This window comes from Hippopotamus amphibius, chromosome 16 (genome assembly GCF_030028045.1).
Source record: "Hippopotamus amphibius kiboko isolate mHipAmp2 chromosome 16, mHipAmp2.hap2, whole genome shotgun sequence".
NCBI classification, from domain to species: Eukaryota; Metazoa; Chordata; class Mammalia; order Artiodactyla; family Hippopotamidae; genus Hippopotamus; species Hippopotamus amphibius.
In genome coordinates this window covers 31,504,788-32,053,412 of record NC_080201.1, presented here as the reverse complement: position 1 = coordinate 32,053,412, position 548,625 = coordinate 31,504,788, and the positions used below count along the sequence as shown (strand labels likewise).

Sequence of the window (548,625 nt, the reverse complement as noted above, 5' to 3'; positions counted from 1 at the left end):
TGCCCCACCACAAGAGGGGGCCTTTGCACTGGATGTTCCCTTTGTCCCGACCGTTCTTTTCTCTCCCCCTACACAGACAGGAAGCATGTCTGTTTTGTTTTTTCTGGTCTCTCCAGCATCCAGTCCAATGCCTGGGTGTAGCAGGTATGCAACAAATACTTGACAAATGAAGGACAGAAGCAACTAAAGTATATTTAAAACACCTACCAACCTGCACACCCCCAGCTCTACACCAAGAAAGGAGCTGATTATGAAAATGAGGATGATTTACTTAAAGGGAAATGAGGCAGCCTTGAGGTACCATTTCTTTAAGACTAAAATATAAACTACTAAGGAAAAAAAAAAAAAAACTGCTGGCCCTAAACCTTACCTGTAAAACATTTTTAATCACTTCATTATTCTAAGTTTTTGGAGTATATCTGATATTTGTGTCAAAAGATGAATTCTTGGGTCTTCCCTGGCAGTCCAGTGGTTAAGACTCTGTGCTCCCAATGTAGGGGGTACAGGTTGGAACCCCCAACCAGGGATGGATGGGGAAGTAGGATCCCACATACCACACAGCCAAAAAAGAATAAAAATAAAAATAAAATTTTTTTAAAAAGATGAATTCTTACATCAGGACTTAGTAGACATGTGATCTCTATGAGTATTCAAGACTCCTGCTCATGTTCTAATCAGCAAAATATTCACTGAATCCATTCTTCTTTTAATCTTTGGAAATGAACTCTACAAAGCAGTTTAGGTCACTGATTTACTACTAAAGGAAAGCCTGGACAGAAGGAAGGGACCAAATAATGCTTAGCTGGAATGTGTATGTGTTTCACACATGTGCACACACAGGAGCCAGTATTTTAAGCTCAATTCATTTGCCTCCTAAATCCTTTTCTGAAAGGTAGATTCCTATATAGTATGGTATGTGTATTACTGATTACACCTATTGTTAAAGATACATGCAATGATTATGTAGCTGTGCATTTATTTTACTAATTCAGAGAAAATGCAACAGCACATCACAATCATGACTTTATGGATAGTAATGTTTAGGATGAGACCACAGTAGGCTTTTAAGTTGTTTTTTTTAAGTGAATGGGTTTAAGACAGGATATTAAGTATTATATTAATGATCCTCAGATATGGCAGAAATCACTGCTATAGAGGATGATGCAGCATTTGTCCTTTCTACATCCTCACTAATCATTAAAATTCTAGCTTATAACATCACAAACGTGCTTCCAGTTTTGGGTTGCATCACATTTTCTCCCCTGACCTAGTTCCTGTAACTCCTGACTCTTGAATAAATTAGTGAGTAGATGGTTGGATGACTGGGTAGATAGATGAAAGGATGAATTTTACAGAATACAGTATTTCAAATCTAAGTCAAAGTAGCTGATGGACCACTGTGAGTATTTATGCCTTAAGAAAAAGCAACTAGTATACAATATTGCAGCTCACTGAGGACCAGAATAGAACTGATTTTCTTTTATAAACAAACAGTGCTTTGGGGACTTCCCTGGTGGTCCAGTGGGTAAAACTCCACACTTCCAATGCAGGGGGCCTGTGTTTGATCCCTGGTCGGGGAACTAGGTCCCACATGCATGCTGCAAGTAAAGTTCTCATGCTGCAATTAAGAGCCCACATGCTGCAACTAAGAGCCCACATGCCACAACTAAGAGTCCAGATGCCACAACTAAGAAGTCCACATGCTGCAACTAAAAGATCCCACGTGCCGCAATGAAGATCCTGTCTGCAACTAAGACCTGGCACAGCCAAAATAAATAAGTAAATCAAACATTAAAAACAAAACAAAATACAAACAGTGCTTTGAACATGACATGACACTACAAATAACCACCCTCTTTCTTAGTGTGCTGCTAACAATTCCACCAACCACAAGAGCTATCTTCTCTTTGATTGACATTCTTTGCAATCACCTCACTCTGCAGTTTCAAAGCGTTTGGAAAGATGATAAAGGCTTAAGGTTAGTTTTAGCTAGAGTGGCAGATTTGGAAAAGGAAAGCCAAAGAGAGAGAAAGCAATATTCTTTGATAAATAATTCAGGGTCTGCTGTGGGTAGGGCACTGCTCCTGACATAGACACCTTCCTTTCGTACATAGGTAAATAGTGATTTTTGAAATCAAGTCCCAATGATTTTGAGAGTCTGTTACCTAAAGCAAAAGACATTGTCACCATCATTTATTCCAACTTTTTACTGTAAAAATTTTCAGTCATACAGAAAAGTAGAGTACAGTGATCATCCTTATACTCATCACCCAGATTCAACAGTGTTTCATGGTGTAATGGTTTTGCTGTATTTCCTTTTCCTGTCTAAGTTTTTCTTCCTGAATCATTTAAAAATAAGTTGCAGAAAGAGACCAAGATGGTGGAGAAGGAGGATGGGGAACTCATCTCCCCCCATGAACACAAACTTTATGTGGAGCAATTTTCACTGAAAACTAATTGGAGACTCGCAGAAAGACTCTTGTAGAGCCAAGGCTGTAAGGAAGATCCACATGGAATTGGGTAGGAAGGGAAGAGAAGCCCTCGGGTCAGGATCTGTGTCCCTGGGAGGGGACTCAGAAGAGGAGGCGGATTACACAGGCGAAGATCCTCCCTGGGGAGTAAGCAGTTTGAGCCACACATTGGCCACACCAGCTCTGCAGAGGGTCTGACTTGGGGAAGATGTGTCCTCTAGGCTGGCTGGAAGGCTGGCAAGGCTAACAAGAGGACTGTGGGAAGCCTGGACTCTGCCTGTGAGGAGTGCATACATGCTTGCTTACTCCCAAAACAAGGTAGAGAGGGCAGATTGAAACTGCCTGGGATGCTGGGTTCTTGCAACCACCCTGGCACTCAACCCAGCCTGAGGTGAGCACCTGCACCAGTCCTGCCTGCTGTGCAGCACAGCTCCACTAAGGTGAGGGCTGCAGAGGCCAACGGGAGAGCTCAGTTGTGAGGGACAAAGGTAGCTCAGACCTGGAATAGCTTCTGAGTGGGGTGGAGGTAGCCGTTACAGGTACTCATGGAGGCAGTGCATAAGAAGCAATCGGGGACCCTCACTGCAGCCAGGGCCACAACAGCCTGCACCCAGACCCAGGGCAAGCACCAGCATCAGCCCCTCTTGCTGCAGCACTGCTCCTCTCTGGGAGCCAGTGCTGGGTGAGGGGAGAGCACACACTTAAAGGGAACAGAGCCAGTTTAGACCTGAGCCTCAGGACTTCTGCTCCAGCAACATGAAACTTACCTCCACCCCCAAAATGGTGGTGCTGGCCAATGAGCAGAAGAGAAGGCCTGGCTCACACTTGGTGCTGGCTCTAGCCCCTTCATCTCCAGCCCCACCTCCTACCAAGGTGATAGCTGCCAGCAACCCTGGAGAAAGGGGTTGAAAATATATTTGATAAAATTATGGCTGAAAACTTTCCAAACCTGAAGAAGCAAACAGATATCCAAGTATGGGAAGCACAGAGGGTCCCAAACAAGATGAAGTCAAAGACACCCACACCAAGACATATCATAATTAAAATAGCAAAGGTTAAATATAGAGAATTCTAAAGGCAGCAAAAGAACAAAGAGTCATATAGAAGGGAACCCCCACATAAAGCTATAAATGATTTTCTCTGCATAAATTTTGCAGGCCAGAAGGGAGTGGCATGCAAAGTGCTGAAAGGGAAAATCCTGCAACCTAGGATACTCAGCCTAGCAATATTACCATTTAGAACTGAAGGAGAGATAAAGAACTTCTCATACAAGTGAAAACTAAAAGAGCTCATCAATACAAAACCTACCCTAAAAGAAATAATAAGACTCTTCTATAAGTAGAAAAGGCTATAACAAGAAGTTATCTATAGGAAAGGAAAAATCCCACTAGTAAAGGCAAATATATAATAAAGAATCAACCTCTTAAAGAAGCTATTATGAAGATTGAAAGACAAAAAATTGTAAAATCAATTATAACTATAATAATCATTAAAGTGATGAACATAGAGATGTAGAATATGACATCAAAAACACAAAACGTCTGGGAAGGGAGCAAAAAGTGTAGATCTTTTGGAATGTGCTTGAACTTAAATGACTATCAGTTTAAAACAAGTAGATATAGTTTTAGGTCAACATATATGAACCCCATGGGTAACCACAAATCAAAAACCTACAATAGAAAAACAAAAATAAACAAATGGGACCTAATTAAACTCAAAAGCTCTTGCACAGCAAAGGAAACCATAAACAAAATGAAAAGACAACCCACAGAATGCAAGAAAATATTTGCAAACAAAGCAAGTGACAAGGGATTAATCTCCAAAATATACAAACAGCTCATGTAGCTCAATATCAAAAAAACAAACAACCCAATCAAAAAATGGTCCTAAGATCTAAATAGACATTTCTCCAAAGAATACATACATATGGCCAAAAAGCACATGAAAAGATGCTCAACATCACTAATTATTAGAGAAATGCAAATCAAAACTGCAATGAGGTATCACCTCACACAGGTCAGAATGGCCATCATTAATAAAATCTACAAAAAAAGTTGACAATAAATGCTGGAGAGTGTGTGGAGAAAAGAGAACACTTGTACACTGCTGGTGGGAATGTAAATTGGTACAGCCACTATGGAGAACAGTATGGAGGTTCCTAAAAATCAGCACTACCATATGACCCAGCAATCCCACTCCTAGGCATATATCCAGAGAAAACCATGATTTGAAAAGATACATGCACCCCAGTGTTCATTGCAGCACTATTTACAATAGTCAGGACATGGAAGCAACCTAAATGTCCATCAATGGATGAATGAATAAAGATGTGTCACTTGCAGCAATATAGATGGACCTAGAGACTGTCATATTGAGTGAAGTAAGATAGACAAAGAAAGACAAATATCATATGATATCACTTATATGTGGAATCTAAAACAAAAATGGTACACATGAACTTATTTACAAAGCAGAAATAGAATCAAAAAGATGTAAATAGTAAAATTATGGTTACCAAGGGAGAAATGGGGGGGGGGATAAATTGGGAGATTGGGATTGACATATACATACTACTATATATAAAATATATACTGTATAGTACAGGGAACTCTACTCAACACTCTGTAATGACCTATATGGGAAAAGAATCTTAAAAAGAATGGATATATGTGTTTGAATAAATGATTCACTTTGCTGAAACTAACACAACAGTTTGCAGAAACTAACACAACATTGTAAATCAACTATACTCCAATAAAAAATTAAGAAACCCTTAATTAGATACACAAAATTAAGAAACCCAATAGATACACAAAAACTAGAAAGTAACACATGCATACCACTAAAGAAAATCATCAAACCACAAGTGAAGAAACTAAAAGTAGAAAAGAACAGAAAGGAACTACAAAAACAACCAGAAAACAAGTAACAAAAAGGTCAATAAGTACATACCTATCAATAATCAGTGTCAGTGGAGTAAATGCTCCAATCAAAAGACATAGAGTGGCTTATTGGATAAAAAAATGAAGATGCATCTATATGCTGCTTACAGAGAGACTCATTTTGGTGCTAAAGACACACACAGACTGAAAATGAGGGGATGGGAAAATATATTCCATGCAAATGGAAACAATAAGACAGTGAGGGTAGCAATACACACATCAGACAAGATAGACTTTAAAACAGTCTGTAACAAAAGACAAAGAAGGTCACTATGTAATGATGAAGGGATCAATATAAGAAAAGGATATAACACTCATTAACATATGTGCATCTAATACAGGAGCACCCAAATATGTAACGCAAATATTAAAAGATATAAAGGGAGAAACTGACAATAATATAAAAATAGTAGAGGACTTTAACATCCCACTTACATCAATGGACAGATGATCCAGACAGAAAATCAATAAGGAAACAGTGGTCTTAAATGAAACATTAGAGAAACTGGACTTAATAGATATCTACAGGACATTCCATCCCAAAACAGCAGAATACACATTCTTTTCAAGTGCACATGGAACGTTCTCCAGGATAGATCACATGCTAGGCCACAAAACAAGTCTCAACAAATTTAAGAGGATGGAAATTATATCAAGCATTTTTTAATACCACAATGGTATGAAGCTAGAAATCAATTACAGGAAGAAAAATGGGAAAAACACAAACACTTGGAGACTAAACAACACACTACTAAAAAAAAAAAAAGAAAAGAAAAGAAAGAAAAAATGGATGGAGGTCCCATTTAACATCACATCAAAAAGGATAAAATATGTAGGAATAAACTTAATGAAGGAGGTGAAAGACCTATACTCTGAAAACTATAAAACATTGATGAAGGAAATTGAAGATGATACAAAGAAATGGAAAGCTATTCCACATTCATGGATTGGAGGAATTAATATTGTTAAAACATCTATACCACCCAAAGCAATCTACAGATTTAATGTAATTGCTATCAAAATACTCACGACATTTTCCACAGAACTGGACAAATAATCCTAAAATTTATATGGAACCACAAAAGACTCCAAATTGCCAAAGCAATCTTTAGATAAAAGGAGAAAGCTGGAGATATCATGCTTCCTGACTTCAGACTATACAACGAAGCTACAGTAATCAAACAGTATGGTACTGGCACCAAAACAGACACACAGATCAATGGAACAGAATAGAGAGCCCATAAATAAACTTGCACACTTATGGCCAATCTATGACAAAGGGGACAAAAATATACATTGGAGAAAAGACAATCTCTTCAATATGTGGTGCTAGGAAAACTGGACAGCTACATGTAAGAGACTGGTATTAGAACACTTTCTCACACCACATACAAAAATAAACTCAAAATGGATTAAAGACCTAAATATAAGACCTGAAACCATAAAACTCCTAGAAGAGAACACAGGCAGAACACTCTTTGAGATAAATTGTCGCAATAATTTTTTGGATTTGTCTCTTAAGGCAAAAGAAACAAAAGCAAAATTAAATGAATGGGTCCTAAATTTGTTAAATTTGAAAGCTTGCTCATCAAAGGAAACCATCAACAAAACAAAAGGCAACCTACTCAATGGGAGAAAATATTTGTAGATGAGATGGACAAGGGGTTAATACCCAAAATATATAAACCGCTCATACAACACAATATCAGAAAAACAACCTGATTAAAAAATGCACAGAAGATGTGAACAGACATTTTTCCAATGGCCAACAGACACATGAAAATATGTTTATCATCGCTAATCATCAGAGAGTTGCAAATCAAAATCACATCACCTCACATCTGTCAGAATGGCTATCATCAAAAAGTCTACAAATAACAAATGTTGGCAAAGATGTGGACAAAAGGGAACCATAGTACACTGTTGGTGGGAATGTAAATCAGTGCAGCCACTATGGAGAACAGTGTGGAGGTTCCTCAAAAAACTGAAGATATAACTACCATATGATCCAGCAATTCCACTCCTGGGTATATATCTGAAGAAAATGAAAACACTTATTTGAAAAGATACATGCATCCCAATGTTCATAACAGCATTATTTACAATAGCCAAGACACAGAAGCAATCCAAGTGCCCATCAACAGATGAATGGATAAAGAAGATGTGGTACATATAGACAATGGAATATTACTCATCCATAAAAAAGAATGAAATTCTGCCACTTGCAACAATGTGGATGGACCTAGAGCGTATTATGCTTAGTGAAATATGTCAGACAGAGAAAGAAAAATACTGTATGGTATCACTTATATGTGGAATTTAAAAATATAAGACAAATGAGTGAATATAACAAAACAGAAACAGACTCACAGCTATAGAGACCAAACTTGTGGTTACCAGTGGGGAGAGGAAAGGGGGGAGGGGCAAGATAGGGGTAGAGAATTAAGAGATACAAACTGCTATATTTAAAATAAATGAGCAGCAAGGATATATTATACAGCACAAGGAAATACAGCCACTATTTTGTAACAACTTTAAATGGGATATCATCTATAAAAATGTTGAATATGTCATATACTTGAAACTTTTATTGTGTAAATCAACATACTTCAGTTAAAAAAATAAGTTGCGGTCATCCTGAACTTCACTCCCTGATACTTCAGCATGTGTCTCCTAAGATCTAGAACATTGCCCTACCTACAGGGCCACTGTCACACAAGAAAATGCTCTAAATTCCTAGCCACATTGCATGCCTACACCTATTTAAATTGCCTTTATTGTCATATAGCATAAAAAAAGCTTTTATTGTTATTATTTTTTGAAACCATGATCCAATCAAGATTCATTCATCGTACTTGGTTGTTATGCTTCTTTAACCTCTATTATAGAACACTCCTTCCCTCTACCCCCGTAACATGGACCACTTGGAACAGACCAGGGTGGATTTCTTTCTGTCCTTTTTTTTAAAAATATTTATTTATTTATTTATTTTGGCTTTTGGCTGTGTCGGGTCTTAGTTTTGGCATATGTGATCTTTCACTGCAGTGTGAGGGCTCTTTGTTGCAGTGCTCGGGTTTCTCTCTAGTTGTGGTGCACAAGCTCCAGAGTGCATGGGGTCCACAGTTGCAGCATGCAGCCTTTCTAGTTGTGGCCTATGTTCTCAATAGCTGTGGCGCACGGGCTTAGTTGTCCTGCAGCATGTGGCATCTTAGTTCCCCGACCAGGGATCGAACTCACATTCCCTGCATTGGAAGCGGGATTCTTAATCACTGGACCACCAGGGAAGTCCCCAGGATGGATTCTTCTGATGTTGTACAGCTTGATCATCTGTCCCTATATTTCTTGTATACAGTAAGGGCTGAACACTTGATTAGATTTAGCATTTCCAGCAGGAGTACCTTGTGGGGGAGGAGCTTATTTTGACTCCTTGAACTACTGATTTAGTAGAATTGTATCCTAATTATTATACATGAACAATTAAAAACAGAAATATTGTCTGTGCTAACATAAGTTACTTGACTATCTGGTACTACAAACTAGTAAATTCTGAAGTTTCCAGTTGGATATTTTGGCCATTGCTACTTCCCGCTTTTAAGGCTGACTTACTGTCAATGACTTTGTTGTCACAAGTATCAATGAGACCATAAATTAGACTTCCTATCAGCACCACTTGCTGAGTACTTGCAGCCAGCCAAGCTGAATCCAGTTGAAAAAGAAACTGAACATGGCTCAGAAGACACTAGGTGGAGAAGGGTGGTTGCTGTGCTAGCAAATGCTAGTGAGGAGAAGCAGGACGATGGACGTGCATTTCACACTGGAACGTTTGCTACAACCCACCTGCAGCCAAGCCTGGGCCTCAGGTCCCTGCTAGCCGGTACCTGTAAACCTCACTTTTCTCTCTCTCTGATATGACAAGGTACCAAACATTCCTTAATGTGTAGAGCAGAGAAAATAAAGACTGCTTGAAGGAATATTAAAGCCTGGTGCACTGTTGCTCTTTTTGGTAATGTGACTCTAAACAAAGGTGACAGCAGAGACCATTACTGTATATTCTAATGGGTTCATATGAATGTATTTGTATTTCCCCAGTAACAGGCAGCAGTTTTTCCTGACACCATTTGTATGGCCCTTCCCTTTCAATTGACACTAAGTGGCGTCTAATACAGCTTCAGGCCCCGGAAGGCACAGGTGGGGGGGTCGAGTGCCCTCTGGTGGGCAATGGGAAGAATGCATGCAGCAAAGCAGGAATTAATTTACCTTAGGATATTTCTCATAGAGAATAATATGTGTACATTTTAAACAGACCCCTGCTCTTAAAATCTTGTGCCTACATTTGCCTTCCTGAAATAATTCACAGCTAAAAGAGTTATGTTTCCCTTACACAAAGTACTTAATAGTCTCAAGCAGGGCAGCATCTCCGCCAGGGATTCAAGTACCCAGAGATGAGTAACGTGTTCAAGAAAGAGGTTTTTTGTTTGCTTGTTTGTTTTTTTACTGAATCTTTCGTTGAAGATGCCGAAAACATGCTGTAAGTATTACCCCAGAAGCCATTCCCCAGGGCTTCCCCACCTAAGAGAGTTCATGCCTTTAACCCCCAGCGTCTCCCCACTGGTTCTCACACTTGACTTTATCCCTCTACTTTCCTTCTACCCTGATTCAAAACCAGAACTCAGAATCTTCATTCCCTAAAACACGAATGACTGACGACAGTTGAACCCTCCAGCACACTCTAGGACCCAAAGCCCGAAGGTAAAGAGATGAAACGCTAACGGCAGAGTTTCCAGCACTGACCCAGCACCCAGACCAATTCTATCCTCCACTGGAGGTGGTCTGGGGAATGAAGGGATGGGGGAAGGGATTAGGAGAAACTGGGAGCTGGGGTGAGCAAGTGACCGCTGCACCCCCTCACCAAGGCTCCACACTCAACGCTGTTGGGAGGCTGCCACACGGCCGAGGAAAAGGCCACCCTGGAATATGCCCACGTGACTAAGGATGAGGGTGATTAACTGGGAGTCTCTGACCAGGTTTGTGTTTAGGTAGAAACGCCCGGACAGAGGGATCGCCGAGGAGGTGCACTCCTGGTGATATGAGTCACTCAAGAGTTAGGCCATCACCTGAGGGTCATGTGATCCAGCCTCTAAGGACATATATCTACATTAATCATTTTTTAAAATAAATTTATTTATTTATTTATTTTATTGGCTGTATTGGGTCTTTTTTGCTGTGCGCGGGCTTTCCTTAGTTGCGGTGAGTGGGGGCTACTCTTCATTGTGGTGCGTGGGCTCCTCATTGCCGTGGCTTCTCCTGTTGTGGAGCACGGGGTCTCGGTGCCTGGGCTTCAGTAGCTGCAGCACCTGGGCTCAATAGTTGTGGCTCACGGGCTCTAAAGCACAGGCTCCATAGTTGTGGCACACAGGCTTAGTTGCTCCGCGACATGTGGGATCTTCCTGGGGCAGGGATCGAAGCCATTTCCCCTGCATTGGCAGGCGGATTCTTAACCACTGCGTCACCTAGGACGCCCTCTACATTAATTATTAATGAGTGGAAGTGGCACTGGTTGCCCTGGTCTACTGGTATCAGCAGGCTCCTTACAGACAGCAGATCAACCCATGTGATGAGTCCTCTGGGGTCAGCTGGGGAAATCCCAACTTCCAGGAGGGTCTGGGAGAAAGCCTGCAGCCCCAAACCACCATCCATCCACATCTTCAACCACTAGTATCTGGGTTGACTGGGGTCTGTCTATCTTAAATCCCAGCATGGGGTGCTGTAGAAGGCCCTGTCTAGCCCTGCTGTGGGCCCTGTCTAGCCCCTTTCTCTTCCCTTCTGGAAGAGCCACAGTGACTTAACACAGCCACTTGTCCCAGATGCAGCTCTTTGCCTGATTAGAGGGTGTGTCTATTGCTTCCTGACCAGTAATATCACTCAGCAATAAAATGCAAGGTCACACACATGGAGAGGAAGGGGAGCCAAGAATTATCCCACAAAACAGGTAATCCCTAAGTCATTCACATGCCTCCACTGCTACGACTCTGGTCCAAGCCACCATGACCTCTCACCTGGATGACAGCACCAGCCTCCTCACTGGGCTCTGGCTTTCCCCACCTCCTCTTAGTCTGCCCTCAACATGGCCAGTAAAGGGAGCACCTTAGGCCTCAAGTCAGGCCATGGCACACTCTGCTCAAACCTTCCAATGGTTTCCCATCTCATGCAGACTAAAGGCCTAAGAGATCCCAGGTAATCTAGCCACTGCTATCCACTCACCTGATCCCAGCTCCTCCTTGACTTCATTGCCTACCACATTTCCCCTCCTCACCCTACTCCAGCTTTGATGGACTCTGCTGTTCCTGGAACATTCCAGGCACGCACCTGCCTCAGGGCCTTTGCACTTGCTGGTTTCCCTCTACCTGGAATGCTCTTCCCCCAAATATCCACACAGTTCATTCTCTTACCACTCAGTTTTTTTCCAGTCCATACATGGTAATTATTACATTGTGGGCTTTCAATGCAGATACAGGGAGAATGGTATGGCTAGTTATTTTGGTCTCAAATGTTACAAAGAGTTGTGCTGAAATCTGTCCAATCTCTGCTGATCCCAAAGTACTACAATTACCAAAATACAATTGTTCAAAACACTACAATAATTTTTGCAATACTGTATTTCATTTTAAAATGGTAAAATGTTTAGCCAGTCAAGACATAATTGTGAGCAACTGAATTTTTTTCAGTGTAGGATTTCATTATACTGGGGAACTAGAAATTGGTATATTAAAATTTCCATGAACACATATGCAGGAAACGAAGTTCTGTGATTTTTCTTTATGTTACATGGTTTCCTTTTTTACTGTATTAAGGTATGACTGACACACAAAGCACTGTGCACATTTAAATTAACTTGATGACTTTGGAGGTAAGTATACATCTGTGAAGTCATCACCACAATCTACGCCATAAATGTATCCATCACCTCCAAAAGTTTCCTCCCATCCTCTTTCTTTTCTATCATAATGAACACTTAATATCTACCCTCTTAGCAAAAAAATTCTTTTTATATTCTGGCCATGCTGCACAGCTTGTGTTATCTCAGTTTCCCAACGAGGAATTGAACTTGGGCCACAGCAGTGACAGCACCGACTCCCAATCACTAGGCCACCAGGGAACTCCCTTAGCAAAACTTTTAACTGTACAAATTTTATATTTCTCACTCTATTGTTAACTATAGGCACTATTTTGTACAGTAGATCTCTGGGAGTTATTCATCTTGAATAACTGAAACTTTGTAGCCTTTGACCAACACCTCCTTATTCCCCCTCCTCCAGCCCCTGGTAACCACCATTCTACTCTCAGAGTCTATGAATTTGACTTTTTTAGATTCATAATATAAATGGTATCATGTAGTATTCGTCCTTCAGTGCCTGGTTTATTTCACTTAGCATAATGTCTTCTAGGTTCATCCATGTTGTTGCAAATGGCAAGATTTCTTTCTTTTTTTTAACAGCTGAATAACACTCCTTTGTATTTAAATACCACATTTTATTTATCCATTCATCTATCAACGGACATTTAAGTTTCTTCTTTGTCTTGGTTGTTGTGAAAAATGCTGCAGCGAACATGGGACTGCAGATATCTTTTCAAGCTCCTGATTTCAATTCCTTTGGATCTATACCCAGAAGTGGGATTGTTGGATCATATGGTGGTTCTATTTTTAATCCTTTGAGGAGCCTCCATACTGTCTTCCAGAGTGGCTGCACCAATTTACATTCACATCAACAGTGTAAAAGGGTCCCCTTTTCTCCACATCCTTGGCAACACTTCTTATTTTTTTGATAATAGTTATCCCAACAGGTGCGAGGCTATCTCACTGCTGTTTTGATTTGCATTTCCCTGATAATTTTTCATATACCTGTTGGTCAGATACATATTTGTGTCTTCTTTGGAGAAACGTCTACTCAAGTCTTTTGCCCATTTTGTAATTGTGTTATTTGGGGGTTTTTTGCTGTTGAGTTGTAGGCGTTCCTTATATGTTTTGGGTATTAACCTTTTATCATGTATATGGTTTGCAAATATTTTCTCCCATTCTGTATGTTGTCTTTTCATTTTGTTGATTTCCTTGGCTGTGCAGAAGCTTTTTATTTTGATGTAATCCCACATTTATTTTTGCGTTTGTTGCCTTTGCTTTTGGTATCATATCAAAAACTCTTCTAAGAGTTTTATGGTTTCAGGTCTTACATTTAATCTTTACTTTGAATTGATTTTTGAGTTTGGTGTAAGGTCCAATTTTGTTCTTTTGCATGTAAATATCCAGTTTTCCCAATACCAGTTACTGAAGAAACTGTCCTTTTCCCACTGTGTTTTCTTGGCTCCCTTATCAAATATCAGTTGACTGTATGTGTGTCCATTTATTTCTGGCCTCTCTATTCTGTTCTACTGATCTGTATGTCTGTTTTTATGCTAGTGCCATGCTATTTTGAATACTGTAGCTTTGTCATATATTTTCAAATCAGAAAATGTGATGTCTCCAGCTTTGTTCTTTTTTTCTCAGGATCGCTTTGTCTATTGGGGATCTTTTGTGGTTCCATATGAATTTTAGGATTGTTTCTTCTATTTTTATAAAAATTGCTTTTGAGATTTTGATAGGGATTGCATTGAATCTGTAGGTCACTTTGTATAGTATGGATATATTTTTTTAATTAATTAATTAATTTTATTTATTTATTGGCTGTGTTGGGTCTTCATTGCTGCACATGGGCTTTCTCTAGTTGCTGAGAGTGGGGGCTACTCTTCATTGTGGTGCACAGGCTCCTCATTGTAGTGGCTTCTCTTGTTGTGGAGCATGGGCTCTAAGCACATGGGCTTCAATAGTTGCAGCACATGGGCTCAATAGTTGTGGCTCACGGGCTCTAGAGCACAGGCTCAACAGTTGTGGCACACAGGCTTAGTTGCTCTGCGACATGTGGAATTTTCCCAGAGTAGGGCTCGAACCCATGTCCCCTGCATTGGCAGGCAGATTCTTAACCACTGCGCCACCTAGGAAGTCCTAGAGTATGGATATTTTAACAGTATTAATTCATGCCATGAGCACTGGATGTCTTTCCATTTGTTTGTGTTTTGTTAAATTTCTTTCATCAACATTTTATAGTTTTCAGTCTTTCACCTCCTTGGTTAAGTTTATTCCTAAGTATTGTATTCTTTTTGATGCTATTGTAAATGGGATTGATTTCTTGATATCCTTTTAGGATTGTTTGTTGTTAGGGTATAGAAACACAACTGAGTTTTATACGTTGGTTTTATATCCTGCAACTTTACTGAAGTCATTTATTATTTCTAACAACTTTTTTATGGAGTCTTCAGCATTTTCTACATATAAGACGATGTCATCTACAAACAGATAATTTTACTTCTTCCTTTCCAATTTGGGTGCCCTTTATTTCATTTATTTATGTTTTGCCTAATTATTCTTGCTAGGACTTCTAGTACTATATTGAACAGAAGTGGGCATCCCTGCCTTGTTCCCAATTTAAAAGGAAAAGCTTTTAGTTTTTCGTCATTGAGTATGATGTTAGCTGTGGGCTTTTCATATATGGTCTTTATTTTGTTGAAGTGAATTTCTTCTATACCTAATCTGTTGAGAGTTTTCTCCCTTTCTGTACATTGCCTTTAGTAATACAGGGTGTTGAATTTTGTTAAATGCTTTTCTGCATCTATTGAGATGACCATGTGACTTTTATCTTCCATTTTGTTAATGTGGTGTATCATATTGATTTGCATATATGAAACCATCCTTGCATCCCAGGGATAAATCCCACTTGGTCATGGTGTATGATCCTTTTACTGTGCTGTTGAATTCAATCTGTTCATATTTTGTTGAGGATTTTTGCATCTATCTTCATCAGTTTTTCAGTTTTCTGCTCAAACACCCCTTGTCAGTGAGGTCTTCCCTGGCCATCACATTTAAAATAGCAACTCTTCCCCATCCTCCAGCACCTGCTCTATTTTACCACTTAACGTTTATCACCAAACATACTTCACATGTTTATTTATGGTCTGTCTACTCCACCTCCTTCTCTGGCCCATGTAAAGCCAGTAAAAGCAAGGATTTTTATTTTTTGTCTGGTCACTTCTGTGGCCCTTTTGCCTAAAAAAAAAAAATGTGTGGCACACAGCAGTCAAAATGATATGGGTTGAATTGTGTCTGCACAAAGTTTTTATGTTGAAGCCCTAAAGCCCTAGAACCTCAGACTGTGACTATATTTCAAGATAGGGCCTCAAAGTGTTGATTAAGTTAACATGAGGTCATATGCCTGAGCCCTAATCTGACTAGTGTCTTGGTAAGAAGAGGAAATTTGGACACACAAGAAGACACCACACCCGATTCACACTCTTAGAAGGACAATCATGCGAATAGGCAGTAAGAGGGTGGCTTTCTGCAAGCCAAAGGTGGAGGCCTCAGAGGAAACCAACTCTGCCAGCATCTTGATCTTGGACTTCCAGCCTCCAGACTATGAGAAAAATAAATGTCTGCTGTTTATGCTCCCCAGCCTGTGGTATTTTGCTATGGCAGCCTGAGCAAACTGATACAGCATGAAATATTTGTTGACTGAATGAATGTCTTTGAAAGGCCTAAAATGGTTGCTTCCAGCTGTGGACTGGCCTCATTGTTTTTCTCCTTCCCATATTAAGATGAGCGTCCATTATGTATCTTTCACTCCGGGAGGGATCTGTTGGCCCCAGGGAAAGCTGGCCTGTGGTTAAGGTTTCCCCACATCTGTACCAATGTGTGGGTGGGCCACATTGGAGGGTCTCAGGAGCTAACTGTACCAAGGTGCTTCTAATGATGCTTTATCCAATGGCCTGCAGTGTGGATCAGTAGAATTGGCCATCTCCTACGATGACTCTCTGACCACACTTAAAATCAGAAAACCCTATAAACCAGAAGGGGCCATAAAGACCCCTGTAATAGTGGTAGCAGCTGTGGCAGTAACAGCAGCTATAATTATTGTTGTTGATAATATTTAGTGAGCTTTTACTTTGGGTCAGTATGGTAAGCACGCTATAAATCTTAGCTCTTTAATCCCTGTGATAATCTGGTGAGATGGGACCCTGTACTGTCCCTATCTCACAGATAAGGTAACTGAGGCTTGGAGAATGAGGCCACAGGCAGTGAGAACAAGCAGAAAGGGACTCTGTTTTTATTTTCCCCCTCTTCCAAACTCTGCTGCTCCTCCTCCAGATAACAGCACCCTAATTTCCCTTGAGAAATCACCCTCCCTAATTTGTACTTTGTCCACGCGATTCAGATGGAACTGACTCCATCCCTCAACCCCAGTTCCTAGTGAATCAGGACTGACCAATAAGAATACTCCATTCCTTCCCACTCTCCACAACCCCATGGGCTGGAGGATTGTCATGTGATACAAATTAGTGTAAAGAGGCTCCATCCTAGAGTTTGAACATCTGGGAGAAGTCTTGGGAACAAGAAACTCTCGTTACTAAGCTGAGAGGATGTCAGCCCTGGACACTACCTTCAACAAAACTCAGCTCTTCAAGTCTCTTAGTTGAGTGGTCCCCATCCCCAGCAGGGGAATCTGATGGTTCTAACGTAGCCCAGGCCTCCATACCATGCCAGTTGTCTATGACTAGGAGGGTGGAGTGGGGCATAGACCACTACTTAGCATCAATCATGGATGCTAAGGAAACAGGAAATGAGAAAACGAAGCTCTTGATGGTCACATCTGCATGGGTGAAATCGACCCCAATATCTTGGCCCCCACAAACATCTCCATTGATTCCATGACCTGTTTTTGCCAACAACATGTTCACAGAATTCTCTAAGCTGCAGGCACAAGACAGATAGTCCAGCAGAGAACATGTATATGTGAATCAAGTCAGATCTGAGCCAACAGATCTAAAACGTCTGGTGCCGTGGCAAGGCCACATGCCTGCCTAGTTACATTGCTTCTAAAACAACACAGGCCAAAGAACAAGTGACCCCAAATGGCCCCAAACCTGTCAGTCTGCAACCCCTACAAAGCAGCTAAATATTGCCCATCTGGGCTAGATGCACATATTTCTATGAGGACTTCTGAGCAATTTATCAGCCATCAGTCTCTGTATTTGAGTGGTGGCACCAAGGAAACAAAGACTTAGAAAACATGTCTTTTTTGTGTGAGGGATAAATGCAGAATAGATGTAGCATTTGACTTCAGAAAGCTTGCAGACTAATCAAAGAGAAATGACAAATGCAAGAGAAAGTGGTTAACACGTAAGTCCCTTCCTTGGATGGGCCCAAATGGTGAGATTCCCATGAGACAAAGAGAGAAAGATCTCTTTCCCAGGTCAGGAAAGGGAGGTGTCTCTTTGATTAGGAAAAACTTTCTCTCCCATAGCCCTCTTGGTTTGGCTGAGTGGCTTCCAAAGGCATCCTGGTTTCTCTCTCATTTATTCAGGAGAATGATCACATTTAATTTTCATTTAGCACAGCAAACCCATGGGCAAGTTTCCACTGTCAGTACCTACAACACAACTTACAAAAATGAGAGAACAGCCCACTCAAGAATAAGAGGCTCTGGGGACATCCCTGGTGGTCCAGTGGTAAAGAATCCGCCTTACAACGCAGGGGACGTGGGTTTGATCCCTGGTCGGAGAACTAAGATCCCACATGCTGCGGAGCAACTAAGCCCATGTGCCACAACTACTAAGCTTGCGCACCTCAACTAGAGAGCCCATGTGCCCTGGAGCTGGCGCACCACAGCTAGAGAGAAAACCCTCATGCCACAGTTAGGGAGCTCACGTGCCACAGCAAAGATCCCGAGTGCTGCACCTAAGACCCAATGCAGCCAAAAATAAATAAATGAATAATAAATACATCTTCAAAAAATAAGAATAAGAGGGTCTGTCTGTCCATCACCTGTGGCCTTCTGTGCACCTATATTCATTTTCCTGCAGTTCTTCCACCTCTTCCTGGTCTGAGGGAGAATCTCGATGAACGGTTCTCTTGGAGTCAGAGCTCGGGAGGAGTGAATGGGAGCACAGTGGTGCCTGGGTGAAATTCAGGGGCACCTTGGGGAGGCTTCCATTGGCCAGGGCCTTCCTCTGGTTGGGTAGATCACTGCCCTTATCTCTGCTTACAGGGGAGACAGCTGACTGCATGTTGTGAAAGGGGGCATGAAAGAGATGGATCTCAGCACAAAACAGCGGTCACGATAAGCCCCTCGGTGTGGTTTGACAATCACAGGGACACGGAATAATTTCCAGTGACCGCAAATACTTCTGCTTGTTCCCTCCCTTTTGCTAACTACACGCCCAAGAAGTCCTCCCAACAGTGGAGGAAGGGGCAGGGCCGTGTGTCAAAGGAGCGGCCCCATCTGAAATAGGATCAGGATAAATCACATACATCCTGGCCCCAGGGAGCCCTAGGCGGAGGGTCACGCATGATTTCTGCAGAATTCAGGCCGGGCTGCTGCTTTTGCTGGGCTGTGTCAACACGTTAGTAACTTTGCAGCCTGACCTGCTCCAGGCTCAGGGGTGTTTCCTGGCACACTCGCCCCTGCAGAGGCCTGGCAGAGATGGAGCTGTGCTTCAGATTCTTCCATGGTCAGCCCTTCGTGAGAGCTCCCACAGCTGCCTACATCCTCACGTGTCATTTGTATTATTTTTTAAGACAGGCTGCTTCTTATTCATGTCTCTCCACCCAACCCATTGCTCTGGCAACAACAGGATACCTGACAACGTGGCCACTTTCCCGAGTGTCCCCAGAGAATGGTTTCTGTGCTTCTACAACTTGCAGTCTTTCTGCTCCTGAGAAAGAAGAAAATAACCTCAGGCTGCAGGGAAGTGGGGGTTGGTGGAGCTGTGGTCAAGAAGTCCATTCCCCATCACTATCCTGCCATCGTTGTCACGATCAGCTGGGACACGGGTCCCTTCTCTTGCAAGAGGAGCTTCTGCTTCCCACACTGAACCGAGGAGATTGGTTTCAATTCCCTCACCCCTTCCGGCTCTCAACTTGTTGGTGTTAAAGATCTCAAGTCAGAAAGGACTTTAAAGATAAAATAGTACAATCCTCCGATTTTGCAGAAGAAATGGAGACCTAGGAAGGGGAAGTGAGGTTTAGTGTCTTTCCCAGCTCATCAGCTGCACATGAGGTGGTGTGGGGGCCTGAGTGTGAGTGCACGGGTGTGTGTGTGCAACGTGTGTGCAGGGAAGGGTCAGAGAGGGTGGGAGATGGCAGGCAAAGCACAGAGAGGACGTCTCTGTCTCTTTCCTTTCACAGATCACTCCAGAGAGTTTCCTGACTTCACAGGTGGAACTGAAGATAAATGGATTAGCCAGGTGAGTAAACCTGTATTAAAAACTTTCTGAAAAATCAATTTGAGAGAGATTTGGGAGAATAAAATATGATCAACTGTGTCAGGTAGCTTGAATAAATCGATGCCTGAAAGTCTGGTAAACAATTTCTGATCTACAGCCCCCACGGTCTCCTTGCTGGTGATAGTTACCTTGGTAACTGGACCGTGGGATGAGGCCAAACCAGAATGAAAGGCATTAAAAATGATGTGTCTTCAAGTGAAAGTTAATTTATTTGCTGACCAACAAAGACCAAAGTAATTTCAGAATTTTAAGGATGGTGAGACATCATAAAATTGTTTACACTTTTCACCCCCTCCTGAAATTAGACATGGAAATGAAAGAGAAGTGAGCGTCTCTGTCCCCACACGTGATATTCCGAGCACAGAGATGGTCGGCTACTACTCAGAGGAGCATCGCATGGCTCCCAGCCTGGAAGGGTAGCAGCGTCCCACGCCGGGTACACTGAACCAATACCTGTGCATGTGGCAGGAGGGAAATCAACATGGAACGTGAGAAAGGGTTTCCTCTTCTGCTCTGCACTTTCTCCACACAATAATTAAAGACAAGTAGCTTGGAATGAATCAGCCTCCAAAAAAGATGAAATCCACTGTTGAAATAAAATTGAGGCCTAAGGCTAGCTTTTATATACAGGATGGATAAACAACAAGGTCCTACTGTATGGCACAGGGAACTATATTCAACATCCTGTAATGAACCATAATGGAAAAAAGATATAAAAAAAGAATGTATATATATATATGTATAACTGAATCATTTTGCTGTACAGCAGCAATTAACACATAGTATTTCAACTATACTTCAATTAAAAAAATATTGATAAAAAAGAGAATCTACACAGGGAACTCTACTCAATACTCTGTAATGACCTATATGGGAAAAGAATCTAAAAAAGAGTGGATGTATGTATACGTATAACTGACTGACTTTGCTATACAGCAGAAACTAACACAACATCGTAAAACAACTATACTCCCATAAAGACCAGAAAAAAAAAAATCTAAATTCAGTGTTTATTGTCAGGTAACATCTCCCAATGTACTGCTATAAGGATATGACTGAAACAGGCCAAAAATTCCCTTGTAATCTTCATAAGGAATGTTCAATACTCTTCTTGTCAGCAGAATGAGGTGATGGTACGAATAACTAGTGTTATACAAGTAGATAAACAACAGAAAAATGCTTGCAGCATTAGGAAGAACTGTCACTGTCTTTGAAATCTGTAATTTCAGAAGTGTGTACACTTAGAACCTGTTGGAAATATCTAATTTTCTAAATTCAACGACAACGAAAAAAGCCCAAAGTCACCTTAGCAGAAAAGGAAGGTGAGAGGTGAGATGTAAGAAGGAAATGTGAGGAAGTGACAGGCTTGGCCCTACAGCGAAGGTGGCACAGGCATGTGTGATTTCAAGGACTCCAAAAGGTCCACACGGCAGCCAGAATGATCTTCACGTGAATCAAAGCATCTCACTCCTCAGCTTAAACCGGTGGTGTGCTGGAGCCCCTTCTTTCCAGTTTGGAATGGTCTGTTTTATAAAATGCCCTTTAATGTGTAAAAAGCAGAATACTTTCAATAAAATGAATCCTGAGATGCAAAAAGCTATCATTTTCACCCAAATGGAGGGTCTTTTGTGCACACAGCTCTTCTCAGCCCCCGGGTCCAGGGACCTCACTTTAGTAGCTTGAAATTGGTCACGATGGAAGTATTTCCACCACTGAAATCCGCCCACACTACACATCAGCCCACACGTCCAGCTGACTGCTGTACATTTAGCAGCAGACCGTTGCTAAAAACTTTCATGTTTCAAACCGCAATGAAAGACAATCCAATCCCTCACTGTGGCCTTGGGAACTCACTTCTCCACCATCAGTTGGTATTTCTTCCCCTTTCACCTGCTCTGCACCAGCCCACCAGCCTTACACCTACTCCCCGAATGTTCCCTGGACAGCCTTGTCTCCTCTGCCTGGAAAACTCCTTCCCCAGACCCTTCTCCTTCAGGCCTCAGCTGAAATGTCACCTCTCCAGAGGCCTTCTCTAAACCTCATCCTCTTCACTCACTGTTACAGCATCCTTTTTTTTTTCAGGCTTCACTATCCCCTAAACTCCTCATTTGTTTGCCCAGTTGTCGTTTGGACCCTTGCTAGGACATGAGCTTCCTTGAGTACGGTGATCCTAACTTTCTCATGTCCTCAGAGTCCAGCCCAGTGCCCGGTACATTCCAGGCTCTTGGTCAATAGCAGCTGAGCTGAAAGAATGAATGAATAGCACAGAGCCTCCAATACCACCATGGACCAGACATCCTTTTTTGGTAAGTATGGATCCTCCATTACTGTTCTGAAAGTAAATCATTTCAGGGACAATTCTACTTCCAGTCACTAAAATCCTTGAGGGAATACATTTCTCAATTTATTTCCTCCTGGGCAAAGGGGCCCAGAACAGCTAGGACCATTGGAAGAGGCCAAGCAAAGAAAAGGGCGCCAAATACAGACTTTGCTCATATAATTCCTCTGCTGAGTGACATTTCTGGGTGCTGTATTGAGAGCCACAGGCAATCTCACCTGTAATAAGAGAAATGCAAAGTAAAACTCCATTTTTAAAAACTCCGAGATTGGAAAAGATTGAATAATTTGGTTACAGACTGTTGGAAAATGTGTCAAAACAGACACTGTCATATATGGCTTGCAGGAGCTTAAATTGGTACCGCCTTTGGTAATATCTATTACAAATCCAAATGCACATGCCCTTTGACCTAACAATTCCGTATCCAGGAATTTATCCAAAGTATTTACGTTCACACGGGTGCAAAATTCCAAGCCTACAAGGTTATGAATTGTGGCAAAAGATTGGAAACAATGTAAAAGTCTCTCACTGGAGGCCTGGTTAGACAAATGACAGTACATCCAGAAAAATGAAATACTATAGAAACAAACAACCACGAAGTTCTTTATGTACTAGTATGGAACAATCTTCAAGATACAATAAATGGGGACTTCCCTGGTGGCACTGCAGTTAAGAATCCGCCTGCCAATGCAGGGGACACGTGTTCGACCCCTGGTCTGGGAAGATCCCATGCAGAGCAGCTAAGCCCAGACACCACAACTGCTGAGCCTGCGTGCCACAACTACTGAAGCCCACGTGCCTAGAGCACATGCTCCGCAACGAAGAGTAGCCCCCGCTCGCCTCAACTAGAGAAAGCCCATGCGCAGCAACGAAAACCAACATAGCCAAAAAAATATAGTCAATGGAGAACCACAAGCCTATGATACCATTTGCGTAAAAATGGGCAAAGGGCGAAGTGGGTGTCCGCATAGACACACTGATGCTTGCATATGCTAAGCAGCTCTCAGGAAGAATGTACAAGAAATTGGGGAACCCGGTGGACTCTGGGTAAGGAGTCAAGTCGCTGAGGGGCAAGGGAAAGAGGAAGCCTTTTCACTCTGCTTTTAGGGATCTGAATCATGTAACTGTATTTCCTGTGGAAAAAAAATTTAAAAATTTAAGCTATAAATTTGGCACCAGAGCAGTTAAGAGAGAAAATTCTGTATTTTGGTCATGTTAATAGGTCAGCAGAACTTTTCCACCCAATTTCTCTCCCTGTAAAAGGTGATCCAGATGGGCAACAACTTCTAATCCTGGTGGCAACTGACCTGATGTTGTCTTCTTTGCTGGTTTCGCTACGTGCCCCTGGCCTCAGGCCCAGGACCTCCTCACTTTTCTGCACTCACTCACTTGGTGCCTGCATCCAGTCGACGCACCGATGACTCCCAACAGGACCTCCGGGCTGGACCCCTTTGCCTTGAACTCCAGCCTCCCGCCACCAGCCACTTACTCCACGTCCTCACCTAGTCGTGGTCTTCTCATCTGCTGTGACACACGAGTCCTCCATGGGCTTCTCCTGTTGTAAATGGTCAGAACCTTACAGTCATCCCTCCTCTCACCTGTCAGCAAGTCTGGGCCCCCCCTGCTTCAACTATATGCTGAATCCAACTGCTTCTCACCATCAGCCTGGTCCATCCTGGCCGACACCACTGTTACTGCTCACCTGGGCTGTTGTCAACGCCTCCTAATCCATCTCCCTCTGTTTGCCCTGCAAACACAGCCAACGTGATCCTATTAAAACCTAACTCAGATCATGTCACTCTTCTGCTCCAAACTCTCAATGCTTCCCCATCTCAGAGTAAAATCCGAAGTCCCTGCAGGGTGTCCTGTCCTCGCCCCATCACTGTGACCTAGCCTCCTATCATTCTCCCCCTCGCCTGTGCTGCTCCAGCCACGGCAGCCTCCTCACTCTTCCTCAAATCGGCCAAGCACAGGGCCTCTGCACTTGCCTTTCCCTCTGCCTGGAAAATTCTTCTTCCAGAAAACCGTGTGGCTCACCCTCTCGCTTCCTTCGGGGCTTTACTCAAACACCACCTCCTCAGTAAGTCTACCCTGGCCACTTTAACTACAAATGCAACCCTTCCTCCCCGACCTCCACCAAAACCCTCCTTTCTCCTTCTTGGCCACCACCCTTCTCACCATCACTAAACCATATGTTTTATTATCTGTTCTGTGTATTATCTGTATCTTGCTCTTGGATGTCCACTCCACAAAGGCAGAGATATTTGTCTGTTTTCTTCATGGTTGTGTCCGCAGAATTTAGAACAGTGCCTGACACGTAGTGATGCTCAATAAGTATGCGCTGGATGAATGAATCATCCACCTGGTTGGCTGTCTGGACAGTGAGTTTCAACCTCCTTGAGTCTGTGTTGCATTGTCTAAAGGCAGAATTCTCAGCAGCAATCTTGATGGACTTAAGCCGCATCCCTGTTTATCACACTGTTCACCTGCACATCACCTACATCACCATCAACTGCCCTGACCACACTCAGCAGGCAGAGTCCTGTGTATTCCTAACACCTGCTCTTCTTTGGTGCTGCATTAAGGATACTATAGAGCACAGGCCAGAAATCCACAGAGACTGGACAGGACCCAGAAGTGAGGGACATGAGCCAGGCTCGGGCAGGGCTGAGGTACAGGCCCAGCCTAAGGGGCAACCCCTGCCCAGCTCAACCTACTGGTGCCAGGCAAGTATGGGCTTTACCATCATCAGGACATCTGGTTTTTCAGGGACTCTGGAAATCTGGATTTTTTTAAAAATAGGAGATCTCCTATTTTTTTTTTTTTTCCTTTCATTTGATTATTGAAGCATAGTTTTTTTTTTTTTTAAAAAATTCATTTATTTGGCTGTGCCTGGCCTTAGTTGTGGCATGCAGGATCTAGTTCCCTGACCAGCAATCAAACCTGGGCTTCTGCATTGGGAGCACGGAGTCTTAACTACTGGACCACCAGGGAAGTCCCTATTGAAGTATAGTTGATTTACAATGTTGTGTTAGTTTCAGGTGTGCAGCAAAGTGATTCAGTTATACATATATGTATTCTTTTTCAGATTCTTTTCCCTTATAGGTTATTATAAGATATTGAGTACAGTTCTCTGTGCTCTACAGTAGGTCCTTGTTGGTTATCTGTTTTATATATAGTAGTGTGTATATGCTAATCCCAAACTCCTAATTTATCCCTCCCCCCACGCCTTTCCCCTTTGGTAATCACAGGTCTGTTTTCTATGTCTGTGAGTCCATTTCTGTTTTGTAAATAAGTTCACTGGTGTCATATTTTAGATTTCACATATAAGTGATATCATATGGTATTTGTCTTTGTCTGGCTTACTTCACTTAGTATGATAATCTCTAGGTCCATTTATGTTGCTGCAAGTGGCATTATTTCATTCTTTTTTATGGCTGGGTAATATTCCATTGTATATATAATTCATATGGGATCTCCCACTTCTATTTTTTTTATTTTTATTTTTTTAGAACTTTTATTGAGATACAGTTAACATACAATAAACTGCATATATTTAGAGCGTACAATTTGGTATCCCAATTTGGCTCCTTAGTTGTGGCAAGAGGGTTCCTTAGTTGTGGCTCACCAGCTCCTTAGTTGCAGCTCACGGGCTCCTTAGTTGTGGCATGCAAACTCTTAGCTGCGGCATGCATGTGGGATCTAGTTTCCTGACCAGGGATTGAACCTGGGCCCCCTGCATTGGGAGCGCGGAGTCTTAACCAGTGCGCCACCAGGGAAGTCCCAGCACTGACACTTTTCAACAAAGGGCAGAGAAAGCCTGTTGGAGTCCCAGCCTTGCTTTCGAACCTTCACATGCTACTGACTGGGGCAGTGGCACGTTCTCTCCTGGGGCTGGTCTACAGCTGGCTTCCTTGAACACTGACCTTTGTGGAGGACAAAGAATACCCAGGTCCTTGGTGGTGACCTGGTGGGAAGACTGTGGTCCCAGAGCTGCTGATGGCAGCTGCTTCTCGCTCCCAGCACCGCTTGCCCTCGGGCCTCCTCCTGGCCGGGCTCCTTCTTTTGCCCCCACTGTGGGCTAGACCTGGTGCATCCAGAACCTTCATCATCACAGCCGCCTGACACCTCGGCATCTTCATTTTTTAATCAGCAGGACAAACAGGATACGTATCCCAGATGCTGTCTTCACAGACATTTAATGAGCAGAGTCATGAAAAGCACCAACCATAGGCGCTTAAGAAGTACTCGCCCTTGCAAGGCTATTAGTGGGCAGTTTGTTCCTACCTACCTGTTAATACTGGACGTGTGTGTGCAGAGGGGAATGTGGTCCTGAGGATGACAGCAGCGCACGTGACCAGGCTCTAGCCACATTAGCCAGATAAAGCTGCTGGCTGCATGTTTGTGCTCCATGAAAAATGGTGTCCTTTGGGGGAATACCAAAGCATAAGCACGCACAACTTTAAAACTAACTGTGGTTTCTCTCCTGACACAGCCTGGCAGAGCCCTGCCTCTTGGGGAGCTTATGTGACAGCCCCCAGCTCAACATCAAGCCACTCCGTGGCTTCAGCAGGGGGCATTCTCCCTGCAAAGCTGCCTTGGTCAGCCACCCGGGGCCCCACTCCATCTCTCCAGGTGCCCAGGAGACTCTGCGCTCTGCACACCTACCTGGGTATCTGGCCACCATCGAGGAGATCAGGAAGTACTAAGGTTGTGCGCTTTCCTTTCCACCAAAATAATCACTGGGAGCCCCTTTGATTTGCAAGGAAACCGGGGCTTCTTAATGCACTTGCTGTCAGGTCGGCCCTTTGAACAAGCTCACTCCATAATTTAGAGTTTGAATCTCGTTTTAAATGGCAGTTAAAAATTGTATGTGGCAGTTCACAATGAAATTTAGCTTGACAGCTTGGACATAAAACTAAAAATAAATGACTTCACATCCAAATAATAAGTAATAACAATGTTAGGCTGCATAAGAATAGCAGGGCCGGATTCAAATACAATATTAATTTTAGGAATATGAGTGACTGGGGAGAGACAGAGGCAAAGAAACAAATCCTTCATATAGCAATCGTCTCCTCTTATCCCCCAGGCAACTGGCTGCCTTTCACCTCCGCGGCACAGCAATTATGTGGTGTAATGGAGGCAGCGCAAATAAGCAGAAAGATTTTATTAAACCAAATGAGCAAATCATCTGCGTATTATTGCGATTTGATTGACACTGACAAGTGTCGAGCAGACGCGGATGTGAATATGATAAAGAAGCCGGCAGAAAAGCTCTTGATAATGTTACTCTTGATAAAGTTGCCCGGCCACCCTCTCTAAGTAAATAAAGGGGAGAGGAAGATGACGCATATTAATTCATCCAGTTTGCAGCCTACTGGAGGACGAGAGGGGGGAAAAGTTGCAATGGGTTCAGCGTGTGGCATTTTATATGAATACCAAAATTGCATTCATGATTCGCATAGACTTTACGATAATATATTAATATTAAAACTAAAGGTCATTCCACATAACAGTTAAGCTGCCTGAGCTGCAACCTTTATACCAATAACAGACTCTGGAAAGTAAGTGAGAGAGATTTAAATACTCTACAAAAAAAAATTTTTTTTTTATTTGGGAAGATTGCTGGGCTAACATTAACTCAGGTGGCCCCTCACCCACCTGCCTTCTCTGGGGACAATTAAAGGGCTACCTGGAGGATGGCTGCATCTGAGAAGCTGGGGCTGCCAGGGAGGAGAGGTGATTAATTGCCACAGGCCTTCGGGCCCTCGCACATGCCTGCGTTTCACTAATGATTCCCTCATGAGCTGGCGGTGCGCGCTGCTACCGACGGGACTGCACGGAGTCAGCACAAAACTTTACTCGGCTGCTCGGGGCGCTCCGAGCAAAGGGCCCCGAACGAGGAAGACTGTCGGGGACGATTTATGGGAGACCTGCCTGGAGGCAGGGGGCTGGTTGAGATGACCTCTGGAGCGCCCTCAAGGGGGTGGTTTGCTCTGATTCTGTCAGCCCGGCTGGCTCCAGCAAGAGCATCCTGGCTGGGTGGCTGGCTGGGTGCAGGGACAGACTCTGAAGTTTTCTTGGAAGAGAAGAAAACGGACATCTCCTAAATTGAGGGGCTGTTGACATGAGGTAGAAGGCCATTTCCGTGGAGTGAGTTAAGCCAGTGTCCAGAGAAGGGAGCGTTTGTTGCTGGAAAGTTTATCTGGCACTTGGTCACATGGGTAGATGCACAGGTCTGGAACGCTCAGACAGCAGGACGGAGAATCTGACGGCTCAAGTTCACCATCCAGTGACCTCACTGGCAGCTTGAAGTTGGCCACAGAGGGAGTCTTTCCACTGTGGAAACTGGCAAACGCTTTAAACCCCGGCTCCCCCTCCGCCAGCCGGTTTGTATACATTTTAGCTGCGCTTGGCCGGCTGACTCAGGGCAACATATGGGGGAGATTTCACTTCTCACAAGTAGCTGGGATGTTGCTATGTTTACTGGCTTGTATGGGCATAGAATACAGATTCTTTTCTAAGAAATAATTTACATTTATTGAAGTATAGTACAGTGTTATTGAAGTCACAGGTGCACAATGTAGTGATTCACAATTTTTAAAGGCTATACTCCACTTAGAGTTACTATAAAATATTGGCTCTGTTCCCCATGCTGTACAATGTACCCTTGTAGCTCGTTTTATACGTAATAGTCTGTACCTCTTACTCCCCTACTTCTGTATTGCCCCTCCCCCGCCCCGCCCCACTGGTGACCACTAGCTTGCTCTCAGTATCTGTGAGTTGGCTTCGTTTTTGTTCTATTCACTACTTTGTTGTACTTTTTAGATTTAACATATAAGTGAGAGCATCCAATATTTGACTTTCTCTGACTTATTTCACTGAGCATAATGCCCTCTAAGTCCACTGGCATTGCTGCAAATGGCAAAATTTCATTCCTTTTTATGGCTGAGTAGTACAACATAGTTTCTTTTATGTAGAAAATATCAGGTCTTTGTGAAGCCCATTTGGTACAAAGCAAGAGAGGGATAAAGACTAGATTGAGCCCCACCTAACATGATGATTCTATCAACTTCTCTAGGTAGTTTTCTGCCTGTTTTGAGAAAATAATTTAGGTCTCTGACTTTTTAGCTTTCCACCTGCCCAGCCAGCTCCTCTCCCAGGCGGTGCTTGAGTGAACGGCACAAGATGTGGCCGGTGGCTTCAGTGCCTGCGTCTCTCTGAAGGGGTCCCTTGACCACTGGCTTCCACTCACCTGGCTGGAGTTTTAAAGTGTTGGAACTGGATCTGGTCTCTGTCGGTCTGGTCAGTCTCCCTAACAGCCTCGTCTTGGGCGGGTAGAACCTGCCTCCCACCTACAACCTTCTGGCCTAAGTAGGCCTCTCATCTTCTGCTGTGGTGCCTCCCTGTCCCTCCTGGATGAGGGAAGCTCCTGATGCATCCACATCAGGAGGGAATGGGATGGATGGAAGCTCCAGAAAGATGTGCTCCTCTGCCTGACCACATACCATCCACCTCTCCTTGCTGTGGCCTCAGCCAGGCTGGTGCAGAGGCAGGGGATGAATTTCCAGGGTCCTAAAGGGAGCTGGGGCAGATGTACCTCTTCCTTTGGCTTCCTCCATTCCTGTCCCTCTTCAGGCCAAAGTACAGAGCAGGGGAACAAGAACACACATCTGACTGCTCTTCTCCTTTCTGTGTCTCTCCTGCCTTCTTCCTTCTGCACCTGCCAAAGCTAAAGCCTCTGTCTCAGTGTTCTGGAAATAAACTAAGTGGGTCATGACCAGCATTGATCAAAAAAGATAAAAGCAAAACTAGAATTTTAAAAGTGAGAAAATACTTGTAACAAGGCTAAGAATTGTTCCTTGAAATTTGTTTTGATTATATCAGTATATACACATGCACGCACACATGTGTGTTCTGGTTAAAATGTAAAATGAAAAGATGCTCCACATCACTAATTATTAGAGAAACGCAGATCAAAACTACAATGAGGTATCATCTCATGCCGGTCAGAATGGCCATCATCAATAAGTCAACAAATAGTAAATGCTGGAGAGGGTGTGGTGAAAAGGGAACTCTCCTGCACTGTTGGTGGGAGTATGAACTGGTGCAGCCACTATGGAGACCAGTATGGAGGTTCCTTAAAAAACTAAAAATAGAGCTACCATATGGTCCTGCAGTCCCATTCCTGGGTATATATCTGGAGAAAACTCTAATTTGAAAAGATACATGCACCCTGATGTTCACAGCAGCACTATTTACAATAGCTAAGATATGGAAGCAACCTAGATGTTCATTGACAGATGAGTGGATAAAGTAGATGTGGTATATAGATATACAATGGAATATTACTCAGCCATAAATAAGAATGAAATAATGCCATTTGCAGCAACATGCGTGGACCTAGAGATTATCATACTAAGTGAAGTAAGTCAGAAAGAGAAAGACAAATATCATATGATATCACTTATATGTGAAATCTAAAAAAATGACATAAATGAACTTTATGAAACAGAAGCAGACTCACGGACATAGAGAACAAACTTATGGTTACCAAAGGGGAAAGGGAGGGAGGGATAAATTAGAAGTTTGGGATTAACATATACACACACCTATATATAAAATAAATAACCAACAAGGACCTACTGTATAGAACGGGGAACTCTGTTCAATATTCTGTAATAACCTATACGGGAAAAGAACCTATAAGGGAAAAGAAACTGAATCACTTGTACACTTGAAACTAACACAACATTGTAAATCAACTACCCTTCAATAAAATGAATTCACGCTGTGGGTCCTAGAAGAACACGTTTGGCAGCCGCAGTTCTGCCTCGTGTTCTTCTGCCCAGAGCAACGGGCGGCACATCCCAAGGCAGCCTCCAAACTTGGCTCTTGATAAGCTAACTGAAAAAATAATACATGCAGAAAATTTTCCCAAGACAAGTCTGGCCACACAAAACCTTTTTTTTTTTTTTTTTTGGCTGCACAGTGTGGCATGCGGGATCTCAGTTCCCCGACCAGGGATTGAACCTGTGCCCCCTGCAGTGGAGGTGCAGAATCTCAACCACAGGATCACCAGGGAAGTCCCCGTAAAACCAGTTTTGAATGTCAGACCCTAAGCATGACTCTTTCTCTTGCTTCCTTCTGTAAACAATTGTGACCTCGCCTCTCTCCCTAAGGAAGGTTGATGCCTCCCCCTCCTAGGGAGACAATCACAACGAAAAGAGGTATTAATATTTCTAAAGACACTTCTCCTGTCACATGCTAATTGTCTAAGAGGCTATTTTGCCAAACTCCCATCCAAGGGGTCCTCCCCTCACTTAGCTAGCCACCTGCCCGTGTGTTACTCAGAGCTAAACTGATCCACTTCTGAGACGCCTCTGTGATACATCCTGGTTTTGGATGTCTAGTGAGCTATGCTTGGCTTCAGTGAGCAAGTCCATGTGAGATTATGAGAAAGCCAAACCAAAGCAAAGGCCTTGGAGGTCCCTGCCACCAGGACTAGGCTGAGGCTGTCCTTGTCGTTACTGTAGACTAAGCTTTAGGAGGGCAGAGCACATACCCCCTTTACTCATGGCTGGTCCCCGGTCCTAGCAGAGTATCTGGGGCACAAGGTGGCCCTTGATTAAACTGTATAAAATAAGTGAGTGTGAACTTATGCGGAAGAAGTGCCAAAATTCCTGTAATTCTTGAAAGTATCTCCATCACGGGTTCCATAGAAGATTGTTAATTGGCTACTTTGACCATGTCACCTCACTATATCAAGTCAGTCAAAAACACCCTTTGTGTGTTCTTTGATGGATTTGCTAATCAGGCAGAAACCTTAGCAGCAAATTAAGTGCTTTCTGGTTTGTCTATTAATCTTTTAATAAACCATTAGCACTGTTGTTTGCTGTTATTCTATCTTAAGGGCTCATCATTTAAAATAACTGTACAGCTTGCAGTGGGATTCACCAGAGTACTGCATGTTCATTTCTTGGGTCTTTACACATGTACCATTACTGCTAGTAAAAGTGAGATACACACGCACTGATATATTTTATGCTCTTCTGTTTAAGAATACATACAATGATAACATCATTCCCTGTTTAATTCTGAATACTGGTCTGAGGGAAAAATAAATAAGACTATATATATTTTTGGAATAATAGGTCTTTAAATTCTAAGAAATTCCAAGGGGTAAAATCAGTCAGATATCTCTTAAATGTTAACTGCCATTTCCCTGTGTTCTTCTGTTAACGAAATTGGAAACCACCACTGTCGGATATTCAATGTCTATAAGATATGTGTATACTAATTCCTGCTTCTTTTATGGCTCACGGTGATCAAAACTTTATTTTGAATGAAGAGAATTTTCCCAAGGTACCATTTTCAACACTATTTTCCCAAGGCTGACATGCAGAGCAAACTTTGTAACCTGGCTTCTCAAGCCTCATGTAAGCTGAGCCTATGAGACTCTCCCAATCTTATTGACTCATTCATACAATTGTTCCATCAGAAAGTACCAGAATACGTGCTAAGACCTTGGCAAGACAAAGCCTTTCTCCTCCTAGAATTTACATTCCAGCAGAGGAGAGAAAAAAGTAAACAAACAAGTAATTATTGATTGTAAGAGGTGATACGAAGGAAATGTACAGGGTTAGGGGATAGGTGGGGGGGGGGGGTGACTTTAGGTGGAAGTGTCAGGGGAGGCCCCGGAGAGGGAGCCATTGGATTTGAGAGCCAGCTATAGGAGGGCCAGGTAAAAGCTAACAGGAGAGAAAGTGCAAGGAGGGGAGCAACTGGCCTATTGACAGATCAGGTGAACAGGTGGGGAGCATGTTGAAAAGAGGTGGGTCCCACTACTGGGCATATACCCATAATCCAAAAAGACACACGCACCCTAATGTTCATTGCAGCACTATTTACAACAGCCAGGTTATGGAAGCAACCTAAATGTCCATCAGCAGATGAATGGATAAAGGTGTGGTACATAGCTACAATGGAATATTACTCAGATAAAAAGGAACAAAATTGGGACATTTGTAGAGATGTGGATGGACCTAGAGACTGTCATACAGAGTGAAGTAAGTCAGAAAGAGAAAAACAAATATCGTATATATGCGGAATCTAGAAAAATGGTACAGATCAACTGGTTGGCGGGGCAGAAATAGAGAAACAGTTGTAGAGAACAAACATGGACACCAAGGGGGAAAAGTGGGGGGTAGGGTGGGGGGATGAATTGGAAGATTGGGATTGACATACATATATTACTAATAAGAAAAAATATATCAAATTGTACACTTTAAATATATGCAGTTTATTGTATGTCAATTATATCTCAATAAAGTTTCTTTAAAAAAAAAAAAAGAGAAGAGGTGGGAGGTCAGTGGCAGCCAGCTCACACAGGGCCACAGGACCACACATGGGACCACAGTGAGAAATTCATTTTATTAGTCAAAGCTCACTCTTCTTTGGCTTTATTCATAATTGCTGCCAAATAGGGAAAAACTCACATATTCCTTGACCACTGAATGGATAAATAAACTGCAGCACAGCGATTTAAAGCTGTGCTATTCAGCAATAAGGAGGAACAAACAGCAATACATGTGACAAGGTGGGTGATTTCAGATGCATTATGCCAAGTGTATCTGTTACCTGTGCTGCATAACAAATTATCCCCAAACTCAGCAGGGGCAGGGAAGTGTAATCTTAACCATGTATTGGAAAGGAAAATTGTAAATATTGAATGAGTGGGATAACAGCCCATTATAAAAATTGCAGCTATGTTGTTTCACTTCTAGAAAGAGAAAGTTCTATCATTCTTCACAAATGAGCCTCATCTGTGGAGGCATGCAATATGGTAGAGATAGAACCATGTAACTCATGGTTCTTGTTAGTCACATTACTGGAAGCAAAATGTACTATTTTGTTGGGTCAGCTGGGAAAAGAGAACATCCCATGACATGACATAGCTGTGTTACGCATGACATGGTGTATGGCTTACATGCTCTGTGGCAGCAGGTACACAGCCACAGAGCCTGTGATTGTTCCCTGCTGACACCTGTGGGATCCCAGACCTTCAATGCTTCAGAGCCTCAGTTTCCCTTACCTGAAGAAGTTATGGCTGAGGCCCAACTGCTAAGGCTCCGTCTCTATAAATTATCAGCTATCATTCTGTGATTTAATGACATACTGCTTCATGTGTAATGCTCTTTCCCACATTCCCAGGCAGAAATGGGGGCTCCCAAATCCCTTTAGTACATCCATGAGACATCCCAGGGCCATTTGGGTACCACCTGCCTGATTCCTGTTACATCTGTCAGTCACCTGGTCTGCTGTTTACTTAATCTTTTCTGTCAAATGAACTCACTTTTTAAAAACCTAAATTTGAGTGCATTTATTTTAAAAGTAAACTTTCTGTCACAACAGCAAGTGGAAGAAAATCAGCGAGACTAGTCAATTTGAAGCCAACCGTAAAATGAATACAATGAAGGCAAAGTGACGTTACCAATAGCAGCTGGAAACTTGGGTCTAAGTCTTTTCTTTTTTTTCCCTTTCCTTTTTTTTTTTAAAGGAGGGGTATGCTTCTGCTCAATTTTTAAAGTGATTGAAGAGATGCAGTAAGAGACCTATCAGCACCAAACCGAGACATTCTCCTTGCTTTATCTAAAGGCTTAAAAGATAATTGAAAAGGGAATAACTTTGTCCTTTGGTGATTGTGTTATTTAATGCCATGTCTATGTGCCATCTAACACCATCGCACACGAGTATGCCCTCCATACTTTGGAATGTGTTGAAATTGGCATACATTATAATTATTTTGGAGTTGGTTCCCTTGCTTCCCTTGACTGAGCTCTGGAGACCAGATGGGTTCCAGTTTATCCATCTCTGCATCCTTACCAGACATCCCCTGTTACCTCCTTCAGAGGGCTTATGGCACCTGGCACAGGTCAAGCCCTCAGTGGGGAGTGTGAGAAGGAGAGAATGAGAGGAGGGCAAGTACCATCACCAGCGAGGGTGGTATTTGAATCCCATCAAGAGCTCTGTCTGAAGTTCTAAAGAGAGGAAACCAGCACACCAAAGGAGGAGTTGGCCCAAGTTCAGGTACTGTTTTGAGGTCGTTTTCAGAGACATGTTGAGTCTCTAAGCTGGTTTAAGGTTGAAAAACAATAGCTACACAGAACTAACACTTAAAAGCAATGAACATTTTGGAGTGAATTTTTTTTTTTAATGAAAAGACATGGGGTTTAGGGTTTTCAATTATTTTTCTTGAAAATTAGAGCTGAATCTACCCCGCAGTGGGATAACATGGGTAAGGGGTGCCTTAAAAGCCTTGAAGGTCCACATGATAACTTGTATACGCATGCTCATAGCAGCATCATTCAGCAAGAAACAACCCAAATGACCATCAACTGATGAACAAGAAAACAAATATGGTGTATCCATATGCTAGAATATTACTCATCCATAAAAAGGAATAAAGCACCAAAACATTCTATCAATACAACATGGGCGAACTTTGAAAGCATTGTGTTAAATGAAAGAAGTCAGACACAAAAGGTCACATATTGTATGATTCCATTTATATGAAATGTCCAGCAGAGACAAATTCATAGAGACAGAAAACAGATTAGTGGTTGCCAGGGGCTGGAAGGATAGGATAGGGCTGAAGGGTGATGCAGTTTCCTTTTGAGGTGATGAAAAAGTTCTAAAATTGATGTGGTATGTGAATAATATCACAAACCTGTTACCAAAAAAAAAAAAAAAAAAAAGAGGCTTGGAGGAGCATAGCTTTGTAAACCAGCTGGGAAGGTGGAGGATGACGCCTGCTGCTGAGGGTTGCTTAGAGCTGTGGTCCTCAGCCCTGGATGCGCGTGAGAATCACCAGGGGAGAGTCAGGAACTACCAATGCCGGCCCCACCAGAACTGCTCATATCAGAAGCTCTGGGGATACGGCTGGCCTTCATAGTTTTGAAATCTCCCTAGGTGATTCTGAGAGGCAGCCAAGGCTGAGAACATTGGCTCAGGAAATTGGCAAATAAAGAGGTAGACTTGGGACTTCCCTGGTGGCACAGTGGTTAGGAATCCACCTGCCAATGCAGGGGACACAGGTTCGATCCCTGGTCCGGGAAGATCCCACATGCTGCAGAGCAACTAAGTCTGTGTGCCACAACTACTGAGCTTGCGTGCTACAACTACTGAAGTCAGCACTTTAGAGCCCATGCTCTGCAACAAGAGAAGCCACAATGAGAAGCCCTTGCACTGCAACAAAGAGTAGCCCCCGCTCGCCACAACTAGAGAAAGCCCTCACGCAGCAACGAACACCCAACGCAGCCAAAAGAAAAAAAAGTAGACTCAATCCAGATGGATGCCCTTGCTCATTACCAGATTGGCCCCCTTTGTCCTAGATAATGCCCCATACCCCTTAAAACCCCCTCTTTCCCATTCTGTAACCTTTAAGTCAGTCAGCTACCCCAGAAGCTACATGCGCAACATTCATGAGCCGTTAGGGAAACACAATCAAAACCACAATGAGATGCCACTTCACACCCAGTAGGATGGCTATTATCAAAAGACGCAAAAGTACTGGTGAGGATGTAGAGAAACTAGAACCCTTGCGCAATGTTAAAATGGAGCAGAGCATAAAATCACGTAGTAACGTAGACACACAGTTGAGTGTAGGAAATACATATTTGCTAAGCGGCTAAGTCAGGCCCACATGGCAGAGAAATACTTGAGCTGTTGTTAGGGAAGAGCTCCCCTCCCCGGTATCACTGACCAGCTGGGGCTGGACCTCGCGACCTCAGTCACCTCTGCTTTCTCTGGAGCTGCCACGCCACTGCCTGGCGCCCTGGAGGCCGGTCTGGCTCCCGAGAGGCACACTGAGTGGGAAGGGAAGAGTTTGGGCCTTCGGGGGCAAAGCCAAGGCAGACCCCCTGAGGAATGGAGCTCGTGCTGAGAGACATCCCAAATCTTCAATCTGTGCCCCTTCCCAGGTCACACCTACCGCCTGTAGCGTTCCTACTGCCTCCTTCCTGGAAGCTCTCTTCACTTTGGTAATCCGGACAAACCTGCAGGGCAGAAGGGATGGAAGAAGATCTTGGCGGTAACCAGCTCTCCCAGACTCGGTTTCCTCGTTACTGACCGGAGGCTAACCACACTGGCTTGAGAGCCTGGAGGGAGGGGGAGGGGTGGTGCAGATCCCTGAGAGAAGGCTGCAGGCCCCAGGTAAATGCTCAGAAGTGGCACTTGCTTCGTGATGTTACATAGCAGCACCTGCTTGGGCAGCAGGCGCTCCACGGGGGCTGCGCCTGCGTGATCAGCGCCTACACACCTGGCAGCTGCTGGGAAGATAATTCCCAGCTGGAAGACTCAGCTGCCCTGGCCTGGGATCCGAGAGCCTAGCTGGAGCAAGGATGTGAAATCAAGCACTTGGCGGGTTGTGGGAAGAGGGGAGCGGGAAGTAGAGGGTCAATTCTCAGGTTTCTCAAAACTCAGACTCTGGAATTCTACGAACCGGCTTGAACAGTTTCCTTCTGGGGCAGGAAAGACAATTCCTGCCCGTGATGATTATGTGATAAAGTGGAGACCTGAGTCCGCCTGGGGAAGAGCTGCTGGAAAATGTGCAAACTATAGTCACAAAGCAAATATGTGGGGTCTCAGGAGAGCAGAAGAGAGGGAACAGCCAACAGTGTGTTCAGTTTGGAGATCCAAAAATAGAAACGAGGGAAAATTGTCCAAAACAATGAAAAGTTCGATGCTCTTCTGATTATTTCGGAAAGCTATTATAGTATGTTTTAAATATGCAGTTTATTGTATGCCTATCATCTCAATAAAGCATTTGATCCTTAAGAGGTGAGCTATTATAAGTCACCTGACCCTTGTAGTTTACTAATTAAGTCTCATTTCCTTCTAGAAACAGGGTGAAATGGCAGATGTACACCTGAGGTCTGAGACTCATGGTGTTCAGGTGATCTGTTACAGGTCAAACAGCCAGATGGTGGGGCTGGGCCTCTGATTCTGGCCCCTGTGAAGTATCCACAAACACTTATGAGCCTTTTGTTGGCCAAACGGTGAGGAAAGTGCTGGAAAAAATTACAGGGAGTGTTTCCATTTGGGATTTGCCCCCAACTCACTTGTGTAACTGACCAGCTGACTTCTCTTTGGGCCTCAGTTTCCTCATCTGTAAAATGGGGTCAAAAAAGAGGGTCTCCAAGAACTTCTTGCTCCAAGAACCCAGCAAGAATTTGTGAATAGTTATTGTAATTTCAAAAGCAATGTACCCTCTCCTCCTCATCTAAGAACTGGAAAGAAAGGACCCATCTGTTTCCCTAAGTTAAGTGGCACTTATTTTCCCCTCAGAGAGAACTTTGATTCTGCTCTAAAATCAGCTCCCTACGTCTCTTACTTAGGACCCCAAAGTTGTGAATTTTCTAATTCCAATGTCTTGGCTATTTAAGTGCTAGAGAATTATATTTCTATGAATCAAAGCAGGCTTTTGGCTTTAAGACTAAAAGGTTTGAGTATCTTTTTTTTTTTTCAAGAAAAATGACGAGTAGAAAAATCAGCTCACTTCAAGACCTCCGTGGCATTATTGCCTCCTTTAATATTGCTGACAGTCTCTTTCAAATGTATCACAAGTTGGCATTTATTAGTGCGAGGCACAAGTAAGGGGCATGTTATTTGATTTGAATAACAGCTTGGAGCTACAGTTTGAGTCCAGAAATATATTAGTCAGAAACAATCTCATTTAATAACACAGAAACTAATAAAAGAAAAGTATTCCAACTGATTCAGAATTGAATTTATGAATATTGCTTTAGCAGGATTAATGATCAAAACCCCAACCTGTTTGTCACATTATAACTGACTTTTCCATTTAAATGCAAAACCAGAAGTCAATGAGTCCGAAGGATTGTATATTGCTTTGAAGAAAACCAGTTCATTTTACATGTAAGCTTCCAAATTGGCAATAAACTTTAATTACAGGGTCAGATAATCAAATTATAATCAAATAGCCTCACATAAAAATCTATGTTTGAAATTAATGAGATACAAGGCTGCTACTTGGTATCAATGCACCTCTGTAACTTACCAGCAGACATTTCATTTTCATTTAAAAGTCACCTTAAGGACTTTCTCCTCAGTTTTCATCGTGTAGCTTAATTTGATTTAGAAAACATTTCATTCTCAGACCATACAGTCTTTCGGATTTTCATACTCATCTCTGCCTTTCCCTCCTCCTCTCACCTCGGGGGAGGTCTGTTTTATAATTGACAATGGGATTTCCAAATTGGCGCTGTTGTAAACCTTTCCAACTGTGGGGTGAGTACATATCTATCTGTGTTGGAAAGAACCCTGCCCTGGTGTCAGGTGTCATCTGACAGAGGCAGCATCCACACCAAGGGGCTGGGTCACCTGCGGAATTTTGCCAGAGGAAAAAAAAGTGTTTGGCTTGGAATACTTAAATTGTTTTGAAATCAACCAATCCATTGGCAAGTAAATGGCATTAACACTTACACCTGCCTCCTTGTCTGATTAGCTATGAATAAAAAGAATGTAAAGTTGTGCTTTAATACCTCTGTATTTTATCTTTAAAATCAGCAGTTTCTTTGTCTTCATCAGTAACAGGAGCTTTTTTTTTTTTTTTTTTTTTTTTTTGGTCAGAATGATGAAGAGCCAGCTGCTGGGGCTTCCCTTCCTGGCAGACAGCGAGCTGGGGCCAAGGAAAAAGAATGATGAACTGAGAGATGGAGAGAGAGGAATGAAGAAGGGACAGCCCTCTATCACTGACGTGCTTTCTCTTTCAAAATATTAGACTTTTCTTGAGCTTTTCCATATTACACAAGAAATGAGGTGCATAGCACCTGACCGGGTTGCCAGATAAAAGTAAATTTTTAGCATAAGTATATCCCAAATATTGCTTGGGACATACTTCTGCTAAAAAAATTCATTCCTTGTTTATCTGAAATTCAAATTTAACTGGACATCCTGTATTTCTGTTTGTGAAATCTGGTGATCCTAGTCTGTGAAAATAATGATAAAGCTTAGCATCTTCTAAAAAATTAAAGGATTTCTTGGGGATTCCTTCAGCATTTCCCAAACTTCCCCCGTCACCCAATCACAAAGATCAGCTGGGAGTTTTTTAAGACTGCAGTTGCCCAGGCCCATCCTAGAACTGCCAATTCACTAAGTCCAGGGTTTGGCCTGGGAGTTTGTAGTTTGACAAGCTTCCCAGGTGATTTTGGCATCAGACTAGTTTGGAAAACGCTGCAAATATCTCATCGTGACATCCCTGAGAAGCAGGTGGTGATTTGGAGTAGGGGAGGTAGGGCAAAATGATTCACCTTCACTTCTACCTGGGGAAATCATGGCCCAGAAAAGTATGGGGAGTGTTTAGCTGTCTTCAGAACCTTGGACCTGTCAAAATGCCAGCTTCAAAATACTTAATTTCATCGTGGCATAAAGTAAAAGGTCATTTGGCTTAGAGATGGACAGTAGAAGGTGTGTCACCACATAAGTCAGTTCTATCCGTGTAATTATGATCTTCGCTCTTTTGTCTGGCATGCTCAAGGGTCCTACTGTGAGCTACGTAAGCGTGGGGCATCGATCGTGTCTGCCTTGGCTTTTTCATCTGTAATAATGACATCCTCCCTGCCTCAAGCCTCCATGGTTTCACCACTAGGACAAAAAACACACAGAGAGAGAGAGATAAGCTGAAAGCCTGTGAGAAGCTCCATCCGTCAGGGCCCTGCCCCCAGAGTGAGGGTGGAGGAGGGGCACCACGCAGGTGAGCAGCTCTGCCCTCCAGGGGCCCCCAGCCTCTCCTCCACCACACGCTACAGGGACACATGGAAGATGCGGGCCAACACTGCAGGGCAGGTAGGAGAACACCGTTTCAATGTGAACGAGAGCCTGAGTCTCACCCCCACTCTCTGCATGACACATGCAGATTAAAGAGAAACTGTAAGGATGTCAAGGTGATGAGAACATTCAAAAAAAACAGAGGACCTTGTGTCACATCCATGCTGCCCTGCTCTGCACAGTTGCCTCCAAGGCAGGAACTGTGGGTTTGAAGTCAACCATCCATCTCCTTTTCTGTTCACCAGCAGAAGCATGAGTCAACACAAAAGTGAGTTCTGGTTTCTCCTGTTCCTGGCTCCCCTTTCCACCTCCTGTTTTAAGTATCTTCTTGCTCCCCAACAACCAAGGCAGTCACACTTTACTTCCATGTAAAAGCACCCTCTTTTTGTCAACATGGAATGACCACTGGGCCAGCAGTCAGAAAGGCGGATCTCCCTCCACACCATCTCCTGCCATGACCTTGGGCAATCCTCGTCTCCGCCTCGCCTTCCACTCAGGTTACATTTGGGTCTGACGTTCTGGAGTTCTCTGCTACATCTTCCCTTTTATTTGTAACTGATGAGAGTCAATTAGGCAGCCCTTAAGATTAAAATTAAAATTTAGTTTCTCCTTTTCACCTGAAGCGTTATTTCTGCACCTTCTCTTTCTAAAATTAACCCCTAAATGACTTTTGCTGTGCACTCCTATCTTGTAAGATCTGCTTTTCATCGTCCTTCGAATTGTTTCCACCCTATTCGAACCCAACGACTTGAGGGATAATTAGGAAAAAGTTTCAGTTCTAAAGGAAATGGTCTGCAAGTCCTTCCTAAGCCAGTGCACGACTCCACAGATCACACCTCATGTTTGAGGGGTGCCAGCCAACACTTTTCCAAAGACCTGATGAATGCAGTTGCCTCTTACACTGTTCTGAGGCCTCCAGAGGAACTCCGCTCAACTTGATGACACGTGCAGGACAAGGCAAAGCATCCATGGGAACAAACTCTGGACAGGATGTGGAAGAAGGAAAAACAAACCAGGGGTGATAATTATCACGGCAAGTGGTGGGGTCTGGGTGATGAGGATGAATGAAAGTATCCTGTCTTTCTAATCAGAGCCTTTGGTGATGTTCTATTGACTACATACTCACCAGGTCCAAAACGTCTTCCGGAGGCATCTCCGTCTAAAGCACCCAAGAGGTAAGGAATTCATCAAAAAAAACTGCTTGGAACCACTCTACTCCTTCCAGCTGTGATCTCAGCTAAGCTCCCTTTAACTCTGAGGAGCACCACTCAGCATCACAGCAAGCTCTTTTTGGAATGGGACACTCAGGGCCCCTAAAGTTGGATGTTGGTTCAGATGTGATGTGAAATTCTGGGAGGTTGCCACTGGATGGGTCTCAGAGGCCTCGAAGGTACACACCCTCTTTGATCCAGAAGTTCTATGGCTAGGGGTTCATTCTAAGGAATATATGTATGAAGCTTACAATTGTGAAAAACAGGGAATCTTGTATCAAGTAAATTATGGCTCATTCCTATGAAAGAACACCCTGCAGCCCTTCCAAATCACGTCGAAGAGCATGCAGGGACATGCGAGAGCATTCATCTCTCATGGTTTAGTGAAAATACAGTCACAGTTTTATAAAGACAAAAGTAGTGCAGGGTCACTTTAAACAGTTAACAATGGTCATCTTTGGTTGACAGGGTTAGGAACGCTTTCGATTCTGTATTCCTTTTTTCTTGTTTCCCAAGTTTTCTGCACAAAGCTGATAATTATTTTTGTATTTTTTTTTAATGAGGAAGAAGCTTATTACACTTCTGAGAGGAAAAAAAAAAATTGAATAGGACGAAAATCTTTCTGACCCTCATGGGACTGACTTCCAGCTTCCATTTTGTCATGGGTCAAAGGATTTTATGTTCACTGTGTATGGAGGTTGTTCCAAGCTCTACATCCACTTGGGCTTCCTTCTTTCCTCTTTCTTGACCCATGGGGAAACATTCCAGCCAACAAGAGGAAGTAGCGAAAGTTCTCTCCCATGAGTCCATTCTGGGATGTATTCAGACCTGACTTATCCTTGTGCTTACCACAGAACCTGACACGTGGAAGGTGCTGAGTGTCTGTTGAATGAAGAAAAGAAAATGCCATCTCGCTATTTTGAGGGCTTTTATTCCCTCCACTGTTAAAATAGGGAGGGAAAGTGAAAAACAACAACAACAACAACAACAACAAAACAAAAAACGCATTTAACTCGATTCATAACAGTGGTTTAAAATAGAAACTCCAAACCAATTTTGGCTGAAAGGGTTCTAGAATAATCTGAACAGCTGCTGTTGTAGACACAGCCTGAAAGAACTCCTAGTGTAGTTCCAGGTCTGCGTTGAATCAAAGCTCAGACGGGGGAAAGGGCTTTATTAACATTAATTGCAGAGCAGGCCAGTCTGCGGCTCAGAGAGAACCCTCGCGGAGAGGATCCTTCCGCGGGCTGTAGGTGGAGCCGTAACATTACTAAAGAGCATCCCAGCGCGCGGGTGGGGGTTTTGTGCCGTGAGAGCCAGATGTTTGGAAGTTTTTCGGCTTTCGGCTTTCGTTTCTGAGTGTGAACAACCAGCAAACTCAGACCTTATTTTCCCCGAAGCTGCCTGTGCTCGTTGAAGCCAAGAGGCTGGCTTTTGGGTGGATTCAGCTTCCATTCTCCCAGCAATTATCACGTACTCGCATCTCCCTCTCTGACAATTTCTGGGCTCGAGGGCATCCCGGGGCTGTCGGTCCCACCTGGGCCGGTGAATTCATTTAGAACAGCAGACCGAGTCCTGCTTTTCCCAATCTCTTGCATTCTTTTCACAAGAGCCACTCACCCGAGGGGCCGGGGCCTCACCTGGCCTTACCTGGCTTCACCCGGCATCCTGGCCAGAGCGGGGCTCAGTGCAGGTTTCACAGCGACAGAAGGGGCCTCCGGGAGCTGGGCGGGTGCCACCTGCCCTTTCCCATCCAAAGGCCCAAATGTGATGAACTGGAGGATCCCTAAATGCTCTGTCCTCAAAAGTCTCCCTGGCTTGACCTCTCAGATTTCTTCCTCTTCTGCCTCCTGTCTCTCCTCTCTTCACAACACCCATCCCCCCTTCTGTCTCCTCCTCTCATCTCCATTTCCTTCTGCCTTCCTCCTCTCTCCTCTCTCCTGCCTCCTCTGCCCCTTCTCGCTCTTTCCACACACAGATCCTTGAAGCCAGAGTCCCGAGACAAAGGCCATTTCACATTCATGGCACTGTGTCATCCCACTGGCCTGCCACATCTCATCACATCACTTCTCTCCTCCCAAATATCCCATGGCTCCCACCCTGCTGTTATTCTGGGAAGTCCCACCTTGGCCTGACATTTGCAGGCATAACAGCTTCCTCTGCCCTCCCCCTGCCCCAGAACCATAAGCACAGGTGAGGCTGACCTGGGTCCCCCGTGAGCCTGCCTTGAGTCACAACCCGCCTCCACCGGCTGGGCTCTCGTACATCCCTCCAGGCCCACGGCACATGCTCTCACCTCTCTCACGCAGCCTCCTCTGCATGCCTGCAACGGGTTTCTTCTCTCTCCCCTGAAAGGACTGCATGATGGCACATACTATATTCGCCTTGGATTCTTGCTACTGGAGTGCATGTCTGTGTGATAATCCTTGGCAGGGTTTTCCTGTATTTCCTTGTGTATTCTTCCAAGCCTCATTGTTGCAAGAGAAAAGAGAGCTGTTTACCAGGACGATGACCTAGGCCCTGTGGGGGATGGGGCGGTCCCTGGCAAAAACAAAAGCTTCAGGTCGCTATGTGCTGGTGAAGGAGGACATTTTCCCACGCCTGAGGTGAGATGGCAGCTCCTCAGACCAAGTGGGGGGAGGGCAGAGGGAGAGGTGAAGAAGAAGGGAGTGTAGAAGCTGGTGGGGCCTTGAGAACGGGCCGTGTCCTTGCTCCATAGTAGGTGGGAAGCCAGTCAGCTTTGTTGGATCTGAGAACAGAGGGAGCTTGGCTTCCTGGGGGACCTTGAAGAGTATAGAGGCAAACCAGCTCTAGGATGGGTCTGGACAGAAAAGGGCTTAGACAGCCTTGTCGAGTTTCCAGTCTCCCAGCCTGGCACAGGAGAGACTCAGGGACACACAGAGTCAGGCCTTGCAGCAAAAGCAGGCAGTGTCCCCCTGCCCTTGTGGCCCTTGGGCTGTACCTTCTCCTTGCCTTATGGCCTGACTGCCAGCTCTGCCCATGCACATGGCAGGTCAGTGTGCCGGGAAACTCACACCACAGCAGCCCTGATCTCTTGACTAATGGAGCTGGTGGATCAATACCCCAGCTCTCTTTCCCCTTGTGTGGAATTGCTCTGCACTGTTGCCTAGAGTTCCCAGGCGAGACTGAGCATCGCTGCCCACAAGGGACTGTGATAACACGCTCTGTGTCAGCTTCCTTCCCTCCCCTGTCTCACTCCTGTACTCCCCTACTAGCTTTGGGTATCCCCTCCGAATAAACTATCTTGTGGTCTGATTCTGGAGGAACCCAAACTAATATAAACTCAAAAGAGACTCTTGGGAAGGAATGAAGAATGATACAGGAGGAAGCCACAGGGACAGACACCAGTGTGGAAGTGGAACTCTCTCAGATGATTCCATCACAGGCAGGTAACACCCTGGGCTGGATATGCCCCCTCTCCCAGAGTCTCATAAGCCCCTTCTTCCCACAAAAAAATTCAGAGCAACCAGGAAGAAAGGGAATGGGGGCTTGTGCTTTAAATTAAATTGATTTGTTGAAAGAGGAAAATTGCATTGCTTTCATCTGAGTTTGTGGGTGCTTCCTCCATCTGTGTCCCTCTTCATCTGTTTCCCTCTTAAGTTTTAGCTGCTTGAAGGCAGGGAATGGGCCTTGCTCAGCTTGTGGAGACCCATCCACCAGCAGCTCCTGCCAGGCAGGCTTGTTGAGCCAGATTTAGTCCACCTGGCAGTGTGACAAGACGTGCAGATGGCCTTAAGGAGCTGAGCGCAGCCCCCAGCTGATGGCCAGCAAGGAGATGGGGACCTCAGCACTACAGCTGCAAGGAACTGAATTCTGCCAACAACTAATGAGCCTGGAAGTGGATTCTTCCCAGAGTCTCCATATGAGAACCCGGCTGGCCGACACCTTGACTTTGGCCTTGGGAAACTCAGAGCAGGAGAACCAATCAAGCCCACCTGAAGTTGTGACAATTACAACTATGAGATAATAAATTTGGGTTGTTTTAAGCTACTATATTTGGAGTATTTTGTTACAGCAGCAACAGGAAACTAATAAATAGATTATTATGGCCAGCGAGTGCTACTATTTGTGGCAACTTTGACTGAAATGTTGAAATGCAATCTCTATAGCAATGCCCTTTGTGCTTCTGTCTGTCCTACAGAGCCTGTAGGTCATGTGAACTTCCTATGAGGATGGCTTGTTAAGGATAATAAGTGAATGAAGAAAGTTGCAGGCTCCTTTGGGTCTTAAGAAGGGAGGCATGGATACGTATCTGGGGTGGCTTTAGCTGGCTCTGGTATGATGCAGGGGGTGCTCTCTGAGTTCATGAGGTGAACTCTGGGGTGGCCTTTGTATTGTAGAGCTTGATGACTCTATTCTGACTTTACTAACTTCCTCGGGGTCTCTGGCAGATACAGCCCTGGGATCTGCTGGGAGGTCTGATTGTGTGGGCATAAGAAGTGGCCCAGCCAGTTCCTCTCTCCATCCAGGAGGGATGACACCCTGAGGTTTGCCTTCAGGTTTACTTAAGCTCTTTTGCTCTTCTTCACCCAAGAACAGAGTACTGGGAGACAGGGCTGGGATTTGCTTTTCCTTCCCAATTCAACTTCTCTGTTTCGACAGGTTTTAAGCTAATGGTCACTATAGCTGCCAACTAGAGCTATTCCTGTATGTCCCGGGGGTTGTGGTAGGGACAGGAGTTCACACTTTGATCTCTGCAAAGAAGGTAAACAGCATTTTCAGCCCCCAAATGGAGGAAGTGGGAACTGGTTTCCTGCCTTCATCACAGAGCTCTGTGGGATTGACTTCCTGTCTGGAATGGAAAGCCCTCGTCCTCTTGGCTTGACTGTCGTGTCTCTCGCTGCTCAATCTAGAAAGACTGTGAAGTAGGGAAGTAACCAAGTGTGGGCTTTGGAAAACCACCGCTGCGGAGGTTCAGGGGAGCCTGACCATGGGGCGGGGGATGTGGACTCCAATTTGGAGCCCACTTCACACTCATCTGTCCTCTCTGGCCCTCGGTTCCCTCACAGGTGAAGACACTGGGCCTCCTTAGATAGCTTCTAAGGTTCTTTTTGACTTTAGAATTCTAGAATTGAAAAAAAAAAAATCTGGTACAACAGATTCTAGCTGTTGATAACAGTAATCTCTGGGTGGGGATGGGGAGTAGTATTACCGATGACTAACTTTCCAGGTTAAATTTTTTAAGAAGACTTTTAATTAATTAGTTAATTAATTTTTTTGGCTGTGCTGTTCGGCATGCAGGATCTTAGTTCCCCAAGGAATCGAACCCGTGCCCCCTGCATTGGGAGCTCAGAGTCTTAACCACTGGACTGCCAGGGAAGTCCCTCCAGGTTAAATTTTTAAAAATACTTTTTAATAATTTGTGGATATTATGCAACAAAAACATATTTTTTTTTTATTGCAGTCTTATTGTTTTCCTTTCTAAAAAATATGCTTTCTGTTATGGAAAATTTTAAACATATAAGAATAGAGAGTATGGGCTAATGTACTCCCATGTACCCATCACTCAGCTTCAACCATGATCAGCTCATAGCCACTCTTGTTTCATCTGTATCCCCACCTACTCCCCCACCTTCTGTCTTATTTTAGAGCAAATCCTAGACTTTACATCATTTCACTCAATATAGCATGTATGGCTTTGGTAATAGAAATAAAAAAAAATTACCTGAGTCATTCTGAAACTAAATACCTCCGTACTCTCCTGTAGAAGCATCACAATAGGATGCAAATAAAATGTAACTCTTAGTCTTTGGGGGATCTGGAAGAAATGTGTTCTCTACCCATGATTGTTAACAATGTTTAATCCAAAGGAAAGAATCTCTAATAGTGGAATTTCATATATTTGTGGGAGGGACTGTATTGAGGAGCAGGGAATAGGGGAATATTGTCAGCTACTCTACTCTGTAGTGTCAGTCCTGGGAGGGAATGGCTGTCCATTCTCTTCCCCAACACTTCTTGCACTGTATATGTCAGATCCCATAGCTAACTACTGAAAACATTATTTTAAATGCTCTCTCAGGAGTTCACCAGCCTCTCTCCTCCCATCAAACAATTTTGGAATTCCTTGGCTATAGTATGCCATCACCCTCATCAGATTGTGCTTATTAAATGTCCACTTGGCCTCACAGCCCCAGCTGTTGCCCACTGAGATCTCTCTTTGACTTAATTTTGGGAGTGAGTTGTTCTCCTTCTTTGTTCATTTGGATTAGAAACCCCCTGACGTTCAACCTGGCTTACATTTTTCTTTTTCTCTTTTGAAACAATAAAAATATTTCGAAGGGATTCTGGACTACATTAGCTGATCGTTTTCAATTTTCACGTGAGACATATGGAAAGACTCACCTCCACTTACAGCTTATTCCCTGAGACGGTCTGACCCACAGCCGACACTACAAAATGGAAAAGACCTTCCAGGCAATCAGCATTTAAGCACACTTCCCGCCCTCGTCCTGCACTGACCTCAGCTCAAGTCAAAACTCACAGGAACGCTGGACTTTGACGATCCTGGCCATGGAAACTTTCAGTCCTGAAGTGTGCCCGCTCCTCACTGAGGCCGGGGCTCCCAAAACTCTTAAAGTGAGACTGGGCCTCAGCCGGGGGGAGGACTGGGGTGACACGGTGCTTCTTTTCTTTCTTTTCTTTGGTAGAGGGAGAAGGACCAGCGGGACTTGTTCCGTATGGCTGGTGGTGCTTCCTTTTTGCCTGCTTGAGGTAATGGAGAAAAGCCACCAACTGCTTATCTGCCAAGCTAGTTATGTTTCCCTTGCAAAGACAAATGTAAATTGCTCTAGCACAGAAAGTTTTAATGGCTGAGTAAACTCTTGACCTTCGGTAAGTTTCCAGAATTGAGGTGCTTGGGTGTTTTTGCATCATTAGGAAAGATGCTTACACATGACAGGTTAAGCGGTGACAGCAGTAAAGACAGGCAAGATCATGTAAGATGGGAATCACCGGGTGGGGAGCTGGAAAATTTGGTGCCTCCTGTCAAGGCTCTAGAGTCTTTTGCTATGGGGATTAGAATGGGCTGCAGAAGCAGCCCACAGTAGGAAGATTTTACGGGAGAGATTCTTTGGGTGGAAGCAGATCTGAAAAGTAGGGGGTGAAGTTTCGAGAGAGAGAGAGAGAAGAAAGAAGAGACTTAATGCTGTTTTGGTGCATGGGGTCTGGGGGAGAAGCAGGAAGGGAGGGGAGGTAGAGGAATGAGTAGCGAGAAGTTTTGCGGTTGATAAGCCTGGAATCTCTTGGCTTTCTCAAGAGCCCTGATGAAGATTTTGCTTTCCTCTCAACTGCTCTCAGTTGTTGCACGTGACACTGACAGGCTGTGATACTGATGGAAGCCTGGGGCCTAAGGTGGTCCAGATCTGTTGGGTCACAGAAATTGTGATGATGCACCCCTCGAGAAGAAGAGGGGAGAAAAGCAGAGTGCCTCCTGGGAGACTACGGAGCACAGCTTTCACCAAGAAATGAGCTCTGGCCTTTGGTGGGAAGACTTGACCCCTGTTTCCTTTTTGACCAGGAGCGGGTCATGGGATGGCTGCTTGTATGCAGTACTATGCAGTGTATTGCCAGCAACGTGTGGAGAATGGGCACTGTGGGAAAGCAGCTATCGGCTGGAGTTGGCTTTCCCAGCCTTGTGTTGAGCTGTGTGGATTCAGCCTGCTCTCCGGAGCCGTGGTGCACGGTGCAGGCGGGGAGGGGGTGAGCAGAGCAATGAAGGACGAAGGCACATGTCAGCAAGTCCCCCATCCCGCAGTCCCGGGGACTTGGCGGGCCAGCCGGAGTTTCCTGGCATTTGGTTCTGAAGTAGGTAAGGCCAGCTGGCTCCGGAGAGTTTTGTAAAGCTTATGTCAGTCTGCGTCTTGGGGTCCTGTTTGCTGCCTGGGAGTTGATGGTGCTGGCTGGCTGAGTCCCAGCTGTTCCTTTGGGGGCCCACATGGAGGCTCTGGACTCTGATAGCATCTTTCAAGCCAGTAGAGGATGGGGGGCAGGAAGGTAGGGCTGGGGTACCGGGTGGGTCTAACAGCTGGAGCTGGTCTCTGGGGCTTAAGCAAGCTGAGGAATTCTCACCGACCTGGAGGACACACAGGGGGTGTTCCCCTTTTCCCTCCCACTGTGAGGTATTCTGCAGCAACCTAGCCCTCCCTGGCGCGCTCTTCCATATGCGGTGTAAGGCATGCTTTGAAAAGGCATTCTTGACCCAGTACACCCACAAAGGCTTTTTCTCTGGAAACTTAAAAATGCTCTAAAGCCCAAGTTTTATGCAAACACTTAAGAGGGCAGGCTTTCTGCCTCTTTGCATTACTATCACTAGACAGACTCCATTCCAGGCAGGGAGGGAGTTTGGGGCTTGCCTCCGAAGCCAGGGATCCGTTTCAAGTGATGTGTGCACACTTGACTCCCACTGCTCCAGCCTTAAAGGTCGTTTACACTTGAAAACCTCAAGATTCTTCTCTGGAGCAGAGGGATCTTTTTCCAGGGGCCTCCCCGTCCTTCTGGTACTGCTGGGAATGGACAGACCCCGTGCAACCAAGGGTGAATGGGAGAGCACCCCTGCCCAGGGTCTCAGGCACGCTAAGATGACCTGCTGCTCTGTCTGTTTCCTTCACCCTGGAAAATAAAGTCCCCCGAGGCCAGCAGGTCACAGGAGCGGCTGACGTGCATGCGCGCTTACCGGGTGCCACGCACCGTCTCTAGTGCGTAGCGTGGAAAAGCTCGGTTAAGCCCCCGGGCAATGACGACCAGAGGTAGTGCCATTTATGATTCTCCCTCTGCAGAGGCGGAAACTGAGGCCTGGAGGGACGATGAAACGGGCGCGGGTTGTGCCGCCATGGGGCAGGGGGAGCTGGGATTCGAACCCAGGTTCTTCTCATGTCTCTCCACGCCCGCGCAGACTCGGGGGCTTCGGCTTTGTGCTGTGGAATCAGGAGCTGAGCATCTTTTGGGGAGGAGCCTTGATGTGGGGGAGAGGGAGGGGACTGGGGCACAAGCCGTAGTCAGGGAGGAGGGGGTGGAACTAGAGTCTTCCTGGAAGCCCCTTGGGGCTCTGGAACGAAAGAAGTCTTAGAATGAGCAGCATGGCCACCGCGAGTGTGGGCGTGGCTTCCCACTCCCCCCACCTCCCCTCACCTGATGGACATGGCGGCTTCATCCAACATTTGCCCTGCGCCAGGCTCAGGTCGTGGAGCTGAGGCCTGAGATGAAAAAGGCAGCCTTTACTACAGGTGACTCTCAGACTTGTGCACAGGCCATTACATCCTGTTTTTGATGGGGAGGGAAAAAAGAAGTTCCGTGTAAAAGTTGCTGCTGTGTGGAACTCTCTCCCCTGAGGGGAGAATGGGTCTTATTTTGTAGGGGAAGGTGAGCTGGGTAAAGCTGAGTTGGAGGATTGTGGTAGGTGTTATGTTTGGTTTCCTTGACAGTGAGGTGTGTTCCGGGCCACAGGGGTGGCCTTGGTACTGTGGTCCTGGTACACGAATGACCTTTTTCAGTACCCTGACTGGGACAAGGCCATACTCACACATCGCTACAGGCAGCAAGGCTGGGGCCTCCCTGGGCACAGATGGTGGGCACAGAGCCAAGGGGCCCAGTGGTCCGAGAGGGAAGTATTTTGGGGAGGGGGTTGATTTGATTTTGTCTCAATGGGAATTTTCTTTGAATCTCTGTTCCCCGACTTCACTGCACATTTCAAAACAACATTCTTTTATGAACAAGCACCAAGACATCAAATACTTCCACACCCTATGCTCAAAGCGCTTCAGGCCATGTTGCTCTTTTTCTTTTAAATAGTTCCCTGTAAAATCAGATGTTAACTCTCTCCGAGGGAACCCAAGTAGAAAGCGTTTTTCTTTAATAACACCAGTGACAATCAGAACAGGTGCAAAGAATATGTGCCCCTTAACTATAGAGCACGATGTAGTTTAGAAGGAGAATACTAAGTTGTTACATGTGTAACAAACAATTTTTACTTACTGATGGTGAGAAAAATGAACAACAAAGCTTCAGGGAAAGTACAGCGGGAAATATATTAGCAGGAAGCATGATTTATGTCTTTGAATGGGGCCCATTTCTTTTATAAATAGATTTTGTTTTGCATCTTGGTCAACAACAGCTCCACCCCACTTTTTAATTATTAAAGCTTGTGTTGGGTCCCATCACATATTGCAGCGGTTTGAAACTTCTCTTTAGCCAGCAAACCACAAAATAGACAGAATTCCAGGATTTGTGACCCAAGGGATGTGTAGGTGCTTCTCAGAGTCCTGCAATTTCAGGACTCTGGAGCTGGAGAGGATCTTGGAGGCTACCTAGTGCAACGTTACCATCCCCACCTTGGTCACCCTACACCCCCTCCATTTACTGTGAGGAAAATGAGACTGAGGGGAAGCAGTCCAGGCAGTTCACACAGTTGGCTGGTGGTGGAAGTGAATTACTGTCTAAGAGAGGCTTTGTGGGAAGACTCAAGACCTAGTCTATGCTATCTCTGTGTTTTCATGACTGCTAGGGCTGGAAAAATAGAAAATGAAGCAAATTGTACACTTTGATAAGGTTTCTGCCACATGTTGTAGACTAAAGCAAGTAATGTGACCTCACACGAAGTCAGTAAGTGGAATTGACAATTCTACCATGTGTGTAAAAGGAGGAAAAGCAGAAATGTTTGAACAGCACCAATGATTATGTAATACTACCTCCATGATGCTGATGTTCAGTCATAAGTCTTTTACATATTAATGGCAAGTTTAGCAGCAACTTTCTATTCAGTATTGCTTCCCTCCAGCCTGAAGGACTTCTTTTTGTAGTGCAGGTCTCCTGGTGGCAAAGTCTCAGCTTTTATTTATAGAAAACATTTTCACTTTGTCTTACTCTTGAAGGATATTTGTTGATATAGAATTATAAGTAGGTATTTTTTTCTCTCAGCATTTTAAAGATGTGATTTCCCTGTTTCCTGGCCCCCATTTTTCCTAATGATAAGCCAGAGATCATTTATAGCATTGTTCCCCTTCGTGTAATATGTCACTGGTCTTTGGCCGCTCAAGGTTCTTTCTGTATTTTTAGTTTTCAGCAGATTGACTATGATAGGATAGGTGTGGTTTACTTTTTTTTTTTTAATAAATTTATTTTATTGGCTGTATTGGGTCTTCATTGTTGCACACGGGCTTTCTCTAGTTGTGGCGAGTGGGGGCTACTCTTCATTGTGGTGTGCGGGCTTCTCATTGTGGTGGCTTCTCTTGTTGTGGAGAATGGGCTTCTGTAGTTGTAGCATGTGGGCTCAGCAGTTGTGGCTCACAGGCTTTAGAGCGCAGGCTCAGTAGTTGTGGTGCATGGGCTTAGTTGCTCCATGGCATGTGGGATCTTCCCAAACCAGGAGTCAAACTCATGTCCCCTGCATTAGCAGGCAGATTCTTAACCACTGTGCCACCAGGGAAGTCTGGTTCTTTTTGTTTCTATGTCTCTGCCTAGACTTCATATTTGTTCCTTTATTACAGTACAATTTTCTTTACATTACTAAGCATAGTTATAATAGCCACTTTAAAATCCTGAGAATCCCAACTTCTGGGTCATCTTGGGGTTAGTGGCTCCATTGGTTACCTTCTCTCTTGAGGATGGATCACTTTTCCTTTGTCTTTGTAGGTCTAATAATTTTGGATAATATCCTGAATATTATGAATGACATGTTGTAAAGACTGTGGATTCATTATATTCCTCTGAAGATTCTTGATTTCTTTTTTGTTTGTCTGCTTAATGAGCAGTTAATCTGGATGAATTAAAAATTCATCTAAATTGTATCTCTTCTGTGGTGGACAGCAACTGAAATCTCCGTTCAGTTCTTTTATCCTTAGTTGGATTGCTTGAAATCTGTCCCATGCATGTGTAGGTTGGAGGAAGCCAGATATCTGAGCAGACTGTATACACTAAATTTAGGTCTCCTGCTGTGTGGATCTCTTCTTTTCAAGATGTTCCCCCAACTTTCTGCTTTCTAACTGCTGTTGGTCACCCTAAACTCCTTGGATTATTCATGCCTCCGAGACTAAGGGTTTGAGTTTGAGCCAGTTGCATGGTAGCTGTTTTGCCTTCAGGCAAAAAGCTGTGTGTGTGTGTGTGTGTGTGTGTGTGTGTGTGTGTGTGTGAGTGTGTGAGAGAGAGAGAGAGAGATTTCTCTAGTTTTTACCTGTGTTGGGACTTTCTCCAGTGCATTTAAATATTTGTTTTTTTTACATATTTACCCAGAAGTTAGTTTAGTTGTTATTCTGCCATTACCACAGTGTAATTATTTTTTTACCTTTTAAGAATATAAAATCTGATAAATGTTCACAGTTCTTTTTCCTTCCATTTCATAAAGTTTTTCTCTGTGTGTCTTGTGTTCTAGCTGTGTCCCTTCAGAATATCCATACTGAATCATTCGATTCTTCCTTTGTTGGGGAGGAATCTGTGCTTGAGAACCTCTCTGTAAATCACAAGGGATCTTCTGTTGGTGCTGAACCTCTCCTCTGCGAAGGACAGAGTGCTGCCAAGTTTGCTGGCTGATGTCTCTGGTCCTGCAACGTCTTTCCTCTCTTTATCCAGTACTAGTTACTGCCTGACTTCCAAAGTTAAGTCTCTCTAGATTAATTAGATCCAGTGTGACAGTGGCCCTGAAACCTTGCCAGTTTCTAACTGTGGAAATAAAAAATGGAAAATAAAAATAAAAGAATCACAATTTCAAGGTGCAGGTGATTTTAGAACCATTTAGTCAAATATGCTCATATTCAGGTTGAGGTGAAAGGTCAAAGAAGTTGGCTTAATTATGGACATATGGTCAGTTAGGAACGGAAGTGGTGAACCTTGTTCAGTGGACTCAGCTGCCTCTGGTTTCATATAGTTTGAAGCTATACTTTTCTACTGTCACCCAAGACTTACATGAAAGAGCTTCTTAATATCTAAACTTTGAAGCTCCAGGGCTTCAAAGAAGCAGAATGTGAGGAAAAAAATGTTAGGCTATTCTGTAGTTTTAAAAATAGACTTTATTTTTTAGAGCAGTTTTGGGTTCATAGCAAAATTAAGCTAAGTACAGAGAGTACAGAGTTGTCTTCCCCCATCTCCCCACCCCCCCTGCACACGCACAGTCTCCCCTGCCATCAACATTCAGCCCCTCAGTGGTACATTTATTACATTCGGTGAATATACACTGACACATCATTAAGTCTATAGTTTACATTAGGGTTCATTCTTGGTGTTGTACATTCTATGGATTTGGACAAATGTGTAATATGTGTCCACAATTATAGTATCATACGGAGTAGTTTTACTGCCCTTATAATCCTCTATGCTCCACCTATTCATCCCTCCCTCCCCCTTAACTCCTGGTATCTACAGATCTTTTCTCTGTCTCCATAGTTTTGCCTTTTATAGGATATTGTATAGTTGGAATCACAGTATGTGGCCTTTTCAGATTGGCTTCTTTCACTTAGTAATATGCGTTTAAGTTTTCTTTGTGTCTTTTCATGGCTTTCATGGTTCATTTCTTTTTAGTACTGAATAACTTTTCATTGGCTGAATGTAGCACAGTTTATTTATCCATTCATCCACTGAAGGACATCTTGGTTGTTCCAAGTTTTGGCATTTATGAATAAAGCTCCTTATAAACATCCATATGTGGGTTTTTGTGTGGACATATGTTTTCAACTCATTTGGGTGAATATCAAGGAGCTTGATTGTTGGATTGTATGATAAGAATATGTTTAGCTTTGTAAGAAACTGTCTTCCAGACATTCCACCAGCAATGTTTGAGAGTTGCTGTTGTGTCACGTTCCTGTCAGCATTTGGTGCTGTCAGTTTTCCAGATTTTGGCCATTCTAATAAGTGTATCGTAGTAACTTGCTGTTATTTTAATTGGTTATTTTGTAGTAATATATGATGCACAGCATCTTTTTATATGCTTACTTTCCATCTGTCTATCTTCTTTGGTGAGGTGTCTGTTCAGATCTTTGGCCCATTTTTAAATTGGGTTGTTTATTTCCTTATTGTTGAGTTTCAAGAGTTCTTTGCGTATGTTGAATAACATTCCTTTTCTTGCAAATATTTTCTCCCAGTCGGTGGTTTATCTTCTCATTCTCTTGACAGTGTCTCTCACAGAGCAGAGGTTTTAAATTTTAATGAAGTCCAGCTTATCAATTATTTCTTTCATGGATCATGGCTTTGATGTTGCGTTTCTGGTTTTAGTACTAAAAACAATGACAATAATAAGACTAACCCAAAGTGGGATTGCCATGAAAGCAATCATTTTGTATCAACTAGCGCTTCATGGTAATGTTTCACTGGGCATTGGAAGATCCTTCCATGCAAATCATTCCCACAGACATGTGCTATGGAAATGTATATTTACAATTACTTTGTACCTGTGTAGCTATTTCAAGTGAGCTGTCTGCAGCTGTCTGCAGTAGAAGTTGATTAGGCTGCATATGTGAGTCCTGACTAGATTAGAAGGTGGCAACCACTCTTTGAGCTGCTGTTCCTGACATTTTGCTTGAACTGAAAGCCAGGTGTTATGAAGCCTCTGTTAATACATGCCTTTTCCATGCCTTCAGAAACTAGTTAACAGTGTTCAATAGAATGACGCCCTCCTTCACTGTTCCTTGCAGCAGAGACCACAGCTGCTAATGACGATACTCTGCAGACATGTTGAACAGGAGGATATGCACTAGGAGTTTCAATGCCATAGCAAGAGATGACGATGACAGTAACAAGACAGTCACGTTCCAAGGAATTGAACTCCAGTGAAACACACGTCAAGGAGAACTTTGGGAAAAGAGATTGGCATCCCTGATCCAAGAGATACCACCACCGGGGTGTTTATCAGCCACTGAACTCGGATGGATAGGTGAGGATGAATTCAAAGGAAACTGGGGACTTCTTCAAGGTGACATCAGGAACTGCCATAGTATCACCTTCACTGTAATCTCCTGCTCAAAGCAGTCACAGGCACAGCCCAGGGACAAGGAGGAGGAAAAATAGATCCTATCTTTATGGAGGGAGTTTGTGGCTATCATTAATCCACTGCATTTAGCAATTTCCTTTTTTCCCTGCCTATTAGTCCATTGGCATGAAGAGCCCAAAATAATCACTTGTGGCTTCCCTTGGGTGAAATGTTCCCCTCTCAGGAACCAGGAACTCACAGAACCTGAGATTGCGGACATGGGAAGCACATATTCTGCAAGCGGGTTACTGGGAGTGGTGGTGAAGGGGGCACTGCTGCTTCTGCCTTTTGGTTTCTGGAGCCACACATTTTAGCTGCTGGGGACAGAGGGCCACACCAGCTAGAGATTCAGTACATAATTTGTATCCTGGAGGATACAACTTGCTCAGTTATCTCTAAGAAAGCACTTCAGCTGGGCCTGTAATAGGCCATTCCTTCATTCTTGGAGGATGGCTGCCTCTGGGCGCTGCAATGTTTGGTAGAAGCAGTCATCCCTCCTCTCCTGTGAAAGGAATCCCTTGAGCTGAGGCAATGTGATGTGGGATCTTATCTGGTAAATCAGACATTTTGGTTTTTTTTTTTTTAATTGGAGTATAATTGCTTTACAATGTCATGTTAGTTTCTGCTGTACAGTGAAGTGAATCAGCTATATGTACACGTATATCCCCTCCTTCTTGGAACCCCATCCCACCTACCCCCCCCCCCCCCCCACCACCGAATCCCATCCATCTGGGTCATCACAGAGCACCGAGCTGAACTCCCTGTGCTATGCAGCAGGTTCCCACCAGCTATCTTGGTAAATCAGACATTCTGTTATCCCTCCAGTGGGTGGAGGCACTGTGGACAGGGAAGACAAACACATATCCAGAGGAGATAGCAATTCCAAGAAGAACAAATTCCTGCATCCTCCAAAGTAAAAGAGTCCATCATAAGCAAGTTGCTATCAGTGGCTGGCTGGTCTCCTTGAGAGATGGTACCATATGTTAGTCTGTGCTTCTGGCAGGCTGAGCAGTAGCCAGGACCAGCCGTGTGTGGTGAGGCCATCATTTGAGCCCATACCTAGTATCCATCCCTGTCCTTTGGGGCATCCTTAGGTGAGGCTTGGTGTGGCAGCATTCCATTTTCAGGTCACATCAACAAAGTGGGCCTACTGGTCCATAAATCAAACTTAAGATTTTTTTCTCCCTGATATCTGGTAATAGCGAAGGCCCTTTCTGACCCATGAGACCACGGGCATGACTTGAGGACAAGGCATTGGGGTAACCCAGCCAGGTGGCATGGGAGTTTGGGCCATTTGTTTGTAGACCTTATGAGCACCCCCTGGATTGCCTGATCCCAAATGTATCATTTCCACCATGCGATGGATTGCTGTAGCATGTGTTCAGGCTAAGTAAATGCCTACAGGTGTGCACAGCTTTAGAGACGTTGCAGAGCACACAGCAAAGAACACAGTATACACCTGAGGCGAGATGCTGTTAGGGAGAAGTTAGTTGAAGCTGTGACAGAACTGGGCACCAAAGCCACAGCTGGAGTCTGAGATGTGGCAGCGGGGATGTGAGGTGGGGCCTCAGAGGCATCGAGTCTCTTTGCACCCCATCTGCTTTGGTTCTGATTTAGATTCTCTGCCCCTGACTCTATCAATTTTTGGAGAAAACAGAAAGATCAGAGGGAGAAAGCAGAGCAAGAAATCTTGGAGGATCTCTAGCCATTGAAAAACCACGTGACACCCATTATACATTCCCTCTGTTAACACACTTCATGTCAAGTTTTACTTTGTTATTTGTGGCTCCCTACTTGTGAAGCTTTTATTTTTATATATAAATGCCCAGTTTTATCCCCTTTTGTATTCCTGTAGGATGATTTTGGAGCTCCAAAGTATATTCTTTTGCAGTTCCTACTGATTTTTTAAATTGAGAAATCTATTCCATTTACTGTAGATTATACTTATCAATATAAAACCCAAAGGACATTCAGTGGGTTCCTGACATCAGTCTCCAAGTCTCCACATCCTCGTTCTTAGGAAACTGACAATAACTCTAAACCAGTGTCACCAAGAGGTAAGTTATACATCCTCCTTTAGTGTCTCTCACATTGGCCTTGTTCTACTCAGTGTGTGCCAGAATGTGTCCTGGTTTCTGGGCTTAGTTTCTGAGTCCTTAGTTGTGGCTTTAATTAATGCATCACTATTATACTCCCACCCACCCCCCTGCCCTTGTCTTCTCCCTCCACCCTTCCAAATCATTGTCAGCACTCAGGTGTGCATCCTTCCCTACATTTTCCCCTTCTCCTATAATCTCTCACTCATGTATATATAGTGTCCGACAGTGTTCCCATTCTTCCTTGCTCGTAGAATCCTGATTTTACCTGCAACACAATGTGCTTAGCCCTGGCAATGGGTCATGATTGGCCCAACACAATAATGATAATCCTTTCCTGATATTTCCTAGCTTACCCTGCAACTAGAGGTAGCCATGTGACCCAGTTTTGGCCAATGAAGTGTTAGTGGAAGTTAGGTGGGTGGAGCTTCCCGGAAAACTTTTGCTGACTCATTTGCCCTTTGCCTTTCTCTCTACCTAGAATGTGCATATGATGCCTGTAGGTGCAAGGACATCTTGTGGCCTTGCAGTGATAAATTAACATATAAAAGATGGTGGAGTAGACACAGAAAGGATCTGCGTCTTTCAGCACCATACTGAACCAATGCTAGAAACTGTTTACATCCAGACTACCAACCATGGAAGAAAAATAAACCTCTATTTGTATAAAGCACTGTTAGTCTGTTTTATCGTTATCTTGTGCTCAGAAGCATTTATGACTGATACAAGTTACACATGCATGCACACAAATTTTTTGCTCTTCAACTTATAAAAGTATGATCATATTATATATATTTCTCTTACTTCATGGTATCTTGCTTTAGATTCTTCATAATACATAATAGAAATAAACAAACAAACAAATAGAGAAGAAAGATGAAGGTGAAGTAGAAGGATGTGGAATGCATCCCTCTCCACAGAACAAACAAATAAATTCCTTGGAAATTACCTGGTGGTCCAGTGGTTAAGAATCCGCACTTTCACTGCAGGGGATATGAGTTTGATCCCTGGTAGGGGAACTAAGATCCCACATGCCACGCAGTGTGGTAAATAGATGATAGATAGATAGATAGATAGATAGATAGATAGACAGACAGACAGAGAGACAGACAGACAGACAGACAGACAGACTTCCCTGTTGGTCCAGTGGCTAAGACTCCGTGCTTCCAATGCTGGGGGCCTGGCTCGATACCTGGTCAGGGAACTAGATCCCACATGCCATAACTAAGAGTTTGCATGTCGCAACTAAGGAGCCCAAGTGCTGCAGCTAAAGATTCTGCATGTCACAACTAAAAAGATTTCACACGTTGCAACTAATGATCCCATATGCCACAACAAAGATCCCGCACACAGCAATGAAGATCCTGCCTGCTGCAACTAAGACCTGGCACAGTCAAAATAAATAGATAAATAAATAAATATAAAAAAATAAACATAATACAGAATAGAAATGTCTCTAAGTCAATGGGTATAGCTCTAATTTATTATTTAATAATATTTTATTAATTATTTTGGATAGATAATACTAGCACATGGATCAAAATCCAAAATGTGTAAATGGAAAAGGGTGCAGCCACTTTGGAAAACTGGTAGTTTCTCAAAAAGTGAAACATAGTTACCATACAACCTAGAAATTCCACAACTAGGTATATACTCAAGAGTAACTGAAAACATACCTCCATGGAAAAACTTGTACACAAATGTTCACAGCAGCATTATTCATAATTGCCCAGAAGTGGAAAAAAACCTAAATGTCTATCAACTGATGAATGAATAAACAGTGTGGTATATTCATACAATGGAATATTATTTAGCAATAAAAATGAATGAAATACTGATACATGCTACAGTGTGAATGAACCTTGAAAATACTGTTATTTAATGAAAGAAGCCAGTCACAAAACCACACATTATGATTCCATTTATGTGAAATCACAGAATAGGCAAATCCATAGAGACAGAATGTAAATTAGTGGTTACCTGGGGCTGAGGGTAGGGAAGCTGGGAGTGGAGAATGACTGCTAGGTATTTGTGTTTTCTTTTTGGAATGCTGAAAATGTTCTAAAATTTGATTTTGGTGATCATTGCAGAACTCTGTAACATATTAAAAATCACTTAACTGTATACTTTAAATGGATGAATTTTATGGCATGTGAAATATATCTCAATATAGCTGTAAATAATACACAAATGGAAACAGAGTAAAAAGTAAGGTTTTTTCCTACCTCTTCCCCTAGCTGCCAATTCTTTTTGCCAGAAGCTACCACTTACAACTTCTTAGATATAGTTCCAAAGATATTTTATTTATATTCAAGCACATGTACATATGTATTTTTACATAATTTACTGCACCAACCACACACTGTTCTTTACCTTACTTTTTCACTTAAAAATGTATTTTGGAGGCATAGACACAGAGAGGAGAATGCCCTGTTAAGATGGGGCAGACTGGAGTGACGGGTGCACAAGCCAAGGAATGCCAAGGACTTACCAGTAACCACCAGAAGCTAGGAGACAGGCACGGAACAGTCTCCTCCCTGGAGCCTTCAGAGGGACTATGGCCCTGCCAACACCTTGCTTTCAGACTTCTAGCCTCCAGAACTCTGAATAAATTTCTGTTGTTTTAACCCAAAAATCAAACAAAAGTATATCTTGGGAGATTATTCCATATAAGTCATCTAAGGTTGACTCCTTCCTTTAAATAGTGACATAGTATTGGGTTTCGTGACCATAAGACCCATAATTTATTGGATGAATTCTCAACTGGATATTTAGGGCATTTCCATTTCTTCTCTTTTAAACAAATAAATAACGTCCAATATTATTTCTTACATTTGCAAGTACATCTCTGGGATAATGTCTTCAAACTGGAATTACTGGATTAAAAGATGTGTATGTTAAATTTTGATAGAATTGCCAAACTGGTCACCACAGCATTTGTGGGAAATTACCCTCCCGCTAGCAAGTGTGAGTGTGCCTGTTTCCTATAGCCCTGCTAGCACTATGTACTAGAAAATGTTTGATCTTATCAACCTGATAGTTGAAAAATTATATCTCACTGTGGTTTTTATGTGCATTTTTGTTATGAGCATGTTGAGTATATTTTCCATGTTTAATACCATCATCAATATCATTACATTCAATAATGTTATATTCACTTCATTAAGTCAGGAGCTCTTTATATATTAAGAAAATTAGCTCCATTTTTTAGCATATATTTTTCCCAGTTTTTCATTTGCCTTTTGATTTTACGATGGTTTTCTTTCATTACGAAGAAAATTTTATTTCTGTGTAGTCAAATTTATTATTATTTCATTTCATAGCTCCTGGATTTTGTGTCCTACTTATAGAGGCTATCCCCACTTGAGATTGTACAAATAATTATTTATTTACTTCTAGTGCATTTATGGTTTCATTTTTTACATGTATATATTTATAGACTTTATTATGCTTTAAGGTATGAGTAGGGATCCAATTATTTTTTTACTTGATGCCCTTTTATTGCTTCCAATATCATTACCGAGTAGTCTACTTTTCTCCATTAATTTACTAAGCCACATTGCGTTTCTGGAATAAACACCTCTTGATCATGGTGTATTTTATATATATTTAAATGTGGTGGTCAATTCTATTTGGTAACATTTTACTTGGGATTTTTGCTTCAATATTCATAAGTGAGATTAGTCTCTAGTTTTCTTTTGAGTATGTGTGTGCAGTATTTATTTGGTTTACAAAACAGCAATAAATTCACTCTTTAAAAGATTACGGAAATTTTCATTCTTTTATTATCTCTGAAACAATGTGAATAGCACTAAGATTATCTAGTCTTTGAAGGCCTATTAGAATTCACCTGTAAAAACCTTCCGGGCCTAGTGCTTTTTTGGGATTAACTGTTTAATAACCGTATTTCTTCTATGGAAATTGATCTTTAAACTTTCTATTTCTACTAGGGTTAATTTTGGTAAACTGTATTCTCTAGAAAGTCATCCACTTCATCTAGGTTTTCAAGTGTATTTGCATAGAATTGTGCAACTTAGATTCCTGACATTTTATCAGTAGAATAGCCACTGATTCAATAATCTCCAGCTGTCATGTTTTAATCTGTACTTGTGCTTTCTCTCTTTTATAATGATTAGATTTATTTTGTTGAGTTTTTTTCAAGGAAAGATCTTTTTATTTATTAGTTCTACTATTTGGTTTTAAACTCAATTATTTCTGCTTTTATCTTTGCTATTTCCTTCTCTCTAATTTCTAGATTTCCTTTTTGTTCTTTTTCCAATTTTTGAGATAGACATTTAATTCATTTACTGTTACACTTTCATTTTGGTTCTAATAAATATTTAATGTATGCATTCTCTTTTTACCTTTGCTTTGGTCATATCTCAAAGACTAATATATAGTGTTTTGTAATCATTATTTACAAAATAAATTGTTCAACTTCTTTGTTTAGAAAATTGTTTGAAAATTTAAAATTTTCCAGATGGAAAAGACCTCATGCGTTTTGATTTTATTTACTTTCAGTCTTATTGCATTGTGATAACATAATGTTGGTTTGCATTATTTTTACTTAAAATAACTTATTGGTGTTTTCTTGGTGACCTTGCATATGATCAATTTTCATAAATGCTCCATGTGCATTTGAAAAGAAGAAATATTCTATTTAATAAGGGTGAAGAGTTCAATATATACTCATAAGATCTACCTTGGCATTATGTTGTTTTGATTTTCTATATATTTATTTAGCCTACTTGCTTCGTCTTGAACTAAGAATGGATCTTACACGTCTCTTCTAAATGTATTTCTGTGTGTTTCTCTTCTATATTCTGTATGAAGGTTGCTACTATGTTATTTGATGCATTGTTATTAGTAACTTTTATATCTTCACTGTGAATTATGGCCTTTAGTTTTATAAACTGGCCTTTGTCTCATTAAGCCCTATTCCCGCCATGGATTTCATGTTGTCAAGTTCACAATCCCTGATTTCTTTATATGCATTTGCCTGGTTATAATTTTACCTACCCTTTTAATTTTATTACACTTTGTTTCAGGAGTGTCTCTTACAATATAGAGTTGAATCTGCCTTGAAGGACAATCTGAAAATCTTTTCTCAGAAGTTAGTTAAGACCATTTACATTCATTATTACAACTTAAATACTTGATGTTAGTCTGTCCTATTGTTTTATGCTATATTTACTATGTGGTTTTTATTCTCTGGTGTGTTTTTGTTTTTGTTTGTGTGTGTGCATTTGTTTTTTTGTTGTTTTTTTGCTTTTTAGTTTTAAAAAATGTTGGCGATTAGAATGATTTGTGTTTTTTTGTTTTAGTAATTGTCTTTCCACTAGTCTTTATATAATGCCCATTTTTTTTTTTTTTTTTTTTAGGCTTCTACTATCTGATTTGTCTGCTTTAAATGATATCTTTGAATCTCACCTATAATCTATGTGAAACCAAAATTAATTTATTCTACTTTCCCATTTCTTTTTCCCCTTTCCCCCTCTTAAAAAAATGGTGTTATATCTACTTTGTCAGTGCGCATAATTATTTGCTACATACTATTCTTCCATCTGTCTCCAACTTTGGTTGGTCTAAGATCTATAGTTAAATACGGTCAGTGCTAGCAAAGGAAACTATAAGCAAGACAAAAAGACAACCCTCAGAATGGGAGACAATGTTTGCAAACCAATCAACAGACAAAGCATTAATCTCTGAAATATATAAACAGTTCATCCAGCTCAATATCAAAAAAAACAAGCAACCCAATCAAAAAATGGGCAGAAGACCTAAACAGGCATTTCTCCAAAGACGACATACAGATGGCCAAGAGGCACATGGAAAGCTGCTCACCATCACTAATTATTAGAGAAATGCAAATCAAAACTACAATGAGGTATCACCTCATACTGGTTAGAATGGGCATCATCAGAAAATCGACAAACAGTAAATACTGGAGAGGGTGTGGAGAAAAGGGAATGCTCTTGCACTGCTGGTGGGAATGTAAATTGATACAGCCACTATGGAGGGTCCTTGCAAAACTAAAAATAGAACTACCATATGACCCAGCAATCCCACTGCTGGGCATATACCCAGAGAACACCATAATTCAAAGAGACACATGCACTCCAATGTTCACTGCAGCACTATTTACAATAGCCAGGACATGGAAGCAACCTAAACGTCCATCAACAGATGAATGGATAAAAAAGATGGGGTACATATATACAATGGAATATTACTTGGCTGTAAAAAGCAATGAAATTGGGACATTTGTAGAGACATGGATGGACCTAGAGACTGTCATACAGAGTGAAGTGAGTCAGAAAGAGAAAAACAAATATCGTATATTAACACATATATGTGGACTATAGAAAAATGGTACAAATCAACTGGTTTGCAAGGCAGAAATAGAGACCCAGATATAGAGAACAAACATATGGACACCAAGTGGGGAAAGCTGGGAGGGTTGGGGGGGAATGAATTGGGAGATTGGGATACCAAATAGTACACTCTAAATATATGCAGTTTATTCTATGTTAACTGTATCTCAATAAAAGTTCTTAAGATAAATAAATAAATGAATAAACACAGTCAGTGCTTACCACCAGTCTTTTAAACAGTTTCCTCATTCATCTCTTAGTTGGACAAAGGTGGTCTTCCAGTAGATTCCTCAGGAAGGACTCATTAGTACAATACTCCCTGAATTCTTATCTAAAATTGTTTTTTCTATAAGCAAAACATGAAAAGATGTTCAAGATCATTAGTCACTAGGGAAATACAAATCAAAACCATAATGAGATACCACCTCACACTCACAAGAATGACTATTAAGAATTTGATATTTTAAATCTTTGCAAGTGTTGCAAGGATGTGGAGAAATTGGAACCCTTGAACATTGCTAGTGGGAATGTAAGACAGTTCAATTGTTGTGGAAAGCAGTTTGTCAGTTCCTCAAGAAGTTACATAGAATTGTCATATGACCCAGCAATTGCACTTCTAGATTTATATGCCAAAGAGTTGACAACAGATACTCAAATACTTGTACCAAAATGTTCATAGCACTTGGTCACTTAACCAAAAGGTAGAAACAACGCAAATGTCCATCAATGGATAAATGGACAAATTGTGGTTATTAATACATTGGAATATTATTCAGCCTCAAAGAAGGAATGAATTACTAATACATGCTACAACGCAGATGAACCTCAACAGCACTATGCTAAGTGAAAGAAGCCAGACAGAAAAGGTCACGTGTTGTATAATCCATTTATATGAAATATCCAGAATAGATAAATCCATAGAAACAGGAACAGTAGGGGTTGCCAGGGGCTGGGGAGAGGGTAATAGGGTATATATGCAGGGTTTTATATTGATGGAAGTGTTTTGAAACCAGGTAGAGGTGGCGGTTGCACGACATTGTGAATGTATTAAATGCCATTGAATTGTTCACTTTAAAATAGTTAATTTTATGTTATATGAATTTCAGTATGATAAAAATTGGCTTTCTATAGCCTTGATATTTGAAGGATAGCTGAGCTGGATTTAAAAAATCCATGGTTCACACTTTGTCTGAGTTTTCTGATGAGTATTTCACTACTGACTTGCTTTGTGAGTTCCTCTCGCAAAATCTAATGCTAACCAGATTTTTTCTTTATAAAAGACTTTTTTTTTTTTTGGCCTGGAGGACCAGAGGATATTTCTTCCTTAACTTTAATCCCTCCTTGTTTTATTAGGATATGTTTCAGAGTTGACTGTTTTGAAGCAATTTTCATACATGGTGGACCCTTTCAATACATAGATTCAGGTCTTCTTTTCTTTCAGGAAAGCTTACTTATGTTTGCCTGCCTATATTGTAGCTATCATTTTCTCACTGATTCTACCTATTTCTTTAATTTCATTTTCTTGGCTGCTTTCATTTCTATCCACTGTCATCCTTAGCCTATTTTCAGTCATATTTATTTTCTCTTAGGTACCTTATAATTTAGTCATTTCAAGGTTAATTTTTTTTCTTTATTTCCTAACATCAGTTCCTATTTTATAAGTTACAGTTTGTCCAGTTTGTTTTTAAATTCCTGATCTGTTTTTTGTTTCCCTATCTGCAATTGCTTTTTAAATTATATTTAATTCATGTTGGAATACTGTATTACATTTTCTTTTGAATCAGGGCTGGTTTTCTTTATTTCTTGTGGAGTTTTGTATCTACTGAAACATTTTTCTCAGACTTAAAAAAGTTGAAATATAACATAAATTCAGAAAGTAAATAGCCGATAACCATGATTCACCTTTTCCCCCACCATCTTAATCCACTGTCATTAAGAATCTATCACATGCTAGGGTTTATCACAACACTGCTTATTATAAATCATGTCATCCTTTTTGCCATTTGATTAGTGAGTGACCCAGTTTCAGAGTCCCATCCTGATGTTCCACTTTCTGGGGCCATTCCTGGCATCTACCCTTAGCTTGGGTTCCCCCAAAGCAGGGTCTGAAATAAGGGCTTGCATCCAGGTACTTTTTTTGGGAAATGATCCCAGAGAGAGGAGGGAGGGCCTGGGAGGAGTAAAATAGAAGGAAAAGCCAGTGCAAAATTGTATCATCAAGTTGTTCACCTCTGTGAGAGATGGGGATTATTCTTGCTGGAACCCTATAGAATGCACCTCAGGGTTTCCCATCAGAAGGATGAAAAGGGGGAGTATTTATCCACTGGCTCCTGACTCCCATTGGTCAAGAATTCCCCTGGGGAGTTAAATTCCTTGGTTGTGAATAAAAGATGGGGAAAGAGAACATGAGGTAGGGCCCCCAAAGTATTTCATACTATTTTCTAATGGCTTCCACTGTTTCTGTTAAGAAGTTGGCTCTCAGTCTTAGTGTTGTCTTTTGTCACTGACTTTTAATGTTTTCTCTTTATTTTTGGTTTTCAACAGTTTTTCTATGATGTGCTTCAAGTAAATTTGTTTATTCAGCTTGAGCATACAGGATTAATTCATTCTAATAACTGTGTCTTATGTGTAGTCTGCAAAATTCTTAGCCATTATCTGTTGGAGTATTGATTCTAACTCTTTTTCCTCTATGGGACTTCATTTATGTGTACAGGCCCACTCAGATTTTTTTTTTACTGTGCTTTGCAGATTTTCTTTTTTTAAACAAATTGAAGGTTTGTGGTAACCCTATACTAAGCAAGTTTATCAGTGCCATTTTCCCAACAGCATTTTCCCACTTCATGTCTGTGTCACATTTTGGTAATTCTCATATTTCAAGCTTTTTCATTATTATTATATTTGTTATGGTGATCTCTGATCAGTGATCTTTGTTGTTACTACTGCAAAAAAGATTATGGCTCACCGAAAGCTCAATGATAGTTAGCAGTTTTTAGTAAAAAAGTATTCTAAAATTAAGGTATGTACATTATTTTTTTTAGACATAATGCTGTTGCACACTAAGTAGATTACAGTATACTGTAAACATAACTTTTATATGCATTGGGAAAGAAAAAAAATTTGTGTGACTCACTTTATTGCAATATTCACTTTATTGCGATGGTCTGGAACCAAACTTGCAATATCTCCAAGGTGTGATGGTCTGGAACCAAACTTGCAATATCTCCAAGGTGTGCCTATGTAACTTTCCATACAATCACATGTCTATTAACTGCCTCCTCTTTTTTTCTTCAGTATTTTCCATTTTTTCTTTCAATGCATCCAAATTGATATTTTCTTCTTCCTTTTTTTTTTTTTAACACAGTTTCTTTTCTTCAGTTGGGTCTGATTTGCTGTTGGATACCCACCTAATGAATTCTTAGTTCATAGATGATGATTCTATTATCTGAATTACTTATGGGTGTTTCACTTGTCTGTTGTCTTAGTCTTTATTCATGTGCTCTTGTCTCCTTATGTGCCTAGTTAATTTTATATGCATATAAAGCACTGTATGTAAGAAAAGTAGAAATAATTTGCGCTTGGGGGATTTACTGGGGCTCCTAGTCTTCAGTGGACCCTAAATTACAAGTTTTTATTCTTCAAAGCCCTGTGAGTCTGTTGGAAGCTCTATTCAGCTTCTGAGCCTCCTACTCATGCTTTTAGATTGGCAGCTGCATCTAGGAGAAAAACAGCCTTCCTGACTGGTTCACCTTCTGGGCTTTCCTCTGTTCCCAGATCTTGAGCATGTAATTTCTTACAGCCTAGGTAAAATGAGCTTTCGAAGTTGTTCTTAACAGGGTGATCCAAACTATCAAATTTACCATTACTGGGGTAGAATTCCATCCTGCTGAAAAGTTTTCTCATTTTGTTCTCTTATGGAATATAGATGCAGGATTTTATTTTAAATTAAAAGTTGTTTTGGATTTCCCTGGACCAGCCAGGGCAGATAATCATATAGGTTGGGGTGGGGTTTGGGTGGCTCATAAGATTTCTTAGCTCAAGAGTGTCCTCTTCTGTTGTTACGGTTAAGTGCAGTTTTGAAAAGAAATGACCTATTGACATTGGTACCATTTAATACTATCTTCTTTCTCTGGGATCCACAATTTCAGCTCGTTCCTTCTTTATTTTACCACTATGCCTCCAAGGAGACCTCTCTCTTCCAAAATTTCCTTTTCTTCCAGAAGGGGTGTCTTTCCAAGGCTGCTACCTCTGGTCCTCTGCATTTCCAAGCCCCTTCCATTCACTTCCCCAGTAGCCAATACTTTGAGCCACCCAGGCCTCAGACCTGTTCTCAGTATTTCCTCACTTAGGGTGGACCATCTCCTGGGAGAGCCTTAGTTGATATTATCTGTGCTCTGCCACCACTAGAATCTTGTCACAGGCTCCTCTCTTAAGCTTAACCTTTGCCTTTCTCACCCTCTGGTGTGGGCTTCTGAGCTGATGTTTATTTTCCCCACTTACACATAAAGTGAAGTTTGTAGACATTTCTGTCTTTTAGTTATGTTGTAGGAGTGGGTTATCTCTTGTCCTATTAGAATCCCAAACAATAATAACACATATTTTTAACTTTTAGATAAAATTATTTTTTAGCTAGACTTTTACTACTGATTTCTAATTTCATTACATTTTGCCTCAAGAAACAAATTATAAGATTTTGATTCTTTGCAAACTGAGACTTCCTTTGTGGCTGAGTACATGGTTAATTTTTCTTTGAATGTTCTACATGCATTCTGTATCCATTTGAGTTTAGTAATTATACTAAGCAAATCTTCTAGACTTTTTCTTATTTTTTGATATGTCACTCTCTGAGAATTAAACTATTAAAATACATGTAGTCACTATAGTTCTGTCAGTTGTTGCTTCATGAATTTTGAGGCTATATTGTGAGAGATATATACACACACACACACACACATATTCGAGTTCACTACATCTTTGACCTATTGTTCCTTTACCAGTATAAAATGTTTCTTTGTCCCTTGTTTTCCACCCTGGATTCGATTTTGTCTGATACTGAAACTGTCACCCTATCTTAATGTTTACGTATTTATTATTTAATACATCTATCTCTTGTTTTATAGCTTGTCTTTCCTTTCTTGGTTAGAAGTCTTCTCAACCTCTAGGTTGTATTGTAGTCTCTTAAGTTTTCTTCCAAAATTTGTCTCATTTTCCCTATTGTTAATGATAATGTGTAAACTATGACAAAATACATTTATAGAAAACATAGCTTGATTTCAATCACACGTTTCTTTAAACTTTCTTTAAAAACTCCTTAAGCTTCAGCTTCTTACCAGTGATTCCTGAGAGCTTTCTGAGTTTCAGCCTCTGTTACTTCACTGTAAAAAGGTACAAGAAGCAAAGACACAAAAATTAGCTTGTTGTTTCCTTAGTTTCATAATGGCTGACTAAGAGTGCCCCTGTCATTGGGAAGGTCGTTGAAACTGTCATAGATGCTGGTATCTAAAGAAGTGATTACAGCACTAAGAAAAGGAGGAAAAAAATGTGCTTTACTAATAAGTAAATATGAGTAGGGGCGATAGACAGGTGGGAGGAGATGTCGCAGCTGAATACAGGTGTGAAGACAATAGAGGTCAAGTATAAAGATCAAGATGTACATCTGATTTAAAAAGAAAACTGATATCGTTCAATGAACAGAAAGGTGATGCTGTTATGGGGATGAGAAAGGCGAATCTCAATAAAGAGTGAGAGAGGGCAACAAACAGAGAAAAAGCCCAAAGGCATCTACCACAGAAAAGAGGTCACGTTCTAAGTCTGAGGGAACAAGATTTTACTGCAGAAAAACTGAAGGAGAAACATGGTTTAAATATATTAGTCAATGTTATACGGAAAACGAAAGGGCAAGAACAAAAGGTGTGGTGATCCCAGGAACACGGACCCAATTTCCCAGCAGGTCAGACTGTAAGGTGCAGTCCACTGGTGGTACTTTGAAATGGAAGTGAAGGTTCTATCTTGCAAGATAAAAGAGATTAGGTTGAGGAGATGTTTTCTAATTCTGTATTTTCAGTTTTTAAAACACTTGTTTCTATAGCGTTGATATTTTTTAGCCTTCTGGTTGACCTGCAGGTTGTTTTTATTCTGAACAAAGGGGATGTGGAGCTGCGTTTGCTCCCATTCGTGGATCTAATCAGGCATGTTGCCCAATCTATAATAAATCATGGGTTTAGTTTTTCTTTGTTAAGGTAGTCAGAGGCCTTCAGGCACGAGTGACTTATTAAAATGTACTCTCATAGTTGGGGATAAATGATCATCTGGTATTGTCAATCACTCAATAATGTTATATCCCCAAAGCTCTCCCTTGGCTGTTTTGTACTACCCAAAGATGACATTTTATTCCTATATTTGTTCACAGACATGATTCACATTTTGCTATCTAGAGCATAAGGAAATCATTCTAAGTTCAGTAATAGTGCCAATTTGACTAAAAAAAAAGTTATTTTCCATATCCACAAAAATGTTAATCAGATTCTTGTTAGAACATGTGTAAGAAGTGGTTCTCATTGTCACAGCTCTTGATGTCAGATTACTAAAATAATTCATGTTTTGTGTGGGAACATGGGTGCACGCAGAGCCTCCCCAGTCACATGAACGCTCTCAGCCCACACTTCCTCATAATGCACAGAAATTATTTGTGTTTTGTGGTAACGAGTGAATGGCAGGAACAGCAGAATTTCAACGTGGCTGTTCTTTATGTGATTAAATATATTCTCTATTTATTCTTTAAAAAGACTAATTTAAGTTAAACAGCAATAAACCATGATAATTTAGAAAACATGCTGAAACTGAGAGTGAAGAGAAATGTTCTCTACGTAAACCACACTGTAAACCATAAAACTTATTTTTGTCAACTGCTTCTCATGACAGTGGCTAGGAATTTGACATTTCTACTACGGTAGGCAAAAAAACATGTAAAATACACTCTCCCACATACCACATCACATCTCTATTTATATTTCCAAACTAAAAGCATTTCAGCTCCCCAAAGTGCTGAGTGTACTGCGTATGTTTACAGTAAGAGCTGTAAGTTCACGCAAACCTTACCTTAAACTGGTGTATTTGTGTGCCTGCCCCCCCCCCCCCACCCCCACCCAAAGCCATACTGGGGCGGGCTTAGCTCACCAAGAGAAAAACATTACTCTTGATCCTAAAAGGTGGGGGACTTTTCAATGAACTCTGGTCAACACAAAACAAAAAACTATTCTTGGGCAGATTATGACGCCCATTTGAAGAATCCAAGATCACTTATCCACTTCAAATGTGTCAGCAGCTGTTCAACTACTTACGAAAATGAGTTTTGTGAAAATTCATGTAGTTGGAGGCCAAGTATTCTAAAACTAGAGAAGGAATCTTAAATAATGTTATGGTACACATGACAGTGACAGAAACATGGCTAATTCTCTAACGTCAGCTGAGGTATACATGCTATACAGTTGACTAGATCTCAGAAGATTTATAGTAAAAATTTCCCCTTTCCACTTAAAAATCATAAGAAGTCAGCACAATCCAGTCTTCTCCCTGCAGAAAGGGTATTTAGTTTGGGATGTAATGTTTTACAACAATAATACAAACCTCCTGGGAGAATACCACAATAAATGTCTCAAAAACCACTCAGTTTATCCCAGGGTATAATCCGGCTGTTTTAAATTACTGCAGGGAATATTACGGGCCTTAATGACACTGTAACTGCTTAAAGCCAAAGAAAGCTAGAAAGAGAGGCCAAAAAGATGAGCTCAGAGCCAGCTGAAGTGACAACAAACATGTGGCTGTTTACTAGGATTGGAGAGGTTTAGTCTGCAGATGTTTGTGGTCTCTAGAAGGTTCCAGAGGAATGAGTTGTTATGAAGATTTGCAGAGTTTGATGAGAGCAAGATTCTTCTTGGAGATGGCAGGCCCCAGACAGGGAGGCCCAATGGTAGAGACAGAATTTATAGATTTCTGTGGTCAGATCATACTCTACTGGTTCCACAATGTACATCAACAAATTAATATTGTACGGATGTCATTTCAAAGCCTCCTAAAGACGAGAGTCATTATTGAAGCCATTAGAGCACAGATGGTTCAAACTATATGCAGATATTCATACTTGCATTTTTGCATTATAGCTGCTTTTTTTTTTTCTGTTGAACTGTAATGAATTGTCTCATAATCTATTCCATCTTCTGCCATTAGCAGGCTTTGAATGTTCACAAATAGGAGCAAAGAACTCATTTTCCAGAGCTTTAATCACACAAAGAGGGAATGCCTAATTCTCTAAATGAAATGGTCTGTGATCACTGAAGCAGAGATTTAATATATCACGGCAAATTAGGTAGATTTTAATAAATTACTTATCTCCCTGAATACTTTACATATGCTTAAGAAGGAACATAGCCTGTTTGCAAACAGTGAAAACCCACAGCCTATAAAAATCCTTTGAAGAAAATGACAAATAAAAAAGTAAATTAAAAAATGAAATGCATTATATCCTAGACCTCTAGAGACAATTCCTTTGCAGCATTGATTCACAGCTCCATTAAAAATATCAATTAAATCCTTCAGTGAGATTGAGTAAAAGCTAGAAAATTAACTTTCTGAGCTGCTTTTCGAGGATCTGGTTATCCAGATACACCCTAGCATTGTACAAGCTTGATGTAAATTTAAAAAAGATAAAAAGATACTCCTTTCAGGTCTAACTAAGCATAGCAGAATTTGATCCACATTTTTAATATTTTCTTTCTATGTCATAAGCTAAGTTTTCAAAGTGTAAGTTTCATGTGTGTGTGTATATACATATATGTATATATGTGTATAAATATCTATCTCTGCTTTACGTACACACATCCCTGGATCCCATATTACCATTATAAATACACGAAAACAATACAAATAAGAAGAACTGCAATTTTTAAGAAAGAAAAACAAAAAAAACTTGCAGTAATTTAATAAGTTGGTGCCAAGTCTCATTCTTTATATTTAATTGATAGAAACGGCATGCATCAAAGAAGATGCATACTGAGCTTTAATGTGCATAAAATGGATATTAGCATTTTAAAGAGGAAGATTAACACATTAATCCAAGTAATTTTCATATATTGCTCCTAATAAAATCTTCACAGTATAAAACTCTTAATGAGGCTAATCACAGGCATTCCATTTAGTGGGACAATTAGGGATAACATAAAAGTATTTCTTTTTCACAGGTTTTCTAAGATTTATGCTTTTTGCTTATTAAAAATAAAAATGGGAGTTGCATTTCAGTTCTTCATAAGAAAATGTTGAAAATGCAAATAGATTTTCTCATGTTATCATGTAGGTATAAATTATTGAGAAGGTGCTGCCCACGGTGGAGAACTTAAGTCCTGGGGGGTGGCAGTCACGGGAAGGAGGTAATAGAAAAATAAACAAATGAAAAAGTATACAAAACCTGAACACTTCAAACCCAGGTCTCCCCCCTCCCAGCTTCCCATAAATTATAGATTATATACGCCAGAGTAATTATGAAAATCTCATCTAAGCACTTTCATGTGAGCATTTACTCAGGAGTAGGAGATGCCTCTGGAGCAGTTTCTTTCAAGCCTCCAAGTCATCTCTGTATTGCTCGTAGACAGACCGTAGGGCATGGAGTGCTTCAACTGTTACCCTCAGCTTGCCAATACCTCCACCATCTGCTCGAGCATCTAAAACTAGGGAGAAAATAGCAGAAAAGTGTTAATATCGATAATTCAACAGATTTTTCTTCAGAGAGCCTAGCTGAAACAGTAGTTGAAGAGATAAACAGCTCTATAAAAGTCCAAAGTTCACGGGTATCTCAGAAATCTGAAAACTAAAGGTTGTCATGTGGCTGTGAATGTATATATACATTTCTGATGTATTGCACAGATATACACATATTGCCTGTAGAGCTAAAACTAATGATCTAATCCTGAAGTTTACCCAGTAGAAAGGCTATAGGATAATGATTCCCACAGACTCAGAATTTCTTAGTAAGACATAAAAAGTCTAAAAGGGATCAAGATATGACAGTGAAGAATTTGTTCTAACATACAGTGTTAACAAATACCAGAATGGCAACCTACTGTAAAGAAGTTACGTGATCATAATTTGCAATGGTTATTTATCTTTCTAAGGAAAACATTCCATTTAAAATAGATTACATGTGAAATGAGAAAAAGTTAAAATGGCGGGTCCAGAATCTTAAGGTCTATGGATTTGCTTTGAGGGTCTGTGAACCGATGTTGTACGAAAGTAGATGTAAAATTGTGCGTGTCTGTGGGCTTTTGGGGAAGGAGGCACAGCTTTTAGTGGTGAACCAAAGGTAGAGTGTTGACGATTCTCTGAGCTCAGTGGTGGGGGCCAAATGGGATGTTGATTCAGACCCCCATCCCTTGTGAACAGTGATACTTACTAGTGACTCAAGGCCAGAATTTTGGACTTTGTAAGTCTGACAGCACTTATGAGTTTATATAGTTTCCTTTTATTTTCCTTGTGGTTTTCCTTGAACTTTTAATATGTGTGTGTGTTTAATTCCAAGAAAATTTGTAAGGAAATCTTCAAATTAAACTTAGTACAAAGACTTAGGTGGAGAAATGAGCAGGCAGGGAGACTGCAGGGGCACGAGTGGTCCCCAGTGCACTAAGAAGCCCTCATCTCTTTATTGGGGTGTCTCACTTTTGTTCCAGACCGGAGCAAAGCATTAAAAACCTGACCTGACCAGTGTTGAATTTTCTGACTCTTTCCCACAACAAGGCCACAATAGCTGTCTATCTCAGGCCAATATGGTCATTTGTGGTCTTGCAGAATGAGAAGATGGCTTTCAAAACAGAAACGACTGGAGGAAAGATTAAGAATATACAGCATGGATAATTTGGATCATTTTTGTCAGACTCCCTTGGTTCTGGGTAGTTTTTAATAGGATTTAGGTTAATATTTTAATCCACTCATCTTTTTCCTTCTGTGCCTGCCAAACAAAGTTGTGATATGTATGTGATATGTATAGTTTATAAAATTTCCTAGGATAGATTTCTAATTTGGTTACTTGGTCTAATTTGGTTAATTATTTGGCTTGATCCTGACTTTTGAGCACTTGATACATATCCAGGACAAGCAGCTTGATATCTGAACCACAGCTGAACTATGTTGCAAGCACAGTGTCTGGCACTTAAGAGGTGCAGTTGTGTTCATTTAATGCATGAATAAAGGAGTAAACAAACCGTTTTCTAGCGATGGATGGCTCTGCTCACTTAAAGAAATGAGACTAGGATTCAGCTTCATTTCTCCACTTATTGTATAGCCCAGGCCATCCCTGATTATTATTTTTAAAAAACCTTGATCTCATAAGAATGTTCTAAATATGTTATATAAGGATAAAGGGCAGAAATTAGGCATCATTGGGCCTCACACCTGGTGAGGTGAAAATCTAGGAGAGCACTTATGGTCAGGAATCCCTAACTCCTCCCTGAATTCTGAGGAGAAGCAAGTGACCAAAACTACTCAGGGTATTTGCAGTGGCTATATCACTAGACTGTAACACTGAATTAGAGAAGCCTCGCAAAAGACTCTACAATGATCATTCAGAATAACATGGCTTAGCTGAAATAAGGCTTGACAGCACGAGGCTTTTATAAACAACATTAAAAAAATCTAATGGCCAAATTTTTGTCACCCCCCCCCCCCACATACTCACAAAATGAATAATTCCTTGTGAAACGCAGTGAATTATTTTTAAATTTCTGTTGATTCAAAGGAAGGCAGAGAAGGAGGGTAAGGGGAGGGGTAGTATAGGGAGAGATTCCAGCTTCAACAAAAAATCAGCTTGAGCTGCAAAGGAGTCAACTAATGTGTGACTCGACGTCCTTGGAGACAGCAAAAAGAAGGTTTTAATAAAGAATGTGGATTTCAGCAATTGCTGGTTGCACAGATTGAGCAATACTTCTACCCGTACCATCAATATTTTGCTCGATGATGTCTCTCCCTTCCTGAAACACATCAGCGAGGTCAACGTTAGCGATGCCGATGTCCTCACACTCCAGATCCTGCTCATCCTCTGGAGGGTCACTGACCACAGTGAAGCGGACGCTGAGAAGGGTAAGAACAGAGAACATCACTACAAGGTGAGAAAAAAAATCACACACGAAACAAAACTCCTGGATGGGTTTTTATCATAAACTGTGAAATCTCGAAGTTTCCAATTATTCCAATAATAAGAAAATTATATTAGATAAGTTATTATACGAACGATTAGAATTATTAGAGCACACCCAGACTTAACATGAACAGTAATTCACTTTTCTAAGTACTGATTACCATTTATCTCTAGAATCTGAGAAAATTACTAGGTGAAGAGAAGGACCAGATGTTCATTCTATTATACATTATCTGATTATATTTTGACATGTCTACTTTTAAGGCTAAATGGATCAAGTGAATAAAGACCATGAAGGTTAGGGCAGCATTTTCAACAGAAATGCAACATTTTCTATAGAAATGCACAACTCTGGAGTTTCTACTAAGCAATTTAACCAACTGTGTTCTATATATTCTGAATTATGTTAGATAAATGTTGTAGCTCTGGCCAACAGCTATGTAATAAAGTGTTTGTATTACTTCAGCAATCTTTTAACTTACAATCATAGCATCCAAGTTTTATTTTACTTTTAGACATATAATTGTGGGGTTCTCATGGAACTGATTTGAATTAGTGGCTTGTGTTGAGGCCAAACACACTTGGATTGACCGAATGACAGGAATTTACAGTTAACGTACTCTTTTGACATGTCTTGGCAGCAGAGCTTAAACCATGAATGCTTGTAAACTACCATTTTAACCATTTTCAAAATGTATCCATCGCAAATCAGAAACAAAACATGAAACTTGTTTCTTAGATAACATTCTTAGGTAAAAATCTAGGTCTCTTGAGACGTCATGCCTTGAAAAATATGCACGATTAAAATCCTTTCCAAATGCTTCCAGGTAAACATGGCAGTATTTTAAAATAATTTGCTAAAAATAAGTATTCAACATTTCATTTCTTTACTAAGTCCCTGTTTTTAGCTAGCAATAAATTTTGATCAGGAAATTGAAATCCCTTAAGTTGAAACCAAAGGGAATACCTATTTACACAATAATTGTATAATTGTGAAGAGTGCAGATCCTGGTCTGCAAAGTCGATAAGATGGATATTTCATATGAGGCATAAAATAGAGAAATTAAGATCAAGTGGTTAAGGGCATCCATTCTGGGTTCAAATTTCTGCCTTCCTATTTATTAGCTGTGTGACCTTGTACAAAATACTTAACCTCTCTGATCTCAGTTTTTCTGACTATAGAATAGTAATAATTCATTGGGCTCTTGTGAGGATCAAATGAGATGATACATACATGTTAACAGTGCCTGGAACACAGTAAGCACCGAGTAAATGTTTGCTCTTTTATTACTACTATTTTTAATCTAGGTAGAGCTCCTTAAGCTTCTACATTTCTAAGGGGAGAGAAAAAGAAGGCACGCAAAAGGCTTGTTTCAGTTGAAAACTGAGACACCCAAATTATACAACCACTGTATTACTCAATTAAACAAGAAGAATGATGATGAAAGACAGTGTCCTAAAATGAATGTGCTTAGAAAAGCATTTAGAAGTGATATTTGTTGCATATTTTATACCCACAAGACTTACAGAAAAGATAGAGGCTACAAGATTGTAATAATAATGTTAAATGTTATCTTATACAATGTCTCATATCTAAGGATCATATCTATATCACTTTACAAATGCAGACTATTACCTCCACTGAATATATGACAATTCTGAGACAAAAAGGAAAAAAAAAAACCCTAAGTGCTAGAAAAAGGGCTAAAAACAAAAAATGCAATATTTCTGGTTTAAATTCTATACAGAGCAAAATGAGATATCAAATACAAAATTAAGAAACTAAAGTTAAGCTGAAAAGGGAGGAAAGTACATTAAAATAATTTAAAAACTACAGCTTGGCTTAGGCTAAACTGTACATACACATACATGGACACACACAGACACAACTTACCTTGAACCCTGCCAAAACTAAGAGATGGAACCTGGCTTTATGTGCTGAAGAGGCTTCACTAACCAGCTTGAATGTCATCTCTTCAGGTTTGCCTTCATGTTATTGCTATTTTTTTATTCCTTTTTTTTGGGAGAGGGGCATGCTACACTGCTTGTGGGATCTTAGTTCCCTGACCAGGGATTGAACCTGTGCCTGGCAAAGGAAGCACAGGATACTAACCACTGCACTGCCAAGGAATTCCTTTCATGTTATTTTCTATTTCGGCAGCTTGTTTAGCTTTCTCTTAGTACCTACTGTAATATGTAGTTGATTGACCTGCTTACTTGTTGTCTGTCTCCCTCAGTGGAGTGTACACTCCATGAGTGCAAAGATTTCCTCTTGTTCCTGATACTTAGGTAGGGATGATAAATATTTGTTGAATTACTATGTGAACTGCAAAATGGAAGTCCTAGTTGAAGGCTGGCTCATTTGGGGAAGGTTCACTGGGGTAGGCAGGCCTAGATCTGGGACTCAAGATTTAGACCTCAAATGTCACTTGCTGTCATTTAGGGAACCAGAAGGCACTGAAACTCCTTAGATCATCTAATATTTTTGATACTTTCCTCATTCTGAAATACTGCGTTTTTATATGACACAGGACAGAAGAGCCTAAGGGTCCCCTGTGAGTTTTACACACTGGAGTGCTGATAGTTATGCTGGATCTACGCAGTATAACACTGTTAAGGGGAAGAAATGAAACCAAAAAGGAACCTTAAGTCAGTGTCAAAACTATGACTTCAAATAAATAATTTTCAGACTCCCACTTCAATTTGTCACCTCCCTTTTACAGTGATGCTTGTATATTTGCAAGTACAACATGGGGAAGAATGCAAAGGTACTATATGTAATTCATTACACAATGCACATCATTTTATGCGTGTCAGGGTAGATTGGCCAAACTTATCTAACTGTGGCTCTATAAGTTATCACCAATATTCAAGGGGGCTGCTGTCTGAGAAAATGAATTCTTATAAACTAGGAGATACTTTAAGTAATGTGACCTTGAAGTACTTAAAAAAGGTGAGAACATTCACTGGAATAACAACTGTCTTTTGGCTGTGGAAAAACATAAACTTTTTTCCCCCTTAAGAAAATGATACTGTCAAGGGAGAGGAGTGGAACAAGGCCATTCTCCCACTATGGCCCCGTCCCTCCCCGGGCAGTCAGAGGAACCTGCTGCCAGTGCTCCAAGCCCTCAGTCAGCTGTCGTCAGCCCCGAGCCAGTCATTCTGCACCTGCAGTGCCTCTTGCAGTGCTTCTCTAAGATGATGTGAACATTTGTGTCTCTGTGGGGCATTTAAAAATTTTTAGGGAAACAATGATGGGAGAGTGGGAGTCATTAGAGTTATGGTGGACTTTTCTTTTTTTTTTTTAATTTTTAAATCTCAGTACTGGACAGTGATGACCCAGCTTGTTGACCACAGAGAAGTAGATGACATGGCCAGTGCTGTTTAATCACTAGTGACCCCAGGGGACCGGTGGTATTTGACGTGGCCTTGAAAGAAGCTAAGTATACAAGGTAAGTAAGTAAAACCTGAATGATTATCTACTGTCCTGGGAAAAACAGATCCTCAGGGTAATTAACAGGGTTTCCCTATTTAATCTTTCTTCAGAATCACTATCAAAGTAAATAATACATGCATTTCAAGGAATTAAAGAAAAAGCCACTATCAGATCCTAACAACTAAGAATTTCAGTTTCTTTTTATGAAACAGAAGATCAGATGCTAGTTTGGAAGCTCTTTTGAAAAATATGTCGTTAACACTCACTTCATAACCTCTATGAAAGAGATGAACTTGGGTCTCTTCCTCAGGTAGCGGAGTAAGCTCCGGTTTGAGGCAGTGAGAGGCTGTGTCATCGATGGGCCATAAAGGCAAAGAGAAGAGGACAATGGGGAGATAAAGGGTCCACCCAGGCCGGGGCTGGGGGGTTGGGGATGGGGTGGCAAGCCAGCAAAGGGGTGTTGGTGAAGCCCAGCTCGGGTTGACAGGCAGCACTTAGATAATTCTTCCGACTGCATGGATGGGAGCTCACTCAAAGGCATGAACTTATCAACATCAGGTTTTTTTCCTTCTCAAAAGGGTATAATTTCTCTACTGATCAAAAATGCAAAGTGTCTTGTTCAAATTTGCCAAAAAAGCATGAAAAATAACATGAAATGATGAATTATTAAACAGTGATAGTGAGGTAAAAATTAGTCTGAAAGGGTGATGAGCTATTACAAATAATAATATTACTACTGCTTACTATATATTACTGATGACTTCAACGAATTCTTACTGTGCACTTACTCTGTGTCAGGAGCTATTCTATCCATTTTACACATATCATCTCTTTTAATCCTTACAACCACCCTATATTATCTCCATTTTACAGATGCAGAAAGTGAGGCACAGGGTGGTTGTCTGAGGTCAGACAGCTAGGAAGTGATGGAACAAGAATTTATACGCCAGCCGTTGAGTCCAGAGCGCCCCCTCCTGGCAATCACTGTTAGGTGCTTTACAGTTACACTTAACAGGCAATGGGATACTTTATATACTATACTGTACAGTCTTTTGGTTTGCAAGGCACTATATATAGGATCTTTACAGTTACTCTGTATGGTAGGCAGGGGTATGATATTTCTAGGAGGAAAGAGACCCAGAGAGGTCACATACTCATTCAAGGACACAGAGTGAATCAGGGAAGTCAGGTGTTCTGCTTCCTCATCTTGTGCTGTTTTTTCACCACAACATGCTACAGAGATCTACTTTACATAAATCATCAGATAGTTGAGAATGCTTAAATGTACCTTCTATTAGGCATCTCTTGTTTAAGTAGTATAGCTTTTAAGAGGTCTCTCTTGGCTTGGTTGTTTTCTTTATCCACGTAGATCACTAAAACCAACCAAACAAAAAAATCCACAAAAAGAAGTCACTCAGGAATATGCTACCTTAGTACCATTCTGTATTTGTATAAATACCTGTTTTTAGAGACGCAAGTCATGCCACCTCACTTGTACACCTGGGAAAAGAAAGCAGCACTGGAAACCAGAATCAAATCTGAATAGTCATGTGATCTAATGTCATGTCACTAGCAGGTTTATGTTCACACTGTCAGAAAAGATACAAGCAACATCTAAGAGTGCCACATCGCTGTCACTGCCTGTTAATGGCAGTGGCAGTCATGACAGTAAAAGCCAGCGGTCTTCATTGCTTTGTATTTGAGGGATTTACTGCACTTTCTTTCACCCAAGAAGCGAGTGATAATGATAATGTATGGCAGAGAGCTTGTCCTTCCTGACAGCCCCAGTAATTTAATCCTTCTCTCCTGCCACAACATGCAATAAAAGAGGCATCCTAGTGCATTGGGTTGAGGAAATCCACAGGCTGGCGTTTGCTGGTGGTTAGGTGGGGGGTATGGGAGAGACATGTGGAGGAATGAGAGAGAGGCTTTTTTAGGGTGTGAAGTTTGTCTTTGGTTTTTAAAGATACATGTTGGCATGCAGGAATGTGGCTATACTTTACTTAGCTGAAATATAACATCAGGTAACTCATCTGAAGTCCCACCAGGAAGAAGACAGTGAACACGTGAAACTGTAAATGTCTGCACTTTGGGAAAATGGCATCTCAGAAAGCGAACACTCCAATTTTCATCCTGATTATTTTTTCTCAGCTCGGCAGCCTTTCAGCCATGCATTAGCTTCTGAAGACATTTCTTTTTCAGATGCCATTTTGGAGTTAAAGTCTCTCCTGTGACCAAATCTCAATTTAGAGAATACCCCTGATCAAAAATACACAAAGGGTGAAAGATACCATGATAATTTTGAAGCCAGGCTCTGTTGGGAACAAACATATTTCATACTGAGAATGTTTCCGGGAACAATTTGAGTTCAATCTTAAATTATGATGCTATCAACTCATTTAATTGTTGGCTCAGTTGAGCAAATATTAACTGAGGGCCAAAGATGGCGCACGCTGGGCACTGAGTTAGGCACGCGTGGTGAGAGGCACAGAGGTCTGTGTAGGAGTGGGCTGGCAGTTTAAGAGAGGAGCCAAGGTCAAATAGCAACTCAGCTTATTGCTCTTTGCGTGATACCATATTAGTAAATGTGATCAATTATACAGATTACTGAGATTTACAGGAATCATAAAAGACAAAGCGTTCTTGTAAATTTTGTAAATATAGTGTCTTACTTACCAATGCTAAAAAGTCATGCTTTTCCACGAATGCTGGGAGATGGGACCTCATTTGGCCACCAGTATAAGGAAGGTAAATTTGAACTTCTTTTTTCCAAATCAGAACTTTTTGTTTTGCTGTTAATTACCAATTCAAGATATGGTAGATCATATCCTTTTTGACTTCAGAGTCTAAAGCTTTTAAGCCATAGTGATCTACATTTTTTTCTGATTATTTTTTGATAATTTTCCTCAGTTTTACTGAGATATAACTGACATATGACATTATATTAGTATTAGGTGTACAACATAATGATTTGATATATGTATATATTGCAAAATGTTTATCATAGTAAGTTAACATCCATCACCTCATATAGTTACAAATGTTTTTACTCTCTTAGCAACTTTCAAATATACAACACAATGTTGTTAACTATAGTGGTCTATATTGCTTGAAGACACGGATAAAAAAAAAAAAAGAATGAATTCAAAGTCTAGTGTCCAAGTAGTTTTTCAATTAAACTAGACCAGTTCTGATGAATCTCAACAGCTTGAAAAAATTTCTTTAATGTGATAAAATATACATAACATAAAATTTATCATTTTAACCATTTTTGAGCACACAGCTCAGTGGCATGAAGTACATTCACACTGTTGTGCAACCATCTCCACTATCCATCTCCAGAACTTTATCATCATCTCCAACTGAAACTGTATCCATTGAACAGTAACCTCCCCTCAGCCCCTGGTAACCACTATTTTACTTTCTGTCTCTAGGAAGTGACTATTCTAGATACCTCATATAGGTAGAACCATTTAATATTTATCCTTTTGTATCTGGCTCATTTCAGTTAGCATAATGTTTCCAAGGTTCATCTATGGCATGTATCAGGATTTCACTCCTTTTTAAGACTCAAAAATGTTCCTGTATGTGTATGTATAAATACACACACACGCATACATACACACACACCACATTTTGTTTATCCATTTGTTTTTTGATGGATATTTAGGTTGTTTTCACCTTCTGGCTATTGTGAATAATACTGTGATGAACATGGGTGTACAAACATCTGTCATAGTCCTTGCTTTTAATTCTTTTGGGTACATTTCCAAAAGTACAATTGCTGAATCTTTGGCAATTCTATGTTTAACTTTTTTAAAAAACATCTTTACCACTGAAATTGGTAAAAAATAGCATAGTTGGGACACCTTCTGCTTCATCCAGTTGATCATCACACTGTATTTCCTATTCTCTGAAGAAAGATAAAAATAGTGATGGCCACCATTTATTGAGTGATATTTATGTACTATGTACTACACTCCTTACTGCAATCACATCTGTTAAGAACCATGCTGACCCACATTTTACAGATGATTAAGCAGAGAAGGTAAGTAATTTGCCTCAGGTTACCTACTTAGAAAATGGCGGAGCTAATATTTGAATCCAGGAAGGTCAGCCCCATGGCCTGCCTTCTTAACCTCCATGCTATACTTTCTCCTTCCCACATGAGGCCAGAACTCTTCCTGTGTTTAAGCTGCAACCGTGTTGTTAGCACAGACTGGAATGTAAGAAAGAGTTCCATCACTATATCAAGAGAAGTCACCTCTTTCTCCTTTCACTCTTTCTTAAAGGGACATTGCTTAGTGACACCTGGTCCAGGTGCCTTAACCAATTCTCTTGACTGATCACTTTCAAAAATTCCTTTTCAACAAATAATAAATGCTGGAGAGGGTGTGGAGAAAAAGGAACCCTTCTACACTGTTAGTGGGAATGTAAAATGGTACAGCCACTGTGGAGAATAGTACGGAGGTTCCTGAAAAAACTAAAATAGAGCTACCATATGATCCTGCAATCACACTCCTGGGCATATACCCAGAGAAAACTCTAATTTGAAAAGATACATGCACCCCAGTGTTCACTGCAGTACTATTTACGATAGCCAGGGCATGGAAGCAACCTAAATGTCCATCAGCAGATGAATGGATAAAGAAGATGAATGGATAAAGAAGATGTGATACACACACACACACACACAGTGGAATATTACTCAGCCACTAAAAAAAAAAATGAAATAATGCTATTTGTAGCAACATGGATGGACCTACAGATTATCACACTAAGTGAAGTAAGCCAGATAGAGAAAGACAAGTATCATATGATATCGTTTATATGTGCAATCTAAAAAAAAAAAAAGATACAAATTACTTATTTACAAAACAGAGATAGACCCAAAGACACAGAAAACAAACTTATGGTTACCAAAGGGGAAAAGGTGGGGGAAGGGATAAATTAGGAGTTTGGGATGAACAGATACATATTACTATATATAAAATAAACAACAGAGACCTACTGTATAGCATAGGGGACTATACTCAATACTTTGTAATAACCTGTAAGGGAAAAGAATCTGAAAAAATATATATGGCTGAATCACTGTGCTGTACACCTAAAACTAACACACCATTGTAAATCAACTCTACTTAAAAAAAAAAACTCCTTTTCAAAAAAACTTGAGCTACTTACTGATGAGTTTGGTTCTCCAAAAGTGTACCAAATTAGAACTACAGCTCTCCTGCTTGCACAAATGAGGCCTAGATTGGGGATCTTAATCTAGCCTACTGGTTCTTAGCCATCAGAATCCCTGGAGGACATGTTAAAATGCAGATTACTGAGCTCACCTTCAATTTCTAATTCAGCAGGTCTGGGGTAGGGCCTGAGAATCTGCATTTCTAACATCATCCCAGCTGCTGCTGCTGCTGCTGATCAGGATACCACTGAGAACCAATATTTAGGCCCAACACTCCTTTGCCTGATTTTTGAAAAGGATCAGGAACTAGTAAACATTTTTTGTGTTAAACATGTGGGAGATAGAAACACTTTGGTTACCTCTAATTAGGACATGATCCCAAGGACATCCATTTGGTGTTCCGAATTAGATGGTTAAAAAAAATCTACAATTTCAAAACTTGAAAATATATCCTTTAAAAAGCAATTCTGGTGATTATGAAATATATCAGAAGTCTCCAAAAGTTAAGCTATTTACCCTTCATTCTCATCAGAAATCACATTTGTTTAGGACTTGCTAGATTTTGACATAAATTTACTGAAAGCATATGTCTCAAAAAGCATATGGACCAGTAGTCCAAATACTTGAGTTGATCTTGAATTATCTACCATTAAAAACACATCCCTCACTTCCTCAGGCTGCAGAAATCCTTATTTTCTTTATCAATGTCATTTGGCAGAAGTAAGAAATGCAGACGGTTTAATTATATAAAGGGCTGATAACCTTGAATCTCATAACTTTCTGTGTTAAAGTGTTATCATTCCCCCATTCCTTATCTTTGCCAAGTTTTTCCTCCCATTAGTAACAAAATCTAAAGTTCTGCATCCTTTTCATCATCTGAATTAAACTTTAATTGTTCCAACAGATAGACTGTTCAATGCTCAGACACTAAAGGCCTAGATCTGTGTAAGTCTCATAAAACCTTTGGACAATTTCATTAATCTTTTCTCTTCCCACTGTCAATTCCCTAGAAGGCTTTATTCAGCCCAGACAACATTCTTTAGACCTACCATTAATCTTATTTTTTCCAAACTATTTTCTTGCTTTCTCAGCATTCTCCAAGCAAAATTGTCAAGCCCAATAAAATAAAAGTGTTTTGTTCTTGCCACCAATGTCTAGCAAGTTAATTCAACTTTGATTCTTTTTTTTTTTTCTAGTTAGTAGCCCTAAGAAGGTACATATTTTGTGTATGTGAAAATGGTATTAACACCTCTTAATAAAGACTGAATTAGGCTATGAATAATCCTGGGATCACTAGTTTAAACCTCTCATTTTATGTATCTAATTTAGGCCTCAGTATACAAATCCCTTTTGCATAGATCCAAGTCATAATGCAGGGTAAAAATCATGGCAAGGTTCAGTTAACCTCTCGACTGGTATGGTGTTCAAACAGGAGATAGCATGTACTAACTGTCCTTTAAATTTTCTGTTTCAATTAAAGTCAGTTTGGAAATAAAATTACTTACATTAACATTTAATAAGATTTTGAGGAAATAAGGCTACATTATATTGACCTTTTATATCAAGTAACAAGTGAATGGCAAATCATTACAATAATTAGATGAATGAGATAGTTACTTATTAACCAAAGATTCAAGGAGATTCTCCTGCAATGAAGGAGATGCAAACATAATGATTTAAAAATAAACACTTTCAATATGTCCTACTTAAGTGAAAAATAAACCTTCTACAAGGTTAATATTAATTATTTCTCAAATTTGCTGATGATCCAGGACTTCATTTTTTCAGATACAGTAGATATAAAACAGCATTCATTTGCTTCTAAGCACAAAGTACATTCCTCTCCCTTCCCACCAGATAAATATCCTTAAAAGTCTTTTCAGTTAACCTTGAAAATTCTACATAGTCAAATCTCAACAGGTAGGAATAGAAGCTACAAAAAGGTACAGTAAATACTTCTAATGAATTCAGTTCTAATAGATTGTTGGTTCTTGTTGTTATCAAATGACTAATTCAGTAGAAACATAAGCAGCTCTTAAAATACCAATTAGATAGTAGGGTATCTTGCAGTAAAAGGAAAAAATTTAAAAAACCAAATCAGCCAACCAACCAACCAACCAACAAAAAGCCCCAAACAGACCTAGGTCACCATGTGAGAATGTACAAAATTCAGGTTTCATCCAAAGAATGATTTGCATTGCTCCTTAAGCAAGTGGAAACATCTGTTCTGCTGCCTGGCTAAGTTTCTCAACGTACAACCAATTTCTAAAAAACAATTTTGTTGTCAGTCCAACCAAAAAGTCTACTGATGACCTTTACAACGAATAATACAAAAAACCAGAAGAGTTTGTCTCTTTTCTTGGGGGTAACTTCATTAAAATTAGTTGACTAAACAGTTTTTTCATTACTAATAATATTGTAATTATGGCTTACTTTTCTGATACTTCTCTCTAGGCAGCTTGAGAAAACATTTCTGGAAATGTTCTGTTAGATCAAGTCAATGCTAGGAAGGAGAAATCAGAGTCTTGTCTTGACCACACTACTTATTTCCCACGTGACTTCTCAACCTACTTGTTGTTACAGAATTACAGAACCTGAGATGGAAGGGTTCTCAGCACCTTATTCAATAGATAAAGCAGGGCACCATGAAATTTAAACATCTTGCCCAAGTTCTCATAACTAGTAAGAATTGTAGATACAAGGAAGACTAGGCCAGAGATCACTGGGTACTCATGATTACTGTCTCAAGCAATGAACATGTTTCTAAAAATGCCAGTTGCAAAACAAATGAACACACAAACCATGAGCATTTATAATCCTACTGATACAGTAGCATGATTTTACATGTTGATTAAAATGAAATTTATAAAACTGGTGAGAAAAAAATCTTGGGTGTTCAATTAGCATGAGATGGGCTGTTTTGCTAAAGATAATGCAACACTCCATCTTTCTGGTTTGTTTAATACCGGGTTTTTGAAGAACTTAATAAACAGCTTTAACTTAGGGTCATGGTAGCTTGATATGTTTTTTTTACTCCCCTCTAATTATACACGGATACATACTATTCCTAAAAACGTCTTAAAATTGGTTGATCTAAGAATTTACAGGGTGCCTATTGTGTCTATACTGGTCTAGCAGACGTTCGTATCAACTAGCTGATACATAAAGCTCTAACAGAAAACCTGCCTGCTGCTATGAAGGGATGTGTGCACTAAAAAATGAAAAGGTATTGTAAGAACTTATATCACTCATTTAAAATCCTGAACACTACTGGCACAACAGTGTAAAGCAATTATAGTCCAATAAAGAGCTTAAAAAAAAAAAAAAATCCTGAACACCTAGACACCAGGAAGAGATATACATGTATATTGTAAAAACATCCATGTGATGACATTGAGCAGAAAAACACAGAAATAATTAGGCCATTAAATTGTTAGAATCATATGATAAAAAAAAGTACTTTTATTCTCCTTGAAATATATTTTTCGATTAAATTCTATTGTAGACACAGGTGGCATTTTTCTACTGATACTATGATATAGCAGGAACATCTAGAAATGTTGTTTTCCCACTGTTTTTGTTTTCTTTTGACTTGAGCATTACAGCTGCCCCTCAGTATCACAAGGGGATTGGTTCCAGGACCCCTGCGGATATCAAAATCCAAGGATGCTCAAGCCCCTTATAGTAAATGGTGTAGTATTTGCATATAACCTGTGCACATCCTCCTGTATACTTTAAATCATCTCTGGATTACTTATAAAACTTAACACAATGTAAATAGATGTAAATACAATGTAAATACTATGTAAATAGTTGCTGATGCATGGCAAATATGTTTTGCTTCTTGGAATTTTCTGGAATTTTTTTTCCCAAGTATTTTCCATCGTATTTTAGTTGAATCTGAAGATGTGGAGCCTGTGGATACAGAGGGTCAACTGTACTTTAAATTCAATTTCTTAATCCTTATGCTACAGGTTTGACTTTTATTAATCTATTCTGACAATACTTTCATGATTTTATGTGAACATTAGAGAATTGTACTTTCTCCCTGTTCCTTTGGCTTCCTTCATAGATTAAAGTTTATATTGTACATACCACACCTACCATTGCTATAGTTATAGTAGACCCACTGCCCACTCCTGGGTTTTGGAAGTGACACAGGTGTCTCTTCAGCAGGAAGACTGTAGAATCGGTACTCAACGAATAGCCGCTGGATAGTGTCATCTGCAGTTACTCGAGAGTCATTAAGGCTTAGAGCTATGATCTCAATCCGGATTTTTTCTGACGCCTGTTTAAAGAGCAAAAACAAAAACAAAACAATAAACAAAACAGAATTTTGTTTACGAACAAAAAATCCTTTACTCTTTTTCACTATCAATTTTAAATAAAACATGAAGGCATTGGCCTTCATTGATTTCTCTTTTGGAAAGTATTGTACCCTACTGTCTAGTTACACATGATAGATTATTCACGACAGACAGAGAGAGAATGAGCTTCTAATGCCCCAGGGTTTGAAGTTAACAGTGTCATGGCAATAGTCTCCTGATTTACATTTGAGGCTATAAATACCCCACTAGTAGTCCATCAGGAGTGAGTGAAGATTATGAGATCTTCATCTCCGATTGCTTTCAGAATAACATGTATCAGTTGGCCTTGTTTCAAACTATGTAATGAAATACATGTTTATCACTGCTTTTATTTACTCTAGGTAACTGAGAAAGTTTTGGTTATTCAGGATCAAAGCCTGTTGAATATTTTATAGCTATTATGCTTACATAAGTAGCTATATGAATCCATATTAACTAGGGCTATAGTTTTTCATATATTTATTTTGTCATAACATATTTCATTCAATAAGTAATGTTTTCAAACAAGAGAAACAAAATTTTTATTGAATTTAACAGATTTTCTTGCAATTTATTTTTATCTCATTTTTACAGAATTAACTAAAAATATACATTTGTGTAATTTTCATTTCAATCCTTATTTAATAGGTTTTGGTGTCACAAACATTATATGTGAGTCACATATGTTTCCTTGAGTAATAATTTAAAACAAATGATAGACTATGACTTAAAAATTAGACTACACCAAGACAGTTTCTCGGTTAAAAGTTTACATTTAATTTTAAATGTTCACAATTAAAAATTTGATCTTTATTCCCCCTTACTAAAGCTCTCTTCATTAAATTCAGAGGCATGCTACTGTAAATTATAGAACTTAAAATAATAATTAAAAATCCTGATACTAAGACCTGCTTATATAACTAACTTTTAAGAATTCACTGTTAAATGTAAATTAGTGTGTAAATTCACCATAGTGATTACTATTTTGATATTTCAAAGTATATAATATAATTAATCAAATTGAAAAGCATAAGTACCCTATTGTAAAAATATTCCCATAAAGAACAATTTCCATTGCTGGCAAACCCCCTCAATATTTGATGAAGTAATTTTACCCCCTTCTTTCAAAAGACATTTTCTTTTATTATGTATTCTAAGACACTTTAACTAAAAACCCAAATCTGAATATTTCAATAAGGTTATTTTATTATTCAGTAGATTCATGGAAATTTTACTAGGATGACAGGGAAAATTCCACACCATTCTGTCTCCACTAATACAGGTACAAGGCTGCAGCTGGCAATATTACTAGGATTAGCATAGTATGATGAAATATTTAAAGGAAAATTTTTTCTAAAACCTAATAAATCAAATGACTGCCAAATGTCATTAAAGTGATGGTCTTTGACTTGAATATGCTTTTCATATTCAAATTTGAAAAGAAAGAGATGAAAGCCTGGAAAGGTTACTCGGTTTCAACTAATAACCTCAAGCCCTCTCCGTTCACGTGCATAAAAAATGAAGTTGGCTCTATTGTCTAATCTCACTTTAGAAAAGCCCTTCTCTGCTTGCCAAAGACTAACATGGTAAAGAAAATATTTTAAATGATATTATTTTTCCTTAAAATGTACTGTGGTTGTCAAAATAGCACATACACATATTTTATAATTCTGGTTCAACTGCAGCACAATGCATAATTAAGTCTTTTACATAACTTGTAATTTGACAAACTTAGAATTGTTATGACAATAACATAAAACATTCCTGCTTCTGCACAAAAGAATTTAAAAAAATAGCTATAAAAAGGCAAAAGAGGTATATACATGGTTATTTCTACATTGTGAGGAGAGGAATTTAAAATTTGTTTATCACAGAAACCAACAAAGAGACAAATTAACTTTTAAATAGCAGAGGAATCAAATTCATTTAAGTGGTTTTTTTAAATTAATAATATATTAACTGTACAATCCCCATATGAAAACTTGCATTACTGTAAGAATGAACTTAGGCTGTCAAATAAGACTATATACAAAATATAATTCTAAATAAATGTAGATACTTGGATCACATCACAGTTAAACGAACAAATGAAATACTAAAACCAAATAAACCAAAATAAAACCCACTATATTAACTAAAAAAAAAAAAAGCTTTAAAAGTCTTTTTAGGATGTCTATCTTCTTTCTGGTCTAGATTTTTCCTTTTTTTTTTCTTTTGGTTATTCACCCAACCCCCACTGCAGCCTCATTACCTCTAGCATATGTCCTTTTTAATTCTCTAACTTAACTGACAGAGTTATTAGTTCTCATTTCTTTGTCCCTTTAGTGCTACACAAATCAACCTAAAATAAATCCCCAAAGGGGTAAGTTCCAAATAGTATATATTTAGGGAAGCATGCCCTGAATAAACAATTTCCAAACATTATAAATTTTGGCTAATCGGGCTAGCCAACTTATTTTTCAGCATTGGAACAATTCTGGTTGTGCTCATGCCTCTGTGAATCACCAGTTCAATTAGATTACACATGAAGATTTTCAAGATTAAGAAGCACGTCAACTGCGTAGCACACAACTCCAGCTTAGCATCAGAAATGAACTCATGATCTCTCCTTCTCCCCCAGTTTCATTTATCCTCTGATATTTGTCATCTCAGGTGATGACATCACCATCCACCTGGTCACCTACAACCAGGAGACCTTGGAGCCATTCTTGCAAATCTCCATTTTCACACCCACCATATCCTATAGATCACTCATTCCTGTTCATTCTACTTCCTAAACATTTCAATGGTTCACTGAATCACGGAAAGCTTAAGATATTTCAACACTGTGTCAGCTCTTGGAGATATAAACACAAAACAAGATACGGTTTCTTTTTTAATTTTTATCTCTAGAGAAACGACTTCTTTATGTTCTCACATGATCTGAGGAAGGAACTAATTCAACAGCTTCCTAGTATTAGAAAGTAGTTTTATAGAATAAGGAGGGAGAAATCAAAAGGAATTTTATAAGAGATAACTGGTTGGCAGAACTGTAAGCAGACAGATGGGTGGTACGAGGCTGTAAATTCAGTTATCTGCAGTTATCTTGCTTATTGTATCACTGGTGTGGTACACATTCAAAGAATAAGTGGCTCTATTCTCATAGCTGTAAGAGGGGTGAGTCACTCCTGCCTCTAATCCCTTGCCTGCAGCCCCAACTCTTCTTCTGGTGGCAGAGTTCTTTCCCTAAAAACAAATCAGGTATCACCTTTCTGCTTGAAGACCTATTCCCCACACTCTCACCACTTCCCGAGACCTGTGGTGTACTTTTAATATTGCTGAGCTTTTGCATCTGAAATCTTCATCTCTATCAGACAAAATTCCACTTATTTGAGGCCCTGGACCACGCATGTACTCCTTTTATGAGAGCACTACTGATTTCTAAGACCGAGTTGGTTCCTCCTCTGGGCCCTCGCTGCACTTTTCAGTCACACTGTATTGCACGGATTTGTTTACACACATGCCTCTCTCTGTAGACTGAGTTCCTGGAGGCCAGGACCATATCTTATTTATCTTTTGCTTATTTAACATCCTCTCTAGGATCTGGTACATAGGAGGCTCTCAATAAATACTTAATGATACAGAGTCAAGGGACGCTGAATGTCTTCTATCTATTCTGAATATCTTTTATATATTGCCAGAAATATGTGAAGCTGCAATTATTAGTGTTTTCTCCTTTAACAAATATTTATTGTGTCTACTACGTTTTGGGAAGTTGGTGATGATTAGCTGTTGAAAAATGTATAGAAATCTTGCTATTCTAGATTTTCACTAAATAATACTATTAAAAAGACCCATCAATTTGTAGAATCTAGGGGTAGGGTACTGTTATTTCAAATTCTCTGTATGTTTAAAAATTTTCATAATAAAATAATGAAAAAAACTTCAATTAGGAGAATTGGAAGGGGTAACAATATACTGATTCAAATGACAGTGACTGAAACATCGCCTTTCAGATGGATGCAGAATAATGTCTGTTCAGGATTCCTAGAGGAATACAACTGGTCATACCTCTGTATTACACCCTGCTCATATGGCAGGTGAGCCAGCTGGTATAGGCTTTGGGCTTTTGTTTTGTTTCTTTTCTATGCGTGTGAACATGTTACTAGGTGTGATGCTACTTCTCGGTACTGTTTTTGTCCTCTTCACCAGTTATCCTATTAGCTTCCCTAGTTAGCAAGATGTCAGCATCAGCATATAAAAAGAGCATTTAAATTTTCTTTCTTTTTGTTGGAATATAATTGCTTTACGCTCTTGTACCAGTTTTTGAGGTATACCAAGGTCAATCATCTGTATTTATACACATATCCCCGTATTCCCTCCCTCCCTCAACTCCCCCCCACCCTCTAAAATTTCTGATTGTGGTGAACAGCAGTAACAGAAATCACTCAAATAAGAAACTGTGTGCAACTTCTTTTTAGTTGTCTGTATAGATGGACACTATACTTTATGTGATTGAATGATCTAGAAATGTGATGACAGCTTGTATTACTCTCAGATAAAAAAAAAGTTGAGAGTTCTCATGATTTTGGCTCAATTCCACTACTGCTTCCTGACTGATGTTATAATTCACATTTTAGGCCATATTTCTCTACAGTATTTACTTGGGCTTTTATTGGCATGCTTAAATTTTTTATGTTATACTTCAGAAGATCATGCTGAATTCTTCCTCTGGTTTCAACCATCATAGCAGCCACAATGGGGTTGGATTGTTAGGCTTCTAAAAACTAATTCAACTTGACAGCCCTTAAACACAGTATTGCTTAACTGAGAATGGCCTCTGATAAAGGTTTGGAACTTGTTTCAGTCAGTTAGATTTAAATCTCACTATGGTAAGATTGCATGTGAGTTTTATTTCATTCTTAATTCTACAGTGAATAAGCATTTCTTTAACTTTTTAAACTATAAAGTAAAGAAAATAATTTGGCATATTCAAGTACTCAACATCTTAAACAGATGTTACCTTTTTGTTGTATCTGATTTAAATCTTTCTGTTGTTATTGTGGAAGAAATAAAATACCTCAGATACGCGGAAAAGCGACCCCTCCCCATTCCTTTCCCCTCCTTCCTCATTTTCTGCAGAGATAACCACTATCCTGAAGTTGCTGTGTATCATTCCCAAATAAACTTTTATATTGTCTACTATATATATATATACCTAAACAACATATTATCTTCTGTTTTTAGATTTGATATGAATGGTATCATCCTCTACTAATCATTCTGCAATTTTTTCAGTCAATACTATATTTCTGAGATTTATTCATGGTTATAATTAAAATCTAATTCATTAATATTAATTGTTATATGGAATTCCATTTATATTGTATATATAATCTCTGGTCTATTTATTACTCTACTGATGAACAACTAAGTAGTTTCAAATTTTTTGCTATGACAAAGAATGTTGCATTGAATATCCTTTTATGTTTCCTTGTATGTGTGAGTGGTCCTCGTAGAATTGCTCGTTGATAGGTATGAGAAAGTCAACTTCATAGGATTATCAAGTTACCTCCCAAATGGTTATAAAAGTTTACATGAATATTATTTTATCAGCATAAAAATACTTTGTATATGTGCATGTGTGTGTGTAAATAAATATAAATAAAGCCTACCTATAGGAGCCAAGGTCTGTAGAACTTGGTACTTTATAACAAAACAATAGAGACAAAATGGAAATGGAAGGTGATGGTCTATGTCTATGCCCTTTAAGAATAAAAGTTTAATTGAAGTGACCTCTAAGACAAGCTCAAAATACTTGGTTCAAAAAGTCAAACTCACCATTGGTACTGACAGAGCCATATGTAAGTAGGGTAGAAATGCATAACGATTAATGGTGATTCTTACAACTTCCCTTCTTCAAGCTGGGGGTTGGCACAGTCATCTCAAAGACTCAAAAAACGTCCCCTACAGCTCATACTAGGCTCTAAAGCTTCTACTTATTAGGAATCAAATCCACTCTTCATATAAGTTTTTATTGAAAAGTCTTTGCTTTTAAAAAAATAATAGCTCTTTGGGAGAAATAAGAGTAAAGAGAAAGTCCAACTGTTGAGGCAATAATGTTTTTAACAAACAAAACAAACAATCCAGTTTTCATCAGTGACAGCAACTTTTCTCATATGTTCTGTTAAAAGATACTGTGTTGAACAAATAATATAAATAGTGAAAATTTCAGTGATGGAGATCAAAATGGTGCTAGGGTTAAAAGTGCTTATTTTTAGAACACTGTCTCCCTTATATACCATGTAAATTACTGTATCTACAATGGTCAGCAAATTACAGAAGCTTGTTACCGCATGTTCTAAAGCAATGGTTGGAATATTTTTTCCTCTCCTAATACACCTGAGGGATATGACACATTCCCATCATTAACTGTGGCTTACTATGGCAGTAATGTGAAGGGAGGAGAGAATTTTACAAATGACCCTCAATTTCAGGTTATTTTGATATGCTATTCTACTTTCACCATCACTGGGAACAGATGTGCGAGGACAGTGGTTCTCAATTTTGGCTGCTCATTAGTATCACTGGGGGAGCTTTAAGCAAAATTCTGATTTAACTGATCCGAGTGGAGCCTGGGCGCTGGCATTTAAAAATGTTCCCTAGGTGGTTCTAACATGCAGCCACGGTGAGAAGCGCTGCCTTTCCCTAAAGTTGTGGTTCTCAAATTTTAGCACACCCAGAATGACCTGAAAGGCTTGACAAGACACAGATGCTGGGCTCCGGTCTCAGAGTTTCTGATTCATTAGGTCTAGTGTGGGGCCCAAGAATTTGCATCTCTCACAAATTCTCAGGTGATGCTGCTGCTGCTGGTCTGAGGCCCACACTTTGAGAACCACTGCTCTAAACCAGAGAAGATTCACCCTTACATTTGTTGACCCTTTTTAAGATATTTATAGAAAAGCTTCTACAATTCATATTAAACTGCTCTTTAGTTATTATTTAACATTTTAGTACAGAATTAGCTAACAAATTACTTTTTTTAGAAGCAATCTATATTCATCACTAAAAATAATCCAACAATATAAATCCTAAAAAGTAAAATATAAAAGTTCTTTGTTTCTTCCCATTCTCAAACTCAGGGATTGGCAATTTGTTTTTTTCTGTAAAGGCCAGACAGCAAATATTTTTGCATTGCAGGCTATACAGTCTCTGTTGCAAGTACTCAACTCTGCTCTTGTAGAGTGAAGTGGCCATATACACTATGTAAATGATGAGTGTGGTGTGTTCCAATAAAACTTTATTTATAAAAATAGGTAGCGGGCTGGATTTGGCACATGAGCTACAGTTTGCTGACCCTTGCCCTGACCCATGTCCCATAGATACTCATTGCTAACAGTATTTGGATTATATGCTTCAGACATTTTCTTTGCTCACATAAACCTAAATGTTATATCTGTAGGCCCATATAAAAATACATATGTATATATGTACAAATACGCTATGTATGTACAAATATACCTTTTTGTTTGCTTCTTTTTAAATGGAATAATCAGTGAGATATTTCTTACTCATTAGTTTGTCAAAAAGTGTGATGTGAAGAAATAGCAATTTCCACACATTATGTGTAAAAATGTTATGTATAAAAATATTTCAGCTGTAAATGTTTGCATTAGCAAAAACTGATGGAAACCAAAGGGTCCACTAAAAGGTGCTTATTTAAATAAATATGGTATAGCTATACAATGTAATATTATGCATATGTGAAAAAAATACAGTATACTTCTATGGAAAGATGTCTGTGGAATATTAGTAAGAGATAATTAAATTACAAAATATAGAAAATAGTTTTAAAAACAATTAATACCAGGAGAGTAATCTAACATTTCTGGTTATCTAGCTTAAGCTTCCATATGTAAAACAGTGAGAGGGGCTTACTCTTCCCACTGATAGGATATCATATTTGATTCTGAAATGGTTTAATAACTTTTAATACATGAATGCTAAAAGTAGTGAGTTGCTTTATGCATTTTGCCTTTCAAAGCTTTAAAACATATTTTGTTGGACATCATTATTGCCATCACCTGGGAATGGCAGCTTATGTTTTTCAAGAGAACCTGGCATCCAGGTGGAACTGCATTTTAGTCCGATTGAATATGGCAGCTTTTACAAAACTGCTATCAGTAGGAACGGAGGAAGAGAAAGATGTAAACATGCATTGCACAAAAAAGACCTTTATTCTTTCAGCCTGTGATTTCATTCTCACCTGTGGGCACACTTTAAGAAATCTGTGAGTTGAAGGCAATACATTTAGTTGTGAAAACTGAAAGTTGAATTGCTTAAATGGTAAAATCAGAAATAATGTGAAAGAAGGATTGATAATTTTTTTTTTTTAATGCTATGGCAGATGCAAATTTTCGGTTTTGATGTCTATTTTGAGGACCTAAAATACGGCTTTTAATCAATGTATTATACATCAAATTGATACTGTTAACTTCTGATTATTCAAATTAATAAAATATTCATAGAGAAATGTCCAAAGTTTTACATTTCTCAGACTTCTCCCCCCACCCCCCATTAATTATCATGCCTAGAAGCGTTTTAGTAAAAGCAGCAGTCATCAGGCTGACGGAATCTGACAGGCCAGCAAGGCCCAATTACACTGGTGCTCTGTGGCACTTTGATGTCCTGGAAACGAAGAGAGATAGGGGCAAATTGGGTAGCACATTATGTTAATGACTTGATTTAATCCAGCCACTAAACTTTATGTAGCCTGTTAAAAAAGATGCTAACACTAATTATGCCACTTTGGAAAGGAAAGGAGGGGACAAGCATTTCATTCTGACAAAGTGAAGCTCATAAATGTTGTAAATGAAATGAAACAAAATGAAGTAATCTATGATTAATTATACATCACAGACATGAAGAAAAGAGGAAGAACCAAGCAATATGTCTAAGTCCTGGGAAATCTGTTAGATTCCTTTTAAGAATCGACATTTCTAAAAAAATAACTATGAGCTGTCAGATTCTGTAACATGAAAAAAAGAAACTGAATGATCTTAAATTGCTTACATAGTGTAGTAGATAATTGAAATTCATAGTGTAATTGGAATAAATGATATTTATCTAGGACACTACTTCTAGTTTCAATTTTGTGACGTTATAGCTATAGGTAAAGGCAATTTAAAAAATTTCTACAAAGTGGAGATAACCACAGAGTAGGGTTAATTACTTTTTAACTAGTCCCTGTGCTTCTAGTCTATTCTTGACATTATTGATAGCATGATCTTTTAAAATGTGATTCAAGAGTGTAAGCTCCACAAGAGCAAGAGACTTATTCTTCTTATTCATTGCTAAATTCCCAGCCCCTAGAACAAGGCTCCGGACACAATGAATACTAGCTACCTGTTTAATGAATGAGTGATCTTCTTCCTCCTCCCTTAAAAATCCTCATTGGCTGCTCACAGAACTTCAGGATAGACTTCAACCTCCTCAGATAATACACAGAGGCCTCAATGCTCTGGACATGCCTATGTTTTCAGCATAGTCTCCTGGGGCTCCCCAAGAGTGCCATAGGCTTGGTCCACCCAAAAACCACTCTGATTCTCAGAACGAGCTGTGTTCCACATTCTCTCAAGTTTTTATGCTTTTGCTCCTTTGGCCTATAATGTCCCCACCTCTGCTTTCACTAACTCTTAATCATCTTCAACTCTTGGCTCAAGCTTCACTGACTCTAGGAAGCCACCCCTGATGAGGGTTCCTCATGCTGAGTTAGGCACCCCTCCTGAACGCTCCCACAGCAGCTGTACATTCCATTCTCCCAGCACTGACCACTGCATCGTAATCGTGTTTCTCCTAGACTGTGAATTTTTTGAGGCCAGGGATTGCTTCTTATATGACACACAGTAGATGCTAATGAATGAAGAATTGTTGTGAAAACTAAAGAAGATATTTCATAGGATGTGTTTAGCACATATTAGCCATTCAGTAGTACCTTCCCTTCCAAAGAAAGCTATGTATTCCTGTCCTGAGATTTCTACCCAAAGCAGTTCTTAAAGAGGAGACAAAAGAAAAAACTAATAAGCCAAAAGTATTTTTTTATGCTTAAAATGTTAATATCAACAGTTGGACAAAACGACATCCTGTGTCTCCTGGTATCATGCACTGAAAAGCACACAGCACTGCTTCTGTAGGATTCCTACCAAAATGAGTAACCTGAATCTAATATGGGGAGATATCACACAAATCCAAAATGAATGGCCTGCATTCTTAAAAAATGTCAGTGTTATGAAAGACCAACCATTATGCATTAAAGGAGGCTAAAGAGGCATGAAAACTAAATGCAATGTGTGATCTGGATTTGATCCTGGACCAGATTAATAACATGCTATAAATGATAATACTGGGACAAGTGGCAAAATTTTAATAAGGACTGTAGATTAGAAAATAGTATTATTATTTTGAAGTATTTAGGGGTAAAGGGGTGTGACTTCTGTAACTATCAAATGATTCATTACAATTATGTATATAAGAATGTGTATATAATGTATACATACTGCATATAAACATATATGGAGAGAGAACAGAAATGATTTAAAAAAGAATACAGCAAATGTTAACAACTGATGATTCAGAGTGAAATGTATTCAGGAATTCTTTGTACCACTTTTGCGATCTTTAAAGAAAAAGGTTCCACGACTCATATTAAATGATTTGCAAAAGTAGCACATAGAATAACTGGTTCAATCACTAGAAAATGCTACATTTCACCATTATGATGATCTCTTGAGTTTTGTTCCTGTGCTTACAGATTATACTATTTTACTATATTTGTTACATAATTTAACAAAACTAAATTTCACCTATTAACATCAAATACTGGTCAGTACCTTCTACTAAAAGTAGAATTTTTAAAACACATGGGAGCTGATTAATGGCTCCCAAGGCATAAAGCATTGCTTAGAACAACTGTTTGCTTTAAACGATATTCATACTTCTGAGATAGCATCTAAAACCGTTATAGGAAATCACATTTTGGAATGGTAGTGAAGGCTGTACTAGGTGTAGCAAGGTAACACAAATTACTTTTCTGGAAGGAATAAGGAAAAATCCCACTTTACTCCAAAGGAAAAATATATGTGTACATTAGAATTAGTTGACTATTTCAGAGGAATAGCTCTTTCACTAAACTTCTTTGTTAAATCAAAGTTCTTTATTCTTAGTTAAGGGCACTGTACAACTGCACTGAGATGCCAGCAATGTTGTTAATATATATATGATTCCGTTGAAATTCTGATACAAGATTTCTCAACCTCAGCACTATTGACATCTTGGGCCAGATAGTTCTTTGTTGTGGATCCTGTGGTTTGGAGCATGCTTGGCAGCAACCCTGACTTCTACCCACTAGATGCCAGTAGTAGTCCCTCCCAGTGTGACAACCAAAAATGCCTCCAGACATTGCCAAAATGTCCCTTGGGTGGCAAAACTGCCCCCAGTTGAAAATCATTGGTCTAAGATGATATAATTCTGATAACATTTCCCCATACTTTGAAGTTACTTTTAGATGATGAATACAATGTTCAGAAAATAAAATTAACTGCTGCAATGTCTCACTAGTATCTGCTGGATACAATCCAAAACATTAGTCTTCTCCATTGTAACTAAAGCCTTCTATCCCTTTATACAGAAAGGCTGCTCCAGCTCCTGTATTTTTGGCTTTTGAAGCATAATGTGCATCCCTGCCTGCACTAGAAATGCACATGATTTTCTCCCTGCTGCCATATATCCCCATCTTTGAGATGTCACAGTTAAAGCAGGACACTCCTTTTTACTAAGGACTGACACAGCTGAATGGGTCCCAGGGACGCAACTGATAAAGGCTAGATGTGACTCATCAGAGCTTTCTCCTTGGGGCTGGGTGTTTTGTGTGGCTATCTCTGGGCAACAAGCAAGTGAAGCAGAAAAAGTCAGCTTAAAATGAGAAAAAGCAGACATGAAACTCATGAGAAAGAGGATGGGTGAGCCAGTTCATGCGCATATCCTTAATGAAGTCTATTGAAAAATCAATCCAAATTTCTCCTTCCTCTGAACTCCCTTAATTAGTGGCATGATTGTCAGCAAGTCATCTTATCTCAAGATCTCAGTTTACTCGTTTGGAAAATGAGGAGGATGGGCCCCAAAGAGCTTTATTCTTTAGCTCAGATATCTGACTATTAAATCATTGGTACTGTGTCCTGACATTGCTTTATACTGTAATCTAATTGCTGAATGACTACCTGACTTTTCATGAACACATCTTCCCCATTAATGTAACGTTTCCTGAGAGCAGGGCCAGAGTCCTATATTTACTTCCTTATGTTTACCTCACAAACTGCAGATGGTGAAACCCTGGGAATCACTGAGTTATAACAAGAGAGATGAGTGCTATTTGTAGATTGACTAGATAAATATATCCCTTGGTACTAGTCCCTTAGACTCTAGGACTGATTCAGTATCTCACATTTATATGTTCAAAAGGCTAAACCATATAAGGTTTCCAAAAATCATGATGAAAGCAAGCAGAGTCTTCCAGAACTATTGAGAAAGAAATGTGAACCATGTGAGAAAGAAATATCTGAATCAAACTTGCAGGTTTACTACTCTTGATGTAATGAATGGAGTGTTCTTGGTAAAATGATGTGATGGTTAAGTTTATGTGTCAACTTGATGGGGCCACGAGGTACCCAGACATTTGGTCAAACATTATTCTGGGTAAGTCTGTGAAAGTGTCTCGGGATGAGATTAACATTTGAATTGGCAAACTGATTATACTCCCTAATGTGGGTGGGGCCTCATCCAATCAACTGAAGACCTGAATAGAACAAAAAGGCTGAGTAACAGGGAACTCCTCCTGCCTGACTGCCTTGAGCTGGGACATTGGTCTTTTCCTGCCACTGGACTGAACTGAAACATCTACTCTTTGTAGGTCCCCTGCCTGTATGCCAACCTGCTTTGGGATGAGAACTCACACCATGGGCTCTCCTAGTTCTGAGGTCTTCCAACTCAGAATGGAACTAAGCCACTGACTCTCCTGGGTCCTCAGCTTGTAGACTGCAGATCTTGGAACTTCATACTCTCCATAACCTGAGAGCCAATTCCTTATACTAAGTTTCTTTCTCTCTCTATATACCCTAGGTTCTGTTTCTTTGGAAAACTCACGAACACAAATGGCTAAAGACCTAAATTACACACAAGGGTCTCATTTCCCCATTGATTCCCATTACCAAAAATTTCTAGTAGAGGGTAGAGAATTTACATACTACTTTTCAGCAATGTGCTACAAAACAAGCAAAGTATACCTTGAATTTAATTACCTTCTAAGAAGCTTTAATTTTTTTGGCAGAATGAAATAATTTTTACAGCTTTATCAGTGACATATTTAGATGTGAACAGTCTATGAATTCACATATGTAAGTTATCATAATTTTAAACGTAATCTCATTTTGAATTCTTTAAAGTTCAGATTTGGTTTAATACCTCTTTGTATTATGGTTCTATAAAAGGGTCAGAGAAGTCAACTGGTTTTAGCAAGTAACTATTGAAGCTACTGATGTTAGGTACTCATAAACATGTAAGCAAAAACAATGCTTGCATGTTATGGCCCATTACATAATGAAACTGTAAATAAAATTTTCTTGTACTAGATGATTACTTGGATAAGATTATAATACATTAATATTTTTCCAGAAATATTCTGCCTTAAGATTTCTTTAGTGAAGACTGATAAGTGATAAATGAAAAGCAGCTTTATTTCAGAACATTTCTGGTTGCTATCAGGTGACTAACCTGTTTGATGTTCTTGGAGACAGGACCTGGAATAACACACTCATCACTGTCAGAAGCAGATCTGTCTTCCTCTGTTAAAAAATAAAATTTTAAATTGCCTATGAAACAACAGACAAAGGATTAACCTCCAAAATATACAAGCAGCTCATGCAGCTTCATACCAAAAAAGCAAATAACCCAATCCACAAATGGGCAGAAGACCTAAATAGACATTTCTCCAAAGAAGACATACAGATGGCCAACAAACACATGAAAAGATGCTCAACATCACTCATCATCAGAGAAATGCAAGTCAAAGCCACAATGAGGTATCACCTCACACCAATCAGAATGGCCATCATCACAAAGTCTGGAAACAACAAATGTTGGAGAGGGTGTGGAGAAAAGGGAACTCTCCTGCACTGTTGGTGGGACTGTAAGTTGGTACAGCCACTATGGAAAACAATTTGGAGGTTCCTTAAAAAACTACAAATAGAACTACCATATGATCCAGTCATCCCACTCCTGGGCATATACCCAAAGAAAACCATAATCCCAAAAGAAACTTGTACCATAATGTTTATTGCAGCACTATTTACAATAGCCAGGACATGGAAGCAACCGAAATGCCCATCAACAAATGAATGGATACAGAAGATGTGGCATATATATACAATGGAATATTACTCAGCTATAAAAAGGGATGAGATGGAGCTATATGTAATGAGGTGGATAGAACTACAATCTGTCATACATAGTGAAGTAAGTCAGAAAGAGAAGGACAAATATTGTATGCTAACTCACATATACGGAATCTAAAAATGGTACTGATGAACTCAGTGACAAGAACAAGGACGCAGATACAGAGAATGGACTGGAGAACTCGAGGTATGGGAGGGGGCGGGGGGTGAAGGGGAAACTGAGAAGAAGCGAGAGAGTAGCACAGACACATATATACTACCAACTGTAAAATACTCAGTGGGAAGTTGTTGTATAACAAAGGGAGTCCAACTCGAGGATGGAAGATGCCTTAGAGGACTGGGGCAGGGAGGGTGGGGGGGACTCGGGGGGGGGGTGTCAAGGAAGGGAGGGAATACGGGGATATGTGTATAAAAACAGTTGATTGAACCTGGTGTACCCCCCAAAAAAAATTAAAAAAAATAAATAAATAAAATTTTATTGATTTGAATTTGTTGAACCAATTATATTTGCACCTTGTGAAATGGAGAGAAATAAGCATACATTATAAGGATAACCTTAAAAGAGTATGATAATGATATATGGATTTTTTTTAGCAGCAAAAGTACTTACATTTACATTACATTTTAGAAGAGAGAAAAAAATGACTGAAAATTTCAAGTTTAGTTTTAGTAGAAACAAAGGCAATAAAAATATAGCTTGTTCTAGTATGAAATTAAAACATTTTTTTAAGAGAACATAGTAATAATGTTTTCTAATAGCCTAACCAATACTATTGTGTAAAAATCAAGTTATTCCTACTATTTAAAAACACTTTTAAAAGTTTTACAGTTTTACTGCAGAAAAACTGACCAAAATTAATTAAACCACACAAATTTAAACCGCAAAATTTATATTTACATTTTGAAGATATCTATTTTGACAAATCTATATTAATAATTCTGTGAAACCATCACCACAATTAAGATAGTGAACATATCTATTACCCCCCAAATTTCCTTATGCCCTCCTGTAATCTCTTTCCTTCTGCATCTTTCTATTCCCATTCGTCCTTCTCTAGGCAACCACTTAAATGCTTTCTCTCACAACTGATTAATCTGTTTGCCTTCTCTAGATGTTTATGTAAATTAAATCATGTTGTAAGTTGTCTTGTTTTGGTCTGAGTTCTTAGTTTTAATTTTTAAAAAGTCGAGTCCTCTGGAATAACCCAGATAATAGTACTGAACCCAAAGAGAATATAAAGCCATTTAAAATATAAACTGGGAACATGGTTAGCAACAATACTTGCATTCTGTCATGGAAAGCTGAAATAAAAAGGTATGCAACAATACCATCTGACCACAGCTGACCAGACCAAATATCCCGTCACTTCTGTCAAGAAACAGCTATCATGAAGTTGGGTCACTATTAAATGAAGATGTTCTATGAGGCATGCACACTCTAACGAATTAAATAAAGCAGAGTTAAGGAAATAATGTTAATTTAAAGTAGAAAGTCACCTTCTGGTTCCAGTTCTTCAGTTATTTCTGTTTCATCTTCAGAAGAAGCCAAACTTCGTTCTGCAAGCTGACCCTCAGATAGTAAAGACACATCATCATCTTTTCCTTGTTCCTTTTTCTCTGTATTCTCTTTTACCTTATCTACACTGCTTTCCTGAGAAACCTGAAGAAACAAAAGCACACTGATATATTATTGCTTAGGTCACATTCATAGCATTCTTGCTGAAGCACCTGAATGATAATAAAGCGTGTAAATATACACACATGCACTATATATATGAGCCATTAGAAAATAATCACTTAAGCTATATAAATGCAAATATGCAGATAAATTAAAATCTGATTATAAACTAAGAATAAAAAAAAGCAATAATCTCAAAATGAATTTTACATTATACTTTCATTCACATATGTATTTACTATCTACTAATCCCTACTTAGTTGTAACTGTTATACTTGTCATATTTTTGACCTTTCTATACCTAGGAAGTCATATATAAAAATATAATCAACAATTTGATTTCTTGATCCATGTCAATGCAAAGACAAAGTCTTTAAAAACAAATCTTTCAAAATAATTTTACTACAAACACACACCTCGGGAATACATGGAACAGCTGGCATATTAATTTCTATTTCTGGCGCATGTTCCCCTTCTGGCGAAATTTCCTTCATATCTTCAGGAGGAGTAGTGGTCTCCTTATATTAATGTGAAAACATGCACGTGTGTTATTTTGTATTTATTATTAAATCCCAAATCATCCTAAGACTTTTTTTTTTTCAGTTTTTGTCTGCACTGAGCAGCATGAGGAACTTCCCCAACCAGGGATTGAACCTGAGCCCCCTGCAGTGGAAGCACAGAGTCTTAAACACTGGACCACCAGGGAAGTCCCATCCTAAGACTTTTTTACACACACACACACACACACACACACACACACAGAGGATTTAATCTCTTAATAACTTTTATATATAACATATAGCAGTGTTAATTATATTTATCATGTTGGACGTTACACCCCCCGTACTCACTTATTTTATAATTGGAAGATTGTACTTTTTGACCACCTCCATCCAATTCTCCCTCACCCATCCCCTGCTTCTAGTAACTAGAAATCTGATCTCTTCTTCTATGAGTTTGTTTGGTATAATTGTCCTACAACACTATGTTAGTTCCTGTTACATAACACAGTGATTTGATATTTCTGTACATTTCAAAATGATCACTACAATAAGTCTGGTTGTGATATGTCACCAAAGATATTACATAGTTACTGACTATATTCCCCACATTGTACATTTCATATACGTGACCCAGTTATTTTACAACTGGAAGTTTGTACCTCCTAATCTCTTTCATATATTTTTTATTTCCCCCCAACCCTTCTGGCAACCACATTTGTTCTTTGCATCTGTAGCTATGTTTCTGTTTTGTTATGTTTGTTCATTTGTTTTGTTTTTGGGAGGTAAGATCTCTTTACTTAGATGTAAGTTGAGAAGAGAAGAGGTCTAGGTCTTAAGTTTGACTGCTGAGGTACTTCAACATTTAAAGATACGGTCCAGAAGAATGAGAAGAATAACTGGTTAAGCTGGAGGAAAACTAGGAAGGCATGGTATCCCAGAGGCCAAGAGAAAAAGAAGCAAGTATTCCACTGTGTCAAAAGTTACTGGGGGATTAAGATTGGGGCTGAGAATTGATCACTGGATATGGCAAAGTGAAAGTCATTGTGACATTTTAGCAAGAGTGGTTTCAATGAGAAAAAGTTTTACTAGTGTGAATAAGGAACAGTATGAGGAAAAGGAGACGGACTTAAGATAACCTTTCGAAGAGGTTTGTTCTGTCTTGCTTTATGGTAAATGGGGGCAGAAGACTGGGGCAGTATCTGGAGAGAGAGATGGGGCCAAAGGAGGGTTCAGATCAAAGAGTAAGAACATTTAACACTTACACACAGTGCCACATTACAAAAGTAACATTTTAAAGGAAGAAGTATTTTATTTATCTGTTTCCATTTAAATCAGGTAGGGCATACTATATCATTTATTTCAAATATTTGTTATGGGAAAAAAAATCAGTATTTCGAGTGTTTACTACTTACAGAACGCTGATGTGGTATGAGATCCACAAAAGATACCTTCTTATCTTTAGGTGTTAAACGTCTTGGTTTAGGTGTTGGTGCCTAAGATAAACCAATACGTCAAACTGAGTATGATAAACATACTTCTTAGATATTTTTTCTCTTTTATGTGGCTATTTATTTTCATAGGAAATTCAAAGTCACTGTTACTCACTACGATTAGTGTGCTAACAGAGGATGCTGGAGGTCGTCTCTGAACAACTTCTGACTCTTCCTTGTGTATGAAATTTCCTAAGTCTTCAGTTGTTATGGATCCACTTGGTGGAAGGTAAGCAAATTTCCATTTCAATATAACATGGATGGTTCCTGCAGGATGCTTTTTATGATCTGTTAACTCAAATATTCCTGTCAAATTACAAAAATAATTATAATTAATGCTAGAGTGAAGTTTTATTACCGTAAGAATTAAAGAAGAACAGAAAGAACTACCCACAACTTTAAAAAGAAGTTTGGCTTTTACTCACAAGTCAAATGACTTAAGGAAATAAAATAAGACAAAAGGATCTATGATAGGTTCATCTTTCAAGCAGACTGCTTTCAGAAGTTAAGGCTGCAAAGATAATACTGATTCAAAGATGAGAAAATTGACTTATAAATATTTTAATTCATTGAGATTAAGTTCAGAGATTCTTCAGAATTCTTAGCCTTCTCCTAAGATATTATGTGGGTTATAGCTCAAATAACAACCTTCATTTTGACTTGATATTCTTGTGTCTGTAGAAAAATATATTAAAACTTCAAAATTTCAAATAATTTATGTAGCCTAAGGACTCTTTATATTACTACATAATTCTATTATAATTTTAAATATATTTTACTGGGGTTTGTTACATTATTCCACATTAACAGTAGCACAGCAAAAAATGTCTATAAAACAAACAAACCACCCAAAACATATAGCAGTAACAAAAAGTATCACCTAGCTGAATATGTAATACTGAGTCACGATTTTAATCATTACACTAGAGCTTTCAGTATGAAAATCCCTGACTTGAAAAAAGCAAACCTATATTTCAAGCATAAATTTTGTTTAGGTGTATCCTTTACTTGGTTCTCAAGTGTTTGACACTTCTTTTAATGGCTGGCTAGGAAAGAAAAAACTAAACAACTCTAGACTTTAGATAGAAAAAAGGATATGGGTGGAATATAGGGAGGTGAGAAACTTCTATTACAGGTACAGATGAGACTTACAGAATGGCTGAGTGAAGAGATCAGTAAATATTTTCCACAAAAAGCAATGCTAACACTGGATAAAATGATCAAAAATAATCATTTAAGAACTCTGGAAATTGATCAAAGGTGTACAACAAATTAAGAGGCATTTATTCAAGAAAATACACTGAACTTCAAGAAGAACATCTGGAGTCAGAAAAGACCGCCCCCCGGCTGAATGTGAGATTTGTAGACTGTCTGAACTTTGAATGCATTACTCAAGGCATACACTGACCCACAGGCAAAGGACGGAAGCCTGCCAGCTCAAGGTGTTTAAATACAACTTTCAACAACCACTGGCTGACCACTAAATGATATTCAGGCTTAAAATTAAAATAAGAATAAAACAAACAAAAACTTAGCAGAGATGTCAGTGGCTATAGTGAGGGAAAAAAGATTACAGAACTAGTCCAGGCAAGTCACCAAATAACAACAACAGCAACAGCAATGTGGAGGGCTAGAATCTAGAGATGCTATAATATAGTGTCCTTAATGTCCAATTTTAAGTAAGAAAAATTCATGAGATATGCAAAGAAACAAGAGAATGTGCTACATACACAGACAATGTCATCTGTAAATACTTTCTGAGGGCATCCAGATATTAGACTTAGCAGACAAAGACCCCTGAGCAGCTATTATAAATATGTTCAAAGAGCTAAAAGAAACCATATTTAAAAAATTAAAGGAAAGTGTGATGACAATGACTTATAAAACAGAGAATAAAGAGATAGAAATTATAAAAAAGAGAACTAGATTATATTGTATAACACAGGGAATATAGCCAATATTTTATAATAACTATAAGTGGAGTATAACCCTTAAAAATTATACATCATTATGCTGTATACATGTAACATATAATATTATACATCAACTATATCTCAATAAAAAGAGAGAACTAAAAAGGAATTTTGAAGTTGAAAAGTATAATTACCGAAATGAAAAAATTCAATAGAGGGGCTTGGTAAGAGATATGAACAGGCAGAAGAAAGAATTAATGAACTTGAAGACTGATCAATAGTGATTATCTAATCTGAAGAGGAAAAATGAAGAAAAATGAAAAAAGCCCCTGTAGGACACCATTAAACATATGAACATATGTGTAAACAGGTGTCTAAGAAGGGGAAGAAAGGGAAGAAAAAATAACTGAAGAAATAAGGGCAGAAAACTCCCCAAATCTGGTGCATAACAGTACCCTACACATAAAGAAGCTCAACAAATTCCAAGCACAAAGGGATCCACACCTAAACACGTCACAGTTGAATTGTTGAAAGACCAAAAAAAAAAAAAAATCTTGAAAACTGTATCATGTACAAAGGAACCATAAAAAGATTAACAGATGATTTCTCATTAGAAACAATGGATGCTAGAATCAATTGTCTGATGTACTCAAAGTGCTTAAAGAAAATAAACCTGACAACTGAGAATATGATATCCATCAAGACTATCCTTCAGAAAATAAGAGCTAAATATAAATACATTCCCAGATAACATTGATTAAGTGAATTCACTGCCAGCAGACTTGACTTACAAGATGTATTAAAAGAATTTCTTCAGGCTAAAAGGAAGTGACACCGTAACTCAAATCAACATGAAGGAACAGATATGAATAAAGGTAATTACATAGGTAATTATAAAAAACAGTGTAAATATGATTTTCCTCATTTCTTCTCTTAACTGACTGAAAAAAACCATTGCATAAAATTATTTTAAAATTATAATCTTGGGCCTATAATATGTAAAGATACAAAATATATGAAATAACAACACAAAAGAGGGGGAGGAAATAGAGCTATCTGGAGTAAGAAAATGACATCAGACAATAACTCAAATCCAAATGAAGAAATAAAGAATACCAGAGATGGTAAATACATAAGTTAATATAAAAGTCTCCTATAATTATATATTCTCTTTTCTCTTAAAGGACATAAAGTTATATAAAGCAATAATTACAACATGTTGGGTTTATACAGTATATACAGGCATACTACGTACATATATCACAACAATATCACAAAGGAGGGGGAGGAAATGGAATTACATTGGAGTAGACTTTCTAAATTTTAATGGGATTATTAGCATTAAATTCAAGTTGATTGTGGCAAGTTGAAGTGCATATTGTAATTTCTAGAACAACTACTAAGAAAATAACTAAAAAATAATAATATTATAGGCCCAAAGTTTAAGATTATCTGAGAGGGCTAGGAAGATTAGTTACAAACAGATCATATCCATAACACTGAGGCATAACTTAGGTGTTTTTTTGTTTTTGTTTTTTTTAACAATTTCATGGATTCAAGAAATAAGCTTACCTGAAATACACCTGTCATGTGCCAATGAAATCAGAGGCACATTGACTTTTCCTATGTAAATATTCTCCTGGGTATCACTATCATCAAACACATAAAAACTCAGAGACTCTGACTTAAGGTATCGATCCAAATCCATATTCATTGGCACTGGGAAACACATATGATCATCAAACTGTGGATCATTGCTACTGGGAATGATGGCTGTGTCATGGTCTGCAAAGTCAAAAAACTTGTACACAACATATGGGTGTGGCTGAAGGTGGCTTGCTCGGGACTGCAGGTGGCTGCAACATCTTATTGTAATATGTAGTTCATTTAAGTTGCCATCTGTGGAATCAGTAGAACTGAGCTGAGCAGTTTTTGGTGCTTGCTGACTTAACTGGAAAAACATACATATTTATATTATAGTAATAATACAATGAAAAGTAAACAGCAGCTGCCAACCCCCAAACAAAATAATTTTGTAAATGGACAAAAAGGTGCAGATTTTCACTTCCTAGTGAATTTCTTAGCAAAAGACTCTTGACTTTTATTCAAAACCAGTATTTCTCTAGAACATATGTACAAATGCTAGTAGCAGCAAATACAGAAGACTGAGCATACACGCAGAGATTGCTGTTAAAACCAAATAAAGCCAAGAAAATAGTTAATCTGAAGTTCTTTAATTCTATTTAATAATTAACAGGTAAAGTGAGCAGATAGGTCCAAAGACAAATGTCCCCCAGTTCACAATTAAGAGCTAATCCAAAAAAAAAAAAAAAAAGGGATTTCCCTGGTGGTGCAGTGGTTAAGAATCCGCCTGCCAATGCAGGGGACACAGGTTCAAGCCCTGCTCCGGGAAGAGCCCACCAAAAAAAAAAAAAGAGCTAATCCTTCAACCATTCCAGTTATTCTGATCATATCCCATTCTTAAGTGAGAAACCAATGAATTTGATGGTACCCACCCACAGAGGTGATTTTATTACATTTGGGTTGGCCCTCATCCTGAACCAATGGGATTTGGGGAAGCAGATACCTCAGGCCAAGGAACAAGAGAACAGAGTGAGAGATAAACCTTATAGAGGTAACACCTTGGATTGGAAGGATATTTCAGAAGAGAGATGGGCAAAAGGAGTTATCAGGTAGAGTCAGAAACTACTTTATGGCTCATGTTGGAACTATTAGTCAATCAGTGCACAAGTATTCTAGCAAACATCTGCACTAACTGCTAAGCCTTCCGTAGCTAATATGATCTGGGACAAAGAATGTAGTGTTGCAGGTTCCACACAGGGTGCTCTTTCACTGCATTTTTGAATCTGGATTGAACATCTGGAACTTTTGATTCTAGAGAAGTTTACTGGAGAAGGAAAATAGAAGCGAACTCACAATCTCCTCAGTGGAGACATCTGGTGGTGCGGAGAGGGGAAATCTGAGAAGGGAATCACAATACGGCTTTCCCAGGGCTAGTTTGCATCAGGCTATGGAAGGCTGAGTGGAATGATTTACAAAGTACCCCCTCTGCTTCTCCCCTCAAGTCTACCCACAAAAGCTGAGATTCCAACAGTAAATGACTCACTCAAGTCACAAACTGGGAGTCTAAAATTCTTTAAACTACAAAAATTAATAAATCATGTGGTTTTCCTATTTCTAATTCCCTTTTCCATGACAGCATTTCCCAAAGTGTGTTCTGAAGAATACTGGTCCAGAGAGATGATCTCTGGGAAACGGGTACCATTCTTTAAGTTTGGGAATCAGTGTTATATTAGTCATGGTTCTTTTAATTGAAAGTTATAGAAACTAATTCCACCCAGCAAATACAATGAAAAAAGACTTTCATATAAGGCTATAGCGTTATTTCACAGAACTGTATAGCAGAAGTGTGGTTTTATCTTAGGAAGGTAACGGGACTGAAGAACTACAGGAATTTCCTCTCCATCTAGTTTCCATTTCTCTCTGTATGCTTGCTCATTATTCTCTTTACAGTCCCATTTTCTCTCCTTTGCTGCTTAACATGGTAGCAGATGGCTGCCCCATAGCTCCCAGCTTTACATGTTCCAGGCGGGGAGAGCGTTGCTTTCTCTTGATCTCAGAAAGCAGAATATGATTGGCTCAGCTGCAGGCAGGTGGATATCCCTGAATCATTAGTTATAATTGGGTGGAGTGGGAGAGAACACGATCACCAAATGTAAAGCTGGCCACTGGGGGACCAGCCCCATGGATTAGAAGAGAGGGCAGTTCCAAATGGAAAAAGAGAATCATGAATTGAACAGACATTCCAAAATGTTTCTACTATATTCTTCCCTTTCTTACTTAACATAAGTGTATACTTTACGTTTCCTCTTGAGATTCACGTTATACATGAGAAGCCCTAAAGTCAAGGATCCTATTTAATTTTGCTCAATTCTGTGTTTTCTGCATTTACTGGATTATGGAATTCTTTTGGAAATATGGCTATTAAGACTCCATGAAACATAGTTTGGAAAATGCTGCTCTGAGGAATTGCATTTAAACTTCTAATCCTCAGTAAAAGAATATTCATTTTATATTCTACTTTGCATTTCAGAAACCTAAAAGTTTCTGAAACAGCTTGGAAGAAGTTGGAAACAGCTGGAAAAAAGGAGAATAACTGAAAGTCCAATAATAGCTGTTCATTTCCTTAACAGTAGAAGTTGTAACAGAAGTCACTTGATGTGTAATAATAGTACTGCAATTCTATTTTTCAAAAGTGTCCTGGATAGCACAAGGAAGTTCCTTTGTGGTGACAGATCAATTCTGTGTCTTTACTGTGGTGGTAGTTACATGATTATATACACATGATGAAACTGCACTGAACTCCGCTTCTTCCTACACACACACACACACATGCAATCATGCACACACATACACACATAAGTGCATGTAAAAATTTACAAAATCTGAATAAAGTCTGTAGCCTAGTTAATAGTACTGTACCAATGTCAATTTCCTGGTTTTGATACTATACTGTAGTTACATAAAATATCACAACTGAGAGAAGCTGGGTGAAGGTGGGACCTCTGTACTATTTTTGTTACTTCCTGTAAGTCTATGATTATTTCAAAATAAAAAGTTAAAAAAAGCCACTCGATGGCTGTGAAAAAAAAATGATTTCAATTTAAAGCATGATAATATAAAGAAATACTACAAAACTTCTGTGTCGTAAAAGGGTTGTAAAGTCAAACAAGCTTACCCATTGCATTTGCTCTGGCCCCTTAAAATTTGACGTTATATACCCCAAAGCCTTTGTCCGTTCTCGATAAAGTCGAATTGCTTGATCCATGGGAACTCTTAATCGGAACCAGTATTCCACTGTGCCAAAATTGGGGATGTCTCCTTTAGTTCCTACAAACCAATACATAACTCACTGTTAAAACGGTCCCATAAATCAAAACATACACCAGTAAAAAGCACATCAATGGTATTATGCATTAAAACTATAAATTTTATGTTGAGTAAAATAATATATGACTTGCACAAATGATGTGTGATTGGCAAATAACAGAGGTAAAGAAAACAAAGTTACTTACGCAAGTATGAGTTCCACTATGTGTTAAAGATTAAAAAACTATGTCAAACTATGTTTGAGATAGTCCAGTTTACACTATTTCAATCCTTCTAAAATGCAAAGAAAAAGCTAAACATTGAATCAAATACTCCACACGGATTCTTTCTGATGCTTTTTTTTTTTTTTAACAAGTTGTACTCAATGTAGTCTGACAGATACAATATGAAAACTCAAAATTGTGAATGTGATATTCCACATTACAGTTCCAACTTTCAAGAAATCTTTGGCACCTTCTCATTTCTCTACTGTGCCATAAGTATAGGGAAAAACACCATGGCTATGCCCAGTCTATACCATATGTAATACACCCTTGCATATCTGCCCTGCACACCCTCAGTACTCCTTAAAACTCAGGCAGCTCTTCGTCCCTTCTTCCTCTGTGACTATTTCCTCTCTGACTCCCAGGAGACTTAAGAGCTCCATGCTTTCTTTGCAGAAAGGAAGAACATGTCCTCATTATGGCACTGACTGCTTCGGCACAAATGTCAATTCACCAGGCTATTTCTCCACCACACTAAGTTTTCTGAGGGCAAGTTTTTTTGAACCATGTGAATATATTACCTATGCAATCAATACAATAAAATCCATCCCCAGAGCGTAAGTCACCCTTCCTTCCTTCCTGAAAAGGCCTCTTCACTTGGCCTTCAGGACACTGTATACTCTTCGTTTGTCTCCCACCTCGCTGGCCACTCCTCAGTTTCCTTTGCTGGCTCTTCCTCTTCTTCCTGAACTCCAAATTTTGGAGTTTCCCAAGGCTCAGTCCTTGGTCACCTTCTCTTCTTTATGTACATTCACTCTCTATGTGAAATTACCTAGGCCCAAGGCTTAAAACATACTCTGTATATGCAATGAATCCCACTTTTGTATTTCTATCCCTGACCTTCAGACTAGTATATCTAACTGCTTAAGTGACATTTCCACTTGGCTAATAGGCAGGTCAATCTTAACATGTTCTAACACAATTCTTAGTTTTCTTCCTCAAATTTGTTCCCTTCCCAGGCCTATCTCAACAAATGGCCTCATCATTCTCCTGGCTGCTCACACTAGAAATTCTTGCCTCCTCTATTTCCCTCATTACTCTACATTCAACTGATGAGCAAGTCTTTAACGAAGAGTTAGTCAAATACACACTGAGTATAATCACTTCTTATCACCACTTTTATTACCATGTTAGTCCAAGCCACCATCATCTTTCTACAGATTAATGCAATAGCCTGATAATGGTCCTATTTTCCCTCTTGGCCCATAGAGACTATTCTTCCCACAGCACCCAGGGTGGTTTTTCTAAAACCTATGTGTGATCACGTTACTTCCCTCCTCAAAACCATCCAATGACTTGCATCACTCAGAGAAAAAAAAAGTCCAAACATCTCACTATGACCCACGAGGCTCTACAGTGTGAACTGGTCCCTGCCTATTGCTTTAATATCATCTCTGCTCTAGCCACTGGCCTCCCTGCTGTTCCTCCAACACACCAGGTTTGTTCCTCTGTCAGGCCTTTGTACTTGCTGATTCCTCTGCCTGAAACATCTTCCCCTGGATCCTGACATGGATCTTTATTCAGGTCTTTACCAGTGTCATCCTGTAGGGAAGCCCTTATCTGAATTAGCAACCTTCCATCTCTCTCTTTAGCCTTTTGCCCTGATCATTTTTCTTCATATCTGATGATCTGTATATTTGTTTTATGGCCCGTCCTCTAGAAGATAAGCTACATGAAGGCAGGGGCTTTGTCTGTCTTATTTACCACTGATCACTGTTTTCCCAGTGCTTAGTAACATTGATAACATGATAAGCTCCTTAAAAAAACTTTGGTAAATTTACTACAATTAATGTTTAATCAACAAGGATACCATGTGGTAAATAAACATCTGCACTAACAAGCTTTAAAAAATTAATAGCCATTGTACTGACATTATCAGTGACATTTAATGGAGTCTAATCAACTGTGGGCAGCTAAATCAGAGAACTCTATCCTTACCCTAAAGGCACCTTGAATCTGTGAGAGCAGATACTAATGTGGAACACCATATTACTATATAAACCAATCAGTGATTCAAACAGCCAAAGTTTGTAAGATTGTACTCACCAACCAAACTTGCTGTGCAAAATATTCGACCACTTTTTTCTAGAATTTCATGGAATCTCAGTTGACATGCTGCGATTGTTTCATAATCTGTGCTGTAAGCTTGGTGGACCTCAAGAGTGATAGTATTTTTCTGAATGTATTGTAAAAATAAGTCATTAACATGAACGAGATATTGAGAAGTAAAGTTATATTCTGGGTGAAGGCCCTGCACTATGGGAGTCGTCTGTAGTTCAAAATCATAGAAAGCATAGGTACAGAAGGTGACAGGCTCTTTATCTCCAGATGCCTGTAAAACTTCAGAAGAAAAGGTTACTTTGTTGATATGGATTTCAAATAGGTTTTCGCCTCGTTCTAAGCGAATGGTTTCATCAAACTCATCAACAGAGTCATCTGGCATGATTTCTGGTTTAAATTTGTACTGCTTGGTACCATACGCAATATCCTTTAATTGGGCTGCAAGAGAAGACACACAGTTTAGAGGTTTTAAAATATTGACATATGAAGATACAAACGGGCTTCTGAAGTGGTAGCAAGTCTGAGTGCTTTTGGTGTATAGTCTCAATCTTAAATTCTATGACTACACTGTTTTTCTGTAAATGATACTGTATTACAAAGAAATCCATCATTTATTCTGCCATCACTTATTTAAAAAAAATTACAACTTAAGTGGTAATACACGCTATACCAGGGAAATGGAAATTTTTAAAAAAGGCCCTTGAATGAACAGCTGAGGTAATTATTTAGATTCCACTTTCTCCTTTGCCTCTGCTCTATCTATTATCTTCTCTCCTATAAAGTCAATTTCCCTTTCCACTGGCTCCTTCCCTGCAGCTTATTAAAATATATATTTTTCTACTTTTGGGGGATGATGGATATGTTTATTATCTTGATTATGGTGACAGTTTCACAGGTGTATACATAGGCCCAAACTCACCAAATTCTGCGCTTCAAATACGTGCAATTTAAACTATGTTCATTATACTTCTACAAATCTGCTTTTAAAAAAGATAGATCTCTTTCTAGATTAGAACGTTCTCTCACACCATATACAAAAATACACTCAAAATGGTTTAAAGACATAAATGTAAGACCTGAAACTGAAAGCTTGTGTCCTAGAAGAAAACACAGGCAGAACACTCTTTGACATAAGTCGTAGCAATATTTTTTTTTTTGGATCTGTCTCCTAAGACAAAAGAAATCAAAGCAAAACTAAACAATTTGGACCTAATTAAACTTAAAAGCTTTTGCACAGCAAACTACTGACAAAATGAAAAGACAACCTACCGAATGGGAGAAAATACTTGCAAGTGATGCGACCAACAAGGGGTTACTATCCAAAATACATAAACAGTTCATATCAAAAAAACAATAAAATATCAAAAAACCAAAAAACTCCATTGATAAATGGGCAGAAGACCTGAATAGACATTTCTCTAAATAAGACATATAGACGGCTGACAGGCACATGAAAAGATGCTCAACATTGCTAATTATTAGAGAAATGCAAGTGAAAATCATGAGATATGATCTCACACCTGTTAGAATGACTATCATCAAAAAGTCTACAAATAACAAATGTTGGAGAGGATGCGGAGAAACGGGAATCCTTGTACATTGTTGGTGGGAATATAAACTGGGGCAGCCACTATGGAAAACAGTATGGAGGGTCCTTAAAAAACCAAAAATAAAACTACCATATAATCCAGTAATTCTACTCCTGGGTATATATCCAGAAAAAATGAAAACACTAATTCAAAAAGATACATGCACCCCAATGTTCAAAGCAGCACTATTTACAACAGACAAGACATGGAAGCGACCCAAGTGCCCATCAACAGATGAATGGATAAAGAAGATTTGGTGTAATATACAATGGAATATTACTCAGCCATAAAAAAAGAATGAAATTCTGCCATTTGCAGCAATGTGGATGGACCTAGAGAATATTATACTTAGTGAAATAAGTCAGAGAAGGCAAATAGTTTATGATATCACTTATGTGTGGAATGTAAAAATGATACAAATGAATGTATATGTAAAACAGAAATAGACTCACAGATATAGAAAGCAAACTTGTGGTTACCAAAGGGGAGAAGGAAGAGGAGGGACAAGTTAGGACTATGGGATTAAGAGATACAAACTACTATGTATAAAATAGATAAGCAACAAGGATATATTGTAGAGCACAGTGAATTATACCCATTATCTTGTAATAAATTATAATGGAGTATAATCTACAAAAATACTGAATCATTATGCTGTACACCTCAAACTAATACTGTAAATCAAATATACTTCAACAAAAAATAAATAAAAAGATATATCTCTTTCTAGATACACATATCCCATGTTATACCCAAATTTCTAAAACAGCAATGTATACTTGTGTCTCCAATTCCTTATCGATCAGACACTCTTCAACTTCCTGCCTTATTTTTCTTGTGAAACTACTCCAGAAAAGGTCACCAATAACCAGCCAATTTCTAGATTGACTGGTCCTTGTGTTACTTGATTTCTTTGTTTAATTGACACTGATGAGCATGTCCTCTTTGGTGAACTTTTGTGAGCTTCCATATCATTGTCTGCCCTGCTTCTCCTCCTACCCCTCTTCTCATTCTTTAAGGGTTTCTCTTTCTCTGCTAGTTTGCTGGGGTTCTGTTTTTATCCTCTTTTTAGTCTACATATTCTCATGAGTAATCACATCTCTATTTATGTATTTATTTATTTAAAGTATACCTGATTTACAATGTTGTGCTAATTTCTGCTGTACAGCAAAGTGACTCAGTTATATACATATATACATTCTTTTTTTAATATTCTTTTCCATTATGATTTATTCCCAGAGACTGGATATAGTTTCCTGGGCTACACATTAGGACCTTGTTGTTCATCCATTCTAAATGTAACAGTTTGCATCTACTAACCCCAAACTCCCAGTCCATCCCTGTCCCTCTTCCCCTCCCCTTTGGCAACCACAAATCTGTTCTCTACGTCCGTGAGTCTGTTTCTGTTTTGTAGATACGTTCATTTGTGCCATATTTTAGACTCCATATATAAGTGATACCATATGGTATTTGTCTTCCTCTTTCAGACTTAAGTCACTTAGCATGATATTCTCTAGTTGCATCCATGTTGCTGCAAATTGCATTATTTCGTCCTTTTTTATGGCGGCATAGTATTCCACTGTATATGTATGCCACATCTTCTATATCCATTCATCTGTTGATGGACACATGTTGTTTCCATGTTTTGGCTATTGAGAACAGTGCTGCTATGAACATAGGTGTGCATGTATCTTTCTGAGTCATAGTTTTTTTTTTTGTTTTTTTGTTTTTGTTTTGTTTTGTTTTGTTTTGGCACACAGGCTTAGTTGCTCCGCGGCATGTGGGATCTTCCTGGAGCAGGGATCGAACCCGTGTCCCCTGCATTGGCAAGCGGATTCTTAACCACTGCGCCACCTAGGAAGCCCCTGAGTCATAGTTTTTTCCGGGTTTATGCCCAGGAGTGGACTGTTGGATCATATGGTAGTTCTGTTTTTAGCTTTGTGAGGAACTTCCATACTATTTTCCATAGTGGCTACACCGACTTACATTCCACCAACAGTGTACAAGGGGTCCCTTTTCTCCACACCCTCTCCAGCATTTGTTATCTGTAAATTTTTTAATGATGGCCATTCTGATTGGTGTGAGGTGGTTTCTCACTGTAGTTTTGATTTGCATTTCTCTAATAATTAGTGATCACATCCCCTTTTATGACTTCTGTTACTATCAATATACTGAAGACTCTCATGTCTATTTATAACTCAGATTTCTTTCCTGAATTCCAGACCCACACATCTAATGGCTTGCTGAGCCCTCTATCTAGATATCCGCTAGGCACATCAAGCTCAATATACCCAAAGCAGAATGGCTTATATTCTCTTCTAGTTATTTCTGGACTTTGAATTTCAAGTGATGGTGTTAGCATTCATCCAGCTGCCTAAGCTAGAGACCACAGAGTCATTCTAGGTTGCTCTTTTTTTTACTCTCCCCACATCTATAGGGTCACTGCTAATCAAAAATATCTCCTAAGTCTTTAGTAAATTCGTCCTAGTCCTCTGCATCTCCACTGATGCTACCTTACTTACAGCCCCAGTGTTTTATTACCCAGATTATTGCTTTTGCATTTTTCTAACTACACACTCTTCACAGTAAAGTATAACTGTCTACTTACTTGTTCACATCTTATGAGTTCCTGGAGGATGGTGCCTGAGCTTTTTCCCTATTTGTATTTTCACTGCCCAGCACTTTGCTTAGGATCCATTAGGAACTTGAGCATGTTTATGGAATGAATCAATGAATTTAGGAGACAGATAAAATGCATTGGTAAAGACTTAGTGAGGTTTGAAAGGAATGAAAATCTCAAACTATGTGACCTGCCAGTTATTCAGGAAAATTTCATTAAGCAAATTTTTATTGAGTACTACTTGAAATAAAAGGAACACACTGCTCTTTGACTTTGGAAAACCCTGTTCAGTCAGATAAAGGTATTTATGGAACCCTTCTACTTAGAGTAGTGGTTCTCAGTGTGGTCTAGGAACCTCTGAGGGGCCCTGAGACTGTTCTGGAGATCTGTGAGGTTAAAACTATTTTAAAAATAATACTAAGATGTTATTTTCCTTTTTCATTCTTATTCTCTTACAAGTGTATAATAGAGTTTCCCAGAATCTATGTGATGTGTGATATCATAACAGATTGAATGCAGAAGCAGATATGAAAACCCAGCTGTTTTCTATTAAGAGATGCTAAAAAGATTTGCAAAAATGTTAAACAATTAAAAAAATTTAAAACAATGTCATTCGTCTCACTATTTTTTTGGTATGGAAGATATACCTATTAAAAAATAAATATTGTAATTTATGTTAATATGCAATGGGTTAATTATTTTAGCATGACAAATATTTTTAAATGTCTCATTTTTAATTTCTAATATGATAAATATCATAAATATAATCCATATAAACATAAGGTCTTTTGAATTCTCAGTGACCTTTAAGAGTGTAAAATTACTGCTGGCATAGATCACAGAGTTTAAGTACTGTATGGCATGGAACATGAAAGAGAGACAAAGTACTTATCATTGTAGAACTTATATTGCAGTCACAGAGAATATGCAAAACTGCAACGGTGAAGAACACCTATACAATACAATCCCTAAACATATTTTTTGAGTACATGAGAGTAAAAGTATAAGACTTCAAAGTACAGTCTTATACTTGCATCTGAATTGCTTGGAATTATTTCTAAATATATAGAATCATATGCCCCAAGATCTCCAGTGGTAGGGCCCAGGAAGCTACCTTTGAAACAAGTTCCCCATGTAATTTTCTTACTTGCTAAAGTCTAAAACCACTGTAAGGGCATTTCAAGTAGAGGGGTGGCTAGGATTAACTGCAGCCAGCTTCCTGGCATGGGCATTCATTTAGTTAGACTTCAAAGCAGGGAAGGGTATATCATGGAGTCAAAGTAGAAAGGAGGTTCAGGTGGAACAGACAAAACCCTGGTAGTGGGCTTGAGCAAGATGACAAAGAGCAAGCCGACCTGTTTGGCTGAGATGCAGTTTGCTTAGAAGAGAAATTAGAAATGACATGGTTAAATTTAGTCTGTGGTGCTTTATGAAGTACTTTGAAATCTTGCCTGCAACACCGAATTCAAAAAGCAGTAGGAATTACTAAAAATTCTTGAGTAGAAAAATATCAGATAAAAACAGCCTTTCTGGTAAATTACTATTACAGTTAATAAACTGGAAGAAAAGAGCAAAAAGAAATTCTGAGTGTACACTTGGATGACATTTTCAAGTGCTGTAAAAATCCATTCCTCTAGTTACTGTGGACGAAGAATTGTGCACGTTGTACCTTCTAGTTTCTGGATGCGTGCAGCCCTGATATCAAGAAGATGAACATACTGTTCCACTTTGAGTTCATAATCTTGCTGCAAATTTTCCATCTTCTGGGTCACTGCCTCAACTTCCATCTACAAAAATACAGATAACAAGTTTCAGTACTTAGGATTAGTTCCATTTTCATTTTTTAAAGCAACTATGATTTAAGCATTTTTTAGATCCTGAGGATACCAGGAGCTGTAAACTATTGTTTCCTGACTTCAAAGAGCTTACAGTTTAGAAAATGATGCTTGGCAATGTTCACTAACCAGGAGTAAAATCCACAAAACTCTGGATTCCTTTTAAGGAGTGATATTCCCATTTGTTTAAAGCTAATATAACACGTGGTTGTGGCAGGACTTTAGAACTATAACCCAAATGCAGAATGTGCTAACACTAGTAAAGAGGGAATTCATCACCACGATTTGTTCTCTGAAATCAGGGACTTATAAAAAAGTTATTTGTCTTAGAATGCTTTAGTCTAAGTATCTAGCTATAAGGCTAAATTCCAGACATGTGGTAACACGTGATTATAGATTATAACAGACAATAATACATGATACTGCTTTGAAATGTAAATCATCAGTAGAGTATTATAGGAAACCTAGCCTCCCAATTTAGTGTATTATATTACCTGATAATCTTTATTAATTTTATGTTGCATAATTAGCATGTTTCTTGTCTTTTCAAGTTCTTGCACTGTTTCTGCATGAGTTGCTTGCAGCTGTTTCATGGAGCGTTCTAGATCTTTATTAATTTTACCATCTACTTTCTCTAAAAAAGAAAGATCTCCATTTTTTTGTGATTTTTGAGCCTAAAAGAAAAACATATTTTATTACCAAAACAAGAGTTTCTAAATGTAATCATGAATTAGTATGGATATAGCAAGAAACAATCATTAATTGAAAACAGATATATTTCCATTTTCCATCAGGAATAAAGCAGTCTTGATATAGAATACATATTTGGAGAGACTTGGAACAAAGAAATAAAAAAAACAGTTTGTTACTTCATGATGTACAAAAGAATCATGTACGTTTATTTCTATTTCTTCATTTGATTAAAATCTACACTGTGATGATCTAAAGGGAAGGAAATGTATTTTCTGTGTCTTCTTGTTAATAACAGAATATCCTAGAACTGGAAAATATCTTCTGGTGACATATATAATTCAATATTTCACTTAAGATAATAGGGTGCACCAAGATCTCTTTGGACAGAAAATTGGTGATTAGTTTTATAGTGGGGCATATAAAAGTAAAATGTTTGTAACAGTTGGGGAAAGTGCTTTAAATAAGAGTTTTTGAGATCTACTTTAATGTAATTTTGATGTCATTATGAAATATGTATATGCTGCAACTAAATGTCACCTGACCACTTTCCTGAATAATTCATTCTCCAACTATAAAGGTTACAGATAAGGGTCATCAATATGCTGAAACAGTTATATGTAGACACGAAATTCCTGGTGAAGTTTAGAAAGTTACCTTTATAAGCAGGAGAGCTTCACTCAATTCATCAGCATTAATATCATTCTCCTGCAAAAGACAGAGTAAGTAAAAGCTCACGATGGAAAGTACAAGAGACATTCCAACTATGCAGATTTCCCTCATGGAACATAAGCTGCAAGATACCATGAATTAATAAACTAATATATTCGTATTCTTTTGCTTTGTGGTATAGTCTTTTCTTTATCTATAAAATATTTAGGTAAAAATTTGGAGTTTGGGGACTTCCCTGGTGTTGCAGTGGTTAAGAATCCACCTGCCAATGCAGGGGACACGGGTTCGATCCCTGGTCCAGGAAGATCCTACATGCGGCGGAGCAACTAAGCCCATGTGCCACAGCTACTGAGCCTGCCCTCTACAGCCTGCGAGCCACAACTACTGAGCCTGTGTGCTGCAACTACTGAAGCCCGTGTGCCTAGAGCCTGTGCTCTACAACAAGAGAAGCCACTGTAATGAGAAGCTTGTGCACTGCAATGAAGAGTAGCCCCGGCTTGCCACAACTAGAGCAAGCCTGGGCACAGCAATGAAGACCCAATGCAGCCAAAAATAAATAAATAAAAATAAATAAATCTTTAAAAAAAATTGGAGTTCATTTCCTAAATAATAGTTCACCTGGTTGTAAAACTTCATGCGGTTTTTAACTTCATCAAGTTGCTGCTTTTGTTCCAGGTACTGTAACTGTAGTTCTCTATTTTCTTGAACGATTTTCTCATTTTGGTCTTAAAAATAAAGTCGACACAATTATAAAGGTAAGTGAGAATGAGGTATAAGAACACATTGTAAATTAACTTAATTCATGATATACACCAAGCTCCATCTAATGTTGTTCTGGCCAGAGAGGAAATTGAGCCACCACCTCAGACAAAGGCAGCAGGGGAATGAGGAAGAAATGAACACTATCATGTGTCTACCATATGATTCACTTGCTTATCAAAAACTTAAGGCTTAGGTTCACAGTATTAATACAAGGATATTGTGGCCTCTGGGACTTCAAAGAAACATTCTATCTAAAATACCTAAGAAAATATGTTTCTAAATCTATGATTTTTACTTACTTATTAAGGGTCCTGAAAGGCATGCAAAAAAAATGTTTGTCTTTTAGTTTTTTTTTAATTGCCTTCCTTGAGTTATCTTTTCCCAATGTAGCATAAAGTCTTTTTATTAAAACAAGATCATTTCTCTGGTAATAATTCTGCATCCATAATTATAATCAACCACATTTTTAATAAATCCGTTAAGATAGGAGAAATGGATTTTCAACCAGTGCATGGTAGTATCAATAATAATTCATGAGTGTTCTTTATTCATTGAGTTTATGCTATTAATTAGGATATGGACTCAGAGCTATCATTAAGGAATGGAGATAGCTCTTGTTTGCCTATGTGCTCATTCGCCATGACCCACAAGCAGGGGTATAGGGTAGAGCTACAGAAGACGGCAAATCCACAGAGAGACTAATATTTCACTCTCTGCATTAAACGTGCTTAACTTAAAAAAAGAAAGCATAATAACTAGCTAATAAATCTATTCTTTAGTCCTATGTTCTTAAGTGTACTCTCTACTAGAGTTCGTTGTGGTGGGTCAAGTATTCTCCTTTGTTGGCTCTCTGTGGACTAACTCTAAACTATGTCATCCAAAGTGTCTCTATTAATTTCATCCTGCTCACAAAATTTATGATTATCATTAAGTCCTCAAGTTGTACATTTTTGTTTCCTTTTCTTAAAAAAAGGGAAATCAATATATATTTGTCAAGAATTCTTTACATGAATACATTTGCACACTGACTGCATTTCCAAAAAAACACGTTTCTGACTTTTACAAAGCTTTGTGTTCCAAAGCCATAAATGCTATATATAAGTAATAATTATAAATTACACAGTTAAGAAGAAACAGACTAAATTTGAATATTTTTAATATAACATACTTCTGGCAAACTAAAAAGTGAAAAAAAAAAGTTACTCTAGCGTACGTAGAGCAATTTTAATATCAAATATGCAAATTTTTTTAATTGATAAAAGGTTATCCTAGAGTACAAATTGCTAATATTCAGTTAATTAAATGAAAGAATTTCCAAAGGTGAACAATACTTGGAAATTTTTAAGGTAAAGGTCAAATATTTATCTCAACTTAAAATTAGGATTAATAATAAATATGAATTGTTACGAGATAAATTTGCTTTTTTGGTTAGAGAGTAGAGTAAGTATGTGGAACCCTTTATCTGATGCTGATTAGGTGAAAACAACATCCAGATAGAATGATTAGGTAACAAAAAAGAAGGTAAATGTAGTCAGAAAGATGTAAAACCAAGGTCCTGAGGATAACGTAATTTCCTTCTCTGGCCAGTGAAACTTTTAGGGGTTCTGAGCCGGACCTAAAGTGTAAGGATATGACTGCTCCATCTTCATCCAGGTGCAGTATAAGTTATTTCCGTATTCTAGTTTTTCTATTCTTTCAATTTTTCAGAGCAGGGTCCTAAGAATAATATGCTACTGGTATAAACTTATTCAAATGCTTCTTCATTTACTGATTTTTGTTTCAACAACTGTGTCCCACTTCATTGGTATTTTTAAAACTAGGGCCTTATTTGTGGGAAAATAACTTATTAGTGAGTGAAGATATTACTGAGTACCAGTAACTTTCTCTCTACTGAATTTTACGTAGAATTATCTACTATATTTTTCCTTTCTTAAACTGTTTATTGGGGCTATAACTCCTGGGACTTTAAAAAGTACGGAGACGTTACAGTTCAAAGAGGAAATAGACTTGCTGAATTATAATATGAAAAATCAAAGCACCCTGTACAAGATGAAAAATAACCTCTTTACCTTATGATTTGACAAAAAGCAGGTTAAGCTAAACAGCATTTTATTCAAATGAGATAACATTTCACTCTTTCAAAATTATGTTCTTCAAGCACACCATTAATAAGCCGAGTGCAGAGAACAATTCAACTAAACAATTTTCAGAGCGCCTTTGTGCTAATATCTTTAGCTGTGATCAGTATAACCATATGTATTATGCTGAATTATGCATTTCAGCTAAAGACAGAAAGGAACTTTCAAAAGCAGGCCCTTAAACACATGCAGTTAATTTAAGCATTAACCAAATGCAAACTGCATTTACATATCCTTCCCCCACATATTCACACAATCTGAAACTAATTTGTACCTTGAATAAAGAGGTGAGTATTCTCTAAAAATAATTTGCCAGTTAGATGAATGACTACAAGAAGCCAGGGAAACATCTTCTGGCAGAGAACACTTGATACATGAAAAGGTAAATGTGTGAAGAGACTTCAAGGTAAAATTAAACAATTTCAAAATCTGTAATACAAAGAGGAACTTTCTAAATATTAAAGGAGTTCCGTAAATAGACAATTTCAAGTTTTTGTTTAGTATTTTCCTGGGAAAAATTGTTTAAAGGCTATATTATTTTTCTTATAATTTTAACATTTTCACAAAAAAACACTGAAATTATTAGACCTGTAAATTTCAGGTATGCAAGCAAAAATAACTAAAGTGACAGCTGCATTAAAAAGAAAGATTCAGGTCTAGCAATTTTTCTTAAGCAAATAATTGGATAAAGGTGTAAAGATTTGTGTAGAAAGATGTTCACAATACTTAAAAAAGCTGAAGCTATTTAAAAATTCATCAATAGAAGATTGTTAAAACGATCTATGGTACATCCTCGCACTGGAAAACTATGACAGCCATTATAGATGATGATGATGTGGATTTATATTTATACTCAAGGAATGATTTCACAATACAGTAAATAAAAAAGCACAATATTAAATTATATATATACATATAGAAACAACTCTGGAAGGACATATATAAAAATATTAATAGTGATTATCTTGAGGGTTGTGGGATTGAGAGATTTTTAGAAAAAATTTTTTTTTGTTTACTGGACTCTTTTTTTTCTTTTTACAGTGTTCAGTTATTTTTATTATTCAAACAATCTGAAAAACACGCAAGAACCAGTAAAAAAAAAAAATGAGGAGTGGACTAGTTGCGTTAAATTAATTTAGCAATTGTAGTTTTAATAATTTAAAAGAACCCCCAGAATTAATCCAACATAACTGTTTTATAACAAAAGACCACCAAGATTCTATCCTCCTAAGAGTTTCTTCCCAGAGTCCAATTCAAATGTGTAAAGATAAGAGTTTTGGAATTTTTGATATCTATGGAAGTATAGAAAGCTCAGAGACAAGAAAGATTTATTTCATTTCTCTTTCCTTAAGAAAGTAAAGAGAGAGGAAATACAGAGCACTTCCACTTTGGTGGAAGAACTCAATGAGCAACTACTAAACAAAGCACTCAGGTATTCAACACTACATATTAAAATTAGGAACTATGAAACTTTGACATAAAAATTTTAAAATATCCATCCAGTCAGAACTCATGTCACCATTTTATTCTACTAACAATCTTCTAGTGAAAAATTCATAAACCATCTATCATCATTTAAACCACTTGGTAAATAAAATTGCACACGTATTTCACTGAAATTAAGACCCCATTGATTACGTGTTCCAATTTCAGACTTCTTAAAATGTTAAAAATATTAGACGATAATTTAAAAAATGTTATTTATAAGATGCTTCCCAATTTCTGAGATATTAAAATGGGAAAAAAAATCTTTCTTAGAGTTAGTGAAATATGGCATTTGTGATCTAAATCAATATAGAGCGTACTGACTAGAAATGTAATTGTTTTTTTAACTGAGTCTGCGTTAAATTTTTAATTGTTCTCATGCACCTGAATTGCAAATGTTCAAAAGGAGAACCTTAAAATCACATCCCTGGGTTTATCTAGTGGATGAGCAAACAGATACAACACTTGGAGCAAATAATTCACTTCCCTGGTTGTGCATTTGTGTGTATAATATAGTAGAGCAGACATCTACTTTAATTATAATTATTTTACTTCTATGAGACAAGAAGGGTGAGATCTGGGACTCATAACATGTAACTTATTAATGATTATTATTTTAGCAGGGACATCTTGACAAGGCTTCTGTATTTAAGTTCTCTGTCACAGAGGAGAATTAGACATTTCACCATCAGAGAGATCTTCCCTGCTTGCCAGATCAAAAACAGTCAAGCAAGACTTCCACCATCCTCTGCTGTCTTAAACTGCCTTTTCTGCCTTTTTTTCCCCCTCTGTTGCACTTGCCACCACCTGATGTATCACATATTTATTTAATTACTGTCAGTTTCTCCTTCCTGAATTTATGCTGCATGTGGACCAGGTCTTTGTTTTATTCACTGCTGTGTCCCCAGAACTTTTTGGCCAACCCAACAGAATAGTGCCTAGCACATACTAGTGTTCAATAAACACTTGTTGACTCTTGAATAAATTTAGGAAAATTAAACAAATTAAAGACAACCAGAACAAGAGTAACTATGAGAAAAAATAATCCCTTTGGCATATATATATATGCTAAGCTGAGTAAAGGGAAATTTTGAGCAATCAATAAACTCATAAAAGTGGATGACTGTTAATACAGTCTATGTCCCCAGTACACAGCAAGGTGCCTGGCAACACAGCAGGCACCATAATAAGTACTTATCAAGTCAGTGAGTAACAATGAATAACATGCATGTCTGAAACGAATAAATCATTAGTTGTTTTATATGTACCTCTTTCAGTTTTTAATCTGTCAAGGATTTCAGTTTTGTCTGTTAAATCGGATTTTAAGGCAGTCTCAAGTTGAGCAATCTGTACTTTCAGCTGCTGTTCCTTTAACTTCCATTGCTCCTCATGGGCAGCACTGAAGGCACTGCAAAAGACACGTGACAGGCAAGGAAAGCTTGGAAATCAGCTTCAACCGAAAATAATAAAGAGAAAAGCTTTTAGTGGCACAGAGACCACTGTCATCATGTCTTAGGAATTAAGTAAACATATGCTGGTCTGCTGCTGTTGAAACCAAGGCGCCTTTCTCAGGCTGCGGTTGGGGAACATGAAAGAGTCTGTGGGATGAGCAATGGGACTGGCCTTAATTTAGAGCTCTAAAGTCAGAGAAGTTGGCAGTGTGCAGCTTTTGTGGGACTTGTAAAGGAATTCAGATACTGTGCACACTCCAGAGGAATCCACAGTTCCAAACCTCAGCAGTAGACATCGGACAAAACCATTCTCTCCCACGAATAAACCCTCTTAATACAAAGAAAAGGGACGCGCCACCTAATTTTTAATTCTAGAATTTGAAACTTTTAAACTTTTAAAGGGTCTGTGATAATAATATATTCACAAAATACTGGCCACATGACAGCATGCTGAACTACAAGATGGTGATTCTGAAATTAAGAAGCAGTAATCATGCAGTTTTTGTCCTAAAAAGCAAATAGCAATAGGCTAAGAACAGTTTTACTCACAACACATGATTGGGGTGAAAACCCAACAAGAAGACCTTGATAAGAATGATGTAGATAGAATTATTCCTCAATAAAAGTGTAGCAGTTTAAACTATCATGAAAATCTACTGATGATCAGACCCAGGATCCTGGAAGAATCAGCTGAAAAATAACTAAGTGGTAATGCAGAAGGTATACAGTAAATATTTGTTTAGGCCAGTGGTTCCCAAATGCTGGCCTAAATGAAACGCTGGTGCTAGGTTAAAAATGCAGATCTTGGGGCCCAGGAATTCATAGTTTTATAAAGTTCCCCAGGTGACAGCCAGGTTTTGGAAAAACTGATCTTTGTGTTTCAGCAGAAAACTATTATCTGTGAAGTTTGACATGACTGAATAATTATCAGCAGCTTTGGCCCTTCTACTTATTTTAAACCCAGGAAGGGAAGCAGAACTTTACAGAATCCGGTTTTGTACTGATGATGAAGTAAACGGAAAAGAAACTTGTTGTTGAAAATTGCTCTTCATGTTGCTCCCTGCCAGTCTGAGGTCTGATTCCAAAAGAGACTTTTCTGGGAGGCACAGCTTTCAAAAGAACAAAGAACTGTGTATTTGTTTTACAGTTTGAATGTTTTTATTACATTTAAAATAACATGACCTTAAAAATAAGTGGAATTCTAGAAATTTCTCTAAATATGACATCTGTTTCTTCTATCAGTGTTCTCATTTCACATATGGAAACTTAAAAAAATACATGGATCTGATATACCAATAATTATAAGTTAATTTTATCAAAGGTAGAGTTACCTAGGTTTAAATGAAATCCAAATATGTACTTTAAATACTGAAGTAAAGAATATTCCCTTACATTTTCATTTTTTGATAAAGAACAAATATATTTCCATGTCTGGTCAAACCATATATACCAAACACATACATGTATATGCATATATGTGAATGTATATATGTGTATGCATGTGTGTGTGTGTCTCATATTATTAAAAACATGTACTACCCGGAAAAAAAATTAGCATGATGAAATAGGCACAACCATACATTATATCAGTCGCTAAAAATTAGAAACAGTAGTGTTCCAACAGCATTAGTACCAGAAAAAAGATCACCAACAGTTAATCTGGCAGAAACATCAGAAGCTGTATGTGTTTAAATTAAGAACAATTTAGCAGCCTGGTTTTTCCAAACCCACAAAATACTAGTGTAAATCAGCATAAGTCACTCTGAATTTAGTCCACTGCTATCTTCCCTCTAAATTTAGGATTACATTCCACTGGAGTTTCATGAGGAATTCCTTTTCAATTTACTGTATTCCTCTATGCTTGGAGCCATCTGTGTAACTATAAATGGTAAATCACATCTGGCTCCATTTTCTTTGTAGAGGCTGTGTACATGATTAAATCTGCATATGAGAACAGTCTTTGAGAACCTTTTATTCATGAAAATGTTTTTGTACATTGCCTACAGTGACCACTGAGGAGGGGATCATAGTTGGTCTTTGTGCACATTTCACTGTTACATTATGTTGCTAGAGTGATAAAATATCAATCTGCAGCGGAATGCCCATTGGTTCCTGTGGTCACTGGCATGTCCACTGGCAGGGATGGGTCAGCATTCTGTAAATACACACCTCTGATCAACAACGTGATAAGATAAAAGAGCTGAAGAATTCATCTCCACTCTAAGGTCTTTTTTCTTATAGAAGGAATTGCATTTATTCCAATGTTCAAGGGCATCCTAATGTGAGAGACAGGGAAGAATAAGTTCTAACCATCCAAAGAAACCCACAGGTACTTTAGTTAGGCTTAGCGGAAATTAAATGCACAGTAACAAGAGGATATTTCACTTACTAAAGAAAAAACGATGCCCTAAATATACTCAGTTTGATTTCTGGGAAGCACAAAGTGCTCATTTAGGATCATATGAGCTTTCACGTTTCCTAGGAGATTGTAGGGGACAGGTGTTTTACAGAAAAGGAGCTTTACAGAAAAGGAGCACAGAGAGTCTATGGGTGGTCAACAGTGATTCCTTAAATTTTGGATATTAGATGACGATCACATTATAAAAACTTGAATCATCCAATTCTTAACATGGTTAATATCATCTTCAAAAACGGGACCTCTTCTTTTAAATAGGCATGAGATTAGTGTCTCTCAGGGAGTTAATAGCTTAAAATCACCGTCAACAGAGTCTCTAGATTCAAATTCAAATTAAGTGAATTTGAATTGGATGGTATTGGGGGATGAAGACAAGGGCAGGTAGAAAGGTTTCACAGGGCTGGTGAAACCTCCATTTTACTGTTTTCCAGGTTACTGATGTACATTATAGTTGAAGGACTATTGCATTTCTCAGTTACATCACCCTAAATTATATACTAACTTCAAAAATGGGACATAGCTTTACTATATTAGAGAATAGAATTCCTCTCTGACCAAATAGAAAGACTTAATTGCAAAAACTTTATTCTGAATTTTTAAAATGAACACTTCTTAAAGTTATACTTTTTCTTGGCATAGTATCAAACATGCTATAACATATTAAAAAAGGCTCATACCAAATACTAACATGAAGATCTTATCTTACCCAGATGATTCTCTAATATGTCATATGTCAAGTAATAAACACATTTAAAATACCATTTGAAAAAGGAAGATGAGAATGCAATCTGCACATCACATTTTTCTCCTGAAAACTAGCCAATTTTGAATAACAAACAAATGCTCTCCTTTTAAAAACATGCTATCACTATGACTAACCAGACAGGGAATATATGTAGTTTGTGATGAGCATTAGTTATCGGCAATGATGAATAATGCTGCCATGAAATACAAGAGCTGTAAAGAATCTTGGGGAGGATGTTGATTTTTGTAGAGTTTTTCCAACTATGCTTCTGAAAACACATTATATATTTAAAAAACTGTATTAGAGAATTTTATAGTTCTGTTTACTATCACGTGTGCTTGATGGGTTGTGTGCCTAAGTGACATTTTTTTTTTGACACAAATGTTTTGACACTCATTATACACATTTACTTCCATATACCTCACACAAAATTCGAGTGTAATAAGCAGTATAATGAAGCCTGCTTTTAATGTGACAGGAAAAAAAGGTTGCTCAGGCACAAAACATTAAAAATAAAAACCCTTCAAAGTCAGATTTACACTCTTAGATCATCTTTAAATATGGAAAGATAAAGTTTCACGGGAATAAGCTAAATATGAGAAAAACATGTCTTTCTTAAAATTTCATTTATGCATTATTCCCAACTAAGTTTAATGATTTTTATTACAAGAAAGTAGGTTGAGTAAATTCCTCAATTTGAAGGGAAGTAGAAAATGTATAAGTAATGACCAAATGGCACTTATATTCATGTATTAAGACCATGTTAAATTACTTGAAATTACAAAATGTTGGAGATTAATATAAAGCAATAAAAATTTCTAAATGTGTGACAGTTCTGTTATTCCATGGATGTTTCCCTTTCGCATTTACGATTTTCCATTGCAATTAAAATCAGAGAGATAGGCACAGGGAAAGAAAAAAATTCAAGTTTTAGAGTCAAAAGAAATGGGTTTTAGCCCTGCACTGGAGTCTCAGCAATGCTATGTGACTCTGTACAAGGCTCTTAATTTTTCTTGAATCTCAATTCCCTCATTTATACATCATTTTCTCTGACATATAATATGGTGGTTGTGTGATCTATTTAATGAAATTCTAAAATTTCAAACATACAACTACTAAATACTTAGGTATATATCACTATAACCTATGCGTTGTTCTATAGAGACAGAAATACTATAAAATAGGAGGTATGGGCTTCCTAGGTGGCGCAGTGGTTAAGAATCCGCCTGCCAATGCAGGGGACACGGGTTTGATCCCTGCTCCAGGAAGATCCCACATGCTACAGAGCAACTAAGCCCGTGAGCCACAACTACTGAGCCTGTGCTCTAGAGCCGTGAGCCACAACTATTGAGCCCATGTGCTGCAACTACTGAAGCCCACGCGCCTAGAGCCTGTGCTCCACAACAAGAGAAGCCACGGCAATGAGGAGTCCACATACCACAATGAAGAGTAGCCCCCACTCACCACAACTAAAAGAAAGCCTGCACACAGCAAAAAAGACCTAACACAGCCAATAAAATAAATAAATAAATAAATAAATAAATAAATTTATAAAAAAAATTATAAAAAAAAAAAAGTAGGCGGTATAATAATGCTTCAGGTAAAATTAATCAGGGCTGTTGAGAGTGGGACCAGAACAAAGCACTAAGGCCAAATGATCTGGAAGCGGGTAAAAGGCAAGTTCCACATAAAGATTTTTAGCCAGTCTATCCATGCTGGAGGACCCAAGATGTTACTTTAACTGATGTCTAAACCTACTATTGGTAACCTTAATATAATGAGCCACTGTGCAAAGACAATCAACACTAGCATAAGCAACACAGATGATAACATATCACTGGAATGATGCATAACATTAATTTAGGTATCTTTTCAAAATAAACCAAAATAAAAGCCTCTCCCTACATTCTTTAGTATGATTTATTTAATTTGTAAAATGTAACTTTAGTTTACAAAACATATCAAACATAAAACACAGTTAAAAAGTTAGATATATCTGTGGATCAGATGGTTATTTTCTGATGTTTCCGAATATGATCAATTAGAAGCAACTACTGAATATCAGCTCTAACATATATATTTCAATATATATGAAATTTACTTTCATGTAAACCTGTATTTATCATTTATCAGTATCATACACTGAAAAGACATAAAAATACACACACATCTGTATTACTTAACTAAACTTAGCTGTGAAGTAGAATTCTGTTTCTAACATTACCAGAAGGGATTAATTTTTAAAATACCATAATCATGAAGCAGATAAAAAAAAGAAAAGTAAAGCAGCTCTTTAACATTAAGATAAAGATGCTTGGTTTTTCTTTTTAAGAAATAGAAAAAACTGTAAGCAAACAACTTTGCTTTCTACCAACAGAATCATGCTCAGCTAATAGGCTGGGTAGCCCAGTAGAAGCAGCAAGGGCTTGGAGAGACCAAAAGAGGTTCAAATAAAGCTCTATTACTTCCTAGCTTTAAGAACATAGGCAAATTTACTTAATTCTGTTTTATCTTCATCATCCGCAAAAAGGGTATTAATAATACCTACATTTCCAAGTTGTTGTGAGGAAGTTTATAACACTGTATGCAGAGTATGCAGCACAGTGCCTGCTAGCTTAAAATGTGTGTTCAATAAATGACAGCAGTTGTTACTGACAACAAAGTGATATGCTTTTCTTAGTAACAGATTGCTGCTCAGGTTAAAGAACTTACTACCAATCCCTTAAAAAAAGATTATTTTTCTTTTATAACATATATAGATTTCTTACATCATCTGTTGCTAATTCTTTAATCAATATGAGGTATTCTGACATTCAGTGTTTTGATAGAAAAGACAAGAGGAGAGAACACATGGAATCATGATTTACCTGTTATAAAGTTTATCATAATTTTCCTTTAAAAGTTCCCGTTCCTTTTCTAAATCATTAATTCTATCCTGCAGCTGAAATGAAAAGAAAATTACACATTAGGAGTATAAAAACATGTGGGGATAAGAAAAAACATGCGAGGAGGCTAAAATGTTTCAGTCTTGATTTCTAAATTGCAGCTGCGAACTAGTCCACTTATATTGTCTGCATTTAATTTAGCATTGGTTTTTTCCAAGTTGTTAAGTAAACATGAAATTAATATCTCTGTTTTAATTTAGTAGGAACGTACGCACTGTTTTATGGCAACATGTGCCAAAATTCAATAAAGAAAGTGTTAAAAGCTTGCTATTAAGTTTGGGGAAACATAATATTTTTTACTCTCCTCCCTGATGAATTCCAGCATTACCTTCATTTTGTATTAATTTCCAATTGGCCCCCCAAAATAAAAGGATTAACTTTTCTTTTGGTTTGTAGTTCAAACAAATTGTCAATCACTATTTACTCTCAAAACACAATTTCTCATGTTACCTGGAATTTACAAAGAGCCAGCAGTACATCTTTCAAATGAATGAACAAATAAAATTGTATACCTTGTTTTATCCCAATGAATAATATTTTTAGAAATAAACCCAGGGTAATAATTATATCTTGATGATGAAAATGTAACTTTCTGTATTTATTTCTAGTATTTAAGTTTCATTCACCAGTATATTTTGTTGTTACAACCTTTTCCCATGGATCAGAGTACTCTTAAAATTCATTCCCTTCTCAAAATTCTCTTTTGATGCTAGTGTGAGACGCCGTAAAAGATTCTTCCAAGATGGGAACAGAATGTAGGCATCTTATTTCATTTCCATTCTCTTTAAGGACAAGTTTAACAGGCTAAGGAAAAGATTGTGCTAGCTGGGAAACATGAGAAGCAGCATGAATAGGAAGATGAGTTTTCAAACAACTTCCTAGAAAAAACAATTTTTCAAAATTGCTGATGTTGGAGGGCAGAACATCCTTTTCCTTAGAGACAGATATATTCCTATAATTGTTCTGACATCGCAAATGACTAATAAGCTGTTAAGGTTGAGAAAGTTAAGTTCCTCAGGTAATCTGGCATCCGTTTAAAAATGTTATGGTTTTCTATTTCCTCAAGGATCCCTAATCCTGTAGATAAATAGTGGATCTCAGCACATTTGCAAATATTTTTAAGTACTGATTTGCCATGCACATAATAATATTGACTATATATGGCTGTGCTCAAAGTGCCATGCATGTAGTTTAGGACTTTTTAAGTCAATACAATATTTAAAACGTCTTTATTTTACTCTTTCAAAACAATTACAGAGAAGTGTTAATGCAACAGATGGCTAAACTTTTTGGGACCTTACCTCTTCTATCCTTCTTTCAGAAAATGTCACGGAACGTAACTGTTTCTCAAGACTACAGCATTTTAAACGCTGCTCTTTAAGCTGCATGTTTAGCTCATCTCCATTTGCCATCAAGGCATCATGGCTGATCCGGAGAGATTTTTGCTTCTAAAAAACAAAAAGAAAATCCTTTCAAAACTATTTTTGCATTCTGCTTTGAATGAATGATCACCATTCCATAAATGAATCTCCTCCTAAAGTTCATGTTATACAATGTATTCTTTATCTCACAAACAATGTATATTTGCTACTGTATTAAGGCGCTATTACATAATGTATAATGTCTCCATAAAGGATATTCTTGGCCAAAGTATATCATGAGAAAGAAAATATTTTAGCACAGTCACACAAGTAGGCTGTTTTTGTCCTTTATTTTATTTCCTCCTAGTTTTCTGACTTGTTGATAGTGACCAGTGAGTAAATTAGTTTTACCAAATAATTTTTTTTTTCTTTTTGCTGTGGTTACAGTGGTTGGACATGCTGTCTACAAATGCTGCTGCAGGGGTTAAAAATAAATGCTGACCACAGATATTCAAACTGAAAAGATTTGTCCCCACACCATATAAAAAGCCTTGGAGGGCTTCCTAGGTGGCGCAGTGGTTAAGAATCCGCCTGCCAATGCAGGGGACATGGGTTCGATCCCTGCTTCAGGAAGATCCCACATGTCACGGAACAGCTAAGCCCATGTGCCACAACTACTGAGCCTGTGCTTTGGAGCCCATGAGCCATAACTGTTGAGCCCATGCACTGCAACTACTTAAGCCCATGTGCCTAGAGCCCGTGCTCCACAAGAGAAGCCACTGCAATGAGGAGCCCGCCCACCACAACAAAGAGTAGCCCCCGCTCACCACAACTAGAGAAAGCCCGTGTGCAGCAATGAAGACCCCACACAGCCAATAAATAAATAAATTTAAAAAAAAAAAAAAAAAAAGCCTTGGAGGGTTAGCTTCTAATTGTAATGCAATTAAGAATTTCAATTCAATAAAATAGTTACTGAAGCCTTCTTAATTTAAAACACTGACCTATTTATGAATGTTTTAAATTCAATTTTATATACTTAAATGCCACATACTTTTTTTAGAAATAAAAAAAGATGATTACACTAAAGTCTTTTCATAGAGTCCACACGACCATAACATGTAATGCCTCGTCTGCTAATTAAAATTAAAGTTCTATCGAAGTTCTTCAACTCTCTGAAAGAAACATGACAATTGAGCTACTCGAATTCAATTTTTGTTAACCTTGCTATTATCATAGAAAACTATCTTTATGCTTAAAGCTTTCTCTGGGATTCCTACCTCAGTGAAGCTGTTTGGTCTGAACCTCTCAAGTCTCTACCCAATGTCAATCCCAAAAGAGGTACCTGTGCTATCCAAGACACTTGTTATTCATGGTATTTAAACAAATACCTGGAGTCACTGTTAAATGGAAATCAAAACAAAGTGCTAAAAGAACGCAAAATCATTTTAATTTCTTTCTTAATGCCTCCTTTTAGAGATGGCTTTCAACTACATATATTTTTTTTTTAATAAATTTATTTATTTAATTGGCTGTGTTGGGTCTTTTTTGCTGTGCACGGGCTTTCTTTTTAGTTGCAGTGAGTGGGGGCTAGTCTTCGTTGTGGTGAGCGGGTTCCTCATTGCGGTGGCTTCTCTTGTTGCAGAGCACAGGCTCTGGCGCGTGGGCTTCAGTAGTTGCAGCACATGGGCTCAACAGTTGTGGCTCACGGGCTCTAAAGCACAGGCTCAATAGTTGTGGCACACGGGCTTAGTTGCTCCATGGCATGTGGGATCTTCCTGGAGCAGGGACTGAACCTGTGTCCCCTGCACTGGCAGGCGGATTCTCAACCACTGCGCCACCTAGGAAGCCCCAACTACATGTATTTTTAATCTTCCTCTTCTATTTATCTGCAGAGAGCACTATCAATCCCACTTTCTCATTAAGTTCTCTTTCATACACCCTCATATTTGTATAAAAGGTAGTGTATTACTTGACATTTAAGGAGGTTCCTGCAGGATGGAAAACACTACCCAGAGTGTGGTTGAAAAATATTTATCTAATTCAATAGTGAATTTAGGCTTCAGATGACCCTATGCTTTGCATCAATTTACTGCTTTCCTTGTTTCAGTACTTCAAAGAAACTACTGCTTAATGTGAATTCTGCTCATCTGGAATGTTTTGGAGCTCATTAATTCCAGAACCTATGTTAATTATGCAGTGCCAATAAATGGGAGTCCTCTGATGGCACATTCCTATGGGGCCACAGTCCTTGTTAAAACAACCATGGGGATAAGAGTCCCAAGTACTGTAAACCTGAAAGGTTAGGATTTAAAATAAATACACTGACAGTTGACATGATGGTTATTCAAATATTTTCTGATACTGGTAGTGACAAAACAAAACACCGCATATCAAAGAAGACTTAACAAAGCTTGATTATTAACCTATTCTTAACATTGATCTATCTTGGATATTTCATAAATGCTAAAAGTGAAGATATATGCAAATACATCTAAACCTTCAGTGCTATGTGCACATATGATTTCAGATAAAAGCAGTTAAAAATACATTTTCTTGACATGAGATGTTTTATGATAAATGTGTTTATTATTTTAAGATGACACAGATATTTATAAAAAGTCCAAGCAGTTAGTTATTTCTTTAGTTATTAAGTTATAAATAGCTAACAATACAGGAAATGAAATTATACACACTTGAGGATAAAAAGAGCAATCTTTAAAAATTACTTTTTAGTGTTACGACCGTTCTACTTAAAAAAGAAAGTTGAACACTATTTTCAAACCTTTGCATCTATGTATCACCATAATAAAATAAATTATTACGGTACCTCTTGAAGCTGAATAAATTTTCCTTCCATTACTGAAAGGGCATTGCTTTTCTCCACTAGTTGCTTATGAAGCTTAATCATTTCTACGTTGTCCCGAATGTTAGACCTTCAACAATGTATTTAAGAAAAAGAGACAATAAAAGAATGCAAGACAAAAGGAAAAAAAGTCTGTAGTGAGACAACTTTTCATTGAATGTTACCTAGAAAAAATTTACACACTTGCATGTCAGTCACTGAGGTTTTTAGTTTATTATACACTTAGGACAGACTTATTATTTAAAACCAACCAATAAGCGTTCTTGAACTTTCATAATGCAGACTCTCAGAGTTTGAAGGGAGCCCCAAATTTGATGTCTTTTGTCACTTTTATGACTGAAAATATGAATTTAATATCATTTTATACTGTACTGAAACATGGTACAAATGGACGTCAGTCTTTGGCATAGCCATCGTTCTGCCACCAAACTTCAGGCTTATTTTAAGGAGAACTATCATACTATTACTATTTTTCACTAAATGAAAAATATGCCATACAGCCACTCATCTTTCCACCACTCCCTTGAAACAAATGGTATCATAAGATTACCATTTACTGGAGTTTCCTCCTGGAGTTCAGACTTTTCAAAATATTTCCAAAAAAAAAGTGACTTAGCATTTTATACTAATAATGCCCAAAGCTGGCATTTAAATATGTTGCAGATGTGCCTTTAGCTGTAAGAGATCATTTAACGTCCACAGGGTATATGGAAACTCTATATGCTGCAATACTAGTTTGTATTTTTCCTACTGAGATTAAAGCAAATATAGAATTTAACTGGAAGATCTTGTTAAAGGTTAATCATAGATCTAAATGAATACCTATTTTCAAAAGCCATTTGTTTTCCTGACAGAGAAAGGTTCTTTAATTTAATATATTTTACATTCAAAAGTATTTTAAAAATTGTGAAGCTTGGTTTTAGACTTCATTTTCTAACAAAAATAATCATAAAAATTTTAAGTTCAGAAAATTATTTCAGTATTTTCAAGTAAGTAATTTTACTTCCAAAACTTATCTAGTATACACATATTGGAAAAATTGTCACAATGCCCTACTGGAACCAGAAAATGGACTACAAAGCTCACACATCTGTAAACCAGCTGAGGACTTGAAATACTTAATTTTCCTCTTTGATATTTGAAAGTTCATTGTATTTTGGCATCGGACAGTTAGCTGTCCTCACACAGAAGATAAACAAGTCCAAGAACCTGGATCTTGCCCAGGGTACAGTCTTAACACAATGTTAAAATAATTATGTGTCTAAAACATGTTATCTAGTAGTTCTGAGCACACATTCAACAGTACAATCACCAACATTCCCCTCAGTATTATTTTTACTCACTAAAAAAAAAATTGTATGAAGGGAAAATATATTTTGAATAGATCTAAAGAAAATATTCATTTTCCCCCACATTTATAAGTCAGAATTTATCTGTTTTCCCCAGAATTATCTGGTTTGACTGCTCAACAGTGACTGACATTTATTGATACAGAAGGACAGAATACTATTCAAATAATTTCAAACCTCTTCTTGCATTATCAGCTGTACCTATTTTATTTTACTTGTTTTTAAGCATGTTAATATTTTTAAGATATATATATGAGATATGTTTGAATAGTAACAATTATTTGATGATATTAACAGAAAATTAAGCCCCAACAAACCATTCAGTCACACAGGGTCATAGAAACAGCAGGTTTTAATTCTTAATTTTCTTTGTAAGGCAAAGGCCGGTAAGTACCTTCTAAGCAAAAACCTGCAGTGGTCTAATTGGTGGATGCTTTCTTGAATATTTTCCTAAAGTCCTTGGAGTTTAAACTTTTCAAAATATTGCCAAGAAAGGTGACTTAATGATGTCCAACGGGTGGGCACAAATACAACAGAAGTAATATTTAGAGAAGAGCAATAACAGTACGGTACTTTAAATAAAAAGTTCGCTAGAGAGTACACCTATTTTGGGATGACAGAACACCTGCAAGTCTTTAATAATTATTTTAAAAGTGTCAGTTTTAGGGGTTCCATACATAATAGTCATCATTATGGTGGGATACTTTTGACGGTAACAATGAGAAGGAAAGGATGATTTGCTGTTACGCTGAAAGTGCACAGTCAATGATATAAAGTGCATAAAAGCTAAAAGCAACATTGCGATGAACGTGGTCTGGTCTTCAGGAAGGTGTGCAATGAAAAATCATCTCAAACCTGCCAATCAACATTTTTACATAGATGAAATATGGTAAATCAACAAAGGTGTATGTGAGAGAGGAACGAGGGAAGGAGATGTCACAGAAAACCGACAAGAAAAGTGAGAAGGATGTTGGAGGCAAAAGGGAGCTAGAGTCATTGCTAAGTGGCCTGTCCTAGACCTCTCTGCATGTGGAGGAAGGCCTCAGGTTGGCTTCCTCTGAAGAACAGAGACAGGGCTAATTTTACGAGCAATATTTTAAGTGACCTCCACATAGTATTTTCCTGCCCTGTTCCATGTGCTATGAAGGGAACATCAAATCTTCAGGATGATGACATTCAAACAGAAACAACAACTCATGGTAAAAGCATTCAGATGAACTCTGACGGTCATGCACCAATTCATACACACTGCATTACACATGGGGAAATGATCTGCAAACAGATATCAAGCATACTAATTAAGCGCTTTGTAAAAATAAATTTCTCATATTTTTCAACAAGGATTTTGAAAAAACTATAAAAAATTAGGTTGGAAACTGCGGTTTCTTTTCTTTTTCTTTTTTTACAGACATATTATTTAGAATTATGATCAACTCTTCCAAAACTATGAGAAGAGCTGTTGGCCCATCTCTAAGATTAAAAACAAACTGAAATAAATTAGATTTTCTGTTGAAAAAAAGTAATCCAGCTCAAAAATCTATGTGCCAAGTTTCTCTCATATAATTTGAAACAGTCAAGCAATAAACCCTGAAAGAGGAATTTCTAATGGAAGCCTTGAAAACACTTGACTGCAGCTTTGCTACTGGGTGCCATAATAAATCCAGAAACTTAAAACCTCAGATATACAGGAGCAGAAAAAACTTTCAGTGGTGCTATGTAATGTATAGTCTAATATGAAAGCTTAGGAAGTCAAAATCTTTGCTCCAGTGAAAGTTTCTAATACTTCATTTCCCAGGCACACAGTTCCTCCCTGCTGCAACCCTCATCAACATTTCATTCTTTGTTGCAGTGAGGATTATGAATGCTAAAAAAAGCTTCTTGATTTTTTGAGGCAAAAATGTTATAATATAGTACTTTAACATCATTTACAAGGGAAGGTTTTATAATACAAAAGGTAGGCTATGAGATTCTGGAAAGTTGTTAGGTAAGATATTTATGAGATAGAATGAAGAGGTTCTTTTTGAGTAATAGTTTTAGGGTGACTAAATTTGGGGGGTAAAGTTGAAAACAACCTTAGGATTAAAAATCTCTACAGTTTTTTTTTTTTTTGGAACAGTGGCACACTCTCTAAGTATATCGTTGAGAGAACTGTACCTGGTCATTCATAGCTCTTATTAGGGATACACAGATAACAACAAGGTATCACTTTTGAATAGAATTACAGGAGGTTGCTAGTTAACTAAATGGAAAAAGCTTCATTAAAACATCCGAGCAAGGTCTATATGAAAGGTAATGACTTTGCTCAAAACTGCTACTTCAGTTCATGGATGAAAATAATGCTTCCTGGTTTCAGATTGCATAAAGGAATAAGTTTGAATGTGTATGTTTATTTGCGTCCGGATTGCATCTTTCTTGTGTGTGGGTCACAACACAAATCAGAACTCAATATTTTATTATTCTCAAACATGCACAAGGAACAGAGGGGGACAGTTATGTAGAGCTTTCCACGTGTACATAATCACACTCTTCTGAAAATGGAGGGAGCACTCCCAAGGATTGGTTGGGGACAGGAAGAACTCAAATCCTGGCTCATCTTCTTAAGGAGCCATTTTGAAGATCAAGTTTAATGGATTCTGACTAGTTATGGGAATTTGAGAATTATATTAAAAATATCAAAAAGCCCAATGAGAAATGTAGACTTACTGGCAATTAAGCTGTAAAAGTGAACTAACGGTTCTATACTGTTTTTATTTTTTGATAGAATTATAGCAAATCAGTACAATAATGCAGGCTATTTCACAATTATCAGAAGCAATGATTAGCATGATACTGGTCTTGGATTTTAAAAAAATACAAATTGATTAAATTAATACATACTACTTATTTAGGAGACAAAATCTTTCAGAATCACAAGGTCCCTGGGGATAAAAGCAACTTGTTTTAAAAGGTAGGGAACTACTCATTCATTTTAACCTCTTCGTTTCACAGTTGAGGTAGCTAAATGAGGCTTAGAGAAGTAAAGAATCTGGCCAGAGGTCTTATGTAAGGGAGCCCGGTCTAAGCGATAAATTCTTCCGACTCTTACAAGTTGCTTCCTTCCTCTGAGATGTTCCTAAGTTTTAGCTTTCTCTCCACTTTCACATACACACTAATAGACTAGTTACTATTAATTTTGATAATTTCTGTGGTTTAAATAAACTGCTTGGGAAACATGCCAAGCAGCTATCACAAAAAAACTTAGTTAATATTAATAATAAAAAACACAGGGATAAAAGACATAGTATTTGAGTGTGATAACTTTTCATTAGGCAAATTCTAAGGTATTCAAAACAACAGTGGGAACTTGTTGGCTATATTTTTTAAAAATGACAGCCACCTCCCTGGGTAATAATAATGCCTGAATGGTTATCCCTGGCCCTAGTTACCCTTCTAACAGAGAGCCAGATGTGCCCTCTAAATTAGGGGGCTGGGCAATCAGACATATGCAAATTGAGGGGCATTCTGCAAACAACTATTATCAATGGGCTGGCAAAGACTGGAAAACCACTCTAAGGGAAACCAAAGAGTCATGACAATTAAATACAATACATGACACGAGTGGATACGTAATTAAAACAAAAACAAAACAAAAATAGCAATCAAAAAAAAAAAAAAACAGCTATAAAGGCCATTAGTGGGACAATTGGGGAATCTGATTATGGACTGTGTATTTAGATGATGCTACTGTTTCATTCATTGTGAAATGTCCTGAATGTGTGATAGTTGTACTATGGTTATGTAGGAAGATGTCCTTGTTCCTAGAAGGTGCTTAGAAGTGTAGAGAGGGTAAAATGATATATGCACCTAACTCTCGGCGGGGGTGGGGGGTGAGGAATGGGCCTGTGCCTGAGTGGGCAGAATGCAGAATAGGCTGTGTCATTCACAAACACGCCAAGGGGTGAAAGGTATGTGTGTTCACACTACCATTCTTACAACTTTGCTGTAGGTTTGCCATTTTTCAAAATGAAAAGCTGGGGAAGAACTCTGAGTGCCAGGAAGTAAGCTGCATCTGTGCACAGCTGGAAAAATGGAGGCCCTAAAGCCAAGCTGCTTAGTATACTGTGTGGCTGCAAAAGGCCTCTGTGTTTTAAGATTTGACAGTATGCTGTCAACCAAAGGGACGAGGGCAAGTCAGTGTCTGAAATATTTATGGGTTAAATTTCCTCCACTGGGACATTATGGCACTTACATGGATTTTTAATTAAGAAGGTAAACACCCTAACATTTACTTAAAAAAAAACATTTACTACAAACTAGTTACACATTTGGTAAGGGTATAAATATTTTTGGAGTTGAAAAAGTCAGTAAAAGGTAAAATCATCCTGATTTTAATGTTCATGTACATGTGTTCACTGGTTACTGCTTTGCATTTAATTTAAGACGGCCTTTTTAATAAGCAGAAAATGTGCATTTTTATATTGTTTAAATTTTAATATGGATTTTTGTTCAAAACAACACAGACATTCAGGCTACTTGTAAATGATACAAGATTTTTTGCTAATGAGGCATTATGTAGAACATATGCAAAAATCACAACTCAGTCTTCCAAAATAGACCACAATAACAGGAAAAAACATGATTTTAATAAAAAAGAGCAGCACTGGGCTTTTACTTCAAAGCAATTAAGGGCTTTGGATAACCAAAAGTTTATGTCAAGCTGATGCCAAACCAAACTGGTCTATTAAACACATACTACGAAGAGTTTCTGTAATATTCTATGAAAAGGCTCTTTGCCATAAATATCAAGCACCACACTCTGAAGATTACAACTACGTTAGGTTCATGTTTGAGAACAAGGAGTCCAACATCCAGATCAGACTTCTAGAATTTCAAATCTGAAATAATGTATCCGTGAAAGAGAAGTTTAAATATGTTTTCCATTTTGTGATTTTTCTCTATAGTAAATTATACCAAGTTTTATACTCTCCCCAACATTTTTCAACAGTTTTCCATTAGTCTCAAAAAAATTGCTGTTACACATAAAATTTCGAGCTATGTGTAAACATAAGGAAAAAAAAAAGACTTGAAGACCCTTATTTGAAGTCATTTCTTCAGTTTTCAACAACTGTATTTCAAGAAACAATATGTTATTCACCATAAGCACCCTTCCTTCTAAGCAAATAACCAGTAATTTTCAATTTTATAAAATCTGTGAGGTAGTGTACAAATTGCTTTCTTTCTTTGGCCTCTGCAACAAAAGTTTCTTTAATTGTAATACTCATTTTGTCTCTACTTCTAATTCTTGATGTGACAAGAAAATAGATTGCTGTGGAGTGAATAATATAATTCCCTAACCCTTAGTTTTGTTTATTTTAAATTATTTATTTATTTATTTACTTTTTCAGCCTTTATTGGAGTATAATTGCTTTACACTGTTGTGCCACTTTCTGCTGTACAACAAAGTGAATCAGCTGTATTTATACACATATCCCCATATCCCCTCCCTCTTGAGCCTCTTTCCCACCTTCTCTATTAGTTTAGTTTTTAAGGTAAACTCTTCCGTGCGTATATGCTGATGTCTTCTGCTGACAACACATACTAGAAAAGATGCAGACCCGTCTATCACTTCAGTTCTTCTGCTGTTCTAGTCCTAGGACTGAAGGACTTTTGGATTTCCCTTTCAATTAACACTGAACCCTCTAGTTCTTAGATGATCATATCCCTTTAGAAGAAGGAATGGCCAACAAAGGGTTGATCTTACTCTTTGAGAATTTAAGAAATATAACAGAGAAAGTAGTCTGATAACCTTGTACTCAGCTGTTGAGGAATAGGCTCCAAGCTTGGGCTTGGCCTAAGAGCAGAATTTTTATATTCAGATAATATTTTAAATATGGCTGTTGGCAATTTATAAAGATCACCCTATTCATTGGTGGGGTCTTCAGCACTGTTCCTCACAAGGAACCATTTCTTGGTTTCCCGAGAAGGCTAAGCTTATTCCTTAGACTTAGGGGAACATGGATAACTCCTAGGTATGTAAAACGCTGGTTCAAAGCCAGGGTTCAAATTACATTCCCTAATATATATAATTCTCAAAAATATTCATTTTTCTTTTGCCCTGCACTTAGAAGGGTATATAAATGTCACTAAATATATAGAATTTCATTACATAATTTTACACATAACTTTTTAGGAACAGAAATTAGTAGAGATAATATTAATCTTTTAAATCTCTGAAATAAAAAGCTTTCAATATATTTTTAGCTCCATTTTTTTTTTAAAACAAGAATTCTAGTATGCATCTTAGCTTTTTCAAATATTACCATGTAAGGCTAGTTTGTAAAAGGAGAATTAAACTCTGATTCTGAAATTAAAAGGTGGAAAATCATACTTGGTTTTTCTAAATGAGAACCTAGTCACACAAGCATGATACCACTTGGTAAGGGAAAAAACAAATGGAGGATCAAGGTCTGGCTTAAAAAAATATTAAGAGAGAAATAAAAGAGACATAAAAGATGTAACAATCATATGTAATGTGTGGACCTCATTTGGATTCCAATTCAAACAAACTGCAGCAAGTCATCTCCAGAGAAGTTTGAATATAAACTAATTATTAGATGATATCAAGGAACTGCTGTTAATTTCATTAGGTGTGATAATGGCATGGTGATTACATTAAAAAATTCCTTATCTGGACAGAGATATATAACTGAAGTGTTTACAGGTGCAATGACACGATATTTGGCTGGGGCTAATTAATTAAAGAAAATGAAGGTGAAGGGATAGACGAAACAAGATTGGTTAACCTGTTGATAATTATTAAAGTTGAGTGATGAGTACATGAGATTTCAATATACTACTCTCCCTACTTTTGAAGATGCTTGTTCCAAACAAAAAGAAAAGGGCCATAAAGGAAGAAAGCAGATCAAGAAAGAATATGGTAAAAAGATAAAGTCTTATTAGAAGCACAATGTGGAAGCACACAACGAGATAAGAGGTATTAGGAACCAATAAATGACAAAAGAGGATGGAAAAGAAAATACTATATACTATTAAACATCAAAAATGAAGAGGCAGCAAGGAGACTACTGAAGGGCCCCCTTGTCACTCATAATGATTAGCAGAATTCGATGCAAACTGTGAACATTAGGAGAGGTAACATCTTTATGGGATGAAAAAAATGGGTACTGTATTATGAAATTCACTACCTTTTAAGGCTGGGGACAAAACTTAAATAAGGTTGGGCTTATTCACAAGGTATGCTGACAGCTAAGTCCCCGTCACACACATTTTTCTTGATAGATACAATGAAATGGTAACAGAACTTCCTACAGGCTTGGTACATGAGCAGAGGAAACAAGGTAAGGCAGAGTAGGTTAGGGAAAAATGCCCTTAGACTTGAGTTGTTGATAGCAGTTAGTAGGTCTAGAGCAGGCTTATATGAAGAATGTTAAGTAAAAACATGATTTTTAAATAGACTAGACTTTTCCTTCTATGGAACATGATAAAGTATTTTAAACTAATTTTGACCTCATCAAAGTGATATTTCTGTTTTAACATACCTTTGATCTGTAGCTTGCTGTTCTCGAAGCTGAAGAAGAGATAACTCAATTTCATTTTCTTTTCTCCTCAACTGAGTTTTCAGGATCTCGGCCAAATGCTCTAACTCTTCTATCTGGCCTCTTTGTGACTGGATAACATTTTCTCTGAAATAAAGAATCTTTACAAGAATTTGTAGTTTGAGGAAAAAGCTGTAGTATTTAAGATCAGTACAAAGAAAGTGCTTCATAGTAAAGGGCAAGCAAAAGTTAAAAATTTTAGCTTAAGTGCCCCTGCACACAGTGAAATAATAGCAGGTTAAATGTGACGATTTGGAAGTACATATGGAAGAATTCAAGGTATCGCTTTATATGAGATAATGTCCTAGGCAATGGATTGGACTGCGGTTCAATCCAATGCAGTATTTATTGGTCACCTACTATGTACTCTGTGATCTGGTCATCTTCAGATAATTTATGTGGCCTTTGTTCTTTCATATGCACACCTGCCTATACCACCCAAATTAATACTTCATAGAGAGAAGGCAAGCAATTTGCAGAACATAACTTAGTGGTCTCTGGTTTATATTTTATCTCTACCATGTCTGGCAGCATCCCAGCAAACTGAGCCTCAGGACTGGTCTGAACCCTGCCTTTTCTGATAACAGGTAACAAGGTTAGGTCTAGTCTTTTATTCTCTCACAGGCAAATCATTACTATAACTGGTATTTAAAATATTCACAAGAAAAAATTTAAGCCCATATTATTTTTAAGCAGCTACCTAAAGTATGATACGCTTTGTCTCATCTTTTCTCTTCAGAATTGTTACTTTTTGATGATCCAGGTGAAGGCCTGTAGATAAGGTAGAACCTTATCTTCATTTGTGTGACTTACAGACACTGAGATCACCATGAGGCTTTGATTAACTGGAAAAGTAAGCTAAATGTGGCAGAAGTAACTTTTTTCAAACTACAGTATGATGAAGAATGTAGTACCGTAGAATCATAGTGAAACAAAATGTGAAATCCATATGTATTTGATAGCTCCAAACTTTTAAGCCACTCCCTCCAATTCTTTTTTCTTTTTTTTTAAGCCACAGAAAGGCTAATTCATGATCTAAAAAACCAAAAATGAAGAAACTACCTGTAATTCTTCTGAGAACGAAAATGTTGCCTCTAAAGCTTATACTATTCTAAATAACTGGGCTTTATGCCATTCCTTTGAGGTGGAAATTATAATAAAGAGGACTATTCTCTAAACGCTTTCATTGATGCAATTGGTTAAATTATTCATTTTCCTCATTGTACTGGAAACGTTATATAATATCTGTTCTTACCTCACAGATATAGCTGTATTTTAATGGAGTAAATTATTTGCACAGAAACCAATTTTGTTTAAAATAAAGCAAAAGGAGGAATCAAAAAAGACATGATCAATATACAATGTTCTAAAATGACCACAAAAAGAATACATACAAATTTCTTATTTCTCCTCTGGCTTCTTCAAGTAAACTGCTGCCATATTTTGTAGGCATGGGTTGCAGAGTTTCTGCTACATCTGTATTTTGGAATTTAATACCTAAAAACAAATTAATAAGATACAAGTGATGTTGGAAAAGAAGGACCCTTGATTTCCTATCGTAAGGAAATCTGTAATATAATAAAGTCTCTCAAGTACTGAGAAACATGTGCTCCATAGCACAGAGAATCAGACATACGTTGCCAAAGGAACTGTTAGGTCTCAGCCACCAGCTGGCGTTAAATAAAACACCGCAAAGTATTGCTCATCTCACAAATTTTACTATGGAAATCAAATTACCCAGAAATAGTTTTATTCAACTTAGATTAAGCACTTCTGAAGTAAATTCGGAAAGAACCAAAGTTTTAAATTCAGGTCTTTACAATATAAACTGAGGTATGAAGGAAAAAGTTTTCAAAAACGTGATTTTTTTTCCTTTGTATTTTTGATAAAGGTTTCTTGATTTTTAAATTACTCATTCATACCCCTTGACCTTACATTTTGAACCTTATCTTCATTTGTGTGATTCACAGACACTGTGAGTGTTAAGTCAAAATGTTGCCTGTACTTGGATTGAGTATACCTCAGCAAGCAAACCCATATTTAAACAAAGGTAATTTGAGAGGAGATCATCAATAGGATTCCTTTAAGTAAAACACTTCACTGCTGCGCTGAAATATAACTTTTCTTATAAAAATAATTACATGTAATTTTTACAAGCCTGGTTCCATTGTTAAAAACAAGACATTCTTTTCATTATAGGAATTACTTTACACTTATAGAATAATTAAATTAGTAGTTTTAGGTAAATAAAATATGACAAATAATATAGATGTTTAAAATGGAGAACAGTTCCAGATATAAAGGTACAGAAAATATTCATTCTCCTTATAAGTTTACTTTTTAAAAATGAGAATTTTAATTAGTAAATGAAACTATCATTTGCTATTTCCAAAACTTTCAACATTTACTGCTGTAATCCAGAGTAAAGAATGGAACAGGTTTTGCCTAAAACATTATAACAGTTTATTGTGTTAAAATTTGCCAATTACATTATTTTGGCAGTAATAATAATTCTTAAGCTTTTCCTACATAAATCATGGAAAAACTAAACATCACTATTAGAATTAAAAAAAAAACCTATTTATACTCAAAATATATCTTAACACTTAACAGTCTCATGGTGATTTTCCAATGGTTACCAAATGTATATAGTTTATGATCTTCCTATCGGTTCTTCGCAATAAAAATTGTTTCTACACTACACGGATTAACATCTTGAGCCAGTACTTTCCATCCTTTATCCTGACAGGGCACAAATAGGAAACGATAATATTTGTACAGCAGCTTTGGGGGTTAAGACTGCTTGTGGCCCAGGAGGGCCAGGATTCTTACCCAGCCCTCGGGCTGCAATATTTCTGACAACTCTGGCCTAAGTCCTAGCCTTAAAGGCAGTCTTGAAGAGTCTATTAGAGCTACTAAGGTGTTAATCTTGATAATGGTGACTCAGTTTACACAGAAAGACAGTAGTTAGGAAAGTATTCATTACCATTGGGTTGGCCAAAAAGTTTGTAAGATGTTAGGGAAAAATCCGAACAAACTTTTTTGCCAATCCAGCATTTAATGCTTTGCGCATCTTCTACATCCTAGACTCTGTACCAAACAGTGGAAAAGGTTCTGAATTACTAAGAGTGTAAATACAAGGAGAAATTTAATCTAGGTAGGTAACATTTAAAGGCTCTTCTGTTCTGTGGCTCTTCTACAAGGAGAAACTGCCATCAAACTCTTCTATTTAAACAGCAATCCATGGCACTAGATTAGCTTGCCCTGTTAATCTAATATTTGGGCATCGTTTTTATTTAGCATAAAGACCTTGCAGACCGTAGAGATCATCCTGCCCAACCACAGTCACAGATGACAAAACTAAGGTTCAGAGAGGATAAATGACTATTTAAAGGTAAAATATATTATTGTGGACCTTCCATCTCCTGACCTTTCTTTTAATCTGGTATTATCACTCCATCTTACAGATGGGGAAAATGAGGCTCTGGGAAGTCAAGGGCTCTCTTCCACATAAAAAGTTAATTAGTGGCAGAATGTATTTTTGATTTATAATTCATTATGATTACTTTGGTTATATTCAAAGCCTATTGCCAATCTCACATTGCTAGGAGTAGCCAAGCTCTTTCATCCTGCAGCTGCCTCCTGCCTGCATGGAGGCCTTATTGACTTCAAAGGAGCTCTGTCTAGGGAATAGGCAGTGTTAACATTTTGGCTTGCAGAGAAAAATAGAACAAATTTTTCTCCTTTTCTGTTCAGATGGTATTTTTTGTTCCCTCAATGAATTGAAAGTTTTATGTGATTTTTTATTTCTCTAAAAATATTTGGTCTTTATGTGAAGCATATTCCAAATGAAGATGAACTAGAGCTAAAATTTTATTTCCTTCCCTAGTAGTTGAAATGAAAAAAATATTACTTAAAATATTTATTGACTTTTTCCTTCATTATAAATAAAGTCTGTCTGTGGGTGGAGAGAATTGGGAATTTTTATTAGAAATACTTAGGTTCTGTCTATAGAATTGAGTCTTCTATATGCAACTGAATTGCTTTGTAAGCTGGGTAGGTTTTAGGTGATTCATTTTCAAGATGAGGAAAGTGGTTTACCAATGATCATTTTTTGGAGGTGGAAGAGACCTTTACAGTCGCTTGCTTGAATCCTCTTATGTGTAAAGAAAACTCAAGTTCAGAATGATTAGAAGGCTTGTCCAAGGTCACCAGATAGTACGTAGAGGAGCAAGAAACCAACTTTTAAAACCCCTAGTTATATGCACATTCCACTGTCAAGCTGCCTCCATACAGTGAGAAAGATTTAAACAATTCTGTAAAATTTATAGAAGGCCTTTGCACGAAAAACTCAAGCATGATCATTTAGAATAATACTGTGACCATGTAGACAAACTAGTGGTTTCTCCATTTGCTTGAGTCAATGTGATTTTACCTGTAATGTGAAAAACTAACTCAAACTAAACTAAACCCATATTTCACATAGTTTCATATATGCTTCTTTTATGTTAGGATGAATTGTTATGTTCAATGTTCTACTAGACAAATTTGAATGTGATCTAGTGATTTGTATATAAAATGATCTTCACATTAATGTGATTTTATCAAAAAGTCAAAAAATGATTTTTCTATCTTTCTGGAGATGCTTAAAAACATGAATAATACAGAAATAAAACTCTGTGTGTATGTATGTGTGTGTAAAACAACCAATTAACTTAAATTTAGGATTTAATGTAAGCTTTAGTTTACCTTTCCTAGGGCATTCCTGTAAGCCTGCATTTTCATTCACTTTTCTACGCCCAGTGTTAACACGAGATTGCACATAGCTGTACGGAGTTTGCCTGTGACCCTGGATCTGAAGTTGCTGTTTAGTTGAAATTAGTCTGTTTTTGAGGACTTCATTTTGTCTTTCAAGCTCATGAACTTTCTCTTGCAGCCGCTCAATCATTTCTTCCATTTCCACATCTCTTCCCAGCCGCTTGGGGCCGCCACCAACCCGTTCATATCTTTTCTTGTCATTAACTAGCCGTATTAACTTGGTGGCCATTCTAGGGAAATAATAAAAAGATGAAAAGGAATGTGAGAAGTCAGCATAAAATGCATTCTGTTGAAAGGAACATAATCACTGTGAAGACTTCAGTGCAGAACCTGAATAATAAATTTCAGGTTTTGATGTAACTATTACTGCCTGTGAAGAGTCCTTTGATGATAATTGAAACCACTGGGCAACAATCTGCTTTATAGCACTGACAAATAACAGTTTCCTAAGGCTTATCATTTAAGGTTAGTAAAGAGAGGACACATATTTACTCCATATGTTCCTCAAATGCAATTTTTAACGCATGACCTTATGTAGGAATGCTGTATGCACTTAAATGTAGCTACATTGTGGATGTGGTGGGTTCTATCTGCAAGCCACCGTAAGTTAAAACTTTTCAAAAGTGTATTAAGACTATGCAGCATTAAGGTGATGTATTGTTTGCAGTTCCTCTAGGATTAAGATATATTACAAATATAAAAATGTTAGAATGCATAGATACATACATATTAAAAGCTCAATGAAAAATTCAAAAGAAACCCACATGTACCATTAAATGTTGCTTAGTGCTCACGAAACAGGCCTGTTTAATGGTAGAAAATAATTAGATACAAAGAGTATTATTTCAATGCTACTTCTAAATTTAGACATATATTGTGCTTTTGACATCTCAGGAGTTTATACCTTTGATTCTTTTAAGTTTTGATAAAAACTGGTTAGACAGAACAAAAGACAGAAAGGGCACATGGGGGTGATGTAATATACACGTACAGAAAACATGCTTGACAGTGAATGGAAAAATCTTGGCAGTACAAGAAAGAAAAGGTGGCTTTGATGAGAGACACAAGTTCAAGACTTTACAAAATTGGTCGCACATCTTCAATAGCTGATTCTAGTTTATAGTGAATCTATTTTTATAAAGACCCAGACAGGAGATTGAAAATAAAAACACACTTCATTTTTCTTTAAACAGGGTTTTGCTTTATTTTAGCATGTTTATGGACAGAAGCTTTTACTTAAGAGAACAAAAGTGAAATAAAAAAACCCTTAATAGCTTTGGGATGTCACAGAACAACCTTTTTTTGCCCTAAGCAGAGTCCTCTGTAAAAGTGGTAGTAACACATGTCTATCTACGCTTCTGGCTACTTGGCCTACAGCATGTGGCATAGGGGAGAGCTATGCATAACATAATCAGTTAAGATTGTTTTCTCTTTCCCTTGAGGCACATCCATTAAACATGCTTTACAAGGGATATAGGATAATAAAAACCAAGATCCAAGAGTACCACAAACACCCTAGTAAAACAATCAATGGATTAGTTCCATTTCCACCTAATCCAGAGAAGGATATATCATTGGGAAATTTGGTCAGGTATCATTGGCCAACAGAGCCACCCACTCTACCCAGCCCTTGAGGACCCTGAGCCCCACCAAATGGCTTATCCATAGAAAAATGGTAGCCATTTAAATGAGATGTAAATCTAAATATCTGAACCTTCTGTTATACAAAGACTTTCACATAGAGATAGGGATTACATTCAAAAGAAAGTCACAGATTTAATGTGAAAAAGCAGTCAATATCTTGAGAAAAATAATGCCAATTTTTAAGGCAAGAAGAGCATATCCATAAAGAGGCTTAAAATTCCTTCAAAGATATTCAAGTAAACTGTGCCAAGAAAAATAAGATTGCACCTGTTTGTCCAGTAATAGCAATAATTTTCATTTGATTATTTTATATTAATGAAATAAGTGACCAGGTAAAGTCTGAGTACTCTAGAAAGGTGGTTTATCAAATCTACATTTATACCAAAGTAAGTGATTCTAATTATATCTTAAGGATAAATTTAAAGGTAGTTCTATCCATGTATCTAAGTAGTGTCAGTGGTGTGAAATTGAGAAGGAAATTAGAGCTTTGGGTCATAGTGGTCATTGGATCACTACTCTCAGGGCTGAGTAAAATAAAATCCCAGGAGGTTAAATGGCTTGAACATACCACAGGCAAGTGGCAGAGAGATGAAAGAACACATGCACACAACTTGACTCCTAGCCCAGTCCTTTTTCCATTAAACTATATAGCTCATTATTAAGTTGTTTTCTACTTTCTGGCTAGGACAAATTACTAATGAGGTCAAGGTTGTGAATTTAATTCTTTTACTGACCAATTAGGTTTACAAAGGAAAAAAACTGTTTAGCGGTCCCAGACTAAATGCCTCATTCAGACAGGGTGACGGCTGTGTTAGTGGTCAGAAAAAGAATCAGGCAAGTGAGTCACGTGCCTTGAAAAAAAGCCATCATCACGACTCAAAAACCAACTGAAAGTAAAAGCTCTGCACAAAGCAGGTCAGTGGGTCATTAAAACAAAGTCCATAGAGTAGAAACTGACTAGAACCACTCTTTTACAGGCTAAGCTCCAAGCAGAAAGGAAAAAACCCTACTTCTTTCTTCAATCACTGTCTCACCTTTCCAGTGAACCTAGGACATGAATATGAATTCAGATCTGTTCATGCTCACAAATGAGAATGAACTTTTAATGCCACACGTTCAGAAGACAGTGCTCCTGAAGAAGAATGAATGAAAGATGTCTACTCTTAAGAAATAATCTCTGCAGAAACTTTTTTGCATACAAAAGTGACACTGTTTCCTCGGAAACAGCAGACTCTTTGAAATAAATATAGATTCTAGGTTAACCGAAGCAAAGTAAAATATCTTCCAGATAGTGATACTTTCATTAGGAAATCTTAAAGGAACAGGCATTCTAACAAGTAAGAATAGCTAATTACTTTTTAAAACTTTCATTTTAAAATCAAGACATTTAGAAAACAGATGTTTTGGCCATTTGTTTATTAAACTATAAATATTAAAGCAAAAGCTATTTAGAGATCTGATACGCGCATGGCGCTCATAGCTATTAGCTCTTTCTTTCAAATGGCAACTTCAGACATAATAAACACTCATAATCTTTTTGGTTTATTATCCTAGTTTGTAAGATTTTCCATTTTTAAAAATTGTATTTATTTACAACCTGCCTTGCTCCAAAAAAGATTCAAGGTGGGGTTTTCAATTAAGTTTACAGAAAAGCATATCCTCCAAACTTTACAGAGTCAGGAAAAAAAAAGCTAAAAGCTTTTTATCATAACCTTTTAATTTTATCCTCTTGCTTGCGGGCATGCTGTTTGAGTAAAATGTTCTCATCATGCAAACGCAAAAATCTGTCTTCCAGTTCCTCACGACTGATACGTGACACTGCCTGGCGAGACTTCATTGTCCGTGTTGCTGAAGTTTCTGCAAAAATGCCAAGGTAATTAACAGTAGGATTACTTAAAATAGCCTCTAAAAACAATAACTGTTGATATTAACATAATCTCTGATGCACTCATCTCAGATTTCTTCTTTGTGACCTACAATTAAGACTGCTTTAGAAAATGTTATAGCATTGTTCATGTCACTGACTGGAGGTAAGAACAAAAATCTTTGCTATTAATACTTTACATGCAGTATTAAGGATTTGAGCAACAGTAGTTTCCACTCAAAAATGTATTCAAATAACCATCTTTAAGAATGTAAGATGGAACACTGATTCAATAAAGACTTTTCAATTTATATGCTGAATGCTGAAAAAACTAAACTAAAAGGGTATCTGGAAGTATTTTTTTTTTAAAGGTAAGAGTTACAACAATAACAATATGATTAAGATAAAATATTTTTTCTGAGCTATGGGTGTTAGGTTAAAGAAAATAAACCATAAAATCTGCAAGACCAAACAAAAACAGTCACAAATCATTTATAAGCTATCATATTTTTAAAGAATTTTTACACCTTTTAGCAGGTGTGTATATATTTTTTTTATATATGCTTAAATTTGATATTTTCCTTTGAAGCTGGTCAATTTTCAAGTCATCCGTAAGAAACAAAGAACAAATGGACAAAGATTAAAACTCTATGGGGAGGTTATAAGGGCAAGAATTGAACTTAGGGTATCAAATACTAAACAACAGCCTTGCATATTTAAAATTATTTGTATTTCCCTGATACCCCACCAAAGATCTAAAGCAAAGCTTAACATTCTTTTCACTTTTAACAATAAAAGCCATATAGTCAAATTTATCTTTTTCAACGAGCAGTATTTTGACCACCTTTCTGTGGTAGTTCAAGGTGGCCACTTGCAGTGTTTTGATTAACAAGTGTATGAAGAAGCCTTTGCGGAATGTATTTTCCATCATAGCCTTCTCAATGACAAATGCTATGGCATGACAGCATGGCTGACATACTGTACACACAAATAAAAACACAGCTCTACACTCTAAATTGTTCCTTAAAGCAGTACTTTTCTTTCTCAATTTGAAAGTGCTTTTTAGGGCTATAGCAACCACTAAGTGATAAAGGACAAAGAAAACTTCTAATGTGTATTAATTTGATAAAACAAAGTCAGCATCACTTGGATAAACAAACCATTTTGAGATATTCCACTTGAAGGGCAAAATTTTTAAATATGGCATTTCCTCCCATATAAACTTTATGCATAAAGAAACATTTTAATGGTGAATGTGATTTAAACCAGGCAATTTGGTTTGGAGGCTTGGTACTCTCTGTGTAGTTTCTACTGATGTGTGGAATTTTAAGAAGATGATTTATAACAATTCTTTATCAGAACAGAGGGGGATTTTACATTTTCTATGAGCTCTTGATAACTGATGCATGCAGTAAAATACCATATGTTGTTCTAAAATTCTCCATCTTGTTTAGTCCAATCAAAAATATATAGTTACTTAAATGTCTTTGTATGAATATCAGAAATACTTTAAATTAAAAGTAAAGAAGTTACTGATCAAAGTTCATAACTGTAATAAATAACAGCTGGCCATACCTTGTAACCCTCCCATTCCAAAGAGATTTAAACCTATATCTTTCACAGGCAGGTCTCCTGCAGTCTCATCAGTTGGACCAGACATTGCTTATCTGTGGAGAAAAGAAAATTCAAATAAAATCTTTCCAAGTTGTAACATTAACTATGCAATGGAATGAACCAAATAAAATGAATAAGGCACTAGAACTTTAATGGACATCTTATTGCCCACATGGGCTGCTTGAAGAAGATGAAAGCTTCTATTTTAAAAGTAATACTACATTCAATCATGGAGGCAGTGTTCCTTTCAACAGTATATTTCCTATAGTTTGCTTAGGAAATGAGGTAAGGTTATCATTCTTCCTCTTCTCTTCTTCCTCCTCCTCTATCTGAAACAAAATCAAACTCCCCCCAATTTAATAAATAACCTCCTCTCCATCCTCCATCCCTTCTCTGCTCCCCAAAGAAAGCAGGTATCTGGAAAAAACTCAAGTCAGAAACTTGATTCAAATGGTTGTTTCTATTACTGGCTGGTCAAGTCACCTAATCTCGCTGAGTTTCAATTCCTTAATTTTTTAAGCTCTTTATTGGAATTTAATTGCTTTCCTCTGTTGTGCCAGTTCCTTAATTTTAAAAATGGAGAAAACAATTCCTATCTCACAGAGTTATTTTAAAGGTGAGATGGAAAATTAAAGGCATTTAGCACATTTGCCTGGGATGCTAATATCATTTGAATACTAATCTTCAGCTTGATGCACAGAGTAGGTAGTTCCAAGTTTTGTGAAAGAGATTTCATAAATTCACCACCTGGGTTTGTTTTTGTTGTCTCCTTTGTTGCCATGAGGCCTAGGTCCCTACCTCCTAGGAAGTCCCAGAGCTTCCTACCTCCACATACACGCTGTCCAGCTAATTCTGGCATTTTTACAGTTTCTGTTCTTTGCAGAGATGCATCACAGTAACTTAGTTTTACACGCGGATCTGAGTGGCAATGTTTAGTAATGCAAAAAAACCAATGAAGATGCCTGAAGGCAGAGGTTCCCAATCTCTAGCACACTGGTCCTAGAATGTAAAGTGTGAGAGAGTGGCAAGCTGATTTCTCTAGTTTACCTCTGTACTCTCAGAGGCTGGCACAGGGCTGGGCACATAGCTAGCATTCACTAAATAGCTGTTGAATGAATGAATGGATGGAGTCCTCGGAGCTTCAGGGTCTGTGGAGCCAGAGATGGTTTCCAAAATCTTGTATGCATATGTGTATACATGCATTAACTTTTAGAGAGAAGCTTAGTAACTTTTATTATAACTCATCAAAGGCTGCAAACCATTGCATTTTTACTGTGACAGAAAAAGCTTATGGACATATGCCTGGGAGATCATCTACTTCTTTTGGAAACACTGCCACAGGAGAGGTCAATTTAGGAACCAAATTATTGAGAAGTTTAAACACAGGACACTTGTGAAAACAATAACTTTTCCATGACAGAGTTATGGTGGCTTTTTATAATAACAATAATGACGATGACAGTGTTAACATTTATTGAATGCTTACTAAAACGGGCCAGGCACTCTTCTAAGTGCTCTACTTATGTGAATTAATTAAATATCTCACAATATCCTTGTGAGGTTGTTTCCTACTTTGCAATGAAGAAACCGAGACACAACTTTGGTAACCTGCCCAAGGTCACACATCTAAGAAAGAGTAGTCTGGTCCTAATTTTGACTGTCACGACTGGGAAGCATGGGGCTGGTCTTAGTGGCATCTAGAGCCCAGAGATGATGCTAAATATCCTATAGTGCAAGGAACCACACAAAAAAATTATCTGGCCCCAAATGTTGATAGTGCCGGGACTGAGAAACCTTGCACGGTGCTGCAATGCCTCACCAACACCGTTTCATGAGATCCCTCCAGGCTCACTAGGTGCCACTCACACTGCTCTCTACGTTCTTCAAATCCACGGTACCCTTGTCTTGCTCAAGTCCTTTACACTAGCTGGCTCCTCATTCTTTGGGGCTCAGCTCAAACGTCACTTTTTCAGAGGCCTTCCCTGAGCATCCCAGGTTAGAGTACTCCTCCTCCCAATTTCAGCGCTGTTTATTTCTTTTACAGCAATTATCTTAACTGCAATTATCTTATTTACTGGTTCATTACTACTTCCTCTTCACTAATAAAGCACAAACATCTTGAGACCGGCAACAGTCCAGTTCATAGCTGGTCGGGAACGGTGCCTGGCACAGGGGTGGGCGCCAATATTAATGTTTATGGTATGAATAAGTGAATACCTGGCACTGAGACTAAAATAGTAAAGTCTCCACTTTCATGGAGTTAATAGGCTATGGGGGTCACCATGATAAACAAATAATTGTAAATAATTAAGCAAACAATAGGTCACTCAGGAGGCTTACGGTTTCCGCAACCAATACCTAACCCAGGACAAATGAGCGAACTGTTTATGTGACCTTCTACTTGAAGAAGGACCTGGAGAAGCACAGCAATTAGCCTCCACGCTTATCAGCCAGGGTTTAGGGCTGGGATAGAAAATTTCAAACCGGTGCTGGGAGTGGGGATAATGGGCGGGCTGTGATTCGGGCCTGAGGAGGCGGAGGTGTCTCGAGCCGGACTGCTCTTCACGCGAGCAGAACTCCAGGGCCTTCTCCAGGCCGTAGAGCAGACCCTAGGACCCCCGTCCGCGCTGCAGGTAGAGGGTCGGCCACCTGCGCCCCTTCTGTTCCCCCGGAGTACTCACCGCCACTCTCTCCCCGCAGCTAGCTACCGTTGCTATAACGCTGACGGCGTGTGGGGCGGCCGGCCAAGAGCAGCACGGGAAAAACATGGCAGGCCCCGTTGCCTCCTGGGAAATGTAGTTCCCTTCGGGCCCCAGCCCGCCTGCTCGCTGCGCCCCGGACTACGCTTGCCCAGCTGTAGGACCTGGGAAATTCTCTTGCGCCGAAACCCGAGGCGTATTCCGGCGTCGCTGCGGTGCATCCTGGGAGTGGTAGTTCCTGCGGCTCCGAGGGAGAATGGCGCCAGGCGGGAGCAGGACGCCGAGAGAACTACACAGAGGAGGCGGGGTCCAGGGCGAGGAATCTACGCTGCTAGCAGTGGCGGAGGCGGCTACATCGGCAGCATGAAGCGGACCCCGACAGCCGAGGAACGAGAGCGGGAAGCTAAGGTATGTCGGGCTCTCTGGAGTCTGGGATCTTTCGTGCACTTGTAGCTGGGGGCTCGGAACCGGAAGAGCTGGGTTGAATGGCAAGCGGACCCACGGACTTAAGCCAAGGAATGACAAGGCCTTGTCAGCAAGGGAGCCAGAGACTTTGGGGGCTCTAAATTCGTGCTGCTCGGCATGCAGGCCTAGTCCTGTTCGATCAGCTCACAGAAGAATGAAGACACCCATTTTCTTGTCCTGCTTCTACACCTCATTCCTTGGGTAAATTTGTAGCTACCCTTGTGCCTCAGTTTATCGGATGCTCAGATGCCTGTGATCACATCAGTTGTGGTTTCCTCATCGGTAATAATTTCTGAGGACCGAGATCGGTTTAGGTGAAATAATCTGTGCGGTCAGATGTGTGTGTTTGGAACAGTTGTCTGTGTGCTGTGTCTTCGGCACAGTGGATATGGATCTTCAACTACCATCCCATTTTCTGTTTTTGGGCTTCACCCTGTAGCAGTTGCTGTTTCATGGATGACAATAATAATAGCCATGGATTTTTTTATTTTAGCATTTATTACATGTCAGGCTCTGGGTTTTCATATTTATATTATTTCATATTATCACAGCAGATTGCAAGATAGGTATTATACAGATGGAGTATCAAGGGTCCTGTTTTACAGATGAAGACCTGAGGCTCAGAAGAGTTGAGTGTTTCTCTCATTCCCCAAATCAAGTCCTATTGATTTGTCCGAATATATTGGTAATCTGGTCACTTTTTTCCATCTTCACCACCTTGGACCAAGCTACCGTTACTTCTTCAATGGACCGTTCCAATAGTCCTTATGGGTCTGTAGTCACTTTACACCCAAACACTCCTTGCTCCCCTTCTGTCCCTCCTTCCACACAAGACTTCTCCACACTGTGGTGTGTGGGCTTTTCAAAATGCAAATCTAATCATGGCCCTTCCCCTCCTACCTCCTCTGCCAACCACGTGTTTACAAATTTTTCATGGAATTTCCTGGCATTCCAGATGTTAGGACTAGGTGCTTTCACTGCGGTGACCTGGGTTCCATCCCTGGTTAGGGAATTAAGATCCCTCAAGCTGGGCAGTGTGGAGGGGGGAGGTGGGGAGTCTTTCATGGATTTCTGTTGCTCTTAGGGTAAAGAGGAAACGTCACATGACCTGCGATGTTTTGCATGGTCTAGACCGTATTTGCATTATCCACAACCTCAGTAGACTTGACACCCTCCCTGCTCTCTGCCCATCAGCCACTTTGGCCTTCTTAGAAGTCCCTCTTTCGTGTGCTTTATCTGGTTGCAGGGCCTTTATATGTGATATGTGTTGCTCATTCTGTATCAGGCAATTATTGGACATGGGAACCATTGTAAATGAAATAGACACTTTGTGCTCTCATAGAATTTGGAGTCCTACAAGTGAACTCACTTTGTCTCAGGGTGTCAACTTAAAGGAAATGCACAGCATGATGTTAAGACTTAAGTTTTATTTGGGGCAAAATGAGGACTGCAGTCGAGGAGACAGCATTTCAGATAGCTCTGAGTAACTGCTCCAGAGAGGTGGGGGGGGGGGGGGAAGGCTGGGGGGAGGGGAAGGTGAGTGTATATGTGATTTTGGTAAAGGGGGGGGCACATGCAGTCAAGCACATACTTTTGCAGAAGGTTTCTTCCCAAACCTTGTGAAGGTTACTGGTAGTCACGAGGAGCAGATGTCACCGTGAAAGATTTTAGTGTTTTTCTAGATATGAGGAGGTACAAGAATTGGTCTCATAAAATTGGCTCCTGAAAATATCTAACTATCTGAAGATCTGTTCTGCCAGTTTTGTCCCCAGAGCACAGAGTGCCTCATTTCACCTCTCCACCCTGAACTCCTTTCGGGGGGAGTGTTAAAAATCAGCAGCTGTAGCAGCACATGATTTAATCCTTGTAGAGGTAGATGGCAAGTGCCGATGGTGAGTGCCAATTGTAGTTGACAAGGACAATACCTCTATGGACTTAAAATATAAAATGTGCTCTATTTTTTTTTTTTTTACTTGATTAAACAATTGTTTATAAATCCATTTGGATTTAGAAAGCTGAAAAACACTATTATCCAATTTGGTCAAACTGATATTTATAGAAAACTTTATCCAACAAAATGTGCTCTATTATGACCTGAGTTATAGCAGAGTTTCACCAAGGACCTGAAGTTTCCATGCTTTAGTCTGTATGCTATAAGGGCAGTATATAAAGTTGGGTACAAGATGGGGAGAACCTTCTGCATTAGTCTACGACAGTTCAAAGAAACAAATGTCACACAGTGGTATTGTGCATGATGTCTTTCTTACCTTTTGGGTTTACATTGAAGGTTACTTATTTCTTCTGTAAAGACTTATTTAGCACCTATTATTTGCCAGACACTGGAATTCTGATTTTGGCTGAGATAGAATCCCTGTACAAAGGAGCTTTTACTCTGTTGAAACCCTAACCGTTGCCTGTGAGGTACTTGTTAATGTCATTCACATTTGATGGGTGTTGAAATTTAGGCTTGTAGAAGTTAAAACTTGCCCAAGGCCACTTGGTTACTCTGTGAAACTAGGGCCCAGAATGAGGTCTTCTGACTCCAAAGCTTTTTTCCCATTTTCTGCTTGTAAAACATGTTGAAATGATAGAGCAAGTTATCTGCCTGTTTACTTAAAGAAATTTCTTTGATGTTTATTTAAAGTTTATGAAATATTACTAGTTAGAACAAAACATAGTAAATTAAGTTTTAAAATCTTAAATATAAAATGTTCATTTACTCATGAATTATTTTCTCTTTTTCTAACAGAGGTCTAATTTACGTCCCGTTATTTGCACCTGTGTACAATTTGATGAGTTTTGATGGATGTAAACACCTGTGAGCTGATACAGAGAACATTTCAACCCCTTCCAACAATTTCCTCTTGCTGGTTTTCAGTCAGTCTTCCCCCACCTTGGCTCCCAAGCAGCCACCGATAGGTTTTCTATCACTGTAGATATGTTACAGACTCCAAGCTCGCTGTGCTCACTGCATGACAGGCCAGTGAATTGGAGACGGGGTGTTGAGGCACGGAATACGACTTTATTCAGAAAGCCGGCAGGCGCAGAAGATGGCAGACTAGTGTCTCCAAAAAACCATCTTATCGGGGTCTGGATGCTAGTTTTGTTTTATAGAATCAGAGAGGGAGTCTGTGAAAGGACCATCAGTTTTTGCAAAACAGAGGGGATATGCTGATTTCTTCTTCTCTGCAGCCTTTCACACAGGTGGGCAGGGCAGATTGTCTGCTTGTGAGCTGAACAGAGGCACTTTAGTTTAACATTCAGGCAGGGGGCAGTGTTCCCTGAGGCAGGCCGTCATGTATGATTATAATAGCAAAAGCAGCGACAAGCAAAGGTTAAAGTCAAAGAAACAGATCCAACATGGAGTCTGATTTAGCTCTTCCCTGTTACAGATGAAGTCTATTTTCTAGAATTTCATGTAAATGGAAGGATACTGTGTATTCTTGGGTCTGTCTGCTTTCAATCAGCATAATGGTTTTTGAGATTTATTCACATCGTCACATGTATCAATAGCTCAGTCCTTTTTATTGGTGATTAATTGTCTACTGTGTGGCTCTGGCACATTTGTGTATTCACTCACATGTTGCTGGCCATTTGGATTGCTGCTGGTTTGGCGCTATTGTGAAGAAAGCAGTTATGACCATTCATGTGTAAGTCTGCATTTTCCTATCTTTTGGATGAATACCCAGGAGTCCACTTGGTGAGTCCTATAGTAGTTCTGTGTTTAACTTTATAAGAAACTGCTAAACAGTATTCCAAAGTGATTCTCCCATTTGTATAAGTTTCCTAGAGCAGCTAGCACAAGTTACCGCAAACTTGGTGTCATAACACAACAAAAATGTATTCTCTCACTCTTCTAGAGATATGTCTGAAATCAAAGTGTCGACAGGACCTCTGAAGGCTCTAGGGGAGAATCCTTCCTTGCCTCATCCAGCTTCTGGTGACTCTAGGCATTCCTTGGCTTGGGCTGTATAGCCTCAGTCTCTGCTCTGGTCTTCCTGTGGCTGCCTTCTCTGTGTTTCTGTGTCTTGAATCTCTGTCTCTTTTCTCTTATAGGGACACCAGTCATTGTACTGATTACCTACCCTAAATCCAGGATGATCTATGTTAATTTCATGATCCTCAAGGTCCTTAACTTAATTACATCTGCAAAGACCGTTTTTCCAAATAAGATCACAATTTACAGGCACCAGTGGTTGCCTTGGACATATCTTTTTGGGGAATGCTGTTCAAACCCACTGCATCATTTTGCATTACCATCAGCTGTCTGTTGGTTGCTCCATAGCCTTACCAATACTTGGTATTGTCTGTTTTTTAAATTTTAGCCCTTCAAGTGGGCGTGTGGTGGTACCTCATTGTGGTTTTAATTTGCATGTCAGTGATGACTAATGAGGGTATCTCTTTGAAAGGCTTTTTCCATGTTGCAGTATCAGTACTTTGTTCATTTTTATTACTGTGAATCATGTAGTATTCCAGCGTCTGACTACACCACATTTTGTTTAATCCGTTCCCCAGCTGATGGATAGTTGGGTTGTTTCCACTATTTGGCTATTATGAATAATGCTGCTGTGAACATTTGTGTTCTACTTTTTGTATGTACATATGTTTTCTTTTCTCTTAGGTAGATATCTAGGAGTGGGATTGCTGGGTCATATGGTAAATCTGTGTTTAACATTTTAAGAGACTGCTGTACTGTTTGTTACGGTCTGAATGCTTGGGTCCCCCCCACCCCCAAATTCTCTTGTTGAACTTCTGATCCCTGAGGTGATGGTATGAGGAGGTAGGGCCTGTCAGAGGTGATTAGGTGGTTAGGAATGGAATCACGTGTCCTGATAAAAGATGCCTGAGAGAGCTCCCTCGCCCCTTCTGTCATGTGAGGATACAACATTGACTTGGGAGTCTGCAGCCTGAAGAGGGTCTTCATCAGAACCGGACAATGCTAGCACCCAGATCTTGGACTTCTGGCCTCCAGACTGTGAGCAATCCATTTCTGCTGTTTGTAAGCCACCAAATTTATGGTATTTTGTTATAGCAGCCTGAATGGACTAGGACGTTGTTTTCCAATGTGAATGCACCATTTAATATTCATGTTTGAGGGTTCCAGTTTCTTAACGTCCTCATCACTTGTCATCATGGTCTTTTTGAAAGCGGGTGTGAAGTGGTATCTCATAGTGCTTTTGCTTTTCTTTCCTCTGATGTCTAATGATGCAGAGCTGCTTCTCTCAAGTGTTGGTTGACCAGGTATATATCTTCTTTAGTGACGTGTCTGTTCAGATCTTTTGCTGTTTTTTTCTTTTTCTTTTTCTTTTTTTTAGTTGGGTTATTTGTGTTCTTAATATTGTGTTATGAGTTCTTTATATTTTCTAGATGTAAGTCCTTTGTTAGAAATATGTATGGTGAATACTGTTTCTCAGTCTTTTAGTTTACTTAATGGTCTTTTGAAGAGCAAAAGTATTTAATTGTGCTAAATGTTCAACTTACTGATATTTCTTTTTATGATTCTTGCTTTTTGTGTCATAGCTGTGAAGTCATTACCTATCCCAAGGTCACAGAGATTTCTTGTTTGCCTTTTAAAATAAACTTTTTATCCCCATAGTGGGTAATTGCTTTTGGTTTTCCTTTTCTCTTTGAAATAACTTAGATCTGTTTTCTTCTTGTGATTGCTTATGTCATAGACTTTTATACAGTTTCCAAGTCTGTAGCGTGAATAAAAAGGTTGGATTAAACAGTTAGCTTGTTATGATAACATTTATGTAATTTGTATTAAAACATGAGGGTACCACAGTATATTCATGCATTTTTAAAATGAGTTTTTTAATAAGGCATATTGCAGAATAGTTCAGATTAGTATTTGATGGCTGAGTTAGAACCATGGCCTCTAAAATTTTCTTTGCTGTTGGACAGAGGTTTGGCACCCTGTGCCCCAGTTTCTCCAGCCAGAAAATGGAGTCAAGAATAGCTGCTTCTGTGAGTTGCTGTGAGAGTCCAGTGTTGGTTAGGTTTGGCCATTGTGCCAGGGACAGTGTAGGTATGGCCTTGATGGAGGGTTGCCCAAAGAACCCCTTGCTGACATAAGACTGCCCCCGTGTTTGTTTTTTTTCCCCAGGTGATATAATTTATTATTTTGAAATGACTTAAAATTGATAGAATAGCTGCAAGAGTAGAAGAAAGAGCCCTCACCCGCCTATCCTCCAGATTCAGAACTTGCTTCATTTGCTTATAGCTCTCTCTCTTTCCCTATATATAAATACATGAACTATTTTTTTTTTTTTTTTGTGAACCATTACAGAGTAAATTGGAGACATCAATCCTCTACCCATAAATACTTCAACATGTATTTCCTAAGAACAAGGACACTCTCTTATATATAAACAAAACCAATTGTCAATTTCAGAAAAGTTAACATTGATAAAATATTCTTATAATCCATAGTACAAATTTAAATTTTGCTACTAGTCCTAATAATATCTTTTATAGCATTCTTTTTCCAGGTCTAGAGTTCAGTCCAGGGTCATACATTACCTTTAATTGTCATGTCTCTGTTCTCTTTTAATCTCCTTTAATCTGGTCTCCTTTAATCTCCTTTAAATTGGTTCCTCATCCTTTCTTTATCTTTTAAAACATTGACATTTGTGATGAGTAAGGCATGGACCTTTGTGATGAGTACAGACTATTTGTTTTGTAGAATGTCCCTGTATTCTTATTTGTCTGATATGTTCTTGTGATTAGATTCAGAGTATGCATTTTTGGGATGTATATTTTTGAGGAAAGATAGGGGCCACTAGAGGTCACCAATTTACAACTTCCGTATTCATCCAGGTGTTTTATTTGGCCCAATCGAACTGTGTTTGAAAGTTGCTGAATTATTTTCCAATGTTTAAAAGTTAAGAGATTTCACACAAAAGTCTGGATGGCTGGCTTTTATGAAAAACCAGCCCATCTGGCAACACTGGGCATGCATTTCACTAACTAGCACTGAAGAGTGGCTGCCCCTTTAGGTGAGAATCTACTTTCCATCCTGCCACACTCCAGCTTTGCCTGTTTAGTCACAGTACAGTGCTTTAGCGTGTGAGGCTTTAGAGGCAGATCCTGGAATGGGACCTGCTCCACCAGTTGCTTTGAGCTGCCCTGTGCCTCTGTTTCCTCATCTGTACCATTGTGGTGCTATTTGTGATTGTGATGAGGCTGAGAGATGTAGGTAAAGCTCCTTGAGCCCTGTTTGTTATTATCCCCGTCATCTCACTGTCATCGTCATTACCACCTGTCTGATCCCAGCAGCCCTTTAGCCTATATTCAGGCCATTCATTCTGTGAACTTATATGAGTGTCTAATTGGGCAGATTCTCTCTACTGGAGTCTCACTAACTTCTCTCCCATTCGTCCCAAATTGTAGTAGTTATGTACCACCCTTGGAAGAATTGAGAACGTAGTCAAACTATGCTCTGTGGTCCTTGGTTCAGTTGAGGAACCTGGTTAAGTGCCGAGTAGGATTCTCAGCACTGGGGACACGTAGGTAAATAGGGCAGATTTGGTCGCGTGGGACTGGCTGCCTTTCCATGGAAGATAGATAATTAAGCAAGTACCAGCAGTAGAGTGGTGCGTTTTACGGTGGAAACAGGACATGGTAGCAGGGAGGCTCTACCGTGCTGTGGGGGTCATGGAGTTCCTTCCTCAGGAAGGTCTGTTTAACCTGGTCTGGGAGTCATGGCATTCCTTTCTAAGATCTCTTTAAGGGTGTGTCCTTATGAGAGAGGCCTAGGACTCCTTTAGAGGTTGTGCAGAAATATTAGAACTGTTCTTTAGTTCTGAAATGAAAAGATGTGGATGTTGAATTCCAAGTAGCTTCAAAGGTTCTTAATGCTGCCTTGGGTGAGATCATCTTTTCTAAAATTCCTGAGAATAGAAAGAGTTTAAATTTATTACTGAGAGGGTTATATACTTAATAGGATCACCTCAACCAGGTGATCAAGGTCAATGTCATCAATGACAAGTCATGTTGATGACATGACCCCTTGATCTATTTAATAATAAAGTGATTAAAATGGTAAAAAAAAAAGTACTTTTTTTTTTCAGTGAAGGAATATATCCAGAATAGTAAACCTGTTGTTTCAAATAAAAATCATTTAATAAGTCTTCTGTTTTTGGTAATAATTGTCTTACTGTCACTTAACAAGATAAACCTTAAGTTAGTTATAAGGTCTAATGAGTTGTAAATATAATAATGCAATAAGAGGAAGTTTGTTATTTATGTATGCACCCACTGGGTTTTTTGTTGTTGTTGTTGTTGTTGTTTTTCTTTTTTTACCTCAATTTACTCTTTTTTTTTTTTTGCAGTTTGGCACTAGTAAAGTTCTGAGAAGGTTCTTTTGGCCCCTCCCTTTATCATGGGCCAAGGTGGATTATTTTACCAGTTTATCTGATGGTAATTTAGGAAACCAAATGTCGGACATTTTTGGTGGTGGCTCAATGACCAGGGAACTTAAAAAATTAAAACTTCGCCTGACAGATTCTACTCCGTGTTTTTTCCCCCAAACCCATCTTTATCTTTTGCTTGATCTTTCTTCCAGAGTGTGGGTGAGACTTTAACCATCATTTAATAGTTTTGATTGCCTTCTCTGTGTAGAAGAAGGGTTAGTTTTATTTGCTCATAGTTTCCAAACCACTTTAAATACCTCCTTTGAGTAATTAAACGGTTGAGTCATAGTGAGTTCTTGTTACTTTCTATTATTTCCAGGTTCCTCCCTCCCTCCCTTCCTTCCTACCTTCCTTCCTTCCACTCTCTCTCTTTCTTTTTATTTAACTATAATTGATTCACAATGTTGTGATAGTTTCGGGTGTATACAGATCTGTTTCTTAACCTTTTTAATCTTAGTGTTGGTTTTGAAAACTAAATTTGTCATTGGAAAAAAAAGTCTTAGAGGCTTTAAACAACCATTAGCTTCTTTAAGACAGCATTGGTGTCTAATTCATCCTTCAATCTTTACAGTGTATCTGGTGGAAGGGAGAGGCTTGCACATAAAAGAAATGTATCTTTTGAATGAAGAGTGAATGGTCCAGAGCCTCCAGCATCTGATATATGTTACGTGTGACCCTTAATAATGATCATACTGGCTCCCTGGCTGCTCATTGGATTTATTGAGTCTGAGTTTAGCGATACAGTTTGGCGTTTAGACTGCAGGCATCAAGAAAGTTAAAAGAAAGTTAGGGACCATGCCTTTTTCGTTTTGTTATCATCATTCTAGCCGTAGGATTTAACATGGTGCCAGGCACATAGTAAGTATCCGATAAATACTTATCAAGTGAATGAATGGATTCCCGAGAGCGTTGCTTGGTATTGGTTGTTAGGCTTTCTACAGCTGAGAGGTGGAACCAGAACCTGAAAGAAAGGATGGAACATGGTTAAATACTTATGAATTTCAAATTACTTAACATACTATAGGTATAGGTATTCATTTTGAGAAACAAGACTCCTCAGCACATGCAACTGTCAACAGTTGTTTTCTAGCATTCTCTTTAAAATTTTAAATGTTAGCTTACCTTCCAGATTTAGTGTATTTCGTTGTGGTTCTTTTATTATGATTTATTTATTTATTATTATGATTTATTATGATTTATTTATTGATTAAAGTTATTTGCAGAGTGTGACTTTCTAACTTCTCAAAGAAAAGAACGTTATAGTTGAGATGGTACTTTTGGAACCTTAAAAAAAGACACAGTTTGGAGAAGGTAAATTTAGAATTCCAACGTCATTCACTTAACCTTTTGTTGTAAACTGATTTTGGATTATCTTACAAAATTGTCTCACTAGTTGATTTTCTAGTGTCAACTGGAAAGAATCTGGGGAACTGTTGGGTTGGGTCAGGACGTGTTCAGGAGATTAAGATGTGCATTGGTAGGAACTTGTCTCCAAACATATGCCCTTGGCATCGAACCTTTGAAAGCTGAGTGGGCTCTATATAGACTTGCATTTTTGTTTATGCTCCATGCATCTGTCCTGTTGCCATGCCCATCATGTATTTGCCCTGTAGTTTTGGAAGTGACCTGCTTGTGAAGTGACGTGCCTTCCTTTATGTTAAAGAACCTCCCTGTGGATAAGTGTCTGGATTGAGCCCTTTACATCTGGTAGAAACCACGCAGAAAACTCAGTTTGAAGGACCAAGTTATGTTCCATGCGGTCTGAGGAGGAGGTTTGTTGCCAGTGCGTGAGTGTTTTCATAACTGTTTGTGATCAGAAAATTCAGAGCTCTGATTTCTGCATTAGCCCTAAGTCTGCCCTTTGGCACCTTCATTTAGAGACCGGATCATTCAAGGCTGAGCCTCAAGGGCCAACCTTTCTTCAATAATAATATAAAATGGGCTGATGTGGCAGCCTTAACTCACTCTGCTGAACTGGGCATGATTAAAGTCTCAAGGCTGCATTAATACGGATTTTCTCTTTCCATGTACAGCAGTCCTTTATCTCACAGTTTTCCAGTTTACCATTTTTTGAAGATAGAGATGGAAAATTTTGCTGATGATTTTTTTTTGTCAGCACGAACGTTCTGCTTTTCTTTTTCTTCTTTTTTTTTTTTTTTGCTGGAGAATAGCACCAGGCAAACGAATGCAGACATTACAGTTTCCGTGGACTCCAGCCTCTTGTCATGTCAATCTTGTTATTTAGGTAAATAGTGTGCCATTTTTCGCCGACTCAGCAGCCAATGTGCTGCGAGCGATTTTTGTTTCAGTCACGTGATTGGCTGGGAACACTATTAATGAGACAAATAATTGGGAATCGGTAGTCATTGTTCTCATAAAACCTGATCCTGGTGTTGGAACCAGCCAGGCAGAGAGAGGAGTCGCATATGCAGCCTCGAAAGGAAAGGATGGGTAGCCAGGGTGCCCAGCTTTTAAATTCATCAGACCCCTGCTGCTTAAATTGCCCCAGCTGTTAATGCTGGAACCATTACAGTAATGGACTCAGCAAATGAAGGGGAACGAAGACACGCACACTTTATTACCAGAGGGGCAATTTTCTTTTCATCTGTAATAGCAGCGGTGCCTCCTATTGATCAGCCCATCAAGATACTAATCCTCTGTAAAATTACTCGTTATAACTGAAAATGTGTTAATCCAAATCAGTCTGTGTCCCCGACTGCCTACTTACTATTGAATACAGACTATCAGATGGTTTATTTTTCATGATTTAAAGCCTCTGCCCTGGAAATGGTTGGCATTTCCCTCGCACCACTGAGTGCTTAATCTTAGCTTTAGCCCAGGGTTGTCTTTTTGTTTTAAACAGAACATCACCCACTTAATTAAGGAGTGAGTGTCTGTCTTGCTGTCTGAGTTATGCTGGTGTTTTATGTTCTTCTGGATTTATTAAGCATCTTGTTTTACATTCCGTCTGCGGTTTGTGCTGTAAATAAAAATAGGCCCATCTTGCACGCGTTAGAAATTTGCAGGTAGCAAAACGTCAATAAGTAGCAGGGATGGAAGGTCTTTGATTTATATTTCAGGCACCAGGTTGTGCTTTGTCGATTGAACCCATAGGCAGGATGCATCCTGGTGTCTGCTGTGTAGCAGATGTGTTTTTGCACCGTTGTCTGGGAAAGTTTATGGTTATTTCTGCATCCTTGGTTCAGTAGATTGCTTTTTAGACAACAAGGCATAGCTACTCTGTTCCCCCCTTGTGTTTTGTGAGAAATGACTGTAGCTAGATACTATTTTATTATAAGAAGACCTGTTAAAACTCCTTCCTTAATATTCAGAATCTTAGGAATTACTCCTTAAAACTTTCCTTTTTTAAATTCAGTCTCCATGTACGTTATATGTTTGTTTGTACACAAACTCAGGTGCCGTCTTGGCAGTGTTTTTTATTTATCTGTCATTGCTCAAAGCATGTGTGTGGCATTATTCGTAGAGTTCATTCACAAATACTTCATTAGTACTTTCTTTGCCAGGAACTGTGTTAGGGGCTGGAGATTCAAGGATGAAAAAGAGACAGTCTTTGCCATTGAGGACCTTAGCTCAGTCAGAAGATAGGCATGTGAACAAATAATTACAATAATGCAGTGTTGCAAATGTTAAAATCCACTTGTGAATATAGTTCTTGGGAGCAGATATGAGCTATGGGCACAACAGCAAAATCAGCCTCATCGATTTTTCTTGCTGTGTTACCAAAAGCAGAATTAAGCAATTTCATCACACTTTAAGACTTGCATCTGAATGATTCCCAGCTGTTTGAAAGAAATCTCATCTTTCAGGAGACTTGTTTACTGCCCCCTGGGGACAGTCAAAAGGAGGATTTCCAAAAATGTTATGCTCAGTGACCGCATCCTTGGATATGTATAGAATTTCCCATGGAGACTACTTTAAAGGGGATGGTGCTTATTTGATTGCTTATGTTCTGACATTATATCATAAGCCAGTCTTGTTGCTTTGGAGTATAGTTTATGAAGAGAGACAGTAGCCTGTCCTGGTTAAGAGCATGGATTTTGGCCAGCCTGCCTTGTTTTTCCCCTAGCTCTCCTTTAGCTGAGCAATCTTCTTGGGCAAGTCACCTGGTCTTCTTGAGCCTCAATCTTCATCTGTAAAGTGGGGATAATAATTGTGAGCATTAAGTGGTTTAATATATGGAAAGCATTTAGAATAGTGATGGGCATATATAAGCGCTTTGTGTATAAGCACTAGCTATTATTACCATAAATGTGACTGTAGGTAATGAAATTATTTTCCACATGTGGCTTATGAAAGGCAGCTTTGTAAATGTATGGCCACAATATGTGTGGCATATAAGATGGTGAAGCGTTTCTTATTTAAAATACTGTTTTTTCCTGATTAATTTGTTATTTTAGAAATATTAAAAAATATGGAAAAATACCAAACAGGGAAAAAAACGTCTCCTATAATTCTTCAGAGATAACCACTGTGTTACTCACTATATTGATGTATTTCTTAGAATATTATTATTATGGCTATTATATATATACAATATGTGCAGTATAATCCTAATTTTATCTAAAATATATTTATGATACATATTTATGCAAGAGATATTTTAAACAAAACTTGGAATCATAATGTGTATATTTTATACTCTGACCTTTTTCACTTGCCAGTATCCAGTATATTGTGAATATTTTTCCATGTCATTACAATTATAGTATAGTATTTCATCATACGGATTTTTTTTCCTGCTATTATAAATTGTCCTGCAGTGACCATTCTTGCACATAAATCTCTGTGCAAATCTCTGGCATTTTCCATAGGGTAAATTAAAGGCAGGTGAATTGTGGGATTAACATTTGTAAAGATTTTTGGCTTGTATTGTCAGATTGCCATCCAGAGGGGCGATGCTAGTTTCCACTCTGACAAGCAGTACATGAGAATGCATATTTGGTATATCCTCTCCAACACTAGGAACTGTTATAAGATAAAAATATTTGCCAATTTGGAAGAGAAGCATAGGAGCTCATTGTAGAACTAACTTGTATTTTCTTAATTACAAAGTACTGTATGGTTGAATTTATTCCTATTGTGTTTATTGGGCAGATATAGTTCTTTGGTGATTTGTTTATTCATATAGCCTTCATTCATTTTGCTATTGTATGTCTTTTCTTATTGATTTGAAAGAATACTTCATAGATTAGGGGTGTTATTATTTGTTAATCATGTGCTGGAAATATTTTTCCTAGTTTGTTTATTGCCTGCCTTTTACTTTTGTATTTTTGTTATTCAAAAGTTTTCCTTTATTTATGTATAGGGATACTTTTCCCACTGAAATATCACAGTAATGGTCACTTATACATCCTAGTTATTTTACATTTTAATTTTTTTCATGTAATTCTTGTAATGCATCTAGAATTTAGTTGGTGATATGGGATAGATGTTTAACTCCTCCTAAATGATTAACCAGTTACCCTGCTGCATTTATTAAGTACATTGAATGCTGAAATACTCAGATCTGCTTTATATTCTGTTTCCTTTGTTTTGTCTGTTATTCTGACACACTGTTATAATTATCAGAGTTTTATGATACCTTTCAGTATCTGGCAGTACAAGGCCCCTATGAGTATTCTTCGTTTTGGAAGTTCCTTGACTCTTGCACTGAGAAGGCAACTTAAATTTTTTTACAGAGAAAGTTAAAAATCACTTTTTCAAGGTCTCCTGTATATTTCACCAACCCTTTGGTATTTTAATTGTTATTGCATTAAATTTAGAGCGTAATTTGGAAAGAACTGAAATATTTATGGTAAATAAATTTTCTTAACAGTGTTATCTGTCTTTATATTTATTTAGATTTTCTTTTATGATCCTCAGAAAGTTTTGTAATTTTATTCAAGTAGGTACTATTATTAGCTTTTGGGTTTATTCCTGGGTATTTTACATATTGGCGTACTATATTTGGTTATGTGAAATGGCATATTTTTAAATTATATTTTTTAAGTGGTACTTGAGGAAGCTTTTCTTGTGTGCTGTTTTTATAACTGGCCACAATACAGAATGCATCCTTATCATTCTAGCGTTTTTCTTTTTTTTTTTTTTGGTTGATTTTCTTGGGTTTTCTAGGTGTGTAGTAGGTAGATAACTTGGTCTCCCCCCTTTCAGTAATCATACTCGCCTCTCCTTTTTTTCTCTTGTGTTATTACGTTGTCTAGAACCTCTGTTGGCTATAGCAGATAGTCATGCCTTTAATAGTGATGCTTTGAGATTCTAGTTTTAAGTAAAATGATTGTTGTTGGCAATAATCTTTGATTTTCAGTTTACTTCTCCTCCCCCTTAAGGACCGAGGTTGAATTTTTATTGAATATTCTTTTGACATCTGTTTAGATGGTAATGTCTGTACTTCTACTACTGATAAAACATAATCTTTTAATATTGTTTCTAATATTTGTTCCTTGTGATAAATCCTACTTGGTCACATTATATTGGCCTTTTTGCATACTTTGAATTCAACCTTTTTGTATTTCAATTAGGAAAGTAAGATGGGTCTGTAGCAGTGATTACCAAAGAAACTGGAAGGTGGTACCCCTAGGGGGAATATCAGAATCTTCAGTGAGGCATATTTAATATACATATTACAGTCATAATTCATACTAGAGTTAATGAAACTTAATAAAGCTCTTTTGGCTAACGTAGAGGGAGGTAAAAATGGGTAAAAGTATTGAGAAATATTCCTTTTTTGCACTTTATTTTGTTAATTTTTGATATATAGTTAAGCTTGTGTCATAAAATGAATTGTACCATTTTCCTCCTGTGCTCTGGAGCCTTTTACAGAACACCAGCATTATTTGTCCCTGAAAATTGGAACTAAATTAACTTGTAAAACTCTTCATGTGATGTTGGGGAAGATAATTTTTGGATAACTTTTTCAATATCTTTTCTGGTTAATGGCCTATTTACTTTTATTCTTTTTGAGTAAATTTGGGTCATGATGTTCAAATTCTTAGAAAGTGAGGTTTCAGATTTATTGGCCTGGTATTGAACACAACATTCTCTGGTTTACTAAGATAGAGTTGTGCATAGTTTCATAATTTAAAAATTCCATATTCATTATGTCTCCTTTTTAATTATAACTTTCTGTATACAGATATGCTGCTCAAATTCGATTATATTTGTGTGTTTTAAAACTACGTCTTGAATTTGTTTATGCTAATTCATTTATCTCTGCCTCTTTCTTGTTTCCTTCCTTCTGCTCTGCTTAAACTTTTGTTTTTATTTTACTAAATTCTTGAGGTGAATATTTAGTTCATTTATTTTCATTCTTTTTTAATATGGAAAGCACTTCAGAATCTTAAAAATAATTTTGTGTGTTTCTGTAGCAATTTGTGCATGTTTTGTAGCACTTAACATTCACTATTGTAATGATTTTTTGTTCATCTCTTTGTCCTCTCCTTAGTTTTATAGACGACATTTTATTTATCTTTGCACTCCAGTGCATGTAGTCTTGAACACAACACACCCTAAATGAGGTTTCTTGAATGTATATCAGCCTCTCTCATCCCCCCACTGCCCCCACAGGAATTAACCAAGTCCCAGAACTTTTCATTGTGTCGTGCAGACTTCTGTAGCTCTTTACATGAGGTAGTAGCTGCTGTAGTGGAAGGAGCACCTCACTGGTAGTTAGGAGGCTAAACGTCTGGTCTTAAATCTGTCAGTTACTACACATTCATTAGCTGGTATGAGCCCCTCAATCCCTGTGATGTTTCTTCATCTGTAAAATGGGGATGATCATCCGCTCCCCTCTCTGCTTCGTCTAAATTGTTGTCAAACAGTAATGAATGTAAAAGAACTTTGAACATGAGAACAGGTATACAGTTGTAAATATGATTTAAAATAAAAGGCTTTTAGTATTTTCGTCGTATCCACCACTCTACAGGCCTCCCTTCCCAACAGAGACATTATCAAGTTCTTTGGAGCAGAACCTATTAAGAAATATGTGTGTGCATTGTATATATTATAACATATATATGGTGTCCTCTGAAATATCTACCACCGAACTTTGTTGGCAGATATACAGTAAGTATTTGTTGATTGAATGTTTTCTGAGACTCATTTTTCAATTGCTCATTACCGAGTGACCCTTAAGTTTACGAAGACCTAGGAGCCCTGTACCCAACTGTGGAATTTCTAGTTTACTGTGAAAAAAGCTTCTAGTTTATTGAAGTGACCTAGACACCTGCATCAGCACACAGTTAGTGAAATGGATGTGCATTGTTTGAGGATATTAACTTTTTGATACAATCCTATTTCCTCTGCAGAAGAAAGCTGCAGGCATACTCTTTTCCCAAAATGCAGACTAAAAAGCTAGTGTAATTTACATAAATTGATAACAGATTATGAAGTTGATAAAAAGTCTTTTCCATTTTCATGAGAGCAGTTGTTTAAAAAAAATTCTTATTTGAAAGAGAAATGAATATATGATTACTCTTTCCCTTTCAGTTGCTGTTATATTACAATTGCATTGCTTCCCTTGCACTGAGATTTATTTTTAACTCATTTTATTTATTGCTATGGAGGGGTGATATTGTGTCACCGTCTCTTTTACTTAAGATTTTATCATTATAAATCCACTTATAATTCAAAAAAGAAATGAAGTAAGACAAAGACAAATATATGATATCACTTATATGTGGAATCTAAAAAAAGGATACAAATGAACTTATTTACAAAAGAGAAATAGACTCACAGACATAGAAAACAAACTTACTGTTACCTAAGGGAAAGGTGGGGGGTGGGAGGAATAAATTATATAGATACATTTTATCTATATATAAAATAGACAAGCAACAAGGACCTGTTGTATAGCACAGGGACCTATATGCAGTATCTTGTAAATATCTATAATGGAAAAGAACTGGAAAAAGGATATATACACTATATATATATATATGTGAATCACATTCCTGTACACCTGAAACATTGTAAATCAACTATACTTCAGTTAAAAAAAAAGTCTTTACAGGACTTCGCTGGTGGCGCAGTGGTTAAGAATCTGCCTGCCAGTGCAGGGGACGCGGGTTTGATCCTTGGTCTGGGAAGATCCCACATGTCACGGAGCAACTAAGCCCGTGCGCCACAACCACTAAGCCTGTGCTCTAGAGCCCTTGAAACAAAACTACTGAAGCTTGTGCGCCTCAGCAAGACAAGCCACTGCACTGAGAAGCCTGCGCACCACAACCAAGAGTAGCCCCTGCTCGTCACAACTAGAGAAAGCCCCCGTGCAGCCAATAAATAAATAAGTAAACTTATAAAAAAAAGAAATCAGAACTGTGGGATAAAAATATAATTTATTAAAAAAAAAGTCTTTACATGTTCTTTGATGAAATGAATGATATCGGATAAGTCACTCTTAGATTAACAAGTTGCTTGTAAATTGCTAAATGCCATCCAGATACAGAGTGGTAGTATTTTTCTGTCTAATTGTTTAATATTTTCTTTAAAAATAGGACTCACTGAAGGGCTTCATGTAACCACTGAAATTTCAGTATCGTGGCTTCTAGCAGAGCATTTGAATGTATAGTGCTCCTCTTATGTTCCTCAGTCCTCCTCTGCCTTTTTTTAAAAGTTTTAATGTATTTTCTTTTTTTTTTAATTTTTATTTATTTATTTTTACTTTTGGCTGCGTTGGGTCTTTGTTGTGGTGCGAGGGCTTTCTCTAGTTGCGGCGAGCGGGGGCTACTCTTCATTGAGGTATGCGGGCTTCTCATTGTGGTGGCTTCTCTTGTTGTGGATCATGGGCTCTAGGCGCTCCGGCTTCAGTAGCTGTGGCACACGGGCTCAGTAGTTGAGGCTTGCAGGCTCTAGAGTGCAGGCTCTGCAGTTGTGGCGCACGGGCTTAGTTGCTCTGCAGCATGTGGGATCTTCCCGGACCAGGGATCGAACCTGTGTCCCCTACATTGCCAGACAGACTCCCAACCACTGCACCACCAGGGAAAGCCCTCCTCCTTTTTTTTTATAACAATTCATTGCAGCTGGAAAAAGTTGGTTTAACTTTAAAAACACAGATACCCTGTAGGCTACTTTTAAAGATTCCTGTGATGCTTTATATCTCAAATAATTGATGGCAAATTTTGTTTGGTTGTTTTTAAGCTCAAACTTTGAGGATTTAGAAAAAAAGTTTCATCTCAGAGACCCAAAAACTAATGTGATTTTGTTGTAGTAGATCCGCCCATCCCTGAGGAATTGTCTCAAGTTCCCCCTCTTTCGTGATGCTTTTAAAGATTATTCTTTTCATCTCTTCCATTACTGGCCTTATTTCCTGTGTCAAAATGTATGGTAACAAGAGTTAGTATGCCTGTGGTACACTTACTGGTGTATAGTACCCGATATCTTGCCATTTGGTTATATTATATTTGGTATTTTATTATTGTTTGTATCTATTAGTGTTTTATGCAATTATCTTTTTCCTAGGGAGATTGTAAGCTCCCTTTGGCCAAGAACCATGTTATAAATTTGTTTTCTGTATCCAACAAGGTACTGAAGATAGAGCTGGCTTTCAACATTTCCAGTCAAATGGAAGCATGTATAGACTGGAAGGTGAAGTTTTTATTTTTTTTTAACTTTACAGAGCATTTATTTATCTTCACCTCTCGATCTGTTCTCCATCAACAATAGAAAATATTTTGTTTAGAAAGGTTTTGTGTAAAACCATATGATAGAATAGATCTCAGGAAATTGTATTTGTGGACCATAAGAAAATCTTAGATTTTGGTGGCCCTTTACCTATCACTGTGTTTTTTTAAAAAGAGTTATATCTGAACCATCTATGTGTCCCGGTTCATTTTGCCATTTCATCTACTGCTCTTCCTCCTGTTTTTATTTAAGACTATAAAGTTACTTTAGTGTAACTGCCGCTGTCACCTTTGCCCTTAGCTAATCAAATAGTTTACCTTGAGGGAAACATTTATCTCCCACTTTCATTATTATTATTTTTGTAGCTGTAAAGATATATATTTTATGTCTGCAGAAGGCTGTAACAGTGAAACGAGGTATTGATCTGCTGTATTTAGCAATTTCTTTCCACCTTGCCATCAATAGCATGTCAGCATCTGTCTGTACCATGGTTGACCTCACAAATAGCTCTTTATGCTCCCATTGGATTCAAATGATATAGTATGCTGAAAACTAAATCAATGAATGATTATAAAGTTTTTAGTACTATTTCATGACCCAGAGGCAACTGGTACTCTTTGCACAGTACAGTTCAGTGTACAATGAATATAGTCAAGTGTGTGCATTTGGCTATTGTTCAAGCGAAAGGAGGAAAGCAGGGCACCAGCTTGGGTTAACTCATCTTCTAAACCAAGGATCTCAAGGCACTTAGGCTTTTCAGTGAAGCATCTTGCCTTACAGAATCAGACATAGAGAAAGCCTTCCCTGCATCTAGTTTAATATTCCCTTTCTACCCCCTGCTTGTAACAATGTTTCTAAAATTATTTGAGCTTTAAGCATGTAGGTTTTGGCTTTCATTTATAAAAGAAAGATAAAATTGAACGGTGTGTCACTATATCACTGACGACCTAACAGAAAAGGCACCTAGTAAGAGGAGGGAGAGTAACCTTGGTCTAGGTCTGATGGGACTCTCGGCTGCTGTCGGCACCTGGAACAAATACCAGGATAGATACCAGATACCATTGTTGGGGCCACATTCTTCAGCCTTCATCCTACTTGTGGGAGCTGTGCTCACCTTCACTGATCTGTGGAACTTTGAAATAGCAGGAGTCACTAATTTGACTGCTTGTGAATGTTGCTGAATCCAGCAACATTAAAAAAAAATTTTTTTAATTGACGTATTGTTGATTTACAATGTTGTGTTAATTTCTACTGTACAGCAAAGTGGCTCAGTTATACACACACACATATATATATATATAGGGTTTTTTTAATATTCTTTTCCATTATAGTTTACCCCAGAATACTGAGTATAGCTTCCTATGCTATACAGTAGGACCTTGTGATTTAATCCAATATTATTTTTGAATCTTGCTGAATCTTATGTGTAAGTATGAAAGAACCTTTTAGATATTGAAATTTGGGATATGTGGAAAGGTGGGGGGGGTGATAGGGAGTGAATGGAGAAAGCGGTACAGAGTAGCTGTCATCGTGATCTTTTGAGGATGTGAATCTAATGTGAAAAAAATGCCATTTTGATGCATTCCTTTGTCCATCAGCCCAGTGGAATGTTTGACAAAGTGTCTTGAGGAAATCATTTATTCATGCATTCCTTAGACATTTATTGAGTATCTACTATGTCCTGAGCTAGAGAGATTGAATATGAGGGCAAGCCCTTCTTGAATATTCTTGAAAAGCTGTCATGCTCAGCTTTATTAAACCCAGAATGTGTCTGCCTGCCTTACCTCTACCAACTGCCATTACTCTGCCCTTCCCCCATAAGATACTTGAAGGGGGGAAATAAATGATGGACCCCAAGTCGATATCCTATGTGTCATCTGCATGAAAGTGGGGACCCCTTCATCCAGTATCACAGAGCAGGAAGCCCTGAGGAGGGAATTTAGCCCAGCCCTCTGAATCTGGGGTTGACAATGACAGATTCAGGTATCACACCCTCTTTTTCCTCTAGTATTGACTTTGCTGATATTTTAGTAATTCGAGCATTGGACTTATGCATGTCAAGTTTTTCATAGGATCTGCTCAAGGATCTGCCTCTTCTAAATTCTTAGTTTACCTCTGTTACTCATTGTGAATCTGTGACTGATTAAGCAGCTAATCTGTTTTTGAAGCCATTTAAATTTTTCTTCCATATTATCCCTTAAGAATATGAGTGCCATTAGTTTACTCTGTAGATAAGGAGTTATTTCCTTTTATGTGTCCTGTGTCCGTTCACATTAAAATTGGAGATTTGCAACCCAGGTCTAAAATAAAAGGATTTGGGGAAGAAGTTCCTGTCTCTGAATTCAGTCTTTGTGATTTTGTGTACCATACATGCCTGAGTACAAAGTAAGGGATTTTCCCCCTCAAATTTTCCCTCAGGAAAGAGAGGTCATCTCATACTCAGATTCTTATCAAGTCTCTAGTATTGCAGAATGTTCACTTGGTTACTTTATTTTGAACAACAATAGGTAATTGTGGCTTGAAATATTTTTCTTCATCAGAGCTCTATACAGTAATCTAGGTTTATACACCATAGTTTCTGGTTTTGCCTGGGAGTGGAAGTTAGTATGTATTCATATAGTACTTAAAATAACTTACGTTTGGTTATCTGCAGCTCTGTATTAGAGACTAGCTATGTTCTTATTGCTAGAGCAAAGGGCAATTAGTTGACCTCGGTCTGTACAGGCTTTAATATTGGGGTGTCTTTGTAAGCTTTGTTCTTTAGAGTTGATAGGTTATATCTTCTCCCCAGGCTCCGTTAAGGAAGGGTGGGTGATAGTGATCAGGGCTTACAGACTGACTTTGGTGCTGCAGTTGGTGTAGACCAACACCTTCATATAAGGTTCATTTTCAAGTTCATACCTCTAAGGCTGTCTCTGATGAGGGCCACTTATGACTCTATTTGTGGATAGAAATCCTATTGTTGGTGAAAAGGGTACAAGAAGACCTGTTTAACTTAATTCTTGATCCTAGCCATTCACTTTTAGTGACAGTCATATGGCTTGCGAATAAGATGAGACATTCCTTTTTAGTCAATAAAGATAAAGGAGGAATCTCTTTGTCAATATGTGTTAACACACACATCTGTGTGGGATCACGTAATTCCACTACATAAAAAAGCAGTAAGATCTCACACTTAGAATTGTAGAAGAATGTATGTGTGTTGTGTGCTAAACTCTGAATCATTTGTGAACTATCTTCTTGGAACAAACTCAAAAAATTATAAAATGTATTGATAAGTTACTGTGTACTTAAAATTATATTGCTTTCATTAAATGAAATTCTGTCTCTGTACAGTTACATTCTTATGCTTTCATAGTAATATGATATTAAGATGAAATAATTCCTTTTTAAGATTATTTTCTTTTGTAGACACTTAGGAACTTAACTAGAAAACTGGCACCTGGGTTCTTCTGTGCCATTTTGAATAATATACTTTATTAGAAACTCCCTAAAGAAGAATAAATTAATTTTGCATTTTCTTTCCTTTCTTTAGGCTCTGAGAATGTGTATGTGTCTGAGACTACGTCGGTGTCCAAAAGCCTAGCATGCTTAAAACCATGGCTGAAGAGTTATGCTTAACTGTATACTTTGCATGCATTTGTGATTTGAAATAGGGAAAAAAAGTCAAATCGGAGACAGCTTGAATGGCATGCTGTCAGTTTGGAGCTTCATGAATTGGCAATGGTCTCATTTAGGACCTTCAGATGTGTCTCTGCCTGGACAGAATGAGACCGTTTTGCATGTTCTGGAGGAGACAGCCACTCCTTGCTGCTTCACAACAGGCAGTGGTGCATGACAGTTGCCCTTCATTGCTGGCTTCTTGGAGCTTAACCTCTGACCCTCCACTTAGTCGCCGTGCAGCGGTTGGAGCAGGTTGGAGATGTTGGTGAATGACGGGCATTGGCCTGCAACGTGCTTGTCATTATTTGACTGTCAAAAGGAGCCTGCCATTGGTTTCCATCAAGGTTTGAAACCTCTGTGCAGCAGTCCATATTACTTAACTTCCAAGGCTGTCAACAGCATGATCAAATGTGCATAAAAAATCAGAGTGCTGAATATATCTTCAATCAGAAGATCGGAAGTTTTTCCCTCTTCTTTCCTCTCTCTTTTCAGTTTTCTTTTGGTTAAATATATTCAGATGACTTTCACAGGGCCAAGAGGTTGAATCTGTTGCCACGGTAAAAAAAGTGAACTGTTGTCTCCTGTGGTCTGAGTTTCAAATAGTGCAGTGTGGATCTGAGCAGCTCTGCCAGTTAAACTCCCAGACTTGTCTTGCATATTCTGTCAGCTTTCGGCCATTGGTTTAAGGGACTGGATGCTAGCCCAGTGGTACCTGGGGTTAGCTGACACGATGAAACATTTACGTGTTTATGTAATTTTGCAAAGGGATGCAGAGGTCAGTTTGTATGATCTGTAAAGCAGGAATTGACATTTAAAGTAAATAACGAGGGGAGGATAAGACTTTTTTTCCCTCTCATGATAAAGAAGTTCAAACACAAGGAGTTTAATTGGCTGTGGTCAAGTCTTAGAAACTTCAGCGGTCAGTCTTAGGCAAGGTGTTTCTTAGATAGAGAAGAATATGGCGGTGAAAACCATCTTTTCTTATAAATCTGAGACTGAATTAAAAAGCATCCTGAGGTGGAGAAGGATGAGGGAAAGTATAACAATATGCTTAAAGTATATGAAAAATTCTGGTAACTAAACTTGGTTCGCTTCTAGAGTTGTGTAGTGGATGGGGTGGGAATTCTAGTTTTGTTTCTGCCATATCCAACTGTGTCACCCTGGCTAAGTCAGTTAACCCTTTAGTCTCAGTTTCTTCATGTGCAGAAAAAGGGGTACCAGTGTCTGGTGAGGATGAAAGGAGATTCTATTTGAAAAGTACTTGCTTTTGTGCAGTACTCTAGGCCCCCCATAGGTACTTTCCTGATTTCCTTTTTGTCCTTTTCTTAGCAGGAAAGATTTATTTAATAGTCCTAACGCAATGCTTGGGCAGATAACACACTCTAGAACTCAAGACAGTCAATCTTTGTGTTTCAGCTCTTGTTCCCCTCCACATTACTGATTTTAGTTCATAATATCACATTATAGTCAAGCACTCAAGTCACAAATCTGGCTGGCCTGCCAGCATTCTCCCTCCTGCCCTCCTTCACTCACTCCACAAATAATTCTTGAGCTCTTACTGTGTGTTGGGCCGTGTTCTAAGTTATGGAACACAGCCATGTACCAAACAGACTGGTTGTACCTGCCTTCATGGAGTGCAGATTCTGCAAGGAGAGACAGAAAATAAACAAATAAGCAAATCACAAATTTGTTTTTTTTTGGTAGTTCTAAATGCTGTGAAGAAAAATAAAACGTTAAGAGGATTAAGGGTTGTTTAGGTTGTCAGGGAAGAGCTCTCAGTGGCGGGCTCTTTCAGCAGAGAACTGACCTGGGGAGGGAGAGGGTACTGGGAAGATGAGGGAGGGGCTTCCAGATGAAAGGGGGCCCGCACGTCCCTCTCCCGCTTCTCAGCCAGTTGGTCACCAAGTTTGGCCTCTGTCCTAATTCCTTTCTTCCTTCTTTCCTCCTTCCCTCCCCTCCTCCCCCCCACCCTTCTTTCTTTTCTCTCTTCATCTCAATGTCACTCTTGCGTCCGTGCCTTTTTTCTTTCCTTAGGCTCCTAGCCTGCCGTCTCCCTTCCATCAAGTTCTTCTTTCTTACCATCTTTAGACAGGTAAAGTGGCCATAGCCTCCACTATTTACAGTTTCTCAGAGATTTGCCACTGGCTGCAGGTTAAAAATCGAGGTCCTTGGGCTTGCCACATGAAGTCCCTGTTGTTTCCGTCTCCTTCATTATCTGGGCCTAACCCCTGGCCCCCACCCTCTGCCCCTACAACTTCACGCCTGATACTCCTGTAAGAACTATAAGAAGATGTTGCCTCCCTGAACATACTAGGCCTCTCTGCCTTGACACATGCCTTTCTCTCCCTGGACTCTTCTCCCACCTCACTGGCACCTAGAAAATGAGAACATGAGATTTCTTTCAACAGTTTCCTCGAATGCCACCCTCTTCTTCTGAGACTTCTCTGATTCTGCCACCCTCAGTGTTCCATACACTTCTTAGCTTTCACCTCGCTATACCTGTTTATCCATTTTTGTAACTAGTCCGTGAACTCCCTGAAGGCAAGGGCTGTGTATTCCTTGTCTCCTGTATTTTCAGTATCTGTGACATAGTGTCTGGAACAAAACAGACACTCAGTGAACTATCACCCGTACTGACATATTGTGCGGAAATATTTAGGGACGGATTTATCATGGGGTTTAAATGTGATGATTTAAATAAATAGTGGTTTAAGTCAATGGTGGTTTAAGATCATTTAAGTAAATAGTGGTTATATGCCTTTTGAAGAAATCTTAGGTCAAAATTTTCCATTATTTTAGTGGAAAATTCCCTTCCCTTAGGCTCACCTCGAATAACCAACATCATATTAAAGGGAAAGGAGGGTGCAGCATGAACACATTAGAAAATAGAATATTATAGCAACTTCCCAATAATTACAATAATACTAGGAAATATATATATATAATAGATAACTAATAAGGATCTATTGTATAGCACAGGAAACAATACTGTGTAATGACCTATATGGGAAAAAGAATCTAAAAAAGGGGGATATATGTATATATAACTGATTCACTTTGCTGTATGGCAGAAACTAACGCAACGTTGTAAATCAACTATACTCCAATAAAAAAACAACAACCAGTAATAACTAGGATATAGTGCCAATGAGTAAGTTAGCTGCAGATAAACTTTTATGTTGCCTTTTAAATTAATCCAACATGCTGTGTGTCTTCTGCCAAGGAAGATAATACTAAACTTAGTATCCAATTCAGTCAATAAGTGAATTTTATCATTTATCTAGTCCATCCATTTATCTTTACATTTTCCAGATGACACTGTAAAGAGTTGTCACAAACTTTTGCATTTTTTTATATTAGAAGCATTTTAATGCCAAAGCATGGTATACCCATCATATGGCCATCGTAATTAATTAAACAGCTCCTTATTGCTTACCATTTGGCTTATTTCACTTATTTTTATTAGCATAAATGATGCTGTGTTTGTGCAGACATCTTTATGTGCATTATTTATTTATTTTTTAATAAATAAGTTCCTAGAAATAGGACAATTAGGTCAAAAGAGAGGGCTATTTTTTAAGGCCTTTGATGCATATTACCAGATTACCTTCTGGAAAAGGTATATAAATCACTGTCAAGATAGGCTGTAAAAGATATCTTGTTTGTGTCCAGTGTGTTTCCTAGATTACCTGCAAGTGAATTGGGGGCGTCTCATTGGGGGTTTTAAATTTAAGAGGTGATCTAGAGGAAAGTGCAGTATGACTATTAAGAGAAGAAAAAAGAAGAGAGAAAATGAAAGAACAAACAATAAAATCTCAAGTTTTGCCCTTTTCAAATGGTGTGTAGGCTCTGGTGCACCAATCTGCATACTGTGTCCGGGGTACTCCTAGGAGCCTGCTGCAGGAGGTGGAGGCCTGCGAATAGCTTGGCTTCTTTTTGTGTATTTTTTATGTTTATGCTTTTGGGTAAGATTTCTTTCAAATTAATGGTTCAAAACGTAAAAAGTTTGAAAGCTACAGATTAGTAGGTCTCTGAGTTCACTAGTACTATTTTCATGCAAGTGATTCAAAATGGATCTTGTTCCCACCTCTCCTTCTTTATTTTAGAGGTCAGTGTCCTGATCCACTGTTGCTTTCTTAAAGGAACCATCATGCTAGCCCAAATGAGAGAGGAGTAACCTCCCAAGTTAGGGTCCCTCCTGCGCTTCATGGTTCTCCTGTTACCTGCTTGAGATCTGTGTGGTTAAGGCCACGTGGTGTCAGATCGCTTCCCGGGTCCAACTCTTCCTCTGGAACTGTGAAATATCTGTTTTAGGCAAGGTAGAGGTTAAGGCACCTTAAGGGCAATGACTTCTTATCTTGCTTTTAATAGCAGTGGTGTCAACGTGCACTGAAATGCTATGGCCTAGCCTCCTTTCTGATAAAAGGAAAATGACCTGCCTGGCTTGGGTGGAGAGAGAGGTGCCTGAGGCACACTGTCACCTCTCATACTAACAGCAGGCATTAAAACAAACAAAAAGGCCAGTACATTTTCTGTTTACCCATGGAAATGTTTGACATTTTTGGCTCCCAACGAAATGTGCTGGGTCACGGGGAAGAGGGAACGTTGTGATGGCAGAAGGAATGAATGAGGAAAGAAAGGAATCTGGCTTCTTAAGTGAGATTTGAGGACTCAAAGGGGCTTAAATCCCAATCCTGTAACAGTCTGTTGGCAGAGTCCTAAGACCTCAAACCCTAGAGGGAGCTCCTCTTTCAGTCTGTGTTTTATTTAACCTTCATATATTTGGAGCCAAGATCTCTAACATGACTTGGCTGATTTCTCCAAAGACAAACTCAATACAGGGCTACCTATAGAGTTTACAGTCCTGGAGGAGATGCCTGCGTGGAAAATTAGGCAGTGAATTACCCACTCCTCAATGAAGGAGAATTTTTCTCCGCAGTTAAATGTATTTTACTTACTTAGGTTTGAGGACAGAGTCTGAGAACTCTTGGAAAAAGCTGTAGTTATTTTGAGATGTTTGATGGAACTTAAGGCTTTTTTTAGACAGTAATTGTATGGTTTAACCTGTCATCTTGAAATTTGAATTATATGGAAATAACACAAAAAGTGATACGTGACACTTCTAGGTGTCTTGGGAAAAGGTAGAGTTTGTCTCCTGTCTACCGTGGCAACACTCTTGAGGTATTACTAAGAACGTTATATAAGGATTTCCTCAAGAACTGTAAATCTTAAAATGAAACTTACTTTAGCCAGAATAAAAGAGTTTTGTATTAATGGAAAACTGTTGGGAAAGAAGGTAGAAAACATACAACAACAACAGTAAAACAAACGGTACTTAAGCCACGTAATAGAAGTGCACGGATTCTACAAAGTGAAGGAATTTTGGGAGTCTAATTCCCTCATTTCCATCATCTCACGACAAACTATTTTTTAAGAAGTGTACAGAATGGAAAAAAACTAAAAAAGCATCTTTTGGGTTTAGTGGTCCTACCAGGTTAAGTCTAATAACGAAGGTCCCCACCTGACCTTTTCTTTCTCTTTAGTTTTGCACTTGTTGACATCATTTGTAAGCGGTAGAAAAGCTGGATAACACCACAGCTTCAGATTCTTGGCTTCTGGTCTATTTATTTAGGTTTCTTATGAATAAGAGATGGAATCTTTATTTTTTAAAGCAAGTAATTTGTATTCCTAGCACTGCCTGTTCTGTTCTTCATGTTATGAACCTTCCATACAGAATTGGAGAGCAATAGACATTCTGTGGTGATGTAGTGGCTCTCTGTTTCCCAAATGACAGTTCTCTTCCCCCAGAATAGGTGAGCTTGGTGTTCACTTGATTGCAAATCCCAAATGTCTACAAGTCAGATTGAGTGGCCAATATCACATTTGAGTCGATGTGCATTAAAGAGTTTTGTGCATTTACTCAGTAAGAATTTGAAAAGCATTGGCTGCAAGTAACAGAATTTCCATTTACCAGTGAATTAAACAGGACTTGTCTCACATCATAAGCTGTCCGAGAGCAGGAAGTTTATCTGGAGCAGTGGCGTAATAAATATAACCAAGGATGCTGGTGCTTCCTAGTTTTCTGTGCTCCATCTTTAGCACATGGACTTTTTGGTCTCTTGGCTTAACCTAGTGATCACAAGATGGTTGCAGTGGCGCCACTCATCATGTCCTCATGTAGCTGTTTAAGGCTGGAAGAGGGTGGGAAGATAAAAGGGAGTTTTTATATTAGGTGGACAGTCCTCCCCACAGAGCTGCTAGCAGACTCCTCATTATTCCCTTTTGGCCAGATCTTGATTGCTTGGGCATTCCTGGTTGCAGGGGAGGCTGGGAAATCTAGGATCTAGCAAAAGGGAATGATATTTTCACGTATTACGTGTGAACGTTTGTGTCCCCTCAAAGTTTGTTTGTTGAAATCCCAACCCCCCAGGTGATGGTATTTGGAGATGGGGTTTTGGGAACGTAGTTAGGGTCAGATGAGGTCATGAGGATGGGGCCCTCATGATGGGATTAGTGCCCTCATAAGAAGTGGTGTCACAGAGCTCACTCCTCCTCTCTCTGTGCATGCACAGAGACGGCCCAGAGAAGAGGTCGTATGACCACACAGTGAGATGGGGCTGCCTACAAGCTAAGAGAAGAAGCCTAGAGTGAAACCTACTTTGTCAGCACCTCGAGCTCGGACGTCCCAGCCTCCAGAACACTAAGAAAGAAAATCCTGCTGAGCCACCCAGTCTGTGGTGTCTTGTTATGGCCACCCGAGCTGACTAAGATGCCAGGCCTGGCTTGGAACACTCATGATCCATTCCTTGGAGTTGTGCCCCTTGCTGCTCTGTTAGGGGCAAGGAGAAGGAAGAGCTGACGAGTACGCAGCCGTGGTTTTTTTTGCCACCCTCAATTAATGTATGACTGGGAAAGAGAGTTCTATCTTTTATTCCAGAATGACCAAGGAATGTGGCCTTTGTTACCATATAATATGACCTTTTGAGACAAATGCATATAAAACCAGGATCAGAAATTTGCATCAATCACTCAGCACATAGAGTTAGCACTTTCAGGGTATGCCAGGTTGTTGCTCAAAGCTGAGGATCTTGCAGTGAATGAGATGGACAGTCCCCAAACTCACAGGGCTCGTAGACCAGGAGGACAGAGAGATTAGGCAGTAGTTTCAAGATAGTGGCATTAGTGCTCAGAATGGGGGACAGCAGAGTTTGCTGTGCAGTGAGTGGAAATCAGCGAGCACAGACTCAGGGGCTCAGGGAAGGCCACTTGGAAGAGGTCACATCCTTGTTCGAGTCCTGAGCGCAAGACTCAGTTCATCTCAGAAACTGATGAACCAGCCACCCTCTTTTTGTTTAGGTTCTCCTGGAAATCAAGGCAAAAACAAATTGGCTCCTCATGTGGACACAGTGCTGTGGAACTTGAGAATTCCATGCATTTCTTAGAGAGGGCAATTGAATCAGCAGCTCTGCAGGCAGCACGGCACAGTGGAAATAGCATCACCTTTCAAGCCAGACAGCTAAAAGATTCTGCCTCTAACTAGCTGTGTAAGAAACAGGGTTTCCCTGAGCCTCAGTTTCTTATTCTATAAAATGGAGTTGATACGTTGTTGTTTAGATGCCGTAGTAGAAATAGCAAACTCCAGTAGGGCACTTAATATGTGCAACACACTTTTCACTTTATCTCACTTAATACGCATGTGATCCCGATGAAATAGGCCTTATTATCTCTGTCTTACAGATGAGGAAACTAGGGACAGAGAGATTAAATCATGTTTTGGGAGATCTCCAGCTAGTAGCTGGTAGAGCTGGATTTGAACACAGGCCATCTGGCTTCTGAGTCCATGCTCTACTTGGTACTGAGAGAAGTCATTTGTACTCTTCTGTACTCACTTCTGTCTGGACAAACCAAGTCAAACCTCTAGCTTAGCGTCAATTAGTAATTTCTGCCCTTACCCAAGTCGGTATAGCTTCTTTTCCAGAAATCTTGGATTACCCTTCCTTTCTCTCGCCATCTGTCTTCAGTCTGTGACTGTCTTTCAGTTAGCAGCTCTGAAAGCTGACCCTGCTCACTCCTACTGCCTCTGCTCTGGTTTAGATGATCTCAAAATACCTCCTTCCAGCAAATCTGCAACAGCTTCCTAGCTGGTTTTCTTGCCATTCTCCTTCCTTTCTTTTCAGCATCCACTCCCTCTTCTTGCCAATCCATCTTTTACTTACCTAACAGAATGGATTTTCTTATTATTTGACTCTGGTCTTAATTCACCCTGGGTCTTAGTTACACATATACCTGTTGCCTGTAGGATAGAGTTCAAGTGCCACAGGTGCATGCGTGTCATTTTATTTCTAGGCCACAATCTAACTTAATCTTCCCTTCCCAGCTCTGTCCCTCTCTGCCTCCCCGCTTCCAGGTCCATCTACTTACTACTGACCCCCTTCAACTTCACTTATCCCTCCAAGCCACTGTCCTCCTCCTTCCTCGCAGTTCATCTGGGGGAGAATCCAGCACCTTCTCAAGATTTAGTTTGAAAGTTTCTTCCTCTGCAGATCCTTCCTTCCATTGTGCCCACTTACCAGTTCAGTTTCTGATCATTTTGTACTTCACCATTGCATTGGTGTAGTTGGTGGCTCTTTGATGGTGTGTCCTGGAGAGCAGGGACCCTGTCTGCGTGTGTTTCTACACAGCACAGTGCAATTTTTGCCAACAGAGGGGCTGTCCTGATACTTAGGGAAAGGTTGTTCTGATGTCCTGAGAAAATATCTTTCATTTTGCATGATGAACGTATCTTACTTGTTTCTCTGTGTGAAGGAAATTCATATGTAAACACACACACACACACACACACGTGCGTGAGGGTGCTCCTTGTTACCCAGAAGCAATATGACATTTATTTTACCTGTGTGGTGCCTTCAAGGGAAACATATGTTGGTTCTCTTAGGTTGACTTTGTGAGAAGAGAATGTGTGTCCTCAATGATGTCTGTACCCTTTTGCATGTACTTTTTCCAGTAATTATTTTTATTTTTTCATGTTAATAATATTCACATGTAAAATATAATCAGATTGTAACGTATGTTCCATTATAATGGAAAATAACTACTCTCCCCCTTATTCCTCCCCAACTTCCCTGCTTAGAGATGACTATTCTTTTTAAAGAAAAAGACCTTTGTTGAGATATAATTTGCATACACATAGTTTACTCATTTAAAGTATACAATTCAATGTTTGGGGTTGTTTTGGTCTGCTCACAAGGTTGTGCAATTATCACCCCTGAAATCTAACTTTAGAACATTTTTGTCTCCTTCGAAATAAACCCTGTACTCATTAGCTGTCACTCCCCATTCATTCTTCTAAAAAAAATTATTTATTTATTATCATTTTTTTTGCTGCTCTGGGTCTTAGTTATGGCACGCAGGATCTTCGACAGTGTGCGGGATCTTACTGTGGCATGCATGTAGGATCTAGTTCCCTGACCAGGGATTGAATCCAGGCCCACTGCATTGGGAGTATGGAGTCATAACCACTGGACTACCAGGGAAATACCCTCATTCATTCTTATATACCACCCATCCCCAGCTGTAAGCAACTACAAATCTACTTTCTTTGTTTAAAGATGTGACTGTTACAGACATTTCATATAAATGGAATACTATAATAAGTGGTTTCTTGCTACTGGCTTCTTTTACTAAGCATAATCTATATGATTTCAAGGTTCATCCATGTTGTAGAATGTATGAATACTTTATTTCTTTTTATGGCTGAATAGTCTTCCAGTATATGGATATACCACATTTTATTTACCCATTCATCACTAGATGGACATTTGGGTTGTTTTCCCTTTTTGGCTATTATGAATAATGCTGCTGTAAACATCTGTGAACACGTTTTCATATGGACAGTTTTCATTTCTTTGGATGTATACCTAGGAGTGGAGTTACTGGGTTAGGTGGTAACTATGTTTAACTCCTTGAAGAACTGCTAAACTGTTTTGTAAAGCACCTGTGCCATGTTACATCCCCACAGCAATGTAAAAGGGTTCTGATTTCTTCACATCCTTGCCAACACTTATTATTGGCCATTTTTTACCTCTTTGATTTAATTCCTGTAATTCTGTAAGTTAGCCAAAGCAAAATATTTTTACTGTAATTTTATAGATGAAAACTCCAAGTCAAAGGTCAGATGAAATGAGATGCCTGGTATGTGTGTGAATAGAGGGGAGGAAGAGGCATGGATAGTTTAAAATAGCACATCATCCAAAAGTAATTTAGAAGTTTTTGAATTAGCTACTTGTGTTGGAGATCACATTTCCCATCCCCACTTTTTTTTTTTTATGTCAGTATGGTTGTACTTTTTTGCCTGTGTTAAAAAAAAATTGAGGTATAATTTACATAACATAAAATTCACCATTTTACAGTGTATGAGATGACAACTCTTATTCAGCCTGTTTTTTAGTGCTTCTGTTAGTTGTCTTGAAAACTATTCGCATGTACTTAAAAATACTCTTTTTTTTGTATTAAAAACAAGGAGAAATACAAAGTTTGAGCTCCAGGGAGCCGTCCTAGATGTACAGAAAGGACAAGACTAGAAGGACCAAAAGGCAAACAAAAGTCACCTGCTTTGAAGGAAGTAGGATAATTATGTTGACCTTCTTTCATATCTTAGATAGAGCCTTTTCAAAATTAGAGAGAGGTGCCTGCCTTGTGTTCTGACATGAATATTTAGCAGTGTCATCTCTAACCCCTAGGATCATCTGGTAAATGTTAACAAGAAACACTAGAACTTGTGTTTTCCCCATCTTACTGTTTTTCTACAGGAATGCTGACAGCTAGAATGGCTTTATGACATGGTGCCTACAAAGCTGAATGTTACACGTGTAGTTACCTGGGTAGGTGTAGAGTATATTTTTTTAAGAGCTGGACAAAGTGACTGGATGTCATCAGTTACATCAGTTTTATAATCCTGAAGAATTTTACATACAGTTTGGCCAAAATTGCAAAAAAGAATTTTATCGTAAATTATATTTCCATGTTATGCTTCTGCTACTTGAATAGAGTATTTGCTGAAGATATGAAACTTCTAGTGTACACATAGGATTGAACAAGTGCTTTATGTTATGTTTTCAGGTTTTTCCTGTGTTTTTGCTCAGCGTGGCAGAGTTTTATTTTTTGTGGGAACACATGCACATTTCTTGATGGGTTTCCTCAGTCTGTTTCAATCTCATTTAGTTTGTTTGCAAAGGAATACATGGTTTCTGTCTACTTTGGACTATCATTAGGGCCACTGAAAATGTTATCTCTGGCTGAGCTGACAGTTTTTATTGCTGATCTGTTGGGACCCATGTCAACAGACTTTTTCAGTGCATTTCAAAGTCCCAGTGTCTCCTAAGAAACTTTTTCTTCCTTCCCCTGCCTACCTAATATGAATGAAATTTCACTGTATATTCTAATTATAAAATACTTGATGGTATATTCAGAGAATGCTGAAAAGTTTTGAGAAGAAAGTAAAAGTCTTCCTTAATCTTCCTCCTCAGGCAAGCACGATCCCTGTGACTATTTTGTTTTGTAACAGAGGTTAGTCAACGACAGCCTGTGGCCAGATCTGGCCTGCCACCTGTTTTTGTATGGCCTCTGAGCTAAGAATGGTATTTACATTTTTAAATAGTTGGAAAGAAAATGAAAAGAAAATATTTCGTTACATATGGAAATAATGTGAAATATAAGATTTCGTTTCCATAAATAAAGCCTCCTTGGAAAACAGCTGTGCTCATTCATGTTCGTCCTGTATATGCCTGCTCCCAGGCTACCGCAGAGCTGAGTTGTTGTGACAAGCTGATGACTTCCAAAGCCTGGAGTATTTACTGTCTGGCCCTTTACAGAAAAACATTTGCTGACCTCTGGTCTATAACCTTCAAGACTTTTTTCTTGTGCATTTGTGTGAATATTTATGTGTGTGTTAAACAATGCGGTCATTCTGTGTACTTTTGTAAGCTGCCCGTCCAACAGCATATTATGTTGACCAATATAACTTCTCTTGAGTTCTTTTTTGTGTTTGTTTATTCTGTTGAGTTAAAATCTGAGACCCACTGCTTTTCTTTTTATGTCTGTATTATATAAACCCATTAGGTGTTACCTGGGAACAGTAATAATAATAATAGTACTTACTATATCACTTAGAATTGATTTTAATTGTTTAATGAAATACAGATTTATTTTTCTCTCCTTAATTATGAGATAGGTGGTGGTGGAGCAGCCTTTGAAGGTCATGAGCACCCAGCATCTTTTGGCATCCTGTTCTGTCATTCTTAGCATATCATCTCATTGAAAGATGGTAAATACACTCTGTCATTGCTGTGTGACAAATTAGTGCAAAACTTAATGACCTGAAATAACAAATATTTATTCTCTTACAGTTATATTCCTGTGGGTCAGGAATCCAGACAGCTTAGCAGGGTACCTCAGGCTCAGGGTCTCTCATAAGGCAACACTCAGGATGTTGGCTGGGGCTGCAGTTATTTTCAGACTTGACTAGGGATGGAGGGGATCTGTTTCCAAGGTCACTCTTGTGGCTGTTGGCAGGTCACACATCCTCACTGGCTGTTCACTGGAGATGTCATTTCCTTGCCATGTGTGCCTCTCCATAGGGCAGCTTACAGCGTGGTGGTTCGCTTCCCTCTGAGTGTCTCAGAGACAGAGACAGGCAGACAGACAGACAGACAGACAAACACAGGAAGTTACAGGCTTTTTGTAACCTAATCTTGGAAATCATACCCCATCACTTCTGTAGTATCCTGTTTGTTAGAAGTGAGTCATTAGGCCCAGGCAACACTCAAGTGGAAGAATTACACGAGGGTGTGAGTACCGGAAGGCAGGGACTTCTTAGAGGATGCTCACATCGTTCTGCATGAGGTTTATTTAAAGGTGGTATAGAAAAATGGTACAAATCAACCGCTTTGCAAGGCAGAAATAGAGACACAGATGTAGAGGACAAACATGTGGACACCAAGCGGGGAAAGCAGGGAGGGTTGGGGGGAATGAATTGGGAGATTGGGATACCAAATTGTACACTCTAAATATATGCAGTTTATTGTAAAAAAGAAAAAAAAATAAAGGTGGTGGACATCAGGCATTGGTCCAGGCTGGAAGGGGAGTGGAGAAAGGCTTTTTTAATTAGGTAAAAATTCAATAAAAAATTAAAATCAGTAATAGACCTGCACTTCAGTTTTCATCAACTAAAACGACGCCACATGGCCATTCCAGCTGCAAGGAAGTCTGAGAAAGCAAGCTTTTTGGGTGGGCCCATTGTTGCCCGGGTCAAAATCAGGATTTTGTTAACAAGAAAAATTGTCAGGATAGATACCAGGTGGGCAAAAAATGATATCTACTCTACCAGCTTTCTAAGGTGGTTGTGAGAGTTCAGTGAGGTAACAACCCAGCACTTGTCGGGTTTATAATATGCACTCAAACACTGGCTGTGTTTATTGTTACTCCTTATAAATTATACAGTATAGTTTTTGGAAGTTAGTTTGTTGATGTAACAGGATCTTTGTGCACTGCTACTGAAAGAAGTAGCGTAGAAAAAAGAAAACAAACGTTTATTGAGTACCTAGTATGTGCCAGGCATTTGATTGATATATATTAATATGTGTTATCTGATTTAATCTTCAAAATAAATGGGCATTATTTGTCCCATTTTACAGATGAGGAAGCTAAGGCCTGATAATATTAAGTAGATTGGTTAAGGAGCACATCCCACTGCTGGATGGAGATAATGGTCCCCATAGCTATTGGAGTGGGTAGGTGGGGACTTTCAACTCTAGCCCCACCAGCCTCTTCTGGTTACTCCAGTGTACTTTGCAAATATCATAATTTTATACCTGCTTCATGGTGTGGAAGAGGTTAGGAAGTATTGCTCGATCAACAAGTAGGTGGCAGAGCTGGAATTTGAATCAGGTATGTATAACTCCAGAAACCTGTCTTCTTTCCTTGACTGCGTCCTTCGCAGTCTATAAAAGCAGTGAATTTTGGTTAGGCTGAAATAGGAGTTAAAATGCAGCTTCATTTAATATGTAAAGTATTATATTTCTTTTATACTTAACGTTTCTCTCTCTTGCTTTTTTATTTTTATTTTTTTAAATATTTATTTATTTGCCTGTACCAGGTCTTAGTTGCGGCATGGGGGATCTTTGTTGCCATGCCGCTTTATCTTTACTTAGGGCACGTGGGATCTTTTTTGTGTTTTTGTTTTTCTAGTTGCGGCATGTGGGATTTTTAGTTGCGGCATGCGGGATCTTTCTTATTTTTTAGTTGCAGCATACGGACTCCTCAGTTACAGCACATGGGATCTAGTTCCCTGACCACTGGTCGAACCCAGGCCCCTTGCGTTGGGAGCAAGGAGTCTTCACTGCTGGACCACCAGGGAAGTCCCTCTCTTGCTTTTAATTGTCATATCACATGCTAAAAAGAGGTTTTCTTGGATTATAAAGTTATTTGGTATTGTTTGCTGTTTAACTGTAGCCTGAATGGAAGCTTGCTTGGCCACTAGGTGTCTCCTTTTGGTTCTGTCCCTTCTGTTGCCACACTCTTTTGAAGGAGTCTGGAATGGATGTAAGGAAGATAATACAATAAGAACATTAAGAAATGAATGGGACCTGTGCTCTGATCATCTCAGGTGCCTGATTTTTTCTCCTCTCTACTTCTGTTTCTCCTTTCTCACAGGTTGATATTCAGGTAATAGATTAATTCTGTGAAAGCTGAGTCTTTTATATCTGTTTCTCATTTATAACAGGGGTAAAGTGGGGGGAAAGAACTTCTGTGCTCATCTAAATGCTAGGCAATAAAATAATTATAACATGTTTGCAGAGAATTTTAGCAACAGTTGTAATATCACGGGAATACTTGTGTTACTAGGCAAATAATAACCGTATTATTAATACTAATTTGCCTGTTTTTTAATATAATAATACTGGCTGTCACTTACATGTATTATCTTCTGTAATCCTCACAGGAACCCTACATGGTTGCAGTTTCCCTCAGATTTTACAGATGAGGACAGTGAAGCTTAGAGAGATTGGTTAATTTGCCCCAAGTTTAATGGAGCTTGGTTACTTTCAGGTTTTTTTCCCCTCCATTTGGAAGTTGTTAATTCATTATAGCGGTGGGGAGAGTTTGAAGCACTAAAATTTAAAACTCCTACAGAATAACTTAGCAGAAAGCACTTTTGGAACCTTGGTTGTGAGGGTAGACATCCATTTTCTGCAGTTGTCTTGTAGAAGCGAGCAGTGGGCTCTGGATGTGGGCTCCCTTCAGGAAGGCTACAGGCTCATTGCAGAATTACGGATTGCGTACACTCAGGGATCTCTTCCTATCACTTGCCTGCAAATGCAGCTCCCATTATCATAGGACCAGCCGGGCACTTGACAGCTCAGGTTCAGACCTGGAGCTTCATAGGATGGAACATTCTTCTTATTCAATTAGGGGCACACTGAAAAGATGGGAACGCAGCTAGGCCTAGGGTGTTCTTTGAGACTGCTGGCTGATAGGATCTCTTTTACCTGAATTTAGATTCTGCACTAATTTCCAGATTTCTCCAATTGTCTTAAAAAAAAATCAGCTCATGCTAGGTTTTCCTTAGTCTCAAATAATTTAATTGTGCCTCGTCTCTCTCCAGTTGACTTCACAATTGTGCTGGTGATTTCTGCAGACCACAGGAAAATGTATAACAAATGTGAGATGAGAGAGCCTTGTCAGGCAGGGAGCACTTTCTCCGGGAAGTTGGAGCTGGAAGTGGGAGCGGTCCCCAGCACTAACAGGCATACCCCCAAGATCTGCCCCCGACACTGTCAGTCCTCTCTCTTTGTTCCCTTTCCTGACTCACTTCCTGCCAGGGATTTGTGACATATTTCCTAGCAGATCAAATGAGCCCCTGACACCTGATTGCCGAGTGCTTCTTGTTTACAGTTGCTTTCCAAGGACACCTAGACAAGATGGAAAGCTTAACGCGCAGTAATTAAATTTGCATCTGCTCTGTGACAGGACTCAAAGGAGATCTTTTCCCCCTCCACATATGAATCTCATTGTAGAGCTCCTACTGTCTTTGACCATACAACATCTAAAAAGGCAAGATGTGGACAGGTAAACAAACATTGGTTCAGTCTACTGTCTGTCATTATAATGATGAATATTAAATAAGATCGTGGAGATCTCTTTCTTACTTGACTTTTCACTCTTCACCTACTTGTTTAGCCAGATTTATAGCTGGTTTTAAATATAAGAACTGTAGCTTGGAGGTGATTTTTTTCTTTTTTAATATTTTTAAAGGAAAACAAACATTGCTGAACAATCCGTGTTGGTTTAACACCCTTTGGGTTGTACGTTTCTCACAAATGCTAATGAATAATTCAGCAAGGCCAAACACAATCTGCTGGTGGTATCCAGTGTTATTCACACTCGCTAATGAATAATTCCTTTTGGCTTTTATAGAGCAGCTCTAAGGAGTGACTTCTGAGACTCAGATGGGTTATTATTGGGCTATTTGTCAGTGTCCTTGGGGCATTGTGAGCCAAAGTCCAACTTGACGACCCACTCCACATACCTTCTCTGATTCTTCTGGGAAACAGGCAGCTCTGTCTGTCCCAGCCTTTTAGCTCTCAAATGTTGCTATGAAAGAGGCATTGCTGTAACAGGATTCAGCCTCCACCATAATTTCATCGATTCAGTTCCTTGTGTTTCATTCAAATAAAGAAGTGTTTACTGAGCACCTTACTCGATACAAAGCACTGAGCGTGGCCTCGTGTGCATACCGAAGTAAGGTAGATTTTGTGTCCTGTGTCCTGTGTCCTCAGAGCGGCTATGGGGTATGTAGGAGAGGCATGGGGCCGGTAGGAGGATGCTCGGCATCTTTTTTGTGAAAATGATCCGTTACCATTTTCTCATCACGTTCTCCGGTATGCATTTCAATGGGTATTTGCTGTTGATGGTGGTGTGTGAAGGTTATAGGATGAGCCTAAACTTTGATTGATATTGGAACTGCTTGTGGTTTATGCCCTATAACACCACCCCAGAGACAACTGGGTGAGTGACCCTTGTTCATTTCTGCTGCACTGAAGTCAGGAATGTGGTATGACCTGGCTTTACTAGACTGCAGAGTTTGAGGATGGTGAATGGGGATTTATTTATGCCAGAGTTAGTTTATATATCGTACCTCAGCGATTATACTGCATAATGTGTAACTGTGAGATCAGTGAGTCACACCAGCCTTGCTGAGATTGTCTCTGGCATCCTGTATCTGCTTCAGCTTTTTCTGTTCAACTCCTAGTTTTTGCTTTTCTTTGTAAGTGCCCTGGAAGATCACAACGTCCAGCTTCCTTGCAGTTAGGTGGAATTATATGATTAGTTTTGACTGGTGAAATGAAGTGGAAGTGATAGGTATCATCTCCTGGTCAAGACATCAAAGGGCTGGTGTGCTACTTGTGTGCTTTCCCTTGCCCTGCCACAGTGACCTTGGGGGCTGTTGTGTTCCAGATGGTGGGATCTCCATTAGGCTGGGGCCATGAATGATTGTGTGAAGTAGAGCCCTCATTGGCCCATATTGGGCAGGGAACTTGACCAAGATGTATTAAGTCCCTTAGGTTTGGGAGTTTACTCATAGTGTAGCCTAGACCATTCTCACTAACACAGAGGGATTAGTACAGGAAGAGATGTGCGTGTGTGTGTGTATATGTGTGTTACCTAGGCCCTGGTATTCTACAAGAATTCAGTTAGCTTTGCCAGATGTAGTTTCAATTGGGAATTGAAGGGTAGACCTAATTTAGGGACAAGAAAAGAGTTTATTTCATCAATTACCAAGGCATCTGTGGGAGAAAAAATGTTAGTATCAACAGAGCTGTGGAAATAAAAGGATAATTAGTAAGAGGAGCCAGAGTTGAGTTGAGGCTATTATAACTCACATTAATGAAGTTTAAATTGTATCCAGCATGTTTAGTTGGTGAGATCGTGAACGTGTAATTTTTCTCTTCACTTATATTTATACTAGGGCCTGGCTCTTGAGCTAAGAATGGTTTTTTACATTTTTAAAAGATTGTAAAGGAAAAAAAAAGAAAAATGAGAACATTCAATAGGGGCTATCTGTGGCCCACAAAGCCTAAAATATTTACGGTCTGGCCCTTTACGGATAAAGTTTGCTTTCCCTTGGTTTATACCCTGAAAATCTCTGCATTATCAAAAGGTGTCACACATTAAAATGTGAGTTCCTAAAGCATGAAAACTCAAAGGTTTTATTAATCTCTGTGTCTAGCAGGGTGCATGGAACATGGTACAAGCTCAGAACAAGTTTACTTTATTGAATTGTACACAGAATATGGGCGTTAAGACGTTTCAGAAGATGAGAACAGAGAAGAAATCACGGAAGGTCATAGATCTGAAGGAACAGAACTTTGCCTCCTCTGTTCACTTGGCTGTGACATTTCTGATATGTGTGGACATTAATTTTCATATTTATTTTAAAATGCCGTCTTATTTAAAATATTTTACAGATACTGACTTCTACTTTGATATCAAAGTATTGTTAGAGTCTATCAGGTGTCAATATTTTGTTTTCTCTTCTTCCCTGGGCAACTTTCACATTACAAAAAATTTTTTTTTATGCAAGTTTCAGTTGGTTCACTCATTTGCTCACTCATGGATACGTACCCACAAGAAATGAAAACATATGTCCACTTTAAAACTTACACACAAATGCTCATAGTAGCATTACTCATAATAGCCAAAAAATAGACCATCAATTGATGAATGGATAAACAAAGTGTTGTGTAGCTATATAATGAAATATTATTCTGCAACACAAAGGAATGAGGTACTGATACATCAATCACCCTTGAAAGCGTTATGTTAAGTGAAAGCTAAACACAAAAACCTACATATTACGTGATTCCATTTATCTAAAATGACTTCAGTGGGCAAATCTATAAAGGATAGAAAGATTAGTGATTGTCTAGGGCTAGGAATGGGGTGAGATGGGAGCTGTGGGTGACTGCCAATGGGTGTGGGGTTTCTTCTTGGTATGATGACAAAGTTCTAAATTTAGATTGTGATAATTGTTGCAAAACTGTGCACGTACTAAAAACCATTGAATCGTCCATTCTAAGTGGGTGAATTTTATGTTATGTGAATTATATCTCAATAAAGGTATTAATAAAAATTATTATGTAGCTGATTGCTCATTTTCTAGTAATGCTGCTGATCATACACCCCCTTGTTCAAGCAACAGTCAGGGTTTGACTTTTGTATTTTACCTTCTAGAATTAAAATCTCCTAGAAACAAGATTAATTTATATTCAAATCCCCTTTGACCCAGCTGTTCCACTTACATGAATTTATTCCACTTTCTTTACTGGCACATGTATACAAAGACATGTGTACAGGACTCTTCATTGTGGCATTATTTGCAGTGGTAAAACAAGAAAACAAACTAAATGTCCATCTGTAGGGGAGCTGATGAACTACTCTAGTACCATTAAGAAGAAACAGTTCTGCATGTACCAATAGAAACAATCTTCAAGATATTTAAGTTAAAAAAAACAAGGTGCAGAATACTTGTTACTCTTTGTGTAAAGTGCTTACATAAAGATAGAATATCTCTGGAAAGATTCAACAATAGTTACTTCTTTAGGAGGGAAAGTTTGGATGTTCAGGTAATAGGAGAGAAACAGACTTTTGCAGAGTTAGACCTTTTTGTTTATATATATATATATATATATATATATATATACACACACACACGCGCGCGCGCGCGCGCACACACACACACACACACACACACACCCCCTGCCATAGTAGTAGTATTCATAATCACTGGAAAGTGGAAACAGCACACATGTCTATCAGCTGAGGAACAGGATAAAGAAAATGTGGTATATCCATATAGGCATGTAAGTAGACGAGCTGGATCAAAGGGGATTTGAATATAAATCAGTTTTGATTCTAGGAACTGTAACTCAAGAAAGTAGTGTTCAAATATTATCAAAAATTTTTGTAAAAAGTTGATTTCTGTACTGCGGCTCAGCAGTCCATCTTGTATCTCTTTGTGCTCATCCCTCTTCAATCCATGTGGAATAATTTGTTTTAAGACTCATCCCACCCCCTCAACCCCACCCCCCAGCCACTAATGATAGAGCCATTATGTGGTTCCACAGTAATTTTAACACCATCTTCTAACCCAGCTGTGTGGTAGCAGTGCATCTGCAGGGCAGCAGTGTGGCTTACAGGGGACAATATCAGATTGCCCACAATTATTTTAATGTCTCCTATGAAATGATAAATGAAGTTTACAGTTATAATAAAAGTAAACCAGGTTCCCCCAAGGTATAAAGAGTTTGCAAAGAAAATGCGCATAGTCAGATATAACTTTTTTTTTTTTTTAAAGCATCCGTCATTGAGAGCTTAAAAAAAAACAAACCCCGCGGATAGGTTTTCAAAGTAAGTGTTTATTTGATGAAGCCCAGAAAGGATAAATAAAGTATGAAAATGTTATAAGATTTATAGCTGCTCCTCTAGGAACTTACACTTTTTGGCTGTTGGTATAATTTAAAAAATTCTTCCAAGTTTTGCATCTGTGTGCATGCTTTTTTTTATAACACTAACTTTGTGTAATTTACAAAATATTTGCTGGGATTTTTCCTGGTCCTGGAAGGTGCTTTTATTATTGGATGCCATTTGGGTTCATGTCTTTCCCAACCACTGTAAATCCTTCAGTGGTCCCCATATGTAAGTCAGCCATCTTGAGAGGTGAGCGGTTTCCGTTCACAGCATATTTGCTACAGTGCCCACGACTATAATTTAGATGTCTCTTTGAAAGAGAGCATACTGGGCTCAATCTCACCATTTCCTCAGCTGGGAAATGTGGCAGTGTAGAAGCAGTGCCCCTTCTCCCTGTATCAGAAGCTTTCTGCTATCACATAAAGCTAGGGTTTCCATGTTGGGTTTCCTTCCTGTAGGTGATCTGGCTGCTGTGGTTTCATTTAAAAGATGCCCCACTTTCTTCATATTCCTGCTGCTTGCTACCTACTGACCCACAGCTAGAGGCTGCTCTTGCTGTAGTTTATTTGTTTGCATGACAGGGCACCTTCCTTTATGCCACTGATGTCTTCATTTACTTTTTTATATCATATTTGTATTGTCGGTGAACTGGGTTTGGAAATGTCCATGACCTAAAGAAACCCTGCTATGAATCCTCTTATAATCCCTCTTTCCGGTAGGTCCTGTTGACACATTTGATATTTAGATAGATTATTATTAAGTGAGATCACTTATTATGGGTTTATACAAACCCATCCATATGTACTGTTGAACCTCTGAAGAACCACATGGCTTTTTTTGAGTCAAAATTCCTCATAGTACAGCTAAGGCCCAGTGAAGCCCAGAGAGTTTGTTGACTTCTTCAAGATTACGAAGCTACTTAATTACAGAGCTGAATTTGTAGTTTAGAATTCTAGATCCAGAGCTTTTTGCACTAACTCAGCTGACATACAATTTCAAAGATACCTTGAATTTAAGGAGGGGGGGGTCCAGAAATTAATGGTGAATTATGACAAATGGCATTCCATTCAAATACCTCGGCAATGAAATACTTCAGGAAAAAATGATGCTTAAGTATTTAAAATTTTACTTACCTTCATTGTAATCAAAGGAAGTAACAAATCTTCTTGTAAAATGTTTCTCATAGTCCATTTATTTAGGCTGCACCGGGTCTTAGTTGCAGCATGTAGGATCTTTTTTTTTTCAGTGGCAGCATGCGGACTTCTTAGTTGTAGCATGCAGACTTCTTAGCTGTGGCCTGCAAGCTTTTAGTTGCGGCAGGCATGTGGGGTCCAGTTCCCCGACCTGGGATGGAACCAGGGTCCCCTGCATTGGGAGCACAGAGTCTTACCCACTGGACCAGCAGGGAAGTCCCTAATAGACTTTAAATATTCTTCCAGGTGCTCCTACAACTCACCGATAGTCTGACAATATTGCTGATAGTGGTTCTTTCTTTTGATATTATTGTTAGATAAGACTGAAGAGGAAGTTGGGCTGGAGCAGTTGTGCAAACACCATTTCAGATGACTGTAGGCAAGACAGAAGCCACATCTTTCCTAGGTTAAAAGGGCTGACCGGTTACTACTGCTAGTTGGTGTGTACAACATGTTTTAGAAGAAGTAATTATTTTTAGCTGACTGACTATGACCAAGATTAATAGCTCTTGAAAGGGCTGTAAGGAAAGGCTGCCCCAACTGGCTTCTGCATTATTCTTTATTTATCCTTTTCTCATCCCTGTCACCTTTGGGCATCAGCCAAACGTCATTTGTGTGAGATTTGCCCCTTGGATGTGAAAGGCCTCTCTTTCTTAATGATGGGAGGTGATTGGGCTGCAAGGCTGAGTACTTGGACAGTTGACACGACCCAGGGGAGAATCTTCTAGGTCTGTGGGAATCTCCTGGGTAGGGGGGAGAACATGAGAATATTCAGCTGTCTGATCCGGATCATTGAGATGGGGAGTAGTTCAGGGCTCCATAGTCAAGTCCACATCTCTAAGTGTCTCTTCTGTTTGGAGCATTTGCAAGTTTCTTATTCTGAAGAAGATTTTTTGCTTAACATTATCAGCTATGTCGAGTTTTATAAAACTAGGAAATCTCTTTGTGGTGGTGACTGCAAGTTAACTCCCTAACCCCTTCTGTCATGGAGTTTTCAGGACCGTTAGCTGCCAGAATATAGACTGAATTTCCCAGCCTCCCCTGTAGCTCGGTATGCCTATGTGACTAAGAGGATGTCGACTATGGTAGTTTCTGGAATGTCTCCGTAAGAGAAAGCTGGTGTGTGCCCTTTGCCCTTTTCTTCTGAGGCCCTTCTTTTATCCTGCTGCTCAGAATGTAAGCACTGCATTTGGATCTTGAGAGTGAGGGCCAGTCCTTAAGGCTAGCAGAGTGGTGAGCTGGAAGGGGCTCGAATCTCTGGGGACAGCATGAGAACCACCATGCTAGCCTGGTGAAGCCACTGCCATTTAGGATTTTCTGTCACTTGCAGCCAAACCTAATCCTGGATCACACACGGTTTCTACACATTGCAGAAGAGGAAAAGAAAGCCCAAGCCCTTAGGTGTCCTTCTGTCATCCTGAATATTAATGTCAAAATTCAAACAGATCCCTCACTCTTCCTTCTTTCAACTACTACAAATTAAAACGACCTACGACAATGATAATGCTTTAATTTATTTAAGAACTAAAGACCTGAGAGATATGTGAGTGTGAAAGATATATGAGAGATAGCAGCACGGAGACTGGAACAGAATATAACTCATTTAGGAAAATGATAACCAGGGCTGATCTTCATGGCCTTCTGTAAAAGTCGGGTCAGGGAGTCCTCACCGCCTTCCAGTGTTGGTGGCAGCAGTAGCTTCTTTTTTTAGATTATTGGAGAGCCTTAGGGATGTAACTTCATCTGCTTTCTTAAAGACTTGGGGAGCTTTTTAAAATTTTAGGTTGCCAGTGTCAAGTCTGTTCAATGCTCTCAGTTCCTTTGCTGGAACTGCCATTTATATTTTGCCCGACTCATTGGTTTTAGACCATAATATTTGCATGTAGCCATCCTTTCTCTCATATTATCTGTATTAGATAACATGTACTATATTAGCTATCATGCATTGAAATTATTATTACCACAACCCTTTTAAAAGAGATGCTGAGATGTGTAGTTACTTTTCACGATTTTTTAAACTTTTGGAGGAGAAGAAAACAGCTATTTGGTTCACTTGTTCTCATTAGCATTTGTAAGGTGAACCAAGAGAGAGGTTTTCTGTGCCATGTTTTTCCTTGCTGTTTCTTGCCTTTTCATTTGAAGAATAGCAGGATCTTGTCTTTTGTTCACACAAGTAAAAGTCCATTCAGCTGGAAAACAGAACAGTGTGCTCTTTGTGTACTCAGAGCATCTGAATGCTTTTGGTCCCACACTAGTTGCTGTTTAACTACAATAAAATTGTGACCAAAGGAGATAAACATTTAAAGGATAAATGACAGGGCTGTTAATCCAAAAGCCAGTTTTGTAGCATTGTTGTTTTTAGCTAATAGGTATATAGCCAGGAGTCACAGGGATGACTTTTAACTCTGAAAGAGAGTAAAACCTGCTTTCCAACCAGTTAAAAAAAATGTCACTGGGTATTTTTAATGGCTGATCATTTTGTGTTTTAAAAAGTCACTTGAACGTGTCTGAACTGTCTTTGGAAACTTCTGGGTATTTTCCTTATGTGTTTGCTAATCATGGTCATGTCATTCGTATATATATTGTGTGAAAAATATATAAATTCATATGTAGTATGACATTCTATATATACATATATATACATAAAATACCAAGTCTGTTATCGAAGAAAAGAGACTTTTTTATAAGTCTGTGAATTCAGACCTTGATCTGTCTTTACCCCTATAAAGCATGATGTGTGTGCCCTTTGGTGGAGGAAGAGTATTTTTGAGAATTTCTTTATCAGAATGCAAAGGACAAATCTCTGTTCCTTTCTCTCATGGCTTGCTCTTCCTTCCCTTCCCTCTCTTTCCCTTCCTTTTTTCTCTTTCTGTCTTCTCTTCTCCCTCCCTTGCTCTCTCCCCCTCCCTTCTCTCTCTGTCTCTGTCTCAGTCTCTCTCTCAGCTGAAATTCCAGCCTTTGGCATATGGCCCTCTGAGAAGAGCTGATGCTGGTTGTGGGGTACCCAGATGTTTGAGTGAGGTTTATTTTTATACATGGTTTCACTTGTCTGTTGTGGCTGAGCTCTGGAGTCTAATTTGTCGTATCTTACTGTTGTCCCATTGAATGGATTATTCAGTCAGCCCTTCTCCAGGATATCTCAAAATAAAATAAATCAAAGTATATTTTACAAACGTATTTTCCTTTTATGCAGTGATATCTCATTATAGCAGGAAGCTTACACTTTACTTACCTAGGAGGGACAGCAGGGCCTGGCGGTGCCAGTGGTGACATGAGAAGTATGCATGCCACTGCAGGGGCCAGCTGTAACTTAGCTTCGGTGTGAGAATGTGGGCCCAGTGTTTGCAGATACTCCGATTTTTCAGAAGAAGTTGAAAATGTGGATTTTTATTTGAAAGCTCTTTATTTTAAAGAGCAGTCTACTAATTGAAATTTGAAAGCCATGTGATCCAGATATACCATATTTACTTCCTCAGACTGGAAGCAACTGAGGGTCTGCCCTTTGTGACCTCTGTTATTTAGAGAGATTATATAATTAATGTCATCAGAGAAGGAGATGTGAGGATTCCTCTTCAAGGAAGTTGACCAGCCCAAAGAAAAATATGTAGGTTGACATTTGGGGATATCTAAAGAAAAGGCAGGTTTCCATCTCATGACCCTACAGCAGGGCCCTCCAGTTGACAAACTTATTTTCTACTCACAGAGCTTCCAATCCCATTTGTATTGCCTCACTTGAAATTATGAACAGATAGGCGAGGATCACCCAACGCTGCGGAATGCTTCCAAGAATGACGACACAAAGCAAATAACAGAAGGAAGGGAACCCAGAGAAATAGGACAATGGAGAACAGAATACAAAACTTCTGTCTTTTGTCTTCTGTGGAGAACAGAAGACAAAACTTCAAAACAAATGATGATTAATATTCTTAAAGAGGTGAGGAAAGGTGTTACATACATGAAACAGGAACAGGATGTAATAAAAAGGAACATTCACATTGCTAATTTTGTTAGTTGTGATAGTGTATTGTGACTATATTTTTTTAAAAAGGTTGCCCTTATGTATTCGAGATACATACCAAAGAATTGCAATTGAAATGTGACACCTGAGGTTTGCTTTGAAGTAATGCAGAAGAAAAGGTAGGGTAAAGGAATAGAGGAGTTAAGACGAGGAAAACGTTGATAATTGTTGAAGCTGTGTGATGAGTACATGAGGGCTTATTATTTAATTCTACTTTTGTGTGCTTGAAATTTTCCATTGTAAAATGTTAAAAAGTGGGGAGAGAGCATTTAGACACCCAAGAAAGAACTCTTGGAAATTAAAAATATGATAGCAAAAGTTAAAATTTCAATAAGCTTACAAAATAAAGTAGAACTCAGAAAGTAGACAATGCAATGGAAGATAAGAGAGGAAAGATTTGAAATTAGAGGGTCAGTCCAACTGGTTCAATATCTGATTATACAAGTTGTAGAGTAAGAACCAAAAATATCAGAAGGGAAGAGATTATCAAAGAAGTAATACAAAGTAATTTTCTTGAGCTATAAGATGTAAATTTTGAAATCAAAAAAGCCCACTGTGTACAGCACAAGAGCTGAAAAATGACCCCAGCAAAGCCCTTCTTCATGAAGTTACAGATACCCAGAGAAAAAGAGAAGGTCCTAAGAGCTGACATGTAGCTGTCACTTCTGTCCTCAGCTGGGCTGGGTACTCAGGCTCCAGAACTCCGTGGACCAAGTGCTTTCAGATAGTAAACCATCTTTTGCTTGGTTAGGGCTGTGCTGTCTGCCTGATGATTGGGATTCAGAGAAAAGGACATGCTGTCTCATCTCTGTTCATAGACTTCTAACCAGACTTCCTGTTTTCAGCTCCACTTCTGTAATGCATCTGCCATCAAGGGCACCTAGTTGCTGTAATTCCTGAGCCTTTCTGGAGCTGGTGGAATGAATCAGCTCCCTCCTTATTCCTCTTCCCCTTTGCTTCTTCAACCCCAGCACTGCCAGTAGGCTTCAACTTTTCCTGTTCTGTTACATTAGTTAACACTCCCTTTTCATCTTCCAAAATGTGGGGCTGACATCTTTCATCTGCTGTTATCTTTTCTCTCATTCTCTTTGTCCTTGAAGATTTGTGTTGTTGTTGTTGTTGTTGTTGTTGTTGTTGTTTTGGCTTGTTTTGTTTTAATTTCTTTACAGGCATTTTAGTGAGATTTTGGGAGGGAGCTAATTAAGCACATGTTTTGTATCTGCTGTGTTTAACGGGAAGTTAATTTGTTGTGTTAATCATTCATCTGGGTATCAAAGTTTCTTTTCCCAAGATTTATTTGGAAGTCAAATTAAGAAAACAAAATATAATAATTAGAAAATAGTTTCTTCCTGAGTGTCTTCCTGGACTACTGTTGCTCAGATTGGCTTGGGTCTACCTTATCTGAAATACTGTGGTCCTCGAAGACTCCCATTCAATTCAGCAGTGAATCTCATTCCGTTTTGGGTCTTACTCTATGCACTCAATATGTTCTTCCTCACCCAGCTAGGTTCTGTAGCCTGTGAACTTAGGGTAATGTTGTCTTGTGCTTATGTATTCCCTTCTGATGAATGCTCCTGATGAGTTTGAATTCAGTACTTGCTGGTCAGAATATATACTCAATTTTTTTTTATTGCTTTGCTTTTATGTGTGTTTTATGTGATTCTCTTTCAATGTCCTCTCAGCCTGTTGGTCAGAGATCAATAGAAACTAATAAGCATAATGAGTGGACTCCGGGAGTGATATCATTCAGTTAAAAATATCATTGGTCTACAGCTTCAAAAGTATTTTATTGAAACTGCACATTTTCAGCTGTATTTAGAAAGAGGAGAAATGGAGACCTGAGCAGTCATTATTACTGAAAAAGGGGAAATCTGGGACTTGAGTTCTGATTTTAGACTTCCGTGATAGGCTGTCTTACATTGTGTTTGCTTAATGACTGTTACCTGTAACCAGGTATTCCGTTCAATTTAAGCTCATGCCTGGCAGCCTAGGGTAGCTTCGGTTGTTGAGTGTATGCCCCTCTAGGATAAATAACAATTCTGTCATTTTCTCTAAAGTCACCCTTTTTTATTAAAGAAACTCTTTAATAGTCCCACATATTCTGTAGTTACGCATTTCTGTGAGTGTTTACCGACCCCAGCACAGTGTTTAATAAATTATTGAACTCTGAAGAAGCAAGGGCTTTATGTGACTGAGCAGCAGACATGAAAAAACGCTATCCTCCAGAGTATCTAACAGACAGAAATAGAGGCTTGATCAGACAATATAAGCATCGGGTGAATGATGGTAATAGCATGAAATATTTACACCCAGAGAGCAGGCTAGGGTGGGAAGGAGAGTGGGTGGGATTTTGTCATTTGGGGTTGAACCTGATGCCATACACCTCAGCACTCTGTGATCTTAAAAGCAAAACAGAAAGAAGAGAGAGAGAGAGAATGAGAAGAAGAAAGGATAAAAATAAAGAAGAGAAAGAAGACATTGATTTGGTGATATTTTGTTGTTTGCAGTGGCTTTTCACAAGAGCAAGTTTCTTTTTATAGATAGTAACCTTACAAAAAGCCCAGTTTTAATCAGTCTTTAAAAGAGACTAAAATGTCATGGTTTCTTTTTTTTTAAAAATTAAAAAAAAATTTTATTGACGTGTAGTTGATTTACAATGTTGTGTTAATTTCTGTTGTACAGCAAAGTGATTCAGTTATACATATATATTTTCTTCAATTATATGAATATGAAGTTATGGTTTCTTGCCATCACAAGTTTAAAGTTTATATTAATCAATATCTCATTATTTAACTTGCCTTAAAAGCCCTCATTTTATTATCTGTTAAAAATAGAGACTTGAATAGCAAAGAACCAAATAGCCTAATATGTTATTTTAAAACAATATATGTGATTTATCTATTTTTAATGCAGTGCTATTTTAAATAGGCTTGTGTTGTATTTAATAATGATCCACAGCGAAAATTAATATAATAGAAGAAGTATCTGGATTACTTAGGAAAGGTTTGGGAGATATTTATCTGAGCTGATATATTTAGAGAATCTCAAGTAAGTTCCAGTATAGAAAAGGGCTACAGTGAGCACTCCAAGCCAATTTGTTTTGCTACTCTTCCAGTGCTTTGTATGTAAATTTTTCTTATAGCGATAAACCTTTTTAGATTTCATGGTATTATGTAGTAGTATTGAAAATATTTATTGTTGATGAAGAATAAATGTTGACAGGAAATAATTCGATTTATTAAATTTAATTTTACTCATGGTATATGTAAAAAGAAAACACACAGATTATGTTTGGGAGCTATTTTAATGTAGTGTTTTTGCTTTTGCTTTTCAGCAGTATTAGAATTGAATCATGTATTAATAAGGAAGCTCAGATTGACCCCAGACATTGGCCTTTCAAGGGGATCATCTGACTTTGGTATCTGCCATGAGCTCTCTGGATGTTTGAGATGAGTTATGCCAGACAAAATTATTTGTCCCCGTGATCACATTGTCCTAAATTGACAAATTTCTGTCACTTGTAAAGCCAAGGTCATAATGTTGGGAGGGAAATTTGGTGAGACATTCCTTTGTAACTGTAATATTTTGTCCATAGATTATAAGTAAGGGAACTTTTAAAGAAGTTTTCTATTTGTAATGCAGGATTCCACTGCATACAAAGAAATTTATGGTCAGAGGATCCATTTTCAGTGAAATGTGGTATGTACCTATATGTGAAAGAATGTATTAATCCCCACATTGAAACAGCAGAAGTAAGATAATGTTGGTGGTATACTCACTATTTTTGTTGCTAAAAGGATGACTTGGCAAGAATTGGGATTTTAGGGTTTGAATGATGTGGATTTAAATCCTGCCTCTGCCATTTATTTGTCTGTCTTCTGGCAGATCACGGGCGTGACTCAGTTTTCTCATCTCTGAAAATGGGGTAATGATAATTTACGTCCCAGTAAAAAAGCTTGTAAGCATTCAGCACAATACCCAGTACGTGGGAGATACTCCATAAACATGAGCTCCTCTCCCCTTCCTCTTCAGTGAGACCAAAAAGGTTTTATCTAGGATGTGAGGAAGTGAGACTTTTAGAAGCTCTTGTTTGATGAAGGGAGAACTACATGAGATTGGTGGGTGAGTGAGTGAGTGTGTGTGTGTGAGTGTGTGTGTGTGTGGGGGGGGGGGGGTGATGGATAGATAGGGAAAGGAAGGATTGAATTCACTGATTTGTAGAGGCAAATGTGATATTGGCAATTTGAGACATCTTCTGAACTTCCACTGTCATTGTTTGCTGCTCAGAATTGGGCTAGAGAGCACATGCACAGTAGAGAAATGATTTCTTCCTGCGTCTTTTTGAACATCTCACTCTTTTCACATGCGTAATGTTAGAAGTGTTTGGTCCCATATAGGGCAAGTCAAAGGTTTATCTGTTCTTAGATTCTGTCTCTGACCATATACGCTCAGTGCTGTACTGTTCTCTGGGGTTCAGCGGTGACAAACAGACCAAAGTCTCTCCTTTTATGGAGGTTAGCATTCTATTAGAGGATGAAAGGCAATAAACAATATTTAAGATGATGGTGAGTAAGACCATGTTTACTAGGTAAACTGTATGATACAGTGACGGAGGGAAGGGGCCTGCTGTGGAAAGAGTGGTCTGAGGTTGGCTTTTGATGTGAGATCTGAAGGATAAGGAGGGTGTTCATTCCAGCCACAGGGACATGGCTGAGCCATGTAGGAGGAACTCAGAAGCTCAGTGGCCAGATGTTAAGGAGAAAGAGACAAAATAGGGGAGGAATGAGGCCAGACCACTTTAGGGCCTCTAGGCTGTGGTAGAGGTTTGGGTTTTATGCCAAGCCTGATGGGAACCCACTGGAGGGTTTGAAGATGGAGCGTGCATGTGTGTGTGTGTGTGTGTGTGTGTGTGTGTGTGTGTGTGTGTGTGTGTGTGTGTGTGTGTGTGTGTGTGTGTGTGTGTGTGTGTGTGTGTGTGTGTGTGTGTGTGGTGTGGCCGCATCTGATCTGCATTTTGTAAAGATCACTCTGGCTGCTGTGTGGGGAATAGTGGAGGGCCAGAGTAGAATTAGGGAGAAAAATCAGGGGGAGAGCTAAGCTGATTGCTTGGCCCAAGTGGTGATTATGGAGGTGGAGAGAAGGGGGAAGGATTTAGAATATATCTCAGAGGCAAAGCTGACAGGGTTTGAAAGGGTTTAGAAAGAAAAGAGGGATCAGGGATAAAGTCCACAGCTTGAGCTTGATGGACTGGATTGTGACCATTTACTGAGATCAGAAGACCGAGGAAGAAGCAGCCTGGGTGTGAAATCAGGTGTTCTCCTTTGGACGTTCACACATCTGGGGCCATCACTGAGGATGTGGGGCAGGGAGAAGCTGGAGGTCGGGGCTGGAGATAGAAATTTTCAGTCATCAGCATAGACCTTTAAGCTTGGGAACTCCTCTCGGCTCGTGAATCCTTGTTCTTTCTTAGGTTGTAATGAATTCTTAGGCTCCAGCTTTCCTGAGCTAGTGTTACCCCTTCACCTTTCCTGTCTCTGGGTTGCAGTACCAGACTGTCTCCAAGCCCCACAAACGAGTTCCTCCCAGGCAAAAGCAGAAGATGACACATACCATGAACCAGGTTTTCCATGACAGACTTGTAAGGAACAAGATAATCTCATTGTTCCTCCTGCTACTTAAAATAAAGGTAATATTGATTTTAGAGTAGCAGTTCAGGTCCTAAGGCGTGATATTGATTAGACGTCTGATGAGAATTTGCAGGGTAGCCTTCCAGACCTACAGCTACAGGGCATCTCCCCACTGGGTCAGGCCTCTGTGCTGACCTCCACTGTTACAAGTGGTGTTTTTCTTAGGAATTCTTGGCCCTGTTTAGTCTAGGCACTGTCCAGAAGCATTTGTTTTACCTGATGGATGGCTCAATCCAGCCTGTCTCTTACCTTCATCTGACCTCAAAGATGGGGACTCTTTTGTTCTTAGTAAAAACGAAGACTAATTTTGACACTGTTTAGAATTACTTTCTTCTCAGTAGCAGTGGAGCTCATGTTGAGGCTTTTGCTGTGAAACTTCCTATTAAAATGCTATAATCTCACTTTCCTCTTTTTTTTTTTTTCTTTAACTGCTTTTTGGAACAAGGCTCACTTTATCTTTATGGATTTTTTTTTTTTTAAACAGGAAAAGGTACCCTCTTTTAAAGATGCCATTATTAAACCCATGAGACTCTTCAATTTTAATGTTGCATCACGGAAAGTAATTTCCTTGTGGTTATTGTGATGTAGTTCATTCAACATACTCCATTTACAGGTTAGGGTTTATAATATTTACAGGTCAGGTTCTGAGGATATTTTGAACAGTTTAATAACAATCAAGGGATAAATGGTTTACTGGCCTAAAGGATATAAAGAATCCCTAGAAATCATCCAAAAATAATAGTTTCATATAAAAAGTTTTGACTTTCTACTGTAATAAGACATGTATCAATATTTTCCTCCTGTGTCTGGAAATTCTGGCTGGATTGTTCAAGGGGTTGATTTGAGATTTAGTAGTGTTAACACAGGCTAAGGCACTTAGTATAGCGCCTGACACATAGTAAGTGCTCACCAGTGTTAGATGTTATTAACTGCTGTGATGAGACCTTAGCTGCAGAGTCCTTTTCTGTCAACCCCAATACCTGGCACAGGCCTAGGCACACAGTACAGTATTCAGATAGATGCTCAGTGACTGACTAATGTCTCCAATATTTGGGATTTCCTTCCACACTTGCAGTGTCAGAGCCAATTTTATGTCTTTTCTAAAATGGTCTAAGTACCTGACATCCTTGGATCCTTCACTTGGTTACTCACAAAAGCAGCTGCATGAATTTTGACCATTTCCATATCCGCCTGTCTTCTTTATTAAGCTGCCAGATGGAGCTCTGGATTCCAATCCTTTGCGGTTAGAAGAGATAATAAATGTTAACATTTCTAGTGCAGTCCTGGGCACAGAATACGTAAATGCCTTTTGATTCAGCATCATGGCTGTTGGTCAATTCTGCCTTTAGGGAGACAGTTCTGGGAAATGGGGCTGTAGCTTCTTATGAGGTAGAAGGTGAGATAGTTCTTTCTTTTTTTTTTTTTTTTTAAGCTCTTTATTGGAATATAATTGCTTTACACTCTTGTACCAGTTTTTGAGGTACACCAAAGTGAATCAGCGGTATTTAGACATTTATCCCCATATCCCCCCCCTCCCGTGACACCCTCCCACCCTCCCTGTCCTGTCCCTCTAAAGCATCACCCATTATCGAGTTCATCTTCCTTTGTTATACAGCAACTTCCCACTAGCTGTCTATTTTACATTTGGGAGTGTATCTATGTCTGTGCTACTCTCTCACTTCATCCCAGCTTCCCCTTCGCTCCCCCCACCCCCGCCTCGTCCTGTGTCCTTAAGTCCATTCTCTGCATCTGCATCCTTATTCTTGCCCTGTTACTGGGTTCATCAGTACCATTTTTTTAGATTCCATATATATGAGTTAGCATACGGTATTTGTTTTTCCCTTTCTGGCTTACTTCACTCTGTATGACAGTCTCTGGGTCCATCCACCTCATTACATATAGTTCAATTTCATTCCTTTTTATGGCCGAGTAATATTCCATTATATATATGTGGCACATCTTCTTCATCCATTCATCTGCTGATGGGCATTTAGGTTCCTTCTACGTCCTGGCTATTGTAAATAGTGTTGCAGTGAACATTATGGTACATGTTTCTTTTTGGATTATGGTTTCTCTGGGTATATGCCCAGTAGTGGGATTGCTGGGTCATATGGTAGCTCCATTTTTAATTTTTTAAGGAACCTCCAAACTGTTTTCCATAGTGGCTGTACCAACTTACAGTCCCACCAACAGTGCAGGAGAGTTCCCTTTTCTCCACACCCTCTCCAACATTTATTGTTTCTAGATGTTTTGTTGATGGCCATTCTGAACAGTGTGAGGTGATACCTCATTGTGGCTTTAACTTGCATTTCTCCAATGATTAGTGATGTTGAGCATCTTTTCATGTGTTTGTTGGCCATCTGTATGTCTTCTTTGGAGAAATGTCTATTTAGGTCTTCTGCCCATTTGTGGACTGGGTTATTTGCTTTTTTGGTATTAAGCTGCATGAGCTGCTTGTATATTTTGGAGATTAATCTTTTGTCTGTTGCTTCATTGGCAAGTATCTTCCCCCATTCTGAGGGTTGTCTTCTTGTCCTGTTTATGGTTTCTTTTGCTGTGCAAAAGCTTTTAAGTTTCATTAGGTCCCATAATTCTAGGAGGTGGGTCCAAAAGGATCTCGCTTTGCTGTATGTCATAGAGTGCTCTGCCTATGTTTTCCTCTAGGAGTTTTATAGTGTCTGGCCTTACATTTAGGTCTTTAATAATCCATTTTGAGTTTATTTTTGTGTATGGTGTTAAGAAGTGTTCTCATTTCATTCTTTTACATGTAGCTGTCCAATTTTCCCAGCATCACTTATTGAAGAGGCTGTCTTTTTTCCATTGTATATTCTTGCCTCCTTTGTCAAAGATAAGGTGCCCATATGTCTGTGGGTTTACATCTGGGTTCTCTATTCTGTTCCATTGATCTACTTTTCTATTTTGGTGCTAGTACCATACTGTCTTGATCACTGTAGCCTTGTAGTATAGTTTGAAGTCAGGAAGCTTAATTCCACCAACTCTGTTTTTCCTTCTCAAAATTGCTTTGACTATTCGGGATCTTTTGTGTTTCCCTACAAATCGTAAGATTTCTTGTTCTAGTTCTGTGAAAAATGCCGTTGGTAATTTGATAGGGATTGCATTGAATCTGTAAATTGCTTTGGGTAGTATAGTCATATTCACAAGGTTGATTCTTTCAATCCAAGAACATGGTATGTCCCTCCATCTGTTTGTATCATCTTTAATTTCTTTCATCAGTGTCTTATAGTTTTCTGCGGAGAAGTCTTTTGCCTCCTTAGGCAGGTTTATTCCTAGGTATGTTATTCTTTTGTTGCTATGGTAAATGGGAGAGTTTCCTTAATTTCTCTTTCTGCTCTTCTGTTGTTAGTGTATAGGAATGCAAGAGATTTGTGTGCATTAATTTTATATCCTGCTACTTTACTAGATTCATTGGTTAGTGCTAGCAGTTTTCTGGTGGCATCTTTAGGGTTTTCTATGTATAATATCATGTCATCTGCAAAGAGTGACAATTTTACTTCTTCCTTTCCAATTTGGATTCCTTTTATTTCATTTTCTTCTCTGATTGCTGTGGCTAATACTTCCAAAACTATGTTGAATAATAATGGTGAGAGTAGGCACCCTTGTGTTGTTCCTGTTCTTAGAGGGAATTCTTTCAGTTTTTCACCATTCAGAATGATGTTGGCTGTTGGTTTCTCATATATGGCTTTTATTATGTTGAGGTAATTTCCTTCTATGCCCATTTTCTGGAGAGTTTTTATCATAAATGGATGTTGAATTTTGTCAAAAGCTTTTTCTGCATCTATTGAGATTATCAAATGGTTTTTATCCTTCAATTTGTTTATATGATGTATCACATTGATTCATTTGTGTATATTGAAGAATCCTTGCATCCCAGGGATAAACCCCACTTGATCATGGTGTATGATCTTTTGAATATGCTGTTGGATTCTGTTAGCTAGTATTTTGTTGAGGAGTTTTGCATCTATATGCATCAATGATATTGGCCTGTAATTTTCTTTTTTGGTGACATCTTTGCCTGGTTTTGGTGTCAGGGTGATGGTGGCCTCATAGAATGAGTTTGGGAGTGTTCCTCCTTCTGCTATACTTTGGAAGAGTTTGAGAAGGATAGGTGTTAGCTCTTCTCTAAATGTTTGATACAATTTGCCTGTGAATCCCTCTGGCCCTGGGCTTTTGTTTGTCAGGAGATTTTTAATGACAGTCTCAATTTCCGTACTTGTGATTGGTCTGTTCATATTTCCTATTTCTTCCTGGTTCAGTCTTGGAAGATTGAACTTTTCTAAAAATTTATCCATTTCTTCCAGGTTATCCAATTTATTGGCATATAGTTGCTTGTAGTAGTCTCTCATAATCTTTTGTATTTCTGTGGTGTCTGTTGTTACTTCTCCTTTTTCATTTCTAATTCTGTTGGTTTGCACCTTCTCCTCTTTTTTCCTGATGAATGTGACTAATGGTTTATCAATTTTGTTTATCTTCTCAAAGAACCAGCTTTTAGTTTCATTGATCTTTGCTATTGTTTCCTTCCTTTCTTTTTCATTTATTTCTGCTCTGATCTTTTTGATTTCTTTCCTTCTTCTCACTTTGGGGTTTTTTTGTTCTTCTTTCTCTAATTGTTTTAGGTGTAAGGTTAGGTTGTTTGATATTTTTCTTGAGGTAGGACTGTATTGCTATAAACTTCCTTCTTAGAACTGCTTTTGCTGCGTCCCATAGCTTTTGGGTTGTTGTGTTTTCATTGTCATTTGTTTCTAGGTATTTTTTGATTTCCTCTTTGATTTGTTCAGTGATTTCTTGGTTGTTTAATAGCGTATTATTTAGTCTCCATGTGTTTGTATTTTCTGCAGTTTTTTTCAGGTAACTGATATCTAGTCTCATGGCGTTGCGGTCAGAGAAAATGCTTGACACGATTTCAGTTTTCTTGAATTTTACCGAGGCTTGGTTTGTGACCCAAGATGTGATCTATCCTGGAAAATGTTCCATGTGCACTTGAGAAGAAAGTGTATTCTGTCATTTTTGGATGGAATGTCCTATAAATATCAATTAAGTCGAGATGGTCTAATGTGTTATTTATTTATTTATTTATTAGCTCTTCACATTTTTAATGAATTTTTACAAGCCTCAGATCCTCTAGCCTCCCAGCTCCCTCTCCAGTCCCGTTGTTCCCCAAGGTCCCATAGCAAATAGCTCCCACTCATATTTGCCTTGCAAACTCACATAAACTGGAAATGATAAATACATTACCTGGGCTTTTTAACGGACCATTGTTTAATTTTCTGTGCTTGTCTGGCTGAGAAAGAGATGAATATTACCTTGTGGAGAATAAGATTTCTATTCCATGTAAGGGGGGTTGGGGGTAATCTATGGCAGAAACACAGCACTCTGTTCATCCTAATAGGCAGTGCTGCTAATTAAATGTGTTAGGAAGGGACATCCATCCACCAGTCTGTGATTCATTCAGCATTATCCCTTTGTGTTGTGCAAAAAGAGTCCCTCAATCATGAAGACGTGGAGTCAAGGTTCACCACCATGTCTTGCTGAATGACGTGTCCTAGGAAAAGGTTGGTTCGATGCGTCCAGGCTGAGTGGGGTTGATGGTGGGGAAAGGGAGGCCCCAGGATCTGGATCAAAGGAACTGGGTAATATTTTCCCAAGATTGCCAGGGCCATGCTTCAGGAATCGTCATGGAGAGAACCCAAGGACATCGCTGCTTGGAGGGTTGCCTGCAGAGGTAGGGGGGCAGCTGAGGCTCACCAAGGGGACAGGAACACTGGTGGCAGGGGTTCTGGGAAGTGCTCATTGGCGTGAGCTCTCCCAGAGTCCGCCATTAGCCCCACCCTCTAATGTGTCATTTAAAGCTCGTGTGCCCTTATTTATTTCTGTTTGGATGATCTGTCCATTGATGTAAGTGGCGTGTTAAAGTCTCCTACTATTATTGTGTTCCTGTCGATTTTCCCTTTTATGGCTGTTAGCATTTGCCTTATGTATTGAGGTGCTCCTATGTTGGGTGCATAGATATTTACAGTTATTATATCTTGTTCTTGGGTGTATCCCTTGACCATTATGTAGTGTCCTTCCTTGTCTCTTGTAATAGTCTTTCCTTTAAAGTCTAATTTGTCTGATGTGAGTATTGCTACTCCAGCTTTCCTTTGGCTTCCATTTGCATGGAATATCTTTTTCCATCCCTTTACTTTCAGTCTATATGTATCTGTTGGTCTGTAGTGGGTTTCTTGTAGGCAGCATATGGAAGGGTCTTGTTTTTGTATCCATTCAGCCAGTTTATGTCTTTTGGTTGGAGCATTTAATCCATTTATATTTAAGGTGATTATTGATATGTATGTTCCTATTACCATTTTCTTAATTGTTTTGGGTTTGTTTTTGTAGGTCTTTTCCTTCTCTTGTGTTTTCTGCTTAGAATAGTTCCTTAAGCAGTTGTTGTAAGGCTGGTTTGGTGGTGCTGAATTCTCTTAATTTTGGCTTGTCTGTAAAGCTTTTGATTTCTCCATCAAATGTGAATGAGATTCTTGCTGGGTAGAGTATTCTTGGCTGTAGGTTTTTCTCTTTTAAGACTTTCAGTGTATCCTGCCATTTCCTTCTGGCCTGCAGAGTTTCTGTAGAAAGGTCAGCTGTTATCCTTATAGGTTTTCCCTTATATGTTATTTGTTGCTTTTCCCTTGCTGCTTTTAATATTTTTTCTTTGTGTTTAATTTTCATCAGTTTGGTTAATATGTGCCTCAGTGTATTTCTCCTTGGGTTTATTCTGTATGGGACTCTCTGTGCTTCTTGAACTTAATTATTTCCTTTTCCACATTGGGGAAGTTTTCCACTCTAACCTCTTCAAATATTTTCTCAGACCCTTTCTTTTTTTCTTCTTCTTCTGGGATGCCTATGATTCGAATGTTGGTGCGCTTAATGTTTTCACCTGTGTCTTTGAGACTGTCTTCCATTCTTTTTATTCTTTTTTCTCTTTTCTGCTCTGTGGCAGTTATTTCCCCCATTCTATCTTCCAACTCACTTATTCGTTCTTCTGCCTCAGTTATTCTGCTGTTTATACCATCTAGAGTATTTTTAATTTTGGTTATTTTGTTGTCCATTACTGTTTGTTTGCTCTTTAGTTCCTCTGAGTCCTTATGAACTGTTTCTTGTATTTTCTGTATTTTGTTATTGGGATTTTGGATCATCTTTACTATCATTACTCTGAATTATTTTTCAGGCAGTTTTCCTATTTCCTCTTTATTTATTTAGTCTTGTGTGTTTTTACCTTGTTCTTTCATCTGTGACATTATTTTTTTGTCATCTCATTTTCTCCCCACTTTGGATGGGTGGGATTGTGTTCCTGTCCCACTGGGTGTTTGGCCTGAGGTTTCAGGCGCTGGAGTTTGTAGGCTGTTGAGTACAGCTGGGTCTTGGTGTTGAGGTAAGAACCTCTGGGAGACCTCTGATGAATATTCCCTGGGAACTGGGTTTCGCTGTTAGTCCAATATTTTGGACTCAGAGCTCCCACCTCAGGAGCTCAGGCCTGACCCTGGGTTTGTGAATCAAGATCCCACAAGCCGTGTGGAGCAGGAAAATGAAAAAGAATTAAAAAAAGAAAAAAAAGTAGACCAGCAGAACAATAACAAGATAAAAAATACAATAAAAATTGAAAACTAACAGATGTGTTAGAAAAAATTAAAAAAAAAAAAAGATGGAGCAACAACTGGAAGGTAAAACAACTGCAGTAGCTGAAGTGAGGAGGTGGGAAGGAAAAAAAACAAAAAAGGAAAAAAAAAAAAAGCCAGAAAAGGCCTTGGCTGTGGGTTCGGGGCTTAGACAAGGGCCGGCGGCTGGTTGGGGGGGCAGGAGGGGAGGGAGGTGGTTAGGCAATGGGCAGGGCCTATGCTTAGAAAAGGCCCTGGGGATGGTGGGGAATGGGGCTTAGGCCCAATGAGGCAGAAGGGCCCATGAATGCCTCTGGTCCTGGGGGCAAAGGACCAGGTCCAGGTACCCAGCAGGCTCCCTGGTCCCAAGTTGGTGGGAGAAATGCTAGGCACCACCTCCAGTCCTCCAATCTAGGAGGGTCCCTCCCCCTTGGGTTCTCTTCTTTCTCACCCCCTCCCTCCTATTCCCCTAGGAGGGAGCACTGGAAGGCAAGAGACCAGACTCTGACACCCAACAGGCTTCCCAGGGCCAACTGAGCTAGGGTAATGCCTGCAGCACTTCCCCAGATCTCCCAGTCTCGTAGGGTCCCTGTCTGCCTCTCCTCCTCTCCCCCACCCCCCACTCTCCTAGGTCCCAAGCAGCTGGATGGGGCCCTGAGTGTGAAAGACCAGGTCCGTGAGCCTAGCAGGCTTCCCAGGGCTAGTGGGCAGGGGATATACCTTCCCCACCACCCTTGATCCTCCAATTCCAGAAGGCCCCCTCCCCTGCCCACCTCTCCTCTTCTCCCCTGCTTTCCTCCTACACCCCTAGGACCAGTGAGACCTAGAGGCGCCCCTGGAGGACTGAAAACCAGGCCTGGGGGCACCACAGGCCTCCCAGTGCCAAGTGGGTAGGGAGATTTCCTGCAGCGTCTCCCCTGATTCTCTGGTCCTACAGGGTCCTCCCCCCCCCCCCCCGCTCTCTCCCTCTCTTCCTCTTCCCCTCTCCTCCCTCCCTCCCACACCTGTACGACCCACTAAGCCGGAGAGGGCCCCAGAGACCGAGGGACCAGACTTGGGAGCCCAGGAGGCCTGCCGGGCCCAAGTGGGCTGGGGAAAGTACCTCCACACCTCCCCTGGTCCTCTGATCCTGGAATGTCCCACCACCGGTCTGCCTCTCTTCCCCTTCCCCTGCCACGCTCCCATGCCCCTGGGACCAAAACCTCTGGGACCAGCGCATCTGAGAGGCGACCCTGGAGAGTTGGAGACCAGGCCCCGGAGCCCAGCAGGCTTCCCGGGCCAGTGGGCAACGTAAATGTTTTCCGCTCCTCCCCGGATCCTCTGATCCCAGAGGGTCCCTCCCCTCTTCCATCCCTGTTCTTCTCCCCTCACTGCTTCCCTCCTGTACTTCTCTGACCAACGGCCCAGAGTGGCCTTGTGAGGTGGAGGACCCGTGTGGAAGAAATACCCGGCGGCGCCGCCCCTATTCTTCTGACCTTGAGAGATCCCTTCCCACCCCCACTGTCTGCCTCTCTCCCTCCCCCTCCCAACCACGCCCCCAGGACCCACATGCCAGAGAGGGACCCAGAGAGTGAAGGAACAGGCCCGGGAGCCCAGTTGGCCTCCTTGTCCAAGAGGGCAGGTGAAACACCCTCTTGCCTCCCCATCCCCGGATCTCAAAGCCCTCACCCCCACCAGTCTGCCTCTCCACCTCCTCGCCCTCCTCCCTCCCTGCCACACCCCCAGGGCCCAGACAGCTCACAGGGGGCCTTGGAGTGTGGAGGACCCCACTGGGGAGCCCAGCAGGCTCTCAGGCCCAGGAGCTCAGCAGGCCTCCTGGCCTCCTGGGCGGGAGAAACCCAGTTGCGGTTTCCTCATCTCCTCAGCCCCCAAGGGTCTCTCCAGGCAGGAACCTACCCCCTCAGCCAGCCACCCACCAGGGGCGCCAGTCCTGTCCGGCTTCCCCTTCCCCGCCCCCCTGACTTCCGCCAGGTCCTACCCCGTTGCTCCGGGGTTCCTCCGTTCTTCTTGGGCCTCAGGTCCCCCGCTGGCCTCAGGCAACCCACCTATTTGTGGGGAGAGGCGATCTCCGCGTCTTCCCACGCCACCATCTTGACTCTGCCCCGAGATAGTTATTTCTTATCCTAGTAGTTGATACCAAGAGGATCTTATGCTTCTTTTAAATTCTCTGGTTGTTACACAGAGGGGCAACTCTGCATAGCAGAACTTTGATGGAATGGACTGGCAGCTTCGTAAGTGGAGACATGGCCTCTGTTTGGCTCATGAGTGCAGTCATTTTGGGGGTGGTTCATGAGTCATCTGAAATATGCATTTAATCTAGACTTGTGGCCTGTTGGTGAGGCTGCTGCTTTTTATGATCTCAAATGTCTTGTCCATGTCAAAACTTGCCTTGTTTCTCTGTTTACTTTGAATCAGGAGAATGTTCACAACCACATTTGGAAGTCCTCCTCAAGTGTGCCTTTGGTCACATCACCCCTGGCTACCACCAGTACATGACTGTTTATTTTGGATGTCCTTTTCTGATGTTCAGCTAATTTAACCCACAATGAAGTTAATCCTTGCTTCTTTGGAAAAGTACAGATTTACTTATTAACTGCTTTCAGAGATATTTGCATTTTCATGCCAGTGAGTATATAATTCCACGGACTTTTGGACCCATCCACTCACATATGCAGCGGGTGCCTTTTTAAAGTCAGGATTTAGATAGAGCAAATCAGAACTGTGTTGAGTTACCTGAAGTCCTCTTGAAGGTTCATAATGAACAAATATGGGACAAACACGGGGGAGTAGTGTTGAATATTCTTTTAGTGCATTTATCTTGCCTTCTTGTGCAACAGAGAGAAGAAAATCAGGCTACTTTGGAATTCAAGTTTTTACCTCTTTCTCCATGTTTATAGCATCCTGACTAAAAGCATAGGTGCCACTTCCATATACTACTTGGCTTTGAGTCCTGGCTCCGCCACTTACTAGTTGTGTGACCTTGGGCGGATTACTTAATTTCTTTCAACCTGTTTCATTATCTGTCGAGTGAGGATAATTATAGTAACTACAGGGAGGGTTGTTATGAAGATCAAATGAGTTAATTTACGTAAAGCATTGAGAACTGAACTGAGTACATAGTACCTGCTATACAGTGTTAGCTATGACTTTTATTAGGAATTAGTAATTGTATAAATAAAAAAGGTGAAGGTGTAAATCCTTAAACAGGACCATTTGTCTGTGGGACCTTTAGGCATTGTGTTTAGCTGTGTGGATTTATATTAAGGTAGGTTACTGCTGTAACAGAAATCATATCAAAATACTGTATAATGGCTTGAACATAATAGAAATGTATTTCGTGCTGATGTATTTCTGTTGCTGATGTAACAGTAATGAGTAGGGAAACAGGTTGGTGGGATGGCTTTCTGCATGCGTTCATTTAGGGGTGCAAGCTGAAGGAGGTTCTGCCATCTTCAGTACTTTGCTTGTAAGATCACCTGGGGTTATCTCCGTTCCAGCCACTGAGAAGGGGAAGAGAGCATGCAGAAAAGTGCTTGGGAGTTTTGTATGGGCCAGACCCGGAAGAGGCACTCATCAGTTCCGTTCACATTGCATTGCCCAGAGCTCCGCAGCTACTGGTCTTAGCCCCAGAGTTTTTCAGGGGTCGATAAAAATGTACAAGACTTGAAAAACACTTGTGGACTCTAAATTACAAACATAAAACTGCAGAACTGAAATAAGTATTTTCATTCAATGTTTATAAAACGTAGCCTTCTATCAGCTCCATAAGTTGTTATATTTAGTATTCATCAAATGTTAAATTTGAAATTAACTTGAAGGTGGATTTTCTGATTTCTCAAGAATTCTCAAGTACGCCTGATGATTGCTGAGATTATAGTCCATCATAAATGAGCTTCTCAAAGTCCAATGAATTCAAATGGAAAATGGTAAAATTCCACTCGTATTTTTCTATTGCAAAGAAACTTAAATGTGACACATGGGTACAGTTTAATATATTTATTTCTGTGTTGAGTTGGGGCCTTCCAAAGGAGCAGTGATCATGGCTTAGATGATCTTAAAACAGTCCTGTTGTTGAGTCTTAGTGTATGCAGACACATTTTGGTTGCTTTGAAGAGGTGTGTGATGGCGTTGCCTACATACATTTTGCATTTTGAAGTCATGTTTTCCACTTAGGCTCTTCTGTCTGCCCCCCCTTCATTTCTAATAAAATATTTGCTGCTGCGATATCTAAGAACATAAATTACACTGCATTTAATAACCCAGGTTCTAGGTCTTGGAGATGCCAGGGAGGAAAAGTGCCTTCTCTTTTTGCCGGTCATGTTTCAAGGATAAGGTTGGATTGGTCTTCCTTTTGAATCATCCCTGGCCTCTCAGACCATTGGTTCTTCTTCCTGAATTTTCCTATTCATCCAAAGTGAGGATTTTCTTAATGGGCATTTGGGAGATGCAGGGTTTTTTTTTAATACTTTTTTTTTTCTTTTGGTTGTGCCATGCAGCTTACAGGATCTTAGTTCCTCAACCAGGGACCAAACCTGGGCCCTTGGCAGTGAAACTGCCGAGTCCTAACCACCAGACCACCAGGGAACTGGGAGATGTAGTTTCAAAAACCTCTTCTTATGAATGATCTTGTCAAGGGTTATTTCATCACAGTAGGTTTCGGTTTTTCTGTTTTTTTGCTCAGTCCTGCCAATTGGAATTTGATTTGTTGGTTACAAAAACAAAATGTCTAGAATAGCTCAGAGGAGACTTTGATGTAGGTTGGAGCTCTGGTATAGACTTTCTTGAAAGGGGTAGGCAAAATAAGAAATAAGGCAGTTGCTTCTGATCAGGCCTTGCAGGGACCCCTGCGAATGGAGCGTGGGGCAGTTCCCTCCAGGAAGGCGGTGGGGAGGGAACTCATGTTTCTTGTTCATCCTGCAGTCGTCCCCACATCAGTGGATGGCCATTTCATGCTTCCAGTTACTCAGGTCAAAAATCTCAGTGACATCTTTGACTCTTTTTTTTTTTTATATCCCACATCTCATCTGTTACCCAACTGTCGCCTCTGTCTTCAAAATGTATTTAGGATCGAGCCACTTCTCATAACCCCTACCTCTGCCATTCTTCTCCAGGCTACTGGCATCTCTCTCCTGGATCACTGCCATGTCTTCCTAAGTAGTCTGCCAGTGTCTTTCCTTGCCTCTGTGTGCAGCAACCAAAAGCGAGTATTTAAAAAAAAAATCACACCACATCATCCCTCTGCTCAAACCTTTTTATGGTTTCTCATAATGTTATAACCCAGCAGTTCCATTCCCAGGTACCCAAGATAGATGAAAATGAACGTCCATGCAAAACTCTCACATGGAAGTTCATAGCAGCATTATTCGTAATGCCCAAAATGCCATTATGCTAAAAAGTGGAAACAACCCATATGTCCATCAGGTGATAAATAGTTAATCAAAATGGTATATCCATACAATGGACTATTTGGCAGTAAAAAGCATTAAGTACTGATACATGCTACAACATGGATGAATTTTGAAAACATGATGCTAAGTGAAAGAAGCCAGTAACAAAAGGCCACATATTGTATGATTTCATATCCGGAATAAGCAAATCCATAGAGACAGGAAGTAGATGAGTGGTTGCCAGGAGCTGAGGGAGAGAAGAATGAGGAGTGATTGCCAATGGGTACGGGGTTTCTTTTTGTTATAATGAAAATGTTCTGAAAATCCGCTGTGGTGATGATTGTGTAACTCTGTGCATATACATTCTGAATTATAAACTCTAAAAGGGCAAATTATATGGTATGTGAAGTATATCTCAATGAAACTGCTGTTAAAAAAAAAAAACCAACAAAAAACAAACCACAAACCCTTCTGGCTTTCTGTCTGATCTGTCCCCCTTCCATTCTGTTGTCAGACAAGGCAACTGCTTCCTGCCTCAGGGCCTTTGTACTTGCTCTTCTCTCTTAGAACTTTCTTCCCTTAGATATTTGCATGGCTAGTTCCCTCACTTCCTTTTGGTCTCTAAGCTTTACATTCTCAGGAGGCTTTCTCCGATTACCCTAAAATAGCACTGTCCATCTCATTGCCTGATGGCCTTCTTTATTCCCTTTACCCCGTCTTATTTTTCTTGATGTCCCTTATCATCCCCTGATATAGTGTATTTTTCTTGTTTGTTTTCTTTGTCTATCTTCCTCTATTAGAATGTGAACGCCAGGGGACACTGACTTTACTTTTTACATTGCTATATCTGCAGCAATGTAGTCCAGATCTCTTTGCACCAAACCATTAGCATGAGAAAGAAATGGATTTCTGTGGCACTGTTTTGGGAATACACTATATTTGTATGGAGTATTCAGTGTTATCTATCTGGTACATTAGAAATCAACAGCCTAAAAACAGTCTCTACGGGAAAGGTAAGTTTGGATCAAAGGGTGGAACAGAATTCCTCAAAGTTATTGTCAGATAACTCTTCCTGTAGATTGCTAAGTTCTTCTACCTTTAAAAAAAAATTGTATTATGCTAATATATTGTGCAGATTATGCTAATTTTTGTATATGTCTTATGGGTTCAAGGCCTTTGGTTTTATTTAGTCTTAATTTACCACCCCTCTGCTATCTTTTCCTACTTTGGACCTTCTTAAGGTTTAATTTTGAGGAAGTTTTCTGCCAGAAGATGATCAGCAAAATAAAATATATGTCTCGAAAGTGGGGCTTTGATTTGGTTTTAGAGGAGTTTAAGTTGAAATATACCTGCTTTGTGGTTATTTAGAAATGCAGAGTGGAGAGAAAAGAAAAGAATGTATGTATGTTTTAAAACAGCAAGTATTTAGTTTGAGAAGCCTTCAAAATTCTACTTCTTCGCTGTTTCCTTTTCCTACTTCCAAGCTAAGGTTAAAGATATCACCAGTTGCCCTAACTCTGCAACTTGAAAGGCACAAGTCACTAGATGGCACTGAAGCATCGTTTTTTCACACAGCGGAGCCCTGGAACCCTTGCGAGAGCTTGCTTCAGCCCACTGGCTTTCTAGGTGTCAGGGAAATTGTTTTATTGGTAGGGGGCATAGTGTAATATATTCATCTCCACCCCTAGGCAGCTATTTAATGCCCTGAAACATGGCCCTCTTGTGGCCATGGCCTGTTAACTATGCTTATTTGGTGTAATAATTAGCAGAATTTCTCACTAACAGGGGTACTTACCAACACCTCACATCTTCCCTGTACGTGATGGATTGTACATTCTGTGGGGAAAGTTGGGAAGGTCAAAGCTTAACCTTTTTCTAACAGCTACTTTCTGCACGTTGGCTCAGAATCGGTTTATATTAACTTGCTTTTGAGCTTCTTCAAACCGGAGTTGTGAGTAAGGTAAACATATTTGAGCTTTTATGTAATAGCCCAGTGACGGTTTGTAAACACAACACTGTTAATTTTCCAACTCTTAGAATGATAGGAAAATAAGTGAGTAGCTGCCTGAATGATTGGATGACACTTGCTACCCAGACTGTGTGTGTTGGAAGCATGTCATAGGAACAGTGGGTCTGCCACAGACACCACATTTTAGGTTAAAATTGGAGAAGAAAATTACACATGGGATTTTAATTTTTTCCATGGTTGTAAGTTAGGCTCCATTGAATTCTCTGCGGTTTTACAAGCTCTCTTAGGCTCCTAATATTTCCACACCAACAATTTTAACATTTACTTGAGGACATGGTTAAAGTTAACTGACAGAAGACCAACAAAAGAAAATAGGTTTAAAGCAGGAAATACTTTAGTTGGACCAATAACTTACCACCTCTCTGACCTTAGGTAGATTGTTTACCTTCTGTGTGCTTTGGTGCTCTCATTTCTTAAAATTAAGATGATGATATCCACCTTTTTGTATCCTGTGCCAGGTAAAATGAATCAAAAACCCTTCAAAATGCCTTTACTCATATCCGAAGCTCCAGATAAATGTAAGATGTTGTTATAATTCCTTAAGAAAGCTAAGAGGATTTTTCTTTTTTGATTCCAAAGATGAGTTGTGGAAATTTTAGAGACTGGATTAACATAGTCTGAGGTCTCTGGCTGCTCTGTCTGTGCAGGTAATACCTATTTTCTCTGCTCTGCCTGGCTTAGTTCCCAAGTTTTACTTACATTTTTTAAAACTATGCATCAAATACTTTCACTTAGTTGTTCTGCCCTTATTTAAACCCACTTATGTGTCTGCATTTAGTTGCAGGAAACAGAAATTATGTAAGATAGGGAAATAGATTCTTACAAAGTCATTGAGAGGACCAGAGAAATGGAAGGCTGAGCCTCTGGAGGTGGGCTTCTGGAACAGACTGGCCTGTCAGGTGGACTGCGAATCTGTCCCACTCAAGAAGGCCAGGGATCAGGAAGCCATTACTAGAACTGTCACTGTTTAAGAACATACTGTTGTGGCTGCAATCTGGGAACAGAAAAGTACCACCACTAAAACTGGCATTGGATAACCTCAGAGCTTTTGGCCAGATCCTGGTATGTTGTTGCAGAAATCTTCAATGTTTCCGTGACTATGTTGCCTACAGGAAAAGTCAGAACAGCAAGAAGGTGGCCTCCATTTTATTTCTGCCGCCTAATCTCACATGGAGCCTTGTGATTGGTAGAGCCATATCCTCATCCAGAACCCCAGCTGCAAAGGGGTCTGGGAAATGTAGTTTTTAGCTTTCCATCCTCATGGTGCCTTCCTAGGCACCATGATAGGAGATGGGAAGGCTGCTGAGTGCCAGTCCATCGTATCCATACCCCTCTCCCTCAGCATGTTTAAAATCTCATATCTTTACCTCCATATCAGTATTTCATTTCCGGCCTAGCACAGCAAGAAGCTTAGTAGGCTTCAGTAGATGTGTTATCAATGACCTTGACTTCTTTACTTCTGTGTATGGTCCCACCTTTTTTTACACTCTTGGCACCAGATTAGGTTTCGGGTTTATCTACCTCGATGTAGCTTTTGATGCTTTTCCATTGCCATCGCCATCTCCTTGTTCAAGCCCAGCTCATTTCTGTCTGTCCTTTTTAGTCTCCTTATCTGGTGCTCCCCACCCCCCACCCCCTGCCCCCAGCCTCTAGTCTTAATTTCTTTTAACTATACCGTATTGTTAATAGATTAGTGTTTAAAAAACAAAGCAGCAAATAAAATAGCACACTTCCATTGTATTCCTGTTCTTCTCAAAAGCCTTTTGTGGCTCCTCATTACATGTACGATAGACTCTAGACCGCTTAGCCTGACTTTCAGGACTTCCATAATCTGGGTACAATCTATCATTCTAATGTCATCTTCCATTTTCCCCCATTGAAGTGGAATTTTAGCCAAAAGGTCCAATAACTGATGTCTCAGAATGTCCCGTCCTTTACTCATTTTTCAGCTTTGCTGTCCTTACTACCTGTGTTTAATTTTCTACTTCCTTCTTCCCATTTATTCATGCCCTTGGTCATGTTGGTGCATATATATATTTTTAAATTTTGTCCTTTCTTCACACTTACATAGCACTGTTTACTTGGGCTTTTTTTTCTTCTTTATTACTTGTATTGTTAGTTTTCTTTTTGTGACCATATATATCCTCTTTTTTTTTTTTTTCCACATAGACATTATAAATATTTGTGATGGATTGATTGACTTGTTGATTCTTCATGGTTTAGACATTTACTTGCTTGGGAAAAGGGGGTTGGTGAAGGGTTAGTGTGGAGACTGAAGCAGTACTCTTAGCTGTGTGATTTTGTCCTTTTGATTTCTTGTGAAAGGACAAATTAACTATTTGCTTTGAGCAAGCTAATGCCGTGTTTTGTGGATTTAATTTTGAAAAGGGCCCTTGGCTGGAAAGCCCTGGAGCTGAACTCCTTCTCCCTGTTTGCCAGGCTGGATGAGCTCCATGTCTATACCACTGCATCGCAATTTGCTTAAGAGGGGTTGTGAAATAGCAATGGAATTTGTCTGTGGTTTCTTGCCAGAGAGGAGGAGGAAGAAAGGATTTGGAGTAAATCAGACATGCAAATTAGCAAGGCCCATGGGCCTTAAATAAATTGCACAACAGAGTCCAAAGAAATTCAGTTTGTCTTCTTTCTGCTTTTCGTTTGTGCAGGGTGTGTATGTGAAAAAGGCAGCTATTATATATTTGCTCTAAGCCAAAATTCTTAACTTATTGGCTTCAGGAGACTTTTAGGCTTATATAGTTGTCCCTCAGTATCTGTGGGGGATTGGTTCCAGGACCCCCTGCAGATACCACAATCCAACTATGCTCAAGTCCTTATATAAAATGGGGTAGGTTTTGTATATAACCTACACACGTCCCCCTTTATACTTTAAATCCCCTCTAAATTACTTATAATACCTTATACAATGTAAATGCTATGTAAATAGTTGTAAATACAGTGTAAATGCTATGTAAATAGTTATTGGCATGTGGTAAATACAAATTTTGCTTTTTGGAATTTTCTGGAAGTCCCCCCCCCCCCCCCCGAATTTTTTTGATTGGTCGAATTCGTGGATGCAGAACCCGTGGATATGGAGGGCTGACTCTACTGCTAAAAATTATTAGAACCCCAAAAAGCTTTTGTTTATATGGGCTGTATCTACTGATATTTACCATATTAGGAACTACAATTGAAAAACTTAGAAATATTTATTAATTCATTAAAAATAGCAAAAAAAAAATCTACCACGTTAACCTAAGTAATATTTTTATGAAAAATAGGTATTTCCGATACAAAAAATTAGCAAGAAGAGGGGCATTGTTTTATATTTTTGCAAATCTCTCTAATGTCCAGCTTAATAGAAGTTGGCTTCTCATTGTGTGTTTTGTTGCAGTTTGTTGGTTTGGTTGAACAAAATCCAGCCTTACACAGACACTGATGGAAAAGGGGAGTATATTAACTCCTTCTTTAGCTATGAAATGTAAATATTCTTCTTTGATATTACACCAAAATCCAACAAGTCATAGTTTCTTTTTTTTTTTTTTAAATAAATTTATTTATTTATTTATTGGCTGTGTTAGGTCTTTTTTGCTGTGCCCGGGCTTTCTTTTTAGTTGCAGTGAGTGGGGGCTCTTCATTGTGGTGCGCGGGCTCCTCATTGCCATGGCTTTTCTTGTTGTGGAGCATGGGCTCTAGGCGCGTGGGCTTCAGTAGTTGGAGCACATGGGCTCAATAGTTGTGGCTCACGGGCTCTAAAGTGCAGGCTCAATAGTTGTGGTGCACAGGCTTAGTTGCTTCGCGGCATGTGGGATCTTCCTGGAGCAGGGATCGAACCCGTGTCCCCTGCATTGGCAGGCGGATTCTCAACCACTGCGCCACCTAGGAAGCCCAAGTCATAGTTTCTTGAAGGTTATTTGCAGCGTAGAGTCTGAGACCATATCAATTATCTTTTCCTGCTCTGTTATTATTGCCTGTTGATCTGTTTTACACTTTGGATGTATCTCTTACTCATGCGTGATTTTGTAACATCAGGCTTTAGTCATTTGGAAAATTATTGGTTCACTGAGTTAGGCAGATCTTGCACGTATGGACGCATTTCATTATACAGTGTCAAAGGTCACATTCATTAATATCACCCCGATCTTATCAGAAAAGTCTTTAAGTATTAGGAAGCTGTCAACTGCAAGGTGACAAATACAGATTTTCAAAATTTCCAATTTTTGCTTGAAAGCTCAAATTTCATCATTGGCAGCAATTATGGCCAGTCGAAATGACAGGCTCACTTCATTAATTTTTGAGAAAATATTTGCCAGATTATAAAGTTTGACTAACCATGCATGTTTTGTTTGTTAGTCATTTTCTCAAGTAAAAATGGTGTGCCAGGAAAAAAGTGGCTGGTTTAGTCCACAACTCAAATAATCACACAAGTACTTTTCTTTGAGACAACCGTCTTACTTTGAAACGCATCTGTATACGTTTCATTTTGTCGCACAGAATGCTAAAAAGACAGCTTACTTCCCATTCGAGATTTAATCAAGTTAATATTTTTTTACTGCTTCATCAGGGGCATTCTCAAGTGAAACTGACTTTTTTCCCTTTTTTTGCTGGACTGCATGGTGTGACAAATACAGTGACTACTAGTGCAGTTTGGTGCTCGTGGCCTGATTTGTGCTAAGGTACCTGCAGCATTACCCAGTATTCTTTTGAACCGTCAGTGCAAATGTCAACACAGTGAAAAAAGCAAATGATAGTATTATGAAAATAGTATTGATCTTGCAGATCTTTTGTTGAGCCATTGTGCTAGAGCAATTAGGAAGATTTGAATGGTCAAAAATTCAAAGAATGGAGTAAGAGTTTTATGGGTTTTAGCTTCAAGGCTAATTTCTTCTTCACTCTGGAGCTTTGCCTGAGTGAGGCAATGCAGAAGAGAAAATTTCTCTCCTCTCTGGGCTTGCTCTCAGCTGAGGGTTTAATTCATGGGGCTTGAGTTTTTTTAGTTTAGGAAGCACAGGGAGATTCTCTATTTTTGGTGATTATTAATGTTTGTTTACCTTAGATCACTTGATTGTGGTTTTTGTTGTTGTTAGAAAAAAATATACAATAAGTGCTATTTTTGAGATGACTGAATTCACCATAGGACTGCCTGTTTGGGACATTTTTGAGGACAGGCTTCTCTAAAAGGAGCCTGTTTGGGGCAGCATGTGAAAATTATTTCAGGCAGTTGACCTCATTGAAAAGCTTCTGATTGTTTTATTAGTTAGCTTATTTGCTTCTTTCCTTCTTTCTTTCTTTCTTTTTATACTTGGAAGGTAATCTTTCTGCATCTTGAATCTCTATCAGGCTGTCAGATCTCCCAAATAGCATCATCCCATCGCTGGGGTGAATATAGCCTGCACTCGAGACAGCAATGAACCGATCCTGTAATAGAAGAATCCCAATTTTCCAGTTTCTTTTTTTTTCTTTCTTTTTTTTTTTTCCACTTCTTGGGTGGTTGGGGCACATTATTGAGACAATTATTACATTTACTCAAGAGTTTGTCTTTTCTATTAAAAAAAAATTCCATCTAAGTGCCTCACGGTGAAGAGGAGGAGATTGTGTAACCGGAGTCTCCTCTTAACTGGTCTTTATTGTTGAAGAAGACTAGTCCCTTTGTGTTTCAGCTTGGCACACAGAAACGGTTTTAATTTAACAGTCCAGCTCCTTTAATAGATCAATTCTCCATTGTGTTTTGAACTTGGTGCATTCCCAGGGTACTCTCTGAGCTATGGGCTTCTTTGGAGAAATTGGGGCGGGGGTGTCAGGGAGGCGTAGTCATTTGGGGTATGACATAGTTTTTATCCCAAGCCTTTTACTCATTACTGTTAGACAGGGAAGGTAATTAATGTATGTAAATGTCTGCTGTGTGTCGGATACTCTACTAGGTGTTCTGTCCATCATCATCCAGTCCTCATGGCGTGTCTCTGATACATCCTGAGCCTGTGAGCTTTTTCCCACCTCTATTATTACTACTACAGGTCAAGTCATTGTTTTCCCACCTCTATTATTACTACTGTAGGTCACGTCATTGTTTATCTCTTGCTTGGACTTCCGTACCCCCAAATTGGTCTCCCCACTTCAACTTCGCATAGCCCTCTCCTTCTCATAATCCATTCTCCACACATCAGTTAGACTCAGACTTTAAAAATGTAAATCAAATTGTGTCACCTCCCCACTTAAAGCCCTTCCATGACTCTGCATTGCACACAGAGTGAATCCTTGTGCTCTGGCCGACAAAGCCCCACGTGATCTGGCTTTTGCCTGTATCTGAGAGCTGCACTCCCCGAACTTGTCCACTGTGCTCAGACCCGCTGAGCTTCTTTCTGTCTCAGGCTGGTTCTTCCTCAGGACCTTTGTTCCAGCTGTTCTTCCCGCTTGGAACACGCTCTTTAGATCTTTTTTTTTTTTTTTTAATTTTTATTTATTTATTTATTATTTTTTGGGGGGTACACCAAGTTCAATCATCTGTTTTTATACACATATCCCTGTATTCCCTCCCTCCCTTGACTCCCCCCCCACCCTCCCTTGAGTCCCCCCCACCCTCCCCGTCCCAGTCCTCTAAGGCATCTTCCATCCTCGAGTTGAACTCCCTTTGGGCCTGGCTTCTTGTGATTTGTGTCTTACCTAAAATGACACCTGCTCAGTGTAGCTTCTCTGACCAGCCAAGCAACAGCAACCCCCCTCTATTTGTGTCATTCATTTTATTTGCGTTATTTTACCTGGTGTAGGTGTAGAGTGAGGTTCTGCTGTCAGATGGTCTGGGTTTCAGTCTTGGTTGGCCCTGCCACTCTCTGGCTGTGTGACTTTGGGTAAGTTACTTAACCTTTTGGGGCTTTAGTCTTCTCCTCTAGAAAATGGATATAATAATCTTATGTTCCTGCATTATGAGAATTAAAGAACTTGACATAATAATTTCTGACACATTGTGTATGTTCAAGAACCGTTAACTATTATTATTTTAACGTGATTAGTGTTATTAAAATGATTTTATATTTGCTTATTTATTTGGCTATTTTTCTCTTCTACCTAAAATATACATACGCTTTGTGAAGGAGGGAAATTTATCTGGTACCTTTGCAGATGTACTCCCGGAGCCTAGCACAGTGCATGGTGCAGGTGGACACTCACCAAAAATTTGTTGATTATTAAAATTTGAAACACCATTATCCTCATTTTAGAAATTATATAATCAGGCTTCTGACAAGTAGAGTAACTTACAGAAGCTTACACAATTACTAAATAGCCGTCCTGGGATTTAGACTGAATCCTGATTCCAGAGACCACATTCTGTCCATTACACCAAAATATATAAGTGTGTATTTCTTTCCTCCAAATTCTGTCATGTCTGATACATGGTTCTTAGGCTGCCTTTTTTTTTTTTTTTTTTTTTGGGCACATGGGCTTAGTTGCTCCGCGGCATGTGGGATCTTCCTGGAGCTGGGATCGAACCCGTGACCTTTGCATTGGCAGGCGGATTCTTAACCACTGCGCCACCTAGGAAGCCCTAGGCTGCCTTTTTATATACATCCTGATATGACTCATGAAATGAAAACAACTGTTTCTGTGAAAATGAGGGGTCAAGGCCAAGGGTAAACCCAGAGGAAAGTTCAGAAAGTGAGATGCACACAAACCCACTGAATTCAAGGGGTGGGAAAAAAGTTACCCGCCTCCTGCCTTGGGGATGTGCAAGATAGTGACCTTGGGATTGGACTGCCTGAGGAGATTCGTGTGCTTTGACTTCTTCAGGGAAAGAATCTGTGAAGTCATAAACCCCCACCTTGGGCTCTTGTATTTCTTCTATCATCTTATCTGGGGCCCAGGCAGAAGTTGGCAATGTTGACTTCTGCAGCTTCTAGGAAGTAGTGGGCTTGACCCTGCCTTTGCCCCTGACAGCACAGGATGATGGTCCTTGGTCCATGGGTCTTCACTGCCTCATTCTTTTAAACACCCTTTTTCTATTTATTTTTACTTTTGGTTAGCTATGAAAACAGTGTGAGAGTGCATGACACACAGGGAAAAATACAGACTTTGGCCATGGGCAGATCAGGGTTCAGGTTTCTGCTGGGCCACTTCCGGGCTGTGTCTTGGCATGTTAACTTCTCTGAACCTCAGTTTCCTTGTTTATATAATGGGGATTCGCATGACAAGTCAAAGAGAGACCTTGCCTCAAGTGTCTTGTGTCCTTTCCAGTTTGGATCATCGACCCTTTTGAGAGTTTAATAGAGGCTGTGGATTTTCTCCTTAGAAACGTGCCCATACATCCCAAATTTGGCATTTAATTTCATAGGGTTCATGGAGCCTTTGAAACCCAGGTTAAGCATCTCTGCGCCAGACCAGGTTCCTTATGGTTATGGGAAAATCTGTGTGTGTGTGTGTGTGTGTGTGTGTGTGTGTGTGTGTGTGTACTTTTTTTTCCTTAGGAACCAGACCAGTTTGCTTCCTGTTGTCTCTTATTAATGTTTGTTGAATGAGGGAATTTAACTAATTTCTGGATTCCTTAATCACCTTGAGCTTGATATTTGGTTTCCTTTGCCCTAGGGCCAGTGACGGTGCCAGCTTCATAACTTCGTCTGGGCATGCCAGTAGCCACGGTGCCTTGGCAATAAATATCCAAGCCTGTGGTTTTGCCTTAGGTAAACTGTAGAGGTGGACTCAGGAAACCCTTGGAAGATATCTTCGGTTTATAATAATGTATAAATGTCACGAGCCAGCCCTTGAGGAGTGGTGCCTGAAAGTATTTGGACACTAGATTGGGCCTGACCATCACAGTATGTGAAATTTTGTTCATATGTCTTTACTAGTAGAGTATAAAATATAAAGTCTTAGGGCTAGGAAGTCTTAGAGACCATCTAATTCCTCCAGATCAATTAAATGATTTGTCCAAGGTCAGTCAACTGGTGTGGTGGCAGAGGTCAAGGCATGTAACTATCCCCCTAAATTCTTCCTCTACCCCCCCATCAAGCGGATGTTCTTCACCTCCTCTGAAACCAGTATCTTCCATTGACTTCCGTGTGGTTTCACAACCTTTGAGACTAAATGCAGCCATGTTAATGCTGAATAACATAATTGTCTGAAATTGGCTTCTTTATGACTGTTTATTCCCCGTCTCTCTCTCCTTCTGCCCCAAACATCGACCCCACATAGACAGGAATCTTGTTTCTTTTATTCAATTCAGTATCCTTAGAGCCTTATATACTTAGTAGATGTGTAAGAAATGTTTTTTGTTTTTTGTTTTGTTTTGGCCACTCCATGTGGCTTGTGGGATCTTAGTTCCTCAACCAGGAATGGAACCCATGTCCCCTGCAGTGGAAGCACGGAGTCTTAACCACTGGACCACCAGGGAAGTCCAGAATTTTGGTTGAATGAACGAACCAGGAGGAGTTTCCCTGGCACTTCTTTTAGTAATGTCAAAAGAGTTGGGATTTCACCTCATTTTCATCAGTAATTTAGCAAACACTGATTGAACCTACTGTATATCAGACACTATAACAGGCACAGAAACAAATGAGATATGGTGCCTAGCTTCAAGAAGTTCTACTCTAAATACAGAAATAGCAGAGTCAAGAGCAGCCAGACCAAATCTGACCCGCAGTATCTTTTTTTCCCTTTTTCTAATATAATTTGAATGCATGCTCCATTATTTCCTGTGTCTTTTACTCACCTGCTTTGCTCATTAAACTGCCTGGCTTCTGATGATATTTGAGTTCAGGTTTTAGGTTCTATAGACCAGTAGTTTATAAGTATGGTTGATCATCACTTTATCTCAGAAGCAACACACACACACACACACACACACAGACACAGAGGCACCCAGACCCTATCCCTTTGGAATCAGTGGGGCTGGGCTGGGGCCTTGGAAGCTGTACAGAAAAACAGTAACTCGATAGGCAGTTGAAATGAGCAGCCAGTCTGGCTAGATACCTGTGCTTTACAAGTAAGTATTGAGCATGAGTACTTGTCTTAGAACCCGGACCTGTTATTCTACATTAATCACATTTCCTCTTTCTCTTTTCAGTACATGCTTCTGTTCTAGGGGGCTCTGGAACAGTCAGATCATGTATTTGCTGTCTGTACACTTACACTCTGAAGACTCCTTGAATAATGTAGAAAAATGAATGTAGACATCAAACAAATAAAAATTCCTGAACTGGTAATAGCCTCATTTGACTCTCCTTATGTCTTTTCATGTATGGGGGTTATCTCTTTGACTAGAGTACCGGTATATAAATTGAGTATGCGTTGGTTACATGGTGACTTTCAAGAGTGAATCTTTTTTTTTATGGAACAAGGGAGCTGGATTTGTGGTTTTCCAGGATTCCTCTTCCTTGACTTTGCAGAAAGATAGCCAGGCCTGTCTCAGCAGACCTGACAAATAGGTGAGCTGTCAAGGTGTTAGCAGTGATAGGTTCCTCTGAGTGGGACTCAGGGCATCCCACCAGCAAAAAGGAGAAGAGCCTTAAGTGATTTCACATTTGGGCTTTACTTATTATAATTGCTGGAAGTGTTAAATTGGGTGTGACAAATCTAACAGGTAATTTGCCAAGTGGGTTTCATTACCAGCCGTGGAGTAGATAAATGATGTTCCTAATGTTGAAAAGCAAAACCAAACTAAAGAAAGAAAAATGAGACTATATTTGGAGTTAGAATTCAGATTTGTTATGTTCACACATCTCAAAACTGTTTCAAAACTGTCAGTTAACTCAGTTCACTTGTCTCTGTCAGGGTGGGGGCTGTAGAGTGAGGAGACGTGAAGAGAGGTTGTGATTGATGAGAAACTGTAAAAGAGGTTAGGATTCGTAAGCAAAGTTTATTCTTCTAGGATCGGTGCGTGGTAAGTAGCCTTTGGACAACACTCAGCTCTAAATACCTGTGTTAGAGCTAAGACTTTTGACATTGTCATTGGCTGTATTTTACATATGTATATGACCAGTCTCAATAGATTTCATTCATTAGTAACTTGATTGCTTTAATGAAAATATTCTTAAAAGCCATAGTAAAGCACAGCAGTAAAACTTGAGGATCACATGACCGCAAAGTTTCATTCGTTCAATAAATATTTGTTGTGTGCCCACCTCGTACTGGGGATATAGTGATAAACAAAGCAGGATGGCCGCACATAAGGAAAGGGATTTTTGCCTCATTAGTTTTTACCACATTCTAGTAACTTAGCCTTGCACAAAATAGACACAAAATAATTACGTATGGTCCCTGACTTACCGTGGTTCGACTTACGATTTTTTGACTTGACGATGGTGTGAAAGCCATACACATTCATTAGAAACTGTACTTCGAAGTTTGAAGATGGATCTTTTCCCAGGCTAGCCATATGTGGTACGATCCTCTCCTGTGATTCTGGGCAGCAGCAGCGAGCCACAGCTCCCAGTCGCCACGCCCTCACGGGGGTAAATAACCCACACGCTTAAAACCATCCTGTACCCAGACAACCATTCTGTTTTTCACTTTCAGTACAATATGCAATAAATGACATGAGATATTCAGCCTTTGATGATAAAACAGACTTTGTGTTAGAAGATTTTGCCCAACTGTAAGCTAATGTGTTTTCTGAGCACGTTTAAGGTGGGCTAAGCTATGGTGTTTGGTAGGTTAGGTGTATTAAATGCGTTTTTGACATGATGTTTCCAACTTTATGATGGCTTTATCGGGATGTACTCTCATCCTAAGTTGAGGAAGATCTGTCATGAATGAAAGAAGAAAGGAAGATAGACTTGATCTCTGCTTTCAAGGAGCATACAGTCTAGTGGGAGAGACAGACAAAAAATAAGCACAAATAAAGGAACAGAATATATGGTAGATATTGCCTGGAGTGAGGATGCTGGTTTTGATAGGCTGGCCAGGAGTGGGCTGGTTTGGGAAGAGACTGATGAGAAAGAGTCTCATAAAGCGGGAGAGGAAAAGTGTTTAAGGAACAGAAGGAAGACTTGATGACTGGTGAGTAGTGAATGAGGGGAGGCTTGCGATGGCTGGGAGACATAGCTGGGGCTGAATCGCGGTAAGGGGTTTGGGTTTTATTCTGTGTGCAGTGGAAGACCATGAGGAAGGTAGAAGGTTTTAAGCATGGGAATGATCTAATCTGATCAATTTTTTAATTTAATTTTTTGACCACGCCATGTGGCATAGGGGATCTTAGTTCCCAGACCAGGGATTGAACCTGCACCCCCTGTATTGGCATTGCAGGTCTTAACCACTGGACCTCCAGTGAAGTCCCTGATCTGCTTCTTTTTTTTTTTTTTTTAAAGAACTTAGGGAATAGTTTTATTTATTTATTTATTTTTTATTTTTGGCACACGGGCTTAGTTGCTCCGCGGCATGTGGGATCTTCCTGGAGCTGGGATCGAACCCGTGACCTCTGCATTGGCAGGCGGACTCTCAACCACTGCACCACCTAGGAAGCCCCCTGATCTGCTTCTTTAAAGAGGTTGCTCTGACTGCTGTGGAGGGTAGCCCGTAGGCGGGGAACCAGAGGAAGACCAGGAGGAGGCTATTGGAGTGTGGTCTGCAAGAGGTGATGGTGGCTTGCCCCACGGGTGTAGCAGTGGAAATGGAGAGAAGTGGGTGGATTTGGAATGTATTTTTGCAATAGAGAAAATTGTTCAGTGGTCTCAGAGACTTGCATGAGAAAGCTGACACACACAGACATACTCTTTTTATGATGAACATTCTTTAAAAAGAATTTGTTGGATTATGGAATTATTGGCCATAAATGAGAAAACGACTGTTTTTGAAGCATGGCGAGTCCTAGGAGAGGAGGGAGTGAGCCGTGTATGTTGCTGAGAGTGGTGCACGGCTATGGTTCTGCGGGTCCAGGCATTTCTGACAACGTGGATTCAAGGCAAAACGGTAACACACACTGTGTGTCTTTTGGCAGATCAGAGCATAATGAAAATAAAATCAGAAAATTCAGCTCTGGCTCTTGAAGGAAATAGGATTCAGGAGAAGATTATCTCAAATCTAGTTTATGAGATAATGTGTTCTCTTATAAACACAGACATCGATTATGCATTTGGAATGTCTGATTTATTCCTCTGGATTCTTTTTGACTGCTGTGAATTCAGTGATCCACTTGGATAGTCTCTGTTACTGTGAAATTTTAATAGGTAACAGTCAGAAACAGAGGGGGAGAACATAAAGGCAAACTGAAATGCTAATAGCTGGTACTCTGAAACCATTAACTTGAAGCCGGTTCTTCCTGACCTAATGTTGGAACATAAGATGGCAGAGATGCTGAGTGTAACTTGTGCACTGGTCCTTTAGAAACATCATCCTCATAAAAACCATGCACCTTCAGTTTCCAGGCCAGCAGCCATTGCTTTACAACCTGCATGTCTTTGTGGAAGAGCTTGAAATTCACACCCTCACCTTATGAATCCAAGGGTAAAGGTGCACACAGCCCTAACGTTGTTGAAAGAGGCAAAGGAAGACAAGGGGTTCCTCTTAATGGAACATGCCACCAATATTTGCTAGCTAATTTTGGTTTTGGTGGTCATAAAATCACCCAGGAAGCGACCTCAGATAGAGGTCATCTACTACCACACAATGTACAGATAAGGAAACTAAGGGTTTGCTGGACATTGAACATTAAGTATACATGTACCTTTTGGCCCAAGGAAAATTGAGCAAGTAGAATTTTAAGAGGAAAATTAACTTTCTTTTGTGTTAGATTTCACACAAACCTGATTGTTCATTTCAGGCTGACTCATATAGTTTCAGAAGATTAAATTTGAGACCTGATGTTGAACAGAAAGGGGAAGGACATTGATAAGAATGGATGAGATTAATGCTATGTTGGCAGGTGACGTTTTTCCCTAAGCTTTTGAGTTTTTCTTTTTCCCCCTCTTTTAGTTCATCTGCAAGTCGGGCATATTAACTAATCATATAAACACCTTTCGTCTTAGACTCTGTAGTGTGTCCCTGGCAGAGTAGGTGAGTCAAGTGAAATTATAGTTCGGTCAAGCCCCAAACTGTAATATCAGAGAGAAGGCCATTGAGTCTAGACTCCATAGTTGAGTGGTGAAGGTTCAGACCAGTCAAGGACACTGAATTATTCATTGTTGCTGGTTTATGACAGAGCAAATCCAGAGACGTGTTATGCTGATTCCATATGCTTGGGTAATTCTAGGGCTGGCCCCTCTGCTTCCTGTCCCACTTGAGTCTCCTTGCTTCCCTTAACCGTAAATTGTGGGTATTCGGAAATGCCATGCTTTTGTTGGGAGTAGCAGGCTTGGTGTGAAAATCAACAAGAAGCAAAGTGGGCCACGTTTCCTTCCCTCAGTGATGTCCTGTCAACATTTATAGCACCTGTGTACCGAATTAGGAGTCTACTGTACAGATTCCTGAGTTTAGGAAGTTATAATCTGATGGGTCTTCTTCAGGTTTAAACCTTAACTAAAGTTTGTAAATTCTTTCTCTTTCATCTTTACTCTTTCTTTACTCTTGCCCTCCTTTTATCTCTTGGGCTACCTGCTGTTCTGCTTTTGATACAAAATTGACCTTATTCTTTTTTTTTCTTATTTTGAGGTAGAAAAGGATAGCTTTATTGCTTTGCCAGGCAGAGGGGGACACAGCGAGGTCCTGTCTTGAAAAACTATGCGTCCCAAGCTGGAAGAATTTGATGAGGAGTTTTATAAGAATATTTCAAGGGTGGAGTTGCTGATAGGATTAGGGTGTGTGCAGGGTCTCAGGTGGTTGGTCTCCTAATCTTTATGAGTTTCTCTGGTCCCTTTAATCCTGCCTCAGGTGTGGCTGCTCCTCCCTTGATTAGCAACTGTTCAGATCCACCCTTTGGAACTCGGGGAAGGTCCTGGAGGCTGGTGTCTTGCCTGGTTTCAGGACTTAACGAAACTCAGGTTCTTGATGTCTCACCGCAGAAAGAATTCAGTGAGAGACAAAGTGATAGGTAAGAAGCAGATTCATTTAGAAACGCACTCCACAGACACAGTGTGGGCCATCTCAGAAGGTGAGAGAGGCCCCCAATTGACCTTATTCTTGCTCAGCATCAATCTCCATTTCCCTGTCTTCCTGGAAAATACTTGGTACTGGATGCTTCTTCAGTCTCATGGGGACAGTTACCTCCTGGGGAATAGGGAGAGCTTGGGCATGTGTCTCTTACTTGTAGGTACACTGTGCTCTCTTTCAGTGTGCAGATACATTGTATTTTCCTATTCAGGCCTGTTGAGTAAGTAATAAGAACCAGGTACTCAAATTAATCACATGCCAGATTTCATTTTGGAAATGAAATATTTTGGTTTAAGACTGTAGTACATTTGTAAAGCTGTAATATAGTGCAGTGATGAAAGCTTCTTAAAATCTGTTAGAGCTGTACACTTTTAAAATTATTCCTTATTACCTGCGTTTTGTGTGTGTGTATGTGTGTATATGCTTATTTACATAACATACAAATATATGACTATGTATATGCTCATTTACATACTGCATAAATAAAGATATTCTCTGAGCCAGGACTTTGTGTGCCAGCTTTTAGCCTGAATTGAATTTTATGGATGAGAGAGATACCCTGAAAATGGAACCATTGGCATAACCTCGTGTGTAATCCTGCTTGCAAGCAGAGCTGTAATGATCTGTAACGTAAGCTCAAGATCTGCAAAATGTTCAGAGAACACAGGCAAAAGCATTTTCCCCCCATTATAAGCTAGGTTGTTCTCCAAAAGCAACAAGTACTACTTGTCTTTTCAGAGAGCTGTGATGAAGCCCTAAGACTCTTTGTGGTTTAGACTTCATGTGAGTAAGATTCCTCTGTACCCTCAGCCTAGAAAAACTTTACAGCGTTCTTGGAATTTGATGAAAGTTTCCTAACTTTGAAGCTCGAGAAGGCTCTCATTTCTGATTAAGCAATTGTTAACATTTTTTTTTTTTCTGGCCTAATTCCATGATGCCAAGAAATCATACATGGTTGCTCTATTTGGAGAACAGTATGTGGCCTCAGACGCTTAAGATCATATCTAGTTTAGAAATCACGTCAACTGCAAATGTGTGTTTTGGGTCTTTTTTCCCCAGCCTTCCCGAACTTTCTGATTTCTTCAAATTCTCCACGTTCTTTTTTTATTTTTTGCTTTCTGATCCTCACACATACTTTTCATAGTGTCCAGAATGCTTTAAAAAAATTGTGGTAAAATACACATACCATAAAATTAGCCACCTTAACCATTTTTAAGTGTTCAGTTCAGTGGCATTAAGTACATGCACCTTGTTGTGCAACCATCACTACCATCCATCTCCAGAACTTTCTCATCATCCCACACAGAAGCTCTGTACCCATTAAATACTAACTCTCCTAGGTGGCGCAGTGGTTAAGAATCCGCCTGCCAATGCAGAGGACATGGGTTCGATCCCTGCTCCAGGAAGATCCCACATGCCACGGAGCAACTAAGCCCGTGTGCCAAAAAAAAAAAAAAAATACTAACTCTCAATTTCCCCCTCTTCCCCGCCCCTGGAAACGACCATGTCATTTTACTTTCTGTCTCTATGAGTTGGACTGTTCTAGGTACCTCATGTAAGCAGTCATCCTTTTGGAATGGCTTATTTCAGTTAGCATAGTGTCCCTCAAGGGTCCTTCATGTTACAGTAGTATCAGAATTTCTTGCCTTTTTAAGGATGAATAATATTCAGTTGTACGAATATACCACATTTTGTTTATCTGTTCGTCTTTTGATGGACACTTGGGTTGCTTCCGTCTTTTGGCTGTTGTGAATAAGGCTGTTATTAAAATGAGTGTTTAAATATCTCTTTGAAACCCAGTTTTCAGTTCTTTTGGGCATATACCCAGAAATGGAATTGTTGGATAATATGGTTATTGAATTTTTAATTTTTTTGAGGAATGCCCAGGCCGTTTTCCATCATGATCTGCACCATTTTACATTCCCACCAACAGTGTACACGGGTTTCAGTTTCTCTACATTCCCACCAACAGTGTACACGGGTTTCAATTTCTCTACGCTCATGCCGACAAATTGTTATTTATTTGTTTTTATTGGTAATAGCCGTTATCACTGAGACACTTTTGACCACTTTTCCCTCTGCTTGGTTAACACCTACTGCTTTTTGGGTTCTCAGCTCAGATGTTACTTCTGGAAAGCCTTCCCTGGGAGCTCTGTGTCCTATCTTTTAAGTTAGGTGCTAGTCTTTGCTTCCTGTATCATAGGACTTCTTGCGTTTGATTACAGTTTGCTCATTTAATAGTCTGATGCTTCTACCAATGCATTGGGTTCTGTGATAGCAGGAATATCTGTCTTGATAGATCTAGCATGATCACTGTTCTCTCCTTGGGACCTGGCTCTCAGTAGAGGCAGTGGTTGGAATGTGCATCTTTAAGTTTAAATAAATATTCCCAACATACTGGGTTATGCAGCCTGCATTTAGTAGATGAAACGTGTATATTCAAATCCCAGCTTTGACTTTTACTAGCTTTGAGATCTTGAACCAGGTATTTTGTCTAAGTCTTGGTTTTCACGTCTTTAAAATGGGGTAAATGATATCTGCTTCATCCTTATAGATTTTTGTAATGATTAACAGTTGGCATGGATACAAGTGCCTATTGCAGTCAACAACCATGAACGAAGTGAGTAAGAAGAAGCAGGGGGACAGAACTCCAACATTTTCACTCTGGCTGGTTGCTGACATTAAGATGAAAAACAGGAGAAACAGACTTCAGGAAGTTAGGAAAGGAAAGCGTTGACTTTGATTTTGAGCTTAATGAATCTTGAGTGCTGGTGGCGACTTTCATTTTGTAACATCCTGGAGATAATTTGATGTAGGCTTCGGTTAGAGATTGAGGATTTGAGCGTTAATCTATAATGGACTCATTTGAAGAAGAAGAGGTTGCCCAAAGGAAGAATGTTTTGTTGAGGGAGAAGGAGAAGGGTAGGGATGTCTGTTACTCAGGGCAGAGGAAGAAAGACCCACAACAGAGACTGAGAAGGAGGGAGGGTAGGCTGAAGGAATAAAAGGGAGGGAATGTTATAGAAACCAAGGAAAAAGAGGATTTTGAGAAAGGGATGCAGGTACCTAACTATGCCCAATGCTTCCCAAATAACTGAGGGGATGATGCTGCATTCTAGCAAGTGGAGCTGGCCACTGATCTTGGGAAGAATCCTTTTAGTAGATGACAGTGGTAGAAGCCAGGTCATAATGGGGGTTAGGGCAAAACAACACAGTGAGAACTTGGGTCATTTGTCTTAAATGCTTCTTCAGGAAGTGTGGTAGGGAAAGAAAGAACGCATTGGGATGGTAGCTGGGGTGGGAAGTAGGAAAGGCCAAGGAAGGATTAAATTAATTAGCTAATTAATTAACAATTTCTTTTTTTAAATGAATTTATTTTTATTTTTTGGTTGCGTTGGGTTGCGGTGATCAGGGGGCTACTCTGCGTTGCGGTGTGGTGGCTTCTCGTTGTGGTGGCTTCTCTTGTTGCAAGGCATGGGCTCTAGGTGCACGGGCTTTAGTAGTTGTGGCATGTGGGCTCAGTAGTTGTGGTTCATGGGCTCTAGAGCGCAGGCTCAGTAGTTGTGGCTCACAGGCTTTGTTGCTCCCCAGCATGTGGGATCTTCCCAACCCAGGGATTGAACCTGTGTCCCCTGCATTGGCAGGCAGATTCTTAACCACTGCGCCACCAGGGAAGTCCCATAATTAGCAGTTTCTTGGGGTGGCAGGATTTTTTTTTCTAAGTCTGAAGCACAGAGGATGAAGAGAAGAGACCTGTGGAGAGGTTGCTTGATGATATAAAATAGAACTGTGATGACTGGCACATGACCCCAAGGAAGGAAAGAAGGAATGGGACCATGGGGACAGGCAAATTTGTTGGTGTTTTTAGTCTATTTTTAAACTTTTATTAATATGTATAATTAAATAAAATGTATTAAACACATATAGTGTTTGTTTTCTGAAAGGAATTGCACACACATTTGTTTATTCACAAATAATAACCCATTTAATTTTCATAACAACCTTGTGAGGTAAGTATGATAACTGTATCTGTTTTTTAGATGGGGATACTGAGGCACAGAGAGGTTAAGTAACTTAATCAAGGTCACACAGCTAGTAATTGGCTGAAGTAAGATTTGAACCAATAAGGTCTGGAGCCTGTGCTCTTAACCATTATTTTAGGTTGTGCCTCCTGCCTTTTTGTCTTTTATTTGGAGGGTACTTAAAGAAGTATCTGTATGTCTGAAGTTAAAATCTGAATAACTAAGTGGGAAGACTGGTCCTCTGCTTATTACATCTCAAACTGCAGTTTTATATATATTTTATAGCACAATGAAATTAACAGATGTGATGGTTAGGCTAGGTTGCCTAGCATATTTGCAGAAGAAGAATAACTTTATTAGAATTATTATTTACTTTTTATCAAGACAAGCCAGCAGTGATAATTTCTCATTAGTGATATAACTGGAAAAGGAAACTTGCGAACATAAAATGCACATATTGAAATAAGATTAAATACATGCTGATGAAGTTATAGAGTTTTGCTCAATGCCTCCATCAAGAAATTTTGATAATAAAAGAGTGTGCATTGACTCTCTGGAATCCTGGGAATGGATAAATGAAAATAAAAAGAAATATCTACTTTGTATTATAGACCTATAAAATAGATATTAAATAACTTATTCTTTCAGGTATTTTTTTCCTTTATCTTTTCATCACTGCTAGGCAAAACTAATAGTTGCTATAGCTGTGTCAGCAGCTAAGGGATTTCTATTGTTGTTGTTGTTGTTGTTAAAGTAATATATCATGTCTTGTATAATTCAGTTGTGGCTACACGAGGGGAAGTGTTTAATGTTTGATTATGCAGCACTTGCTGTGGAAACCGCAGAGAGCCAGAGAGGGACAGTCAAGAGCTAAAGATAATTAAATGGACAGCCACTGAGGTCACTCACTGATGTCTTTACTGCAACACCATGTACATTTTGCTTTCCCATGGCAGGTTGTTTGATCATGGTTTAATAGTTAAAGCTTTGTAAAATTACAAAGAAGTCAGAAATTCTGCTGTTCTCCAGTGTTATTATTTACAGTTGGACTGTTAGCAGGAAAGTGCTTAGTTTGATCAGACCGATGCTAAGCTGGGCAAGACACGTGGTGAAATCATAGAGCTCTGTCCTCTGACCTTGGAGTAGACTACTAAGATATCAAATTTCCAGGTGGAAAGTTCCCTGAAGATTGAAACAAGATTGGGAGAAGTTGACTTTTTCGGCTAAACAGGTGTGGCCAAGAGGAGAGTTTTTCTCCTCTTGGAAATGTAAGGGGTCCATTATTTGGTCCTTGGAGCTAGAATGAAGGTACAGTGGCAATGAAGGAGTTTTAATTAACCTGTTATCACTCTTATGGTTTGGAATGGTATTGCCCTTGCTCTTGTATTCACTGAAAAAAATTATGGGCAGTACTTTAGTTGTGGAGAAGAATCTTGAGTAAATGATTATCTCTGTTTTCGGTAGAATACATGGAGGTGGCGCAAGGAAATTGTAGTTTATAAGGCAGCTACTCCAAATGAAGTCCAAAGATGTTAGCATTCTTCTAAGTCATTATCCCTGAGTGAAGAACCCAACCTTTTGTTAAAGGTACTTATTGCTTTGATATTAATATTATATTCTTCACAAGTGTAAACTGCCTTTCCCCCCAAATTCCAGTCCATTCCCCAATCAATTCCCGACCTTTATTTCTTTTTAGATCCTGTTTGGCTGGTTTTCATCATTGAAATTTTTCTCTTCAGGAAACTTTCTGCTCTTTTGAAACTTGGACTACAATCTTAAAATTGATGATTGTAGGCTGGAACTTAAGATGAAGTTGGTGAGGTAAATAGGTCTTGATAGTCAAATTATTATCTGAAGAGCTGAAGTGTATATTTTGTGCCTGTGGTTTTACTTATTTAAAAAAATTTCCCCTGAAAGAGTAATTTATGAGACCAAAGAATGCTAACTTGCTGGAGTACTTGGGAAAGTATGAGGTGTAGGGAAAGGTGCTGTCTTAGGGAGGACATTTAAAAAGTGCTGAAAAATGTAGTTTTACAGCTTGATGCAAGAGAGATGAACTCCATTAGTAAGTAAATAATTTGTTAGAAAGGTGCTCATAATAAAAGAATGAAGGAGAAATAAATTCTAACTAATCAGCTTGCATAAGACCCAGCTTTATTGTCTTTACATGGACATAAAATATAGATTCTTAAATTTAGAACGGAAAAAAAAAAGACAAAAGACATGAGCAAGCATTTCACAAAAGAGCTACTGCAGATGGCAATTAATGTATAAGTTACTCAACCTAAATAAAAATCAAAGAAATATAAATTAGGATGAACTTGCTTTTTCATTTATCAACTTGCTAAAGATTTAAAAGTTTGATAATAACTGGTATTTGGATATATGAAGAAATGGTTATTGTCTATTGATGGAATGAAACGGATACCGTTTTCCTGGAGGGCAGTTTCACAATCTGAATCAAGAGGCTTTAAAAGAGCATACCTTTTGACCTAGTGAATCTCTTGCTAAAAATTTTTGTCGTAAAGAAATCACCTGTGCCTTCTTGTTAAATGGTGCAGTTAAGCTCACAGCTTATGTATGACTTCTTCTCCAAACAATGTCAGTGAGAGAGAACACATTAAAAGAATAAAAGGTAATAAAAGAGTCATAGCTAGGCTTACAGGGAAGATATTGTTGTTGAGCAGAAAAAGAACAGAATATAAAGGGATAAGCTGAACTGACGCTGTGGTCTTGCAAGGGCTTCTGGTGTGGAAACAAAAGGTGCGTTTAAGTCCTGTGAGTCACAGGGGCAAAGATTTACCACTTGAGATGGGACCAGAGCTAGGCTTACTGTGTGAAGCCAGTGGTGGAGGTGAAGTTGTACTTCTCATAAAAGGAGACTGAAAAAAGACCACCCTGTCAGAAATATAGCTTATATAGAGCTATGGGTTTTGAGGGACAGAAGACAGGTAAACCTTCAAGAGTAAAAACTGAGTCAGGCTGATTGATCGTGGAGTGATGAGGGAGAGAATATAGTGCTTCACATCACCATTTATGAAGCTTGGTCCTGCACTGCTGGTATAGGGTCCTCATGGAGGAAACTGCTGAACCACCAGGGAGGGAAAGGTGAACACACTGAAGAGAGAGAAGGGGAAAAAAAACAAAGACCAAAAAAAAAAAAAAAAAAAAAAAAAAATCCACTCAGAATTAGCCTTCAAAACAAAATACGGAAACACTTAAGGAAAACAAGTGCAAACAGAATCAACAGTGTGAATAAAAAATTCATTCCAGGTGAGACTGATTTTATAGAATATTCAGTCAAAGATTGAAACAGTCATGTTCAAGAAATTCAGAGGGCTAAGAAAAGGCAACATATTGATAAAAAATGAGATTTAAAAATGCTCCCAAATGCAGAAATGGAATAGGAACAGCTTAGAGCCAGGTACAGATTTTGGAAATGAAAAGTATAGTCATAGAAATAATAAACTCAATAGATGGGATGAACTTTAGCCCTGATTCAACTAGAAAGAGAACTCATGAATTGGAGGAGAGTACTGAGGAATTCACCCACAGTGTAGCATAAAGAGACAAAAGATTGAAAAAAAAGAGAGCAGTTGGGAGACTTGGAGGATAGATTGAGAGGTTCCACCAAATGTCTAATAGTAGTTCCAGAAAAAGAAAATGGAGGTGATGAGGGAGAAACAAAATCTGAAGAACCAGGAGTTGAGAACTTTCCTTATTTAAAGAAAGAGATGAGTCCTCTGATACTTTGAGCAATACCATAATGTTGAAACTAGAATATAAGGGATATAAAGAAAAAAAATCCTTAAGAGAGTCACACTCCAAAAATGCAGCATATATACAAAAGGAAGGCTCTTATTAGTAACAGTAGATGCTAGAAGACAGGGGAATAAAATGTTCTGAGTGCTAAGGGAAGATTATAGTTAACTTCAATTTTTAAAATTCAGGTAGTCTTTGATTCAAGCGTGAGGAAAAAATACAGGTGTTTTTGGCCATAAAAAAGACCAGGAGGGTTACCCTCTGACTCTCACTAGGAAAACTTTTATATGTTGCAATTTAGCAAGAAGAAAATTGAACCCAGAGGGAAGGTTTTTAATACAAGAAAAAAGGGTGAGCATAGAAGTTGATAAAATGTATTGGAAAATTCACTTAATTATTGGTTTAAAACACTACTTTTCTGTTGTAAAATAAGTGCAAAACCAGAACTGTAGATAACAATAATTAATGAGAATGTGAGAAAGGAGGAAGTAAGCCATGTGATCCAATATTAGAGACTCAAGAGAGGACACATTACTGTATTGCTAAGAATAATATGAAAATATGATATATTTGAGAACTAAGTTAGATGAAATATGTACATATCTAGAAAAATATACATTACTTAAATTGCCTCAAGTAGTAGAAAGTCTGACTAAAGCAATGAAGGAAACTGAATGATAATCCAAAGTTTATGCCCCAGATGACAAGAAGTCCAATTTTGTATATGCCATATTATCCTCACCTTCCCCTTTCTTAAAAACAGTTTTCTTGATAAGTGTTGACATGTGTATATACTTTTTAAACCACCACCAGAATCAAAATCTGCACATAATCATTACACCCTATAGTTTTTTTGTGCCTCTTGGTAATCCTTCCCTCTTCCTTTCAACAGTGGCCCCAGGCAACCACTAATCTGCTTTCTGTCACTATTGATTAATTTGCATTTTCTGGAATTTTGCACGAATGGAATCAGAAAGTATGTACTCTTTGATTTGGCATGGCTTCCTTCAGTCAGCATAGGATTTGGGGATTTATCCATGTTGTTGTATGTATCAATAGTTTATTCCTTTTTATTACTGGGTAGTGAATTTTTGTATTGATATACCACAATTTCTGTTTTTATTTTTCAATATACTACAATTTCTTTATCTCTTCACTTGTTAATGGACATTTGGGTTATTCCCAATGGATTGGCAGTTACAAATAAAGCTGTTATGAACATTTATGTACACATTTTTGTATGAATGTGTGCTGTCATGTTGTAGGTATATATCTTAACTTTTTAAGAAATTGGCAGATTGTCTTCCAAAGTGGTTAGACCATTTTATTTTTGTGGGAGCAGTGTATTAGAGTTCTAGCTTTGAGAGTTTTGAAAGCAGAAGTTCTTGAATTTGATGAAGTTTAATTATGGATTGTGCTTTGCCTTGATTACCCTAAAGACTCAAAGAATTTGTTATGTTTTTCTACCAATGTTATACTTTAGGTTTAATATTTATATTTATGGTTAGGTTTTATATTGATATACTCATTTAGAGTTAATTTTTATATATAGTACAAGTTGTGGATTAAAGTTCTTTTGTTTTTTAAATATGGCTATCTAATTCTTCAAGCTCTGTTTGTTGAAAGGATTTTCTTTTTTCATTGAATTAACTTTGAATCTTTGTCAAAAGTCAATTGACCATAAATAGGAGGGTCTATTTTTGGATTCTCATGGTTACATTTATTCCTAAGTATTTTATTGTTGATGATGCTGTTTAAATGGGGTTATTTTCTTTAGTTTTTTCCCAGATGTTTTATTGTTAGTTTAAAGAAGCACTACAGAGTTCTGTGTGTTGATTTTTTATCCTACAGAAATTGTTTATTAGTTCTAGTGGTTTTTAGTGGAGTGTTTAGAATCTTCTGTACACAAGATCATATCATCTGCAGAGACAGCTTTACTTCTTCCTTTTCTATTTGGATGTCCGTTATTTCTTTTTCTTGCCTAATTGCTTTGGCTATGACTTCCAGTATCATGTTGTGGATAGGAGTGGTGAAAGTGGGTACCCTTGTCATAATCTCAGAGGAAAAGCTGTGAATATTTAGTATGTTGTAGCTGTGGGCTTGTCCTATATGGCCTTTATTCTGTTGAAGTACATTCCTTCTATACCCAATTTTTTGAATAGTTTTTATAATGCAGGGATGTTGTATTTTGTCAAATACTTTTTCAGCATCTGTTGAGATGATCATATAATTTTTATCTTATACTCTATTAATGTGATGTATTACATTTATTGATTTGCATCTGCTGAACCATCCTTGCATCCCGGGGTAAGTCCTTTTAGGTCATAGTGTATGATCTTTTTAATGTGCTGTTGAATTTGGTTTGCTAATAATGAGTTTGGGAGTATTCCTTTTTTTTTTTTTTAAATTTTTGGAAGAGTTTGAGAAGAGCATTAAATCTTCTTTAAATGTTTGATTTACCAGTGAAATCATCTATGTTGGGAGGTTTTTGTTTACTCATTCAGTCTCCTCACTTGTTCTTATTGGTCTGTTCAGATTTTCTTTCTCTGTGATTCAGTGTCAGTAGAGGAATGTTTCTAGGGATTTATCCACTTCTGTGTTACTCAGTTTGTTGGCATATAATTGATCTTAGTAGTTCTGTGATTCTTTGTATTTCTATGTTATCATTTGTAATTTTTGTTTTTTCATTTATAATTTTATTTGCATCTTCTCTCTTTTTTTCTTAGTAAGCTAAAAGTTTGCCAATTTAGCTTATCTTTTTAAAAAAACAGCTCTTGGTTTTGTTGATTCTTTTTTCTTTTCTTTTCTTCTCTTTTCTTTCTTTGTCCTGGACTCTCATTTATTTCTGCTCTTATCTTGGTTATTTCCTTCTTTCTGCTACCTTGGGCTTAGTTTTTTTTTTTTTTTTATAGTTTCTTTGGGGTGAAGTTAGGTTGTTTATTGGAGAGCTTTTTGTTTTCTTAATGTATGCATTTATCACTATAAACTTTCTTCTCAGAACTGCTTCTCCTGCATCTGATAAGTTTTGGTATGTTGAGTTTCCATTTTTGTTTGCTTCAAGATAGAATTGAAATTCTCTTTTTATAGCTTCTTTGATCTATTGATTGTTCAGGAGTCTGTTTTTTAATTTGCATGTATTGGTGTATTTTCCAGCTTTGCTTCTGTTACTGCATTACAATTTCATACCATTGTAGTTGGAAAAGGTACTTGGTATGATTTCAGTCTTCTTAAATGTGCTGAGACTTGCTTTATGGCCTACCATACATCTGTTCTGGAGAATGTGCTTTGTGTACTTGAGAAGAATGTGTATTCTGCTGCTACTGGATATGCTCTGTATATGTATATTAAGTCCATTGGGTTTAAAGTATAGTTCATGTCCAATGTTTTCGTATTGGTTTATGGTCTGGATAATCTATTGTTGAAAGTGTGGTACTGAAATCCCCACTATTATTGAATTGTTGTCTGTTTTTCTCTTCAAATCTGTTAGTACAGTTGACCCTTGAGCCACATGGATTTCAACTGCACAGGTCTACTTTTATGCAGATTTTTTTCAATAAATATACAATCAGCTCTCCATATCCATGGGTTCTGCATCCATAGATTCAGCCAAGCATGGATTGTGTACTAAGTTTATAGTCTGCAGTTGATTGAATCCCTGGATGTGGAACCCATGAATATAGAGAGCCAACTATGGGACTTGGGCATACTCAGATTTTGGTTTCTGAGATGGATTCTAGAACTACTCTTCCATGGTTACCGAGGGATGACTATTTATTTAATATATTTAGGTGTTCCAATGTTGGGCATATATATATTCATGATTATTATATCCTCTTGATGAATCTACCCCTGTATCATTGTATAATGACCCTTCTTTATCTCTTGTTGCTGCTTTTGAGTTAAAGTTTATTTCATCTAAGTATAGCTTCCCTGTACCCTAAGTATAACTCTCTTTTGGTTACCACTTACATGGAATACCTTTCTCCATCCCTTTACTTTGAATCTATGTGAATTCTTAAATCTTGAGTCTTTTGTAGGCAGCAGAGAATTGCATTTTTTGTTGTTTTTTTGTTTTGTTTTGTTTTGTTTTAATCCATACAGCCACTCTGTGTCTTTTATTTGGAGAATTTGATCCATTTACATTTTTTAAATTGATTTTTTTTTTAAGATTTTTTTTTTTGATGTGGACCAATTTTTTTTAAAGTCTTTATTGAATTTGTTACAGTATTGCTTCTATTTTATGTTTTGGGTTTTTGGCTGCAAGGCATGTGGGATCTTAGCTCCTCGAACAGGGATCGAACCCTCACCCCCTGCTTTGGAAGACAAAGTCTTATCCACTGGACCGCAAGGGAAGCCCCTGATCCATTTACATTTAGAATGATTATTAACAGGAAAGGACTTACTAATGCCATCTTTTAAATTATTTTCTGGCTGTTTTGTAGTGCCTTTATTCTTTTCTTCCTCTCTTGCTGTCTTCCTTTGTGAATTGATGATTTTCTGTAGTGGCATGCTTTGATTCCCTTTTCTTTATGTTTGTGTATTGACTGCAGGGTTTGGCTTTATGGTTAACATGAGGCTTGCATAAAACATCTTATACATGTAACAATCTATCTTATGCTGATAAGTTGCATATACAAATACCCTTTTATTCCTCTCCTTTTATTTTTCTAATGTCAAAATTTGCCTCTCTGTATATTGTGTCTTCATTAGTAAATTATTGTAGGTATAGTTTAAAAAATATTTTTACTAAACTATTTCAGTCTTTATATTAAAGATAAGTGGTTAGCACATCACCATATTACAGTATCAGAGTTTTGAATTTTACTATATATGTTATCAGTGTGTTGTATATTTCTGCCTATTTTTGTGTTACTAATTTAGTGTCCTTTCATTTCAGCTTAAAGAATTCCTTTCAGTATTTCTTGTAAGGCAGATGCAGTGAAGATGAATTCCCTCAGCATTTGCTTGTCTGGGAAAATATTTTTTTCTTCATTTTTGAAGGACAACTTTGCCAAATAAAGTATTCTTGGTTGGCAGGTTTTTTCTTTCAGCACCTGGAATATATCATTCCAGTATCTGCTGGTCTGTAAAGTTTCTGCTGAGAAAATCCAACAGCCTTATGGGGGTTCCCTTGTAGTAATAGGCTTCTCTTGTTGCTTTTGAGATTCTTTCTTTGTCTTTGAGTTTTAACAGTTTTATTTTGATGTGTTTTGAGTTAGAATTTTTTGGGTTGAGTTTGTTTGGGAACCTATACGTCATGAATTTGGATGGCCAGATCCTTCCCTATATTTGGGAAGTTCTCAGCTATTATTTCTTTAAATATGCTTTTTGCCCTCTTCTCACTCTCTTTCCCTTCTTGGACTCCAGTAGTTCACAGACTGCTTCTCTTGATGGTATCTTACATTTCACATAGGACTTCTTCACTCTTTTACATTTTTTTTCTTTGTTCTCTAACTGGATAATTTCAAAAGTCCTGTTTTCTCTTCACAGATTCTTTCTTCTGTTTAATCCATTCCGCTATTGATACTCTCTGTTGCACTTTTTATTTCATTGATAATTTCATACATTCAGCTGTATTTTTCTATAATTTGTTGGTTTCTTATCATTTCTGTCTCTTTGTTTAACTTCTCATTTTGTTTGTGATTTTTTTCCCTAATTTCTTTGAGTTGTCTTTCTGTATGTTCTTATAGCTTATTGAGCTTTCCTAAATCAACTATTTTGAATTCTTTATTGGGCAAATCATAGGTCTCCATGTCAGTCAGTTACTGGAAAATTATTACTATCCTTTGATGGTGTCGTGTCCTTCATTTTTCATATTCCTTGAAGTATTACCTTTGCTGTCTTTGTATCTGAGATAGCACTCACCTCCTCTAGTCTTAACTGACTGACTTACAGAGAGAAATTCCTTCTGACAGCCATGATAGGGATTCTGAGGTTTTCTCAGACCTTTTTGGATACCCCTGCTCCACATTTCTTGCTGCCTCTTGTGGCAGAATTCTTAAGCTTGTATACTCTTGTATACAAGAATACTCTTGTATTCTCTCATTCCTGCAAAGTACCAGGTTGAGTACTGACAGCCTCCCTTTTGCTTTCCCAAGGGCAGTGCTGAATGCTCACATTTGTGGTCTGTCTCTGGTCCACAGATTCAGAATGGCTTTCTGAGCATGCTCACTAGCTGTGTGCAAAAGCTTGCTCTCACCACCACCAGGAGCATGCATAGGGAGCCTGCCACAGAATGGGAGAATGGGAGTGTTTGTGAGTGATGCTTGTGGAGCCCTGGCAGTGTCCATGGTCCAGTTGGGAGATCAGCTGATGGGACAACCCCAGTATCTTGTGGGTGGGCCCCTTGATGAAGTCCATGATATGGTTAATAGGATATACATCCCTTTAATATATTCATTCCAATCCCTGGCTGCCATCCTCTCAGCCTCTCACTGCCACCTTGGCACTCCGCCCTGCCCCAGGCGTGCAGCTCATGATTTAGTACTTTTAATGGAGTGAGAGAGAAATGTGCCTCTTTGGTAGTATCCCACACAACTGAAGAAGCTGGCTGCCCACTCACACAGTTTCACTTTTTACTGTGGGAGAAATCATGGGCCAAGACAGATTCTCTTGGCACTGAGCTGTGCTCCCTTGTGGGAGGAGTGACGTTGGTAAGTCAAACCATTCCTCTTACCCTCTCCAGGGTGTCCACTCTTGGATATTTTTGCTCAAACACTGTGCTGGAACTTCTCCAGTGAACTCCTAGACTTCCACAAAGGCTTTCTTGTCTGTGGGTGATTGTCCAAGTTGGTGTTCCCCAGGGCCTCCTGGACCTTGACTGAGAGGAGCTGGGGCCCGTTCATGGGCCACTTCAGGGTCCACAGCTGGGACCGAGGTCTGTATGCCTATTTCCTGACTCACAGGTGGACAAGACTCCTCCTTGGTCCCTGGAGTGTGATGGTGGATCATACAGCTCCCACAGAAGGCACTTTTGTCTGTGGTTGGATGCCAAGTTGTTTTTTGTTGAGCGGGGCATACAGTCAAGTGATATCCTACTTGGCCATGTTCCTGACATCATTCTCCCACAGAGAACATGTTTTTCTTTTTCTTTTTTTTTTTTTAATGATTTGAATCCTTTTAAATCTATTGATATCAAGATATGGTCTATCTTGGCAAATGTTCTATGCATATTTGAAACATATGTGTTTTGCTGTTTGGTTAAGTGTTATATAAATGTCAATTGTGTCAAGTTAGTTTATGGTGTTGTTCAAGTCTTCTGTAATCTTACTAGTGTTCCGAGTACTTGTTCTATCAATTATTGAGAGAGGGATATCGACTATAATTGTAGAATCATCTACTCTTGACCCTTGAGCAACATAGGTTTGAACTGTGTGGGTCCACTTATAATGTGGATAGTTTTCAGTAGTAAATACTGTAGTACTGGATGATCCACAGTTGGTTAAATCCGTGGAAGCAGAGGAACTGTGGATGCAGAGAGCTGACTATGAGTTTTATGTGGATTAACCCCTGTGTTATTCAAGGGTCAACCATATTTCTGTTTGCTATTCTATCAACTTTTGCTTAATGTATTTGATAAATCTATTATTAGTTGCATAGATATTTAAGATTGGTTTGTTCTCTTGATGAATTGACTCATTTATCATTATGAAATGACTCTTTACCCCTTATAATATTTTTTGCTCTGAAGCCTATTTTTTCTGGTGTCAATATAGCTACATCAACTTTCTTTTGATTAGTATTACTGTGGTAAATATTTTTTTCATCCTTTTACCTTTTAAAATCTTTTTTTATTGTGATAAAATATGCATAAGACTTTTTAAAAGTGTACAGTTTTGTGGCATTAAGTACATTCACATTGTTGTACCAATCCTTTTACTTTTAACTTATTTGTTTCTTTATATTCGAAGTTGATATCTCATAGGCAGGATATAGTTGGATACTGATTTTTCACATTTAATCTGGCAGTCTCTTCCTTTTAATTGAGTTGTTTAGACTGTTTGCATTAAATATGATTGTTTGTATGGTTGGATTGAATCCTACCAGTTTACTTTTTGCCCTTTGTTCTCTTTTATTCTCTATTTCTGCCTTTTTGGTTTGATTTTTCATGATTCTATTTTATCTCCTTTGTTGGCTTATCTCCTATAACTCTTTGTTGTTACTTTATGGTTGTTTTAGGGTTTCTAGTATCCATCTTTTTTTTTTTTAATAAATTTATGTATTTATTTATTTAATTTATTTATTGGCTGCATTGGGTCTTCATTGCTGCACATGGGCTTTCTCTAGTTGCTGCAAGTGGGGGCTACTCTTCATTGTGGTGCGCAGGCTCCTCATTGTAGTGGTTTCTCTTGTTGTGGAGCATGGGCCCTAGGCACGTGGGCTTCAGTAGTTGTGGCACATGGGCTCAGTAGTTGTGGCACAGGCTCAATAGTTGTGGCACACAGGCTTAGTTGCTGCATGGCATGTGGAATCTTCCCAGGGCAGGAGTCGAACCCATGTCCCCGCATTGGCAGGCGGAGTCTTTAACACTGCGTCACCTAGGAAGTCCTCTAGTATCCATCTTTATCTTAATAGATTCTTCCTTGAAGTAGTACTATTGCACTTAACATGTAGTTTAAGAATCTTACAGTATACTTCCACTCTGTTTTAACCATTGTGTTATTGTTGTTATATATTTCACTTCTACATATATTATAAACCCAGCAATGTACTATTATTTTTGCTTTAAATAGTTATCTTTTATAAAGATTATATAGTAAGGAATAAAGTCTTTATTTCAAATATAGTTATTATGTGTGATGCTGTTCATTCCCTTGTGAAGACTCAGATTTATCTAGTGTCATTTTCTTTCTACCTGATGGTCTTCCTTTATCATTTCTTACAATGAAGCTCTGCTGGTATTGAATTTCTACTTTTATGTATCCGAAAAAGTATTTATTTTGCCTTTGTTTTTGGAAGATATTTTGGCTTGGGATAGAAACGTATTTTGACAATTTTTTTTCTCTCAGTTGTTTGAAAATGTTTCTTCACTATCTTCTGGGTAACATGCTTTCAACAAAATATTGTGTGTTATGATCTGTTCCTGTGTACATACTATTTCTTTTTCTCCAACTGCTTTAAAGTTTTTCTCTTTTTCACTCATTTTGGTTATATTGTGCCTTGGTGTTATTTCCTTGTGTGTGTGTGTGTGTGTGTGTGTGTGTGTGTGTGTGTGTGTAGTTCTTTGAACAACGTGAATCTGCTGATTTATAGTTTTCATCAAATATGAAAAATTCTTGGCCAGTATTTTTCTTTCTCCCATTCTTTCTCCTTTTCTTCTTTTGGTCACATGTATTAAACTGCTTAAAGTCATCCCAGGGTTCACTGATACGCTAATAATTATTTTTTGCCTGTGTTTCCTACTGGATAATTTACATTTGTATGTCTTTGTGTTCGCTATTCTTTTCTTCTGTGATATCTAATCTGTTTTGAATCCTATCCAATAAGATAGGATTATATTTCATCTCAGACATTGTGGTTTTCCTGTCTGGAAGTTTGATTTAATTTCTTTTTCTCTGTTAACCATGTTCACTCTTTCCCCAGCTTCTTGAACTTATGAGCTACAGTTATATCACTGTTTTTAATGTACTTGTCTACTAATTCTGTCATCTGTGCCATTTTGGGGTGGGTTCCAATTGATTGATTTTTCTCTTCTTTATCAGTCATACCACCTTGCCTTATAGTCTTGTCTTCCTTTCCATGCTTTGTAGTTTTTGATTCGTTTGATCCTTTCAGTCTCACTTTTAAGCTGTTTTTGAAGAAATAGAGCAGTAGTCAAGGGCTGATTATATACCATTATTGAGGCAAAATCCTCCTGAAAACTCTCCCTGATTTGTGGATATGTGTGTGTGTTTTTTTTTTTTTTTTTTTACTGGATTTTTGGTCTACAGCAGCATAGGCTCCCATTATTAGAAACTGAACATGAAATGCTAAAAAAAAAAATTCTTGAAAGCATTGTAGAGCTACCAAAGCCAGGACTTGAGAGTTGAAAAGTAGTGGTTGTAAGCATTGGTTTTAACTTTAAAAAATAGGATTGATTTTCATTAAAATTATTTAAAATGTTTGCATTTATATGTGTTTATTTTTAAAGTGAAAAATTGAACAATTCTTGAAAGATCAGGTTTCTCGTCTCAGGGTTGTGTGGTAGAGTGTAGTGGAAATGACCTTTATACTTAGAGAGTAAGATTATTAGTTGTGACCAGTAGTGTAATTTCTTGCCAGTCACTTTGTATTTCTGGATGGGCCTTTGTTTCTTCATCTGTCCTAAAATTTCACAATAATTTTAATTTTTATCACCAGTGTAGTTAATTGAGGCATTTTATATACATAATGTTTCATGAAGAGTTTTTATGAAGTTCTGCTGTAGTTCACCTAGGGAAATTAATATCTGAATTTCTCATGTAGCATTGTTCTATGGCGTAAAGTGTAATTAGATGAGTGACACATAGGATTGCTTATAAATAATTCACAACTAATAAATAAAACTGTCCTTTTCAGAAATGGGTAAATGACAGTAACAAGTGGTTGCCAAAGTGTATTGAGGGTTTTTTATGTGCTTGGCAATGTTTGTCCATCTCTATAGGTACTACTTCATTTATATGTCACAGGGAGATAAGAAACTAGTCCCAAATCGTATATCTAGGCTGGCAGTACTGGTGTTAGAACTAACAGTTAGGCTTCTTAGATGCTCATGCTTTGTTATAGACCCCTTCCTCCATTTGAATGTGATTTGCCTAATATCTGCATAGTTTATAGTTCATAAAATGCTCTAATATATGTAATTAATTTTATTTAATCTTCACAACACCCTGTGAAACAGGGTTTTACAGATGAATAAAGTGAGGTTTGGAGAGATCGATTCAGGTATGGTACTACATCTAGGAAGTGATAAAGTTGGGATGCAAATTCTATTCTTCCCTCCAAATTCTGTTTATTTTTACCATGCCATCTTTTCAATGAGTAAAGGAACATGAATGCTCTTCGTTGAGATACTTTTTTTTCTTTTTAAAGCAAGTATGGCATATGGATATATGAAATATTTATTTATACTTCTTTTGGCTTAGCTACTTCTCACCCATCTTTCTGGTATTAATTTTGATGTGTCTTCCTCAGGGAGGTTTTCCTTACTCACTCATGCCCTGCTTAAGGGCTAGGTCAATTTTCCCACTTATTATTTGAAACCCTCAGAAGATCAGGTGATTATTTTTATACTGAACATTCATAAGCCTTTATTTGTGATTGTATTTTGAAGACTCAGACAACAAAATTAATTTTTTACTGAACCTGACAAAATGTGATTCATAGTTTAAAAATTATGTGGAAAATGAAAAATGAATAAAGAATAAGAGCTGTTAGCATAATCTGATGAGGCTGAAGAGACAGCAGTGGGACGGAAAATACACTTCATCTGTGAGAGACACACCCTCACATTATGAGTCATGATCCAGGTAATCTTTTTATGTAATTACTGTAAGAGTCTCAGACTATATGCCTGTTTGACAAGATATGGAAGCTCAGATACAACTTAACTTTTCACAGTGAGTCAGAAGCTTACTAGGGTTACCGTTTCTGACATCCAGCCTTTGTGGTTTTGAGTCACCATGTGTTTTACTTAAGGCCTTGTCTGTGTACCCTTTCCTTGCAGGAGCTATGGCGGTGGGTATAGCCCTCACAGAGTGGTCTTCAGGGCTTCTGCAGGTGGGAGAGCTGAGGCTCCCCCTGGCTTTCTGTGTGGCATGTGAACAGCTTGATGTATTTGACACCAGGGTGACAGGAAAGAAGCAAGTGAGCAGAGCAATGTGCTGTAGGGCCCAGCTGTGTGGATTTATCTGTATCTCAGGCCGAGGAGCAACAGTTAGCCAGATCTGACAGTCAAACCTGAGCGCCTTCTGCCTCTACTCCAGAGTGCATTTGAAGGTTGTGTGTGTTTACTGACTGCTTGACATTTAACACAAAGAAATTGTCAGAGCTGTTTCTCTTCCTCCCTTCACTCCTTACTGTGCTAGTCTGCGAGAGTCTACCCCCAAAATACTTTATCGTACTTCACAAGAGTATGCAGTTTCTAAAATAAAGCCAAAAATCATGTCGTCTTCATCTTTATATTTAATTCTATGTGAAGAATTAGTAGGCGATATACTTGAGTGGATAGTGGGTGATATGTTGAATATGCAATATGTTTACAGAGTTCAGAAATTGAAACAATACAAAAAAACCTTTTTGTGTAGCCTTGCTCCATCCCTGGCCCCTTCTAGTTGTTTCCCACCTCCCCCCCTGAGAGAATCACTTGAGGACTTTGTCATATATCCTTTATGTTTCTCTATGTAAATACAAGCAGATATTCTGTCCCGTGCCTTTTACTTCCTCCTGTGTCCTGGAGAGCCCTTTGTTTCACTAAAGGGAGCCTCCTCATTGTTTCTAATCTTTCTTTTTCAGCTGGGATATAATGCACATACGGTAAAATTCAACCTTTCAAGTGTGCAACTAAGTGGTTTTTGGTATGTTTCCAAGCTTCTGGTCTACAAATAGTGATCTGATGTGTAAACTTGTGCATACATTCTTCAGAACATGGTACACGTTAGAAATAAAAATCCTTAGAAGTAGCATTTTGGGATCAAAGGGAATGCATTTGAATTTCAATGGGAGGTGTCAGTTGCCCTGTATCAGAGTTGTACCTTTTTGCACTCCTGAGTATGGGAGGGCTTGTTTCTCTGTGGTCATGCCCAAAATGACTATGCCTTTTTATAATGCAATCTTAGTTGTTAAGAAATATGTGATGTTCACAAGCTACCAGTTTAATCTGGTAATCATTCCTGATTGATTTCACCAAGGCAGATATGACCGAAACTTCTTTTTAAGTTGATACATTGTGTTATTTATAATTGATCTCATTGGTTATTCAGTAGAATTGCAGGTTGTGAATGTGGGCGTACAGAGCAGATTTCATCTGTGTGGCTTTAAATTGAGTGATTTCCTGACCCCATTCTCTCCTATCATAAAGTATAACCATGCTCACAGTATTAAAATTAAAATTCCCAGTGGAGGAAGACCACTTATATTCTGCTTGCTCTGTGGTAGGAACATTCTTGTAGAATTTTATCCTTTCAGACACATGTATCCCAATGTTCATAGCAGCACTATTTACAACAGCCAAGACAAGGAAGCAACCTAAATGTCCATTGACAGAGGTATGGATAAAGAAGATGTGGTATATATGTATACAAATGGATTATTACTCAGCCATAAAAAAGAATGAAATAATGCCATTTGCAGCAACATGGATGGACCTGGAGATTGTCATACTAAGTGAAGTAAGTCAGGCAGAGAGAGACAAATATTATATGATATCACTTGGATGTGGAATCTTTAAAAAAATGATATAAATGAACTTATTTACAAATAGAAATAGACTCACAGTCATAGAAAACAAACTTATGGTTACCAAAGGGGAAAGGGAAAGGAAGGGATAAATTTGGAATTTGAGATTAACAGATACAGACTACTATATATTAAAAAAAAAAAAGAATTTTATCCTCTTGATACAGCCTTCAAACTTATAATGTTTTATATCTGTCTGATACACTTGACCTCAAGTGGGCTAAGTGGTTGTTTTTATAATAATTTAACTGAAGTATTAATTATAAAGAGAATTTCTGCCTCCAGTGGTGCTTGTTCATCTTTGGGACAGGTCTTTTGCTATTTAATCTGGTCAAGGTGGCATATGTAATTCCTAGTAGGAATCTGTACCTTTGTCTTCCTTCTTAGACACAGATTAGCTTTATGGACTCTCCTGAAGAGATTTTAAGGTGGTTTTTGTAAGGTGGAGCCATCTCAGGGTCTGAGATATCATGTGCATTTCCATTATTCAAGGCTTTTAACGTTTTTTTTTTTTTTTTTTACACATTAAAGCTTTTTTTTTTGGCATTTAAATGTTCTGTCTATAGAAAGGACTGGTAAAAGAGTCATAGGAAAATGCAGGCTTTCCTGAGCTTGAAGTGAAAATTGAGGTATAGATCTTGATTAATTTCATGATGGAGTGTATAAATGTGCAAGTATAGGTATGGAAATATCATTAGTTCTTTCTGTGTCCCAAATAATGGTTAATGTGGAAAACAGATAAACCCCTTAACCAGTGATTTATCTAAACCAATGGTTTGTGTTAGTATTATATGTCCTTCGTAAAGGAAATCTCTTCATAGTTTAACTGGTAAGCCAGTCTTTCATTACAGATAAGAAAGTACCTTTAGACAAAGCAGAAAACTTTAATTATGTACACAGACTAGAATTTTGCATGAGTAAAATTTACTCTTTTGCCTCTCTTAAGTCAACTGGTTGCTATTTTTCTATTCCCTTTTTTCTTTATTCACTTTGGATAATTATACACAAGATCTAGAAAGAACTTTGTTTGCTCTGGACTATTCTTTGATGGGTTGGTGAGAGAAAGCTGCCCAGGGATGGGAGAGGATGATTCTCAGGGCCCCCATGTCTGGTTGAGCAGGTTGTTCACTGCATAAAGACAGTGCCCATTGGGGCAAGTTGGGGCTAAAATCCAATTTGTGTCCCCCAAGTCGTGCTCTTGGGAGTAGGGGGCATCAGGTCTGAGAAAGGCACACCATTTTCTAATTCTTATAAAAGTGCATTAGTGGCTGATAACATCCTGAATACGCATTGTATTGCAGTTTTATTTGAAAATCATTTGTTTCTGCCTTTTATGTTTTTTTTTCTTTCAGAAAAATTCTCTAGTGTATAGATGATTTCTGTGTGTATGTGTGTCTGTGTACACATACCTATGTGCCATTGATATGCCACATACACACACGCATCATATGTGCTTGAATATAAGGTCAGATATTCTTTGAAGAAGAGTATCTCATAAGGAGGGTGTCATCCTGTATGTATTTGATTCCTTATAAAGTACTTTATAAAGTGGAGTCCTCTCTTAGTTACCTTATTGGAACAGTGTGGTACTATTTGGAAGACAGTAGCTTGGAATGGCCTCACACAGTGCTAGTTGTGGGTGCTTGAAAAGATTTCTTTATCAGATTTGAAAAAAAAAAAGAAGCAAAGATGTTCAACATACATTTAGTAATTATTCTAGGGCTGAAAGGCCACTTTTAAAAAGTAACATGTAAGTGGATATGAGTTCAAATAAACGTGTACAGGAGGAGTATATACTCCAAATACCCTGACGTTATGTACATGGATACTTGTGGCTTGGTTGGATATTTTCAGTGATAGCATTCAAAACCGGCTGTGTCTCAAGCAGATTGTGCAGACAGGAAGATTTGTTCCTGAAAACTGGGTTGGGTGACTCAAAAGGTGACTCTAGTTATGAAGAAAAAAAGACCTTGGTTTTGAAGATACATGTCAAGAGTAAAGCAAATTGCTTCCTGAAATGCGAGTGTGAATACAGTTATATTTCTAAGTTAATGTTTTATACAATCTGTAATTAAATTAATGCATTTTGTAATTGACTTTTGACGGATTTCTCTCTCAAAAAGTTTCTGCATTCAAGTTGGCTAAGTTTTGGGGGGGGCAGTCTCTTGTTGGAAAAATAAGGGATTGTCTTCTATTTTGGGTCACTTTATATTCTGTCACCTATAATCATTATTATTTTTCAACAGAAACTGAGGCTTCTTGAAGAGCTTGAAGATACTTGGCTTCCTTATCTGACCCCCAAAGATGATGAATTCTATCAGCAGGTAAGGGCTTTTATATTTGTCAGAGTGCATTGATTCTTTTCCTCATCTACCTTATCTTCCCTGTGAAGCAACTGTGGTTCTAGAGAGATTAAATGAGAGGTGAAATGGTCTGATTTGGTCATGCAGTGACTCCTCATCACCCCCAGAATATATAAACTCCTGCACAATCTGCTTTCTGCTGTGAACTTAGTGTTTTAGGATAGTCAGCTGTTTCTTCCCAAAACAGTCTGCGTTCTTCCCTGCTTCCTTGCCTCTGCTCCTTCCGTCTTCTTCTGCATAGAATTTTCCTTTGCCCCTTATTCTGTTGCCAAATGACTAATTCTTCAAAACTTCAATTAAACAGCACCTCCTTTGTGAAAGTTTCTTTAACTTACCTTACCTACAAATAGAATAGATTGCATGCTTCGCTCTGCTCTTTGTACCTCATAAATACGTTGATGGTACCTGTCACATTGTATTTCAGTTATGGGATTCTGTGTCTCTCCCCCTGAATTAGTCAGCACTCTTTAAATTACAAGTGACACAACCTCCAGCAAACTCATTGTGGCAAAAAAGGGAATTTGTTGACTTACTTAGATGTTAAGGAGTACGTGGCTGAATCCAGTTTCTTGAAGGATGTCATGTGATCACTGTTTTTCTCTGTTTCTTGGCTTGGCTTTTCTCTGTGTGATTTCATGCTAGCTCTCACCTGATAGTACAGGAAGACTCTGACAGCCCAGGGGGTATGTGGTCTTACGCACATAGGATCTTAAGAAGAAGGTGGTGATTTCTTTTCTCCTGGTTCTGTCTCATGCCCCCAGGAGTGATCTCGTTGGCCTGGTTAGAGGCATGTGTCTATCCCTGAATCCGTCATTATGTTCAGGGGAGTAGATGTCCCTGTTTGCCTGGGCTAGTTCCTGCACCCACTCTTGGAGTCGCTTTGGAGTATCACCATCCGCACTCACACTGCATGGTTTTCCCGAAAGGAAAATTGGAGCCCTGTTCCAAGGAAGGAGAGAAAGGCATGCTGGGTAGTAAAAATAGTACCTTTTCACCTCTCCTTTCCTACTGGAATGTTAGCTCTCGGGGTATAAGAATTGGGCCATATCAGCTTGCTTTCTCCATCACCTGGCATGTGCTTGTCGTGCATATAGCTGATTCTCAGTAACCACGGAAAGACGATAGGAAAGAATGAGTTTACCCATCTAGAATCCCAGGTCTCCTGTCATTCTCATTTCCAGGACATTGCCTGTCATCTCCATTGTCATTAGAACTTCACTACCTTTCACCCAGTCAGTCCTTTTATGAATTGCTCTAGTTTTCTAGTTTTCTTTGCCCCTCTTTCTTACTCCTTAAAGCTGCAGTAAACTTTTTTTTTTAAACCAAAACATAAATCTGAGCATGTCAGCTTCCTGCTTCAAATCTCACAATGGCTTTCTGTTGCCTGGCTGCTGAATTTCCAGCCTCGTCTTCGCCACTCTTTCACCTTTTTACCCCCGCTGGGTTCTGGCTGTACCTCAGACTAGCTGTGAAGTTTTATATTTTGGGCCTTCCTGCTACATCCTCTTCATCTTCCTTCCTTGGTGAACTTCTGTGTTACCTGGTATTAGTAACAGCTCACGTGTCGTCTCCTGTAGGGTGCTTCCCTGACACGTCTGTAGCCCAGAGGGTTGTCTCTGCTCCCTCTTGTATGCACCTGTAGTACTTCGTGTGTACCTTAGTTATCTCAGGTTATTGTAATGATTTCTTTATCTGCTCCTTTCCCTCACCCTCTGTACTGTATACAGGACCTGGCACCTAGTTGGTATTTAATTAGTTTGCTTGAATGGATGAATAAATTAATGTATGCATTAGCTCATTTAAAAAGCAGGACACGGGACTTTCCTGGTGGCACAGTGGTTAAGAATCCGCCTGCCAATGCAGTAGATACGGGTTCGATCCCTGGTCCGAGAAATCCCACATGCTGTGGAGCAGCTAAGCCCGAGAGCCACAGCTGCTGAGTTTGTGCTCTAGAGCCTGTGAGCCACAACTACTGAAGCCCACGTGCCTAGAGCCTGCGCTCCGCAGCAAGAGAAGCCACCACAATGAGGAGCCCACGCACCACAAGGAAGAGTAGCCCCTGCTCGCCGCAACTAGAGAAAGCCCATGTGCAGCAACAAAGACCCGATGCAGCCAAAAAATAAATAAATAAAATAAAAAATAAAAAAATAAAAATACAAAACAAGACACATAATAATATTTGGTGTGATTTTAATTTTGTTTTACACACAAATACTCCTCCCCAGGGAGGTGGCATCTAGAACAATCTGTGGGATTTATACAGAGATGTTATATCCCAGACTTGTAGACTTTTCTTTTTTGAGCTTTGCTAGTTTTCCAAATTATCTAAATGAACATGTATTCTTTTGTAATCAGGAAAAAAATAATTTTTAAAAGTACCCTTAAAACATGTAAACCCCCCAAATGTAATCAGTTCTTAAATCCTTACTTATATTTTCATAGATAGGAGCTTTCTGGTACATCATAACACACATTGTTATAAAGCAACAGCCGTGCCATTTCAGCTTTTGTATGGCCAGAGTGGTGCATGAAGAATTAAACACCAAGGTTAGCCCAGGTGCTCTGAGCCAGCCTTACGCCGAGCCACAAAAGGAGACTCCAAGGCAAACAGAGCCACTATCAAGGCTTCACTTTTATCTTGCTAAGACCCACAACAAACCCGATACCCATATCTAATCACTTTAAGTGCACCTTATAATAAGGGAGTGCTTCAACCAAACCTTCGTAAAGTAAATCTATTCTCTTAAAAGATGAAGTGAAAAAACTTTTTAATGACATGAATAAATAGAAAGTTCAGACCTGACATTGGGCCCCTTAAACAGGTCCTAGCCACAGGAATGCCAACCCAGCTGCCAGTCATAAGAACAAGACTTTCTACCGTGTCCATATTGGGTCTGTGTATTGACCGTTCTGGGGTGCCAGGCACTGTGCTCAGTGTTGGATGGGAGCTGTCACATTTCATCCTCACAGCGGCCTCATTCATTCGTTCCACAAATGTGTGTTCAGCAGCTACTCTTCCTCAGGGTCAGGGTGCTTACGGGAGACACTGTCATTCCTGTTTTACAAATCAGGAGAGGCTAAGCTCTGCATCTGAGTGGCTGAACTGGAGTTCAAAGCCCACGTTTTTCTGACTCCGAAGACCCAGGCTCTTTCTGCTGTACCGTACGCCTCCTACTATACTGTGCTCAAATTCACAGTGCCTTCAGAGAAGTTTTTTGGTTTCTTCTGATAGGAGAAAACCAATGAAAGAAAACAACAACAGCAACAAACTCAAAGCAGAAGAGCAGAGAGGACCTCTGTTGGTTTACTGCAGAGCACAAGGAAATGAATCACATAGAAAACGGCCTCTGGATTCCAAATATAGGAGTGCTACCCCTCTTATCCGGAGACAGTGCTACCCTCCTCAGCATTCCCTGCTGCTTTCAATTATTTTGTGCTTTCCATTTGCCAGCTGGTCCTCAGTGCTTTACATGTATTTTCTCCTTTAAATCTTACCACAACCCTCTGAGGCAGGTTGATTTTAAAACCCCATTTTAGAGATGAGACTCAAGAGGCACCAAGAGGTTTAAAACTTTTTTCAAGATTTATAAGCATCAAGTGTCAAAGGCCAGGATTGTGGCTGTCTGGGTCCTGGGTCTGACTCATAAGCACTGTCCTACTGTATCTCTTGGCGCTTCTGGAATTGCTTTGATTTTATCCCGATGATTCCAAGTCCTGGTGTCCATCCCTTTTCTCTCCTGTGACCTGCGGGGCTCCAATTCCAACTGCTTACTGGGTGGCTATACCCGAAGGTCTTGCAGAGACATCTAACCCAACAGGAGCCGTATGAATTCATTACTTACGTAATTAAACAGATGTGTTTAGCTCCCCCACCCTGTGCCAGGTCATGTTCTAGACGTTAGAGATGAAGCTGTGAAAACGGACAAAAGATTCTTGCCTCCTGTGAACTTATTTCTTGTGGAATCAGGTAGGGTCAGGGGAGTGGGAGGGAGGGAGGGAGGAGAGATTAAAAAAAATAACTGAAAAATAAACATCAGAAGGGAAAACTGGTATGGAGATAAAAAAAGCCGGTAAGCAGGGTAGAGACTGTAGATGGGGGATTGCAACTGGGGTGGGGCACAGAAGGCTTTCTTATAGTGACATTTGAACGAAGACCTTATAGAGGTGTAGGAACAAGCCATGTAGATACTTGTGGGAAGAATGTTCTGGACAGAGGGGACAGCAAAGCCTCCAAGATATGTTTGAGGACAAGCAGCTGAGGCTAACACATCTGGAGGGAAGTGAGAGAGTTGGGGAGAGTAGAAGGAGATGAGATCAGAGGGCGCTGGCTCGATTCTACAGGAGCTTGCCTTCTCCCGTGAGATTATTGGCCTTGACTCTGCGTGAGATGAGAAGACATAACAGAGTTTGGAGCACAGGTACAAGATATGACTTATGTTTTACAGGGATCCTGCCTTCCATTCCCTTCTCTAGTGACACCCCCCTTGTCCTATTCAAAAAATCAGACCCTTGCTTTCCTCGGCTTCTCACCATGGCTTCCAGCCCTCGTTTGCTGCCTGGGCCCTGGCAGTTCTTCCTCTTCAGAATCCTTCAACTGGTTTCTTATTTTCCGGTCCCACTGACCCTGTGTGAATTCAGGTCCTCATTTGTCATCTTCCATCAGCACAGTTTTAAGAGTCTCCTAGTTGCTGTTCCTTTTGCCTGCCCCAAATGCCATCAGAATTGTATTCTGATAAATATGGCAGACTGGTCACTCTTTGCTTTGTAACTTTTGGGTCTCTCTTGCCTCTGAGGCAAGTTCAAACTCCTCTGCATATCCTACAAGGCCACTGACTATGTCGCTCCAAATTACCTCTGCGGGTGTAGTCTCTACCCCATTACCTGACATAGTGTCCGGCCTTGAACTCCTGTCATACAGAGTTTCTTGCTACACCTTGACTCTGCTGTGCCCTGTCATCCTTTCGTGCCCTTGTGCCTGTTGTCCCGTTGGTCTAGAGTATACTCATCCCCCTTTCTATCTGGTGAGCATCTACTCACCCTTAAAGACCTTGCTTAAATACTGTCTCTTCTGTGATGATACCAGGAAGTGCCCCTTGCGTAACTTTCAGAATATATTAAAAATTGGAACGCTTCTCACTGCCTCTGCCGTGTGCACCGTGACCAGAGCTACCTCTGTCTCTTTCTCGAGTGGTTGCAATAGTCTCCTAACTTCTTCTCTTGATCCCACCTCAGGTCTGTTTTAACATAGCACCCGTAGTAGTTTTCTTCTTAAAACATACATCAGCTTATTAGACTTCCTTGCTCAAAGCCTTTTGATGACGTCCCATCTTTTCAGAGTAAAAGCCTAGGCCCTGACAGTCACTCACAGAGCAGGGCAAGATCTGGCTCCTGACTGCATCTCTCCCCTCATTTCCTGTTTCTGCCCCCGCCCCCCCCACTCTGGCATTCTTGCTCTTCCCAGAATAAACCAAGCACACTCTTGCCCCAAGGCCTTTGCACTTAATGTTCCCTCAGCCTGGAACTCTCTTTCCCCCCAGGTATCTGCAGGGCTTGTGGGCTCATTTCTTGCCTTCCTCAGCTCAGATGTCACCTCATCAGAGGTCTCCTCTGCCCATCCTATGTAAAATAGTGACATTCACTGCTGGCACTCCTGTCCTACTTACTTGGGTTTGTTTTTCTCCATAGCACATACCACAGTCTAAAATACATCAATGCACAATAATACAACAATACACAATGTAAAATGTAAAAGAAATATATCTTATTAAATAAGTAAATACTAAATAAATATTAAAATACTGTATGTGTGTGTGTATATATGTATATATATATAAAATGAACTAGATATGCTATATACTTATATACTGTATATATAAATATGAGCTCCCAGAGAGCATACAGAAGTTTTGCTTTCTCTGTATTCCCAGCACCTAATGTTTTGCAAATAATATGTGGTCGATAAATATGTATGCCATAAATGAGAATTTTCCAGACTCCCTTCCTAATAATTTGTTCCCTGCTCCCATAATAGTACATTCATACTTCTGTTGTGAGAAGTCTTAGATCTCTCTCAGTTCCTATTTCTGTTTCTACTGTTAAACAATGAGATGCTGTGAAAAAGGACCTAAGTTGTTTTTACCTTTATATTTATGGCATTTTATACAGTGCTTGGTACAGATAGATGCTCAATAAATTTTAAACAAACAAAAAGTGAACTACTGAGTGAATGAGTGGACACACATTTTGTGACACATGATCACGAGAGTCCTTGTGAGAGCTCTAGTGGGTCCTGGGCAGTGTCTTGGGAAGAGTGCCTGCCTCCTTTGGGAGACAGCTCAGCGTCTTGCAACGGGGGGCTGGGCCAAATAAGTGTCTAGCCCATTTGTCTTGGGATGGCTGCGAAGTCATAAGCAATTTATAATGAAACTTATATAGAAAATATGATGACTGATATAGTGCGAATTTCTATAGAGTATAAAATATAAATGGTATTAACCAGCAAAATCTATTAACAGCCAGATTAGAAATATAGTCCCATGAAATCAGAGTATCCTAGCATTTAAATGAAGAGCACTTCCCAGGTTACTTGAAGATTTTTAAATTTTATTTCACTCTCTGAAAGGTTGAGTTCCATTTGGCTTCATTTAGGTGAGCCTCCTGTAAGCTGGTATCCTATTCATTTAACACCATGTCTGACTTCTCTGTATGATGAAATTCTTTCAGAACCATCCCTTGATATGAGAGGAAGAGGTAGAATCTTTATATAATGGTTTAACATAGGTCAAAAAAGAAGCTTATTCTCCAGAGAAGCTAACATTCCTTATCTTTCACCCATTGATAAAGGTCTGGCGTGTTGGCAATTTATATCTAAAATACCTTTCCAATTTATAAAACAGAGCTAAGACTCACAGACATAGAAAACAAACTTGTGGTTCCCAAAGGGGAAAGAGGGGGGAGGGATGAATCAGGAGTTTGGGGTTAACATATATACACTACTATATGTAAAATAGATAACCAACAAGGGCCTACTATATAGCCCAGGGAACTATACTCAATATTTTGTAATAACCTGTAAGGGAAAAGAATCTGAAAAAGAATGTGTGTATGTGTGTGTGTGTAACTGAATCACATTGCTGTACACCTGAAACTAATACAACATTGTAAATCAGCTATACTTCAATTAAAAAAATACCTTTCCAAATACTCGTTAAACTGTATAATCGTCAGTATGTCATAGAATCTTTTGTAGATCTCAAGAAATATATTATGTGACCAGACAACTACTAATGTAATTGTATGACTGCATACTCCCTGGAAAACTTTAATGGGATTAAACAAAAAAAAAATTCTAACATATTTGAAAATCTGCCAACAGCTGTTCCAAATTATTGTGTGATATCTGATGTTCTACATGTACCTGTCCAAAATGGAAAGTGAACTTATTTGTTTGACAGAGTGACTTAATATTATATTATTTAATGTTCATATTTTTTCCAGAGTAACCCATTGTTGTCTTTAAAGAAAAATTTAACAAATACTACGTGGCACTTTTATGTGCCAGGCACTAATCTAATTACTTCATAAATAATAAGAGGGCATTTAGGTTTGGGATTTTCTCTCTTGCATTTTTTGGGGATTATGACAAAATTAGCCAATTATTATTATTTGTATTCCTTGTGGTAAAATCAAACTGTCTTAGAGCATTGAGCAACACTCCAAGTCAAATTTAGACAGTACCAGAAGTTACATTGAAAATTTTTGAAAATTTAAGGTCATGAAAAAGAATCTCCTCGTAAAAGGTGTTGTGAAATTAAGAATTTTCAAAGGTAACATTTTTTCTGCTTTAAAAAGTATTTTACATTTATTTTGGAAAATTTGAAAATTATACAGATGTCTAAAGAAGAAAATTAAAATTACACCCAATTTCATTACCCAGAGATAACTGCCAGAAACTTTTGGCTGTATTTTTTTCTAAATCTTCTGAGTATTTAGATATATTTACATATATACTTTTTTTATTCTTTTTATGAAACTGCGATCCTATTGTATAAATATCTTGTTATTGATTTCTTGTATAGCAGTAGTTTGTTACTTAACATTTTTCATAAAACATATAAAAATCCTTCTCAAATGTGTTACTTTAGTATTTCATCACATGATTGTACCATTTTCCCCTCTTTGGACATTTTGGTGGCTTTTAGTTTTTAATTATTATAAATAACAGTATGGTGAATATCCTTTTAGTCTTGGTATGTTTCTCTAATTATTTCCCTATGACAAATTCTTGGAAGTAGAATAACTACATGAAAAGATAAGAACATGTTTAGGTTCTGATAGATTTTGTCCAACTGGCCTTATGCAAGGTTGTAATAATTTACCTTCCTAATTGTAGACTATCAGAATATTTGATTTTGTTCTCACCAGCAATTGTATTACTATGATAAAATTTTATTTTTTGCAAATTTAATAGGCAAAGCTAACCCGAATATAATGTAATACATATATTATGTTAATTTGTGTTTTTTCTGACCTGGTACAGTTAAATTTTTTTTTTCTGTACTGTATTTGAGAGCCTTCTCTATTAATTTATGTGTGAATTTTTCTGTTGATATAAATCTATATATTTACATCACAGAAATAAGGAAACACTAAAAATCAAGGCTGATTTTTTTTCCCCCAGAGAGCCAATTGCTAAACATTTAGTAGGACACCACTGTATATGCTCAAAATTTGTTACTGATGGGAGCATACGATCAAAAACGTTTGGATAGGAGAAAAGATCCTTCCCTACTGGGGTAGGCTGGCCGGGGAAAGCAGATATAAATTCAGGTAAGACTAAATTTGATAGTAGGCAGGTGATGTACGTTTCAGGGGGTCTTTGCACAGGTGAAGTAGGGGAACTTCCATGAAAATATAAAATGAATCACCAGCTAAGAATGTGTGCCGATCATTAGGGCTGTTTGCCAAATGCTTCTCCATCCCTCCCCCATCACCCAGCTTTTGGGGCCCAAAGTAGAATTACAGTTCCAGGCCCTCTCACATTGGATGAAACATGTGACTGCTTCTGTCCAATGAAAAATGCTAGCTATCACTTCTAGCCTGGAACGTTTCATTGCCAGTGCCAGACCCTCCAGAACACTCTTTCTCCTTTTGGCATAGTAACCACCTGGTGGCTGCTCAGACCCCTGAGTTACTACTTTAATGGGGAGTGACTCTCCCAACCCACAAATGATACGCAAAATGAACAAGATATATTGTTGGGTGAAGCCACAGAGATTTGAGTTATTTCTTACTACAGCCTTACCTACCCTATTCTTTTTCTTTTTTTTGGCTGTGTTGTGTCTTTTGTGGCTGTGCACGGGCTTTCTCTAGTTGTGGTGAGCAGGGGCTGCTCTTAGTTGTGGTGTGAGGGCTTCTCATTGCAGTGTGAGGAGCCTGGGCTCTAGGCGCATGGGCTTCAGTAATTGTGGCACGTGGGCTAGGAGTTGTGGCGCACGGGCTTAGTTGCTCCGCGGCCTGTGGGATCTTCCTGGACCAGGGCTTGAACCCGTGTCCCCTACACTGGCAAATGGATTCTTAACCACTGCACCACCAGGGAAGACCATCTACCCTATTGTGCCTGATCCAGAATGCAAGAAATAGTAGAAGGGGATGCAGTAAGTTTGAGGGAGTACAAAGCAGAGGAATGAATTAGTCAGGTCTGAATGTGGGAAAATGACCTGACTAGGAAAGCATAGTAGGACTGCCCTGCTTCTCAGAGTGCCCGTGTGAGGTGTGTGATCATAAAGTGACAAAGAGCAGAGGCAGGTGGCACCACTGTCCACTGTCATTGAGACTGTCAAGAGAGCCATTTAGGATTTCTGGCTTCTATACCTCATTTATTGCAGTAGAACAACAGACACGGAAATATGCTTTCTGTTTACACAGCTCATGAAGAGTGCAATGTAATCTAGTACGCAAGAGACAGAACATTCTGGAGCCACGAGCCGTAGCTCTGATTTTATCCTAAACTGGCTACTCTCTGAGCAGGTCCCTGAGGCCTCAGTATACTTGAAGCACAGCTAACTAGCAGCAGTGATTGAAAGGAAACTTCTCTGTACTTTGTTAACAATTCCAGCGTTCTTTAAATAATCCTTCGTATAAAATATTAAAGGAAAGTAAGATAATTCCCAAGAACTTGGTTTTGAAACACACTCCCTCTGGGACTGAGAGAGGAAGAAGCCTGGAAATAATACACACACGTATACATACACTCATTGCTCTTGTTCAGTATGGATGGGGCCTGGAGACTAGTGAAGATATATTTAACACAGGGGAATTATAACTCTAAAGACCTGGGAAATTCACATAACCATATGAGTATCACATGTAAATACCTTAACATTAAAAGCAACACTCTAAAAATAAAACAATAATAAGGACATGGGAAAGTATTCAAAAATTTTTTTCACTGGTAGCTCATGTCCCTCTCGCCTCTGACCACATCTGCTTCTTTTCCTGTTGGTCTCAGGGGCCCAGCAATTCAGTGCTTCGTCTTCAAGGCAGGCTCTTCCCCCGCAACTCCACACCTGGCAGGTCCTTCACATCCTTTGGGTCACTTTTTCAAAGAAACCTTACCTGAATTTCCACCCTCAAGTAGGTATCTCCCTACTTGAGACACTCAAGGACTTTGCTTCTGCAATTAATCACCCTCTCTTCTGCACCATCCACCTCTTCTTCCTGTATCATTCCCAGGAGTGTGCTGAGAAACCCTAGTGTACCTTTCTGTCTTCCATGGTTAAAGAACGTCTCTTGGTCTAACATTCCCTTGCATCAACAGCTCTGTTTTTCTCTTCCCTTTCATGCCAGAACCGTGCCAACAGACATTTATACATGCAGTCTTCACAGCCTCCTCTTTCATTCCATCATCAGCTAACTCCCATCCGCCTCTCATCTCCCTGACTCTGCTGAAATTGCCCTGGTCACTGTCATCAGCGATTTTCGTGCTGCCCAATCTAACGGATAATTTCTCTCCCCACCTCACCTGGCTTCTTAGGGGAAGCTGACATAGTTGACTCCTCCGTTCTTCTGGAAAGCCTCCCCTCTTTTGGCTTCTGTGTTAATATACTCTCCTGGTTTTCCACCTCAAAGTCTCCTTTGCTGAGCCTTCCTCCATGACTCCGGAAATGGCTCTGGGTTCCCATCTGTGTTTGTGATGCTCCCCTGGGAGATCTCGGTCATTCCCAGGTCTTTAAATACCAACTGTGTGCTGTGCTGACAGCTCCCACCTTGATTTCCCTAGTACCGCTGTCTCCTCTGAGCTCCAGATGCATCTACCCAGTTGCCTCGTTATTTCCACCTGAAGAGTTCGTTACCTAAGATCTTAATGGCCACAGCTTCAAAATGGAGCTTCTCCTTCCTTCCTGTTCTTCTACCTGTTTTGTTTTGCCCGTCTTTCTTATTTTAAAAAAACAGTAAATTGTTTATTCAGTTATTAAGTCCAGAAATCTGAAAGCCATCCGGGACTTCTTTCCCTTCTTCATCACTCACATCTAATTCGTAATATGTCCGTTTGCTCTGCCTATAAAATACAGAGTTTACCTGTCCATGGATCTCTGTCTCTGTTTCAGACCATCATCATCACTTTTCTCCTGGATGGTTGTAATAGCAACTGATAGAATTTTCCACTTTAACATTTGCCTCTTTCCAATCCATGCCCAGTATTTTAACTAAGAGTGCACTTAGGAGTCAAATCCAGATTCCTTACTTTGACCTCCCAGGCTCTGTGTGATCCAGCTCTGCCTTCTTCATCCTCATCACATGTCATTCTGCCTTTGGCTCTTTTGCTCTGGTAAAACTGGTCTTCTTTTTATCTGTAGAACAGGCTGGTCTCCATCCTCAGTGCCTTTGGATTTTTTGGTCCCTCTTCTTGGAAGATCTTTCTCTAGTTCGTCACGGGGCTGGTGCCTTCTTTTCCTGAAGAACTCAGGCTAAACGTCAGCTCCAAGCAAGTCTTTCTTACTCTAATGACAGATTTCCCACTGGTTTGTTTCTGTCCCAGTACTTAACACAACTTGCGATTGCTTTTCTTTCCTTATTTATCTGATTTGGTAGAAAACTCTGTGAGAACAGGAACCTTATCTCTATCTAGTGTTTGGTAGGTGCGTTGAGTGAAAAAAAAATGTATGGAAGAGTAAATGGTCTTGCCTTATTTATCATATAAATGATAATTATTGAATGAAGATATAGAAGAAAACTGTCAAAAGCGGTAGGCAGCACAATACTAAAAAGGTACCAGCCAGATTACACTTTCTGGGGGTAAATGTGAAATCCCGTGCTTTGGTTTTAAAAAAAGTCAATTTCACTGTGTAGACTCATGGAACTCTGGCTTGATGCCAATTCATATGTCAGAGGCAGACGTGGTGGCTGAAAAGTTAATGAAGTCCTAAGCTGCATCAGTAAATCCCTGTATTTCCGTATTAGAGGAGGGCATTATTTTATAATACTCTCCTCCAGTGACACCAATGAAATTATTACAACTTTCTAAATTGCAGTGGGATACCTCATCCATCCATCCATCCATCCATCCATCCATCCATCCATCCATCCATCCATCCAACATTTACTGAGTACATTCTGGATACTAGTATTATAGGTGGGAACAAAATGATCATGGCTCTTGTGTTCATGGAATCCAGTGTCTAACTTGCAAAGAGAAGTGATTTTTCTTTCAGTGAAAGTGTTGAAGCAGAAACCAGTTTGTCATTTCTTGAGAGGCCATGCAATCTTGTGGTTAAGAACTCATGCTCTGGAGCTCAACTCTGGAGCCCAGGGGCTTCAAATTCCAACTCTCCTATTTATCAGCTATGTGTGACTTTGGACAAGTTTTTAGAATGTCTCTCTGCTTCAGTCTTCTCTGCCATATAAAGTTGTAAGAAGTAAATGAGTTAGTGTCTATAAATCACTTAGAATAGTACACAGCACTCAGTAAGCACTTAAAAAATAGACGTGAAGCAGTTAACTAATCATATTGTGTTTTTTTGAGGACCAATGGCTGGAAGACAGGTTGAGGTGGGGAGAAGTCATAGAGGGAGCTTGGGAGATCAAGGACCAAATTATTATTATCATTATTTTTTGTTTGTTTTTTTATAATAGATTTTAAAAAATATTTATTTATTTATTTATTTATTTATTTATTTATTTATTTATTTATGACTGTGTTGGGTTTTTGTTGCTGCACACGGGCTTTCACTAGTTGTGGTGAGTGGGGGGGCTATTCTTTGTTGAGGTGCGAGGGCTCCTCATTGCAGTGGCTTCTCTTTTTGTGGAGCACGGGCTCTAGGCACGCGGGCTTCGGTAGTTGTGGTGCATGGGCTCAATAGTTGTGATTTGCGGGCTCTAGAGCGCAGACTCAGTAGTTGTGGCGCACGGGCTTAGTTGCTCCGCGGCATGTGGGATCTTCCCGGACCAGGGATCAAACCTGTGTCCCCTGCATTGGCAGGTGGATTCTTAACCACTGCATCACCTTGGAAGTCCCTCATTTTGTTAACAATATAATTGTCTGTAATTGTTTGAGCTTGGACATGAAACTCTTGGCTGGAGAGTTGATGACATTTGTTTTATTTAGTTTTTTGTTTTAGGCTAGAGAGGCATGAGTCCTGTTTAGAAATACTCCCCGACAGTCTTTTTCTCTCCTAAAGCTTACAAAGAAATACACACTTTTGGAAATGATAAAATTATAGCTGTCCATAAATGCATAATTTTGCTTTGCTTTTGTTTTAGTGGCAGCTGAAATATCCTAAGCTAATTCTCCGAGAAGCTGCCAGCGTCCCTGAGGAGCTCCATAAAGAGGTTCAAGAAGCCTTTCTCACGCTGCACAAGCATGGCTGCTTGTTTCGGGATCTGGTGAGGATCCAGGGCAAAGATCTGCTCACTCCAGTATCTCGCATCCTCATTGGTAACCCTGGCTGCACCTACAAGTACCTGAACACCAGGCTCTTTACAGTACCCTGGCCAGTGAAAGGCTCTGATGCAAAGTACCATGAGGCCGAAATAGCTGCCGCCTGTCAAACCTTCCTCAAGCTCAACGACTACCTGCAGGTCGAGACCATCCAGGCTTTGGAAGAACTCGCGGCCAAGGAGAAAGCCAACATCGATGCCGTGCCCGTGTGTATAGGTCCGGACTTCCCCAGGGTTGGCATGGGGTCATCCTTTGACGGAAAAGATGAGGTGGACATGAAGAACCGAGCAGCCTACAACGTAACTTTGTTGAATTTCATGGATCCCCAGAAAATGCTGTACCTGAAAGAGGAACCGTATTTTGGCATGGGGAGAATGGCCGTGAGCTGGCATCATGATGAAAATCTGGTGGACAGGTCAGCGGTGGCAGTGTACAGTTATAGCTGTGAAGGTACAGTCTGCTCTGTGAAGAAGCAGCCCCGAACGTAACATGACCAGAGTCGCGCAGGCTCTAGAGATATATGTGATCATGTGCGCATGTGTGTGTGTGTGTGTGTGTGTGTGTGTGTGTGTATAGGTGTTGTGTGTCCAAGGTTTGCCACGCCCATGTATCTGCAGAATATGCCTATTTCTCATCCAGCTGTGCTGTCTGCCTCATCGTTATACTGTGCTCAGATAGAATATTTTCATGCGTAAGCACTCGTGTCATTGTCTTTCCAAGCCCAGGAGAGCATCATCTTGGTTTCACACAACTGCCTTTCTCTAAAGCTCAGAGTAGATCGTACAGTTGCTATAATTAACTTGCTGATAAAGGGCCGGGAAAACAAAAATCTGTCAAATCCTCCCAGGTTCCCACAGGTGTACTTTTCTAGCCTTGCCAAAATATTTTATTACGGTTGACATCACTGTCTTGAAGGGAGTGATTTGTTAAATATGGACTTGTTCTTGGCTTCCTGCAGTTTTGACTACTGTCCTTCCTCGCCAGAAGCAGCTCAGGTGGGTTTTATAAGCTGATAGGAAACTCTTCAGCACCCTCGTCAGTCCTGCAGTTTTAGACCTGAGAGGGTTGCTGTGGCCAACTCATTCTTGCAGTTTCTGAAATCTGGTGCCCTTGGAACAGAGACCACAGGTTACATTTTTTTGTGGTCTGCCCAAATTTTCCTTCTTTGATTGTGTATTTAAGGTCCCCATTGCTTTTCAGAACAGAATTATAAAAAAGGTAGGTGAACATATCAAGGACAGAGTGACCATTGCTGACTTTTTCTGCCTGATCATTTGGCAAAGGAATATAAGACATAATATTTGTTCTTTTGCCTGTTTAATTTCTTCTTGTTTATTGAAAGATGCTTGGAAGACCAGAGTTCTGTTGGTTGGCCAAAAAGTTTGTTCGGGTTTTTGCGTACCATCTTGCAGAAAGATCGAACAAACTTTTTGGCCAACCCCATAGCTGTCCCATCAGGGAATCAGCTGGAACTTTTAGGGGTCATTGTTTTCTAAAAGCTAGTTTTTAATTGGACTTTGTTGTTATTTGACTCTTATTTACTAAAACGACTGTTTTGAAAGCAGGATTTTTTAAAAAAGAAACTCTCCTGGCTTTCTCTAAGTATCTTACCATTTCCCAGTCTCAAAAATTTGCTCCAGATAGCTAAAATGTTTCCTAACTTTACCTTATGTCTTCTGCCAGAAACAAGGAACTAGTTTAGTGGTTAGAAATTTCACCAGTTTCCCCGGCATCTCAAATAGTGATTCTGACCCAAGAAAATTGCTTGAAGGGGATTTGATGCTGTCCTAATGGAAAGAACCGCGATCCTCTGATCTTTAATAAGGCCTTGCCAGGGATTTAAGAACTATCACATCCAAGAACTCTGATGTGAACGAACAATGGAGTTTGTGAGTTTCTTTCTTAAGGAGGCAACTCTCTGAAACCGAGGTCGTGGTATGTGATAGCTCAAACAGCTACAAAGATGTCTTTGTGCTCCCACAGACTCTCAGCCCTTCTAGTTAATAGTCCTATTGTACTCCCAGAGCATGGGTGATCAAATAGTTTTTGAAACTTAGAATATCTTGCAGAAAGGAATGAAAATTTTTAATGAATAGTTTCTGTGGTTGGGAGTAGTTAAGACTGATAAAGTATACAAATACACATCAATACATAAAGGTTTATCCTTGCAGTTATCACCTAGATGAGGGAACTGCAGAATTCAAATCTGTAGGACCAGGGTAGTTCCTCTGTTCTCTTAAACCCCTGAGGTTTCCAGAACTCTTATCTTGTAATAATAGCAATACTGGGAGCTCTCATTTATTGAGTACCTACAATGTACAAGGCACTGGTTGAAGCATTTTACATGTATTAATCCATTTTATTTTTACAACAGCCCTATGAATGAAGTACTAGTGTCATCCTCATTTTACAGATGAGGAAACTGAGGCACAGAAGGATGATGAACTTTTCCACGGTTATACGGCTGTGAATTAGCATAGCTAGGATTTGAACCCAGACATTCTGGCTTCAGAGTCCTAACAGCTAAGGCTAAATGCTTCATGAACAGGTATTTCTTACCCCTGCAGTATAGTCACTTGTGGGATTTTGGTTTTTAAAATGTCCACCTCTGGAAAGGTTACGGGAATGTTCTACTGGCTCTTGTTTGCAGGTCCTGATACCCTCCCTTCTACCTGTCACCTCACTGCCCTCTTCCCACAATATCTGCTGTAGCTTTCTGTTCCTCCTCTCAGGTGATCAGGATGCATTAGATTAGCATATTCTAGGAGAGGGAACCTCTCTAGATCTCTGGCTTTGTGTGTCACGTTGAGTCAGACGGTTTACGAAACATGGGCCTTGAAACATTTTGGTGGGTGCGTTTCTTCCAGGTGACAAATGATACGTTTATTTCTCTGTTTATTATTCTGTTCCTTAGAACTGTGCCAGAGGTACGGTGAAGGTGAGCTTGAAAGGAACCATTTCAGTTAAAATCAGGGCGAGGGGTAGGAGGGGCCTAAAGGGGGCAAAGAGAATGGAAATTTCAGACAACTGTCCTGTTTTCTGCATCCTTGAACATGCTGGTTGAACAGTTGCTAAGGGAGGTTCAGGTAGCTGTTCTAGACAGTATGGAGACCCCAAAGGTAAATCAAGTGCCTTTCTCACCTTGAGAGGATAGATGAAGTAAGGTGTGCTCTGGTGGTTATAATTATGAAATGATGGAATGTCAGATCCGGAAGGGACTTTTGAAATCAACTCTTTCAGGCCTCTCGTTTTACAGATGAAAACACTGAGGCAGGGAGAATGGAAGTGACTTGTCCAAAGTCACATGGTTACTTAGGGACAAGGGAGTGTTATAGCCACAGGAGAAGTTCATGTAAAATGCATTGGGTATCCAGAAACAGAAGTGATTACTTCCTGCTGAAGTTAAATTCAGTTGAAGCTTAAGTTCTTTCAGAACTTCACTCTCAATACCTTTTCCCAGTGAAATCTTCATGTAGATTTAAATTGAGCCAATCATCCCTCCTTGGTTTATTTCTGCGAGTAGAGGTCATTGAGAAGTAGTTGGTATAGGATACGTTTCAATAATTATATACTAAATTCATTAACTTCCCAAGCAGTGCTAGTTAACAGCTATCTCCAGTAGGAGGATTGAAATAGTACAGTTTTTAATCAGGAATGGCTTTAGGGAACCATGTGTAAATAGGCAGAGTATTTGATTTTCCTATTCTAGCTTTGCTGGCAATAGCTTGTTCCTTCTAGATATAAAAAAAAACAAATCTTGCAGGGAAGATATTAACCACCCATGGTTTAATATAGTCCTACACCTTGTTCTTTGATTGGAACCCCTTCAAAAGGATCACTGAAACAGTTACTGTTGGTTACTATTTTTGTTGGTTTGGAAGGATATATTTTCTGGGATATGGTCTTTATAGAAAAAAAATTCTTAAGAATTTTAGCTGGGGCCAACTATTATAGATTCTTGGTATAATTTCCCAGGTTTCCCATGAAGGCCAAAGGAGGAAAAGGAAAAAGGGGCCCATGACTCCTGTTGAGTATGTGATAGGCTAGAAAGCAGGGACTTTGCAATAATTTTCTTGGACCTCTAGGTTTCCCATTCACGTCTCTGACTCCGGAAAAGTTGAATCCACCGAAGGATGGAAAATTGTTCCCACAGTTCTTAACTCTTTAATTTGATGTGAGTAGCTTTATATTTCTTACTTGCCTTTGGGACCATGAAAAGCTAGATTGTAATTGCCAGTAGAAGTTTTAGACCACTCATAATTTTAAAAAATGCTTTTTAATGTTTTTCTTAGCCTCCCAGCATCCCTGTCTAAGGTCTCAAAGCTCATTTGATCTTGTTTGTTTCAGTGTGTCATGCCTTATCTTTGTTAGTTATTTTTAAAGTCACTTACACTGCTCAGTAAAGTTTGTTTGATCTTATAAGTCACAATTTTTTTTTACCCCCATGCAATTATTGATATTTATTCAATTAACAGTAAGAATCTACTGTTTGCCAAGCACTCTTCTAGGTGCTGAGTATGCAACAATGAACAAAAATCCCTGCCCTCCTGGAGCTTATGTTTTAGGAAGGAGAGACAGGAAATAAACAAATAAGCTTGTATGATAAGAGTGAGGCACAGGCTTATAGTTTTAAATAGGAAAGTCAAGCTTCCTTTAGTTGGGTAACATTGGAGCAAAGACTGGAAGGAGCGAGTGAGTGACTATTGAAGGCTCAGAGATAGAACATGATTGGGATGTTTCGGCAGCAACTTGGATGGAATAGAGACAGAAAAGAGGAAAAGTAATAGAAGTGAAGACGGACAGGCAAGACTAGGGGCAGGGCGTGGCAGAAGATAGGGCCTTCTAATATTGTACAGTAGTCCCCCCTGCCCTTATCCACAGGGGACGCGTTCCAAGACCCCCAGTGGATGCCTGAAACCACAGATAGTACCAAACCCTATGTAGACTATGTTTTCTCCTATGTATACATACCCATGATGAAGTTGAATTTATAAATTAGGCACAGTAAGGGATTAACAACAATAACTAACAGTAAAATAGGACAATTATAACAATATACTGTAGTAAAAGTTCTGTGACTGTGGTCTCTGTCTCAAAACATTGTATAAATTTAATACCTTCCTGTCTTAACTAAACACTTATCACACATTGTCGCCGTAACTTTTGCTGTTTGAGGTGCAATAGCAAAACTGGCGTGAATTTCTTTTACCTTCTTCACAATTTCATGGATAGATTTATTCTTACTTTAGATGTTAGCAACCTCAGCATACGATTCTTTCCATACTAAGTTGAGAACTTGTACCTTTTCACTTAAAGGAAGCACTTTACAGCTTCTGTTTGGCATATTGGAATTTCCGGCATCACTACTCTTATGGTTTGTGGCCATTGCTAAGTAAAATAAGGGTGGCTGGGACTCAACCACTGTGATACTGTGATGTTGAGAGTTAACTAATAACCAGAGGGCTACTAACCAGGCTAAACAGGACGAAGGGGTGAGTTACTTTCCAGGCAGGACAGAGCTGGATGGTGCACAGTTCCATCATGCTGCTCAGATCAGTGCACAACTTAAAACCCTATGAATTGTTTATTTCTGTAACTTTCCATTTAATATTTTCAGACTGCAGTTGACTGCAGGTAACTGAAACCACAGAAAGCGAAACCTCAGATAAGGAGAGGCTGCTGTAATACAAATGCTGGGCTTGTACTTGGAGTGAGATGAGGAACCATTGCAGTTTGGAGTAGAAGACAGGCAGCGCTGGAAGCAGGGGAGTTATAAGAGGCCATGGGGTAATCCAGACTAGAGGTGGTGGACCAGGTTAGAAGAGGCAGAGATGATGAGAGATGTTTATATCGAGCCCCATATCTTTCCACCAGGGAAGAGGGGTGTGGTCTGTGCCTGTGAAAAAAGAAACCCACCAATGACATCTTCCAATGGTCAAGAGAAGGCTAAGCCAATAAGAATGGCTGAGCTCTTACCGCCTCTCTCCATAACTTTATTTGGGGTATAATTTACATACAATAAACTGCACGTATTTAAAGTCTGCAATTTTAGAAGTGAGGTGTGAAGTTTGAGGTGACTCATCAGAAAAGAGAAGCTCAGATGTTCCGTCTGGTGATACTGCTTCATCATAATCCAGTCTCCTGTGTTGGAGTTTCAGATTCCTGCATCGGAGTTTCAGATTCCTGCATCCCACGCCTGTCTCTTTCCTAATTTGTTTCCTTATTTTGGTGGAGCATATCCTGTAATGGTTTCTTGAAAAAGGGTGCTTAGAAGGTAAATTTTTGAGACCTTGAACGTCTTAAATTATCTTTATTCTACATTGACATGTCTAGATACTTTAGGTATGGAAATCTTGACAGGAAATAATTTTCCTTCAGAATTTTGAGGGCATTGTACTGGTGTCTTTTATCTTTCAGTGTTCATGTTGGGAGCTCTGGTTTTTTTCTTTTTCCTTTATGTGACTTTTTTGGTTGGATTTTTTCCTAATGTTTTATAAGTTCATCGTGTTATTTTTTCATCCATTATACTGGCATTTGGTAGGTCCTTTCAGTCTGGAAACTCATGTTCTTCAATGTGGGATATTTTCTTGAATCACTTTTTAAATTATTTCTTCCTCTCCAATTTCCTCTGCTCTCTAGAATCCATATGTTTTGGTTCTGGAAACTTCTGGACTCTTTCCTCTAATTTTCTTACTTATTCTCTTATTTTTAATCTTTTTGTATTTTTCTGAGCTACTCTCAGAGGTTTTCTTAACTTTATCTTCCAACAGGTCCCTTAAGGTTTTTCTTTTTTTTAAATTACTGAAATAATACGAACATCATAAACATGTAGCTTGGTGAATTGTCACAGGCTGAACATATCTGTGTAACTAGCTCCTAGATCAGTAAAGAAAACATATTAGTACTCCAGCCATGCTCCTTCCAGTGTTTTCTTTTAGCCAGCAATAACCACTGTCTTGATGTCTAAGGCCATGCATTAGTTTCATACATATTTGACTTACGAGTAGAATTGTAAGCTCTTTGAAGGCATGCTTTGTGTCTTGATCCTTCTTTGTATGTGCGTATAATCCAAAATCAGTAAGTAATTTTTTTGCCCGAAATCAGTAGGTATCTTTTGTTCTTGAGTGGTTTGTGCTGTTCAACTACATTATGTCCAGTAACTCTTTGGTTTCTGCAACTACGGTCTCTGTTTAATATTAGAATTCTTTTGATTGCAAATAGCAGATACTTGACCTAAAGAGGCTTAATTTAGAAAGATAAGGAATTATTGCAGTTAATACTAAGACCGGTCTCACTGGCTTCAAGTGGCCCTTGTTTCAACAGTCATAGTGTGGTCAGTTTCAGACTTCTTCCCCTTCATATTTTAGCTCTTTTTGAGCTGTACCTTTCTTCGCTTGAGGGAAGCAAACTTCTCGTGGCCCTTAAATGACTGCCTCCAGCTTTTGTGGCCACTCTCTTTCTTTTTCAGGAGCTTTGGGAGGGAGAGAGACTGGGTCTTGGACATGTATTTTGAACCCTGGATAGTTTTGCCTGAAGCTAGGTGAACAAATAATTATTCTTTTTTGATTAATGCAGTTAGATTCTGGTCTTCTATGCTGTTTACATCTTCAAGGTTTCCTCTAAGGCTCCATGACTCTCTCTGTACTTTGCTGAGGTTGCCCACAGAATTGCAACCTCTGTTGTTCAAAGCTCTGGTTCCGGGGATGTATTATTTTGAGAAGTATCTTTGCTTCCTCTCCTCATTTCATGTATTATTTCAAACAGTGTGGTGGTCTTAAAGCTTAAGCCAAGAGCCCCCAGAGCAGTTTTGCTCTCCTTTTCTTACTTTCACTGTATTCCCCTAAGTCCATGAAACATGATATAATGAGGTTCTGCTATGCATGTGAATATTTATACCTTAAAAAAATTTTTTTTCAAATGCTTAATCTGAAAGCCGACAGAGCCAGACATCATGTTGAAAGGCTTCAGATTTTTCAGTAAAGAGTTTTCAATATTTCTCCTGAAATCCTAGAAGACTTATAATTAATTTTATAATTTATCTGTGTCAGGGGACTACGTTTGTCCTGAATTGCTTGTTTCAAGACATGTTAGAGCAGCTTCTTGTTACAGATTCAGAGCTGAGACTGATTAGGGTTTTCTTTTTTTGTTCAAACTTCTGAATTCTCCATTTCCTCAGACCATTCATTCCTCAGTGCCTGAGGAGTGTGCTCTGTGTTAGCAGCCGGCTTGACTGCTTGTCCCTCACAATCAATCAAGGAGAGCATTAAAAAAATTTTTTTATGTATTCGTTTGCACTGGGTCTTAGTTGCAGCCATCAGGCTCCTTAGTTGTGGCCAGCAGGCTCCTTAGTTGCGGCATGCAAACTCTCAGCTGCGGCATGCATGCAGGATCTAGTTCCCTGATCAGGAATCGAACCCAGGCCCCCTGCATTGGGAGTGCGGAGTTCTAACCACTGCACTACCAGGGACGTCTCAGAAAGCATTTTTAAATGGTAGCGCTCTTCTGGGATGGCTTCTCCTTGGCTAACCCTTCTTTCCAAGGGATAGAGTCTTTCAGGAGTGTTTTCCAAATATTCTCTGGCTTATCCCATTTGCCATTACTTTGGAAACCTATCCAGGAAAATTATCCAAAGTCTACACATAAAGGTGTCTACCTTCCAAGAGGGATCATTCTGAAAAACAGATCTGACCTATGAAAAAGCCATTATCAGTGTCAGCCACTGCCCTCAGTATAAGTTTAGATTACTTACCATGGTTCACAGAACCTGCCATGGCCTGGCCTTTCCCCACCTCTCCAGCCTCTTCACTTGCAAATCCATGTTATTCATGGTAATACTCTTACAACTCAGAATCAATTATGTTCCTAAACACCCACCATGCCATTTCCCTTCTAGAATGTGTGTTCCCAACCTCATACCTTCCCCTTTCACCTTCTGTCTCTTTGCATTTTTAAAAATGATTCCTGGAATGTTATAGGTCAGTGCTGGACAGAGAAAGCATCCTTAGACTCTATATACCAGCTGACCCTCTGCAACTTCTGGGTTTCTCCTGCCTGAAGATCTGTGACATGGATAGGAAGGGACCTGCTACTTAAACCCCTCTAGATATGGGGATAAGAAAACAGAGAAAATAGTTGCCAGGGCCAGAGTCTTACAGATTTTAGCACTTGGCCAAGGGAATAGGGAATAGGAAATAGGTCTGTTTTTTAATGTGTGGTAATGAGGAGTATGTATTTACATATCAGGGAAATTATTGACATACGTTATTAATATATTAACTATTAAATATAGTAGAATATTTCAAGTGATATATTTTACTTGGTTAGAACTCTCATCTCTTCCTTGGTGCTCAGGCTTCTTTCTTTGTTTTCTATGTAATGATGATTGCATACAGCTTTAAGAATACAAATAAAATATTTGATGGCATTTATCTTTTATTAAATGCAGTTAATTTTTTCTCAAAAACTAGTTAGCATAAATAAATCAAAGTAGTTAATGCGTGCGGGGGGAAGTTTTAGACATTTTAAACTTGATGTTTAAATTTAGCCTTCTTTTGTATTTTGTCACATCTTTCACTGCTTTAGTAGTTTGGTTAGAGCAGGGAATGCACCAAACAGATTGAGACACTTAAAATCCTTTCAGTGTTACTGAAGTTCAAAGGCAAGTAGGAGCCAGTTGCCTCTGCTTGTTTCCAAAATAACAGAGGGCAACGGGTATAATCAGTTGCAGTTGCTATAGATAATTACAAGTTGATTTGATTGAGAAAGTGAGCAACACTGTATTTATGCAATAAAAAATTTATCAGACATGCAGCTCCCCTCCTCCCTACCCAGCCCATGGAGGAAACAAACCTTCAACAAAACATTATTTTAATGAGCACATTTCAAAGGTGCTGGATTTATGGGAGACATCAGGCAACACTGATTGCAATTACTGTCTCTGTTTGTCATTCAAGATTTTATTGGTGCCATATTGAGAAGAGTGTGAGGATGAAAGCTAGGGGGGAAGGTAGTCAACCAGCCTGTTAGCCTATAAAGCTGATTCCTTTTTAGAACATCCATATTCAGTGGCATTAAAACCGCCTGAAAAGCGTTGTCTTTGTGGTTTAAAAATCATTGCTTTTTAGAGTTAAGTTGTAGTTGATTTGACCAGAGAGGGACATAGGAAAAACCTTCTTAAAATGTCTCTATTCTTTTCTCTTGGGCTACTTGCTACATCTGTTATCGTAAGGACGCTCTAGAATGAAGCAGCCTGAAGCCTTGGGGTATCACAGATAGAAATATTAATTAATATTAATATTAATATTAATTTCTCATATCAATCCTCTTTTGCTGAATTGATCTGCTTATCAAATAATTTAGCATTAATTGCTTTATTATGTTGTATGCTGGCATGAGTGAGTATTAGTCACATTGCATCATCGTTCGTTTATTTAGCCTTGGCTTCCTCTCTGTGCCGTAGACATCTCTATCAGATCACAGATATCAAGACTCTAGAGCAGGGGTTGGCAAACATTTTCCGCGTAAAGGACCGATAGTAAAGAGTTTCTGCTTCATGGGCCTCGTGGTCTGCGTCTCAGCTGCTTAACCTTGTTGTTATGTGGGAGAGCAGCTGTGGGCAGTATGTAAATGAATGGGCCTGACTCTGTTCCTGTTAAACTTTATAAAAGCAGGTGATAGGCCTGATGTGCCTGTGGGCTAGAGCAAGGTTCATGGACTTCAATGCCTGCGGTAGGGGCCAGGCAGGTATCGCAAAGGAGTCAAGTGGCCGATGGGACTGCCACTAGTGCCTTGTCTAAAAGGGGCAGCTACTTCTTACCTATAGCCACTTGTGACTGGCTCCGTGATACCCAGGTTTGTAATTCAAGAGTAACTGGGGTGACCTAAATGAGAAGGAAATCTAAAAAAGAGGGGATATACGTATACGTATAACTGATTCACTTTGCTTTATAGCAGAAACTAACACAACATTGTAAAGCAACTATACTCCAATAAAAATTTTTTTAAAAAAGTAGCTGGAAATTGGTATTTTTTTACTCAGAGCACTTTTTTCAGTGGGCAGCTGATTTAGATTTGCTTAGAAAATGTAGTGCAGGTCAAGCTGTATACCTTTGTGAGCTCTTCTCTGGTTCATAGGATCTACTTTATGCATTATGTGTAACGACTTCCTGGAGAATGCCATCAAACATGGATGGCAAGTATCTAGTTCTGATGCTGCTAACTGCCCCTTCTAGTGCCTGTGACAGACATCAGTAATGGATCACACCACTCTTACCTGCTGAGCCTAGGGAACGTTTCAGAGTGATTCTCCACCAGGGCTCAAAAAAGCCACAACCAGTGAATATGCTGTGTCCTCTGATATCTAAGGTATTTGTCACCCCTGTTCCAGAGGACTCTCTTTAAAATGTTTTTGGGATTAAGCTCGAAAATGGCTCTGGACTTTTTAATTCTATGATGTTAAAGAAATCTAGCTAAAAATTGCTCTTAACTAAAAGCGTACTTGAGAAAATATGTATCAGAAGTAACAACAAATATGCCAGAAAGTCAGATTCTTTTCCTATGGCAATATCAGATTTTAGATTCAAACTTAGAGAATTGAAGATCTCCACAGTTGGATGTGTCCTTAAAGATTTTGGTAGCATTCCTTCTTTGAAGAGACCTTGAACTTGAATTTCTGGTCTGTTTTTTTTTTCACCATACCTGTGCAAAGTAGTGGGGACGAAAAGTTGTAAAGGGGAGTTTCTTTTTTGCTTTCTCTTACTGCCTCTGACCCTGGTGCACAGTTACTGGAGAGTAAGATGTTCAGAATTTAGAGACTCTGTATGTGAATGTGTCATCTGGGTTGCATGTACTTTTGGGTCGTGTATGTCAGCAGTCCCCAACCTTTTTGGCACCAGGGACCAGTTTCGTGGAAGAGTGATTTTTCCACGGACAGGGGTTGGGGGGAGGATGGTTCAGGCAGTAATGCGAGTGATGGTTCAGGCGGTAATGTGAGCGATGGGGAGCGATGGGGAGCGGCAGATGAAGCTTCCCTTGCTCGCCTGCCACTCACCTCCTGCTGTGCTGCCTGGTTTGTAACAGGCCATGGACCAGTACCGGTCCGCAGCCCGGGGGTTGGGGACCCCTGGTATATGTGATGTGCACGTGATGCAACCTAAGTAAAACGTGCTTTTATTGTCCATTTTGATCACATAAAACTTTACATCTTTTGTACTCTGCCCTCTGTGTCTAAACTGTACTTGTCTTTCAAGTTTGATCTTCTCCAAAAATTCCGCTCTACTCATTCTAACCCTCATTGAACCCATCTCTTCTCTAGATGTCTTTACTATTGAGAATTGTACTAATTTAGCAGTCATGCTTTATTACATTATTTGATTTAATTTGCATTTGTTTCCTCCCCCACCCCATAATTAATATTTCCTTTTCCTGCCATCTTTCCAGCATGGTAAGGACCATGAATGATGTGAACTGAAAGGACATTTTGTTTTTAAGCAGGCAATTTAGTACATTAGTTCATTGGATGCTTTTTATATGCTAGTCACTGGGGCTCTAAATGTGGATGAAACAGAAAAATGGACCCTGCCCTTGAAAACCAGAGTCGACTGGATTAAAGTCTAATGGAATTTTAAATGTTCCCTTTTTAGTAATCAGTGATGAACATTTACAACTCCACTGGAAAGAAAGCACCACTGGACGTAGGTCTTTGTGTCATTTACTGATAAACCCCAAGTGCCCAGGTCAGTGCCTTGTATACAGTAACAGTTCAATAAATATTTCTTAGGTGAACTTCTACAAGTTTTTATGTAGGTGCAGGACTATTAGTGTAGGCGAACCATAGTGTGTGCCTTTCACTTCCTTTACCTGTCTCTCCCACTGCTTAGTCCAGCCATGTAGTTCTACCCAGAAAAGTCAGTCTTCAGTTTCCTTCCAGAAATATTATATGTGTGTATACATACGTGTGTGTTTGTATTTTTTACACAAATTATAGCCTATTCCTTTCTTTCTCTTAAAAATATATCAGATAGTTCTCTGTCAGTGCTCATATTACTTTTAGTGGCTATGTAGTATTTCTTACCTGAACATTTCATCATTTATTAAACCAGAAACTTATTGCTGGATATGTAGGTTATTCTAATCTTTTGCTCTTATAAACAGTATTACAGTAAATATCCTTGCTCAATTTGCGATCTCTGCAAGTAGGAATTTTAGTATATGTTCGTAAAAGTGGAATTGTGGAATTCTTATAAGTTCAAAGGGTTTTATGCACTTGTCATTTTGATAGGAGTTGCCAAATAGTCTTCTACAGAGAATAGGAATGTGCTTATGTGTTTACTCACTCATTTCATTTTATTTGTTCTGTCTTTACAACTTTTGCCCATTTTTCTATTTGATTATTGATCTTTATGTTATTGATTTGTCGGATCTCTTTGTATAGTTAAAAAAAATTCCCTGGCTGTGCTTGCTTGTTTATATTTTTATGTGAATTATAGAATCAGCTTTTCTAGTGACCAGCCTCACTCACCTAAAAATCAGTCCTGTTGGTATTTTTGTTGTGTTTGTGTCAAATTTATAGATGATTTCGGGAGAACCGGCATTTCCATGATGTTTCGTCTTATTTCCTAAGAACATAGTACGTCTTTACATTTTTTAAGCTGTCATTGTTGTGATAAAGGGCATCGTCTTAACTTTGGGACTGTTTCTAATGTTTCCCTATTAAAATATGCTGGCTTTGAAATTGAGATAGATCTGTATTGTATCATGTTAAGGAACTAGCCACCTATTGCTGTCTTATTGAGGATTTTATCATGAAAGGATGTATTTTGTGGGATACTTCTGTGTATCTCTGGTGACTCGTATATTTTTTGTTTGTTTTCATCTATGAGTAGGATGAATTTTAAGTACAGACTTCTGCATTTGAACTATCCTTGTACTTACGGAATAAGTTCTACTTGGTCATGGAATGTTATTCTTTTAACATGCTGCTGGATTTGGATTCTATTCCCTTATATAGATCTTTCTTGACTTACAATGGGGTTATCTCCCAACAAACCCATTGTGAGTTGAAAATACCGTAAATCGAAACTGCATTTAATACACCTAACCTACCGAACATCATAGCTTAGCCTAGCCTGCCTTCCACCTGCTCAGAACACTTACATTAGCTTACAGCTGAGAAAAATCACCTAACACAATGTATGTTGTAATTGTGTTGAGTATGTCATGTAATTTATTGAATATTGTACTGAAAGTGAAAATTAGAATGGTTGTACAGTACAGAATGGTTGTAAGTGTCTTGGTTGTCTACCCCACCCTCCTGATCTCGTGGCTGATTTGGAGCCACCTCTGCCCAGCATCACAAGAGAGTATTGTTCTGCATGTCGCTAGCCCAGGATAGGACAAAATTCAAAATCTAAAGTATGGTTTCAGCTGCATGCATATTGCTTTCACACCATCGTAAAGTTGAAAAATCGTTAAGTTGAACCATCGTTAAGCTGGGTATCGTCTGTACTATATTTAGGAATTATGCATTGATTTTCAGATATGAGACTGGTATGTGTGTGGGTGTGGGTGTGTGTTTTGGATTTTGATACATATTCTGTCTTTATGAGAAGAATTTGGACACTTTCTTCTTCTGTGCTCTTGAACAATACACAGTGGATTGAAATTACCCCACTTCTTAATTGTTTGATAGAATTCTCCTTTGCAACTCTCTAGCCCTGTGTTCTTTGACAACTTCCTTTATACCTTCTGTGACTTTTTTAGCTTTTCTGCCTCTTCTGGGATCAATTTTTGTCTTTAGTATTTTCCTAAAAACCTATCCAGAGTATCTAATTTAGTTACATGGAATTGAACAAAATAACCTTTCATTTTCTTTGGTATCTGTGGTTATTTCCTCACCATTTTCAGATTTTTTTGATTAAAAAATAAATGATGTGTTAAAAATATTCTGCAGAGTGTGTTTTAAAAAAAATATGATGTAAAAGAAGTTTATAGTTCACTTATCCGTATTTTATTAAAACCTCAGTTATTCCTAAGGTAACTGTTATGCAACCCAGAACTTTAGATGAAACATTTCCTTTCTGACAATTGTCTTCTTTTCTGACAGGCCCTGAAGAGGAAAGTGAGGATGACCCTCAACTTGAAGGCAGAGATCCTGATATTTGGCATGTTGGTTTTAAGATCTCGTGGGACATAGAGACACCTGGTTTGGCAATACCCCTTCACCAAGGAGACTGCTACTTTATGCTTGGTAATTGGAACTATCGAAGATATACTGATTCTCTAGTGTCTAGGTTTTAAATTATTGGGTACATGTTTTGCATATGTCTTTTTTTTTTTTGCATATTTTATTTTTGGCTCTGTTGGGTCTTCTTGCTGCACACGGGCTTTCTCTCTAGTTGTGGTAAGCGGGACGACTCTTCGTTGTGGTGTGCAGACTTCTCATTGTGCTGGCTTCTCTTGTTAAGGAGCATGGTCTCTAGGCATGTGGGCTTCAGTAGTTGTGGTGTGCAGGCTCAGTAGTTGTGGCATACAGGCTTAATTGCTCTGCAGCATGTGGGATCTTCCTGGACCAGGGATCAAACCCGTGTCCCCTGCATAAGTGGATTCTTACCACTGAGCCACCAGAGAAGTCCTGCATATATCTTTTGAAATAAACTTTTCAAGTTTTTTATGGTGGTGATAAAACATCTACATGTGACTAGGTTTTTTTTTTTTTTTCTAAAGATACTGCTTATTTTTTTTTTAAAGAACTATTATTGAGATACAGTTAACATATAATAAACTGCATATATTTAGAGTGTACAATTTGGTATTCCAATCTCCCAATTCATTCCCCCACAAACCTCCCCGCTTTCCCCACTTGGTGTCCATATGTTCGTTCTCTACATCTATGTCTCTGTTTCTGCCTTGCAAATCGGTTGATTTGTACCATTTTTCTATATTCCGCATATATGTGTTAATATACGATATTTGTGTTTAAAATTGCTTTTTTTTCATTCCAAGTGTTTATGGAGTTCCCCAAATATGCTAAACAGGTGTCAAGATTTTTCATCAGTGCTACTAAATCATCTAAGTCAACTTATCAGTGTGATGTTTTTAAAATATTTCCCTGTCTGTATAGGTTTTTAGTGAAAATTTTTTCTAGTTTAAAATTTAGTTTCTTCTCAAAAACAGCTGACCTGACTACATAGCACCCCCCCGCCCCTTCCCTACCCCCCACCCCTTCCCTACCCCCCACCCCCTATCCCCACCCCAGTTGAGTTTCCCTCGTGTCTCTCATTTAGTTCTTTGGAAAGCAGTATTTTAGCTGTGGTCAGGCTAACTGAAACTGTGGAGCTTGTGGAACTTTGCTTTTTGCTTCTTTGCTTTAAGTTTTTTGTTTTATTTTTAGACTTTCTCTTTGTTTTCTGATGCACGATATGCAGACAATATCTTTTTTCCCTCGCCAAGCTTCTCAGGGTTTATTCTGTCCTTGACTCTGATCTCCTGATTATTTAGGCTTGATCTCACTCTTACCTGCCTGGGGGAATCTACTCATGTGTTTGGTTTTAGAGCCAGCAAGCACCAAGGCTCAAACCCAGTGTTTATAATAAGAATTATCTCCCAATTAATAGAGTGTTTGTAGAGGGTCCACTATGTTCTATATGCTGCATAAGGTTCTGGAGGAGATGCTGGAGATAGATAAAACTTGGTCCTTGCCTTCTAGGAAATATGAGTTGGGAGTAGCTCTTTCAGAAAAACCTCATTAAATCTTTTCCAAATTTCAGTTGTTTGCACATCAGCTTCAAGGTTCTTTCCATATTCCTGTGCTACCCATTCTGTTGTTACTTAGGTAGTATTTCTCTGTAGATAAACTCACTTTTCTTCTTTCATCGAAATGAGTTTATTAGGAGCTTTTATATTACTATCTTAAATGCAAAACCAGCATCACTTGACATAATTAGAAGAGTTGTATAGAGAGAAACTGAAACAGTATTAAGTGCCCACTGCTTTTGTTTGCTGAAGGTCCTGAGCCTCAGTCCTGTTCTGTCTTTAGAAACTGTTATGGAGAGGTGTTAACTGGATCATGGTACCAATCTTGGACTTTCTTCTTCATGTCAGCAGGAAGATTGGGAGATCATTATGTAGGGAATTACCTTCTCCTGGTGCGATTCTGTGGTAAATTCTTCAGTTCTTCTCATGGATGAGCCCTGCATTTGTTGGACACTGACCTAAGTAAGCCCTGAATCTCTTGCCTTCCATTTGCATGTTGCTTTCCAGTTTACAGATCAGTTTCACATAAGCACTCTCATTCAGTCTCCAAACAGCCTTGCCAGGGAGATGGTGCAGGGGTTGTTCTGTTCTTCAGTAATTTGCCCAAGGTCACTCAGTTTGTGTGAGGCAGAACAGGGACCAGTGTGGGTTGCAGGTTTCATACAGGGTGCTTTTCTCGCTTTAAAATGGACCATTTAGATTTGATCCCAATTCACTGAAATCTCTAGGTGGGAATGCTTTTAGGGTTAAGGTCATCACTTTGTCTACCGCTCCCCTGCTTCCCTCAGGATCTGAATTTCTGTTCTGAAGTCTTTGACCCATTGCTGAACATCATTTGTAGGTAAAACAGACTATTATTTCATTTTTTAATATGCCACCCAAATGTGGCTATTTATCGTGAGTATAAGTGGGTGTTAATTTCAGCCAAGAAAACTCCACTTTCCTTTTGGATACTCTGAGTTTCTGTTAACATTTTGCATCTTTAAAAGAAACAAGAGTCAAAATGGTGCTATTTTTAATAGCTTTGTTAACTTTCTGTATACAAAAGTAGTAAATACATGTGGTAAAGGCTCAGCTACTTTCCATTTATTTAATAACATCTCCTGTGTTCTTTTCTGATTGAAAAACTAATACATGCTGATTGTAGAGAAAAGGAACTCCAAAAAGTATAAAATGAAAGAAGAATATAAAAATCAGGTTCATGCCTATTTTAGTACATTCCTTTTCAGTCTTTTTCCTCTGCGTACATATATGCATATCTGGAATAGCAGTAGTATGTAGATAATAGCTACGTTTACTGGGGACTAATGACGTCAGACCTTCTTTGAATCTCCTCAGTAACCCTGAGAAGTAGATGCTAGCTCTATTGAGAAAGAGAAAATTCAGGTTAGATCGATGTAGTTCCTTAGCCGTGGTTACACAGCAGGTAAGGAGCAGCATGGATTGGAACTTGCCATTTTAGCCCGCGTGGGCTCTGACACCCATGTGAGGCCCTCCTCCCCCCACTCGGGTCCTGACCCCTGCCGTGGGCTTCTGTGCCTTCCTCTCCCTCCCTCAGCTTGATGCCTCTGCCTTACCTGAACGCTTTAGGACTAAATTGTTCAGAAGGGCAGAAAAGATGGTGATGATGGTGGTCTGTTTGCTTCTTTCTTTTCCATTTCTTTTTGAAGTTATGTTTTTTTCTTGGCTCAGAAATTACATTAAAAATGAAAATATTGAATAATTACAGTGTCCTTTTGACATATAGTGAATATGCATGTTAAAATATACTTCGGTTCCCTGTTGCTGTTGTAGGTGATAAACAGAAGAAGTGTGTTATTATTTTATAGGCGCTGATATCTGAGACATAATATTTAGTCCTGACTTCCCGACTCCTGCCTTTAGATACAGGTGAAATAACTGAGAACCTACTGAACTGGGTCAAGCATAGCCCACTGTATCCAAAGTTTGTATTTAGAATCTATTGTCTTATTAAGCTGTCATATTCGATTTCTAAAATGAATTTTCCCACACCTCCTAGACAAAACAAAACAAAAATAAAAGCAATCACGGTCGAAAACTACCTTTTCTCTTTACTTTTTAAAAGCCAAATACTATAAAGAGCCCTATACAGGGACCGCAGCCCTGTGCTGATATCTGAAATCTGAACTTCATAGCACTTATGAAAAGGAAACAGTTTAGCTCAATTTATAATAATATATTGGTCTGCAGAGGAAGTGCAGACTGAACCCTGCTGTCTCAAGTAAATACTCCAGGGGTGTCTGATGGGGAACGTGTCGGGTGCCTGTAATAAATCCACAGCCTGTGGAATTGAGTGAAGGCCCTGCTGGCAGTGCCTCGGGACACGCTTAACTGGGGTTGTCATGGTTTTACTCTTAAATTGGAATCTCTGCCCTAATCTCAGAGTTAGACATGACCAGATTTGCAACCAGATTTACAATTTTCACTAATTTTCCAACCAGGACTTCAAAACACACTTAGAGAAGAAAAAAAAAAAAAAGTACACTCTGGTCTTTCTCAGAGTAGGATGATTTACTTTGCCACAGATGTTTTCCATAGACTGAATGCAGCTAGGGAGTTAGGGACTTAAGAGTGGCTTGGAGACAAACTGTGGGTTTGCTTTTTTGTGGAACAGATTATACAGTTCGGGGGACATCAACCAAATTATGTTCATTAACCAGGAGCGGAGTGTGGAGGTGGGATGGTTCAGAACAAAGGTGAGTGCTAGGTAAACATTTTGGGAACCACCCCCCCCCTTTAATTTGTTATTATTTTTTACGTCACTCTTCATGTCTGTTCTTTCTGCTCTCTTTACTTTTGTTTCCTTAAATCCAATTACATCTCATTTTCACATATCTGTCGTTACTATACCAATCAGCTATTTGAAAGCTTCAGTTGCCAAGTAAAAATTCCACTGCAAAAAAAGAAAACAGCACTATAAATTGCAATGTACCATATTTCTTTTTCGGGCTGGCATTCCCTCACCAGCAGTTTAGGGTAGAACAATGGAAAAGCCACTTCCGGTCAAGGGACCAGGTGCCAGACTCCCCTCTTGTCCACTAGCTGTGCATTGCTGGTTCCTCTCTGAGCCTCTGCCTCCACGGAAACGCTAGTGCTTCACGGTACTCGCTTCCCAGGTTACTGTGAGGCTAAATCAGAAAGTCTGTGGGAAAGCGCTTTGTAAACCATGACTTGAACGTGGTGACTCATTGTGAAGACTGGGACCTGGGTCATGATGTATTGGAGAACCAGTGAGGGAGGGGGTGACAGAAAGATTGCTGAGCGCTACGTTCTTACGCTGCTTCATGCCCTGAGTTTGGCCAGCTTTGCACCTAACCATTCCGTGTATATATTTCCATAGCCACATAAAGGAACTACAAGAAAGGGAAATCTCCCCAGTTGATTCTTGAGGGTGAGAAGAGTTGACATCTGGCCATTGTTGAATCAGGGCTCTGTGGTAACCACAGTCTTACCTTGGTGGGGGCTGGGTTTACTTATAGAGCCTGGCCCGTGGTTTTTTTCTAGATGAGGTTCACTTTCTCTGAAATACCTATGGCTTAGAGCAGTAAGTCCCAGTGCACCGTGAACATTTGATGTGGTAGAGCCTGAAAATGTGCTACGCTTCTATTTCTGGAGTCAACACGAGCCCTCACGTTGGAGTCTGTAGCTCTGTGAGCAGGAACAACAGAGGCCTCTAGGAGTTTAAAAGTCTCTTAACTGGGGCTCCTCTGGGACTTCACTTGGAGACCGTGGTATCTTTGTAAATCCTCCAGGTGGCCCTCAATCCTGCCCTGATTTAGACCTTTTATTCAAAGGAAAAGGCTTTTGTTATTTCTTCCTTTGACCCCGTTCCCTTCCTCCTCCAACCTCTGACTGACCACGTGAAGTAAAAAGTACCTCTAATATATGGCTTAATCATAAATTCTAAATAATTATACTTTATTACCTCTCATGGGTCTTGAAACATAGGTGCTACGTTCTGCTTTCTGCCGAGGCAAGGGAATAATACAGAAACAGTAATAAATTATAACTTCAGGCTGCAGTCGGTAAGCTTGAGGAATTGCCATTTAAGTGGAAAGTGCTTGAACAGCCAAATGAGCACCTGTCATGTTTATTTTCACTTTGAAAAGTAGGAACATGACAGTATAGTTTCAACTGCTTGTCCAATGTGAACTTACTGTGTTCTCTGTCCCTGCTCAGCAACTGCAGTGTTTGCTTCTTGCTGTTCACTTTTTGCAGGGTTGAGGATGTGTCTCTTCTCCTGAAACTTTCACTCTAAAATATGCCCCTAAATGCTGACATTTTCAAACTTGGGCTTTTTGACGTGATACCGGATTTTTTGGTGTTGAGGCAAATCAGAGAGTGGGCATGGCTGGTGTCGTAGGCTCTGAGGAGAGGACCCTGAGTGTGTTCCTGGGTATGTGGAAGGATTTGCCTCTCTTACACTTTCTTATCATATGCAGTCTTTTTGCTTATTTCTGAAGTGTTTATGTTGTGAACTTCACTTGAAGCGCATGTGCTGAGTACCTACTGAGGGCCGGGTGCTGTGCTGGAGGCTTTTTTTTTTTTTTTTTAAGCTTTTTATTGGAATATAATTGCTTTACACTCTTGTACCAGCTTTTGAGGTACACCAAAGTGAATCAGCTGTATTTATACATATATCTCCATATCCCCTCCCTCCCACGACTGCCTCCCGCTCTCCCTGTCCTGGCCCTCTGAGGCATCACCCATCATCGAGTTGATCTTCCTTTGTTATACAGCAACTTCCCACTAGCTATCTATTTTACAGTTGGTAGTGTATATATGTCTATGCTACTCTCTCACTTCGTCCCAGCTTCCCCTTCGCCCCCCCACCTCCCAACCCCATGTCCTCTAGTCCATTCTCTGCATCTGCATCCTTATTCTTGCCCTGTTACTGGGTTCATCAGTACCATTTTTTTTTTTAGATTCCATATATATGAGTTAGCATACAGTATTTGTTTTTCTCTTTCTGGCTTACTTCACTCTGTATGACAGACTCTAGGTCTATCCACCTCATTACATATAGCTCCATTTCATTCCTTTTTATGGCTGAGTAATATTCCATTGCATATATATGCCACATCTTCTTTATCCATTCATCTGTTGATGCACATTTAGGTTGCTTCCACGTTCTGGCCTTTGTAAACAGTTCTGCAATGAACATTATGGTACATATTTCTTTTTGGATTATGGTTTTCTCTGGGTATATGCCCAGTAGTGGGATTACTGGGTCATATGGTAGTTCTATTTTTAGTTTTTTAAGGAACCTCCAAACTGTTTTCCATAGTGGCTGTACCAACTTACATTCCTACCAATAGTGCAGGACAGTTCCCTTTTCTCCACACCCTCTCCAGCATTTATTATTTCTAGATGTTTAGATGATGGCCATTCTGACCTGTATGAGATGATACCTCATTGTGGCTGTGACTTGCATTTCTCCAATGATTAGTGATGTTGAGCATCTTTTCATGTGTTTGTTGGCCATCTGTATGTCTTCTTTGGAGAAATGTCTATTTAGGTCTTCTGCCCATTTGTGGATTGGGTTCTTTGCTTTCTTGATATTAAGCTGCATGAGCTGCTTGTATATTTTGGAGATTAATCCTTTGTCCGTTGCTTCGTTGGCAAGTATTGTCTCCCATTCTGAGGGTTGTCTTCTTGTCTTGTTTATGGTTTCTTTTGCTGTGCAAAAGCTTTTAAGTTTCATTGGGTCCCATTTGTTTATTCTTGATTTTATTTCCATTATGCTGGGAGGTGGGTCCAAAAGGATCTTGCTTTGATATATGTCATAGAGTGTTCTGCCTATGTTTTCCTCTAGGAGTTTTATAGTGTCTGGCCTTACATTTAGGTCTTTAATCCATTTGGAGTTTATTTTTGTGTGTGGTGTTAGGAAGTGTTCTAATTTCCTTCTTTTACATGTAGCTGTCCAATTTTCCCAGCACCACTTATTGAAGAGGCTTTTTTCCATTGTATATTCTTGCCTCCTTTGTCAAAGATAAGGTGCCCATATGTGCTTGGGGTTACCTCTGGGTTCTCTATTCTGTTCCATTGATCTACCTTTCTATTTTTGTGCCAGTACGATACTGTCTTGATCACTGTAGCCTTGTAGTATAGTTTGAAGTCAGGAAGCCTAATTCCCCCAACTCCGTCTTTCCTTCTCAAGATTGCTTTGGTTATTCAGGGTCTTTTGCATTTCCATACAAATTGTAAGATTTCTTATTCTAGTTCTGTGAAAAATGCCATTGGTAATTTGATCAGGATTGCATTGAATCTGTAAATTGCTTTGGGTAGTATAGTCATTTTCACAATGTTGATTCTTCCAATCCAAGAATATGGTATATCTCTCTGTTTGTATCTTCTTTGATTTCTTTCATCAGTGTCTTATAGTTTTCTGCATACAGGTCTTTTGCCTCCTTAGGCAGGTTTATTCTAGGTGTGCTGGAGGCTTTGATATATTTTATTTATTTGTCATAACAAGCCTATCAGGTAGATAGTTGTCCCCTTCTGATCACCATTTTTTCCCAGAAAAGAAAATTGGTGGGGACTGACTGCTAGGGGATACATGGTTTCTTTTAGGGGTGTGAAAATGCTCAAACATTAGTTTATGGTGATGGTTGCACAGTCCTGTGAACACACTAAACTACAGTGAATTGTGTACTTTCAATGAGTGAATTGTTTGTTATGTGAATTGTATCTCCATAAAACTCTTTTTAAAAAAGGAAATTGAGGCTCAGAGGGGTAAAGTCAAGGTGGCATACCTACTGAACCTTGTGTTTGAATCCAGGTTTTTCTGAGACCAAAGCTGTTCTTTCTTCCACTTGTCTAGCTCTCCTAATTATATAGTCAGGGAATCTTTTTTCAGTAAAAGTGTGGAAAAAAGAGTATTAATTGAACAATTAATAGATGAATGCACACATATTCTCACTGTAAAAGATTCAAACAATATGGAAGTGTATAGAATAATATGCGGAAGTACTCTTTTACATTCTTCTATCTGATCCTTTTGTAAGCATTAAGATAAATATAGTTATGTTAATATATTTACACATACGTTACTGCTGCTTTTAAAAAAACCCAGATGGGGCTTTATATATCTATAAATATATAGATATATAATATATAAATATATAACTAGAGTACTTGCTTCTTTTTTTTAACTTAATATGTCCTGGAGATCTTTCCTATTGGTGCCTCATTTATATTACGGTTAGCATTATTTTAAAAATAATATGTATACTAGGAAATAAAAATTCAAACAATGGAGGTTGATCTAAAATGGAAAGTGAAAAACTTGCTATCTACCCCCCAGTTCCATTTCTCAGAAGTAACTACTTTTCACTGTATTTGCATTTTATTCTTGACGTGATTCTCTCCTTTTTCACTCTTAAAATGTGCTTAGTACTTCAAGTTTCTCATCCAACAACTTTAAGGATTATCAGTTTTTTCATGAAGAAAAATGTGGACTGGGCTCTCTGATACTCCTTACTCTCGTTAACTTTTGTTAGTTAACGTTTACGTTTAGGCTTTTTTCTGTTAACTGATTACCTTTATACTAAGATGTAAATGCTCGCTCTTGGCTGCTGGTATTTCAGTCATATCATGACGTTCACATTTTTGAAGTTTGTAACGATTACATACTGCTCTATAATTTTGATACGATAACCATGCTTCCTTTGTATATTGATTCTGAAATTTGAAAACCCGTACCTCACAATGCTTATGTATGTGTTATTAATTGTTGAACCAAATGAGGTGACTGGATTCATACATAGAAGATGTCATCCACTGTAATTATCAAACCTCTGTCAGTTGAAAGGGCATGTTGCAAATGTCAGGTGGAAACTGTATACCTCATCAAGAGCTCAGAATCATACTCCATTCCTCAGCTAGCTTTGTATTCGAACCATGACGTTCTTGTGTAGCTCTCCCTCTCCCCCTGGAATTCATCATTGCCTTTCTGTATTCTTACTGACTGAAGCATTATGCTGTCGTGATAGCTCTGTGCCACTAGATGTTTTGTCATACTACTTATTTAATGTTTTGATAAACACTTGCTTCTTCAAACCCACCTGGCATGGTTAGCATACTGAGATTTCTTCTCATTGCACTCTTTGGAGAATTCCATTTTAACTTGGGTCCTGTGTCTTTGTCTTTTTTGGAATTTTCTAAAAATGCCTTCTGTCTACTTTAGATTCCAGAAAATGTATACCCTCTACAATACCTAACACAGTACTTTGAACATGGTAGGTGCTTTAATAAATATTCAATCAATGAGTGAAATGAATGAACCAAGAATTGATTTTCCCCCCCCTCATTCATGGCAACATAGGCAAAAGGAAATATGTATTTTATCCTCGAAAGCTCCTGTTTGGAAAGGGTTTTGAAGACCCTCCCCAAAACAGATGGCCGTTCATCTAAAATTCTGGGATCCCCACAGACAGCTTTTAGAATCTTCCATGACAGTCTATTCCATCAGTGACCCGTGCTTTATTTCCTCATAGCTAATCCAAGTAACCATGTGACATCACAGAATTTTCCAAAATGAGACAGTGTCTGGATCGATCTGTACGTTCTCTTTCACATTTTTTAAAAGAAAACCACCAAAGGTAACAAAAGATGTTTCTTCTTTTTGTTTTTGTTTTTTTAAAGCTGAGGATGGATGTGTTAGTATGAATTGTGATGTCCTTTTATTCTCTTATGGTTCATTTAGTCAATCACACTGTATTGAGGTACTTCTGCAACTGGGTTGAGTAGGTGGAATTTTCTTCTACGGCTGGCAGTCTTAATATGCCCTCTTTGGCTGTCTCTCTAACATAACTCCTAAAAGCATGAGCTGTGGGAAGGAATTTTTCAGGCTTTTAATTGATTGCATATCCTGTGTGTGCTCTTTGCCAATTCTGTAACGACAATGGAAGAATGACCGTGAATGAAGCCTTTAAAAAATTATTTATTTATTTACTTTTATTAAAATTTTTAAAAAGTTATTTTATTTTATTTTTGGCCACACTGTGTAGCTTGCAAAATCTTAGTTCCCTGACCAGGGATTGAACCTGCGCCCTCAGCAGTGAAAGTGCCTAGTCCTAACCACTGGACTGCCAGGGTATTCCCTAAAAATATTTGGTGTTTTTTTTTTAATTTATTTTTGTTGACTGTTTGAGCTCAGGACTAGCCCAGGAATGAATTTGACTTTCCTGAATCAGTCAGTCCTTGCAACGGATTTCAAGGCTCAACTATATACCGCATGTTGGAAGATTCATTAAACTCTTCCTGTAGAATAATTCTTCTAGGCCCAATATCATTAAAAAAATTTTAAAAAGATGTAAATAATAGTCCTTGTCAGTTCATTATAGTGGCTTTACCCTCAAGTTGGTCCTGGCACAAACCTTTCTCCTTATACTTGTTCATAGTGTTCCCTCCACCTTGTCATGTTTTCCCCTTTATCTAAGTACATGTATAACTCACCTATTTAGGGGTGACATTAAAAAAATATAATACCCACAATGGCAGGGGCACCAACCATTCAGTATGGTTGCCATAATTCTCTGTCCCCTCTGGACTGTAGCTATTGATATAGAAGTCTTATCTCATCTACTAGAGCTAAGCTTTTTCAGAGCTAGTATAATGTGTATTCTTGTACTACACACAGCATTTAGTGCCTTGTACAGAATAGGAACTTACCAAGTATCTGGAGAAAACAGCCTTTTTTTCCTCCCTAGGTGTTACCATAACAATCATCCTCAATTGCCAATGGAAAATCAGTGTGAGCTAGGAGTGACTAAAGAGAGAAGTCAAAAGGTATATGAAGGAATAGAACTCAGAGGTTTAAGTGGCTGCTTCTGTTTCATTCATTAACTTTGTTTGGGAAGTTCTGGTGCCCAGAGTTCACTGGAGCAGTGAGCAGATGTGACGGCTTTCTGTATACAAAGTGGGGAGAGAAGAAACTTCATTCAAGTTTTCTGTTAACCTAACCTCTGTCCCTTCCATCTCTCCATTTCCGTAATCCACTCTGCCCTCCTGTCTCTTGGGAAGAGTTGCCACCAGGAAGAGTAAAGGAAACCTTTCCCAAAGTGGGATTAAAGTTCTTTTTGCCTATTTAAAAAGCGAGAATGAATAATTAACCTCAAGAATGTATTCTCTTTGCAGCCCAACAATAAACTAAGCATTCCATAAAAGTTGATTTCAGAAAACAAAGAGAGAGAAAGGTGTGTAACCTGAGGTCATCTTCACCTCTGTACTTGTTTTTATGAAAAAGTTTTTAGTCCCCTGGAAAATTATGTTGGGGGAGATTTACAAAACTAAGCAAAGCTCTTATCACCCTCACTGATTGCAGTATTCTGTCATTTGTATTTGGGGAATGAATGTCTCTTTTCTGAAGATCCTTCATTGAACATTTCCTTTTGGATTCTTAAGAAGTCATCATAGTTATTGTTTTATTTTTTTATTGCTAGGTACAAAAGTAATAATATATGTCATCCAGTCAAAGATGCTATCAATTTTAAGATATATCCCACATTCAGAGATATTAAATATGAAGAAAAATTAGAATTGATGCTCATTGTAGAGAACTTACAAACTATAAGAAAGTATAAATGGGATAACAGAAATACATCATCATATCGCCACACAGAGATAACATTATTCATAATTATTTGGTCTAATTCCTTCTAGTGTTTTTTCCTATCCTTGGGAATATATGTTTATTTATTTTTGTAGAAAATTAATATGTTAGATATAATGATTATATCTTGTTTTTTCCAGTATTTTTATATCTTGAACATTTTTCCTTATTAAATATTCCTTGAAAATATGATGTTTAAAAAATGGCGTAAAGAGTAACCCGCTACTTTTGTCATGCCATTCATTTCCGGTGCTTTGGTACCGTGTGTATTACTCCCTGTGAACATCTTTATGCATACGTCTTTGTCTGCACCTGTAATTATTTCTCTAGGAAGAGTTACTAGAATTGGGATACCTGGGTGAGGATGAGAGTGTTGATGTGTAACGACTGTACGTTTATACTGTCAGATTGTTCATCAGAAAGATTGTTTTCAATTTACCTTCCTACCTACATCAGTTGCTTCTACCAGCCTGTTTATCTCACCCTAGGCAACACTGGGCGTTACTATTTAGAAATATTTTTGCCAGTTTGATGAGTGACAATAACATGCTGCTGTTTTAAAGTGCACTTATTTATTGATGAAGTTGAACATTTTCCATGTTTCATGGCTGTTTGTTTACTTCTTTCTATTACTATTTGTTGACTAATCATCTTTTGCCCATTTTTTTGTTGATGTGTGAATGTTTTCCTTGACATTTACTTTATTCAGCCCTTCTGCCCATTCACCAGGCATTGCTGAATATACTCTTAGATTTTTGACCTAGATTTTTACTATAGAAATTTGTTTAGATGAAGCATCTCTACTTTCAGGTGTTATTAATTAAACTAGCATTAATTAAATAACCATATTTGAGATTATTTAGCTACTTTTATGTTCACTGCTAGTCTTTTTATATTGTGGTTTTAATTATTTTGATTGCTATTTTGGTCAGCTGGTATAGGTTCTAACAATTTTTTCACGAAGGCTAATGGTAGGAAATGGTGGTAGCGTATTCTCTGAGTCTTTGCATCATTTGAATGTGACTTAGTATACCTACACATGTTCACATCTCCCTGAATGGCTGTAGGATTCTTGAGTAACAAGATTTCCCCCTTAAAACTATAGACATTGTTCCCTTGGCCTCTGATGTTAGATGTTAGGGAGATATCTGAGATCATCTTCATTTTGCTTCTGTTGTGGCAAATTTTGGTTTTTTTTTTTCTTCATTTGTAGTATTTTATATTTAATTTTTGAACAGAATATGTTTATGTACTTGGTCAGCTGTTTTGTAGTACAGACTCAGGGTTTTTCACAACTTTGGAAAATATTCTTCTGCTGTTTCTTTGATGATTCTTTCATCTCTCTGTTTTCTGCTTTCTTTCTAAGATTCCTGTTATATCTGTCTTGGCTTCCAGAATCTGCCCTTCATGTCTTATTTTTTATGTCACTGATTTTTGTTTTCCCTCTGAATTCTGGGAGAATTTCTGGAGTTCTCATTTGCTTCGGTAATCTGATTTTTCTGCAGCATGCATTCTGTTGTTCAGTTCAGCTATTATCATTTTCAATGGAGCCATACTTATTAAAAAACAAATCAACTCCAAGCAACCTTTGCTGATCTCAGGCTGTTCCATCCTCACGGCTGCTTGCCCCATTTCCATGGGTGCAGAGCCTTCTCGATATCAAGTGGCTTCTTTAAATATTGAGAATTTTATAAAAATTTTTTTCTGTCCATTTGAGTAACACTTTTTCAAAAGAGACAGTTTCTGTCAAACTGGTTCCTTTCCTTAGAACTGTAGTACTTTTGCCTGCATCTAGTGATGTTTTTCCATATCTGTTTTTCCTTATAGAAAAAGGACTAGCACCAGCCGACAGGCAAGTTGGTGTTAAGATTGGTTCTGTGAAAACTTAGTATAGGTTCCTGGTCAAATCCTTCACTTGAAGGAGGAGAAAGAAAATGTATCTTTGCAGGGCCAGGTGAGAGACTTGATAAACTGGAGTGTACTGAGTGGTTTGTTTTTGTCTTTGGGTGGTATAGATGCTCACAGTATGAGCAAACCCTGGCGGCTTTTGGACCATCCTTGGCATATCTGCTCGCTCCAGTTTCTTACCTCCTCCATGCCCGGTTGTCTTCTCAAAGTGATGACTTGTGCCAGCAACCCATCTGGGAGTCTTTGGCTCCCCAGGTTGGGTGCATTTCATGCTGCCCTGCATCCTCTCCTGCCCTTTCTTTACCTTCTGAGCTACAGGGGGAGTGCTTTTCTCAGGATCTGCTTGATATATTTATAAGGATACCACTTTTTTTTTTTTTTTTAAGTTCCCCTTTGTTCTTTCACTGTGTCTCATGCCCAGCTCTGTTCTAACACTTAGCCACCTTCACCTTTCACTCACTTCATGGTAAAATCCTTGTAAACAAGATCATGTCATTCAACTCTGCATCTCCAGAACTTAGTACAGCTTCTGCCATAAAAGGGAAGCCAGATAAATAAATTTGGGCCAAATGAGTGCTCCTGAATGAGGGTCCCGAAATGGTACACGAGCAGCTGCTTCGCTCAGCATTGCCCAAAGGTGTTGCCACTCAACCCTCCTCTGCAAAAGAATCACCTGGGAGAATTTCAAGACTATAGTGCCTGGGCCTCAACCCCAGAAATTCTGATGAAGCTAATCTGTTGTAAGTCCAGGGTGTCAGTATTTTTTTTTTTAATTGAAGTATCGTTGATTTACAGTAGGATGCTGCCATTTTGTAATCTCATTCCTCTTCTCCTGTATCCAGCCCAGTTGCTTGTAATTTCTGGCATATTGAGCACCTTTCCCTGATCTTGAGCACTGAAAGAAGTCTTAATTTCCCTTACTATTTCATTGATCATCTCATTGGGAATCTAAGAATGGGGTAGGTAGAGGCTTGGGTCTCTACTGTCATCTTGCCAGGAATCCTCCCCTCCCCCCTTTCATTGGCTATTAAATTCTGAAAATGTTCTCAGTCATGGATGTCCCCACATCTAGGAAAAATAAGGTCATAAATATTAAGATTGAGGGATGAGAATGGACAGGTGAGTAAGAATGAAAAGCTTCAGTGATTGTGTGAAACTGGGAAGATTGGATTTCAGTATTGGGCTTATTTAGCTCAGGAGTGCCTTTAGCAAAGCTCCTGATTGCTACTTTAAGAAATTTGGGGATGCAGTAGCCCCTGGTGACACACTGGACAACAAAACCTAGGAAATAAGGGCTGGGTTAAATTTACGGTGACTAATTGTCCCACTTTGTCTGGGTGGGGGTGGAGATCTCAGGATTTGGGACTGCAGGGTTAAAACCAGGAAAGTCCTGGGCATGAATTGATCACCCTAGCGTAAATTATGCGTTTGCATCTGTGGTCTCTTATATATGAGATGAGATTTCATGCTACAGTGAATGTCCAGAGTTCTCTTCACCCACTGATGGAGCATGCAGCATTTAGCCTGCAAAGAGTAAGAGCTTCTTTTCCATTTGTTTTGTTGAATAAATTCTACAAACTCTGATTCCACTTGAGTACAGAGTCAGTCCGTTTTTAGCTGTATTCTGAGATAGCTCTGACAAATAGGCATTCTTTAATGTTTTCTTTCTAAAAATTATTAGTATTAGTCTTTAAAGCTAGGAATGTCTTTCGTATATCCTTTGAGATTTACCATCCATGAGGCTTGAGCCAGGTTGATAGACTTAGAATTTTAGATAAATTAGAAGCCCTTCAATGAAAATTACAGGATTCTTTCTAAAAGTCATAAAGGATTATTTAGAGACATTTGGGAGCAATTTCAAAAGAGCTGTTGAATAGAGAGAGTTGCCAAGGATTTAAATTAAGGTACAAGCCTCGGAGTATTACTCCTCATGTTGTGTTTGCCACTTGGCTTGCCTCAGATGAGTTGCCCCCCAGTAGAACAAAAGCACATAACAAATCTCTTCATTAAGATGATTTTGTTTTCTCTTTATGATGTCTTTAGAGCCCACTATTAATAGCCTGGGAGCAATAAGGCTTTTATTTGGGTAGGTGAAAATGAATGTATGTATTTCTTTTGTTTGTTTGTTTGTTTGCTTGATCTCCTTTTTAAAATTTTATTTAATTTTTGGCCACGCCACACAGGGTGGTAGTTCCCCGACCAGGGATCAAACTTGCGCCCCCTGCACTGGAAGTGTGGAGTCTTAACTGCTGGACCGCCAGGGAAGTCCCTGGCATCTATGTATTTCTTAGATATTGTTTCAGCCCTTTATGAGCATCTGGCCTGGGGAAACTCCTCCAATCCCTGCTTTTTGTTTTTGTTTTGTTTGTTTGGCTTTGAATCCCCCCTCAGACAAAATAGCTCAGATCTATCAGAAATTCTCAGGTGTGTCCTTAACCAGAATCCTTAGAGAGAGCAAACTGGGAAAGAGAATAGACATTCAGTCCTCTTCATGCCTTAAGCCACCCCTCTGAACCGAAATCAGCAGAAGTTGGATCTGTTTGGATCCTCTATATTAGCTTTCCTTGTTGCCTTTGCATTTGCCTTTAATACTCCAAATGTATCATTGCTGTTGTTATCCTCACCTTTCATTGCATTTTATGCTGTTGTTCATACAGTGTCCTAATGTTTTGTGACTTACTCATCTTCAATCTGATGTTCCTGTGAAAATCCCAAAAGTTGCTCTTAATTTCGCTCTTTCTGTCCCTTCACTTACCCCATCCATTAGCAGGTCCTATTATTTTCCTCTAAAACATTCTGAATCTGATCACTGCTCACCATCTGCCCTGCTGTCACCAAATCACTGTCAACTCTTGCAATGGATGGCTGCAACAGCTTCCTGCTTCAAGTCTCGTTCCCTTTCAGTCCTCCCCTTTTTCTATAAAGCCACTGGAGTGATTTATCCCAACTTAGATCTCTCTCTCTCTTTTTTTATTCCCTGCTTAGAATTTTCTAAAGATTTCCCATTGTATGAAGAATAAAACGCAGAATGCATACCATAACCAACAGAGACCTCCTTAATCTGCTTCCCTTCCCCGCTCCACCTTGCTCACTGGGCTGCCGTCTCACTGGCCTATCTTCTTCACCATGTGCAGCAAGCTCATTCCCATTCAGTGCCCTCGCCCTAGCTGTTTCCTCAGCTTGGAATTCTTTTAGCCCAGATCTTGGCATTGCAGTCTCCTTATTATTCAAATCTGAGCTCAGCTTCAGCGTCACCAGTGATAGTTCCGTGTAAAGGAGTGCATGATTCCCTAGTACCCCCACTAATTCTTGTCATTAAATTACCCTTTATTTTCTCCATAGCATTTTGCATCTGAATTTCATGTTTAATTATATATCTCCTCCATTATAATGTAACCTCCATGAGAATAGGGACTTTGTTTTGTTTGCTGTGCCTAGAATAGTGCTCGGCACATAGTGGTTGCTTACCCAAATATTAAATGAAGTAATGCAGATAGCTGTTTTCCTCTGCCAGGAGAACACTCTGGGGGGATAATTATATATGCACACACACACACACACACACACACAGAGAGATATGCAGATATTATGGGTCTCAAGATGAGGACCTAGGCAATCTGAAAGAATTTCCTGAAGACTTTTCAGTTGATTTTTTAAAAGTAAGAGTTTATTTTTCAGAGCAGTTTTAAATTGAACAGAAAGTATTGAGTTCCCATATACCCATGCCCCCACACATGCCCAACCTTTCCCACGATCAGCATCCTGCACCAGAGTGGTACACTTGTTACAATCATTTAACCTACGTTGACATGTCATTGTCAGCTAGAGTCCATATTTTATATTAGAGTTCACTCTTCATGTTATGCATTTTATAGATGTTTGAAAAAGTATTATGACGTGTATCCAACATTATAGATCATACAGAATAGTTTCATTGCCCTAAAAACTCTCTGTAATCCTCCTTTTCCTTCCTCCCACCCCAACTCCTGGCAACTTTTTACTGTCTCTATAGTTTTGTCTTTTCCAGAATGTCATATAGTTGGAATTTTATAGTATGTGGTCTTTTCATATTAGCTTCTTTCAGTTAAGTAATATGCATTTAAGTTTCCTCATGTCTTTTCATGGCTTGATAACTCATTTCTTTTTAGTGCTGAATAATATTCCATTGTCTAAATATGCACATTTTATCCATTCACCTATTGAGTGACATTTTGGTCGCTTCCAAGTTTTGGCAGTTATGGATAAAGCTACTATAAACATCCATTTGCAGGTTTTTGTGGGGACATGTTTTCAACTCATTTGGGTGAATATCAAGCAGTACAGTTCCTGAGTCTGACGGTAAGAGCACGTTTAATTTTGAAAGAAACTGCCAAACTGTCTTCCAAAGTGGCTGTACCATTTTGCATACCCACTAGCAATGAATGAGAGTTCCCATTGCTCCACATCCTCACCAGCATTTGATGTTGTCATTGTTCTGGATTTTAGCCATTCTAATAGCTGTGTAGTGGGTATTTGTTTTAATTTACAATTCCATGACAAATGAGGTGGAGCATCTTTTCATGTGCTTATTGCAATCTATATATCTTCTTTGGTGAGGTGTCTGTTCAGGTCTTTTGCCCATTTTTTAATGAGTTGTGTGTTTTCTTTATTGTTGAGTTTTAAGAGTTGTTTATATATTTTAGATAACAGTTCTTTATTGAACATGTTTTTAGCAAATATTTTGTACCGGTCCAAGGCTTGTCTTCTTAATCTCTTGACAGTGTCTCTCACAGAAGAGTTTTTAATTTTTATGAAGTCCAGTTTATCGATTTTTTTTCTTTCATGGATTGTGCCTTCAGTGGCACCTAAAGAGTTATCGTCACCCTCAAGGTCATCTAGAATTCCTCTTAAGTGTTTTATACGTATATATTTTACATTTAGGTCTATAATCCATTTTGAGTTAATTTTTGTTAAAAGTGTAAGGTCTGTGTCCAGATTCATTTTTTTGCACATAGATGTACAGTTGTTCCAACACCATAATTGAAGAAACTGTTGAAGCTTTCCCTTCAATTCAGTCTTCTGGAAGAGATTGTAAAGAATTGGTATAATTTCTTATTTAAATGTTGGATTGAATTCACCAGTGAACCTATTTGGTCCTGGAGCTTTCTGTTTTGAAAGACTATTAATAATTGATTCCATTACTTTAGTAGCTACAGGCATGTTCAGTTTGTCTATTTCTATTTGTGTGAGTTTTGGCAGATTGTGTCTTTCAAGGAATTGGCCCGTTTCATCTAGGTTTTCAAATTTGCGGGCATAGAACTGTTCATGTTATTACCGTATTATCCTTTTAACATCTGTAGGTTCTATAGTGATGTCCTCTTTTTGTGTATTCTTTTTTGTTGTTGTTGCCTGCATAGAAGCTTATTGATTTTATTGATCTTTTTAGAGAATCAGCTTTATTTCAGTGATTTTTCTCTATGGATTTTCTGTTTTTGATTTTATTAAATCCTGCTCTTAGTTTTATTATTTCTTTTATTCTACTCACTTTAAATTGAACTTGCTCTACTTTTTCTAGTTTCCTAAGGTGGAAGCTTACTGATTTTAGATCTTTCTTTTTTCTAATGTGCATTTAATGCTATAAATTTTCCTCTTGGCACTGCTTTTACGCATCACACAAATTTTGCTAAGTTGTATTTTTATTTTCATTTGGTTAAAAATATTTTAAAATTTCTCTTGTGATTTTTTCTTTGACTCTGTGTTATTTAAAAGTGTGTTCTTTAATCTCTGAATATTTTAGAATTTTCCAGCTGTCTTTCTGTTACTGATTTCTAGTTTAATTTCTTTGTGGTCTGAGAGTAGACATTGTATGATTTCAATTTTTTAAAAATTTGTAAAGGTGTGAATTTTGTTCAAGCGTGTAGTCTTTTTGATGAATGTTCCACATGACCTTGAGAAGATTGTGTAATCTGCTGTTGTTGGATGAAGTAGTCTATAGATGTCAATTAAGTTGATTGATGGTGATCTTGAGTTCAACCATGTCCTTACTGATTTTCTGCTGATGTTTCTAGTCACTTCTTTTAGGGAATGTTGACGTCTGTAACTACAATAGTAGATTTGTCTGTTTTTTCTTGCTGTTCTATTAGTTCTTACCTCACATACTTTGTTGCTTTATTATAAGATACACACACCTTAAGGATTGTTATATCTTCTTGGAGAATTACCCCTTTATCATTATGTAATGCCCCTCTATATCCCTGATAATTTTTCTTGCTTTGACGTCTTCTCTATCTGAAATTCATAAAGGTACTCCAGCTTTGTTTCTGTTTTTCTTAAATTAATTGATTAATTAATTAATTTATAGGCTGTGTTGAGTCTTTGTTGCTGTGCACAGGCTTTTCTTTAGTTGCGACAAGTAGGAGCTACTCTTCGTTGTGGTGTGTGGGCTTCTCATTGTGGTGGCTTCTCTCTTTTTTTTAAATTAATTAATTAATTAATTTAATTTATTTATTGGCTGTGTTGGGTCTTCGTTGCTGCACACGGGCTTTCTCTAGTTGCTGCGAGCAGGGGCTACCCTTCATTGTGGTGTGCAGGCTCCTCATTATAGTGGCTTCTCTTGTTGTGGAGCACGGGCCCTAGGCACATGGACTTCAATAGTTGTGGCACATGGGCTCAATAGTTGTGGCTCATGGGCTCTAGAGCACAGGCTCAATAGTTGTGGCGCACGAGCTTAGTTGCTCCGTGGCATGTGGAATCTTCCCAGAGCAGGACTCGAACCCGTGTCTCCTGCATTGGCAGGCGGATTCTTTACCACTGCACCACCTAGGAAGTCCTGTGGTGGCTTCTCTTGTTGTGGAGCACAGGCTCCAGGCATGTGGGCTTCAATAGTTGTGGCACATAGGCTCAGTAGTTGTGGCTTGCGGGCTCTAGAGCACAGGCTCAGGAGTTGTGATGCACGGGCTTTGTTGCTCTATGGCATGTGGAATCTTTCCAGGCCAGGGATCAAACTCATGTCCCCTACATTGGCAGGTGGATCCTTAACCACTACACCACCAGGGAAGTCCCTTCAGCTTTGCTTTTTGGTTAGAGTTTCTGTGATATATATTTTTCCATCCCTTTACTTTTAATTTATATGTGTCTTCATATTCAAAGTGAGTTTCTTATAGACAATGTATAGTTGGGTCTTTTTTTTTTATCCACTCTGACCATCTCTGCCTTTTAATTGGTGTATTTAAGCCATTGACATTTAAAGTGATTACTGATATCTATAAGCAACAGAGGCTTCTCAGCAAGACCCAAGAAAGACAATGACTTAAACTAGGAGGCAAAGCCCACCACGCCCCCGACCTGTCAGCAAAAGGAACTTACAAAATTACCTCTAAACATAGGAAAGGAAGTGCAAAATGCTGATGGCAGGATGCCTGCTTATGGACATTATGGAGTAACCATGACAAGGTTTACCTTGTTACCTTAAAAAAAGTTATTATCTATCTTATTTGTTAATGTTTTCTATTTGTTGCCCTTGTTCTTTGTTCTCATTTTTCTCTTTGGTCATCATTAAAAAAAATTTTTTTTCTGTCATTCTCCCTCCTCTGAGACACAAATTACATTTATGTTAAACTGCTTAATATTGTCTTGTAGGGTATGGATGCTCTTTCAGTTTTTTGTAGTGTTTTTCCTCTGTGTACTTCATTTTGGGTAGTTTCTGTTTCTGTGTATTCTACTTCACTTATCTTTTCTTCTACAATGTCTAAAGTGCTGTTAATCTCTTCAGTGTGATTTTTATTTCATTTACTATATTTTTCTTATATATATGAAAGATATATATATATGAAAGGATATAATTTTTCTTTTTCTTTTCTTTGCTTTTTTTTTTTTTTGACTGCATTGGGTCTTCATTGCTGCTTGCAGGCTTTCTCTAGTTGTGGCAAGCGGAGGCTACTCTTTGTTGTGGTGTGCAGGCTTCTCAGTGCAGTGACTTCTCTTGTTGCAGAGCACAGGCTCTAGGTGTGTGGGCTTCAGTAGTTGCAGCACACAGGCTCGGTAGTTGTGATGCACAGGCTTAGTTGTTCCACAGCATGTGGGATCCTCCCAGACTAGGGCTCGAACTCGTGTCCCCTGCATTGGCAGGCAGATTCCCAACCACTGTGCCACCAGGGAAGTCCGTGTATTTATCTTGTATATTGGGGTCCCTAACCCTTGGGCTGCACAGTAGGAGGTGAGCAGTGGACGAGCAAGCGAAGCATCATCTGCTGCTCCCCATCGCTTGCATTACCACCTGAACCATATTCTCTCCCCCCTCCCCCCACCGCCCCATCCGTGGAAAAATTGTCTTCCACAAAACCAGTCCCTGGTGTCTAAAAGGTTGGGGACCACTGTTGTATATCATATATATCATATGTCTTTTATTTCTCTTTCTCTCTGTTATTTTTTTGGATGAGAGTTGGATATGGCAAATTTTATTTATTGGTGCCTGATTTTGTTATATTCTTTTAAGTAATGTTGGACTTTGCTCTAGTGAGTAATTAAATTATTTGGAATAAGCTGGATTCTTTTCAGGCTTGCTTTTAAACTTTTAGGTGGATCTAGGGCAGGCTTTGATATAGGACTTATTTAACCCTACTACTAAGATTATACTTTTCTAAAGACTCTATACCTATTGTCCCGGGTAGTAGGAGCCATTCGGCCTGCTGAGAACACAAAGTATTCCTCGCCTTGTGTGAGGTCTGAGATTCATCCAGCCTACAGCGTTCTGGAGCTTCTTCTCCTGCCCATGGGACGTTTTCGTTCATACATGCCCAGATGAGAGCACAGCCAAAGACTTGAAGGAAACCCTTCTACAGATGTCCGCTTACTCTCTCCCTGTGCAGGTTTTTCTATTCCAGTATTCTGCTTTACAGATCCTTGCTGCCTTCCTAAACTCTAGTCTTTGTCTTCACAACTCAGCAAGAGGGAAGATTGAAAACTCTGGACTTCTGACTTCTCACTCTCTACTCTGTAACTTTGAAACTCCTAGCTAGTAAACTAAGGCTATTGTAGGGCTCATCTGTTTTATTTCTCCTATCTGTGGGGTCACTGCTTTTCCAGTGTCAGAAACCTTTCTTTCCTATTTTTGGTCTGTTTTATACTTTTTTTAAGGTAAGAAGGTAAACCTTGTCATGGTTACTCCATTGTGTCCACAAGCAGGCGTCCTGCCATCGGCATTTTGCACTTCCTTTCCTATGTTTAGAGGTAATTTTGTAGGTTGCTTTTGCTGACAGGTCGGGGGCGTGGTGGGCTTTGCCTCCTAGTTTAAGTCATTGTCTTTCTTGGGTCTTGCTGAGAAGCCTCTGTTGCTTATGTAGGATGTCATGTGTTGCCGGGGACAGTTCAGTTCTCTTCTTTGAAACAGGGGAAGCAAAGTCCTAAGCAGAGGTGATACCCATTTTGCCTCACATGTGGCGTCATTTCTTAGAATACACAACAACTTGGCTGTTGGTTTTCCTCCCACTGCATGTGGTTACAGGCATGTTCTTCAGCTGATGAATTCACCACCTACTCCATTCTTGGGTTGTGAATCTGTAGGCTTGAATTCTGCTCTGAGAGCCAAAGCTTTGCAACACGCTGAGTTGGTTGGTTTGCTGCCTGGAAAATTGTTAGGGCAAAATTGATACCTTGGGGAGGGAAAGAGGCAGATTCTCAGATGAAAGATGTTCAGCTCCAAATAATATGAAAGAATTTTGGCTTATTCTCAAGGCATGGGTAGAATTAGATGTATCATGAGAAAAAGAAAGAAGTTCAACTCATAAATAGTGGTGAGTGGGTATCCATAAGATTACAAATAAGTAGGGGAATCATATAGCCTGTTTGCTAAGGACAGTCCTGGTTATACCTGTTGTCTTACGATAATTATTAATAATATCTCCTTTCGCTATTGAAAGTGTCATGGTTTTTGATGGTTTTACGTCATCAATGGTTTTATACTGTAGGAATATATATATATATATTCATCATATATTATATATATATGTTTTATCCTACCTACAAAAAATTGTTTAAAGAATACATGCTAATTGTTAATTCTTTGGTTCTTGTCATTCTTCTAGAATGATGGACTTACTGTTACTTTGTATTTTAGTTAAATAGTATTTAGTGACTGATAAGTGTGTGTTGGGTGTGTTTTTGTTTTTCTTAAATTTTTGGTATTTTTCCTGCAGATGATCTCAATGCCACCCACCAACACTGTGTTTTGGCTGGTTTACCACCTCGGTTTAGTTCCACCCACCGAGTGGCAGAGGTAAGTGTAAATAAAAATGTGACTCAAACTTAATGGGATGTGACAGAAGTGGTTGCACGAGCAATTTATCATGGAACTTTGGAAGAATATTTGATAGGAAAATTGCTTCCATCTAACTAGACTTTAGCCTCTATTTACTTGCTTTTTTAGCTTTGAGTTGTTTTGGATCCAATTTTAAAAAGTCTGTTCACAGCCTGGGATAAGTATATTTTGCTTCTTTGGGGTTATGTTTCCTGGAAAAGGTGCCAGCAAGAGGGCACCTTGGCAGGTGTTGCTGGTCAGAGATTTTCTAAGGGGTTTGTATCTGTCAAGGTCAAGGGCAGGAGATGGCCAGAAAGAAATAGGGTAGATTTTGTGTGCTTGTGCATGTGTTAGCAGGGACTGGACTCAGATGGTTGAGAATTTACATTTCCCTTAACTTTTGGGTCAGGCTTCTGGGCATGTGAATGTAAATTAGGAGAAAGTTACAGTGGTGCCAGGGAATTTCCAAACTTGCCAGTCGTGTTCCTAACCCAGATTTTATTGCTAAATTCTGCCACCACTTGCAGTGTCTGATAGTCAGCTGATTAGGCAAGTTCAGAATGAACTTAAGAGATGAGGGAAGGGACTTCCCTGGTGGCACAGTGGATAAGACTCTGTGCTCCCAATGCCAGAGGCCCGGGTTCGATCCCTGGTTAGGGGACTAGATCCTACATGCATGCTGCAACTAAGAGTTCACATGCCACAACTAAGAAGCCTGTGTGCCACAACTAATGAGCCCATGAGCTACAACTAAGGAGCCTGTGAGCAGCAACTAAGACCCAACACAACCAAATAAATAAAGGTTGAAAATTAAAAAAAAAAAAAAAAGCGATGAGGGAAGCCCGTAGTAGTCACCCTGGGGTATTGTGTGTGCTCAGTTAGGAAGGGTTCCAGAAAGCAGGGGAATGATCATGAGAAGGATTACAAGTTGACCTTGTATTATCCAAGCTTGTTATCTGTGCTTTGCTTTTATAGCTTGACTTCTCATCGTACCACAGGGGGACAAGTATGAGAAAGTTGGGCAGAAGGGATGCAGTACAGTGTCAGGGAAACACAAGCACAAGACCTTTCTAGTCCTGAGACTGTGTGAGTCTATAAGGCAGTGTCATGTCTTTTGGTATTTAAGTAGCTTTTCTAAGGGACTGGTTATATTGCTAGGTGGCAGAAAGGGCACCTTTCCTCCATCCTGCAAACTTTCGTTGAAATTTCCAGTGTTGAAGGTGTTCTTTTAGACACTTGTGAACAGGAATAGTTGACATGTTTGGTATCTTCAAGATGCTTAACGGTCTAAAAGTAGGTAGAGTGAAGAATAGAGCGTAACAGACAGCATAAGGCTTCATAAGTGATGTGACATGTAAGACTTGAACATGTAGGGATTAGGGGATTTTAGTACATTTTAAGACAGCTAATGCAATGAGGACTCAGGTGGAAATCTTGTGATTGGGTTGGCATGGGGATACAAGGAGAATACTGAGTGGCTTAACGTCGACTGTATCCCAGGATGCCGGAAAGGGAGCGTTGGCAGATAAAGGCTGATTCTTGAATGGGCCCAGATTGTGAAAGATCTTGGATATCATATTAGGTGTGTTTTAACTTAAGTTGGTTGGCAGGTGGCGGTTATTAATGGTTTATTTATTGCAGTAGTGACATATTGGAGATATCTTTAGGAGGTTGAAAATGATAGAGACATCAATTAAACCTATCAGTCTGAACTAAGGTAGTGGCAGCATGATAAAAGAATAAATTCCCTTGACTAATGTAGGAGACATAGTGACAGACTTGGCAGCTGACTGAATGTAAGAACAAATGAATGAGTGAATGAATGAACACACTATAACCAACTAACTATTGGATGCTTGTCCTGTGCCAGGTGACTTTGGATGACTCTGAGGTTTCAAGCCTGGGTTATTTGGAGATGACATTACCATAAGTAGAAACAGGGCTCTGAGACACAGGGGGAAGACAGTGGTTCAGTTTTGAACAGGCTGTGTTAGAGCTGCCAAGGGGAGAGGTCCAGCAAACAAATGGAAATTTGGGACTAAAACTTGTGAGAGATCAGGAAACCTTTCCTTCTCCAGCTTCTGCAATAAATACACACATACACAGAAGTTCCCAAAAGGAGCCCTTCAAAATGCAGTTTGAAAAGTACCCCTCTGTAGCATGGACATATATGCACTACCAAATATAAAATAGATAGCTAGTGGGAAGCTGCTGCATAACACAGGGAGATCAACTCGATGACGGGTGATGACTTAGAGGGCTGGGATAGGGAAGGTGGGAAGGAGTTGCGACAGGGAGGGGATATGGAGATATATGTATAAATACAGCTGATTCACTTTGTGGTACAGCAAAAAGTGGCACAGCAGAGTAAAGCAATTATATTCCAATAAAGAGCTTAAAAAAAAAAAAAAAAGAAAGAAAGAAAAGAAAAGTACCCCTCTGGCCTTATTTCCTCTTTTCCAAATGGACCAACTTAACTAAAATAGCAGTGCTTTCAAAACATTCTGAGGTTTAGCTTTCTCTGCTTAGTCAGAGCTGTATTTATATCTTCTAATTTTTAGGCAAAATTTTGAGCATTAAGTAATTTTTAAAAAAAGAGGTAGATAAGTATAGTGATAATAATAATATAATCCCAAATCTGTACCTTTTATATTATCTCTACTTCAGTTCAAGCTTATGATATGTTACTAATTAGACACATACAATTTGAATGATATGACTATTCTGCTTTCTGTGTTGTAGATTAGGGTAGGCAAACTCTATGGCCTGTGGGCCAGCCAGCTCTTTTTGTAAATAAAATTTTATTGTAACACAGCCACACTCATTTATTTACATATTGCTTATGGGTGCTTTGGAGCTACAGTGGCAGAGTTGAGTAGTTGAACACAGATCTAATGGCCTACAAGCCTAAAATATCTACTGTCCAGCCTTTTTTAAGAGAAAGTTTGCTGTCTGTGTTTTACATGATCCTGTGTATACAGGCTTTAAAAATTACCTTAAAGTTAAAAGTAATTTTTAAAAAAATCATCATTTTAAGGTTAACTTTTTATTTCTACCAAAAGTCAAAAATGATAATATTCAATGCTGGTAAAGTTACAGTGAAACTGTACATTCATGCACTTAGTGGTAGTTTTTCTAATTAGTATACTTTTTGGAAAGCTATATGGGGATATGTATAAAGCACCATAAAAATACTCATATCTTTGATCTCATAACACTGTTTTGGGGAAGCAAATCTAGGAATTAATTCAAAAGAAGTATATAGGAAAAGATATTTACCTAGTCTGATTAATAGTAGTGAAAAGTTGGACAGAACCTTACTGCCTTTATATTATGTGACTTGCTAATTAAATTGTTAATATCACCTCCCCTTTCAATTAAGCAGCATTGAAAATGGTAGTTTTGAATACTTATGTACAAACAGTGAAAAATAATACTGATTACAACTGTGTGGGGATGAAGGATCACATGCAATAAGAATAATTAAAATAGGGTAAGGTGGCAGGATTATGTTTTTATCTTATTTAAAACTTTTAACTTCATCTTATATTATTATTTTCAGTAATAGAAGAGGGAAAGGATTTTTTCCCCTAACACCATAGTTAATATTATTGTTTCCCTCACTGTAGAGAGGAAAAAAATCCATGCAACTTTATAGCTCTCACTTGTTCTACAAATGTCCTTCCTTCATACAGTATTAAATTAGACATCTTTTCTGTGCCAAACAAAATGATTTGCTATTTTCTGCTTATTCACAATATGTAGGAAACAGATTGTCTGAAGGAAATGATGTTCTGAAATTCATTTTAGTTAATCAGAGAAGAAATCTATTCAGTTTTTGGTTGCAAAAATGTGACTAGATTATGTCTGATGACTCTCGACCTTTATTTGATTTTAGTTTTTTTCTGGTTGTGACAGAATGTTCTTGGGTTGCAACACAGAATATCTGGTTTGTTTTTTTTTTTAATTTAAATTTTATGTATAACTATGTTTTGAATAGGTACTCAAATGGTTCAAAACTCAAAAAGTACCTAAGAGTGTATAGTTAAAGTCTGTTTCTCCTCATGCCAGTAAGCTCCTCTTCCCCAGAGGCAACCAGTGTTTTCAGATTTTTGTTCCTTTTAGTGATATTTAATACATGTATAAGAAAACACATATGTAATTTTTAAGATATCTTATATAAATGGCAGTCTACTCTACATACTATTCTGCCCTTTTTGTTTTGTTTTATGTTAGTTAACCTTGATGATAGTTACATATCAATATACAATTCTTAGAGTAGGGAATTTTTTTTTAAGATATAATACCCAAAGTGTAAGCCATCAAAGAAAAAATAGATGAATTGGACTTTATCAAAGTTAAAAACATTTATGCTTCAAAGGGTACCATCAAGAAAGTGAAAAGACAACCCACAGAATGGGAAAAAATATTTGTAAATCATACATCTCACAAGGTGTCCATATTTAGAATTATATAAAGAACTCTTGCAACTCAGTGATTGAAAAGATAGATAATCCAGCTTTTTAAAAAGGTAAAGGATCTGAATAGACATGTCTCCAAAGGAGATATACAAAGGGCCCCTAAACACATATAAGATGCTCGACATCATTAGTCATCGGGGAAATGCAAATCAATACCACAATGACATACCACTGCGCACCCGCTAAAATAGCTGTAACCGCAATCACAGTAACAAGGGTTGGTGAGGATGTGCAGAAATTGGAACCCTCATACGTTGCTGGAAGGGAATGTAAAATGGTGCAGCCACTTTGGAAAACAGTCTGGCACTTCATCAGAAGGTTGAATACAGAGTTGCCATATTGCCCAGCAATTCCATGCCTAGGCATACATACCCAAGAGAAAACACTTGTAGGTGAAAGTTCATAGTAGCTTAATTTATAATAGCCAAAAAGTGGAAACAGCCCAGAAGGTTCATCACCTAATGAACTGATAAACAAAAGGCGGTGTATCCGTACAATTGAATGATTATTTGGCAATAAACAGGAACCAGAGTGCTGACGCATAGGGCACAACGTGGATGAACCTTGAAAATACACTAAGTGAAAGAAGCCAGTCACAAAGGACCACATAGTGTATGATTTCATTTGTATGAAATATCCAGAGCAGTCAAATCTATCGACACAGAAAGTAGATTAGCGGTTGCCTAGGGCTGGGAAGGCTGGTAGAAGTGGGAGAGGGTGACTGCTAAAAGGTACAGGGTTTCTTTTTGGAGTAATAAAAATATTCTAAAATTAACTGCAGTGATGGTTGCACAACTCTGTGAATAGACTAAAAAACATCTAATTGTGTGCTTTAAGTGGGTAAATTTTATGATATGTGAATTGTATCTCAGTAAAACTGTGACCACTCCCATGTTCTCCCAAAAAACGTGGCCCGATTATGGGTTCTTTACATCAGATGAACTCTAATCACCCAGAAAAAATATATATATATTTCCCCCTCCTTTTTTTTTTTTTGGCTGCAAGCATGGCTCCACCAGAATTCCTTTAACTGGTCTTTTATTGATGGGAAATTTTGTGTTGTTTTTAATCTTTTGTTATAATAGATGGCATTTCAATTAATTACCTCATATGTAGGTTACTCCATACTTGGGAAAGTTAAGGTGCAGGTAGAATATATTTATAGACAGAATGTCATTAAAAAAGATGTTGTAGGGTTGCCTGTGGGACAGAAGTGAGTGGTAATTCAATTCCATTTTTTTGTTTTTTCTTTGTAGCAAATTGGAGCTGCTGCCCTCCTGCTCCTAGCATTCTGGGAGCGTCATTTTAAAATACGTATTAGTCAAGCTTCTGTTTTTGGCACAGAAACTTCGTTTTTTTCCAGGGCATGCCCAGGTCACATTGTATAAAGTGGCAGTAACTGTGCAAAGAATTTTTGTACCAGGGGATTAGCCTTCAAGGTTATTTTGAAGGAATCTGTTTAAATTATAAATATTAAAATAAAAATACTTTGGGGAGACATTTCCCTCCTTGGGCCTAAAGGATATTTATAGCTTGCTTTTTCTCATTCTAGGAAATCGTGTCATTATCAAAACAAACGGATGCACACTCCACCTGCATCCTCTTCTTTTCTGACATGTGCTCATTCAAAGAAGGAGTTTGTCCATTTGACCTCTGTTTTGCTCCCACAGACTCAGAGAGGGATGGACTAGTTACCTGTGCCTTTGCTGATACCCAGGTACTAAGGTACTCCTTTGAACATGCCTTGAGGGCACAAGCCACATATTCTCCATTATTTGAAAAATCTGTCCTGCCAAGGCAGGCTTGCAACTGCCCCAGTGTATGCTTTTCACAGAAAAAGAAAAAGAATTCTTTGCCTTGTGTTTATAACTTCATTTTTTTTTTCCCATTGCTGTTCTATTTTGTATGTTTTTGAACCAGTTCTACAGTCTGGTTACCTTTTTTTCCCATTGTTAGGTGCAGGGCACTTGAGAGAAAGTCGCTATCCTTGACTTCTTGGTTAATTAGTTATTCCTCCCATAACTACTTATTAAGTTTCTTTTATATTTAAGACTCGGGGACTTTGCTGGCTGTCCAATTTTTAAGACTCCGCCCTTCCACTGCAGGGGGCATGGGTTCGATTCCTGCTTGGGGAACTAAGATCTCACATGCTGTGTGGCAAGACCAAAAAAAAATAAATAGTATTAAAGACTCATTTCTAGGTGCTGCGGTATGTGTAGAGTATATTCGCTTGGAAATAGGCCTTTAGCCTTGAGGGCGTCTACTCTTTGGAGATGTGAAGCCCATGTAATAAAAAGCAGCAAGATGAGTGGCCCAGGTGAGGCCAAGCTGGCAGCACAGAGCCCAAGGAGAAAGCTACTAGAGTCATTCTTTTCTTTCTTTCTTTTTTTTAAATAAATATAGGTGTAGATTTTTTAAAAAAATGTATTTATTTATTATTTTGGCTGTGTTAGTGTTCGTTGCTTTGCGAGGCCTTTCTCTAGTTGTGGTGAGCAGGGGCTACGCTTCATTGTGGTGCGCGGGCTTCTCATTGAGGTGTCTTCTCTTGTTGTGGAGCATGGGCTGTAGGTGGGCGGGCTCAGTAGTTGTGGTGCTTGGGCTCAGCTGCTCTGTGGCATGTGGGATCTTCCCAGACCAGGGATCGAACCCATGTCCCCTGCACTGGCAGGCAGATTCTTGACCACTGCACCACCAGGGAAGTCCCTAGAGTCATTCTTAAGTTAAGAAGCATAGGCTGAGCTGTGAGGGCGACAGGTGAATGTCCAGGAAGGGAACAGACATCCTAAGAAGAGAGGTATGGTAAGCACTTTGCTTACCATCTCGGTGGCTGGTTCCTCTCTGCAGTGCTCGACGGGGACCTTGGATTACATCTTACAGCGCTGCCAGTTGGCCCTGCAGAATGTCCGTGATGAGGCAGACAATGGTGAAGTCTCTTTGAAATCCTTGGAGCCAGCAGTTTTGAAACAAGGAGAAGAAATTCACAACGAGGTAAGGATTTTTAAGAACTGTGAAGATTCTATCCTACTTGCTAGCTAACAAGTTAATCAGCCACAGTTTCCTATGAGTATAAGAGACAAAGGACAGTTCATTACTTACAGTAGCAGTAGCCAGGGCATCAACATTTTTGTGCCAGTTCGCCAAGTCTCTGTTTCCACAGGGTCACACACAGTGGCCAGCTAGCATGTGCACGTGGCGGGGCTGCATTCTAGGAGAGGAGCCTGAGCTGAGATGACCTGACTCTTCCGTCATGGGCAGTAGGCATGCCTGTCGTTTGCTCCAGATCAAGACACATTCCTTATCTTGCAAGTCTGTTAGCAATCCTACCCTTTATTTTGGAGGGAGAAACTATATCTTCCAAGGGTATTTGACATACAGACATCCTTGCAATGAGAGTCTGAAGCAAAGGGCAAGACATGTAGAAACACAAGAGACTCATGAAGGATAAGCTTCCAACAAGGACTGATGGAGCTGAAGGTAGCTCCTTGGAGCAGGTGGACCCCAGGAGCCTTGCCTTTTGTTTAGGAAATTAGTACCAGTTGTGCAGTCTGTGGGACCTGCAGGTCTGGATCCCATGAGTCAGTGTGTCACAAACTTTGTTATTTTCATTAATACCCTTTCAATTTTTGCTCTATCTTTGGACTACCTATATTGTTATCTCTTTAATACTTCTGAAAGAATCAAGTCACTTTTTATGTAGATAAAATTTTTTAAAAAGGAAGCTTTATATTACCACTTTTAAGTGGAAAGCTGGTATCACTTGCAAAAGAAAAAATAAGCAGAAAACACTAGCCAGTAAAGACAGCAGTGTTATACTATTCCAGCAGTTGCTCTTGGCTGGAGAAGGTTCTGAGCCTACAGTCTCCATTCTTTATGTTAAGAAGGCAGATTAGTGCACAATTTCATACACTTTCTAAAAGTCATTGAATTCTACACTGAAAATGGGTGAATTTTATGGTGGGTAAATGATACCTCAAAAAAAAAACCCAATAAAAGTGAAGAAGAGATTACCAAGTGGTAGAGAAGTGTTGAAGATTATCATTAATCAAAGACTTTTTCTTTGATATAATTAGAAGGATTGGTGGAGAAGTTGGAATAAAAAAATGTCCTCAATCGTCTTTTCAATAAATAGTTACTGAGCATGTGCAAGGCACATTTTCTGGGTGCTTTCGAATATATTGGTAAATTAAATAGACAGGGAGATGACAAAAAATAATAAATGGACTACATCAGTTCATTATTTAGTATGTTAGAAGTTGATAAGGCTACAGAAAAAACCAAACAGGGCAAGGTAATGGAGACTGAGATGAGCGGAGAACATCCCCACTGACAAGACATCCTTTGAACAGAGACTTGAAGGAGGTGAGGGAGGGAACCAAGTGGTTATCTGGGGAACAGTGTCTCAGGCAGAGGGAAAAACCACTGCAAGGGCTGTGCAGGGGGAGAATGCCTGGTGCTCGTGGACCAGTTCAGGGACAGTTCAGTGTGAGTGGTGGTCGTGAGGCTGTGAGTTTCAGGAGATGAGGTCACAGAGGTGGTGCCAGGCAATGGGGAGCCGAGGATGGTATCAGTCATTGGAGGTGTCTGTAAGGACAAGGACTTTCCTTTTTACCCTGAGGGTAATAGGGAGACATTGAGGGGTATTGAGCAGAGAAGAATGATGTTCCCACAATGTCAAGTAATATCTTCAAAGATATTTAATTATCTTATGAACTGCTCCATGCTTTGTGAAATATGCCATAATCTCCGGAGCCAAAGGCGAAGAAATTCTGCCTTTCGGGGAAATAATAACCACTTCTAATGCCAAGCTGGGCCCAGGACTGACTTTCTCTCCTCCCTTGAGCCTGGTAAGTGTCCCGTGTTCTCTCCCATCAGTCCCTTCTGGAGACATGGCCGAGAGCTAGAACTTGAAGAAAGAGAAACGTTTGTGGGCCCGGTGACCTCACTCAGTTAGATTTGGGAGTCTTACTCCATAGTGCCTTCTGTAAACTCCTTGCAGTTTTATGATCCAGGTTAGCAGAATAAGTGCGTTCTTTAACACATATATGGGCTATTTTTCCGCCTGTCCTTTCTGGTCTTCTGTGACTGACTGATGTTTTGTTACCAGCGAAGGGTGGGGGATATCTGTAAAATCACACTGTTTATCTAGTAGGAGAATATTGTCATCTGAACCCATCTGCTTCAGAAAGCGGCTGGCTGCTTCTGACATTGTGTATGTTAGTGGGATGCGGAGGGGGCAGAGATGTATCAGAAACCTTAGCCCCTTGAGACTAGCCGAGGCTTGAATAGAGAGGTCTTGAATCTAAGTAGTTTGCGTGCCAGTCTTCTCTCCCCCCGTCTTTGACTTTTCAAGGTCATCTCCTTACTTTCAGAATGAATTCCATATGTCAGGGCACGTCATCAGATACTCTTCTTTTGCCATGCAAGTTGGCATGCTCACGCTCTTAATGTCCATAATCCTTTCCATGGTTCTTATTTTGCTTTCCTCTTTCTTAAAGGCCACGTGCCTCTGCTGGACTAATTACGGGATGAAGTCCTTGGTTTCACGTCTGCAGACTTTTGGGCTGTGTGGGTTTAGAAGTGGTTGGTTTTCCTTGTCTTCGTTTCTAAGTAAGCAATTTGGGAACTTTGGAGATTGGAACTGAGTACCATAAGAAGATTTTTTTTTTTTTTCCAACTTAAGATGCTCAAAAAGATTTTTGGTCAGATATAAGCAGAACCTTCCTCTGTGTTTATAAAATAGTCTGTTTTCCTTCTTAAAAATGGTAAAATGTGGAATTTAGTCTTGTCACCTAGTAAGTTTCCCCTCGAGAATGTACTATTAGGTGTCATCATTTGGTTCTCATCAGACCTGCATCTTCCTTAGAGCTACTGTGAAAGGGCTTTCATGGGGTAGCTCTTTGTAGATTGGACCTTAGTATCTCTCCCTGGTCTAATGTCTTTCTCTATGAAAAAACATTTCATTTATTAGAGTGAGCACTGACCCCAATGGGCATGTTCCCACATCTCGAAGGAAATGGGTAAGCTGACCTGGGACCAAATAAAGGACCCAAGCTAACTTGGCAAAAGTAAGTGACATTTGCATACCTCTAAGAGTGTTGCAAATGATTTCTAACAATATAGCGATATAGTGACTCAGAAATACGATTTTGGAATCTTACAAGCTTTGCTCCCCAATACCTGAGTGCCCAGTGACTACGGTTCAGGTAAGTGGGTGGATTCTGTTCGTGCTTCCCCTTCAGACTTTTTCTAGACACGTCTAGGAGAAGAGCTTTGCTTGACTGACCTCTCTTTTGACTATTCCATGGAGAAGACAGGTGCAGGTGAATTAGGAAGATTCTAGAGATGTTTCTCTGGGTCACAGCGACGTAACTAACACTATTGTGTACGTGTGCTCATTTTTCTCTGATGATTCAGAAGGCCCTTCAAGATCCTGCACGTTCTCTAGGCTGTCAGTGTGCCTTCTGATACCTGTGGACATTACATATCTTTGTATTATTGCGTCAAAGATTGAATTACAGTGAATTTCCATTAAGTGCATGTCTGCATCCTTGGAGTTTGGTTTAAAAGCAACATGAATGTTGAGAGCACCTCAAGAGAGTGCCGAAAGCTGTGAGCCTCCCCGGAGGGACTACACTCTGGAGAAGGGACCCTCCTTCTGTCATGGCTAGAACGTTATCAGTCAGTCAATATGGTAAGACTCTGATTCTTTTTAGCCTTGAAATCATAAGGCTGCTAGTCTTTTCTGACCCTTAGGTTTTCATTCAGCACCCACCCTGCAGCTTTCCTTCCTCATCCCCACAGTTTGGGGTGGAGGGGTGGATGGCTTTTGTTTTTTTTTTTTTTGGTTACTCAAACTGAATCAAGCAGCTGGAAATATTTTTTGCTTCCTTAATTAATTTTAAGGAAGGAGCCAACTGCTTCTCTTGGCAATGTTAGAACTGGTGAGGGTGGCATTTGATGAATATCCTGTAATAGTTTTTGCCCACAACATCGAAGTGAAAAAGTCAGGTAATGGAGTTGATTAAAATGCATGCCAGTGGGTTTGATGCCCACAAAGATTGTGTCATGGGCAGTACTTCCGCCCCTGAAAAAACCTCTGTTGGGAATACGTTTTAGGGCTGAACTTCTCTGTCTGTCCTCAGTGGAACGGGGGTGAGCGTGAATGGACATGGTTGTTAAAACTTTTCTTGCTCAGAAGATTTCATAAGATTGTGAGATTCTTGAGGACAATAAGTGCTGGGCCTTGTGGCCTCGTTTGGTCTGTTTTCTTAGCGTCTACCAAGTGCCTGGAATATGGTCGGCTGTTCATTATTAACCCACTTAATCCTCACCACAAACCTATGTGGTGATTATGTAATTATCCTTATTTTACAGATGACAGAGCTATTCAGTAGCGGAGCCCAGGTCTGAACTGACTGCAGAGCCCTTATTCTTAACCATGACACTGTCTGCTTCAAAAGATAGTTGGGCATCTAAGGAGGAAGATAAAGTCATTATTTATTAAAATGGGCAGGGTCTTTCTTTGCTCTCTTGTCCAATAGCAAAGTTTCCAGGTCTGTCCCTCTCCTTGCTTCTGAGTTTTCATTTACTGAAATCCAGACTCTACTGTACCCTTACAGGCTGAATGAACGAATTACATATGATAATTATTTTGTTTCCTGGGATATCACGGTTGCCAAGGCTTGTGTGTTTTGTTCTTATAATGGACGTAACTGGCCCAAAGATAGAAACCCTTTCAACTCTCCCTAACACAGGGCTTGCCGCTTTGCTGACAGGCCGTTCCTGTAGCCTGAACAAATTTTATTTGAAAATCTATTAAGAAAGAGCTCTTTTTTTTTTTCCTCATAATAAATAATGTTGTTAAACCTTTATCTAAAGAGAAGTTGAACTACACTTGTATTCATTTTCCTTTCAAAGCACTTGAGTTTACTTCTGTTAACCACTGTCTTTTAATACTGCAGATAAGGTTTAGCAACTATTGTCTGAATATTGCCTACATTCCTTTTTTTTTTTTCTGTTTAAACAGCTTTAACTGAAATCAGTTCTACATATCAAACAAACATTTAGTTAATGTAAACTAAAACCCTTTCATATGACTTGGTGTTCTCAGGTTAGTTATTTGAGCCATTTTCACCATTGTTAAATCTTCACAGGTTGCTTTTGTTTGCCCCATGAAAGTTCAATATGGATAAACAAACAAAAAAAATTCTTTGTGGTAACAGGTGAAGATTATAATAGCTCTGTACCTGTATACAGAACATGATTACCTTAGCAAAGGCAACCTTACTCAACATTAAGCTGTGAAAGCTCTACATTTCTTTAGACAACACAGGTAAAAAGAGCTTTGGGATGAATGAAGTTGTACTTTGTAAAATTTGATTTTCAAGTTGAAGATGAGTAAAAGAAAATAGATAGGAAACAATTTCTTATTCTTTCAAAGCTTTACTCAGCCTCTCACCTACATATGTTGGGATTATTTTCAATTGCAGGAAGCAGAAAACTCAACCTGAATTGGTTTAAGAAAAAAGGGCTTCAGGAATAGCTTGATCAAGAGTCAGTTGATATCACCAGGACCCAGTTTTTAATCTACTCATCTTGTAGCTGCTTCCTACTGTGTTACCTCCATTCTTTCCATTCTGCAAAGTGGTTGAAGAATCCTCTTCCTATATCTTCTGACAGTCTCAAGACTTACTGTGATTGAACATATGCCTGTTTCCCCCAAACCCAGTTCTGTGACCAGGAGAAGTGTGGTGGGCTGATTGGCTCAGATTGGGCTGCATGTTCCACTCCTGGTATTAGAGCTGAAGCTCTACCCAGACCACATGGACTGAGACTGGGGAAGGGAATGGGTTACCAAATGAATAATGGGGTTTGGCTAGAATAGAAGGACGCTGAGGCAAATATTTGAAGTTTATGAAAGTAGGTTCATAGAAAGGAAAGAACTTATTAGTGTCTTTACTGTTCTTTTTACCTATTGTCATTTGCCCTGAGTGAATTGAAAGTGACAATTTGAATGGCTCTGCAGGTTTACTGTATACCTCCATAATTAGCTTTATATTGTTCAGTTATGTGAGTTGACATTACCGCCAGCTCCTCTTGGCCTTTGGGTAAATTCTTTGTTTATTTTAGATCTAAGAAACTTAAAATTGCTATCTTCTAATATGTGCCTGTGTTTTGTTCTCAATACTAGTCTTTAATAAAGATGTTTAATGAAAACATGTTTTGTTTGATTATATCTTTCCATCCTACACGGTGCAGGCTGCTGTGTGTTTTGGGATCTCCGGACTTGTTGATTGACTTATAGTTTCCTCACCTCCGCATGATGAATGTGACTGGAAACCCCCTCCCCAGCCTGACCTGGGTTGTCTCACTAAGCTTTAAGACTACTCTCTTCTTGACTTTGCAGAAAGGCTCTGGAGACTCCAAGTTATACTGGGAACTGGTTAGGCTGAGCTTTTCTCACCTTTTCTCACCCTATGGCTGTGAAGTTACTAGAGGAGAATTGAGTGACGAAGTTTATTGTCCGTGATTGTCCATCACAGGGGCATTATAACCATGGTCATGTCTTTATGATCCCTAGGTCGAGTTTGAGTGGCTGAGACAGTTCTGGTTTCAAGGCAATCGATACAAAAAGTGCACCGATTGGTGGTGTCCACCCATGATTCAGCTGGAAGAGCTGTGGAAGAAGATGGAAGGGGTGGTAAGTGTCTGGGACCGGCTTTCCCCGGATGTTGTGCTCCGTCAGTGCTTGGCTGCCTAATTTGCATGGGTACATGCAAGAGAAAGACAGATATCATGTGATATCTCTTATATGTAGAATCAAAAAAAAAATGACACAGGTGAATTTATTTACAAAACAGAAATAGGCTAACAGACATAGAAAACGGGGAGGGATAAATGAGGAGTTTGGGATTAGCGTGTACATGCTACTGTATTTAAAATAGGTAACCAACAAGGACCTACTGTATAGCACAGGGAGCTATATTCAATACCTTATAACCTATAATGGAAAAGAATCTGAAAAAATATGTTTATATAGATATGTATAACTGAATCCCTGTACACCTGAAGCTAACGCAACACTGTAAATCAACTGTAATTTAATTAAAAAATAAAGACAAAAAAATTCTAAATTAGTGAGTTAGGTTGCTCGTGGTAAGGTAGTGGGAACAGCCAGGGATTTTGTCAGTACAAGCTCAGTTTAGTGCAATGAACCTTTATTGAGCATTTACTGCATGTAAGGCATCGTGTTAGACATATACTGGGAAGCATCGATGAAAACAATACAACAGTGATTCCTAAAGTTCATTTGCATTTTTTATGTACCAGGTGCTATTCTAAGAGTTTTCCCTCTATTCACTTCTAAAGTTCTTACAACAGTCCTGTGAGGTGCAGAAACTGTTACGAATCTTACTCTATAGACTTGAAAACCAAGGCCTAGAGAAATTAAGTGCCTCGCCCAAGGTTGTGGAGTCAGTGGCCGAGCGAGATTGAAACCCAGGCAGCCTGGCTCTGTAGCACGTGCTCTTAACCCCTACATTCCGTTTACCAAGGAGAGAAGCATGAAGATAGCCAGGTATTACATTAGCTGAAATGAAATCCTGTAATAGAGATGTAAAAAAAAAAAATCACCGTTCAGAGGTGGGAGTATTAAACCCAGAGCACTGGAGCTAGGACGGTTGTCAAACAGCAGATGTGGCCTCTGGGGACCTTGGGTGGGGAGAAGTAGGGTGGGAGAAGGCATTCAGAGAGGAACATTTGGCCCCAGAAACTGTAAAAACAAGATCAGGAGTAGGGAAGGACAAATGTGACCAGAGCATGGAATTCAGGGGATGTGTAGTAGGAAGTATAGCTAGAAGGTAAATTGAGGCCACTTGGATTAACTCTAAATTAAAATAATAGTAATAATAGCAAATACTTACATGATCCTGATTAAATACCAGGCAAGATTCTAATTATTACATATATAATTTATTTAACTTTTATGACAACCCTGTAAAGTAGGTATTTTTTTTCCCCGCATTTACACATGAGGAGACTGAAGCCCAGAAGGTTTACCTAACTTCCTCAAGATCATACAGCTAAGTCGGGGAGCTGAGATTAGAACTCAGGAAGACTGGCTCTAGGGTCATGCCCTGCACCCCCTCACTGTTCTACCTCCAGATCGTCAAGTTTGGAATGTAGTGGAAAGGTGATAAAAGCCTGCTGAACTCTTGAGAGAGTACCATTGCACAGACTTTGAGATGTGCTGGAAACAGTCAACTGATTTGCAAAAATGGTTAGTTATTGTTAATCTGTATTTTATAATAATGAAAATACCAAGTCCCAACCCTGAAGGGGCCCCGGTTTGAAAGTCTGGGTCAGAATCCAGAAGTCCCTGCTTTTGAGACATTTCCTTAAATCTTTAAAGCATGCCTCTTCATAAATATATGTCGGGGCGGTGGGGGGGGGGGGGGGGGAGGAATGTTGTAATCCTTTTAGTGTACTAATAGTATCACAGACGTGGATTTCTCCAAAGACGTGAATCAGTGCAAAATGGAGCACTGTAAAACTGGGTTGAAGGTAATGAAAAGTTCATGCCAATATTTCCTCAGTTAGTTCTGTTCCTAAAATTAGTCCGGGTAGAGTATGCTCCATTTTTATGGGATGTATATATGTAAAGGCAGTTTCATTTTTAGGGAATTTCTTTCTCACTGTGTAATCCTGGCTTTGTCTGTTTATATCTGAGTTAGAACTTCTTGACTTGCCAGACCTTGACACGAAGACATCAGTTCGGCTTTGGGATTGTCAACTTGACAATTCTTTGAATTCGAGTTGGCAAACTCTAACAATTAAACAATTAGAGCTGGCAAAATAAGAAACTCACTGATATTTAAAGAAAATGGTTTTGAATTGCTTTTGTTCAAGGGCTTTTTTTTTTTAAATGAAATCTTTGGTTTTGTAAGCTTTACCAGTGATGTTCATTATGAATTCGCTTAAACTATTTAGTTATATATATGTATTTTTTTAATTTGGTGGTGACGGCACGTTAGATCGGCTGTCTTCTCTTTATAACTCTCGTGTCAAAATACTAAAAAGAAGAACAGTCTTGGGAATTCTCCAGAGCGAGTTTCCTTGCAGTTGGTGTGGCATTACTAAGTGTTCTGAGTGAAATCAATGGCCTCTGTGTCTCAGCAAGTCTCAGGGAGATCATTATCAGCAGAGTGAAGGTTTGGGCCAAGATGAAAGGAATGGCACTTCTAAATTAAATTTAAGCATCACTTCAAGCCTTTTTTTTTTTTAATGACTTTTAACAAATTCATAATAAGTTACTCTTGCTATTGGAGGGGACAGAAAAGAATAGTCATTGGACAAGTCTATGGTTCTGTGGCTGTTAGTGCCGTGCCATCTGGTATTTGCATGCTCTGGGTGGAATTTGCACTGGCTGGTTAAATTCCTGCTTCGTACCCGCCCACCTCATATTTTTTCAGTTGTGAGCAGTAGGGGGCAATGTTGAGCTACCAGTTTGCGGCCCCCAGATGCAAAGCCTTTCAGGAAAATGCAGACAAATGTACCATTAACTGTCCAGAATTATCCCTGTTGCTTCCAGTTAGCTGTAATCTCCAAGATTCCATAACACAGGAAATCAGTTGTGGGTTAACAAATTCAACAGCAATTTAACATAAAAAGTGCAGTGTTTGGTGCACATTTGGATTCTATAGAATTAGACTAATCCAAACAGCCTTTCTGAATTGTACTCACTTTGCTTCCAGGGAATATACGACTCAAAACGATGATCCTTTCAGACAAATGATTCTTCTTTATCGCTGTGCTCTTTTGAATTGTAAAAATCGCGTGTGGGTTGTGGAAAGATTTCTCTAATTAATGTATTTGGTCTGTTCTGCAACGTATCGATCTCTTTTGGCGAGAAAATAAAGCAGAAAACCTCGGGCAGCATGTACATTACTTTTCACCTTTTGCTTGTGATTAAAGCAACCTCTGACAGCCCTCATACCTGGGAAGAGACTTGTGTTGTAATTCCTCTCTGTCTTTGTGTTCATTTTTTCCCTTTGTGGTTGGAAGGTGTAGTCTCAGGTAGGATATAAAAGGAGAACGGAAAATGAGCTTTGAAATCACATTTCTTCCATGAATGGTAATTGCTTCACATGTCATAACCCGTCACATATTTTAAAAAGTTTAGTCAGCCGTCTCTAAAACTCCCCTAGCCTCCACTACCCATCCCCTGTTCCAGCAAGCAACGTTTTTTTTTTTTTTTTTTAAATCACACTGTTTATTCTTGCCATTTTCCTCCCTGAAGATAGTTTTACTCTGGGCAGGCTCTTGTGATGTAAATGTTAAACCTTACATTTGAATGACATTCTGATAAAATATCACATTTTCCCTGAATATTACCTCATGAATTTATGAGCCGTTAAGCCCAAAGCACCAGAACCCTTCCTTATAACCTAGGAACTTAGCCTAGGCTTTCCTCTCATTTTGCTCTTCAGAAGGTATTATGATACTCTAACACTATTCACATATTTGTGTTTGTATTTTATTTTTTTTTAAAACCAGCCCACCACCCTACATCCAAGATTAGCGTATTATGAGGAGACCCTTCAGGATAAGAGAGAGTTACCATTTGAAAGAAACTGTACAGGCTTTGCTTTCTGGGTAAAAAAATATGAAAAGCCGAACTCTCCTGTGAGGTGAGGAAGTCTGACTGTAGCCAGAGATTCAACGGATAGGCCATTTGTCTCTTAGGGTCTGGTATCACACTTTGCAAAACTGACATTTATTTTACCTATAAAAATGTTTTAACACTATCGAATTCACAGTGATACAGAAAAGAATGCTAGGTGTGATGTCCTCTAAATTGATGACATTTATTCATTTCCTTTTGACCTTAAAAAAAAAGGCCAATTTGGTATAATTTCCAGAGTAAACATTTTCACAAGTACGGATGATTTTTGTACTGGAAAGAAATTTCCTCCTTTTTTTCATTGCTTTCTTTTTTTTTTTTCTCTAGACAAGCAGGGTAGATCCTGATCGTTTTGAGTGTTTTGAATTGCACTTCCTGTCTTGACAGTTCCTCGTGCTGGGGTAGCAGTGCATTTATGTGGCAGTTGGCCTTAATAACCTTTATTGACTTCAGTGGGTCAGAGCCAAGGCTGGATTATTTTAATGTATCCGTTTTGAAACAGTGTAAAACCCAACATATGATTATGTTAGGTAAGCTATCGGCTACATTTAATTCTACCCATTTAGGTTAAAATTTGGCACAGGAGAGCAGAGAGATGTGGAAAATGAGTAGGTGTTTTATTTAATACCGTTACCAGTTTCTGGTTGTTAAAGTTTTAAGAGAGAAAGGTACTGAAGTATGTGAAAGTTGTCCTTTACAAGTTAGTTACAATAGTTTAATTTCGAGATGAGTCATGCCTTTTAGCCTGTCATTCTGGCCTGTGTAAATCATCTGGGAAAGCTCAGGCCAAGGAGCCTGTCGATTGCTGTCTGGCTGAGCCCTTCTTAGTGTAGGTTACACTAAGGTGGGGAATGATTGAGCCGAGGAGCAGTTTGTTTGTTTTGGGAGAGATTAATGAAGCTATCATCACAGTGCTTTAGATTAAATTCTTTGTAACTGAATAGAGGAACAAGGCTGATTTTTCACATTCTGAAAGGTACATGAGGTAGCTTGGGTTTTGCTATCATATTATAGTTCAGTTAGCTAAATTCATTTTAAACGTTCTTCCAGGATTAAAGATTTTGGGGGATGTGAGGAAGAAGGTGATGTAAATAAAACAATTTTTTTTTTGTCCATATTAATGGTGGGGTCATCAGCTTATGTGTGTGTGTGTATATACATATTATATTTGTATATCTCTCCCCTTTAGTGTTAATGTATATACTAAATTATATTTGCTAATATAATCCTGTCTTCCATTTTTCAGAGGTAGCATTTCTGATATAAGAGCAGAGTATATGGTAGTAATTTAGGATCTGATATGAAATTGTCTAGTGGTTTTAAATGAAAATTTAAATTCCCTTTTCCCTTTTTGGACGGGTACAGTGCTGAGTGGCTCAGGAGACGCAGGCATTGGAGGCAGGTAAACTGTCACAAGCACCTAACAGTTCAAATTAGGTGTGCAGACTCTGAGCTCTGGGACCGTCTATGTTTAGTTTTGGAAATTTGGAGAAAAGAAGAAAATCACTTTTCAGCTATAGTGGCTTAAAATCCTTGGCTCACATTTTTTATTACCTGAAACGTGTTCTCTGAAGATTGGTTCTTTCCATATTCCTCCCTCCCCACCCCGACTGCAATCCCACACCTCTGTATTGTTCTGTTAAGAGTAATATATCTGGGGGGGAAGTTGTACATATTATTTAGCAGTGAATTTCAAATGGGTTTTGATTCTTTTGATTGCCTTCTAGATTTCTCTCAGACTTTTCCAATTTTTTCCTTTGTTGCTGCAGACTTAATAATGACTTAAGAAAAAAATAAAGTGGTTGTGACTCCTGTCTTTTTGGGAAGAAATTTACAATTCCAAGAGAATTCAGGCTTAAGCCTTAGAAACAGAATGTGCATGGAAAGCACAAAGGACTATGTTTATGATTCTCTTTGAAGTGTTTTTGCAACTGGATAAGGAAAATTTTAGAAACCGCCTGATAGTGTTCAGGGTAAATACTTAAACCCCTTTAGAGAATTTCACACACAGATACTGTGCAGCAGAAAAAAGGGATACTTATGTTTCTTAAAGCTGCTACAGCCTACAGCTTTGTACTTAAAGACAGAGGTGTTGAATAGAATTCTACTGAGGATACATCCAGTGACAATATCTCCAGGAACATCAGAGCAAACCAGTGGGTAGGACTTTCTGTTTTTAACCCTTCCGTGAGCTGCCTGAGAGTTGAGCTTTATTGGTACCAAGTACTAGATGTGCCTGTTACATTTCAGGAATGTTAAGAGGATTGTTCCAGTGTCTCTGCTCTGCACACAATGAGAATAAGGCTAAAATTGCTGAAGGTGGTGAGACAGAGTGACAGGAGCTGGGAAATTCCAAGTGAAAGGCTTGCCATCTCTCTTAACTCTTGTTAGTATGTGGAGAGAAAAATGGAATTAACAGCCAAGGTTTCTATTTGAGCCTGGTTTCATTGGCTTTAGCTAAATTTTGTTAGCATTTGTTAATAAACACACACACACACACAGACACTCATTTCACATATGTTCTATATATTTTTTAAACAAATTCTATTGTTATATATAATTTTATTATATATAAATTTATCACTGGAATTCAGATTGATGTAAAGGTGTGAAGAGCCCACTAGTTTTCCCTGGGGAGCTATTGGAGCCTTGGCTGCTGGATTTTATTTTGGATTGCTTTGACTAGCAGACCATCCTAGCATTTCACATGTGAATTCAGAAACCTCCGGGCCAGATTGGGGTGGTAGGAATGTCCATTTTTCCTAGAAAAGATAGGGCATAAAACAAATGCATACTTTATTTCTTCTGGTTTTTTGGGGGTAGGAAGTGGGACATTAAATTCAGCTCTCGCCTGTCATTTATCTTTTTGTAAGTATCTTTGACATATTCTAGGAGATGCTCAGTCTAAAAGAATGAAATGAGTTAAAAACAAAACAAAACAAAAACCAGCCCTCCCCTGCCCCCCGCCCCAGACCTACAGTTTTGCAAGGGAAGCAAGATTTCCCAAGGATATTTGCTAACTGTTGGGAATATTAATCAAGGTCTTAGGATCTTATTTCCCAAGTTGGTTACTGAATGGTCCCTAAAACTGTTCCCTTCTGAAGGAAAGTGTTTTGAAGATCACATGAGAGAGTTTGTAAACCATAAAAATACTATACACAGGCAAGCCGTCACCAGGAGTGATTTTAGAGGGAAGTGTAAACAGGTGTCAGTTTCAGACCCCTTACTTAGAGGTCATGACTGAGTCTCCTTAGTGCCCGTATCCCTCCGGGTTTCCCGTTTCCCTTCCTTTAGCACCGGGGTCAGTCCTGGAGCTAAAGGGACTCGCAATGGTTTGGAGCTCAGGGCTGCTCCGGTAATACTACTCCTTTACTGTGGGCTCAGTGCTTTGGGAGGCAGGGCTGGGAATCTTTCCATATTTTGCAAAAATGTCTCTATGGACAAATGTGCTCCAAGTGCCAAAATCTGACTTACCAGGGAGCTCTGGGAACACATTAGGCCGACTCCTTCGTGCATTAAGGGTGACATAACCATCATCCTGCTCTCTTCTCGTTGATATCTGCAAAAGAATGACCTCTTTGTTTTTTAAACCAGAGGAAACTGATGTTGTCTTTTCAGTCTTCCTGAAAGTATCTCTGTGATCATTTGTGGATGATATTTTTAACACCATCTTCTCCTAACACGTAAATTACGATTGACTTTTCTGTATTTCCTTATGTGATCTCAGCCCATCTGGAGCCATCTGTGACAGTCTTATTTGTAAATTTTTCCTTGATGTGTATGAAAATCTCAGATAATCTCCAACTTGGTTTTGATTGATTGACAAAATTAGCTTTCACATAAAAATCTGGAGTCTTATGGCCATATTCAAAATTAATTTTCAGTGTTTAAGACATAGCTGCTCTGGTTTTAAAGACCTGGAACAGGTGGTAGCTTGATAATATATATCCCTCTAACTTAAATGTTATTAATTTAAATGAGCAATTATGAAATTGCCCAGAATTATACATCAGATCTTCTTTAACAAATATTGGGGGATTAAGAAGGCTTGTATTTTATTTAATGTCATCAACTTTTCATGCAGTTACAGTGAATTTTTTAAAGGCTGAAAGGAGTGGGATAGGCCAGTGCCTGTAATAAATTAGTATTTTCTTGGTACTGGGGTCTCATCTCTGGGGGGCATCTGAACAGGAGTTGGAAAAGGTGTGCCCTCTTCAGCCGTCTAGTAGTAAGTATCTCAGATTTAACAAATCCAAAACCAAACTCTTGATTCCCATAACTCCCTCTAGCCTTTCTCTCAGTACTGCACAATTCAGTAGTTTGCACCCTCTCATTGCCCAGTTGAAAACTTGGCGTTCTCTTGATTTATCTCTCGATCTATCAGGGAGTCCAGTTAGCTCTATTTTCAAAATAGATTCATGATCTGACCACCCTTCACCACCCTCTCTGCTAACCACCTTGGTGTAAATAACCTCCCTGTTTCTACCACGTAGATGTTCACTGCTGTTAGAGTGTTCCTTTCAAAGATGTCATGTCATTTCACTCCCCTGGCCCAAACTCACCATCCTGAGCAGAAATCTGACTTCCTTGTGAGGGGCCTGGAGCCATCTAGGATCTGCCCACCCCCTCCCTGCTCTCCCCAGCACAGTCTTTCTCCCCCTCCCCCTCCTCCACTGGCCTTCTTTACTGTCTGTAGAACAGGGCCAGTTTCCTCCTGCCTCAGGGCCTTTGCATTGGCTGTTGCCTCTGTCTGGGACATTCTTCCCTCCCCTGACTCACTCCTTCCCTTCCTTCCCATCTCTCTGCTCCTGTCCCTCCTCAGAGAGCGTTTTCTCTGCCCAAGGTCTCTCTGATTGCAGAGAGAGAGTGGCGGTATTCTACTTTGCCTCCTCCTGCTCTCCTTTGCCTGCCATGATACCAGGTATGCGTTTAGGGTCTGCCTCTACTTACATAATCCTCATGAGGGCAGGGACTTTGTTTTATTCACTGCTGTTTCCCCAGCTCTTAGAACAGTGCCTGATACTTAGTAGGTAATTGACACCAAACTTGTTAAAGAAAATAAGGAGTTTGGGATTAACAGATGCACACTACTATATATAAAATAAACAACAAGGTTGGACCTGCTGTGTAGCACAAGGAACGACATTCAGTGTCTTATAGTAACCTATAATGGAAAAGAATCTGAATAAGAAAACGTATATATGTATAATTGAATCACTTTGCTGTACACCAGAAACTAACACAACATTGTAAAGTAACTATGCTTCAATTGAAAGGAAGGAAGGAAGGAAGGAAGGAAGGAAGGAAGGAAGGAAGGAAGGAGGAAGGAAGGAAGGAAGAAAGGAAGAAAGAGAGAGAGAGAGAGAGAGAGAAAGAAAAGAAAAGAAAAGAAAAGAAAAGAAAAGAAAAGAAAAGAAAAGAAAGAATGAATTCCCTTGCAGTCCAGTGATTAGGACTTCACGCTTCCACCGCAGGGAGCCTGGGTTTGGTCAAAAAAAAAAAAAAAAAAGAAAGAAATGAATTCATGTTGGGTCAGCGTTCCAGCCCTGCCATTTCCTCAGTTTCAAGCTCAGCAGCACAGCCTTCAATATATTCTTTTTAACTCTGTACATTTTCCTCAAATGTTAAGTCCCGCTTCACAGGAATATTTTGGGGTTTTATTTTTAAACCAACATAACCCTCCCAGCAATATCCCCAAAACATCTTGAACATTAAAAAATAATAAGAATATCAAGAGCACAGAGGATGCACCAGAACGTTCTGTTTTATGCCTTTGGCATTTACACTGTGAAGATGGAGCAATCACTGGCAAACAACTTATGCGAATATGAAAACTTTTTTTTTTTTAAATGAGAGACATAAGTAGGTTAAGTTTCTCCAAGTAGCAGTGCTGCGAAAACTTAGAATCATGGTGTTTTTGCCTCATTTGTTGGCATCCTTCGTATTTTAGATTTCCCTATTCTTGAAAAACTTAATAGAGTACAATTGTCTTAAAATTAAATGACTTCCCCAACAAAGCTTGGACTTTTTATGGCTGATTTCCCAAGTTAGATAGGGAAAGCGGCGTGGACTGGACAGGTTTGGGGCACAGAACTAGGGAAATCTCTGAGGAGTAAACTGACTTCCGCTAGACAAGCTGAAAACTGATTAAAATATTTATCATCCTTTGGGTATGCAATAGCTTTTGATGATGGAAGGCATATTAATATTCATCTCTGCTGCTTGTCTACACTTCAGACAGATCCCAGGAAAGGATGTTCAGATGACCAGTTTTCTCTCCTCGCCAGGAGTCCTTGAGACCCAGTACAGCTTGGAACCAAGAAATGCCTCGTGATGTGATTGAGCTTTTCCTCTGGGGGTCAGGGACGGGAGGAATACAAACCAGGAGAGACCTTTGGGCTGGAAAGCTTTAAAAGATTACTGCTTTCTCACAGGAAGTCTTTTGGCAGAACAAAGGGAGAAGTTGGGTTCTAATTTTATAAGCAGCGGAACTGCCTGGCCGAGTCCATGAGGCTGATTTGGCTCCTTGGGGGAGCCTTACAGAGAATTTTGGGGTGAATGTCATTGGGGGCTGAAGATTCCCCCCCTCTTCCCCCTCCTCCCCTGCCTTTTCTGAGGAAGATGTTTGCTGCTGATGCCCAGGGTCTTCTGACTGCTTGGTTCTTCCGGAGTGCTCCATCTCGTTCTCATCTCGAAACAGAGTAAATATAGTTGGTGTCCGCATAGTCAGGCATGCACAGCACAAGGTGGCCTGCTGGGGTTCTCAAGACCTGTCTTTTTTTTTTTTTTTTTTAATTTTTAAAAAGTTGAAGTATAGTTGATTTACAATGTCGTGTAGTTTCAGGTGTATAGCACAGTGATTCCATTTTATATATATGTATGTATATATATACACACAGCCTATATGTACACATGTGTATATATATATATTTTTTTCTTTTTTAGATTCTTTTCCCTTATAGATTATTAAAAATATTGAGTATAGTTCCCTGTGCTATATAATAGGTGCTTGTTGGTTACCTATTTTATATATAGTAGTGTGTATCTGTTAATCCCAAACTCCTAATTTATCCCTCCTTTCCCCCGCCTTCCGCTTTGGTAACTATAAATTTGTTTTCTAGTCTGTGGGTCTGTTTCTTTTTTTTTTGACTTTTTATTTTGTATTGGAATATTGTTGATTAACAATGTTGTGATAGTTTAAGGTATATGTTGGTCTGTTTCTGTTTTGTGTGTAAATTCATTTGTATCTTTTTTTTTAGATTCCATATATAAGCAATATATAATATTTGTCTTTCTCTTAAGTTCATTTAGTATGATAATCTCTAGGTCAAGATCTGTCTTTTAATTTTTTATTTTTTTCTTTAATGGGAGAAAGAATCTGGCTTATTAGTTTAGTTAATTAAGCAGTGCTGTTTTCTGTCTTGATTGGAATAGCCTTGATTATATTTTGAAAGCAAGTAAGATCCCTGAAAGAAGCTGACCTTTTTATTGAGTTGTCTCAAAAACCTGGCGATTGAATAGAATATTCTCATAAAAGCAGCAATGTGTGAAGACACTTAGTTTCTGTCTTTAAAATCTGAAAATTCAGAACCTTCCCCTTTTGCATTTTAGTTTCTGTTACTCCATGCTGAGATGTATTTATGAAAGATACTTTAGAAAACTGGACAATAATGATATATTTGAAAACTCTTAAAAAAGTGAAAAAGAAATGTTTTTTCTTCACCCTAGTTATTTAATCATTCATCTGCTCCACTTAACATAGATAGTGTGAAGTTATACAAAAAGTGAGGACTTGTGTCTCCCAGGTTGATAAGGCACAAGGCAGTAAGTAATTCAGAGGGAGGAAAAACAAAGGATAAAAGTGGATTCTGACAGAGGCCTTTGGGAATACGGAGGATTTTGATAGCTAGGGTCGGGTGGAGTGTGTTCGAAGATGGCTGAAGCAGAGACCCCGTAGTAGGAAAACACAAGCTCTGTTCACAAATATGATTAGACTGGAGTGTGCTTTGGGTGAGTCTAGTAATGAGAGAGATTAGGAACATTAGCAAGGACCGTCTTTTTCTGATGCATTTCTCTGTTAGGTACAGCACTCTCGCCCCTTAGTCACTGGCTTGCTAGCAAAGTCGTGGGAAGCAAAGCGCTAAACATGCACAGCTAAGAATGAAATGAAATGATTATCTTGCATATGCAAAGATTTTGCTTGGGAAACAAGTCAAGACTGTATTATTTGCACTAACTCCAAGGCCTGTTTGCATCCTGAATACAGCAAACAAACAACACTGCATTTTTCAGAAGGAGAATTACAAATTAGTTGAGGCATTTTCTGACCAGGGTCTTTTTAAATTTTTTCTTCAAAAATTGAATACCAAATCTACTGTATAGCACAGGGAACTGTACTCAATGTCTTGTAATAACCTATAATGGAAAAGAATCTGAAAAAAGAATAATGTATATACATATGTGTATAAATATGTATGTATGTATGTATATATCTGAACCACTTTGCTGTATACTTGAAACTAACACATTGTAAATTAACTATACTTCAATTGGAAAAAAATTGAATACCAGCCTAATAATTTTGGACTTTGATCAAAGGCAGGTCTTTTCTTACGTGAACCACTTGTGATTCTCTTCCGTGTTTAGGAACCTTAGGTCTATTTTCTTTTCCTTCCCTCCCCTCCCCTCCCCTCCCCTCCTCTCCTCGCTCTTTCTTTCTAACTGGAATTGTGGGTTTGGAGGAAACAACTTCTCCACTGCCTCCTCTAGAGGTGACAGTCTTGAGGGCCTAAGTACTTGCATAGAAATATTTTGAAATACAGCCAAAGTGTCATTCATGAGTTATTTGATTTGGTTCAGGATAGCGGGTGTGGTAATCTGTTATTTCCACTGTTGAAAAAAGAGCGTTTTCTTTCCCACGCACATCTCCCCACTCTTTGGCTAATAGCTGCACGTTAGTGATTGTGCACTCCACGCTGTCCTTTATTTGCCATTGCACTCTGGCATGTCAGTCACACCACTTGAAAGACTGAGTCAGTGTTCGGAATGTAAACGGTGGCTGTTCATTCTGGTCTCTCCCACATTTACGTATAGATTTCTGCTAGACGTTTCCTTTTTCCCTCTATGCAATGTTATTATGTTCTAGTGACTAGTTTGATTACTTCCAAGGCACGAGATGTTAATTCTTGAGTGATTAATAACTCTCTGTGAGTTTGTTCTTCAGACTTGGGATTCTGCAAGATGGCCTTTACTTTGATTCTGTTCAGGAATCTAAGGTCTTGAGTTAAGGTAGAGGACACCTTATTTATTAATGAGATGGAGAAATGACATTATGGGGCTGCTGTTTATGTTACCAGAGAATCTTATGAGAGATTCACCCCCAGGTGGCACATTTCTAGAGAACAACACATGGACTTCGTTCTTTTCAGAATGCTCTCTCCTTTGCTATCTCTTCATTCCTCACAATACCAGAGAAACTGGTAGCAGAGATATAGTCAGATTTGTCATTGTGTTTCCAGGCTGGAACATTTATTCTGTGCTCTTTACTTATTGACTGTACCAGTGGTACCCACATTGCCAGGCTCTGACAGGCTGAGGCCAACTGCCATGGAATCCTAGAACATCAGAGTTGGGAGGAACTGGAGAGATGGTGTTCTCTTCTTTTTGGCAAAGGATGGGCTCAGGAGATGCAGAGGCTTGTCTGGGGGCAACAGAGCCAGATACAGGTGGACATAGAACCCAGATCTCCCAATTCCCAGTTTAGTATTTCCCAGCATGCTCTAAGTCTCCCAGTGTGTGTCCCCTCTCTGATGCAGGCACCAACTTTCGGCTGGATGCTAGTAGCAAAATATGCCAAAAGAAATGTTTCTCTGGAATCTTTTCTCTGCCTGTGTTTGGGCCTGGCATATCAAAATCAGGCTTTTTCATGTTGAGGAGGATGATTGTTTTTGTTCACTAGGCATCTGTTCTTCATTCTCTAACAGCCTCTGGATGTTCTTTTGGGGACCATCTTCCCTTAGAGGCTGCAGGTGGAGGTGCATTGCCTTAGTCTGGCTACTCCACGAGCATGTGACCTAAGCTAGGTCTTTCAGATCAGCTGTCCCAGGACTATTTGCTGACACGTGAACATGGTGCAGAATTCAAAAAGTATCAAACCAGGGGCTTCCTGGGTGGCGCAGTGGTTGAGAATCCGCCTGCCAATGCAGGGGATGCGGGTTCCATCCCTGCTCCAGGAAGATCCCACATGCCGCGGAGCAACTAAGCCCGTGCGCCACAACTATTGAGCCTGCGCTTTAGAGCCCGTGAGCCACAACTGTTGAGCCCATGTGCGGCAACTACTGAAGCCCACGCACCTAGAGCCCGTGCTCCTCAACAAGAGAAGCCATGGCAGTGAGGAGCCCGCGCACCGCAACAAGGAGTAGCCCCCGTGCACCGCAACTAAAAGAAAGCCCGCGCACAGCAAAAAAAAAAAAAAAACAAAACTAACACAACCAATAAAATAACTAACTAAATAAATTAATTAAAAAAAAAAGTTTCATTGGCAAGGAAGTATTCTAAAAAAAAAAAAAGTATCAAAACATATACAGTGCAAAGTAAGTCTTTCCCTCCACTCCCTCTCCCAGACACCCATTTCCCTTTCCCCACAAGCTAGTGCTATTCACAATGTTTGTTGGTTTTTTTTGCCTTTCCAGAGATATTCTGTATACTTACAAATATTTATGTGCTTTTTTTTCAAATGAATAAACACTGTATCTTAAGAGATCTTTTCATATTTGTACATTCATTTAAATGACTGCATAGCTTTTCATTGTATGGTGTTATAATGTATTTAACCAATCTCCTACTGTATTCAATCTGCTGCTTTTGTAAATAATGTTATAATGAATATCCTAATATAGGCATGCCTTACAGATATTGTAGGTTCAGTTCTAGACCACTGCAATAAAGTGAGTTTGCGGGAAAGTTAGTCACTCAAATTTTCTGGTTTCCCACTGCATATAAAAGTTATGTTCACTGTAGTCTACTATGTGAATATTTTTAGAATAATGTCTAAAAAACGTACATACCTTAATTAAAAAGTACTTTAATGCTAAAAACTGCTTACTATCATCTGAGCCTTCAGTGAGTCATAATTTTTTTGCAATAGTAACATCAGAGATTAAAGACCTAAATGTAAGGCCAGACACTATGAAACTCCTAGAGGAAAACATAGGAAGAACACTCTTCAACATAAATAACAGCAAGATCTTTTTTGATCTACCCCCTAGAGTGATGGAAATACAAACTAAAATAAATAAGTGGGACCTAATGAAACGTTAAAGCTTCTACACAGCAAAGGAAACTATAAGCAAGACGAAAAGACAACCCTCAGAATGGGAGAAAATATTTGCAAACGAATTAACAGACAAAGAATTAATCTCCAAAATATATAAACAGTTCATCCAGCTCAATATCAAAAAAACAAGCAACCCAGTCAAAAAATGGGCAGAAGACCTAAATAGACATTTCTCCAAAGAAGACATATGGATGGCCAAGCAGCACATGAAAAGCTGCTCAACATCACTCATTATTAGAGAAACGCAAATCAAAACTACAATGAGATATCACCTCACACCAGTTAGAATGGGCATCATCAGAAAATCAACAAACAGTAAATGCTGGAGACGGTGTGGAGAAAAGGGAACGCTCTTGCACTGTTGGTGGGAATGTAAATTGATTCAGCCACTATGGAGAACAGTATGGAGGTTCCTTGCAAAACTAAAAATAGAACTACCATATGACCCAGCAATCCCACTGCTGGGCATATACCCAGAGAACACCATCATTCAAAGAGACACATGTACTCCAGTGTTCATTGCAGCACTATTTACAACAGCCAGGTCATGGAAGCAACCTAAATGTCCATCCACAGATGAATGGATAAAAAAGATGTGGTACATATATACAATGGAATATTAGTCAGCTATAAAAAGCAATGAAACTGGGACGTTTATAGAGACACGGATGGATCTAGAGACTGTCATACAGAGTGAAGTGAGTCAGAAAGAGAAAAACAAATATCGTATATTAACACATATATGTGGACTATAGAAAAATGGTACAGATCAACTGGTGTGCAAGGCAGAAATAGAGACCTAGATGTAGAGAACAAACATATAGACACCGAGTGGGGAAAGTGGGGAGGGTTGGGGGGGAATGAATTGGGAGATTGGGATGCCAAATTGTATACTCTAAATACATGCTGTTTATTGTCTGTTAACTGTATCTCAGTAAAAGTTCTTAAAAAAAAAATAGTAACATCAAAGATCGCTGATCACAGGTCACCATAACAAATATAATAATAATGAAAAAGTTTGAAATATCTTGAGAATCACCGCAATGTGATAGAGAGACACGAGTGAACAAAGGTTTTCGGAAAAATGGCTTGCTTGTTGCAGGATTGCCACAAACCTTCAGTGTGTAAAAAATAATAATATCTGCTAAGTAAAATAGAACAAGGTATCCCTGTACACAAGATTTTCACATATGGCATCATGGCAATACCTAGGAGTAAAATTGTGAGATCAAAGAATATGTGTATTTTCAGTTTTGGGAGAGATGGTCAAATTGCCTTCCATAGGTAGAGTTTGTAGCACTTTGTGTGTGTGTGTGTGTGTGTGCATGCATGTGTGTATATTTATGTATATGTATTCATATGTAGAGTTTATGTGATGCAGTGCCTATTTTCCTCGCATCCTCACCAGTGGCAGTACTTTTTTTTTTTAAGATTTATTTATCTATTTTTGACTGTGTTGGGTCTTCATTGCTGCGCACAGGCTTTCTGTAGTTGCAGCGAGTGGGGGCTACTCTTCGTTGTGGGGCATGGGCATCTCATTGCAGTGGCTTCTCTTATTGCGGAGCATGGGCTCTAGGCACTCTGGCTTTAGTAGTTATGGCACACGGGCTCAGTAGTTGTGGCACATGGGCTGTTTCTCCATGGCATGTGGGATCTTCCCAGACCAGGGATCAAACCCGTGTGCCCTGGATTGACAGGCAGGTTCTTAACCACTGCGCCACCAGGCAAGTCTCAGTATATTAACAGACTTTTGGCAAGTATAACTGGTGAAGAATGGTTTCTATTTTGTTTATGAAGGAACAGGCTCAGAGAGGTTAAGTGACTTGCTAAGGTCACAGAAGCAGTCAGCAGCAGAGCTGGGGTTTGCAGTTAGCAGAGGCAGTCTGGTTCCAGAGTCTGCTCTCTGAATTGCTATAATAATTTTGCTAAAGCTCCATTCTGTTACTTACAACCACAGAATCCTGACAGATTTAGAGGTTCCAGCAAGGAAGACTCATATTTCCTTGGCTGGTAAGTGTGGGAAATTGTTCTTTCACCATGGAGTTGTCTGCCAAGTCAGCTGAATCAGTCCAGGTGATCAGAGCAGTTACTCAGACATCATTACGTGGTAGAGTTGAGTTTTATATGGGAAGTACGTGGCCCTTTACGTTGCTGAGTCTTAGGGCCCAATGCTGGAGCTGTTTTCATCCGTGAAAGGGGAAGGGGGGGGTCTCCTTGCCCCTGGAGACGTGGCACATTGCCTGATTTTCTGTTTAAAGTCATATTCCTGTTGGATTCTGTTCAGGTCTGAGTTTCAGTGGTTTTGTTCCGCTATGATGAACCTTGGCCATTCCCGCTCACCTTCATCCTTCCTCCACCTGTCAGTCCTCATTAGGTCCTTTAAACAATGACTCATTTTCTGTTCTGGGCCCTTTTCTGCTTGGCCACGGAACTTTGAGTTCAAGTCTTTACCCTGCACACACAGTTTCTAGCTAAGAGTTTATTGCAAGAAGACTTTGGGCAGGATTGAGATGATTGGGAAGTGGTTAGAACTATATATCCAGGTAAAGGCGAGGATGAAAAGAGGTCTCAGGAGGGGTAGAGAGCTCTCCTTTGACTCCTTCGTAAACTACGTCGGTAGACTCTCATTCTCAGGAGTGGGGTGGGGTGCCCTCTACCACACTGGGCTGGGCTGGGTCACATCCCTTACTGTGTTATCTCTTGCTGTGTTGTAAAGTCAGGTTCTACTGATGATGGCATGGCCCACAGTGTCAGTCACCAAGTCGCGTCAATTTGAGCCCCTTCCCCTTTGAAGTAGTCAAGCTTAGATACTTTCAAGTTAAGCACATCAGCTGTCAAGTTAGTCAAATCTGAGCCCTGGCTCCATCATTTAGGAGTGTATGATATTGGACAGTCATATGGGAGGTCTCAAGTTTTCTCATCTGTAAAATGGGCGTGATGAAAGTACTACCCTATCAGGATTGTTGTGAGATGTGTCCTAGGTAATAGGTGTAGTGTTTCACACATTGCCTGGTATATTTTTAGCATTACTGTCTTGAATCTGTCCTGTTCCTTCATTTCTCCTGCCATCTGCTAGTTCAATGCCCCCTCACCTCTCACCCGAGTCATCCCTCCAGCTCTCGTAGAGTCTCAACTCATCTTATGGTTACATATACCTAGAATCCATGCTTTCCATTCAAGTCTCTGGTAAAAGTCAGCTCAGAGTGGCCCTTTTCTCTCCCTTTTCTCTCCCTTTTTACTCTGCTTTATTTTTCCTCAGAGCATTTATTACCATCTGAATGGACATCTTATACATTCATGTGTTTCCTGTGCTAGAATATAAGCATCTTGAGGGCAGGGACTCTGTCTTGTCTCTGCCGCGTCTTCAGCGCCCACAGCGTCGGAACACAACATCTATTTGTTGGGCAAGTGAAGCCACACATGCTTTGAGGGTGCAGGCTGTCTCTGAGTCGCCTCTTTGTATGCCTGCGGTGCCTCGTATGTGATAGTTGCTGAATGGCCTGCTGTCCCTTCTTGGTTTAGTCCATTTTACAAACTCCCTTGTTTAAAAACGTTCGATAATTATCCATTACCAACTGCCGAAACGTAATCTTTTCAGCCTTCTCTGGAATGTGATTTCTCTGCGTTTGAGGCATTCAGCATTAGGTTGTACACGAGAGAGCCCTGTACAGCTTTTTAAGGGCGTGAGCACGATCTCCAGGGAATTGGGGTCACCAGCTATAGCTTTCCATCTTGGCTGCACGTTTGAATCCTTCAGGATTAATTTCTTAAAAACATCACGTGGGTTCTATTTCCAGTGATACTGATTTAATTGGTCTAATCTGTAGGCCCAGTGGATTCCAGCGTACAGTATTGCCAAGTTGCAGTAGGTTTAAAAAGCCTCACAGGTGATTCTGATGTGTGTTCGGGGCTGAGAACTTTACTGTTCAGTAGGTAAGTATCTGACCTCTCACCAAATTCCATTTGATTGAATGGACGAATACACGAACGTACGAGCAAATTAACAGGAAAGTTGTCCACTTTAAACCGACACAAATGTACTGAGTACCTGCTGCATTTCCTAAATTCTGTGGGGGGCTCAGAAGGGAAACAGCTGTCTTTATAATTGGTATACGAGGTGGACGAGGATGTTGATCAAAGCTACAAACAGAGATGTGAAAGCTTGGAAGGCAGTGGATGGGTAGGATTTCGGAAGTCTTCTTGATCAGCAGGACTTCTGAATTAAATCTTACAGAATAGGGAGAATTTTGACAGGTAGAGATGAGGATGGGCAGAGAGTGGACATTTCCCATGGAGGGAATAGCATGGTTGAGGCCAGGAATTTCAGGTTATATTCAAGCCTCCTAAATTGGGGCTGGCAGTGCCCCAAAGCTAGTCTCCTGCTAGAGTTCTCTGACTCAGGAAATGGTACCACTACCCACCAAACTCTTCATGTGAGCAGCAGAGGAATCATCCTCGAGACTTCCCCCTTCCCACCTCACATATCCGATCTAAGAACTTTCATTGCTGAAATATCCACCTCTTTACATCTCTGCTGCTACCAGTCTGGTCCAAGACACCATCCCCACTCCCCTGGGCTGTTGTCTAGTTTCCTGTGTTCTTCACACAGCAACCAAGGGCAGTGTTTTCAAATGCAAATCTAATCATGCCCCTTCCTGTGTAAACTCATCCATGAGTTCAAGTTGCTCTCAGGGTAAAGATTAAAATATTTTATCTTCAGCCCACCTCTCGCCTTTCCTTCCCTCCAGCCTCTGCATCCTCCGTATTCCTCACCGTGCTGGCATTCTCTCAGTGAAGCCAATGCATTGCGTTTCCTTCTTCTTCAAGGCCTTTACCCATATTGTTCACTCTTCCTGGAATGTCTTCTTTCACCAAAACGTGGATATCGATAATTTCTACTCTTTTTTCAGATCTCCGCTCAGTTTGCCACTTCCTTCGGAAAGATTTCCGTGACCTGTCCGACTAGTCCCGTCCCTGTGTTGTCCTTTCCTGTAACCCCCATGAAAGCCATGCCCAGAAGCTTAAGCTTTATACTGGAGGCACTGAGCATTTATGGCAGATAGAACTTGGGAGCAGTTATCTGTTTCATGAAGATCCAGGGCCACTAGAGACATTAAAATAGATGAAGTGATTTTTGGCGGTTAGTTTGTGAATCTCACTAACCATCATCCCTTGGCAGAGAACTGGGAATTGTTGATCATATTGTAAAGTGGAATGGGAATAGCCATGGGGTTTCTTTGTACAGATTCCTCCCAATTATTGGACTACAAGCCAATTCCATAGTATTAATTTGGGGACTGTTCCCTGTAATAAGAGAGCCCTCGCCAAATTTTCTTTGTTAAGAGGCATGTCCAAAATGTACAGCCATTCTGGGCAAGCCTACTGGTAGAGCCAGTGTCCAATTCTTAACAAATTACGAACAGATGAGTGAATTGATGAGGATGGGTAGAGGGTAAGCTGCCTCTGGTTGAACCTCAGTTATACCCTCTGTAATATTCCTTTCCTAATTTCAATAACTTCCAAACATCACTCGCTTTAGACTTTAAGAAAAGCCGGGGTTCCTAGGGGTGGTCACATTTTTCTCTCCCTTGCCAGACATAAGTAACCCTGGGAACCTTGGGCACCATCCTCTTCCTGTCAGAAAGGTCAGGAGCCCTTGTCCTTGGTAGTGGCCATCAAGGTTGAGAGTCATGTGACAAAGCCGGGAAATATCAAGGGCCCATACATTTTGGCACTTAGGAGCCATGCAGAATGTGGACAGTGGCTTCAGCAGTGTCACCTAGATGCCATTCCTTCTTATCCTTCTTGTGTTGATGCCTAGAGTCACCATCCAGCTTGAAGAGACCAGGAGGGTCTCTGGCCCAGGGTATCCTTGGCACAGGTACAAGAATCCTCCTGCTGACTGAGTTGCAATCTCCTGGTGAGAAGTGATTTGTTGTCCTGATTAGAATGTAAACACTTGCTGGGGTTGAGTTTTGTCTCTCATGTGAGTTTTATTACAGCCTTCTGTGTTTATAAACATGTCTCGAGCATGAGGGAGAAATGTGATAACCTTCAAGCCCCGAAGAGAGTATCCATTTGTTTTCTCTATGGGCTGAAATTAGGGTAACTTAGCATCCTTATCTGAGAGTGCTGTATCCCTCTTGCTTTGACTGGCTGGCCTGGGATGGTGCCCAAATTGCCATTTCTTAATCATTCCATCTTCTTCTAGTAGAGTTTGTAAAGTCTTTTGACAAAGTACTTTTTGTAGTCAGTTGGCATTTATTAGAGGGGTGCAAAGTCCAGGTAAGGCTTCAGTTGAATCTAACAGATACTGATTTTTTTTTTTTTTTTAAAGATTTAATGTGTCAAGCAATGGTGAAAATCAAGAGTTGCTACACCCATGGAGCTCACATGCATGTTAGGGAAGTAGATATACACATAAATAAGGCATGATATGGAATGTCAAATGAGAGGTAGAAACAAAATGTCGTGAGAGCGCCCCAGAGAATATAAGTCAGATTGAGGAATCTGGGGAAGGCTTCTTGGAAGAGGAGATTCCTTTTCATTGTACCTGGAAGAGTGAACTGGCTTTTGATAGGCAGAGTTTTCACAGGTGAAGAGGAGGGACAGGCCCCATCTTAGGCAAGGCCAACAGTAGGCACAAGGGCTCAGCGCTAGAATTCTAGGGCGTGCTTGTAGAAATGACGTAGTACCTTATCACTAGTGCTTCGAGTCCCTATTTGGTGTGGAATGGAAGAGAGAGGGGCAGGCACCTAGGAACTAGAGAGCAAACGAAATGGCAAGAATGGGGCCAACTTATGAAGAGCCTTGAATGGCATGCTTAGAAATTTGGCCTTTATTCTGGAGATCATGGTGGGGGGTGGTTTCAAAGATTTTTGAACAGGGTTCATTTTTCAAACGTGTCACTGGCAGCAGCACAGTGGCTAGACTGTAAAGAGGAGAGGCGGGGGACAAGAAGACCTACTGCAAATATTCTGGTGAGCAACAATGAGGTTCTGAACCAGGGTGGTGATGGAGAGCATAAAAAGAGCGATGAATTCCAGGGTTTTGTTTGTCTTTACTTACTTATTTACTTATATTTATTTATTTAATTTATTTATTTAATTTATGTAATTAATTTTTTGGGTCTGCATTGGGTCTTAGTCACAACACGCTGGATCTTCGTTGAGGCATGTGGGATCTTTCGTTGTGACGCGAGCTTCTCTCTAGTTGTGGCGTGCAGGTTTTCTCTCTCTAGTTGTGGCACACAGGCTCCAGGGCGTGTGGGCTCTGTGGTCTGCGGCAAGTGGGCTTCTCTCATTGAGGTGCACGAGCTCAGTAGTTGTGGCATGCGGGCCTAGTTGCCCCGTGGCATGTGGGATCTTAGTTTTCCGACCAGGGATGGAACCCACGTCCCCTGCATTGGAAGGCAGATTCTTTACCACCAAACCACCAGGGAAGTCCCTTGTTTGTTTTTAGGGACGTACATACAACTTCATACCTGCATGTTAGGGATGAAAGATGAGGAAGAGTCACAGGCAATTTTACAAGATATCTAGTCTTAGATACTGGATGGATGAGGAAAAACATTTACCAAGCTAAGGGGCAGAAGAGGCGGACGTGTAGGGCCAGAGTGAGTTTGAGGAGGCAGTCGAACATCTAAGATCTGGAAATCTCAGAAGGTCTGACGTGTGGTAGCATCAGAGCCAAATATAGATTTGGGAGTTGGATTCATGTCTGCAGTAGGCATTCCTTCCATGCCTATCATGTGCCAGGCGATGTTCTCCCATATGTTCATCCACGCTTGAAAGCCCCTGACACATGGCAGCCATCTACATGGAGACACAGTGGAGGGAAGTGGGATGAGGGAGTGAGAATGTAGGTGAAAAAGTCAAGGGGCGTCACAGGTGCAGTGTGGAGTGACCTAGTATAAAGGACAAGCACAGGAGAGCCAGTGCAACAACCAGAGACGGCAGTCAAAGAGGTGAAAAGAAAACCAGGAGCAGATGGTAGAATTGAAGGAAAAGTAGAGTGTCAAACCCCGTGGAGAGATGAGGAGGGTCAAGAGCCACCCTCCTGTTGAATTCAGCATGGAAAATTCCAGTAGGCGGTAAGGGCGGAAGGACAGGTGAGGAGGACACTGGTGGACCCGTCTGTACATTGTCGTGATCCCATCTGAGAGGGAGTTTCTCAGAGCAGCTGTGTCTTCCAGGGATGCTATAGGTCAAACTGAGGGGCCTGAGAAGAGGCACTTTTTAGCCAGATGGGGGCATTGCAGTTAGCTGTCAGAATTCTGAGTCCCTCCAGCAATCAGCCTGCAGACTGTCAGTTGCCGGGTAGCTAATTAAATAAAGGCTGACCTAAAGCCACAGACTTTTTGATTTGCAAAACCATTGTTGTATTCAATCACAAATGGGGGGCAATTTAGCGATGCATCTCCAATATGGCACTGGGAGCTATTGGCCTTGGCTTTTGCAATTTGGGTTGAAAACGAACATTGAACTCTGTGGCATAAAAAACAGATTGCTGATTATTGTGATCAATTTGGTCTCTAAGGCCAAGGAGACTGTTCATGCTGTATATCAGTTATAAAGTTGTGAGGGCAAAATGAAACATCAGTACCAGAACTACAGTCTTATGCTCTGAAAATCCAAGGTGTGTTTTGTTGCGAATTTCACAGAAGAAACTGACCCCCAAAGGGGCAGACATACCTTCTTTATTGCACAAGTGTGTGTGCTGTTGTGGAAAAGCCAAGGAAAAGGGATAGGTCTTATTAGAGCGTAGCTGGGGTACTAGGAGAAGGATCAGATTGTTGCAGTTTCGAGTAAAACCTCACTTACAGTTATGTGTGTCCTAAGGCAACCTCAGCTAGTAATCTCTAGAAGGGTTGTGCGGCCAGAAGCCGGGATACCTGGGTTACGCTTTAGCTTCTGCTAATCACACGCTGCTGTTAGACAAGTCTCTTCCCCTCCCCAGTGTGTTCTGTGGTTTTCCGTGTTAGGCCTTCAGAGATGCATCGACATACTTGAGTGGAAAAGGAGTGTCTTCCATTAAGATCATTATGAATAAGACACCCGAGGGGCTTGTTTACGTTTTCCACGCCTCCAAGTGGGGATGTACTTCTTTTCTGTCAAGCCTGTGCGTTTAATGGAGTTGGAGGGGGGAGATTCCTTTTGGTGTTTTGCCTTTTGTTTTGGCAAAAGTGACTGATCCCTGCTTGCCATGGCAAGAGAATCATCATCCACAGACTGCATTAGACATGTAGTATGTGGACGGTAGAACCTTATGTAGACAGATAGGAGTGTTAGAACCGGGAGATGACCTGCTCATGGATCCAAACGTTGGCACCAGTGCCATGGTGAAAAGAAGAAATCTCAGCATCCTGGCAAAGATTTGTTCTGGGATCCTACCTGCCATTTTCCTAAGTCAAGCTGGAATTTTAAGTATGATGCATGAGCCAGTTGAAATTTACTACCAGCTTCTTGGCCTTAGTACCTTATAAAGTTCTATCCTTACAGATCAGGTCCCACATTGAGGTCAGAAGAATAAGATCTAGCTTAAAGAAAGGAGACTTAGTGGAAATGCTAAGAGCTCCGTCCAGTGAACTGTACCTCCAGTGGCCCCTTTAAACCGCTTCTGTTCCATGCGACTTACAATTATTGGAGTGCTAGGGTTCGCCGTGGGTTGCCTTGATGTATGGGCCGAGGTGATGATTCGTTTCTTTTCCCATCTACTTTGCGTCTCCCCATTTCAACTCAAGAAATGAATTGTGTGGCCTTTTATGATATAGAGATCAGCACAGCCATTTTTAAGTCCCTTTTTGTGATCTCTCTTAGGAGCTGACTCTTTGCAAGAGAAACACTTCTCTCTTGTCAGAATGACAGTGATTACCCCACAGTTTGGAAAATCTCCAGCGGCTTTGTTCCCTGAAAAAATGAACTTGATTTGATGAATAAAAGTTGGGTGTATTTGATGAGTCAGAGGGCATCCGAGTCCTCGTCTCAGATGAGGCTCTTACACGTCAGATACAGCGAACATCAGGGAGAAAATAAACCTTAATCTCCGAAGGAAAAACCCCAGAGCATATAACTGTTCCCACTAGAAATGCTGTAAATCTTGCAAACCATGTAGGTTTTCTGTTTGGGGCAACATCAAAGCCCAGAGACTTTAGAGATTAAAGTGTGTTTGACAAACAAAACTTTCCCCACGTCCTGCTCTTTACGAGATTTGGCCAGTCTCTTGCCTTTGTTTCACTTCCATAAGGACTTCCCTTCTTCCCTAGATGTGGGAAGTCTCACCTCCTCAAATCTGGGGCGAGCTGCAGTGGTTTGTGCCTTTAAAGGCCTGGTGTGGGCCCAGGCGGCAGGCCCTCAGCTTTCCAGCATTTTCCCACCCCAGTGGTGGACAACACCTTCTCACAGTCACTTCCCAGGGACCCTCTTATTTGTGGAAGAGTTTCAGAGCCTTTTGCTGACTCTAAGAAGATCAAACAGCAGGAAGACAGTGGTTTCCCTCAGCTCAGACAAAGGAGTTAGTCTTTTACCTCAGAAGTTCTATTTCTTTTCAAACCGTCTTCTCTGCTGTCTCAAAAGAAATGCTTGTGTCTTTTGTGTGTGTTCTTCCTTGACCTGTTTCTGCATTGGCGATGTCTCCGTGCTTTCTCTTTTGCAGGTTGGAAACAGGTGACTGTATTTTTGTTCACGTAAAGAAAAATTCTTTTCGGATAAATTATTGCTTTACAGAAGAAAAACTTTCCTTCAGTAACATCTTTTTTAGAAAGTAGAGTGTGATAAGATTTTGCTTTAAAAAAATAAAAACTATTTTAAAGGAATTAGTTTCTCTCAAGTCAAACATTCCGGCCTCCTGCCAAGTTCCCTGTAAGGTCTGACCTGGGGCTGCTTCTCAGGGTGGTCAGATAGCAAGTGGAGGACAGATTGGGGAGGCGAATGGCTTTAAGGGTAAGCCCCACAGCGTAAAATCTCATTACTGGAAAAGCGCTTTGTGATTAAGGCTAGGTAGTCCCAAGTGGAAGGATGGCGATGGTGAATGGTTAAGAGACTCACTAAAATATCTTAAATTGTCTCCGTGAAACATGTAGCATCCTTAGAGGTCAGGCAGAGCTGAAACTTGAACAGCTGTACAACAAGCATCTGAGATTGTTTTTAATTGTGTCCCCTTTCTCGAACAGCAGTAATTCTTGTTGATATTGTCAAGAACCTTTCCAAGGAGCACAAGCACACCATACTTGAAGGTCAAATGCTTAACCCTTCTGCATGGTTACAATGAAAATAGACCCTTTTGTTTTCATTAATGTATACCCCAGCCGCACACATGGGGAGAATGGGGGCCTCAGGCACTCACCAAGCTGAAGTAACTTATTGTCAAAGTGCCACAAAGAAAGCATATTTTCGTTTTCATCCAACAGTTGCTTCGCCTTTGCCTGTGCAGCCAACCACGAGACGGTATGCCCATTTATCAATGGGCAGAATTTTTGGGTACCATTTTGTTCCTCTGACCTGTGTTACTTTTTACTGACCCGACCAAATTGCTTAAAAATTCTCCCTTTCTGCTGTCAGTGTTTAAAGCTGCTTAATGTCTCTGATGTGATCCACCCCGGCTCCCCCCTTTTTTTTAACACTTTACATTCCTGTTTACCACGGCACCTGTTACTGTAGCGAACCATGAAATCACAAATGCCATGCGGCTCCTCGTGACCGATAATACTGTAGTAAAAATGGAGTATATCCTGACTCCAGGGTGCTGTGTGAAGGGAAGCAGACCGATGATTCACATATATTTATCCACCTATATTTATTTGTTGGGGGCCAATCAGGAAAGTATGTTGATGTGTTTATTTGTTTGTTAAGCCAAAAAAAGTCTCTCTTTTTCTGCTCCTTAAGAGTTAACCAAAACGAAAGGGGCCAGTTCAGCAAACATTAAATATGAGCCTCAAACATGAAGGCTTCATTGTTACTGAAACAAAAATGCCACGGCAGGTGGTAGACTTGAGCAGGGGGGAGGAGGAGGAGGTTCAGTTGTTGCCCATTTTTCTAATCCTTTCAGAAAACCCATTGTCTAAACCCCAAAGTTAAAGTGTCCCTGCTCAGTCTCACGGAGACAATTTCAGCATGAAAGGATTGTGCCCATCACGGGTTTTCTACAACGGTTTAATCTTTGGGTATGGAATGTATAACCACTAAACAAGGCAGGAGAGGCAATTATCTCTATGAGATGAGCCAATAATATCTGCTTATCAAAGCATAAAACTGTTCCGAGCGCAGCCAGTTAGAGTTAAGTAGGAAATTGTGCCAACAGCAGTAGTATTAGCAGGTTTTAGATTGTATCACTCTAGACAGAAATGTGGTTTCTGTTGTCTTTGGGGCTCTCAAAGCAACTTTGTGGTGACCACATTACCTTTTTTTTTTTAACTTTTTCTTTTATGTTGGAGTATAGTCGATGAACAAGGTTGTGTTACTTTCAGGTGTACAGCGAAGTGATTCAGTTATACATATGCATGTGTCTATTCTGTTTCAAATTCTTTTCCCAATTAGGTTATTAGAGAATAGTGAGCAGAGTTCCCTGTGCTATACAGTAGGTCCTTGTTGGTCATTCCTTTTAAATGTAGCATCCACATTACCTTTTTAAAGCTAAGGTTAAACCCCTCACAATCTGTACCTGTTTATACCAAGGTATTTCATTCAGGGTGTAGCTTTTAAAAGGTATTAATAATTGAAGCTGGAATAATTGCTTTCTTGCCCTAGAAATGAATAAAATGTAGTTTCTAGCTGTAAGAACTCAGAGTTCTCTAAATGGGAGGCATTAAAAGGCGAGTTAAAGGGCAAAGGCAGACTGTTGGAGGGATTCCCATTATAGCTCCTGCTGCAGGGTACCAAGCATCCCATTTGTGTGCCGAGTCCCTCTGTGTTCTCGCTGAGCTTTTCCTCATTGTTTCTTCTACTCCGAATCCCAGTTGGAATGATTTAAAAAAGTGAGTGCAGTGTAGTGATAGTTTTCTAAATTCCTGAGAAATCTAGAGTTGAAAATCTTGCTTTCATAAACTTCAGACACAAATTCTGATAAATTTGTAGATGTTCCTTCAGTCAGGTCTTTAGACTAATGGCTCAGGTGAACACTGGCTATATTAACCTAACCAGAAAGAAGTTACATTTCTATTGCTTAAGCCACACATAAGATCTAATGATGGCTGCTGTCTGTGGCACTAAACATGCAAACAGGATGGCATCTTCCAAACCCACAGACGTTTCTAACCTTCTAGATAATGCTAGCATTCCGAAGTTAGTGAACTTATGGTTACTAAAGGGGAAGAGTGGGGTGGGAGGGGTAAATTGGGAGTGTGGGGTTGCCATATACACACCACTATATTTAATATAGGTAACCAACAAGGACCTATTGTATAGCACAGGGAGCTCTGCTCAATATTCTGTAATAACATGAATGGGAAAAGAATTTGAAAAACAATAGCTACATGTGTATGTATAACTGAATCACTTTGCTTGTACACCTGAACCTAACACAACATTTTTAATCAACTGTACTCCAATATAAAATAAAAATTTTTTTAAATTAGCGCTTCTGTCCAACACTTCTATTCCTTTCATATGTGATATTCATAAATGTGAGAAAGGGTGAAAAAAAATCCTAAATGCTACTCTCATTTTCAACCTTGATGTGGGCAACTAGGAAGGGTCTGAGATATCTGAAGCAGATCCAGGTGGAAAGATAGTTTGCTAGGGCTGAGGCTTGACAACCATTTGGTGTTGTCTTCTGTATTCAGAAAATGATGCTGTTCCCTGTGACCTCGGGTCCTCTGACTCTGTGTCTAAGTGGGACTCTGGACAATAGGGATGTCAGCCACTGCATCTTCCACAAGTAGAGACCATTTCTGAACCCTAGTCTGTTCCTGGAATCATTGTCAATAACTTAGCATGCTTTACCCCACCTCTGCTAACCACCCTTGCCCTGCCAGCCACTGGCAGTGAGATCCTGGGCTAGTTATCAGGCACTGGTAAAATGGGTTTGTAAAGGATACCAACCAACCTGTGGGGTTATTGGAAGGATTAAATGCGATGCCGTGTCCTGCGCCTCATACAGAGTGCTCCAGAGTCGTCATATAGTTTTGTGGGTGAGGGAGTGAACCCTGCTTCCAGACTGCCTAGGTCTGAATCGTGACCCCACCACTTACCGGCTGTGCAGCCCGAGGCTAGTTACTTAATATTCTATGTCTTGATTTTCTTATTCGTAAATTGGGATAATAATAACACCCGCTTCGCTGAACTGTTATGAGAATGTAATGAGGAAAACATGAAAAGTGGTCAGGATGGGGCCTGGCACGTGGTCAACATTCAGCTAGTGATAGCTTTTGTTGTTTTCGTTATTGTTATTAATACCTTTCTGATTGTATTTTGTATAGCTACTGAAATGTGTTTTTCTTTTCACAGCTACCATTAATGCTTAGTTAAAACTGCTGGTTTAATAGGCACTTAAATAGGTCCCGAATTCCTATTTGAGAACTATATCCCCAAATTGTGTCTTTGTGTGTATGGGTTTGTGTGTGTGTATGTGTGTGTGTGTGTGTGCGCGTGCACGCGCGTGTGTGTGTTCTCTGAGTAGATGTGTGCCAGGTAGCAAGTAACGCTCACATTGAATACTCGGTAGACAGTGGTGTTTACAGAGAGTGGCCCAGGCAGGGATTGTATTTGTCTTGGGTAGATGTTATCTGAGAACAAGTGCAGCATCTCTGCCCATGTGACTTGCACTGAATTATCTTTCCCCACCAGATTGTGACTTCATTTAGAGTTTTAATAGTCACTTTGTCAATAGCATGAGCTGCTCATTACGGCGAGACATCGCTCTGACCTCATGAATCTTAAGAGAAGTAAGATTTTTTTTAAGGGTGGGCAGATGTATATGGTGAAATCTGTTAGCTATATCTTTGTTCTTAGAGGTTCACATTTTGGTTTTCATTGCCTCAAAATGAAAAGAATAAGAGTCCTTAGCAGATCAGGATTAAATGATAACGTTAAGCTTATGCTCAGTCATGCACAAGACAGTCTGGCTGAGTGGAATAACTGTTTCATAAATCAGAATCATTTCTATGAGCCTTATTGAATTCAGCAGTTTATATATGTAACCCCCTTGGTCACCCTCCAGCCCATGTGTATGTTTTATTTCCCTACCTAGATCATAAGCTCCCGGGGGCCAGGTACCGTGGCTGTACAGATAACCGCCTTATATTAGAGACTCAAATTGATTGATTATGTGGCAATTTGCCTACAGAGCAGTCTGTTCCATGTGTTCTGTGTGTATAATATGTGTTGGACCTGGAGTTGGAACACCTGATTTCCGGTCATAGCTTGACTCCTATACTAATTTTGATATTGAATGAGTTATTTAATGTAGCTGAGTCTCAGAGTCCTTATCTGTAATAAGATGGTTAATGATACTTGCTCTACCTAACTCACGTAGTTCTTATGAGGATTACACGAGGTAATGTTCATGAAAGCACTTTTTGTCAAGTGTAAATCAGTTTATACGTGTGTTGGCTTTGGTCCCTGGAGTCTGATGCCTGCGTTAGATTTGGCTCTATTGCTTACTAATGGTGTAAAATTTGGCCAATAACTTAACCTTTCTACATCTCAGTTTTTTAAAACTGCAAAACAGAGATAGTAATACTCTTACCTCATAGACTTATTTTTAGGATTGAATGATTTAATGCATGTGAACAGCACCTGGCATGTAGTACGTGCTCAGTAATGTTAGGTGATGATATAGCTGCTATATAGATGCTATATACCATCATCACCATCATCACCACCATTACCATCATCAGCGTCAGCATCACCATCAGCAGCATCACCATCATCATCACCACCATCACCATCATCAGCATCATCACCATCCAGAAGGCATCCAGGTACTGACTTAACTGGTATGGATGGTTAACACTGAACAGGGAGAGAGGGAAAAATAAAGGCTGAGGTAGCGGAAGAATGCTGATCAGCTTTAGTAGGTTTACTGCAGCTCTAAGTGTTTTGTACCGTAAGTTAGCTTATTGCCTGTTTATTGTGTGTCGGGCACTATTTTATAAGGGCCTTATGTGTAAAAATTGAATCCCGTCAACCTTTTGAAGTAGGTGCTTAGAAATACCCTCAGATGAGGAAGCTGAGGGACAGAGAGGGTAAGTCACTTACGAAGGCAGTCAGACTCGAGAGCCTGTGTTCTTTCTCCCCATCCTAAAATCTACAGGGGAAGATGAGAACTCCTGGCTCACCCACCGGAGCATTCTCTTTGTCACCTGCCCCCTCAGCTTTGCTTAAATTTGAGTTCTGTGCCGTCCAGTTCCCAACTCTGAGTGACACTTAAAGTACAGAAGGGTGTGTGTGTGTGCATGCTCGCACATGCATGATTTCCCCAGCTCTTCAAGTCTGACATAGTGTTTCTCTCATACTCTAGGCCTCTGTCTGCTGAGTGTCCCGCTAGCATTTCCAGCTTCATGTGTCTAAAACTGGACTCTTCCCTTGTGGCTTTGGGGAGTTATTTACACGCTCCTTGCCTCAGTTTCCTCATTTAAAAAACAGAGGTGCCGCTTATATAGTTATTTCTCAACGAGATGAGATCATGTTGATAAAATGCTTGCTGTGATGCCTGGCACATAGTAAGTACTAAATGAATGAACCTCGTGCTGTTACTGCCACTTTGTGGGGAGCAGATCTCAAGGTCCGGGGGCAATAGACGAGTCTCGGTGGGGCATTCTGGCCTCGCTCTCCCGAGCAGTTAAAATTTCCACTAGGGCTTTGGTTTGGATGCTACTGAGAGAGGAGGGTGGGCAGAAGGTGGGCTGGGGGAGCCAATATATACAAAGGAGTGAATTATAACAAAGAGCCTTTTCTGCTTCAGTTCTTGTGTAGAAAACATATGTTCAGTGATGCAGGCAGCAGTTGGGTTAAAGACACACTGTAGGGCTGCAGACAAAAGGCCCGCACTCTTCCTGCATCACAATGTTTCCAAACATATTCACTTGTCTCACTTGTTAGGGACTGAGCTGTCAGCTGGATCCTCTTGCAAGTGTGATTTCTTTTTCCCCGTTCCCTTTCAGAGGCCTCCCCCCCCGCCCCTCCCCTTCTCCCCCAATGTTTTACACTTCATATAATCCAGTGTGCATGACAGACCACTTCAGCCTTTGTGCTACTGATGTTTGGGGGAAGGGGGGAGCTGATCTGATGGAGATCTTGGGTACCTTTTCACTGGCCCAAGGATTGGAAGGCGCTAAGCCACTTTTAGGCCAGACATCATCCGTGGCTCAATTACTTAGCGCTTGGTGTAGCTAGCCATTCTTCACCTTCAATTAACAGTTCCGACAACAAATAGATTAGTGCAGTGAGATTCTTAGAAGTGGCGGCTGGGAATTGGGGGCATGTGTGTGTTGTGGCAGCAGTGGGAGAGTTCTTGCTCTTATTTGTGGAGTGCATAGATTTTGATGAAAAGACAAAGATAAGGCAAGGCACTGCTGAAGTAACTGGGGAGAAATCGGCTGTCATTCTAGTATTTATTATGTGAGATGTTTGCATATGTCCATACTGAATTCTAGATCCAGGTGGTGTTGCTCTGTGCCATGGCTGTCGTTTAAACCTTTCTTTTTTCTTTATTCAAGGTTTTATAGCAATGGGAGGTTTATTTCCATGGATGAGACTATTTTTTGGCTGTGTTGGGTCTTCGTTGCTGCACGCGGGCTCTCTCTACTTGTGGCGAGCGAGGACTACTCTTTGTTGAGGTGCACAGACTTTTCAGTGCAGTGGCTTCTCTTGTTGTGGAGCACGGGCTCTAGGCATGCGGGCTTCGGTAGTTGTGGCTCTCGGGCTCTAGAGCACAGGCTCAGTAGTTGTGGCTCTTGGGCTGTAGAGCACAGGCTCAGTAGTTGTAGCACACGGACTTAGTTGCTCCACGGCATGTGGAATCTTCCCGGACCAGGGCTCAAACCCATGCCCCCTGCATTGGAAGGTAGACTCCTAACCACTGCGCCACCAGGGAAGTCCCTGATGGATGAGACTTTAGAAAGGTACTTTATCTGTATTACTTTTTATTAGGTCTACGTATGTAAGTATTATACGTAACACTTTTACGTATTATCTAGTCGGGCTTCCATTGCCGTGAACAGTCAGCTGGAAATGTAAAGAATTAGCACGCTAGTGCCTCTGCCACTGATGTCTTGGGCATTTCACCTTCCCAATCTCAGTCTTCCCATCTAGGAAATGGGACTCACATTATCATCATACCTTATAGATGATGCTATTGGGTTGGCCAAAAACTTCGTTTGGATTTTTCCATGAGATGTCATGGAAAAAACTGAATGAACTTTTTTGGTCACCCCAATATAATAAAACAAAATCACTATAAGATAATGGTCAGTGAAAATAGTCTCTTGTCTTTGTAGAAATCTTGCGTTGTGTCTTCATTACCACATCACTGAGTCACTTTCAAGGCTTCTACTTCTTCTTTCCTCCAAGAGTCTTGCTCAGACTCTCTTGTGTCCCGATATCATTTATTAGTTGAGTTGCTCGTCCCGGAAAGCACCAGTATCTTTTGGGGAAAGCAAGGCAGCAGGGAGGCAGGGTATTTCCCATGGGCTCAGAGCTCTGCATGGGCTGTTAGCTCGTTTCAGCGGGAGAGGCAATTACAGCCCTGCTAATGAAGAGGCCGTCAAGTGGAATTTCCCATATATGGGGTCTTCTGGTATGAGGATAATTTCAACACCTCAAAATCCTGAGACATGAAACATGATATAAATATTTTCTAATGAAAAGCGCCAACAAAGTCATCCCCGCCAACACATGTCAGAACTGACAAAGGAAACCACCGATGGTATTACAATTTTTAGTGCTGTCATTTGAAAATCCTTGAAAGGAAAACATTGTGGAAATGTATATCTATTCCCCTTAGATGGAAGGTAACAAGTCTGTGAAGATTTTCATAGTGGATAAAGCTAAGAGGCTGCAGGTGGGGATAGAATTGCACCTGAGGTGGCACCTTCCCCTTTGGCCTGGAGTGGAGTGTCACCTAGGGCCAACAGTACAACAACTGGAAAATAATGGAGATTCTTTCCCACATCGAATGGATTCATTTCACAGAGTGATGGGAAAGGGGGGTGGGGTAGTAAGAGAGTGTGTGTGTGTGTGTGTGTGTGTGTGTGTGTCTCTTCCCCCTAGTGTATAGGTTTGGTTTGGTTTTGTTCTTGTTTTGAAAGAAAGCGAACGCTTCAGAAGCTAGAATGATTCCTGGGCTCTCTTGGCAAGAATAATGATGCTGTTTCTTTCACCTCTCTGTGAATCAGCTTTATTACATAGACTGCATGTAATAGTGACTAAGTGTATACTCTCCTGAAACAAACGAATCTATTAGGCTCCTTGGAAAACGGGAAAAAGAACAATGATTTTGTAAACTCCATAAAGGTCAAAAAAAGGCTTTCAGTAAGTATGCAGAGACTAGAAATCAAATCCCATTTCCTATCATAAGAAGCCCGTTGTTTTAGCCCCAGTAGTTAATGTACTGTATGTGAAAGATTTAAGACTGGTTGGAAAGCTTGGCTTCTGTTTTATTAGGCTGCTATTGAAAAGCCAACAGCATAACTTCGACTAGGTGCTTTGAGATTTCTTAATGGGCTGTCAGGGGCAAGACACCAGGGCTGTGCTATACTAGCTCTTTCCTGTACATTAAAACAACAGGGGCCAAGCGATCACATACAGAAGTATGAATGACTTGATGCTTTCTCTGTTCCATATGGCCAGCCATGTCTTTGGCAATTAATCATGTACAAAATCAGTCGAGTGCTCTCTGAAGCATTGAAGTCAACATTTAGTTGTGCCTGTGCCAGTGGGGGCAGTGGGGTTGCAGGCGTAAAATAGCAGGGTGAGGGGCTGCTGGCGCCACGGCCCAAGCAGCTGGCTTCTATAAACAACACTTCTTTTCCTCTTCACCTTTTTTTCCCCCTTTTCTTTCTTTTTCTTTCTTTCTTTCCTTCTTTCTTTCCCTTTCTTCCTTTCTTCCTTTCTTTTTCTTTCTTTCTTTCTTTCTTTCTTTCTTTCTTTCTTTCTTTCTTTCTTTCTTTTTTTCTTTCTTTCTTTCTTTCTTTTTCTTTCTTTCTTTCTTTCTTTCTCTCTCTCTCTCTTTCTTTCTTTTTTCTTTCTATCTTTCTTTCTTTCTTTCTTTCTTCTTTCTTCCTCCCTGCCTCCCTTCCTTCCTTAGTTCTTTCTTTCTTCCTCTTTCTGCTTACTTTTTCCCTCTATTTCTTCCCCTTTTCTCTTCCCTTTTATTTCCTTCTTTCTCTTTCCTGATTTCTCTCCTTCTTTCTTTCCTTCCTTCTTTCTTTCCTTCTCTTCCCTCCCTCTCTCCCCCCTTTTCTTTTCTCTTTTCTTTCTCCCTCTTTCTGCTTACTTTCTTCCTCTCTATTTCTTCCCCTTTTCTCTTCCCTTTTCTTTTCTTCTTTCTCTCTTTCCTGATTTCTCTCCTTTGTCCTTCTCTCCTTCCTTCTTTCTCTCTCTCTCTTCCCTCCCTCCCTCTTTTCCTTCCTTCCTTCCTTCCTTCTTCCTTCTTGCCTTCTTTGACAAACACGTGGACCATTTTTCAGCACTATCTGAAACACCAGAGTTGCCAGCTTGCTTCTGAGTTCTAGCTTCTGCTCACTGCTTCAGCACCCCTGGTTCAATGTCTGGGGTAAGCTGTCTTTTCCTCCAGCAGCCTGGCCATCCCACATGACTGTCCTGAGAGTTCACACAGTACCAGGCAGGCTGCTGTGGCTCTGTAGCTTTTAGTGAAACACATCAAGTTATAGTGATTTCTATCCTGGTAGGAGGAGAAAAATGGGAAGTACTGTGAAAGTGCTTTGGGAAGAAAGTTAAGTCATTATTCAAATTCACGGCTGTGGTACTTTAGAATTAAAAAAAAAATCAGTATCCGTTATCCTCTGTGATCTTTTTTTCCAGTTTTTTAAAACACAAATGCTGCTGCTGACAGTTGTAACAATTTCTAATGTCTACTGACTGTTTTGTATGTGCCAAGCATTGGGCAAAGTGCTTTCGATAGGTGATCTCATGTAATCGTCACAAGAGCTCTAGGTGTTGTTACATAGACCCCTTGACAGATGAGGAAACTGATCAAAGAAATGTTTTCCCACAATTTTTTTCCCCACAGACATTCTTGATTACTCTCAACTAGCTTCCACATCTCAGTAGCACACAATGGAAAAATGCCAAAACATGTCTTCCAGGTACATTTTTGAGGATTCATTTGGTAAACTCTGCTGAGACGTTCGTGCACATAAAGTGGGTCTTTGAGATGAACTGAACCAAGTGTCTCTTTAGGTGGGAATAAAAGGCCGCGTTGTTGGCAGCCTCTTGGAGACTTCTGCCTTTGTGCCTTCCTTTCAAGACAGCCTAGCTTATCTCCTGCTTTCCTGGGTAAGACTGGGAGGGGTGGGGGAGGGGAGGGATGAAGACGGCAGCCTTAAGTAGTCCAGTAGATGGGGCACCCAGTGGTGACTTGGTGTTATCTCTTAGCCGAGGTCATCCAGGATGTGTCTTCTCAAATTCAGGAAACAGGGGGAAGAAAGTTTGAACATTGTGTAAACATTAGCACCCCCAAAACCTCTTGCTCCCGGAGAGGGAGATAAAGTAGGCAAAAAGGCTGAGAGGAATGTTTATTTGTTCTGCTGGGCCATGGATCCAAGCACGCTGGAAATCTTCGGCCGGTGCCCAGTCCAGTTTAAAAAATGTGAAGGCATCACTCAGCGTTGAGCTGCAGAGGCCTCACAAAAGAGCCATCTGAAACTGACAATCAGTAAATGAAGGAAGACCCGAGATCGACCTCTCTTTGATGGGACTAAGGCTATCTCAGTGGGTTCTGTGCCTTTCTTCTTCTTTTTTTTTTAAAAAGGGGGGAGGGGAGGGGGAAGAAAGAAAGGAAAAAAAAAGTGTTCCTGGACTTTTGAAGAGCGGAGCCCTGGTTGGGTTTTTGACAGCCCGTGGCAATGTTGATGTGAGGAAATCGCTTTCCCAGCTGATAACATCTTAAACCAAGTTTCTTCACAAGTTGAACCTTTAGCCCTCATTATCAGTCAGGGCATATCTTTGTAATTTCTGTGTGCAGAGGGGAAATACAACCCTAACATGAGGCAGCTATGTATATAAGAAGTGTTAGGAAGGGCATTTTTCCCACCACCACAGTAGGACTTTTTTTGGCGATGGTCAGGGTAGGGAGATGCGGGGAAGGTGGGAAAGGTATGCGCTTCTGGCATCCTGGTGTTTATATAGCTTTTGCAATTGGAAAAACAGCAGCAGATTTTTCTTTAAAAGTGAAATAAGCAGACAGATCATCAGCCATATTTGTAGAATGCCTCCCATTTCCATGCATTTTCTTAGAGTTCTCTGATTTGTAAGAAGGATGGATTAAGTCTAAGTTTTGGAGTTGAAGGCCTATTGGAAGCTGTTACTCCAGATCAGAAAGGAACCAAAAAAAAGAAAAAATTAAAGACATATATACCATTATTAGTAGTGAGTAAATACGGTCGTTCTCCTTTTAAACCACTGAGTGATTCCTGTCTGAAAACCTTATATGCTACAAATTCTGCAGGCTGCATGTATGTTCATATGTGCTTTCCTTATAATACCCTACAATTAGGACTTATTGAAAGTTACTGAACGTGAAAAATATAGCCAATAAGAATTAGGTGAATTGTTCAGTTTTAATTGAATGAATTCAGAATTGGGGGACTTTTTCCAAGAAAGATGTGAACTTATGCCTAAAATTTAAGGCTTCTTAGAGTTTTGGTTTTTCTTTTCTCATTCTCAGTCTCTCTCACTCTCTCTCTCATTCTGGGTTTTTTACTTAATCTTTTATGCATAAAGTTTTGAGCCAGTTGACACTCAATACACTGAGGAACTCTTGAAGGTCCTTAGAATGCTGTTGGTTGCCAGAGTCCAGAGTGGTTTTCTCTACTGAAATGGATAGACTGAGAGGACTTCTTTTGGCTTATCAGGAGGGTGTGCATGGATTAAATGTTACATAGCATTGTAGTAAAACTATTTTTAGATACATCCATCCAGTGAATATTGCCCTTCTAAATAGTTACCTAGGGATGGCAAATACTTAATTTTTCTTGATGCTTTTGTTTAAAAGTCGGTTTTATAACTTTCTTCTTAGATTTATCTTCAGGAATAGTTTGAATGAAACCAAAGCTTGTTTCACACAATGTTTCTGATCTTGAATAGTATTCTGTGACTGGATTGTTCATCTTATTCACCAGACATGCTCTGACATGTTGTTTGGCTTCATTTGTTCAACAAGCATCTGTCAGGAGTCCACTTTCATGACCTGATGCCAAACTTGGTACCTTGGAAGATATTAGGAAGAAATGGCTGTGGACCCTATGTGTTCTCACAAAGGAGAGCTCTCGTGAATAATTAATTGCAGTGGAATATGACATGGTTTGTGAGATGCTCAGGGGTGGCACATAAGAAGGGGTGACCCACTCAATTTGGTGGAAGGATGTGGTTCCTGGAAGACTTCACAGAGGAGGTGTTATTTGAGATGTCTCTTGAAGCATTAGTAGTTACTGGTAAGGTATACAACTAGGTACAAGTAAATATATCGTCTAGAATAGTCATGTGTTTTCAGGGAATCTCAATTAGTTTTATATGGAATAGAAGATAGGCAGAGCTAAGATTTGAGAAGTAAGCGGGGCCTATATTAAGATGAGTTTTTAAATTTTATTTATTTATTTATTTATTTATTTATTTATTTATTTATTTATTTTTTAGGTATAGGGAGGGCAGAGGAAGGAAAAGGAAGAAACTAGGAAACTGGGATGACTCCTGGTTGTCTAGTTTGGGTGACTGCCTTGATAGTGCTGTCATTCGCCATTCTAGGGAAGTAAAGGGAGAAGGAGCAGGTTGATGGAGAACAAAAATTGCAGTTTAGTTGTGGATGAGTTGGGGTTGAGGTGGCATATTTGAGGTGTATGTTGAAGGAGAGCTATTCAGTGGTTGGCTCTATGGGGCTGGAACTCAGCGGAGAGGTCTGCTTGTAGGTAGAAGTCTGTGTGAAGTCATTAGTCTACAGGGACCCGTAAAGCCATTGGAGGGGGAGATTTCCCACAGAGAGTGCAGGCAGCAGAGAGGAGAGGAGAACCAAGGACAGAGCCCTGGGCCAGCCACACCTGGGGGTCCCGGAATGAGGAACCCCTGTAGGAGACAAAGAAGGACAGGACGAGAGAGGTGTCTACTAATGGAGTGAGGTCCAGTGAAATCAGGACTGATTCTAAAAATAAAACCCACCCTCCAAGGATCAAGATTTGCTCCCACTAGGGATATGCAAAAGAGGATGCCTCTGACTTCTGGTAGAGGGTCCTTATGGTTGTGGGCTTTTAGTGGTTGCCTGATCTCCTTTGGAAATTTTTCATTTCAAGTCATAGACAGTTTGAGGAATCCTCTTGCTAAAATAGCAGCACTTAGCACAAGGTTGATGAGTGAGTTTAAGATGAAACTAAACAGTCATAATCATAGTGGTGCAGGACTGGGCAACTAGTCCTTACAAGAACCCGTGGGGAGGCTCTGTGGTCCTCTTCATCCTGCAGTTGTGGGAAAAGCCCACAGCTAGGAGGTGGCAGCTGGAATTTGAACAGCCAGCTCTCTTAAGAATATCCTTAGTCTTTTCCTCATAGGACAGCATTTCCATAGTTTTTGGTTGAAAAAGAATCACTAATGAGATGAAATTTAACCTCCCAAGCATGATCCCTAAACCTGTGGTTAACTTTCCCTGTATTTTGAGGGGAGGAAAGGGAGAATGTGTTTTTGATAATGGCACACTTTTTAAAAATTGGTACCTGTTTGAAGACAGTTCTGCATTACTATTGATGGGGAAATGGGCTAGCAACACGTCCTGTGTAAAGCCAACCCTTGAGGAGCCAACACGACTATAAGGATAAAAATATCACTAGTGATTTTTATAAAAAGAATGCCCTTTGACACTGAGATTTCCTTTTGTACAAGGACTTCTTTTCACTCTAAATTTTATGAAATATTTTATTTTAGGGTCTGAAGGCTCAATCTACATTCCCCCATCCTTTTTCAATATCTTAAAAGAATTTTTTTGTAACAGAATTTGTTTTGTAATCTAGATATGTTTTTCTATATTTTCACTAAATACTTATCTTTTAGATATATTTATACGTAAACTTGTTCTCTACATTCTTTCTTGTCCTAAAAATGTGATGAAGATGAATTTTGAAAATTAAATTTTACAGAATTTACATAGGGCAAAACTGACTTTTGGGGGCATACAGTTCTGTGAGTTTTAACATGGGTATAAACTCCTATAACCACCACCGCAATCAGGATACAGACTAGTTCCATCATTCCAGAAATTCCCTCACTGATGTGCTCTCCATCTCTAAAATTTGCCTTTTCCAGGATGTCAAATAAATGGAAACGCACAGTGTTTTATCTTTGGAGACTAGCCTCTTTCACTCAGCATAATGACTTTGAGATTCAGCCAGGTGGTTGTGGACTTCACTTGCTCATCCGTTTTATTTGCAGAGGCGTATTCCATTGTATGGATGTATCACAGTATGTTTATCCACTTACCCTTTGACGGACATTTAGGTTATTGACAGTTTTTGGCAATTACAAAGAAAGCTGCTGGCAACATCTGTATGCAGGTTTCTGTGTGAACGTAAGTTTTTATTTCTTTAGGTAAAGCCCTAGAAATGGGATTGCTGGTATATTAAGTGTGTGTGTGTAACTTTATAAGAAACTGCCAAACTCTTTAACAGAATGGCACTCTTTTGCATTCCCACCAGCAATGTATAAGCTTTTAAAAACTTGAATGCTATTTTAAACATTCTTGACTTGAGGTTGGCAAATTGTGTTTCACAGTTCCTTAGGCTTTTGAAGAGATACCCCACGACAAAGGGAGGACCTCCAGGTCCTCCTTACCTTCAAAGCTTCAAAGATAACTACTCCAATTTTTTGTATATATTGAATTTCCTATAAGAATACGTTTAGGGAGAAAAGAGGTTTATCTGTGAAGTATTGGAAAACCGTTGCAGTAAGGCAGTGCTTCCCAGAGCATGGGATGTGGACCACGGTATTACCCGGGGTGATGCTAGGTGGCGCTCCAGGACTCTGCACGTAGCGAGGACCACTCCGAGAAGGTGGTTCCCCCTTCAGCTGCTTTTCAATTCCTGTGATTGTGTCAAGGAGGTCTTCATTTAGACTGATGTGTCTCTAACATCCTCCTACATTTGTTCATGTCCTCTTTCCCAAAGAGGAAGCTGGCTTTAGTCTCAGAGTCTTCAGCAAGCAACAATATCCGTCTAGAATGAAGTAAACGCATAACCTTGTTTTTAGTATATTATTTTTCTGGTTATCTTCTCATTTATGACTAGTAGCACTGGGTTTTCATTTTTCTTTTGAAGGGAGTTCATTTTATACTTTAAATATAGGTCAATTTAAAGAAAAATATTAAATGTTATGTACTTTATACACAAATACGGCAAGGATTATGAAACTGAGCTAGAGTGACTAAAGTTTGGGAAACTCAGGACTAGGGGCGTTAGTTATTTAAATAGTCCAGGAAGTGAGTCCTGTTGTGAAGTGAAGAGAGCTCCTTGGTAGAACACATAACTGTCTCTTAGTTCGTCTATTTTTTGAGTTTTAAGCCTGTATAATAGTAATTTCTTAAAAGAAGACAGTCTTCTATAGTTCTTTGCTTTTGCAATACTTGTTTTTCAAGTTCCTGCTTTTATTACCAATTTGACAAATATTTATTAAAAGTCATTAGGCGGGCAGTGGGGATAAAGTAGTAACTAAACAGACATGGTCCCTTGCCCTCATGAAACTCACTTTCTTCAATCCTTTTTTCTTCCCCTCTTAAGGCTCTTCAGGATCCTTGGAAAACAAGGGCTTCTGGATTAAAATTTAAATGATATGAAGGGCAAAGAAGAGATGAATGACTTTTTGAAAAGTTTATTTTAATATAGTCAAATGGAGAAATAATTTTATTTTCATCACGTCTTTGGAGCCATCTAGATGTATACTTTGTTTTCTATCTGAAGCATTTTTTTGGTAAAATGATATGTTCCTGCAGACATAGTGATAAAACTATGACTTTTTTTTTTATACGTCTTTATTGGAGTATAATTGCTTTACAATGTTGTGTGAATTTCTGCTGTACAACAAAGCGAATCAGCTATATTTATACATATATCCCCATATCTCCTCCCTCTTGAACCTCCCTCCCACCCTCCCCAGCCCACCCCTCTAGGTCATCAGAGAGCACTGAGCTGATCTCCCTGTGCTATGCAGCAGCTTCCCACTAGCGATCTCTTTTAAAATTGGTAGTGTATATATGTCATTGCTGCTCTCTCACTATGTCCTAGCCTCCCCTTCTCCCCACGTCCTCAAGTCCATTCTCTACGTCAGTGTCTTTATTCCTGCCCTGTCACTAAGTTCATCAGTACCATTTTTCTAGATTCCATGTATATGCGTTAGCATACGGTATTTGTTTTTCTCTTTCTGACTTACTTCACCCTGTATGACAGACTCTAGGTCCATCCACCTCACTACAAATAATCAGTTTTGTTCCTTTTTTATGGCTGAGTAATATTCCATTGTATATATGCGCCACATCTTCTTTATCCACTTATCTGTCGATGGACATTTAGGTTGCTTCCATGTCCTGGCTATTGTAAATATTGCTACAGTGAACATTGTGGTACATGTATCTTTTTGAGTTATGGTTTTCTGAGGGTTTATGCCCAGTAGTGGGTCGTATGGTAGTTCTGTGTTTTAAACTACATGATTTTTTGAGATTCCGTCCGACTTTAAGTGCATGAGGTGGGGTATCACAGACAAGGAGCAATTCTATTGTTAGAATACCCATTGATGCCAGGACCTCTCTGAAATTAGACATCTTTTACATTAGAGGTCACAAATTGGCAGCTGCTTGAGTTCTGTTTAGCCATTGTTGTTTCTTGTTTAGCCCACATGGTATTTAAAAAACTTGGGGGGGGGAGGGGTGATACAGGGGTGGGGGAGTGGGAGGTACAAACTACTGGGTATCAGAGAGGCTCAAAGATGTATTGTAGAACATGGGGGAATGTAGCCAATGTTTTATAATAAATGTAAATGGAAAGTAACCTTTAAAAATTGTATAAAACATTAAAGCTACAATGAGGTATCACCTCACACCAGTCAGAATGGTCAGTATCAAAAAGTCTACAAATAAAAGCTGGAGAGGGTGTGGATAAAAAAGAACCCTCCTACACTGTTGGTGGGAATATAAATTGGTGCAGCCACTAGGAACAGCATGGAGGTTCCTTAAACAAACTAAAAATAGAGCTACCATGTGATCCTGTAATCCCACTCCTGGGCATATATCTGGGGAAAAAATGTAACTCGAAAAGGTATATGCACCCCAATGTTCATAGCAGCGCTATTCACGATAGCCAAGATATGGAAGCAACTTAAGTGTCCATCAACAGATGAGTGGATAAAGAAGACGTGGTGTATATATACAATGGAATATTACTCAGCCAAAGAATGAAATAATGTCATTTGCAGCTAGTTGGATGGACCTAGAGATTATCATACTAAGTGAAGTATGCCTGACAGAGAAAGACAAATATGTGATATTGCTTATATGTGGAATCTAAAAAAAAATGACACAAATGATCTTATTTACAAAATAGAAATAGACTTGCAGACATAGAAAACAAACTTATGGTTACCAAAGGGGAAAGGGGGCGAGGAGAGATAAATGAGGAGTTTGGGATTAAAATACACACACTACTGTCTATAAAACCAACAAGGACCTACTGTATAGCACAGGGAACCATACTCAGTATCTTGTCATAACCTACAATGGAAGAGAATGTGAAAAAAAGAAAAAATATATATATACATGTATAACCGAATCACTTTGCTGTACATTTGAAACTAACACAGCATTGTAAATCAACTATATTTCAATAAAAATTAAATAAATAAACCAAATTTGTTTAAAAATTAAAATAGTTTCCAACATTTTAAAATTAGGAGTTTTCACTTAAAAAAAAAAACAACAAAAAAACAAAAAGAGATTTCTTGTTTATTTAGAAAATTCGTGAATCTGGCACTGCCAAAACAGCTTTTCTGAATGGCAGAGTTGGCTGGGGTTGAGTAGTGACTGTCTGTTTAGACAGAGCATATGCTCTCTTCAGGAACCTTGCTTAACTCATTCATGTTACCTTTCTGGCCCTAGTGGGTATTTGAATTTGCAGCCCCTGCTTTAGCCATTGGCAGCCTGGTCTTCACACTGTTGAATCGCCTAGAGAAAGCCAGCATCCCTCCCTCTGCTGGAGGGCTGAAAATGTTACTGCCCTGGGAGCTCATAGCGTGTCCAGCTGCTTATATGGCTGCTACAGTAGCTGTAATTCTGGGTCCCGGAGGCAGAAGTCAGGGTCCTTTTCCTGGCTAGTGCTAGTCAGGTTATCGTGCATCCTTTACAGTGGAGATGCTGTTTCCTGTCTTATCTGTTTGTATCAGTTAGGGTGTTTGATTGTAAGGAAGAGAAACAGATTCTAGTGAATTTGAACAAAATGGGACTTTATTGAAAGGATGTTGGATAGCTAAAGGTGTCAAAAGAAAGAATGACCTAGACTCAAAGTTCAGGAAGCCAGGAATACTTTGAGGACCATGGGTGGTAGGAACTAAGGAAATTGATAAATTGCTTCTATATTTTCCCCCTTTCTTTGTCACTCTTAAATATCTAAAGTCCTGGAAAAGGGAATCAGGTTGGCCTGGACCACATCCTTGATGGGGGAGAGGAGGACACTTTGGTTGACAGTCCCTCTAAGATTACATCCAATAAAAGACTTCCCCGGAAGGAGATCTGGGTGCTGTTACAGGAGAGAGGGACTGGGTATGGATGGAAGGCAACCAAAACAGCAAGTGTTCACCACACCTCTGCTCAAAGTTGTCATGAAGATATTAAATATATGCTGTAAAATGTTACAGAGAACTAAGGAAATAGTATTTCAAGATCCATGAGAATCAGATTCCAAGTGTGCTCTTCAAGTAAATGAAGGTATTGACATCAGTTAAACAAGAAATACACTGAGTGATTAGAACAGAGGAAGTGGCAATTTTATTCCTTTTAACAATTGCTTAGGTTATAACATCTCCAAAGAAGCCCCGCTACCTTTACATGAAAAACAACACCTATAAATCTTAAAGGTTTCCACTCCAGTTATATGAGGATAAATACATGTGATGAAAAGCTCTGTGATTAAAACTTGAAAGGCTCACTCAAATTTCAACTACCAGTAGAATACTTTCCATTGTTTTCTTGATTATTTTTCTAGTGTCACAGACACTTGCATGTTTAAAATACATGTAAAAAGAGCCTACAGAGGTGAGTTGTATATCAAGTTGAAATGACAATTTCAAATTTGGGTTTTGATGTAATACTCCTTGTTAACACTAACAGGGTGTCACGTGCTTGTGCTTTGACTGCTTGAGTATTTTTGTACTCACTCATGAGCCTTTTTTTTTTTAAGGACCACAGCTATAAATGATTAGAAACCATAAAGAATAAATGATTCTTCCCTAAATCATGTCTGTTGTGCATAAGAATCCCTGTATCTACTATTCAAAATATGTAGTGGATTTTCAAAGCTGTAAAGATATTCATGGAGATATACTATATTCTTTGATTCTTATGCTCTAGTGTTTCTTTCTTTGTAAGCTCTTGATTTGCAGCAAGCAAGGAAAATGAGTGAACCAAAAAAAAAAAAAAAATTCCTGGCATGGCTGGAAATAGAAATTAATGATTCAAATAGGAGAGGCAGTGCAGTAAGCCTCAACTGGGTGGTAGGAAACAGAGAAAGGGAAAGTCAGAGACTGCTCTTTTTTAAAAGGCCAAACAACTCACACTGAAGTGTATGTGAAAATATATTTCTAATAATAGCTCATGGTAGGCAGTTCCCAGGGAAAAAAAAATCATTGGTGCACTGAGAAAATTAGAGTGAGAATACACAGTATCTTGATGTGTTACTTAAGGCAATGGAGCTTTAGAGTTTACCTTATGTGCCATGTACATTGATTAACTACAAAATATATGCTGGCCATTCTTGACCATCATTTACCGTATTGATTTGTTAGCAGGGGAACTGTAATAAAAAAGCCATTGATTTACTGTCCTTATTTGCTTATGGGCTTTTTTTTTTATTATTAATTTTTCACTTTCTCTTTCTCTTTTTTGGGATCATTTCTTCTAGACAAATGCTGTGCTTCGTGAAGTTAGAAGAGAGGGGGCCCCCGTGGAACAAAGGAATGAGATCTTGACGGCCATCCTCGCCACGCTCACCTCTCGCCAGAACCTGAGGAGGGAATGGCACGCCAGGTTTGTTCTATTACGAAATGGGATTTGTTGTCCCTGGAAAACAAGAGCCTTCTTTGGCTAAGCCCTTCCTGACGGCTGGTCTCAACCCTCCCACTGGAGGGGCCGTGAAAAAGAAGCAAGTCACAGATGCTTGCAGCCGAAGTTAGCTTTCCTGCACATGGTACCTCCTTTAATTGTAATGATCCGTGATGTCATCTGTATGCATATATGATTTATCCCTGAGTATAACATTTAGCATAAATGTTGCATAATGTAATGTAAGTACCTGATGCTGAAGAACCCTTTTAATCAACCGTCTAAATGACGAGCATCGCTCTTTAGTTAGAGCAGATGTCTGGGAAATCCACACAGCGCTCTTACATCATGCAGGAGGCAAACCCCTTGAATGTAGTCTATTCATCAACACCATTTTCAGAATTGACCAAGTAGTAATGACTTTGGCTTCAACCTAGTTTCTTTGCACATGGACTTACCTGTGGTTAGAAAGCTGTTACTGGTAGAAAGTTTCTACAGACCATCAGTTTTTACAGAATTGATGCTTGCATACTAAATACCATGTTACCTGCTCTTCTTCAAGAAACAGTTGGTTGGTAGAAGCCTGGAACCAGTTCCCTCAAATGTTCGAGTTATCCTTAGATATGTAATGTGTATTGTTGAATTACCATCTGTCTCTAAGCAAGAGGGAGAGGAATCAGGAAAAGTATGCTGGATTTTGCATCAGAGTCTTATTCGATGCTTAAAAATTCTGTGTGCCTGGGAGTCAAGAACATTTATTGATAGCCATAATATTCTTCAAATGAGTTCATACAACAGAATTTACAATAATTGATGGCTTTACTAGTAACAATTATCATAAAAATAGATTCGCCTGAACAAGGCTGAAGAGGAGCATTTTCCAAGAAAGGAGACAGTTAAGAGCATGAACTATCTATTCTGATTAGGTATCAGAAAGCTGCTTTTTCACATATGTGTATTGTCTCTGAATTTAGACTTGTGTTGAATCCATAATTTTAAAGTTTCCAACGACATTCTCCCCTTGCCCCCTTTTTTGTAATGTGGTCAAGGGAAATGACAGTTTCAGCTACCATCATGAAATGATTTTCAATCAAAGATTCAATAATTCATTTAAAAATTTTGTATTACAGTTTAAGTATGTGTAGTCACTAAAGTATGGATATTTTATTAAATAATGGAATATCCATGAGGGGGACATCTAAGAGGTTTTTCTTTCTCTTTGACCTCTTATATCTTTTCCCCTGGTGATTTTTTTTTTATTATTATTATTTTGGCTGTGCTGCAGGGCTTGTGGGATCCTAGTTCCCCGACCAGGGATTGAACCCAGGCCCCTGGCACTGAAAGCACAGAGTTGTAACCGCTAGACCACCAGGGAATTCCCCTGGTGATTCTTATTCAATAGGAAAGGGAGAAAGAAAGAGAGAGAGAAAGAGAAGAAAGAAAGAAAGAAAGGTCCCTGTAAACACTCTCCCATTCCCCCAACCCCTCCAAAGACAGCACAGCTAGCGGAAATGTTGAGAATGGATGTCTCCCTTTGAGTGCATTTGGTTTGTTAACAATAATTTCCTAATACACCATCTCATCAGACAGCATGGCCAAAATGGCCTGTTTAAAAGGAGTCTGGTTTCAGCATTTCTGGCCCTTAACGGCTAACAATTTAATCAGGAGCTGGAGCCAGAGCTGAAGTTGATGTAGTCTAGCATCTGAAACAAAACTTGAGTCCTTTGTGGTAGGGGAGGAGACAAGAAAGAGCTTAGCAGCTGACACTCTGCAGACCTCCTTAAAACTAAACACCTGAAAGAAAATTTCAAGAGGGTGATGTCTTGAGAGCTCAGAAGGAAAAGTGTCCTCAGAGTATTAAATAACCATAATCCTTCCCCCCACCCCTTCGCCAGCCTCATTTGATGTTTCGCATCGCGGTGACCTATCTAAAAGGCTCATCCATACAACCTGTATCAACAGACGGTTACCATACACCTTTCTTTAACTCATCAAAGCTCCCTCTGGCCGTCTGGAATCAGGCATTGCTTCGAGTAGCCATCAGGCGTGTGGTGGTGAAAGTTATAAAACATCCACTGCAGCGCTAACCGAGCTGCCTGCGTTTCGGAGGTTGGCCTATTGTGTACTTTGGAATTACATGAGGAAAAATGTGCTTTGACAGATAATAATTAGCGCTCGCCAAAGGCCAAGCAGTGGGTTACAGTATTTTACTTTCATCAAAGCTATCAGGGGATCCGTTAGATTTAGATAATAGAAATTTTTTCCTCCGAAAGTTAAATACAGATGACTCTAATTACCTGATATTGCACGTTAGAGAACGCATTAGGAAGAGTACAGCTTCAAGAAATTTAGGTCACCTGAGACTCCGCAGCTGGCGATAGCTTTAGTATGTCTGTTGTAATAAAGGTTCCCCCGCCCCCCTCAGTAGAGTCATTTATGTTCATGATATTAGGAAGATGACTTTCAGTGCAACTTGTAACTTGGTTTTAAAATATTTGTCTCTCTCTCCCCGGCCAGGAGCTGAGCCATTGTTTGAGACTCACTGAAGTCTCTTAAACTGAAAGCATATGTTCCCTGTAATTTAGCTTTTGGAGGAAAGTGTCAATTCTGCGTGACTCGGGGTAACCGAGTTTGTCACAGTGTCACACAACCCTGGGATTCTAGAGGCACATCTGAGTGCTGTGGGTTTCCTTCTCCAAGCCCGGTAATCCCATAAACAACCCTCTCCGAATAGGCTTATTAGGGCTGTCTGTTCACTTCCCCAGAGTTGAATGATCCCAAGTACATCGGGAGAAGCCGTGTGAATGCAGGGTAAGTGTTAACAGAAGTGGTACAGAATTTCTGAAGATTTGGCTTTGTTTCTACAGTCCACTCTGCCTGATGGACAGCTTGTTATAGCTTTTAAAGAACTGGGCAAACCCTCTGATCTGACCCCTTCTTGACCTCTGCAGCCCAAAGGTCAGTCTGCAGCTAATAAACTCGGAGGTTCTTAGGGTCTACTGTAGGAAAAGGCAGCAAAAGAGCAGCTGCAAGGGCTGGGTGTCCCAGGATAGGCTGTTTTAGGGTCACTCTCTGATAATGAAAATGATTACCAAATTATATGGAAGTTTAACCGCAGTCGTGAGTGAGAGGAGGGTGGAGCCCAACGTATTAGGTTTGATAAATGAACTGTGAAGAGGCCCATCTGGCCCTCAACATCTTTTCTCCCCCTCTTTCCCTACCAAGGGGAAACATTTTAAAATAACAGCAGTACATATAGACTCAATGACCCATGCAAGGAGCTGGAATGGATTAAGATTTAATGGTGACAGTGGAAGAAATTATCATTTGAAAAGTGCACTAAAGAAAAGGTACAGTTCAATGTCCAGGCCCGAGTTGTTTTTCTAAATAAAAAAGTAGTAAAAAAAAAAAAAAAAAAATCAGTGCCTTTGTTTATTTTACACAAATCCCTAGGGTCTTTCCTAGATCACTGAAAAATTTGAGGGTTTGTGCATTTTATGGAGTAACTATTTGTAGTCAGCTTAAGGAAAGGAATGGGCTTCCTTTGCCTTGAACATGTCAGAATGAGAAACAAATTATTTTTTTCCTGCTTGCATGCCTAGTCTAGAGAAGGGAACTAAGTCAAGCGTTAGTGAAAACGCCGTACAAAACAATCGTGATCCATTTCAGCATCTGGCCACCGAACGTTATGCTTTCTTTCTTTCTTTTTTTTTTTTTTTTGATACTGAATATGCATGTGACTTTTGCACACTGTTTTACTACTACACTTGGCAGGTTTTCTGTAAAACTAGGAAAGCACCTAGTGTTAACTGAATAGGTGTGTCTTCCTTTCTTTTTTTCAAAGAAACATCACAGCGATGCTAATTAGTGCCAACAGTGGGTCAGTCACAAGCTATAGGTTCCTTACTTGTGAGTTGATAAGAGTCATCTATTTGAAGCTCTCTCCCAGCTTCCTGTGGCCATGGAGTGTCCTGGTTTCTGCCCGGTGACATTGGCTCTTCTTCAGAGGCACTTCCCATGCCTCTACTTCCGGAAAAACGATGATTTTATCCCATGAGCATTTCTGTATATTTTGTATGCCTGTTCCATACAACACACCGTGTGAGGTGCTGTGCGTGAGATAAATTCGTAACTTGTGCTCAGCCGCCAATTTAAGAATTTACCTGGGGATGAGAGTTTAGCAAGTTCCCAGAGAGAAGCCGTGGAAAGCAGTGGAAAAGAAAGCGGTGGAACCATCGTGACCACAGCAGAGGGGTATGTTGCTCTTGCCCTCCCAGGATGGTATCTAATTGTAGATGTCTTTGGAGTCTAGCGTGGCCGTACTGTTGAAAATCCCTCATGTGGAACCCTATTGTCCACATCATAGAAGCCTCACCCAGACAATACTCACGTTTAAAATAGAAAGAGAAACCTTCTGAGCATGACCCAAAGTTAGTATATTTTTCATCTTAGGTTTTGACTTGCCCGTGTACGTCCATGGGGATTTACAGGAAGCAGAAAGCTGGGTGAAGGATAACTCGGGGAGCCGAGGAACACTTCTAGAATGAACTGTGCTTTTTAACTTTAAAGCGCTCGCCTTGAAATTTTTGCTCAGTCAGGTGCAAATGCAAAAACTAGGACGAAAGCCAGGCCATTCGGGTTTTTTTCAAATTGAGATATAATTCATATAACGTAAAATTAATCATTTGAAAGTGTACAGTTGTGTTTTTTTTGTTGTTGTTTGTTTTTTTTAGTATATTCACAAGATTGTACAGCCATCACCATCATTCAATTTCAGAGCATTTCCATTACCCTAAAATGAAACCCTGGACCTGTGAACAACCACTCTCAAGTTCCCCTTCTCCCCACAGTCCCCAACAACCACATTCTGTCTAATCTACTTTCTGTCTCTATAGATTTGCCTGTTCTGAACATTTCATATAAATGGAATCATACAACATGTGCCCTTTTGTATCTGGCTTCTTTCATTTAGCATAATGATTTCAAGGTTCATCCACATTGTAGCGTGTATCAGTTCTTCATTCCTTTTTATTGCCAAAAAAATATTTCACTGTCTGGGTATAGACCATGTTTTGCTGATCCATTCATCTGTTGATGGACATCTGGGTTGATTGCACTTTTCGACTCTTATGAATAATACCACTGTGTACATTCACGTACAGGTTTTTGAGTGGCATGTTTTCTGTTCCTTTGAGTATAAGCCTAGGCCTGGAATGGTTGGTCATATAACAACTCTGTGTTTAACTTTTTGAGGAACTGCCAGACTCTTATCCCCAACTGCTATACCATTTTACATTCCCAGTCGTAGCACACAGAGGTTTCGATTTTTCCACAATCTTGCCAACACTTGTTCTTTTCCCTTCTTTGAATTATAGACATCCTAGTGTTATCTCATTGTGGTTTGGATTTGCATTTCCCTGATGACTAATGACGTTGAGTGTCTTTTCGTGTGCTTATTTAAGACCATTCATTTTTTATTAGGAGATTTTAAAACATGACAGACTTAAGGACTTACCCCTAAAGTGGTAAAGAGGTCACGAGCCTATTAGGGGTATTTGGCTCGTCGGAAGGACGGAGTTCCAAATGAAGCTGGCTTGAGTATGCAGCTGTGCCCGTCTTCCCATTTCCATGGCTAGGCCCGGGCCTTTATTTATTCGCATGTGGCCCATGTGCATGTTTGTTTTTGTGGATCCCCTACTTCTACTTTCTCTTCCTCTCCCCTCCTCTCCTCTCCTCTGTGGATCCCTACCACCATTCTCTTATATTTCTTTCATTATAGAATCTTCGATCATTGGAAACTCTGATGGAAACTCTGTCCATGTAAGCTCCTCAACTCCTAGGCTCAAACAGGACTTACTATATTCCCACAGTAGACAACTTCATTTGGGTCCAAGGAGGGTTTAAAATCCTACTGAGAAAAGTTGTTTTGTTTGTTGTTGTTGTTTATAATATGTATAGCAGTTTCTTAGAAAATCTTTTAGAACTACTTCCTTCTAGTTAAAAGTAACTGTCTAGACCTAGATGTCTTTATATACATGTCTTCCCCATATTGGGTTTTGGCTTCTCAAAAAACTGCCAAGTTAGCATTTTTCCTGAACAAGTAAAACAACCAAACATCTTACAATAGACTGTCTTGCTATCCGTCGCAGCCCCAACTGTCACCCCTTCCCTCCGAGACGGATCCACTTTGGACACCTTTGTTAGGGCTCTCAAATCTAGTTGTTATAACCCAGAGCTTGTAATGAATAGGATTTTCTTTTCTAAGCGTATCAGCTTCGGAACTCTGATCTGGATGCAAGTCCAATAGTTTGTGTAAATGACCTGCGTGGTTGACTCTGGTTCTAAGGCTAGCACATCACAGTTTTCTCCATGGTTATCTGGTCTCTCCTTTTGTCTCCTGGCAGGACTGCATTCTCCTCAGAACTGACAGGTTGGCCCAGTTTAGTTTCACAGTTATAAACTATTATTTACTGAGTGCTTGTTATGTACAAGTAACTGTGCTCAATGCTGTGGGAAGTGGCAAGATGAGACTGTCTCAACTCTGAAACAGTTACTAGTTTAATGTAGGGGAGGACGGGGGAGGTTAATAGAACACAACGGCTAACGTGCAGATTTCCCTTCTTTTTTGTGTGTGGCTCTGTAGGAAACTGAAGGATGTCTTCCCAATGGAGTCTCCTCCAAGGAACTTACAGTTTGATAGAAGCTTATGAGGAGGAGTAACCCAACATATATTATACAAAATATATATTCAATTCTATGTTTACATTTTTGTCTCTTCTACCACAATGTAAGCTTCTTGAGACTGGGTATCTGTCTGTGCACCAAGTATAAAACCTGCACCTCAGATCATGTAAGTTGAAGCTGTCTCCTCCATTAGAACAGGGCCGTGTGTGGCCACACCCTTGCTGCCTGATCTCATATTCCCTACATCTAGAACAGTACCTGGCACTCAGCTTGATTCAGTGGCTGATTGAATAAGAAAGCTTTCTCCTCAACGCATTCCTGTATTTATAAGTATATATGTGTTCCTTCTTAATTTTGAAGAGGAATGAGCAGGTTTTTATTTGAGATATTGGCCTGTTGCTTTCTTTTGGGTTTATATTCATCTAACCTTGCCAGCAGTGGAAACCTTGGGACTGGATGTAAGGAGAGATCTCTGATAGGCACTTCTCTGGTATTTAACTCCCAACACAGCACCTCTGACCCTTGCTTCCAGCATGAGGGAGGAAGGGCCCCGTGGTGGGCAATGGCTGATTTGGTTACTTGAGGAAAAACTCAGGAGTGAACAGCATGAAACTGAGCTGGGACCAGGACAAAAAGACATCATCTCCTCCCTGAGCCAGCCATTCCAGAGTTCCTGCCCTTCCTGGAAGTGACATAGAAATGAGTGAAGAAAGGAAGAACCGGGGAGGGGAAAAGGCCTCCCTAGAGGCATTTCTCTGAATAAGGGAATAGGTTTCAGGCCAGGAAGGGCAAAGCTGAGGCTAAATATGGCTTCGAGTCCATATTTCAGAGGGCAGCTGCTCTTTGCCGGTTACCTGCTGATATCCTGATATGGCTTTGATGGTGTCCATGCAGTGGTGAGCTCAGTCTTGGCGACTAGGCGTTGGGGCCAGAATTTGTTTTCCATCCTAGGACATCATGGTCACAAAAAGTGGAACCACCGACCTCGAGCATGGGCTCTGGGATGGTGAGGCTGGTATAATTACCTTCTGAGACAACGTGTAATGAGTCATCTGACCATGTCAACTGCTGTCATTCATGCTAGAGAGAGCGGCTGCTGCTTCTGGCCAATTTAGCTGGGAACCAAAAGTGGTGGCATCTCCAGTTCAGTAGCTGTCCCCTGCAACGAGCTAAATTTGTGTGCAGTATTGCGGGGCGGCGGGGGGGGGGGGGCGGCGGGGGGGGGGTGTTGCTGCGGTGAGGAAAGGAAGACTCCAGGGAGCAGCAGGGAGGCCCTGGCCGGCCAGTTGCCATCCATGTCTCTCTTTTTAATGCATCTGCCCCATCTCCTTTAGTAATTGCAGTTTCTGCTTTCTGCTGCCCTTCGCAGAAGAATGTCCTCTGTGTCTCTGCACCAGATTACTCCATAAAATCCGATAACTCCATAAAACCTCCTCATAAACGTGTAGGAATTGAAACATTGTATAAATTTAGAGCAAGGATTAAATGAGTCTAGAGATAGGGTTACCTTTTTTCCAAGATAGAGCAACTTATCTTAAGGAGGCGAGTGTTGTTAATGTTATTACCGTTGTTACTGTCATTATTTGAACAGTTTTACGGGGGACAAAAGGCAATTGACTTCTGAGCATCTTATTTATAAAATCGACACATCGGCTTCAGTATAAGCCCTGCTCCTGGCGGCTTTCTGACTGACTGGTTGCTGGCTGTTTCTTCGAGGCAGTCCTTCTGCAACTTTTTGAGAAAACATGGATTCATGCATTTGTTTATTCAACAAATACTTATTAAGTGCCAGCTATTTACCAAGCACTGTTCCAGGTGTTAGAAACACAGCAGTGAACGAACCTGGTGAGAATCCATCGCTCATGGGGCTTCTATTCTCATGGCATGACAGATAAAAAGTGTTTTCCTACGTGGAACTCTGGACATTGTCTGTTTAAAAAAATGTGCGTAGCAGCCATGTTCTGCCTATTCAACAGTCAGAAGAACCAAAATACAGTCATTCAGTTGAGACAGAGATAAAATGTTCTCTTCTGGATGATCACTTGTTATAAAACTCGCAGCTCTTGTTCTAGCAGGTCAGATTTATGAGATATTCAGGGAATATGAGGGTTGTGGGGAGCACCGTCCTCAGGAGTCCACAGCCTTAATTTCTCCTTAAATAGTCCGCACCCTGGTTCCCAGTGACTTTAAAACAAAAGATGTGTCACCTTAAAGGGCTTCATTTTAGGGAAGGCTTAAGTTCAAGTCACATTATATTCACAAGTATCTCTTAAGCGTGAGTGGGAGAAGCTGTATGTATCTCACCACTGTGGAGGGGATCACATGTTTCATGCACTTAATAGATGGTGGTCATGGTTACTGGGAGTGAGCTGTCAGTCATGCACTGATTCCGCAAATATTTGTTGCATGCCTACCTGGTAACAGGCACTGTTGTAGGCCCAGAGGTTATAGAGATGAGTAACACTTGACTAGGGGAAATAATGGTATAGAGTAACAATGCAATGCAAGAGGTTAAATCAGGATTCTGGAGAAACCCTTTTCCCAGCGATGAAAGTGGCCAGTTCTCCAGAAGCGTTCTTGTGCGACTCAGTATATACCCAGCCTTTGTGAGGAGTGCAGCTCCGTTGTGAAACTGTGTTGGCTACAAGTGGGTAAGAGCTGTTGGTCTCCAAGTGTGAGTGAGAAATAGGGGAGAAATCTATATGTGATTATGGGTCATAGGGTAAAATCTGGGCTGCCTTCTCTCCAGAGAGTTCTCAGTGTTAAATGTTGGGGGTCGGGGTGGGGGGGCAGGGAGTGATTTCTTTCAGAGCCAATTTTATGAAGGTGACATAGAGGTCAGGAGCATGGATGCAGAGTCAGATTGCCTGGGTTTGAATCTTGGGTCCACTCTATAACTCTGGGCAAGTGACAGTGAACTTGACAAGTTCCGTGACCCCTCTAAACCTCAGTGTTCTCATTTGTAACTTGCCTGAGGGGATGATAATAGAACCAATTCCATAAGACTGATTAAGGGATTCCATGGAAAACACCTAGAGCAAGTACCTGTCACATAAGTAGATGCTCAATAAAAAGTACCCCTCCACTTCAGATCACAACAAAAAAGTGAAGAACAATCCCAGCCAGACTCACCTAAACTGGGCTCTGCTTTGAGAGACCGCCGCCATGTCAAATCCAAGCCTCATGGTACAGGCTTGATATTGCTGAGCTAGACAGAATATCAGACAGACTGTGTATCAGGCCCTGTCCTAAGTAAGGACTGTCACATTGACTTGACGGACAGAGGCCTGAATACCAGTTTGAATCCTGTTTCCAGCTGGCTGTAGATTCTGGACGCATCACAGACATTGGATGTCAGCAGCTCCATCTACAAAAGAACTGGCTTGATCCAGGTGACCTCGAAGGCATCGTCCAGCTCTGACAAGGTGTGACCCTCTAAGTTAGATCCCAGGGGGCCACTAAAGGTGGGGTAGGTGTCACTTCTGATGGCCTCACCTTTCTACTCCCCCGTCGTTGAAATCTGCAGTGGTACGAATGTTAGCAATACTAGCAGCTAACATGTGGTTAGAACTCACGAAGTGCCAGACAGAGTTTTAAATGCTTTAGGAGGTGAGAAAAGGGCGGCAGGGAGATACAGAGTCATTGACCAAGGCAGCACAGCTCATAAGTAATAGAGATGGAATTTAAGCCAAGACAGCCCAGCTCAGACGTCTGCTGTGTGGCCACAGCCAGAGCTGTAACAAGGCTTTCCTCTTTGTCATCCACTCACATGTTCTTGTAGTGCTCGGGCTGGCTCTCACAATGTGAGGGTTAAAAACCTCCCGGGATCCTTCCCAGCGTGGAGCTAGGCGGGTGTGTGTCTGTTGATGTTTATGTCCTCTGGTACCTACACACGTGTCACACTTTTTAATTGTGGGGGCATCTCTCTCTCTCTAAGGAAGGCGTTTCCAGCTCATACTTTTATAAATCGGCCTACCATACATCTTTTAAAGGAAAGTTATTCCCTTTATAGCTATGTCATCTCTTTTATACTGGTAACAATCTTTTAGAGGGTAGAAGAGTAGGGGCCCAGATGAGAACATCAAAGTTGAGCCTCCAAGAATCTGTAAATCCTCTAAGTGGAGTAATTTTGGAGCCGGGTTAGTCAAGGCTGATTTGAGTAGATTCCCTTAGGCCGAACAGGTAGGATTTATCTTCTCTATAATGGGTTAATCACCGCTGTACAGTATGTTTATATCTAAGAAACAATTTACCGCACATGAAGAGCAGTAATTTTATTTTATCTCAGGGGTGTCCCCAGTGTATTTTACAAATTTCCTCTGTAAGGTATATTCCAGGTTCTAGATAAAAGTTTAACTCTGGCTTTCAGTTGAGGATGTATGGGGGGCGGGGCGTGGGGGGGGTGGGGCTTAGGAATAGCTCTGTCGGCCTGTAGGGGACACTGTTGCATCATTTATCAGAATGATTTTCACTGTCTTGTCCTAGGACAAAACAAAACAAAACAAACAAATCAGACAACAAAAATAGGTCAATCACCTTAACATTACTTATTGAAATTATTCGCATGATTCCAGCATGTTTAGAATGTTAAGTGTCTTGGGGGTATAGATCAGGCTGTTTAGTATCCGTACAGCAAAGCCATAGTTTAGTGTTTCTTTCCAAGAGGGGAGTGATTGACACGCCTTTTCTTAATAGCTTTCTCACCATCCTCTTCTCTGGACAGGGTGATACTTTGTAGCTTAATAAATCTGAGGTTTACCGGACCATCTTCATTTTTTATGAAGATATGCCCACGTTAAATTGAAATCTTCAATTCTGTTGTATTATGAATGAATATCACAAGCCTTGAGAGGGCATTTTGGAAGTTCTGATTCCCTTCTTTCAATCCAGATCTTTATCTTCACTGAAAAAGATGCGGTTTACTGAGAAAATGAAGTCATGTCTACAAAGCAGGCTTGCGGAGGGCCCGATCCGAACTCCGGGAAGCACCCTGCCGGATGCACAGCCCGCTCTGGGTTTGGCCTGCCTCCCTTCCCAGCCTGCCGACAGTCTCTGCACATCCGTGTCCAGGTGCCCCGTGGCCTTGCCAGCAAAAGCTCCACCCCTCCCTGGCCAGCTCTGGCCTCTTCCCTACCAGAACAGGGGCCCTGGAAGGCGATCGTAATTAACCCCTGGAAAGCATCGGTTTTGCTAAGGCAGCGTACACCGTAATGATACTGTTAGCTCGCCCCCTTTCCAGTTTCACCATCAATTATGCCATGTGTTTCATCCAGTTGGTGCTACCCTCCCAGTGTTAATTATAACCTACAAGACTGTTACAGTTAATTTTATGGCAAGCATATTGTCTCTTCAAGGCTCCGGAGCAGCTCATAAATTATCTTGAAGGTAAAATGTAACTTGGGGAACCAGTTATGAAAATTCCATCCATCTCGCTTAGGAGCTGCAGCTGCTACTGTCAGCTGCCTCGCTGCTGCATTGTGAAGGAATTACGGTGGGTCAAGTTTAAGAGGGGAGGCCCAGGCTGTCACCGAGGAGGAAGGCTGTCCTGGCCCTGTCAGACGAGTACCTTCTGCCAGTCCCTGGTGGTTTCACTTTGCAGGCAGGAAGAGGCAGGCAGCACAGGTGAACGGTCCCCAAGCTGTCTGTATTCATTACTTTACAGAAACTTGTTGTAGGTAGGCAGGTCCGGAGACCTCGCCTCTTCTCTGTTGTCATGATGTTAGGTGTCATTTGCAAAGTGTGCGAGAGATAACTCTATAACTAACTCCGGGCTTGGTTCCGGAGAGCCAGGAGGAGGCATTGGGGCCGTGCCGCCCAGCAGCCTCGCTCTGGTCTCTCCGGGTTGACGCCCGTCTGGCCAAAGCCCTTGGCTTCAATAGGCATTTGCTTTGTGGTTATTATTTTTTATCCAGTCTGATCAAGTGACATTTCGCTGTGAACGAACGTCCTCTTAAAATTGGCTACTAAATAAATTAGCAGGTTCTCTTATTGGGATAATAAACACCCTCCTTTTCTGTTTCCTCACACGGAGTAGAAGCTTTACATTTCAGCCCTCGGGGCTTTGGCATTATTATTTTTAATGACTTGAACACAAGCCTTTCATTTAGCTTGTTTGTGTAGTTACTGTAAATGATCTTTCTGCTGTTGGGTCTTCATTTGAAATTCCGCGTGTTATGCTGCTTTAAAAGCTTTGAGGGGGGCCTCTGAGAATTGGGAGCCGTGTAAAGCACAGCATCTTCCAGCAGCACTGGAAACAAGCCGTGGTGGAGAAGTCAGAGAGGGTGTGTGAAGAAAGTGCAGGTGCGTGTGGAAATCTCAAGGCGAGTGTGAGTGAAACAAACACAAACAGTGCCCTCTCAGCGCAAGGCGACAACTCTGCGTGGTAGGTAAAGCAGGCCTGCCCTGAGCTGCTGATTTCTCCTGTGTGTTTCGGAGCACACTCTGTGTGTTCACACAGGTACTTGCCTTTGTACCAAGGGCCCTGAAGACCATTACACCTGGGCCGCGTGACTAAGAGAATGAGGCCTGGTTTTGGTTTTGGTTTTTTTCTTTAGGTACTGTGATTTTTTTTTTTTTTTAATAGAGATATAGTTGATTTGCATTGTTAGTTTCAGGTATACAGCGGAGTCATTCAGATATGTATATATACACACACACATATATTCTTTTTCAGATTCTTTTCCATTCTATTCCAAGATAGCGAGTGTAGTTCCCTGTGCTACACAGTAGGTACTTCTTGTTTATCTTTTTATGTACAGTAGTGTGTACCTGTTAATCCCAAACTCTTCATATATCCCTCCCCTGCCCCTGCCCCTTTGGTAACCATAAGTTTGTTTACTATATCTGTGAGTCTGTTTCTGTTTTGTAAATAAGCTTATTTGTATAATTTTTTTAGATTCCACATCTAAGTGGTATCATATGATATTTGTCTTTCTCTGACTTACTTCACTCAGTATGATAATCTCTAGGTCCATCCATGTTGCTGCAAATGGTGTTATTTCATTCTTTTTTATGGCTGTGTAGTATTCCATTACACACACACACACACACACACACACACACACACACATCTTCTTTATCCATTCATCTGTTGATGGACACTTAGGTTGCTTTCGTGTCTTGGCTGTTGTGAATAGTGCTGCTATGAACATTGGGGTGCATGTATTTTCTGGAGAGAGCTGGTTTTGAGGAGTTGGGCACATGAAATGGTGCAATCATGCCCAAAGGGGCACTGGACTTTCTCAAGGAGGTGTTCTTCTGAGCTCTTGACAATAAAACAACTTAACACCTGGGTACTTGTGAGTTTTCTAGTGAATTCAGAAGGGGTTGCAAACTCAGATGTCCACAGGGCCTGGCAGATAATCTGGGTGAATGCAGGCAGAGAGGTGGGACTGAAGTGAATGGGGAAGTTCACACCCTGGCTGAAGTGGGCAGCAAGGAGGCTGGATCCGTGTTACTCGGTCTCCTACATTTTCAGGAGAAGGGGAAAATTCAGATGGTGTTGTTACAGACCAGGGTTCTTGGCCTTCCCCAAGCAATAGAAATGGACCAGAGGCCAGAGGAGAAATTCAGGCGGGGCTTTATTAGGGCCCCTGTTGCATCAGTGGGGCGCGAGAACAAACAACAGGTTCCCTTGCTTGCCCGCTCCCCCGAGGTGGGGGGCAAGTTCGTTCCTTACATGGGGTGACGGTAGGGGTGTGTCCAGGGGTGGGGCTGGAGGGGTGGCTTATGTGTTTGGCCACCCCTTAGGTGGTGTTGCGTGCAGGGGGCATGCGCGGTACTCTGCTTTTGCTCCCAACACCCAGTTTTTGCTTCAGGCTCTTCAAAACTGGCAGTTGGATGTTTTGGTCTCTTTATATCTTTTGGGTCTAGAATTTGCCCCAACTGCACGTGCACGCAGTTGTTTTTAGTCCCATATGGTTTCTTTGTATTTTGTTGCTCGGGGAGAGGTGGGTCCAGGTGAAAGCTTTGCAACACTGCAGCGAAGGCTCCCAGGTCCCAGCAAAGGGTCCCAGGTCCCAGCCTGTCTAGGTGTGTGTCGGCTTATGAAGTCTCCTAACCATGTGCGCGTTAGCAATAATTCAGAGATCCGTACCTGTTATTCAGGCTGATCGATACTTGTCTGCAGACGGGATGGTGCGGCTAGGATTCTGAAACAGAGCACAAGTCCTGCCTGCTTCGGGTGAAAAATCTCCTCAACCTTCTCACACTTCTAGAGAGGAGAGGCGATGACTCTGGGGCCATGGAATCTGGGTACTGCCTCCTGCGACCCTGTAACATTGTTCTGCTCTCTGTTGGTTCTTGCTGGGAGGAAATAGTGGCGTGTATTTTTTTTTGCCTTTAACTTGGCAGTCTTTCCTCTGTCCTTTTACAGAGGAGGCATATGAGAGTTTTCGAAAGTGAATGAGGTGTATATGGTGCTCATTGCCACCATAAAAAGGGCGCCTGCAAAAATGTTGGCAGTGTGGAATCCGATGGTGAGTTTGGCTCTCAGGAAGGAAGGGCAGGGCCTGCATTGCTGGCGATCACCATTTCTCCTGTTACACCCTCGAGTGTATGCCTCCGCCCCAGCTCGGCCGTGGGGGAGCCCAGCTGTTCCTTCGTGGCACGAAGATGTCATGTGGTCAGAATAATCTTTCAGTCTCGTTGCTCAGACTGATGGCCACATGGGGGTGTGGTCAGGGAAGTTGTTAAATACATGTGGGTTTGATCTTCTGCAGAAGAGGAAAATATAAAAACGATTTCTTTCCTTTAATAAAAAGAAAAAGGTAAGCCTAAACCTTGGCTGCCGCGAAAGTCAGCTGTTACGCATGCGTGGTTCAGTTGCATTGTAAATATTTCATAAGGGTTATTAGGAGGGAGCCCGGCTGACATCACAGCCCCAACTGTACCAGAGGAACCATTTCACTAAAATAAGCCAACATTTCTAAAGAAACATGAATTTCTAATGTAAAGTTAATATCAGGTCAGAAAACCCTCTGGAAGAAATGTCTGTATCAATGTTTATAATCTCTGCATTTATGGATTTGCAGTTTGTGCAAAAGACTCCCAAAGAGACTTTATTTTGGTTAAATAAGACTAGCTTGTGAAACAGTCTGTATATCCAAATCCATTCTAACCCAATGTCTTGGCAGCCTTTTGTATAAATAATGTCTTTTCCAAAATGTGTGTAGTTGAAAAAGGAAGAGGAAAATTAAGTGGCAAACTGTGTCTCTTGGTTGCCATAAACTGACAGAATCCTAGAAACAGAAAGCAAAGACTGACAGCTCATTCATTCTTCGAGCAAATTACAGAGCTCTACATTAATTTATAGATTTTATTGATGTATGGAAGCTTGCAGTGAGATGCAAAATGTTTACCCGAACTCCTTTCCTTTTCCTTTTTTTTTTTTTGGAGTAAAAGTTTATTTAAGCTTTTTTTGGGGGGGGTGGGGGGGTATGTCAAACAAATTATGTGTAAGGTTTAGAGGCATTTGGCAGAAAAAAAATATGAAAGGATATTCACGTTTTGTAAAAACTTAATCCACATTCACAGATGGTCGTGTTCAGGTGCTATTTTAATTATGAGGTAAAGAACAGCCCCACACAGTAGGAAGTCATCTTAATAAATGGAGAGAGGCTTTTGTCTTCAAGCGTCAAAGAGCCTTGTTATGGAGAAATTTAAATACGTTGTGCTACAGGGGAGAGTCTCAAAATGACCAAGATACTTGGAGAAAGCAAAATGATGGACTCTTCTTGAGATCAAAGGAGTCCACTAGACATGTTTTACCAGTGTGTAGCTTTGAACTTCCTTAATGCTGGTCATTTTAGCGATGGCTTTTCCAGTGATTAATGTCCACCACGGATATCTTCATGTGATCAGAGGGAAAATAAACAGAACCAGTTGCAAATATATCTTTAAAATTTTAATCACAAATGGAAGTATGTCTTTACAGTTCTTCAGCTCCAAGGGCTGCTTTGCCCTTCAAGATACAGCGCCCAGAAGAACTAAGAATAATTCAAACGCTGCTGTAACTTACAGGCTGCATTAATAACACACAAATAGAACAGTCTTCTTATTAAGTATTAGTAATATATTATAATAATGTTTTACTGTCTTTCCCTTAGTGGGGAATTATGAGGACCTCATGTTAGGACCTCAGTGTCCTGACATAGTTAATTATCCATGGATAATGGTTTTCAGCCATCACTGTTCTGAAGGATGCAGCTTTGTTGTTGAGGGCTTATTAAGTGTTTGCAGACTCAGGTGTGGTGCACCTATGCACTTTCCTATAGAAGCAAACAGCTGTGTTTTCTTTACCGTATTATACATCACATAGAGCATCTCATTTATTATAGCTGAGCTAATGGTGCAAGTGCAAACCTTTATGTCCTGTCCTATACAGCAATAATACATTTGCTGTAGAGATGTTCACTTGATTTTCATAAGTAATTAATCTTTTCTTGTACCAAATGTATCACAGGAAAATGGGTTAGCACAGGGGTCAAAATACATTTAATCTGGTTTGCAGAGATTGGAGGAGACCTCTGGATATAGCACTGTTTTTTCTTTCACAAGGGCCTCTCCCTGTCTGCAGTCTCCCCACCAGCAGGATGCTCACATTACTAGGGACTTAGGCTAATGAAAGGGAATTCTTTTCAGTCCTTCAGCACCGAGACAGGATTCAGACCTGAATATGTGCTAAGTGAAGTAAGCATAGTGACAGTCACCCACATTCGGTCCCTTGACAAAGCTGTGTATCATCCACTCGGATAGTGGTGGTGGTGGGTTTCTGTCAAATCTAAAATGTCTCCCATTGGGGCTGACATATGTACGCTAATATGTATAAAATAAATAATTTATTTTTGGAAAAAATAAATAAAACGTCTCCCAGTTCATGTGTAGGTGGGCCCTTCGAAAATGTGCCAAGGCCTCGCTCAGAGGCCCCTGAAATGTAACATACAATGCACAGGTGGCACAGAAGATGATTCTGTAATATACTGAAGAATACTCTGTATTTTAAAAGTTAGGTGTTTTGCTTTAGATTAGAGAAGTGTGATTGACATTTGGATCCATGGTTCCCAAGTCATATTGTTGAGGATAGGACTAAAGTCCGTCTTTAAGTTGTTGTCTTTTTTTTTAAGTCGATTTAAAGAAAAATTCTGGAAATATAATAGTATAGGTGGTTCATGAATATCACTAAAAGTCATGATGGTGGATCACATCATCAAAGGTTAGGAAGTGCTGGCCTTACAAACTGAAGGGATTAAGAGACGCATCTTAATCGTAGTTATGCTGTTAGTTATGAAGTAGCTAATCATCATCATCATTAATAATAGCAGCGACCTTCTAGTGAATCTCTACTACATGCCTGGTACTGTTCTAAGTGTTTTCACTGTGTTTCCTTGCTTACTTTTCATGCCAACACAGTGAAGGAAGGGCCGCTTTCATCTCCATTTTATGGAGATACCTTTAAACCCAGGAGGTACCTCAGTTAAGGTAACTAAGACCCAGAAAGGCTAGGAATTTACCCGAGGTAACACAGGTTGTAAGTGACCAAACCAGGACTTGAGCCCAGGCAGTGAGGTTCTGGTGCTTTCTTTTTAATCATTGCATCTTTCTACATCTTGATGGGTTAAGAAATATTTTCCTCTGTTCTCTAAAGAAGAAGGGTAGAGAAATATGAAAACATATAGCACTGTATATAATTATATATATAATGTAAATAACATTTAATTTGTATATGTTATCTATATATATTATATATATATTACATATAATATAATAATGCAGTAGTCATCCATGTTTTGTGGAAGCTCTCAACTATGCTACAGATTGGGCCCTGCTCTGTCTGTATTCCAAGCCCTTGGCTTAGCTAGCATCCTGGATGCTTGAACAGATGTCTTAGAACTTGAAATTCTTCATTTGAATTAATGAAAAAGGGAGGGCAAGGAGATTATAACCCTAGTTGTTCAGTCACTGCCATAGAAGCCTCTGCCAAAGTACTATTAAGGGATAAGTGACACTTATTTCTTACCAAACAAGGGCCTGGGGAGCAAAAAATCTTTAGCAGCTTCTCATATTTCCATACTTATAAAGGCATCATAATTCTTTCACCCATTCACTTCAAATATATGGAAACAATGTCTAATCTTATCTGAAACTTAAAGTGGAACTCGTCAGCAACTAGTACGGTTATAGCCCCAGAAAGAAAACACAGAGACTTAACCTGTGACAATTAATCTCAACTCTTAACAATTGAAATGAATAGAAGACTAAGGCCCCCAGGACGAAGATGTAGGTGGGAATTAGGTCTTCTAGGTCCCAGAGCGAGACTGAGTGCGCACATTTGATGTTCTTCTGTGACTCTTGGTTTACCTTGACCTAAAATTCCAGAAAGATGCTCAAACAGGCAGGCATTCTCATCTGATATTTTTTTCTGAGCCGAAGTACTTTGGTTTTTTTTCAGTAGTATTTATGGCTAGTCACACTGCACAAAGAGACTTTACTTGGGTGAGGTGTTAAGGTGTGGAGAAGTGGGTCACTGGGCCACTTAGAAACCTGTCTGGTAAAAGTTTCCGAGCCAACGTCCCCAAGGGCCAAGAGTCATCGTGAACAATTACTTGAGCGTCACGAGGTGCTCAAAGAGGAAAATTGCAGAGCAAAATGGGTTGAAAGAATGTACTTTTGTCATTTCACGTTGAAGCCAGGGGCTGAAACTCCCGTCTTGCGCCTTTGTGATCTACAACCATTTAATTTGCTAACAAGACTTAACTGATGGCGCTCGGCCACCTCCTCCTCCAGGATAATCAAAACAAGAAGCATTCGGCTCTGGAGAGTCAGTGTTGCCGATCTTTTTCTTGTCCAGCCCCACCACTTTCTTCCTGGCAGGCTGAGGTGAAACAGAAAGCTGATATTTGGAGCCACTGGAATTGCAGGCCTTGTAATTTAGAAATATCCATTTTATCCCGTGTAATTTCTTCCCTAAGATTCCTCAGTCTAAATCTGATACAGGTAGGAGCCAAGACAAACAGTAACCATTTATAGTCATCCAGACCAGTTTGAATTTCACCCTAATGTAAAGCAAAGAGAGTTTTTGGCTTCATTTCAGGTGTGTAACAGGGGTAGAAAATGCATTTAAAATTTAGCAGCAAATGTTACCATATGTTTCCATAACAACTGCAAACTTTTATGTTAGAAGAGCAATAATACAAACACGTAGGAATCTTGGAACAGTAAACTATTAATTTACCAAATATAAAAAATCCAGCATGAAGGGGCTTTATAGCCACAGAAGCCATAAGGGGGCCCAGCATCCTGTGAATTTCTCCATTATGTGGCAGAAAATGCTGCCGGTTGGTTTAAATGAGCAAATCTTTTAAAATTATAGGTACAGTGTCAGTTCTCCACAGTGCATTTTTCTGGAACAGTGTGTGATGGTGCCAGCTATGGCTGACCTCTTTTACCATATTGTGCTAGTAAAATACCCTTTAGTAGCTGCCCCCAGTGCACGTCTGTAAAATAACTGCATTTTTTGTTTCCTTCACCCGTAGCATCAAACTTAATAACGAAGGCGATGATCCTGTAGAAAGTGTAGTGCCCAGGAGCAGGCTCTAATGCTTGTCAAGGAAAAAGGGTTCATAGATTGTTGATATATAGGAAGAAAGTGCACAGTTTTCATAGATTGTGGATATATATGAAGAAAGTGCACAATTTTCTAACTCATTTTGGAATATCAAAGAGACAAGGGAAAAGTGGGGGAAACTGGATCTACATGACCACCTCTTAAGAATAAGGAGTTAGTAACTAGAGTTGTTGAAATCACCACCAAGGGAAATTCGGAGTTCTCTGATTTCTCTGTGGGGCAAAGAAGTAATCTTCTTGTAAGGCATGTGTCGGAAACATAACAACGTATGGATGGGTCTTTCCTTTGAAAAGAAGCATGATTTTTTTTTTTTTCCCCTAAACCTACCTCAGAGTGTGGATAGGGTTTTGGATCTTTTCCTGGAACAAAAGTGTGTTACTTTGTCCTTTAAGGGAAGATAATGCCCCTTGCCCAGCCCTGAAACCTGGGGTGGTGAGACAACTGTCATTGAACGTACTGATCAGTGAAGGTCAAAGAGAAAAGAAGGTCAAAGCGGGGAGGTAGGCTGCCCTAAAAATGAAGTGCAGCACTCCAGAGAGGGCGTGTATCCAGCAAGGGCCCTGGTACGGGTTCGAGAAGGGCCTGAAATTCTCAACATTTTAGAAGGCGGAGTGAAGACCCTACACTGTTTCCGCTGGAGTAGGGTGCGCAGTTTGGTGTCCCTGCAGCCTCCACGGTGGAACTCACAGCCTGCTGAGCCAGGAGGGAGGCAGCAGGGACCTTGGTTAAAGCAAAGCTCCGAGGGTTAGTGGGCCAAGGAGAAGGCACAGGCTAATGTTTAAGGAGCTGAGGAAACCTGGCCAAGCAGGAGTAAGGGCGTGACGCAGGGGAGAAGAAGGTGAGATGGGGCTGGAGAGGCAGGAAGGGTCGGATCTTAGGGTTGGGGCAAAGATTTCATTTCATCATGGTGTTTGCTGTCCCCGAATAGAAATGGATCCAGATTCCATTTACAAAGCATTTTGAAAGTTTCCATTGTGTGTCCAGTGCTGTGATAGGTCTTCCCATCAAGGTTTAAGTCATCAGAAAGCAGACAGAATTGATTGTGAGATAAATGCCAGATTAAATGCCATCAGCCATAAGTAAATCATTAGCTCTTTCAAAGAAGTAGTCATTATGAGTTGGGAAAGTTTTTATGGAAAGAAAGAGGGAGTCTAAGTGGAGCCCAGCAGGTACTGACACCTACTGTGTGTTGATGCTTTATATGTATTTTTGTGTTTATTCCTCCCAGTAATCGAACAAAGGTTGAGTACTACTGTCTCCATTTTATAGAAGATGAAGCTGAGTTTAGAGAAAATTAAATAAAGATGATTATGGACAGAACTTCAACTCAGACCAATTTAACATGTTAGAAGAGCATCAAAACCTAAAAATCACTGACCACGAACTAAAAATGTTACAGGTTTTTGAATAGCCCTATGATGTATTCATTCTCTCCCTTGCTCACTCACTCGCTGCTGATGTGCTAAAATGTCAAAACAAAAGGATCTGTGTGTTTGTTTTTAGGGATGTGGGGAAGAAAGGGCACTCGGGGGAGATGGTGGCCTATTATGAAGCCAGTCTCTGGGAGCAAATCCTCTCAAACAGAGTAAGCAGTGGCAGCTACTAAGTGGCAAGGAAAGCAGATCTAGTCCCTGGAGGAGGAGAGGAGAATTAATGGAAGAAGTAGGTGTCAGGTGTGACCTTGTAGGGTTGAGGAGAGCACCGGGGTGGAAAGACCCTGAAGACATTGGAATGTAGAACACATTATCACTGGTGTTCTTTCCTGGAGGCAAGCAGAAATACCATAAAAGGAGGCATAACACAGCCATGAATCACCAGCATTTTCCTCTTTGGTCTGAGAATCTCCAAACAACCCTATTTAAAATTTGTTTCTATAGGAAGTAGTTGTTTGCTTCAGGGGTTCTGTCCTTAGGTTATCTTTTGAGGGACAGCCCCGGGTGGTGACAGGTCAGCCTTAAGATGACCTTTTTTTCAACTGAGGCCATAGCCCCGTAAAAGTTTTTTTCTCCCCAGCTTTGGCTGGGCTGGCACTTCTGACAGACGTGTAAACAGATGCCAGCATTGTTGCTAATGACAGGTGATTATAAGAGGCACGGGGGCCAAGGTAATTAAACCATGATTTGACAGGAACATTTGGCCATGTAATATTTCAGCAGAAGAAATATCTTCGCAACGTGCTTTTTCCCCACGCAGTTTGGTAAATAGAATTCATTTTTACACTTCAGAGCGTGGTGCTTTGAGATCTGAAACTGCCGTGTCCGAATTCTTCACGGTTCATTGTAGGGTTTCAGAAAATGGTTACCCTTGGACTATGTGGGGCTCTAGACAGGGTCTACGATTCCAGCCAAGGTGTGCTCTAGAGCAGTAGTGGGAATAGGGTCTGTGACCCTGTTGCTGGGATTGTGTCAATACTTGACATATTATGATGTCCAGTTTGAGAGTGGTGATGCCTTGAGAGAGAAACATGAATTATTTTTATACCACTCTCATTTCAGCTTCTCTCCCTATGGCCAGGATTTATCTGATGTGGCTTCCAGGGATCAAAAGATAGCTTCTTCAATTGCTGGGTCCCCTCAATTCCCACTACTGGACGTAGGAGAAAAAAACCTGGATTCACCACTAAGCTCGTTGTTATAAGGAATGATAGAAGAAACAGTCATCAAGATATGGAATGTGTTCACTTATTCATTAGATTTATTTGTTTTTTAATTTTTATTTATTTATTTATTTATTTATTTATTTATTGATTGATTGATTGGCTGTGTTGAGTCTTCATTGCTGCGTGTGGGCTTTCTCTAGTTGTGGTGAGTTGGGGCTACTCTCCTTTGCAGTGCATGGGCTTCTCATTGCAGTGGCTTCCCTTGTTGAGGAGCCAGGACTCTAGGCGCACGGGCTTCAGTAGTTGTGGCACGTGGGCTCAGTAATTGTGGCTCTCAGTCTCTAGAACACAGGTTCAGTAGTTGTGGCGCACGGGCTTAGTTGCTCCGCAGCATGTGGAATCTTCCCAGACCAGGGCTCAAACCTGTGTCCTCTGCATTGGCAGGTAGATTCTTAACCAGGGAAGTCCTATTCATTAAATTTAAATGTAACATATTTTTGAAAAAACCCACTGCATTCTTTTTTGCTGCTGGGATATTAGCAATGCCTGTAGAGACATTTAGAGACTACCACCTGCTAACTGCTGATGGCTTCTAGCTTATGATTTTATGTTTGAAGGAATCTTCTCTTCTATTGGATAAATAGCAGACCTTCCTAGACTTAATGTTTATCGTTTTCACTATCGGACTAGCTTTATGAGTCTTATTTATAGTAAATGTAGTGAGCATGTTCTCTTTTAATAAATAACAGCCAACATTTACTACTTATTATGGTCCTGGTGCTTGTCTAAAATGGGAACTTTTCCCAAGCAGGTCAGCTCATTCCTTTACTGAAAAACCAGTTTCTTGATACTCTCAATGTAGTGTATATACCTGGCAATTTTATGAGATCGGTGAAGCAGACCATTCAGAGAAGGCCAGCTTCTGGCCGGCGAGCTGTTTCTTTTCTTCGGCTGGTTTTGATTTTCTCCAGGGAGGGGTGGAGGAGGAGATGAACTGGTGAGTACAGTTTGGTTTATGCCAGAGAAGAGCTGAGTGATTGTGACTCTTTGCGGGCTGGCCCCCTCCCGCGTGGAAAGCTCGCGGCCAGCTTTTACATTCTGCTTCAGGCTGCAGTCAGTTTCTAAGCAGAGGCTTTTTTAAAGCTTTGTCAGATAGGTTAAAAGGTGTCCCACCTCCGGTGTATTAAAAGAGAGAGAGAGATTAAACTCACTAAGCCTGCCATGTTCTCTGTAAAATATCAAGTCAAAATGATTTTTAAATCCAAAGTTACTAGGCTTAGGGGGTGCGACCTTTAGTGAAAGCCGCCTCCGAACCGGGGAGGAGAGATCTGTGCAAAAGACAATTGGCCCACAGGCTGGTGGCCTCGGGAAAGCTGCTGCTGAAGCCGAAGTGAATTGTCTGCCTCGAGGCCAACAGAGCACCAACCCCAAATAAATAGCCAGCCTGCCTCCTAGGGCTCTGGATTCACTGAAGCATTCCAGGTAGAAAAGCCTGGGCTCAGCTCCTGGGAGTTACAGGGATGTATAAGGCAAGGTCTGTGCCCTCAAGATGCTTAACATCAGATGAATACTACTGCAGGAATAACTCTTGTTGAACGCCTACTAAAGCGTCCAGGTGCTTTACACGTGTCAGTAATGCATTTAATCCTAAATAATAATAGTACCAGCTAGTTCTTATTGAGTGCCTTTCTGTGCCAGGCATGAAATTTTCAAGTGCTTTATGCGAATTAATTCAGCTCTTACAATGGTCAGTATTATTTATCAGTACCCCGAATTTTAATAAGGGCAAGCCAAGGCAAAAAGACATTAAGGATCTTTCTCAGGGACACAGAGCAGGGACGCAGAGGAGCTGGGATGCCAGAGCAGGAAGTCAGGTCACCAAGCCCAAGCCCGGGACCAGTGTCCTTAGGATCACCTGGTGGGTGTGTAAAACAGGGATTGCAGGCCCATTCCGGGTGGGGCTTGAGAATCTGCATTTCCAACAAGTTCTCAGATGATGTTGGTGCCCACAGCTCTATGCCATGTGGAAGAGCACAGTGGAAACCAGCGGAGAAAAATGAAATATTGTATTACTAATATAAACACAGTGCTTTGAGAATACCAATAGCAGTGATAGTATTCTTGTTGTTGTTGTTGTATCATCATCATTATTGCCATTAAAGCAGGCATTAATTGAGTACTTGCTCTTTAGTGGGCATCATCTTGAAACCACGTAAGCACCCTAACTGTTACTACGGGCTATCTCATTTAATCCTCACAACAACCGTATGAGGTAGGCACTACTGTTAACCCCATTGTACAGCTGAGGAGACTGAGGCACAGTGTACAAAGTGCCAGAATGAGGATTCAGACTACGCCAGGGTCACTCCAGAGCCCAAGCTCTTAACCACGAAGAGAGTGATGAACAGCTAAGGGACATCGGCCACCTCTGCAGAGGAGGGAGCCCATGAGCGGGGCCCTGGAGGAGGAAGGAGTGGGGGAAAGGCTTCCCACACGGAATGGAGATGTGCAAAGGCCCAGGGGCTGAAAGCGTGAGGCATGCTAAGGAACAAATAACACAGAGCCTTCAGTGTAAACTGCGTGGGAAGAAACACAGCTTGGTAAGGCTGGGAAAGTAGGTTGAAGGCCTTGAAAACCAGTAGTTGATGGTGCTCCAGAGCGGACCTGGAGCTTCTGAGCACCTGTCAGGGGCATCCTTTTCTCAGAACTCATCCCAAGACTTCCAAACGGTGATGGAGTCATTCTTTGTTCAAGCTGCTGCCTGGCCTCCCCTTCTCTGCCTTTCCTAGCTTGAAAGTGTCCAAATACGTTCCGAGAAGAGTTTGATTTCTAAGGTTGGTGACCCCGTGACAGTGACTCACGCCCTGCCGAGGGACAAGTGAGTTCTGTACACCAGCCACAATAAAAACAAACGGGCGCACGCGTGCAGGGCTGTGAGCGTGTCGGCATATAAAGCCACGTAGCGCACGTAGAAAAGGCCTGCCGTGGCCCTGGTGCAATGGTATCGTCGGAGCTGCCAACTTGTTTTATTCCTGATCTCGCCTGGCAGCCCCTGAAGGAGGGGAAAGTATGAATTTTTATCTCCCATTGACTAGACTTTCATTACATTGTGCTTACGGACACAGTGTCAGCACAGAGAATGTTAAACATCGCTGGTCTGAAAGAGGCTCCCATTGTCTTAGCTCTGGTGCTGGGGGAATCTTGCTAGGCTTGCCGTGGTGGTTCTGTCAGTGTAATATGACATGAAGCATTTCTCAGTAACGACAGACATTGAATATGAGTGACAGGAACTCTGACCGCGAGGAGTGGGTTCAATTACCAGAGACGGGGGGTTACCTGAGATAAAACCAAAGGGCCCGATTGTGCTCGGTTTTGACCCCTTGACTCCCAGATCCAGAGCGGCCAAGACAAATGGCTGATTAACCAGCCCGTAACCCTCTTTTTTCAGTGATAAACTTGTTTGGATTCCTCTGTCTGGAGAGGGCGGAGGAATCTATGGGTGGCGTGTTCCTAAAGGAAATATGATCAGAAAACAGGAGGGCTGCTTGGTGCTAGTCCGTTTTGTCTCTCGCAAGCATACAAGCGGCAACTGTCATGCTATCTTGGGGTGGATCTAGGACGCAGTGTCCAGAAATCAATACAAGATCAATGATGGCTTGCTCTCTGAACCCCACCTTTCTCCGGCCGCAGCTCCGGTGCACCTGTAGCCAAGCTGACGCCCGTGTCAGTGAGAGATCCTGCCACCGGAAGCTCCCCTTTTTTCCTTTCCTCCTGCGGGCTGCTCTGCTAGGCACCCGGTGCCGCCTTATGCTTCTTTAGAGACCACTGCTTCTAGCCTCCAGGTAGAGTTCTAGCGAGCTACCCAATTCAGCTGTCGCAGGCCGCCCTCACTTGACTAGCCCTGCAGAGTCATTTAGCCAACAGACATTCCTGACTATTAGAGCTTGTAGCAGCATGTCTCCAGAGCCGGAGACAAAATGAATGAAATTTGTTATTCTGGGCCAACCCTTGATCCCAGCTGTTGAACGAATGCTGTTGCACCTGAAGTTTTTCTTTATGGTAATTGCTGTCTGTGTTATTATTTCATAGACTAAATTGGAGAAAATTGCAACAGGTATTAAATTCTTGGAGCTAATTCATGGGAGTTCAATTGTGCATTCTTCCAAGGTGGATTCCAACTTCTGTTCGAGGCTGGGAAGATGGACTTTGCTAGCCAGATGTGCTGGCTTGCATTTCATTATTATCAGAGACGTTCCAATTTGAGGTCTGGTCAGGCATTTATCAGCTTTACCTGAAATCTGTTTTTCAATCCACTTCTGTTACTAATTCAATCAGCGCATGTTGGGACGGGCCCTGGGAAATTGTTATATGACCAGTATTGTTGGTGATTTGCACAGGTCTGATCTATGACTCATCCTCGGTGGGATCATTGAGTCTTGTGTCATGTACGCTTAGGTAAAGGGCAATGTGAAATCAGACTTCTCACAGGGCACCTTTGGCATCCACCGCTCTAAACTGGTAGTTCTTGAACACCTCAAATAGTACTACTTCCATGAGAACTCATTGGAACAAGTACGCTGGAGATGTGATGCCGGCAGCCTCCCAAAGCATCTGAACCACTGGCCCTCACTGCCCACTCATGTTCACTGTCTCCTTATTTGTGTTAATCTCTTTCATCGGGTCTCTTCCCAGAGTTAGGGCATGTCGTTTAAATGTAGACTTGCCATAAGAGCATATGAACCATTTTCAGAGTTTCATGTAATCCCTGAGGCCTCTGTTTCTGGAGTAGATAGTACAAAAGACCATTTCTTTTAGAACATTTACTTGTTTGCTTAGCTTGTGGTCAGAGCTAATGGTGAAGGCTCCAGACAGGACCCAGAAGGAGAATTTGGATCTGGTGAGTCATGGAAGCACCGTGCTTACCTTCAAATGAATGCTTTGGGGCAACAGAGACCACAATGATGTTGTCACTTTAATTTCTCCCTGAAGACCATAACATAGCAGGGCTCTTTCAATTTCAGGTACATACTCATGTCTTTAGAATCCAAAGACTTTGTCACCGTCCCCACTAGGAAGCAGTAGATAGGCTCCACTCCATATTTTGATTGAAGGCAGATGGGACAAGCTTGAACCTTAAAGTAGTGGAAGACAGACAGAGAGCTTGTAATGGTCATGATTATACTTCATCCTCCTACCCCTATGCCTAGGGATAGTCTATAGACTAATTCATGGGTCCCCTGATACAAGGATACCTGGGAGGCCCATAAAAAGTCATCCAGAAGTCCTATCAGGTACTTTCTCTCCCACTGTAGGCATCCGTACTTTGACTGCTGATGGCTAGTGTCAGACTGTCTATGGTAGAGCATTTATATTGCAGGTTGAAGTCCATTTAGTTCGTGGGATCTCAGACATACTGAATATATGGTGGTGCACTTTATTTCAGATGTTCATCAGCTTCGTTAAGATAAGCCATTTTGAAAACTCAAATCTGCTGAAATTGAGTTACTGTAATTTACAGCAAAGTTCACCATGAGAAATCTGTATTTTCTTTCCCCACTGAGAAAATGAAAACAGTGTTTGTCTTTCATTGGTATATGAAATGCATAGCATATGTGTAGAGTATTAAGTATAGAATTTTTTTTTTTAATTCTAGGAGATTTCTTTTCTCACCTTCAAATCCACTAGGAAAAACTGGCATTTTCTTCAAACCTAAACCAAGACGTATTGTTCTATATCTTTTGAGTTACTCTTGGGGCCTAGATTGTGTGGCCTGTTTTGTGTGGATTGCATGGAGACCAGGGTGGCGACCTCAGCCCATGAGCCTACCCAAGAGCTTGTTTGTCAGCTGGCTATTAGAATAGCATATATAAGATAGGAGTCAGAATTTGGAAGACTCCCAGGATGAGGGCAGCAGAGAGGCTGACTGAGATTTGGGCTCTCCAATAAAGGCAACATGAAAGGAAACCAAACTGCTTCTCCGTAGTGCTAGGCATTCAGACACCTCTAGACAGATCACTGAAAAGATTCTCAAGATGGCAGATATTTGGATGAGGGGAGACTAGTGCATAAGCAGGAAGGACTCTTGAAAGTTTTTGCCACAAATCCTGAAATAATTCCTTTCTTCTCTCATAGACTCGAGTTAGAGAGCGTCAGGCCTCACGTTAAGTGACTTGAATTCGTTTTAACAACTCATCCCATTCACCTTAATTCAGACAGGTATTTCCTCGCTTTCCCAATGAAGAAACTGAGTCTCAGAAAGCTAATGTCATAGTTCCCACCTCATATTTTTAAAGTCATTTTAGCAGGTGGGACTCAAACGTGGGTCTGTTGCTTCTGAAGCTGCGCTCACCAGTTTTAGGTTTGTGCCTCTGTGAGATGACTTGCTCTTATCTAGGAAAGTACTAGAACTTTCAGCAAGGAACTTCAAGCAGATTGCTGAAATTTCCCATGGTTGTTCCTGATACCAGTGCCAACCCAATGCTAGGCTTTCGTTTGCTGCGGTGAAAACTAAACTCTGCCAGGATGTGAAACAAAGTGTATTTCTTCGAATATAAACTTTAAGCCAGTTTTCATAAGGGCGAGTTACTTAGAACTGGTTGAGCTCCCTGCCACATGGATCACGGCAGTAGGTCTTTGTCAAGGCCAGAGGTTGGCAAACTTTTTCTGTAAAAGGTCAGATGGTAAATGTTTTAGGCCCCACGGGCCACACGGTCTCTGCCACAATTGCTCTACTCTGCTGTTGTAGCACAAAAGCAGCCGTCGACAATATATACCTGAATAAGTGGGGTTGTGTTCCAGTAAAACTTTATTTACTGAAACAGGTGGCAGGATTTGGCCCGTGGGCCTTAGTTTGCCAACCCTTGGCCTAAGCCTTGAGGAAGACTTACGTTTAAGGGAACCAGAACACAGCCAGTGTTTTATTCTCTTTTCGTTTATTAGTTGATATGTAGATTGCTGGTGAGGGAGATGTCCTCTCAGCATAATTTGAAACCCTTTCCATTGGCTTGGATTTTAAAGTTGTTTTCTTTATTTTTTCCCTCTCTTTTTAAAAAAAAAATCTCTTATTTAAGCATATGTTAAATGTGTCCATGTTCTTTCCATTAAATATCTTGGTTGCCTTCCCAGACTTCAAATTGCAGTGAATTTATCCCCAAAGGATGTTTGGTATCAATTCTCAAGATGCAGTTTGAATGTAGTCTGTTTCTATAATGGCAGCAGGATTCCAAATCTTCATTATTTAAGTTCCAGAGAAAATAATGAATCATTTAAATGGCTGTTACTCAGCACTGTGACGGTATACTGAATCCATTGTTTTCTTGTCTTATAGCTTTATACCAGCTCAAAGGATAAAGTAGTATAAAGATTTAATTTTAGGGCTGCACATGAGGCATTAGATTATGATTTCTAGCTAAGCCACGCTGAACTCAGATTATACTATAATGAAACTTCTTTTTAAACTCAGCATTTTCCATTAAAACTAAACACAAAAACAACCAGAAAAACCAGTGTATGAGTCCCAGAATCATTTACCCTAACAACTGTAATAGTTTCCTTGTTGTTACTCCACTCCTGTAATAATGATCCCCTTTTGTAAAACATCCCATCATGTTGTCACCACTTAAGAGGGATTAATGGCATCATCATCTTTGACAAAGAGGTAAGTAGTCATGGTACTGGTGTGATAGCAGTAGTATTATTTAACCGGTGGCATGCTTGGGCAGTTAGCCCTTGTCTTTGAAACTCCTAACAAAGGCATCAGTGGTGTCCTCATCTTCCCCACCCAAGGGCATCTATGTGGGGAAGGAGGGAAGGTATTCGAAGGAATTACATTTCGACACCTCGACTTCCTTGCTGCTACCTGCTGGAAGTGCGTGCCTGCTACCCCTACACTTACTGTGAAGTAAGATATTTGTACTCTCCTGATTTATCTAGCACAGTATGCATGACATATTTAGTTACCCTCACTCTGTCTTTCCCCTGTGTTTTCTAGAGCAACAGCACAGGGCAGTATGCATTTTGTAGTCAAAAACCCTGTTATCTTGGGCTTCCTAGGTGGTGCAGTGGTTAAGAATCCGCCTGCCAATGCAGGGGACACGGGTTCGATCCCTGGTGCAGGAAGATTCCACATGCCGCGGAGCAACTAAGCCCGTACGCCACAACTATTGAGCCTGTGTGCCTCAACTACTGAAGCCCATGCACCCAGAGCCTGTGCTCCACAACAAGAGAAGCCACCACAATGAGGAGCCTACACACCACAAAGAAGAGTAGCCCCCTCTCACAACTAGAGAAAGCCCGTGTGCAGCAATGAAGACCCAACACAACCAATAAATAAATAATTTATTAAACAAACAAACAAACAAACAAACCCTGTTATCTTGGATGAGCCATCTAACTTGTCTAACCTTTATTGTCCTCTTGTGTAAAATCAGAAAAATAATACCAACCTTACAGAGTAATTTTGAAACTTAGTGGGGATGTGTATTTAAGTGCTTTGTAAATCATACTTATGGCCTATGAGTTATTTTTGCTGTTTGACTAGCTAGCTGGCCCTGCTTTGTTTAGGAGGCTCCTCTACCACCATTAAAATAGCTATATCCATAGCCCTGTTTCTCTGGAACATGCTGCATGGAGTTGCCCATGTGAGAAGCAGTTTAATTGCAAAGCAACCAGGGTTGCTTCATATCTGAATACCAGAGGGCACTGTTCCCATTGTCTTGAAAACATGGTACCCCCAGACACAATTTCAATTCTAAAATTAACAAGTAGAATTAAACACCCGCCCTTGTAACCTCTGATTTGGAGCTCGTATTTGAAACTACTGTGTTTTCTCAGCATACAACATTTTAGTATATAGGGTAGACCTTTCTCTGTTACCCTTCCCCCCCCCCCCCGCTTCAAGATCTTTTGTTGATCTTGGTTTCTGCTGCTCTGGAGAACAACTGCCTTCCAAAGCTCCTTAAAGTAAATTTCATGTATGCCCTGAGTCTATATTTAGAGTTGAACCAAACCAAGAATAGCCTCTAAGTTGGATGACCGTCGCGGCTGTCATTTACATGTGATATGCTCACATACAGAAAGAAACTTAATTTTATGTATGTAGAGGTGACGGACAGGTGGATGCAAACCATAAGACTCTAGTACCTTCTGCCCATGTCAAATGAGCTAAACCCTTCCCCAAAAGCCAGCCAGGAAAACATATGATACCATTTGCAATGGTAGAATGTTGCACGCTGTTCTTCTGTAATTATAATGGCCTGATCCGCGTGGGGTGGGTGAGTCTCATTAATCTACTGAGTCTTGGTATCAGCAGCCCATCTTGAGGAACAGCAGTACTTGGCTGGATGAGTAGGGCTTTGATTTCATTGTAATAAGGATAGCTTTGTGAAAATTCAGCTGCTCGCTGGTACCCGAGGATTCTGGGAAGAGAAGGTTTGTCTTTTTCTTTTCTTCTTCCCCCCCCCCCTTTTTTTTTGCACGGTGGGGATGACTTGCTTCTGTCTCTTCCATCCCCTAGGTTACTGTTTATGCTCTCCCTTGATCTCCTGCTTGTCCCTTTATTTCTCCACGTTGTGAAAGTTTCTTTCTGTGTGACCAGGAGTCTGTTTAGCAGACCATATTGTGAGTGAAGGGCCAGCGTTTGTTGCCTGATTTTGGCAATGCTGGGCAGTCAGCTGGGATGTAATTAAGACTCTGAGAACAGGCTGTCTTCTCCACGGGAAGGGCATGTTAGATGGTGCTGGGATTTGGGGCTGTCAGTTTGGCCAAGGCTGGAGACAGAGAGCTGGGGACAGAGATATTTCCTTTCATTTATAATCCCTTTATGTACAGTGTATGCACTTGGCGAAGTTTACATATAACCTAGTGGCTGGAGCTTACAAGCCAACGCAGTGCAATTAGCATATGTTACATGTATATTTTAGTGATATTTTAAAGCAAGTGCGTATTTCCAAAGTGAATTATGCATGGATGACAGCAATAGGGTTGTGTTGCACTGGGTGTCAAATCCCACAACTTTTTGTCGAGACCGTGGATTTTACACTAAAAAGGCAGAAAGACTAAACGAAGTAAAACAGTTTTAATTTTTAACAGTTTGGTTCGGCCCAAGGAGCCAGGCTGTGACAGATATAACTGACATTTGAATAATTGGATTAATTTAGAGAAGGGCAAATCCGGTTTTGACGGTTGTGCTCGTGTGTTATGTCTTTTTTTTTTTTTTTTTTTTCTTGCAGGAGTGGAGTTTTGTGGCTTAGATATGCACTTTGTGCGAGGCCAAGCAAAGCCTGAGGAAACTCCACAAAATGATTAAAACTGTCATTTAATTAGCTCGTTTTTGTATAAATGTGTATACGTGTGTGTGTGTGTATTCTTCATCTGTTGTATAAAAGAAATCCACAGTATATACTTCACCTCTATCAGTGGCATGCATGTATACAAATTACATATCGAAGCAAATTATATGTGCTCTTGGGAACTTAGGAAATACAGTTTGTGGAAAATACACACCATTTTAAAGGCAGTGTAGAAAACGTGCAGACAAGGAAACTCACTGTGACATTGGCAAGCCCTTTTCCTCCCCATATCCTTGGGTTAGAAACCATCACAATGCAACAGAAGAGAAGCCAAATTTGGTATCTGGGGTATCAGTAGCCGAATTCCACATGGTTAAGTCCTCAGCCCTAAATGCCTTCAGATTTATGTGGCTTTTTTAGCTTCTTGTGTGAAGATCATCTCAGCAACTTGAAACCAAGTACAGCGCCATAGCACGTCCCCCGCTGACCCTCTGAAATTCTGTTAATGTAATATGCCATCTAAAATCAGCACGCCGAGGCTAGAACTTGTGGCAGGCGGTCTTGAATTGTGGCTCTGGGCTGGTTCTAAGAGCCTTTTCCCCAGCAGGACATTAACAGACATTAACACCCGGTCAAGAAGTGTTGATGTGCGGTTTATAATGTTAGCACCCAGTTAGGCGGGTCTAACACATGCTGTAGGAATCTTGTACCAACACATGTGTGTGTGGAGTCAGATTAATGAGAACCATAAAAGGAGAGACATTCCACTCGGGCTGGGGACCTCATCCTAGCCTCCTTTTACCAAGCAAATCTGGTGCTCGGCTGGGTGGAAATGGCCCAGTTGGATGTTTTCGGTATTAACAAAACATATACACACTACTGCATATAAAACACGTAAACAACAAGGACCCACTGTATAGCCCAGGGAACTATACTCAATATCTTGTAATAAACTGATGGAAAAGAATCTGAGAAAGAATAGGTATATATATGTGTGTGTAACTGAATCACTTTGCTGTACTCTTGAAACTAACACGTAAATTAACTATACTTCAATTAAAAAAAGAAGAAAAAGGAAAAAAAGAGGAGGTTTGAAAGTTGTGTTTTGCTCTCTTGTTATGCTGTCATGGAGCCCAACGTGCTCGTCAGCACTTCCCATTAAAACCCCTTGTCATCAGGTGCCCTTCAGGCTGAGAGAAGGAAACTTTCACGAGACTCACAACCCAGCTGCCACGAGGCAGACATTATTATTTTCCTCCTTCGGCTTTCTCCAGCTCTTCTTCAAGTGTTTCTGGATGGTTCGGAGACACTTTCTGGTTTACTTTGTAAATGGGGCAATGAAGCGTTCTTGTCTCCTGCATGGCTCTCCTTAGGGGATTCTCAAAGCCTTTTAAAATTGTGTGTTTTTCTGGGGCAGCCTTGAAAGTCCCAGGAGTGAAGTTGCCATCTGTCCTTTATATTAAAAGAATCTTCTGTATTGTATACCTGATGGGCTTGTCCCAGAGATAGATGTTGTTAATTAAAGGACAGCGTTTGTCCTTTATCTGAAATAAATCTTCTCTGTTTCCTGAAGAACAGTTTTCCCAGCTTTAGGAAACAGTTAAGGACATTCTGCCTGGAGTCCTCGTGTTTGCTAAAGGTCCTCGGTGTGGAATCACTCCCTCGGCTTTTATTTGATCAGACATGTAGGATAGTAAATTACTTAAAAAAAAAGGTTTGCTTGTTTTCTAATTAATTTATCTATCTACCAAGATTATAGCTTTGGCAGAAGCTTTTGTAAATGAGCATAACATATAGTGTTAGTGGTAATTTGTGACTTTTGGGTGGAGATTTACAAACAGCAAGCTTATCAGCTGTTCTTACCACACTGTATCTTTATGCGGTAGATATGTCACCTGTACCCTTCAATGCCACCTCTCCATTTTGCTACTGCACAGGCTCTGTTCCTATAGCTTCTGCCCCTGGGGGAAAAAATGCCAGCATCTGCCTGCAACTAAAAAGGGTTGGAGTTCTGTCAGATCACAGCTCAAATACATACAGGGAAAAAGAAAGCATCTTCTTTAACCTGCTGGCTCTCTGTCTCAAGAAACTAAGAAAATAATTTGGATTTGTAATGTGGAAGAGCCGCTTGTGCAGTGTGGCTGTGAACTGGTATCTAAAGTGTGTTAGCCTCTGCAGTCCTGTTAAGCTCAGAGAAGGAAGGTGGCCAGGGCCTTGCCAGGGACTAGCTTCAAGAAAGAGAGGAGACCGATTGCAGCGGCAGAGATATTGCCTGAGTAACAGAGCCAGGATCGAGAGTCAAGATGGGTCCAACTGTCCTTTTGTTGGTAGGAAAGAGCCTGGAATCACCTGTGCCGTGTATCATGAGAGGAGTATTGGATTTGGACCATGATTTTCTGATGATGTAATGGTCCAATCAAAGCTTAAGCTTAGTATGCAATGATTCACCTTTATTCTTTTTTTTTTTGGCACACGGGCTTAGTTGCTCCGTGGCATGTGGGATCTTCCTGGAGCAGGGATCGAACCCATGTCCTCTGCATTGCCAGGCGGATTCTTAACCACTGCGCCACCTAGGAAGCCATGACTCACCTTTAAAGGGGGATTCAAGTTAGGTACCATCTTCCATCATATATTCTTTTTTTTTCTCTCTCTCTCTCTTAATCATACAGACTAGGAATTGGGCAGGTGACATGATAGAGTGAAGCAGGCTTGGGTGAAAAGAAAAACAGGAGTTGCAGCAGCCGTGACAGGCCAGCACTTACATGATTTGCAAGGGCCAGTTGCTTCTTCATTCTGACCAGCGATTACCTTGTGGGGATGTGAAGAATGCTCAGATTTTTTAGTAGAAGCTGTGGATGTGAAACAGTTTGAATTTTTTAACATTGGCAGATAATTCACTGTTTTAAAACCATATAGTCTGGTTCAAATCATCTGTAGTAAGATGTGCTTTCTGGGCTGCTAGTTTGTACACACTGATACACATAATACGGTAACCTTATCAAAATGGGGGTATCCTAAGTAATAAATTGACCATGTGGAAACATTTTTTTAAAAATAGAAAGAAACTCAGGCACAAACAACTATTACTGTTTTGGGGATATTGCCCTTTGAGTCTTTGTCTACTGCATATGCATTTTATATGCATGTTTTAAAATAGTTGTCATCATAGGAGCCTGTGTTTTCTCACGATTATAGGCAGTTTCCTTATATGGCGACAGGATATTCCATCAAGGAAATGTATTGAATATGCAAAATCATTCCCCTGTTGTTGGACATGTAAGTTGCTTTTGATTCGACACCATTATAAGTGATGTTGCAATTACCTATTTACTGATACTGCTTTTTCCTTATCTTGAATTAGTTCCTTCGCCTCTGAAAGGAGGATTGCTTAATCAAAAGATATGAATGTTTTTATGGTTTTCAGTATGTATTGCCAAATTGCTTTCCAAAAGTGTTGCACCAGTTTGCACTGCAATCAGCAAAATAGGAGTATATGAGTTTTCACTGTCTCCTTGCCAGCATTATTATATTTTAGAGATCCCCACCCCACCCCACCCCAGTTGGTAGGTGAAAATTAGAGCTCATTGATGTTTGAAGTTGCCTTTATTTGAGGTTTCCCCATAAATCTGCTGACTAACTGTATTTGTTCTTTTAACATCTGTATTTTCTGAGGCTACATTTTGGTGAGGTTTTGTTTGCTTTTGTGCGTGTTGTTTCAAGTTGTTGCTGTTAACAATTGATAAGTAATTTAGGAAGAGCCTCCTTGGTCAGGCTCTCCTCCAGGGCACCCCCTATCTCAGCACTGCTGCAGCTGCTACTTTTAACTGTGCATTAACTTGGATGTGAGCCAGGGCCCAAGCAGGGTCCCCTTCCTGAAGAGGGGCTCTTGTGTGTCTGGTGAACCACAAGCTCAGGGCTGTATCTGCCAATATGTTTTTGGCAGGGCCCTCGAATAAAATCCCATCTGCACTCTTCTATGAAATGCAGTTGCAGGTTTGAATGATGATTACCTGATGCCCTTTTCTGGTAACAGCTAATCTCCGCATCTTAGATGGTTTTTGTCCATTGCCTCCTCCCTTCCGTCCTTCAACCGCTGTGCCTCGTGCGTGTTCTGACTACAGTATAGATGATGTATCATCTGAGTTTCTTACAGCATGGTCGAACGGAAAGGGCCCTGAGCCAGTAATATGGAGACGGGGGTTCTGTTATTGGCTCTGCCCTTTGTTTAATAATAGCTTAACAACAACAATTCATTGAATGCTGAAATACTTTTTAGCATTCTTCGTATATTATTGAATCTTCGTACCAATTCTACTAGGTAGAAAATATTATTATCCCCATAGGGGTGAGGAAACTGAGGCTCAGAGAGATGAATGTTTATCTGATAGCAGACTTCATTTTTCTGGACAAAAATGAGTGTTTCATTACTCAAGGTCTCAGTCTTCTCATCTGCAGAACGGAGTTGCTCCTCTTTACTTCATCGTGATGGCATGGGACCAAAATAATATCCTGTATATTATTAAGTTGCCTTGAGTATTGAAACCCAGGATGTGTAAAAAATTGTAGTTATTAACTTGTTCACCTCTCTGGCCCTCAGCTTCTTCATTCATAAAATGTAGGTGCTGGACCAGATTATTTTCATTGGTTACTTTCAAGTATAGTATCTCCTCATTTGCTACAGACTCAAATCTTGGTGGGGGAAAAAAAAAAGCCTGTGTGGTTCCCTGGGGCTGTGCTTATGAATTGCATTGGAAGCCAGCTCTGCATGCCAGGGCTATCCATGCCTCTGAGCCATTTTTCTTGGGAAGGAAGTGCAAACTTTTAAGACGGAGGAATTTCACTCTTTGGTGTGCATAGAGAGTACACGAAAATTCTCGTAATGGGGTAGTTGAGGTACAGGTGTCCACTGGCTGCTTTGAAGCTATATGGAACTGGTTACTTTTTTTTTTTTTTATATAAATTTATTTATTTATTTGTTTTATTGGCTGCGTTGGGTCTTTTTTTGCTGTGCACGGGCTTTATTTAGTTGCAGTGAGTGGGGGCTACTCTTTGTTGTGGTGCGCGGGCTCTTCATTGCCGTGGCTTCTCTTGTGGAGCATGGGCTCTAGGAGCGTGGGCTTCAGTAGTTGCAGCACCTGGGCTCAACAGTTGTGGCTCACGGGCTCTAAAGCGCAGGCTCAATAGTTGTGGCTCACAGGCTTAGTTGCTCCGCGGCATGTGGGATCTTCCTGGAGCAGGGATAGAACCCGTGTCCCCTGCATTGGCAGGCGGATTCTTAACCACTGCGCCACCTAGGAAGCCCTGGAACTACTTACTTTTGCCTCCTAGGATACTTTGACCTCTTAAATATAAAAGTGGGAATATACCTTATGTCTGTTTTTCCTCATACCTTTCCCTCAGGTGGGAACTTAATTAACCAAAGTGGTGAATGGAGAAAGAAAGGCACTGAGTCAACTCCACACAGAAATGCATTCAGGTTTAATTTCATACATATTTTTCTTTTTTTAAATAGGGGTTCAGGATCCCATGTGGCACTTAGCCTCCTAAACAAAGATCATCAGCCCTAGACGAGAAGCAGGTGGCCTGGCACAGAGAGCAGAGGTTATTTTTGCCTCTGGGCTCCTGCCATTTCAGAGTTTAACAGTGGCAAGGCTGTACAGCAGGAGGCTCACCCCAGATGCTCCCCCTTTGGTGGGGATGGAGCAGGCCCATCGCCCCTGCCAGGAGTAAACTTGCTCAAATCTAGGTCACAGCAACCCTCCCAGAGAAGTCTCTGTCTAAACTTATTCCCCTTTGCTACTTAATTGCCACTTCCAGACCTGTTTCATTCTGAGTGAAGTCACAGCCTTAATTGTTCACCCATCCCATGTGTTTCTTTAAAGCCTGGGATGATGATATTTTGGCATTTTCTTTCAGCTCAACTCTTGGGCAGCAGGTTGAGAGGGCTTGGTTTTGAGGGTAGGGTTAGGGACCCGAAGTTTGGGAACTTCGCTTCTCCTTCTGGCTCTGCCTATCCTTAGGGTTTGGTTTCCCTGGCTGCAGCGTGAAGAGATTTTTAAAGTAGGTCAGGAATTTCAAATTCAGATGCCGATGGGCAGGTAACAAATAGGAGTGAGAAGGAAAGAGAAAGAAGAGGGAAGTAGCTGGAATGGAGCATGAGAGAACTTGAGGACGGGGTGGACATGGATACCTTGACTGGGTGATGGTTTCATAGGCATATACAGTTTTCAAAACTCATTGAAGTTATTGCTTACAACCTATGCGTTTTATTGCAGGTACAATAAGTGTAAAATGAGTAAAGTGGACTGCGTAGTGAACTGGAGAACGCATACTTTATTTAAAGGCAGCAGTGAAGAAACAGCGCTATAATTACAGCATATTTTTCTACTATTTAATCAAATTGAGAAAATAACAGTAACATTTGATTCTATGTAAAGTTATCTGTTTATGAATAAAAATCACTGATGAATATTTTAAAATAAATAAAGATGGTAGTGAGGAGTGCCAGCTGGTTGCTTCTCTGCGGAAGGTGGGCCTAGTGTGGCTACATTTTCAAGAAGAGTCAGAGATGTAGATATTTTTATAAAAGCTCATAGATTTATGGGCCCTGTTTGGTCAAACAGAGCATCAGTTTCTGCTCTTTGACCTAGAGGCTTCTTAAATTTACCCTAAGGATCATTTGCGCTCTAACATTGAATGATTCTGGCTTGCTATGAGAGCTTGAACCAAAAAGTTATACTTAAACCGTAAATTAAAAAATGAAAATTAAACTTCCGTTGTCTTCACCTATAAAATGTTGATAATTCATAGCTAATCTTATAGGGGTCTGGTGAAGAGCATATGAGGTACCTTGTCCAAAACCACTTTGAGGACTTCCTAGGTGGCGCAGTGGTAAAGAATCCGCCTGCCAATGCAGGGGATACGGGTTCATGTCCTGCCCTGGGAAGATTCCACATGCCACGGAGCAACTAAGCCCGTGCGCCTTAAAAAAAAAAAAAAAAAAAAAACAAAAAAAAAACCACTTTGAAACATGAATAAGTAGCATATAAATCTAAGTCACCGTTACCTTTATTGTTATTCTAAAGAATTATTTAAATTTTTAAAATTGCCGTGGCTCAGAGTGGAAGCACTGGGCTTCTTCAAGGTGGCTAGTAAAAACATGGAGAATTCACCAGGAGTAAACTGCTTGCCTGCAAACGAACATGCAGACTTTTCATTATCCTTGGAGGGGAAGGTTTCTGTGCTGTGTGAGAAAAGAGAAGGCATTTCATTCGCGCAGCTGCTCAGATAAATTGCAAAAAACTCTGGGAGCTGAAGTCCAAGCTATGGCAGTAGCATATAAGGAAATGCAGTTGATGCTGCATTAAAGGTTCCATGTCTCAGGCACTCACTGCCCAGGAATCAGAACGCTCTGTCTTGCCACTGACATTTTGTGGACAGGCAGCCCGTATTGGGTGGTGATAAATGGATTATGTTAAATGTCATTCTGCTCTGTTTTAGAGTTGCAAGGAGAGTTTCGATATTGAGTTGTTGGTTAGTATATTCTATACCAATCCTTTATGATGAAATAATCTCCTCAAGTTACATCCAGAAATGTCAAAGTTGCTTATTTCTTCAATCACCCGTAGCAATGTTTCCGTTAGGAGATATGCAGAGAAGATTGTGTAATAATGTCACACTATTTATAGAAACATTTCCTAGGAATCTCTACTCTCCTTGAGTTGTTTGTGTATTTAATACTAGAAATTTGTTTTTATATTTATGTATAGTTTTCTGTTTCTAAATTGACTTCAGCTGCGGTTGTTACACCAGTCTTTATAGAGAGTGCATTCAAAAATTGGTATTAGCATGCAGAAACTAAAACTAAGGCCAGTCTAACCTTTTTAAAATATAAAGATTCACTTCATATGCTTTCAAATATTGTAATATTCTCTTGCGTGTGTACGTGTGTGTTACAACTGTGTCCTAAATAGTATATGGATGTGATACTCATAACAAACTTAAAACATGCTGTTTATTTAGGATAAAATAGTATGTAATACTTTGACAAAAGAAAATTTATTATATTTTATGCTAATTTATGCATTATTTCAAGTTGTAGTATTTCTTTGAAATTTCAGGTTTAATCAAAGTATTACCCAGAATATAGTCATTTGTAGAAAGATTTGGTCCAGTGGATTTATATGGAAATATGTACAAAGTAGATTTTGAAAGCATGTCTCAAGTTTTACTTGGCAAAGTTATTCTAAATATTGGCTTTCTTCCCTAAAGATAAGATCTTTCTACACACAGATATTGAAATTATTTAATATGTCTACATAGTTACTCCCTCCAGCCCCTCTGTACTCTACAAATCTTACCCCTAGCCTTCCTTCTCTCAATCCTTAAGAAAAGGCATGTAACGTGTATTTAAAAGAATCAGAATATATAAATAATAACATTAAGTTGAACCATATAAAATTACTGTTTCTGTAGGTCAAAACAGTCACATATCAGCAATTTTATACGTGTCACCCTGTTAATATTTGTATTGTGCTTGCTATATGCCAGATGTGTGCTTGATGTATATTAATTCATTTATTGATTATAGTAATCTTATGAGTAGGTACCATTATTACCCCAACTTACAGGTGAAATAGCTGAGACACAGATTGATGTAAATAACTGTTAGAACCAAGCAGCCTACCTCCAACGTCTGCCTGTAATCATTGCTCCATGCTGCCTCTGCAGGAAAGCAAACTTCCTTTGGCTCCCCCAGCAAATGTATTGATTTCCTCTACAAAAAGTCATGTGATCAGCTTGGTGTGTATCCTTTTAGAATAGATCTGCCTCTCACGTGCTTGCGTATTGCATACATTTATATATGTACCAATAGAAAATACATGGTATTCTCATTCTTTTCATTCTTTTTTCTTTCCTGTGCAATGTCTTAATTTCTTTCTTTCCTCATTCATTTCTTCTTTCCCTCTTTCTCTTTTTATTTTTTACAAATAGTGCAAACTATAGTTCTACAACTTGTGTTTATGCACGTAACTTAGAAAGCTATTCATGTTAGTACATAGAAATCTAATTAATTCCTTTTGACTGCTGCACAATATTCCATAATATGGGTGGTATAGCTTACCTTAATTACCTTGCTGTTAACGATGTATGAATTCTTTTCTTTTTCTCTTTTTTTCTCTTTTTGCTGTCACAAACCATATTGTAATGAATGCCCTTCTTCATGCCTCTTAGTCCGTATATAGACCACATACTTCCGTAGTATAGAATTCAAGAAATGGTATTAATAGGTTAAAGTGTGGACACATTTAAAATTTTAGTAACTGTTAAATCATCTCTAAAAGAGCTGGCCAATTCCTGTTCCCATCAACTGTGTGTGAAGAACTGATATCAATTTGTCAATCTTGATTATTTTATTTTTGCCACTTTGATAGATGAAAAGTTCTATTTTGTGGTTTTCATTTGCCTTTTCCTGATCATTAGTGAGCATCTTTTGATATTATTGTTGAACATGAAAATTTTTCTTCTTGTATTGTTTGTTCATATCCTTTATGCATCTTTCTGTTGCTTATCTTTCTCTTATTCATTTGTAGTTCTTTGTGTTCTGTATATTAATTCTCTTCTATTTTCTGTGTTACAGGTGTTCTCTCAGTCTGTCACTTATTATTTAATTTTGAAAATTTTATTATATCTTTTACCTTAGATATGTTTCAATATAGTATTCTTTTCAGATGCTCTTTTCAAATATATTATTCTTTTCCTTTATAGTTTTTGCATATTATATCTTTCTTAAGGCTGCCTTTCTTACTCCATGTTTTAAAATGAATTCATTTTTATTGTATTCTAGTGCTATCATAGTTTTGTTTTTAATGTTTGCCTCTTTAATCTACCAAAATTTTACCTTTGTGACTGGTTGTTAGGTAGAGGTTAACTTTACTATTTTTTTTTTCAAATGGAAAAACCAATTGGCACAATAACATTTTTAGAATAAACCATTCTTATTTCTATTAATTTGAAAAGACACTTTTATCATATACTAAATTCCCATAAATGTGTATGTCAGTTTCTGCACTCTCAATTCTATTTGATTTATATTGTTGCCTAATTACCAAAATGTTGTTTCAATATATTATAGGGCCTACCATCCCCATTTTTTTTAAAATAATTTTGTTGCTGTTTTCATGCCTTTTTCTTCCAGATGAATTTTAGGATCAGTCAAATTTCATTTAAAAACATCCCACTGGCATTTTTATTATGAGTGCATTGAATTTATAGATTTATATGTTTGAGAACTTTTAAAAAATTGTTTCCTCATCCATTAAGATGATGTATTTCATATTTATTTATGTCATCTCTTGTGTCCTTAAGTAGAATTTTAAATTCTTAAGTTGTAGTAGTTTTTCAGTTGATTCCCTTGGAATTTCTAGGTAAGGAATTATATAATCTAAGATAATAATGATGTTGCTGTTTTCCTCCCAACACAGGTACTTTTAAATTTTCTTTCTTCCTGTCTTAGCAGAAATTTTCAGAATAGTGTTGAGTAGTGTAGAAATAGTAGGCATCTTTATATTTTTCCTGTTGGTAATAAGAATAGTTCTAATGTTTTACAGGTAAGTTTGAGATTTGCTGAGATTTCTGGTAAATATACTTTACCAAGTAATGGCACTTTTGTTCTCTTTAGTGGATATTGCATTTAATCAGACCCTATTTTTTTAGGAGGAGGTTGTCTACTGAGATGACCATATTTTTTTTCCTTTCATCTGTAAATGTGGTATATTCGATTATTAGATTTTACACTGTTGAACCATCCTTGCACTCCTGGAATAGACCTCAGTACATCCTGAGATAATGTACAGATGGACTTGATCTGCTGGTATTTTATTTACTATTTTTATATCCATATTCATAGGTGAGATTTCCCTATAGATGTGTTTTCCTTGCAGAGACCCTAGTTAACAGGTCTCAGTAGAACTCACTCATTCCTAACCTTTCTGCGAAGTTGACCCTTTTGAAGTTTGTCCAGGGCTTGATTGGCTTCTGGCTATTATAGCATCAAGGCTTTTGCATGCAGCTTCCCTCATGTCTTTGAATTTTATTTCCATGTGTAGCTTTCCAGAGTCAAGGCATGAGTTTGGTCTTTCAACTATTTTTGCTCTTGCCTCCCAGCTTCTTTATGCAGAGAGAGTATAAATATTTCACTGAAGCATGATGCTACAGCTTTATGAAACCTGCAATTGCTCCTTTTCAGTGGGAAAGTATAAATTTTTCTCTCTTCATTCTTTCCTTGTTAAAGCTATCGTTTTGTTTATTCCCAATTTATATCAAATGTTTCCCTAGAAATAGACGTTTCCTATTTTACAGGGACAAGCCCCAATTTGGAGAGAACAGTATGAGGTAGTTCTTTGCAGGAATGTCAGACATTTGTCATGCCTAGCCCTACTCTCTCTTCTCCTGCCCACGGCTGATATCACTGATCTTAATGCAGGTTTTCCTTCTGAGCTTTCTCAACACAACATGTCAAACAGCTACTCCTGGCACTTGTAATTTAGATGAAACCCATTTGCAGTTCCTAGAATCATGGAAATGGCATAGATTGGAAGGCAAGAGTCCTAGGCTTTTAATCTCTAACTCGCAGTGTGGGATCAAGCCATTGCAATAGTTCATCTTTGTTTCCATATCTATACAATGAAGAGATTAAACTGGGTGATCTCTAATGGGTCTTCTGTTTAGGACGTTTTCTGATGCCTTTACATGCTCCAACATTATTTGAGGGCCCCAAATGTATATATCTTGAGGATTTGTAAATCTTCACCCAAATGTACATTTGTAATTTTGATAGCGCCGTTTTGCTGTTTCCTTGTTTCATTATATGTTTTTGAGATTCTAAATACATCTGCTCTTTAGCTAATTCCTTTTTTTGTTTTTAGTACTTTGTACTACTCTTAAAATTGATACATGCTCATTGTAGAAAATTTGAAAACTATAGAAAAACACAAAAAGAAAATAATACTCCTGATGTCCAGAACAGTTAACATTTGGTGTAGGATTAGGAATGTTTCCATTTTTAAAATCTGGGTACCCTGTCTTTTTCACAGGAAAAGTATGTTACCATTTTCTCACTCTTCCACTTCATTCAAGAATAATTTCCCTCAAAACATACAATGATTTATTTAACCACATCTCTTTTGTTTTTCACTTTTAAATATTATGATAGACATCCTTTTATAAAGATCTTTGATCCTTTATTGGACAGATTTCTAGATATGAAGTTACAAGGTGGAAAGGAATGAACATTTTAAGTCCCTAACAAGTCATAGGTACTTCATAAATGTGTGTGCAGTGAAGTTTTGAATAAAACATTACCAATTGGATTTTCAGAAAGATACACCAATTTACATTTTCATCAGCAATTTTTGAGACTCTCTCCCTTCTCATGTTTGGGAGCATGGAATAGTGCCATTAAAAAACTTTTTTGTGTGTGCCAGTTTTATGGGCAAAGGTAACATCTTATTTCTTTATCGCTACTGTGGTTGAACACTTTTTTCTGGGCCATGTTTGTGTATATATGAATTTCTTATGTCTTCTGCCTATTTTCTCCTTCCTTTGGAGACATACATGCTAATGGTTAATAGCTACGATGGCTCTGAACTCATTACCAAGGTGCTGCTATATAATTACAGTTGGAGCTAATCGTGGTTGGGGGGATATGGAAATCCCAATGCGGAGGTAGGGAAGAGAACTTTAAAAGCCTCTGTACATCTGGTAAGACTTTACTGTCACTAAACAATAATTCTATAATTAAGAAGTAATAAGATTGCGATTAACCTATGCACATTACTAGATGTAAAATAGATAACTACTAAGGACCTACTGTATAGCACAGGGAATTCTTCTCGATACTCTGTAATGACCTATATGGAAAAAGAATCTAAAAAAAAAGAGTGACTATAAGTGTATGTATGACAGATTCGCTTTGTACCACAGGAACTAAGACAACATTGTAAATCAACTATACTCCAGTAACAATTACAAAAAATAAAAAATAATTTTAAAAAGGAGTAATAGCAGTCTCCTAGCCAACTCTCGGTAGATTTTAAAGCTCCTTTCATGCTTGCTCCCTTCTGGGATGCCTTCAGTTTGCTCTCTCCTTAGGAGTGTATTTACTTCCACAGGAAGCATTAAGTTAAAGCGTGTTCCCTCACTAAGTTAGATCTAAGGACCTTAAAAGCTAGCTCCCAAACGTATGATGCTCTCTGGTAGAACTCCACTCACGGCCCTTCGTGCCAGCGAAAGAACCAAACCTGCTGATCTCAGCTCTGTGTGTGCCCTTTATGAGTCAAAATATGAAGAAGGTAGAACCAGTCCCACCCTGAAGTCAAGAAGAACTGGTTAGTCACGAAGCAAAACCACATGACTTTGTTCTTTTCTGTTGTGTCTCCTGATTTTTTTTTTTTTTTTGAAATAGAATCTCTTGATTTATCCCTGATTCTTCTAACTTGGTGCTATTGGGGTCATTTTACCCAAACAGTTGTGAAATAGTCATTGACCTCTGCTTTCTGGTGAGATTATTTGACAAGACTTTTGCTACCTGGAAACCAGAGTGGCTGAAAAGAGACCTCTTTATGCATTTTTCAGGTTCAATACTAGGCAAACACGTTAGACTCTGCATTCAGGCTCCCAGGTTGAGGGTGGGGGTGGGAGGGCTGGGGGGGGGGGGCGGGGGACAGACATGAGGGGGAAGGGGCTAAAATACAAGGCAGCCTTCCCTCTCCAAACTGGGACTCTGTTTGCACACAAGGACACCTTTTTCTAGTTTGCCCAAAGGTGCCAAAAAGGCTTGCCAAAGCCCTCATCAACAGTCTCTACAACTTAAGAGCCTCTCCTTCCAAGCAGGTTAGGATCCAAAAAGCTGTCCATAAAACCTTTTGTCTGTAAATAATTCAAAGTGGCGTTAGACAGCCACTGGTGATATAGTCTGTTGAGGACATAATTTTCTCTAGCATTTAGGTTTGTTCTTATCAATAAATCTGAATAGAAAGTTCGTAAGTTCTAAATACAGTAGGAATTTTCTTAAGAAACTTTAAATAGCTCAATATGCAACTGGTATATTTTTTTATTGCAACATTGGGGCTCTGTTTGTTTGTTTCCTGAAGCGACCATAAGTAACACGGGATTAGATGCAAAAACTGTTTTCTGTTACCACTTGGAATTACTAAATTCTCAGTTCCCACAGAGTCGTGTCATACACAAATCTAAGCAGAGTATAGCCAGTTTTCCTCACAATGAGATAGCAGGGTTCTCCACAGTATCTTAGGCCTGGCAAGCTACTATTAAATTTGGAAGTAAAGTTCCAATGGCATCTACAGGTGAAAGCCCATATTCCTTTGTGTTCCCCAAATCATCACACCAAAAAAAAAAAGGAAGAAAAGAAAAAGAAAAAAACGAAGCCACTTTCCTCTGAGTGATGTCAGTAGACGTGGAGGAACACCTGAAGCCTTTCTGCTCTTAAGAGCCATTCTGAGCCTAATTTCAGTATCACAATCCTGAAGCTCCCTGAGAAATTAGGCAAAGGCTCACCCCACCACCCTCTGTGATCAGAACGCCTTAGGAAGGAGGCGGTGGGGTAAATCTCAACCTTATCGTCGAGGGAGGTTGAGGGTCGTGCTCTTATGAAAGGGCACGGCACGTCTGAGGTGAGCCGTTTTTCTTTTGTCTGTCCAGGTTGGCAAATATGATGGAGTAGAGTGCTTTATGTGATTCACATTTTCCTTTTTCATGGGGGAAATTAAGTTTTAAGTCATTTTTACGAGACCTTTAATTCAAGCCCCATAACCAGTGAACGGATGCAGAAACTCTCATGTCATAATCAGAGGGGTTTTAGTGAAAAAGCTTGCCTGCAGGGGTCAGGAGGCTTCATTTTCTCCCACACCACCTCCAGAAGTTACCATTATAACACCTGCTCACGAGAACTTGTTTCAGCCTCCCTGGTACAAATTCACATCTTCAAGTGACAGAAGGCTCAGAAATATTACTCTCTTGGAAGCTCTGCCCAGGAAACAGAGTTTTCTAACTGGGCTTTGCAGCTGTTGAAATTTCATCACCTTTCACCTGCATCTCTACTATGTTTTGCAAATGAGGAGCTGGTGAGAAAAATATGCAGCTCGGAGCTGGCAAAGTTTTAAGTGGGTAAAGCTGGTAGTGTTTAGATCATAGCCCCAAATTACTTAAGGCTTCTGCTAACATGGAAATCAGAGTCTTTACTGCTGAGAGATTGGATATTCAGATAGATTTTTTTATGAAGGAAATAAATATTTCAACATGCAAACACTACCCAAGTGGGTAGTGATGCTTCGAAACAGGGTCAGAGGTCAGATTTTTTTCTGTTTGTTTTGGGGGATGGCTCCAAGTTGAAAGGTATTGCATATTACTACCTACCCTGAGCCTCACATGGTAAAATAATTACTGCTAGCTGGTGCAAAATATGTACATGCATTTCTGTAGTCAAAGGTCCTGAGATTTCTCTATGCATTTTCCCAAAAAAAGCACAAAGTCCTCATTATAAAAAAATATATCATGAGGAATGATGGGGTTTTCTCCATCATAACTGTAAAAGAGGCTGAAAATGCATGTCGGATAGTTCAACTTTTACAATCTTAACTTCGGAGTAATAAGTAAGAGTAAGGGTATGATGGATTTTTCCTTTAGAGAATAGTATGGTTCATTTTCATAGTTTGCCTTTGAAACTTGCACCAGAGCCCTAGGGTACTGGATGCTTTTCAGAGGAGCTGCTGAACAAGTGGTCAGAGAGTCTGAGCGGATCGGGGCCCAGGATGTCTTCAGGCCAGCATAAGGGGCTGTGGTTCCTTGTCCCGAAACTCAAACACTGACTCAGTGGAGTGGAATTTTGGTCACAGTTGGAGTTGCTAGATAGGACTTAGAGCTTCTTGAAATCCTTTTTTCTCTGCCTTCCAGTAGGGAGAAGTAGCATTGTCTGGGCAGTTAATTAGTAGTCACACAAAATAGCAGAAATGGTAAGCTCAGATCTGTACAGGAAGCAGCAGGCAGTGTCAGTGAGGGAAGTAGGCCAGGTGCCCTGCGACAGGGAGTTGTGGGCACCAGGCAGAGCCAGGAAGCACAGCTTCGGTTTAAAGAGGACAACCAGCTGCCCTGAGGGAATGCAGACCCACTGTCATGGACTTGTCAGATTTCCTTTTCCTGATGGAAGCCCAAAATCCAGATTTTTATATGAAATTATACCTATGTAAACATTTTGGCAACTTAATTTTCTTTACATGTTTTTAAACATGTTGAAGGCTGGAATTTACCTACAAGCCACATGTTTGTGACTTCAGCTTTCAAAAACTGTAAGAGCTGGGGCTAGGATCTTAGTGGCAATGCCTTCTCCTGGGGAAGTATTTATAGGCTGGTGTATTCAGAATGACTGTTCTGTGGCTTCAGACCTTGCTGTGAAGCATGTAGAGTTACTCTGAGACTGAGAGCAGTTTGTCACATTTACATCGTTTCTTTTTAATGACATATATCTTTTGTCAAGGCCGACTTAAAGGAGTTGAGTTCCAGAAATGTTTATAGGGCAGAGCTGCCCTCTGCTTTCTCTTCTTCCTTTTAACCCATCACAAAGTAATTTCTCTCCTCCTCCCGCCCATCAACCTCTGGAATGTGGTTATTCTTCAAAGTTCATTCGAAGGCAGGACATTATTCACGTTTCCTTTCCCAGAGCCACGGAGCATCCACAGAAGAGAGTGTTTGCACCGCAGTCAAACAGATAAATCATCACTTAATGTGCGCTTTTGAGTAATGACCGGTTTCATAATGATCAGATAGACAAGAAAAGACCTTGGCTGAGTCAGTTGATGTTATGACATGATTATTTTAATACTGTTTCTTTTGGTTTCTTTTGGGATGTCTAGCTGGCATCTGAGTTTCTTGGGCAGAAAGTGTAGTGATAGAAATATGTTTGTTTTTCAGGGCAGAGAGGAGTGGTGGTGAGCAGAGAAATTACAGTGTGTCCTCCACTACCATTGATGTCCTTCCAAATAGATGAAGTTTAGTTTGAAACCTGCCATTAATTCTTGGCCTCTGGCGAGAGTGGTAAAAGGTTGCCGGTTTGTTCCAGTGAGTGTATGGGGGTGGGGAAGGGGGAAAGAACAGCAATTAGTCAATGACATTTATGACCGATTTATAAAATACAAATGAAATAATTGGTTACAAAATCATGACAAGCCTTCACTTGCCTTTTGCAAACTTGTTCTCAACACATTGTGAAACTTTATGAACAGCCTGCAGAAATCACACAGCAGCCAGTCTGAAGAGATCAAGCCAGTGCCCTCGACTTGGGGGAAAGCTATGGGACGAGAAGACTCTCAAAGTACATTTCCTGTCCTCTTCACAGATATACCTCACTGTTATTTTAGATCCAGAGACAGTCTCAGACAGGGAGCCACCGCAGTTTTGGTGTAGCAGGCCTAGCTAGGGAAAAGAAAGAAGAAAATCTTTTGAATGCACGGAAGCCCTTTTAAGTCCTTGCTAAGATTCTAGTACTGGGTTTTTGTAGAAGAGCGTGCGTGAGAGACTATACATGTTCGCAGCCCTTTCTTCACCCATTAAAATGTGTGAGGTGGTGTTGAGGAAATAAATGCCAAGGTTCACACCAGATGTTGGCCCTGGGTGGTTTTTCTGTTTTTCAAATCTCCTTTCAGATCCTCACCTCTAACCCTTAGTCTGTTCATCCTTTCCCACCTTTAGAGAGAGGACATTTGCTGAATAAAATGAGAAGAGGAGCCAGAAGCTAATTATGTGTTTAAAGGTATATTGAGGTATAATTTGAAGCTCATTTTGAAAAGAATTTGTCCATGTCTTTGTAAGGAGGTTCTCAGCTTGAAGGGATAACCCTCAATTTTAGCAGAGATGTTCCATCTAGTTTCCTTTTTTTTTTTTTTTTTAATTCTTCTGAAACATTTTAGACCCATGATCAAAAGGGCTGCCTAGATCTGAGTCTTTTATGTTCTACACTCCTGAGCAAAATTCAGAAAAACTGGCTGGTCTAGTTTAGAGAAGAAAGCTAATGGGGCTGTAATTTCAAAATGCAGTCCTCCTCTAAATCCTCTGCTTTTAGTGATAGGCTGTTCTAATTTTGAAATAAGTTCATACTGCTCTAACACTAACAGTTCAGTTTTCCTCTCCGACTCCTTAAAATAACAACCATCATCTCCAAACGCCTGAAATTCCCATTAGTGAAAAATGTGATTGAAAAGGAAAAGCTAGGACTGGACGTTACCCTGCAAATCTAGGTTAAACCGGGTTGAGTTTTCCCAGAGTCCACCGTTTAGGATTTGAGCTGTCCCAGACCGGCACGTGGTTTCCTTTGCTCCTTTGTGAAGACTGACCACAGGTTCCCTTCCCCGTGCTCCGAAGCTGAATATCATCCCTAATGCTCTGGATCCTTCTGCGGAGCCTTTGTGTGGCACACAGGAAGGGATGGGTCATGAATATGCAATGGCTGATATGTAATGTTGTCTTCTTTTAAAAATACAGAAAGGGCATTCTGATCTCCAAGTTGGGAGCTGATTTCTGATTTAAGCCTAGACAGGTCTGCTTAAAACTATAATCAAGCTGATTGTATTGCCCTGGAATTCTAATTTCCAATTTAGGGTTTTGCTATATAATCTCTAGTAGAGTGTGTCTAATCTTCATGAAACCCAGAGTCTTTATAAAAACTCAATGGATTTTCTTCCACGGGTCTAGGCTGAGCTGTAGAGACATTAAATTACTGAGTAAATGAAGGCAGTGTTGTTATGTCACTGTCTTTTTGAAAGACCAACTCAAATTCTATATGCTGTAGCTTTGATCCTTTTCATTTAATTCTAAGTACACTTGTTATTATAGTAACTGTTGTTTGTATGTTATTTTAGCTTTTTACTTAAGTAGCTATTTAGCAATTTAAATGAAAATGTAATTAGGTTACATCTGTTTTACATGCATGTAATACCACGCAGATGTAAACTTCTATTAAAGCCATATTTTCTTTTTGGCGAGGAAAGGCAAAATCAAAATTGCACCAATCATTGGAGTACGTCTTGCTCTTAAAATAAAAAAACGGTATATACAAAGCGCTATGCCATTATTTATGTGGTGGTGAGGGTACATCACTTCATTTTTTTTTTCTTTTAAAGTAAAAGAACAAAAAAAATGCCTTTTAATTTATCTGGATACATAGTTTAAAATGACATTAGAGCTTTCCCCGTTCTGTGGGTTTGTGCAGACAGGGATGCACCCATCTCCACATCATAAACACTGGCTCCTATAATTCCAGGTGTTGTGGAGTCAGGGAGCCACAAGAGTCTACCTTAGCTCTACTTTAACTGACTTTGGTGAAGCCATTTTACCCTTCTCTATTATTAAAAAAAAAAACCAAGAGTAATAACATTTGCTTGACCTGCCTCACAGGCCTGCTGTAAGGATCAAGTGAGATAATGAGTGTGCATGTATTTTGCAAAGTAGAAAATGTAATTGTTAGAGAGCATTGTTAGTATATTAGTACAAAAACAGCATCAATAAGCTCCCCTCCTGTTCCCCCCGCATTTTTGTGTGTACAATGGGGATTGAACTCAGAAATTAATTCTCCTGTTTTGGGAACCATTGCCTCCCTTACAGCCTCTTAATAGGATTTATAAAACATCATTTCAGACAAAGTCATTTATCTTATTTGCTAACGAGACACAAAATTTGGACTGTCTGGAACCAGGTAGTATTTTAAGAGTTGCCCATTTGTTCCATACATGTTCAGCGTTTCAATGCAGTCATTTTTAATGGTGGTTTTTATAGCATCCATAAAAATATTTTCATATAATTCTTCCTTGTAAATATGGTTAAACTTTTAGCTTTCTGCTACTTGGTGACCTGTTAAATAACTTAATGTACTTTCAAATTGATTGTTCAGTGCCAAGACAATAAGAAGCTGGGAGGAGCCAGCTTTATAGCACTGCTCTTTTATGCTGGGGCCCTAAGCTGAGCTTTGAAGAAAAAAAATTCCAGCAGAGTTTGCAATATGCAACTTGTTGGAAGTTTTCTGTCTCTGATTCTGAAAGAGGGAGCGTGGGTTACATTGCTAACATCTCTCTCATACCTGTTTCAAGGAGTTAGTATTTTAGATGGCGAGGAAGGGAACTCTCCCATCCATGTAATGATCTGTGTGCCACGTATTGAGCACTTACTGTATGCCCTGTGCTCTTCTAAATGCGTTGTATATTATTTCATCCTTTAGAACAAACTCATGGAGTAGTTACTGTGGTTATCCTCATTTTTTTTCATGATTTTTTTTAATGGAAATATAGTTAATTCACAGTATTGCATTAGTTTCAGGTGTACAGTAAAGTGATTCCGATATATCGATATACATTCTCGTTCAGATTATTTCCCATTATAGGTTATTACAAGATATTGAGGATAATTCCCTGTGCTACACAGTAGGTCCTTGTCGTTTATCTATTTTATAGGTAGTGGTGTATGTATATGTTAATCCCACACTCCTAGTTTATCTCTCCCCCCTCCCTGCCCCATCTCTCATTTTTGAGGTAAAGAAATTGAAGTCTAGGGAAAGTAAGAATGTTCCCAAGGTTACATCGCTAATAAGTGGTAGAGCAATCTTGCACTGTGACCTAGATTTTTACCCACTATGCTTCCCCATACCTCATGTAATACTAGGGCTCTTCTTGTTATTATTATCTCTTTTTATTGGTTCCGTCATCCAAATCAAGCATCTGTGACCTAGAAAGACTCTTAGGAGAGTCTTCCCCTCCACACCCCCCTCTTTCCCAGTTCAGAACACCGTATTTGAAAGACCTAGGTGCCGCAGAAATAAAAATAAACGGGACATGGTGCTCATGGCACTTCCGGTTTAGTTCCTGAGGGGTTTGGCTAAGGGATCTGGAGAAGTAGACTGCCGAGGAGGATGGAATACATACGAAATAAAGAGTCAGCTGACGTGCTCAGGGAGCACAGATCAGAGCGTCGTCAAGGTCAGGGGAAGCTGTACTAGATCTGGGCCTGGGAAAATGTGTAGGACTGCGATAAGCAGAGGACACAGGTGGCATTGCAAGCCACAGGAATAGGGTGAGCAGGGACTCGGAGAAAAGAATATGGAAGCTGGCCTGCTGCAAGAGTTAAAGCGAGAGGTGGTGAAGCCTCAACTCGGGCACCGGTAGGAAGGGCACAGCTTGGGAAATAGAATGACCTTGCAAAGGTAGGGGGATGAGATATGGCCATCTATTAGCAAGAGGGAGGGAGAGGGAGAATTTGAGTAGGGTAGCGGGGTCTCTGGCCCTGTAGGCTAGTGGTAGTGTTCATTACAAAAGGCAACTCAAATTCAAGAAACACTCATGTAGGTAGGGAGGCAGAATGGGGGAGAAAGTAAGAACATGGACCCTCTATTCAGAGAGACCTGGATCTGAATCTCTGCTCTGCCACTTACTGGTGTAGTAAGTTGGCCAGTTACTTGTTTCACTCCCAGTTTCTTTATCTCTAAGATGGAAATAATACTTACCCTGTAATGTTGTGGGGAAAAGCTAACAGCTGTAGAATGCTTAGCACAGTGCCTTATAGCAACGTTAAGTAAACATCAGTTACTAGCCTCTTACTTTGGGTGCATAGGCTTTGATCCCCATTTGATAGATGAGGCTACCAAAGTCCGGGTACGCAGAATCACTTTCTAAAGTCCTGCATTCAACAAGAGGGCTGGCAAGGGTACGTAGAGACCTGTCCTCTTGCCTCTTGGTGCAGTGCTCTGTCTTGCTAAATTGTAGGCATCTCACACTCAGTCAGTGTCAGGCTGAGTCTTGTGGTGGTGTGACTTTGACCTACTTTCCACAGAGGATGAACGATGGCAGAAGCAGGTATTGTCTCCTCTCACAGCTCTCTGGCCATTTATTGAGCATATATTACGTGTCTGCTGTGCTATTACATGCTTTGCCTTCATTTCTAATGACAGAATATAGAGTTAAATTGTTCCCCCTCTACTTTCTTTTATAACTTAGGCATTCACTTTTCCCGAGTCTTTTGGGTCCACCAAAGGCAGTTGTATCCTTCTGTGTGTGCCCTGCAGCGTGTTCATGACAATATAAATTGTATTTCTTGATGACTTGCTGGTACAGGAAGGCCACCCAAAACGTACCCTCTTCTGTAACCTAAATCTCAGTGTGTGTCCTTTTTGTTTTCTCCTTTTGTGCCCAAGTTAAGCTATTAAGTAGGTAATACACCGTTAAACCCAGATCATGGTGCTTGGGAAAACAACGCCCAAGAGTTGTGAATAGTCCTCACTGTTAATTGTTAAGCCGCTGATGCTGGGTGGCTGACCTCGCAGCGTTTGTGTTGTGACAGCTCGTTTGCGTTGATGAGGTGAACGCGTATCTGCTGTGATGGCAGGAGTCAGGGATGAGTCTGGGAATCCTGGACACAGTATCAGATCGTGTTTCACCGAGAGAACAAGATTGATTGATTGTGTTACATGAGGGTGAGGTGGACCCGGCACCACTGTACCACATGCTTTTTTATTCCCTCGTCTGCTAAGTATGCAAGTACAAACAGCTTTAACACAATTTTTTACCTAGGAAGGAGCCTGGGGCTGCATCCAAGTACATTTAGCATATGAAAATTGAGCTGCTTTGAACTTGTATGTTTTTGATAACTGCTTGGTATGCTTCCTGGAGGATCACCTGTAGGCTTTTCTTTCCAAATCCTAATCCCTTTGATTGAGTGCCAGGACAGATAACTCTCATTGAATCACTCCAGTCTCATAATTCTTCCTTCATTCAGAGTTGAAAGGGAACAGCTCCAGATTCAATAGGCAAATCCTCAGATTTAGCTAAAGTCATTCAAACACTTTAAAACTGAAACGGTTTTGTTCTAAAATAGGGTTCAGATGGGCTACTGAATGTTTACACAAGCTAGCTGCTGCCAGGCACTGCAGGATAGGGCAGAAAAACACCCTTCCCTCCACCTCCAGGGCTTCCCGCCCCTCCCCCCACCGCCCTTGCTGTCTCTGTGGCCAAGGATTAAAAGGAGGACAACTTGGAGAGTTCGAGGTTTCAAAGCAAGCTGCATGATTGTTTTTAAACGTGGGCATAAGAACAAGCTTGACTTTTCTTGTTTTCTCTCCTCGCTAAGACCAGGCTAAACATTCCTGTCCCCTCCTCCCAAGCCCCTTTCAGAGGAAGGAAAACAACCATGTTCTTTTTATCTTTACAAATGTGCCTGGTGGGGACTAATCTAAACCAGTTCAAGATGCTTTTACTGAAAACTGTTTAGAGGAACGGAAGGTGCTGCAGCATTAGAAAGAAAGTGGCATCTGGGCCTCTTTGCCGTGCTGCCCCAAGCTTGCTGTCTGTCTCTGTCTGGCCCTGTCTCTTTCCGTCGCTCTCTCTCTTTTGGCACTAGCCTGGATTTCTGCTGAGATCTCTGTTTCGAGTCTTTTCAGAGATCATGTTTACTCAAAGGTGGTTCCTTTCGGCCGAACATCCTGTGTCTGTCCTATTTGGCCACAGAGCACTTCTGTTGGGAACAACCGTCCCCTTTCTCTTTGTACCTAGTGCCCTATTTCAAAAGGAAGCCTGAGAAGGCACTTCCAGGCTCCATGTGTGATGGGGCTCTGTGTGGCTTGTCAGAGTGGAGGATCCCTCCCGGGTGAACCATCCTCCAGGGTGAAGAGATGGACGCATTATCAGAGTACGGGGGATCTGAGGACCCCACCCAGGTTGAACCCGAGGCAAGATGGGGTTTATTCTCCCCTGGCTAGTTTCCCACTTATAAAATGAGGCTACTTCACTAACCTTTGACACCCAACCTTTGTCAAGTACATGGTAAAGTGAAAGATGTTATGTGACTGTGAAAAGCGTTCGACTGGAACCTCATCCTAAGGGAGGACAAAACGATTCAACAGTGATCTAGACAACTCTCATCTGAACCCACTTTACAGTCTCCTGTTGGACTACACCTTCCATCCAGATCTGTACTAGGACTTGACCTTGCCTAGCTTGTGAATTTTGACCGATCAGTGGTATAAGTTTATTAACAGCCTTGTTCATTAGATCCTTCCCCTGTTTCTCCTCTTCTGTTTCTCTCCCTGGAAGGCTTTTATGACATCATAATCATTTATAATTTTGAAATGCCTCTAATAATTATGCCTAAAAACAGCACTTGATTTTAACGAGTGCCGCTTAACCAGAGAAGGGTTGAATCTGCGTCCCTGTCAATTCTTACAACAATACTTTGGAATGAAAGTAGAAAGTTTATGACACGTTTTATTATATTCCTAAATGCGAAAGAGGATTCTAATTTCAAAATAAGTGGCTATACTTTTTAATTCTTATTTAGCCTCTGTAGCTGTTTTAATATCCCTTTTATGGTTGACTGGCCGATGTTTTAAAACAAGTTCTTTGAGGACTCCGTGCCCATTAGTCCCTGGCCATAAAACCTGAACTTGACTAAAATAAAACATGATGCCATGGAGCAATTAAGAGGAGAACTTTCAGAGATGACTGTGAATATGAAATGCAGTAATTTATTTTATTAATGGATTTGGGGGAAAACCAGCCCACCTCTTTTAAGCTCAACTCTGTGTATTTGGGGATTTTTTTTGTATTTTTAATTTATTTCTTTGTTTCTCTCAGGGCAATAGGGAGTTTCATAGCGAGCTCTTAAGGTATAGCAGTCCTCCTTTTGTAGCCTACTACTTCTGAATATGAGCCTTTATTTTTTCATTTTATGTGGAAAATGGGGGTGATGTCACTTAGGAAAGCATTTTCCCCCAAAGTGGTTTTGGGAACCAGAACCTGGTGATGTGTTATTTAAAAAAGCGATAATGTAGTACAGCAAGGCTTTGTGCTTTAAATAATTGCAGGATTTATGGGATCTATCCCTAACCTGTTCAGTTTTATGGAAGGACAAAATACAGGTTTTCATTTCATCAGAGTTTCTTAAAAACCTAGAAACGCAGTTGACAGTTATTTCTCTAGCGTTATAATAACGTCTTTGTTTATTAACCAAAGTTTGTCATCGTTTAGGAGTGCTGCAATTTAGTAGCCATTTAATTTGCAAATGGGATTGGCCTCTCTAACCTTTGAAGGAAAGAGTTACTTTTAATGCTCTAAAACTTTCATTGAGTCTCAGTTGCCAACTCAAGGATAAGGTAGGTTCAGGTTATAAAAAGCCTTAGGTGCCTTCCAGCCTCCTCTCTGTTTCCTCTGCTCCCCTCCCCCACCCCCCATGGTAAGTCTGCTCCAGAGCATTTACTGTATCCCAGGTTTTCCATCTACTGTACTTTTAGATCTCCTTTCCTCTGTTCATGTTTTCTTTCCTCCATGTATTCCTTCTTTACTTTGTCTCCTTCCCCCACCCCCAGCAAATTGCACTTTTCCTTTGCCTCCAATGCAGATGTTTCCTCCTGTAAGAGGCATTTTTTTTGACTTAGTATGTAGGTTTCCTCTTACCCCCACGCAACATGTATAAAATGCATGCGGTCGTGCTGTCGGCATCCTTCCCCGCCAAGCAAACTGACCTCCTCTCTGGTCCATGACACTTTCTACAGATCTTAATTTTTGCACTTACACATTAAGCTTATTAGCTATTTGTGTAAATGTTTGTCTTGTTCACCGGAAAGTAAGCCACTTGAGGGTAGAGGTGGCCATCACTCTCTCTGTGACCCAAACTGCCACAAGGGAGAGGCACAGTAACTCTCAAATGAGTACATGAGCAAATGTTTTCTCATCTTAAGAAATGTCAGGAGATGCCTAACCTAAGAATTTGGGTGGATAGAAGCACTTTTTTTTCCACCTGTTTTAGAAGTCATCAATCAGCCCACATGATACTACTGAGGAAACCTCATATTAGAGCTAATGAACATTAAACTCAAAGATCATCAGGATCTGGCCAAGAGCCTAAGGGTGGCCAGTGAGAAACCTCGGCCTAGAAACTTGAATCTTTCGGTCTCATGGCCAGATCCCTGGCAACCGTACCAGTGTTGTTCTGGCAGGCACACTTTGTTGCCTGTCTGGCAGCCAGTCCCCATCCTTACCCTGCTTTCTTCACCCCACTAAGAGAATTGAATTTTGTTCAGCTGGTGGATAGAGGGCCTTTGATTTCAAGGAAGGTCAGCCCCTCTGCCCGCCCCAGGGGTAAATCAGAGTTGGGTTAAGCAAGTCATGGCGTTAGATGCTTACTCTCCCACCCTCGCTTGCAAGTAGGGGAAGATGGGGCAAGTTCTAACCTATGAGATGTAAGGCAAAGTCCGCTAGGGCTTCTAGGATTTCCTTCCAGTGAAAAGACAGAGCCTTATCCTTTGCCCTTTCAGAGGCTTCCTGCCTTGGTACCCAGCGAGAGGACACATTGCTGGAACTTTAACAGCCAGCTTTCAACCACAAAGGAACAAGTATGAGGACAAAAAGCTATTATACTAACGTTGGTGGAACAGATGGACAGAAAGCCCAGATCCATTAATGACCAACCTCAAAACCTCCCACTTCCAGACTCTTTCTTAAATGAATAAGTATCCTGATGGTTGAAGCTTTTGAGAGTTAGTTTTCTGCTCTTTGGAGCAGAGCACATCCTATCTGATTCAGTTGCTTTTAGAAGGAAAAATAAAAATGGAGAGAGCATCCTGAGAGAAAAGATAGTGACTGGATAAAATGTGGAGAAGTCTTGACAACATAGCAGTCAAGAATTTGGGTGGCTGACTTAAACACTTCTGTTAAGTGCAGAGAAGACGCACTGAGAAGGCCTGGAATGTTCATCTTTCAAGAAACATGAGAGTGTGATCTCTGATATTCCTGGCACTGGGCAGGAGGATCCAGAAATAAAAGACAGGTTCTATCCTTAAGGAACTTTTAGTCTAGTTAGGGAAACTGGTGAGTAAGCAGGCAGTTAACTAAGGATGTGATCACTCTCTTTTGATAGAGGTACGTTCAGGGAACTTTGGGAAATCAAAGGAGGCCATGAACCATGACAGGCTGGGGAAGGTATTAATATCTGAGTCGTTAATAATTTTTAAAATTTCATTTATTTATTTATTTATTTATTTATTTATTTATTTATTTATTTATTTATTTTTAGCTGTGTTGGGTCTCCGTTGCTGCGTGCAAGCTTTCTCTAGTTGTGGCAAGCGGGGGCTACTCTTCATGGCAGTGTGTGGACTTCTCATTGTGGTGGCTTCTCTTGTTGCAGAGCACAGGCTCTAGGCACGTGGGCTTCAGTAGTTGCCGTGCGCGGGCTCAGTAGTTGTGGCTCATGGGCTTCGTTGCTACACGGTGTGAGGGATCTTCCCGGACAAGGGATTGAACCCATGTCCCCTGCATTGGCAGGTGGTTTCTTAACCACTGCACCATCAGTGAAGTCCTGAGTGATTTTAAGCAGAATAAAAGAAGGGAGTGGTTTCCGTGGTCCAATAAATTTGGGAAACATTGGGTTAAATAAAATTGAATAGTTTTCATTCCTGCAAGAATCCCCAGAGCCCTTAATACTCTCGTGTTAATTGTAACTCTCCAAAAGCAGACTGCTGCCTGGAACATTTCCCAAAATATACTTGATCATACAGTTTTTTAATGTAACCATCTGCAGAAGTGAGGCTTTGGGAAGGGTTGGTATAGACTATTCCTATAGACTGAGAAAGAAAGTACAGTTATAGGGTGGCAGCTAGAGTGGGGTTTGAGTAAAGGGAGACATGTCCTAAGATGGGAGAGTCAAGAGCATGTATATATGCCGAGGGCAGAAAGCAGTGAGTGATGAGGGAGGTTAAAGACACAGGAGCAAGGATGCGCGATGGGGAGGTCAAGCAAGACACTTGAGGTTATAAGAGGGATGGCGTCTCAAAGGAATTCTGCCAGAGTCTCTGTTCAAGATGTCAAGATTGTAGTAATATTGTGTTTCCATGTTCTAGGAGCAGATAGGAGTCTAGATCAGAGACTACACACACACTCACACACACATCAGAGTCTACTTACTGAATTTAGGTATCAGTTGCAAGAAGACAGCAAACCCAACTCAAATTGATTTAAGTAGAAAGAGTTTAGTGGTTCATGTTATCAAAAAGTACATGATAACTAGTTTCAGGTATAGCTTAATGCAGGATTAACTGTATCATCAGGACCCATCTCTCTGCTCTTAGTTCTTCTTAGTTGGTTACATTCTTAGGTTCCTCATAGCTCCTGGTAGCTTTGGCCTCTTCTGTTTACAAGATGGTTGCAGCTCCAGGCTTCACATCTGCCATCACACCACTAATCCTGTAATAGAAGAGAAACTTTTCTTTCTCAGAAGTCCCAGCTCCTTAGTATGCCTCCTTTGAGTGAATTGTGAGTCCTTCCCTGAACCAATCCCTATAAGCAGGAGAGAAGGCATCTACTTAAATCAGTCAGTGCCCAAGCACCATCACCACCCCCACCCCCCACTCCCCTCTCAGCCCCCTGTGAATGGTGCTAATTCCCGAAGGAAAGCCAAGAATTCTGTGTCTCTGGAGTGGAATACATTAAAAAGGTAGCTCCCTCCCATTTCCAAAGAAAGGAAACTAACTCCCAAAACAAAGCCCTTAGATTCTACCCAAGATGATTTTAGATTCTGTATGTCGGAATGTGTAGGATCCCAGATCTGACAGCATGAATTCGATCCCTCTGTTCGGAGCACCCAAGTAAACGAAGGGTGTTGACAGCCGTCATGGGGAATGCTGACTGATGCTTACTGAAGAAGTCCTGCAAGAAATCCTCTTCAGAAAGAAACAAAAAGCAGTTTTTGAGAACCCAGCTTTCACCAAAGACCAGAACCTGTCAGCCACAGGCAGAAGTCATTAGCAGGATTTATAGGTGCCCGTATCCAGCACTGAGTCAAAGGGAGATACGCCAAGGGGATTTCTCTCTTCCGGAAACCCACCAGAGGAACGAGGAAGACTTTCCGGGTACAGTTTCAGAGAACCTAATGCATAAATCCCCTTAACAAACACTGGGATTTGGGTTTGTAACTCATGCCTCTCAGCTTAGGTCCTGTGGAGACAAGCTGCCATGGCTGCCATGGGACCAACACAACCAAACCGAGGAAGAAAGGGGTAGAATTTATGGCTACAACACGGAAACTGCTGAAAGTGGTGACTTTTTTCATAATGTGGCACTGGACGCACTTTTGCTTTCAGGACACTTGGTAGCCCTTGAGCTGTTGCTAAAGACCCCATGAAAACAGCTGGTTGCTAGGTGGAAGGCGTTGTCCCCTCTCTGTGATTTACAACTCCGGGACCTTCCTTTCTCCTCTGATAGAGACTGTGCTGTAAATCTGTTGGATTCTTCCAAACTCTGCAGCAAGTTGGAATGGGAAAGTCTGGATTCTCTCCAGAGAAGATATCATAGAGGATATCATTCATCTGCTAAGTTTCTGCCTCACAAGGAAGTTTTAAAAACCAACACATAAACATTTTACCTGCTCTGGATGGACAGACATTCTTCCTAGAGGTACCTCTGGCTTGGAGCAAAGTAGCCAGAATTTATATTCAAACAACATGCCCTGATCTCTCTTTACGTATTTGTTGCATTAGATATAAAGTCAGAACAAATGGTGAGTCTCAAAGGAAAAGATCCAGAATGCAGCCTGCTGAATTTAGAGAGCAGGAATGATCTTGTGTGATGAACGCTGTACTCTCTTAGTCTTTTGGCTGTGGGTTTGGCTGCCCTTCAACACCCTCCACAGCCGGCTTTCTACATGCTTTTTCTTTTCCTTCTCCTGTTTGGTTGCAAACTTATTTTGACTGAGGATTTACTTGTCACCTCATGTTGACATTTCAAGTTATTGCATTAAGAAAAACACAGGAGAAAGCAAACAAGCAAGTATATTCCAACAGGTCACCAGGCGTAGAAGTCATACTCAGATTTCAAAGAAAAGGAAGGGGGTTGAGCTGGAGAATGGAGGACAGATATATTTTCAGGGGGGAAAAGCCCTCCTAGCTTTTTGGGCCCAAGTCACATCCTAGAAGGCAGATATTTTTCTCAGCTACTGGTGATTCTTAGGACTGCTAAACAGGGGAGATTCTGGTCCAAGTGAAGTTGCCGTGTAATCCTACAGCAGCATGCCACCATTCTGATTTCTCTGATTATAAGCGACTGCAACAACAAAGAAAATAACTCTGCTTTAAGAGCTGTTTCCACAGTGTCTCTAGGGGACAGGTTTGCTTTGGTCTCTAAATTCCCCAAAGGCAGGCTGAGGCTATGTAAATTAAAGAAACAGAGCCAGTGACAACCAACTCTGTGGTTTTATTTGATTTTCCGAAACACATGTCCGTCAGCATGTTGTAGACAACACAATATGATTAAAGCACTGCAATAATCACCCATATATTGCATTTTAATTGGTATAACGTGTGATGAATTGTGAAGTCAGAACCACTAGGTATACTTTTACCTTTGAGCAATTTCTTTGATTCATCAGACTGTCTAACAACATAAAATAGGAGTCAGGAAGTCTGCACTCCAAACTGGGCCCTGCTACTCATCAGCCTTGTGACCTTGGATAAGTCACTAAATATCTGTGGATCTCATCTTCCTCAGCTATAAAATGAGTGGTTTATGCTAGATAAAGTCTATGTAGTCTTCCACTTCCGAAAAATTCCAAAACCTTTTCTAGTCTCTGGAATTTTATTATTGAATTCAGTAATCTTAAGTCTGTTTAGCAATTGAGTCTCTTCTTTTTTCATCTATAACAAAGATGACTTTGGTCTAAACTTTGGATTTTTGTTTTGAAACTGATTTCAGTGAATTGCATCATATACATTTTTTAAACTAGCTTATAGTAAATGAGAGAGAGAGAGAAAAATTGCAATAGCAATATAAATAGGTTTTTCCCCTGACATCCCATTCCATGAGCATTTGCCCTGGCGTATATGTGAGACAGAAGTCAGGAATCTGTGCCTGCTTCTCAGAGGGTGAATATCTTCCTATTTTGAGTGTGATTCTAACACCTTAAAGAATGTATTCTTTTTGTGCAATATGGCCCCAAAACGTAAAGCAACTATTTGTTGCCTCACTGAACATTTGGTGCTTAACTGAAGAGCCATATCTATTCCAATGATGGAGGAAAACCTAGCTGTGTTGGACTTAACTGAAAAGTGGTATATGGACCTGCAAGAGACAGGTAAATATGTGAGTTCAACTCAGAGGGATTTTTGAGTGTAATTTTGACTCTTCATAATTTTTGCTTTCTCTGATGACTTTAGAATCTGATAGCCCTGCCACCTGCTCTGCTCCCCAAGCATAAGATAGGACTCATCAATAAAGACTGTTAGATGTCATGCTTTTTCTCTGTTTCCAATTAATTGGTCTGAGAAATGATGAGAATGGAGTTAGGAATAGGAGAGCGCGTTAATCCCACCCACTGTACTTTATGGCTTTAAAGGCTAGTGAACTAGCCTCCCAAGACTGAATCTGTCTCAGTGTCCCTTGGGAACTTGCCTTTCAGTATGTGGTCACAAGGCTGTGCTCTAACACGTAGGCCGCCAGCTTTGTGCTCAGCCTCCCGGCCCTAGTAGGGTGTGGCCTCAGAAAGGGCTTCCTTTAGGCCAGATGATTGGCAACATTGTGTTCCAAACACTTTAGGAAAAAGACCACAGATTTCTACTTGAACAGGTCCTTTTTTAACCACCTAAAAGCAAACGAATGGAAGAAGATGAGAAGACACCGACAGGAGTACTGTGTAGTCTCTTTATCTGGTTATGAAGCTACATGTGTTTGTAACCGAATTATATATTCCACTTTAACCTCTACATCCTTACGTTTCCCTGGTGGCCGTTTCATGGAAGGAGATTTCTACTTCTCTCGGTATTTACGTTACCCTTTACAATTGTAGAAGCACTTCAGAGCTTCAAAGCTCTTAATAAACAGTGACTGTCACAATTATTTTTAAGGCAGTGGTACTTTAAAAATGTTGTTGTGATCTCTTAAAAACATGTCATCATAAAGACAAATTATAACAAGTGTTGATGATGATAGGGAAAAATTACAGCCCTTATATACTGCTAGTGGGTATATAAAGTGGTGTAGCCACTTTGGAAAACAGTCTAGAGATTCTTAAAATTGTGAAATGTAGAATTACCGGGAGATCCAGCAGTTTCATTTCTAGTTACCCAAGAGAAATAAAAAACATATATCTGCACAAAATTTGCACACACATGTTCAAAGGATCATTATTCATAAAGGCCAAAAATGGAAACAACCCAGGTGTGCCTCAGTTAATGAATGGGTAATCAAAATGTGATCTATCCATACAATGGAATATTACTCGGCATTAAAGAATGACATACTGATACACGCTACAATATAGATGAATTGTGAATTGCTAAGTGAAAGAAGCCAGTTACAAAATACCGTATAGTATGATTCCGTTTAAATGAAATGTCCAGAATAGGCTAGTCTGCAGGAGACAGAACGTAGATTAGTGCTCATCAGGCTGAAGTGGGCAGAAAGGAATATACTAAAAGTCACTGAAGTATACTCTTTAAGTGGGTAAATCATATGGAATGTGAATTGTATTTCAATAAATATAATTAAGAAATAGGCTCAGAAAATGTTTACCTTTACTTAGCATGTTACATCTTCAGGGAAATGACCCTACTAAAATTTTGCAAGTAAAAGCAACAGAATTTCCCACGTTGCGTGATTCTTTGGCTACAGCTATCTTCCAAATCAAATTGAAGTGACATTTGCTTATCATTACTATGAGCAGAGCTACGGCATGAAAGTCATGTATAACTATCGGTAATTTCAAAACACTCGTGTTAGACACCACCTACTATTTAATGAATTTGCATCCTTAACCAAAGAGGAGAGATGCAAAAGGGGATGCCACACATGTACATGAGAATTTTCCCATAGGCCGGGTGAACACTCTTTTGGTTTTGATGCCAGGCACCACCTCTAATGTGATGGAGCTGTGTAGCCTGATGACGTGGAAAGTCAGTGGACTGCTTTAGCGTTGTGGGTTATCTCCAGGCAGAACCAGACTTCTTGTCTTCACATCAAGGTGGATGTACAAGGGAGGAGAACCTATATTTATGTCTGTGTGCGTATGTACGTATGTGTGTATATAATTATAATTATACTCTACTATACTATATTGTATTGTTAGTTGTATTAATATATTAATCACTATATAACATAGCTGTTTCCCAAGCACTATGCTAATATAATACATGTAGTACTTATTACTTGTGTACGTATTCATTTAATCCTCGTGAGGATTTTTGAGGAAGAGATTATTACCATTTTACAGATGAGAAAACCTGAAGAGAACAGAAGTTACGTAACTTGCCCTGTTTACCCAGCCAACTCTCACTCACGATTCATGAAGCAGTTATCAGGCAACTACTACATACGGGCATTAAAGATACAAAGAAGGATCAGACACAATCCCTGCCTTCAAAGAACTTTATGCTGGAGCAGAGTTTAGTTACCTCATTTCAAAGGTGAAGGATCTCAGACTGGGGAGTTTTCAGGCATCTGTCTTAGAACTGTATGGCCAAGATACATTGATAACATAAACATAAGCATCAGTGTACTAATGGCAGGAGGTGTCATGGAGAAAATTTTATTAAATGTGTCTAGGGCTCTTGGGAACTACTCGTTCATTATTAAGTACTTTGGTGACACAGACCATTGCTCAAGAATCTCTTCCCAGAGCAGTTTATAAACATCAAATGATTTCATGATGGGCAGTTCCAGAAAGGGTTAAAGTTAGCTTCTCTGGGACACATGATGGGAAAGTGGCTGAACATGATTTCAAAGGGATTTTTTAGGAGAAAATTCCAATTACAGAGAAGTAATTTCCCTTTCTAGCTTACTAAGCTCTCTTTCAGACTAATGTAGTTTCAAGATTCATATCCCTTCTCCCCTTATTTCAACAGATATTTTGAATATGAAAATCTTATGTCAAAACTTAGCCGAAGCCTTCATCAGGCTTTTGAAAGGCTAAGTAAGAATTCTGTTTCTAGGAATAAAAAGATTTGGATCAGAAAGATTCTTTGCCGGCTAGAGTTCCTTTTTGGATGGTAGTTCAAGCAGTCTTTAATCATATTTTTGTTGATTATTTATTAGTTTCCCTGGGAAATCAAAGACTTGGTAACGTGAAATGTGTTTTCCTTAAGATATTTTATGAATCAGAATCCCCAGTAAAGAAATAATGGAAAATACATTTCCTTTGCTGATATGGACTAATTGGGAATTAAGGTATCTTTCTCTGGTGAGTGCCCCACATGGAAATGCTACGTGACCCAACTGGCCCAATTGTACCAACCATGGTTTCTGTACACCCAGACAGACACAGTTTGTCTCTGCCACCCAGATGAAACACTTATGCCACTGCTAGATAAAGAGAGTGCTTTGTCAGTAAATCAAAACCGCAGAGAACTAGAACTAATTTAAGTGAAAGGATAGGCTCCAAGCCAGCTGTGTGGGTAAACCCACACTGAACCAAATGGGGGAACTAATGAAACCTAATACGTGTGTATTCCAGCCACCAGCCTAGAGTCTGTGTAACGCAAGCTCGTAGGGCTTGTCACTGTGAGACGTGTGAAGGCTGACTTCCATCCTCAACCATGTGAGGCTACCAGCCTATGGCAGTTTTGGCCAATACCAGGCTTGCTCTTGGTGGGGGTGGGGTGGGGCAGCTTTGGCTAGCTTCCTGCTGAAGGTGAGGGGAATTATGAAATAGACTTACTTATACAGATCATCCTGATCAAGTGAAATCAAAGGGCATTTGGGAAAAAAAAAAAAGGCTGCCAAAGTAAAACACAAAAGAAATTTGGTGCATTTTATGCTGTTGAAGCCATATAGTTTTGGGAAATAGAAGATGGAGGTCAGTGAAAGATATGAAAACAATTCAGAGTAATAAAATATGCGTGTGTGTGTGACAGAGGCAAGTGGACCAGGGTGGTGAAGGGTACGGCTCTGGAGTCAGATGGTCTGAGTTCAAAGCCTGCTCTGCCACTTACTAGGTATGAGACCTGGAGCAAGTTGTTTACCCCTTCTCTGCTTGGATTGTCATCTGTAAAACAGAAATGATAAGGGTACCCACCTGGGACTTCCTTGGTGGCACAGTGGTTAAGAATCTGCCTGCCAATGCAGGGGACACAGGTTCGAGCCCTGGTCCGGGAAGATCCCACATGCCGCGGAGCAGCTAAGCCCGTATGCGCCACAACTGCTGAGCCCTTGTGCTACAGCTACTGAAGCCCACGGGCCAAGAGCCCGTGCTCTGCAACAAGGGAAGCCACCGCAATGAGAAGCCCATGCACTGCAATGAAGAGTAGCTCCTGCTAGCTGCAACTAGAGTAAGCCTGTGTGCAGCGACAAAGACCCAGTGCATCCAAAAATAAATAAATAAATATTAAAAAAAAAAAAGAGAGAGAGAGTATCCACCTTGTAAAGTTGTTGTGAGTTAATACATATGAAGGTGTTGAGAATGGTACCTGGCATGTAATAAGTACAACATAAATCGGTTGTTATTATTGTAGATTGGACATCACAAGCTGGAATGCTTACAGTGCCAGTACCAGCACAGTTATCACGGGCTACAAAGACGTGGCCTAGTGATGTGGAGACAACAGAGAGTGGCAAGGACAGTGGCAAACTGTTCTTCAACTACAGCCACTGCTCTGCTCGGCACTGGATGTGGCCGTATGGGAATGGTGGTCCTGTGCAGCCGTATCTTCTGATATTTCAGAGCACGCTGGAAATCTGGATTTTGCTGACAATCTCCCAGCTCTTTTCAGTGTGGTTGATTTATTTGAAAACCCTCTACAAGCCAAATAAAACAGTCTGTCAGGCAATGGGCCACCAGCTAATGACCTCTTTGGTCTAATAATGAAACATTTCAATGTAGCTTATGGAAATCCATCTGATGAATTTATTGTCACACTATCAAACAGGTCCATTCTGATTCCAGAAATATTCATTGGGTTCCTACTAAGTGTCAGACCCTGTGCCGGTGCCTAGGTTACAACAGAGGCCAAGAGAGACAGTCTGAGGAACACAAACACTTTACAAGGTTTTTGAAGAAAAAGCAATACCGGGCACTCAATAGATGCTCGATAAATGTAGGCTCCAGCTCTTTCCATCACCTCTGATTAGTCTAGACCTGATCCGGTGAGTGTTTCGGAGCTAACTTAGGTTTCTGTGTACTAATCGTGTGATGCAGTTAGAAAGGAATGAACCCTACCAACACTGTTGCAGAAATACTCTGCAGTCAGATGGTCTGAGTTCAAAGCCCGCTCTACCACTTACTAGGTATGAGACCTGGAGCAAGTTGTCTACCCTTCTCTGCTTGGATTGCCATCTGTAAAATCATCACCTGTAAAGCTCTGTTCCTGTTAAGTGTCCTGCTTTTTTTCTTTGGTTCATCATCCTACGCCTTTTACTTGATATCCCATCAGTGCTTATGGACTCGGGTTATGCTATTGTGCGGTTATTTACAAGTAGCTCCACAGATTTTTCTAATTTCCTCTTTGAGATTTTTCTAATTTCCTCTTTGAGAGTACGAGCACCCTTTACGCTTCCAAAGGGTGGTCCATGGGACACTAATCCTGTGAGCTAATCCAGTGTCATTGGGGAAATAGGGAACATTGTATATCCGCTCCTCTTTCTTGGAGAATCACAAAGCCCATCAGCAGAGCCCACTAAAGGTTCTGAGGAAGAAGTGCAATTTAGGAAACTTCTTGATAAGCATTGTCTCAATTAATGTTTCCCAAATGTATTCGACCAAGGAACCCCTCGGTTAATGCATCTTTCCCTCCCCAGTTAATGCATCTGAATATGTCTGGTTACTGATGCTATTTGACCCATTGGTCAAAAAGCTGGATTGCCAAATTATAGGTCCTGTTAGAAGTGTAGTTTCCTCCAGTTTCTTCCCTATGCCAGCATCTACAGATAAAAAAGTATCTCCAAAGGCTCAGACTTTATCTTCAGTTTGAGTGTGGCAGTGGCCATCTCGTTGCTGCCTAGCACTTGAATTGTAAATTCCATGAGGAAAGAGACTGTCATCCTTGTCCTCTCCCCAGCACCAAGCACAGGGTCCTTCCACAGTAGGTGTTTAATAAACACACATTGAATGCTATAAGACTCCCTTTGTCACCGTGGTGTTTTAACCAACCAGTGAATGGCCCCAGCAGGGGGAAAAATAAAATCGCAGGAGATGTTAACAATAGGTGAGTTCCTGTAAAGAGTAGATGGGCGTTTGGCGATCCTGTTCTTGTACCTTTTCTGCACGTTTCAAATGACTTCCCAAATTTAAAATTCCTTTCAACTCACGCTGTGCTCTTAAATGGTGTAAATTATACCTCAGTTAAAACAAAAATAAAAACAGGTTTCAAGGTCTGGCAAGCCTGAGAGATGGGAGCAAGAAAGGGAAATGGAGGATGTCTATAAACAGGTCAAGAAAAGAGGATGGAAATTTACTGGGAAGAAGAACAAGTGAACAATCAAATCAGCAGGTTGGGATTTTCCCAAAGATCTGTGCCTCCTACTGGTTTCAAGATACTATCTCCCAAGAGCCCAGTTCCCAGGCTGCATTCCACCTGAGGTCTGCCCAGACCTCCCAGCGAGCCTTGTGCTCGTGGTATCTGCCAGTACCTTCTGTCTTCACAAGTTGCTGACTCCTCCACTATCACCCTGTCCCCGGCTCCCCCCTTCCCCCCGCCCCCAACCGCCTCCTACATACACTTCTGGCCTTTCTGCTGTGAGTCCAGCCCAGTAATCTCCTCCACCATCATGTAGCTTCCTCCATGACTCACCCCACCCAGGCACACTGCTCAGCGCTTCACAGCAAGACTCAACCTGACCCTTCTTTGGAGAAAGAGGAGTTAGTGTTGGAGTTGAGGGTTCAGCTGTAAAATCATATTTCCCACCCTCATCAGCCACTGAGGAATGGGAGTTTATTTTTGACTGTCCCTGTGAGCTTTGCACAGACCCTAACAGACAGGGGAACACTGAGCTATTGTCCCCATCTTTCTGAGCCTTAGCGGCTCTAACATGTCTTTTTGGTTGTGGGCAGGGTGCTCATTCTTTGGCTTCACTACAATCCTTTCCCTCCCAGCCCTTCACATTTGTAAATATTCAGTAAAACGTATGTGGGAAATCAGTATGACATGTCCCAACCCTGTTGCAATGGTCAAAGGGAAACCATCCTAGCCTTTAAAAGTCAGTCTTGTTGACACTCATATTTTTACAACCAGTCCCTCTTCCTCCCCTCCTGAGTTTTAGGAACGCGACTGATGTAGGACAATGAGAGTCACAGGATTTTAAATAGCTTAACTCCTAGGTGTGTTTGGTATGGAAACAAAGATAACCCTGTTCAAGAGTGAATTTGTGCCTCTGGGTGAATGGCCAGGTGTTCTTTTAACTGAACTGTGAGACTAATTTCTTCCTGGCCTCTGGAAACCAGCTGAAGCGGTGGGCCAGCTGGTATATCTTCAATCTTGCATACCAACATCTTTCTCTGATTCACAGATTTCCTTTATCCCCAGCACTTCCTCTGGTATGTGCATCCCCGACAGTAAGCGATATCTCTTATTGGATTTGGGCATTTTTGAGTCGTGAGTCTTTTGGAGGGGGGAGCAGGGAAGGAAGGAGGATGGATGGTTACATTAGAATATTTCCAGAGGGAACCTCCCTTTAATCTCACTCACCTCTGACTCTTGTGCATCAGATGGTCTCCACACTCATAAGGAGACAACACCGAAGTCATTGAGGATGACATGATGAAGATGACTCTTTGTAATATTTCACTGATCTCAGAGGAAACAAAGTTAACTTACATCCAGTTGTAATATCCGTGACTGAGAGTATAAAACAACAAGAAAGCTACGGAGATTGTAATGTAAAGGAGAAATTTCTTTTGGAAATTTTCTGAGAACTTTCATTTGCAAAGCACAGCTTTTATTTTTTTTTTTTTTAATGTGGTAATAATTGACTCTCTTTTTTTAATTTTTATTTTATATTGGAGTATAGTTGGTTAACAGTGTTGTGTTAGTTTCAGGTGTACAGCAAAGTGATTCAGTTATACATATACATGTATCACTTCTTTCTCAAATTCTTTTCCCATTTAGGTTTTTATAGGATATTGAGCAGAGTTCCCTATGCTATATCGTAGGTCCTGTTGGTTATCCATTTTAAATATAGCAGTGTGTACATGTCAGTCCCAAACTCCCAATCTATCCTTTCCCCCAACCCTTCCCCCCGGTAACCGTAAGTTTGTTCTCTAAGTCTGTGTTAATTGACTCACTTTCAGTGATTTGAGATTTGGAGAGGCCCGGAGATTTACTTGGTAAGTCACAGAGCAAAACTTGATATTAGGAAGCAGAAGTCTGTACCTGACAGTCTGGTGGTTCTCAGAATACCAGATCATATCCATAATTTATTTTTCCCAGATAGCTGTGACATATAAAATTCTCCATGCACTAGCAAGTGTATTTGAAAGTCACCAGTAAGTGACAGAGGACCTGTGGTGACTCGAAGCATGTCCACTTTTGGCACTTTGCGCCTGTGGATGCTTCTAGTATAATCTGTATCCTATCTTACTCACACATATTTAGTTTTCTCTGCCACTGATAGATGGGCTTTGGTTTTTCAAGAGCCTACAGTGCTTCATTTGAAGCTCTCTCTGTTTTAGAGAGGAAATTTACAGGCCCCCCCCTCCAATGTGAGCTGCACCAGGAGACAAACTGGGGGACCTCCTTTAGTCTGATGTGTGTGAGAATTTTGGTCCACTGAACCGAGTCATCACTCCCAAGGCTCAGCTGGAGAATGCCATTCTCATGTCATTGGCATGAGTCTAGCTTGCCTGAAGTGTGTGGTATAAGATGTGCATGGGTTTTCAGGAATTTTTAAATGGAGAGAGGTGTCCTGGATATTTCAACTGTAGATGCCCTTGAAATGGATGTTGTCAGATATTTCCATATTATAGAAACATTGATGTTTCATATAAAGTACTTGTAGCAATATTCACTCCCAAAATATGCAACCCTTGTTCTGTTTATACAGAGTTGTGTGTTACAGCAGTTCTTTGCACTTGGTGACAGTTGTAAGGCATTGAAGTAGTGCCTTATAAAGGAACAGAGATTCATTTTCAAAAGAGAATTTCCCATGGTTAATAACTAATAATAAAATAATAAAGCTATGTCCATAGCAGAAGGGACTGGGACCAGAGCAGAACGTTTGGACCAGCTTTTAACAAAATGTTTTAAAAATTTGAGACTTTGGAAAAATTCATCTTAAAAATGGTGTGAGTAATGGCTATTCCTATTTCTTGACTGTTTTTCAAATGCCAAGTCCTGTGCTGCGTGCTTATGTAGATTTTAAATTTCATCTTCACGACACCCTATGAAGCAGGTACTTTGTTATCCCTATTTGCCAGATGAGAAAGTTGAGGCTTCACCAAGTGACTTAGGGTCAGACAGCCTCCAGCAGGTGGGGAAAACAGACTTCCAACTCACGTGGTCAGCCTCAGAACAGTTGCTCTGGGCCATTTTTCTGTCTTACCTGATATATCATTTCTTCCTATGGCAGAGGTCACAAACAAGAGCCAAGAAGCCAAGTCTAGCCTCAGGTAACATCAGTAGCTGTTGAGCAATTACTGTGTGTCAGAGTTATTTTATGCACCTTCCTTTATTCTTTCATTCCATCCTCAAAACAACTCCATGAAGTAGGTGACAGTTACTGTCCCCATTTACATGTGAGGAAAAGTGCCATTCAGATTCAGTAACGTGTCCAACCGTTAGCACAGTTAACATCCAACTCCAGACAGTCTGGTCCCAGAATCCATTCTCTTAACCATTATGTTAAAAAATGCAGTTGTTTGCCAATACTTTTTTAAAAAAATTAAAAAAAACATTTTTTTAAAATTATAGTTGATATACAGTGTTGTGGTAGTTTCAGGTATGTAGCAAAGTGATTCAGTTATACATATATATATTTTTTCAGTTTCTTTTCCCTTATAGGTTATTACAAAATACTGAGTATAGTTCCTTGTGCTATATAGTAGGTCCTTCTTGTTTATCTATTTTATATATAGTAGTGTGTCTCTGTTAATCCCAAACTCCTAATTTATCCCTCTCCACCTTCCCCTTTGGTAACCATAAGTTTGTCTTCTATGTCTGTGGGTCTGTTTCTGTTTTGTATGTAAGTTCATTCGTATCATTTTTTTTTTAAGATTCTACATGCAAGTGATATCATCATACTTGCCTTTCTCTTTGACTTACTTCACTTAGTATAATCATCTCTCGGTCCACCCATATTGCTGCAAATGACATTCTTTCTTTTATGGCTGAGTAATATTCCATTGTATATATGTGCCACATCTTCTTTATCCATTCATCCATCAGTGGGCATTTAGGTTGTTTCCATGTCTTGTCTATTGTAAATAGTGCTGCTATGAACATTGGGGTGCATGTATCTTTTTGAATTAGAGCTTTCTCTAGATATATGCCCAAGAGTGGGATTGCTGGCTTATATGATTACTCTACTTTTAGTTTTTTTAAGGAACCTCCATGCTGTTTTCCATAGTGTCTGCACCAATTTACATTCCCACCAACAGTGTAGGAGGGTTCTCTTTTCTCCGCACCCTCTCCAGCATTTATATTTGTAGACTTTTTGATGATTGCCAACATTCTAAAACCTGGATATTTCACATACAAGTCTGACTTCTCTTGAAAAAAAAAAAGAGAGAGAGAGAGAAAAAACCCAGAAGATTGGTTAATACTGGTCCCCTCACTTGGCAACAGTCACTTGGCAGCAATGGGTAACTCCCTGTTTTACAAGGGATGTCTCTTGTCTGGTTGGCCACTACCCCTCGCATTTGCTGTATTAACTCTGTGGTTGCCCACCTGGGCTTTGCGGGCATTTTATTTTGCAATCCCAGTCTATAGTCTCCCTAATACTGGAGCTGCCTCTGCAGCAGCCTAAATATCTTTTATTGTAGCACAAGGTATTCTGTGCATTTTCCCCAAATAACAACAAATGCCTCTTCTCTGCCTTCCTCCCTGTCCTCTTCCCCCAGTTCCTGCAGGTCTAGTGTTTGTGCCCAGTCAGGTGGGGAGCATGTGAGGTTTATAACGTTTTCTCTCTGCCTGGTCCATGCCACTCTGTTGGTGCTTGGTTGGCAGTAACCAAGGTGATAACAGCATCTCCAGGCTTTGGCACACAGTTCAGTAGGCTGTTGTATGACACAGAGATACCCAGCCTCTGTACGTGTCAGAGCAAAATACAACTCCAACATCCAGAAACGAAGAGAAAGATTTTGGCAGGTACATGCCTCCTTCTAACACTAGAGATTTAAATATTTTAAGAGGGCTTTTCCAAGAACTCAGTCTTGATTATTTGTTTCATGTTGGGCCCAACCAGTGCATTATTGGTAAGATAATGAGTGGCATTCACCCAAGGGTAATCCTTTCAGGGATTTTGATGATGCAGTAAATCATGAGTGTAAAGCCTGAGTGGTTTATGCCATTAAAACCTCAAGATAGAATTAGACTTGTAATCACCACTTGCCCATGTTTTGTCATTTATGATAATTATGGTAGTAATAATCCGTGTATTATGGAGAAGTAGCAGTCTGAAGCATCCATCAATTTTTTATCGACACCAAATCAAGTTGATACTTCATCTTTGCTGCAAAAATGTAGATTGCACCAATTAGTCTAAAGAAATTGGGCAGTCATTAGCAATGAAGTCAGCAGTTAATCTGCAGGATGTTTCTGGTCCCTCTGATGCCAACAATCCCTCTTAATTATGTGGAATATCGTGAGCTTCTTTGGGAGTCTGTCAATAGTGCCATTGTTAGCTTAGAACTAGAAGAAGCATCTAGGTCCCTGCCTTTTTTTTTTTTTTTTTAAGTGCCCTAATACCTCCCAGTCCCCAACTTGTACTCCTCTGTGCTTCCAGGCAGATTTATTCTTTAGCAGAACACTTGAATCAAAGCAGTTGGTGTTTTCTTTCTCTTACTTAGAAATAGGAAGTTTCCTCAATGGGCTTCTTTCAGTGATGGTGTGTTAGCTCACCATCCCATACTTGTTAACTATTCTTATTCACCTTGCTCAAATCATGGAATAATCCTCTCTTTAAAAAAAAAAGGAAAGAAAGAAAAGGAAAAGAAAAGAAAAGAAAAAGTCAAGTCAGAATTTAAAGGAAAAAAATCCAACTAGTTGTGAAGAAATCCTGGTGCTAATGAGCTTTCTGCATCTGCCTCAAGTCTTTTCCCCAGGCTAACCCAGTCTCCCTCTCCAGACATTTTCAATCAGCATTGCCCACAAACTGTACTAAGCAGCTGAATAATGCAGTGTGGAAATTTCAAATATATATATGTGTGGTTTTTTTTTTTTTTTTCTTATTTAGGAAATTTGGAAAGAGAAGAACAGGAAAAAGGAACTCACCCCTAATCTCCCACCCTGACACCAACTCTGTAACCATTTTTTGTAGGTTGTATTTTCGAGCTCTTAAACCTACACACATGTTGACCTTTGCTGTTGTTGTTTTAGTGTTATTATAGTCTTTTTTTTTTCACTTGTCGTGATTGCTTTTCACTTTACTAACAGTTTTAATCATCATTTTTAATGGAGGAATAATACTCTATCAAATACAGAGTATATATGTCTCCATGGTTAGGGTTATTTCCCTGAGATAAATTGCCCAAAGTGAAATACTGGATCAAAATTTATAAGCCTCTTTATAACTCTTGATACATATTGACAGACTGCTCTCCAAAAGGATTATACCAATGAAAAAAACCACACCAGTAATATATGCAGATACCAGGTTAGTTTTAGTGAATGAGATTTAAATTCAGATGTGTTGTTATTTATGCTCATAGCTAAGCTAAAAATATAAATGCTAGTCTTCCATAATGGACAAATGGGTACAGTATCAAATTGTGTTCTGACTCAAGTTGGCTTAAACAAGGGCAATTATTGTCTCACATTACAGGAAGTTCAGAGGTAGGACAGCTGTAGCTTGATATGATCTTAGGCCCAATGATGTCACTGAATACCTGGAGTCTTCTAAGTTCTGCCATGGTAACCTTTACCCTTATTCTGGCTTCCTTTGTGTTTCAAATGGCTGCAGCTGCTCCAGGCATCACATCCAGATGTAGAAGCAACAGCAATTGGAAGGACATCAACCCTTCTAGTGTCTCCTTTTCCAGAGTGAGAAAATCCTTCAAAGGAACTCCCAACTCACCTTCCCTCTGGTTTCATAGCCCAGGTCTGGGTCCAATGTCTCCTCCTAAACCAAAGACTGGCAAGGGAAGTGGGAACACCATTATTGGCTTATTAACCAAGACTTCCTCCTGAGCTGGCATTGGAGTACATTTCCTCTGAATGTTGAATACCTGAATAAAATAAAAGTTCTGTTAGAAAGGAACAAGAAGGAAATGGTTGTCGGGGAGGTAAGCAACAGGGCCTCCCACAGACGCTGTGCTTTTCTTTCTTCAGTCTCTGGCATGCTCTCAGAACCATTTAAAATTCTTTAGTAACAGTTCATGCATTTAATGGATATATGCAAAGTATATGTAAGTCTGGGCTTTGGCCCATACTGGGCAGTACTTGTAAGGTCCTCATGTACCGTGATCACCCTCCTTGTTTCCTTGACATTTTCCTAAAAACCGACCTCAGTGCTGGGCCCCTAAGACAGAAACCAGGAACTCCTCTGTTTTTATATATTTTTGGTGCCGAGGTCTCCTATGGGCAAGAGGTAGACGTGGGGGAATTTCCTGTTTGGTAAAGATTTGACATCTAGTAATGCCATAGTCAGGGCTTCTGCTGACACTGAAGGTTTACAGCCTCGTGAAACCAGCCTTGCTGTCCAGTGTGACTCTCTCAGGCTCTGTGCATCTGATTCCACAGCACAGCCCAGCAGGGTGACTATTTCACTCCATGAGGGCCTCCAGGGAAAGACCAGGGAAGAAGAGGGGAGTGGAGGGATTCAGGTCAGTCACATTCTTCTTGTTTTAACTCCTTGCAGAAAATGGCTGCAATTCCTGCCTCAGAGAGTAGTTTGAAAAGAATCTAGTTTATTTCTATACCTATTTCCCCAGTAATGGTACAGATTATATTTTAGTGTAAAATAAATAAGAAAAAAGATTTTTGAAGCAACAGAAAAAAAAAAAAAAACCAACAAACATGTTCCTGTGTTGAAGAAACCAGCCTAAATGCTATATGCCTCAGAAATTCAGTACTATTTTGCATTTCATATACACAGTTGGTCATATGATACAGTTGTTGTCTCCATATTAGTGCCTGACTTCCAAATACTATTTGGCACCAGGGCTATCAAGGTGATTTGGGATCAAAGCTACCCATTCCTTCACCTAGGTAGATGAGGGCCCCAAAGGTACCCATTTCCTACCACACCATGATGGAATCATTGCTTCAGTTGTTTTTCTGGGTGGAGATCAAAAAAAAAAAAAAAAAAAAAGGAAAAGAAACCCCACCTACTATTCTTGTATGGTTTCTGTTTTACAGTTTCATAAGGATTTTTACAACATAATTACATGTTCTAATTATGAGATTACATACATTTCCATCACTTACATAATCAAGTGTAATTATACCAACTCCTTGGACAGACAATGGTAGAAAGTACTTGAAGCAAAAATGACACAACAAAATGCTATTTCAAAAGGCTTTGGGAGCCTAAGATCCACAGTCCCCCGAAAGAGGTGGATCAAGATGAATGTGATAGCCTTTAAGTAGCTATTTGTGTTTTTATAGGTTATGACACCAAGAATGATTTGTATCATTTGGTAGCTATTCTAGAGCTACCTGTGCAGAAGCCAGTCGAGTTCTGGTTTGGTCTCCTTCTTGGCCTCACCTTCTCTCCCTTCTTCCCTGGGCGCTTCCTTCCCCTCTCCCCTTTCCACCCTTCTCTCCTCCTCCCTATCCCTTCCTTTCATTTAGGGGCCAGGAGGAGGGTTTGAACCTGTAGGCTTATGGGGAGAGATGGCCTAGATTCCTGGGACTTTATCTCCCACTGAAGTGATCCATGGATGAAGATATTTGAAGGCAGCTAGCTTAAAAGAGAGAATATGAGGGGAAAAAAGAAGAAAAAGAGAAAAAAAAAGTGGAAAAAAAACAACCAAACCTCAAGAGAATGTGGTTCTTAAAATGTTCTAACTTAGTCCCCAGAAGGTACACTGCGTATAAAGGCAAGGTCCATTGGGTTTCACAGCCTTTTTTTTTTTTTTTTTTTAGCATGATGTCATTGCTATCTAGGAGAAAAAAAGGTATAGAGGACAGCAAACAGACTACAACATATGTAAAATTAGGAACCTTTGAAATGAAGAATGCTATTACAGACAGTTCCTTAGAAACAGCATGCTAGATTATTGTAATTGTTTTTCCCATTGCTGATAACAAAATATATTGAAAGGGTAATTTTTTTTCCAAGTTAACTCCTTTCCCTCAGATGTTTTGTTCAAGAAAAAATTTTAAGTGAAAGGTCTTAATAGAATTTTTAAGTTTTTTTTTGGGGGGGGGTGGCTATTGTTACATTACTAGGGTTTCTCCAGAACCTTTCCATCATTCACCTATTGAATTTTTCTTTATTAAAAAATAAAATAAACAAATCACCTGTCCTAAGTTTGCAGTTCAGAACAGTTTTGGGGGACTAGTTCATCATGTTCTCCTAGGGACAGTATCTCTTAGGTGTGCTGCCCGTAGTCCATATGGAGCAAATTAGAGAGTGAAAGAATGGAGTTGCCACTGTTTCTGATTGGTTATGGTAGTATTGGAAAAAAAAAATTGACTTGCCCCGCTCTGGAGAAGAAGGATGGATAAAATGCTCTTTGAACACACTAGGCTTTTTTTTTTCCCCCAATGTCGGTACAGAAGGGTTGCATTTATATTTGGCTTTCCAGACCTGTCTCTTGACCTTCTAATTACTTTATTTGAAACAGCACTGAGGGTATAATAAACCTGGAGGTTGCCTCTCCTTTGCTTTATCATAAATTAAAGCTGCCGGTTGGTTGAGGTGAAAGTGGAGGCAGAATGTTCATTACCGCTCAAGTGACGGCTTGTCAATAGCAGTGCTTTTTAGTTTGTTCTAGTCAGCACTTGCTGTGCATTTTGTTGGACCACTGGGAAATAAATACAACAAGATTATACATTTGGAATACCACAAGAGTTCACGAAGAAAAAAACACACAAATGATAAATTATACACTCGGTAGAAAGTGACATGCTATCTTGTGCTATTAACAACCACAGATAATTGCAACGAATTGTAATTGCAGTTTGCAACTTACAGTACAGTGTGTCCAACATCAATCTTAATAGTGAACAAAGCAATTTATATTAAAACTTAATTCACTTGGTAACTTTCAGCTGTATACACAGGAGCTAACAGATGTAGCTTTTCAGAAAGTTCAAAGGCATTTGAAACGTGGCAAGAAATGCTAATGCAGTAAGCCTTGGAGAAATATTGCATTACTCCTTGTAATGAAAACAAATGTATGTCATTATCTCCCAGTTTGTGTTTATTTAATAAAATATGCAGTTTGCACATTGGTGAATTCAGTGTTTCTGAATGGATATAGAATGATGTTCTATTTGGAATCAGAGGCCAAATAGGACTAGCAATTATGCGTCTAGTATAAATAGTCTGCTTTACTATTTTAGTAGCATGCACCTTAATGCTTCAGTGGGTTTTGTATGAGGTGTAGCAGCAAACTGGCGTAACTTTATTCATGACTTGCCTTAGATTGGATGTCTTTGAAGCAAGAAAGGGAGATCTCCTGGAATTACTTAAGAGAACAAGCATATTTGTTTTGTGAGCTTGACTGATGGCCAGTAGAGCAGTTGAGTGAAATCTCTAAACTGATTAGGGCTTTAGTTCAAATAATCTTCTACCTTTTTCATTAATTTATTCCTTAATGCTATTTTGCTGCTCTTCTACCAAGGATAATAATCTCACACTCGCTGACCTCCATGAGTGGGTGACCTGGAGCCCATAACTAATCTTATTTACTCTCCTGACCAGCCGAACTTCATTTACCTTGACTGGATAAAGAGCCTTGCGTGGCTAAGCTTCCCCTCCTTCGGAGCTTTCTAGTTAATCTACAGTGAAGGGGTGACGATAGACTTTCCCAATCAAGATCCAGAAGCATCCAGGGGTAGTGGAAACTTGGTGCCATTTCTCTTCCCTTTCTTGGAAGCATTTTTCCTGTGTTATTTTTCACCCTTCTTGAGATTTTAAAAATGATAGAGAAAAACCAGGCCTGGGGGGCGGGGGGTCACTTAGCCACAGTCCCACTGTCCTAACACAACCATTTTCATTTTGAAGTTAATTTCCAGCCATGGGCCATATGAATATAGTGTTGAATCTAGGTGCCATCGTTGAATACATATAATTTTTTTTTAAGATTTATTTTATTATTTATTTTTGGATGCATTGGGTCTTCACTGCTGCACATGGGCTTTCTCAAGTTGTGGTGAGCGGGAGCTACTCTTCATTGCGATGTGCGGGTTTCTCATTGCAGTGGCTTCTCTTGTGGAGCACGGGCTCTAGGCTCACGGGCTTCAGTAGTTGCAGCGTGTGGGCTCAGTAGTTGTGGCACATGGGCTTAGTTGCTGTCGGCATGTGGGATCTTCCCAGAACAGGGATCGAACCCGTGTCCCCTGCATTGACAGGCGGATTCTCAACCACTGTGCCACCAGAGAAGCCTGAATACATATAATTTTGTATTCTGCTTTTTTATTTAACACCAGTGTTTCCCATGTTGCTTTATAATTTAATAGTTATACATTTTTGTAATAATAGTAGTCCATTAAGTTTCAATAGTGTATTTTATTTAATCAGTCCCCATTATTGAAAAATTGGGTGACTTCCACTTAGTTTCACTCTTATGAATAATGCTGCAATAAAAATCTCTTTAGGTGTTTTCTTCGTTTAGATTGTTGCCCTGAAATATATTATTAGGAGTGTACTTATTAAGTAAAAGGTATAAACATATGTGTGACTTTTTGCCTTACATGACCAAATTGCTTCCTGGACTATAGTATTTTATATTACCACCCGCAGTGTAGGAGGAATATACAATTTTATCACAGCAGTATTGAGATTTATCCTGGTTCTTCTGTGTACAAACCTAATGACATTGGCAAGTTACTTAACCTCTCTGCCTCATCTGAACCTCGTTATTCCCCATCTGAATAGAGGGTATCATAGTCATACTTCCTTCACGGATTACTGAGTATTATATTACTTTACATATTCAAAGTTTTGGGGACAGGAAGCAACTAAAGGTTACCTTTTATCAGTGTTACTATTATTATCACTAAAATTACGCTTTTCTCCTCATTTAATATCACCTATTTAAGCGGCAGTTTTTAAAGGAAATGTTGTAGTCTATCAGTGCTTAAATAGTCAGAAGACTCCATAATGAACAACTGCTGTCCATATTCAGTGAAAAATCTACATTGCTTAGGCGGTGAGCCATTAGGAAGAACTTTGTAGTGATGAGTATTCTGTCTATAAAGCAGAGGCTTTTGGAAGCTCCCTCTCTTAATTTATGATAATAAAATACCTCTTATTCCGGAACTCTCTCAATGGGCCTTGAAGCCTTAGGGTTAGGGTGTGCTCATCCTGCAATTCTTACATTCAGTGAGAACCCAAGTTCCCTACTTTCAGGTACTGGGCTCTGCATTAAATGATGTCAGGCGTCTGTCGGTTTTTCAGTAAGACAAAGAACTGGTTTCCTGGGTCTCTTAATTTTGGAAAATCGATTTCAAATTTATTCAAAGGAAAACTGGGACAACTTTTTTTATTCCATGGGGTGATTTTGTCATAGTGCATATGTTGCAGCTTATTGAGACTTGAGTACAGCGCCTTCCAAAGCAGGGAGTCAGAGCAGTTTGCCCTGTGTGACCGTGGAGCCCCTGGGCAGACTCTGCCCTCAACTGAGCATCACCTACCCCAGGCAGAGGGTGGAAATCACTTTCTTGAGACCTTTTTTTAAACAGAAGAAAAGTGGCTGCCTCATAGTTCCATTCTGTTGATAACTTCTGAGTTAGAATTCTTTGGTGGCAAGCAACAGAAACAAATGTTGGCTCACTTAAGAAAAAAAAAAAAGGCAGGAGGGAGAGGTTCTTTTTATGGAAGGCTGTGGGGTGGTTTACAGTACCCATGAAAAACAACTCAGCCAGGAGAGGAAGCAGTGCAGCTCCTAGGATCCGGGCAGCAGGAAAGCAGGTACTCTCACCAGGAAGGAGTGAGCTCCATTCTGCTCAAAAATCAAAGTCTCAAGGGGCCCAGCCTGAATCTTGCGACTGCTTCTCGACTGGGGACGGCCAGAGCACCCTGATGGCAGTCCCATAAGACTGTCCACTCCTGAGGGAAGCAGTTTCCCAGAAGAGAATTGGAGTCCTATTACTAGAAGAAGTGATAAGAAAGGAGAGACTACACAGCTAGAAATAACAAAGATATACTGAACTTTTAAAAGACCGTACTACTGGGAATTCCCAGGCAGTCCAGTGGTTAGGACTCCACGCTCTCACTGCAGGAGTCTTAACCACTGGACTGCCAGGGTTAATCTCTGGTCAGGGAACTAAGATCCCACAAGCCAGCAAGCACAGCCAAAAAAAACAAAACAAAATGAAATGAAAAAACTCGTAAGTTTCTGCTTCTATATAAAATAAATTTTTAAAGAATCCAGCTCTGGCTTAGCTGAAATCTTAATAAATAAATAAGTGTATTACTGTAGTAATTCCTCAATACTAATGATTAGAAAAGCAACTAAATGATGACAGACACCATGAAGTATTTGGCACCCAGTGGCCATTGACTATAACATTATTCCTAAAGATAAACGTAACTCATTATGACATTGAAGACTCAGGCATTTTGCAGGAGAAATGTCTCACGTTTGGCTGCAAATATTGCAGACCTGAAAGACAGTGTCTTCAACCTTATAGGGATGTATATTTCCTTCACGTGAGAGAAATCCACAAAGACTGGGGCTGTTGTGAATACTCCACAACATCACCAATGTTCATGGCGCCTTCAGTCTTTCTGCTCTGCCAGACTTTTGACATGGTTTCTATTTCAGGTTTCCTTCATGGTCACAAGAGAGCTGTTCCAGCTCCTAATATCTCATCTACATTCCAGGTTGGAAGAAGGAAGAAAGGAGGGAAGGCAAATGTGCCTGGCAGTGGAGTCACCCCCCTACCCGCCTTTTAAGGGACCTTCCCAGAATCCTTTACCCAACAGCCTCTCTACCTAGATGCCATTAGTCAAGACCGTGTTACTTAGTCACACCTGTCTGTAAAGGAAAGAGAAATACTTCTCAGCTGAGTACAGTGCTGCTCCCAACAGAAGCAGGATTCGGTAAGGGAGGGAGAAGAGGAGGATGGATGCTAGGAAGGGAACCAGCAGTTTCAGACACAGCCGCCTTGTGGGGAGTGGACACTCTTCAGCAGTCTCCTGGGAGTCCCTGAGGTCACCAGTATTATAGACGAGAAGCCGAGAGAGTTATAATGAAGTGTTTTCTCAGGTAGAGAGAAAAGTAAGTGGATTGAATGATGAAAACTTTCGGTCATCAAATAAAGTTCCAACATTTTCTTCTTGCCCCAAACATCACAACGAACTCTGTGGAGTAGAAATTGAAGGCCAATGTGCCTTGCCATTTTTCTTTAGCCTTTTTGCAATGCAACAGGGCAATCAATACAAATCTTTGCAGTAATCATATATTGATTTTCCTAGAATATAACGCCATTTAAAGCACTTTTATCCCCAAGAGTAGAAACATTGGAGGCTATCAAAGGAGGAAGTAGGTTTCCTTGACCCCATCTGCAGTGCACAATTGATTAACAGAGGGTAGTTATGAGAGAGAGAGAGAGAGAAAGAAAAGAGAGAAGTCACCGGAAGGTTAATACTAGCTAAAGAGAAACATGATTATAGGACGTTAGGCTTTTGGAAAAATCATAAGGTCGGGATAAGATAATGATACCATCTAAAATTACACCAGATTTTGAGTACTTAGCGTCCTCTTACTGTGTACCTCCCTTCCCCCAACAACAACCACAGCTGAATTTGGAGAATTGACAAAGCTGTGAATGGACCGGGGCTGATTGATAATGTTTAGGTTTGGGCTTGAGATGAACTGGCTTGATAAGGGAATGAGAGATACTGATAGTTTTTCCTGAGTCATTTAGTCATTAAGTACTAAACTCAGACTTTAACGTATATCATGTTGAAGATTTCCTTGCTTCAGACAAAGTAAAAGAAAAAGAAAGGAAAATATTTTAAAACACTCATTGTAATCCCTTTTCTTAAGAAAACAAAACACAAAAGTACTAGTTCTTTCCCTCCTCCTCATTTCAGTTCCTAACAATAACAAAAAATAACATCCCAAAGATTAAAAATTCAAAGATCTCAAAATTTATAATAAAAATTAAAAATTAAAAAAAAATAACATCCACCTTCAGAAAATCCCAATGGCTTAGGTCTGCTGAATATTTCTATGTGCAGATATCTTCATCCCAGAGACAAGGAGAGTAACTGGATGATAATGTTGAAAAAGGCAGGCCAGTTCTGCTCTGCATCTGCCCTGAGTAACTGGGATGTCACCAAACTGAGGGTGACACCTCCTACAGCAACCCCCAAGTTCCCAGCTCTTACACACTCCCTGCTGAAAAGGCAAGAGGGCGCCCTGGGGTTCTCTTGTTTGCAATATATTGTTCCCAGTATATGTCTCTCCCTTAATCCCTCTTGTTTTTTTTGTATCAAGGCTGGGTTCTCACAAACAAGCTCTTTATTAAATTAAAAGGTACACTTAGCCTCATTATCCTTCTCAATGTGCTGTACTTGATACTGTTTATTTTATTAGCAACTTCAGGAATTTGTGTTTTGTTTTGTGTTGGGGTTTTTTTTTGCTTCAGGCAAAGTAACTAGTACACATTGTCAGATAAAGTATCTTATCTGTCAGCAGCACCCTTGTGAATTAATCATAATTCAATAGGCTTACTAATCAAGATTTGAGATGAATGTTTTGATAGAGCAATCAGATTTGTCTAATCTATCATTAGTTGACAGCCGCTTCGGGCAGAGTGTGAACTTGGCAATAGTCGACTTGTTTCTGATCCCTTTGGCTTGGCCCACCAGTTGGGTAGCTTGGCTGATCCTAGCAGTGGACCCAGGCATCGCAGCTAATTAACTTCTGCTTCTCCCCCCAATCCTCCCTCCCCTCCCACCAGTTTTCAGGATACGTTGAGTGACATTCAGCTCCGGTGAACTTCCTGTTCCTGGGATCAACAGATTTGGGGACATGCTGTTCCCTTTCTCATTTTCACCAAAGGTGTGCCAAGCCCAAGTGACAAATCTCAGGGGTGATGTACGGTGTCACTTACAATGGTGGTCAGAGAAAAACATAAACGTCATCTATTGTTAACCTTTACTGGTTACAGCTCTTGTCATGTCACGTGTCACTGCAACCTGTACCCTGTTTGACTGAGTTGTACATACTTGGGGGCGATTTACAACATAGCTTGCACACTTGTTCAATTTGATAGTCTAAATGAAAGCTGTTGCAGGTTAGTATTTTATTGCACACAGTGTTTTAAATTCTGAAATAAAACCCTGTAGTAGTAAGTTACACTGTGTATATTACATGGTAGTCATTCATACATTACTGTGGGAAAATTAAGGATGGGACCGTTTTGTGGAGGAGTCTTTTACCAATTTTTCTTTTCCTCCCTACATTTTTATGAGCATCAAGATAATACTTCCTCATTGTAAAATGTTTGGAAAATTCCAGAAAAGCCTAAGGAACAAAAATTTTAATTTCTCAGAATTCTATCAACGCTGAGTTAATATTAACAATATTTCATCCTAAAAAAGTTAAGTAAATAACAACACAAATACCTCAATGCATGTTGGCCTGACACTGTTATCAACAAAATATAATTCTCCCTGCCATGCTGTTCTGGAATCTGTGTAACCCCAGAAGAAAATCCAAAGGAATCGGGGGAGATGAAACTCTCAAGGTTTCAGTTTCTGCGTGAAAGGCACACGGGAAAGCTCATTTAGGCTGTTAGTATACCCAACATGTTGAAAGGGACAACTTTTCAGTTTCACAGGCATGTCACAAGCCTTCCTAAATGAATGCTGGCCACACTTTGAGAGTGTAGCTTGGGTGATTGAGCCAAGGAAGAGTGGAGAGTTACCTGATTAGACTCCAGGTATAATTACGTAAGACATTCCAGGCAGCAGTGTGCTGCGTGTTAATTAACTTTCATTGCTGAACGCGCAGTAGCACTTGAACAAAGAACAGTTCACAGAGGAAGAAAAGCTTCCTCGTTTGCCCTAGCGTTAGTGATGTTCTTCCTAACGCCACCTTCCCTGTCCCCTTCTGTTAGTTGAGACGTGAGGCGTAGGGCAGGCTGTTTTGCAAGAAGTTTATCATTTGTCCCCGCAACTGCCTACTTTCTTCCCTAGTCCTAGCACTTTCTTTGGAATGATCTTTTACAAAGTAAAATGTGTCTGCATTTATTTATGTATTTATCTGTTGCCGGTTTGTAAAATCCAAGCGATTTCCAGCCTTCATCTTTGGCTTTTCGTGAAACTGCACAGGTCTCTGTCTGTGGTGCAGAATGGCGTTCACTGAACCACAGGATTAGTTCACATCCCATCAGCAGTCTCAGGTCCTAGTCCTCCTTGGTTGATCCCGTTCCTGTCTCCAGGTAGCAACAAGGGGGAGGAACTCGTTAAAGAATACTCTTTCTTCTAGTAAATTAATCCGTGGCTTCATTTGTGCTGGCCTCTGCTGTTGATTGTTGCCTGAGTTCTGCACTAACATGGTAAAGTACACTCTGTAAATCCATATAAATCAACTCTACATACTTGCATGGGAAGATTTCAGGTAATCAATGAAGCACTGTGCATGGATAGGGGCCAATTAATTTTCCACTCCTCTCCCAGTCCTCAAGGGGGAAAATCCCATTTTGAGGTTCTCTGCTTCTTCTAATCCTCTCTCCTTGACACCTTCTGGCTTCATTTTGCTACTAATGATGTCTATAGGATGACACACAGGACCACCCTGTTCATATGGGAGATGAATGGTACTTCAGGGAGTCTCTGTATGATAGCATGAAATTAACACAGATTAAGGATTTACCAGAAATATTAACAGATCAGTTTCAACACCATTTTTTAATTCTAGTACCTCTTACCAGTTATGAGAAAGAAATACTTCAATTTTGCCTAGTGCCAATAAATGGTTTTGATTTTTATTGTCTCACTGGAAGAAAGGAATAATGAAAACCTTTGTTGTATGAAAAGCATCACCTGGGAGCCCTGTGACTGGATGGGAAATGTTTCCAACCCATGCAGCCCCAGTGCAGGGGAGGCTCACTCACGTTGGGACAGTTTGAGTACTCTCTTTCCATAATTTTCAGTTGGATATCCAGTGAAACTGTGACCTCATTGTTTTAGGCACCTCTAGCATCCCATGTGAACCAGATCAGCCCTTCATGGTCAAAACCAGAGCAACCAATTTTGACCAAGCACTTGCTCTTTGCAAGATTAGGTTTGTTGCATCAGGAATTCAGAGACGTCTAAGTCGTAATCCCTGTCCCCAGAGAGTTTACCATCTGTTTGGGAAGATAAGACATAGAAACATGAAAAAACAAATTCTAATAAAGGACTTAAATAACAGTTCAAGACAACAATAGGGAAGACATGTCACGTGACAGTACATGATTGTCAGATACATTTACAGATTTCTCTTAGAAGAAAGATGTTCTTAGACCCTTCTAATAGTAGAGGCTCATCATAGATACCATATATCCCTGAAATATTAAGAAAAGTACTACTCTGTAAGAATGCTTTCTAGTTTCAAAATGTCACTGCTAAAGAGAAATCTGATCTAGGTAACTGGTAGAATCATTATTTTAGATTTTCATTGAAATGAAAGCATACAATTTAAAAATTCTGATAAAATTCACAGACCTCTGAGAAAATGCCAGTGGGCCTCACAGACCCAAGAGATAGTGATTTCATTAGCAAGGTCCAAGTTCAAATGATGGGTTCATTTCAAACCACGTAGATCAGACTTTCAGGAATAGTTGGCTTTCCAGTTGGGTGAGATATAGACGGGCGGGGAGAGGTCATTACAATTAGGTAGAATTCATTAGGAGGACCAGGATAAGATAGTACAAACCAGGTTCAGTGTGTTGGGCTACCTGACTAAAATAGAAAGTTTCAGAAACTTAGACCAAGAGATGGCTGAGTTCCGGGAAGCCTTCAAAGGTTTCCAGTGCTGAGAGTGACATGATGCTGGTGATATCTTAGGAAGATTAGTTTGGTGGTCCGTGTACAATGGATTAGGTTGTTCTTGTTTAAAGGATTGTATTTGTGGTAAAGCAGTATTCTTGAAATAACTTGATGTGGGCATGTACTGAGCAGAGCAGTGATACAGAAGAGAAATATGAATTTCAAAGGACTTCTAATGTGAGAGAGCTTCATAACCGATTAGTCACAGAGATGAAGAAGACAGAGTCAACAGTGATTCTCGATTTCCAACTTAGAATTAAACAGGCATTTGGCGTGGGGGTTGTGTACTCCAACACTTAAGTACAGGGAGAAGTTTTAAGGATACAGCCATGTAAATAACTGTTGATAAAACCTAAAACGCAAAGAAAGACGCACTCCCTTGACGTTCTCCTGGTTGAGAAAATTATGAAAATATCCCCAAAAGGATTACTTTAATCTTCATGTCAACTCAGCGACCTGAGATATAAGAATACTTAAAGTACAAAGCCAGTAATTGAAAGAAAACAGATTTGCCAATGTTTTTGCAATTTTGATATTTTATTGTGGGTTAGTAATCGCCTTAACTATCTTCTTACAGGGCTTGTGATTAAGGGCTTGTTGTTGCTTCTACCAGCTGACGGCCAGATTCCCTTTTCGTTCCTACTTAGGTTAAAAGGTTTTCATATCGCCTTGGTTTTCAGAAACTGACAAATTGGCCAATGGCCTGTCAATTCCCCACTGACTTTTTTTCACCTGCTCACAGAGATACTATTGTCTCTGAAGAACTAGTGCTTTTCTAGTGATGTGACTAATCCTCTGTAATCCTTGAAGAATTGGCCGCTTTCTGTCTAACAGAGAAATGAAGTTGAAGCTGTGGGGCCAGGAAATCTCTGGGGCAACACCCTCAAGTTTAAAGAGTGAGGAGAAACGGAGCAGAAAAACCGTATACCTCCTGCCAAGGCTGTTGCCTCCTTTGAGGAATCTAGATCCAGGCGAAAGGTTGAGTTGAGTGCGGATAGTTGTCTCGTCTAAAACTGTCTTTATGAAACTTGCACTCATCCCCTTCCAGGGAGTAGGAGAAGTTCCACGTTGGTCAGAAACACCTGAGTCCCATGAGCCCCAAACAGTGTGACTTTCTAATCGGCGATGGCCTTGCAAGTCCTTACAGCTTTCCAAGTATCTAACTTACGATGCGTTCAGTGTCGTATCGCCTTGTCCACATTTTAGCCGTCTCCGCATTGCTTCTGAGTGGCGAAGGTCAAAGATGTGTTGCAACGGGCCCCCTGGCGCTTTGAGGGGACATAGCAGTGCTGGCCAAATTCTGAAACCATTAAAAAATCTGAAAATAAAAAAATTAAAGGTGGTTATTTCCCCTGTTACTGAATGGTATATGTGAAATCACCTTTTTAAATAAACTTTACAATAAACATTGGCTTTCCTCTTTCTGGGAAGGCAGATGTTTGTAACAAGGAAACAAAGCACTTTTCTATTAAAAGATCCCGTTGCTTTTCCATCTTAAAACCAGAGTTAAATTTGAAAATGAAAAGAATTCCCTGGCTATACAAGAAAAAGAGTGATGGAAAATTTGGGCCCCAAAAAAGTACCTCACTTTGCCATCTCAGCATAGCCTGTTGGCATGAGCACATGGGCAGGACGTAGCTTTTATTAGGAAATAATCATTTCCAGTTCTGTTACAGTCATTATCCCAGAAGTTTCCCCAATGCTATGCTGTGTATAGTGCTGTACCCTGGAACCTGTTTAGCCACAGGTGGGGAATGAACTGAGCTTTTGAGACCAATAGGATGGTGTGAACATAAGACCAGGTAACAGAGCTGTTTTCGTAGTTTTAGGATCTTGAAAAAGCTCTTTAATGCTTTCAAGCCACTAAAGTTTCTCTAATTCTTCTGGAACTATACTTTTTTACAATCACAGTTCACATTTTCACATAAATTGGCTTGAATAATTTCCAGTAATAAGCCAGCATCTGTAGCTATGTGCATTGGGTTCTCAGCCCTCATTGGCAGTGCGTGCTTGGGGAATGAAGCACATTGAGTCACCAGCAAAACACAATTGCAATAAATCCCTTTCAGAATAATAGCGTATGGTCACCATTCTAAATATATAGAGTTTGGGATCATCCACTTGATATCATGTTTGTGTGTTACTGTAACCACTGAGGTCAGAAAATGCGGAGTTAATTCCAGGTTTTCCCTTGTGGTCCGAAAGAACTCGCACATCTCTCAGAGGGACTGATAGCAGGAAGGGCCTTATTGATGGAATGGGTTCTCATCTGTCCATTTTGTTATTTTGGCTGTAAAACTCTTTCGTCAGATCATCTACTTTTATTTTAAGGTACTCCTGAATGTAAACTCGCAAGATAACTTGCCACATCAGTACTTGATAGGTATAAAAACGAAAGCACCAAGAACGTAGCTGTTGTTTCCAAGATCACATAGCTATACAGACCACACCCAGAAATGAAGTGAGGACTCCCCCGCCCCCACCACGAGGCCTCTTCTTCATTTTGGTGGGGGTCACCGTGGTTCTGGCCCTTCCACCTGGCTTATGGTAACGTGAAAGGGGGGTTTCAGCTGAATGCAGAGTCTTCATTAGACGTCCTGGAACTATGTCGACACGTGACTTCCCAAAGATCTCTTAACCAGACACTGGCTCTAACAGCTCCTCCCGCGGGAGAAAAGGATCTTTAAGGTATTTTGAGGGGGGAGGAGAAGGGTTAAGAGGTCTAAATCCATAACTCTAAATCCCTGTGCTTGGGGGAGCTCATTGACACGGTAGGCTTTAAGGGTTCCTCTGGAACCATTAGGGTTTGTCATGCTGGGGCCCACTGGAGAACACTTAACTATAGAGCACTGTCCCCGTGTGTCCCAAAGGGCTTTTCAGGGTCTTTAACAAAGCAGCTTCCTGCCACTTATGGGAAACCTTGGGAAAGTTTTGATGCAGACAAACCCAAGAACGTTCTTTACGTTTGTGCTGAAATAACTGGAATTGTCAGAGGTTTTTGTATCTGCCCCTCACTTCCTCCCTGTTTAAATCAAACCTCGGTTGTACGTTGATCCCTGGGTGCTGGATGTATATCGAATACATTTCTTCCCCTTTCCAATTTCTCTGTTTTTGAGGTTAGGATTTTTGGTGGTGCTGCTGGTGGTAGAGATGGTGTAATGAACAGACACAATTATCACATGCAGGCGCTGCAAAGCTTTCATTTACAAACGTAATGGAGATCATGTTGTTTCATATGGAACCAATTCCTCCTTGCCCTCTTCCCCCAAGGAGTGAAGGAAATATCTCTGGTATATGGTAAAATACCTGATAGATTAGACCTGCAGATAGGTGGGTAGATTAAGGCAAAGCACAAAAGAAGGCTCATGTTTTCAGCTGTCTATCCTATTTTAAGGTTCCAGTTGCCCCCTCAGTATTCTGAACTTACCACATCAGTCCTAATCTAATCTTTAGCTCTTTAATGCTTTCAACATTCTGGCTGGACTCAGTTCCCAGCTTCCATGTTACCTATCTCTGTTAGCATCTCTGCATGCATAAGAGGGCACTCATTAGGGCTGGACTGAGGGAAAACCACCAAAAGACCAGACCCCATCTCTTGGGGCCAGGAATCCAAGTCCCTAGCATTGAAGGCGGAATGAATTGAGAGGCTCTCTGGGTCATAAAGATATATCCAAGGGTCAAAAACTAAAAACCTGGAGCCTGTTTTTGCCCAGAACCCCAAGCTCATTTAGAAACGGGTTCGTTTCTGAAAATGCTGAAGTTCTGAGAGTTCTCGCTCCTTCTCATGGTTTCCCACACTGTCAGACAGCAGTTAAGCTGCAGGGTCAGAAATAAGTCACAGGTCATCTTTGTGCTCAGCAGTGGTCTGTGGATTAAGCTCTAGCTCAGCCAGGACATTTCTGTGTTACTTGGGTTTTTACAAGCTCATTGCCTCTGTTCCTCGCCTACAGATGGAGCAAATAATACTGCTTTCTTTTTAAGTTACCAAGAGGCATGTAAAGGTGTAGTAATACTGGGGACTCTTAACAGAGACTGGTAACTATGGGTACATTTCGTGAGGCGAGACATACCAGTGAAATAAGGGGCGTGACTCTTTTGGTAGAACCTTGTCAGGGATACAGAATATCTCATTAAACCTGATCTTAGGAAGAGCTGGGGAGGTTTTTGTCTTTGATTTCTGCATCTCCCTGCATATCTGCTTGCTCCCTTCTTTTGGGAGACCAACTTCCGCTGTCTCTCTGTCCACGTGGCTGAAAGATGGCTACCACTTCTGGAATAATCCACCCTGGCTCAGGAAGAAGGGACTGCCAGGATCCTGCTACTGAAACCACACGTATTGGAGAGGTCACTTCCCATAAAAGGGCAACGAGAGACACAAGCCAGTGTATTTCCACTGTACCGCTTTAAGGAGTACGTTAAAATACCTGTAGTTCCTTGTATTCCTCAGAATAAAGTTGCTTTAAGGCATGGACGTAAAATTTTAGAGCAGGAAAGGATTTTAAAGTTCACCCAACCCTACCCTCTGTGTCTCACTGAGGAAAAAAACTAAGGCAAAGGGAAAGTGATTAATTTCCCAGAGGTCCTGAAGCTAGAGAATAGTGTCCAGTGCTCATGCTTTTAGGCAAAATCATCTAATATACCCTTTATTCAATTTTCTCCTGCCATATCACAGCTGCGCATATTTCAGATGTTATTTTTTCCTATTGCCTAGAAGTTTTTGGATTACAAGGGATTTATATTTATAGTCCCTCATTGAATAGATGGTTTCTTTTAGGTTTTTATAGACGTCTACTCTAGAAAAAACATAGGTAATATTTATGAAGACAACATGGAAACATGGAGAAATGCTTATGATGTGCTATGAAATGAAAGCAGCCAATTAATGATTATATAGTCTTAATGTTCAAAAATATGTAAAAATATGCATGTGAATGTCATCGAGGTTTGTTAGAATGGTGGCATTGTGTATAACTTTAAATTATCCTTAAAACTGTCGTTAAGGTATTTTTAGAATTTTAGAAAGTGCATTTAATAAGAATACTCTGCTTCTCATCTTAGAGCCTCCTGAACCTGCATAACTAATATTCTTGCTCACGGAACTGAACTTGCCCTGATATAAGGCCTATATTTTTTGGCAGCACTGGAACCTTGATTCCAGTAGCAAACACATCAAAAGTGAAATCCTCGTTGCTATGGCTACAGCTGCATTAAATTAGGGTCTAAGCAGAGACTTGGCCCCAGAAAGATAACTCACCAGAGGAAACCAGAGGAGGATATTTTCAAGCACGAATAGAATCAGAGTCTAGGAGTTGGGAGGAACTTCCCATCATGTAACTTGACCCCTGTGGGCTTCACAGCCAGTGATGGAATCGTGGAACATTTCAGATCTGTAGAGGCACAAGTTTGGTTAAGATCCAGATAGAGGGCTGTCAGTGCAGTGGCCTCTTGGCGAAGTGCTTTCTGCAGTGCTACCAGATGCAACGAGACTGTGCTCCACTTGGGAAGGGCTTTCCCCACCCTCTCGGTTGCCCTCACCCCCCCAGCCTCACAGTCAACTTCTGACTGCAGAACTGGGGGAGAAAATCTGGTCCCTTAGACACCATCTGATTTTTAATCTGCCCTCACAGCTGTCCATGTGTAAAGCAAGACAGGACAGCTAGAGCAGCCAGCAGGGCTTGTGAGGGCTGGAGGGCACACCTCGGAAAGGGGGGCCTTTTGCTTGCACGCTCCTTTTCTTCTACTTGAAAAGGGCAAACTGGATTGTCAAGGAGGATGAGAAGGGAAGGGAAGAGATCAAGAGCCCAGCTGACACTACGTGCGCCACACCTGTCAGGAGTCTTTAAGCCATTAGCTCCCAGACCCCAGGAACCTGCTCCTTCTAGCTTTTTCTACGGCACGTAACAGAGCACTATGTAGTTGAGGCTTAATGAAGGTATTGCTTCATGAATTTGATGAGGAGGACGGGTTATCAGAGGCGCCTCTGCTTCTCCAAAAGTAAGAGAATCTTTGTTTCAGAGTTGATACAGGGATGGAGGAGAAGGAAAGATACTTCGCTTTCTGGAAAGAAACTATGTAGAGTTCGAGAGAGAAACGTGAACACCTCTACAGGATTATCAAGCATCTTAGCCCTGCAGGAATGATCTGGCCCATTCATTCACTGACGGATTTATTCATCAATTTATGTTTTTCATTCAACAAACTTGTACACCTCCCACTGTGCCGAGTACTGGAGAGACAGGACCTTGGCCTCGTGGACCTTACAGGAAGACCTGTCCTCCAGACTCACTCCACTACATGTATCTTGAGTGCTTAGTATTATGTGTTCGGTACCATAAGGAGCTACAGACATGAACCAGACACAGTCCTCAAGAAGTGCAGGTGTCAGGGATGGATCCCAATCGTAATCTCTCCGGAGATTTTTAGTCACTTAGTCACTTATTAGGCCACTCGCTTCCTGTAGGAATTTGTTCTCTTGATTGGATTCCAATCTGCCTGTTCTTATTTATTAATTTATTCATTCATTCACTGGCTGCATTGGGTCTTCGTTGCTGTGTGCGGACTTTCTCTAGTTGTGGTTACTCTTCGTTGCGGTGCACGAGCTTCTCATTGCCATGGCTTCTCTTGTTGCAGAGCACGGGTTCCAGGGTGGGCTTCAGTAGTTGCAGCACGCGGGCTCAGTAGCTGTGGCTCACTGGGTTAGTTGCTCCTCGGCATGTGGGATCTTCCTGGACCAGGGATCGAACCTGTGTCCCCCGCATTGGCAGGCAGATTCTTAACCACTGTGCCACCAGGGAAGTCTGGAGCCTTTTCTAATTTAAACTTGCTTTCTTCTGGCCCTGGCCAGCCCTCAGTGTGCAGGATTGTCATTGGTACCTGCTGTTCAAGGCACAAGCCAGCAGTTCTCACCTTGGCCACAGTTGCACTTAGCGGCTCCTCCCCAAAGCTGCATTTAGCAGGGATTTTTGGTTAAGCCTCTGCAAACCTCAGTTCAAATCAGAGTTCAAACCTCCTGACTGGTGAGTGGACCGCTTTAATACTAACAGTGAAAAAATTGACTTTAAAATAATCCTTTTAGGGACACAAGATGCAGTGGATTGACCTTTTAGATTATTTTCTTTGCCATAATAATGGTTTCAGGTCAACATCTCTTTACGTTTGGTTAATTCCATTAGGTTCACTCCCAAAGAAAGGTTCTGTCCATGGCTTTGAAACCCAAATAAGGTGAAGAAAAATCATTTACGTGGTCAAAATTTCAGTTATGGTAACCAGATTAAAGACTTTCTACTGAATTAAAGAAAAATCTGACACATAGATTATTTGAGACTAATCACGTAAGCACATAGAGAAAATCTCCCCTGAAGTTGCGTATTTCCAAGCTCTCTTGGTGTTTACATGTCAGTGGGAGAGACTCATGTTAAATATATAAATAAGATCATTTCGGGTAGTGACTTAGGAAATGGGGGTAGAAGCGTGGGTAATATTAGAGAGGTCAGAGGAAGCTTCTCTGAGAGGTGACGTTTAAGCTAAGATCTGTAAGACAAAAAGGAGATGGCCACGTAAAGACATGGAAGGTAAAGTTCCAGACAGAGGGAACAGAAAGTCAGTTTCTGAGGGAGGATTGGGCTTGATGTCTTCGACAAAGAGGAGGAGTGTGGGAGCAGTGTCCCAGACGGGGTGACAGGAGATGGGAAGAGTCAGGAAGGATGCAGGGCCATAGGAAGGAGTTTCCATTGTATTGGAAGTCCAGAGAGCACTTTAGAAAGCCAAACACAGAGTTTTCTAAGCCATCAGCAAAGGGCAAATGTGTGAGGTGTGTGTTTTATTTAGGACTGAAGAAGAAGGTGCTGTGGTTTCTCCCCTTTTTGTGTCTCCACATTGCATTACACAAGTATTAGTCAAATCAAATCATATCTACAAACGTGCTTTGAAAATTTTAAAGCACTCTAACTTTAAGGATATTGTTATGAAATGTTTAATGTAATGGAGGCTATTATTACTTTATGGTAGAAAGAGATTCTCCCTGTTAGACCCACTTGGCAGTTCCCTGAGGCCTACCTTGCTATGAGGACTCTGTTGCCATTTTCCCTACCTCGTGAGGGTTTCGGGGAGGAGGATTCGCACCGTGTAGACCCACAGACGCGGAGGGGAGAATCCTGGTGTGGCGCACTGCTCTCATCTGAGTCCGTGGGAGCAAAGGTGAGGCTGTCCTGAGGCTGTGATTCCCAGGTTGTCTCCACTTCCGGGGCCGCACAAGCTAAATGGAAATTATGAAAATATCCAGGGCAAGAAGCTAATAAATAAGAAGTGACAGGCATCTCACATTAGGGGATTATTTGACTCTCCTGCAAGACCCACATGAAGGTTGAGGGCGTGTAATCACCCCCGGTAGCGTGCTGCCTGGTGAACCCCTGATACAAAAGAAGACCTGCTCTATCAATCAAAAGAACTAACCAGAAGATTGATGTCCTGAGGAGGACCGTGCCCTTTGACGTGGGATGTTTCTAAGAGCTCTTTTGTGACCTTTGGTTTCTAAATGTAGTCCTTGGCTGTGATCTCTAGAAAAGATAAAGAAATATGTTTCCAGGTTTGTTCAACGGTACCAGGAATAAGGAAGCTAAGATTTGTGTTACAGGGGACTTCCCTGGCGGTCTAGTGGTTAAGACTCTGCACTTCCACTGCAGGGGGCACGGATTCCATCCCTGATTGGGGAACCAAGATCCCACATGACGCACAGCACGGCCTGAAAAAACAAAACAACAAATAAAAAAAAAAAAAATTGGGTTACAGGATGGTGATTACCATTCATGCTGGCTCTTGCCTGGGCCTGGCCCCCTCCGTGGAAGTCCCTGGCAGGGATGCTGTAATCATGTACTCCATGAAGGCAAAAGTTGTTTTGATATCTTTTTACTAAGTAATTCCACCAGTGCTGCCCAAGCCGTAAGCGTGGCACAAATTAATTGAGCAAAAGAAGTGACTTGCCTACAGTTGGCATTTCTGTTCTTATTACGATCAGAAAGGACAATTGGATGAAGATTGTTTCAGGAAAAAAAAAAGTGCATGTTACGTATTGTTTGGGGTGAATGTTTTTAGGAGAAAAAAGGGGATGCCGCGTCCTTGGTAACTCTGGCACGCCACAGCAATTCCAGTCGGCCTGATAGATTAAACATGAGCGCTCTCTCATTATTCCAGCAGCCTTGGCTTCCCCTCCAACCTGATACGTATTCCACGCACAGTCAAGCCTCTGAGTTGACATCTTCTTCTAAAATTGTTTGGCTGTAATAAATATAAAACTTTCACCACTGATGTAAAGCATTGCTGGTTGGCATCATTGCCTACCCCCTTTTAATTATTCCTGACACTGTGGAGAAACATCTAATATAAATCTGTAATGTGTACTGATGACAAACTACACGGTTGAAGGACCATGTAATTTCTCCACAATTAATTAAAGTGCATGGAGATTTTCCCCCCTCTTTCTTGCTTGCTTTCTTTCTTTTTTTTTTTTTTTTCTTTCCCCCAGCAGCCAGATGCCACTGACTGGCTCAAATAACACTGCTGTCAACTGTAAAAAATTAAGATCCAAACCGTAAGAAAGGTACTTAGATAAAGAAACCAGATGCCGGGTTATTTGTGATTCCTCACATACATCTTGCTGTAAGCCGCCATTGTTCAACATCTGTATTTCCACAGCCTTAATTATGTACTTAACTCAGCAAGTCTGTCAGCAGTTGATTTCCTCAAGTATCGTCACTGTGGTACGTCTTTTATTAAAAAATTGAATGGTGCCAATCAGCCAAGGGATGAGAGACACTAGAAGATCTTGTGCAGAAAGAGGCTGCTGCCTGTTTACGCCTGTGATGCAGGCTGGTGTTTATGGGCACGTGTGTGTGGTCACTCGGAGCGGGGGTGGGGGGCGGGGCGGGAAAAAAACACTGCTACCCCTGCAGGCTGCTCTGCCACCTGGAATTGATCAAAAGCAAATTAATTTTCATTTTCAATTAGGAATACAATTAAATCCAAAGTGGTGAGGGGGGGAAATTGTAATGTTTACCTACAGCTCTGGTGGTGGGAGGGCTGGGGGAAGTACCAGATGACATGAAATACACGTCTTTGTATCTCAGCGTTTAATTCATTCAAGTGTTAAGAGGGTGGCTTGGGCTGCTGCTGCTGCTGTTACTGCTTTTTACCTCCCCTGGAGCTGCTGCCTCCTTCCCCTCAAGCAGAGCTCTCGGGGAAAGGGAAGAGGGAAGGCCCATCGGGGGGTAGAAGCTGTAAGAGGTCCCTCCGTGGGGCCCTGCCCTCTTGCTCTGCCGGCTCTTGTCCCGGGATTCTGCGGTGCATCAAGGGTGTGGATGTTTTCATGAAGAGCCTGAATTCGGAAACAGGAATTTGGCTTTGCAGTCTGCCCCCAGCCTGCTGGCTCTCAGTGTCAAAGCCGTACCTGGCAAACGGATCCCCCGTCTGAGTCTGGCCATCATCAGAGATATTGAGTGATTGTGTGAAAGCAATCTGGCCGCTGAATGCCGCGTGTCACAGGATCCGAGCTCTTTTCACTTGACTTTTTCTCTACGTTCAACTGCTGCCTTTTGTTGGAGTAACTGAGTGGGGGCCTGTGGGGCGGACGGGATTCCTCCCGGCTGCCTGAGGAACAGTGGGCCCAGTGTGTTCCTCCCCAAGGGTGGTAATTGGGGGAGCTTTGACCCTGATTTTAAGGCAAGTCAATTATGTGTCAATTATGAGATCTGGATATCCAGATAGGAGGCTCTTGTTAAATGCTCGGCTCTGTGGTTTGGGGATGGATACGATAACAGTGGTTTGGTGACTATGAAGCAGAAGTGTCCTCCTTGTATCCACCTGTCTCTGTCCCAGGGCAGTCACATTTGGCTTGCCCTAAGCCTGCTGCTATGCCTATGAGAACCTCCCAGCCATCCGTCTCTGAGATCAGCCTCTTTGAAAGAGCAGAGTGGGTGATAAATATTTTGTCCTATGAATAACAATGAAGATAGCTTTAGATAATAGCTGACATCTTTCTAAAATCCTCCGGGTGATGGATTAAGAGGAAGAGAAGGTTCTGGGTCATGGAAACAGCTGCTTTTGGTGAGAGACTCTCCAAAGCAGTGTGGTGACCACGAATCCCCAGCGCACCAGTCCATATTTTACTTCGTACCACACCCACCTTCCTTGTCCCAATGCAAGGGTTTACATTTCCTCCCTGCATGGTATTTGTGCTTTAAAAGAAGACTTTATTACTTCTGCTACAGTGGAATTTCTCTCTTTACTAGACAGTTGGCATGACTGCAGCCTGAAACCACGATGGAGTTGTTAACACGCTGGGATCAGTCCCCCCCACCCCCTTTAAAGCTATTCGTTTCTTTTCTTTATTTTTTTAAAGGGGGAGAAAAAAGCTCCAACAAATCAACAGAACTATTAACTTTCTGATTTATTTGCTACAGAGAGCAAAAAAAAAAAAAAAAAAAGTCAATGTGAAGTGACAGAAACACCAAAAGAGACAGTAGGAAAACATTCTACGTGCAAGTTTCCAACTGAAACCGCACCACAAGCAGTGTGTTATCTGGAGATAGACATCTTCAATTTCCTGAATGCATAATAGAAATGGGATTTCTTCTTCCTCTAAAAAAGGCGTGATCCATAACGTTGACATAAAGTTTTCTGTGCTTTGGTTTCCCCAAACTCCTCCTTTCAAGAATAGGCTTCTCCCTTCTCCATTGCTAACAGTTTTCACCATTTCTTCAAGGGCAGAGGTCAGTGTGGCTAACATGATGAAGACCAGAAGAAATCTTCACAGGAGTCTGGGAGATTAACTCTTCCCACCTGGCAGATTTCATGGCATTGGGTACATAGACAGATTCTTCCACCGTGCAGCAAAATAGCACTGAGAAAGTGAATCTGGGTCGGTCCTCTAATAGTTGCATCTCTTGCACACAATATCGCTTTGCAAGAATCTCAGGATTAGGAGTTTCTAAGGATTTGAGACTGTGCTTGGGGGCATTTCAGCACAGCTTGGACACTTGTCCTGGCTGGGGTTGGGCTAGGCTTTGCAGGTAGCTGACCCGCCCTCCTCATGAACTGCCACAAGTGATGTGTGGTCTTCAGATGTGCGTGTCTTCCCAACGTGCTATATTTCCCTCACCCCGAAGTTTCTGATGACCCATTTCAGAGATGGAAAAGTCTTGACCTTGGCCTATAGCTGACATCACTTTTGCACTTCAAAATGCCCCATGATCTCAAAAGCAGTCTTTATTTTTAAATCACTCTGTATATCAGTACTTCATTTTATTTCATACAGTGTTTTAAAATTGTATTTAAAAGGCAGCCTCTTGCATCTTATGTGCCCTTGGCTGGGAAACAAAGGAAGTCTCTTAAGAGGTGTTTTGCATTTTATGACTACAGAGAGAGAACATATTTCTTTAATAGGTATATATGTAAGAGAGTTCCACATTATAGGTTTTCAGAGATTAAAAGTTCTGGAACAAGGCCGTTTGATAACATCTTTGAAGGGCAAGGGAGCAAATAGAAACCTCAGAAGTTTGGATGCCAAAACAGAACACTCCCTGAACTTGTGGGCAACAGGAGCTTTTCTGAGATCATTCTATTCTCACCGATAATAGCTGCCTTGACCACGGCTGAGGGCTGTCTTATCCTTCATTCTTGCCTTCTGCTTCATGGTTATGGGCATGTAATATGTTCTTCATTGAGCCGGGCAATTGCTGGAGACGCCAGTGCATTTAAGACTTGAGTCTACTGGAAATGAGACTTGCATTCTTGCCAGAAATGGATGCTTTTCTGTGTCCACCACTATCACACATCTTGATATTTTTTGTAATCCTGACTCTTAAAACAATAATATCAAACAACTCCAGGGGAAAAGAAGTTAAATATTTCCATATGAAGAGCTGATTAAATTTGTATGGTTTTCTTTTCAGTAAAAATTGATACGTGATGAAACACAGTGCAGCTGGATGGCTGGTTGGGGCTGATACTCCCACGTCCTCTGATCTCTCTACCAGCTCTAAGGGCCAGTGCCCAATGACCCACCGTGCTGTGGCCCGAGTTCTGAAATGCCCGTTCCCAGGGCATCTGGACCACAGAGTGCAGCCACTAAACAGAGTCAGGAGTCACCTGGCTCAGGTCTTTCCTCTTAAGTCATCTGGTTCTCCCTTGTCCTTCTCTTCAAGGGCAGGCTGAGCCCATTGGAAGTATTGTGGTTGACAGTGGGCAGGTGATGCTCTGTCAGGATTCTTTCAGTCGAAACTGGGGGCGCCGGGGGAGGGAAGCCTGGCTGGGATGTGTGGGGAGATAGCAGCAAGAGTGATTTATTGGCTGATGTGTTTGAAAAGGTCAAGAATATCTGACTTTGGTACAGTATGACCTTGGGTTCAAATGAGTGGCCATGATCTATGTTCTTCTGCTCCATGTGCTGCTGCTACCTCAGTGTTGCTTCCACCAACAGCCAGACCTTATTCTCTTGGTCACAGGATGACGGGAGCATCTCTAGAGGCTCTGTCCTTCCGAGTTCCTGTCCCATGGCGTTCCCAGCACATGTGTTCATTTGGCTTGATGGCAGCTAGGGGAGCGGGGTGATGCCAGGGCTCGGGGTGACTGCACGAGAAGCCCTGGGGATGAGAGTCTGGAATGGAGAGCTTTCCTGAAGGGCAACTAGGACAAAGTCACAGACCGCATTGGTGACAAAAACAAGAGTATCCCTCACGTGTGCCAAAGGCCATTCCACCAAAACAACAGGATAGGAAAGGAGCCCTCTTTGATCAGGAAACTTGAGTGTCATAGGGGAATCATATTCACTGCTTCGGTTTCCATTCCCTTTAAAATATGAATAATAAGAGGAACGGGCTGCTCAGTTACTTGTGTGGATGTACAGGCTTGACTCTTAATTCTCCCAGTGTTCGGAGTGGGTGGGTCTCTCCTGCTGCTGCCAGCAGTGGCCAAAGGTAACAGCAGTGTATTTTTGTTCAGCAGACATGAGGGAGATGAAACCATCGTGCCCCGTCTGTGCTTAAAAACCGTGTCCATCTGGCCCCTCTGCAGAGAGGAAGTTGCCAGAGAGTCAGAGACTCCCCTAGGCTTCAGCCAGCTTTGACCCTTGCTCGTCACACATTCTCGGGGCTCTCCCTGACCTCTAGGATAGGAAGGCTCCTATTTTGTCTTTCTTCTTCTCGTTCCTCTCTCTACCCTCCCTTTTCTTCTCCTCCGGGTTTCCAAAGATCACCTCCTGCTGGGTCGCAGCTCAAAGTTAATTTGGTTCCATGGCCTTGCCACGAGCAGCAGAAGTGCCCTGAACCACCTCTGATGGTAGTGACTCTTTGCCGAGTGAGGTCAGGCACTTGGAAAATGGGTCGGCGATATTTGCACTGGATCTTCGCACGTAGATCCCTCAGCCAGGGGTGGCAAAGGTCCCCCAACTCGGGGACTTCATTTTTGTGATTAGAAAAAAAGACAAACTTGACTCTCAGTGTTGGTGAGGCCCCAGGGAAGTCCTGTGTGCCACTGAGCTATTAGAGATCTCTATTTGTCAAACGGAGTGTTTACTGCGGGCTCCTTACAGCCCTCCCCCTGCCCCACCACCGCACCAGGACCCCCCGCTACAAACAAAGCATTTATCCTCCGAGGATTTCTTTCTAATTAAAATTTTACATATACCCAATAAACAAGGGCACGTTTGAAATGTAAATTTGTCATTTTTGTAGGCAACTTAAATCAGCTCCACCTACCTTGAGACTGGTTTCTCCTTCAGCACAAGGCTGCACGTTCCTAGTTTCCTTTTAGTCTTATGCGGTTCACACTCCTTTGTATACTTAGATCCTGGTGCAGGTTGTTGGTGTTGGGTTTTTTTTTTTTTTCCCTTGAACACTTTCTGCAGTTTAGTTATTTGTTGTAATTATCAAGTTCATTTTTCTCTAATAGATGTGATTAAGTATATTTAGCACTGTGTAATGAGTTTTCTGCCTGGTTGCATCTTAGCTAATAAGGAATTCCTTAGCGGCATTTCTGACAGCTGCTGCGAATCCCAGGTCTGTGCGGCCACGAGAGACTCCGTCCATGAACTGCTAGCATTAGAGAAATTAACTCCATTACACTCACCATAAAATTGAGGCTGAAATTTGATTACTAATAGACCCTCAATTCAACTAGAAACTGTAGAAATGGGGTGGCACCAGTGGGGAGGAAGGTGAGTGAGTGTGAAATGCCGGTGTCCACTTTTCCATCAGTGCATGTGTTCAGATATTTCCAACCATACCTCCGATTTATTTCCTGAGCAGGACCAGAGAACAGTGCCAAGCTGATGACTTTATACCTGTGCGCTTTGGTGGGTATAGGAGACCGGAAGTCTTTGTTACTGCCATGATGGTGGTACCTTATTTTTAAGTGCTTCTGCCTTCACTGAGCTAAGAAGCCTATTGGTGTGTTTTTGGCCATCGAAACTACTTGCCGTTGTCGCAGGCGGTACAGATTCGTAAGGCTAAAGTGCTGAGGACAATTAGTAATTGGTGACTGGCTGCTGTGATGTATAGTTGCTTAGCAGTGGTCTCTGAATTAGTCTCTGGAAGGGGCATACAGGAAGAGACAAGACAGGAAGATGAAATAGGTACTATTTCGACGTGTAGGTGAGTCGGTAATGAAAAAAGAGTAAAAGGTATTTGTAATCATAGGAACGGCTGAGTGGAAAATTGGGGCTATAGGAGAGAAAAGACGGAACTTAGTTCCTCTCTTGCTAAATAAAATAAGAGTAAGTGGCAGTTGAACCAACTCCATTAATATAAAAACTCATCCTCTTTCTTCCACACTTTACTGTGATTCCAATGCAAGCAGAACTCAGGGAGCATCCTTTACCCCAAATGCAGCATGAAAATTCATGGAAGGGAGAGATGGAGACTTGAATTGTGCCTGATTCTTGAAACCTTTAGGACAAGCTTAATTCAGCGTTAGTTCCCTCAGTGACTGGGATTAATTGGGGGACAGGGCCCAGTTTTGATTCAGCCCTGCTGCGGTACCAGGTGGAATTGGTACTCTCAGATACAGGCGTTTTGTCTCGATCCATTTGAAGTCAGGAAGTATCTTGAAGAAGCCAAGAACTGCATATCCATTTCATTAGACTCAGCTGAGTTCAGAGACTCCGCAGACTAAGCCGTCACCCTACTAAGCCGTCACCCTACTAAGCCGTCACCCTGAACTCCCTGATTTAGTGAGCTAGTTTAGCCTCTGGAAGACCAGATGAGCCGAAGAAAGTGGAAAAGCAGTAAAAGACCTTGATCCAGATCCAGAGCCTTGTTAAGGGGCTGCCTTATCTACACAAGGAGCTGTGTCTGGAGGTCTGCAAAGGTCCGGGACTCATTACTGCTAGTGAGGGCTGTTTTGCAATTAGTGTTGAAACACTGAGATAAAGAAAGGATATATAGGAATTAAAAACAGATAATGTAAACACTAACAAAGAGTCTTAATCCCCTCAGCTGAATGTTTTGCATGTTTACCTCTGATCAGAATTCTTAATAATATCGAGTGAGTTGCAATTCAATAAAGATTCCCTAGGAAGAAAGAAGTCGATCGTTGGATTAAAAAACAAAACAAAACAAGAAAAACAGAATCCTCCCAAAACTTACACTCACTGTCTTTCTATTATTTGAAAAACAAAAATGAAGAAAATTTTGAATAGCAAAGAAATGACACAGGAAGGTTTTGTTTTCGCTTAGTTGGGTTCAGATCACTTACGGCCACAATGCAGTCCCCCATTATCTAGTGATTAGAAGGGCATCTTTAGGGCTCAGAAGGCAGATTTTCTATCTCCACCTATGACTTGTTTTCTCTCTGAAGAATGAAGGTGTTTTGATATAAAGTTATTATTGTGCAGTTGAGCAAGTCTTTGCCCTCCTGGCCTGAAGTTCCTCGCTGGAGAGAGACAGGTGATAACCATCTCTGATTCTTGCCTGCTGCCTATTAAGGGTTCACCCTCACTTACAATCCAGCACTGTATTTTCAGGACAATGTATAATTATTTGGGAAGAATCCAAAATGATGCCCAGGGCATAATAACAGCACGTATAATAAGACAATCTGTCTAACGGCCTGTGGTTCCAGTTTAAATATCTTAAGCTAAGGGTGCCCTGTGCTCCTGCGTTCCCACCCCGACTCCCACCACTTTCTTGTACGTAATACTCATATTCTAGTTTGTTAACACCCAGCTTCCCTACTGGATTGTAGACTCTTGTGAGGGCAGGATCCATACACCTTGCTTTCCACTGACCATGGTACCCCTAGCACCCAGCACAGGGTCTGTTTCATGGAGGGAAGTCAGTAAATGTGGGTTGAATTCACTGCTATCTTAGAATCTAGCAGTGGTAGCCACCCTCCAAGATGGCCCCCAGTGACCCCCAGCTCCTGAAATTCACAGCCTTATGTAATCCTCTCCCTTTCAGTTTGGGCTAGACTTGGTGACTTGCTTCTGACACACCTAATAAGGGGGGAAGCTAGGTCATAAAAGGCATTGTGGTTAATCTCAATCTCTGTCTGGACCACTCACTCTGGGGGAAGCCAGCTGCCATGCTGTGAGCAGCCTTATGGAGAAGCCCTCATGGTAAGGAACTGAGGCCTCCAGCCAACAGCCATGGCAGTGAGCTTAGAAGTATATCTTATGGCCCACATCAAGCCTCAGATGACTGCAGCACCTGCTGATACATTAACTGCATCCTTGTGAGAGACCCCAAACCAGATTCCTGATCCACAGAAACTCAGAGATAATCATGCTTATTGTTTTAAATCCCTAATTGGGGGGGGGGGGGTGATATTTGTTACACAGCAGTAGATATTGAATATACTAGCCAGTTGCCACAGGCATCACTTCATTCACTTGTTCGTTCAGGGAGTACTTGTTGAATGCCAACTCTGCCAGGGACTGTGCTGGATACTGGGGATACCAAGACAGATAAGGCAAGGTCCCTGCCTTCGAGAGCACTGAAGTACTGTCCATTCAGATGCAGTGGACATACAAAGGAGAGAGCTCGAACACGGTGGGGTGGGGGGTGCCTAAGACTGACACAGTGTTCTCTTATACACACACAAGTACATCACAGGAAATACATTTTCCCTGCGGTACCTTAGCTTAGCCTCCCTTTAGACAGTTTAAGCAAACTTTGTTCGGCATCGATCTACATAGCATTGAGTCATCATAGAGCGGGTCGGCCACTACAGAAGTGTCGGAAGATTTCGGCACTGGGGCGTGACCATCCCGTGCTGCATCTGACTCATTTTGAATGGTTCCTCCCAGTCTGTCAGTTTTATTTATCCCTCCTTGGTTTCTCTGTCACTAACACTCTATTATCGAGGGGTCTTTTGATTAGAAACAAATGGTTTGATTATTTTTAAAAGAACAAAAAGCCATGAGATTATTCGAATGCTTTGTCTGCGTGCTGGATGTATAAATGCAAGTTTCACTGTGACTGGTGGCTGAACATGGCAGGAGGAAGAGTCACGCCTTGAGCTTACCAATGGGAATACTTGTAGAAAATGATGAGACGATAAAGACATCAGCCAGTATCGCCCTGATATATCTATGGTCAGTACTAAATCATGGTGGAAGGAACACATGTCCATAGGGACCCTGCTGTAATGGCCCTTAAAACGGCTGATTCACTGGTAGACCCATTTCCAGGACCTCATGCTCTAGGCTAAACAGAGCTTGCCCTGCGCGTGGATGGTGTGGTATAGGTGACCTAGGGCCTGAGGATGAGTGACAGAAATAGAAGGGAGGATTCGCTTTGCAATAAAGAAGCAGCTCCGCTGGGCCTGTGTCCTCTACCCTCCAAGGGCAGGGGCTCAGGAACGAGAAGGAATAGGACCAGGTCCCAGAGAACCCCAATAATACTGTCAAGATGCTCCCAGGCTTAGAGATGACTGCAAGGAGGAAGAAAGCCGACACATTCTTTTTCCATTAGCCGCAGGCCGCAGCGGGAAAGCAATAAGATGCTGAGACCGTCCTCTTGCAGGTATAAGTGATTTGAGGGAGAGAAGGGAAGCAGTCTAGGAGAGACAGCAAAGATTATTGGGGCTTTTCTCACCTCCTGTGCACAGATAGGAGAATGAAGGAACAATTGGTGGTGTGCAGGGCCTTGATTTGGATGTTTTCCTCCCCTTTAAAAAAAAAAAATTGCTTCCTTTGTATGCTGCGACAGTGTCTGTTTTTGTTGTGGTGGTTTGTTGTTTTAAATAGGAGAACTTGTGAAATGAGACTGCATGAAAGATGGACTTGTTTTATATATGGGATATTGCCTGTCCTTCAGATCTATGTGTCTCGCTTATGGAATGAACCAAAGTAGGAGAGATAAACTAATATTTTGTATAAGCTCAGCCAGACAATACAGATGATAAAGATGTTTCATCTTCTTATGCATGCAGAAAATATGAAAAATCGTAGTTTACACATATTTGCTCAATTCAAGTGTAAAATTGGGCCCCTCGATTGCCCTGGGCCACAGTGGCTGTGTTAAGGAAGCTCGATTTACCTTGCAGCCGAGTGAAAAATGATCAGAATATTAGACTCATCTAGCCCACATTAAGGAGCCATTGCATTTCCCGACAATTTTATGCTATCTCAATATGAAAACAGAGCAATTTCAACTCATATCAGGTTATGATCGGCAATTACAGTTGCATAATTCACCTAGTCGCCTCTTTGCAGGGCCTTTATTTTCCCTCTTGGTGACATTCCTGAGAAAGTGCCTGATAAAAATGTCATATATCATCCCAGCTTTAGAACTCGTGAGGGGGTAATCTGCTATGCCTTGCTGAGCCCATATTCATCACTGGATTTTTGACTTGGAGGGGTCATGGCACTCATAATTTCCTGTTTGATATTGTCCTCACCGGCTCTGACAAGGGCTGTAAAAGCTGGGTTGTAGGCAGTGGTTAAGCCCTGTTCCAGCGGGGCTCGTCACCAGCAATAACAGTGCATTACTGTGGCTCGTGCTGTAGTTGGCCGTTTCGAAGATAATTAGATTTGATGTCAACATTTCTTTATCACCTGCATCCTTTTGTGCATCTGTGTGTCAAGTTGTTATTTCCGGATTTATTAGCACCCTCAGAGCTCCTCTCTATCTGTCAGCCTGTGTGCTGTTTGTGTTGACAGTTGTAAAGTTAATTACTAGTACTAATGAGCACCGGGCTTTTGGTGGACATGGCGTTTTGGACATTTAAAACTATAATTAGTTTTTTTTTTTTCCCCTTGTGTAGTGCTTCAGTACAGAAAAAAAAAGTGTTTAAAAAAATACCTTCCATTCCATTTTGACATTCTGTGTGCAGTCAACTTATCTTTTATTCAAAGGCTCCAAAAATTCAGTTCTGTTTATTTTTCAAATAGACTTCCTTTCCATTTTAACTCCATGAATAATTTCTCTTGCTCCTTACTTCTCTTTCAACTTGATAATGTGACCATTTCACGTGCCTTGAGAATTAAGGCTAGTGATGGTCGAATAATCAAAAAACATACTGGGAAAATGTTGGCCTCCACCCAATCAGTAGACTGCAAATTCTCCCTTCATAACTCTCCTCTTTTCAAATCTTACTCTGGGTTTGACCGAAAGACTCAGTGACTGGCGAAGGTGGGATAAAATTGAAAGAGTAATAGATAGTTCTCTGGGTGGCCACTCCCTAACTAAGAGCCAATATTTATGTAGTAATAATTCCATGGCCCAGAATCCTGGCACAGCCTCCCTGGATTCATCCTTGCCACAAAGCTAAGAGGTCACTACTATTATCTCCATCTTAGCGATGGGGAAACTAAGGTTGAGGAAAATGAAGCGACTTACCCCAGGTCTCACAAAATAGGACGTTGCGCTGAGATCTGAATCCGATCAACGTAGCTCGGAGCCTGTGCTCATCACAACTGCTCTGAAGACACAAAGTATGCTTTCACGAAAAAATTAGCAGACTCCTGGGGCATGTATTCCAGAACAACAAAAAGCCATCACTTACTAAATCAGATGGGCTCATTTGTATTTCACTCCCAGTCACCCAGGGATGCCAGTTTCGGTGTAATGGCAATTATCTGTGGCATGTACTTTATGGAGGTATTTTGTTTGGTCTTCTGCAGCGGCAGAGCACCACTCCCTTGCTGCGATTCATATTTACTTTCTATTCATCATTTTCTGCCATTTTGCTAAATAACTATCCTTCCTGGACATAAATCATCTATAAAAATACTCTGGCTCAGAGAAAATTTCGCCCTGGCACTGCAATGATGAGATAACTGTTTTCATCTCTTGTTGAAGCATTGAGATTTATTGGCTTTCGATGGGCAACAGACCAGGCATCACTCTCTGCTAAACAGACTCCTACTTGCATCTATTCTTATTGCATTTAGCGATTCAAAATGGAGCACTCGGAATCCCTCGAGGGTCCATTCCCAGCCTGGGTGGGGTGTTATTACTTTATATTAGATAAGGGAAGGACACACAAAGAAACATGGGGCGATTCAGATGATTTTTTATTTCCGCTTAGCAGTGATGACAGAATGTCATAGTGAAATGACTTCAAAAGTCATTTTTCCCCACTGCCCTGGTTCTGCAGCCCTGTCCCTTGAGGGCTCTTCCATTGTACAGTGTTATTAATTCTGCTAACTTTCAGACTTCATTGCTGACAACAGGCCTCTTGGCTTTCGCAGCCTATTACATTAAATTTCCCATCAAACCATGTCAGCCTCTGAGGTCACAGATTTCGAGAGAAGCTTTAGATATTTTGCCATCTGACTTCACGGGCAGGTGTTTTCTAAATTGCTTTTAGGTTTGTTTTTCCAGTGTCAGAAATCAGATTGAACTTATTTAAAAAAAACTCAAAGACAGTGAGCGCTCATCAGGGTAAGAACAAAGCAGAGCGCGAGGCACGTCTGAACTGGCGCGTGTGTTTGTGTGTGTGCGCGCGCCCCTGCCATGCACTTGTATTCCAGTTGACCTTTCGGTGGGAAAGCAAAGCCTCCCAACTAGACTTCATCCCCGACCCCACCTGGTGAGTAGAGTGTCGTGTTGACTATTTTCTTTTAGCACCTATTGAAGCCCCCAAATAATAGCATGACTGCCCTGGTGAGCAGAGCTAGGCTCCACTGACCTTGATTTTGGAGGGAATCTCTGAAACTGTTGGGTAGCATTAGGTCACTGGGAAGGCCGGTGAAAGGATTGTGGGCCTGGTTTAGGACTAGCATGGCTTAACGGGGAATCCTCGAGCAAGTTCCCAGTGGCAGTGAAAACTCGGTGTTCCCCTTCCTGTGTTAATTTCAGCATGCTGTCGTGGGGATTAAAATAAAGGAAAAGCAGAAACCTTCCTTCCGACTCGCACGGCCACAGGCACCACGTTGCCGTCAAAATTACATCCGAAGGAAGCGCGTGGAGGAGAATGGCACCGGGGCTCCATTTCAAAACAGAAAAGAAATGAGATGTTATTTTTGAAGCAGTCCGCTCCCGAAAAAGATTACAAATCATTTGGCAAATCCAACCTGCCCTCGAAGTTCTTATTTATCATGAGTTCCAGTTAATATTTCTGCTCTAAAAATGACAGCATTCACATCTCAGCTTGCTGCGGCCGTGCAGATTTACAGGCTTGGCAGGGAGCCGCCTTGTGGTTCCCTCACTGTGTGCTGTACGTGTGGTGGGGAGGGTAGCCAAGTGACAGGCCTTGGGAGGTGAAGAGGAGGGGAGGATCCCCGCTCGGGCCTCTGCAGTGATAGATGTTTAACACTTGGGTGCCCCACCTCCGCGCAGGTGACAAGAGCATGGGTGCCTTGCGGGAAGGGGTGAACGCTAGCCCTGTCCCCTTTTTCCTCTGTCATCTTTAGGACCACACATCTCCCCTGAACCCATCGTTCACTAGCTCTCCCTGCCGGAGGAGGTGGCAGAACCAGGCTCGGGCCGGAGAAGGATGAGTGCGGTGAGGTAGTGTCACCGCGCTTCCCCTGCTAGCAGCCATAAGGAGAGAGAATCATTTGTGGCACTCTGGGGACAGTTTTGTCACCCTGACAGTAATGCTGTTATGCGCTGGCTTGACACACAGGATGAATCCATAAAGACAGATAAGTAACTGTGAAAGTGGCTGGGGATCAGGCTGAGTGCCACCACTCACCTGCAGTGACAAATAGATAGTCATGAAGGATTGGAAATCCTGCCCAACACGGAGATCTGTCAGCAGAGAGATGGACGGCAGCCCCAGTGACACGGGCGGCTGGAGTGACGCGTGCGTGTGCACGGGCGGGCCCCTGCGGGAGGCGCCAGGAGGTTTACTTCAGAGCCTCGCTGGGGGGGGGGGGGGAGCTTTTCCCAGAGGGGTGTCTGTTGGTGCGGGTTGGGGCAGAGGATTTCAACGCTGTCTCCGTATTTTTCTTGGTGAGACGGAACTGTGGATGTTGTGTCTTTTTATTGGTAAGTTCAGGCATACTTGGGGAAGGAGGCTGTGTTTAGTTTCCATTTTCCCTGGGATTTTTTTCATACCAATAGGGGTCCCCATCTGCAAATCAAATGAATCCAAGTTTTGAGAGTTAGCAAAATATGACTGCTAAGCCGTCGGTGTCAGGGGCATCAGGAAAAGTGCAGGAGGAAGCAGGGGCCGGTGAGGAGGGGCGGGCGGGGTTCAGATTTATCTTTTATGATGGAGAGGTTTGTTATTTCTGGCTGGGAATCTGCTTTTCTTCACTGAAAGAAATTCAGAGGGAATCGCTGGAGAAAGAAAACAAAAAACAGAAAGAAAAAAACAAAACAAAAAACCCAGGCTGCATGCTGGAACTGTTATTTCCTAGTTGGACTGGAGATGCAAACAGGACTGTGTGGTCCAGTCTGAAATCTGTCATGGTTACCATGCAGGAGGTGCCATCCTTGTTCTAATTATTCCTGAGGTCGAGAATGCCTGGCTGTGCCCTCTCATCTCCCTGGAAAGTCATGAAAGAGATTTGAAGTGACCACTAAGCATACCCGCTAAGAGTTAAAATCTCCTTGGGTCACCATCAGGGGTGGGGACAAAAGCCATTTAGAGTTCTTGTCTTTCTTTTACTGAGAAGGACTGTTTTGACCCCAGCGATAAGCGTCACCATATTGGGGGACCCAAGGGTTTCAGACAGGGTGGGTCCTGTGTCTTATGTGCAGGTCGGCAGGAGAGGGGAAGGAAAGCAGACCACTAATTAAGCGTGTGTTTTCTGTAACAGTGATCAGGATTGCTGGCGTTGATAAGATGGTTGTCTGCAGGGTATAGAGACTCATCAAGCAAATCCTTGTTCTGACCGTTTTCATGTAATCATTTTTTACAGAAAAGAATTACCGAAATATGCCTTTTTCCCCCCAGATGAGTCCTCTTGCCCTGTTCCTTTGCTGTCGTTTTTGCCACCGACCTTTGTCATAGGTGGAAATGTACTTGATTTATCTCACCTATTCCTACCCTGTTCATTTTACTTCTAAGAGCTTAATATAGAGCTCCTTCTACTTCTGGAACTCTTGTTTCTCAAAGACAGTTACCTATAGCTTAAACTATTACCACTCTGATTGCTGCTACTTCTTTTTGAGCTGTATTGTATATATTTAAACATTTATTCTCCTGTCTAGGCAGACTCTTGCAACCAGATTTTCCTTTAGAAAACCCTGGGGCCTATTTGTTGGTTTTAAGATTCTTTATTTTAGTTTATAATTTTGGAAGGCTAAGTATGTTTTAAAGCCATTCAGCTATAATGAAAACATTTTTTTTTTTGACCCCGGGTTCTCAGTTTGACATGTTTTGACCCTATCATTCTAACCATGATTTAAATTCTGAATTTCCAGAAGCCTTATTAAAGATGTCAATTTGTGCCCCAGAATGGTAAATGTTCCTGTGAACTTTGACTCCTAAAGGAAACTCCATTTTAAAGGAATAAAAGATTTTCCTGATAAATATGTCCCTCATTTTGGGCTAATACTTGCAGTCTGAATGCTGGAATGGGGAAGGGCCAGCCCATTCCCTGACCCCACGTGCTCCCTCATTCTGTGATCCAGTGCTGTTTTACAACCCGCCGCGTTAGATTTTTCTTTTGCCAAGATCACTTTTGTAATGGGATATAAATCTCCCGGTGCACACCTGATTAAATTTGCCCGTATGTGAATAAAAAAGAGGGTGGGCCACTTACCATCGCAGGGCTACAGGTGAGCCTGCCAGCTCCCCGGAGCTCCGGGGACTGAAGGGAACTCCTGTCTCTTTGTTCACTTGGGAGCCCAGGTCACACTACTTCTCAGGGTCTTGGCGATGCAATGCAAGCCAGGGGCCTTTGCCTGGCCACAGATCTCCTCGCTCTGGATTTGCACCGATTCTCCTGGAAGTTTTCCAGCTCCTAGCCCCCTGTGCTGACTGTGGCCACTGTCAGTGGGGCCTGGAGGCCGGGCACAGCAGAGTTGTGCTAACACTTGTCACAGTTACTCTTTCCATTCTCCTTCTACCTGCTCCTTTTCTGTCTGTATGCCAACATCCTGGTCAGGACGCTGACTACCAGAATTTTTCATGAAAAATATATATAATGATGCTAATTTCCTCAGTTTTAGTTCCATACCCAACTTCTCAATGAGAGTGCTTTGGGAGAGAAGTTTCTTCTGGAGAGTGTAACTTACCTTATCACTGACTCTTCACCTGGTCAGACTACTAACAGACATAACTCAGCCACCTTTACTACCCTACCTTCCCAGAAATTGAAAAGTTCTTTTGGTGTTAAGATATGATTTTTAAAAATTGGTGTGCCCAGCCCATTTTTGTATCACGCCCGTCAACACTTGGCATTACCTCGGCCTCCTCAAGTCCTCTTCAGCATCCCCTCAGGTCTGGGTGATTGTGACCTTGGTGTGTTTGGAACCCACGGACCTGCAGCACCTTTGGAGACTCTCAGGAGGAGACCTGGTTCAAATAACTTGCACGGCAACGCTCTTCAGAGTTGACTAACCACTTTTGCACATGTTATTTTTCTTGATCCTCTTAACATGGCCAAGTGACTAGGCAGATATCATCGGCCTTGCTTTACTACAGGAACGCTCGGAAATGGAGGGGTCCCACTACTAAGTGGCTGGGCTGGAATTCACCAGTTTTACTGTCCCAGGAGACCTGTGGGCAGTCTTTCCCAGAGTCTTTATAACCGTAGGTGGAACAGGTGATGATGACCCACTTTGCAAATGGGGAGGCTGAAGCTTAGGGAGGCTGACTGGCTCTTGGGGACACAGCAGATGACAAGCGACACAGCCGGGTAACATATCCCAGACCTTCCGACTCTTAGACCAACACCCTTTCCATTACACTGGGATTAACTCCACAATCAAGAAAATCTCAAGAACAAAGCTACTAAATTCTCTGTGGAGCTTCACCCTTCATATGATTCCAAATTCCCATGTCAGGCAAGCTGCAATTCCCTGGGGGAGATCTCGCAAGAAGAAGGTCTCCTTCGGCTGGCTGTTCAGACCAGATGGGGGAGGGCTTAGCAGCGTGCCCCACATGTAAGGCATGCTCACCAGCTCCTTGGCATCAGAGATGCTGACTATCTGGACCCATGTTCTGGCACCGCTTGTCTTTCGCTGATTCACGTGCTGAGCATTTGCAGAGGGCATGGGCTGTAATGCAGAGATGGCGGGGAGGAATGAAAGAAGAGTGTCAGGTGTTGCTAACGACTGGGAGGGAAGATGTCCATGTCAGTGGGGACAGGTCGCAAGCGCAGCCATCCCTCAGAGCAGACACCGGAGGCAGGAGAGAGAGCGGGCTATGGAAACCTCCCATCCCTGAGGCCCTTGCTGGGATCTTGTATCACAGGGGAAGCTGCAGCAAGGCAGAGTGTACTGCATTTGCAAAGGTCAGGCTTTAATTACATGCACAGTTAAATGGAAATACTGTAGAGAGGTCACACTCATATTTCTTCAGCCTTCATTAATGTTATTGCTCCGTCACTTTCTCTCTCCTTGGGTTTGTAAATGAAAGTTCCTTTAAGTACGTTTAAAAGGATTATTTATTTTTAATTGTTTTACCTCTGGAGGGAGAGGTTACCTTTTTTTTTGTGGCGGATTTTTTTTAGTAGTTAAAAAGAAAAAAAAAACTTCACCTATGCATTTCTTGCTAATTTATTTCAAAGTCTGTGCTTTTTATAGTCTTATCTACTAATGCTTTTGATTAAAACACAAGCAAAAACCAGCCAACATGAACAGGTTGAATGCCACATCTGTGCAGAAGATAGCAGCTCACTTATTTATGGCTCAAAGAAATGGAGCCTAAATTAAGCTAGCTATTGCTGGAGAGTGGATAAGCGGCCATTATGAATTATCCTTAATTATAGCGATTTCCTAAACGAATAAACCTGCTAAATCTTTATTGCAAAGGTTAGTTTACGCAGTGCATATAAAACCCGCATGTGCTTCGCATCAGACACCAGCTGTCTGACAGTGTGTTCCTATTTCCGTGAGTGTTCACATAAATTTTATGTAGGTTATATTAACAGTCAGTCCATATCACTACCCACAGATGCCAGTAGACATAAAAATTGCTCTCTAGTGAGCCTAAATATCCCTAGAAGCTAGTTGTGTCTAATGTTCCATGTAGTATTTGTACGTGAAAGCACCAGATTGGAGGGTTATTTACAGATGAATATTTCAGTCCAGTTAGTTCATATAGGCTTACTTAGCCTTCGTTGCTGGTTTATTTGTATGCTAAATAATTCACCAAAGGTTCTTGTTTACTTTCTATAGTAGTTTCTATGAAATGCAAACAAGGGAGCCAACTTTAGGTGTTCAAAAGGCTAAGCAGCTCTGTGTTTAAATGCAGGTCAGAGCAGCAAATGCAGTCTTGCCGATGGGCTGTCACTCAGTTTTACCCATTCTCCTTCTTCTTCTTTTTTTTTCCCCTTCCTCCTTCAGATATGACTGGAGCTTGCTGCTTTCACAGGAATTTTTGGCTGGACTATCTTTAGTCTAAATTTATCTTTTTCAATACCTACTATAGGCTGCCTTCAGTTTACACAATTAACCACCCAACGCCAGCAGCAAAGAACGCCTCCTTGGCTTCGAGAAGCTTCCCCACAGTCCTCTGGGCTGACAAGAACAGGTCAATCCTCGGCTGTTGAATGCCCTTGTTTTTTTCCTCTCTTTCCTTTTGCTTTCTTTCTTTTTTCTTTTCTTTTTTTTCCTCCTTTTTCTCCTCCGTGATTTTTTTTCTGGTACATTTCCAAATCTCAAGCTTTGAAAGGACAGCAAGTAGGACATTTCTGTTTTCCTGGAAAGCCCCAAGCCAGACTGACCTCTGTCACCCTGAAGGACAGAGGAGCAAAGTCCGCATCTAAATGATGTAGCCTTTAGTGGCCCTCAGAGTATATGTTCACCTGGGTGGGAAGGATCATTGTCTTCCGAGGTGACAGTTACCTGGCCCTATTGTTCAGATGTTCTCATGGCTCAGTTTATATGTGAAAAATACGTCTCTGTCCCCCACATTTTGCAAGTGTTTCTGATCCTAAACATTTGCCCCTAAAGAGATTGGAAAGTAGGCTCCTTCATTTTCAGCCAGGCGCTGCCAGGATCGTGAGAGGGTTCAATAGCAGTGCTAACTTTTTATTTAATAATATTGATTTTATCATTTTTACTACTTACAATGGGGATTGGTCTGCTGATAGTTATTTGACCTCCCTTTGTGCATGGCTGTGGAGTGCTTCGTTAAAGCTATCGACATACCTCTCTCTTCCCCGCATCCTCTTCCAGCAGCCCATCTCGGCAAATAATATTGAGATGCAGTAACTGTTCCCTGATATTGATTTCAGACTGTGTTCATCACACCCTTCCCGGGGCCAGGCAAAGAGCAGCAGCCCCTGTTCTGTAAACCCTTGACTGCTCTAGGCTGAAGTATCATTTGCATCTTCTAAGTAAGAATATCAACCATATATGTTTCAAAAAAAAAATTACCCAGGAAAATGAAAGCGTTTTTTGAGCTTTATTTTTTTACGCGTACATAATTAAACTGATCTCTTCAGTTTTATGTTGAGCTTTTTCTGTCTTTTTTTTTTTTTTTTTTTTTCCTAAGGAATACTAGAAGATCCGTGGGTCCCTGAGCTGGTAGGAGGAACTCTGATTACATTTTAAGCTTCTGGGATTCAGAGTTTGGCACATTCAGCCAGACCCAGGGCCTCTTTGACCTTCGGGTCTCAGCCGGCTGGGGCTGTTCTCAGCCGGCTGGGGCTGTTCTCAGCACCTGGGCCTAAAGAAAAAAAAAAAAGGTCCGTGCTTTGCCGCTACGGAGTCAGTTGAGATGGCAACACATTTAAAAGAACCAGGGGGTTCACATTCAGGGAGTGGCCAGCTTAATCCGGTGATTATAAACACATCTATCCATAGGAAGGACATGGCATGTAGTCTGGAGGGGTTTGTATATTCATTGAGAAAAACACCAAACGACAAGCAAATAATACTGGAAATCGTAAGTTTTATAGAAGAAAAAAAAAAGGCAATAGAGAATTTGCACCAAGAGTGATGAAATCTGGGTGGTGGAATTATACGTTATGTAAATTTTCTGCTTCGGGCATTTCTACATTTTCTACATTTTCTTTTGGAGTTAGAAAAGGAACCCTACTCAGAAGTATTATTTTTCAAAACGAAAAGGTTAGTAGAAGGATTGGAACACCAGAGGATTCCTGTCTACCAAAGAGAATGTGTTAGCCAAGGCTGAAATTGACTCAGTGGCCATACCAGTCTCTGCTCCGAGGGAAGCAGGACAGTCATGACTCCTATCACCGTGCACCTGCCCATTTGTATTTTGTGAATCCCGTGGGGGCTGAGCCAGCCTTTGCCACTGAAGTGTAAGGGCAAAATTGTTAGGAAGAAGGGCTTCAGAGTCAGACAGACCTGGGTTTGATTCCCGGTTCTTAAGTCTCTTGCCAGCTATGACTTTGAGCAAGTTAACTTTCTCTGTACCTCAGTCTTCTCATCTGGAAAATGGGTTATTGAGAGGATGAAATGAGATTCTGTATGTAAGCTCTTAACATAACGCCTGTCATCTAGTACTCAGTCAGTAATCGGTAATTGCCATGAGTAGCATGTGTATAGCAATTTCCTTATCAAACCAGAGCCGTGATGGAAATTAGCATACAGAATGGTGATTTTTTTCCCCCTTAAGCCCAACCAGAACTCAAATGAGATCTACCCAGTGTCTAATACATATCAGATTTTCAGAACAACTCTGATTTCCTAACCTTAAAGGTGATTTAATTTTTAATATATGTCTAAATGGAATTTTGTTTTTGTGTTTTGGTTAGGATTTTTAAAGAAACAAACATTCGTATCAGGAAAAAAAAAACTTACAGGTCTTTATTTGTGGTTCTGAAAATATGATCACCATACTGAGAGTTCTTTAGCATAGAATGTACCCCTCCCCTAAACACACGTATACGCCTTCTCTCTGAGGCAAGGATTCTTCCAGAGAAACGCTAGACAAACACAACTGGAACCATTAGACTATCATCTCATTTTTGTCACAGGGTCAGTTTTGCTGTTCTATCTGTATGGTCAGAAACACTGTCTAATACCATGGATGGTGCAGGATTCTTCCCTGCAGGCAGCCATCTTCAGGCTGAAAGCAGAATATAAAAAGCAGCTAAATTAGAGACTTTACACAGTTGCCGGAACCGGCTTAATGAGAGACAGCGAACATTTTGCAGGCTACTGAACTTCTGAAATGTGACAATCCAAGCAAATGAAATCATGGTACCTCTCATTGTAGTTTAATTGGACTCAAACTTGGCACGAGGGGCTGCTGAAAGCTGTATTGCAGGAGATAGACAGGAATCGTGCACCAACAAATTCAGCCCACACCACGCACCTTACAACCGTCCGAGCTCCACACGGCTCTCAGGACTGACTTGCGATCGAGAGAGAGAACTGCAGCGAATAAAAGCAGAGATGATAAGGCAGGCCAAATCCTGGCCTGGTGAATGGCATACCTGTCACCCCGAGTTATGCACTTGAAATAGCTCAGCCTCGTGGCAGCCCGTGCGGGCCAATTTATTTTAAAGAGGCAAAAAGAAGTGAAACAAACTTAGGCCCTCTCTTCTGCCTGTTAGGGTGTCAAGATATCAGTGTCAAGGAGTCCTCTTAACAGAAGGGAGAGGGTGAGTTGAGCATACACTAACAAGAGAAGAACTAAGCATGGACCTCCTGTTGAGTGGAGCTAAGCGGAATCCCAGTTGAATAACCCAAAAAGCAGAAAATTACCATAGCTGTCAGGAATGGGACCAAAATCCTGTCAGGCAACAGTCGAGGGAATGGAAACCACGCGAGGGGAAGGTGCATTTGGAGGAGGGAGTGATCTGAAGAAGCAGATCGTTTTTAGGATGTGCCTGTCTGGAGTCAGGAGGCCCTTGGAAAGCTTAGAAGGGTCTCTCAGCTTCCTTATTTTTGTTCCTGTGTCCTATGAGTTCCCGGGGTTGAAACTGATTATATGATCGCAGAGTCTTCTGGTCTAACCATCCCACCCGACCGCTTGAGTCCACATTTACTGTTATTATGGCTTTAGGTTTTAGCCAGTAAGGCTAGGAGAGTGGACACATTGGGTGCCGGCATGTAACAGGCCATCCTAGACATTGATTTTTGAAGGTTCATTAGATAAATGCTGACATCACAGATTGATGTCTCTTTAAACCAGTACCTACTGCAGGACCGTCTAGGGAATCAAAAATATTGATGTAACATGTTTGAGCCGAAGGCCCACTGGAGAATTCCCCTGCCTAAATGGGACCCATCAATTTAGGCTTTCTTTAATTATTCTAATTCGGTGCATCCCATCAGAAGGGGAGTTGGTCTGCAGATCTGGCTTTTACGGGGAATGCTGCTCCTACTTTAGGGGCCAGGGAAGACCAAACGGGGTGTGCGTATCTATTTCTCATTGTTGTTTTGAGCCACTGTTCAGTAATTAAAATTTTTGATCATAGCCTAAAATTTTCCCATACAGTGTGGCCATGGAATTGACAAGGGACTGATTAATGGGCCAGCCCCGGGGCCAGGAGGCTGCTGGGTTGTTCTCTTGTGGAAGGCATGCTGGCAAAATAAAGTTGATGGTTTTGTTTGTGTTTAACCCTTCACCTTGGCACTATCAATAGATTGAAGACATCATTTGTATCTGCAAGTGTTTCTTTAATTAAGACCTTCTAAAAATCTTTCCTATTGATTCATTCCATTATCCTATTGATTAACTGCAGTGGATCATGTACTTGGTCTTCAGTGGAAGGCAACAGTCTGGGCTGGCTGTCATGACTACAGATGCAGACCACAGGCGGCTAGCATCCAGCGCCCAGGGCTGGCGGGAGTGTCTTGCGTTCTGATGAGGCGTCGGCGGTGGCTCGGTGGGGCTCGCTGAACACCACGGAGAAAGCCAGTTGTCTCCTGCTGGAGGGGTGGCCAAGCATAAAGCATTCCTTCTAGTCATTTATAAATGCAGCCGCTTAGCGCGCCGGGGGGAGGGGGGCTCGCAGACCTGACTGGGGGAAGGGAAAGACGGATTCTGCTCTGCATCTGAATTTGGAAATTTGAGCTTTGAAACAAAAGCAAACTCAGAAATCTTGATGTGAGCGAGGCATGTCTCAGAGACAGGCTGTTCGTCTTCCTTTGCCCAGGCAGCCCTGTGCCCCCTCCTCCATGTCAATCAGCCTCCCAGCCAGACTGGCTACAGGTGCCACGATGGGTTTTCCTGTTTTAGAAGAGCTCCGCATCTCCTCAGTTCAGAAAGAAGAGCTGGCCATTTCTACCTTCTGCCTAGACGTGCGTCTAAACCATACCCTGGTATTAAAAATGAAGAAATCTGCAGCTGAGCTAGTTCTTAAACTCTGTGTTTTGAAGTATGCCTTAATATTGGTGGTCATAATGAATTCTCCTGGCTAGAGTTTGAGGAGAGAGGACTTTACAAGGATGGGGTTTGGTATTCTGTGATATGCGAAGTCAAATGAAATAATATACAAATGAGATAAAGCATTCAGCATATAGTAGGTGCTCAGTTAATAAACCAATAACTTGCCCTGCCCAGAATTCATTTTTCTTCCTCTCGTGCGTGTCCTATTCCATTTCTCATCTTCAAATAGACCAGATCAGATGGCCTTCTCAGGAGTCAGGATGCCTTTCTTCCCAAATGGAATCCAGCAGAAAAGAGAGTGTAGAAGCACAGATGCTGGACAGAAGGCAGATTAAGTTAGAGAAGATAATAGGATGTCTCTCTGCTCTGGCACTTTAGTCAGCAAACTAATGAATTTTCACTCTCAGAGTGAAGAATCTTAAGACTTCAAAACATCTCACCCAAGCAAGGTCATAACAGTGTTCATCTACACGGTCAAGCTTGGCCTGGGATTTCAGTTAATCTGTGATCCCCCAGTTCATGCCAGGGCTTTGTAGGCCCTGAAAAAAGAAATCAGAAAGTCCCTGTATGTGTGTTTTGGGGTTGAGAAGCTGGGTGTGGGAAAGCTGATGATGGCTGGGAGGAACTCTTTTTCTGAATATGAGTATTTAAAATAAGAATTTCCCTGTTGATGGAATTTTTAAATCAAAATTAGGTGCAAATTCCTTGCTGATTTGTGTTTCTCCTGTCGACTATTAGGACAGCCAGTTGCTTGTGCCAAACCAAATGCTCAGTTTCCCTTGGCACCAAATGTCATGTTTCGGGTGTCCTGCCTTCCGTCCAGTGCATTAACATTGTAAAATGAACAAACTGTTTTCTCAGGCCTGGGGCCGAACCATCGTAATGACCAGTCCCATCTTTGTCAGCTGTTAAAAATGCCTTATTTCCACATATCTAGAAAATTTGCCATTGTGTAGATACCCCAGACTCTTCTTTCTTCAAAAAAAAAAAGAAACTTATTTAGATCTAAGTGTACGTTCCATAAGGGAAATTATTTCAGAAATAGAGTAGGAAGCATTTTAAAATAAATAACATTTCTGAGTTTGCTTTTTCAGTGAGCATGTTTTAAATTAGCATGTAATCTGCACTCATCGAAATCCTTTTTTTTTTAATTTAAAGACATAGAAGAGACATCTCCTGTATTCCTACCACCTTGAGATAACCACTCTGAATATTTTTTTTAGTGTATTGTCTCCCAGCCTTTTTTCAATGCATACATACATACATACATATGTATATACTTTTTTAAAAAATCGAAGCGTATTGCTTTACAATGTTGTGTTAGTTTCAGGTGTACAGCAAAGGAATTCAGTTATATATGTATATGTATACATATATATATTCTTTTTCAGACTCTTCTCCATTATAGGTTATTACGAGCTATTGAATATAGTTCCCTGTGCTATAAGTAGGTCCTTGTTGTTACGTATATACTTTTTAAAAAATTTATTTGTTTTACTTTTTATTATTTTTAATTTATTGGCTACATTGGGTCTTCGTCGCTGCACATGGGCTTTCTGTAGTTGGGGAGAGTGGGGGCTACTCTTCACTGCAGTGCATGGGCTTCTTATTGCCATGGCTTCTCTTGTTGCAGATCACGGGCTCTAGGCATGCAGGCTTCAGTACTTGCGGCATGTGGGCTCAATAGTTGTGGCTCAGTAGTCTGGAGCTCAGGCTCAGTAGTTGTGGCACACAGGCTTAGTTGCTCCGCGGCATGTGGGCTCTTCCTGGACCAGGGATCAAACCCGTGTGCCCTGCATTGGCAGGTGGATAACCACTGCACCACCAGGGAAGCCCCGTGTATATACTTTTTAAAGCAAAATTAGGATTTTTTCACTTACTATATCATAAGCAATTTTTCATATCTTTAAATATTCCCTGGGACCGTGATTGTTAACAGAAACCAGAATTCCCTTGTCTAGACATGCCATATTTATTTAATTTTTCTCCTATTGTCTCACACTTAGGTTGTTTCCTATTTTTTCCTTATATAAAACACTGGGATGAGTATCCTTGTCTAAAAATTGTGTGTGAATGTTTACCACCTTAAGATAAATTCCTAGGAATTGAATTACGGAGTCAAACAATATGCGCATTTTAAAGGCTTCTGACACATATTGCTAAAATACTCTCCCAAAAGATTGAACCGATTATATAGCATCCCCCAGTAGTCTATGAGCAAGCCTGTTTTCCTGTGCCTTTACAACAACTTTGGTAATTGTGTATCTGTGTGTGTGTGTGTAAACTGTTTCAATTTGATAGATTAGGAAAATAGTCTCCTTGATTTTATTTACATTCTTTTGATTACTAATGAGGTAGAAGTGTTTTCTTCTATTTAAATGGCTATTTCCATTCTTCTTTTGTGAAATATTTGTCCAGGTCTTTTGCCCGTTTTTACTTGAAGTGTTGGGCTTTTTCTAATTGATTTGAAGGATTGTTTTCTTTTTCATTAAAAATCGTGGCTCCTTTCCGTAGATAATCTGATGAGATTGTTATAGATAATCCCATTGGATTGTTCGTGTAGACATTAAGTTGTATTTGGAATATCTTGATAATGGCCGTGTAATTAATGCACTTTTTACTTTTTAAAAAATGGCTGTTTGCCTCTGATAAAAAAGATATACGGGAAAGAATCTGACAGTGTCAATCCAGCTCGAGTTAACTATCCCAGGACACCACCAGCATTTTATTACAGTTGTCAAAAAAAAAAAAACACCCAACAATTTTATTGTTTTGATTATTGAGATCCAGCCACAGATCAACTGAGCAATTAAAATCTCTAAATAACATTCTCTGAATTGTCAAACAAAGGATTTGTTCCCAGTGGAAAGGACTTTTTTGAAAGAAGATAGTTTTCTCTGTACTGTCTGTGCCAGTAAATGGTCGCGCTAATTGGAATATACAGAAATATTTTACCAGTTTAACAATGCATGACATCCTAATAAGATTGTGATGACAAGCTTTTCTTTTTATGAAAGGTGATGTTACTGCATGCTTCTAATATACATGGGCTCATGTGTCTTTTTATGACATGTTATAAATGAAATGTTTAGTAGAAATTAATATGCTTTACCCAAGTCTTTCCTGTATATGACATTATTTTTGAAAAGCAGGACAACAGAATCTTGATTTCTGTTGTTTTCATTTAAGTATTTGGAGTAATATATTTTAAGGCCTCTTGGAATAGAGTAGAAAAGGATCACAATTAAATGCATATTAAGCTGCTTGTCCCAAATCCCGTTAATCTGCCACTAGAACGTGTGAAGCCAGACTCCCCGTCTTGCGGTAGCTCAGGTGGCTGGCTGAGTGCAGGCTTGGGACAGTTAATGACAATCTTCCCAGACAAGGAGGACTTAACATCAATATTCCTCTCCCTGATAATCTATATACTCTGGAGGTGGTGAGCTCTGGCAGGGTTTTGATGATTTTATGATGGCTTGTGTATATTTACAGTGTGTTTAAAATACTCTTTTTAATTATCATTTGAGTGACAAAGCTTAATCTTTCGATCTTTATCTGCACCTCCTGCTGATATATGTTTGTTGGGTAACTAAAAAGTGGAAATTTACTAAAGCCCGAGCTTTATGCCAGTAATAAGACTGAGGAGTCAATAGATGATTAACCTGCCTTTCTCCTCTTTATGAGAATAAAGGAGTCACTTTAAAAATCTTTGAAGGTGGCCCAGATTTTTCAAAGCAGCATCCTAGAAACATGTAACAGCCATACAGAACTGGGCAACATTTGAATTGCACAAAGCAAGTATGTATGGAAAAGAATATTAAAAAGTCATTTGAATACTGTTCTTCAAACACACTGATATAAACCCTCCATTGACACTATGTCCTATGCATTTCATATACACATGTTTATGTTTATGAATATATATAACACGTATGTATATATGTGTGCTACGTATATGTTATATACATACAAATTATCTTCTGGAGTTGGGCAGCTTGTTTGACTGGATGCTGATATTTTGTTATATTTTAGGTACTAAATAAATAGGATACAGTCATCGTTTAGGCTATCATGGCTGCATCTGAAAGTGTTCCCTTTGTATTATTTCATCTGAAATGAGATAAAAGGCTGGGGATATTATTCCTTGTTGCAAATGAGTAAAGGCACTTGTGTTAATAATGGGTGCCTAGGATTTAGAATTAAGTATCAAAGCTCTGTCTTGGTTTTCCAGAAAGATGAGGCACAACCACTACCCTTTTTGAAAGCTCTTGTTTCTGATAATAACAGGTCAAAATTTTAAGCAAAAGCAGAGGAAAAGAATTTCAGGTAGCCGGCCTGTGTGGTTACTGACAGGTGCGATTCTCTGACAAAGTTAATGAGCGCCGTCGTCGGCACATATAGGCTGCCTAAGACTCCTCTCAAAGAAATCCTAAAAATCACGGATTGATTTGCAGATTTAGTGGGATATTAAAAGCGGATGTTGTGCCTGAATGAGATAAGCATTCTATATTAGACTGTGCTGGAGAAAGCCCTCACGTGGCTAGGTGATTTTATTGACATCTCAGAACTAAAGACCGTAAATTCTGCTATTGGGCCATCTACTGTCCTAAGAGATAGACATCGTGAATGCCAAAGCCGCCTTTGGGAGCCCAGCAGATACAGTGTGGAGCCAGATAAAGCATTCAGTCCCAGCCCCAGCCCAACCCCTGCGGCGTTGTCAGCTCTTTTAGCCTTGACCTTGCGAAGGCTGGCCGCCGTTCGTAACCCATCCATTCCCACGAGCCGTTTGTCGCCCGTGTCACCGGTGAGTCATACTCAAGGCCAAGAACGCACCTCTCGCTGCCCCCTCTGCACCCCACCCCACAGCCACTCCTGTCAAAATAATGCTTTGCCTATGGTAGCCACTTGGAGGAAAGAAAGCTTATCAAGTCCCCTCAGTCAGGCAGGTGTTCATGTCCAGAGAACTCGTGAAAGGCAGAGGATGGTGAGCTGAAAAACGCTGACAGCAAGGGCACAGGTAGGTGAGGGGTTTGGTATGGGGAGCTGAGTCCGAAGGGAGAGTCAAGCAAAAGGTCTGGAGGCCAGACCGGCAGGCAGTTGGGTCAAGAATCCAGATTTGGTGGATTTGGGACGAGAAGAGTAAAGACTCCGACTAAAGTTCCAAGCCGAAGGGGGTCCGGAAACTGGACCAGAATGTCTTAACCACGAAAAGCCAAAATTAAGTTAAGAGCTGGGCAGTGACGGACCAAGGGTGGGGCAGTGGGAGGAGTCCACCCCAACTCTCCCTCTCCGCCCGCTTCCATGCCAGCAGTCAGGAGCTGCATGGCCTGTAGAAGACTGAAAAACAATAATAACACGGACACGAGTCAGTCTGCTTTTCGTTCTCACCATTCTGTCAATTCTAAACAACAGCCATGATAGAATACTCCCTCCTCTCTAAAAAAAGGCTTGTGTTGGTCTAACAGCCATACAATTTCTGAATTACTCCTGAATTTTACTCATGTATGTGTAAGCTGCAAGTTAGCACATTTTAGTAAAACATCCTTTAATAAACATTGTATTCTATGTCAACATCCATTCAGAGAATTCTCAGTTGTGCAGTCAGCAACTGACACACATGGACTCAAATGCACTCATTCATCTCAGGAGTACGTTCATTACCATTTGGAATTGATTGAACCTCACTTCAGGTGTGGTGTATGTCTCCAGCCACGGTATTGGAAGTGAATGTGCAGGTGCTACATATTCCTGCCTCTAAACAGTAGGTGGGAAATAAACATCGATAGACAAGACAAAGAAACAACAGTTGGGGTACTTCAACTCTGCCATACCATGTGACCACTTGAAGTTTTTATTTTTGTTTAAAGTTTAAAACCGTGAAACCGCTTACACAGCTCTCGTGTAATAGGTTTTATTTGGCAAATGAAAATTTTAGTTCCCTATGTAAAATATTTGGCTGAACTTGAATCTTATTTTTAAGTTGAAATGTATTCTTTAATTGTTCCTTGATTATTTTAAATTAGTCTCAAATCAAGGAAATTATTACTGATTATTGTATGATAGCTATTGAGAAAATTTTATGATACAGAGGTGAGGGATGTGAAAAATGGTCTGCTTCAGCCATCAGATATGCTGAGCATGTCCCTGGAGATGGGACAGTGTTTATGAGTACCTAGTGAATTCAGTACCTGCTGACATAATGATAATAAGGAAACACAGGCACAGGATGACCAAACCAAGGATGAACTTGATTCTGGACTTTGTGATCTGATACCTCCTGATATCCTCTGGGTCTGAACTGGCCTCCAAGTGAAGCCAGGGCTAACACCACAGAAGGAAATACATCCCATCAGTTTGACTAGAGTTAGAGAACGAAAACACATGACTGTTGATGGTCACCCTGGGAAGCATGAAGATGCTACCAGGGAACCCCTGTGGAGTGCAGTAACTCATGAGACAACACTGAAGCCCTTCTGACCCAAGGCCCTTCTGAACTGAAAACTCAGAAAGCAAAATGGTAGCATCGTGGAAGACGCCAGGCAACCAATGGATGGCTAATGGCCACAGAAACGGGCTGGCTCTTTTACAGCCCAGTGAACTGGAGCAGGACCTCGTAATAGAGATGAGTGAAGCAGGCCAAGCATGGAGAGATGGGATTTGATTCACACTGGAGCACATGTGTCCTGTCTAAAGGGGGCAGCCGCTACTCAGCTGCCGCCAGTTACCGTCCTGGGGGAATATTGACCCGGAGAAGCCAATCTTTCAGTTTTTCAAGCAAAGCCAAACATCAGGATTGTTGAGCAAAATCTCCAGATTTCTTTTTCTTTTCTTTTCTTTCTTTTTTTAAAAATAACTAATTCACTTTTTTTTTTTTTTTTAATTACAAAAGCCAGGACTGTTGGGACCAAGCTAAATGTCTGGGAGCAAAATGTCACCCTTGAGCCACCGTGTTGTTGGTCTGCACCAGAGCCTTAAACTATTTCAGGTGGTTCTCACTGCCAACCCTCAGATGGTCTTCATGCTCTGGATTCCTAGAAAGGGCTAAAAAATCACATTTAGGAGAAAAGTAGAGGCACTCTTGACGTAAAGACAAATGATGGAATGACTGTCGCAAAAACGGTCACCGCATGCAGCCACCAAGAACCAGGGAAGATATCACACTAAGAATAATAGCAGTCATCGATGGAGCTGGTGACAGTGCCAGGCATTGTGCTGTTATACCCTGCACACCCGTGACCTCATTGAGTCCTCACAGCTGCTCCATGAAATAGATGTTTGTTTCCCCACTTACAGATAAGGACACTCGGCAAGATTTTGTCACTTGCCCACATTCGGCCACTCTGTCAGGACTCCACGCCATGCCTCTCTTGAACTTCAGAGCCCAGGGTCTCAACCACTGAGGCCAAGCTGCCACCAGTGAGGGGACTCCATTAGCTACCCCAAGATGCCAGAGCCGGCTTGCCTTGAATCTCAGTCTGAAGCGCCCACCATCCCGGAACCTCCGCGGCTTCCCCAGCAACACAAAGGTAACAGACTCGTTCTGTGGCTTTTGTCACCTGGTCGATAATTGTTTGAACACCAGAGCAGCCCATTACTCTTGTCCCGTTAGGGAAACCTCTCTTTGACAAAACCCACGGGAGAAGGGACCGATTTAGGTGCAGTTTGGCCTGGAGCGCTTGCGTCAGTGTTCTCCTGCAAGAATATACTTAGACTTATGTATTGCTTGTTTAACAGACCACAAAAGTCAACATCCCTCTGGAAGAACAGCTCATGCTTGGAGGCGTCACAGGCTCCAAAAGATCCTGTTGAGGCAGGATGTTGTGTAAAACCCACAAGCGGAGCAAAACCCCGTGTCTCCTCATTATAATGTTAATATTTAAGAAAGCTTCAGAGACAGCCTCTGTGCTTTCTACCAAAAAAGGGGTGGGGATATTTTTCCCCCCTTTTGCTTTTCAGACCTGGAAGCACATCAAAATTTTTTTTTCCCAACAAAAGAATGTGTGCCTTGTCCCTGGGTGCGGCAAGGCTGCAGAGAAGTCAGCTTGTAGAAGGGAGGGAGGGGAGGGGACTGATGGAGGTTAGTGCCCCTTGGAAAGAGATACAGGCACAGGGGTTCACGGGGCTGTCTCGAGCCCCTCTTCCCAAAGGAGGCAATGAGATCTTATTTCAGAGAGTTTTCTCTCTATGTCCTCATTCCATTTTCCAGGAGCCCTGTGGCAGGTCCCCAGTTTCTCTTGTCCTGCAGCCCAGTATGGGGTGAGGCCTGTGTGAGCGGCGGAGCCAGCCATGCAGGCATCGGTGTGGCAGACACAGAAATGAAATCCAACCTGCCGCCCAATCAGGACACATTCTTGAGCGGCTGCGTGGCCCCAGAGGGCCCGACAGCACGCCCCGACACCCAGCCTCCCGCTGCCGCCCCTGCGGGCTGCCTCTTGTGCACAGTGTATTGAAATAAGCGCTGACCATGTTCCGTCCATGCCACACCCTGCCCTGGTGTCAGTAGCCAAAGAAGAATCAGACTTGAGCCAAAAATAACAAGCACTATAAATCATCAGATGCCCCCAAACACTGTGGCACTGTTTGGAGATTATGGCATGCCCAGCAGAGTAGGAGGCATCTAATCAGAAGCTCAGAATGAACAGCCCCGCGGCACAGATGGGCGAATTCTACGGACTGTCCTTCCTTCGAGAGAGGAGGGGCCATTATTTAAATTTATATAGAGCGGAAGCCACTGGAACCCCATCCTGGTGATTAAATCTGGATGATTTAACAGCGACCTTCTCAAATCAGACATGAGCAGAGATGCCACATGGCCACAGCCAAGGACACGGAAAGTTCATTACCTAGGCACGTGAGTATCCGTGCTGGGTCAGTTAGAGACACAGCAGAAAACAGACTGATTTCCACCTGCCTCTACGTGCCCCCTCAAGACCAGGGGAGTTAACGCTTCTAATTCAGTAAAATTCCACCCCCGCTCTGTGTATCTGAGAAATTATTTCAATCAGAGCTACATAATGTCAAGGAAAGAGACATGGCGTATAGGAAATTGAACTGTTGAGTCAAGGGAGGTGTCACTGCCTCCAGGCTATCCAACTCCTCTCACCGAACCTGTAGAAAACAGACCACCGGTGTTTCAAAAAGTTTGGCTCCAGTGCCACTTAATTCTTGCTCCAGAGGCTGGGAACTAACAGAAGCAACTTCACGTGGAAGCCAACATTTCCACCACTGTAAAGTTTTACGTAGGAAACGTGACCTCGAAGAATCCCCATATTGAGTGAAATCTGGGGGGCTCCGGGTGCCCAGCTCAGAATTCTGTCTCTGGTTAAAGTACTTAGAAGCTTAGGCGTCGGCTCCAAATATCCTTGACATCACCTTCGTATGTGCTGTGTCACCCTTGATCCATTAATTTATCATACTCTTGGAATTTCAGGATTCCCGTAGTCTAGAATGGTAACATTACAACTGGATTTAACAGATCCAGGGGCCCATGTTGTTTCTCCGACAATGGTAGGAATCCTGAAAAGTCAGCAAATTTGAGTTTGAAAACTTTATGAGGTGGGAGGGGTCATTCTTCATTCAGGCTCAAGGACCCCTTTTGGTTGCAACAGACAAAAGAAAACCTTTAAAAACAAACTTTGTGAGAAGAGAGAAGGGGATGCAGTTTGGGGGGCTTTTTTTTTTTTTTTAAATTGGGTTTGCCTTCTTAGCTCTTACCTTGAGCAGAAAACAGGACATGTCGCATCCACATATTTTCTTAATTGTAAAAAGTAAATACTCTAAAATGTATTTTCTCAAATTGTGGTTACGTTACAGTGGTTTCTATGTACCGTAGATTAGATTTTTATTAAGGGTTTTATTAAATAACTGGTGTTTCACCAACATCTAATTAAATCTTCTATCTAAATTGAACAGAAAATTATGGGCGAAAAGAAAGCATTTGTAGCAGACTTTATTACAGATAAGACTATTATTTGTTCATCTTAAGAATTTGAGATCAAATTTACAAGCAGCATCCTCATCAAATTTCTTTTCTGGGCTGCTGAGCCCTGGCCCCTTGAAAGCAGCCCATTATCTTCCCGCCTCCTTTTTATTATAGTGTCCTGGTTGTTGGCAACACGCCCGCTGTTTAAGGTTACTTTCATTAATTAACCGAAAGTTAATTTCTTTGCAAGCAAAATCTCTGATCTCATTATGTTGTCTTTAAAGCTGAAAGCTTCAGGTTTTCTGGTCTCCTTTGATGGCACAATAAAAAGCATGCTCTTTATCTTAAGGGAAACTGTCTCCAGGGTTTAATTTAATAGTCCTTGAAATAGTTACAGCACAGCCAGGCAGACTACAATAATATGCCCATCTTAGAAAACCTTGGCTTTGTCATGGTTAAGAGAGCCCAGTGACTGGTACAGATGTGGACTACTAGGGCTCCGTGTTCACTTAAGTTCTGCATTTTACTTCAAGTCCCATTTTTACATCCCCATTCTATGTCCTGTTGGAGGACAGAACAAACACCAAAAGCAGTGTTCCTTCCAAAGTGTGCCATCTTATTCTCTGGGGTTTTGAAAGTTTGGGGGGTTGACATTTCGCCTGTTTGCCTTTACTGCATTTGATAAGCGGTCTTTTGTTCTGCTGGTAGAAATAAGGCAGCATTGGGTGTTGGCTAGTGGTTTGGAGCCTGGCAAGCCTGGATTTGAATCCCAGTCTTTCCTTGGAGTGGCTCCACGTCCTTGGACAGGTTATTGAGCCTCTTTCTCTAAGTCTCAGTTTCCTCATCAACAAACTTTAAATGATTATGCAGAGTTAAGAAAGTTAAATCAAGTAACTAATCCATAGCAAATACTTAAATGTTAAGTCTCCTTCCCTTGACGGTCCTGTTCTAGTCTTTACCAGCTACAAATGTGTTTCTCGATTTGGGATTCATCCTGATATTTGGAGGCTGGCATCCACATTGTTGCAGCAGGAGCAGCAGCTGGGGGGAGATGGTCAAACTCCACCAAGTGTGTTTGGCGTGGATTCAGGGAGTTGGGTTCTGCCTTGCCCCGAATGCTCTTTTATAGACGTGGGGATGTGAAGAGTGTATTTTCTTTGTCTCTCTGAGTTATCTTCATCCTCAGTGATGAAATCTGGTTACTTTCTGGAACATTAAATTCAGTGAGTTGAGAGGGGCCAAAATGTCTCTTCAGAGCCGCCAGGTACTGTAGGTCACACAGGGAAGAGAACTCTTCAGGTGGCTCAAGTCTCAGGAGCCATCCAGGTACACGGAGAAGCCATTTGTATTCCACTGAGTCCAGCGATGTTACACACACACAACTGAGATTTACAGAAGCTGGGAGGGAGGGCTGCCTAGAGCGGGCTATGGCATGACCCGACATGCTGCTTCCGATGCCTGGGAGACGGGGTCTACACCATTTGCGTATGTCTCTGGTACCCATTCCTGATGAAGGATGCAATTGACTCAACTCAAGCAGGTCAAAGTCACTTAGGCAGAAAATCCCGGGTCTTGGGAAGAAAAGTCCTGTGCCTCTGGGGCCCTTGGCAGAAGTCAAAGGTCCAAGGTAATGTATTGGCAAAGATCCTGTCTGCCTTGGTGCCTTACTTACCGCTCCCTCATGCTTTTAGGCAGAAATATTGTCAATGCTATTGATTCGTTGATCTGATAATCCAGCAAGCTCCCTGATGTGTTAAATTTCCTACTTTTGGATGATGGTCAGTGTGGGCAGAGTGTATGCTTCAGTTGGGGGGATCTCTCGGTGGACCTTGCTTAGACACCGCTTCTACAGTGAGATTGCTGCAGGCATGACAGTTCTGATTATTCTTTTGGCTGTCACACTTAACCCTTCCCAAGACCATTTTTCCCTAGTTACCCACATTTTCTAGCCTTACTTTAGGTTTCGAAAAATACTTTGTCTTCTGCATTGGGCCTCTAGGGTCTCTTGACTTTTTAGCGTTTATTACATCTATGTGTTTAGGTTTTTAGTTTTTAGTTTCCTTTTCTGTTGTGGATGCACTCCATTCTCTTCATTTCCCTCTCCTTGACATGCCCGCCGTGGCAAAAATCATCTTTGTCTTTCTGCTCATCCTGTACTGATCTTTAAATATTCCATCAGCCATATCCCTCATTTAAAGAACACACAGCAGCTTGCTGAAAGGTATGTGATGCGTGGTGTGTAGGTATCAGAAGAGTGATCTTTGGTAAGGGCCGTGGAGTTTTCTGTAACGTGCAGAGTGATGGTAAATCAGCTAGCACTACATCACTGCAGTTTGTTTATACGTTGTTTGTTTAGAGCCTGGTCTGGAATAGCTAGAAACCTCAGTACCCTCTGCTTTGTCTTTCTTTACTTGTTACTTATTCACCCCACCCTCTCTTTGGCTTCTGCCTCCAAGCTCTTCAACCTTGTTGAAAAGGCATAAAGGTACCCTTGGAAATCCAAGCCACCTCTTGGATAAATTACGCCTTCAGCTGTCAGGGTCCAGGGTGCTGTTTGTTCTACCCCCCAGCTTACTGTGCTTGACATCAGTTACATTCTCCGCCTTGGTACAAAGAATGCAGGATAACTACTTTAATCCCCTTTGCAAAATAACGACAACAACAGCAACAACAATAAGGCCTCCGAGCAGAGAACTGTTAAGCCTAATTCAGATTTTTTAAAAGTGGAAAACGAATCATAAATACCTGAGAAATGAGGTTCATGATGGAAGCCCCAAGAAGCCCTTTAACCTGGGCAAAATCCTATAACACAATTATATACAATTTCACACTTGACTGGAGCTGTTATGTGAGCAAAAATAACCATTTTTCTGCTCGCACTAAATGAACCACGAGAGCCACGTAGCCAGCTGCAGAAAAATGTGGGATCGCCCGTTCAGTCTGCATGTAATCAGCGTACTGGATGGCAAGGGCACTGTAGGATCAAAAGAGTTAATAATTGGATCCTGCCCACAGCCACCGTACAATTAAGGGCGAGATTAACAGAGATGAAAAATGTATGCTGAAAATGCAACGCTGGTCTGCAAAACAAAATGACTTCAACCGAGCAGTTGTTCTGTTGCCGTAATCCTAATGATCAACTCGATTACACTAATAATAGGAGAAAAACTAATTGCAGCGAGGACAGGACAAATCTTTTTTAATCTGCGTTGTCATCCCAACTAAGTCCCAACCCATTTGTATTAACCTTTGCTGACAGAGTCACATGATGGACATAATTTCTTATAATTTACCAGCTATGGATCTAACCTTTCTTCATCAAATATTCATAAAGGCAGGATTCTCAATGATTTTCTGTCTCTCTTCATATTTACAGCTTGTTGTCTTCTTCCTTTTTACAGTAATTTGGACACAATTGAAGTCAAATGGAATTAAAGTTAAATGCCTTTAGCAACTAAGCTGCCTAAAAGCAGAGACTTGGGGGAGGGGTCGTGAACTGGAGGGGGAGAGCTTGTGTTCCCGAGACCCTTCACATCCCAGAGGAGTTCCAGGGAGCTGCCCTTCCCCCAAAGGGAAAACGAAATCAGCCGGAGAATAAAAATGCCATTGCCCTGGCGTGGCCTGCTGAGCATGCGCTCTTGGGCCTGTAGTTTGGGATGCTCTGAGGCTGAGTTGACCGGGAGCCCCATGCCTTCCTCTATCCACGGGGCTTGCTGTGGGACCAGGGCTAGGCTGCCGGGACCAGGCCCTGTCTGAGCACGTGTGCCCAGAGGGGCGCAAGAAACATGCCAGGGGCTGTAATGGTGGCCAAGAAAAGTTAGTTGGTACAGTTACGTAGAAAACAAACATGAACATCTGAAACCATTCCTGAGAGCATTTTTGGAAGAAAAACATCTGTTTCCACTTTGCTGCTTTGTTGTTTTGGCAGTTTTTTTAAGAGACATGTAGATGAAAGAAGTTTTATAAAGCTTAGGTGTTTCAAATAAGTATAGCCACCGGTCCTTTATTTTTCCTCTCCCCTCTTGCAGGCCTTCAGTTTCAGTAGGATGGCAGAAGTTTGGGGAAGATGAGATAGTCTAGAGAAATCCCTTTTCTACTCCAATCCTCAGAGGACCCTACCTTCACTAAAACAACTAAGAATGTTGTAGGTAAATTCTCCCTTAAGATGCTAAGACGTTGTTTTACCTGGTTGACTTCAAATTCCTATATTGACTAAGCCAAGAATTTACTTCATGCTGAGTTCCCAGAATTTTGACTGGTGAAAGGAAGAACAGAAGGCAGTTATATTCCTTAACAGTTGATTCACATCCCTAGCTGTAAGATATCGTTTCCTTCACCATCAGTTAGCATCTTTATCTATTTTACATTACACAAGGAATACGCAAATGCATATACTTTATTTAAAACTTTATAAAGGGCTCTTTGACCACTACCCCCAATCTCAGACCTTCTCACCCTTCCAAATATTTTTCTTTGCATTTATAGACATATAGGTGCACTGTAGACAAATATGTTTTCTTTGTTTTACATAAATGGTCATTATAAATAACCATTGGCTCTACAAATCAATACTACCCAACTTGCTTTTGTTACGCAGTAATATATCTAGATTAGGAAATCTCCCTGTGTTAGAACATACAATAGAAATCTGTTCTATATAATTGTTGCAGAGACGTCCTTAGCTTGGATATACCATAGTTTAGTATCATTCCCACAATAATGGACATTTAGGTTGTGTCCAGTTTTTCAAATTAGAAGCAGTTCTGCAAAACACCATTATCTGTTTAGAACTGAGACAGAGCATGTAATTGTGTTAACAGCATGCTGACTTTTGCAAATACAGTTTTGAGAATGTTTATACTGACCTGATAGCTCAAAGTACTTTTTAGTGTTTTCTACCAAGCCAGGTTTCCTTTCCGATGGGAAGGACCAAAACAATTACGAGACATTTGGTATCATAAGTGCCCCACAAATAAATAGACATTCCAGATGACAGTGAATTAAATGTTTTCAATAGGGGAAAAAGTGATAATCGGCTGTCAGAAATGCCCAAGTAAAGCTTATTATACAAGGAGACTCTCATCGTGGTGAGTTTCCTGTTATACAGACTGAGTTATACCGAAGGTCAGACTAGGTCCCTGGAGCTGCAGCTGCATCCTGGGAAATTCTCCTCCATGGTACTAGATTCTCCATATGCCTTGTTCACCAACACTCATGCTATAAAGAGGTGTCCATGAGTATGTAAAGGACGGCTTGCCAATTAGGAAATGCGTGGTTTTAATAACCATTCCTAAGTCTCTTACAAATCCAGTAGAAGATAGCAGGAAGTTCTTTTAAAGGACCAAAATCTTTTGCCGGAAGGATTGAGGGTTAAGTCCCATGAAAATTTTTACTAGGGATCTCAGATACTGTCATTCTTCTGGACTGGAATTGGGTAGGTGCTAAGATGCCCACCAGTTCCCTCTGGGTTAATAGAAGAAATGAGGCATGTACACAGTCAGATTGTGTACACTTGTAGAAGTGCAGAATGGAAACTTCCAATCTGAGTGTAAAGATTCTAAATTATTTTTTAAATAGTTCACATTAATTACTGTTAGGTTTACGGAATAACTCAAAGTTGGGTTAACAGTGTTGTCAGGTAGAGGTTTTACTTTGGTGAGAACCAACTTAAGAATGGCACATAGATGGAAAAGATCCTTCCAGAGATCATGAAACATTGGGTATCTCTTATTCCTGCAACTCCTTTTTCAGGCTACCTGGCTCAGTCTCATTCTATCCTGGGCACTCTCCTTATCTTATAAAAGGGGGAGTTGAGAAATTCTGCCAAAAGTTAGTAGAACCTGAGAAAAAGTAGATAAATTCATCAAAATTAAAAACTTGTGTATCAAAGAACATTGTCAAGAAAGTGAAAAAACAACCTACAGCATAGGAGAAACTCTTGCACAAATCATGTATCTGATAAAAGTTTAATATCCAGAATATGTAAAGAACTCCTAAAACTCAAGAACTAAAAGACAAACAGCCCAATTAAAAAATGGGCAAAGGATTTGCCAAAGAAAATATACAAATGGCAAATAAGTTCATGAAAAGATGTTAAGCATCATTAGTCATTAGGAAAATGTAAATCAAAACCACAGTGAGAGACTACTTCACACCTACTAGGAGGGCTATAATAATTTTTAAAAAATAACAAAATAACAAGTGTTGGCAAAGGTGTGGAGAGATTAGAACCTTTGTATGTTGCTGGTGGAAATGTAAAGTCATGCAGTGCCTTTGAAAAGCAATTTGGTGGTTCCTCAAAAAGTTAAATGTAAGATTGCCATATGACCCAGCAAGTCCACTCCTAGGTATAAACCCAAAAGAACTGAAAACAGGGACTCAAACAGATGTTTGTGTACCAGTATTTATCATAGTATTACTCACAACAGCCAAAGGGTGGAAACAACCCACGTACCCATCGACAGATGAATGGATAAACGGTATGTGTAATATACATGCAATGGAATACTGTTCAGCCACAAAGAGGAATGAGAGTCTAATACAAGCTATAATGTAGATGAACCTCGAAAACATCATGCCAAGTGAAATAAGCCAGACACAAAAGGACAAATATTGTATGATTCCACTTATACAAACTATCTAAAATAGAATGTAGTACTGGTGCTGTGGAAAGGGGGCATGGGAAATTGCGTGATGAATTTCTGTTTGAGGTGATGAGAAACTTTTAGAAATAGATACCAGTGGTGCTTGCACCACATTGTGAATGCAGTGAATACCACTGAATTGTATACTTAAAAATGGGTAAAAAGGCAAATTTTACATTATATATTTTTTACTGGAATAAAAAAAGTTAATGGAACCAGGTAAAGAATTTAAGCATATCATCTAAAGTTCTAAAGGTATCCAGTTAAGGAACTAAAAATACAGAAAAACACTATTTCAGTTATTTGCTACACAGCAGATCACCCCAAAACATAGCGGCTTAAATCAACCATAGTTGTTATTTCTCATATAAGTCTCTGGTCTTCTGTGGGTTGACTCATCTAGATGGAAGCTTCTTCTGCTGGCCTCACTGAGGGTCTCACCTGAGATTGTAGCTAGGCAGCAGCTGGAGCAGAAAAGCTGGGCTCAGCTGGGGACTCTGGGATCACTGGGCCTCCATCCCTCCACGTGGCATGGAGAGATGGAGGTCCAGCTGTGTCGTCTCTCCTGCAGGACAGCCAGACTTCTTACAGTGAGGCTCAAGATTCCCAAGAGCACAAAAGCAGAATCTGCCAGGCTTTTTAAAGGAACTGGTCTAGTGTCACCTGTGCTGCAATCTATCGTTTAAGTCAGAGGACTGGCAGGGCCAGCCGAGCCTTAGTATATAGGTGAATCCCGGAGGGGTGGTCCGTTGGGGCCATGTTTGGAGGCTAGTTATGACAAACATTCGCACGTGCACAGAATAAGGAGAGGCCAACCCTCATGTCACACTGCAGGAAGCCAACAGATAATATCTGAAGTTGAAAAATCAAGGAATAGGAGTATGCTCATGTCGGTGAGAAGTACAGAAGGTAACCACTGCTGGAAACAATTCCAAGGGTGGGATGAAGTCGAGTGGGGGACTCTTGCTTTTTCACTGTATAAACCCTTTTCTATCATTAGGGTTAAGACTGTGAGTGTGCACTGTTTCAATAACATGATAGGGTAGTGGTCTAGAGCACGTGTCCCCAGCTCCTGCGCAGCAGACCGGTACTGCACCACAGCCTGCTAGGAACTGGGCCGCACAGCAGGAGGTGAGCGGTGGACAAGCAAGCGGTGGACATGTGCTACTCCCCATCACTCCCGTCACGCCTAAACCACCCTCCTACCCCCACCCTCCCCGCCACACCCCACCTCTGTCCGCAGAAAAACTTGTCTTCCACGAAACCAGTCCCTGGTGCCAGAAAGGTTGGGGACCACTAGTTTAGAGTATGACTCTGGGGCCAAACCACCTGGGCTCATGTCTTGGCCACATCACTCACAATCTCTGTGACCTTGGACAGATTACATCACTACTCAGTGCCTTGGTGTTCCCATCTGTAAGATGCGGATAGAAATCATACCATCATAGGGTTATTAGGATAAAGCACTTAGAACACCACCTGGCACAAAGTAGATCTTCAACTAATGTTAGCTGTGAACAATTACAGCATTAAAAAAGAAAAGGCAAGCAAACCCGCAGTGAACTAGGGATCCTGAGACCAGATTCTAGTCTCCCAGCTCTGCCACAAATGAGGCTGAGCAAGTCTGTTAACTTCACCTTAAAACCGAGAGGGTATAAGCTAAGATGAGCTCCTAAGAACAGAGGTTCGGTCAAAGCTGAAGTCTAGACGAGCTAGCCATGACTGTCAAAAATTACCTCACTGAGAAATGAGACTCCCCTCCCTTTTAGGAGAGAGCTTCAGATTCTTTACAGCTGAACCTGTTCCTTTATCCTCATACTATACCCACTATGGAGGCGTAATTCACAGCCCTACTCGCTGCCTGTCCAAGGGCCTTTCTCCTGGGAAAGAACTTTATAAATCATTTTAAGTTAGTGGCCATAACTCCCAGGTGCTTACATGAGACCAAGTGGAAAAGGACATTAACTTGGAACCAATTAAATGACTGCTAGTCTGTATTTGCTGGCCTCCTGAGCGAATCTCTCCCAGAAGGCTGGTCACGTGGTCAACCCTGGGTGAAGCTGTAAAGAAGGTAAAATTGGGCTCCGGAGGCCCCCTCCCCCCGCCTTTCTCTCACCCCAGGGAAGACGGAGTTCATGGGTTTCTCTGCCCCATCAGAAAGCAGCGTGATCTATCCGAGAGGTGACTTAAAACAGTCTCCTCCTTGGAAGCAGTTGCGTTTTAAAATCTTTCCTTCTTTTCCCCATACACTTGGAAAAAAAAAAAAATGAATGAATGGTACACTTTCTGGCATGGGCCAGTGGCCAGAGCAAGAACTGTTTTTGGAGGGAGGGGTGTCCTGGAACCTGTCCCTCGAACCACGTGGGCAGGCCACCTGCCAATGGCACTTATTACATAGCTGACCCTGGCCCTGTAACTTACAGGTGGGTGCCTTTAGGCACTAGGACCTGGGCGAGTCCATCTCCAGCCAGAAAGAGCAACATAAATTAGGAACAGCAAGTTCCTTCCCATCTCACTCGAGCTCCCTTATCAGCTAGGGCTGCGGAGAAAGCATAATAGCCCCTCACTCGAGCAGACTGTGCCAGCTCCTAGGTTGTCTTGACTGCAAGACTATTCTTCCAAAAAGTGTAAATTCTGACTTAGCAGTCGGCTGAGAAGCTTGGCTCCCTGGCAGGCCAGGCATGGGGGCAGGAGGTGACAGCCGCTAATCAGGTCCTTGCTGTGCCGTCCTGACTCACCACCGAGCCCTGGCCCGTTCCCAGCTGACCCCACTCCTGTCACGCTCAGTAAGGAGCCGAACTTCTCCATTAATCGGCCTGTTCGCAGGAGCCGGAAAGGTGACTTGTAACAGGCCTCTTGTTCCCAGCCTCCTCTATAATGACATTCTGCACAAGCAGAGCCGTCCTTTGATTCTCTGTGACCTTCTGGATTTTGGCAAATGAGAAAGCGCCTGGGATCCGAGGTGAGGGCCTAAGGGTGTCTTTCCTGCAAAGAGACACTCTCGTCTTCCACCGCCGCCCCCTCCCCCATCTCTCACTGGCACGAGGCAAGGACGTGGCCCCCCTCACTTTCCCCATTGGAAAAAGCCTTCTTCCCCGGAGCCAGGGCGCTCTGAGATGAGGTGGCAGCACTGGTCCACGCATGAGTATTTACCAGATGTGACTCTGGGGGTCTGTGGCTGCCTCGCCTTGACAGATGAGAAAATGCTGCCTAAGTGCCCTTGCCAAGGTCACCCCACAAGCAAACACTGGTGCTGGGAGAATGCGCTCACCCTAGACAGTGAGGGAACTACAGACCCAAGCTTTCAAAGCCTTGGAGTGGGAGACTTTACACCAGCCTGTGGAAGATAAGGCCGTACAAGACTGTAAAGTAATAAATAGATAATGGCCGGTCTCTCTGCCTTGCTCGCTCCTCGGAGATGCCCGGGTGGGAACGTGGTGGCTGTGATGATTAATGAATCAACCCGCCCAGTTAACCTGCCGTTTGGAGGCCACGTGCAGCCCTAAGGCAGTCTCTGGGCGATGCATCCTTCCTCTCCTAGGCGCCTATGGGGCTTTTGTCCACTGGTGGCATCGCTGGCAGCCCAGCAGAAGCTTCAGCTGGAGGATTTCAGAATTTGGTCTGCTTTCGATTGAAGTGCAATTTGAAAAAAAAAAAACTCCTTTCAAACCGAGTCATTTTAGAAGCAACCGCCGCGCGGACCCAGAGGCCTGCTCAGTCTTCCAGGGCTCTCAGCATCTAGGATTACCCTTCTCCCTCAGCCTGAAGCCACAGCCCCCAGAAGTAAAAGAACAGCCTAAGTTGGATGTGAGTTGCGTTCTAAAGATACACATCAGGTGAACTTAGGAATACAGGGAGGCTTGGGCGGTATTTCTTCTTTTCTTTTCCAGCACAAAGGGGAATGGAGCGTCAAAGCTATGGGGACGGTCAGGTTCAGCATCCTCCCCTCCCTCTCAGCCAGCCTGGGCTGGAGGTGGTGGGCATCGGGCCAGGAAGAGTCTTAAGGAGGGTATTTTGCTTCCTCAACCAAACACCGTGAGGAGTTTGAGCATGGACGTTTACTCTCAAGAGGTGACCCAATTCCTAAAGGAGTAAGAGGTTTTCTGCAAAGTATGGAACTAGATTCTGTCACTTCCCTGCTTAAAACCTCCAGTGCTTTTCCATCTCGCTTAGAATAAAATCAGTCTGTACAGTAGCTTCTAAGACCCTGGTCCTCTGTGACCCCACTTTCCCCCTCCCTTGGTCACCCTCCTTCAGCTAGTAGCCCTTGCTGTCCCTTGATCAAGCCTGACTCATCATCGCCTAAAATCCTCCCCCCCCCGCCCCACCCGGAGAGATGCATACCATACCCACTCCAGCTAGAGCCCTTCCCGCCCACCTCCATTCACTCACATTCATTTCCTGTTTGATTTGCTCCAGAGCATTTATCTCTAGCAGACATTATCTTAATATCTATTTGCTTACATTGCGTGGTAGAGAATACTAGTTTCTCATCCTGCCCCTATCCTTTCCTTCTTCCTGATATAGAATCCAGTTTTGATGGAGATAGAAGAGGGTAGCACATCCAGTTAAAAACCTACAGCAGGAAGTTGTTGTATAGGAAGATGCCTTAGAGGACTGGGACAGGGAGGGTGGGGGGGACTCGAGGGAGGGCGGGGGGGGGAGTCAAGGGAGGGAGGGAATACGGGGATATGTGTATAAAAACAGATGATTGAACTTGGTGTACCCCCCAAATAAATAAATTTAAAAAAAAAAAAAAAACAACCTACAGCGACTTCCCTGCTGGTCCGGTGGTTAAGACTTTGCACTTCTACTGCAAGGGGCACGAGTTCAATCCCCTGTCAGGGAACTAGGTTCCCACATGCCACTCGGCCAAAAATAAATCAGTAAACAAACATACTGTAAAAACAAACAAACAGAAAACAACAACAAAAAAACCCCTACACTTCCCAGGCTCTTTTGCAGGCCAGGGACTGAGTTCTAGTCAGTGAGATAGAGGTGGAGGTTGGTTGGCTGTCTTAGAAAGAGGAGGTAAAGGCATATTTTACCCCTCTCTCCTTTCTCCTGCTCCTGCCTGGGACAGCAGATGGTGGCTAGAGCACCTGGACCATAAGGTGACCTCAAGGATGGCAGCCATCACCTAAGAATGGCAGAGCAAAAAAATAGATGGAGTGTCCTGGCTCGTGGATGTCTTTGGATTGCTGTCATGTGACCTTTCATGTGAAAGAAAAATCAGCTTCCATCTTCTTCTGTCACTGTTAATTTCTAATTCCTCTTGCTGGCAGCTAGATGCAGTTTATAACTAATAGACATGTTTGTTGTCTGTCTTCCTCCAGCAGAATGTAACCTCCATGAGACCTGGAACTTTGTCTGGTTCACCACTGTATCTCTAGATCCTTGTACCTAGTAAACATTTGTTGAATGAATGAACTAATAAATGAATACACACACACACACACACACACACACACGCACGCACACACACACACACACACACACACACACATACACACACAGCAATAACTAAACCCCTTTTGCCCCAATCCTGGCTTGATCAGTAGGCAGGCACTTAGTAAGCTACATTGAGTTGTCATCCTTTTTATTTATTTATTTATTTATTTATTCATTCATTCATTGGCTGTGTTGGGTCTTTGTTGCTGCTCGCATGCTTTCTCTAGTTGCGGAGAGTGGGGGCTACTCTTCATTGCGGTGCACGGGCTTCTCATTTCAGTGGCTGGTCTTGTTGTGGAGCACAGGCTCTAGAGCGCGGGCTCCGTAGTTGTGGTGCACGGGCTTAGTTGCTCTGCAGCATGTGGGATCTTCCTGGACCAGGGCTTGAGCCTGTGTGTCCTGCATTGGCAGGCAGATTCGTAGCCACTGCACCACCAGGGAAGCCCTGTCATCTTTTTTATTTTAATTGAAGTATAGTTGATTTACAATACTGTGTTCATTTCAGGTGTATAGCACAGAGATTCAGTTATACATATTTATGTGTATATCTATATTTTTGAATTCTTTACCATTATAATTTATTGAGTTGTCCTCCTTCTTGATCAGTGAACGCAGTGGCATAGATATTTATGTAGCTAAAAGCAATTTTAATTTCTAATTGTTAGTTGCAAAAATAATGTCATTCAGTTCCTAGGGGTATACAATGCAGAACTGCTTTGGCTTTAAGACGAGGACATTTCTGACATCTTTGGAGTTCAGGGACCTTGTTAGCATAGCGATCTTAATGCTGCCGTTGCTTGGACTTGCCCTTCTACCAGAGAGCTACACTGATATATAGTTTTGTTCCTATCATAAAACACCCACAGGCAGATGGAGCCATTTATTACCTCTAATCTTGAAATGAAAAGGCAGCTTAGAGAGTCCATGGATTCTTGGGCTAGAGTAGAGGAGCGCCCAGTGGGGTCTATGATACACATGTGTTATCTTGAGGAGATGAGAACTTGCCTGCAAAAGTAGTTTTTGAATCAGAGTACTAGTGACTAGTAGTACTTCCAATTCTACCAACAGAGGAAGTACTGTTTCGAGGAAGAATGCTGAACTAGCAAATAACCTAAGTTTCAGTCCCAGCTACGTGATTTACCAGCCACATAGCCTCCACATCCTAATCTCCCCAACTGAGACAACACCTTTATTTCCTACCAGAGTAGTGAGGGTCACATGAGATAAGGTATGGGGAAGTAAACCATAATATTTATATATAAAATCCCAATTTTTTAAAGACGGGAAGAACCTTAGGGATTGTCTAACCCAACCCTTCATTTTACAAATCTAAGTACTGATGGGCTGGAAAGTCAAGGTTTTGCCCAAGGTCACAGGCTAGGGTAGTGGCGGAGCTGGGTCCTGAATTCCCAGATCAGTTTTCTTCCTACCGTCTCATCCTCCTTGTCCGTGGGTAATCATGATATTGTTATTATTTCTCCTTTGATTGTGCTTTGTACTTGTACTGTCGTAAAATTGGTGATATTGCAGAGAGATTAGTTCTACTTTAAGGAGGTACAGTTGGAAGTTCAGATGCAAGTTGCTTTCAATCATTTGTGCACCATGCCATATTGATGGTGGCTACATGTCAAACCCTGCTCTAGGCTTGGCGGGTATAGCAGTGAGTGCAACAGAAATGCCTGCCATCAGGGAGCTTATCTTACACACACACACACACACACACACACACACTCTAAATGGTATCAAGTGTTGTGGAGAAAAATGGAGCAGGACAAGAAGATGAGGAGGCAGGGGTGCTTGGGTTGGGTAGGGAGAAAGGGGAGATGCTGCTGTCTTACCTAGCACAGTCAAGGAAGGCCTTACCGGTTGGATTATGTTTAAGTGGTGACCTGAAGAAATAGGGATATTTTAGGGGAAGAGTGTTCAAGGTTCAAGAAACAGCAGGTTCAAATACCTGAGAGTATTCGTTGCCTGTTCAAGGAAGAGCAGATAAGCTAGTTCCTGGAGCAAAGTGAACAATGGGACAAGTGGAAGGAGAGGCCAGGGAATAGGGGTGGGGGAGGGGTAAGTCATATAGGCACTTGTGGACCATTGTAAGAATTTTGACTTGGACTCAGCTGTCGCGTGGGTGCAAAGCCTAAATTCGTCAGAAGACTGGGCCGCCCTTGATCAACTGGCATTCTGTTTTGACCTGCCATTTTCTCTCTAATTCCACATTTGGGCTGCTCCCCTGGCCCCGCCGCCACTGTTGGTTTGGGGCTCCACCGAGTTTTCAGTGTAGAGTGCTTTTGACCTATTAGTGAATATTCTTAAAGGGGGAAAAAGAAACAAAGGCCCAGTAGCCTCATGTTCTATATAAGGTTAAAATAAACTTGGGAGATGCTTCTCAGCATCCAAAAACCAATTAAGCAGGGTACTCGGAAGTATTTCTAAAAACAGCAGCACAGTAGAAATAGACTGACAGGTGAGCAGATGGGAGAACCATCAACTCAAATTTATTTCACAGCTTACAACTCAAATGAGCATTCCAAAGTCAGAACAGCTGGCCTTCTATTCTGTATGCCATTGTCCTTTGCTTTGTGCATCTCTCAAGAGTATGAGTGGATTAGGCTCCAGTGGCTGTCTGTCTGTCGGTGTTTGACTTTGCAGGGAAAACTCCTTTGTAGAAAACAAGCTCTTGATGTAAATCAGATTTCTCTTAATGCCTGCTTCTTCCATGGGTTATAAAGTTTCTAGATTCTGGAAATCGATGGCGTTGACCTCTTAGCTTTCATTTTCATAACTGCGTTCATTACCTCTGTGACTGCTGTTATCTGATTCTCAGTAAATGGAATTTAACCAAATAGTCAAAAAACAAAATCTTCAGGTTCGCAAGAAGAAACATTTTTTAAAATGTTAAAGTGCATCAAAAAATCACAGCTGCCTTGAATTTCTGATCATAAGTTATTCTGGGATCTTTCTGAAGTCTGAGACTGTCCCGTGCAAACTTTACTTAAGTTTCAAGCAACAGGGAAGTCACAAAATTTGGAAAGGGTTATCTTTTGTCAATCATGGTCCTTTGTGGGGTACTGTGCTGACAGAGGATGGAGGAGGGACTGTATTCTATGGCTGAAAGGAGGGCTTGATACTACCCGGTGGGGATTTTGTTCCAGTAATTGCATCAAATTGGACCTTCTGCCATGTTGCAGGTATAGCATTAATATCACTCATGAAGTCATACGCCTGTATGCTTTCCCTCCCAATGGCGGAGTCACTGGCAGAATATATTTTCTTCCAAAGTGTTTGTTTTCATTGTTGCCCTTTAAAAATAATGAGTTCATTCTATTCCCTTGCAAGGAAAGTTACTCTAGACTGCTTTGAAATTGTATATCTTTTGTTGAGCACATTTCTGCAGTGGTTGCATAGCTTTGTGTGCTGGGGAACCCAACCCGGCCTCTCTTAAAACTCCCAACCAAGCTGCCTCAGACTTGATTCATATAATCGTCCAGCCGATTTGACCTTTATATTGTTACTCTCAGCCAGGTAGAAGTCATGCAAGTTTCAGATGACCCTATCATGTGACCAGAGATCAAAGGTCAGCAGCTCCTAAATGTTCAGCTGTCAAGGTAGCCCATTCATCACTCTCATTATGTAACTGACAAGCCGACAAATGAACCTGGGGATAAAATTGTTCTCAACCCTCCACCTCCTGGGCTTACACCCCAGTCGTGGGCCAAGCAGTCTCACGTATTAAGTGGTTCCTTGGGCCTGCTGGAGTCCCTGAAGTAGGGGGAAGGACTCCAGGAGGGCTGTTCTCTATGCCAGACATTGCAAAGTCACCAGTTGCCTGCTTAGGGGGCCAAACTGCAGGTCACCAAGAACTGGCCCTGAGTCTGATGTGCTCTGAAATGAAGATGCAATTAATGTGAGTTCTCTACGGGCCCAAAGACACCCACGTGTCCCCCCACCACATACCACCTTCAGCATCTTTGTGGTCCTTCGTGGTAGGTTAAGATGGTGAATGTTTTCGCAAACTGGCCCAGTCTGAAGAGTCACTTGTGAAAATTCATGTGGACAGGACCCTCAGAGTCTAGCTTGAGGCTGGGTGCCTTTGGAAAACTCTTTATAACCAAGACCCAAAATGATTCTTTTTATGTCTATATTTTGGAATAGTACAAAGAGCTTGTGATTAGGAATCAAACAATCTTGCCAAATCTGACTCTGTTCTTTCTTTAGCTGTGAAATCTTGGACAAGTTAGTTAATCTTCTGGACCTCCATTTCAGTTTGAGGACATAAATTTAATTAGAAGACTTATACAGTGCCTGGCACTTATAAGTATATATGGTTGGATATTTTTAATGTTTCTATTAGCATTATTGCTATTCCTTTGGTCTGAGAGGAGATTTCATCAGGGAAGCATTGGGATGAGATAGAATTTCTCTATAGTATCTCCCATAGCAACAAAAAGCCTCTGAAAAACTTATAAGGGCAAAGGGGTAAGGAGATGTGAGGATTACAGGCTATACTTATGTGAGTTGGAAAGAAACCCTGGAGGAGGCATCAGATAGTACAGTAGAAGGGAAAAGGGCGTGGTCTCCCCCTGGACCTTGAAAGAAAGAACAGAGATGCCTTTAAGCCATTCTGTTACCAAAAAGTGTCCTGGATTTTTATACCAGTAAGAGGTCTTGTGACCTTGTCTCTTCATCCCCTGACCTCTTAGAGGTAAAATCTGACCACCTTATCCCTCACCCCAGGGGCGTCTCTTCTTGGGGGGAGCCTTTGCCGTAGGTCAGAGGAGCTTTTAGCGGTGATCTGGGATTGGACAAAGCCCTGGTTTCATATGCCAGGAGGACGGGAAACCCTGGTCGAAGGAAATTTCTTCTTGGATCCCAAATTGGAACTCTCAATGTTCATTTTCATTAAACAAAACCAGACATCCTGCTCTTCGTGGCTACTGGGCTATGTCATATATTGATATTACGTTTCAGAGAAATTATAGGTAATATTGGTGTCGAGGAGAAGAATTAAAAACTTATGAGAACCATTGCTTACATGGAAAACGTTGAGTTCCAAACAAATGTGGAGAGCATAGCTATGTACAGCAGCTGGGCTTGGCCTGGGCTATTTTCTGTGCTAGTCCCTTCTCCTCCCAATGAAGGGACAGTATAGGCTCACAGTAGGTACTTCATAAATATACTGATTGATTGACTGAGATCCAGACAGCGGGGTCATCCATACTGAATGGCACAATGATTTCCTGCAAAATGTCCAGTCATCCAGATGGCTGAATGGCGTTATCCTGGTATTCAAAAGCATTTGGGGGATTTTTGGCTTTTAGAGCACCTAAGCGAGCTCTTCGATTAGGTTTTCCCTTCTTCCCTGAAATGTGAGTGTTACATAACTGGAAGTTAAGTCAGTCTAGCTTCTCAAGTGGGCGTGAAAAATACCACCTGCTTAACAGGTGCGTTGATCCCCACCCCCCAGCCCCCAAAAACCTGACCCGTGGGCCAGAGTGTGGCTTTTCCTCACTCTGATGTGTGTTGACTTTACCGATCTGGGAAACATTAACATGTGGGTCAGAGGCAAGAGGTTAAAAGCCTTTCAAAGACCAAGTGAGCGTGTCCTTTGTTGGGACTCACCCAGGAGTTAGTTTTGCTTAGTGGTTCTGCAGTAGGTAAACTGAGTTATACAAATCAAACAAGCTGATCTCATTCAACCACCTTTGTCAATGTAGAGCATCGTGATAGGTATGACAGGGCGGCTCTTTCTTTGTCAGGTTGTCCATAGAGCCATGATGACAGTACCACAAAGTCTACGAAGGCAAATTATAAATTCATTCACTCGCTCTTCCCTTTTCAAAGGATTATAAAGAGGTCTGCATGCTTGTCTCACCTCTAAGACAGATTATTTGGAACAAAGCATGGTGAGACCATGAAGAACAGTACCATGGCCTCTTACTCAGAGTGAGATTTGAAATGTAGTGTTTAGGACTTCCCTGGTGGCACAGTGGTTAAGAATCTGCCTGCCAATGCAGGGGACATGGGTTCAATCCCTGGCCCGGGAAGATCCAACATGCTGTGGAGCAGCTAAGCCTGTGCGCCACGACTACTGAAGCCCGCACACCTAGAGCCCGTGCTCCACAATAAGAGAAGCCGCCACAATGAGAAGCCCACGCACCACAACAAAGAGTAGCCCCTTCTCGCCACAACTAGCGAAAGCCTGCGCTTAGCTATGAAGACCCAATGCGTCCAATAAATAAATAAATATTTTTTAAAAAAAGAAATGTAGTGTTTAATATGGACGTCACAGAGAGTCAAAATTATTCATGAAGCCCCTTAAATGGTACATAAAATACTATCAGGAAGTTAGATCCCATGTTATATGAAAAAATACTTCTCTTTAAACACTGAAATCACTGTGCATGACAAGATGCTGCGATTCTACTGGGCCCAGAGAAACCAATCACAGAGAACATGCAGGTCCCATATTGGTCTCAAGCTCCCTCCAAAGCATAGAAGGCCACTGAGATTGTTGCCCCTTTACATCATTATTTCCCACTTTTTTCATGCTGGTTTTGAAAGGGTTTTGCAGGTTAAATGTAGATTCGATGTGATATCACATCAGGGTTTTCTGCTTGAATGAGGCTTAAGCCTTGGTGTGGGTTTACCCTGTTTGAGGGAATGTATTCTGATGTGGCTGATACCCTGAAACAGGCTTCTGTTTGACATGAGCCAGAATGACGGTCAACTCCTCATCATGAATTAAAATTCCAGAAAAAACTCCGACTTGAAGAAAAGTCATCTTTTTTAGTCCTTGGATATTATCTGGCGAAGTTGTGAGTCTAAATTGCTCTCGTCTTTAGAAATGGGATGTCTTTCACACTTGCTTTTTTTTTTTTTAAGGCATTCGTTTTAATGGCTACGTTATATTCCACTGTCTGGATGCACGTAGTTTATTCTCTTTTTATTCCACACTTACTTTTAAGCATTATAAGTCCCCCCTGGCCAATGTTGCCTCATCAGCTTTGTTTTAAAAATAGAACTTGTATCACAAAGGAAAGGGCTGTAGAGGTGTAATTCTACGTTTGTGCAGTAGTCTACATATTTCAAAGGGCTTTTATACACATTATTTAATTTTTATCTCCACATAGTCCAGTGAAGCAGCAAAACATGAACTTCATGTAACAGTTGAGGAAACTAAGAGGTTGAGAGATTTTTCCCAGGGTCACGCCAGGAATACAGTTGACCCTTGAGTAAATTTGAACTAGGAAGGTCTCTTTATACTTGGGGTTTTTTTTCCAATAAATATACAGTCAGCCTTCCATATCTGTGGATGTAGAAACCGCAGATACAGAGGGCCCACTGGAAGGGATTTGAGCATCCACGGATTTCGGTACCCAAGGGAGGATCCTGGAACCAATCTCCTGGAAATACCAGGGAAGACTGTACAATTAGAAATAGTTTATACTCTTAAAAGATGAAAGTGTATCTTTTACTTCTGTAGGTGATAGTTGCTTATGCTATGAGGACCTCAAAGTCATTAGAATGAAAAGAAGGAAAAGTTTTGTCAGTCATTTGCTTAATTATTGTCGTAGAAACATGAAAAAATATTTTGGTCCTTTCCCTCCCCTGAAATGGTTTGGAATCTCATGAATATCTTAATTTGGCAAGAACAGCTAAGTAGTCAGGGGACAGGGCCCATTTTGCTCCAAATGGGAAATCCATGAGGAAGATGGAATGTGGTGGAAAGGGCAGCCAGCCAGATGCCCAGGGTCTACCCAACATTCCCCCCACCCCGCCCAACTCTCCCACCTGCCATTGGATTAACCTGGGGTAAGGCAGCCCTCACATCAAATGTGGTTCACATACCTACCTCCCCATCTCTCTCAGGCCATTGTGAAAATTGAATAAATCAGTGCTGCATATTAAGATTCTTCAGGACACTCAAACAATATACAGAATGTACTGATTTTAACCAGGAGTTACTCTCTTCTTTCGCATTAAAGAATTCTCTCTTAGGAGTTCGTTTTTCTTGTCTCCTCAACGGCCTGTGTTTGGTAATATTTCTCCATCAAGTTCTAGTCTTTTGTACTTTCTTTTTTACACTTCTTTATCCCAACGAATCTTTTAGCAGGAACCATTGCTCCCAAAATCTTTATCGTTTCATCAAGAGTAATGGAAATGTTACCTGTCCTTCTTTATTTGTTGCAAAATTTAGGGACAAGGGGGAAGACCATACATGTTTTCTTAAAATCAATGGCCAGCACATTACTGTAAAACCTATTGATTAAAAACACAAAGTATAATGTTAGTCATTTAGTCTGTGAAGTGATGCAATAAGGGAAGAAATTTATCCTCTGACTCTTGCATTAACCTTTTATTGACTGCTTGCATACCCATAATTAACACACACTTTAGCTAAAGTGGTTAATTTCAGCATGGCGACCAGTGTTCACTAATGTAGCTGCTGTTCTGATCCTCCAAATGTAAGTGTAGCCCTGGGGGAAATCAGCGGGCAGTGGGGCCCTGCATGAGTTACACCTGTGGGAGGGGAACCTCCAGACAGTCAGCTGACGGTGCCAATGTGACACCTTTCAGTTGCTTTCTGTTATGTCACTAGGTCATTCAGGGAGAACCATTCCTAAGTAGCAAGCGTTTTGAGGGGGGCTTATAGAGTCCTTTGAATTGAAATAATACGAATTTGGGAGGGAGAGAGATGAAGTATGTATTATTTTCCACTGCTCCCCTTGCAATTCTCCATAAAAGGAGTGGGGTTTTCTGAGTAGATCCAAGTTTATTCGTTAACCCAAAGCCTTCAGAAGAGGAATTTTCTTTAGGATGGGAGTAGAGAGGACAAGGTTGAAAGGAGAAACTAACTTTCTTACTGCTTAGCTGAGTTTCTTACTGTTTAGCTGGGTTCCGAATGATCTGCTGTCCTGGGGAACATTGAAATTTTTTTTTTTTAACTTCTAGAAAGGTCATCCAGCTCTGGTCATTAAAATTGTCTTATTTTTGTGCAGAGGCCAGTATAGATGACACCAGCACTCTCTTGTTTTCTGGGTAGAAATTTGTCCCCAGTGGAAATATTATTTGAACCAAAAACAAAAGCCAGGGATTTCATGTTTTCAACCCAGATGATCTCTGCACCCACTACATTACATCAGCAGCAGCATCTCAGTTTGGAGAGAGGACCATCAGCATCCACTTGGCAAGCGGGGCCACGTCAGCAGAGGTTGTAAAAGGCAGGAGGTCACTGAGGGGTGGGATGCATGGCCAGCATATCAAGCAGGACTCTTTGGGTTACATGTGACAGAAAAAACGAATTCAAACAGTAACAAGCTCATGTAACTGAAAAAGCCTAAGCATACCTAGCTTCAGGTGAGGCTCGATCCAGCTCCTCAAACCATATCACCCCGTACCCAGGCCCTTGCTGCATGGTAGCAAAATGACTATAGTGGTTTCAGATCACACATCCTAATAGTTCACAGGCCAGGAGATAAAAAAGTCTTTTCCCTTAGCTCCCAGACCAATCCTTTCATTTACTCTCTCAGCCTTGCCCTGGAATGGGTCACGTGCCTCCCCTAATCCACTCCCTGTGGCTGGGAGAGTAGGATGTGCTGATTAGGTTAAGCTAGTCAACTCTGCCCGGCTGTAGAGCCAGTCCCACTCAAACCACATGATCAAGCATAGGGACGGGATGGATTCCCCATGGGAAAATTAGAATCTTCTTTGTGGGAAAGGTGGGAAAAGACAGCCGATGTCCACCGCCATCAGAATTCCTAAAACATTCCTAAGAGAACTCCGGGCCCCTTGATTATGCAAGAACTACAGAGCGTGCATGCTGAGAAACAATTCAACTTGATTTCCTAGAAATGCCAAGTCAATCCAAAACAACTGCCACTCAGAAAGCCCAACGACGAGCCCCATTTATGAATTCTGGGTCTTCCGGAGCAACTGCTAAGTCTTTCTGAATCTGAGCGTTTTAGCCTGTCACTGAAGAGTTGTAGCAGCTTGAATACATAAGCCTCGGCGGCGTCCTGGAATGTCACATTGTGATAGGATTCAGCCGCAGGCTCAATCTGATTCAAGCCAGAAAGAGCCGCTTGTGGATCTCGAGAGCTTCCCCCAGGAAGAGCCAGTCCAGAGGCCACCCGCTCAGTTAGCTGAGGGGAGGGGATGGGCACAAGTACGACAGGCAGCCCTTCTGTTGGCGTCTCCCGTTGTCACTGGTACTCGTAAGAGAAGTAACAATAGCGACAATAGCATTTAATAATTATTGAGGGCTTACTGTGTGTCAGGCAGTGTGCTACGCACTTCACATGTATTAATCCACTTAGCCTTCACAGCATGCCCATAAGTAAGGAGCTGTCATCATCATCATTATTCCCATGTGACAAGCAAGAAACTGAGGCTTGCTGAGGTTAAGAAACTTGCCCAAGATGTCATGTCCCAGGGAAGCAGCAGCTCCCAGTGTCCAGAGAGCGTCTTCACCACTGTCCTTCCCCATCTTAGGAAATGAAGATGGAAGAGAGGCAGAATGAGTGATTTGAGCAGGAGAAGTTCAAACCTAAGGGAAGATATGCCTTCAAGTCATTCTCAAGCCTTTCTTTTTCAGTCCCACCATCTGGCGTGATGTCGAATTGGACAATATGATTTGAGTTGGGGGTGACTGTCCTTGCTCACAGGTGAATACATTACCTCAACAGCAAGACCTCAGTGACTGTATGACCATTGAGAAATTGGCAAGGAGTACTGGGCATTAAAGGAAGAGTTTTAAAGTGAGAGGGACTTCCCTGGTGGTGCAGTGGTTAAGAATCCACCTGCCAATGCAGGGGGCATGGGTTCAATCCCTGGCCCAGGAAGATCCCACATACGGCAGAGCAACTAAGCCCGTGCACCACAACTACGGAGCCCGTGAGCCATGTGCCTAGAGCCCATGCTCCACAACAAGAGAAGCCACCGCAATGAGAAGCCCACACACCGAAATGAAGAGTAGCCCCGCTCACCACAACTAGAGAAAGCCCGCATGCAGCAATGAAGACCCAACGAGGGCAAAAAATAAAATAAAAGTAAAATGAAATAAAATAAAAAAAGTGATCTTGAAAGATCTGAATTAAGGCCATGAAGAGACCAAACAAGGGGGTCTAGCTCTAGCCCAGAGGGAGGTAGTGGGTACACACAGCTCCTAGCCTCTCAGGGCCGGCATGAGAAGGAGGTAGTCCCCATACCAGCCAGTCCTTTCATGGGAAGAACAATAGAAAATCAGAGCAACTTTACCTAAAAGAACACTGCGTGGGCTTGGGAAGCTTGTACCATACAAGTGTAAGCAAACTTCTGCAGCAGATGTTAACATTTTTAATACTTTCTCAAAATGAGGGGGCAAAACCCATTTGACAGGTGAAAAAGCGTCTCTATTGACTTTTGACAAACCTTATGCTATTCGAAGTAGATCAACACTTATCACAGCCCTTTAATCTGCCAACCAGGATAACGTGTGCACAGATCATTTACCCACCATGAGATGGAAATGCTCAATTTGGAATAACTCTCCCTACATGGTAAATTGAGCCTTACCCTCTGATTCCGATGCAGAGAGAGAAAGCACAATTTCAAAAGCTTTGAGAGTTCCTTTGTAATTAGTCGCAGGCTCCCTTGAATATTAATTTCCCCCCCATCCCTTTCATGTGACTTAGAGACCATCTCTAGGACTGCAGAGGTGCACCCACTGCAGCGAGCGGCAGCGTCTCAAACACCTATTATTATTAAGTAGTCTGCGGAACGTGCCTCTGTTCTTCAGTGCTGTGTGGGCTTATCAGTGCAAACAGTTTAATATTTATGCTAAGAGGATTGTCAAAAGCAGCTTCTGTTGCTTTAATTCTTGTTTTAAATAAATAATGAGAACATTTAAACACATTACTCTTCTTGAGGCCCTGAGGTCAGCTAATCTTATTATTTATGAAGTGATGTGCTACATAATAGTACTTAGTGCATGTTAACAGACGCTATTATCAGGGCTTGATGCGGAGAGCGGAAGATATATTGGAATGTTATGTGTAATGTACGACGGATTGAGTGCACAGGATGCCGGTCTAGCAATTAACCACCCGAGAAAATAGGTGTGAAGCTGAAGCATGTTTTCCCATGGGGATCCCCTCACCATTAATAATTCCCCAGAGGAGAAGATGTCTTTTAGTGAGGAGCCTTCTTGACCATCAAGCTTGGATGTTCCACTCTTTGATCTCTTCATAGTTAGTCCTACACGGAAGACAGATGATGGGTGGGACCACTTTTTAATTGATTTAGAGAACAATCCCGAGAAGGTGGGGGTAGCGGGGGTGGGGAAGGACCTCTCAATTCTCCCAGACGCGTACTCAGAGTATTTCTTTTTGGTGCACGCGCTGTCCCTGCCACATGCTCCAGAAGACGAGAGAAATTGTTCATTTCTTACTGCAATTTGTGTTTTCTTCTCTCTGATCTTCATTTTTCAGATACATAAAGCCAAAGCCACTGAGTTTTCCCAGACCAATTTCCAATAAGCTGCTCTCTCAGTGAGGTCATTGCCTGCCAAGGTGTGATGATGCCGCCCCAACTTTTTTCCTGCGAGGCTATAATTTAGTTGCATATGATAATTAATTTCTCTACTATTGATGAATAATCCATTTAATAAAAACCGTGATTTAAGTGTTTTCCTTAGGGAGCCACTCTTGCTAGCCTCTTAATTTAATTTTGTGGAAGTTTTCCCCACCTATTCATCAGTGGAAATGATTATTAACCTCTATTTGCATATATCCTTATAAATCGGTCTCTCCTTGGAGTGCCTTTTTCTGAGCACAGCAGGCTGGGACACTTGTAAATCTCTGGGATCTCCAGAGTCAATCCCAGTCTGTAATATTGTTTAATCTATTCTTGGACGTTTTAATGCAGTAAATTCAATTTAATCTTTCCCAGTAATCTAGTAATACATGGAAATCCCACAAACATTTAAATCTGATAATGGCTTAATCACACACTTTAAATAACAGTGGAGATAATGAAAAAATAATTCACCATTTTAAAGGCAGAGTAACTGAATTTCCCTGATGATTGGCTTCTGCAAAGCCATTAGAGATAATACAAATCTGGGAATTGGAAAAAAAAAAAAAAAAATTCCAGCACCATAAAGAACAATTCTTCCTTCTTATAAACACATCTGCTTTCTGCCACCCAAGCTCCCCCTTCTGTATCATCACCACCATCACAGTGGATGGTCACTGGGGCATTTGGCAGGGTCGCCCCAAGTTGCCCATGGGTTTGGGTCTTCCAGGCATTTCCTCCCAGGGATTAACTGCCTGTCCTTACTTTTCCAGGTGCCAGTCCCGAATCGCCCGAACTCTACCTGCAGATCAGAAACCGGAATGCCGGCCATATTGGGAAAAGGATGACCCTTCGATGCCTCTGCCGTTTGATCTCACAGATATCGTTTCCGAACTCAGAGGTCTGCTCCTGGAAGCCAAACCCTAGAGAAAGAGCACAAGTCTTACGTGGAGGAGCAAAGGCTGTTTTTGGCTTCTCTCCTCTGACCTTGCCATGGTCTTAGGCAAGGCCATTATGGGTAGACTTGGCCTTGAGATTGTAGACACTGGGTCCCAGTTGGAAACAGCTAGGGAGTGGAGCCCATGAATATTAAAATGTTTAAAAAGGACACAGTGTTATGGTGATTTGGTATTAAATGAGAGCCTTCACCCCCCAAAACTATTCCCCACTTGGATTTTTAATGGGAGCCATTCCACTCCCGAGCAAGGCCTGGGAAGCGTCCGAGGTGAGCCTGGCCTGTGGCAAAACCTAACCTACTTTCCTCCTTCCCAAACCTTTGCAGAGACTCTGCAGGGGACGACTCTCAAGTCCTCTAGGGGAAGACCAAATTTAGAGACATTCAGCCCATTTTCTCACCACACCCTTTAGAGGCTCTGTTGTCCAACGTGGTAGCCACTAGGTAGATGGGGCTTCCTGAATTTAAATTCCATTTTAATTGCAATTAAAAATTCAGTTCCTCAGTTGCACGAGCCACACTTCAAAGTGCTTAATAGCCACGTGTGGTTAGTGACTACTGTATCGGACACAGAACGTCTTCATCATTGTAGAAAGCCCTCCCAGTCAGTCCTTCTATCAAAAGTTTGAGAGCGGGAGATTCTGTTTTCCAGTTCTCTGTAGCTGCTCTCCCTACAGGCAAAATAAATGAAAAGAGAAAGGCCTTGTTGAAGAGTAGCCTCGTTCCCTTCTCTAAGACAGCCTGTGCTATGAGCCCTGCATTCTGCACACAGGAATGGAGTGGTGTTGAAGATTAGAATAAAGCTGACATTCTGTCTTTAGGAAGTTTCCCTGATCTGATGAAAGAGACAAAGCCCTGTGTACACTGCTTCCTGATTTTAGCCAGCATACTACATTTTTTCCTATAATTTCCCCCTTTCACACATACCGATGGGTAGAATTGAGGCTTGAAGAACTCTATATGCTTCATCCTGATGATATTGGAGCACCAGAGAGATGATAAAGGGGTTACAACTTGGGCTTTGGTTTTCAAGTGCCTGGATCCAAACGCCCACTAGCTTGTGACCTTTGGTGTGTTACTGTGCCTCGGTTTCCTCATCTGTATAATGGGGATACCATAGGCACCGACTTAATAAGGTGAAGATAAAATGAAATAACTTAGCTACTTAAAACAATTTCTGACACATAATTAAACACCCAGTAAATATTAGTATTATTATATGTCAGTAAGCTGACCTGCTGTAGGCATTTTCCCCTCCCTTCCTCATATCTTGGTGCCAGTTTTGTCTCGTGATGCCATGAACACACCTCTCCCTTTTTGGGCCTGGCTCCCACACTTTGGTGACCCCAGAAATCAGGAGACTAGTTAGCCCCTCTCCCCCAGCCAGTCACCTTCTTTGTAGTTGTTTGCAGTCATTGGGAAGCTGAGAAGCTTTTTTGCCCATTGAGAGGTGCGCTGAGAAGCAGGCTCTCTCCCGCCATCAGAATCTCACTGGTTCAGGGTATAGGCTCATTCACGCGGCGTTAACTCCAGAGAGATCACGTCACACAAAGCAGGCGGGGTTTCATCATCTTGAGACTCTTAGACCTTGGGTGTATTCCCTGATGTTCTTAAGCTTCCATCTCCTCATCAGTAAAGATGCAGCACTGCCTCACAGGGTTGTGGGAGAGATTAAATGAAATCATCTAGGTAAGGAGTGCAGGGCACGTAGAAGTCAACCAACAGGGCAGCCTCGGGACCATCTAGCCTAGTGTTTTATTTTACCCCATAATGTTTGTTCCTTGTTACAGTTCATTAGGTACCAATATTTAAAAGTTGGGAGATTTCATGTAAAATAAAAATGTGAGCATCCTCTTCAGAATTCAGAACAAGTGGCAGCCCTAAGCCTCCATTCTGGCAGGACAAAGAGCTAGGTAGCATCCTCTTAGGCAGGGCGTGAACCCTCTGTGGCCCCCATTCTCCCAGTTACCATTTATTGTGAACCTGACCATTTTTACCCCTTCGTGTCAGCACCCTCCAAACCTGCTTGCTTGTACCCCTAGAGTAGAAGTGAATAATAATGTTGAATGTTTACCCCAATATATGTGTATTACTATTGAGGTATATTTGTGGACTGGTTGTACTAATACGTCATGTACGTCATAAAACATGCATAAACAATAAAAAAAAATTGAAAGGATGAGATAAACCAAGAGAGGTCCTGCTATTTTCTCCTTGCACACCAACGGATGGCCTGCTTCCTTGGCCTGGGGACGCCCAGGTGGAAAGAATTCTCAGAGTCCTGCAGGTGGGGGAACAGCCAGGGTTGGAGAAGCCACTTCCAGGAGTGAATCAGAAAGGTGTGATCACGTCTTCACAGAAGAAATGGTGGCTTTCGTTGAGCATAAGCTCAATGTGTTTGAGGGTTACATATGCTCTCCAGGGAGGTTTCAGGGGAGTAGAAGGAGGAGGGGCAAAAGATGATCAAAAGGGGGCTGCTGGGGGCATTAGCAACCAACTCAGTTCCTGCTCCTCCCCTGTGAACTAGTGAAGGACTTTCCTGGGGACACGGGCCATGTGTGTGGTGGAGCGGGAAGCTTTGCCCCCAGGACCACCTTGAATGGGCGATCCCCACTCCTTCCTGCAAGACTTCCCCATCCCCCGGTTCCAGCTATCTTCAGAAAAGTGATCTAAGGAGATAGATCCCTTTGCACTAAGGTGCTGCTGACTTCCCCTCCAGCAAACCTTTCTTGACCACCTGCCGCAGCTCAGCAGCGTGATGAGCCCTGGGCATCCAGGCACAGGTCCCTGCCTTCCAATGGCTCCCATGTGAGTGTCGAGGGTGTAGTGACCTGATAGGTACTTAACTCTGTAATGGGGAGACAGGCAATAAACCAGCAAACAGATAACAAGATGGTTTCAAATCATTTTAAGTGCCAGGAATCCATTGGGTGAGCGGACAGAGTGTAGCTGGGGACTGAGGCTTGGATTAGGAGGTCAGGGAAAGGCGGTGATGGGGAAGAGCTTCCCAGGAAAGGGAACAGCGGGTACAAAGGCCCCGAGGCTGGGAGGTGCTTAGGGTAGAATGCTCAAGGAAGAAAAAGGACCACTGTGGCTGAAGCAGATAAGAAGGGGAGACAGAGGGAGATGCAGAGAGAGGAGGCAGGATCAGAGTTTGTATTTGATGTCAAATGCCCCGAGAAACACCAGACAGCTCTGTGCTGGAGGGGTGGGAATCACTTGATGTGAGATTCTTATGCTTTTATTTTATTTTTTAAAAAATTTATTTATTTATTGGCTGCATTGGGTTTTCGTTGCTGTGTGCGGGCTTCCTCTAGTTGCTGCGAGTGGAGGCTACTCTTCACTGCGGTGCACAGGCTTCTCATTGCAGTGGTTTTTCTTATTGCTGAGCGTGGGCTCTAGGCGCGGGCTTCAATAGTTGGAGCACACAGCCTCAATAGTTGTGGCTCGAAAGCTCTAGAAACACAGGCTCAGTAGTTGTGGCGCACAGGCTTAGTTGTTCTGCAGCATGTTGGATCTTCCCGGACCAGGGATCGAACCCACGTCCCCTGCACTGGCAGGCGGATTCTTAACCACTGTGCCACAAGGGAAGTCCCACTTATGCTTTTAGCTGATTTCTCTGGCTGTTCTCTGGATTCCAAAGGGTCTCAGTCCAAAGGCACGGCTTTCTAACTGGGAATTTCCTACATCCTCAGGCCACATCTTGAGATGGGGAAGATGTCCTGCCAGTCCCTCCACGTCCACGAGCCGGTATCCCATCCTTCTGTTGCTTCACTCCAAGCAGCACCCACAGCTTCTCGTCCACCCCTCCTGCTTTCACGGGCAGCCTCAGCCCAAGGGTGGTTACTAGACAGAAGGTGGGGGGGGGGGGTCATGGCATGTCTTGTGACACAATTTTAGTAATAAGCTTCCAAATCCATCACTAACCTTATCGAGGGATGCTAGAACTGAGATTTCATCGGCCCGATTTAGTGGACACCACATTCACAGAAGGTTTTTTTGTGTGTTTCGAGGGAACGTATTTTCGAATGCAACTTTTTTTTTTTCCTGCTCTCGTTAAGGCTGATTTTACCACTGGGCAAATTGCATACATTTGGATCCATGCCACGCTAAATACTGTTTATTTTGGAGATCTGTCAGAGGCAAGCCCATGGAAGACAGGGGGATTCTTATTTGAAAAGGCAGTTCTCATCCAAACAGATTGAGACGGAGAGGAGCAGTGCGGATTAAGATGCGCCGAAGTGGTAATGCCATTTATCCAGTTTGCCTTTGTTACTTTGTGATTAAATGGCATTTTTAATTAAGTTTCATTGGGAGCCATAGGTATCACGGTGGTGAAATCAATTTGACAACCATAAAGGGGGAGGGAAGGAGTGCTGTCGTGAGTGCAGCTGTGGGGAGAGCCGGGCGGCTTTAGGAGGCCGGGGCGGGGAAGGCGAGAGATGGGAGAGGTGCTCGGGGATGACTACCTGCGAGACGGCCAGGGTGTCCTCGGCTGCTGCTGCCTCTGGGGGGCTGGTTGCAGGGATTGTCAGCAAAAGGGATACATCTGACTCTCTAGCTCACCCAAGAGATCCCACTGGATTCCCAGGCTGCCTGGGAACTCCAGAAAAGGTCCAAAGGGTCTGTTTCTCATTCCTCTTATTAACAAGGAGAAAAGGTGGCAGCCTGGAAGGACCAGACCTCACCCCAGCCTGGCTCCCAGACAGGGCTGCCCCACTATCCTTCATCCCATCAGCCCCCAATCTCACGGGACGGTGCCCCTTCCTTTCTCCCGGCACCCTGTCAAGGCAACACCATTGT

At 40.3% G+C, this 548,625-nt stretch overlaps 2 protein-coding genes across 10 annotated transcripts; one reads left to right on the top strand and one right to left on the bottom strand.

Annotated features, from left to right (window-relative positions):
* Positions 1 to 73,439: 73,439 nt before the first annotated feature.
* On the bottom strand, positions 73,440 to 163,271 carry RPGRIP1L (RPGRIP1 like). 4 transcript variants are annotated; one of them, XM_057712750.1, is made up of 26 exons: positions 163,201 to 163,271; positions 160,481 to 160,572; positions 158,754 to 158,898; positions 155,329 to 155,627; positions 151,974 to 152,076; positions 150,523 to 150,666; positions 141,600 to 141,705; positions 138,713 to 138,859; positions 137,334 to 137,407; positions 131,123 to 131,262; positions 126,088 to 126,194; positions 125,455 to 125,505; positions 124,602 to 124,781; positions 123,942 to 124,059; positions 118,049 to 118,501; positions 115,588 to 115,739; positions 112,401 to 112,779; positions 109,031 to 109,221; positions 108,838 to 108,918; positions 107,339 to 107,440; positions 106,742 to 106,904; positions 104,565 to 104,635; positions 90,520 to 90,703; positions 82,516 to 82,600; positions 77,591 to 77,724; positions 73,440 to 75,332 (listed from the first exon to the last, which is right to left on the bottom strand). In XM_057712750.1, the coding sequence occupies exons 2-26, from the start codon at positions 160,563 to 160,565 to the stop codon at positions 75,220 to 75,222; spliced, it is 3,807 nt and encodes a 1,268-aa protein (XP_057568733.1). In that variant the 5' UTR covers positions 160,566 to 160,572; positions 163,201 to 163,271; the 3' UTR covers positions 73,440 to 75,219. The 4 variants fall into 4 exon arrangements, 3 of the variants coding, with proteins under 3 accessions (XP_057568733.1, XP_057568734.1, XP_057568735.1); XR_009049747.1 differs by lacking the exon at positions 73,440 to 75,332 and adding an exon at positions 82,687 to 83,486 and having other exon boundaries at positions 77,679 to 77,724; XM_057712751.1 differs by lacking the exon at positions 107,339 to 107,440.
* A 145-nt stretch (positions 163,272 to 163,416) lies between these two features.
* Positions 163,417 to 545,999, top strand: FTO (FTO alpha-ketoglutarate dependent dioxygenase). Of its 6 annotated transcripts, none has more exons than XM_057711122.1 (9): positions 163,417 to 163,626; positions 271,334 to 271,411; positions 285,212 to 285,839; positions 300,493 to 300,636; positions 324,858 to 324,937; positions 332,284 to 332,427; positions 339,020 to 339,139; positions 385,765 to 385,889; positions 543,641 to 545,999. In XM_057711122.1, exons 1-9 carry the CDS (start codon positions 163,582 to 163,584, stop codon positions 543,792 to 543,794), a joined length of 1,518 nt encoding a protein of 505 aa, XP_057567105.1. In that variant the 5' UTR covers positions 163,417 to 163,581; the 3' UTR covers positions 543,795 to 545,999. The 6 variants fall into 6 exon arrangements, 5 of the variants coding, with proteins under 5 accessions (XP_057567105.1, XP_057567106.1, XP_057567107.1 ...); XR_009049648.1 differs by lacking the exons at positions 385,765 to 385,889; positions 543,641 to 545,999 and adding exons at positions 340,603 to 340,717; positions 342,192 to 342,249 and having other exon boundaries at positions 163,545 to 163,626; XM_057711123.1 differs by lacking the exon at positions 543,641 to 545,999 and adding an exon at positions 463,230 to 465,476 and having other exon boundaries at positions 163,545 to 163,626.
* The last annotated feature ends 2,626 nt before the right edge of the window (positions 546,000 to 548,625 follow it).

What these genes read in the sequence shown, in the direction of transcription:
- FTO (XM_057711122.1), top strand. Translation starts at nt 163,582, where the DNA reads ATGAAGCGGACCCCGACAGCCGAGGAACGAGAGCGGGAAGCTAAG. An exon ending in ATGATGAATTCTATCAGCAG is followed by an intron (nt 271,412 to 285,211) that starts GTAAGGGCTTTT and finishes CTTTTGTTTTAG; the next exon opens with TGGCAGCTGAAATATCCTAA. An exon ending in AGGAGGGAATGGCACGCCAG is followed by an intron (nt 385,890 to 543,640) that starts GTTTGTTCTATT and finishes TTACTTTTCCAG; the next exon opens with GTGCCAGTCCCGAATCGCCC.
- RPGRIP1L (XM_057712750.1), bottom strand. Translation starts at nt 160,565, where the DNA reads ATGTCTGGTCCAACTGATGAGACTGCAGGAGACCTGCCTGTGAAAGAT. An exon ending in TCTCCAAGAACATCAAACAG is followed by an intron (nt 90,704 to 104,564) that starts GTTAGTCACCTG and finishes CTCTTTAAACAG; the next exon opens with GCGTCAGAAAAAATCCGGAT. An exon ending in CAAGAGATGCCTAATAGAAG is followed by an intron (nt 77,725 to 82,515) that starts GTACATTTAAGC and finishes TACCCTTCTCAG; the next exon opens with CGTCCGCTTCACTGTGGTCA.